This window comes from Vulpes vulpes, chromosome 3 (genome assembly GCF_048418805.1).
Source record: "Vulpes vulpes isolate BD-2025 chromosome 3, VulVul3, whole genome shotgun sequence".
NCBI lineage: Eukaryota > Metazoa > Chordata > Mammalia > Carnivora > Canidae > Vulpes > Vulpes vulpes.
The window spans coordinates 44805363-45382078 of record NC_132782.1 but is presented as its reverse complement, the minus strand read 5'-3'; positions in this window follow the sequence as shown (position 1 = coordinate 45382078).

The following is a 576716-nucleotide window of genomic DNA, read 5'->3' as shown; positions in this document are numbered from 1 at the left end:
TTAATAATATTTATTAAGAAGTTTAAATTAAATTTTATATAATTTTAAAAGTGAAGAAATTCAGTTTTCATTGCCAGACAGGTGTGTTTTCTCTATATTTGATATTCCATTTTCTATAATGGTGTACTTTTTCTTACACTTTCTATTATTTTCAAAACTCACACTATAGTCCCATGTAACTAATATCTGAGAATTAAAATTTACCTTACAGAAAGCTTGTTTCCAGTCAGTATAAAATAAGTTTTTTTGAAGCCCGTGTCAATATTCCTTGGTTGAAATGTGTATGCTTTCTGCTCTGGTTTTCCCCTTAAGTTGGTAAAAGGGATTGTGTATTGTTCTTGTGAATAAAACTGAGATCCAAGAGTGAGATTTGAGAATTATTCTTTCTTTCAGTTCTAAGAATTAGGCCCTTGTCTTTCTCCCATGAGAGATATTTTAACATTTCTTCATCATTAAAAGTCAAACTACTTTAGACATTTGATGTATAGGATGAACTACATTTCTGATGTCAGAAAAACATTGAAATTTAAAATTAAGGATTGATGCATTGTCTCTTTTCTGACTTTTACGATATCAAAATGAATCTGTAGCATACTAACCTCTTAGCTTGCAAGCAGTATATCCCTGACTCTTCAAAGTCTTGACAAAACATAGCTGTATAACTTAAAATATCTAAAAGACAATATAGCAAAAAATGTTTGTAACCTTGGGTTAAACAAACAAGCTTAAATAATATATCAAAAAACACAATAAATTTTGTGGTGGTCATTTCACAATTGTATATGTATACATCAAAACATTAAGTTGTATACCTTAAATATATACAAATTTTATTTGTGATTATACATAAATAGAGCAGATTTTTAAAAAGAATAATTAATTTAAAATCATATGATTTTAAATGCATCAAAATAAAACATTTTATCTTGGAAAGGACACTATTAAAAGAATGAAAAACAAATTACATGCTAGGGGAAATTATTTGCAAAGCATATACTCATACAAGGACCTGTGTCCACAACTTGTTTAAAAATAAATCTCTCAAGAGTGATAAAAATAATAAAGAGAAATAAAAATCAATGTGAGATTTTGGATAGGCATTCAACAAAATGATATGTAAATTTCAAATAAGGATATGAAATATTCTTAATATATTTCAGGAGGGCACAGACATAAATTAATTTTTTAAAAAGATTTTATTTATTTATTAGAGATACAGAGAGAGAGAGAGAGAGAGGCAGAGACACAGACAGAGGCAGACTCCATGCAGGGAGCTGGACATGGAACTTGTTCCCGGGACTCCAGAATCACACCCTGGGCCGAAGGCAGGCGCCAAACTGCTGAACCACCTAGGGATCCCTATAAATCAATTTTTTGCACAGGTTTGTAGAGCATGTATGGTAAAAGTATATGGAAAAAGTACTAAAAGACTAATAAAGAATGTCTAAATTATAACCTAGTAGGTGAACAGGGGAAATGGAAAAATAAATATAATATGGATCAAATAAATACAAGAAAGGTGAAAAAATGAAAAATTGGTAGAATGTAGCAAAATAAAATAAGAGTTTCAAATAAAATTTTAATCATGTTAAATGGAAAAAATATTCTACATTATTGTTAAAAGAGACAACTATATTTTTAAAAAGATTTTATGTATTTATTTATTTATGAAAGACACAGAGATAGAGTCAGAGACATAGGCAGAGGGAGAATCAGGCTTTCTGCAGGAAACCTGATGTTGCACTAAATCCCAGGACCCCGGGACCACAACCTGAGCCAAAGGCAGACAATCAACCACTGAGCCACCCAGGTGCCCAAGACAACTAGATTTTATATTAGACCCAAAATATCAACAAAATTCACCTATCTGCTGTTAAAAATGACACACCAAACTTTAATGACCAAAATTAATAAAAAATAATGAGTTAATATATGTTAAGCAAATATTAAACAAAGAAAACTAGAAAACAATTTGAATATTAAAAATATAGATTTTGAAAAAAATATTTTAAAATAAAGATGGGTATTATATAATATTGAAAATGAAAAGCTTAAGTGTAAAAAAGTGTAAAATTGAGCATATGAAAGCAATCAATCTCAAGATATAAGAAGTACACACATTATCATTGTGAGATATTTTAAAATAATTATCTCTAAAATTATTTCATATTACAAACAAATCAATCATACAAATATAGAAGATTTAAACAACACATGTGAGATGCTTGAGCTAAGAGATATGCAAAAAAACAACCTATAAATAAAAGTATGTTGTTATGGCATGGGTTTAACATTTAAAATGTAACCTCACACTATGCTTTAAGGCATGTGATAACAATATCAACAAATTGATACCAAATGCTTTTGCCAGAATATAATATAGAAGTAAATAGTAAACTTTTAAACATAATACATTTGGAAATCAAAAACAAATACACATAGATTTCTAAGTAATCTATTAGTCAAAGAGAAATGATCATTGATATTATAAAATATTGACAAAAGTAAAACAACATAAAGGAAACTGTGCTGAGAGGTACTTAATAAATTCACATAAAAATATTATCTTAAATGAATGGATTGCAAAAAATTTTTAATTTTTTAACTTACCGAAAATTTCTTTAGAAGTGGAGGAAAATATCACAGGCTATATCCTAGGCAAGTAGAAGAGTAAAGAGAGTCAATAGAACCAAAAACTAGTGCTTTGAGGAAAAAAAATTGCAAAGTTTACAAAATGCTGATAAATCAACTAAGAACAAAGTTGAATATTCACTCAAACACACACACTCACACACAAACATACATACTCATATATCTATACCCATAGTCACACATAGCAATAATGGAAAGTTTTTCAAAGATACAGATAAAATAGAAAGTGAAAAGCATTGTGCTCAAACATTTAAAAGTATACATGAAATGAAATGAAATGTTGAATTTATTGAAAAAACACAACCCAAATCACTCAATAAGAAATTTAAAAATCTAAAGAAAAGAGTATCCGTTAAAAATATTGTATCATTTGACAAAAATATTTTCATGTGAACAGATATTTTTGAACATTAAAAAAGGCATATATAATCAAATATTTATCTAAATTATTATTATTTTTTAAAAGTCACTTCTCCGGTTTTACAAAATAAACAAAGCTTTTATGTAAAAAATCCTAAATAGAACATTTTGAACCAAAATTCATCAACGTATGAAAAAAATACATCATTACCCAATAGGATTTACTGAAGAGATGTATTAAGTTCTAACATTTTAAAATACTTTATACAGTAGTTAAAGTAGAACGATAGCTTTCATCTTAACACACATATAAAATATTGCTGAGATTTATCATTCACTTACAAAATTTCTCTCATAGGACTAAAAGTAGGGAGAAACATTCTTAACCTGAAAGAGTGCCCCAAACCTAAGTATTCAAACAGCAGTCTTAATGGTGGTGATTTAAACATTTTCTACTGACGTCAGAAATGACAAAATAAGTTGCTATCAACATTTTTCTTTCTATAAGATTGTAAAAGAGGAAAAGAAATTGCTGTTTTTTGTAGCTCATATCTTTTTCTGCATGCAATATCCAAGAGAAATTGTGGACAAACTTAGCACTAATGAGAGAGTTTAGTAAGCTTGCTTAAATCAGCATAAGAACTCAGTTTTCTGGAGGTGCATGCCAGCAACAACCATAGAGAAAAATAGTTATTATGAAAAAAATTATCTTTTTCAAACTGGCAATGAAATACATTAAGCTCTTTAGAATAAACCCAACAAAGCTTAACTAAATCTTTTTTTTTTTTTTAAAGATATTTATTTATTCATGAGATACACAAAGAGAGGCAGAGACACAGGCAGAGGGAGAAGCAGGCTCCTCACAGGGAGCCTGAAGTGGGACGGGATCCCAGAATTGGGATCACCACTGAGTGTCCCTTAACAAAATCTTTTTAGAGAAGAAATATTCAAAGAACTACTGAGAGATATCAAATGACTGAATAAATATAAAAATATGTAGAGTTCTCTAATCACTAAATACCAGGCCATTCTAACTATATTTTCGATATGACTTTGGTGGGAATAGTCAACTGTATCTAATATTTACATGAAACAGCAAGGAGCCCTAAATAATTAAGGCAATTTTGAAGAGTAGGAAGAGAAAAATTGCACCTACCAGGATTATTATAAAGTAATAATAATTAAAATACTTTAACATTGGTGTAACAGAGGAAGACCAGATGACAGGACCACATTATGGAGCTCAGAAGCAGATCATTAAATGTGTGGGAAAGTTAGAGCTGGCATACAGCTCAAAAGTGAAATAATAAATGTGTGACATTTATTGAGACTTGTTTTATTCCTTAATATGTGTTTACTGTTTCTAATCTCAGTATGCCCTTTGGAAGGATGGTTAAAGCAAATGATGAGTAAAGAATTTCTGTCAACTAGATTAAGGTTATTAATTGTGTTGGGCAGTCAATAATTGGATGAGTACATTGAAATCTTCACAATGGTGAAAGAATTGTCAATTTTTTCCTATATATGAATTAATTTTGCTGTATTCCCATTAAGGCTTCTTGGTTAAATTTATGTTTTAACATTTTGATGAATTAAACTTTTTATCAATGTTTAATATCTCTGTTTCCATACTATTTTATTTATTTATTTATTTTTAATTGGGGTACCTGAGTGGCTCATTTGGTTGAGTCTGCCCTTAGCTCAGGTCATGATCCCAGGATCCTGGGATGAAGGACCACGTGGTAAGGTTCCCTACTCAGTCAGGAACCTGATTCCACTTCTTCTGGCTGCAGCTCCGCCTGTCTGTGCTCTCTCTCACATGTGTTCTCTCTCTCTCTCAAATAATTAAATAAATAAATACATTCTTAAAAATAATGAAGTATTTTAAATTTGTTTAATGAATATATTGTGGCTACTATTTGCTTGATACAACTTTTAATATTTCTGTATTTTCAACATCCATGTGTTCTTATGCTTTAAATCATTCTCTTGTAAACTACACAGAAGTTTTAAAAATATTTATAGGTAGGAATATATAGATTAAATATAAGAAATCTGTGACTTTTAAAACGTTCTGAAAATAGAGCATCCATAATTTTTAAAAGATTTTATTTATTTTTTTGAGACAGAGTGTTTTGTGCAAAGGAGGAGGGGTAGAGGAGGAGGCGCTGAAGAAGAGGGGCAGAGAGAGAGGAGAGGGGAATGGGGGGGGTAAGCAGAGAGGGAGAAGCAGACACAGAGCTCAGCACAAAGCCAGAGGTCAGGCTCCATCCCATGACTCTGAGACCATGACCCTGAGACCATGACTTGAGCCCAAACCAAGAGTCAGGCACTCAACTGCCGGCATTCAACTGCCTGTGCCACCCAGGTGCGCCAAACATCCATAATTTCATAGAATCTTTATAAGACAAGGGCTTTGGATTCATTTATTTCAATGTAACAGTTGAGAAAACTAAGGCACAGGGAGATAAACTTGCTAAAAGATGCATAGTTTAGAAATTGATGAAGATATTTGATCCAGGGGTTTCACAAATGTTTTACACACACACATATATGTAAGAGAACCAAAAGTTTTTATCTTATCTTCAGAGATTAAATGTAATATTGGGTCAGCATTTGCATATTTATATAATGATATAAATATAATAAAATATTTAAAATTTATATGCTAAAAACTTTCATATTATTATAGTTAATTTATGGACAAAGTAGAGAGCACTTACTTATGACTGTAAAAAATAATGTAAATATTAACAAGAGAGGGAGTAGATTACAGAATTTGGGACATAATAATGAAGGAAAGATGCAGGATAGCTAAGCAATACTTTTTGTAATATGATCTTTCGCAAAGAGTAAAAAAGGTGCATATTTTACTCAGGTCACATTGACTGTGAAATAATATAAGAAATTACCTTATTAGAAATGAATTTTAAAAATAGATGTTAAAATGTGGTATGTGAAATAATTTTATTATTGTGAAATAAATGGTAGTTTTATTTGCAAAGTATACAAATTTTATTATACACAAAACCAGATATGTTAGTAAACTCATAATTGACTTGTTAATCACTTTCAACATATTTTTACATAAAGTTTGTTCTTATTTTATAGAAAAATCTTAGGTAAAATATGTCATAAAAATTACATTGAAAGATATCACATAGTCACAATTCACATTCTTATATGAGATAGAGGAAACAGTATATATTACTATGCTTTTAAAGTTTGTATTCAAATTCCAGTTAGTTAACATACCGTATAATGTTAGTTTCAGGTGTACAATCCAGTGATTAAACACTTCCATTTAGTGAGTGGTTCTCATCACCATAAATGCACCCCTTAATTTTTATCAACTATTTTACCCCCCTTCCATCTGGTAACCCTGAATTTCTTCTCTATAGTTAGGAGTGTATTTCTTGGTTTGCCTCTCTCTCTCTGAAGAAACTGTTTTTAAACGAAAAATGATTTGGAAAAGGTCTTTCAAAGGTGCATAATATCTGGAGAAGTAATTTAGAATGTTTCTTAAACTTGCAGTGTAAAGTAAGGCTCATTTATGAATCTGTGAATAAGAGTACCAAAACAATAAAATAAAAAATTATATACTAAGCTCTCACTAATTGCTCAGATATGTAAAAATCCTACAGCTTTGTATCATTTAATGTCACTTTCATATATAGTCTGCAAGTCAGACATTCTTATCTTGCCTAATAAGAAAGTCAGAGAGAGGTTTAAGACTTAGACCAAAGTGAGGCAATGTTTTATATGGCAGACGCAATACTCTAAGCTTACTTTTTCTGACTTGAAAACTATGTTCTTAATCATACCAGTGCACTGTCTCTAATTTTAATTAATTAATTAGTTAGTTAAACAATTAGTATTACCAGGTCTTCACATTCAGACTGGAATCTCAATATTGTCTCAGGCCTTTAAAATCTCCAGCCTTCCTGAGGCCAGATCATGGGAGTTTTCAGTCTATAATTATATGAACTAATGCCTTATAGTAAATTTTTATATATAAGTGTGTATATCTTATATATCTATATATGTATCCATATGTATGTATGTATCATCTATATATATATATCCTATTGGTTTTACCCCTCTGGAGAACTGTAATACATGTTCTTTGGTAATTTAGTCTGTCAGGAGTCATATATATGTATGTGTATATATACATATATATGTGTGTGCGTGTGTGTGTATATATATATATATGGTTGTAACAAGGGTGAAAATAATTAATGCAGAATATTTGCCATTTTTCTTTCTCAGAGTTACTTCCCTGTCCACAAGCACTCAAGTGATGCTTTCTTAAAAAAATAATTTCTATAGTTAAGATCCTTAACTATAAGAAATAAACTGAGGGTTGCTAGAGGGGAGATGGGGGAGAGGGATAGAGTAACAAGGTGATGGCCATTAAGGAGGGCATGTGATGTGATGAGCACTGGGTTTTATATGCAACTGGTAAATCATTGAACACTACTTCTGAAACAAATGATATACAATATGTTGGCTAAGTGAATTTAAATTTAAAAATTATAATTTTTTTACTTGCTCAGCTGTCTGTTTTATTCTGCAGAAACAAAGAGTAAAGATAATGATTATTTACTGAGAGAAAGGTGTAAATGGGAGACCAGTCCATAGTTCCCAAGGAGAGACAGAGCAGAAGTGACATAGTGTGTATGTTTGTGTGCATCTTGTGTCTCAGAGAGAAACTTAGAGAAAAGAGACTTAGAGGCATAAATGAAAAATGGAGGCAAGATGTGTGAAAGAGCCATTGAGGTTGAATTTAATGAAAATTTTGGAGAAAGATACAGAACGATTTTTGAGAACAGCTGCTGGCAGGAAAGATGTTTGTTGCTGATATATATGTATGAAGAGCTGTATAAATTTATTTAAAGATATTTTTCTATGCAGTTACTTTTTCCACTTTCTCAATCCCTAGGTCAAATGATTGTTCTTTTACATTTCAATTATATCAGTTCTATATTCCTATGACATATTACATACATATTAAGTCTCAAAAATACATTAGGTCATCCAGTTTATTGCAGTTATACACTTGTTTTTTTTCTTAATTTTTATTTATTTACGATAGTCACACACAGAATGAGAGAGAGAGAGAGAAGAGGCAGAGACACAGGCAGAGGGAGAAGCAGGCTCCATGCACCGGGAGCCTGACGTGGGATTCGATCCCGGGTCTCCAGGATCGCGCCCTGGGCCAAAGGCAGGTGCTAAACCGCTGCGCCACCCAGGGACCCCAGTTATACACTTGTAATAAAATATTGTAATTCTGAGGTGAGAGGTACCAACAAGGTGAGAAGAATCACTGTTATGGAGAATTGTACAAGAGGAAGGTATCTGGTGTACCGCTTTTACCCAGGTTTTCCCACTGAGTTGTTCAACCTCTTCTTAAAATTCCAAGAGCCCTGCCTTTTTTAGAGACTTTCTCTTTGGGTTAAGAGTTATGAATTTCCTAATATTTTATTTTCTCTTTGTTTATATTAGTATTACTACATAAACTTACCATTTTAGCCTTGTCAAATTTATCTATTTTTCTTATTGTTTTTAAAAACTGTTTCCATTTGAGTTTTTCCTCTACTGGGTCAGTACTCTCTCTCAAGTGTTTATATTTGTACTGGAGTTTCATTAAATATGCAGATGAAAGTAGAGTAAATTGATTATTTTATAAAATTTAATCTTTAAATCTTTGACCATGATATTCCTTTCCTTTTTTTAAAAAAAAATATTTATTTATTTATTTATTTATTTATTTATTTATTTATTTATTCATGAGAGACACAGAGGGAGAGAGAGAGGCAGAGACACAGGCAGAAGGAGAAGCAGGCTTCATGCATGAAGCCCAATGTAGGACTGGATTCCAGGACTGTGAGATCACGACTTGAGCCAAAGACAGACACTCAATCACTGACCCACCCAGGCGTCCTATGTTATTTCTTTCCAATTATGTCAGCACTTTATGTCCTTTGAGATTTTAATAAAGCTCCTTTCATATAAATAGATCTTCCATATTGCTTGATAAAGTTACTTATTTCTAATAACTTTTATATTTTTAGAAATAGATTTTTAAACATATTTCTGCCAGCATCATATAGGATGAGATATAGGTGTCACAACCTGGAAGTCAATAAACTAGTCAGTTATTTACTAAAGTGGTTGGGAAGAAAAACAGCCAGAGAATGAATGAAAGAGATTATGCAGGTAATAGTAGTAGTTGCTGGTAAGTAAGTAGTAGGTAAGGTAAATAAGGTAAGTAGTAGTTGCTGTTAGAGGAAATTGTTGGCAAAGAATGTGTGTTGTGCAAACCGGAGAGCATGCATTCAAGGATGGTGCATGTTCAATGGCGTGGCAGTGGGTAGTTAGTCTTGAGGCTAATCCTTCAATACTTCCTATGATTCCATGAATGATGCAAAATCATTTCATTTTTCAATTATATGACTGAGTTATCTCTTATTACTTGTATCTAAGAACTTGACATATATCCACAAACACAAAAGAAAAAGATTTGAGATGGGATCCAAGACTAGCTCTGTAGTAAATAGAGAAAATTCTGAATGAAATTGTGTCATGTATCCTTGACTTTAGAACATATCTGATTTGATCCCATATATGTCAGGCTGAGGAAATACTAATGTAATTCATGACCTTATCTCTCAAATCTGCTCCTTAGTGGTGTCCTCATTCTATGACTTTAAAGCCCTGCCTAGTTAAACTTGCCTTCTTCTCTCTAAGATTATTAAAATAACATCTCAAAGCACTGTTCTGCTTCATGTTATAATATTTCAAATCTATCTCCTACATTACCTATAGGCTAAATTACCTCAAGGGATAAATTTAATCATGTCTCTTCTGGCATCTCTTCGGCAGCTTGCTATCTTGTCTGTAGGATGAGGATCAATCACTTCTGCAAAGCAAAAAAGGCCTACCATATCTTGCCCACACTGTCTCAAGTGATCCCATGGTTTATTTTTTAGTTTCTAGGTCTCTGGTCTGGTTGAGGTTTGCTATACACACTTCACTATGTTATAAATTTGAACCTTTATTCATGCTGTCCTCTCTTTTATAATGATCTTCCCTCCTCATTCATTTGGTTAGCTTTAACATGACATTAGGGACATTTCTCTCAAGCAGATGATCCCTAGGTGGGCCTAAGTGACTGTGGTAATCTCATACCACCCTATACAACCTTCTATCTTTAATTCCACATTTTACTATGTATTTTTTCCACATGTAGAATTTCTTTGATTCTTCCAGAATTTGAATGTTTCTGAGGGCAAGAACTGAATCTCATTCATGTTGGGTCCCTAGTGTCCATTAACATTAACATAGTACATAATAATACTTAAGAAATGTTGATTCTGAGGGTGCCTGCGTGGCTCAACTGGTTGATTGCTGGATTCTTGATTTTGGCTCGGGTCATGATCTCACAGTCGTGAAACTGAGCTCCATGTTGGGCTCCATGTTCAGTGTGGGGTCTGCTTGAGATTCTTCCCCTTTCACCCAGCCCCTCCCCTGCTCACTCATACACACATGCATGATCTTTCTCTCTCTCAAAAATAAGAAAAAATAAAATCTTAAAACAAAAGAAATGATTCTGTCATTCAGGCAATGTAGCAGACTGATTGAAATATGAAGATGAAATTAGGTAATATATTTGTTTTTTTAATTTTTTTTTAATTTTTTTTTTTTAATTTATGATAGTCACAGAGAGAGAGAGAGGCAGAGACACAGGCAGAGAGGCAGAGAAGCAGGCTCCATGCACCGGGAGCCCGACGTGGGACTCGATCCCGGGTCTCCAGGATTGCACCCTGGGCCAAAGGCAGGCGCCAAACCGCTGCGCCACCCAGGGATCCCCTAGGTAATATATTTGAAAGCATGCTATAGAAGTCAAAATATCATGTATTGTTTAGTTATTGTTATGGTCATCTTTAGAGTACTTTTAGCTGAAAAGGAGTTAATATTAGGATACGTATTTTTTTTTTAGGGATTGTCTATACTCCACAATGCAGGAATAAATTTAGTGATTTTATTTATAAAATAGTGTGTAGTATAGTTTGATAAAATCTGGCGATTTAACATAGTTATACAGTATAATGTTGCATTTGAAATATGATTTTTTCTTATCTTTTAATTTCTTTTTGCTTTAGTAAGAAATAATACTGCAGGATGAGTTATTGGTTGTTTTTGTCAATGTCCTATGACATTTCCATTCAGTATAACAATATTGGAGAGTTTTATTAGAGTTCCACGTGAAATAACTACGATGCCTAAAATATTGAATTTATCAGATTGATAGCAGTTTTTGGAAATGCATAATTTGTTGTGTGCGTAAATGCAAGCACACAGAAATATAATCATATCTCTCATTTCATATTATATTGCTCCACTTTTGATATGAAGTATTGTAAAATCTTCTGACACATTTTATTAACTGAGGGAAATTAGTTATAACCTTGCTTATGACATTTTGATACTCCTGACTGTAAGTTTATGTTTGAATCTCTCAGACACAAATACCAATAATTATATTCTAATATAGGGAATTAAAATATACTAATAGCTTCTTACATAATTTTAAGAAAACTGTGTTACTATATATCCTCTCATTTCACAGTAAATAAAAGCAAGACTATCTAAAAATGTGCTTCATATAATTGTATTATATATTCTTTATTACATCACAGAAAATTTCATTTCAGAAAAATAAATATGAATTTTCTCCATCATTACAGAAATATATTCACTTCACTTATATAAGTACATAACAAAGAAAAAATTGTAAAACCTTCAATTTTCACTTAAAAATATTTATGGTTTTATGTGTGTGTATTTTGTCATATATTTAATGCTATAAATGGAAATTTTAAATTTTCCAAGGAGTAAACACATACATATTTATATGTAAACATGCATAGCTATTCAAGAGTATGAGTGAAAATACTTCTTTACATGTATGTATGTGTTTGACATATATTGAGTGTATAATAACAGATGGCATTTTAAACAGATATAAAGCACACTAGGCCTAACTCCTCTAGAATCACTTGTATTCTGATTTTTTTCTGACCTTGAATAGTACAAGTCTTCCTATTGCTTTTACTTAGTTTCCACTCCTTTTTCTTCTTTCAATTTTCTTTAGAACCAAGGTCAGACCTTCTATATCAGTTCCCTACAGAGTAAGAAATGGCTTATGAGAAAGTACAGAAGCTATTTGGGTCTAGAGATACAGCTTAAAGGGAAACATCTAAAGACAAAAAGTTGGAAAGGCCCAAAGGTTTCATGTGCAACCCTTAAAGGAAAAAAAAAAAAGTTCACATAGATACTAAAACTGTATATGAGTTGATTTCAACTTTGATGGAAAGTTCTTTCAGAGTCTGATAGAAGAATTTTAAGTAATTGCGGTTTTAAGAGAGTTCTTGCTTACTGTTACATCAGAACTGTATTATGTTCTTAACAATATGTAACATTTTTGCCTATAATATCCATTATTGCTTTAGCTGTTCAAGTGTCCAAAATCTATTTAACAGCCTATATAAAGTCAATGATAATTCAATTTGTGAACTTTTATGGTTTTTATATGTGAATGAATAAGGGAATGAGAGGCAAATCAGTGTTCTTGTTCCTGAAACCTAAATCTAAAATGAAACAGGTTTAAAATACACACACACACACACACACACACACTTCTACAATACCGCTTTATAGTTACAAAGTCTGCAAGGGTGAAATTAATGATTTGAGAAAAGTAGAAATCAAACAGAATGTCATATAATGTAGGAAAAAATATATATAACCAAGTATATCAGTTTCTTAGAGCTGCCATAACAAAGTACCACAAAATAAGTGGCTTAAAACAATATTTATTCTCTCACAATTCTGGTGGGTAGAAGTCCCAAATCAAGGTGTCAACAGGACTTTTCATAAATGGCTTTTATTATCTTTAAGTAATTCTCTTCTTTATCTTTTTTGTTGACTTTTTTCAATGAAAGAGTTTTGAATTTTATCAAATGTTTTTTCAGCATCAATTGAGATCACCATGTGATTTTTTGGGGGGGCAGGCTCCTTATTCTTCTTTTAATGTGATATATCCCATTGATTTTCATATGTTGAAACCTCATTGCACTTCAGATATAAATCCCACTTGGTCATGGTGTATAGTCCATTTAATGCACTGTTGAATTGGTTTGCTAGTATTTTGCTGAGGATTTTTGCATCAATATTCATCAATGGTCTGCAGGTTTTTTTTCTTATAGTATCTTTGGGTTTAATATTAGGGTAATACTGGCCTCATGAATGAATTTGGAATTATTCCCTCCTTTTCAAGCTTTCAGACAAATTTCAGGATTGCTGTTAATTTTTAAATTTTTAGTAGAATTCTCCAGTGAAGCCACCTGGTCTTGGGTATTTTCTTTGGTGAGAAATTTTGATTTCTGATGTAATCTCCTAATTATATGTCTGTTCAGATTATTTATTTATTTATTTATTTATTTATTTATTTATTGGAGTTCAATTTGCCAACATATAGCATAATACCCAGTGCTCATCCCGCCAAGTGCCCCCCTCAGTGCCCAACCCCCCAACCCTCCCCCCACCTCCCTTTCCACTACCCTTTGTTTATTTCCCAGAGTTAGGTGTCTCTCATGTTTTGTCTCCCTCACGGATATTTTCACTCTTTTCTCTCCATCCCCCCCACCCCTTTTTTTCCTTCATGAGTTAGTCTTGGTAGGCTGGGCTGCTTCTAGGAATTTATCCTTGTCTTCTAGGTTATCCAATTTGTTGGCATAGAGTCTTATAATCCTTTTTATTTCTGTAGCGTCAGTTAATACCTCTTCTTTCACTTCAGATTTTTCTATTTTTCTCTCTTTTTGATTTAGTATATAATTAAGGCTTTGTCAACTTTGTTGACCCTTTCAAAACACCAACTCTTAGTTTTGTTGTTTTTTTTTTTTTTTTTTCTATCATAATCCTTATTTCTTTCCACTGCTAACTTTGGGCATAGTTCCCAACCACCCTTACCCAGGTCTTGTAGGTGTAAAGGTGGGTTGTTGTTTGAGATTATTTCTTCTTTTTAATTTCTTTGATTTTTAAAATATTTTATTCATTTGAGAGAGAGAGTGAGTTGGTGAAAAAGAGAGAGAGCAAGCAGCAGCAGGGAGAGGAAGACAAAGGAAAAGCAGGCTACCCCCTGAGCAGGGAGCCCAATGCAGAGCTCAATCCCAGGATCATGACCTGAGCAACGTCAGACGATTAACCGACTGAGCTACCCGGGAATCCCAGAGATCTTTCTTCTTTTTTCAATTCAGATGTTTTTACCATTATAAACTTCTCTCTTTGCATTGCTTCTGCTGCATCCAGAGTTTTGCCATGCTGTAGTTTTTGTTTTGTTTTTTTCATCTTTCTTAAAATCTTTTCTAATTTCCCTTACAATTTATTTTTTCATCCATTGATTGACTCAGGAGCATATTGTTTCATTTCCCCCTATATGTGAATTTTAACAGTTTTCCTTTTATTGATTCTCATTTCAGGCCTTCTTCTTTTTCTTAATTTTTTTATTGGAGTTCAATTTGCCAACATATAGAATAACACCCAGTGCTCATTCTGTCAAGTGCCCCCCTCATGCCCATCACCCAGTCACCTCAACCCCCCCCCCCCACCTCCCTTTCCACTACCCCTTGTTCCTTTCCCAGAGTTAGGAGTCTCTCCTGTTTTGTCACCCTCACTAATATTTTCACCCATTTTGTCTCCTTTCCCTTTATTCCCTTTCACTATTATTTATATTCCCCAAATGAATGAGAACATATAATGTTTGTCCTTCTCTGACTGACTTATTTCACTCAGCATAATACTCTCCAGTTCCATCCACTTGAAGCAAATGGTGGGTATTTGTCGTTTCTAATGGCTGAGTAATATTCCATTGTATACATAGACCACATCTTCTTTATCCATTCATCTTTCGATGGACACCGAGGCTCCTTCCACAGTTTGGCTATTGTGGACTTTGCTGCTATAAATATCCGGGTGCAGGTGTCCCGGCGGTTCACTGCATCTGCATCTTTGGGGTAAATCCCCAACAGTGCAATTGCTGGGTCAGGCCTTCTTTAAAAGTTATTTTAAGTTTTTTGGCAGTAAATTCATGAATCCCCATTTATTTATGGTCAGTCTCTGGAGATTTTTTTTTTTTTCTTTTTGTGGGTCCACATTTTGCTATTCTTTTCCGGGGTTGGTCCTGGGCGGGGGAACCCACTGTTACCCAGCCTTTACCAACTGGTTTCGCACAGGGGAAGACCTTTCGCCACCAGCTCGGGTAGAGGTCTTAGGCGGTTCTCACAGCAGCCCAGGGCCGCGCCTTCTCGAAGCTTCCCAGGCTTACCGTCTCCCACTTCCGGGCACCTTTGCTGTCTCAGGGGCTCGCGCTCTTCCTCCCCCTGGCGTCTCTGGGCAGGACTGCGCGTGCGGCCGCAGCAGGCCCCGCGCTCATTGGCCAGCGCATCTGACGTCAGCGCCCACTTCCGGCGCTCCGGGGGGGCGCGCCCGCCTCCTCCTCCATCTCCGGCTCCTGTCAGAGGACCGGGAGCTGCGCCGCTTCTCGGGTCGCACTGAGTGGTGCCATCTCAAGGGAAGGACCGTCTCGGGGGGGGAAAATGCCACAGCTGCCCCCATCCCGCCCTATACATCCGTCGTTTCCACGGAGCTCCTCTTGGCTTGGCGCTTGCCTGAGGTACCGTGACTTCATTACTCGTTGTGGGGTTCTCGGAAGGGCTTTTGGGATCTTGAACTATTCAGTCAGTTTCTCTGTGGAGGCCCGATCCCACCGCCTTCCACCCCTGGGCTCAGGCTTCGTTTCTTTTGAGGACTGTGTCTTCTCCGCCCGTCCCGTGCTTCCCCCGAGGCCCGTGGGCTGCACCCTCGGGCGGCCTTAATCCGGGACGCCGGGCCTATTGGTTTGGGGTACGCACGGGGCTTTAATTCGCCTTTATTTCGTCCTTCAAAGCCCTGTCCCCAGATAGAGTCACGTCTGGAGGTACGGGCGCTGAGAACTCCAGCTTTTGAATTCTGGGGGGAACACGATTCAGCCCAGAACAAAGTGTGACAAAAAAAAAAAAAAAAATCTGGAACAATACGGTTTTGGTAAATGTAGAAATTAGAGGACCAGTCACTTTAAACGTAGTAATTATGAATAATAAAATGTAGACTTCTGAAACGAATGAAAGTAAAAATAAAAGGCTCAAAAAAGCAGGTCTCATATTTAAATTATTTATTTATTTATTTATTTATTTATTTATTTATTTATTATAGTCACAGAGAGAGAGAGAGAGAGTGTCAGAGACATAGGCAGAGGGAGAAGCAGGCTCCACGCACCGGGAGCCCAATGTGGGACTCGATCCCGGGTCTCCAGGATCCCGCCCTGGGCCAAAGGCAGGCGCTAAGCCCCTGCGCCACCCAGGGATCCCCAGATCTCATATTTAATGTTAAGAATGTATTAAGGGGTGGCCCGGGTGGCCCAACGGTTTAGCGCCGCCTTCAGCTCAGGGTGTGATCCTGGAGACTGGGGGTCGAGTCCCACGTCGGGCTCCCTGCATGGAGCCTGCTTCTCCCTCTTGCCTGTGTCTGCCTGTGTCTCTGCCTCTGTCTTTCTATCTCTCTCTCTCTGTCTCTCATGAATTAAAAACAAAGCAAAAGAAAAACAATGCATTAAGAACAGTTTTAATGCATGAAAAATTTCTGAGCTGTATCATGCTGAAAAATATCAGGAAAAGGAATACGTTGATTAAACAAGAAAACTATCTGGCAATGAACACTCAAGGGCCTGCAATTTTGTGTGTTAACATTTGACCCAGGAAGAAGCGGGCTCTGTAAATTTCAGAGCCCGTGTTTGCTCTTCATGGCTACCTGACATCTATAATTGGTAGAGTCTGAGCTTTGAACAACTAATGTAATGGAGGCTCCTCTCCTTATTAAACAAAAATTCTCCTTCAATAATATGTCTTATTTAAATACTTGTAGGAATAGCAAGAAGAATAATGTGAAAATTTTACACAACATATATTTTGATTATTTACATGCTCCAATTTTTTTTTGACATAATCTTGGGGATCCCTGTGTGGCTCAGAGGTTGGATGGAGTCCCACACCCGGCTCCCTGGATGGAGCCTGCTTCTCCCCCTGCCTGTGTCTCTGCCTCTCTCTCTCTCTCTCTCTCTCTCTCTCTGTGTCTCTCATGAATAAAAAAAAAAACTTAAGAAAAAAAACAGAATCTTTATAAAATAAATGATACAAGCAAGTTTTAGGGTTAAAATGTAAGCCAAAATCAAGAAAGTAAAGACATTTAGAAAAAAATGAAAAGTGACATGAATAGGCTAGAACAGTAATGTTGTGGGGCCTTTGGTGAAACTTGAATAAAACACAAAGTTGTAATCCTAAATATTGGGATGAGAGAATTTCTCAGTGACCTAAAAGCATAAAACTCAGCGTGTATAGCCTCTAGCCCATTGTGATTCAGCATCTCCTTTTGGAAAACAGACCTGATTGTGGCTGCTGAATCTCATTGTTGAGTTTTAATCAGTAATATTCCCATCATACAGGAAGATCACAAAATAGAAGAAGCGATCTTAGAGTAGAGATTTGAACTCTTGTACTTACCTTTCCTTCTTCTGTCCAGACTTGGATAACATGAGTTTCAGGACCCACTTTGTTCGATGATGATGAGAAAAGTAATTTGAGTTTGAGTTTTTGAGAGGCTCATTTTCGCTGCTGCATATTGAAAGTAGTCACTCATCTTCAAATAGCAGCTGCTGACATCTAGAGAAGAATTTGGAAAATTCTATTTAGAAACCAATCTGCTTTCACATAACTTATGTAAGTTGTTTACCTCATTCTTTATTGCAGAGGATATCTGCATAAAAAAAGAATCCTTATTTCTCCAGAATTCATCTGTGATCGCTGTTTTGCCACCTGTAATGGTAATTTTCTCTCTGTGGAATCAAAACTGATAGCTTTGGAAAGACTGGGACTTGCAAAAATGCTTTCATTTCTACACAGATAATACATACTATCTCATCATAGCTACTTTTGGGCTCTTCTTCATATTAATACTTCCACAATACTGTTATAATATTTATCAATAGTATCTGAGAGATTTTTATGTCTTTGTTTATTCTCAACATTCATTTGTGATACTCTATGCTCATTATTACTGAGATTCATGACATCTTTTTCTTTTAAAAATATTAACAGCATTTTCCATATATCATCTCCTTTGATTCTCAGCAACTTTCTACTATAGGTGTTACTTTCATTACTAGTGAAGATATTGAGGCATTGACATCCACATCTTGACCTTCAGAGTATAAAATTCAGAATTTGCCAGACATTGTCTCCACATGCATTATAGTTAGGAAATCAAGGAAAATGTAATAAAAAAAAAGTTGAGTGCTGCAAAAGCAAAAACAAAACCACCAAAAGTCAAAAATCAAAAATCTAGTCTTTGTTTGACAGTGATTACACTTTTCTTAAGGGAGGAGACTGTTTTATGTTTATTATTGTATCTTCAGCATCAAGCCCACTATCTTTAAATAAGTGTGTGTATATAGCGTGTGCACACATATATGTATAAAATATGTGTTCTGTTTTTTAGAGGGCTTAGAGAACATAGTACATGAACTATGATGTTTTGAGATGGTAATAAAGTGTGAAATATTATTTATAATAAACATTACAAGGTTAAGTTCACCTAAAATAATATTTTTTATTCTAAGTTGGATAAAATAATATTAAGACATATAAACTGAACTGAAAATTATACAAAAAACTGAAAATCAGGACTCATAAATTCTCAAAAGTAGTTAAATCTAACCCAAATGCTGCATCTGACTCTTGTTTTGTGCAACGTTAGGTAGCCTCCAAGAACACTATAGTTGTGAAAACATAACACTTTTTTTTTTTAAACATCTTTAATGAAACAGAATGGGTGCATTATTTTAATCTCTGAAATTTGAAAAAAAGTGGGTATTTATCACAGCCCCTACAACACAACTTGGATAGTGTGAGCACAGAGAACCAGACGCAACAGAGCAGGTGCTGAGTGATTTCACTGAAATGGCCAGAGGGATTTTAGCAGTCCCTCTGGGATAGTGACTGACACAAAAGGCTCACTCTAATGATCTACTTCTTGATATGGGTCAAGTTTCATTGTTGCATTAATTTTGTGAAAATTATTTGTGCTGTACATTTAGGATTTGTGAATATATATGTTGCACATCAGTAAATATGTGGTATATAAGAATATGTAGAATTTTAAATGTTTTCTTTTTTTTTTTTAAAGATTTTATTTATGTATTCATGAGAGACGCAGAGAGGGAGAGGCAGAGACACAGGCAGAGGGAGAAGCAGGCTCTATGCAAGGAGCCTGATGTGGGACTCAATCCTGGGACCTCAGAACCACACCCTGAGCTGAAGGTAGATGCTTAACTGCTGAGCCACTCAGGCGTCACTAAATGTTTTCATAGCACTCATATTTTTATGCATTTTTAAAAGTTTGAATAAATAATATGGAAAGGATGAATACAGTTATTAGCTCTTTCTCTTAAAACTCTGCAGTATATATCTGTGGCTCTCTTGTTTATCCTATTTACTTTTTTCATCCAGTCTCTAGGGTAATGGATAATAATAAAAAACTAAAATAAATATATTTATTTGTAAAATGTATTATTTATAACACTACCATCTAATTCTTAATTAAAAGGAGAGTAATGAATATTTTTCTTTGCTTTAGTTGGTTTTCCTTTTGTGGTCTTGATCAAAACTCTGAAAAGTAGAATATAAAGGAGCACAGGTATAAAGGGAAAAATAGAATTACTTTTTTCTTTCATTGTTTTATGTTTTATTTAAAGATTTTTTTATTTATTCATGAGGGACACAGAGAGAGAGGCAGAGACACAGGCAGAGACACAGGTAGAGGGAGAAGCAGGCTCCATGCAGGGAGCCTGATGTGGGACTCCATCCCGGGTCTTCAGGATCACGCCCTTGGCTGAAGGCCATGCTAAACCCCTGTGCGACCGGGGCTGCCCTCTTCCATTGTTTTATGTTATGAGGTAACATGCTAAAGAGGAGTGAGGTTGAAGCTTAAAATAGAACATTTTCTTTTATGTTTTATTGCAAATGAATTATTTTATTGGTCTTCTCTATTATTGTCACTTTTAAAGCCTAGCCTATTTGGCTACATTTGAATGCATTGAATTTGATGCACCTCATTTTAAAAATGTCAGATGTGTTTATGAGCTGAATCTTCCCACATTAAGCTATTGTTCAACTTTCAGTATTAAAGAAAACAAAATCTAAATTAGTTGCCTAAATTTAAAAGTCATGGGATTTCACATAAATACCTGGATTTCTTTTTGTAAAGCATCCGAACCTACCCTGGTACAATTGCAACATTTGTTTAATCTTAACTATGTTTTCCTTGTTAGGTAGTACTGTGTGTTAGGTTGTACTTTTCCGTCATAGTCCTCACTATATGCAACAGTACCTATTTATTAACCTAATATTTCCTTTTACTCATTTATGCTGCCTCCCTACCTAAAGCCTTTGACATAATATAGTGTCTTAGACTTATAGCTATTTATGTTAGTTTGTGAGGGCTGCCATAACAAAATACCACAAACTGGGTGTCTTAGACAACGTAAATTTATTTTCTCACAGTTCTGGAGGCGAGAAGTTAATGATCAAGGTGCTGTCAAATCCAGCTTCTGGTGAGGTTTCTCTTCCTGGCTTGTAGAAGGCAAGTGCATTATGTGTGCATGCAGTGAGGTGTGTAGGTGTGTTTAGAGTTATGGATAATGACTTGGGCAATCAATGATTTTCTCAGGCTCCATGGAATTATTTTTCTAATGATTGTCTTTGCTCTCCACTGTTTGTATATATATTTTTTCTTGTTGTTTTTATAGGTTCTGTGCTGCTTCCTTTTTTCAGAAGAGTTATTTATAGCATATTTATGTGTAGGTGCCTACGGCAGTATTTGAAAGCTATGCAAGATATTCAGAGTCATGTAGGAAATTTTCTAAAGACAAAGGGGTTTGAGCATGAGTCTAGTTTTCCCTTCAGAGCTCTCAGCCTAGCATTCAGAGATATGTGGCACATTCAAAATGAAAAATACCTCTTACTGTCCAAACCCAATGCTAAGACGCCTATCACTTTCTGAAAATATGGCTTAAGATATTATATGTTTTACTCTGAATCCTGTAGTCTTTAGAACCAAAATATTCATTTCCCTCAGGTGCAAGCAAGGGATTTTGCTTTGTACTCCTGCAGATGACAGTTAATTTTGAGATATGTGCCTTAGATTTTGATATCTGTAGCTAGTTATGGTTCCTTCTCTATTCCTCATCTTGAATTTACTTCTCAGTTTTTATTGCTTTGGGAAATCTTTCTATATATTTTATAGTTTTGAGTTTTATCTGTTAGCTTTTAAATTACCCATACTGTTTTTCCCCCCAAATTAAAACTTTTTTGTTGTTGTTGTTTGTATCTTGTCCCCTGTTGCTTTTAGGTTTTGTTTGTATTGTTGTTATTTTCCTTTGTTTTGATTAGAAGAGAAGGAGATTATGGAATGCAATTTCTGGTTTCAGTTATTTTTTTCTCAATATTTCTTACTCATTTTTTACTGTAGTTTCTCCAGTCATCTTTGGATTACAAAATTTTGTTCCCTCACTAGCAGTTCCTTCTGGAGCATATTATGACAATATTCTCAAATATTATAATGTAAAATGATATTTATCTGTTACCTTTATGTTTGAATAAAAGGATGAAAGGATTCTGAAATCGTGAACCTTCATTTTTTTCCCTCGAGGACAAGGTAGATCTTGCTCTGATATCTCTATACAGTGCATATCACTATAAAGATGTTTTCCCAAGATTATTGCTCTGTTCTATTCAAGACCATATCTTTTAATACATTATGTACCACATTTAACCACAATATACTTGATAGTCCAGAAAAAGTTATGTGTACAGTTACAAATGGGATATATTTTGAAAGCAGAGCTTTATAGAATTTATTGCCAATAACAACAAATTCCAAAAATCAACTCCAGAAGCTAAATTGTTTTAAACCATGTCATTAACATTAATGGTGCTTAGTATTCATCACGTATGTTTTTTCAGAAATTTTGCAAGGTTATTATTCAGTAAGACATTATTAAACTTAAACATCCTTAAAATTAAATTATATTATTAACAAAATGTCCTCAAAACCCATAGCTTCTGAGTATTTACATTTACCTTTATCCATGCTCTTAAAATTGTATCTGTTTGTGTTTTGGAAATGCTATAACTACTATGCATCTCCTTATAAATGAGCATTCAGTGGTATCACATCAATAGCTTGATCAGTCACCATGGCAGTATTTGCTTCTGAACACAGGTAAAAACTATAAATCAAGTCTTGATTTATTTTGTTTCTTTTGTGCGTTGACTTACATGAGGGGAAATATGTTAATAGTGTAGATCAGACCTGCAAGTGCATTGTTTCTGTGGCCTATGTTGTGAATAGCAGAGACCATTGAGGAAATAGTCTAGTATATAAAATGGATTATCTGATTTAGGAAAGAATCACTGACATATCACTGACAAATGACTGAAGTTTCTACATACTTTAAAATGAAGCTGAAAGAGGTTTGATTTAATGAATATAATTTGTATGATGGTGGGAGATTTACATTAGATCATCTCTCAATTTAAATTGTAATAACTTCACTGAGGAAGGAATTTATGGATTGAATAGCAATTCCATTTGTCATGGGTGAACTGCAACTATAGGTTGGCTAAGAATACAAGGGCTCACCAAAAATCTAGGAGAGTTCTTGTGAGAACCAATTTGCTATTGAAATTTACCATAAATATTATAGCATTTTATTATATCTAATAGTACTTTTTAGCAGTATAATCAATACTACATTTTTATGTAAACACATGCACACTTACTTTCTGGAGAGCCATTTATAAAACATTCATTAGCTCATCATCGTGTACATCATAACAAGATCCCCCCATGTACCATGTACATCATACTTTGCAAAGCACTGTGGCAATGAGTATGAAATAGAATTATTTGGTATAGCCCTACCACAAATCCCTAAATGCACTTGTTTTCATTTGTTGAAGTAAGGCTGATAATTTACACAGGGATATGAACATGAGAATTTAGTTTTGAACTTTTAAGAATTTCAGAAATTTAAAAGAAAGGAAATATTTTCTTTTGTAAATTTTTAAAAAGATTTTATTTATTTGAGAGAGAGAAAGAGACTCTGAGAGCATGTGCATAAATGAGGGGGAGTGTAGGAGGAAGAGGGAGAGAGAGCATCTCAAGCCGACTCCATTCTGAACTGTAGAACAGAAGAAGCAAGTTGGTATTGTTAGCAAATAACTTTAAGGATTTAAATGAGAGAAATCTGTTAGTCTTTAGGACCAACAATTAGGAAGGGATTGAAGACTAAACTCTTGGTGTGTGTGATGCTTGCAACTTATTATTTATAACAGGAATGATAAATTGATGAAATAAAAACGAGACATAAAATGTCTTATTGATGTTTGCTTTAGCTATAAATGTCATCTTAAATAGAGTCTACACAGTCTAATATTAATAGACTAACAAATACGGAAAAAAAACAGTCTATTTTGGCTGGCACCAATTCAAATAGATTATCATATTCTCCGCCACAACCCCTGATTAAATAAAAATTCAACAGTTTTATATGTTTTCCTGTAAATAGATTATGGAGATTAAACAAAACTGGGAAATGTTTTCTTTTTTTTTTTTTTTTTTTTAAATGTTTATTTATTTATGATAGTCACAGAGAGAGAGAGAGAGTCAGAGACACAAGCAGAGGGAGAAGCAGGCTCCATGCACAGGAAGCCCGACGTGGGATTCGATCCCGGGTCTCCAGGATCGCGCCCTGGGCCAAAGGCAAGCGCCAAACCGCTACGCCACCCAGGGATCCCTGGGAAATGTTTTCAACATAACTTCTTAAAGATATAAATAATGGAATAGAGAATTTAGAAATACTAATTTTCTCTCATCCTTAACAAGAAAGTACTTCATATTTTCAAAAGTGTAGTTGATGAAATTTTGTCTACCGCTTCACCTTGGTATTCAGCATTCAGTAGAGTATCAATATGATCTTTTAAATGTAAATTGTTATCAACACAATTTGGAAAGAATATTAAAAAATATATGTGTTTCAACTGTATGAGAAACAGATGTATTTGGTGTTGTGAAAAAGACTACAATTATTAACACAGTGCTTTTGCCCTGTACTTCTGTGTAATTGTTTTATATTTTAACATTTTATGATTCAAGAATTTGCATTGCTTGTGTATCTTTTCATTTATACTATTATTTTAAAATAAATTTGTGGAATATGTCTGAATTTTCTGTATATAAAAGATGAAAAGTAAAACATACCGATTTACCAAAATTATATATAACGTATCAAACCCCAACAAAAATACCTTATAGAAGAAACATTCTGTGAAAGGTTCTGTTTATCTAATTATTTTTCCATTTAAAAAAAAAGATTTTATTTATTCATGAGAGAAACAGAGAGACAGGCAGAGATATAGGCAGAGGGAGAAGCAGGCTCCCTTGAGAGAGCCTGATGCAGGAGCCAATCCCAACCCTGGGATCACTACCTGAGCCAAAGGCAGATGCTCAACTGCTGAGCCACCCAGGCGTCCCTGTTTTTCCTTTTTTTAAAATTTTTTTTTTAAATATTTTATTTATTCATGAGAAACGCAGAGAGAGAGGCAGAGACACAGGCCGGGGGAGAAGCAGGCTCCCTGCGGGGAGTCCTATGTGGGACTCAATCCAGTATAATGCCCTGAGCCGAAGGCAGATGCTCACATGCTGAGCCATCCACGTGTCCCTGTTTTTCCATTTTTGAATCATCACCAGTTTAAACAATATATTCTTTAAGAATCTATGAAGGGATTTTTTTTTTATGAATGATTAAGACATCTTTTATGGATGACAGAACTCATACCATAGAATGAGAATTATGTAGAGGTAAATTTGATTAGAACAGATTGTAAAAATTTTAAAACTATGTTTCATTTTATACTTATGGTTATTTCTTACTAGGGTAGTCCTGAGAAACTTAGCCACAACAACATTAAGCTTTAGTTCGGAAATTCTCTTCTTTTTGTAGTGCTCAAATTATGATGATTTTCTACCCTATATTCAATGAGGTTTTTAAACCCATCCTTGTCTATCACAACCTCACTTTCTCCTGTGTTATGGAAGTTACGGAGACATTTCTCTATGTATTTCTCTGACTGCTAGTTATTTCATTTTTTAAATGGATCACTATCCATATTTGATTAAGATGATTTTGCTTTCTTTCTAGCATGCTTTGTAAAATTGCTTCCCCTTAGGTATCAGATGTTGCTCTATAAATATTGTCTCTTTTAGATTGTGTTTTTTGATACCTGGTCTATCTTCCTGTTCTCAAGTAGATAAAGATTTTCCGATCTACATTGTTTCACCAAAGATAAATACTATATTTTGTATCCTCTGGTAAGAAGGGAAACTTTCTTTTTTGAGATCAGAGCTGAAAATATATTAAACAATGGGTAGATATAAAAGTGTCTATAAGTATTTATCAATGTTATTTATTTATTTGCTCTATCTGGTAATAATCCTGTTAATTTTTCCTTTTGGCGCTGCATGATCTCAATGTTTGGATCTTAAGATTTCTCCTCTTTAAATACTGCATGCCCCCTGAATTGTAAAATATGCAATTTGCCATAACATAACAAGCTTGACTTTTGATTTTACCCGAATTAAATATGGAGTGTCTGCATTAGTGATAGAGGGTAGGGAGTACAGATGGGCGGGAGGTTGGAAAACTCAAATTTTAGAATTCTATGAAAAATGTCCTTACTTAGAATTTATTAATCAGTAATCAGTTATGGAGTGATCTAATGCTTACTATAAGTGTTGAATATATTTAATTAGGTATGTCATCAGAAGAATAAAACTTGAGATAAATTTGTTTATTGAATTATGCCAGAGATAATAAAATCTGATAGGGAAGGATTTAAGAGAGTCATCAAAATTGTTCTATATTGACTTAAACTGAAGGCTGAGAAGTAGCCATGGATGCTGCTACCATTCTTAATAATAGAACTCTAATGGGTTACTGTTCACAAGGGTCACAAAAAACACTATTTATTACTTGAATAATGTCTAATTACATTTGCTTAATCAACAATGAGGAACATTAATGTTAGAACAAAAATAGCCACCATCCCCCTATTTCTGTTCATAATGTGGGACCTATGGAAAAAATAGCTTAAGATATATTAATCTCTTATGTCATGGAAGTTTTGATCTAATCAAATTATAGTGTTTAATGATAAACAACAGTATTAAGCTGTACCACATACTAAGACAGTTTCTTTCTCTATATATTTTTGCTAAAATTGTTTTTTTAATCATGTTGTGTGGATATTGAATTTTTATTAAGCAATTCTTTTGCTAACACAGGAATAACCCTATGGGCATTTTTTCTTTAATTTGTGAAGATGGTGAATTATATTAGTCAGTTTTCTAATATTAAGATAACACTGCAACCTGGAAAATTTTCAAATGGTTTGCTAAAATCTTATTATGTATGCTGGATTAGTTTGCTTATTTTTTTAAGGATATTTATATATTGGTATTTTATCAGAGATTGATACTTTTCTCCCAGAATTTTTTCTCCCTTTCTTCCTATTACATACAGAAACCACTCTGTGCTGCTGTCCCCACATTATGCCTAATCTGATGTAGTTTTAATGTTTCTTGGTTACTTAGCTACAAGATAGTATATATCAGCCTTTTTCGAGTTTAGAAGTCATCCGGAGAATTTTAACCAAATGATTTGTTCATTTTCCATGACCCATTCTTAAAAGGAAGCTGCTTAATATATGCTCTATCTATATTTTCTTTCCTGTGAGCTGGTATAGGAATATGGATGATGAATATGGATGTGATGCCATTAAACCAAGTTTATCCATACTTTTACTTATGAAATCAATACCCAAGACATGACGGAGTCTGAATCCCTGTATCATCTTGTAGGAAAGAGCCTCCAAGCAGCCACTAATTCTCCATCCACTGATGAGAGAGAATGAAATTCTATCTTGATGATACTGCATTTCTGAGTTTTTATTACAATAGCTTAGCCTGTTTCTTAATATATATGCTATGACAAGATTAATTCATAATTTACTCTTCCTACTGGGCATTCCTGATTTAGTATCAAGGTTATAGTAATCTCATAAAATACAGACATTTTACCATCATTTGTACCCTCCTCAAGAGTTTAGTTTTAAGATTGATGTTACTTGAATATTTGCGTTCATTCACCTTTAAATCTTGCTGGGACTAATATTGTGGAAGTATTTTTGATTATTCATTCATTTGGTTGCTCATTCATTATATTTAATGCTTATGTAATTATTAAGTATTATTCTTATTTTGATACTGTTTTAATATCCTAGGAATTTCTTAGGTGAGTTTTCAACTGAATTACATAATCTCTTGCAATATCAGCACATATATAACGGTATTTTTCCTAATATTCATCCTTTTTGAAGATTAATGTTGGAGATTTTTCAGTATTTTTTCAAAACTTGTGACATTTCCCTTTAGTCCTCTTTACTGTGTATTTTTTCTTGAATTAGCTTCTGTTCTTATTTCTTTGCTTATACTTTCTGGTTTCTTTGCCTATTTTCTTAAATAGGATTCCTGGTATTGTTTTGAACAATTCATCATTGTTAATATAAGCACATCGAGTTATTAATGTCAATCCATTTACCAGTTTAGTTGAATCCCACAGCTTTTAAGACCTCACATTAATATTCTTTCTCTTACACATGATAGTTTAGGACTTTGAGTTTACATTTTCGAAAGTATGGAGTATGTTTAGCTATTTTTTGATCATTAATTTCTAATTTAATTATATTGTGATCAGACAGTGTAGTATGTATGAGACAATTTTTGAAATTTATTTTTTCATAGCATCCAACCAATTTGCATAAATTTTACATTTGTGATTGAAATAGTATGTTTCTTCCATTATGGAAACAATTCTCTACATATGTTCAACAAATCAGGTTTGTTCAATACTCTCTTTAAATGTTAATTGTCTTTGTTGTTGTCTGCTTGATCTGTTATTTACTGAGAGATGTATATTAAAAGTCTTCTATTTCTTATTGGAGTTCTCTCACTTTTTGTGATATGTATTTTTAGCCTCTTTTACAATGGAAAGGATACTTGTACTGTTATGTATCTGCTCAATATTATTTGGTGTTGAGAAGTAAATACTGCTTAGGGCTTGTACCTATGTGTGTATTCCTGTGAAATTGAACATTTTACAGTTCTTTAGTAACCCTGCTTTTCTCTAGTAATGATTCAGGAGTATTTTGTCTGAAATCATTATAGTTACATCAGCATTATATTGCTTAGTATTTGCGAGGTGTGTCTTCTTTTTTCTTCTAAGATTTCATTTTTAAGAAATCTCTACACCCAGTGTGGGGCTGAAACTCAAAACCCTGCAATCAGGAGTTGTACACTCTACTGACTGAGCCAGCCATGCACACCTGCAAAGTGTATCTTTAATAAATGTCTTTATTTTCAACCTTTCTGGATCCTTACACCTTAGCAATGTCTCTTATAATACCATGTAACTGGAGTTTTGTAATCCATTCTGACAATTTTTGTTCCATAACTATAAATTTTAGTTCTTTATTAACATTGCTGAAAAGACTTTTTATCATCTCAGTAGGTACTATCATCTCCTAGTTTAGGTATGGGTTTATTTTTCAAACAAATGATTTCTTGTACTCTAATAAATTTATAGGGACCTGAAAATTCTTCTGGGAGAGATGTTTTTACTGTTGATGTACCATCTTTACTCATTAAGACTACTATCTATTTTTGCTTAAGCTCATCTTGACAAAATTTGTTTATTTTTAATATTTTAAAAATATTTTATTTATTAGAGGGGGAGGAATACAGAGGGAGAGTAAGAGGGAGAAACAGACTCCCTAATGAGCAAGGAGCCTGATGTGAGGCTTGATCCCAGGACTCTGAAATCATAAGCCAGGCTGAAGACAGACACTTAACTGAGTAAGCCACCCAGGCTCCCCTGACAAATTTTATTATTTCCTAGGATTCGAAAACTGTTCATAAACATTTCATATTTATTTGTCTGATTTATTTTAATCTCTCATATTTTCCTTGTCTGTAATATCATTGATGTTATTTATTTACTCTCTTATTTCTGATATTAGTTGTTTTTCTCTCCCTCTTTAATCAATCTTCCCATTTTGTTAGTTTAAAAAATCTGTTTCTAGCTTTCTTAATCTTGCACGTTGAATACATGTTTTTATTATATATTTTTCTTTTATTATTTTTTGATTTTTTATTCTCATTTTGTTGTTTTCCACTTTTCTCAGATGTTCAGTTTTTACATTGTTTTTATAATTACTTCAACTGCATTTAACACTTCATTAATAGAGCATGATGTATTTAATATAGTTTTATTTAAAATGTTCTAGTTTCTAATACTTTATTGATTCAAGTGTTATTAAAATCATTTCTTAATTTCCAAATATATGACATATATCTAATTGTTATTTTGTTACTTATTTTCAGCTAATATCCATTTGGATTAGAGAATTACTTTATGTTAGTTTTGTTATTTCAAAAGTTTTGAAACTTTTAAAAATATTCTTAAGGTAAGTAGTTTGTCTACTTGAAAAGAGTCTTTATTCTTCCATTGAAAGTAGTGTGATTTACATGTCCAGTAGGTCAAATTTGTTCATTACATTTTGGAAATATTTCTATCCTTATGGATCTCAGCTATCTCTCTGTCTCTTGCCTCTGTCTCTGTCTCTCTACATGAAGAAGCAACAATTTCTAGTAATTCATTTTATTTGATATTGACATAACTTTCTCAGCATTTTTTATTTGTTTAAATTTGGAAGCTATACTTCCTTGTTTTATCTATCCTTTTAAGTTTTTGTAATGCACGTTTTATAATGGACTGTAGTTTTATTCTTCATTAGTTCAATTTGACAATTCTTGTTTTGTACCTAGAACACTTAATGCAATTGTATTTATATTAGGACTTAAATTTATCATCCAATTATGTGACTTCTAGTTTTTCTGCCTGTTCTGTGTCTTTTTTCTTTCCTTTCTTCTGTTCTACAGTCACAATGTTATTCCATTCCATGTTTTCCTATTACTATTACTATTTTGGAAGGTACATCCATTTTTAATTCCTTTATGGTTACCAATAGAATTAACTATATTATTAATTATATTTCCTAAATCTAAAATTAATTAAAACCTTAACCCTCCATATGAATATAAGGATCTCAGTGAAGTTTTGTTACCCTTCCTAAAGCACACACATTATTACTGTTTTATACAGTGTTTCTAGAGTTTCTTGTTTTTAATGTCCTTGCTTCTCAGATCTTATATTTGAAATACTTTACTTACATTTGAAAGTACTGAAGTACCTCAAGTAAAATATATCTTCGTGGTGAACTCTGTTTTCTTCTTTTCTTCTTTTTCTCCTTCTGTTCTTCTCTCCTTCCCATTTTCCCTTCCTTTCCCTTACCCCCCTCCTTTCCTTTTTTCCTTTTCCCTCTTTTTTTTCTCCTTTCTCATACTTAGTTTCATCCTTACTCTTCTCATATTTGGTCTAGATACATCTTTATTTTTAAAGATTTTTTCCTCTGGATATAGCATTCTAGATTGACAGCCATTAAAAAGATAATATTCTATACTCTTCTGTCATTGTTACTCTTAATAATTTAGCTGTATACACAATTGCCAGTCTTTTCAGGGAGTTTGGTGTCCTCCCCTCACCCAATCTAAGTACTTTTATAGTTTTCTGCTAGTCTTTGGTTTTCTGCAGTTTTGTTAGGTAGAAGCTAGACTTGACCGGTGGAAGGAGTGCCTTGAGGCAGACTCCCAGGTTCTTGAAAGGGAACATAGAGACCTGAGCTGGAGGCAAGGACAGTGTTCCTTAAGCCACACATTTGAAAGTGTGGGAAACACAGCATCTGACCTGTATCTTCCAAGATCTTGGGGCAGACCAATCAAGTACATGGTGGGAGCATGCCCTCTCCTCTTCCACTTCTCCAGGGTAACTCCCAGACTCATTATAATGCATTTGCATTGTGGCAGCAGTGCTCCCCCCAAGAACAATGGAGAAAGGCTGCCATGACATCTCTGATACGCACAACTTTTTGGTATTAAAAACTCCCCACCCCAACCTGTGGAGGAGTTACCCAAATGATTAGAAACAGCCTCCATTAAAGACCACCCTACTGTGGAGGCCGAGAAAATTAAGGCCATTCCACTTTAAGTTCAGCGTTAGTGCAAGTACAGCCATCCCAGGCCCTTGTGAATAAGAAATGAAATTTACAGCTTAATGCCCTAGAAAACCCCATATTAGAATGAGAACAGAGCCCAAGCCAGTGGCAGGAAGCCCCATATTAGAATGAGAACAGAGCTCAATGCCTTTGAAAGTCCCATATCAGAATGTAAACAGAACTTGAGAAATTCCTCCACCCCTTTGGAGGTCCCCTAGACCAGCCCATAAAACTAAGCTGAAACCCATCTTGGAGTCCAAGTTCCTGCTCCACGTCGGGTATACTTGGACCCAAGCTTGAGCTTGTAAATAAACCATCGTGTGTTTGCATCTGTGTCAGCTTCTTGGTGGTTTCTCGGATTCACAATCTTGGGCACAACACTACTAAGTGTCACAGCTCTTCTCAGCCTAGAGAGATAACAAATACCCAATTTGAAAACAACCTAGGGCCAGTTCCACCTCAGAACTTGCCCACTCTCCCACCTTGTGAATACACCTTTGCTTTGATAAACTGCTTTGTGCTTTCTACTTTCCGTCTTGCGTGGGTCACCACATAAATCTTTCCTTGGAGAAACCAAAGACCATGACCTACATCCACACAATGCAGACTCTTAACTGGTTACATCTTTTGATACCTTGAGTAGGATGGTTTTGCTTTCCAGCTCAGGTCTCTCTATTTCTCCTTCAAGGACTTGGGCCTCTGCCTCAGGACATTCTTCCACTGCTTATATCTAATTTCTACTTATCAGTTCCATTATGTTTTATAGTTATCCTGTTTTATATTAAATTGAATTGATGTCTTTCATCATTTAAAAACATGAGCCAGTATATCCCCAAATAGTGCTACTCATTTGCTGATATCTTATGTTTTATTTTGGGATTTCAGTTAATTTTAAAATGAATATATTCATTCTGTTGTTTGTAACTCTTGCTATCTCCTTTATCTTCTATCTAGTTTTCCCTTGTTTTATCCCATGTAACTTTTTACCTTCACTGACATTCTCTTAGCTGTCTAGTCTGTTTTTAAACATACAAATTCACTTTATAATTATTGTTACTGTTTTATTTCTAGATATAGTCCACGTATTTTGTGTTACTATTGGTAGTTTCCTATTCATTCACAGTATACATTTCAAACTCAGTCTTTGCTTTTTTAAATCATACTAATAAGTCTAATCATTTATAACCTATGTTGAATGATAACAGAAGTTTTCATTTTCTTTCATTTTAATTTGCATCATTGTATGACAGGTTATCTTTGACAGTGTAGCTACTTATTTTGAAACATACTTTTTAAATAATATGATATTCAGTTTGCATCTCTTTTATTCAGAGAATCATTTGCTTTTGGTCTATCCATCCTCATTTGTAGGACTTTTTGAGATTCTCATCTCAATTTTGGAGGGTGCTTTTTTATAGTCCCATACCTTTGAAGGCCCTATGCTTTGTTTTCTAATCCCCTTGCATTGATGAGACTATCAAAATGAATTTGAAGTTGCCAAGAACGCCAAATGCACTCAAAGCAAAAGTAGTAAATGCCTCATTTAATTCCGTGTTCATTTCCCTTCATTGTTGGCTAAATATTCTCTTAATATATTTCATCTTCTTAATGAAAAGTTTATTAGAATAAGCATTTCATTAAGTATTTTTACATTTTCATTATAGTTTTTTTTTCTTCTGAATAGCCTAGCTCACTATTATTGGAAACAAGAAATTCTTTAGCATCTTTACTGTTGACATTTTCTTCTATTTATTGCCCTCTGTAATCTTATTAAGAGTAAATATTACATTTTAAATGTCTCAATTTTAGGGGGAATCAGTTTATGTGTTCATATAAAGGACCTTATTTGATTCCTTATATATATGTATATTTTAATATATATATTAAAATTTTGTTTTTTACATCTTAAGACCCCAAATTTCAGTGTTATAAACCACAATAAAATTTACTTTTTTTTTTTAAGAGAAAAAATCCGGTTATTGGTAGTATAGAGCTGTTATAATGCCAATGATATCAGGACAGGCTTTTTTCTTCCATTTGATGTTCTCTATAACCACATAATATTTATTCAGAGAATCAGGATAATAGGAAGGTTTCTAGAACTCCTGCCATCATGTGGGCTTATTAGAAATAAAGCATAACAGACATGTGAAGAGTAAAATGGCAGTATTTGTCTCTGTTCCTATACTCTTCATGAAAGTCCATCCCATAAGAGCTAGATTGAATTTAGTCACTGTGTCACATGGCCTGTAGCAACTGTGAGGGGTATCAGAAAACAGTTATTAACGGAGTTCATTGTCATCCTCAGTAATATAGGGCTTCTGTTAGAAAAGAGGAAAGGAGGACTAGATGTCAGATAGGTGACTGGGCTTCTCTGCTGCCAGTAGTCTAATAAAAAGTTTCTGCTTTCCTTAAATTGATCTTAGGTGTGGTGAAAAAACTTCACCATTATGAAATATATTGTTTATTTATACTTGTTATATAAAATATTTTGAACTCCTGTTTATAGAATAAGTTTATGAATAAGAGACACATGTCAATAATTTTTCTAAGTGAACAAATTTCGCACTACAGACTGCACACTATTATGCACTATTGATTATAGATTAAATAATTGCAAAGTTTGAAAATGATCTTTAAGATGAAAATCTTATAACCAATTGAGTTCCAATTTGAAATGACTTGCTTTGGCTGGTAATCAGTAAAACTTAAAATTTCATTAGAAACAAATCAGATGCTTCACCTCTGCATTATTCTGATCTGAAACCTTTCTTTTCCATTAATGATAATATTTCCAAATACATCATGGAGTCCTGACAATTTAAAAGGCATTACGTGAGAAAACATCATTCTGCAACTGAAAAAGCATAATTGTTATCTTGACTGTGGTGACATTCTCATCAATGAGGTAATGGTCTGAGTCACCAAAATGTTGCTCTTCCTATTTGTATCATTTGCTTTCTTAAAAAAAAGATAAATAAATCGATGAGATGAGAAACATCTTAAAAGTATTATCTGTCTCCTTAACTCTTCTATATTTGTTTTTGATTTAGTAATGCATCTTAATTGAACATTAAGAGAGGTATAAAAAATTAAATCCACTCTGATTGCAATTCTGAGAAAATAATAAACATTCTGGCAGAATTGATGTAATGTTTTAATGAAGTCATGTTTTCTTTTTGGAAAATGTTTTTCCTTTATTTTATTTACCCAAGTTTTATTGAGATATAATTGACGTATAACATTGTATAAGCTTAAGGTGTGTCTTCATTGTGGAATGTGTATGACTCTGTTCAGTTAACATCATCACCTTACATTTTAACGAATATTTTTTCTCTAATGATAAGGACTTTTAAGATCTACTCTTCCAGGAACTTTTCAAATTTATACAATATAGTATTGTTAACTATAGTTTCTATGCTGTACTTTATATCCCTAGAACTTATTTATCTTCTAAGTGGAAGTTTGTAAATTCTGACCCCTTTTACCCATTTTGCCCATTTCCCACCCCCCACCTTTGGCAATCACCAATCTATTCTCTTTGAGTTTTTTTTTTTTTAAGATTTCACATATGAGTGGAATCATAACAGTATTTGTGTTTGTCTGACTTATTTCACTTAGCACAGTGCCCTAAAGTTTCATCCATGTTACAGATGGTAGCATTTTCTTTTTTTATGGTTGACTAATATTTCATTATGTGGTAGGTGTGTATCTGTGTGTGTGACACATATATCACATTTTCCATTATCCATTCATCCAACATCCATTGTTTATACGTCTTTGGATATATACCTAGAAGTCGAATTGCTAGATCAAATGTAAATTTCTGATTATTTGAGGAACTTCCATACTGACTATATAGTGACTGCCACTGATTTACATTCCCACCAACAGTGTACAAGATTCCCTTTTCTCCACATCCTCTCCAATACTTGTTATCTCTTACCTTTTTGATAATAGCTATCCTAACAAGTATTAGTTAATTTCTCTTTGTTGTTTTTATTTGCATTTCCCTGATAATTATTGATCTTGTACACCTTTTCATACCTGTTGATCATTTTAATATCTTTTTTAAATTTTCTCTTCAGGTTCTTTGTCGATTTTTTAATTGAAACATTTGGAGGGTTTTGTTTTTTTGCCATTGAATTGTTTAAGTTCCTTATATGTTTTGTATATTAACCCCTTTTTCAGATATGTGGTTTGCAAATATTTCCTCTTCTTCCACAGACTGCATGCTTATGTTTTTTTTAATTCTTTTGTTGTGCTGAGAAGTCATGTTTTCTATGTGGGGTAAATCTAAGACCTATTAAGACTTCCCTGCAGTAAAAACAATAACACAGTTTTGATGGTTGCAATTTCTAAGCCATCAGTTACTCATTGAAAATATACCATCAGTTATTGATAACTCATTGAAAATTATAAAATAAATAATTTAACAACAGATGACATTAGGAAATAATCAAACATGAATAAATGGGTAGACCAGGTCAGTGCAAGAAGAAGTATTTGTAAGAGGCCAAACTAAAATCAGGAGAAACATAGTAGGTATACATTCAAGAAGCTGCAAGATATGATAAAGCAATGAGAGAGCTCTAAAGCAGAGTTTGAATGCCGTATCAATTTTGACTAGAGCATCTGAGGAGTTATACCTTGCTTTAGACTTGAGATCTTTTTTTTTTTTTTTAAGATTTTATTTATTCATGAGAGACACAGAGAGAGAGAGAGGCAGAGACATAGGCAGAGGGAGAAGCAGGCTCCATGCAGGGAGCCCGATGTGGGACTCGATCCTGGGACTCTGGGATCACACTCTGAGCCAAAGGTAAATGCTGAACTGCTGAGCCATCCAGGCATCCCATGGACTTGAGACCTTGAAGAAAACTGTTGGAGAAGACAAGACGCATTAGTGATTCAGAGCACCTGGGTAACTCAAAATTGTTTTCAAAAAATATGTCTTTATTCTTTTGTATTTATCAGGGTCACCTAAGGACCTAGTTATTCTGATAACTATAAAGTCTTATTTCTCCCTGGTTTTATTTACTATGTCACACTCTTTAAAATATAAAATAAACCCCCATGGAAGCTTTAGCTTTTTTCTTCAGTGAAGAATTGATTTCCAGTAATCATTTCTGTGTAACTATGAATCCTATCCAGAGAACATATGGTGGTCTGTCTGACCTCAATGAAGCTAAAATATTCTTTGACCACATGAAATGACTAGGTATTATAAACTCTGCTTACACTCAGTCTTTGCAGTTTCTCAGTGGAATATCCCAGTTCAGCAAGTGAGCAAATGAACATCAAAAATATTAAGTAACTTGATCATGGTCAGACAACTGGTAATTGTCAGGAACTTGGACTTGAACATAGTCCAAAAGGCTCTAGAGTTCATCTTCTTATACTAGGTTAAATAAATAAAAAAAAAAAAGTCTTTTAGTGCCCAAAGATCTTTTGCTTTAATAATATCATCTTAATTGTGGTTGAGTCCATTTATGTTTGGGGCACCCGGGTGGCTCAGTGGTTAAGCATCTGCCTTCAGCTCAGGGCATGATCCCAGGATCCTGAGATGGAGTCCTACATCAGGTTCTTCATGGGGAGCCCGCTTCTCCCTCTGCCTATGTCTCTGCCTTTCTCTGTGTCTCTCATGAATAAATAAATAAAATTTTTAAAAAAACTTATGTTTTAAAAGATGTGGTAGGGGAGAAGGAGAAGGAAGTGGGGAGGGGAGGAAGAAGAGAGAGCATATATAAGAGTCCATTATAATTAGATGTGGTTTTATTGTTTGACCTAGTTCCCATAATACCTAAGTTGATAAATTACTTATCCTATATACAAGATTTTGTAGCAAGTGATAGCTTTAAAGAGGAATAATTCAAAGAATTATAAAGTTATAGATGTAGGAAATTACCCTGTAGGCATATATTATATTCTCAAAACTCAAAAGCATTGAGGTAATGGCTTCTTGATGCTTTCAGCTGTGCCATGGCTCACTTCACGTAATTGAAGGAGAAAACACTGTTTTGGATATATTTGTTGTAAACATTATAATTACTATATTTTTAAAAGATTTTATTTATTTATTCATGAGAGACACACCGAGAGAAAGGCAGAGACAGAGACAGAGGCAGAGGGAAAAGCAGGCTCCCAGCAGGAAGCCCAATATGGCGCTTGATCCCTGGTCTGAGGATCATGCCCTGAGCCAAAGGCAGAAGCTCAACCACTGAGCCACCCAGGCATCCCAATTACTAGAGTTTTTTAAAATTTTTGTTTATTTTAATGTTAACACACATGGAATATATATGTTGTACAATATTATATATACTTTTGTATAATTTCTAAGCACATAAAGTATACATATAATTTTTATATATGTGTATAATTTGTATGTATGTAATTTTTTCACTTTCTTCATCTTGAAAATGGATTTTTTAATAGTCGTTAGCACAAATCTTACTATAATGAAAAATGAGTAAGTATATATAAAAACATAAGGCATAGTACAAAAAGTCTACCTTTAAAGTGGATTATGTCATCAAAATAATGATGATAATGATATTATCAGATGTCTACTAGTCTACTAGACACAGTCTGGTGATAATATGAAGAATAGTATGGAATGGGTAAATAGGGAGTTGGGGAGAAAAATTAGGAGGCATGGTGGTAATCCAGATATTAATACATTATTCAAATAAAAGTAAAGATTCTGGGAAGAAGTGGATGCTAGTCTTAACACCAAGATGGACCATCCAGGCAGAATGTGATATAGAGGACTCAGGGTTTTATCTAAGAGATATTTGGGTTAGGAGGTTATTGATAGATGTACTATAAAAGAGCTTTTGTTGTAATCTGGTGTGATCTGGTTTGTAGTCTGTAATTTTTATGGAACCTGGAGAAGAAACTGTTAATCCCAGGCAAGTAGATGGGCAGTATGTGGCAGGGCTTTGTATCAAAAGCTGTAATTAATTTGATCAGTTGGGTGTCTGTGGCACTCAATTTCATGCTATATTATTATATTTAAGATCTGAAGGTACCCTGTGCTGGTGAGGAGAAAAGTTTCTTATCTTTTTTGTTCTTTAGGAAGATTAATTTTGTTGTTATACTATCAAAGGATATTAGTCTTGACACGGAAACAAAATGAAATTTCAATCACATTTCATGTCTTACAACCTTAAGTGGCTCCTGTTTTGCTTTTCAAACTATTTTTTTTTTATTATTATTAACTTACTATTCAGCGGTCTAAAATACAACACACTACTTTTCTCCTCAGCCCGTCTGTCTTTCTTTCTCTTTCTTTCTTCTTTCTTTTTCTTTCTTTTTCTTTCTTTCTTTCTTTCTTTCTTTCTTTCTTTCTTTCTTTCTTTTTTCTTTCTTTCTTTCTTTCTTTCTTTCTTTCTTTCTTTCTTTCTTTCTTTCTTTCTTTCTTTTCCTTCCTTCCTTCCTTCCTTCCTTCCTTCCTTCCTTCCTTCCTGTCTTTCTTTTCTTTTTCTTTCTTTCTTTCTTTCTTTCTTTCTTATTTCTTTCTTTTGATTTTACTTATTTGAGAAACAGTGAAAGAGAGAGAGCATAAGAAGGGGAAGAGTCAGAGGGAGAGTGAGAAGCAGATTCCCCGCTGAACAGGAAGCCCGATGTAAGACTCCATCTCAGGACCCTGGGATCATGAACAGAGCCGAAGGCAGACACCCTACTGATTGAGCCACTGAAGTGCCCCACACTTTAATTTATGCAGTGAAGTCAGTTCTATTTGGCTGCCTGTGCTCATTTATGCTTGCTTCCCTCAATAATTATAAGAACACACAACCTTGTCCTAATTGCTATATAGTTTTATTTATATTTTTTTCTTTACTCTTTGAAATTAAATGAATTGTTTAATATACAGAAAACTATAGAGATTTTAAAAATCTGAGACTGCTCAAACAGCTGTTTAAGTGAAGACAAAGAATATTAATAGTATTGAAGCTCTCTGTAAGTCATGCTTATCTTCCACATACACACACCATATTGAAGGTTACAGGACTAAAGTTTTATTGATACTTTTGTGCCTACAGCATCCACCATAGCACTTTATCACCATATATTTTTGAGCTGAATATAAAAATACCCAGGCAAAAAGGATAGTAATTAAAAAATAAAACAACAAAAATCTGTGCTTTAGAAGCCACAAAATAAGGTATAAGTATTTTGTTCTCCAAATTTAGGCATTTTTTTACAACTTACTATACACTGAATATCAAACACTAGTATGTCAGCAGAGTATTTAGGAATAGCACTTGATTGACAGTGAGATAAAAGCACTTCAGCAACGAGTGGAAATAATTCCATCTTTTTCATATAAAGTTTTAAATCACATCATGCTCTAAAAATGGGGAAGCAAGAATGTTAAGTTTTATAAATGCAATTGTTAAAGTAATTTTGAGGAATGAAGAAAGAGGTAAGGGGATGGCACATTATCAGAAAATAGTCTTTATGATGAAGACCTACTTAACCTTACTCAACTAATGTACTCAACTAATGTCCATTTTGTCTAATGGAGAGAAGAAATGATTAACAAATATAGGATAGGATTCACCAATTGAGATGGACTTATCTTCTTAGGATCAGTAACCTCAGGAAAGCTAAGTATATAAAAGCAGTCTCCTGATTTAGGATAGGCATGGGCTTGTATGTTGGTTTGGTTATTATTGAAACACTCTTCCCATTTTAGAAGTTCATGTTACTATTATTTTTTCTCTTTTTCCTCTCCCCTGCATGTTATTTTCTGCAGGGCGGCATAACCTTTGGAAGGGGATAAGGAGGAGCTTGTAATTACTATACTACCTTCACCTTCCACAATGCCTGGAGGTATTGTTCTTATTGTTTTAACTGTGACCTGATAATGCTAACAGCAAGATCAATTAAAAATTATGGAATCTGGGATGCCTGGGTGGCTCAGCAGTTGGGTGGCTGCCTTCAGCTCAGGTCGTGATCCCAGGATTTGGGATGGAGTCCCACATCAGGCTCCTTGCATGGAACCTGCTTCTCCCTCTGCTTGTGTCTCTGCCTGCATGCCCCCCCTCCCCCCGTGTCTCTCATGAATAAATAAACAAATCTTTAAATAAAAAATTATGGAATCTGGGGCACCTGACTGGCTCAGTCAGAGGAGCATCTAACTGTTGATCTGCAGGTAATGAGGTCTAGCCCTGTGTTGGGTGCAGAGATTACTTAAATAAATAAACCTAAAAAACTAATGGAATATGCATAAGGGATTGGTAAATAATCACATATTATCATTCATTACAAAAACAGTACCAAACTGTTCTTGTACCAGTAAGTTTCTTCAGGAATGTCATATCTTTTGTTTTGAGCCTCTCTTTCTCCTTTCTGTGGTGACAGTTGGAAGTTGTTGCTTTGTGCTGATTTGGAGAAGCTTGGGATGTAGCAAATCCAGTCACAGGAACAATTGATTGGTGGACTGAGCTCTTGATTATAAGATTAAGCCTGGCCCTTTACCCTAGTAATCCTCTATTTTCTAGAGACTATAGAGATTTCATAATTTGTCAGTTTTTCAGAGCTTTATTTTTCACCAAGGGAAGGAGTTGACAGGGGAAAGTAGACAGGGATCAACCCTGCATAGCCCCTTGAGATGAGGCCAACCCTTGGAATAATATATCAGTTAACCACAGGCAGAGTTCCACAGGGGTCCACCCTTGCTGCAAGTTCTAATTCTGGAGAATGGCAGGTACATGGCTTTAGCCTAGCTCAATAATAAATAAATGATAAATAAATATATAGCTAGCTTGTATTTTTGTATAGTAATATGTTCATGGTGCTTCTTTATAGGTTTTAAACCTTATGTGTGGAGAAAAGAATCATTTATCAAGCATAAATTCACTGAATTAGCATGGTCATATGTGTGTGTATATACATATTATATATTGTTGTTGTTAAATAATTTTTTTTAGGTAGGCTCCATGCCCAATATGGGTCTTGAACTTACAAACCTGAGTTCAAAAGTGGCAATATTCTACCAACTGAACCAGCCAGGCACCCCTGGAAATATATTTATTAGTAAGGAACCAATACATATATAATATTATACATACTGAAATTTAAGTAGTAAATTTTGAGGTATTTCTAAATGCTATCTATCATCACATTCATGTGTATTCTCAGATACATTTTATGGAGCAAGGTGCTCATTATTTATTTATTTAGGTTGTACAAGAAGCAATTATGTAAATGGATCACAGATCTGATAATAATTACTGTCAACACATATTTGAAAACTGTCACTTTAAAAACATATCAAATTATGAGCTAATTCAAAGGATTACAAAATAGTATTACTATAAAATACATTTTGGCAGTACTGTGTATAATCCAAATTGAGAATTTTGCCATAGAATTTTATTCAGTTAAAGTATATACAATGGCAATATGAAATTAAGTTCATCACAAAATACTTTTCATTGACAGATTCTGTTTACATTAGGAATTCCTTTAGCTCTTAACTCAAGAAAACAAACCAACATTGGTTAAATGCATTTATGGTTCTTGAGGTCGGATTTAGAATCCAATACTCAATGAAATAATAGAGAATTTAGCTCAGAGTTGATCGTGATGATGATGATGACTTTTGTTCTACTCACCTTAGTATGATTTTTCATTTTTCTGTTATTACCCACATGTACATAAGGTGACTCATTCATCTCAGGTTAAAGTCAAGGTCATGGATGGCAGAAATAGGTGGAAGAAGCTTTCTAGTTTTCTATTGTCTTGTTTGTCCCATTTATTAAAGACTGAAAGTTAAATTTTGTTTTAGAAGCCCCCTGATTCTTGTTTACCGGAATTCAGTCAAATGTCTATACTTGGCTGCAAGGGAGGCTGAGTTGACAAATAGCAGGCATTTTTAGCTTCTATAATAGGAGGCTGGTAGGGGAAAAGTGGATTGGGATTATTTTCTCTTTATAAGCAAAAATTTATGCCCTAATTCCCACATCTGGTTATATGAGTCCGCCCTTGAGGTAAATATAAAATGATTATAAGCATATTGAAGAAGAAAATATAACTTCATTTTCCTGTACGCTATCTGGAATAGTGCTGTATTTCATCAAAGGCAGATGTAATGGAACTTAAATAGCCTAGGGCTATTATCTTTCAAATCTTTGTGTCAGTTTTCCAATTTGATATCTCATAATTACCATAAGCGTAGAATTCTCAAAAAATGGGAATCAGAATATTCTGGGCCTTCCTCACCTCCCTTTCCCCCCTCATTCACACAGCTCTGATTATCATCCACCAGAACTCCTTTGGTAAATGGCATAAAAATCCATCCAGTTTCTTATATCAGAAATACATTAATAAAATCTTCCCTTTCTTTACTTTGCATACATTCAGTCAAATATAAAATTTTATTGATTTATCTTTAAAAACAACCTTACAAATGAGAAACTCCAAGTCTGAGCAGGGTGCCCATTGGGATGTGTAGGCCTCAGGACTAAACCCCCAGAGCGAGGGCTGGAGTGAAGGATTAGGTGGTATCATTAAAGGGTGAGGCAGGATGTTATTTTCAAAAACCACTCATATGCTACACACAAAAGACATCACTACTTTATAAATAACCTCTGTGACAGTAGAGGTTATTTACCACCAAAAGAGAACTAAACCAGTGTCATCAGCAACAAGAACTTTGTTGCATTAAAGTGATGTGTATAAGCCACAGTGAAGGTGGGCAGAAAGAAGGCATCTTTAAGTCCCTACTCATATCAGTGTTATTAGTAAATATCTTTGGACACTAATAACTGCTTGTCCAGGCACGGTGTAAACAACTCTGGTAAATGTTTCTTATGTTAAGGTTGAAATGTCTGCAATTCGTTTTGCTAAGAAAAAAAGTGTATTTTTCCATAAGGCAATCCTTATGGAAGAAATAAGTTTCAGAAATTGCATGATGTCAGGAGAGCACAGAATATTTTAGATGGCTGATTTTTGGTCAGTTTATTGGGAAGGACATTATGGAACCTCATGTAAAATTGCATTTTTCAGAAAACTTTAGTGGAGGGATGCTTGGGTGGCTCAGTGGGTGAGCCTCTGCCTTTGGCTCAGGGCATGATCCTGGAGTTCGGGATCGAGGCCCACATTGAGCTTCGTGCATGGAGCCTGCTTCTCCCTCTGCCTGTGTCTCTGCCTCTCTCTGTCTCTCATGAATAAATAAAAAAAATCTTAAAGAAAAGAAAAGAAAAAAAAAAAACTTTAGTGGATATTCATTTCTTTGTACCACAGGTAGCAGAATCAGAAATACCAGGATAAAATAATCAGTTAAAGAGAATTTCAGGAGAGAATTAAAAAACAAGGCTAGCAATATTGTATGGATATCAGTACTGTATAAGGCATTGAAAGTTTGGTGATAATTTTGAACTGATTATGAAAAAAATAGTTGGGATTTTGTGGGGAATACATTAATAGTATTTTAATGTTATAATAGAATTATGACTTTACCTCACAGGTATTATTTAGATGGGGTGCTGAAGATAAAAATCAAAGCCAAAGAAAGCAAATTGCAAAAGTGATAATATTTTATAAACTCATACCCAGTGAGGTGCTGGTAATTGTTTCAAAACAAGCACTTAAAAACTTAAATAGAAGAGAACATTTCTAAAAGCCCTTTGTGCTGAGTCTAGTACTTCACTGTATATAATTCATTTGTAGATGGGACATACTTAAAAAAAAACTATAAATAAATAAAACACATCATTTATCAGAGTTCAATAAAGCAAGCAAAGAATTCCAGTAGAAGAGAAATAAGTGGTTACAAATTTGGCAAGTGCTAGAGAAATGTAAGAAATGATACTACTCCCAAGTCAGCAAGCTTGAGATTACTGATGAACCCAGAGCTGTCTTTATGTCTCAAGCCAGGGAAGAATGGATGATGAAGTCTGAGAAAATGTGGTTATCCAAGGTTAATCTGCGACCAGTGTCTTCCAAATCTCACCTAAGTACCTCCTGATGGTAGTCTATGAAACAGAGTTTACTCCCAGAGTTGTACTGGGAAAGGACTGTAGCAAATATATTTCACAGTCTTTCCATCATCTGAATATAGTTGGGAGTAGGTTAGATGTGCTAATACCAGCATGGCAGTGGGCCATAATTGGTAGAAAATAACATCATATTAAATGTACCAAGAAAGTGTATGTCCTAAAGATTTGTTACAATATATTATTTTATATTTAATGGAACTAATTATTTCTTCTAAATTGCCCTATAAGATAACATATATGTTTGAAGTTATGACATGATACAGAATAGCAAATCAGTTGAGTCAGAAAGCATGAAAAAGTATAGCTTAATATTATAATTGTAAATTTTTAATACTATAAATAGACTTGAAGTTTCATGTGTCAGAAAATATTATACATTAAATTAGATTCTAGAAGCATAAACTTATCCTTTTTTCAGCTTTATTGAGGTATAATGACAAAATTTTAATATACGTAATGTATACAATGTGATGATTTAATATATATTCACATTGTGAGCATTGTGAAAGGATTCTCACTATTAAGTTAATTAACATGTTGATAGGTTACCACCTCACATATTTACCCTTTTTTGGGGTATGGGTGAGAATACTTCTCAGCAAATTTTTGCTATATAATACATTGTTATCAACTAGAGTCAGGTTATTTATTAGAGCCACAGACCCCATTTACCTTATAACTGAAAGTTTGTACACTTTTACCAGCCTTTCACTATTTCCCCACACCTAGCCCCTGGCAACCACCATTATATTTTCTGTTTCTATGAGTTTGACTTTATTTATTTTTGGTTCTATGTGAAAGTGATACCAGACAGTATTTGTCTTTCAGTGCCTATTTTATTTAGCCTAATGCTCTTTAAGTTCACAAATCTTGTCACAAATGGCAAGATTTTTTTTGTTAAAAAGTCTGAAATGATATTCCATTATATATAGTACTACCTTTTCTTGATCTTGTTCACCTGTTGACGAAAACAAGTTGTTTCCATACCTTGGATATTATGAACAATGCTTCAGTGAACATGAGAGAATAGGTATCTTTTAAGGTAGTGATTTTGTTTCCTCTATTTTATGTATTTGTTTATTATGTATTATTATTTTTATTTTATATTTTTTTTTAGAGAGAGCACATGTGTACAGGGGTGGGAGGATCAGAGAGAAGGTGAGAGAAAGAATCTTAAGCAGGCTTTATGGGTGTGGAGCCTGACATGGGGCTTGATTTCATTACTCTTAGATTATGACCTGAGCCAAAATCAGGAGTGGAATGATTAACCGGATGAGCCATCCAGGTGCCCCAATTTTGTTTCCTTTGGAAATAAATTTCTTCAGAAGTGGAATTGCTGGATCATATGAAAGCTCTGTTTTTAATTTTTTGAGGAATATCCATATTGTTTTTCAGAGTGGCTGCACCAATTTACATTTCCACCAACAGTACACAAGATTTCACTTTACTCCACATCCTCAATAACACAAGTATTTCTTATCATTTTGATTAATACTCTACTAGATGTGAGGTGTCTCACTGGTTTTCATTTGTATTTCCCTGATGACTAGTGATTTTGAACAGTTTTTCATATATTTGCTGGCCACTTGTATATCTTCTTTGAAAAATGTCTTTTCAGCCTTTTTGCCTTTTTTAATTTTTAAAAATTTTTATTTATTTTTAAAGATTTTATTTATTTATTCATGAGAGAGACAGAGGCAGAGATATAGACAGAGGGAGAAGCAGGCTACTCGCAGGGAGCCTGTTGCAGGACTTGATCCTGGGACTCGGAAACATGCCCTGAGCCAAAGGCAGACCTTCAACCTCTTAGCCACCCAGGCGTCCCTCTTTGCCTTTTTTTAAAATTGCAGTATTTGTATGTGTCTGCTGTTGAGTTGTATGAGTGTCTTGTGGGGTATTTTTTTTTTTTGATATTAACCCCTTGTAAAGTATTTGTATGTGGTTTCCAAATATTTTTTATCCCACTGTGTAGATTGCCTTTTCATTGTGTTGATGGTTTCTTTGCTGTACAGACTTTTTAGGTTGATGTAATCTCCCCGCCTCCCCCCCCCATGTTTATTTTTGCTTTTGTTCCTTTGATTTTGGTGTCAGATCCAAAAAAAAAAAAAAATCATTGCCAAGACCAAAGTCAAGGAGTTTATTCTGTGTACTCTCCTAGAGTTTTATGGTTTAAGGTCTTATCTTCATCTTTAATTCATTTTCAGTTGAAATTTTAGTGTGTGTGTGCAGGTAGGACTCCAGTTTCATTTCACTCTTTTGCATACGTATATCTAGCTTTCCCAACAGCATTTATGGGAGAAACATCCTTTTCTTATTGTACGTTAGTGCTCCTTTGTTGTAAATTAATTGGTCATATATGCATTTGTTTATTTCTAGGCTTATTCTGTTCCACGGATTTATGTGTCTGTTTTTATGCCAACACCACATTATTGTGATTACTATAGCTTTCTTTTTTTTTTCTTTAATTTCATAAGACGCATATTTCACCAGTCAGCCACACGCAGCTTGGCACTGAAACACACATGCTGACCCTTGTCACCCAGGGAAAATCAATAAGCCATGTATCTGGGCTCAGGGGGTGGTGGGTAGGCCTCAGAATTCTCCCACAGGTGTGTTTCTCTCCACCCCCTTCCTCCTGTGTGGACCTCACAGGCACTAATGCCTCTCCAAATCTAGCATGCCCCACAGGCTTTAGGCCCACACTCTGGGAAGGCCCCAAAGGTGACTCTTCTGGGACTTCTATTCCAGGCTGTAAAGACACCCTTCCCCCCAGGAAAAGCTCCTTGGTGATCCCCTCTGTGCACCTTACCATGTATCCTGGCCAGGGACAGTGGGGAGTGGGCTGTCACCTTGGGTTCCCAGCCCAGGCCTCCCATGTGCTGCTCCCAGGCACTGGCACCTTGTGCCTTTCCTCATAGTCGGCACCCACCTGCGAGGCATCCTTGATTATCATAGCTTTGTAATATAGTTTGAAAATAAGAAATGTGATGCCTCCAGCATTTTTCTTCTTTATCAAGATCACTTTGGCTATTTGGGTCTTGTGTGGTTCTGTACAAATTTATTTATTTTTTTATTTCTCTGAAAAATGTTATTGGAATTTTGATTTGGATTGCATTGAATCTGTAGATCACTTTCAGTAGTATTGAAATTTTAACATATTCTTCTAATCTGTGAGCATGGTCTTTATTTTCATTTATTTGTGTCGTCTACGATTTCTTTCATCCACGTCATAATTTTCAGTTTACAGATCTGTCATCTCTTTAGTTAAATGAATTTCTAAGTATTTGATTTGATGCAATTGTAAATGGGAGAATTTTCTTAATTCCTCTGATAGTTCATATTAATATATAGAAATACAAAAGATTTTTTTAAATTGGTTCTCTGAAAAGATACTGAAATTGATTTTTAGTTCTAACAGTTTTATGGTGGAGTCTTGAAGGGTATCCATATAAAATCAAATAATTTGCAAATAGGGACAAATTCCTTCCTTCCTTTCTAATTTGGGTGTATTTTATTTCTTTATCTTGTCTAATTGCTCTGGGTAGGATTACCAGTAGTATGTTGAATAAAAGTGACAAGAGTGGGCATCCTTCTTTTATTCCTGATCTTAGAGGAAAAGCTTTTAGCATGTTACTACTGAGTATAATGTTAGCTATGAGCTTGTCCTACTAGCATTTTTGATGTTGACTCACATTTCCTCTACACTTAGTTTGTTTACAGTTTTTATTATGAAAGATGTTGAATTTTGTCATGCTTTTTATGTATTTATTTAGATGATCATGATTTTTATCCTTTTGTTCTTGTGATGTATCACATTTATTGGTTTGTGGATGATAACCTATCTTTTTACATCCCAGGGATAAATCCCACTTGATCATGGTGTATCATCTTCATGTACTATTGAGTTGATTTGTTATATCTTGTTGAGGAATTTTTTTATCTGTGTTCATCAGAGATACTGGCTTGTAACTCTTTTTGTGGTGTCTTTGTCTGGCATTGGTATCAGTAATGCTACCCTTGTAAAATGAGTTTGTATTCTTCCTTCCTCTTCTATTTTTTGGAAAAGTTGGAGGATGGATATTCTTTAAATATTTGGTAGGAAAAAAATAAATAAGTAAAATAAATATCTGGTGGACTTCATCAGTGAAACCATTTGGTTGTGAGCTTTTGTTTTTATTGGGAGGTTTTTGATTACTGAGTCAATTTCCTTACTAGTACTTGGTCTATTCAGATTTTGTTTCTTCATGATTCAGTTTTGGTAAGGTGTATGTTTCTAAAGAGTATTCATTTTTTCTAGGTTATCTAGCTTGTTGGCCTATAATTATTCATAGTAGTTTCTTATAACCATTAGTATTTCTGTGTTATTAGTTGTCATCTCTCCTCTTTCATTTCTGATTTTATGTAAGGCCTCTCACGTGATTGCATGCTCTTTTCATAGTTAGTCTGGCTAAAGATTTTTCAATTTTATTTTTTTGAAAAACCAGCTCTTAGTTTCATTGATTTTTATCCCTGTTGTCTTTTATTCTCTCATTTATTTCTGCTCTGATCCTCTTTTCCTTCTTTCTACATACTTTTTTAGTTTTTCTTTTTATACTTCATTGAGGTGTATTGAGGTTGTTTATTAGAGATCTTTTTCCTTTTCTTTTTTTTTTTTTAATTTATTTATGATAGTCACACAGAGAGAGAGAGAGAGAGAGAGAGAGAGAGAGAGGCAGAGACACAGGCAGAGGGAGAAGCAGGCTCCATGCACCGGGAGCCTGACATGGGACTCGATCCCGGGTCTCCAGGATCGCGCCCTGGGCCAAAGGCAGGCACTAAACCGCTGCGCCACCCAGGGATCCCGATCTTTTTCTTTTTCTTAATGTATGTACTTTGTGCTATAAACTTGTTTCTTGGAACTTTTTTTGCCTCACCCCCTAAGTTTTGACATATGCTTTCACTTGCTTTTGTCTTAAGATATTTTCTGATTTTTCTGTTTTGATTTCTTTGATCTACTTACTGTTCAGGAGCATGTTCAATCTCTACATATTTGTGAATTTTCCATTTTCTTCTTGTAACTGATTTCTAGGTTCGTACTATTATGATTGAAAAGATACTTGATACTCTTTCAATCTTCTTGAGTAAAACTTTTTTGGCCTAACATGTGATCTAACCTAGAGAATCTTATATGTGCACTGGAGAAGAATGTATATTGTGTTGTTTTTGGATGTAATATTTTGTATATGTCTGTTAGGTCCACTTGGTCTAACTTGTATTTAAGTTCAACATTTTCATATTGCTTTTCTGTCTTGATAAAGTATCCATTGTTGTAAGTGAGGTTTTTGGGGTCCCTTACTGTTACTGTACTGCAGTCTGTTTCTCCCTACTATTATGGTATTGCTATTATGTATTGTATTGCTATGTTTGCTTTAGATATTTAGGTGTTTCAGTGTTTACATAAATATTTACAATTGCTCTTTACTCTGGATGAATTAACTTTTTTTATCATTACTTAATGCTTTTTTCTCTTGATACAGCTTTTGGATTAGAGTCAATATTGTTTGATAAAACAATAGCCACACATACTTTCTTTTGTTTTCTGTTTGGAGGAAGCTGCTTCTTTGCTGTAGTCCTCTGGAGCATGTGAATGCAAACCCCATTGGTTTCCAGAGCTAGTTGATTCTGAGGTCCATTGCTCAGATGGATGCTTTAAAAGTTAAGATACTAGATATATGTTCCAAACTTTGCATTTCCTCAGAAGTGGGAGCTGGGGGGGTTTCCTCCTGACTATAGGATACTGTGCCACAGGGATCGGGTTTGTGGTGAGATTTTGTCTCCACCCTCCTATCCTTTTCAATGTAGATGTTTTTTCAGTATCATGATGTATAGGTAGTTTCTGAATTTCCTTCATGGAGGATTGCTCTATGTGTAGCTGTACATTCGGTGTGTTCATGGGTTGAGGAAAATTAAGCCTGCTATATCACCACCTTGGTCTGGAGTCAGGGAGAAACCTTCCTTTCTGAACTTACCTTTCTGTAAATTATAGTATAAATTGAAAGGGGCTGGTCAAAAGTTTATTTAGTTGAAAGCTGGAATTTTCTTGAGATTTTCAAGATTTATATTTAGGAGTATAGCAGCATTGTAATATAAGAGTAAAATTACTACAATTTGCAGGATACACAGACTTTATCTGCTGTCATAGATTTCAAAAGGGATATGAAAGAAGGTTGACAGTACCTTTGAAAAGCACTTATTAGTGCGCATGGAGGATTGTATAGCTCTTAAGTAAGCTGAACTGAATTCAGAACAATGAAAGGGGTTACACGTTTGTTCTCTTTACTAGTATCAGAAGAGTAGTGTGCTGTAAAATAAAGCCTTACTTTGGGTAAGTCAATATTTGAGCAGAAGTTCTATACATCTGTTAAAGTAATGTTTATACAATTCTTTCTTCAGGGGAAGTACATCACTTCTGGGCTCCTTTTAAAGTACAAAGTAATCTATAAACATATCTATTACATTTATATATTATATACGTATAAAATTATATATGTATATATATAAAATAGTGACTTGGAAAACTTGCAAGATATGGGTTCTCTTTATAAGTATGTAAAAATAGAATGGAAAATATTAGTGTACAATATTTTGCTCATGATAATTATTTTTATAGACCATCTCAAAGCCATAAAATGAAAATATGTGTGTGTATTGCTTGAATTAAGAATTATCTTTCATTTTACTTTTTCCTAATGTCAATACTGATGGATACTGTTCTTCTCCTAAAATCCATAGTTTTGGATAACTTATGTTTCTCAGAAAAATGAAGGTGTAAAGATCTATGGAGAATACCTGATGAGGTAGATAAAATCTGGCTCAGTTGAGGAGGAAAAAAAAATATATATGTATGTGTGTATGTATGTGTGCATGTGTGTATATATATATAATTATAATGATATAAATTATATAATTTTATATTTTATATTTAACATTATAAATATATATATACACATATATATATATATAATTTTGTTAGCTTGTAAACCACCAAACATTCCCTCCCTAATGAAAAAGTACTTTAATTCTCAGAGACAACCTTCACATTTCAACTACATTATTTTCTTTTTTCCTCTTTCTCTTTCTCTTGCTTTCTTTCTGTTTCTACTTACCTCCCTTTCTTCCCTTCTCCCTCCCTCCCTCCCTCCCTCCCTCCCTCCCTTTCTCTCCTCCTCCCTTCTTCTTCCCCTCCCTTTTTCCTTCCTTCCTTCCTTCCTTCCTTCCTTCCTTCCTTCCTTCCTTCCTTCATAGGCTCCAAGCCTAGTGCAGAGCCCAACATAGGGCTTGATCTCAAGACCCTGGGATCAAGACCTGAGCTGAGATTGAGAACCAGATGCTTAACTGACTGAGCCACCCAAGCACCCCCAATTACATTACTTTTGATACCACTTTTGGTATTTTCTTTGAAAAGAAAAAGGAGAGTTACTGTTGGTTGTGTGATAAAATGAAGGAACTGACTCTCTTCACACTTAGCATCTGGTGGAATACACTTTTAATTCTAGACTGAGCCAGTTCTCAGTTTATTTTCTCTTAGCTACATAGGAACTCTTTTTTGCCTGTTCTATGATCGTGAAGTTAGGGCCTGTTAACATTTCTCCTTTGCCAGTTGGTACACGTTATTCTTTATTAGAAATGAGCTGAGGTGACTCGAAGAGGAAGGAAGAGGATATCTTTTCCTGGTTCTCATGTACCTTTTTTATTGTTGTTGTTGTTGTTTAGATTTTTATTTATTTGAGAGAGAGAGAATGAGTAGAAGGGAGAGAGAGAATCTGAAGCAGACTCCACCCTGATTTCAGAGCCTGATGTGGGGCTCGATCTCAATGTGGCAAGATCAGATCTGAGCCAAAACCAGGAGTCAGACGCTTAACCAACTGAACCACCCAGGCACCCCTCTGATGTACTTTTCTTACCATGATTCTTCAGTGTGTACAGTTTCTTTAGCACTCAGCTCCTGCCAGTGGAGCAGATTCTCCAGCATTGGGGTCTGGCAGCCAGCACTACCCAGCAGCTTCACAGAGGAGTGCCTCCAGCAAGGCTCCTCTCATTAATGATAACTACTGCTTCCATCTAGGGTAGTTTTCCAAGGTGTTCTCAAGTATAGAAATTCCCTCTGGATCACTTCCCCTGAGACCTCAGAGGATGAGTCCCAGCTGTTTCAGCAGCATGACACCTCAATGAATTTTCTTCCACCCAGTAAGTCATGCCCACACACACTCCAAAGAGAATGTAATTCATATTTATTATTTCTTCTTTATTACCTATTTTATATATTCAGTGTTTCAGCAAGATCTTCAGCTCATTAGGTTGTTGACCTGTTATAGTGACTCAGACCTTCATACCTGAAGGTTCTGAGCCCTCAATTTCCCTGCCTTTTTATTGTTGTTACTCTTCTCCATTAACCTTCACTATTAGCCATGGAAGTATTAAGACAGACCCCAGAGAAAGGAGAAAAAATGAGTGGAAAATATTAGAAAGGGAGGCAGAACATGAGAGACTCCTAACTCTGGGAAACGAACAAGGGGTGGTGGAAAAGGAGGTGGGTAGGGAGTGGGGGGTGACTGGGTGATGGGCGCTGAGGGGGGCACTTGATGGGATGAGCACTGGGTGTTATGCTATATGTTGGCAAATTGAACTCCAATAAAAAAAAAAAAAGACCCCAGAGATTATTCTGGATATTGGACATAGTTATTCTTGTCTTTATTTTCCAATTCAGTAGAACCATTCCCACACTGACAACTTAGACTTCCAAATCTACAGAGGTCCAGTTTGATAGAACAGGAAGCAAAATTTCTGTAGTGTGTTATTTGGTATAGTAAGAGGAGACACTCCTGCCTCCACGTCTTGATTCCCAGACCTATGTATTCTTGGTATGGGGAAGAGAACACCAAATGATGGTTTTAACCCAAGACACATAGCAACTTCAAGATAAGATCCCATTCTTTTAGAGTGTTGTCTTCCAATTAGTGTGCATCTAAGTCTTTAAGAAGCAGTTCCACCTTTCAATTAACTATTTGGAAATCCACAATGTTGTGGTCATATGTAGTCTTCGTCTCTCATTATAATGGCCAGTATATTCATGGAGTCATGGAGTCATTGAGCAAGCACTTAGAGTGGCTAGAGAAAAAATTTAGTGACATTCACAGCATAAGTCATTTTGTTCACTTGCTTATAAAGAACCCTTTTTACTGTGGATCCCATTTCTTGGGCAGTCACATGTAACACAAACATCTTCAAAGTGTGTGTATGTTCTGAAAGCTCCATTCCAGTACCTCTTCTCCAGATTTCCTTATTTCTAATCTTCTAGTTATGTTCCTTTCAGCCAAACCAGACCATACCTGAAATCTGTAATTTGTATTTTTGGCCACCTATCATTTCATACGTAATAAACACTAAAATGTACTACTGAAAGTTGTGCTCACTGGAACAATTTTTCTTTTCTTTTTTTTTTTTTTTTTTTAGATTTTTATTTATTTATTCACAAAAGAGAGAGAGAGAGAGGCAGAGACACAGGCAGAGAGAGAAACAGGCTCCATTCAGGGAGTCCAATGCGGACTCGATCCTGGGTCACGCCCTGGGCTGAAGGCCAGTGCCCAACTGCCGAGCCACCCAAGCATCCCTGGAAAGATTTTTCTTCACGATTGTCTTTCAGTCACCTTTGAGAGTCTGTATTACTGCATCTGTCAGATAATACTAGCATTTCATGCATACCCATTTGTAAACCATGCTCAAGACTTTTCTTTCCCTAGTCAATTGTTCATAAAGATACTCCAGTAGTACGTAAGCATGAAGTGAGAGAAAAGAGTTAATATTGAAGGTGTCTGAGCCACTTCTTCATGGAACTTACACATGCCTTTCAAACCTATCTGTGCTCAATCTTTTCCAGCGGTTCTAGTGGTTGAGACAACATCAAATTCACGATGGGCCCCTCAGACTATATGATCCCCCGATGCCCTGTCTTCTCAGCAGAATGTTCAAAGGGAGAAGCTGTTAGATTTTGTTTGGGGGGGAGGGGTGGTGCAGCCCCAGTGGCTCAGTGGTTTAGCACCTGCTTCAGCTCAGGGTGTGATCCTGGAGACCCCAGGGTCGAGTCCTGCGTTGGGCTCCCTGCATGGAGCCTGCTTCTCCATCTGCCTGTGTCTCTGCCTCTCTCTCTGTCTCTGTGTCTCTCGTGAATAAATAAATAAAATCTTAAAAAAAAATAAAAGATTTTGTTTGGGGCTTCATGAACCTAAAATATTGGCCATATTTTATCAAAGTGTGAGGAACATTGTTCTGGTGAATTTTTGCTGATAATAGTAGGTTATAACTAAATAATGGCTTTCGAGTGAATATTTTTGCTATATGATTCTAGCATATCAGAATGACTTTCACTTATTTTGAAAAGATAAAAATGTTACAACATACTTTTGAGGAATTCCAAGAGCTTATATATATTTTATTATTATTATTATATTTTTATAATAAATTTATTTTTTATTGGTGTTCAATTTGCCAACATACAGAATAACACCCAGTGCTCATCCCGTCAAGTGCCCCCTTCAGTGCCCGCCAACCAGTCACCCCCACCCCCCGCCCTCCTCCCCTTCTACCACCCTCCTAGTTCGTTTCCCAGAGTTAGGAGTCTTCATTTTCTGTCTCCCTTTCTGATATTTCCTACCCATTTCTTCTCCCTTCCCCTCTATTCCCTTTCACTATTATTTATATTCCCCAAGTGAATGAGACCATATAATGTTTGTCCTTCTCCGATTGACTTATTTCACTCAGCATAATACCCACCAGTTCCATCCACATCGAAGCAAATGGTGGGTATTTGTCATTTCTAATGGCTGAGGAATATTCCATTGTATACATAAACCACATCTTCTTTATCCATTCATCTTTCGATGGACACCGAGGCTCCTTCCACAGTTTGGCTATTGTGGACATTGTTGCTAGAAACATCGGGGTGCAGGTGTCCCCGTGTTTCATTGCATCTGTATCTTTGGGGTAAATCCCCAACAGTGCAATTGCTGGGTCGTAGGGCAGGTCTATTTTTAACTCTTTGAGGAACCTCCACACAGTTTTCCAGAGTGGCTGCACCAGTTCACATTCCCACCAACAGTGTAAGAGGGTTCCCTTTTCTCCGCATCCTCTCCAACATTTCCTGCCTTGTTAATTTTCCCCATTCTCACTGGTGAGAGCTTATACTTTTAATAAAAATTCCCCCCAATATTTCATAAGGATAAAGATTCTAAAAAATTCCTTGTATTTATTAAATCAATCTGGAGATCATCAACTTTCTAAAATTCCCATATTATCAAAACAAGTTCAAGAGTAAATTTTATGAATGCATCAATGCTGTATTAAATAGGTGTCTTTCTAGTGATGAACACCAGGTTTTTTATGGAAGTGTTGAATCACTACATATCTGTACATTTGAAACTAATATACGGCATGTTAACTAAGTGGAATTTAAATAAAAACTTAAAGAATTCCAAATAGAAAATAAAAAATCCATAAAACAGTCTGATACAAATGGTTAAGACTGGACCCTATAGCATAAAAATGAATTAGCATAAAAATGATGCACATAATGAAGTAAAAATATTTCAAATATAATGGTACTAAGAGGGGCCCTTCAAAAAAAATAGGGACCCTTCAGCACCCTCATTACAACAATGATTGTGCAATCCAGTTGTCCACCAACTGCCTTTCAGTCACTTTACTAAAAACCAGGGATACAAACATTAGTAAGACTGATCCCTGTCCTTGAGAAGCTTACTGTGTGGTGAAGGAAGACAAATAAAAAGAGAAATCCTTGTCAGTGAAGTATAGAACTATGGAAGAGGCAGAAACAATGCTGTGGAAGACTAGGACATGAAGTAGGCCTTGAGAAAAATGAGGATTTCAAATTAGAGTATAAGAATAAAAACACTCAGGAATTATAAGACACTCAATATAATTTCTTTCATCCTCCATATTTTTTGGCAAAATATGCATTCACTTAATGAATAAGAATGCATGTCACACAAAAACTTTAACATTGTTAAATATAATATAAAAAATGCTTCAAAGGGTATATTTTAACAAGAAAATTCAATTAAATAAGAAGCCAATACAATTGCATGGGGGTAGAAAAAGGACCTAAGTTGGATTTTTTTTTTTTTAAGTAGACCCCATACCCAATATTGGGCTTGAATTTACACCTGTGAGATTAAAAGTTGCATACTCTACTGACTGAGCCAGCCAGGAACCCAAAGACCTGAATTTTTTTAGACTATTTCAAATAAAGAGGGATGCTGAGAGTTTCTTATTCCAATAAAGCAGTGAGATTTTGGGAGCACATAGTTATCAATGTCACTTCTTTTCCTCCTAGTTTCAGTATTTTAAAAAGTTTGGGATTATATCTCAAATGATGTTCAGCTGTTGACCTGTTCTTAGGTCAACATTTGTATTGTCTGAGGCTGCAATAACAAAATACCAGACTGAGTGACTTAAACACAGGAATTTATTTTCTTGCAGTTCTGGGGCCTTGGAAGTCTAAGATAAAGGTGTCAGGAGATTTGGTTTCTCCAGAGATTTTTCTCCCTGGCTTGCAGATAGCTGCCTTCTTACTGTGCCTTCACATGTGTTTTCTCTGTGCACATGTACCCCTGATGTCTTCATTTGTTGTCCAGATTTCCTCATCTTATAAGGATACCAGTAAGGTTGGATTAGGGCCCACTCTAATGGCCTCATTTTAACTTAATCATCTTTATCAATACCCTCTCTCCATATAGTCACATTCTGGTACTTGGAGACAGGGCTTCAACGTGTAAATTTGGGGGAGACACAATTCAGCCCATAACAACAGTGGAATATGAAAGCTCCATGAGAAGGAAGGCTATGGGTTGTTCAAGATGCAGGGTCCAAGTAGAGTTGAGAAAGGATTCTTGGCATCATGTCTCAAAAAGGGAGAGGGGATTTTTTTTAAAACAACAAAAAACGTTTATATGTAACACGTCCCAGTCCCCATCACATCAGCATAACATAGGAGCTACAAGCATCATTTAGTTCAGGGAAGAGCCCAGTGCCTTCTCAGTCAGCAAGCCCATCTCCCCCACAGACCTGTGACCAATATGCCAAACTAAGTACACAAGTAGGCAAGCCCAGAGTGAAGTTGGCCCCAGGTCTCAGCACATCTCACCCTTCCGCCACAGCCTATAAGGCTTCTAACTGCAAACTTTTACCCCTCTACCCCAAACCCAGCCTACTCCTAGCCTCTGAGCCACCAGTACTCCTCATTATGTGAGCTCCTTTCATCTGACTCCCTTCAGATATTATTAATTACATATTCTTTCTCTATTATCTATCATTATATCAATTTAATTTTTAATGATTCTTCCCCTCCACTTACTCTATTTTTAAATTCTAAATCTCTGCTGCTTTATCCTTTGGTTTTGCCTGCTCCTAACTAAAATTAAAACATACATTTAATTCCTGTATATACAAAACATGTGTCAGAGCTTAATGCCAGGTTTTTTGTTTTGTTGTTAAAAATTAGTGAAGAAAAATTAAATAAATAAATAAATAAATAAATAAATAAATAAATAAATAAATAAAAATTAGTGAAGAGGAGAGATGGCAATCGTTGTTTAATTTGACAACTTTTCAAAAACCAGATCAGTGTATATTGAATCCAGGACATGTGTTCATTAAATGTTTAGAAAGTGTTTTTAGTCTGGAATTGCAAATTTTATGAGTATGATATCTTGGGTTTTATTTAAACTTCTTTGTAGTAGAGAATATTCGAGATGATAGACCCTTAGATGTATAGTTTCTGGATTACTTATATTTATCTTAGAGAATTTTCCCAGCTTTTAAGAAATGGGAGTGAAGTTAGTGGGCTAACTCTGGAAGCATGACATCTTACTATAATATGTAAAATATACATCAAGTTCCTAAAAGTGTTCACACTTTTAGGCTATTCACATAGCCTTCAGAGATTTATTCTTGATGGGATGTGTAGAAAAAAAGAGGTAGAATGTCAACCCTTAATCAGCCCTTTTCCCTGACAACATGCAATAAAGATAAAAGAAGAAAGGAGTTTTGAGACCTTCATTCTATAAGAGATGATGTTTACTAAGTTGGTTTCCAGTTTTCACCATATTGTAATTGAAATTTGGGAAAAGGCGTTTTCAGTTGCTTTCTCTGCCTTTAAAACTACTTGGAATGGGATGCCTGGGTGGCTCAGCGGTTTAGCGTCTGCCTTCGACTCAGCGTGTGATCTTGGAGTCCTAGGATCGAGTTCCGCATCAGGCTCCCTGCATGGAGCCTGCTTCTCCCTCTGCCGCCCCCCCCCTCTCTCTCATGAATGAATGAATAAATAAATAAATATATATATATATATATATAAACTACTTGGAGGAACATTTACCTTGAGAATTTATTCAGATATTTTTATGTGATGATGCCCAAACATACATGCATAATAGAATATTAACCACATATAGTTCATTATATAGTCTGTTCAAAATTTGTAATTCTGTCAGGGCCCACCCATTAGCACCTTCTTTTAATCTCTTCTGTCTGTCCTTTTAAAAGAGTCTGCTGGAGAGATTTTCTTGTATAAGGTTACTCACTGCCAATTTAAGTACTGTCAAGGTTTAATTTTCCGTTTTCTTAGAAAACAGAACCCTTTGCCTCCCTTGCTAATTAGAATAATGTTAAAGACTCTCTTACTTCTGTAAAATAGTCTTATTTTTGTTGCTCAGACTTGTGCTCAGCTTTATTTGTTTAGTTTATATATGGTGGAGATGATTTTGTTGACTCCTAGATTTTTGCAAGGAAAAGTATCCCCAAGACTATTCTGAACTCTAAAAATTTTTCTATTGCATAGAATTTATAAAAAGTGGTCCTAATTCCTGCTTACATTGTTAGACAACTTTTTGACTGCAGCCTCCTAGCACTTCACAATTTAACAAATATATTTTGTCTAGTTCTATGGGGGCTGCAGGCCCCACAGGACACATAGTCAATTCATACTTCTGGTAATAATCCTAGGAACCAGAAGGAATATGTGTGCTATTTTCACTTATTCCTAGTCTATTTTCATCAGTCCTTTTCGGAAAGAGAGAAAATCAATTTTTCTATAAGCTAGTCAAATTAAAACTTCTTATCTTTTGAAGAGTGCAGTGCGATCCCTTGAGATTTCCAGACAAGAGTACAAAGTATTTAGCAAAGGAAAATAATTGATCTATTGTGGGAAAGTAAAGCAGCATCCAACTCATAATTTCTAACCATACTAAGTTAATGGGTAGATACTACACAAAAAATATAGCCACATTTATTTTTTTACTTGTTATCTAAATATGCAGATACTAAATATACTAACAACTGTTTTGGAATTCAGTGTTTATAAATTCTGATATGAGGGCAGTTTAAGTATTCAGTGTGGCACAAAAGTAAAAGAAATGATGTTTATATACAGGTGAGCAACATTGCTGATTTTATTTATTAGATAGACAAAATATGTATCAGGTAGGGATTCCAGTTTTACATTTTGATGAGAATAGAAATAAAAATTTTAGCTCACTGTAAATTGAATCAGAGGTGAGGAGGAATGGAACAAGAGATGGCTACTGTTCAGACTAAGCCTCTCCATTTGCTTTAAAACATTTGCCATGTGTATTCTGAAAACAATAAAAATAAAATAAAGATATTCCAAGTACTTAGCAATGAAATATAAAGTGAATATAGAGGATACATTTTCAAGCCACATAATTTTGTAGTGAGTATTTAGGGTTTTATGTCTGAAGAAGATTTTATTATTGTTCATAATAATAATAATATCCTCTCCTTTGTATCCTCTCCTTTTGGTCTCCTCCCTAACCCAGGGGTATAATGCCTACCCCATTGATGTCAGTCTTGCCTGTTTGATGTGATTTGTTCAATAACATGTGATGTGCAGCACTTCTAAGCAGAAGCTTTAGAGGTCAGATAAGCACTGATTATTCATCCAGACTCCCAGAATGAAGAGAGAGCAGAGCTTTAGCTAACAAAGTATGTGTATCATGAGTAAGAAATAAACACTGACTTTTGTTAGGTCACTGAGATTTTTCAGTATTGTTCTCCCAACATGATATATAGACCAAGCTAAGTGTTGTAATCAGGGAAAGACTTGGTTCATTTTCTCTTCTTTTTTTTTTTTTTTAAGATTTTATTTATTTATTCATGAGGGATACAGAGTGCCCCATTTCCTTTTCTCTTCTGTGTCAATATTTCATTCATTATCTTTATACTTAAAGTAATCTTGTTCTTTGACATGGTTTTACATACGTGTAAAATCTCACATCTCTATCTGACCTCACATCTCTATCTCAGACATTTCTTGTCCTACATATTAAAATGTCCATTTAATTATATAATGGATGGGATGCCTGGGCAGCTTCTTAGTGGTTGAGCATCTGTCTTTGGCTCAGGGCTTGATCCCGGGGTCCTGGGAAGGAGTCTCACATCAGGCTCTCCACGGAGAACCTGCTTCTCCCTCTGCCTCTTTCTCTGTGTCTCTCATGAATAAATAAGTAAAATCTTTAAAAAATAATAATAAGATTTATATCACAGATGTCTTCACTGTGTGCAGGGGGGATTCTTGGTCCTCAAGGTACCAAACTCCCCCATGCTAATCACAGGAAATGACACCACAGCTCACTGAATCTTTTAAGGTAAAATTATAGATTAATCGTCAATCCCCCCTTTGTATTATCTAACATCTAAATTGTCAACACATTCTAAAAATGTTCTTGAAAGTATTTTGAAAATGCATTGGCGTCTTTTATATCCATGGCTACAGCTCCAGTCCAGCTCAATCCCTTTCACCAGTACTTCTGTGTCAGGGTCTTCCATTTTCTATCCTTGTTTCCCTACAGTTTGTTTTCCACAATGAAGCTAGGGCAAACTGCCTAATATAACTCAGATCAAAGCATTTCATGCTAGTTTTTTTTTTTTTTCACTTTTATCCTGCTGCTTAAAACTGCAAAGGTCTCTCCCTGCCCCCAAAGCTATGCGTTAACCAGTCCGTAGCAGTTTCTAGCCCCTTTTTATGTCCCTGTGGCCGCATTGGATTTCTTGTGGTTACTAGAGCAGGCCACCTGAGTTGTAACTCAGGTGTGTGCAAGCTCTTTTCAATTGGAGAAGAATTTCTTCCCTTTCTTTACTTGATAGACATTCACATTCTCAGGGTTTCAATCTAAATAACATATTCTCAGAGAGATCTTCAGTGACTTTCCTAATTGAAGTAGCTCATGCTCTCTATTTTTCCTTATACTGTTGCTCAGAATTTTGGATATGATTCTTTGCTCTCAGTGTTTCCTTCCTTGTAGCTAATACATTGTTTCCTTGGTGACACATAAAGGAAATTATTTAAGACTTTAGTTTTTAGAGCAATTTAAGGTTCACACCAAAACTGAGAGGAAGATGCAGAGATTTTCCATATCCCTCTATCTCTACACACACATAGCTTCTTTATTATTAGCATCACTCACCAGACTCGTGTATTTGTTACCAAGGGTGAGCCTTGGTTGACACATCATAATAACCCAAAGTCTGTAGTTTATTTTACGTTTCACTCAAGTTATACATTCTATGGGTTTGGATAAATGTACAATGACATGTATCCGTTATAATATCATACAGAGCATTTTAATTAACCCTTCAAATTCTCTGTCCTATGCCTATTTACCTCATTCTTACCCCCACCCTTGGCAACCAGTGATTTTTGTACTGTCTTCATAGTTTTGCCTTTCCTAGAATATGGTATAGTTGGGGTTATACAGCATGTAGCCTTTTCAAATTGGCTCCTTTCACTTAGTAACATGCATTTATGAATATTCCTTGTGTTTGAATGGCAGGATAGCTCACTTCTTTTCAGAGATAAAAAGATTGCATTTTTCACATGTACCAGAGTTTATTTAACCATTAACTATGAAGGATAGCTGGGTTGCTTCCAGGTTTTGTCAATTGTGACTAAAGCTAATCTAAACATCCACGTGCAGGTTTTGTATGATTGCTGGAATGTATTATAAGAATATGTTTAGTATTTTTAAAAACCACAAAATTGTCTTTTTAGAAACCACAAAACCAGAAAAATTGTCTGCACCATTCTGACTTTTCATGAGCAATGAATAAGAGTTTCTATTGCACCATGTCCTTGCCAGCATTTAACGTCATCACTGTTCTGGATTTTAGGCATTCTAGTAGATGTGTTAGTGGTATCTATTTGTTTTAATTTGCATTTCTCTGAGGATGCATGAAGTATAGCATTACTCATATGCTCATTTTCCATTTGTATATTTACTTTGGTGAAGTGTCTGTTAAAGTCTTTGGTCCATTGTTTAATAGGATTGTTTCCATACTGCTGAGTGTTAAAAGTTCTTTGTATATTTTGGATGACCATCCTTTGTCAGTTTTTATTTTGCAAATTCTTTCTCTCTGTATATAGCTTATCTGTTCATTTTCTTAACATTGTCAAGAGCAGAAGTTTTTAATGTTTTTATTTTAATGAAATCTAGATTATCAATTATTTCTTTTATGCATTATACCTTTAGTTTTGTATCAAAAAAGGCATCCCCAAACCAAGGTCATCAAAATTTTCTTTTAGGTTATCTTCTAGGAATTTATAATTTTGCATTTTACATTTAGCTCTGAAACTGGGTAAGTTGGGAGGAACAGAGAAAGACCAAAGTATCATTTAGAGAACCTGGTTACTTCTACCTAGTCAAAAGCCTATCCTATTGTAATTGAATTTTTTCAACACACATAATATTAAAGACCACAAGAAATATTCTTATGATTCATTTTTAGTTCATTTTTGTGAATGATGGATGTAAGGTCAATGTCTAGATTAATCTTTTTGCATGTGGATGGTTGTTCCAGCACCATTTGTCAAAAAGGCTATCGTAGTATTACATTGCCTTTGTTCTTTCCTCAAATATGATTGACTATACTTATGAAGGTCTATTTCTGGACTCTCTAATTTGTTTCTTTGATCTGTTTGTGTATTTTCTTGCTTATACCACACTGTCTTGATTACTGTAGCTTCTTAGTCATTCTTGAAGTTGGGTAACATCAGTATTCCACTTTGTTCTTCTACTTCAGTAGTGTGTTGGGTGTTGTAGGTCTTTTGCTTATAAACTTTAGAATAAGTTTGTCAATATCTATAAAATAACCTTCTGGAATTTTGACTGGGATTGCATTTGAGTGGAGTTGTTCTTGATTGTTATAGGAGCCCTTCTATTCTGAGAATTTCATCATTGATGACATGCACTCATTGATGTATGGCTACCACCCAGAGCTTTGATCTGAATGATTACCTGGATGTACTCAGTTTCTTAAAATCCATAAAGCTGGATCTTTAAGATTTGTGCCTGCTTTCTGTATGTATTCTAAGAAAAAGCTTGCTAAATGCATTCTTATATCATTGAATTTAATTAGTTTAAAAAAGTTAATTTTTCCCTACTCATGTCAGGGAGTTGTGAGAAATGACAGATCAGATATAGCAAATAAAAAAGTTAACTTTTTCTTGTCTCATCAATGTGTAGGTTTAATCATATGTATACATGTTCCTATGAAACCGAGATGTGAAAAAATAATTTTGTGTTAAGTCTAAATTTATTGTGAAATAGTTATATGTATAATATAACTAAAAGACCGGATACATGATAGTCTCTTAATAAATGTTATTTTCCTTCCTCTTTATTTTTTTTAAACTTGCATTTATTTATTTGTTTGCTTAAAATAGGCTTTATTCTTTTAGAGCAGTTTAAAGTTTCCAGCAAAATTGAGGGTAGGGGGAGTACAGAGATTATTTTTGGTTTAAAGAATTTGAGGTTGGGATGCCTGGGTGGCTCAGCGTTTGAGTTTCTGCCTTCAGCTCAGGGCGTGATCCTGGGTCTGAGGATCAAGTCCCACATCGGGCTCCCTGTGAGGAACCTGCTCCTCTCTCTGTATTTCTCACGAATAAATAAATTTTTAAAAATCTTAAAAAAAAAGAATTTGAGGTTGCTCAGATGTCTATTAAAACTCCATTACTAAATTTTCATCTTTGTAATTTGGAGGAAAACATTATCAAATGGTTTTCAAACCATTAAAACCACCCTTTATATGATAGAAAAAAAGAAAAGTTTTCTCATTGTGTTGGTACTGAGATACTGTTAATCAGCAGGTTTGCCTAAATATCTCCTCCAGAGGAAGCAGTTGCAGTTGTGGTGTAACAACTGGGTCACCTTCTTAACAGCTTTATTATGCAGTAGTTCGTGTATTTTCTTGTTGACAGATTTAGAGCACTTTGTGAAAGCAATAATTGTACTGGGACTACAGCTGGCAGGCTTGCTTAGTAAAAAAAAAAAAAAAAAAAAAAAAGTAGAATGAGGTTGCTATAATACTTTTAACTGTTAAAAGGCAAATGAAGCAGCCTTTGTAGTTTCATTAAGGAATTACACTGTCTCTAACAGTGGAACTAATTAAAATTGTTTTGAATAGAGAGTAGTGAATTGCTGTTCAACGTCTTTTCCAGTAGAAGTTAACAGATTCCTCACGGAAATGTTCTTTTGGATTACCAATACCAGAGGGATGTTGTGAACACAACAAATAAGAGCCCCAAAATGAATCATTTCAGTGTATTTAATTCCTTGACATTCATCTTTCAAATAAAGCTGGGTGACTATTCCTAATCGCTTAGTAAAGGACTTAAAGGGTAAACTTGGTATTACATTTCTATGTCTTTCTTTCTTATTATTGTATATTGTATGTTGGTCCTTTTTGTTACATAAACATGTGCACAGAGTTAGAATGACACTTTATACAAAACATGGCTAAATATAAATAAAAATTTATTCAGCCATGTTTTGTGATTGAATAATTCCTTATTTTGTACAAAATTTGCTCTTAACCTGATCACCAAGAATTCATCATTCTCTCATTTAAGGAAAATCTGATACTTTAAATTCAACATTTAATTTTGTAAATGCCTGCTTCTTTAGGAGGGAAAAGCTTTGGTCAAATGTGCTAAAGTACAAATGTTTGAGGTCGTATTATTTTCTGAGGGGATATTGATATAGAGAAAGTTATATATCCACTAAAAATGATGGGGAGAGCGCAGAAATGGCAGGTTTGGCACAGCACAAATGACTAATTTTAGGAGTAAAACAACAGATATTTATAATTTTCTAAAAATTTGACATCATAATAATATTTAACTTTAAAATGCAAAAGGGATCATGTAATATTTATGAGGATATACTAAAAGTTTTGAAAAACCTGGAGTTACTTTTTTTTTTTTGAGAGAGAGAGAGGGGAGTGGGTGGAATCTGAAGTGAAGAGCCTGATGTGGGGCTCAGTCTCAAGACCCTGTGATCATGACCTGAGTTGAAATCAAGAGTTGCACAGTTAACTGACTGAGCCACCTCAGTGCTCCCCTAGGCACTACTTTTCAATAATGTATCATTGGGTAATCTTCAGAGTGAAACATCTTACAAAAGAATGTAATGAGAACACTATTTTCTGTAAGATTTACTATAAATACACATAAATTAAAAATAAAATTAAAAAATTCAATTCAATAATTTGAGTATTAAGGCTTATATAATATTGAAGCATTCAATCATTTAGTTTATGCATGTGGGATGTACTTTTTATACAGCTGCATTTTTGGCATTTTTAATATCCTTTCAAACTTAAGATTTTTCAAAACACCAGAAATGTTTCTCCAATGTTGAATTATGAAATATTATATTATTTAAATTATTAGAATAATATAATGCCTAACTTTTTTCAGATGTGTTTTTGTATATCTCAGAAATCTAGTATAATTAATGTAATTTTCATTTAAAATTTTCTCAGTCACATATTTTCTAACGTAAGAACATAGTAGAAAAATGAGTCTCTGGTAAACTTAGTTCATTAAAGAGGGACTACTACATCCTTAAGGTGATTATGGATGGAAGTTTGAATAAATATGACTTTTTCAATACATATTGAGTCACTGCTATATTTTACAGACCGTTGGATGTCTGGTTTACTTAGACAAAAGGTATTAGCCAATTTTATTCTTTTTTTTTTTTTTTTTTTGCCAATTTTATTCTTAAAGTATATATTTTTTTCTTACATTAGTTAATCTATCTCTGTAAGAGATATTTTTTATAACTTTATTTAAAATTTTAAAGTTTGCTTGAGTATTAGTACAGAAACATTCTTTGAACATATTGTAGTGAAACTGAAGAAAAAGAAGAGGAACATTTCTTAATATCTCCATCATTACTGACATATGTATCATTTGAGGAAGATATAAAACTTAGATTTTGGGGAAAAATTTCAATTTAGAAGTTAGAAGGTACTACAAATAACTGCATTGTTTAATATACCTGTCAAAATTAATATCTTATTGGTAATTCACATATAATTTTGCACACTTAACCTATAGCTTACTGCTATACTGCAATTAATGATAAAAATTTATTCCTAAAATACTATGGATTATGGCTCATGATAAAGGAATGCAAAGAGAAATTAATTTATATTGTCACTAATATGAATGGATATATCAATATTGATTTCACTGTCAAAATTGATTTCAATTTATAACAATACACACATTTAAAAATAATTGAACTGTAGTTTTGATTTGCTAAAAAAACAGAATTTTTCCTTCTTTCCAGAATGAAGTAACAGGATAAGTGTTTTCCCTCTTGTTCAAAACAAGCAAAAATTAAAACAGACAAATATTTAAAACAATAGGTCTTTAAGACACTGGAATCAGGAGGTGAAGAAGAATAATTCATGAAAGAACAAAAAGACAAACAAGCTGATCTTTATGATTAACCCAGCTTTGTGCCTTGAGAGAACTTCATGTGTGTGATATTCTTTGTGTGTGTGTGTGTGTGTGTGTGTGTGTGTGATATTCTAAGGGGGAACTGAGCCCAGTTGACAAACCTCAGAGTCAGCAAGACAAAGGCAGCCAAGCTCTCAAAATACCAATGAAGGGATCCCTGGGTGATGCAGCGGTTTGGCTTCTGCCTTTGGCTCAGGGCGCGATCCTGGAGACCCGGGATCGAATCCCACGTCGGGCTCCCAGTGCATTGAGCCTGCTTCTCCCTCTGCCTGTGTCTCTGCCTCTCTCTCTGTGACTATCATAAATAAATTAAAAAAAAAATTTTAAAGATGTATTTTATTTCTACATATTAGTAATGAACATTAAGAAATTGAAATTAAAAGTACCATTTTTCCTAGCATCAAAAAAAAAAGAAATATTTAAGGATAAATCAGACAAAAGTGGGAAAGATGTACCTTTACATCCAAATTTACAAAACAATGATGAAAGAAATGAAAGAAAAAATAACTGAGGGCTCTAGATGGCTCAGTTGGTTAAGAGCCCAAATCTTGGTTTTTGTTCAGGTCATGATTTCATGGATTGTAGGATAGAGCCCAATTTGGATTCTGTGCTTAGTGGGGAGTCTGCCTGAGATTCTCTCCTGTGCTTCCCCCATGCACATGTGTACACACTCTATCTCTTGAATAATTTTTTTTTAAAAATTAAAAAACTGAATGGAGATTTACTCTGTTCCCGATTAGACTTAATGTTATTAAGATGTCAGTTTATCCAACTTAATTTTTATATTAAAATATTTGCAATCAAAATAAGATTTTTTGGCAAAATTGAACTGATTCTGAAGTTCATAAAGAAATGCAAAACCAAGAATAACCAATACAATGTTGAAAAAGATCATATTAGACAGATTAACAGTAAACCATTTCAAGGTTTACTGTAATTAAAACCTCTCATGTTGGTGTAAAGGTAGGAAAAGTATGGCAGCCCGGGTGGCTCAGCGGTTTAACGCTGCCTTCAGCCCAAGGCCTGATCCTGGAGACCCAGGATCGAGTCCCACGTAGAGCTCCCTTGTGTGGAGCCTGCTTCTCCCTCTGTGTCTCTGCCCCCCCCCCCCGACTCCCTTTCGCTCTCTCTGTGTCTCAAATAAATAAATAAAATCTTTAAAAATGTAGGAAAAGTAGATTAATGCAACAGAATAGAGTGGGGAAATAGATCCACACATATATAGGCACTGGATTTTTAACAAACTGCTAAGGCAATTCAGTGAAGAAAGGATAGTCTTTTCAACAGCTGGTGTTGAAACAGTTGAATATTCATATACAAATAAAGGAACTCCCATATATACCTCAGGTCTTATATAAAAATTAACTCAAAATGCATCACAAAACTATTATCCACAGCGATAAACTACCAGAAGAAAACATGGGGAAAAATATCTTTGTGGCTTTGCTTTAAGCAAAGATACCTTAGGCACAACAGATTGACCAATGAAAGAAAATATGATAAAATTGAACATAGTGAATATGAGAAACTTTATTTCTTCAAAGGATACTTTTAAGAGAATCAGAAGTAAAGCAAAAGTAATATGGAAGATTATTTGCAAAGTATATACTTGATTTCAGGGTTATGTATACAATAAATGAGGAACTATTAAACTAAATAAAAGGGGATTGGGAGAAAGCCACCATGTAAAAATGGACAAAATATAGTTTTCTAAGATTTTATTTATTTATTCATGAGAGACACACAGAAAAAGGCAGAGACACAGGCAGAGGGAGAAGCAGGCTCCATGCAGGGAGCCCGTTGAGGGACTCGATCCCGGGACTCCAGGATCACGCCCCAGGCCAAAGACAGGCGCCAAACAGCTGAACCACCTGGGGATCCCTGGACAAAATATTTTAACAAGAACTTTACCATAGAAAATATATGGATGTCAGATAAATCCAAAATTAGATACTCAATGTCATTATACAGGAGGAAAACAAAAGCAAAGTTATAAGGAGATATGTCTATAAACATATTAGAATGGCTAAAATTAAAATGATGGATCATACCAAGTGTTGACAATGATGTGGAGGAACTATAATTCTCACACATTTTTTGATGGTAGGATTATTAACTCACACAAACACTAAAGAAAATTTAGGGGGTACCTAGGTGGCACAGTTGGTTAAGCATCTGACTTTTGGTTTCAGCTCAGGCCAAGATCTCAGGGGAAGGGTCATAAGATCAAAACCTGAGTCTGGCTCTGGAGTTTGCTTAAGTTTCTCTCACCCTTTCCTTTGCCCCTCACCCTGCCTGTCGGCTCACTGGCTGGCTCTCTATAATAAGTATAAATGAATCTTAAAAAAAAAATTAGGCAGTTTCTTAAAATAGTAAACATATATCAGTTATATGATGTAGCCATTCCACTCCAAGGTGTTTGCCCAAGAGAAAAGAAAGTTTATATTCTTACAAATATTTGCTCATGAATGTTAATAGCAGCTTTATTTGTAAGGCCCTAAAACTTAACAGATGAATGGAGACAAATTGTGCTATATGCATACAATAGAATTCTCAGTAATAAAGAGAAGTGACCTTTTGATACACACAGCAGAATGGAAAAATATCAAAAAATATTAAACTAAATGAAAGGAGTTAGCCAAAAGGGTAATTTATTACATTACAAATGCAAACTATAGAAACAAAGAACAAAACAGTTGTTGCTTGAAGAAGTAGGGAGTGACGTGAGGCAGTGATTATAATGGAGCATGAAGAAACTCTTGGAGGTAAGTAATGGGTTCACTATTGTGATTTTGATGATGGTTTCCCTGGTGTGCATAGTCAAGACTTATCAAATTGTATGCCTTAAATATCTGGAGTCTATTATGGTTAATGATACCTCAGTAAATCTGTTAGGTACACTGATAAGCAAGAGAAGAAGAGGAAGCATTGACCTCTACAAGAGAGCTAACTGCTGATTTCAGTTACTTTAGAAGTACTCACTCATATGGAGGGTCTTTCCAGTGTCAAGAGACATTAATCTGTCTTTAGATTTTAAGTAGTTCCATCTGGTAACTGCAAGAAAACAGTGCTTTATTAGGTGACATTTCATCTATTTACTTAAATGGTATAAGATATATTTAAAAGTAATAATTTCAGATACATTGAAGTTTCTTTTTTTTTCAGGATTAGGTGAAGTATGTTTATTTCCTTTTCAGCCTTGATTGCTGATCTAAGAAGGAAGCGGATTTGGGCCATAAACATCACGATGATAGGTGTAGATTTCTTTAATTTTGCTGCTGACTTCATTGATGGGACCATTAAAACCTACTTATTTGATGTCTGCTCTTATGAGGATAAGGAGAGAGGCCTCCACTACCATGCCTTCTTCACAGGTAGGGAATATTCCAGAAAATCTTTCCTTAAGCTCCCCAGACAGAGAGGCACTTCCACTAAAGCCAGCCCGTGTCTATACACGTCAGAGTTTTTGAATGAAAGGGTCTGTTGATGGAATGCTTCCATCACGCAGCTCTGTCATTCAGTGCATTTCTCTAAACAAATTAGCTTGTGACTGGGCTCTGGAGGTTTTGCAAAGGAAGTTTACATAAGAGCTTTCTGAGGAATCATTTGTGGAGACATTTACAACTGCAATGAAAAGGGGCCCTTGTGCACTTTACTTTTTTTCTTTTTTAAAATGAGTAATGTAGCACCAGCAGAAGAAGAGAGTTAATAAAGATTCGAGCAGAACTCAACGAAATCGAGACCAGAAGAACTGTGGAACAGATCAGCAGAACCAGGAGTTGGTTCTTTGAAAGAATTAATAAGATAGATAAACCATTAGCCAGCTTATTAAAAAGAAGAGAGAGAAGACTCAAATTAATAAAATCATGAATGAGAAAGGAGAGATCACTACAAAAACCAAGGAAATTCAAACGATTTTAAAAACATATTATGAACAGCAATACGCCAATAAATTAGGCAATCTAGAACAAATGGACGCATTCCTGGAAAGCCACAAACTACCAAAACTGGAACAGGAAGAAATAGAAAACCTGAACAGGCCAATAACCAGGGAGGAAATTGAAGCAGTCATCAAAAACCTCCCAAGACACAAAAGTCCAGGGCCAGATGGCTTCCCAGGAGAATTCTATCAAACGTTTAAAGAAGAAACCATACCTATTCTACTAAAGCTGTTCGGAAAGATAGAAAGAGATGGAGTACTTCCAAATTCGTTCTATGAGGCCAGCATCACCTTAATTCCGAAACCAGACAAAGACCCCACCAAAAAGGAGAATTACAGACCAATATCCCTGATGGACATGGATGCAAAAATTCTCAACAAGATACTAGCCAATAGGATCCAACAGTACATTAAGAAAATTATTCATCATGACCAAGTAGGATTTATCCCCGGGACACAAGGCTGGTTCAACACTTGTAAAACAATCAATGTTTTGATTGTATCCTGCCACGAGAAAAACCATCATATCAACAAGAGGAAAACCAAGAACCATATGATCCTCTCATTAGATGCAGAGAAAGCGTTTGACAAAATACAGCATCCATTCCTGATCAAAACTCTTCAGAGTGTAGGGATAGAGGGAACATTCCTCAACATCTTAAAAGCCATCTCCAAAAAGCCCACAGCAAATATCATTCTCAATGGGGAAGCACTGGGAGCCTTTCCCCTAAGATCAGGAACAAGACAGGAATGTCCACTTTCACCACCGCTATTCAACATAGTTCTGGAAGTCCTCGCCTCAGCAATCAGACAACAAAAAGACATTAAAGGCATTCAAATTGGCAAAGAAGAAGTCAAACTCTCCCTCTTTGCCGATGACATGATACTCTACATAGAAAACCCAAAAGCCTTCCCCCCAAGATTGCTAGAACTCATACAGCAATTTGGTAGTGTGGCAGGATACAAAATCAATGCCCAGAAATCAATGGCATTTCTATACACTAACAATGAGACTGAAGAAAGAGAAATTAAGGAGTCAATCCCATTTACAATTGCACCCAAAAGCATAAGATACCTAGGAATAAACCTAACCAAAGAGGTAAAGGATCTATACCCTAAAAACTATAGAACACTTCTGAAAGAAATTGAGGAAGACACAAAGAGATGGAAAAATATTCCATGCTCATGGATTGGCAGAATTAATATTGTGAAAATGTCAATGTTACCCAGGGCAATTTACACGTTTAATGAAGTTTCTTATTACAACTTGATAGCTAGGGTAATCAAGACAGTGTGGTATATTGGTGAAAAATTAGACAAAAAGATCAATGGAAGAGAAAAGTGCAGAAATAGACATGTAAATATTGTCAACTGTCTTTTGACAAAGTAACAAAGGTGATACAATGGAACAAAGATTACCTTTTCAACAAATGGTGCTTGCAACAACTGGAAAGCCACATGCAAAAAAAAAATCTGGACAGAAGTCTTGAACTCTTCATAAAAACAAACTAGAAATGGATCACAGACCTAAATGTAAAATGCAAACCCATAAAACTCCTAGAAGACAATGTAGGAGAAAACCTAGGTGACCTTTCCTATGGTGATGCCTTTGTGACACACTACTAAAGGCAAAATTCATGAAAGGAATAATTAATAAGATGGACTTCATAAAAATTAAAAACTTCGCTTTGTGAAAGATAATATCAAGCATATCACAGATAAGCCATAGACTTGCAGAAAATATTTTCATTTCATACTTGATGAAGAACTATTATCCAAATATAGAACGAACTCTTAAAACTCATCAATAAGTAAACAAACAATTTAATTTAAAAATAGGCCAAACATCTTAACAGACACCTCACCAAAGAAGATACACAGATGACAAAAGCATATGAAAAGATGTACCACCTTATATGTCATCCAAGAAACCCAAATTAAAAAAACAAAGAGATACCACTATACACTGATTAGAATGACCAAAACTGAGAATACTGACACTACCAAATGCTGGTAAGGATGTGGAGCAAGAGGAACTATCACACATTGCTGGTTGAAATGCAGACTATTTTTGAAAGACAGTTTGGGAGTTTCCTACAAAATGAGACATATTCTTATCGTATGATCCAGCAGTCACACTTGGTATTTACCCAAACTTGAAAACTAATGTCCACACAAAACCCCCACAGGTTTACACTAGCTTTATTTATAATGGCCAAAACTTGGAAGGCACCCAGATGTCCTTCAGTAGGTTAATGGATAAACTGTGGTACCTGAGGAAAATAGAATATTATTCAGCACTAAAAAGAAATGAGCTATCAAGCCATGAAAACACATGCAGGACCCTTAAATGCATGTTCATAAATGAAATAAGTGAATAGGACAAGGCTCCATACTGTATGATTTCTACTGTATGATATTCTAGAAAAGGAAAAACTATGGCAACAGTAAGATTAGTGGTTTGCTAGTAGAAAGAGGGATGAAAAGGTGGTGCACAAGGGATTTCTGGGCAGTGAAAGTATTCTGTATGATACAGTGGTGAATATGTATCATTATACTTTGTCTAAATTGAAACAATGTAAAACACCAAAAGTGAACCCTAATGTAAAACTATGAACTGTGGATGTTCTCAGAATAGGTTCATCTCCTGTAACAAATGTGCCATTCTGGAATAGGAAGTTGAGAATGAAGGAGGCTGTGTGAGTGGATATGGGGGTACATGTGATATCTTCTGATACCTTCTTCTTAATTTTACTATGAACCTAAAACTGCTCTAAAAGAAAAGTCTAACAAAAACATCAATGATTGTTCAGATAGGTCTTCTATCTAATTTTCTATAAACATTATTATTATCCTCCAATAGATTATATAATCTAAAATACATTGGTAAAACATGAAATATAACACTGTGTGCCTAATACTGTGTTAAAGATTACTTGCACATTGAATATATGCAAAATGTGAAATATTATGTAAATGGACAAAGAAATATTAACCAAACATTTATTAATTAAATCAGTACTATTTTAGTTCTCACAGTTATGCTTAACAAGAATTCAGCACTTACAATAGTAAATGTATATGTTATTGTATATGTTTACATATATTGCATCTAAAAACACTCATGAAATGATAATGAGCATGTTTTTGTCTTGTCTATATACCAGAGTTTTTTTAATGTATTATTTTATCTTATTTTTAAAAATGTTATTTAGAATTACCTTGTGTTTAAAAGTGAATTTACTATGGAAAAGAAACATCATCATCTATTCTTGATGATGAATGTGTAAATTTTTAAAACTCTTAGAAGGTTTTTACTGATGCTAACTGTAATGTAATACTGGTATTATGTACTTCAATATGACAGTCATACCTTGTGATTGTATGTTGTATATATATTTGTGGCTATGGACATAAATAATTATTAGCTATTGGCATATGTTTTGTAGTAGCAATCCATATGTCCTTTATTTTATTTTATTTTATTTTATTTTATTTTTATTTTTTATAATAAATTTATTTTTTATTGGTGTTCAATTTGCCAACATACAGAATAACACCCATTGCTCATCCCGTCAAGTGCCCCCTTCAGTGCCCATCACTCATTCACCCCCATCCCCCGCCCTCCTCCCCTTCCACCACCCCTAGTTTGTTTCCCAGAGTTAGGAGACTTTATGTGCTGTCTCCCTTTCTGATATTTCCCACACATTTCTTCTCCCTTCCCTTATATTCCCTTTCACTATTATTTATATTCCCCAAATGAATGAGACCATATAATGTTTGTCCTTCTCCGATTGACTTATTTCACTCAGCATAATACCCTCCAGTTCCATTCACGTTGAAGCAAATGGTGGGTATTTGTCATTTCTAGTGGCTGAGGAATATTCCATTGTATACATAGACCACAGCTTCTTTATCCATTCATCTTTCAGTGGACACCGAGGCTCCTTCCACAGTTTGGCTATTGTGGACATTGCTGATAGAAACATTGGGGTGCAGGTGTCCCGGTGTTTCATTGCATCTGTATCTTTGGGGTAAATCCCCAACAGTGCAATTGCTGGGTCGTAGGGCAGGTCTATTTTTAACTCTTTGAGGAACCTCCACACAGTTTTCCAGAGTGGCTGCACCAGTTCACAGTCCCACCAACAGTGTAAGAGGGTTCCCTTTTCTCCGCATCCTCTCCAACATTTGCGGTTTCCTGCCTTGTTAATTTTCCCCATTCTCACTGGTGTGAGGTGGTATCTCATTGTGGTTTTGATCTGTATTTCCCTGATGGCAAGTGATGCAGAGCATTTTCTCATGTGCATGTTGGCCATGTCTAGGTCTTCCTCTGTGAGATTTCTGTTCATGTCTTTTGCCCATTTCATGATTGACTTGTTTCTTTGGTGTTGAGTTTAATAAGTTCTTTATAGATCTTGGAAACTAGCCCTTTATCTGATAACGTCATTTGCAAATATCTTCTCCCATTCTGTAGGTTGTCTTTTAGTTTTGTTGACTGTATCCTTTGCTGTGCAAAAGCTTCTTATCTTGATGAAGTCCCAATAGTTCATTTTTGCTTTTGTTTCTTTTGCCTTCGTATGTCCTTTAATAGTATGTTAAATAACATAATCGTAAAGTACATGCTATATGGTTGTTGAATATAATTAGGCACATTTATCTAGGCTAGCTAGCTAGCTCTGTCAGTTTATATCTAACTATTGTAGTGGAATTAATTCTTTAACAGGTAAGGATAGAAAAAAAGATGTAAAATGTCAAAACATGCTAACATTTGTATTATAAAACATTAAAAAAGCACATACACACATAATATGTAAATATGTAGAAATATATAAAATAAGGTAGTGATTGTGACTCCTTATGAAAAGATAGCCAATAACATTGTGGGAATTAGAGGAAGGGGACTTATTTTTAAATCCATATCACCTTTTACTCATTGACATTTTTTGCCATATATATGTATTTCTTAATAAGCATGTTATGACTTATAAATAGAAGAACATTAAAACATTTCCAAGAAAAATAAAGAATGAAAGGAAATAAAGAAACCCAAAGGCAAAGAAATAAAACACCGCTAAGAATTCTTACTCTAAAATTACTTCTCCTTAGCAGTTTGGTCAGCAAGTTCACTCATCATCAAGGCTAAATCAATTTTCAGAAGCTGTAGACAACTATTTAAGTCAAAAGTCTGAATCACTCCAGTGGGAAATACAGTAAAAGATAAACATGCTGGTGTCACTTTGGGATTTATGTCTAAGTGACGGAAACATACAGCCTTCCCTTCCAGATCTCAGGGGCCCAAATAACCAACTTGTGCTGGGATTGAGATGCTCTTAAACAACCAGTTGAAAATTGATTGTTCATTACTTTGAAAGCACTGAATCCATTCAGAAGTTACACTGCAGTTTTCTATTTTTACCACCAAGGGAAACTTCTTAGCTGAGTTTAGTGTTATTTAATTTCACATAGTTTTAAACCAGGTTTGAAAATACATCCAAAACTTAAAAAAAAGAAAATACATCCAAAATAATATGACCAAGCAGGACTGATAAGCATATTTTCATAAATTATATCTCTGTCATTAATTTTATCTGACTTTGGACACATTATTTGCTCTTCATGTCTGCAGATGTTTATCATGCATGGATCATTATTATCCATCCATAGCCACTAATTGTACCTGTTTTCTTCATGAGCCCAAAGAATTAGTGATAGCCTAAAAATAAGGGATAAAAAATACCTTACCAGTCAATGGTTTAAGCCTACCAGGATGGCTTATTCTATTCTATGAAACCCACCACCATCTTCTCATTCTCTGACACTTGGTGTATAAGTTGAATCTTGGGAAAAGAAAACAAAACAAAACAAAACATTGGTTTAAATAAAAGCTAACTCTCCTTTGTCAATAAGTTTACCTTTTACAATCAGTTTTTGCTGGGTCCAGTTAAAATTAAGTACTCACTTATTGGGACGAGCCATATTTGAATATTTTGTGATCACGATGAACCAAACTGCACATAAAAAGCTAGAAACGGGCCCAAAGTGTTTTATTGTCTCTTGGGTCCCCATTCAACATGATGCACAGATGTTATGTGCTGTATTCCTGTCTTCTTCTTAACGGAGGAATGTTCAATCATAAGTAGCCCAGGGCCTGATTGCCAGTGCACCTCAGATGGCAAAGTGAACATTAACAGAAATAATTGTCCACTGTCTGCCAATTAGATTCATCCTGAGTAGAAAAAAAAAGCTATCACTTTTATTTTATTCTTTGTTATCTAAATTTTTGTTTAATTGAAATACTCCATCACAATTCTTTTATCTCATTTGAAACAGTGAAATTTCTGTTAATATTATTTTAGGTATGTGAAAATTTAATGTTCATAATTTCTAAACAAAGTGATTATGATTATAAAATTTACAAACATTCCACTTTTCTTCCTTTTTAGCTGATATCCTAGAAATAGACACATATAATTTGGTTTATTCTTTTTAAAAACAAAAGAATAATTACAGTGTTTTATTTCCATCTTACCTCACAATAAGGTTTATTTAGTACTGGGTTGGGCCAGAGGTTTAGGACTCCTCATTTCATTTATAAAACACAATAATTCCATGGGATGAGTTAGTATAAACCACGTATGGTTGTATCATTATATGAGATAATGGAACAACGTCTGGAATTAATGGTATTTGTACCACAAATGGAAGCACTGAGAAATAGATTGGTTATTTGCTCTAGTAACTATGATCTCTAACTTCAAGTGGTACTCTTGTCTCTAAAAGTCTATTATACCCAAAAGCATATCTCTAAATAATACAGGAGTGATATCAACATTTATTATTTACTATTACCATATTTAGCTTTGGGGTTTTGTGTATTAATAAGGCATGACCCTGTTGCAGACATACAACAGATTATTTTAAGAATCATAATATATAAGCACTCTACTCCATTGATCAATACTCATGTCCTTTTCATAACAAAGAAAGCAGTGATTTCTACAGCCAGAGAGGGGGTGGAGAAAATAAATCATATGATGGTATAATCTCAAGCAGAGCTTTCAAGTCTAGACAATTGCTAGCAAGCATGCAAGGCAACAGGAACCCTAATTCATTTCTGGTGGGAATGCAAAATATAACATGCTTACAAGCACTTCAGAAGACAGTTTGACTGCAGTACTACTCTATAATCTAGCAATCACACTCCCAGGTATTTACCCAATTGATTTCACAATTTATTTTTATACAGAAGACTCTATGAGAATGTTTTTAGCAGCTTTATTCATAATCACAAAAAATGGATGCATTGAAGGCATCCTTTAAGATGAATAGATAGACAATTTTTGGTATACCCATATAGTGGAATACTATTCAGAAAAAAAAAAAAATGTGAGCTGTAATCCATGCAGAAATGTGTTGGATGTTAAGTCAATACTGAATGAAAGAAGCAAGTCAGAAAATGCTACGTATCAAATGATTCTATTTATATGACATTGTAGAAAATGAAAATCTATAGAGATACTAAACTTATCTGTGGTTGCCAGGGATTCAGGGTAGGCAATATTAAGAATTGAATATGTTAAGGACAGGGGAGTTTTTTAAATGAGTGAAATTATTCCGTATGGTTCTGTAATGGTGCATACATGATACTATACATTTGTTAGAACCCATAGAACTTTTCAGCATAAAGACTGAAGCTTAATTTATGAAAAATTTAAAAGAAGGTTGGGAGACCTTAGGATAGAATTTAAAGTGCAACAATTAAATCTAACTGCATTAAAATGATGGAGGTACGTGCACCAATGGTGTGGTTGAGAAGAGTGTTGACCTAAGTAACTACAGAATTGAGTGGAGTCTCTAAGTCTAAAGGCAAAAGGAATTGAACATCAACACCCTTCTCAAGTTCATAAAATATTTCCCATGGGAGTATGGGTTTATAATTCTGAAACTACATGTGTACTAGAATTGAACAATTAAATGAGTGAATGACAAATACTAGGGTCTACTTTTCTCACTGGTAGAATGAGAGGTTACAGATAAGGGAAAAGGCTTGAATGGTCAGTATAGTAATGGATTGGATTTGGAGAAATCAGTATGAATTAATATTTAGTTTAAAATGGGTATACATGATTACATATAGACATTTATAAATATGTGTGCATTCATGGATCAGTGTATATCTATCTATCTATCTATCTATCTATCTATCTATCTATCTATCTATCTATCACCTATCTATCATCTAGTTCTCTTACAGCAGAGAACTTCTAGATGCAATAACACCCAGTAGCAGTAAGTTTGCCGGTTCTCAGATCTTGGTTTCTATTACCGTTTTTTTTGTTTTTGTTTTTGTTTTTGTTTTTCAGTAAAAGGAGGAAAGGCTCCTTGGAGAAATGATTGATTCTAGGAAAGGCCAGGGAATATACATGATGAGTCTGAATATCATGTAGTATAGGAGAGTAAGGAAATTCTCAATAAAAGCAAAAAACAAAAATAAAAAGTTCAATCACCGTTATGTGAGTATACTAAGGGGGAACATGAAGGAGCCATCAGTTGCCAGAGGTGAAGCAATCTGAGAAAAAAGAGTAGCACTAGATTATAACTGCATATTAAATAAATGTCGATGAATCCATGCATATGTAAATAAATGATTGAATAAATAGTGGGGGAGAATAGACAGCCTGTCACACAGAATTCCAAGTAATGAATGTTGTTGCTCTGCCCTCTAGTTGATGGAACATTACTCCTCATTCCTGGATTGTGTACTGCACATAATGACCTTCTTACAAAGACTGCATTATGTGTATGGAAGGGGGGATTAGAGTGAAAGAGTAACTTAAATTGGATAAACCTGACAAATACTACCTCAGCCAGATACTTAAGGTCAATATCAATAATCTAAGTTATGTTAATAGAATAATATACCCTTGATGTGATGAGAATGGCACTTTACCTCTGAGGTCTTTATCCCAATTTCAGTTTTCTTTCTCTTCCTTTTCCTTTTCATACATTTATTTTATATCCATACCCCATTTTCTGTACTCTTGTCCTAGAGTACTATTTAAATGTTTGTCTCTTTTTCTCTACACCCATGTAATTTTTTTGTTGCATACACATAATTTTAAACTTACGTGAATGATATTGTTTTATATATCTTATTCTGTGTCTCATTTTTCTCCACTAAATATTTTGATTTTATGATCTATTCATGTTTCTGTGGTTGCTATAGTCTGTTGTGTAAACTTCCATAGGGTGTATCCCTAGGTTTGTCCAATTCAGTCTTACATTGATGTTTGCTAAGGTGAGTTCTAATAATATACCACCATACGTAATGCTGCAATGATTATCCTGTATGTGAATTCTTATAGAAATGCATTTGTTAAATATCTTTTGGTTGTTTAATAGAAGTAGAATTGTTCGATTGTAGATTGTCCATCTACTTTCTTCTGTAAAATAGGACACATTTATGAGTGAAAGTAAACTCCCCTTTCACTGCCATCCTTGTAATAAGATATTGGCTTTGTGGTGAGACCACCGCAGCCTCATAAGGCTCTGTACTTGGTGCTTAGTGATCTGTGGTTGTCATCTTGAAATCCTTAATAATTTTATTTTTGAATCTATGATTTGTCAGGTCTATTGGAAGATGAAACATATATAGGAGCTTGGAGGAGTGGTTCGAGGAGTGGCTTGGAGCTTTGGTTCATTTGTCATCCTACCTCTCACCACCTGTCCACCACCTTGAGTTGGGTTCTTATTTGTCTGCTCCCCACATCCTTTCCCACCACCCTCACCTTCTATGTTCCTTAGGCTTAACCTGACTTCATACACCAGGGCCTGCCCCAAGACAATGCCACTTTTCTCCAGGGCAGCAACCAGATTGCATCAGTAAGGAATGAGAGGCTAAGTACAGCAGTTGCCTAATCCCCAGTGGAGGCCTTGACTCTGTCACAGAGGAAGATGGCAGTCTCAGGGTGGGTAGTTCTCACTGTCCCAGTTTTGGTGAATGACCATGGATTCTCTACCCGAAAGCCATTCTATGATGTATCATTCTAACTACTGGCCGGAGGGGAACCCAGGCTTCTCCCTGCATATCTGGCTCTTCCTTGGCTAGGTGTTGTATTTCATTCTTTTAGTTGCATGTTTGAGATATTTCTGTGATTTTTTTTCTTGTTCAATCTATTAATGTGGGAATTACCTCAATCTGTGTTTTTTGGGATGCCTGGGTAGCTCAACAGTTGAGCATCTGCCTTTGGCTCAGGGCAAGCTCAGAATCCTGGATCGAGTCCGCATCGGGCTCCCTTCGAGGAGCTTACTTCTCCCTCTGCCTGTGTCTCTGCTTCTCTCTCTCTCTCTCTCTCTGTCTCTCATGAATAAATAAAGTCTTTTTAAAAATCTGTGTTTTCTGGTGTCAAACATTTCTTACGTGCCTTGGATAAAAGTTCAGTTTATCAGTGGTATTTTAAGAACATCAAGTGTGTGAAAAGTTGAATGAATAATGTTCAGCATAAGTCCTATATAAAAATCTAACTCAGGTACAAAGTAAGCAAATAACAAATGAATAAAGCACTTGGGATAAAAAATATGTAGCTAAACAGTATAATAAAATTTAGAAAAAATAAAAATAGTAATTTTAAAAAGGTACAATAGAGCAAGTGAAATGCATTTCAGAAGCAGGGTGGTTAAATGTCAAAAAATTACTACCAATTATATCACTAGGGCAATAGAAAAAGGTGAAGCATCAAATAATTGTATAGAAATAAAGTTAGTAGATGATAAAAATAAGAGTTAATTCACAGCCCTGCTTAAAACTCTCATTAAATGGTAAGATAATTATTTAATATGTCCTAATATGGTGGTAATCAACAGCCACTCTCAAATGTAATTGTTAAACATTAAAGTCATTATCATTAAAATTCAGAAGATAATATACAGAGACATTTTGCTATGTTCAAAGCAATGCAATAGTAATAATATAGAAATGTAAAAATTATCTACTTTAACAAGGTGATATTTTGATCATGTATGGGTTGTTTAATTTTATAACAATAAAAATCTAAATAAGTCAACTAGAAAGAATTATTATTAATAATGAGCGTTCAGTAAGAAAGCATATTCACAAACCATTAACTTTATTTGGAAATAAAACTGCAGGAACTTATTCTGCAGGAACACACAAAATGTGAATAATATATGTAGTTTCTAGATACCAGACAATACAGTGAAACAATATATCTAGTTTCTGGTTAGATGAAACAGTATTTTAATAACTTTAAACAAATTAGATGAGTACTTTGCTACAAGCTCAGAAAACACAGTGTAACAAATTAATAGAACAGGGTTGAAAGAATAAAATGAAAAACTCTGTAGCTATAGTTATAGATAAATTTTGTGTTTGTAGATAGATTGATGTGAAGAATATAACTAGCTATGTTTTTTGTCTATCAATTTGCATAATGATACTGTGTCATCTCTAGGAAAAGTAGATTTGTCAATTGATGACTTACATAATTTGCTAACTTTTGGAAACAAAAATTTAAAAAATTAACATACAAATTACCTCACACATACTAAAATACATTCTGAACTAATTAAAATTTTCTATGTAAATATATAAGATAAAGGTTTCTGCTTTTTATTAATGTAGATGTCTGTATAATCTCTTTTAATGATGCTAATATCTGAAACCACATGTGCTAAAAATGTCATACTTGTATTTTTCCCAAAGGCATGCAAAATTTATATAAAAAAATGAGAGGAATCATTTTAATATAAATACTTATTAATCTCTAATACATAACAATATAGTATAAGAGAATCAGAAAGGGAGATACATTACAAATTCGAATAGATAGGGAACATGAACAGAAAATTGTAAAATTATTGTAAAGTACTATACAAAGTCCAGCATCACAAGAAATCAGAAATATGCAAAATAAAATAATGAGTGGTCATATTATACAGTGATTATAACATGAAAATGAATAATTATGCTAGAAGAAATTGTGAAATGTTTTTTATCTCTACCAGTTTTGTGAGAATAAATAGGCACATGATTTCTTAACTGTCAATGTGTTGACCAAAAACCAAACACACAAACAAAACAAAATAAACTTTAAAAAGTTACTATCTGTTGATCCAGTGATGGTCCTTCTAAAGTTTTATCTTACCGGGTGGCTCAGCGGTTTAGTGCTGCCTTTGGCCCAGGGCATGATCCTGGAGACCTGGAATCAAGTCCCACGTCGGGCTCCTTGCATGGAGCCTGCTTCTTCCTCTGCCTGTGTCTCTGCCTCTCTCTCCCTCTATGTCTCTCATGAATAAATAAATAAAATCTTTAAAAAATAAATAAATTTTTTTTTATTTTTAAAAAAAATTTTTAAAAATAAATTTTATCTTAGGTAAGCTCTTAAGGATATTAGTTATGATTAAGCTGCTGGAATTTTATTACGGTGTTGTTTTTATTAGCAGAAAGTTGACAGCACATGCAAAAAAAATGGGGCCATAAACCATGGCATATCACTTTGGTGGAAAATGTGAATTCATTAAAATGAGAATATTAATATTGTTGAATTAAAATAAAGATGTTGGTAAACATTTTGGGCCGTATGGTCCCACTTAATGTAAAATATGTTTTATTTATTGTAAGGGCTACTGGAATTAATTAGAAAAACATGGCAGAGTTGCCTAAACAAAGAAGGGTTTATTTTATTCACTTAACAAGGATGTAGTATGTGCATCTTCCAAAGTATTAAGGTTGATGATCACCAGAGGCATTTGTTGCTTTTTCTACTCCACCTTCTTTAGTGTTTGAAAATCTTCCATCATACTTATACTCCTGATATGGTTTCTAAAGTACCAGATATTATGTCCACTTTCAGGCGGAGTAGGAGAGAACAGGGCAATCTTTTCCACATATTTCTCCTTATATAAAAAAAGCAAAAGTTTTCCTAGAATCTCCAAGCAGAATTCTACCCACATGTCTCTGGCTTAAACTTCGGCATTAACACTTCTAAGTATATAGCTTTTCCAGTTTTATGGCAAATAGGAGAAAGGATGGGTTGGTAATTGATATTCGTTGGCCCAGTCTCCAGATCCTGATATATTTAGAAGAGAATGTCCAGATATCTCCCAGTGGTTCCACTTCACACCCTTGTATAGTACTCTATCCTCAAATGTGGCCTGAATCACTTCCAATGAATAAGGAAAGAGTTATGGATATCTCTTCAACATTACATTATTCCTTATATTCCAAAACATTCCATAAACATTCCAAAAGAATGTTGTGTAGTTTTTTGGAATGAAAATAAAGTTATTAGAAGTAAAACTAAAACATTAAGTCAAAAAAAAAAATGATGGCTTCATGTTGAGCACTCTTATTTTCTTGTTTGCTATGAGGAAAGTGAGTTTCTGTGCTATTAAGTTTTTCTAAAGAGTGACCCATGTAGCAAGGGACTGATATCTCTGGTCAACCGCCTCGTGAGAAACATTGGAAGTGGATCTCTGGTGGACCTTGAGAGGACCGCATCCTTGGCCACAACTCTGATTTTAGCTTTCTGAGAGACTCAGAAAGTGAAGGACTCAGCTAAGTTGTCCCAAGATTCCTAATTCACATAAACTGTGAGATAAATGTTTGTTGTTTTAAGAAGTTAGGTTTGGAGGACAATTTGTTACTCAGCAATATATAACAAATACTAATTTGCAGCCATAGATGTTCAGCTAAGGGGCAGAAAATAAATGTTAAAGAACTTATACAGGAAAAAAATCTATCTTTGAATAGTTACATTTTCACTGTTTGATATTTTTGCACTTATATTTTGCTGATTATTTTAATAAACACATATTTCTTGTGAAATTAAGATATGTACAATGCAAAACTATACATTAACACAAGTATTTATGAATCCAAATAATATTTTTAATCTCACATTCAGAAGATAATTAAGAAATTCTCTATTATATACCTTAACACTAATAGTCAAACCTTTCTTTTAAATCCAATAATAAAGTTAGGAATTCCTTTGGAAGAAGATAACCATAATGGGAGAAAACAATTGATTTGAGAAAATAATCCTATTTTGAAAATTTTGTGGAAATACATCGAATTAAAACAAGACAACATAAAACAAAATAACCCAGAATGAACTAGAAACATTAGTGAAGATTTTCTCAATATTAATTCCTACCACTGTCATTTAGCAAAAATTACAACCTAACTTTTCATTGTACTCTAGAACTATTTCTTATGTTAACTCAATATTAATTCTTACCACTGTCATTTAGCAAGAATTACAACCTAAATTTTCATTGTAGTCTAGAATTATTTCTTAGAACTCACATCAATTGGTCTTTAGCTCAGAATTTCTGTATTGATTCTTCAGCTTATTGTTTTATCAAAAAATATATTTTTCCAAAACTTGTTTTGCATTTATTAACTTATCTAGAGGGTCTTAATTTCTTATTCAGTGATTTAGCATCTACTCAGTAAGTTGTCATTTTATTAAATATTTTTGTGAAATGGGCTTCAAAAGTGAAAGCATAGTGGTTAAATTTCACTTCATTGTCAAAAAAGGTGAACAGGGTAGATAATATTTATATAGAGCTAATCAGAATTGGTATAGAAAGTTTAGAGTATTCAAAATCAGTATGAATAACAATAAGATCATTTACCTACTGCCTAAAAATATGTCCTATACTCTAATGTGCAAAACACTAAATAATCACATCTTCATAACTAGCAACTTTTTAGAGATTATTATATGGTAATCAAAATTCCATTTCATCAATAATGCAATTATTGAGCAATTGAGTGCGAGGTACTACGGTAGATGCAGGGGGTTTACTTCCTATGTACGTTTAATACTTAAGTGGAAAAACAAGTTTAAAATAGAGCTATTGTCTTCAATAATAAACTTGATGAATTACTCCAAATCATTAGTGTCATAGGTTTTCTTCATCTTGGCTCAAGTTCTTAGACACTAGAGAACTGTGAAGCATCAGTGAATTTTATTTTCTAGCTAGGTTCCTGGCATTGCAGATGAACCCCTTATAAATGAGCGGCCACCAGCAGAAGTTAAATACAGAGGCTACACACTGCTGTTTCATATCTATTTCTTACCCATCTCATCTATACATTCTCACATTCTGCATTCTACATTCCATCACCTTTCCCTACATTTGGTTTTCACTGTGGATAACCACACAATACAAAAACAAATCATTATAGGCCTTCTAATTGCAGTCTGTCCCACTGTTTACCTTGTCTAGTATGATACTATATGGTTGACTGCACTTCAGCCAGTGTCTTTAGGGTCTTTCAGTAGAATATATCCTATGCTGTCCAGGTTCTATCCTATTTTGTCCCATGTGTAAGTGAGCAGACATACTTTGTCAGTGGAGCATTACTTTGCAAACCTAAAATGCTTGTACTAACTATGGAGTTCCTAAAATTTTTCCTGATGCCATCTTTTACCAGCATAAATAGAAATATAAGAAATTCCACATATGCACTAGGAAGCTAAGAAATACAAAAATACATATAATTAAAAGAATAAATATGTAAATAAAATATATTGATATAGTTCATTTAATCTCAAGATAAATAACAGTAATGGATATATGAAAATTTGGTAATTAAAAATCATTCTCATTATTATTTAATCAGAATTCATGGAATGCCACATAGTACCTGTAGAATAATTTGAAACATCTTAAGTCTATTCTTTTGTGCACATATGGAATGGATGCCTGTGGTTTCATTAGTGTATCTCTAGATATGCATACATAAAATAATGCCAATAAGAATGCCAACTTGAAATAAACAAGAAATACTAAACTAGTATCTTAACTTTATTGTGGAACATCATACTTTTTTTTTTTTTTACTACTTCATGCCAATTGCAATGACTATCATTTTTCCTGCAGAATTAGCGAGCCTGTGGCACAGTTATTTTTGAAGTAAACATAGTCTTATGAACAGCATGAATCTTATGACATAGTTTCTTCTCTTTGAAAATATTGTTTTGCAGTGAATACAAACACTGAAGCAGCATACTAAAGAAACCACAAAATACCAGCTAAGATCTTCTCTAGTGTGCTAGAGAATGGTTCAGCCATCAAAATATCTGTATCTGGTAAATACTAATACTATGCAAGTAATTCTGTGCCTTGTATAAGATGAAACTTGATTGTAAGTTTGGTTGCTTCAGATAAGTGCACCTGTTATATTTGCATTTTATTTACGTTTTAATTCAGCAAAAGCTCTGTCAACTACGTAAGGTGTTTTCCAGTTTAAAATCAGAGCAGCCTCTTGGGAAACTTTCAAAATTATACTATTCAGCAATAGTTAATTTATACCAAATACCATCCAAAATGTTTCTTTTTCCTCCTAAGTCAATTTGATTCCTTTTCGAAAGACTTTTACTATATTCTATGATAAATTAAGCAATTGAAAAAGTTAACTATCAGGTACATGAAAGCTTGCCTGGAAAACATTCATCACCATTTCTCAGAGTGAATTAAAGAATGTCTATTGTGACCTTAGAATATATTTAAGTAAAGAGTAAAATACATTTTCTGGAGGTACTAAGAAGTAGTAATGAATTGTGAAAAGGAAGATTATAAGATTTCTATAAGGAATTCATATATGAAGTCCCATTCTACTTTAGCAAAGAGCATGATAAAAAAATACAATGTAAATGAGCACCATCAATAACATTAATTACCTGCTGCCTCTGCATATGTGTATATTAGAGACAATAGGTTAGATGGGTTTCACTAAAGCACAGCAGACCACTAAATCATATAGCCACAAAGGGCAAACTGTATCATGGAACCAGTTAGAGCTGACTTTATCACTGAGAAAGACATGCTACCAGATTAAAATGCAAATCATACAACCAATGCTGCATTGCTAGACAACACTATGTACAGAATAGGATAGATGCTGTATGTACAGAGAAGCAAAATCTCCAGCCCATGGAATGCTCCATGCTTTTTGGAAATATATGCAAAGAATCATATGCTGATGGGTTACATCTTAAATAACTACTCATTTTCTCATTTATACAAGACCCTGTAACTAACAGATTTTCTCAATACTTTGCAAGAATTTTGCTGACTTATTTGCTACGCAAATAAATCATTTTTATTAAATTCAATGCAATTACAAAGAGGTGATATGCTTTATTGATTTAGAAAGATACATCCAAGTTTAGTTAGTAAATACATTTGGCTAATGATGTCAGATTTAAAAAATATATGTTCTTTTATACAAAATCATGAGCATACAAAAGCAAAGAATACAAAAAAATGTGAAGTATCACATTTGGAAAGCTGCAAAGAAGATGGATGATTCGTTACTGCATGAGGAAAACAATATCTATGTCTGCCTCATCTGTAAAATTGGAGTAATAGTACCTAACACAAGGAGTTGTTGGGAGCATAAAGGAGAATATAAGGTCCTCAAAACAGTGGCATGTAGTTATAGCTATATGTGCTTGTTGATATTATTACTAATAAAGATTGCATAAGAAGTAGTAAAACGCTAGGTTCTGTTTTTTACTCCTACCCACCAAAGCACCTGCACCACACAGCATAATAGGACATAGTCTTTCTAAGGCAAGTAAACTAGAAAGACTAATTAAAACATTAGTTTCAATAAGGGAAAGATGCCTTAATGAAAAAATGGGGATAAAGTAAAAGTCATGTTTATTGAATATGAGGTCCTTAGCCATTTCAAGTACTGGCTCCCTGAATGCTAGCAAGGATATTTGTGCCTCCTAGACAGAAAATTGGGAAATGTCTCCCTAATTGAAATGACTCTTCAAATATAAAAGGTCTAATATAATACATGTTTAGAGAAGCATGACTGACAAACCAAAAAAAATCATTATCGGCTTTACGACACAACAGCAAACCCAGGAGAAGTCAGGTCCTTCAACGCCTCTACCCAAAACAGACATAAGAGTTCTAAATCACATCTATTGTCTAACATACATAAGAATGGAGAGTAAAGGATCAACAGATATTTGTAGAAATTCCCAACATAAAAAAAGGAGGTTGTATTAATTATCTGTGGCTACAATAAAGCTGTGAAATAAACAACCTGAAATCTTAAGGGAAAAGATGACATGAAGGATGCTTTCTCTGTCTACCTGAGGATTGGGTGAAGTTCACCTGATCTAAGCTGGGCTTATCTGGGCTTTGCTTCACATCATGGAATTACTACAGGTCTGCTCTGATCTCTTTCATTCTTCTAGATCAGCAGGCTACCAACGGCCTATCTAATCATGGAAAAAGGAGCAAAACACAGGATGCCTTTTAAGATCTAGGCTCAGAAATTGCCCATTGTTGCTACTACCGACATTTCACTGGCAAAAGTGAGTCACTTACCTAAATTGTGATGAACACTGGGTGTTATATGCAAGTGATGAATCGCTAAATTCTACACCTGAAACCAATTTTACCATATATGTTAACCAACTAGAATTTAAATAGAATATTGAATTTAAAAAAAAAAAATTAGTAAACTGGGGGATTAGCTTAGCTATTTTCAATGTACTTCTTACTAATTAAATTGAGGATTTGTTTCATATATACTTGAACATCATAATACATACCTAATACAGTTGTGCCCAATTTTTTGTTGAATTTATAATCAGTCTTTGCATTTTTGTACATATAAATATAGTAAAATAAAGCCATGATAAGGCAAGCTACTCTACTGTCAGTGCATTTTTGCATGTAATACTCTTTGTCCTATCAGCAGTTAATAATTGCTTCACTTTACTGATTAGTTTATATATTTATCACTACTATACAACTATCATTCTATCATATCTATAAAACTTATAATCATAAGGTAGAAGACACATTGTATAATCAAGTTGCCACTGAAGATGGCTCAAATTGAAAAAAAAGATAACAGTATAGCATTTAAAAATATGGGGTTAGATAGTAGAGGAATTAGACAAAAATAGATTCCTCTGGATGAAGAGAACCGAGGATGAGGAAGGATGGAGCCGTAGAATGCTCTTTGACATTGTAATATATGCTACTATTTGGCCATTTAAACCATATACAAGTATTACCTGTGAAAGTTATCATATAATTTAAAAAAACATATGAATTGAGAGGAATAAAATTAAATCTATAAATTTAAGGGGAAATTTGCCGGTCACAGATACCAGAATATAGAAAACAAGTAGAAAAGAATTGTAGGTTGCTTTTATTTGTAACACATCAGGAAAAGGGAAAGCTAGGCACACATGTTCAATGTGACCACACTGATCAGAGACCATGTAACATGGAATTGAGCATATGCGATTCTTAATGGACTTGGTGAGTCCATATTATGATACTGATATTATATGTGGTTTCTCCCACTGACTTTTAGAGAATAGAAATGGATACCATAGGTATTCAATGACAATTATGCCTATCCATGCTTTTTAACTTACCTTACCTATTGATGTTTACTGAGAGACTGTTGTTTTTGTCCTTTTTATAAACTGGCCAAGACTGGTGATATTTTAGTATCATGATGCTTATAGTGCCCTATCAGCCAGGCACATACATATCCCTCAACCATTTAATATTTTTTTCTTTTTTCTTAATCTGTTTTCATGATCTTGTTTCCCTTTCCCACTTTCATTTCCTTTGTCATAACACTTATGAATGTCTATGCATCATTTTTAGGACAAAGATCTGAAGTAAATTATATATTCTCCATTTTCTCTATTGAATATATCTGCTTTTTTCAATTCTTGAACTACTCAATCAATTTAATTTCTTAATTTTTTTTTTTTTTTTTTTATTCAGGAGAGACACAGCGAGAGGGGCAGAGACATAGGCAGAGGGAGAAGCAGGCTCCTCACAGGTAGCCTGATGCTGGACTCAATCTCATGACCCTGGCTGGGATCACGACCTGAGCTGAAGCCAGATGCTCAACCACTTAGCCAGGTGCCCCTAATTTCCTTTTTTGTAACTAAGAGAAAAGATTTTTACTGATTTATCTTTGTGAAGGAAGAATGAAATATCTTGGAGTTCTCTAAGAGTAGGATTAACTTTTTTTAATTAAGACTTTATTTTCAGAGAAGTTTTAAATTTATAGAAATATTAAGGAGATAATAGTTCTCATATGCCATCTGTACCCTCTCACATAGTTTCCTCTATTATCAGCATTTTTCATTAGTGTGGAATATCTTATAATTTATGAGCCAATATTGATATTATTAATGAAAGTTCATAGTTTATATTTAAGGATCACTCATCGTATGGTTCTGTGGGTTTGACAACCACATAAAATATCCACCACTACAGTATCCTACAAGATAGTTTCACTATCCTAAAATTCCCCTATATCTTAGCTATTTTAACCATCTCTTCAATTCCTTCCTTAAAATCTTAGCAAAGACTGATCTTTTTACTCTCTTGGTAGTTTTGCCTTTTTCAGAATGCCATATTGTTAGAATAACACGTTATAGGGCTTTCTCTGACCAATTTCTTTCACGTAGTAATATGCATCTGAGATTCCTTTACATCTTTTTGCAGTTTGATAGCTCAGGCCTTTTTAATTATGAGCAGCCAATTCTATACATGAACTGCACTTTTCAAAAAATCCATTTACTTACGGAAGGACATCTTGGTTGCTGTTAGTTTGAGGCATTTGAGAATAAAGCTTCTGTTTATTCATGTCCAGATTTTGTGTGGTTGTAAATTTTTAGTTCAATTAGGTAAATATCTAACAGTGTGATTACATTTAGGTTTGTCAAAAAACAAGAGAAAACAAACAAAACAAAACAAAACAAAAAACTAAACTGCCTCCAAAGGGGCTATATACTATTTTATATTCCATAAGAGATGACTGAGAGTTTTGCTACTCCATATCTTAGCCAGCGTTTGGCCTGGTCAGTGTTTTAGATTTTAGCCATTACAATAGTGTAGTGGTATCTTATTGGGTCATTTTATTTTATTTATTTATGAGAGACACAGAGAGAGAGGCAGAGACATAGGCAGAGGAAGAAGCAGCCTCTGCATAGGGAACCTGATGTGGGACTCAATCCCAGAACCCCAGCATCACACCCTGAGCCGAAGACAGACGCTCAACCGCTGAGCCACCCCGGCATCCCTATCTTATCATTTTAATTTAAAGATCCTTTTTTTTTTTTTTAGATAAGAAGCTTTTTTTTTTAATTTTTTTTTTTTTTTAATTTATTTATGATAGTCACACAGAGAGAGAGAGAGAGGCAGAGACACAGTCAGAGGGAGAAGCAGGCTCCATGCACCGGGAGCCCGATGTGGGATTCGATCCCGGGTCTCCAGGATCGTGCCCTGGGCCAAAGGCAGGCGCCAAACCGCTGCGCCACCCAGGGATCCCTAATTTAAAGATCCTAATGACATATGCTGAATCCCTTGTAAGTGCTTATTTACTGTCTTTATATTTCTTTAGTAAAATGTCCAGATTATTTGCCCATTATTTAATTATTTGTTATTATTTTTTTAGTGTTGAGTTAAAGAGCTCTTTGTATATTTTGGATACATTTGCATTGGGATTTTTCAGAGAAATCAAACCAACCTATAGGGTATATGAGGAGAAGTATTATAGGAATTGGTTCATGTAGTTATGAAGGTCAAACCATAACCTTTCATATACAAACTGGATAAATATGAAAGCCATTGCTACAATTAGGTCCATTTCTGAAGGCCTGAGAACCAGGGGAGCTAACAGTGTAAGTCCTGGTCCAAGTCTGAACATAGGAGAACCAGGATGTCAGGGTCCAAAGCATGGAGAAACTGATATCCCAGCTCAAGCAGAGAGAGAATTAATATTTTCTCTGCCTTTTGCTCTGTTCAGGGCCTCACTGATGAAGGAAGTCTTTACTCAATCTACCAACTCAAATTCTAATCTCTTTCACAAACCGTTTCACAGACATACTGAGAAATAATGTTTTACTACCTTTTGAGGCATCCTTTAGCTCAGTCAAGTTGACACATAATACTAACCATCACAAAGTCCTTTATCAGATATGCTTAGCAAATATTTTCTTCCAGCCTTGGCTTGTGTATTTGTTCTCTTAACAGTGTCATATTACAGCTGTGATTTTCTGTATTCACTGTTATCTGTAGTTTTTGGGGGGGGAGGGGGAGTTTGCCTTGTGACATCAATTCTCTGAATGATCTAAGAATAGTTGTTGATTTTTGGTTCAATGTTTTTTTTTTTTTTTCTGAGAATATGAATGGTAACTTCCAAGCTTTTTACTTCTCATAACTGAAACCAGAATTTGGTATGTCTTTTCACATTTTTTCAAGACTACTTTTATTTTTTTAGGACTTTATTTAAATTCCAGTATAGATAATATACTTTGTAATATTAGTTTTAGGTGAAAAATACAGAGATTCAACACTTCCATACAACACCTGGTGCTCATCACAACTGCCTTCCTTTATCATCATCACCTACTTCACTCATTCCCCCATGCTTTTTAAATACAGACTTTTTAATCCAAGACCACTTAAAATCTATCCCTGAAATAAAGTAGCAGAAACTATAAGAAAAGGTATATATTCACAGGATAATTCAAAGGAGGAGTATTTTTGTACTATTTTTTTTTTACAGATTTTATATTATTTATTCATGAGAGACACAGAAGAGAGAGAGGCAGAGACACAGGTAGAGGGAGATGCAGGGCCCATGCAGGGAGCCTGATGTAGGACTCGATCCTGATCCCAGGACTCCAGGATCATGCCCTGGCGCGAAGGCAGATGCTCAACCGTTGAGCCACTAGGGCATCCTTCTACTATGTTATTTTTTATGGTGAAAGCCTTAGAAAAGAATTGAACAGATAGTACAGAGTTTCCAAATACTCATCTCCCCATTGCACACAGTTTCTCCTACCCTGCTTTCTGCAGTGGTGTGACACATTTGTTACAATGAACTAACATTGACTCATCCTTAGCAATGAAAGTCCATAGTCTTCATTAGGGTTAACTCTTTGTGTTGTATACTCTATGGGTTTTCACAAATGTATGATGACAAATAGCCACTATCATATTATCATATAGAATAGTTTTACTGCCCTAAAAAATCCCATGTGCTCCACTTATTCCTCCCTCTCTGGACTCCCCAACTCACTGGAAACAATTTGTCTTTTCACTGTATCCATAGCTTTGCCCTCATAGGATGTCATGTAATTGAAAAAAAAAAAAAAAAAAAGAATGTCATGTAATTGGAATCGTATAGTATGTAGTCCTTTCAAATTGGTTTTTTTGTTTCTCCTTCTCTCTCTCTCTCTTTTTCTTAAAGATCTTATTTATTTGAGCAAGAGAGAATATGAGCAGAGGAGAGGGGCAGCAGGAGAGGGAGAAGCAGACTCTCTATTAGTAGAGTCTCTGCTTAGGCAGAGAGCCCAAAGAGGACTAGATCTATGCCCTGAGTCAAGGGCAGATGCTTAACTGACTGAGCCACTAGGAATCCCAGATTGGTTTCTTTAACATAGTAATATGTATTTAAGATTCCTCCATTCCTTTTCATGGCTTGAAAGCTCATTTCTTATTTTTATCACTGATTATTTCTCTGTCTGAACTTATCACAGTTTATTCATTCACCTACTGAAGGACATTTTGGTTGCTTCATAGTTCCAGCAGTTATTAATAAAACTGCTATAAACATTTGTGAGAAGGTGTTTATAAGGACATACATTTTTAGCTCATTTGAGTAAATACCAAGGAACAGAATTTCCGGATCATATGGTAAGAGGATGTTTAGTTTTTTAAAAAATATATAAATTTTAAAAAATTGTCTACTACTTTACATTCCCACCATCAGCGAATAATAGTTCCTTTGCTCCACAGACTAAACAGTATTTAGTGTTGTCGGTGTTTTGTATTTTAACCATTTTAATAGGTGCATAGTAGTATCTTACTGTTTTATTTTGCATTTTCCTGAGGACATGATATGGAGTATCTTTACATATGCATATTTTCTGTCTGAACCTTTTTGGTGAGATATCTGTTCTGATCTTTTGCCTATTCTTTAAGGTTTTTTGTTTGTTTGTTTGTTTTCTGTTGTTATTTAAGTCTTTTGTGTATATTTTGAATACCAGCCACTTTCACATATGTGATTTTGCAGATATGTTCTTCTTGTTTGTGGCTTGTCTTTTTTATTCCATAACTGCTTTTCACAGATGAAATACTGTATATTTAAATGAAGTCCAGCTTCTCAGTTTTTTTGTTCATGCATCATACTTTTGGTATATCTAAAAAGGCATCACCATTACCAGGGTCATCTGAGTTTTCTCCTGTATTATCTTCTAGGAGTTTTATAGTCTTGCATTTTACTTTTAAGTCTGATTCAAGTTAATTTTTGTAACAGGTGTGAGTTGAATCTGTGTTTTTGTTTCCAAGTGGATGTCCAGTTCTTCCAGCCTGATATGTTGGAAAAAAAAACAAAAACAAAAACAAAAAAACCTTTTCTGTGTTCCATTGTCTTTGATGCTTTGTCAAAGATCAGTTGACTCTATGGATGTGGATCTATTTTTGGATTTTCCATTCTGTTCCATTGATCTATTTGTTTCTTATTCAGCTAGTACGACAGTGTTTTTATTATTGTAGCTGTATACTAAGCCTCAAACTTTAAACCTTATTGCTATAGTATTTAGAGTAGGAAAAGATTAACAAAAATAAGTGTGACTCAGAGGTTAGATAGTGAACAGATATTTTAACTACTGCAAGTAATTGTAACTTCAAAAGGGAATGAAGAATCTTTATGTACATTTAAAATTTAGTGGTCTTCAAGGTGTTCTGTTTAGTAGAAAAAATCAAAGTGAAACACTGGGAAGAAAGGAATGGAAAAGAAAATGGAGATACTAAGAAGTGATGGGAAAGAGGATGCTTAGGTGCATACTGTATACTAAGACTACAAACACTACTCCTTCAGATTTTCAATCTTTATTCTTAGTTGATTTGTATTACTAGTATTTTTCAACCAATGCGATTTTCCTCCAGTATCCTATTTATGTTGTAGGTAATAGATAATTCTATCTTACCTATCTCGTTGACATGTCCTCGTTGGGGAACATTGCTCTCTAACACGACAAACCAATCCAATAGATTCTAATCGTAGAGTCAACTAAAGTACCATTTATTGTGTAGAAATTCTCCCAACATTCTCTGTTTGAAAATAAACAACCTTTTTCCTTTTTCTCTGTAACTTTAATAGATTCGAAATTGGGATCCCTGGGTGGCGCAGCGGTTTGGCGCTTGCCTTTGGTCCAGGGCGTGATCCTGGAGACCGGGGATCGAGTCTCATGTCAGGCTCCCGGTGCATGGAGCCTGTTTCTCCCTCTGCCTGTGTCTCTGCCTCTCTCTCTCTCTCTCTGTGTGACTATCATAAATAAATAAAAAATTTTTTTAAATAATTAAAAAAGATTCAAAATTGCTTAAGTGAACATGTATTACTTTTACAGGTAAAGATATATGGTTTAGAATTTATTAAAAGTAACTGTTACACCCCAATAGCAACAGGCACACCAAGAACCCAATCTTATTTCTTATACCATTTTCTAGTAAAAGGGATCATGACACATTAGAGAAATGGCTGATTCTAGGGCTCAGGCAGGAAAAATTCAAGATGAGTCTGGAGTATTATGAGTGTCAGAAAGTAAGAAACCATTAAAAACAAAAGACTAGATAAGAACATGGAAAAAAGGACAAAGGAACCTATGAAAAAGTTCTCAGTAGCCAAAGCTGAAACAATTTGTGCAAGATAGAACAAAACAAATAGTATTAGATTGTTAACCAAAGTATAAAATAAATATCTGTGAGTCCACAGTGATGTAAACAAAAGATTGAATAAATAAATGAAAGTCAAGAGACAAATCTTTGTAGAAAAATTCAAAATTCTTTCTCCTCTTGAGTGTGGGCTATACTTAGTGGCTTACTTCCATAGAATAGAGTAGGAAAAGATAAAAAAAATAGATTTATAGTAATGAAACCAGGCAAATAGTGCTTTGGCCAGGTAATCAAGGTTTAGATCATCAGTGGAGAGTTTGTACTCCCTGATATGATATGATGAGAAACATACTTCTCTCTGGTGTTCTCCATAACCCATAACTTCATCTAACCATGAGATAAACTGCAGACAAACCAAATTAAGGGACATTCTACAAAATACTTTATCATTATTATTTAAAATTATCATGAAACAGAAAGCATGAGAAGCTGTTAACAGTGAGATTGAGGAGACAGGACTAAATACAGTGTGGTATCTTGGATGAGATGCTGAAGCAGAAACATGACATTTGGGGAAAACTGGTGAAATTCAAGTAAAGTATGGATTTTAGTTAATAGTAATGTACTGACGTTGGTGCCTTAGTTGTAACACATATGCCATACTAGCGTAACATGTTTACAGTTGGGGAAATGGGTATACAGAGACTTACTGTACCATCCCTGCAACTTTTTTCTAAATCTAAAACTGTTGTAAAATTAAAGTCTTATTAAAAATAAATACTTCTTCAAATGTTTCTTTTGCAAGCAATTGTCACATATAATATGTGCAATCTATTAATACCATTTTTTTATTTATTATATCAGAAAGGGCATGTATCTGCAAGTGTTAACCGTAATGCATTAGTTTTGCATTGTCACCTCACAATTTACTGCAAACATAGTGGCTTACAACATTGTCCATTGGTTAGCACACAGTTCTATAGGTCATAGTCTGGCACAGCATGGGATTCTCTGCTCAGTGTCTCACTGGACTGAAATCAAGGTGTGGCTAGGGATCATGACCTCAACCTAAATCAGACACTTAACTGACTGAGCCACCCTGGAACCCCTCCAGTTTTCAATTAATGGAACAAGGCACTCAGACATGGCCAGTGATTTGGGTTATACCATGCAGTACCTGAGTTTTTCTGGGAGTGGTGGACTGTTGCTGAAGACTGTGGCTCCCTGCATGGAGCCTGCTTCTGCCTCTGCCTGTGTCTCTACCTCTCTCTCTGTGTCTCTCATGAATAAATGAATAAATAATTTAAAAAAATAATTACTGAGCTAATTGATAAAGCTGGACAAGAGAATCATACTAATCCACACAAAATAAGGATGATAGAGCTGTTTAAACATTTGTTGTCCACTCTTTATTCAGATCTAGAAACTCAAGTGTGGAGAGATGTATGAATTTATTTATGGTGAAGTTAAGAAATGAGGAAAACATTAAAGTATTTCTGCTGTGCATAATAAAGATTACCCTTTATCTTTTCTAAAGTTGCTTTATCTCCATAAGAGCTTAAGAGATTCCAAGTCAAACTCCCATCTGTTTTGTAACCCTCACCATAACTCAGCCAGTTGCTGTATTTGGACTTCTCTGATCATTAAACCAAAGACCTTTGGTCTTGGATTTGCTAACACATTTTGGCTACAGCTTTAATGCTTTTATGTGTCTTTCCCAGATTTTATTATAAACTCTGGCTGAATAGTATAGCACTGGTTTTGGGGGGAGGAGGATGTGTGCACCTGTGCTCGGTTTAATAACCTAAAGCAATCTGAACCTCACCAGCATGAAACATTGCTATTTTGTTACCTTGAATATCTCTGCAAATTACAGTAGTGCCAGTTTAAACTAGGAATAGGTTTATTTACTCTTGCTTCAGTTGCATTATCCTCTTTATTGCTATTTTTGTAATTATTTTTTAGAAAACTCTTTATTTGGTCTCCATTATAGAACTTCCAGTTGAGAATTCTTGTGCCATTCAGCTCTTCTTTTCTTGGCTGAATTTCATATGTATCAAATTCATGGATAACTATATGTATAAAGATCAACTAATTGCTTTTCTAAACCAATTTCACTGTTGTTTGTCATTTTTTATTTGTTTTACTTTTTTTGTTTTTGTTTTTTGGGCAGTAGGAGTAGGGAGTTAGTAATAAATTTATGTGGACAAAATTGTGTGTGTATTTTTTTGTTTACAACTCTGAGCAGTCTCTGAAATGTGTTTTAAGTTTTCATTTTTTCATTTTCTAATCATATTCTTGATCTCCTTGAATGATGTTGTAATTTTTCATCATTTACATGTCTTTCACAATGGTCATGTTCCCAATTGTATAGCATAGTGGAAGCTTCAGAAATTTGTGTAATCTTTATTAATTATTACTCTGTTGAACTGAGCTCTATGTCATCTCTCAGGATAAAATAAGCCATAGGCAGGCAGCATCCCAATTTCTGCTGAAATGCCCATCTAATTCTAGAGCCAGTGGGTCCCTAAAACAAATGGTAGTCTCTGACACAAATAGTTATTGACACTTAAGGGCCCAGTGCCACTCTAGAACTCACAGTTTAGCAAAAATAATATCTACTTTCCTCTCCTTGGATCCAAAATATTTGTATCTAAGTGAAGAAAGAAATAGAACACCAGCTCTACATTCTCCTTTTGTATGTGTCTGGTGGTGGTGGTGGTTGTGGAGGGTAGTGTTTTTTTACCTGTTATCTGAATTCTAAATTGCATGGAAAAGTGGGGAAAATTGCATTTAATGTAAGAAGACTTTAAATTTTTTTCTACTTGGTGTTAAGAAAATGAACATGGGAAAATACTTAAATAGCAATTTCCTCAGCAATGCTACTGAGGTGTAATGGTTAGTATAATCAACTACTTGAACATTGTTAACTTGATGTTTGGCAAAAAAACCTTAAAAACATATAGTTTTATATGATTTTATTTTTTCCTGTTAGTGTACTACATATATACATTAACGGAATATGTTGCTAAACCTTCACCTCTTTTGAACATAAATCATATGTATTTCATTATTGTTCCTTTTTTTCAGCATAGATCATTTAAAAGTAACTTTATTTGTCCTTTCAGCATTTCAACATACTTTGAACACATGGAACATAGATGAGAATTGAACTGCAGTAGTTCTTTTTAACGGTATGGTGGAGGATTTTACTAAGGTTGCTGAGGGTGTTCTCGACGTCTGATTTTGATTTGTCTGACAGATAGTAAACTGTGTTTCCAAACACTTAAGATTTGTAAGGATCTGTGGAAATATAACTTTAAGGCAATTATGCAATAGAAATGCCAGGCTATAGATCATTTAACCTTGAGGAAATTTGATTATATTCTAATGCCATTTCTTATTTGCATAATGGAAGAAGTATTACGGTTTTGAATTGCATAATGACATAGACATATGTTTATTTTTTGTTAGACATATGTTTATTATGACACGTTTCTGAAATCAGTGCCAGAGATCAGGTATAAGTTATTTATTAAAAAAAAGAAACTACGTATATTGTTGAACCAGATTTTGGAATTTTGCTCAATAAAACAAAAGATTAAATTATAAAGTATTATATATTGGTGGAAGCTGTAGTTTTTTTCGTCATTGCACTTGTACTTTTAAGTTCCCTATGACATTATATAATGATCCAGTTTGTTTATTAATGCATCATACATTAGTACCTATAATGTTTCTAGAAGCTAAAATAGTCTTTTTTATACATGAGGAGAGAAAGCACATGCAGTGATAATAACATAGTGATCTTCCTTAATATGTATAGTGGTAGAGTGTAGCAGTAATCCTGAATTCATTTGGGAAATAATATGCTTTCTTTTACCTCCCTTAATCACATGACTAGCTATTCCATAAATGGAAGTTTTCAAACTACAGTTAGAAACCCTTAGTGAAATAATGGTACTACCTCCTTATGGAGTGAACAGTCTTTTCTGAACTAGTACTGAACCTCTTCTGACCATGTATACCATAGTTTTTGATTTGGGGGGAAATGTTCACATTCTAGCATAGTGCTTGGTGTATAGTGCTCAGTGCATTTTTATTAAATGTATCCTTTAATAAGTATACATTCTTGTTTTTGACTTTAAAATGTCTTTTTTGAGCACAACCCAAGAATTGTCTCACTCTGTTATGAAATTCAGTTTTGAATATGGAATGTTTGAAGAGACCTGACAGTTCAAAAGGGTTGCCAGGAAATTCTCATGAAAAAGACTATGTCAACATTTTGTATTTGAAAGAGGAATCTGGAGAGTGATGGTAGAAATTAGACACCAAGATCTTTATAGCACTATGAGTTTCATTTTACCACATGGTCATTGTGCCTTAAGACAGGCAAATTTTGATACCTTGAATTTACTTGATTTTGATTTTTTTTATTTTTATTTTTATTTTTTTTGTTAATTTTTTTGTCTTTTATTTGTTTATTTTTACCTGATTTTGATAAAGATGATGAAGTAAGATTTTACAATGATAAAATTTGAGGAGAAAAAATGAATCTTCCTTTGAATTTTAATTTGGAATATTCATATTTTACATAAGAATATTTATATATAAAAATACTAAAATACTATTTCTCAACTAAAATTAAATATTGTTTGCCTGTTTTCAGTTTTAATTTATTAAATCACATTTTAGAATTATTATTTGATAGTGGATATCATGTTTTATGCTTTCTTCTTTTTCCCCATCTGCACATACAGTTTGTGACTAGACATGCCTTCATTAAGACATAACTTATGCCCAGAGAAAGGTCAAAATGAAGGTGTCTCAGCATTGCCTTATGGTTGAATTGACCCCATTGTCATTCCATACCCATAAGTGCCCAATAAATTGCCATATTTAGAAATATGTAGATATGGAGTACTCAATTGCGTTGGCATCTTCACAGCTGTTCTCCTTCTTTTTGGCAGATTCATTGCCTCTTGGCCAATTCACAATGAGACAGATTCAAGAGCTTTTAATTTTGCAATGTCTTCATTATCTTAGAAGATAGAAATGTGAGTGGGGTCAGTATCAAAGGACATGATTTCAACTTTATATTTTCATTTCTAAAAACCATATAAATAGAAAGTCAAAACCAAACTAAATATGTTTTTCTCAGGAATATATTTATATTCTGAGTGGAGAAATTTCAACACATAAATTTTCTACTCAAATTCTCACTTAGAAAACTGATATAGTGAGCTATTAATCTTTTTATTAATAATTAATAGTCTGTAGTGCTAAGGGTCCAACTTTTAAAGCAGGCCAATCAATAGAGAACAGCATTTAGCATTGGCACCTACTGTTAAATAAAGAATCAATATATTGCAGTTTTGTTTTTTTTTTTAATTCATGAGAGACACACAGAGAGAGACATATATAGGCAGAGGGAGATGCAGGCTCCCTGCTGAGAGCCTGATGTGAGTGAAACTTGATCCCAGGATTCCAGGATCATTATCTGAGCCAAAGGTAGATGCTCAACCACTGACCACCGAGGCATCCCTGCAGTTTTTATTCTTGATATTTTTTAATGGAAAATTTTTTGTCTGGTTAAAGAAGGTTACTTATTTCTGGTTAAAAAAATGTTTCAATAAACATGAAACTAGTAGAAATTGTTTTTTACAACTCATTTGACCTTATAGGGCACTACTTTCTCAGTGGATCTAACTTGCAAAATGCCACTTTGGAATTAAAACAGTATTTTTCATATGGTAATATGTGTATTTAATTTCAGAGGATATATTATGATATAATTTCAGAGCATACATGGAGTAGTTTTTTAATTATATTTTTATTTCTAGCCTGCACACCAATGAGCATGTGTTTCTTAGTCTTTAAGGGGGTGATGTAAAATAGATATTATTATGCTATTATGCTATTGAGGGATATTATTCTCTCAAATGAAATGAACTCTCATTGATTCTGAATCTCTATTCTGTATATCCTCCTGTAAATAGACTCTGATGTTGCATTTTCAGAGGAACACAGGTGAGCTGCCTGAGTTTTTCTGAATTTCTGTTCAGTGACTTTAGGCAAAGAGGAGAGTCACAGCCTAAAATTCAGTAGTCCAAATTCAGCAACTCATTTTAAAGAAACAGGCTTGCATTGACGACGTTCAGTAAGCCCTGGATTAGTTTTCAGAGATTTATTTGTCCCTTGAGCAGCAGGAATTCAGATTACATCTATACCTCATTGTTTCATATATCTCAAATAAGTAATTTATCTGCTAATAGCATAATCAGTGCAAGTAAAAAAAAAAAGTCAGATTCTTTAGTTGCACATATGTGAATTTCCTCTAGAATGTCATATCCCCAGGCATGTGAAGTAGGTAGAGTGACCTTATATAATCTATATACATTTGAGAGTTAATTTAGTAAGAGTCCTAAATTTACCATCAGTGGCTATAAGAGGAGAATCAATTGACAAACTAAATCTTGACTTTAACATCTTAAATGGAGAATGTTAATGATGCCTCTTATTATTACCAACATAAAAGTTTAAAGTAGGAAATAAAGAATTGGATTTTACATAGTTTCCTATTACCAAATATATACTAAAATTTCAAGAGTTTAAATTACATACTTAATCAGTAAAATTCATAGTACTAAATTCAAACAAAATTTTCTTCAATAAGTTTTTGTTTTCTTCAGTTTTAATTGAGGATTGAACTCTGTACTTGGCGCAAAGGATAGATATTTCGATATATGTATATATATTCTATAATAGTGTTGTTAAAACTAATCACATGAGGATCTCTTAGAAATGCAAATTTGAATTTGAGAGTTCTGGAGTGGAGTAGAGCATGAGATTTCTGTGTTTGGTATAAAGTTCCAAGCTGCTCCACCAACCTCTCCTAGTGTATCAAATACCTTAGAGGCCCTTTAGTTCATTTGATAATGCAGAGGTCTTAACAAACTAATGATTTTAAATGTGGTAATTTTTCTCTTTTTTTAAGATTTTATTTTTTTATTAGAGAGTGAGGGGGAGATAGAGACAGCCGAGTAGGAGGAGAGACAGAGAGAGAAAGAGAAGCAGGGCCCCTGCTAAGCAGGGAACCTGATGCGGGACTCGATCTCAGGACCCCGAGATCATGACCTAAGCCAAAGGCAGACGCTTAACTAACTGAATCACCCAGGTGCCCAAAATGTGGTAAATTTTATTATAGAGTTGAAATTTCAGTTTTAAGAACATTATCAAAGACTGGGATACCGAATTTTTCTGGGGTTATTAGGGAAGGTTTTGTTATGGTGGTAAAATATAAACTTAGTCTAGGAGGATGTAGAATTGTGCTAATCAGGTTATTAATTATTAATTATGACTCATTTCTGGCAGAATGAATAATACATAAAGACAATGACTCATGAAAAAGTCTGGGACATTGTCACATTCAGTGTGGTAAGTGCATATTTATGTGGGAAACAGTGTATTTGGAGAGTAGGTTGGCCCAAATTGTAAGGGTCAAATTAACAAAATGGGTTTAATACATAATCTGTGTAAACAAAAGAGTGGGGTAAAATTATTGCTTTCTTTCTAAGAATATAATTCTGAAAGACATATTCAGGGTGCATTTAGGTAGAAAGTCTTGTGACACTGAAAGAAGATAGAAGACCCTTAAAATAGTTCAAAAGAGAGAAGATAATGGTCTACATCAAAGCAGAAGTGTCAGGGATGGAGAAGAATAGCCCATTTTAACAGATATTACTGGGTTTTATTTATAGTAACTGGTGACTGATATGGCATGAGAATTAGAGGGAACAATAAATTATGATACCAAATTTTATATGTAAGGAGACAGGATTAAATGATGACAGCATTAAAAATTACAACACATCAAATTCTTGTTCTTATTAACACAGTTACCACTACCCATAAAGTTAGTAAAGTGTTGTTAAAGTTAATAGATAATAATTATCAATTCACATATTACAAATCATTTTAACATCATGCTGATCAAAATACTTTTTTGTTTAAAAGTAGAAATGATTTCCGTATTTTTCAGTATTGTAAACAAGCACATTTTTTCAGTGTGATAATTAATGAAGAAAATATTTTAAGTTTTTGTTTTATTTTGCATGTTACTTACCAATTACTTTTTCCTGGGCCTTAGATAGTTTTATTTTCAATGGAAAAACAAGTTTCTAATATAATGGGACTATTTCCAGTTTTACTAGACACTATCTGCGTGTTCAAGCAATGAGAGTAAAAACATTATCAAAAAAACATACTCAGGTGTAGACTTATGGAGGATAAAGGAATTTTTGGATTTTGTAGGTAATAGTTAGGAGTTAAAAATAATAAAATTTAAAGTCAACTCTATTATATGCTGTCATTTTATTTCTTTAATAAAGGAAAAGTTTTGTAAATCTTCATTATGTATTATCTGAACTCAGCTATAGTTTATAGCGCTGTAAAAGACAAAGTAGTTTGCACAAAAAAATGAGTTTAAATATAAAGCATTCCTTTCAGTAGTATCCTGCAATATTTACAATAGCTAACAGCATGACATTTGGAAACTTGAGCATATAATAGTAATTTGTCATTTTTCTCCAAGTTCATTGACATTGTCAAGGCATATTTAACTCAGCAGGAGAATTTAAATTTCATACTTGGTGATTTCACGAAGTATTCTTCTTACCCTGAGGTTTCAGCTAAAAACTCCCTTTTCATTTCTTTCAATAAATTACCATCTATTCATATCTCATGGCTTCATTAGAATGTTCAGATGCAAATAATCAAAACACCACCTGCTTTCAAACTATGTTTATATAAAAGTTTACTTCTCGTTTGTAATTTGGATAATGGCTGAAGAAACATTTATAATAATCTCTGTAGGCAAGCAGAATTAGGGAGTTTGGTCAGAATTCCGTTTGTATAACACTATCCATTTTATCAGTTGGCTTGGATTTAAATTGGTTGTATTGTATTAGACTGTTATTACCACTGGGGAAAAATAAAACAAGGTAACACAAAATGGAATAATCATAATGAATTTCAATAACTGAAAGAAAAACAAAACAGTTTCTTGAGTAGGAACTGTGTGCTTGTAACAGTTTTTCTTTAACTCTACTTGAAGAATGCCAACTCAAACCTGATTCATACTATCTTGTACTCTCATTCGGCTCTATTGACCCCAGCTCCAAACTGGATGTCCCATTTTTATGAATTATAATACAGTTTCCCAATTCATGCAGGTAGTAAATCTTAAAGACATCTTTCATTATGTCTTTTCTTTATTATTTTTTTACGTCTTTTCTTTAATGTTCCTAATACTAGTATCAGTTAAAGTTACACACTAGCCAGGTGCTAAGTAGTATATTTATTATCCTGTAATGAGAATCAAAGGAAAAAATGAAAAGAAAAAAACAGACCTAATAACAAATTTAGTAATTACTGTTTCAGTAGGTGTTACCATGCCAATTGTATGTCACGTATATTTTGTAGAGGAGGAAACTGCACCTCAGTTATGTACCTTGTCTTGTTAAGGCACACAGCAGGCACAAGCCAGAGGTGAAATTTGAACCATTTCTTTTCATTGTATTACATTGTTTCAGGCCCTTATATTTAAACTGTAAGAATTTGCCACCATATTATATCTTGTTTTATTCCAACATGATTCTGAGATTTGCTTTCCTTTTCTATCTGTACTTAGTCCTGATGGTTCGCATTCAGTTTGCTTCCATACCTGCTCCAAGATAATCTTCCTACTTCCACCCTCATCTATTCTTCCATTCTGCTTTCCACTGCTAGCTAGAATCTTTCAGGTCTAAAAATTGCATTCACTTAGTATAATGCCTTAAAGCATGAAATTTTATGTTGCAAGGCCTTCCTGAATTTTACCTTACTGCTTATTAAATACATTTCCTGTTTCTAATACTGTTAACTGTTTAGATATCTTATACTGGTTTTATTGCTGTTATTAAGCTATGTTGGCCACTGTGACTAGTGTGAATTTTGTATTGAATTCCAACCTTGAATTTTCTGTATTTTAATATCCATTTGTACAAGTCCCATCTATTTCACAAAGCACAAATTAGAAGCCATTACTTGCATAGATATCATTTTATCATCTTATATATTCATCTTTCCCATTTAATTACATTATCTGGCCTTATTGTAAATTCTATATATTTTCTAAAGTTATCTATAGTTAAAAAAATAAAGTTAGCTATAGTTTATTAAATGTTTTAATGTGTGTCAAGTATTCTTGGTGTGAATACTCTATTTTTTAATCCTCACAGTAACCTTACTTAACAGGAAAAAAAAAGTAGCTTCCTCAATATTACATAATTACTAAATACTAAATTTTATTAGATAAAGCTTTTTTTCCGTTGTGATTGATAGAAAAATTGAGTATTTTTCTTTCTTTGCACAGAGTGGGAATGATTGTAAAAACCTTAATATTCATAGTCTTCATACTTTCTCCCAACCACTATTTTTAAAGTCACTTTATTGTGGTCACAGTGCAGATAGGGTTATTTGTAAAGGAAATGGATGCCAGTCACTTAGTATTTTAGGGATGCTTGGTTATGTGGACTTAATGAAAACAAACTTATAAAAGGAAAAATCTACTCTGAGAAAGAAAATCACGTCTGGTTTTTGAGAAATTAAATTTATGATCCTGTGGCACACAGATCACATGATTAAATATTTTCCTACTTGAGAATTCATTAGAGTGTAAATAATAAATCCATAATTTCAAATATTTTTATTAAGTTTCTCTCTATGAGGAGCTGGAGGTAAAAATGGAATTTATATGTGGCCTAAGAATAAAACCAGGAAAAATTTAATACATTTGGATAGCAAATTTTAAAAATTCACCAGTATCACTTCTGCAGTAAAATGGCTGCAGTCTTTGATTTGCCACAGCTAAATAAAATCCTCAGTGTCGGGATCCCTCGGTGGCACAGCGGTTTGGTGCCTGCCTTTGGCCCAGAGCTCGATCCTGGGGACCCGGGATCGAGTCCCACGTCGGGCTCCCGGTGCATGGAGCCTGCTTCTCCCTCTGCCTATGTCTCTGCCTCTCTCTCTCTCTCTCTGTGTGACTATCATAAAAAAAAAAAAAAAAAAAAAAAAATCCTCAGTGTCTGTCCTCTGAGACAGGACTTGGCAAAATGTGCCCTGTAAGCTGAAGATAAAATGGAACATCTACACGGGGCAAAGAGCAGAGAAAAATGAGCTCTACCAGATTTCCTCTTTGGCATAATAGAAATAGCATCTTAAATTTTTAAAAATTAAAAAAATCAGTAAAATTTTTGTAACCTTCAAACTTTTAATGTCTTAAGAGGTTTAAAATACAATGTGGCATCTGGTTTAGATTTGTGTACTCCAGGGATCCCTGTGTGGCTGAGCAGTTTAGCGCCTGCCTTTGGCCCAGGGCCTGATCCTGGGGACCCGGGATTGAGTCCTGCGTTGGGCTCCCTGCATGGAGCCTGCTTCTCCTTCTCCCTGTCTCTGCCTGTCTCTCTCTCTGTCTCTCTCTCTCTCTCTCTGTCTCTCATGAATAAACAAATAAAATCTTAAAAAAAAAAAAAAAGATTTGTGTACTCCATTGAGATTGCATTTCTAGTTCAAAATAATAATCAAAAGGAATGAGACCAGTGCAATTTTGTTCAAAAATATTGTGTGTGGCAGAACTGAAAAAAATCAATGTTAAACAGTAAGTAGTTATTTTAGAATGTATCCTCTAAGGTTTTAGTGTTGATGATGAGAGACTCTTGGTCTAACATTAAGCAACAATAAGACTGGAAAGAAGGAAGACATCCCAAAGTAAGAAAGATTGAGCTGGCCAGCCATGTAAGAAAATAAAATACTAATAAGCTTTACATTTGATGGTCTTTCTTTAAGTATTTTGTTGTTCAATTTTATGGAGGTAGTCTTTTTAAAATTATAATATCATAGAAAATTGGTTATAAATTAATACTCTCTGTAGTTGTATGCACCCAGATCAGGCGCAGAATACAACACTGGATTTGTATATTTTACAAGGAAAATAATCCTGATTAATTTATGTGTCTAGATTTTCAAGAAGTTTATTACACAAATTGCATTTTATAAGAACACTCTTTTGTTTAAAGATCCTATATCATTATATGTGACCTCAAAAAATACTTAGAATAATTTGGTTTTGGAGTTATGGCAAGAATGAAACAAACAAAACACTGTACCACTGTTGCTTTCCCCATCTCTAAATGTACAACAATGTGTATTCTCTTTTGTCTTTTGGAACCTGTGCTTTTAACCCCCACATTCAAATACCCATGTTTACAATAGTATATTAGACTTTTTAGTTACCATATATCTTACATTTATATGAATTATTTCTGTAATCCATTCAGATTTAGCTGTGGATAGGTTGATATGAGGTATCATAGATGATACTACTTTCAACCATGCATAAGTATCTTTGTTTTGTCTAAAACATAAAGCAAAGAATGTGGGATAGGATTCCAGGTGTATAGAGATATCCAAATGTGTTTCCATATTTTTGGCTAAAAATCATTTGAGGAAGTCCAAATATTTCTGCCATTTTATCAAACATAAATCATACTCTTTGAAGCTAATGTGATTTAACCAGCTAAATATTACATTGAATTATATGAAATTACTTGTAAAACTATCTTTGGTGTACTTGACAATTTCATCATTATGACTAATATATATGTATCAAATTTGTTTAACTTTGGTTCAGAAACTTACTCTCAAAAGATTAAGGTTATTTATAAAATCCAAATGGTCCAGAAAAAAAGCTTCTTGCAATGTCAATGTTCATCTGATTTATACATAAAATATTCATACTAATGAATGTGTGTGAAATAGGAAAACCAAAGCGTATGTTTTTTTTCCTACTTTATCATTATTAGACATTCAATTAACTAATACAAATGTAGAGCATCTACTAAAATTAGGACAAGGCTAAATTATTCCATGAATATTAAGACTCAGGAATACATTGTTTTGCACATCAAAAAACCTGAAATCTAAAATGGACAAGACAGCTATCTAGAGCTAGCCAGAAATTGGGCACAAGGTATATTCACATGCCAGTTTATGTGGTGTAGACTTTAAAATATTAGGAAATACAAGATACTGAATAAGAGATGAAAGTCAGTACTAGAGACTAGAGTGTATAAAATAGAAATTAAATGGATTATTTGATTTCAAATAATAATTGCTAAATAAAGAGACTTTAGGTTCTAAAATGAAAATTAGATAAATATGATTGTATATTTCAGGAAACTCACATTTGAGAAATGGTCACAGCTATGCATACAGTGTATTTCATACTAAGTTATGTATATTGTTTCTCCATTAGAGGATGTTTACTGCTCAACACCAATACAATTTTTAAATCTTTTTTCTCACTTTAAAAGTAGTTTAGGCTCACTACAGTTTATCTAGAAAATATAGAAAATAAAACAGCCCATCAGAAGCTGGACCATTTTTTCCTTGTCTGTTTCCCCAGACTTTTATATCTGAAATATGGTTGTGCCTTCAGTGATTTATTTCTCTCTAAGACTCACTGAGAAATTCTAATTACTATCTGCCCAACTGTATTGAACATAGTATGTCTGAGACAAACTTTGAATACAGTATAAATAACACTTTTTTCTGGCCAGCATCAACTATGACATTATCTTTTATTTTTATTTATTTTAAACCAAATTATTCTCAATACCTGAAAGATCAATTTAGCATTTTTAAAAAAGATCTTCTTTTTAGTGGAGGAAAACTAAAAACAATATTCTGTGGAGGTTTCTTAATTCATAAACTTCTGTACCTGTCCCTTATCACGGTCAAAGTCAGATATTTAGAAAAAAAAATCAGATGTTGCTTACAGTTCAGATAAGATATTTGGGCACACACTCTGGAAAACTGTGTGGAGGTTCCTCAAAGAGTTAAAAATAGATCTGCCCTGTGACCCAGCAATCACACTTCTGGGGATTTAACCCAAAAATACAGATGCAGTGAAATGCCAGGACACCTGCACCCCAATGTTTATAGCAGCAATGTCCACAATAGCCAGACTGTGGAAGGAGCCTCGTTGTCCATCAAAAGATGAATGGATAAAGAAGATGTGGTCTATGTATACAATGGAATATTACTCAGCCATTAGAAATGACAAATACCCACCATTTGCTTCGATGTGGATGGAACTGGAGGGTATTATGCTGAATGAAATAAGTCAATCGGAGAAGGACAAACATTATATGGTCTCATTCATTTGGGGAATATAAAAATCAGTGAAAGGGAATAAAGGGAAAGGAGAGAAAATGAGTGAAAATATCAGTGAGGGTGACAAAACAGGGACACCTAACTCTGGGAAATGAACAAGGGGTAGTGGAAAGGGAGGTGGTGGGGGGTCAGGGTGACTGGGTGATGGGCACTGAGGTGGCACTTGGCGGGATGAGCACTGGGTGTTATATGTTGACAAATTGAACTCCAATAAAAAAAATTAAAAAAGAAATTTGGGCACATATGTCTACACATCTTCATCGCAAAATTTCATTAAAATTACAGAAAAATACATCTCATTTGAATTATTAAATGTATAGTACTACTGAAATAAAGAGGAATGCATAATTGGATGTTTGAAAAGAAACAGGATTAGACTAATCTCCATATTTTTCCACCAACATATTAACAACAAAAGAAAAAAATCGTAATCTTACAGGGGGTAACTCAGCCAAATATCCAAACTTAACATATTCAATAATGACATATCAACATCATGGATTTCTTGGTATGATGCATTGAGAAAGACTAACATCACTATTGTGTGATTATTGCCAAACATGCCTGAATTTTTTTCAAGCATAAACAGATATCAGAAAAATATAAATTGGGGGATCCCTGGGTGGCGCAGCGGTTTGGCGCCTGCCTTTGGCCCAGGGCGCGATCCTGGAGACCCGGGATCGAATCCCACATCAGGCTCCCGGCGCATGGAGCCTGCTTCTCCCTCTGCCTGTGTCTCTGCCTCTCTCTCTTTCTCTCTGTATGACTATCATAAATAAAATTAAAAAAAAATTAAAAAAAAAAAGAAAAATATAAATTGAGCAACATTTTGAAAATAGCTTATCAGGACTTGTGAAAAAGTGCCATAGTTGTGAAAGACAAGGAAAGGAACGTGGAATTGTTGCAGCCTGGAAGAGATTAAAGAGAAATAACTAATGACAGTGTGGGATCCTGGTCAGGATCTTAGAATGGGAAAGGAGAATAGAGAAGAATCTTGGGAAAAAAAACTGCATGTGTGTTTTCTAGTTAGTATTATTTAATTCCTATTTTTTGCTCTAAATAATTGTACTATGATTATATATGATATCAACATTAAAGGAAGCAGGGTGAGGAGATCCCATAATATTTTGCAAATTTCTTATTATTCTAAAACTAATTCAAAATAAGAAGTTTAAAAAAAAAAACACTTTAACCTACCAGAAAAGCGGAGAGCAGAGGTACGTGCAAGTGTCGGCAGAATAGATCTTTTTTTTGGGGGGGCGGGGGGTAAGACTAGAAAGAAAATTAAAAATTAAGGTAAGGAAGAAGCCAAAAACTCATTGAAAGCCTAAAAAGGAAAAAGCCATCCAAAAGATAAGAACTTTGTTTCTAACAAAGGTTAAGCATGGTCTTCAAATGCAATTCCAGGTAATACAAGTACAGTCTTAGGCTATCTATTGGTTATATATTTCATATTCCTGTCCGGGGTTACCTGGGAATCAGATGTCATGAACAGTATTTTAGGCTGTGCTGAAACATCTGCTTGACAGGTCCAAGTATTTGGTTAGGTAATCTTTGACAATACAGGAAAAAATAGAAACTGAACCACTTTCTTAAACCATAATAAAAAATAAATTCAAAATGGATGAAACACCTAATTTGTGAGACAGGGAACCAATCAAATCCTAGAGGAGAACATAGGAAGCAGCTTCTTTGACCTCAACTGCAGCAACTTTTTGCTAGACATGTCTTCAAAGGGAAGGGAAACAAAAGCAAAAATGAACTATTGTGACTTCATCAAGGTAAAAAGCTTCTGCATAGTGAAGGAAACAATCAACAAAACTAAAAGGCAACGTGCAAAATGTGAGAAGATTTTTGCAAATGACCTATCTGATAAAGGGTTAATATTCAAAATCTATAAAGAACTTATCAGGCTCAGGCAGGTAGGTCACTCAGTTGGTTAAGTGTCTGCCTTCAGCTCGGGTCCTGATCCCTGCTCTCTGCTCTGCAGCGAGCCTGCTTCTCCTTTCTCTACCTTTCACCTCCCTTGCTTGTGTGCTCTCTTTCTCTCTCTCTCTGTCAAATAAATAAAATCTCAAAAAAATAAAAGTTTTATAAAAAGAACTTATCAAACTCAAGATCCCAAAAATAAATAACTGAATTAAAAAATGGTCAGAAGACATGAACAGACATTTTTCAAAGAAGACATACAGATGGCTAATAGACACATGAAAAGATGCTCATCATCACTTATCAAGGAAATAACAAATGAAATCCATAATGGGATACCCCTCAAACCTGTCAAAATGGTTAAAATCAACACAGTAAACAACAGGTGTTGATGAGGATGCACAGAAAAGGGAACCTTCTAATACAGTTGGTGAAAATGCAAACTGGTGCAGCCTCTCTAGAAAGCAGTATGGTGATTCCTCAAAAAGTTAAAAATAGAGCTACCCTATAACCCAGCAATTGCCCTACTAGGTATTTACTCAAAAGAAACAAAAATACTGATTTGAAGGGATACATGCACCCTGCTGGTTATAGCAGCATTATCTACAATAGCCAAATTATGGAAAGAGACCAAATATCCATCTACTGATAAAGGGATAAAGAAGTGGTATGTATGCAATGGAATATTACTCAGCCATCAAAAGTATGAACTCTTGTCATTTGCAACAACATAGTTGGAGCTATAGTGTATTATGCTAAGAGAAATAAGTCAGAGAAAGGCAAATACCATATGATTTCCCTCATATGTGGAACTTAAGATACTGAACAGATAAACAAAGGGGAAGTGTGAGGGGGGCAGAAAGATAGAGAGGCAAACCATAAGAGACTCTTAACTATAGAGAACAAACTGAGGATTGCTGGAGGGAAGGTGGGTCAGGGATGGGCTAGATGGGTGATGGATATCAGGGTACTTGTCATGCTGAGCACTGAGTGTTGTATGTAAGTGATGAATCACTTAATTCTACAATTCTGAAACCAATACTACATTTTATGCTAACTAAATGGAATTTAACGAAAACTTGAAACAAAATATATATATATATTTGAATTTTTGGTTATAGCCTTAAAAATGGTTTACAGAAATTAAAAAAAAAATCACTCCTATGTGGAATTTGAAATAATTGCTTGTTTTTTCAAGTTGAACTTTTGAAAAATTTCCAGAAGTCAAGGACAAGATAGTTTGGAAGTATTTATTGTTTCTGAGACTCTTCAAAACTACTCTTTACTTTTGCTATTAATAAATATCGTATTTGACTTCTCTCGTGGTTTGTTTTGTATCCAAAGACCCTAAAATTAAACAACCTGCCAAATTATAATTAATTTATACTTTCTGTCCTAGGGGAAAAGAATAAAATATTCATCAACATGAACACCTTATCAAAATCTTTCGTAGTTATTGCAGCTTGATTTTAACTATAATGAACAAGTGTACATATATTGGATTTGATTATTTTTCAGAAACATTCTAATTCAATCCTAAGGTAAAAATGGAGTTGATTATTTTTTCTCCTTTAAAAGCACATTTAAAAGTACTTCATTTTCTGGAGGAACTCTTTGTATTTTATTAAAATATTTAGAGGCAACTATTCTACATAATCTGCATTTTTTAAGATTTTATTTATTTATTCATGAGAGACAGAGAGAGAGAGAGAGAGAGAGAGGCAGAGACACAGGCAGAGGGAGTAGCAGGCTCCATGCAGGGAGCCTGACGTGGGACTCGATCCCAGGACTCCGGGATCACACGCTGGCCTGAAGGCAGACGCTGAACCACTGAGCCACCCAGTGGTCCCATAATCTGCATTTTTAAACTAAACTCCTGATTAAAAAACTAAAACAATTTCAATTATGTAATTTTAGAATTTTTAAAGACCGTACAAATTTAGTTGTGTCAAGGATATTCATTTTCATTCATTTGAATAAGTTAAAAAATACATCATTCTTATGGCTGCATATGACAACACCTAAAAATGTGGAGATAGTCTTCCCCAAATTTGTTTTCATTAAACTGCTTTAAACAGAAATATTATGTTACCTCCTACTTAATAGACACAATTAGTAGAGACATGAACACATTCTAAGTATTATTGAGATGTCCTAATCTATACAATTTTCATGGAAAAAATTAGGTTAAGGAGAATTTTCTACTTGAGTGGTTTTATTATAAACATAAATGTACAAAGAAATGTACACAGATTTAATTTTATAGTATCGGTAATTGAACAGAGGTTTGCAATTCTAAAAATATCCCATTTTATTTTGTTCTTCCTGAAAAAAATGGGAATTTATTGTCTTTACATCTCAGTGAAAGTGACAGACTTATAATGAATATCCGAAGGCCATGTCACTAGCAGATTTTGAAGGCTCAAATGTAGAGTCTGAATCCAATGACTTCTTTTCGTTACATGGTGTATATCTATGGGATCAGTACTCAATTAGGATAGTGCAAAATAGTGCACTGCTGTATAATATTTAGTATCTTGTACCCATGGGATGGTGTTTAACACTTTGAAATACATTCCTGTGTTTATAAAAAAAATGCTTGAAAAAAGTAGCTGTTACAACATGTACTTAGTTATATGTTATTCTTCCAGCGACTTTGGTTTTACATGTGGCCTGAGGAAGTTTTGGTAACTATTCATATTTAATAGTGCTTTAACTGTTTATTGTTATATTAAATATATTTTATAACACAATTACATTGTACTTAGAATTTGTAGAATATACATGCAGATATGCACATAAAATCATCAATATTTTTCCCTCACACATGCAAGGCAAAGATTTCCAAAATTCCTATCTGTTCTGCATATGAATGTACCTAATTATTTTTCTGATCGACAGGGCTTTAAATGTACATTCTTGTGAAATGATAGATTTAGAGGCTTGGCTGCACTAAAACTTACCATGTGTGGGTATTTTACAATCTTAAATGAAAGCATTACATTAGACTTGAACTTTAAAGCAATCCTGTTTAGATTTTTAGGTTTCTCTCTTATAGGGGCTGATCCCCCGCTTATATATGTCCATTTATATATATACACACAAGCACCGTGTATACACACATATATGCATATATATATATATTAGTTTTTAGCATAGTTTTGAACTCCTTAGTAATATAATCACTCTAACAGAGCTGTTTTGTTTTTTGTTTTTTACTTTCTGCTATTTTTATGTTACTTGCGAGCTCTACAACAATGAGTTTCTAAAAAGATATAATTGGGGGAGAATGACGTCAACATGGTGGTGTAAGTCACTCCTCTTTTTTTTGTCCCCTTTGTTTTACAATTATTATCAATAACTTAAAAAAAATAACCTTTGCACATTATACATCTAGGAGATCCATCTGTGCACCTGGAAGTGAGTGGATTTGACAGTGAAGGAAGTGACAGAACAAAGGAAGTGAGGGTGGAGCCAGTGGCAGGCAGAAGTGGTGATGTCAGAGAAGGTCTCAGTTGGTCAGCGGGCCAGCAGGACCTTCTATCAGAGAAATTGGGTGGAGGTCTGTCTGTGGATACCTACTGAAGCAGGAAAGACCAATTGACCTCAGAACACAGACCGCAATGACTTGGGGGAAGGAAAGGAGGGCAAAGTAGGCAAAAAGAAAAGAATGAAAAGTGTGACTTGTTATCTGCCTAGGAGGCAAGAGAACTCCCCACAGATCTCTGGGACTTTCCTTTACTTCAGGATGTCCCTGCTCAGCCATTGGCATACTCAAAACCCCCAAATGCTAAGTACTTATCTCCCTACTGCTCTGCTGGCCACTCTTGCCTTTTTTTTTTTTTTAATACACATGTTTTCAACTTTAGTGGGGAATCAGCCCCTATAAGAGAAACCCAAAACTTGTGCTATAGCTCCACCAATAAAACAGAGGAAGAATTCTATTAACATGTTGAATAATTAGAATCAAAGTAAATAAAGGCTTGCCAAAATAAGGTATTTACTACTTCAGATGCAGCAGCAGACATTTAATCAAATACCAAGCAAAATCATGATAATATAGTATCACAAAAAGAAAATGACAATTTTCCAGCTACCAAACCCAAAGACATGGAATATTGTGATCTAACTGATCAAGAATTTACATTAGCTCTTACTAAGAAATCCAACAAGCTACAAGGAAACTCAGAAAGGCAATACAGTTGACTATTGAACAGTATAGGTTTGAACTGCCACAGGTCCATTTACACAGGGATTTTTTTTTTCAATAAACAGTACAGCACTGTGTATTTTTTCTTATGGTTTCCTTAATAACATTTTCTTTATCTTTATTGTAAGAATATAATAAGTAATACATATAACATACTAAATATTTATTAATTGATTTTATGTTATTTGTAAGGCTTGCAATTACATAAAGCTGTTAGTAGTTAAGTTTTGGGAGAGTCAAAAGTTACACATAGATTTTTAATTGCATGGAGGTTCAATGCCTCTAACCTCTGTGTTTTTCAGGGGTTAATTGTACAATGATCTCAGGAATAAAATTAAATAGAGTACTTTGCCTAAGAAATGTAGCATGTTCTCTAAAAAAGAATCAAGCAAATTCTAGAGAAGAAGAATTCAATAAATGTTATGAAGGGTGAATCATTAGAAAACATTAGAAACAAAAAAATAAAAAGAAAACATTAGAAACAGCAGAAAGGAAAACTAGTAAGTTTCACTGTGGGAATATAGAAATGATTCAGGGGGAAGAGAAGAGAGAATTAAGATTTTTTAAAAAGTGAAGAAACCCTAATAGAACCTACTCCATTATAAAAGCCAGCATAAGAATGATGGTGTATCCCAGAAGGCGAAGAGAGGAAGAGAGGGAGGCAGAGAGCCTATTTAAAGAAATACTACTGAGAACTTTCTAAACCTGGGGAAGGAAATGGATATTCAAATACTTAGAGCTGATAGAACACCTTATTTTTTTTTTTAAGATTTTATGCATTTATTCATGAGAGACACACACAGAGAGAAGCAGAGACATAGGCAGAGGGAGAAGCATGCTCCATGCAGGGAGCCTGTTGTGGGACTCAATCTTGTGACTCCAGGATCACGCCCTGGGTGGAAGAAGGCGCTAAACCACTGAGCCACACAGGCATCTCCAACACCTTATTATTTCAATGCAGAAATACCTTCTCGTAAGAAACATTATTTTAAAGCTGTCAAAGTCAACGATAAAGAACTGTAAGAGTAGCAAATGGAGGGTGGAGGACACTAACATACAAAGGTACCTCCAGGGATCCCTGGGTGGCGCAGTGGTTTGGCGCCTGCCTTTGGCCCAGGGCGCGATCCTGGAGACTGGGGATCGAATCCCACATCAGGCTCCCGGTGCATGGAGCCTGCTTCTCCCTCTGCCTGTGTCTCTGCCTCTCTCTCTCTCTCTCTGTGACTATCATAAATAAATAAATAAAGCAGTGCTCTAAAAACAAACAAACAAACAAACAAAAAAAAAAAAACAAAAAAAACAAAGGTACCTCCATTAGGCTATCAGCAAATTTTTTACCAGAAACTCGGTAGGACATGAGAGAGTGGAATGACGTATTCAAAATTTTGAAGGATAAAAACTACCAACCAAGAATATTGTATCTGGAAATGTTATCCTTCAGATATGAAGGAGAAATAAGAACTTTCCCATACAAACAGATGCGTTTACTACCACTAGATCTGCCTTATGGGAAATGTTAAAAGTTCTTTAAGTTAAAATAAAATGAAAACATACACAAAATTCTGATTCAGGTGATAGAATCAGAATAATGTTTTAAGAAAATAATATTAAACTCTTAACTACACTAGTTTCCCCCTGCCCCCTGCCCACCCCTTATTCATAGGGACACATTACTAGACTCTTCAGTGGATTCCTAGAACTGTGGATTGTATTGAACTTCTTAAAATATTTTTTAAAATTTGAGAAAGAACTCAAGCGGAAGGGGCAGAAGGAGAGAAAGAGAATCTCAAGCAGACTCCATGTTCAGGGAGCCTCATGTGGGGTTCATCTTTTGACCCTGAGGTCATGACCTGAATCAAACCAAGATCTGGATCCTTAACCAACTGCACAGGTGCCCTGAACCTTATATACCCTGTGTTTTTTCCCTATTTATACAAACCTATGCTAAAAAAAGTCACAGCATGAAAGAGATAATTTGTGACATTAAAATATAAAAAAGGAAGAGCAAAATGATAAAACCTTTATAGACATAGAAGATCAGTTGTTATTAACAGGGGGAAAAGAAGCCTGTTTTATCTATGAGATGTAATATGTGAATCTCATGGTAACTATATAGCAAAAGTTAGAGCAGAGACCCAAAACATTTTAAAAAGGAGGGTTGGATATTGAGCAAATCATCATGGAAACCAACTTGCAAAAGTAGAAAGAAACAGAAGGAAAAAGAAACAATTGAAACAAAATAACTAGAAGGCAAAAGATAAAATGGCAGCAGCAAATCCTTACATATCAACAATCCTAAATATAAATGGATTAAACCCACCAACCAGAAGGCTCAGAGTGGCTGGATAAATAAGTAAAACAAGACTCAAATTTGTAATGGACTACAGGCAACTCATTTCAGATCCAAAGACAGACCTAGTCTCAAAGTGAAGAGATGGAAGATGATATTCCAAGCACACAAACAAAAAGAAGGTGAGTAAAGCTATACTTTGAAAAAATAGACACTTCAGGCCTAAAAGACAAAGAAAGACAAAGACAAACAAAAGACAAAGTCATTCATCATAAAGGGGTCAATATGAAAAAGATACAACAATCGTGAATATATTTGCATACAATACCAAGCACCAACATATATTAATCTATTGATAACATCTTTTTTTTTTTTAAATATTTATTTTTTTTTATTTTTTATTTTTTTTTAAGTTTATTTATGATAGTCATACAGAGAGAGAGAGAGGCAGAGACACAGGCAGAGGGAGAAGCAGGCTCCATGCACCGGGAGCCTGACGTGGGATTCGATCCCGGGTCTCCAGGATCGCGCCCTGGGCCAAAGACAGGCGCCAAACCGCTGCGCCACCCAGGGATCCCTATTGATAACATCTTGAGGGAGAAATTGGCAATAATATTATTCATACATACATATATGTATTCATACATATATATGCAAAATTTCTCAAAAAATACTAGCAAACTAGAATTAATAACACATTGAAGGGCTTATAAATTATGACCCAGGGGGATTTATTCCTGGATATTCAACATACACGAATCAGTAAATGTAATGTATCCTAGCAATAAAATGAAAGATAAAAATCACAAAATCATCTCAATAGCTGCAAAAAAAGCATTTAACCAAATACAACAGCTGTTCATGATAAAAAACTTTTACCAGACAGGGTATAGAAGGAACGTACTTCCTTGCTTAAATTTATATCTAAGTTTCTTATTGTTTTTGATGTTACTCTGAATGAGATCAATTAATTTCTTTTTCAGATGCTTCATCATTAATATAAAGGAATGTAATCAATTTATTTATGTTGCTTTTGTATTCTGCCATTTTACTGAAATTATTAATTCCAACAGTTTTTGACTGATTCTTTGAGATTTTCTATGTACAGGATTATATCATTAGCAAATAACAATGCTAATGTTAGCATTACTTCTTCCTTTCCCATTTGGATTCCTTTTATTTATTTGTGGTGCCTAATTGTTCTGGGTAGGACATCCAATGCTATATTGAATAGGAATGTAAAGAGTGGGACTCAGCGTTGCTTCTGATCTGAGGGGAAACACTTTCAAATTCTCTCAATTTTATATAATGTTTGTTAAATATATAAAACTTACTTAAAAAAAATTGAAGAAGACAGACAAATGGAAAGACGTTCTGTACTCATGGATTGGAAGAAGTAATGTTGTTAAAAATGACTCTACTAGCTAAAGGCATCTTACAGACTTAATGCAATAGTCATAAAAAAATATTATTCTCATAAATAGAAAAACATGATCCTAAAATTTATGTGGAAATACCAAAGTATCCTGAATAGCCAAAGCAATCCTGAAAAGAAAGAACAAAACTGAAGGTATCATGCTTCCAGATTTCAAACTATACTAGAAAGCCAGTGTAATAAAAACAGTATTGTACTGGCACAAAAATAAATACATTGGCCAGTGGAACCAAATACAGATGCCAGAATTAAACCCTGGAATATACACTCAACTCATATTCAAGAAGGGATCTGAGAATTTCCAAAGGGGAAAGGATAATCTCTTCACGTGGTGCTGGGAATACTGAGAAAAGACATGCAGAACCGTGAAAGCGGACCCTTATCTCATACCAGTCACAAAAACGAACTCAATATGGACCAAATTCTTAAATATAAGAAACTTCTAAGCTCTTAGAAGAATATCTAGGGAAAAATCTTACCAATTCTGGTCTTGGCAATAATTTTATGGGCATGATGCTAAGCACAAATAACACCAGCAAGAAATAAACAAATGGGACTACATCAAACTCAAAACTTCTGTACAGCAAAAGAAACGAAAATGAAAAGACATTCTAGAGAATGGAAGAAAATTTCCGCAAACCATGTATCACATAAGGGATTAATACTCAAAGTGTGTTAAAAATTCAGTCAACTCAATAACAAAAACCAAAAAACTCTGATTATAAAATGGACAGACGAACTAAATAGATATTTCTCCCAAGAGAACATCAAAATGGGCAACAGAAACATGAAAAGATGCTCGACATCACTAGTCATCAGGGAAATGCAAATAAAAACCACAGTGAGATCACTGGCACCTATTAGAATGGCTGTCACAAAGGATACAAGAGACAATAGGTACTGGCAAGGATGTGGTGTAAAGGGAACCCTTATACATTGTTGATGTAAATGTAAATTCGTCCAAACACTATGAAAAAGCAATTAGAAGTTTCTCAGAAAATTAGATATTTACACATTGTCCAGCAATTCTACTTTGAGTATGTACCCAAAGGGAATGAAAACAGGATTTTGGAGATACATGTTCCCCCATGTTTATCATAACATTATTCACAATAGTGAAGATACGGCAACAACCCAACTAGTCATCAACTGATGAATGGATAAAAAAAAATGTGATCCATATACACAATGGAATATTATTCAGCCATGCGAAGGGAGGAGATCCTCAATTGCAACAGTATGGATGGTCATGAACACATTATGCTACATGAGGTAAATCAGAGAAAGGCAAATTTGGTGTGGTATCACTACCATGTGGAATCAAAAAAAGTTAAACTTGTAAACAATGGACTTATCAGGGGATAAGAATGATAAGAGTGATAGTATTTAAGACTATAGATTTATAATTATTAGTAAAAAAAGTCAGAGATCTAATGCACATATAATGAATAACAATCATATGTACTGTATATACTATAATTATATAATATGGTAAATATTTTTATACCAGCAATCATTACAGTATATCAGTGTATTAAGGTAACATGCTAGACACTTTAAACTTAAAAATGTTACATGCCAAAAAAAAAAAATAAAAAATAAAAAAAAATAAAAAAAAATAAAAAATTAAAAAAAAAATTAAAAAAAATGTTACATGCCAAATTATTCTAAAAAACCTACAATCCAGATTAAGTTTAAATCTTGTCATGTAATATAGCAAATTCTAAATTCCATGGAAAAATCACTATGTAGTATCTGACTGTATTAAAACTATACAAATATAGGCTACTGGGCACATGTTTTTTGTCAGAGTTGTTTTTGTTTTTGTTTTTTAAGATCTTATGTATTTATTTGAGAGTGAGAGGTAGCAAGAGAAGTTGAGAGCATATGCAGCATTGAGAGAGAAGCAGGATGGGGAATCCTTGGGTGGCTCAGTGGTTTGGCACCTGCCTTTGGCCCAGGGCACGATCCTGTAGTCCTGGGATCGAGTCCCGCATCGGGCTCCCGGCATGGACCTGCTTCTCCCTCCTCCTGTGTCTCTGCCTCTCTCTCTCTCTCTCTCTCTCTCTGTCTATCATGAGTGATAAATAAGTAAATAAATTTAAAAACAAGAGAGAAGCTGGCTTCCCACTGAGAATGGAGCCCAATGTGTGACTTGACCCTAGAACCTGGGGTCGTGACCTGAGTTGATGGCTGACACTTAGCCAACTGAGCCAGCGGGTGTCCTGGTCAGGGTTTTTAAGAGTTGTAGTAGGCTGTAGCCTAGCATTGCTAAATCCTTCTCTCCATATTTTTATGAACATTTCTTAAGTTTTCATTCTACTTCTAATGAAAGAAATGCAATTTTTAAAAAATCTTTGTAGGAGGGCTTTCTAAAAACGCCTTTTGCTTTTTAATTTTAAAGCTTATTTCTTTATCTATTTGTTTATTTTTAGTAATCTCTACATTCAATGTGGAGCTCAAACTTACAAGCCTGAGATGAAGAGTCACCCACTATATGATCTAAGCCATCCAGGCACCCATGCAAAATGCATCTTTAATAAATGCCTTCACTTTTAACCTTAGCAGTGTCCCTTATAAATACCTTAGTGACATCCCTTATAAATACCATATAACTAGAGTTTTGTAATCCATTCTGACAATTTTTGGGCCATAAGTATAAGTTTCAGTTCTTTACACTTATTGATGTTGCTGAATTATTTCTATAATTTCATTAGATACTATCCCCTCAGTTTAAGTATTTTTTTTTATGAATGGTTGCTAACACCTTTAAATTTATGGGGACCTGAAAATTTTTCTTGGAGAGATGTTTTTATTGTTTATGCACCACCTTTTTTCATTAAAAGACTACTGACTATTTACTTTTGTTTAAGCTTATCCTGGCAAATTTTGGATTATTTTCTAGGATTAAGAAAGTGTTCATAAACATTTCATATTTTTTGCCTAATTTATTTTAATCTCTCAAGATCAAGAGTCACATGCTCCTCTGACTGAGCCAGCCAGATGCCCTGTAAAAAGCCTTTCTTTAAAGAACAAAGGCATGGGAGTAGAAAAAATAATCTGTGGTTCATAAAGTACATCAGTACCATAGTTGCACTTGATACTATAACAGTTACAACCTATCGCCAAATAAATACATTTATTTATTTGTATAAGTAAATTTATAGCTGGGAAATATATTATTCCTTAGATTGTCACAGTGGGTTTACACTTTAAACAGTGGTTCTCAATGTATTTCTCCAAAGAAAATCTGTTTGGAATTTCTGCCCTCATCCCTTATTTTTCTAGATACAAGTATTATTTAATTTTCCATTAAGGAAAATGGAAGTATCTGTATGGAATTTAAAAAGTAGTCTGGTCTTTTGACTCAGGATAATATTTTTTAGGAATTAATGTTATTGTATGTGTCATGTTTTTCTTGTTCTCACAATCGTGCATATATGTGTGTGTATGTATATATATATATAAATATATATATATATATATGTATGTATGTTTTGAGTAGTAGAAAGCAGTATGGGGAATTTACTCATTTAAACAGAGGGCTCAAACCTGTGCATTGGATCCTTATTGAAATATTTTCTGCAAAAAATTGCTTGTCTCCTAATCTGTAATGTGCAGCAGGGAATTTTGCCTATTTATTAATCCATCAGCATCCACCTTTCCATAGACAAGATTTTTTCAGTAAACTGACATAGAATCTAAGTTTTATATAATTTTTTTTTTACCAATGGTTATGAAGAAAATTTTTATAATAATTTTCCCTAAACCTAATATAACATTTTAAACAAACAAAAATAGAAAGTTTGGGCTACATTTCAAATATAACTGTAGACTATCAGGCTCACAAGTGTTTTGAAAAAAATGTGTCAAATGCTGACAATGGGTATGCATGTCTGAGTTTTTCCTGAAATTGAGAAAGGCATCAGAGCTTCCTTCTTAGTGTCAACAAACCTAGGCAACTGCATGTTTGTTCTGAATATTTTTTTAGTTTAAATATATTCATATTTCCCTCTTGTTTTTATTTACTGTTGTAAAAATGGTCCTCTGAAAATTTGAGAAAATGTTGATTAAAATGTGGAGAAAGAAGCAAAGAATTATAAAAGTAATTTCAATGTAAGATAAGATGTAACTGCAAATAGTTGTGACCAAGAAATAATGTTTTAATCATTTTACATTTCAGTGTTACTGTTATTTCTACGTAGGTGTGTACTGTGCTTTAATGCACTTTTAGGAATTTGATGGGGGGATTCAGTCAATGGGTATCATTTAATTCTCTTTTTTAGTAAATTATGTAGCATAATCCATATGATGTAATATTATGGCATTCATTTTAAGCTTGGGTGTATAAGACATGAAACAGGAAGAGACTCTCTAATCATGATATGAATTCTTCTGGTTAATAATGGTGTAATTTGGGGCAAATAAATTACTTATTTTCATTTAGTTCTCTTAAACATAGAGTACTAATTATAGCAAAGTTGTAGACTCAAGACATCGTATCTGCTACCTAATATATTTCAGTTAAGTGATCATTGCTGTTATTATTGCTACTAATATATCTATTACCACAATTAAGCTATTGTAATATGAAAAATGCCACAAAGTAGATTCCCAATAATATCAGGACAGAGATGCCTTATGTTAGCACACTTAATATACTAGAAGTGAAATTTGATAACAATTTTGAGTATAAAGAAAGTAAAAAGGGAATTATTTTGAGTATTTTCAGATAACGTGATTTTTAGGTTGGAAATCCAAGAAAAATCAATTTAAAAGATTATGACTAATATTGTAAATATGTAATATATTATGACTAATATAAAAATTGTGCTTTTCTATATACTAGAAAAATGTAATATGAAAAAAGATTAAAAATATATAGAGAAAAGTAATCTTATTGATAATTCAATCAATAGGATACACTTAATATTTCTAATATGTCCATGAAGAAAAATCTAGTAGAAAAAAAAAGAAAAAGAAAAATCTAGTAGAAACTTCCTGAAGAAAACTTGAAAATGAATACCAATTGGTATCTTACAGTAGGAGGAAAGAATAAATACTTCTTAAGTTTGCAATGCCCACAAGTTTATCTGTAAACTTTATGTATCTATGCAATATCTTGTTTTGCTTTGCTTTTTATGATCACAATTTTCTTCTATGGAAATGACTATATATTTTTTAAAAATATAGTAATTTTAACATAAGTTCTTGATATAGCTATAAATCTAATTGATGGTGGAATGAATAGACAGACTGATGGATCATAATATAGTATCCTCTTTTCTAAATACAAAAGAATGAAACTAGATTTTGGATTAGTTTAGAAAAAGTAGGTTCAGTTAAGTGGTTAGCTAGAAAAGCATTAGGAATAAAATGAACTCAGAGTTTTTAAACCTTACACCAACATTTTACAAAAAATATTTAGAGATATGTTCCCATACTGAGGAAAGTCTTTTTTTTTTTTTTTGAGGAAAGTCTTTTAAACATTATATAATATAGCATGTCAATGATTTATATAGTTGATTATATACTTTTAAAATATTTTTGTCAAAGAAAGCAGAAATAAAAATTAAATGACAGAAGATAGTCTGGAAGCATTACTTGCATTATACATTAAATACAAATAGACTTGTAATGTAAGCTCACAAATTCAAAACTCTTATAATATTTTCACTTTCTGAACTTAGAATTCTAGTTCTAGAATTTATCTTAAGAAAATAATATGCTTTTCATATAGATGTACATCCAGGGATTCTCACTAAGGTTTGACATTAGAAACAGGCACAGCATTCATCTATTTAATATTAGTGTAAATTTATAATGAAAGTAATTTAGTCTTTAAAAAATTATTCCACTGAAGAATATATGTTGACATGGAATTACATTTTACATAAACATATATTTTTACATTATATGTACATATATGTATATATGTATATTTATAGTTGACATGCAGTGTTTCATGAGTTTCAGGTGTACAATACAGTAATTTAACAATTCTATATATTATGTTAAGCTTATTACCACAATGAAGTTCCATATGTCACCATACAATACTATTACATACCATTGACTATGTTCCTTATACTGTGCCTTATCATTCCCATGACTTATTCATTCCTTCACTAGAAGTCACCCATTTTACTGATCCCTCCATCACCCTCCACTTTGGTGACTGTCAGTTTGTTTTCTGTATTTGTAGATCTGATTTTTGTTTTCTTTGTTTATTCATTTGTTTTTGCTTTTTTATATTCTACATATGAGTGAAATCAGATGGTATTTGTCTTTCTTAGTCTGACATTTCACTCAAGGTACATCCATGTTGTTGCAAATGGCAGGACATCATCTTTTATAAATATATATGTATAAATATGTGTTTATAGCACCATAAAATATATATACATATATACACATGCACACACACATATATGTGTATACACAAACACACACCACATCTTTCTTATCCATTCATCTATTGATGGACACTTAGGTTTCTTGTAAATAATGCTTCAATAAATGTCAAAATAAATATCAAAATAAATAAACATCAAAGTTAAATATTAGATTAAAAACATCAAAGTAAAAAGGTTTTGCCCAGTGAAGGAAACAACAAAACTAAAAAATAACCTACTGAATAGGAGAAGATATGTGCAAATGACATATCTTTTAAGGAGTTAATGTCAATAAAGAACTTATAACTCAACAGCAAAGAACCATCTTATTAAAAAATGGGCAGGGGAAGGACCTGTATAGACATTTTCCAAGGAAGACATACAGATGGCCAACAGACACTCAAATAGATGTTCAACATCACTAATCTTCAGGGAAATGCAAATCATAACCACAATGAAATATCGTAGGCAGCCCGGGAGGCTCAGCAGTTTAGTGCTGCCTTTAGCCCAGGGTATGATCCTGGAGACCCTGGATCGAGTCCCACATTGGGCTCCCTGCATGGAGTCTGCTTCTCCCTCTGCTTGTGTTTCTGCCTCTCTCTCTCTCTCTCTGTCTCTCATGAATAAATAAAATCTTTTTTTTTAAAAAAAAGAAATATCAAATTATACCTGTCAGAATGGCTCAATAAAAAGAAAAAGATGTGAAATAATATTAGTGTTGGTGGAGATGTGAAGAAAAAGGAACACTCATATACTTTTGGTAGGTATGTAAATTGGTATAGCCACTGTAGCAAACAGCATGGAGTTTCTTCAAAAAATTAAAAATAGAGATTCATATGATCCAAAAATTTCACTATTGAGTATTTAACAAAACAAATGAAAACACTAATCTGAAAAGATATATGCACTCCTATGTCCTATTTTTTTTTTAATTTTATTTTATTCATTTATGATAGGCACACAGTGAGAGAGAGAGAGAGAGAGGCAGAGACATAGGCAGAGGGAGAAGCAGGCTCCATGCACCGGGAGCCTGACGTGGGATTCGATCCCGAGTCTCCAGGATCGCGCCCTGGGCCAAAGGCAGGCGCCAAACCGCTGCGCCACCCAGGGATCCCCTTATGTCCTATTTTTTATAAAAGTTGCTTACGATTAATATGGACAGTGTATTATAATTCAGGTATATGATTTAACCTTTTTTCTAATATGGTAGAAGATAATTCATGTTATATCCAAATTTTTTATACCTTCCTATCCCTTGGACCAATGCACACATTAATCTTGGTTATAAAATGCAGTTTGCCTTAGTGAATGCATTATGGGTAGGGTGGAATGGAGAACAAGATGAATATGGTAGAGATCTAACCTTTCTCTTTTTAAAAAAAGTTTTTGTATATTTTTTATTGGAGTTCAATTTGCCAACATATAGCATAACACCCAGTGCTCATCCTGTCAAGTGCCCCCCTCAGTGCCCATCACCCAGTCACCCCAACTCCCCACCCACCTCCCTTTCCACCACCCTTTGTTCGTTTCCCAGAGTTAGTAGTCTCTCATGTTCTGTCTCCCTCTCTGATATTTTCCACTCATTTTCTCTCCTTTCCCCTTTATTCCCTTTCACTATTATTCCCCAAATGAATGAGACCATATAATGTTTGTCCTTCTCCGATTGACTTACTTCACTTTCTTTATGCTCTTGGACTGGATACCTCTAAACTATTTCTTTACTCATGTAAACACAGTAAAATTATTGGGTTATACTTTCATTGAATTCCTTAAGTCTGTTTTTCTCTTCCATTTTAATAGAGTATGAACTGAAATGAAAATATAGAAGGTTTTTCAGGGGACCTGGGTGGCTCTTTGGTTGAGTGCCTGCCTCCAGCTCAGGGCATTATCCTGGGATCAAGTTCCACATCAGGCTCCCAGTAGGGAGCCTGATTCTCCCTCTGTCTATGTTTCTCTCATGAATAAATAAATAAAATCTGAAAAAAACCCCTATTTCTAATATTTAAAAAATTGGAGGGCTTTTAGCTGGTTCAGTTGGTAGAGCACATAACTCATGATCTCAGGGTCATACACTGTATTTAAAAATAAATAAATAAAATATTGTGACAAAATATATTTTAAAAACTTATTGAAGTGAGAAAGATGAGACCTTCTAAAAAAAAGTCAAGATTGAAAAAAAAAAAATAATCCCCCTTTGTAGTCTATGCTTTTTACCCAAAAGTCACCCTAGGCTACTTCAGTGAGATTTCAGTCACTATAGCTTTGTAATTTCCAGGTTTTCATGAAAAAATGGTGTCAAACAGAAAGAAGTTGTATGCCTCTAGTTTCTTTTACTTAGCATAGTGCTTTAGAGATTGAAACCTTTTTGGCATGATTAGTAATTCATTTGTTTTCACTGCTAAGAGACTCCAATAAAATTTTGAATAGTAGCTATGATATAGAAACAACCTGTCTGTAGACTGAGGAATATGTAAAGAAAATGTGGTATATTTATATTTGAATATTATCAGCCTTTAAAAAGAAGGGACTACTGTCATATGTGATAACATGAATGAACCTGAAGGACGTTATGCTAAGTCAAATAAGCCACACACAGAAAGACAAGTATTGCATGATTTCACTTACATGTGGAATCTTAAAAAAAAAAAAAAAAAAAAAAAAAAAAAGCAGTAACAGTAGAATGGTGGTTACTATAGACTGGGGTGGGGGTGTAGGGGGAAGTGAAGACATTGATCAAAGGGTACATATATTCAGTTGTAAGATGAATAAATTTTGGAGATCTAATGTACATTATGGTGACTATAGTTAATAATAATGTATTGTATACTGGAAGTACCCTAAGAGAATAGATCTCAAGTGTCCTTCCTACAAAAAGAAAAAAATAAAGTAACGAGTAAGAGAGGTGATGGATATGTGGATATGTTAACTACTTTGTGGTAATTATTTCATTGTGGATAGATATACCAACATCATGTTGTATATTTTATTTTTATGGTAAGTGTACTCTTTAATCCCCATCACCTGTTTCACCCATTCTCCTACCTTCCTCCTACTGGTAACTATCAGTTTGTTTTTTATAGTAGAGTCTCTCGGTTTGTTTGCTTCTCTTTCTCTCTCTCTTTTTCCTTTGATTGTTTGTTTTATTTCTTAAACTGCACATATGAGTGAAACCATATAGTATTTTGCTTTCTCTGAGTGACTTATCTTGCCTTCCACTATAATTCAGCTCTATCAATGTTGTTGCAAATGGCAAGATTTCTTTCCTTTTTATGGCTGATTATTATTCCACGGTGTATATATACCACATCTTTATCCAACACTTGGGCTGCTTCCGTAATTTGACTGCTATAAATAATGCTGCAATAAACATAGGGGTGCATGCATCTCTTTGAATTAGAGTTTTTGTGTTTGGGGGGGTAAATACTTCATAGTGAGATTAATAGATTGTAGAATAGTTCTATTTTTAACTTTTGAGGAACTTCCCATACTGTTTTCAGGAGTGGCTGCACAGGTTGCATTCCCACCAACAGTATAAGAAGCGTCCTTTTTCTCCACATTCTCACCAGCATGTTTCTTGTGTTTTGTTTTTGTTTTTGTTTTTTTTAACCATCTGGCAGGTGTGAGGTGATACATCATTGTAATTTTGATTTGTATTTATCTGTTGATGAGTGATGTTGAATATCATTTTATGTGTCTGTATGTCTTCTTTATACTTTAAAAAATGCAGTTTCTACTTTCAAAAAATAAATAAGTAAAAATTGAAAAAAATAAGTTACAGAGCATTAATCATTACCTTCTTCTTCTTTTTTTTTTTAAAAAAGATTTATTTATTTATGATAGAGAGAGAGAGAGAGAGAGGCAGAGACACAGGAGGAGGGAGAGGCAGGCTCCATGCCGGGAGCCCGACGCGGGACTCAATCCCGGGACTCCAGGATCGTGCCCTGGGCCAAAGGCAGGCGCTAAACCGCTGAGCCACCCAGGGATCCCCTCTACCTTCTTCTAAACTTAATGGAGAAACCATTCAGTCTTTCAATATTAACTTGATGTTAGCTATTGAATTTCTGCAGGTATTCTTTATCAGATTAGAGGTCACCCACATTTGGGAAGTCAGTCTGTTTTAATCAATTCAAATATTCATCTCATCCAAAAAAAAAAAAAAAAAACCTTCTTGGACACGTCCAGAAATAATGTTCAACTGAATATCTGAGCATCCTGTGACCCAATCAAGTTAACATATATAAAATTAATACAAATCAAACAGCATAGTAACATCATAAGCCTTCCTAATATGATACAACTATCCTGAGTAGAACCAAAATGCACTAACCCTTTACCCAGAAGAGAAGGTCCATGTGTGCTGTCTACATGTTTCTTTTTCTCTTTGATATCCCATTACTTAAATACTACAGTGAAAAGTTAACAATGCTCAAATACTATGATATAAAGCTAATACATCTTATGTTACATGTTAAGGAAATAAAAAGGAAGAAAACAAATATATGTGTATACATTTGTACATACTTATTTATGTGTGTATATGTATATGTGTACATATATAGATATATGTATGTTCCAGCACATACATACATACATGCATATATACATACATACATGCACACATACACAAATATATTCATAACATATTAAGGAAGAAATCTTAATGACAATTATAATGCTCATTTCTGTTTCTGTAATTGATTATGTGGTTGTAGCTAGTATTTACAACTACCATTTTCTTATCTGTTACATATTTCCTTTGTCTTCAGCAACCACCTCAGCTGGTCATGGTTCTTTACTTAGTGGAGTGACCCAAATCCTCATTCCTGAAAGATCTAGAGCATTAGTATTTTCTTAGATTGGATTGTTGTAATTTTCCATTTACCTTAATCACAGGGCACATATCATAGTGAGTTTAGGTTGTTATAAAAGAATAGTATAGACTGGGTGATTAAACAACCAACATTAGTTTCTCAGTTTCAGAGCCTGAAGAATTCAAGATCACAGTGCTGGTAGATTTTCTTTCTGATAAACTCCTTGTTTGCAGATGACTGTCTTCTTGCTGTGTCTTCACAAGGTAGTGGTAGGAAATGGGAAAGATAGAATGAGAGAGAGTGAGAATGAGTAATGAAGCACATGATCTGGTGTCTTCTTATAATGGCATTAATCTCACCTAGGGGCTCCACCCTCATGACTTCATGTAAACCTAATTACCTTCCAAGGCCCGACCTAAAAGTACCATCACATTGGTAATTAGGGCTTCAAAGTATGAATTTTAGGAAGACAGAAATAACCCATAGCAGGACGGTAAAACTGAGTGACGCTTTAAGGGATCTTCTGTTTCAGACATACCTTCCTCACCTCCTCAGTGCAGTCACAGTTCAACTTCCCCTTGGTAGTCAGGATCAATACCCCAGCTGGCAAAGTAACTCCTTTCCTCACCTGTTGATGCAGAAGCATGAGGAGTCTACAGTGGCCAGGCAGCAGTCTTAACTCACAGTTAAATGAAATCATTGCTGTGTCTACTGGTAGAAGGAAGCATTCTCCCTCTGGGACTATAGAGGCTGACGGACTGTAAGGTTTAAGGAAAGAGAGCAAAAATTTTGTTGTTGGGTTACTAGGATTAATAGTGGTGCCATTTCATTTCCACACCTTGATTCTTGGATCATACATTGGGTGCTGATTCAGAACATACACTGCTTTGGAGAACCTTACCCCAGCCCTGCCAGATTTAGATTTGTTAAATGCCTACGGAATATATTGCTTCAAAATTTCATTGAGCCAATTTGTAACAGTACTCTAGCCAGTCCTAAGGGTTAACTTGTTTGAAGGTAACACACTCCTTCCTTGCTGACCTAAAGCCCTTGATCTATAACAGAATTAATTTACTTTCTTTGAAATATGTAGACCACTAGCCTTGGGGAATGAAATACCAGAGCTTTCCCAGGCCACAGAGGCCAGTGAGTCTGTTTGAAGCTATTTTGGCTTTTCGACTAACCCAGCAATCTCTTAACAAAATTTCTCTTTTTTTAAGGTTACACAAATAAATTTACTGACCTCTCTTTGCACACCTATAGACCTTGCCCTCCTTTGCAGAAAGAATACAGTACTCTTGCACAACCACTGGTTACCACAGAATCAGACCTTCTTATACAACCACCCCTGGGAACCAAGAAATTAGAACTACAACCTCTGAGCACCATGATGTTTCTGTAGCTGTTATCATTGAGTCTTCATGTAATCAAGAAATGTCACTAATTTAACTATGAATCCCCTTTAAAAATCTCTGGGTCAGGCAAAGGGGGTTGGCCTTTCACCAAGAGTCCACCTTCTCCCATGTGGCTGGCCTTTTGGATAAAATTCATATTCCTTACCAATCAAAACTCATCTCTTAGTATTAGCCTATGGAATGACCAATAGCAGGACTTGGGTTCCAGTAATAAATTGGCTGAATAAAGTTTTACATTCTTGTGTAATTTTAGAGTAATTGGCATTCTTAAAATAGCTAAATAGGTCAAAACTCATAACTTTGGTACATTCCCATAGCTCTACTCACACAATGGCTTAAAGAAACCAAATACCATGTAAAATATAAACAAATGAAAGATTATGAAAAATAAGTTGATTTTTATCAAGACTGAATTGTACTACTTGAAAGCCAAGGACATGAAGATATCATAACTGACACCATTCTTAGTTATAACTGAGGTAGTAGACCAAACTTATAATACATTAAAAGGATTCATTGAAAAAGTACACATTTTTATCAGCCTGAAAACAGAGCAATGTATTAAGATGAAAACTGTGTATTTATGTATTCTTGAGCTGATAGATCATGGCATACTTAATCAGTTAAATCCTACTAATTAAAGCTAAAATAAATGATACATAGAATTCAAATATTAAGAATATTCCTTAATTTGGGAGCTTTGTTTTGGTTATTGCTCTTTTCATTAATTTTTATTCGAAAACTTTCTAAACAATTGCTATCTTTGTGTTGCCTGGTATGGAGAGAAATGACAGTGTGGATATTAAATTATCATATCATGTTTTCTTTAGAGCACATGTTAATGAAAATAATGTGAAACTCATTATTTCTGGCATTGCACAGAGCAGTGCATGAGTAAATTAGGAACAGCACTTTCTAGGGCATAAGAGATACAATTGACGAGTCTACCCCAGCATTCTAAAGCCTGCATAATTTTTAAAATAGAATATTCTGCAATTATTCTTGTTTCCACAAGAATAATCTGATCTAGAAGAGCATTTAAGAGGGCTTAGCAAACAAACAAAAACAAACAAACAAACAAAAAACTTAGCAATTGTGTAAAGTCCTTTGAAAGGAATAATTCTAAGTATCATTGTCTAAAATTTTCATAAATTATAAGTAGAAATGCGAATGAATTGGAAGGATTCTGGTGCATCTTCCATAATCCAAGCTGAGTGGTAAAGTAGCATTTTGGAAAAGAAGGAACTTAAAAAGAAGAAACTGGGAAATACAGAAAGATATATGTGTGTGTGTATATATATATATATATATATATATATATATATATATATATGAAGTTTTGTCATTAATTTGATATAAATCTTAATTCTGTTTTCTGTGAGTCTTACTTAAATTTTCAGGAAAGGGGGAAGTTGACTCATTTAGATCAGATATATGTTCTCAATCTAGTTATCTATATTTGGGGAAAGAGAGGAAGGTGACACAGCAGATTCTGATTGACAGAGACAATAATTCATCAGTGCAGAGGCTGAGACCACACCAAAATGTCTACCTTCTATTCAGTCTAAAGGAAAGCTCCTATTTAGATAACCATCAGGGAAAATACTGAGAATTGTATTTACTCCTTCTTTGCAAGTTACATTGTGTTTTTTTGTTTCCTTTGTCCAATTTATCTGAATGTTTACTATTTGTTTTTTCCTCATACATCTCACAGATGTATTGAAATTAATAAGTTGCCTTTTTGTTCCTTTTGCCTAGTTTTCTAGAAAATTGTTTCATTGCCCCCTCCAGCTGGCCCATATGTCTGTTGTTTATCAATGTTATTAGTATCATTTTTCATATTTATAAACATATCGTTTCTGATTTTTCTCCTGAGATTGCTCAGCTAGCATGGTGTGTCCACCTTCTTGAATCAGCCCTGATGAATCATGAGTTCTACTACACAGCTATAATCTGGCGATTTCCTTGATCTCTTATTTTTAGACTTCTCTTAGTTGCCATCTATGTAGAAAACCTATAGAACCCTGTATAGAACAAATAGCTCATTTCCTGGATTTCATGTTTTTCTCTTTTGTATTTCTTTTCCTTTTTTTTTGCAGAATAATACAAACTGAACTGAATATTTAGGCAGAGTTCATAGTAGGGCAATTTTTGTTTAAGTTTTAAAATGTTTTTATCTTGGGACGCCTGGGTGGCTCAATGGTTGGGCGTCTGTCTTTGGTTCAGGGCGTGGTCCCCAGTCCGGGGATGGAGTCCCACATCGGGCTCCCTTCAGGGAGCCTGCTCCTCCCTCTACTTGTGTCTCTGCTTCTCTCTGTGTGTCTTTTTTTTTTTTTTACTCTCTCTGTGTCTGTCATGAATAGATGAATAAAGTCTCTAAAAAATGTTTTTTACCTTAATTCCTGACTGGAATAATAATTCTGAAATAAAAATAATTTCAGCCAGGATATTGAAGGCATGACTTTGTTGTATTATAATTTTTCTTTGATAATTTTTCTAAACTGGTAATCCTTATGTCTTCACTATATAGTACTCATATATGAATAGGATATCCAGACAAATATAAGAGAGAATAATGACTCTTTGCCTAGTGCTTTCTAATAGGACATATTTCTGCCTGAATGTGATAGCTTTACATGCAGTGTATATAGTCATACTGTTCTATTTCCAGAAATATCAGTCAGGTAAATATTGTTTTATCATATCCAGTAGATTATGTAATCATCAATTGGTATCAAAGATAAGCCAAACAAAATTAGATAAGATATTAAACTTAAAAGATTAGCCAAGAAAGGTAACATCCAAGTAAGAAGAGTTCCAAGAAAGGAAATGAGAAAATGGAGAAGGGAAAATATCTCAAAAGTATCTTCATTTAGTTGTGAATCTGAGGAAAGCATAGCTGATGAAGATGGCCTCCTCATCTTGGTCCCCAAATCTATCTTTCTTATCTTGGCAAATGGTCATATCTTTTCCCTAGTTTATATTACAAACCAGAGAGCCTACATCTTCTTTGTTAGAACATAAAGGATTCTACATCTTTTACTTCTTTATTATCCAATACCCTGTATGCACATGATAACCAGCTCAATTCAAACTCTCATCATCCTGTACCCAAATAATGACATGCTCTCATGAATATCCTTTTTACAACAAAGTTATTCCCTCATTTCTCCACTAATACTACTCTTATCTAAATTGCAAATATTACTTCATAACACTAACAATTCAGTATATTTCTGTGCCCTAAATACATAGCTTTAATTTTTATAAACACTTCATAAGGACTTTTTTTTACATAGCCCTTGATTAAATGTCAAGAATTCCTATATAGTATTCTTTGCCCTTCTCAGTACCTTTACTACCAGCCTTACACAGTAACTTACAAATATTTGAATGTTCCTTTGTCCACCTTATCTATTTGCTCTAATTGTTAGGTGTTCCTACTAATGAATTGATAGATTTTTCCTCATCACTCTTATTTAAGTTAATTCCTACTGTTACTAATTTTTCAATTAATAATAATCCTCCAAAAAGCATCTTGAAAGATGACCAGAGTTAGGGCTTTGGGTATATCATTTACTTACACAAAGAAACTTTTCTAATATGCTCTATTGTGATTGCAGTTTCTCACTAAACTTGGTTCCATTAAATTTTGAGTCATTTGGAGGTAGAAATTGTATTTACTTCATCTTGGACTAACAGCAGGTACAGACATGTGGTATAAAGTAGGTGTGAAATAAGTATATGTTGAATAAATAGATGAAAATTGGGCAAATTCTCAACATTTTCCTTTATTTATAGAAAAGAAACACTAAACTTGCAGTTCCATACACTGCTGCTGAGATCAATCCTACTAAGGAAAACAACATAGTTTCTTAAACAGGATCAAAAGAGCTTTGCATTTGGTAAGCTTTGAAGGATTTTTGTTATTTTTTTCTGCTATGATACCTATTGTCATACCAGCTGAAATTGTTAAAGTAGTTCTGTAAATGAATCTGAAATTTACAATTTTGGTTGGATATGACACATTTCATGTTTTCAAGGTATTATAGCCAGGCAATAATTGCTCACACTACTAGTCTTCCATAATACATTGACATCTTGCTGTGGATTACTCATTTCACTAAATGACACAGTGTTCCCACTGTCAGCTCACAGTGTTTACACAACAGATGTACCTCAACAACTTAAAATTATCTTACCTAGTAACAGAGGAAGTTTTATATTGGAGATTATATAATAGTTCTGAAGCTAACTTCTAACTTTGCTTATTTAATCAGGCAAATAAAATATATTCAGAATTGAATATAGCATTGGAGAAAGAGGCTCCACATTTTCTTTCAACTTGGGATTTTCTTTAGTAAATACTGTACATATGAATAAGATTACTAGTAAGAACCCCAAGAACCTCATCAGTTTTAACTCCAGGACATGAAAAAATAAGTTTGAAAGCATTTTCTATCTGCTTTTTTCTGGAACTCCCAACAACTCTATATGTGAAAGCCAAAGCATTTTTGTCCTTTTTGTGCCTAGGAGTTAACAGGAGGTATCTTATGATCCCTTCTATACTTTGAGCACTGAATTTTCTGGTAATTACTTAGTGACCTACTATTAACAGATTAGAAGATCTTATTATGCAAGTCTTTCTTTCTCTTTCCTTATCCTATGTAAATTTTTTATTTTGTATTTGTGGATCTGTTGTACACTTAAAGGAGAAATAATAAGCTTGAACTACAAATCCCATCATTACTGAAGAGTATACATTCAAAGTTACCTAGAGTTCTTGGACTATTTTCTTTATCTTTTCTGGGTAATTTTACTATGACATCAATATTTACAGCATAAACTAATCATAGCTTCAAAATAATAATGGATCAGAATAATAACTATGTGTATGCTGCTAAGTCTCAAAATTTCTCTAAGTTCTTGGCGGCATTTTTTAGACCTTCAAGATTTTCATTTTTAGAATCTAAGAAGTTTCTAGACTCCACATTTACTGGGTTAATTTAGCACCAATTTAGAAAGTAACTATTCATTAAAAAAAGTTTGATGTTGGGGATCCCTGGGTGGCGCAGCGGTTTGGCGCCTGTCTTTGGCCCAGGGCGCAATCCTGGAGACCCGGGATCGAATCCCACGTCGGGCTCCCGGTGCATGGAGCCTGCTTCTCCCTCTGCTATCTCTCTCTCTCTCTCTCTTTCACTCTCTGTGACTATCATAAAAAAAAAAAAAAAGTTTGATGTTAATACAACCTAATGCTTAGAATAGTTACACAAATACATGACTTGGAAAACAAAGCAAAGCACGATGTATCTTATTAAATTGTATCAACAAACCTTTATGGAACAAAGAGAATTAATGAGTCTATGTGTCTCTAGCTTAAATATCTGAGAACTAAAATTATAATCTTTTGTCAAAATAGAATAACTATTTTATGTATTAAGGGTTTTTCCAGTATTTAAATCATCACATCAAACCCCAAGTGATAAGTATCCCCTGTGTCATATAGTGAAATTAATTTATCTACAGAATCTTATTGAACCCTAAATTTTGAAGATCAGTAATTTTTTGAAATATGTCCATATTTTGTACAGCATTCCAAAATTTACCAACTTCTATGTTATGCTAACTGAAATTCCAGTATTGTCTTTCTGTGTTTCATAATATCACAATTTAGGCTGAATATGTATTTGTATTTTTATGAAAGTTTACATCCCCCCTTCCATCAGCCACATCACAGTTCCCTAGTGTCTCAGATTCACAATGTAATCTTGTAAAAACAATTCAGTGTGACCACTCATAGTAAACATTGCTTTTTGTCCTCCCCACCCTAATTTATAGCATCTTTGCACTTCTGTCCTTCTGTAATGCTGGCTTAGTTTTTGATATAGCTTGACGCCACTCTCAACTATATGGATCGACCTTGAGTGACCAAGAAATCATGGTAACCTATCATTCTTACAGGAAATTCACATGAATTGGTTCACAGTAAACCCCAGGATATATTTTCAGAGTTGGTAAAGAAAAACTCTTCCTTTTAAAAGTAGGAATATTTTGACATGATGTTTGAAAGTGCTTCTGCTATTTCTGGGAAGTCCTCTTAAGGCCAGATACACAAGTGGAGAATGGCAGATATAGGAGGAATTCTCCAGAGATTCAGAACCTTTTTTATTGCGTAACATTTGGGTCAAATGATGTTTAAATTTGGATACACTCCTAAACTTTACTGTTACTTAAACTGATAAATTATGTTTCTTGTTTAAGCCTGTTTAATTCCAATTTCTATTACTAATAGCAAAATGTTTTTTTTTTTAAAACCCTGATATGCTATTTTTCTTTTTTTTTTTTAAACTAATTGTATGATGCTAATCACCAGAAAGTGAATTTTCTATGTAGGAAGATGACTAATCCATGTAGCAAAAATAGAAGGAGAACAATAATTAAAGAAAAAAAAAAGATCATCCTTTGTGAAAGAAGAAGTTTCTTTCATTATGGTTAAGACAAAAACTGCATATGGGAAGAGAGAGTACTTAAGTAACAGGAGACATTTATATCATCTTCTGTTGGCATGTACTGTTTGTTTTCTGTTTTACTTTCGTTTATAATTGTCACTTCAACTCTGGAATTAACTTGACCTACTTTTAATTATCACTCAGGCAATATAAATATTCTGATCGCACTTGATCATAGATTTCCATAAATTAACTGATAGCAAGAGTAAAAAAAAGGAAGATTCTCTGGACTATATGTTGCTTTTTTTATGAATATCTTACAAAGAAATGGTTCATATCTATCTCTAGGTCTGTTTATCTATTATCTATCAATCTAGCCATCTGTCATCTTTCCTGCCTATGTACCTATCTCTGTGTGTGTACGTATATAGAGAGAGCATAGGTAACAAGCTGTTTAAAGAAAATCAGTGGATCATCCTGATTTTCACATGAGTTGCTTATCTATAAAGATAATGCAAAAGAAGCTATGTGAAAAACAAAGTCTTTGAATCCTTAAAAGAATTTGATAAGGTTGTAGGGTAAATGGTCAACATACAAAAAATTGTATTTAGTATATAAACAGTGAAGAACTAAAATATGAAATTTAAAAAATTAAGTACATATCAATAAATGAATTACTTGTATAGAAATCTAATATACACACACATATGGCATCTAAGCGGGGAGAACTATAAAATATACTGATTAATGAAATAACTAATATAAATAAATAAATGCATGTTCGTGGACCAGAAAATTCAATATTGTTAAGATGTCCTTTTCTCCAATTTGTTGTATAGATTCAAAACAACTCCAGTTAAAATCTGTACAAGCTTTTTTGCATATATTGAAAAACTTATTCTAAAATTTATGTGGGGAGCACCTGGGTTCCTCGTTCAATTAAATGTCTGCTTTCAGTGGTTGGGTCATAATCCTGGGGTCCTGGGATTGAGCTCTTCATTCCCTGCTCAGTGGGGAGTCTACTTCTCCTTCTGCCTTTTTCACCTGTTTGTGCTGTCTCTCTTAGATAAATAAAATCTTATAAATAAAATTTATATGGAATACCAAAGGACTAGAATAGTTGAAACAACTCTGAAAATAGACCCAAAAAATTGGAATATCATAATAGCTGATTCCAAGTTTTATTATAAATCTGTAGTAATCAAGACAGTGTGATATGGATGAAAGTATAGATTCATAGACCAATGGAACAAAATAGAGAGTCCAGAATTAAACCCAATATTATTTGGCTGATCTTTGACAAAGTTGCAAAGGCAGTTAGTTCAGTGGGGGAAAAAGTATTTTTAACGAATAGCATTGGAATAGTTTGAGTTTCATGTGCAAAAGAGAATGAATCTTGCTATAAATAAAATTCACACATCATACAAAACTTAACTCAAATGTTTCATAAATCTTAATGTAAAATGTGCAAATATAAAAAGGCCCAAGGAAAACATGGGAGTAAATAAGTATGATTTTCACTTGGCAATGAATTTTTAGATATAACTCCAGAGTCAAAGTCCATAGGAAAAACAATAATATAGAAGTCCTAGAGTATAAAGGGAAAATGGTAACTTTCGAAGAACTCTGGCCAATACTACCTTAACTAAGTAATCAAGATTAACGTCACTGGTGATGCCATATGGACATCATTACCCCCTCATATGATGTGATAGGCATTTCACCTCTGTTGTATTCTTTCCAAAACCTGTAACCCATTTCCAAACATCAGACAAACCCAAATTGAGGGTTATTTTACAAAATATTATTCCTTTTACTCAGAACTCTCTGGGCTGAGGAAAGCAAAGACAAGAAACTGCTCACAGACCAAAGGACATTTAGGAAGTACAGTATCTAAATAAAATACAATATCCTAGATGAAATCCAACAACCGGAAAAAAAAAGACATGAAAGAAAAACTGGTGAAACGCAAATAGTCTGGAGTTTAGTTTTAAAAAATCAGTGAAAAAAAATTTAAAAAAAAAATAAATCAGTGAATCTAGGTGAAGGTTATAGAGGTGTTTCTTGTATTTAAAACGAACAAACTTAGGGGTTCCTGGCTGCCTCAGTTGGTAGGACATGTGACTCTTGATCTCAGGGTTGTGAGTTTGAGCCCCATGTTGGGTGTAGATATTATTTAAAAACTAAAAAAAAAAATATTTCAAAGATGTCTATGTAAAAATTCATGTAGGTAAGTTATTAATTCTCACTGACTACCATAGTAAAACTATTACTAATGTTTCTAGAAAGAAGATTTTGGCTCTAAAGAATAATCATACCAGTGAATTTAGTAAACTTATTATGATATATATGATTTATTTGAAGTCAAACTAACTGAAAAATCTTTAAGAAAACAACTATATGAAAAGTTTGAGTATCAACATTGAAACCATGTCACACAAGACAGCAGCACTCGATTATCTTTTCGACAATTTCACTCTTTAGTGTTAGTATCTTCTCTTAATATATTACGTAATATACTTTAACATGAAATGCACAGTATTCTTACAGAATAATAGAGCAACTTTTGTTTACTATCATGGTCATTTTTTGCCATGGGGGGAAGAAACCCAAAGTAGAAAAAAAATTTCCTGTAATATAATAATAACAAACCCAAGATATATTCATTTGCATATTGTAAGCTACTAAAGAAAGGGAGGCTTTGGGTTGATATTAATATAATGTTATTAATTTGTATCTTGGAAACAGATGTCTTATTACTTATAACTTCCTTCTGGGGCAGAAATTATTGATTTACCCCTTTTCAGGGATTTTTAATTGTGCTACTCATAAACTTTTAAATATACCCTTTTTTACCAAGATGATTAAAAAATATATATTTGTTGATTTTCAGCCAGTTTCAGCACCTCTCAGGACATACTATAGTACTGTCAGGTACTCCAGTTGACCTCTCCCTATCTCTGCCCCTGCCCAACACCTAACAACAAGAGGGTTAATTTCTAGGGTATAAAAAAGTTACAAAAACCCTGCTTTCTGGGCTTTGCTCCTTGGGCAAGTATTTTGTTTCATCCATAGTATTGACCTATTAGAGAAAAAGTATCCTACAGGCCACCATTTCCTCAACTGTGTGAGACAGAATAGTGATTCTAGAAATATCAGTAGGTATACGAACAAAAGGGTTTTTATGCAAAATGGTACATGAAAAACTTTATGTTTTTCTCCTTTGGAAAATTCACATACACATAAGCATTTTTAAGACTCTGAGGTATCTTATCATAAATAAGTCTATTTAGTTTGATTAACTTGATGTTTCCAAGTTGTATTTGAAAAGGTCACAATTGGTTCAAGGTTATGTATTTACTAGCCACAGAATGCTATTAGGTAATGTTCTGTGTAACACAATATAAAAGTGCTACTCTTAACAGCACTCTTTGGTTTATTTATTCATTGAATGCCAAAATATATTTAGAAAATATTTTGCACAATAAAATTTATAGAAATAGTTCATATTTTATTCTTCTTAGAGCTGCTCAGATAAGAATTCTATGCGGACTGTGAGGATTATGTAAGCTACCTCACTGTTCTGAGGCATCTCCTTTATTCTTGAAAAGTGGTATAAATACATCCTTAAATAAGAAAATTAAGGGATGCCCGGGTAGCTCAATGGTTGAGCATCTGGCTTTGGTTCGGTTAGTGATCCTGGAGTCCTAGGATCAAGTCCCACATCAGGCTCCCCAAAGGGAGCCTGCTTCCCCCTCTGCCTGTGTCTCTGCCTCTCTCTCTGTATCTCTCATGAATAAATAAATAAAATCTTTAAAAAATAAGATAATTACTTTAAGATTTTATACATTTATTTGAAAGAGAGAACAATCAGTGGGAAGGGGCAGAGGGAGAGAGAAAGAAAAAAGCAGACTTCCTGTTGAGCAGGAAACCTGATGTGGGACTCAATCCCAGGACCTGGATGGAGATCATGGCCTGAGCTGAAGGCAGATGCATAACCGACTCAGCCACCCAGGAGCTCCAAGGAAATTCATTTTTTAAGAAAATTTATTTTTAAAAAGAAAATCTAGTAATGCTCGTTTAGTCATTAATTCTAGTAGTTTATCAGATAATAGTAGTTTATCAGATTATATGCTGAAATGTGCCTATTATAACATTTTTTTGAAGAGATGACTTATGCACATTTATAAGTGACCGATATTTCCAGTTTAGGCTACTGCTAGTATACTCCACTGTAACATGAAGAGAAGCATGGGAATTAGAATGGAATTAGACATCCTCTACTAGGACAAACCAAATACTCAGTTGTCAGACTCTCGATTGGAGGGCCTGAGAAAGGGTTTTGCTCGTACATAAAACACAGGATCCAAACGGTTAAGATAATAACATTTTACATTTTAATAGTTCATAGCAGAAATTCCAAAACTATAGTGAGGGACCCAAAAAGGTAAATAAAATAGATTGTACTCATCAACATATGCCATTAGGTAATAGGAACCTGTTCTCAGGAGTGAGTTTTACCAGAAAAAGAGTCTTAGTCTTGAGTTGGCTGACTGTCTAACAAGAACTTGTGAACAAAGAATAGCTTTCTTGGGGCACCCAGGTGGCTCAGTGGTTGAGCATCTGCCTTTGGCTCAGGTGGTGATCCCAGTGTCCTGCGATCAAGTCCAGCATCAGGGTCCCCACACGGATTCTGCTTCTCCCTCTGCCTGTGTCTCTGCCTCTCTCTCTGTGTCTCTCATGAATAAATGAATAAATAAAATCTTAATATGGTTTTCAGGGGATCCCTGGCTGGCTCAGTGGTTTGGCGCCTGCTTTCGGCTCAGGGCGTGATCCTGGGGACCCGAGATTCAAGTCCCACATCTGGCTCCCTGGGTGGAGCCTACTTCTCCCTCTTTCTGTGTCTCTTCCTCTCTCTCTGTGTCTCTCATGAATAATAAATAAAATCTTAAAAAAATTAAAAAAGAATAGCTTTCTTGTGATGATAATTATGGTAAAGGAAAAATAATTCTAGTAGCAATAACTGTTATTACCAGATCTTACTAGTTATCAATGGCCTGGATTACTATGAAGACAGACTTAGTTTATGAAATACCCATTGTATTATATTTTCATAATATATTGTAACATTTTTCTCTTAGTGTAACTGGGGTCAGAGGACAAGTTCTCAATTTTCATTCCAGCTGTGGGGCCTGGAAGCTTGGTAGTGTGAGGCCCAGGCAAGAGGGTAAATGCCGTGGACAGACACTTGGGATGAAGCTGGGAATGTGGTAGACCACACTGGATTGGAAAATATATTTTGGTAAGTAATTTTTAAGTGTTGTAATGAAGCAAAATAAAAAGAGGTTGATTTCTGTTAAAATGGTTTATGATATCAAATTATAATTTTATTTGAATAACGAAGAAGCTGAGGTTTGGAATGTGTTTAATCATTTTGGATTTTTTTATACAGTAGGTTAGAAAAACTTTCAAAGACTTTTCTAAATTATGAAGTAGGAATGATAGGATTCATTTTAAGATGTCAAATCTTGAGACATGGTTAAGTTTGTACCTAAAAAACAATGAACTGTTTTCACAGCCAGTTGTACACTATTTGTCCCATTATGTAACATTTACATTGGTGGTTATTAAACATTTTAAATAAAAACATAAAAGCAATGCATTGCTTAGACTATGGTTCTTACGATATCATGTGATTTAGCTGTGATTATTTAAAAAATAAAAAAATGCAGTGCATAATTCAGGACTTCAAGTTGTGTATACAGAGCTGAAGTGATCAAAATGAGTAAGAGACAGACAGAGTGAGGCAAGGAGTGAGGCAAGGAGACAGAGATATCAGGCTCACAAAATAAAGTCCCAAAAATGCTGAGACATAAGAAAACCAGAGATAAGGGAATAAACCAGACCACCTGGCCCCAGATGTTAGGGAGTATTTTTCTTTGATGGTACAATGTAATCACAGAAAATGACCAGACCACAAAGAAGTAAATCATTAGGGTGTTATCAAAAGTCCTTGCTCAAACCAAGGCTGCATAAGAATCCCAAGGCCACAAGCTCCCTAGTCAAATTTTCAATAAAAGACCAGCCTAGGAAACCTTCAGTGGCAACATTGTCAGGACCCCTCTCATTTCTGAGAGCTTTCTCTGTATCCTCACTTAATAAAATGTCACTTTACTCACTCTCCTTTGTCCTGAAAAATTCATTCTTCGACTCTGTGAGATAAGAACCAAGCTCTCCTGCTTCAAAAACAGTATGGTACTGGCATAAAAATAGATCAGTGGAACAGAATAGAAAACCCAGAAATGAATCCACAGTTACTCTTCAAAAAATAAAGAAAGAGTATGCAGTGGGAAAAGGATGGTCTCTTCAACAAATGGTATTGGGACTGCTGGACAGCAATATAAAAAAGAATAAAACTGTACCAAATTTTTACAGCATACACAAAAATAAATCAAAATGGATTAAAGACCTAAATGTGATACAGGAAACCATAAAAATCCTAGAGGAGAACACAGGCAGTAACCTCTTTGATATTTGTTGTAGCAGCTTCTTTCTAGATATGTCTCCTGAGGCAATGGAAATAAAAGCAAAAACAAACTACTAGGACTTCACCAAAATGAAATGCTTTTGGGGTGCCTGAGTGGCTCAGTTGGTTAACAGTCTGGCTCCTGTTTTTTGTCTGGTCATGATCTCAGGGTCCTGGGATCAAGCCCTTAATCAAGCTTTCCACTCAGCAGAGTGTCTACTTGTCTCTCTCTCGCTCGTCTTGCTCTGTCTCTCACTTTAAAACGAACAAAATAAAATAAAACCTATTTTTTTTAAATTAAATGCTTCTGCAGAGCAAAGGAAATGATCAACTAAAAGGCAGCCTACAAACTGGGAAAAGATACTTGCAAATGTCATATCTGATAAAGGGTTAGTATCCAAAACATATAAAGAACTTATCAAACTCAACACCCAGAAAACAAATAATCCAGTTAAAAAATGGGCAGAGGACATGAATAGATATTTTTCTAAAGAAAACATACAGATGGCCAATAGACACATGAAAAGATGTTCATCCTAATTAATCATTGGGAAAATACAAATCAAAACTACAGTGAGATAACCCCTCACACCGATCAGAATGGCTAAAATTAAAAACACAAAAAACAGGTGTTGGATGCAGAGAAAGGGGATCCTTTTTATACTATTGGTGAGAATGCAAACTGGTGCAGCCACTCTGGAAAACAATGTGGAGGTTTCTCAAAAAGTTAAAAATAGAACTACCTTATGATCTAGCAATTGCACTGCTCGGTATATCCCAAGAATAAAAATTACTAATTCAAAGGGATATATACACCTCCATGTTTATAGTAGCATTATCTACAATAGCCAATTATGGAAACATCCCAAGTGTCTATTGACTAATGAATGAATAAAAAAGATGTACTGTACACACACACACACACACACACACACACACACACAAGAATATTACTCAGCCATACAAAGGAACAAAATCTTGCCATTTGCAATGATGTGAATGAAACAAGAGAGTATGATGTTAAGTGAAATAAGTCAGTCAGAAAAAGACAAATACCATATAATTTCAATCATGTGAAAATAAACAAGCAAAGGGAAAAAGACAGAGGCAAAACAAGAAATAGACTCTTAAGTATAGAGAACCCTTTGATGGTCACCAGAGGGGAAGTGGGTGGGGGGATGGGTGAAATAGGGGTTGAGGATTAAGGAGTGCACTTGTAATTAGTACCTGGTGTTGAATGGAAATGTTGAATCACTAGATCGTACCTCCAAAACTAACATTATATGTTAACAAATTTAAATAAAATCTTAAAATACAGTGTAGATTTTTTTGTGTACATAGTATTCTTAGATTCAGTTTTGATTTGGGTTGAAATAAAGTTTTTATGTTTTATTCATTTCATTCTTGAGAATCTGTTCATATCAAATTAAAATGCTTTATGCTCTTATGCTAATGCTGGATAAGTACCATGACCCCCAATTATCTTTTTTCCACTACATACTATGTGAAATCTTACAATAAATCTATGTTTAATGTATCCTTGGAGATCTGAAGCTTCTTAAACCTGAAGAAAGAAAAGCTAAATTATTGCAGCATGGAGATGGTTATAGCATAGGAGTCTCTGATCTTTATATGAGGTGCATTCCCCAGTATGTAATTCAAAATAAAAACAGGATGCTTGGGAATCATGCTAAAGCCATATATTACTGAAATCACTGTCATGTTCTTTTTGAGAAATATCTATAATTCAGCTAATTGTAGGTGAGTGTAAGTCATATCTTTCTTCTTTTATATCCTAGTAACCAAGTTGTTTATAATAATAAGAGCAAGTTTCATTACTCATCTGGAAAACATTTCACATGAACAAATATTTCTTATATTTTCTTTTTCTTTTTTCTTTCTTTCTTTTTTTAACAAGCAGGCATAAAATCAATATTCAGGCTTTCTATAAATTCGAAGCAATTCTTTCACTTGCACAAAAGACATGTTTGAAAGCAAATGAAATTACTTAATGGAAGATAAGTAATTTTCCGGCCACATTAGGAAATAAAAGCCACCTTTCTGTGAGGGATACAAATAGTACTCTTTACCTGAAGTGCTACTCTAAAGATTCCTATCAAGGGTAAAGTGCCTATAAAATTCGAGCCAGCTATATATATCATAAACATCACTCATTTTATCACTAAAAAGTATTGTAATTAATGAGCCCTAGTGCACAGTTAAAATAGAGGTAGTTGAAATGTGTCCTGTAGTTGCCTTCGATGTGTGCTCATGTTTAAAATCATTTTGGATCTTAACAAATCCTGGAGTGTGTTTTCCTGATTTGGAAACATTGAAAGTGAACTAACTCACTCTTCGATGGTAGATTAGTCTACCAGATAATTTACTCTGGGATTGTAAAATAATAGTACTTTAATTCCTGGATTAGGTTAGGGATGTGAGAACAAAGAGTTTGGAATGGTAACCTAGAATAAGTAACATCTGACCGTGAGCATTCTTTGTTACCATACTGGTTATATTTTATCAGTGGAATTCAATTACTTTCTCTTAATTATTTAAGGAAGACTTGCTCATAGAGTCAAATAACTTTTTTCCAGAAAGAAAATAATGTTTACAGAGAATCAGTAACCCTTTTTGGGGAAAAACCTATTTCTCTGATGGATCTTAATATGAGTGAAATGACATGGATAATCAAAAGTTAAGATTTGGGGCACCTGGGTGGCTCAATGGTTGAGCGAGCGTCTGCCTTTGGTTCAGGTCATGATCCCAGGGTCTTGAGATGGAGTCCCACATCAGACTCCCTAGAGAGAGTCTGCTTCTCCCTCTGCCTATGTCTCTGCCTTTTTCTCTGTGTCTCTCATGAATAAATAAATAATTTTTTAAAGTTAAGTGTTAAACATAGTTTATTTTTAACCTTCATAAAGGACAGTGTTTCCAGCATACACACATGCGTGTATATATAAATATATATTTATATACATGCTATATATGTGTGCATATATATGTATATATGTGTGTATATATATACACACATACATAAACATATATATATATATACACATATATATTATTTAAAACTTTAAGTAAACTCATTGGTCATTTACCTCTTCCTGTCAACAATGGCAAAATTGCTAGATAATTCTCAGTATTACTTCTACTTCCAGTTACATAAACCTAGTCCACGATATTTAAAGAACATCAATCAGAAATGACTTATTTTTAACTGTATTGATCAAGATAGGTGAAATTCCAGGCATCCTTCCATTCTGGTTATGATTAATTAACTGTAGTGAAAAATACAGTCTGGCAGGAATCTACTAGAAAACCAGACAAAAGATATAAGGCAAGGGTTTTCAGGCAATAGAAAACCATTTAAGCTAGGTAGTACCATTGAGAAAACATAAACACAAGGCTGGCCCACATTTACCTGTTTTTTCTTCCTGCGACCAAGTTTTGTTGGACTGTGGCTGAGTGACTTGAAGTCCAAACAGAATAGTAGTCTCAGTGAGCCAAGGAGGCATGCTTAATCAGAAATTTTGACTACTAATGCAAATGGAAATCGGGCTGCAGGATACCACTAGGAGGGGCTGGGCATGGTAGCTCCCTACAGGTCCTTGGCCAAACATTTGGTTGTCTTGCATGGTTGGTCTTTTTGAATGCTGTCAAGTGTGCTTCCTGTCATAGTGAGTTAAAGGTATCAGAGATCACACAGGACTCAGACTTGTTGAATTTAGCCTAGTCGTGATAGAAGACACCTCACTGAGCACTACAGATATTCAGCTGAGAACACAGTAAGGATCACATTTTATTTATTTCTTTTTTTGAAAATATAGGTCTTTTCTTTTTAGGATTTTATTTATCCATTCATAGACAGAGAGAGAGAGAGAGAGAGAGGCAGAGGGAGAAGCAGACTCCATGCAGGGAACCTGACATGGGACTCCATCCCACATCTCCAGGATCATGCCCCAGGTTGCAGGTGGCACTAAACCGCTGTGCCACCAGGGCTGCCCAAGGATCACATTTTAAAGTAAGGACTATAACCTTGGACTAAGGAATTTTAACTCTCTGCCAGGAAAAACAAACAAAAAGACGAAACCAAACCCTTTTTAAACAGAACCCAATCTCCTTTCAGTGTATCATTTACGATGCTCATCATAAAACCTACAAATATTGGACACATAAGAAAAACAGAATTTAAGATAACTTAGAGTTCAGATTAGCAAATGAAAGATTTTAGAGCAGTTATTTTATTTATTCTTTCTCAGATTAGCAAATGAAAGATTTTAGAGCAGTTATTATATTTATTCTTTCTCAGATTAGCAAATGAAAGATTTTAGAGCAGTTATTATATTTATTCTTTCTCTCTTCCTCTCCCTTGCCCTACCTCTACCTCTTTCTCTTCCTATACCTCCACCTCTCCTATGATCTCTTTTTGATTAAAAATTAAGGGCAAAGATGACCATAATGAGCAAACAGATTAGGAACAGAATTAGAACTGAATAAGAACTGAATTAGAACTGAATTAGAACTGAATAAGAACCAAATGAAATTCTAGAACTAAAAAGTACAATATCTGAACTTAAAACAAGCAAACATACTGAATTTTGTTTTATAGATTTTGGAAATACCAGAAAAGTTAATCAATTTAAGGATACGAACAGCAGTTCTTCAATCTGAAGAGGATAAAAAGGATTGAAGAAAAAAGTATTGAAACAAGTTGTGGTGGTCTATGGAATAATATTCAATATTTTACCATACATGCAATTAGATACTCAAAAGAGAAAAGATATAAGGGTACAGGGAATATTTGGAAGAGAAAAAATTATTCACAGTTCTCACAGTTTGAGAAAGATACTGACTTTAGGAAATTAAGGGAACCTCATACCAGATAAATACAAAGAACATAATACTTACGAAAATCATAGTTAAACTCCTCAAAACAAACAAAAGGAAGTCACTTTAGAGTCTTTCTCTTCTACCAACTGGTTGTGTGCCATTAATCTGATTTTTTGCTTTTTGGTCCTTTTTAATTATCCATCTAACAAACTACCATTTAAAAAAATTCCCTAATAATAAAATTCCTGACAATGTAAAAACACCAGTACTAAGTAGAGTGTTGGAAGAAATACATCCATCAAATGATGAAAAGAAAAAATAAAAAAAATAGGAACAGTGGCTGATGGTTACCTGTTAGCCACTATTACTGTTGCTATCATCATCATTATTATTGCTATCTATTATTATTATTAAAATAATAAACTACAGTGTTGCTGTTAAATATTTTTAAAAAGAAAATTTCAGAAGTTAATGTTATTTTAGAATAGAAGTCACATAGAAGAATTAAAGACTGATGAGGAGGAAGCATCAGAAAGAGAAATATTCAAGAGACAAGATAAGTGTTGGAGACTGTTTCCCTGAGAATGCAAAATGAGTAGCACTGTGAATAGATCAGAGGTAATGGGTTAGCCTCAGAAAAGAAAAAGTATGATTCTTCTTCTGACAAGGCCAGGGCATAGGCAACAATAGGTACTATTTCAGAAATGTTTTTAGATGTAGGGCTGGGAAATTGGGCAGTTGATGGTAAATAGTGTCTATTTGATCTGGATTGTACAAGATAAGGACATCACTTGAGAATGATAGGGGACTGTATTAGAGATTAAGACCGGAAAATAGTGATAAAATTTAGAGTAACTATTGTAGAAATGGAAAATTTAGCTGACTCTGCATGAGATTTTGAGTTGGCTTGAGTGTTTGGCTTAAGATAAAAAAAATCCCAAATCCTAAATGTGTAATAGTGTGGAGCCAAATTATACACATTTTTTTTTTCTGGCACTACTGAGCAGGCTGAGAAAGTGAGACCTCAAATTATTTTTCATGTGTAAGAAGTATACATGCTAGCTGAGAAAATTATGTTAATTTTCTATCTGGGAGATCTTATAGCAGAACTTGACACCTTTTACTAATGAGCAGAAATTTTATGCATGATCATCTGGAGCTATTCAAGCTCATGAAGTCACTTGTTGGTCATGGAATTCACATGAGAGATGCTATGTTACAGTTTCAATACCTGGCAGACTGTTATGGAAAACAGAGTCAGTGAATTTATGCTGATAGTAGCACTTGGGAATTAGGTGCTGAAATTCTACTACTTCATAATTGGATTTTGGCACCTCCTCTTAATTTCCTCTGGATAAAACATAGCACTACTTGCAAATGGCATACTACAGTGTTGCTTGGAGTTTTGTTAAGTGTCAAATTGCTGGCTGAAACTACTGGCATTTTTAGTACTTACAGAAAAGCATGATACAATTTAGAATAAAGCAAATGGGGTTAATCTGAAGTGTTGCAAAGAGGAGGAAACAGTAGATTTTGCTGTTTTTTTAAAAAAATAAATTATATACATTTAAGGCTGTTTAAGAGTGGATTTGATGTGACTTTTTTTTGTTTTGTTTTGTTGCTGTTGCTGTTTCAAATTAGTTGCATATGATATGAATTTATCTAACAGATTAGTGTGTTCAATAGAAAGATCACTTGGCAGCTTGCAGCAATTTCTTTGTAGTCAAGGTCAAATAAACTTAAGGATATAGAACAGAGAAGCAAATCTTTCCGTTTCTTCAGGCTTCTTGAAGCACAACAGTGAGGCTCTACTCCTTTGTTCTAAATGGATGTTAAAGTGGCTAAGAATTTTGGTTATGAAGTCAAAGTGTTGAGTTGGTGATGAGAACTTTTGTTAACCTCTGGGTTGTAATTATTTAACATTGCTTATAAAATATTCAAATAAAGAGAGGGAAAAAACCCCACTATTTGTAAAATATTCAACCCATCCTGCTTCATGATTTCTGTGCCACAAATATACTTAATATAATGAAATCTTTAGTAGGTTTTAAATTAAGTTTTTCTTGTATAAACAAGATATTTACAATTCGTTTCACAGTAGGTGGATAGTACATCAGGATTGGAGGCTGAATATGAAAGCCCAAATTAAACTTTCTTTAATTTTAAATAGGATGCTTCACCCTCAATTCTGGTTAACCTACAACCAAGAGTAAGGGTGAGTACTGAGATTCTCTGAGTGGGATTTACCAACAACTTTTACTCCAAATCACTTCTTTATCCTTAGTGAAAAGAGAAAAAGAGGGCAAGTCATGAAGTTCCCTAGCTTTCAAGTGATTCTAGATTTATTGATGCCTTAAAGGGGGGAAAAAAGGTATAGATGCTAGGAGATGTTGAAAGAAGGTGAAACTGACAAGCTCTTGATTGTGAAATCTCACAATGAAAAATGAACTAGGAATCATCCCTATTTTTGGTTGCATAGAGTAGACCACCTATTCTTTTTATCCTTACCTGCATTCTGTTTCTCTGTATTCTGAACCCTCCATTAACAGAATTACAGAAAGTGTTTACTTAGTTTTATCCCTAACTTTTTTTTAGCATTTTTAGCCAAAGCCTTTCTTAGACATTAACATTGGTAATTCGCAAAAGTGTGTGTGTATAAAATTTACCTTCAGAGATTATATCATATACCCCATATATGGTATATAAGGTAAATAATATTATAGTTTATAGTCATCTCTCACCTGTATCCTTAAAAGCACATAATTCTATAGTACAGCCATCATTCCAAAAGTTCTGGGTCATAAGGTCAGAGATTTTAATGACTGAGGGTTTTGCCCTTATTGCTCTTTACTACATGTTATTTCACGGAAAACCTGAGACTTAAGTTTCTTTGGTAAGTTTCAGAGTTCATTCTCCTACAGCCTTTCTCTCCCCCCTTCATCGCCATGTAAAGAACAATAAAAGCCAAAAGACTTTGAAATGTAAAACTGGTAATCTTTTAAAGATGAAGAAAAAGTAAAAAAATACTTAGAGAAGTCAGTTTTACTTTCTAGTTGAAACATCTCCATCAAAATACGTATTTCTTACTTAAATTTGTTATAATTAGGTAAGACATGAGAAGCCAATAAGACATTTTTAAATGGCTTTGTGTAATCTATATGGAGATGGGAAAATTTTATATATTTATAGTCCAGGAGAATGGTTGTTGTTGGACTTCATCTTGTTTCCTTAATTCATCATGTTCCTGCAAAAATCACAGCAATTATGTTAATAGCCCCCACCATAACAACTGTGGTTGATACATGACACCAATTTCCTGGTATCCAAACATGAAGTAAACTTTTGGGGGGCTCCATAATTCATATCACAATTAAATCTTGACATTTTCCTATCATATTGCTATTATCTGACTCTTTGTGGGCATCTACATCACTGTGCCTGTGAAGTGTTCTGCAAGGCACTTTCATTGGTGGCTTTTTATAATTGTTTAGTTCTCAGTTGAAATATCACCTTTTGGATGTCTTCCCACAGTCACACTGTCCAAAGTATCCTAGTTATTCTTTCTCCAACTGTGTTAGGGTCAAGAGAAGCTCACTTTTTGTTTATTTTCCTGCGAATTGTTTGTCACTGATTCATCTATTGCAGGCTTTTTTTCCCTTGCAGTATCCCCATTTCATGCTTGCTATAAATTGCCATATATAGAAGTTGGTTTTTACATTTATAGTATGTCTTCATCTTATAAGTGTCTATTTGTACCAGTGGTTTTGTGATGAAATGGATTTGGTTCCCAGAATGTATAAATCAGCTTTCTAACTCGCTCTTTGTGTCACTTGCCCTTGCATTTTCTCTATAGCAAGAATCTTCTTTTTTGAAATAGAAAACGATACATAAATAATGACATCATAAAACTCAACTGCTTGTGGGACATGTGGGTGGCTCAGTCAGTTAAGTGTCTGAGTCTTGATTTCAGCTCAGGTCATGATATTGGGGTTGTGAGATGGAGCACTGTGTCTGGCTCTGGGCTCAGTGGGGAGTCGGCTTGGGATTCTGTGTGTGTCCCTCTCCCCTCTGCCCTTCCTTTCCCACATGAACATGCACTAAATAAATAAATAAATAAATAAATAAATAATCTTTAAGAACTCAACTGCTTGAAATCACCTAGTAGCTATCCCATTTAACTTGAAACAAAACCCAATTCACCATTGATTACAAGATTCCGTATAATATAGCATCTACCAACAAACACTTCAACATTATCCTTAATTGCAATCCAGTCATGTGAACCTATATTCTGATTCTGAACACATGCTCATTCTTATATTAGGGAATTGCCAATTTCTCTTCATTTTGCCTGAGATTCTTTTTTTCCCCACATTTTTGTATGGCAGTTTTCCTCCCAGCATTTACATTTTAGCTGAAAATATTATCTCTTCTTGAATGTCTTCCGTGAAATCCTTTCCAAAGTAGTTTGTCCCATTCCTTAGAATTACTCTCTAAGTACTCTTTTTATTTTTTGCTATAGTTTTACTTGCTGAAATTGTCATTGTTTGTTTATTCTTTATCTCCCCTTTAATATAATAGAAACTCCATCAGAAGATGAACTTTGTTCCCCTTGTTCCCTACTATATTCCCAGTGCAAGTGATATTGTCATCTGGGTAACTAATATTGTTTACACTATTAGTTTAGGTAAACACTAATATTGTTTTTCTTGTAAGATTCTCATTAAATTCTTTCTTCATTAATAATATGAATTGAAAAGACTCTTATCTCCATTCTTAGGTGCTATTTATGTAAGCTCACTTTATTTTAGTAGAAGTAAATGCCAAGGAGGAGAAAAGTTCCATTATTCATGTAAGGCTTGGGAAATGACAAGCAATAAATATATATTTCTGGTAATTTTTACAAGAATCCTATGATGAAAACATATTTTCTATTTTACAAATGAGGTACATGAGACTGAGAGAGATTAAGTAAGTCTAAGTCCAGAAATTGCTTCAAACTCTGTCTCAAAGATCGTGATGTTTTCATTATACTACTCCTACTATCTTTGATGAAGTGTGTATCATGTTGATTTTTAATATTCTGTAAAACAGAATCGCAGAACAGAGCAAAACGGTGATTGCATTGTTCACTGTATGTTGTTCATATACAAGTTCATGACAAGAAGAAGTGGTGGGATTCATCAGATGTATAGGGAATATATAAGGTCGATCTTTATTAGATATTACACAAAATGATTAGTTGAAAGGATATTAGTACAAAGTTCAGCATTTTAGGGATCCCTGGGTGGCACAGCGGTTTAACGCCTGCCTTTGGCCCAGGGCGCGATCCTGGAGACCCGGCATCGAATCCCACGTCGGGCTCCCGGTGCATGGAGCCTGCTTCTCCCTCTGCCTATGTCTCTGCCTCTCTCTCTCTGTGTGTGCGACTATCATAAATAAAAATAAAAATTTAAAAAAAATAAAAAAATAAACTCAGATAAAAAAAAAGTTCAGCATTTTAAAGTGAAATAGTTTATTGACTACAGCTACATACCCTGTTGATGACCTCTGCTGATCTGATTTCAGTGACATAAAACATAGTACTCATTTGGATTAGTCTAGAATCATCTAAAAATTTAGTTGTACAAAAATATTGACATGTTCTTATTATACTAAAATCCTATGGTAAAAACCAAATAAATAAAATTAGTTTTTCTAAAGTATTTTCTATAATGATAACTCTAATGATTTAACTTACAAGTACTTTAAGAGTCTTAAAGTGACTCATAATAATAAGTGACTAGAAAAAAATCAGGTGGAAAAATAAAACAAATAACGAGCAAATAGGAAAAAGATAATTCACTGTGTTTTTTAGGGTGAATGTTTAGATAAATTCCTAAATTACCAGAAAATAACTGAAAAAGTAATGAAGTCCATTCTTTTAAATGACCAGACTTGACTTGAACTGCTGATGCTATAGTTGAGTAACATACTGTGTTTCTCAGGCTTCTGCAAATTCTCTACAGCAAACAGTCTGATATTCCTGTCCTTGGATTCGAAGGGTGACAACTTCCTGTGGCAAAATACTGATTTCCTATTGCTTTATTTGAAGAAATGGAATCTCCCCTATATTTCTAAGTAACATTTACCCTAACTGGTTGCCTAGAATTCCCAGATTTGCTTCTTCACTTGCTCAGTCATCATGAAAACATCACCCTGGAAAGTCATTGCCTTATCATGCTGTATTAGAAGATGACTGTCTTATCCAAGTATCACCACCCTCCACCCACCTTGATATTCCCCCAAGAATTCCGTTTCTGTGCCAGGGGGTTCTATACAAGAACTTCTCAGTAGTATGTGCTACATCCAGTGGATATTTATCTCTCTAGTTTTATGCAAATCTCAAATTCAGATAGAAACCCAGTTCTATCATGTGTATATGTGGAGACACTTCTAATATTAATCTAAAAATTACATATACTATTGACTTTAGTTACTCTGTAAGCAGTGATTTAACACTAATATTTAACAACCGTTACATTAAGGACTGCAACTTCTAACATAATTTGTATCAGGTTCTGACTATCTTGGAGCTTTCAGGTGGTAGAGAAAACAAACTATCACAAGATAGAATTTTATATATGGCAATAGAGGTGTTATGCATATTATGTTTGGGAACTCAGAAGGGACAATCAAATCTAAACATTGGCTAAAAATTTAATTAATTTTGTGTTTCCTGACTGGGTCTCAAATTATAAAGAAAATACATCATAAGTAAGCTGATTCATTTTACAACTTTGAAATATTTGATATATCCTAGGATGGTTTGTAATTCAGTCAAACCAGATTAACCATTTTCTTCATATAAAAATATATTTATAAGCAGATATTCCTCATTTTTGAGGCTGTAAATATGAATGTTAGTTCATATAATTATGACTGGAGGTCAGTTATTTTTCTCGAACCTGTTCTTAGCACCTTCCCTCCCTAGAACACTGATAACCAATTTTGAGAATCCTGACCCAGAAGATTGTTTCTGGGATTCACTTCAGACAGGATGATATAACACAAGCACATAATATAGTAGGTCCATCTAGTCCGTTCTTTTAAAATCTCTTCTTTTAAACACAGAAGTCAAAGAATATACATGGTATTTTCATCTATACTTTCATCTATACTTCATGTATACTTTTGCCCTTACATTTAGGAAAATAGGGACTATCTAAATTACTGATAAATAATCTGTAAGCTCTGATTTGCTTCTATTTCACTGTTTGACAGCGCAATTTGAGATACGATTTTAGCAATTATCCTATTTTAAAAAATCAATTCCATTCTTCAAGTACCAAACCCAATCTATTTATTTTGCAGTCCCTTGGAATGCTTCAGTGCTCCTCTGTTTCTTTCTGAAAGACCAGGGTAGCTAGCTACTTGGATTTGCCTACATGTGGGCATAATAACCATAGGTAGGAGTGGAAAGTAGAAAAATGGTGAGAGACCTCAGACTGAGCACTGAGCCCATGATAAAAGGTACTGGAATGCTAGTTTGACTAACATTCTTAAATATTCATGGTGACTAGGTGCTATGCATGTTGAGGGAAGACACCTGGGAGAGGTGATGGGAGAGAGGTTATGGGAGAGCTGGAAGGCAGGGGCTAACAAAGAATGTTTTAGAAATAGGCTTTGACTTATGCTGTAAATGTTACTCAGAAGACAATGATATATTAGATTTAAGAGCATAGTTATTTAAGTCTTAAGAAATAAAGCTTCAAAGCATCTAGACATCAACATTTATGTAATGGGAAACATTATTATCTGATTATATAATCCAATTTAATAAAATAACATTTATTTTTAACAAAGTGTTCTTCAGGATTGGGGGTATAATAATTATAAGTATTTAAACAGAGCAGTGGTTTCATATTTGCAGATTTGTAAGATGCATATTATGAATTAGCTAGGGTATTTATTTAGTTGCTTTATTAGATGCAAATAACAGTGTCTTAAATAGGATACAAGATTCATTTTCTCAAGCACACAAAAGTCTGATAGATGGGCTGTGGTACAGGGCACCTCAGCTACTGGGAGTCATATAGGTGCACAGGTTCCTTCTACCTCTTTGTTTCATCATCCCTAACTGCACAGACAGTGCTGGCACATTAACTACCTTTTCCCATTCTAGCCCTTGGGATGGAAAGAGGAAGGAGAAAAACAGCTTCCCTGAATGATATGATTAAAAAATTTTGCAGATAATTTTTCCTCATCTCCAGCTCTGCAAGACTGAATTCCACATTGTCTTTGCTGAAAGTGGGGCTGTAAAAGTCTTGTTGCAAGAGGGTATGTAAAATGTTCTTGCTAGCTAGATAGCGTGAAACACAGGAAAAGCAAGATTTCCCTTATTTAATGAAAGCAGGAGAATAGATATTGAGAGAAAGTCTCTTCATTACATACTTAAAAAAAAAAGTTTATGGCATTTTTTGCTGTTTTTAACTTCATTAAACAAAGGGAAAGAGTACAAAAATGCATACCACTATTTAAAGGAATGTGGTTAAAAAAAAACCTGAAAAATCCTCTCCCTTAAATGAATATATATATTATATAATGATACATATATTTCTGATGTTTACAAACAACTATCTTTTATCCCTTTAGAATTGCTAAATACTGTATGGTACATGCTGCTATTAAATTTAAATTTATTTATAGTTTGATTCTTAGAGATAATAAAATTATATGCCAAAAAATTAGATAATCCTTTCAAAATGCATATGAGACTGAAGGACAGAATAATTAGGATACAAATACATCATCTTTTAATTCTTAGATCATTTTGGACCACCAAACTCCCAACTATCTTTGTAGCAAGTTATATCTATTGATCTGTGGTGACTCTGACATTTAGGGGGAAATGTTTTCATAAAGCTTACACAAATCTAAGGAAAAACTAACATGTACTAAAAATATGAATCTTACCTTTTACCTTTTTTGTAGGAAGATGTGCAGATGCCACTTGTTTCTCATAATTAACACAGAAAAGTGTCTAAAAGTAGTAAAAAAAAAATACTGAAGGAAAAGGAAAAACAATACTGTATTACTAGCAACAAAATAGTGGGATTAGGGCAGCCCCCGTGGCGCAGCGATTTAGCGCCGCCTGCAGCCTAGGGTGTGATCCTGGGGACCCAGGATCCTGGAGACCCAGGTTGGCTCCCTGCATAGAGCCTGCTTCTCCCTCTGCCTGTGTCTCTACCTCTCTCTCTCTCTCTGTGTGTGTCTATGAATAAATAAATAAAATCATTAAAAAAAACAAAATAGTGGGATTATTTTGTTGCAAAATCTGAAAATAATTCCTTATTGTTCAATAGTATGCTCCTAAACTATAGTTGATAGAGGAAATATAATTGCCCTATATTGGAAATATTTTTTCAGCCCCTTTATTAACTAAATATACTTCAAGCAAAAACTTTTTTCTATACTACATATATTTTAAAACATGTGAAGTAGCTTCCTTACAGCAAAGCTTTTGACACACGTGTATATCCCACATATGGCACATGTTATGTTTTACATGTAGCTTGTAGTAAAATATTTATCAATTAACTATAAGTTCAAAGATATATTATTGAAATATTTTACTCTTGTTTTCTAGATGGAGTTTTTCTTGTGGGAGAGAAGGTCAGAAAAATTGAGGGAAGGGGAAAAGGAAGTCATTGACAAATCAACTGATTGGTGATGATGCTCTAAATTCAAGTTCTCCAAGTCAGACATCAATTATCCTTTTAGTATTTCCAGATTTTCCTAGTCAGTTATTTCAAACATTTTCAATCTCGTATCTCAACCTTTTAATCTTACTACTGTTTTACTACTATTTTTACCTTACTACTATTTTAATTAGTTCCAGCATAACTGTCCTCTGTATTCACAAACAGAAAATTGAACAAAAATAGAGAAATTTACCTGTATATCCATCCACATTTTACATTTTGAATCCAATTATAACAGATATTATCCCTCCTGTGCTCAAAAATTCATCCATTTATCCTATTATTTCTCTTACAATTGCAAACTCTCTGCAATATCTACATCACACAAACATCTAAAATGATATTCTTCAAACCTTCAAAACAAAACTCAATAATTTAAAGAAATAAAAACTATTGCCAATCACATTGGCAGCTAATTCTTTCATGTCCCTTCCAAGACAACCTCATTAAAAACTTATCTCCTCCGCTACTCCTATTCCCTTTTGCTCTCTCACATATTTTCTTCTTTTATAGAAAATATCACTTCTTTGTCTTTTTTTAAGATTTATTTATTTATTCATGAGAGACAGAGAGAGAGAGAGAGGCAGAGACACAGGCAGAGGGAGAAGCAGGCTCCATGCAGGAGCCTGAAGTGGGACTGGATCCAGGGTCTCCAGGATCACACCCTGGGCTGAAGGTGGTGCTAAACCGCTGAGCTACCCTTGCTGCCCATATCACTTCTTTAAAGCTCTCTAGTCTTTTATATTATATTTTAAAGACTCACATTTATTACGACTCACACATTTCTTTATTATCTGCCTTTTTACCCACAATCAAATGTAGGTACCATGAGAGAAAGGATTTCATATGTTTTTTCTCTCTGCATTCTTACCTCTCAAAGAGTTTCTTTTGCATATAGCTGCTCAGTACATATCAGCTGAATGAATGAGCAAATGAATAATGTAATTGTTCCTTCTGGCATGATAACTGATAGTGAGAAAACATTAAATAGAGAGAATTCTCAACAATCATTTAGTCACATTGCCAATGTCATGAATAAACTCAAGATCAGGGGAAGCAAGGCACTAATTTTTAAAGTTCAAAGGTTTTAATGAGAAATATTTTAAGAATTTCAGTATGTTTCCGAATGACTTTGAAGTCAAATCCTAAGTTCTTTCTGTATCTGTTTAATGTTAATTATTTATTTTTAAAAGATTTTTATTTATTCATGAGGGAGAGAGGCAGAGACATAGGCAGAGGGAGAAGCAGATTTCCTGCAAGGGAGCCTGATACAGGACTCAATCCCAAGACCCTGGGATCATGATCTGAGCCAAAGGCAGACACTCAACCACTGAGCCACCCAGGTGTCCTAGACTTTTATTTTTGTAAAACATTGAGTAAATTTCTGTAACATAAGCAAAACTTTAAACAGAAAAATGAGAAATAAGTTATATGCATTATCTCAGTAAAAGGTTGGAATCTGGGAATTACTTGTTTTATTTCACTGAGTTTCTGAAATTCAATCAGCTTTGATGTAACAACTGTTGGTTGACCTGATAAAGTGAACCTCTCATCCAGTTGATTTAAGTCTACTTCGCTGCTACCAAAGAATCTAAAATATGTTCTATTTTACACAACCATCTGGCCCCTAAATTCAAAACTTTACTTGACTGCAGTCCTAGGAAACAGACTTTTTGTTTCTAATTAAATTGTGTTTTATTCTGTTGTATATAAAACTTCTTGCAATCTGGCATTACTTTCTTTAACTTACATGAATAATTTCCCTTCATCATGAATTTTACCTGAATAAAGCAGTCAGAATAGTTAGTAGAAAGTCAGTCATGACGAAAAACAGATTTTAGGTATTTCAGAGAACTGTGGCTAGGAAGAAGGAAGGAAGAGAGAGAGAAAGGGAAAATATTTCAGGAGAAAATAATTTATTCTAGTCATCTTTTTCAGACAGGATCAAATTCTCTACTGATAATCTGAAAGATGACTTGTGCTTCAAGATTTCTTTAAATCATTTATGTTGCCATTACATCTTTGTGGGAGCCTAATCCAGTAAAGTTTCCTTCAAAGAAGTTTAGTGGAAATATTGGTAATTTTTATGCTTTCCTCATTAACATAGTTCATGTTAGTATTGAAGAGATAGCTGGAGGCTACTGAGCAATAATGGCTCATCAATAGAAAATGATGGCCTCCAGTGGTGGTTTGTATTGATGGTTTCTGATAAAGTCCCTGAAGGTTGCTCCTGAAGGTTTCATGTATTCTAAAAGTATTTGTCAATTATATATTGTGTATCCCCTATGTCAGGAGCTGGAAACACAGATTATATCAGATTGACCCAGTATCTGTTCTCATGTAAGAGTCTATTTAACAAAAGAAGTTCCTGATTGAGGCTTTAATTTTAGATAAATAAATGCCCTTTCCTCGCCATTGTCTTTAAATGTGTTTTTAAGTATATATAATATTTTTTGAAAGATCAAGCAGTTTAGAAGTATATAAAATAAAAATTGAAAGTACCACCCTAGCATTTTTTATGGTTGAAATAACTACAACCACATACATGCATGTTGACATACATGATTCATGTTTTTGTCAGTCTAAGCTCCAGGTCCTATGGTTCTCACAAAATTTGGGGAAAAATTTCTTCATGCTTCTGGCAAAGAGGATACAGTTGAACTGAATGACATCATCAACCAGGCTTAGTATGGCCCCTAAATTTTTGTGGATTTTCCCCTATATGAACATCATATGTTTGCAAATGCAGTGAATAGTGAATAGTTATGAATTATGGTAGATATTATTTCACTTTATAATCACTTATAATCACTTTAGATATAATCACATATAATCACTTTAGATTAATCAACAGTAAGATAAAATATTTTATTTTACCTTAATCTGTTACTTCTTCAGTGCACTTTCTTTATGTAAATAAAAGTTTCTGAACTTGTTTTCCTTTTCTCTGAGAAGCGTCTTTCCTCATTTGTTGCAGGGCAGGTGTTCTGGTGATGAGTTATCTTAGGTTTTTTTGTCTTTTGTTTGTTTTGTCTCAGAAAATCTTTACTTCTCATTCACTTTTTTTTTTTATTCGTGTCTTTCACTTTTGAAAGATAATTTTACTGGATATAAAATTCTAGGTTGAGTGTGTTTGTGTGTGCTTTCTTTAAACTCTTTAAATAATTCACTCCATTCTCTCTTTGCTTGATTGGCTTTTGATTAGAAATCCACTCTAATTCCTATCTTTGCTCTTTTGAGGAAGAACATGTTTTCAAGAATTTATTTCTTTCACTGGCAGTGGTATTATGACATGCCTTTGTGCTGATTTTTTTTTTTTTAATTTGTTTGCTTGACATTGAGCTTTCTGGATTTGATGTTTGATGTCTGTTACTAATTTGGGAGAGGTGTCAGCTAGCATTACTTTAAATGTTTCTTTTGCTTCATACTTTCTTCTGATATTCCAGTTACAATTGTTACCTTTTATTTTTTTAATATTTTATTTTTTTATTCATGAGAAACACACACACACACACACACACACACACACAGAGACAGAGACAGGCAGAGGGAGAAGCAGGCTTCATGCAGGGAGCCGGCATGAGACTCGATCCCGGGTCTCCAGGATCAGGCCCTGGGCTGAAGGCGGCGCTAAACTGCTGAGCCACCTGGGCTGCCCGTTACCTTTTAAATGTCCTATAGTTCCTTAAATGTTTGATTCTTTTTGTTTTAAATTTTTTTCTCTTTACATTTCAATTTGTAAAATTCTGTTGACGTATCTTTAAGTTTGTGATTATTTTTTTACTTTGGTCTATTGAGGGGCCCATTAAAGGCATTCATCATTTGTGTTGCAGTGTTTTTTATATCTAGCATTTATTTATTTTTCTTAGTTTTTATCTTCCTGCTTAGTTTACCCACTTATCCTTAGATTTTGTATATTTTCTTCATCAGCTTTCTTATTAACCATAGTTTTTTTTTAAATTACTTATCTGATAATTCCAAAATCAGTGTCATATATGAGACTAGCTGTCGTGCTTCCTGTATCTCTTCAAACTATGCTTTTTCTTGGTCTTTAGCATCACTTTTAATTTTTTTTTTGAAAGCAGGATTTTCTGTGTAAGATAATAGCAACTGAGAAAAATAAGTATTTAGTGTGAAGATTTATGTTACTCTGCTTAGGCTTTGCGGTAAGTATGTTTTCTGTAGTTATAAGTGCCAAGGGTTTCAAACATCTTAATATTCCTTTTATTTTCTTTTGTCTTTCCTGTTGTTTTTGAGCTTCACTAAATATTTCTTTTAAGAGGGAATCTTTCTTGAACTGTCTTTACTGAAATCCACTGTGGTTATACTGGAGCCGTCCTGGCAGGTGATAAGATACGGACAAGGAGAAGCATTCTGTAATCCGATGACTAAATCCATCATATTCCCTGTACTGTTTCCTACCTCCCCTACCCTGTTCTGTAAAGCAAGAAAGTTTCAGGGAGCTGCAATGAGGAAAATGCTTTTCCTCTGTGTCAGATCACACTGAGTTAAAGTCTTTTCCAATGGAGAGTAGGCCTTTCTGAGGGAGAACACTATGAGCATATTTCATAGTGATCAGTTTTCCTTTTCCCCTGCCAGAGCTGTGAGGGGAAATGGCTGGCTGTTTATGTGGGGGAGTTCCTCCTGGTAACACTCTCAAAACTCTTGAGTATCCTAAGGCTGCACTTTCTCATTCTCATATTAATTCACACTTGGCTTCTATTGACTCTTCAAAATTTACCTTGAAAATGCTCCTCCAGTTCCTGGCTGGAGGGATCTATTTGATGTATGCAGAATCTGCTGGGATACTCAGAGTTAATCTGACTTTCCAGTATTATGGTGGCATTTTGCTCTATAACCTTAGTTCCCTAGTAGGTCCAACAAATGTAATTGATATTGTTTGCTCAGCTTTTTTTTTTAAATTATTTTAAGTGAAGTAGTAACAACATTCAAACTCTTTACATGTCAGAGTTAAAACTGGAGTTCTCGATAATTACTTTAAATGTGGTTATATAATGATCCAACTTAAAAAAGTGCATTAAGTGGGGATCCCTCGGTGGCTCAGTGGTTTAGTGCCTGCCTTTGGCCTAGGGCATGATCCTGGAGTCCCGGGATCCAGTCCCATGTCCGGCTCCGTGCATGGAACCTGCTTCTCCTTCTGCCTGTGTCTCTGTCGCTCTCTCATTCCATGTGTCTCTCATGAATAAATAAATAAAATCTTTTTTTAAAAAGTGCATTAAGAAAACATAAGTATTTGTTGTCTTTTAGAAACTCACTTTAAATCAAATGCTCAGATTAATAATAGAGGGTTGAGTGAAAACCATCATGCTAAAACTAATCAAAGAAACCTGTAATAACTAACTACATTAATTCCAGACAAAACAGAGTTCAGAAGAAATGAATCAAAGGTATATTTGTCTTTTATAGAGGAAGCATTAAATAATGATGAAACAGTGACTCTAAGAAGACATAATCTAAAGCAAATATGCATCTAAGAAGGATGCCACATGAAGAAAAAACTCTGATAGAAACTAAAGAAATATAGAATTCCCTATGGTGATTGGAAACTTCCAACACCCTTCTGTCACAAATTGATATAACAAACAGGCAGAAAATTTGTAATTATATAGCAGGCATGAATAGCATTGTAAATCAGCATACTACAATTGACATTTATAGAATACTCCAACATCAGAATACACTTATTTTTAAGTTCACACAAAATATTTACAAAAATAGAACACCTCATGAGTATTAAACACACCTTATGGAATTTAAAAGAAAAAATATGAGGTTTTTTTTTAGGTATATTCTAAAATGTTATTTTTAAATATATTTTAATTTAGAAATGGTTACTTTATTTCAATCCAGACAGTTCAGTATAGTACAAATAATGATAGAAAGACCCATTTTCTCAGACTCAGCTTACTTTTTTTTTGTTTATTGGGATAAACCAAAAAAAACAAAAGTAGTGTTTATGACCTTGTATTGTTCATTTTCATGCATATAGTAGAAAAGAAGAAACCTCTTAAATAAATAAATAACCAGAGTACTAGAAAAGGACAAATTAGGTCTAAAAGAAGCAGAATAACAAAAATAACAATTAGAACAGAAATCTAAATTTGAAAGCAGAAAAACAACAGAGAAAAAAATTGGTAAAACCAAAAATTAGTTCTTTCAAAAGATCAAAAAAAAATTTGATAAACATCTAGCCATAGTAACCAAGAAAAATAAAGGTAAAATTTACCAATATCACAAATGATCCCATGGACATTAAAAGGACACTAAAGGAGTATTATAAATAGCACTATGGTTAGAAATTTTATAATTTAGATGAACTAATTTCATGAAAGCCACAAGCTACCAAAAGCTACATAAGGAGAGAAATAATCTGAATACATGTGTATCTGTTAAAGAAATACAATCAATAAATAGTGACATACCGAAATATAAAACAGTGGGTTCAGATGATTTTCTGGTGAAGTCTACAAAACTTCTAAGGATTATTGGATACTTGTTTTCCATAGTCACATTCAGAAAATAGGAGCAGAGTTAACACTTCCTAACTCTTTCTGTAATGTCAGCATTATCCTAATACCAAACAAAATAAATGCATTACAGAAAAAGGAAACTACAAACCAATGTCTCTCATGAACAAATATGCAAAAATCCTTTCAAAATATAGGGAAATCAATTCAGCAATATATATAAAAAAATATGATGTATGATATATTCCAAGAAAGCAAGGATGATTTTAAATTTATAAATCAATCACTGATTTTCATGATATGAACAGACTAAAAAACATGTAAAATTTAATATTATAATAATATTATTAGCTGCAGAAAAGTCATTTCAACACATTTAGATACCAATTCAAAGTAAAAGGTAAAAAATAGGAAAGAGAACCTACTTAACCAAATTAAAGCAATATACAATACACAGCTATACTTACAGCTAATATGATCCTTAATTGTGAGAGTGTCTTAGTGCTTCCCCCAAATATCAGGAAAGGCAAGGATATCTTTTAGTGACTCCCGTTTATTGTACTGGAAATCTTAACTAGTTCAATAAGACCCCAGAAGTGTTTGTGTGTGTGTTTATATATATATATATATATATATACATATATATAGTATACTTTTATTTTATAACAAGAAAACTGTCTTTATTCATATCTAACCTGATTGTCTAATAGGAAACTCCAAATTATCTAGTAAACAAACAACTTCTGAAAGTAATAAGCAGTGTAGTAAGACCACAGGATACAAGGTTATATCTTTGTATATACCTAAAGTCAATTATTTTCCTACATATCAGCAATGAGTAATTGAAATTTAAAATTAAATCTCAATACCATCTGTAATAGCATCAAAAAAGTACTTAGGTACACGTAACAAAATATGTACATGGTCTGTATGTGGAGAACTATAAAACAATGAAGGAAATCCATGCAGATTTGATGCATGGATTAATCCATGCATTAATCAAATGAAGAAGTATTGAATGTTCATGGATTGGAAAACAGTTATTAAAGTGTAAGTTTTTCTCCACTTACTTCGATTAAATGCAAATCTTATCAAAATCTTTGAAAACTATTTTATAGATATCAAAAACCTCTCTAAGAAATTGTCCATGTAAAGGCAAAAGACCTAGAACACCAAAGAAGAATAAAATCAGAGGACTAAATCTACCCAAAGCCAAGACTTAACTCTAAGGCTACTGTAATAATCAAGACAGTGTGGTATTATGAAAGAATAGGCACACAGAAAAAATATATAAAATATAAAATATATTAAAAAAAATAGGCACACAAGTCAAGATAATAGAATAGAATTCAAAAATAGATCCATACAAATAAATCCAACTGGTATTTGACACACACAAGCAAGTTGAGTGTAGAAAAGACAGTTTGTTTTTTTTTTTCCCAGTGGATAGTGATGGAACAATTGGTTGTCCTTATGGAAAAGGATAAGCCTGGGCAAAAATACATTTAACACAGAAATGAAATAAAAATGGATGATATCCCTAAATAAAAAACATAAAACTGTAATACTTCTCGAAAGAAACATTAGGAAATATATATAGCCTCGAGTTTGTTGATGAGTTTTTAAGTAAAACCAAAGGGATGGCCCCTAAAGGTAAAAAATTGGTGGTAGGGATTTTTTTTTAAAAACTTCCAATATCTGAAATACATTGTTAAGAGAATAATAAGACAGGACACAGAGTGGTTGAAAATATTCCCAAGCTACATATGTGGTAAATTATTATACTCGTTCCTGGGAAAATGCAAATCAAAACAAAATGAGATACCACTACATACTTACTAGAGTGGCTTAAAACTCACAAATAATATGAGGAAATGGAGCCACAAGGCCAATTCATTGCTGGCAAAAAAAAAAAAAAAAATTGCAAAATGATAAAGTCATTCCAAAAGGTTTTTTTTAGCAGTTTCTTACAAAACTAAGTATTCTTAAATTCAACAACAACCATACTCCTAAATATTCACCCAAATAATGGGAAAAACTTATTCCACATAAAACCTGCAAGTGAATGTTTATGCAGCTTTAATTACAACCACCAAACATCAGAATCTAACAACATGCTTTTCAATAGATGAATGGATAAATAAACTGTGGTACATCTGTGTTTTGACAACCCAGAAAGCAATTGCGGTGCACTAGTCCGAATGGAAGTTTATGGTAGATCACTAATTTTAGGCAATATGTACTTTTAACAGATCCAGTAAGACTTAAATCTGAACAGATTTTCACAGTGGCTTCCACATCTACATATTTGGAAATATGGTGGAAAATTTGGCAAGCCAAGATCCTTGGAACTCTTTTCCTACTAAAAAATGAAATGAAAGCAATCCTGTGACCCTGAGGACTATCAAAGACAAGTACCAGTAGCAAAATTTTGAAGTGTTTTAGTAGCATAATGATTTCTGCTACCTCCCAAATTCTATAATTTGAACATCGGTGGATCTTGAAGAATATAAATGATTATAATAAATTTAATAGGATGACAACGTTTAATTAGCTACTGTTCCAAATGAAATACACTTTTTTGGACTTTTTCAATACAATACAGGTTCTTGGATTTAGTATGTATTTATGATCTGGCCAATGCTTATTTTCTCTATGACAACAATTCTTCAAGTGTGGCCTGTGGGATACTAATGGAGAATTGTGTGGAGCTGGGGCTTAAGCAGATTATTGTTTTTTAGTTTAGTGTCCTAGAAGAATAATCAAGAAATAATTGTCTCATGAGACTGTTCCTGGGAGTCCGTGAGGACAAAATTATAGTCACATAGAATATTTGCCTTTTGGGGACACATGGATTGCTCAGTGGTTGAGCATCTGCCTTCGGCTCTGGCTGTCATCCTGAGGTCCTGGGACTAAGTCCTGCACCAGGCTCCCTGCAGGGAACCTGCTTCTCCCTCTGCCTGTGTCTCTGCCTCTCTCTGTGTGTCTCTCCTGAATAAATAAATAAAATACTTAAAAAAAAAAGAAACTATTATTATCAGCACAAATCATTGTAGTAGTCCTTAAAAGAGAAAATCAGTATGGATTTGAAGCCAGAAGTTAATAGATCAATGTTTTGCAGGTTCTGAAGAAAATAATGTTTAACTCTAGTCTTTCTGTTTTTTAAAACTTTTAATTTTTTTTCAAAAGAAATTTTTCCTGAAGTATGTAGACAAGAGATAGTCCCAAACACTGAAGTAAGAATATAATGTTGAACGTATGATCTATCCAGCAATTTGTCTGAACATAGACTTGCAGAATAGTACCAACATACCCACTGTTTTCAGGAACCTCTAGAGTAAGAGAGATGGAGGGAGAAAACCGAAGATTCACTAAAGCCGAAGTCAGTCGTGCAGCTACTCTGACTTGGAGATCAATTTTCAGTGACTCTCCAGCATCTTTGAACCTTGTTAACATATTAACTAGTTAATATTGAATTAATCCCTTGTTTCTAACGTAGTATTATTTAATGTAAATATGAAAGTGAAGTGTATTATTTGGAATACATTTACATTGAGATGGATTCTTTGTCATTTCTTTGGTTAAAAATGTGATAGCGCCTATCAGTGAATGTTGAATGCTTTCTATCCAAGAGTCATAAAACAGGCTGAGTGCAAGACTTATTTTTGTAGCCTTCCTACTAACTGATGGTAAAGTATACTGCAAGTACTGTTGCTATTAAAGTTTTTATTGCTATTATATCAGAGTACTTGTCAATGTGAGATAATAAGATAAACTTACTCCTTATTGTCAACTGTTACATGCTTTTAGGAAAATTAAGAATATTTTTGCTCTTTCATCCTTGGTTTTATAATTTAAAATGAGAACTACTTTGTAGAATTCTTAGTGTAAGTTGGTTTTGGAATAATTCACTTAGATGTTTCTTTTGACATTGATCTCACATCATTATTCATTTGGTCTACTAAAACATGAGAACTATTATCCTGTGGAGTAACTTGATAAACACTAATTTCATCCTTCTATGTACAAAATGTATATTGCCTGTAAAAAGCTTTACATGTTACAGTTATAGTGATACTATTATTATTACATAAACTAACATTTTTATCAAGGCGCCTGTCTGAGTCAGTCAGTTAAGCATCTGACCCTTGGTTTTCGGCTCATATCATGATCTCAGGGTTGTGTCCTGCATCCAGCTCTGCACTCAGTGGGGATTCTGCTTGAAGAATCTCTCCCTCTGCCCCTCCCCTGCTCTCTCTCTCTCTCTCTAAAACAAATAAATCTTTATTTTTTATTTATTTTTTAGCAAATAAATCTTTTTTTAAAAAATATCATTTTATCTTACAATATCTTGAAATTATACTTGCAAGTAGGAGCCTCCTGTAAATATTGTAAAATCATATTATCAACTAGCATAGAGCATAAGGGCATTTCCTATAGATGCCTCCTAAATTTGTATTGAATAAAATGACAACTGTTGTTTACATTATTAGACCTTGATCCAGATAGTTGTTTGTTCCCGGTTAGTTTCATTCATTTTTTAAAAAAGATTTTATTCATTTATCCGAGAAACAGATAGAGAGAGGCAGAGACACAGGCAGAGGGAGAAGCAGGCTCCATGCAGGAAGCCCGACATGGGAGTCCATCCCAGGTCTCCAGGATCATGCCCTGGGCTGAAGGCGGCGCTAAACTGCTGAGCCACCAGGCTGCCACTTCATTTATTCTTAACTAAACTTTTTATTTTGAGATAATTTTAGGTTCACAAGCAGTTTTGGGAAATAATATTGAGAGGTATGTGTTGTGTACTTATTTTCATTGTACAAAATTGTAGTATAATAAATTACAAAATTGTAGTATAATTGTAGTATAATATTACAAAATTGTAATATAATATTACAAAATATTAGTAGTATACTATTGTATACTTGTAGTATACAAGTTGTATACTACAAAATTGTAGTATAATATTACAACTAGGATATTGTAGCCACACCAACTTCCCTTCTGTTCTCCTGTTATCACAGCCATTTGTTACACGTCTTCACTCCTGGAGATACGCACACAGCACATACAAGCAGAAACAAACTTGCTGGCTTCAAAGAAGAGCAAAGTGAACAAAGAGGTACAGCTGGAGAAAGTGAATGGCAAAGAGACCATAGAGTTTTCAGGGAACCAAATTTTATAGTGCCTTGTAATCCTTGCTAGGAACTTAAGCTGGTTTAGATTTACTTTTCTTTTGTTTTAAAGAAAATGATACATCTTAAACTACGAATTCAGAAAATGGAACAATTTTAGAGAAATTTGTCTTTTGAATACATTACACTTACCTGAAAAAAAGTAAGCCCAAACCATATTAAATGATCATGCTGCGTATATCTCCTGAACAATAATTGTCCTATTTTCATAGTACTTAAAAATGATTAGCAGAATTTAATTATTCGAAATTACCCTTCAATTCTAACGTTTTACTTTACTTTTCATGGAAACTGCTATTAGGTACTGATCTCTTTTGACCTTCAAAAATATCTACTAAAATTTGATTTATAGAATAAATTTACTTTATCAAAACTGTTATGGTGATAAATAAATGTGAGAGAAATAAAACAAATTTATTTTACTTTTTAATCTTTCATAACTGTTTAATGTTCTCAAATCATTGTGTTTATGCAAGTGTCTATATGGGTTTTTATTAGTGGTAATTATACAATAAATCCAATATTCATAATTTTTAAAGACTTTTTTAAAGATTTTATATATTTATTCATGAGAGACACACAGAGAGAGAGGCAGAGACACAGGCAGAGAGAGAAGCAGGCTCCATGCAGGGAGACTGATGTGGGACTTGATCCTGGGACTCCAGGATCATGCCCTGGGCTGAAGGCAGCGCTAAACTGCTGAGCCACCCGGGCTGCTCCAATATTCATAATTTTATAAGGATCCCTCATTCCACAGGGATGCTAATATTATATTAAATTACATATTGCATGTACTATGCAGGGAAGAATTAATTCATAATTTATCTATAGAATACGTATACCTTTACTCTGTCAGTCTTGCTTCAAAATATCTCATTATGATTTTACCTTAATACTAGATGACTTTTTCTAAGACTTTGCAGTGATTTTTCACATTACAGATTTGACATAACACAAAAGATATATATTTTTCTTTCAGCATCAGCTTAAAATTTCAAAATTCATATATAGTATTATACAGAACTTCATTGGTTGAAAAAAATAATCCTATCTACAGGCAGTCGCAATGCATATTCAAAATGTTCCAAACACTTAACCATAATTGTACATTTCCTAGTCCTGTTATGATTGCAGAATAAATATACTTTCATTTCAGTTTGTTATTTTAGAGATATGTCTTGCGGGTAAGAAAGAAAGTAATAATTTCTTGTCACAAAAAAGCTATAATTATATGTATTTATATTTAACCTTTGTAGATACTACTCATTAGCATCTAGTTGCACCCGCACGGTTTACATTTTGAAGTACAACTTTTGTATAATGCCTGCAATGACTATGGTAATGACTTACTACTTTTTTTTTTTCTTTAAAAGTACAGCATCAGTGTCAGAGTGCACATTTCTAAGAACAAGGCTTCAGGTGGTAGCCACACCTTTTTTCTACTATTACAATAAATTCAATCATGTGAATACCACTTTTAGAAAACATCTGCTCTTTTGTTATAAAATTGAAAGATAACATGGAAAGAACTCCTCGGAGCAAGTATTGAACAGAAACATAAAACAGCACTGACTCAAGAGAAATCAAACTGATAATAGGGAGGGAGAGATCTTGCTACCCTGACATTTTATATCTTACAGTGTTGAATAGAATCAAAACTCTTCTCATCAACTAGTTTTACGTATTGAAATCAAAGAGAAGTAGAACACATCAAGAGGAAATATGAATTCTTTTTACCATATGTGTTCTGTTCCTTTTATCATTTGTCATCACCCCTATGTATGTCATGTATTATTAACAATAACATTATGCAGGTTTGGGAAGTTTAAAGAAATGTTGCCACCCGGACATGTGTCTCCATAGCTCATATGCACAAATGATCAGGATTCATTTGTGATCATGAATGGATTATTGTGTCATATATTAATGGCTATGGACAAGCCATTTTTTTTTCTTTCAGGAGGATAAAATAGATGACCTGTTGTTTTACCCAAAATTTAAAAATCTGTCATCTCTCTTGTTTTGAGATACGCAGATTCCACTCACATTTAAAAAGTAATATAAGGGATCCCTGGGTGGCGCAGCGGTTTGGCACCTGCCTTTGGCCCAGGGCACGATCCTGGAGAACCGGGATCGAATCCCACATCCGGCTCCCGGTGCATGGAACCTGCTTCTCCCTCTGCCTGTGTCTCTGCCTCTCTCTCTCTCTCTCTCTCTCTCTCTCTCTCTCTCTCTGTGACTACCATAAATAAAATAAAATAAAAATAAAATAAAAAAAATAAAAATAAAAAGTAATATAAAAGGGGAAATAATGTCTACATTTTATTTCATATTACTACTAGGCATCATAGCATTTATATTAGATAAATTATATATATAGACATATATGTGTGTGTATCCATATCAGAACCAATGAATGTTTTATTATTTTTGGTGATATTACTCTTTTCTGGTTTCTTTTCTTTCTTTTTTTTTCTTTTTCTTTTTTTGCAGACACCTACTTGAGCATTATTACCTTTTGTGATTCAAAGTGAATTACCCAAATCTGACTCTGATTAACAATTCCACTAGGGTTGTGGTAAAATTATCTGGCTGAAAAGACCAATCTCAACTGGTAGTGCTTCTTACCAGAGAAGGATCTTAGGGAAGAATGAATTTAGTTTGAGACTCACCAATCTTTTGTCAAGCACATATCTTTTTTTTTTTTTTTGAGATTTTATTAATTTAATCAAGAGAGACACATAGAGGCAGAGACACAGGCAGAGGGAGAAGTAGGCTCCATGCAGGGAGCCTGATGTGGGACTTGATCCTGGGACTCCAGAATCACTCACTGAGCCAAAGGCAGGTGCTCAACTGCTGAGCCACCAAGGCGTCCCAAGAGCATATCTTTCTTTCATTATCTCATGGTAAATTAGAAACTGCTAGCCTAATACACTTACCTAAAATGCTAGCCTAATACACTTACCTAGGATACACTTACCTAAAATGATTACATAAATTTGGACTTTTTCATGAATCCTGCTTTTTTCTCATTTATTTTCTCTCCTTTATTTCTTCAGTAGTTTTCATAACACAATGAGTGTGAAAAATTCACTGTGAGACAGTGATAATACATATCCATTAATATTAGCTATTTTTTCCTGAAGTCCTCAGTTTATTTCTAAAGAAATTTTAAGTTAAAGGAAGTTAAATTATCTCACATCAAACTACTTTTAGAAAAATACAAAAGAAATATTCTCAATTTATTATATGAGGTCATCATAATCCTAATATCAAAAACTTACTGAGACATAAGGGAAGTACAATTACAGACTAAGATTAATCATGAACAAAAACATACACCTTTAATTAAAATACTGGCAAAAAAAATCCATCAATTTTTAAAAGATAAAACATCAAGCCAAGATAGAGTTATATGAGGAAGGAAAAGTTGATTGACAATGAAAAAAGCAGTCCGTGTAATTCATCATACTAACAACAACAAAAAAATTTCACACTGACAGAGCTTTTAACAATGTTTAACATTCATTTACAGTAAACTCTCAATAAAGTAGGAATGTAAAGAGATTTTCTCAACCTGATATCAGGCATCTATGTGATTTTAGGATACGCAAAGATTTCTAAGGGAGAACATAAAAATCACAAATTATAAAATATATATATATTTACAATATTTTTAATGAGCAGAAGACTTTAATTTTAAGGAAGCCTAAACTATCAGTTATAGTTATTTATATTTATTTCCATATTTACTTCTAAAATGCACATATTATTTTTGGAATTTTTATAAATATCTTGTATTTTTAAAAATATTTTATTTTTTCATGAGAGACACACACACAGAGAGGCAGAGACATAGGCAGAGGGAGAAGCAATGCTCCATGCAGGAAGCCCGATGTGGGCTTGATCCTAAGACTCCAGAATCATACCCTCAGCCAAAGGCAGATGCTCAACCACTGAGCTGTCCCTATTTCTTGTATTTTGGATGCTATTTATCTATAATGGCTCATTGCTAGAATTTAAAAGTGTTATCAATTTTTGTTTATTAAACTTGTATTCTGTGAACTTGCTAAATTGGCTTATTCAAAATAACCTTTTATATTCCTTATGACTTATTACAACAATTAGTTAATAATTACAGGTATTTCCTTTTTGAGTTTATTATTTTATTTTTCTTACTCTATAGGAGTGGCTAGTATCTCAAGTTCAGTGTTTTTTATAAATGGCTAAGTGTGTAGATACCATGTTTGTAGTCTCATAGAGAAAAAGTTCAATATTTGAACATTAACTGTGATGGTAGCTGTTGCTTTTTCTTAGTTTGAGGGACAGGTAGAGAGAGAGAAAGGAGTTAGAAATGTTTACAGTATTTTTCTGGATGGTATAATTAAAATAAGCTGAAAATGATTTTGTAACAAAATAATTAAAATCTGAGTAAAATATAATTTACCTTTACAAAAGAAAATATCTATCTATATAAAATACACAGCAATAACACAGTGATTCTGGAATGTCCATTACTTCATTAAATTCAATTTTGTAATTTAGAAGAATATTAGCACTATATAGAAATTGAGGAATTTTCCCTAACTGTGATTATACTGGTCTCACTACCACAAAGAGGTCACTTAGATACAAATTTGTTTGCATAATTTAGTTTTTTCCCTAGGTAAAATTAGGAAATTTAGAGTAAAATGTAAAAATTCCATTCATAAATTATGGTATCTTAGAAAATAATCAGAATTAATGGGTTAAATATGTCTTTAGAAGTTAGGGATTGATAAATTTGTGGGGGAAAAAAGAATTTATTTTCCAGTATTTTTTAAAGATTTTATTTATTTATTCATGAGAGACAGAGAGAGAGAGGCAGAGACACAGGCAGAGGGAGGTTCCATGCAGGGAGCCTGATGTAGGAGTCAATCCTGGGATTCCAGGATCAGACCCTGAGCCAAAGGCAGACAACCGCTTAGCCACCCAGGCGTCCCTAGTTTCCAGTATCAAATCTTAAATTGCATACTAATTATTTAGAATTGGGCAACAATATATTGATATTATGTTAATGCTTGGAAATTTTATTATGGATGATGAAGCACTGAATGTTTCTAGTTTATTCAAGATTGTGATTTAGGGTATCTATCTATACGTTAGACATTTTATCCTTTGCTATAACTCTTTTGCTAATATGCATGAAATAAGGAGCAGAGAGGTGCAACATGAGCTTAATAAAATGATATTGTTTAATTCTGATCACAATTCTTTAAAACTTTCACTAACATGGTTATACTACCTAGAGATTGTTGTGCAGACATCTTGTCTACATCCAGCAATTATAGCCCAACTTCTAGATGTGATACAGCATTTGACTTTAATCAGATAAGCAATAATTTTTCTTTCAGTGCTATTTAGGATTATTATGATAATGATTATTTCTACCTGACAAATGTCAAGTAGCATTTGGATTCTTTTATTTTCCCTCCTAATATTGCTTGAATTTAAGTACTTCTATTCCCTTACATCCACCTTCTATTGTCCTGGAATTCTCAGAGGTTTAGATTTGGTATTATAGCAGCAATAAGAAAATGTAAGTAAAATAAAAATGCAGGCAGATCTCCAGATTTCCAGATTTTAGGATTCAGCAAGTTGTGATCCAAAGTTAGTGCATTAGTGGCAAAGGATCACAATCTGGTATCCTAGGTAGGACTCAGTTCATAACATAGGTCAGGTTCAATAAATATAGCTCAAAATATCTAAACTTTCTTATTCACCTTAAACATGAAATACTAAAGTTCAGTCTTGCAGTCTTCTTTAGTTCCCTAAACTTTCTGGTCTGATACCAGACCAGTGGTCTGATACACTGTTACTTTTACAATGTGCTTCTTTTGTGTGTTTGAGTCCATAATTTCTTTCAATTTTTAATTACTTTAATTAAGAAAAAATGAGTGCTTTCATATTTGATAATGACCAAAGTTTTGGCATATGCTTTTTATTTATTGGGGATTACAAACATCATAACATTAACTTAACTTTATGCAAATATACACATAATTTTAATACTTACAGTAAAGAGCATAAAGCAGGGATCCCTGGGTGGCGCAGCGGTTTGGCGCCTGCCTTTGGCCCAGGGCGGGATCCTGGAGACCCGGGATCGAATCCCACATCGGGCTCCCGATGCATGGAGCCTGCTTCTCCCTCTGCCTATGTCTCTGCCTTTCTCTCTCTGTGTGACTATCATAAATAATAAAAAAAAGAGCATAAAGCATTATTTTATTCTTGCAAGAGGTCATAGATAGGATATGCGGCATTAGAGTTTGTTGTTTTTTTTTTTCTTTTTAAAGATTTTATTTATTTATTCATGACAGACACAAAATATACAGGGAGCCTGATGTGGGACTTGATCCTGGCACTCCAGTATCATGCTCTGGGCTAAAGGCAGGTGCTAAACCACTGAGCCACCCTAGCTCAGGAATCCCTAGTGTTTAGCTTTGAAAGTCAAGTTGTTATTTAATGTATGACGGATCAGAAATATTTTAGCATTTTTATTTCCTTTGATATTTTAACTAAGATTTCGTTCAACTGTTGCTTCTTCAGAATAGTGAAATAAATGCCACCTGGGAATTAAGGAGAATTTGAGTGTCTCACATGATAACAACATAATTCTAGTTGTCAAAGGTGCTTTGATTAATGTGCTGGAGAAAATCAGTTAGGCTTCACACTCTGGAATTTTAGCCTTTTTAAAACTGGTGTACAGGATATCATAACTCTGAATGGAAGCTTTATATATCTTTTTGGTGATTCTGTGCAGAGCCAAGACACAAAACAGCTGCAATACGCCCTGAATTGTATATTAAAAGAAGTTAGCAGATATTAATAATAGTATAATCTATGTCCACAAAATAGCAACTCACAAGTGCGTCAGAGCAGAGGGTTTCTGTGATCATGGTTATCAAATGAAAAAAAAATTATCTATAAAAATGAATGTTAACAAAAAACTCTTAAAATGATTTCATGTTATGGAAGCATTATATTGAGTTTAAAAACATGATTATTTGAAAGAAGATTAGTAAGCCTTTGTACTCAGTGCTGGCTTACACAATCAAATCCTGTCTTTTGTTTGTGGCATCACCGCTTTTTTAACCACTAGTGATATAAAGGTTGTGTGGACAATACACTCTTGAAACTATTTTGGGAAACAATCTTATGGTATTCACTTTCTTTCAAGTTTTGATAACAAGGGAGAAAAACAGAAATATGTGCACACAGTGATTATTTTTGAAATATATTGTCTTGAAGGAAAGTTGAAAGTTGTTGAGATTTCCTGCAAGGAGGAACAGGGGATCTATAAAAGGGTTCATAGTTATTTTTTTATTGACTCTGTAAATCATTTTTCTCCATAGAAACCAATGAGGTTGCTCACAACCTTAAGATATTCTTTAATATTTATTTTGAAAAGTGAAAATTATAAGATTTTTTCCCTCATCTCTTTCTGGGTCTCTTAATTGGAGGCATCTTAAGAGAATTTGTAAACATAAGCAAACAAAGGATTTTACCAAGGGTTTCCTTATGTAATAATAACAAATTCAGAATAATGTTCCATCACTATGTCTTTCTCTGATATTGTTATCATCATATCATATCAACTATATACTCATAATAATTAATTATAATGTAGTATATGATATAATTCACATTTATATAAAATATAGATAATAAAATTTAAAAAGTCTATATAGTGGCCTGAAATATTCAGAAGGAGGCTGCAAAGAGAATGAAGTAAAAATAAATAATCATTGAGTGATAAAATTCCTCCTTTAGGAGACAACGTAAGCAAAGATAAATTGAGGATACTCATCTATTTGGAACAAAATTCATTCTGGTGAGTACAGTGTAATAGAATGGAATAGAGTGGCAAAAGGGTCAGTTGTGGAGATTATGAGGCAACCTAAAGGGAATAGGTTTTATTCTTTAAAAAACTTGACCAGAAGCTAAAGTGTTAGAGAAAATTCTGTCTCCTGCAAAACACGTAAGAAAGTGTGTAACAAAATGAAATTAATATCTAAATACATAACTTGTCTCAAAGGTAGGAAAAAAATCACTAGATGTCACATACAAAGAGAAAACACAAATCTGTGAGGTGAGCATAAACTGAATTCAGAAATGAGGGGGCTTGAAAGAAGGGACTATTAATAAGGAATCAGATTTAGCTTCTCGAATAAGCTGAGGCTTCAGGCTTGTTCATAAACATGACTCAGAAAAGAATCCTCTGCATAAATTTAGGATGCACAGTCATTTTGTAAAATTGACTCTAGATCAACTCCAAATACAAGCCTGGGCTGGAGTGAAGAAAATGGCTATAGGAAAAGGAGGAAAAGGTATCTCATAAAAAGAACCCCAAAGTATGAGGCAGACATTGACTCACATTCCTTATCTTCACTACCCATATTGTCTAGCAACCCTAAACTGAAAAATAGAAAAAATTCCCAAATAGGAATGTCAGGAATTGAAGTATGCATATGCTGTACATGCATGCGTGCACACACACACACACACACACACACACACACGGAAACATATTCTTTGAAGATGAAATGTAATGATAAATAGTCATGAAGGAGAATCAGCAATTTAAAGACATCATCAAATTACACTTTTAAAATAGCACGTAATAAAAAAAAATAGCACGTAATTGAACAACCAGAGATCGATTCCTATCTGAGCATACTTAAAACATTCAGTGTGCATGGGATATGATCCATTGTGCAGCAAAAGACTACTAAACTTGTTATAAACAAACAAATAGGAAATCCCAAAATAAAATAGTAGGTATGATTTTAATTTTTTTAAATTAGAGGCAACTCAAAAGAAAATTAATGTATTATTGCAAATTACCTAGAATACAGCACATAAAGATACAGAAAATAGGAAAGCAAAGTTGAAAAATAAAATATAGAGTAGAAAACTTCAGTAAGGTCTAGTAGGAGTTCCTGAAGAAGGAATAGTGGAACAGCAATCATAAGAGACAATAATCAAGGAACCCGGGAGATAAGAAATTCTCCCAAAGTCTCTGTCATCCAGATTAGCAGCGTTTGTACCAGACACTCCGGGGAGAGAGGAGTGATCTAACATTTAATGAATTCCTCCAGTATTGTATTTTTTAGCTATCTAATGCCATTGCAATAAGGTATAGAACTACCTAGATTTGGGAAGTCACCTACATGAATATAGTGTGAAAGACTATGTATTGTTGGTGAAAATCGCACATTTAAATTTTATAGGTTTTAGCTCTCTATTTTCTCCAAAATTTTAATTATCCTATGTGCCTAGCAGTCTATCTAACAGAGCATCAAAGCTGGGTGTCCTATACATGCCGTAGTCTCAGCCAGTTCCATAGGAAGAATTTGTTCTCTTTTATAAATATACAGTCTTCTCAGTGTCCTGCAGAGTTGGATACAGTCATAGAAATCAGATAATTCACCACAAATTAACTGTGAAATAAATAAATTAGAAAAAAATGGAGGTTACACTTGCCTAAATTATAGTATTAGGATACTCAGATTGTTTAGCTTTACTAAATCAGATTGTCTTTATAGTCAATGTATTTCTTTTTACCTGAATCCGCGAAGCGCAGAGGTAAGGAAGTAAAAATATAAATATTTTAAAATAATTTTTTTGAGGGAAGCCCGAGTGGCCCAGTGGTTTAGCACCGCCTTCGGCCCAGGGCCTGATCCTGGAGACCCGGGATCGAGTCCGACGTTGGGCTCCCTGCAGGGAGCCTGCTTCTCCCTCTGCCTGTGTCTCTGCCTCTCTCTCTGTGTCTATCATGAATAAATAAATAATTTTTTAAAAAATAATGCTTTTCTTGAAGTGTTATTTTTAGTACTATTCACTAGCTCTTTTTAGGGCTGCATGTTCATTTTATCTAGAATGGGTGTGATCTATATAATAATTTCAATCAGTTTCAGGTGAAACATCAGGATAGTAAAGAGGACAGAGCTAGAAGAAAATTTTGGGGGAAACTAGTTTTGGTCTTGGCTCAGAAGATATGGATGGCTGGATCATTTTATGACCTTTGGCCCCATTTATTCATGAATTCAACAAATGGTTTTATATCTATTGCCTTATTCCGGTTCTTACACACACACACACACACACACACACACACACACACACACGTACACACAAATATGTGCAGTGCACATTAACATATGCAGCAAGAGATAATAAAAAGTAAAATTTCATTTAGTGATAAGTGCTATGAATAAAACAGGGAAGAGAGTAAATGGAGGGGATAGATTGTGGTTATATTAAGTGCAGTGTTAATAAAGGTCATTTCTGAAAAGGTAACAACTGAATAAAGAATGGAAAGTAGAGAGTGGTCTATGATGTGGCGCACAGCCAGATTTTATTCTGACACGTCCTTTTAAGGTAGAGAAGTTATATGCTAAATTGTGGCCAGTGGAATATAGGCAGTAGTGATGTACATCATCACCAGGTCTTGTTCTTGAAAATTTCTGGAAAAATCTATTATTCCTATGTCTTTCTCCATCTTCTGGCTGACTCAAGAAGTTCTGATTACTTACAGGCAGCTGGAATCATAAGATGGAAGAATCACAGGTTTCTGATTGTGCACAATTCTTTTTTGTACTTGAGTAGAAACACAATTAAGCAAGAAATAAATTTTTTGTTACTTTCAACCATTGATATTTTGATACACCATTTCACCTACTCAGATAAATACAGTTATTAGTATGTGAACTTGTACAATAACCATTCTACATTTTACTTCCCCTATTTGAAAAAAATGGGTTTATAATAGTATATTCCTGGGTGCCTGGGTGGCTCAATCGGTTAAGCTTCAGCCTTCGCCAGGGGTAATGATCCTGTGATCCTGGGATTGAGCCACACATTGGGCTCACTGCTCAGCGGGGAATCTGCTTCTACCTCTCCCTCTGCTCCAACCCATGCTCATGCTCATGCTCACTCTCTCTGTGTCAAATAAATAAATAAAATCTTAAAAATAAGTGTAGTAGAGTATATATATGTATATTTATATTTTATTTGTAAATATACATTATATATACACACACAGTACACACACACACACACATATTCCTGTGATTTTTTTGTGAAGATTAAATGAGTCAATGCATGCATAACATTTGGAATACTGTCTGGTCCTTCATATGTGTTCAGTAAACTTGACCATTTTTTTTTTAATTTTTTTTTTAAACTTGACCATTTTTATTGCTATTTTGGAGAAGAGAGTTTCTGGATGAGAGTGCACAAAGACAGTAAAGGATATGACAAGGTTGAGGTGGAAGGAAGAATGCAATGGGAGTAAAGGCAGTGATAGGAGATGAGTTCAGTGATTAAGATTGAGGTCTAGTAGAGTCTTAAAGACTCAGTAATTCAAAGATAGTGGGAGATTTTGAATATGAGAATTTATAGCTAAAAAATATAAATCTGACTTTTGGGTGGAGAGTAGACTCTTTACAGGTACTACTGGGAAAATAAAGTCAGCTATGAGGTTATTGCAAAAATACAGGTGAGAAATGGTAATACTTGGACTAGGATGGATGCAGTGTGGATGATATAGTGGTTAACACACTGCATATTCTTACACGTGCCTTACAATCTTTATCAGTCAGTGATATTTAACTAAATTACTGCTATGTGCCAGGCACTACCCTGTATATAAAGAAATATTCATGAATTTGTAGTGAAAAGAAACAATCTGTAGGATCTGTATGTGCCAGGCACTCTGCATGAGTCTAAGAATAAAGAAAGGATAGGATTCTTGTTTCGAATGTATGTTTAGTCTAGAGTCTAGCAAAAAAAAGTGGCCAGGTAATTAAAAAAAACCTGAGCAGTAAACAATATTTTAGCAGTTGAAGTGCAGAAAAAAAATACAGGAGGGTGCCAACATAGCCTGGAAAGATCCAAGATTTCCCAGACATAGTTACACATAGGATTAAACAGAAGGACAGACTCTGCACTATAATGATCTATCTTTAAAATGAGTAATTAAGGGATCCCTGGGTGGCTCAGCGGTTTAGCACCTGCCTTTGGCCCAGGGCATGATCCTGGAGACTCGGGATCGAATCCCACGTTGGGCTCCTAGTGCATGGAGCCTGCTTCTCCCTCTGCCTGTGTCTCTGTGTCTCTCGCTCTCTCTGTGTGACTATCATAAATAATTTTTTAAAAAATGAATAATTAAGATTTCATTGAACCATGTTTAGAAGTTTAAGCATTAATAAGCAATTTACATTACTATTTTTAAATTATTTTGGGGAAGGACAAATTTCATAGGTCTTTTTATCTTCACATGATGGCTGGTAGAGTGCTTTATTATATGATGAGTTAATGCACTTGACTCTGTAGGCAGTCCATATTCTTGGGCAAAACACATTGTCCTTTTTCCACTCTGAGAAGAACTTTATCAAATTTCTTCTGGCACATCTCTGACTGTATCATGGATAATGGATACTGGCGTTTAAAGACAGCAATTTTTGCCCCAAGCTCCAAGCAAGCCCTGATGAGAATGATATTTAACAAGGGAATGAATTGTGGATTTTCCCTTTTGCAAGGAAAAATGGTTATTTGGGTGTTCTCTCTGGTCGAAAAGGATCAGGTTGGATAATTAGAAGGAACTTTCATAGTGGTGTGATAGATTCATTTTCTTAAGTAAATAAAATGCAGAATTTAAAAGAACGCAAGACAGAAGATACATTGAGAAGCATTGAAGAATTTTCAGAATCCTCATTATTTTGTTGGATTGCCGGAACTGTCACAAGAATAGCTTCCTAGAGAATGCAAAGGTGTTCCTCAGAGCTTAGTACAGAATTAATTGGGAAGACTTTTAATATAGCAAACCATATAGCTCTGTGATAAATGCGGGTGGTATTTTGATAGGGATTGCACTAAATGTGTAGATTGCTTTGGGTGGTATAGACATTTTAACAATATTTATTCTTCCAATCAATGAGCATGGAATGTTTTTCTATTTATTTATGTGTTTTTTTAATTTCTTTCATCAGCATTTTATAGTTTTCAGAATATAGTTATTTTACTGCTTTGGTTAGGTTTATTCCTAGGTATCTTATTGGTTTTGGTACAATTGTGAATGGGATTCTTTTTTTTTTTTCCTTTAAGATTTATTTCTCTTAATAAGAGAGATAGTGCATATCTGCACCTGAGATTGGGTGAGGGGCAGAGGTCGAGGGAGAGAGAGATCTCAAGCAGATTCGTGCTGAGTGCAGAGCCTGATGCGGAGCTTGATCCCAGAACCCTGAAATCATGACTTGAGCAGAAATTAATAACCAGCTACTTAATCGAGTGAGCCACCCAGGCACCCTTGGGGTTGATTCATTCATTTCTCCTTCTGTGGCTTCATTATTGCTGTATAGACATGTAACAGATTTCTGTATGTTGATTTTGTAATCTACAACTTTACTGAATTCGCGTATCACTTCTAACAGTTTTTTTGGGTGGAGTCTTTTGGGTTTTCTATAAGGATATCATGTCATTTGTGAATAGTGTAAGTTTGACTTCTTCCTAGCCAATTTGGATGCTTTTTTTGTTGTTGTTGTTTTCTGATTGCTGAGATTAGGACTTTCAATACTATATTAAATAACAATGATGAGAGTGGGCACCCGTATCTTATTCCTGGCTATCAAAGAAAAGCTCTCAATGTTTCCCCCATAAGGATGAAATTGGCTGTGGGTTTTTCATATATGGCCCTTATAAAATTGTGGTATGTTTCCTCCAACCCTACTTTGTTGAGGGTTTTTATCATGAACGGTTGCAGTACTTTGTCAAATGCTTTTCTTGTATCTGTTGAAGGATCATGTGGTTCCTATCCTTTCTCTTATTAATGTGATGTATCACATTGATTGATCTGCAAATATTGAACCACCCTTGCTTGCATCACAGAAAGAAATCTCACTTGATCATGGTGAATGATAATTTTAATGTACTGCTGGATTTGGCTTGGCAGTATTTTATTGAGAATGTTTGCATCTATGCTCATCAGGGATATTGGCCTATATATTTCTTTTTTAGTGGAGTCTTTATCTGGGCTTGGTATGCTAGCCTCATAGAATGAATACAGAGTTTTTCCATCCTTTTCCATTTTTTGGAAGAGTTTGAGAAGAATAGATGCTACCTCTAATTTAATTTAAATATATATTTATATATAGTGAGAATTAGGGTAGATTACCTACATAATCATAATGTGCTTTTAGAACAGTTGTTATAGTAATATAGTTTAAAGGTGTGACTGGCCTTTCCCTTTTTTCATTTCCTTTGAATTGAAGCCTTGTCACTCCCAGCTGTATATCATTGGCAAATGCTTTCTTTAGTTTGCATGTACCATTAGGAAGACCTCATTAAGTTATTGTAGCAAATTAAGCAAAGTGCTTAATTGTGATTTTTATTTTTTTTTATTTTTTATTTTTTATTTTTTTTTTTAATTTTTTTTTTAATTTTATTTATTTATGATAGGCACACAGTGAGAGAGAGAGAAGCAGAGACACAGGCAGAGGGAGAAGCAGGCTCCATGCACCGGGAGCCCGACGTGGGATTCGATCCCGGGTCTCCAGGATCGCGCCCCGGGCCAAAGGCAGGCGCCAAACCGCTGCGCCACCCAGGGATCCCTTAATTGTGATTTTTAAAAGCAATAAGCAACTATAAACCAAATCACTATTTTAATCTTTCTGCTGCTTAGTATTATGTAAAAAAAAATACGTAATAGAATTACAAAGTGCTGTTCATAATTAAGATTAAATTATATTTACACAAAAATCTGAACCTTGTGATGTTTTTACCTTCCCTCACTTCCTTGACTTGCACTTTTAGAATTCCAATTACTGCATATTTTTCTGAGTCAACAAAAAAAACACCTAAGGTCTAATATTTTATCATTTTCAAAAGTGCTGCATAGATAAGCATGTGTTAGTTTCTTTAGTATGTATTACATACTTCTTATTTTTGAATTTAATGTTTTGGATGAAAATCAGTTAGATCGTACAACATATTAAGCATATTTTTCCAAGGGTATAAGAAATAACTGAACTCTTAATAGCTCCTCATGGAAAATTGCTTAGAGTGGTGTACTATAGTTAATGAAATATCTATGACAATTAATCTTTTAAAAGGTTTTATTTATTTATTTGAGAGAGGGAGAGAGATCATGGCGGGGGAGGAACAGTAGGCATAGGGAAAGAGAGAAGCAGACTCTCCACTGAGCAGGGAGCCCAGCACAGGCTGGATCACAGGGTCCTGAGATCATGACCTGAGTCAAAGGCAGATGTTTAACTGACTGAGCCACCCAGGTGCCTATAATTAATTTTAAAGGTTGATTTAGAGGACAACACAGGCAACACCTTTTTTGAACTTGGCCACAGTAACTTCTTGCAAGATTCATCCATGAAGGCAAGAGAAACAAAAGCAAAAATGAACTATTGGGACTTCATCAAGATAAGAAGCTTTTGCAAAACAAAAGATACCGTCAACAAAACTCAAAGACAACCTACAGAATGGGGGAAGATATTTGCAAATGATGTATCAGATAAAGGACTAGTATCCCAGATCTATAAAGAATTTATTAAACTCAACAGCAAAGAAACAGACAATTGAATCATGAAATGGGCAAAAGACATGAAGAGAAATCTCACAGAGGAAGACATGGACATGGCCAACATGCACATGAGAAAATGCTCTGCATCACTTGCCATCAGGGAAATACAAATCAAAACCACAACGAGATACCACCTCACACCAGTGAGAATGGGGAAAATTAACAAGGCAGGAAACCACAAGGATGCGGAGAAAAGGGAACCCTCTTACACTGTTGGTGGGAATGTGAACTGGTGCAGCCACTCTGGAAAACTGCGTGGAGGTTCCTCAAAGAGTTAAAAATAGACCTGCCCTATGACCCAGCAATTGCACTGCTGGGGATTTACCCCAAAGATTCAGATGCAATGAAATGCCGGGACACCTGCACCCCGATGTTTATAGCAGCAACGTGCACAACAGCCAAACTGTAGAAGGAGCCTCGATGTCCATCGAAAGATAAATGGATAAAGAAGATGTGGTCTATGTATACAATGGAATATTCCTCAGCTATTAGAAATGACAAATACCCACCATTTGCTTCAACGTGGATGGAACTGGAGGGTATTATGCTGAGTGAAATAAGTCAATCAGAGGACAAACATTATATGGTCTCATTCATTTGGGGAATACAAAAAATAGTGAAAGGGAATAAAGGGGAAAGGAGAAAAAATGAGTGGGAAATATCAGAAAGGGAGACAGAACACGAAAGACTCCTAACTCTGGGAAATGAACCAGGGGTGGTGGAAGGAGAGGTGGGAGGGGGGTGGGGGTGAGTGGGTGATGGGCACTGAGGTGGGCACTTGACGGGATGAGCACTGGGTGTTATTCTATATGTTGGCAAATTGAACACCAATAAAAAAATAAATTTATGAATAAAAAATAAAGGTTGATTTATTCTATACAGAAGGAAAAAAGGTACAGGACACTGCACATATCTCTACCTCTTCAAAGACCTGCTCCCAAAACTCAATAAAAAAAAAAAAAAAAAAACTGAGAATCGTAATTCAGTGCAGCTAATGGGGAGTTTATGGGATTTTCTTTATTTTTTTTAAAGATTTTATTTATTTATTCATGAGAGAAACAGAGAGAGGCAGAGACACAGGCAGAGGGAGAAGCAGGCTCCATGTAGGAAGCCCGACCTGGGACTCGATCCCGAGTCTCCAGGATCAGGCCCTGAGCTGAAGGTGGCACCAAACCACTGAGCCACCCGGGCTGCTCTATGGGATTTGATTTTAAAGAGGAATATTATCAGAGTGAAATTGTTCTAGCTTTCATGTGAAATGAATAGACAACTCTTTCCAGAATCCTTTTCCTTTTTGGATATTGTAGCTTGAGAAAATGAGGATGTAAAGGCAAAAGCATTAGATTTACTTCAAGACACATATTATTTAGTGAACAGTAGTACTTGGAAAGGAATACATGCTGATCCAAATAGATTCATGTAAACATACTTTTCTATTTGTTGAAAAGTGTCTTCTTGTTCAGCTGTTAAATACATTATATCAACTGTTGATTGAGACAAATTTAGTATTCATCACAAGACAATTTTTTAAAGATTTTATTTATGTATTCATGAGAGACACACAGAGAGGCAGAGACATAGGCAGAGAAGCAGGCTCCATGCAGGGAGCCTGATGTGGGACTCGATCATAGGACTCCAGGATCACACCCTGGGCCAAAGACAGATGATTAACCGCTGAGCCACCCAGGCGTCCCCATCACAAGGCAATTAAAAAAAAAAAAAAAAAGGATGAAAGACTTAAAAATAGGTGCTAACAACAAAGAAGTAAAGGAAGGAAGTTTGGAAGTTTCACCAGTCATCCATTTATTCTGTTCCAAATTGCCTGGTCTTTAGGCAGGTTATTCTCCACAGACTACCCCTGTATGGGAGGAATTTGGCTGGCAGTGAATGAGCATGACTTCCCTAGTCTTGTTTCCATCGCATTTTTACTAGGCTTGCCATTTAATGCCATTTGGATCTTCACATACCTTCACCCCAAAACAAAATATTCATCTTAATCAGCTCTGCCATAATTAGCTCTGCCCTATAAACTTTTTATGTGGTCTCTTCCCTCGTTGGTTGCTGTCTACCAGAAATAGATCTGAACCCTTCAATTCAATTCCTTTATCATTGCCAGTGCTAAGACCTCGTCTCGAGTCTTACCTGGTGGATGCAAAATTATTTAAGCATCAATATTTAGTAGTGGTAGTAGTGTATTAAGTATACCTTATTTCTCTCTTTCTGTACATTTTTAATGAAAATATGTTCATATAACTGTGCCCCTAGCTAGCATTCTTTTCTCTCTTGTTTTCTGGTGTGGTGGTGGGTGTGTGTGTGTGTGTGTGTGTGTGTAAAAATAGCAAGGTTTGGTGAAAAAATATTCATGCATAAGCAGACATTTCTTTCTTGTCTACCCCTAGTCCTGCTGCTGTGATGTTCTAAGTGTTCTAAGAAATGGTTGACACATAAATAGCCTAATGTAACTAATTATTCTTTTATATGATTTTCTCAGGATTGTTTCTGACTCATTTTATAGTCTTCTTCTTATCTTTAGGCTGTTTATTAATACAGTCCATTTTATTCTCCTGAAGAACTTTTAAGTCACTTGAGAGGAAATAAAATGCATTGTCCGTGTATGAATTACTTGTACGTTTCTACAGTTTTTGTTCTGTCTTTAGCATCTTTTCATCCATCTTTTTATTTATCTTAATATCTATTTAATTCTTAGAAACCTTAGCAGCACAACTGATGATTTTCCCATTTCTCTTCCATTATAGTTACAGACATTTTCTCATCTTCACAGAGCCTTTTAATTTGTGTGAGAGAAGCCCTCTAATCCATAGTGGTTTTCTTTTCTCTAAATTTTCTTTTGTTACTTCATTCATGTTTTTCACTGTAGCTAAGCTGGTTCATTTATTATATGTTAAAAATGGCATTAGGCATTTATACATTAAAACAACCCTAGACTCTGTCCAGGAGGGCACTAAAGGTAGCATTTAAATGGAATCCCAGGTCAGTTATGACTTTGGAAGAGAAAATACTTGTATTAGGAAGGCCATCTGTCTAGATGTTGAACGATAATCAGGGTGGGGAACATTTATTCTTGAGGCTGCTGCATTTAGTGAATAAAAGCTAAAAAGTGAGAACTCCTCATTTGTACTCAGCTCCCAGGATTTCTTTTTACTATGTCCACTGATAATATTTGTGTGCCATTACTTAAAATCAAGCTAATAAAAATTCGTTTCACTTTTTTTTTTTTTTTTTTTTGTCAAAAAAGGAGAACCCAAAGAATCTTGAGTATTCAGGTTTCTAGGAGGAAAAGAAATTAAGAAAGTCCTGAAACCTACATCATGGTAATGAATAGACTGTCTTTTTAGGCTTCTGATTACTTAGTGTCATCTTCTCTATTTCCACAATACTCCGCAAATTTGAATTTCTGAGAGTAAAACCTTAATTGCATTTGTTCTGGGTGGTCTGCAGTTCACAATTTTAATTAGTATAGATTTTTTTTTTTTAACAAAGGGAGTTATTTGGAAGGGCAAAATAATGTATATTTACACATTCTGGTATTTGTCAAATACATCTATATGAAATAAAAGTGTTAGATTTCATATGTGAACTACATAATACTGGTTTTTAAATGTGCTGAAACTCAGTTTCAAAATAATTAAATCACTTGCCACAGCCACACAACTATTTAGTGAAAAGGCAGGAACAGATTTTAGATCTTGAAATTTCTAATCTATATGGCTCCTCTTCCTCCTTTACCCTCTTCATCCTCTAAAAAAATTATTTCAACTTTCATTTAATATATTGACTAGAATGATTGAGAATTTATGGTTACTAAAGACTATCTCCTAGACAACAAGGTGGAATGGTGGAATGAAATGTAAATAAGTAGAGAGTAATTTGAAGGAAAAGACATACCATATTTCCTAGTCCTTGTAAACTTGATAGAAGCACGTCATCTTAGGAAAAGGGTGCAGCATAATGAAATTGAATTAAATAAAATGAGAATCAATGAAAATTGCTTCTAATAATATAACTGCCATTTATTTGGTCAAGTTATTTCAGTTATTTGAGGCTGAAAAAAGAACATTTTGAAAATGAAAAGAGTATATTTACGTTCTATTTATTGGACAGATTATTTAGAATAATGCATGCAAAACATTAAGCACATTATTTGGGGTATAAGGGCATATAAATATGCTAGCAACATTATAATAATTATTATTAAAACAAAATTTGCATTAGTTTATCTTCATATGCATAGTTCCAGCCAATACCAGTTTATGTGCACCTCTGATAAATTAAATGGTAATAAGAGAATGGAATGGTGATTTAGCTGACATTTATAGCAAAGGCTCTGCTTATACCTGGTATCTTTTGGTTCATACATGTAAATTTCATTTTTTTTCCAAATATAGGAAGCAACCTTTTTAGGTAAACTCTAAAGTATCAGTGTATATAAGGATATACATACAGACACATATACATCATATCTTATGTATAGGTCATATAATAACACAGTATTTGTGTTCTATTACAACTATTGGAAAGCTCTAGGATGATGACTTAAACATGAGATTGAGATATTGGAACTCAAAAATTAAGATAACCAAATGCTTTGAGAATTCTACTCTTCTTCATTGGTGTGTTTGGATTTTTTCCTTGTTCATGCCACCATGTCCACTAGACTGTTGTCAGATATCTCCACATCTTACATCTCCATTTTAGAGTGTGAGAAAAAGAAAGGCAGAATCAACACCAGCAGATTTTTATTTGCTGAGCATTGGTCTGAACTATCTGTGGTCATCCTATCTGTAGGAGAACTTGGGAAATCCAGTGTAGGAAAGGAGAAAGTTGTTGGAAAAGGACAATACATTAGTCAGTGTACACAATGGGCATAATATCTAATTAATGTTGAAATTGAATATAATTTAAATAATAGTAAAATAAAAATTAATATTGAAAAGACTGAATGCTTCTGATTTCTTATACTTGTCACTGTCTTAGACTGTGAACATTTAGAAGTAAAAGACCAACACTTTTCATTTGATAAATTTCACGTGAACATAGGTACATATTAAATGCTCTTTGAAGGGCAGCCTGGGTGGCTTAGTGGTTTGGCACCTGCCTTCAGCCCAGGGCGTGATCCTGGAGCCCTGGGATCGAGTCCTGCATCAGGCTCCCTGCATGGAGCCTGCTTCTCCTTCTGCCTCTCTTTCTCTCTCTCTGTGTCTATCATGAATAAATAAATAAAATCTTTTAAAAATTAAAAATAAAATAAAATAAAATAAATGCTCTTTGAAGATGCAAAACTATAAAAGTTAATTCTCTGATTTGATTTCATTCTATTTTAAGAAGGGTAGGGATCCCTGGGTGGCGCAGCGGTTTGGCGCCTGCCCCTGGCTCAGGGCGCGATCCTGGAGACCCGGGATCGAATCCCACGTCCGGCTCCCGGTGCATGGAGCCTGCTTCTCCCTCTGCCTCTCTCTCTCTCTCTCTCCTCTGTGTGACTATCGTAAATTAAAAAAAAAAAAGGGTAGACATTCTAATGAATGGTTGGAATAAGGATTTTTTTCCTATATTACTGTATCATAATGATTTCTATTTATATCTTATAAAATGAGGATTTTAATGCTTTATATTTTTTCTGTAATCTATAAAAATATGTACATGTATAGAATTTGTTTTTGTCTGCTAGGGTTTGGGAAAATAGGAAATGGGAAAGCAACCAAATATGAATATTTTTATAACAAACTTTGACAGAGGGAGACTATCAAATATTTTTCAGTAAAATACCAATACTAAAACTAAACTAAAACAGTAGGTTAAAACCTGCATAAAACAATGAATAAGTGACATTCATTCCTAACTGAAAATATTTTTATTTCAAAACATTATGGGAAATTGCGTATTCACAATGGCTAATACAAAAACATTTTATTTGTTAAGTGTTAGCATTTTCTTTACAAAACGTAAAGGATTATTTATAAATATAACTGTAAATTAAAAGTGCCAAAAATCGCATATATAGTTTTAGATATATCTATCCAGGAATTTAGTTATAATGATACATATTGAGTTAGACAGTACTATCACTACTAAAAAATATAATATGAAAGAGAAATAATGGTAACTACCAAAAATTAACCTAATTATTAGGAAAAAATGTTCAATAAACTATTTAATCATTGAATTTTTATTCATTAATATTTATTATCATAAATTCACATATCATATTCCAGCACAATGTATCAAAATGCTAGAGAAGTGGACAGACTATATATTATTTATTGCTAAAATTATTACTAATAAGTTAGATTTTTTGAAGGTTGACTAATAAATTCAGTAATAATCAGATAAGGTTTAGAATGGCAGAACATGGAATGCCCGGGTGGCTCATGGTTGAGCATCTGCCTTCGGCCCAGGGCCTGATCCTGGGGTTCTGGGATGGAGTCCTGCATCACGCCCCCCACAGGGAGCCTGCTTCTCCCTCTGCCTCTCTCTCTGCCTCTCTCTGTGTCTTTTATCGATAAATAAATAAAATTAAAAAAAATTAGAATGGCAGAACACAATGTTATAAAGGTTTAGAATGACTCTTAAAATATAGTTTAATATGAATGGAAGATATTTCAAAATAACATTTTTATTATTCTGATGATTTATTTTAAATGATATAGAAAATCAATTAATGATTTACAAAAATGACAAACTATCCTATCCTAGACACCTGGACACCTAATAAGCAAATTAAAATGATAATACTATGATCTAAATCTCACACTATTAGACATTTTGTAAATTAAGTGAGCTATTTTACATTATTTATTAGACAATTCTATATTTAGAGAAAAAATTGACTTCATAATTTTAATTCTAATTCCTAAGATTTTAGTACTAGAAGATTTTTATATAAATAGTAATATTAATATAACTACCCATCTAAAAGGATATGGAAGAGATCAATAATGTGGCAGCTTTATATGTGGAAAATATAAAAATAACTTGGAATTTGGAAATCATGGTTTAAGTTGCTCTACAGGTACTTGTGTACTTTATGACCTTGAATAAGTCATTTTTAATAATATCTATCTCTGTGATATAAGAATATTAAGGGAGAAGGTGGTCAAAATGTTCAAACTTCTAGTTACAAGATAAATAAATGCCAGGGATACAATGTGCAGCATGATGACTATAGCTAACACTGCTATATGATATATAGGAAGGTTGTTAAAAAAATAAATCCTAAGAGTTTCCATCACAAAGAGAAAAATAATTCTTTTTTTTACTTTCTCTTTTTATTGTATCCAGATGAATTTGGATGCGAAATAAATGTATTGTGATAATAATTTCACAATATATGTAGCTCAAACTACTGTGCTGTATACCTTAAACTTATATAGTCGTGTACATCAATTGTATATCAAACTGAAAAAATAATATAAATAATTGACTTTTTTTCAGTAGCCCTATATTAATAATGTATGAGACACTGTGATTACAATAGCGAGCTAGTTGTGCCTATAGGTATGAAGGTAGTTTATGTTATTTTTAGACTCTGGTCAAATTTCAATGAAAAGGAAATACTTGATTCCTTCCATATTTTTTTCTCACCAAAATTGGTCTGTCAACAGCATGAATAAAAACAGTGTTTAGGTCAAAGGAGCCATTGTTTTTCTTTAGCAAAATGTAGCTGCACCACCACATCACCAATGAAGAATGAATGAAGAATATAAAGTTAGACTTTCAAATTCAAAACCATGTCTTCCTTTATTCAGAAGCAAACATGTAAATTATGTTTATTTCTTGCGATTAACCCATGACCCATGTTAATTACCCATGCTTTAGAAATGCTCCTTGTTTATAGGTTAGTTCATTAGATTTGTTAAAAAACTAACTAGAGAGAGAAAATAATGAAAAGGTGAACTGAAGTCAAACACAATTTCCACTTTAAGAAAGGGCCTTGTTCATCCCAGCAGGTTTACCTCAGAATCCCATTATTGTGAAGTTTTCTGCAAAGATGCAGCTTGTATTTAGCAGTCTTCTAATATCAGAAAAACAGAGAGAGAGAGAGAGAGAGAGAGAGAGAGAGAGAGGGAGACAGTAGGGGGAAGGGGTATTAATCTAGTATGACTGATATTAAGTTCTTTTTTTCAATTTTTTCCCTTTTTTGCTTTTACTTGTCTTGACAGTATTATAATTATTTTTTAGAATTAATTTTATTTCACTTTGTTAGTTTGTTGAAACTGTTTAACATTTAATGTGAGAGCAGAGTATTAGAATTAATTTTTTTAGAATTAATTTTAGTTTGTTGAAGCTGTTTAATGTTTAATGTCATAATTTTTACTTTGTAAAGAGAACTTGTAAGTAATAAAAAAATCCCTTGCCAAAATTAGTATAACTAATAATACATAGAAAATTGGGTAATCTCTGTGTGTCTGTGATTAAGCGTACATGCGTAATGAGTTGGAAGTTACTATGTCTTCCAAAACAACTTTTATTTTTTTAACTCAACAAAGCCAACGGTTTATTCTTTAAAAGATTATTAAAGCAGTAAACTCATAGCAAACTGAGAAGGGAAAAAGAAAAATACAAAATGCAATTAAACAATATCAGGTGGGGATAAGGAGAACATGACTACAGAGCTTACAAATCGCAAAAGCATTTTATCTTTATCAAAAATAGATGTTTATTTTAGAAAAATAAAAAATACAAGGAAAAGAAAAAAAACTGCATGTTTTCTTTCCAGGGTATAATTTTCAAGAAAAGAATTGCTGAAATGAAATGTTTGAATATTTAATTTTCATAAAAATTGCCCCTCTTGGAAGAGTGCATTTTTTCAACTTTTTTTCAAGTTTTCTAGGTTTTTTTTTTTTTTTTCCTATCTGGTTGCATTTTTGGTTTAATTAGTACAATTCTCTCCTTCAAAGATAACAATAATGAACATACTGATGTCCCTTTGTCAGTTTGTAATTTTATCTCTAATGTTTAATACTTTATTTCAACTTAATTTTGTATCTTTTGCTTGTCTCTGTTCTTCAAGCACTTGCTATATTTTCAGCATTGATTATTCTTTTACTTTGCTTCTGATTTTGTTTTCATTTCTATGATGGCTTTAATTTCTTCTTCAATATCTTTTCTTGAATTATTCCATTTCATTTTGTTATTTAGTCACAGCTTCCCTAGACTTTTTCTCTGTGTCTCTTTATTTATTTATTTGTTTTAATCCACAGTGATACACACTCACACTTCCTTTGTAGCAATATCTTTGAAGTAGTGTTCTCTCTTTGACATGCATTTATAGTTTATCTGTCCTTTTTATTTAACCTATTTGATATACATATATTGGTCTGATTTCTTTGTTTCTTTTTTTTTTAATTTCTTTTTAGTTGTCATTTGTCATCATAAAAGTCTGTTTCTGGAATATTTAGAATGTTCAAATGAAGAGTAGCAAGGGATATATTCCTAGCAAATATCAATCTCTTCATGACACAGGATTGCCTTTATGTATTTAAATCTGTTTATCATTTTTCTTCTGAAAAAAAACAAAACAAAACAGATGTCACTGAAGGAGATCTCACAAAACAATATGTCTGATCTGATATATATGTATTTTAAAAATACGTATTTTTATGTATTTTTCTTTGTTTTTAGGCAAGCCTTAAATGTCATCATTTTCATCATTTTAGTTGCTATCTTTCCTAGAATTTTCATAATTCTTTAACTGATTTCCAATAATTGATGATAGGCAAATATTTATATATTCATATTTTTGAATTCATATATCCATATATGTTTGTGTATGTGGCAAATAAATAGCATGTATGTGGGGAGGTGAAGAGTGTGGATGTGAATACATATACACACACATACCTTCAGGTACATATTTGATAAAAATGAACTTCTTTTGAAGGAGTATTTGGAAAAATCTAGTATGTGGATACATTTTATGATTTATTTACTCATGAAAAATGCTCATAGGTATTGCTGTTCAAAGGTAAATGGGTTTTACTATCGTTTTTTTTTTCCATTGCAAAGCTCCGTTCCTGTCTAGCTCAAGTATGTTAAAGTATGTAGTCTTGGACTATATGATAATTCAGTGTACCTTAATAGTGATCATGTACTCTTTTTTTTTTTTTAAATATTTTATTTACTTAATCATGAGAGACACAGAGAGAGAGAGAGGCAGAGGGAGAAGCAGGCTCCATGCAAGGGAGCCCAACGCAGGACTCAATCCCAGGTCTCCAGGATCACACCCCGGGCCAAAAGCCACGCTAAACCACTGAGCCACCCGGGCTGCCCTTGATCATGTAATCTTATAAAAGAATAAAGATCTACCACAAATGCATTAGAATGCTCTTTAATTTCTATGTGAAGAAAGTCTATAGAAATATGTTATTTTTCACAATTGAAAGAGTAACCAGATACAAGCATCCAGTAAATATATGTTCACTCTCATGAAGGAGAAGCTGATGAGGGAAAATGACCTAGGAATAGGTCAATGTTGAAAGATAACAAGTTTCAAAGCAAAATTTGATATTTAGGTTCAAGAAAAATTAGGAGGGATACCTGGGTGGCTCAGCGGTTGAATGTCTGCCTTTGGCTCAGGACCTGATCCTGGGGTACAGGGAATGAGTCCTACATTGGGCTCCATGCAGGGACCCCGCTTCTCCCTCTGCCTATGTCCCTGCCTCCTTGTCCTCTCTCATGAATAAATAAGTAAAATCTTAAAAGAAAGAAAGAAGAAAGAAAGAAAAGAAAAGAAAAGAAAAGAAAAGAAAAGAAAAGAAAAGAAAAGAAAAGAAAAAAGAGGAAAGAGAAAAGAAAAGAAAAGAAAAGAAAAGAAAGAAAAAAGAAAAGAAAAGAAAAGAAAAAAAAGAAAAGAAAGAAAAGAAAAGAAAGAAAAGAGAACAGAGAAAAGAGAAAAGAGAAAAGAAAGAAAAGAAAAAAACCTGAGAAACTTGAAAAGATTTTTGGATAAAAAATCGAGGAGCTTGTCAGTCTTTATAGTTTTAGAGCAGTGTTCATGATAAAAGCCAACTAATAGACGTTCCTATAGGGAAAATATAGTAAATTAATTGGACTGATAAAGAGAAGACATGCAAATAAATGTTAAAGAGAACTAGAATTGCATTTAAAGAAGAATAATCTACCACACTTATTTGCTAGTCTTTTTCTATACTGACTGCTTGTAAAATACGTTGAAACAAAGCTGGTTATTTGAATAAATGAAATATTCAACTGAGTTTTCTTCCTTATGCCACTTAGTACTAAGTATTCATCTCTATTATCTCCAAAATTCTTTCATTGGGACACATTTTACACTTCTAATAGTGGTTATCACCTTTTCTATGGAGGATTGTGCCTAGTTTTGTGATTCTGTCCAAAACCCAAGTAGGTCAGTATATGCAGGGCTGTTTCAGTATTGCCATGGAAACATCACCTCAGTGAGATAATGAGCTGATAATAAAGATAGCATTTGAAAAATGGATCTAGCATAAACAGATACACCCAAGAGGTGTTTGTAGGGAACAAAAATAACAGCAAGCAGCATTCCCCATCGTTCATGGGCAGTGACAGACAAATTATACACAAATCTAACATCAAGTTATTATGTTAGTATTGCTGGCTTTGCTACGGATTTGTGATGTTCTTTGCATGATACAAAATAATTTTTATTATCCCTTTGGAATTCCGACTTGAACTTTCAGGTTTTAGGAGCCAAATTAAGCAAAGGCATATATTATATGTCATAATATGTCTGGTAGACCCCAGGCCACTTCTCTTTCTGTCTATGGAGTGTGTAAACTTTAAATGGCTGAACTATGTTTAGGAGAACAACAACAACTTGATGAAGTCAGTAATATTACATGGTAGTTCATTAGTGTGTGTATCACAGTAGGTATATTTGTTTTCAGTCACATTAATAATTTATCCTAACTGAAACATCAATGGGATATATTGACTATGTTACTGAAAAATATGAGATTAGGAAGACTTCGGGGTTTTTTTGTGTCAACAGCTAAAGTATGTCATCATTATCTTGCTTGTTTCCATCTCTCTCTTTTACTATCTACCATTTCATCTGAAGACTGACTTTCTATTAGAATTACAGGATGTCTGCCCAGAGCTCTCAGGTCTTCATTCTTCTATAATTAACTAAGGATAAGATTGCCCAATGAAATGTAGCATCCCCAGTTAAATTTGAATTTTTGATAAACAACAGTTTCTTTTAGTGTAAGTATGCCCTTTGAAAAATTATTTGCTATTTATCAAAAATTCAAATTTAAGTGGTCAGCCTATATTTTTATTTGCTAAATATGGCAATCTTACTAAAAGAAACAATGTAATTTTACCTTTAGAAACTCAAAATATGAGGAAGCTTTTTTCAGATGTTCCCACAAAGTATTTTCTCATGTCTCATTTTCTCAATTCTGTCATGTATCCATACCTTAATGAATAATGACTATCAGAAGATGAGTTTTGCAGGATTGTTTAGCCTGACTTGTATGTTGCTCTAAATTTCTGGAAAAAAAAAACATAACCAGAATACACTAATAATTTGAATAGTTATGAAGAGAAGGGTACTAACTATTGATGAAGTTACAATAAAAGTTATATTCCAACATATAATGGCTGAGACAATATAGTGTTGTCTTAAATAATACAGTGGTTGAAAACACACTATGGATCTTCCACGTATTTGCTTTGTAACCTTGAGCAAACTTCTTAACTTGTGTATCAGTCACCATATTTCTTACTGGCATTATAATATCTACTTCATAATAGTTTTTTTATTTAATATATGTAAAGTACTTAAATGCTAGGTTGCATGTAGAAAACCTTATGATAAGTAGCATGTCTCAAAAATAATATATTGGAAAATAAATTATAAATTTATAAATTTATAAATTGTGAAACTTGTGAAAAGTTCCTTAACACTTATAATATTTCTTACAAACCTTATTGAAGAAAAATTTGGAGCTGTGGACATAAATTTAGACATGTTTGTACTCAATTGTGTAACTTTTTTTCTTGTTGCAAGAAAATTAACATGAGATTTACCTACTTAATAAATTTTTATGTGTACAATACAGTATTGTTAACTGCGGTACTACATTGTAGAGTAGATCTCTGGAAGGTCCTTATATTGTATAACTAAAAGTTTATACTTGTTGAACAATAGTTCCAATTTACCTCCTCTCTCTTTCTCTGACAACTACCATCCTATTTTCCTTCTGCTCCTATGAGTTTGACTTTTGGATACCTCATGTGAGTGGAATCTTGCAATATTTGCCTTTCTGTGACTGATGTGTTTCACTTAGTATAATGCCCTGCAGGTCCTTCTATTTTGTCACATATGGCAGAATTTCCTTCTTTTTTGAGGCTGAATAATATTTCATTGTCTGTATATGCCACATATTCATTAATACATTGATGGACATTTAGGTAGTTCTCATACCTTGGCTATTATGAATTATGCTGCAATGAACATGAGGGTACATATATCTCTTTGGGATTCTGATTTCACTTGTTTTGGATATATTCCTAGAGGTGGGATTTATGAATCACATGGTAGTTCTATTTTTAATTTTGTGAGGAACCACCATACTGTTTTCCATGCTGCTGTATAATTTTGTATCCCCACCAACAGTATACAACGGTTTTAATTTCTCCATATCCTTGCCAATGATTATTAAGAGTATGGTATTGGCAAAAAGACTGACATACAGACCCATGAAATATAATGCAGAACCCATAAAGGTGCTAAGAATACACAGTGAGGAAAGGATAATCTTTCCAACAAATGGGCCTGGGAAAACTGGACATCTACATGCAAAAAATGAAATTGAATTCTTTTCTTTCACCATACACAAAAATCAACTCAAAATAGATTAAATACTTAGATTAAAACTTGAAACTGTAAAACCGGAAGTAAATATAGGGAAAAGCTTCTTGACTGTGGTTTGATAATGACTTCTTGGATATGATACCAAAACCATAAGCAAAAAAATGCAAAAATAGACATGGAACTACATCAAACTAAAAAGCTTCTGCATGGCGAAGTTAATGATCAGCAAAATGGGAGAAAATATTTGCAAACCGTATATCGGATAAGGAGTTAATATCTGAAATAAATAAAGAACTCCCACAACTCAACTTCAAAAAGAAATAAAAATAATAGGACTTGAATATACATTTATCCAAAGAAGACATACAAATGGACAACAGGTATCTGAAAAGGTACTCAACTTGTTAGTCATCAGGGAAATGAAAATTAAAATCACTGTGAGGTATCACCCTACACCTACTAGGATGAAGGTTATCCAAAAAAAGCAAATGTATTTATTTTATAATAATTTCTGTAAATTGTAAGGTTGAATTATTGATTTATGTCTTAATTTTATTTTAATAATTTCCTTAATAATTGGGTAGCCGCAATAAATATTTGCATACTCTCACCAATTAAGGCTAGTTGGAAATTAGAGATTGTCAGACAGATAGAATGAGAGTATGATAATAAATTCAGTGATGATTAAATTTCTAATATGATATGTATTGGTAGCAGAGAAGGACAGCTACATATATATTACTCTGCTTTTCTTTAAAATAACCGTATAATTTAGTCAGATATTTAATGCAGGCCAAAAGCCTAGTTTATAGTTAGATATTACCTTAGTTCACTCAGGCGGCTGTAACAAATTAGCATATACTGGGTGGCTTATTAACAGTAGCAATGAAAAAAAATAAACAAACAAACAAAAAATCAGTAGCAATGTATCTCCCAGTTTGGGTCACTGGAAAGATGAAAGAGTTGGCAATTCAGTGTCTGGTGAGATCCTTAGATAGCTCTTTTTTACATAGCTTCGTGTGGTGGAAAATGGTGCAGGAGTCTCTGGTACCTCTCTTATAAGGGCATTAATCTCATTTCTCATTATTTCTCCCAGAAGTGTTGTCTCAAATTACTTTCTCATTGGGGATTAATTTTCAGCATACAAATTTAGGGGGGACATACACAAAGTCTATAGCAGATATTAACAGAGAGTTTAGTGTCTTCATTTACTTCTAGCCAATCTGTTATTCCCTACAAATTCTCTACCCTCAAGTGGTTTTCAGTAGCAGGCATGGTAGGGGTTCTTTGGGAACATCAGAAGAGCAAATCAAATATCCACTAGATTTATTTTAATGTATTATATACAATCTCTGCTTGGAGGACACGAGTAAAGTAGGATAGTTGAAAGAGATTGTTGTGATAGAAAAGGAGTGTGGCAATGAAAAAAAATATGTAATCTTTAGATCCATAAGATATCCTCTCAATTCTTTTGGATGGGTGTGCTCTGAGATGAATTTGGTTTAGTCTGGTTCCTGGGTATTCAGGTAGTATGTGTCTGATGTTTGTGGCTGGATTATCTTGGTTCTTTTCTCTCTTTTTTATTAATTTGGATTGGTAGTTCTTCTGTACTAGTAATCTTTTCTGCTGCTTCATCATCCTTTGGCCCTTATCTTTGAAGATCTGCCACATTCTACATTTGGATTCTTGCCTGAGTTGTCTTTAGCTTCTACTTCACAGTGACTTTTACTTTTGAAGCTATAGCACATTTATAGAAGTCTTCTTGGCTCTCAGTTTGGTTACTTCTATTGATTCTAAAAAGCATGTGCAGATTTCTGGATCTCACTATGCTAAATGAAGGATATTCAAGAGTGCCAACTAATCGATCTTGCCAAATAACAATGCTGATCTTCTCTTTTCACTGATGTTGGAAAATAACATTGTACAGAGTGTTTCCTTCCTAAATCTCAGATATGGAGTGTCCAAAGATGTGTAAAAGCCTTTACTCTTAGGTTTGAAATTTGTTAAAGTCAGATTAAGACATCTACCTTACATTCTTGCATTTACATCTGTGGCTTTCCCATAGAAACCCCTGAGACCAGGACAGGTGTTGCTTCCTGGTTGGGTATTCCCTTAAATTAATCTCTGTGATTGGTTCACAAGGCCCAACTCTTATAAATGCAAAAGATATTAAAAAATAGACCATATTAAAAAAATAGACCATATATTATTTTTTCACAAAGCGTTATATTTAAAACCTAATTTTCTATTGCTGGCCATCCCACATAAATAATTCCAATCATGCATATAATTAATGGATTCTTTAGGATATTGAAAAATACAAAAGATGAGTTCAATATTGATATGTATATACATACATACACAGATATATGTGTATTTTAATGCGTTCCCTCTGGTACATAGAGGATAATTTTCTGCTGGTACATTTTCATAGGGAACATGATCACATTTAAAGGGAAACTTAAAGAGGCTATAAAAGGAAAAACAAAAGGTTGAAGAGCTTGCTGGTAGCAGGTAAATTGGAGTAATCCTCAAGGTCAAGTGTCCCTACCTAACAAATATCCCTCAAGATCATTTTGATGAGCTTTAGAAGAGTGATTTTTTTTTTAAAGATAAAGTTTCCACAGATTTTATTAAGCACTCAGAGTAGCTAAAAACAAAGAAGTCTTACAAATTCTGCTCTAGATTGCTTAATCTCATAGGTTTCTCGACAAGGAGTAAGTTTGGAGAAATACCTATGGAATATCCATTTTATTGTATCCCTTCTCTGAAAGATAGTCAAGAGGTTGCTTTTAAAAATGAGAGGCTTGAATTATAAAGAAAATATTAGCCACAGACTAAAAACTGTATATTTTTATTTTTTATTTTTTTATTTTTTCAAACTGTGTATTTTATACTTGAAGTCTTATTAGTACATTATAGTTTTAATTTTGATTTTTTGCAGAAGAATTCCTCCTTTGAACTACTATTTCTGCCACTTATTGTGAGACAAAACACATAATCTTTCTAAGTCTCAATACTTGCATCTATAAGATGACCTATATAGACCGCACATGAGATTTATGAAAATAATGATTTATTTGTAGAATATAATATGCATTGTATTAATATGAAGAATATACTCATCTGAAAAAAAATCTGTTTTGTATGTGGAGAGCATTCTGTAGAGACAAAAAGTATTAGTTATTTTTGTTAAATTACTAGACAAGCTAAAAGACTCTAGTTGGTAAATTAAGCAGAATATCAATATTTAAGTGATAGGACTTAAATCCTAGTTACAATAAAAAATATTAATTGATAGAGTATACTAAGTATTCCCTCATTCTACTTGAAATTAGATTTTAACAGACATGGGGTATATTGCATTTATATGATATGGAAAATCTTAAAGGTGAAGCTATTTTAAATGGTTTTCCAAATTTGAATAATTTTAAGAAAAAAAATAAGATCGTAATTTATTTTCTATAGTAGATCAATATCAACCACTTATCACTGCATAGTTTTTTTTCAAGATTACTTGTGTTTACTTGTTATATTTAATTTTTTGTCACTAGATGGCATACTATATGTAAAAATGAAGAATTTATGAAATTGTAGAGATTAAATTTATGGGAAATAAATACAAGTTGTGAATTGTCAGAGAATACCATCAAGTTCAAGTAACAATCACTATGAAAGAAACTAAAATTCACTATGTAAGACTTCAAGGTTATTTTTGTCATGATAATGCAATGATTTAATGATTTTAATGAAATACCTTTAATGAATTAATTTTGATGGAATAATACAAAAATTGGACTTTTATCACTGCATATATAGTTCATAAATATTAAATTTTAGTATAGAGTTAATTTAGGTCTTCACATTGAAGTAAGTATCAAATGAATGAAAGTAATTTGGCTTAACAAGAACAACAAAAATCCTATTTTAAGAAAGGGAAACTATATTTGCAGCATTTAATGAATACTCAAATTATTTAAATCACTCATGTTATTTATTTAAAAATTGTTAATAGAAAGATATTTATTTATTTATTTATTTTTTAATAGAAAGATTTTTAATTCTAATTTGCTTACTACATTAAGTTTGTGGTCATTGTCATTAAAATGAAAGAGATGTGTTTGTATTTTGACTAGTGTTATATACAAACTATTTCTAATACTGTTTTATTTATCAGAGAGAGAGGGAGAGTGAGAGAGCACAAGTGGCAGAGGGGCAGAAGGAGAGGGAGAGAGAGGAGGAGGGGCAGAGGGAGAGGGAGAGGGAGAGAGAGAATCCCAAGCAGACCCCATGCTGAGTGCAAAGCCTGATGCAAGGCTTGATCCCAGGACCCTGAGATTATGACCCAAACAGAAATCGAATCAGACGCTTAACTGACTGAGCACCCAGGCATCTCTCAACAATACTAAATTGTTGTTGTTGTTTTTTTCTAATACTAAGTTTTAAAGCAACAATATAACATGCCTCCTAATGGTTGTTTTTTTCTTTGTTTGGGCATTGTTCAGCAGAAACAGTCTATCTCTTCTCTATGTGGAATACCTTGACTGAGGCCAGAAGATATAATTGCAGTGTGATTGGTTGTTGACTGAAACTTTAGCCTGGACTTCTAAACTAGGCCTCAATTATCTTCCAGAGTTACTTTCACTTTTGTCATGGCAGCCTAGACTTCCAAAGGGAAGATAATAGAGCTTGACAGTCTTCCTAAAAGGTTAAGGTAACTGACACAGTCACTTTCACTGTCTTCTATTGAACAATCACAGACCCAGTGACTCACTTCAAATTCAAATAGTAGAGAAATAGACCACACATTTCTGTGAGGGTAGAGACAAAGAATTTATTGCTCTCTTTAGTCTGCAACATTCTACCCTCTAGCCACAGTAATTTACATACCTTACATATTAAATACCCTTCCTCCCTAGAAGGTATAAAGATTTATCTCATTAGTCATCATACTCAAATCCAATTTCATGTATATCAAGAGTTACATGTATGGAAGTTGTTCTATAGGTGTGGTTTCTATTGGCCTAAAGAATCACAGAGTAAAATTTTAGATGCTGTACCCTTCATACACAAAAAAAAGGAAAACAGAGGCACAAAGAAGTTATTATTACTTGATAGTAATTCTGAAATCTGTGAGTACATATTGCCAGTTGCTTGATGAGTGCTCAGTTTTGCTCCCTGGAATTGGTCTTCTTAGTTCTTGGTTTCACTTTCTGAGCTCTTGGCTCCATCCTCTCACATTAGAAGTATTTCAGATTTGCAGCTGCAGGGACACCTGGGTGGCTTGGTTGAGCATCTGTCTTCAGCTCAAGCGCATGGTCCAGGAATCCCAGATCAAGTCCCACATCAGGCTCCTTGCAGGGAGCCTGCTTCACACGCCCTGCCTGTGTCTCTGCCTCTCTCTGTGTGTCTCTCATGAATAACTAAAAAAAAAAAACAAACAAACAAACAAACAAAGATTTGCAGCTGCATAGTTTTCTGAGCCTAGGTCATGCTCATGGATGAGTATAGAGATCACTCTTCATTTTAAACTCTCTGTCTCTTCCAGTTCAAGTGGATTAATCCTTTGAAAAACCTTGACTTTTTTTTTTCTGCTATTTATATTTAACTCGGTGAGGCAAAAATGTGAGAGAAGGAAGAGCTTTCTTTACCTTAGGTCACATTTGAGGCTGCTGTTGAACAACACTCTGAAAATGCTCACAAGTCCTTTTGTCTAGCTGTGTGGTCTGTGAGGCATGTCCTTAAATCTTTCTGAAGTCTTAGCAAAGGGTCTTGCAAGATCCACCATTGATATTTTTGACTCAGAGGCCACTTTACTGAATTTAAAGTCACACTGGATTTAATCTTTTACCTTAAGCCATTTTTTACCGTGATAACTTATTATTGTTTAAAGGCTTGGAGTGAGGAGAAAGTTTTATTTTCAAACACAGTCCTGCTTCCTTATTTTTCCTTAAAAATGTACCTGAAGACTGAAGAGCTAATTTTAGCTCTCTTCACAGCTTTGCACTTTTTCTAGAGCTAAATTTTATTTTATCTATGTATTACTGAGTATTGAGGGATTCTGGTCAGATATTTTGAAAAGTATCTCTTAGGATTTTTCTGATGTAATTATCAGAGTTTGACTGGGGTTATGGGTTTTGAAGAGGCAGACGGCAATGATGGGCTGCCATTCTCATCACATCATATCAAAGGTATGTCTTATGACTGGTGATCTTACCTTGATCATCTGACTGAGGTATAGTGTTGGCTAGGTTTCTACAATGTAATATTATTTTCCCCCTTTCCATACTGTAGTCTTTGAAGAGAGTCACTATGGTCAGATCACACTTGAAGGAATGGGGAGTTAAGTCGTACTTCCTGGAGAAGGAAATATCTACAGAAACTATTTGAATTTCTTCTCAGTGGAGACCTGTTTATTCTCCTTCTCTGGGAATTGCAGGGAGTGGTGGGATGCTGGTCAAAGAATACAAACTTTCATTTATAAGATGAGTAAGTTTTGGAGATATAATATATAGTATCTGGAGATATAATGCACAGTATGTGACTATGGTTAATAATATAGTATTTTATACTTGAAATTTATTAACAAAACAGTTCCTAAGTGTTCTAATCACATATACACACACAAAAAATGGTAACTTTGTAAGGTGTTGGGTAAGTTAATTAGCTTTATTGTGGCAATCATTTCACAATATATACATCTATTAAATTGTGTTGTACACCTTAAATATATACAATTTTTATTAGTTGGTTATAGCTTAGTAAATTTTGAAAAATATTAACCCTCTCTTACCTTCTTTCTCTGTATAAGTCATATATTATATTTTGGTATTTAGGTATAATTTAATTTATAAAGGAATCTCAAAGTGGTATAAACTTAAAATGTTACTTGTATTACTATCCACATGTTATACATCATACCCTCGTTTCTCATTCCTTAAATAGTTTTCCTAGGCACATTCTATAACTTTCTAGTCATTATTGTTTATGAAAAGTTAAATAATTAAAATTTTAATCTCAAGCTCAATTTAAATTTCATATTTTCCCCACCTTCAAATGAAGACTTAAAGCATACCCCCTCATTTAATAGTAATAGCAGTTATCGAGGTAAAGGGCAAAACCTGACTTTGTGACTCTGTCTAATCCCATCCCCTTTACAGCCAGTCTCCTTTAATGCTAGAGATAAGGAAGGGGAGGGAGCATGAACTTCAACTGCCACCATGACCATGGTACAGCAATATCCCAGTTCCAACTCAGGTCAAATGTCCATCTGATTCCATTTGCTGCTGGTGCTCTATACTTCGATTTCAGAGATGTGACCCTTGCACAGGAACCACAGAAAATTTTGAAACCCTCTTTTACAATCTCCAATTAAATGTGATTTGATGAGATAATCAAGTAGTGAGTGGGGTGCCGAGTATGCAAATGTCTCCCCCCAAAGGTTGATGCACCCACGTGGTGGGTGGGAACAATCCACTCTGACTTGTAAGAAATCAAATTGTTATGCTCTCCAAACACCTACCTCATGACTAGCTGGGGATGGGGGTGGGGGGGTTGCCAGTACAAAGTTAATTAGTTGCAGGCAAAAATAAAAGGTCAATGACTTTGTTTCAAATAAATAAATAAATAAATAAATAAATAAATGAAATTCCAATGAAGGGAATCCTATGCTTTTCTTGTTTGTAGTCACATATCTCACCTCCATAATCTTTATAGCATAATTAAGCACTGGTCTCCATATTCATGTATGCCAACATTTGGACATACTTTAAATAGTGAGAATAATTCTTTCAAATTCCCTTTTCTTGGAAGCCCTGGAGTAGATCTTCAGATATAGCATCTCATAAAGCAACAAGATAGCTTTGTTGCAAGGTGATTCATTTGTTGTTGTGTTGACTGCTTCCCTTTTCCACTTTCAGGGAAAAGAAAATAATCTTCTAATCCTGGACACTTGACAACACTGTATCCCTCCTCTGTTCACCTTTTAGGTATTGAGTTTGAAGTTATTGGATAGTCCCTGGTTATTGTGATAGCTCGGTGAACCTTAAATATTTCCTAATTCACCTACTACCCTAATTTTTGGTGGTTCTTTTTAGCATATTGAGGTCTTTGAATATCTTATAGTACATATACTGAAACTCAACATCATGTTACTATATAAACTACTATCTTATACCTATCAGCATGTGGCTCTGTCCTATGCAGTGCAAAACAAGTACCAACACTAGTGATCAAAGAAGTCAATATAATGAAAATTGAGCAACACTGTCATTCTTTCTTCATAAAATGTCAGTAGATAGAGAGTGTGAGCTTTCTTCTAAGGCTACAATGAAAGGATAAATTCATCATCCTACATGAGGTTAAATGGATAATAAGACATATTTTATACTGTCATCTTTTAAAAGTCACAGTAACAGGCTTTTGAAGTAGATATGAATAAATTATTTCATTGTATCTAAATATAGGAAATATTTATATCAAGGTTTTTATTAAACAAAATCTGATTCAATTTAGTTACACAATGTGAATGCTAACTATATTCCAAACTATGCATTATTACTCAGAATATCAGAATAAAGAAAGCATATATTACAATCTAGGAATTCCATCCAGTAGAAGTAGTAAGGATGATGATGAATAATTGTTATCTTGATTAATTGTTTATGTGAATGAGATTAAAAAGTGAAATTTGAAACCTATGAAGATGAACCATATTTACCACCATTCTTAACCCATTACCACCATTCCCATTCTGTGAGAATCTCAGAATGCCGTGGGTTAGGCCTAGAAAAGAGGAAATGGGAGAAGGGGTACCTGGTACAAAGTATATTACAAAGTATGTTAATGTTTCTCTTCCCTACACTTATTACTACCACCTTTTAAAAAATACAGCTTGTATAGATATTCAGTACACCTGAAATGCTTATGTGGGCCACAGACAATGGGCATTGTAGTTTGGAAGGCATTAGAGTGTTGGAACTCAAAGTAAAGCAAGTAAGAGCTAGTTAGGAAAGAGGTAGACATTTTAAGCAGAGCATGCTGCATATGAAAAGATATAGATCTAGGAACGTGTGTGGAACATTAGAGACACAGTTAAAAACTTACCTCCTTTACATTTGTCTTTTTGCTTTAGCCTCACCTTGGCAAGGAGTTAGAATATAAGATATGAGAGATATATTATCAAGAGAGAGAATTCCTTATCTTACAAATGAACTTTGTTTTTTTTTGTTTTGTTTTTAAGATTTTATTTTTTTTAATCATGAGAGACACAGAGAGAGAGAGGCAGAGACATAGGCAGAGGGAGAAGCAGACTCCTCATGGGGAGCCCAATGCAGGACTCCATCCCCAGACCCTGGGATCAGGCCCTGAGCCAAAGGCAGACACTCAACTGCTGAGCCACCCAGGAGTCCCAGGAATGTACTTTGAAGAACGTAAGAATACATTGTTCTTACCAAAGATTAAGCAAGAAAATTTTGTTTACTTTGTATGTTTGTTCAATAGTTTACTTTTGGTTTCAGAGAAAAGGATGTTGACAGGATGATGGCAAAGAAAAGAATGAGGGAAGTATAAAAATGTAAGGAAAAAGAAAGGTCAAGGCAGTATTCATCATCCTTGTGTTAAGTAAAAACTAAAGAACAATTGAAGAGTAGTAATAACAATAGTAGTAGTAATAGTAGCAGTAGTAACAAAAACAGAAATGACTACTTTTGAAAATGTACTATGCTTTAGATATTTTCAATAGAGGACCTCACTCTAATAAATTCTATTGAACACTACCAATTCTATTAATATGCTGATCTGGGTAATAGTACATACATATATATACATACATACATACATAATATACATACATATATATATACATATATATACATACATATATATACATATATACATATATATACATATATACATACATACATACATAATATACATACATACATAATACATACATACATACATACAGTTTACTATAAATTTTAGGTTGAGGGAAGTTACTATTCTTCTTAATATGACATACCTAAGAAATGATAGAAATGAAAAAAGACCAAGGAAGTAAATAAATAGCTGAATCATCTTTACTGCAACCTGGCCCTTGATGAATTACTATTAAGTTTTTTTTTTCTTTTGTTACTAGTATGTTTTATTTGGAGGAAGGTGAACTTGAAATCTTTAGTTTTTCTCCTCTCATTCTCTCTTAATTCCATTCCAACCACGTTCTTGACCTCTCATCATTCCGCAGAATCTGATTTCATCAGTACTAATGATATAAAGTTTCCTAAATTTGGTGGTCTCTTTGCATCCTAGTTTTATTTGATTTATCAGAAACATTTGATACAGCACTTTATATATACTTTCTTCACTTGACTTTCAGGACTAAATACTCTCTTGGATTTCCCCCCATATATTAGAATTGTTTTTGGTCTCTGTTGCTCCATACTTCCCTTCTCTCTGACTTTTAAAATCGAAGGGGGGATCCCTGGGTGGCGCAGCGGTTTGGCACCTGCCTTTGGCCCAGGGCGCGATCCTGGAGACCCGGGATCGAATCCCATGTCGGGCTCCCAGTGCATGGAGCCTGCTTCTCCCTCTGCCTTTATCTCTGCCTTGTCTCTGCCTCTCTCTCTATATATGACTATCATAAATAAATAATAAAAAAAATTAAAAATAAAATCGAAGGGGTCCTTGGGCCTAGTCCTTGATGATCTCATACATCCTCATGACTTAAATACCACCTATATAATGACAATTCTCAAATTTATATCTCTAACCCATAATTCTTTTGTAAATTCCCATACTTAAATTGTCATACTTAACACATACATTCATCACCATCTGGTTGTCTCTTAGATTTCTTAAATTTAACATGTCCAAATATAAACTCAGGATCATCTTACGAAAATCTTTTCTTCCTGTAGCCCTGTAGCCATCACTATTTCAGCTGATGGAAAATTCTTCCTTCTGGTTTCTCAGGAAAAAAAAAAAAATCAATTTTACCCTAGAATCCTTTATTTATTTTTAAAAAACCACTACACTCAAACCATCATAAAATCATGCTAGTTTTACTTTAAAATATATTAGATTCCAAGCATTTTTCTACCTCTACTACCATTCTAGCCTGAGCCACCATCGCCTCTCCCTTGGATTTCTATAATAGCTTTCTATAAGTTTTTCCTGTTAATACCAAGAGCCTTAAACCCTGAAAACACAGCTGCCAAAATGAATCTTTAGAACATAAATCAGATTACATCATTCTTCTGCTTAAAACACTGCATGGCTACTCTACATTCAGTATAAAAGCCCAGATATCTACAATGCCTGTGAGTAGGGTTACCATACCATTTATGATCTCTATCAGGTTGGAAAGTGAAAGAAGGAGTGATAGTACCTATGACAGAATAGTAGACATATAAATAAATTGTCCCGACAACTGCGTTGTTTCATCTCCATACTATTAATGTGCCTTACAATTTGCCCCCATTATCTTTCTGATCTCTTCTGCCATCAGTCTCTTCCCATATATCAATTTTGTTCTCATTGCATTGCTTTTCTTTTTCTGCCTCTAACACCTCATGCAGACAGGCCTACTTCTATCTCAAGGTCTGTGTTCCCACCCAGTTCTCTCTTCCTGGCATATCTTATCTTGAGACCTCAATAGGATTACTCCCTTATTTCCATATATTCTTTGCCCAAATTTTGCCTCATCTGGGTCCTACCATGACCATCTATTTATTACTGAATTCTGTCCCTCATCTACATTGTTTTATTGCTGTAAATCTTATATTGGATGAACTATGCACCTGAGAAAGTACTGAGTATATAATAAACAACAAATGCTAGCCATCATCATCAGTAGCATCATTATCAGTAAATACATAATCCCTTAGTAAGTCAATAAATTTTGGAAAATATTAAAGTAAGGCAGATACATTTTCAGATTAATTGGTACAATTACCTCTGTATTAACATGCTATTAGTGCTCACATACCTAGAGATGAATTTGAGATGAATACAAGTAATTTCTTGACTTCAAATAGTACATGAGTCCCTCCTTAGTTCCTATAAGTATATGCTCATTAGATCTTGCAACTCCTTTGAGATGTATAGTCCTCTTATTCTGTAATGAGTTCTAGCTTGTCCTCAGCCTACATATACTTTAATTTATCCCTAGTTATGGTCCTAGTGACCATGAAGGGAGGTGGTGGAACATTCAAGGTGGGGGATGGCATCTGTTGCATGCTGCCTGAGAGGGAGTAGAGGCCTCTGCATTATCTTCTAGAAGTGTGGAATGCCAACTCCACTAGGAGGGAAGTCACTGGCTCAGAGATTTAAAATATTTAGGAGTGCTCACCCACGCGCCTCCATTCCATGTGTCATCATCCCAGGTTTTCAAAATCAGGTCCAGACCTTGATGTCATGACCTGCCTTGGTGTTGAATATTTAATTGTCTGAATTTCAGCCAATTCAGTTGCTAAGTCCTGGACTTTTCCCTGGGTCTCTTCAGTCTCCCTTTGCAGAAGAGATTTTCTTTCTATGCAACCAAAAGTCCATCTGACTTTCACATCTGGGTTTCAGTGAACCGCTACTAGCCCTCAGTTCTTCATTATTTTCTATGGTTTCTCAATAGCACTTAGCAGTAGCCAACTGATAACATTAGCCCTACAGTCCCTATTTGTTTCCTATATATCAAATGACTTTACACTCACTTCCACAGCCCCTTCCTTCTATACACAATTCTAACTCATTTGGTGGTGAAAGTTTCAACAATTACCTGCCAGCTTATGTTAGCACCTTGCAGTATCTATCACCAGTGTTAGTCTTTATTACCTCCAAGACAGTGACTCAACTCTGAAATTCTTTTATTGACTAATTCCTTAGACTTTTGCTTTCATCTGTCACAGGTTAAACTTAAAAAAAAAAAAAAAAAGAATAGATTCTGAGATAGTTTGGGGTGTGTATTAACTTCTAGGCCTACAAGAAGAAAGTACCACAGACTGGGATGCTTAAACAATATAAATTATTTGCTCACATTTCTGGAGCCCATAAGTCTAAGATCAAGGTGTCAACAGGATTATTTTCATTTGAAAGCCTTTCTCCTTGACCTATAATGGCTACGTTCTCTCTGTGTCTTAACATGGCCTTCCCTCTGTGCATGTCTGTGTCCTCATATCCTCTTTTTATAAAGACAACAGTCATATTTGATTAGGACTCACCCTTCTGACCTCATTTATTCCTAATTACCTTGTGCAAAGACCCTATCTCCAAATACAGACACATTTGAAGTATGGAGGTTAAGAATTTCAAAATATGAATTTTTTAAGACACAATTAAGCCCATCACAGGGTACAAGATATTTATTAGGAATCAAAACCTTTGTAAAGAAAAGAGTGGCAGGATTGGACAAAGTAAAAAGTGGAACTTTTCTGTAGGTCCAGCAAGCCTGAGCCAACTCATTTAAGAAGCTCTGGAGCCAGAAATGCCCACCCTTACTTATTTTAAACACAAGATCTCCTTCACTGTATTTCTATAATTTATTTCTATGAGCATTACATTTTATTCCTAACAGAGAAATTATACTACCATGTTGGCAAGTTTATAATATGGTCTAGAGAATATTAGATGTTGATAATTTTGTGCTGAAAGAATAAATTGAGGAATTTCTAGGCCAAAATGTGGAAAGGATATGACTTTATGATAGACCTATCTCTGCAGCTTAGACTGACTCTTAAGGGGCTAACCACAGCTGGTGGCTCTGTGCAATCCACACTTCCTTTATCTGTGCGTGATTTTATTCCTTGAAATTGGATCTCAGTGGCACATCTCTGTGTCTACCACACTCTGCTTTGAAGGTGTCAATTATATTTACATTAATAAATGTCTTTGATGTTTAATATGTTTAAAGTACTGCTCTGGAGCCTTGTAGAGGGATAAAAAGATGGTTTTGCCATTGTACCGGACTTGGATTATTCCCCTACACTTTTAAGGCATTGAGATACACACAAACACACACACACACACACACACACACACAAACACACTAATAATACTAACACAAGATGGAATATATTAAGTAGTAGAAGAGAAATGTAAGCAAATTTTAAAAGCCTGGAGAAGAGAATAATTTTAACATAGAAACTTCTTGGAGAAAATGAGATATGTTAGGTCTTTTGTAGCTAGGATTATTTTATTTTCTCTTATTTTAAAATAAATATGAAATAGTTCAAACATAGAAAAGTACAAAATAGTGTAATAGGTAGGCATTCAGGTACCAGTGACTCAGATTTAACCACAAGCAACCATTAACATGTTGGCATATTTGTTTTTTACCTCTCTTTCCTCCCCCCCTCATGTGTGTGTGTGTGGGTGTGTGTGTGTGTGTAGCACTTTGGGTTCTTTCCTTTTGGTACATAAAGGTTTAAGGACCTTAACTTTCCTTCATTTCATGTCTCTTTCACCATATTTCTCTAATTTACTTATATGAATATTACCTTTTATCCCTAACAGAGAAGTTATATTATAATGTGTGCTCCATGATGACTAATTTATAATATGGTCTAGAGAATATTAGATGTCAAAAAATTTGTGCTGAAAGGATAAATTGAAAGCTGCAAAAGCATTGAAGAATTTTTAGGCCAAAATCTGAGGAAGGAGAAGAGCCTGGAGAAATGAAACCAAATTAGCAGCATTTATGTTTCCTGTTGAGACATTTTCTCACTACAGACACTGAGTGAAGTGTACAACACATTCACTGGGCTGGTGAAGCAAAAATCAGACAGAGTTCAAGTCACAAGATGGAAGTGACCTGGTGAATATTCAACACTTTGGGTAGAAATCTCAAATCCTAAAGCCTGGTGTAGTAAGGATGAAACAAAATATATCAAAGTGCACAAGGCGAAACAGAATAGTTTAAACATCAACTATATTTTGTATTAAACCTCGAATACAGAGCCATGTAATTCCAGACTGAACTACAAAACAAACCAAAAAAAAAAAAAATACCTGAAAATTAAGAGAAAAATTTAGACTAATTTGGAGAAATTAAGAGAAAAGTTGGATTATTTTGGAGAACTGTTCATCCAAGGGGTGTTTCACAAAAAGTTTGGAGGAAAAAAATATGTTAAAGAAATAATAAGACAAATGTTATTCTGGAGAAAATAAATGCAGTGATCTTTAGGTTGAAAGGGGATTCCAAAGAAGGCATAGCATTTAGAGTGAAAAATACCTGCACTCATATAGAAATAGCAAATAGGAATTAAGGTCACCAGTGTGGAGATAAATTCTAAAGGATCCCATGTGGAGCAGAGTGAATAAAACGAGACTCTCACTGAGGCACATAAACACACATGCCCACACACTGTCTAAAGAAAATAACTGTACTGGTATGAGTTTGTATCTTCCACTTTGGATATTGATAGAGTTCCAAGTTCTGAGGAAATATGAATTGCATCTTTGATTTCTAAAACCACCTAATTAGGACTCAGCTGGGATTGCTAATAAACATGTTAATAGATTAAATAGTTAAAAATTATAATAGATGCATTTATTTTAATGCATTTATTTAATTTATTTTAATAAGTCACTGATACACCATAGTAGACTGAAAATTAAATTATATAGGAGGAATATGGGAGTAGGGAGAAACAGAGGAAAGAAAATAAACTGGTTAAAATTATAGTTACATCAAGGTCTTCCAGTCCTGAGAATCTAACACAGTAACTGATTAGCTGGAGGTGCCTACCAGCCAAAAACACCCATAAAACTGGAATAAAATGAAAAGAGTAAATGGCTCAGGCATTGAAAGGATCTACTCTTAGGGCAACTCCAGTCTTTGTGGCTGATTTGTTTTTCAGCTACTCTGTACCATTCTTAGCTTATGTTTTTGAGTACGGTACATGAGATATGTGAATCTTGGAAAATACTGTGAATATTTTATGATAAATGTGATATGATTATTTGTGATAAGCATGGTGGGAGTGAAAGTATTTTCTGGTTTATATTTATATTATCCTGAAATTTTCTGATAAATAATGTTTACTTGTTAAGCCACGAGACCATCTTCTGATGGAAGTTAATGTGGGATCTCTTTTTGCTGATGAATTTTTACTGTTGGTGATATTTTTGTTAGATTTTAGGTTTTCTGTGAGTAGCTGAAATTATTGTTTTAACATACATACAGTGAAGTTCTAGACTGTTCTCAGCAGTGCAGTTGGCCAAGTTTTTCCAAACAGTTAACTCCAAAATGCATGTGATAATAATAATTTAGCTTCTTAATTGACGAAAGCACTCTTTAAGAAATTAAAAGGACTGGATTGCATCTTTATATAACTACGCAAATTATTCATAAAGCATAGTTTAAGAAACAAGAAACAGTGTAAGATCTGGTGGTGTAAGAGTAGGGTATTTTATGTTTATATGAAGTAAATTTAAGTCAAGTGAAATTGAATTTAAGGGATGAACACAACTACCTAAGTAACAAAAGGCCAGAAGTTTCATTATGAATGTATTTAGAAGTATTTGCAAATTGCACATCAGTTGGGGTGCGGGGTGGGATTGTTGGTTAAGGGTCAAACTCTTGGTTCCTGCTGAGGTCATAATCTCAGGGTCATGATCACAGCTTCCTGAGAGCAGGCCCTCCAGAGGGCTCCACACTCAGTGCAGAGTCTGCTAGAGATTCTCTCCCTCTCCCTCTCCCTCCCCCTGTGCTACTACCCTTACTTACACTCTGTCTCTCTCTAAATCTTAAAAAAAAAAAAAAAAAGTAAATCACTCACCTGCATTGAGATATAACAAGCTATTTATATTTGTTAGAATTCCAAATCAGTGAATAGTAGGATTCACTTTTAAACTTCACATTCAGGCATAAGACATATTAAGCGTTCAAATGCTCTTTTCCTTAACCCATGGAGGTTCATTTCTCTCAAACTTACTTTCTGAGATAGAAACACATAGAAGAACAAGGAATCAGGGACTCATGGGTTAATTCTGTACCCATTTTAAGTAATATGCTGCTCTAATAACACTTGCAACATGAAGAAAGGAAGCTATTTTTCTCTAAACCTTAATTGTTTTTGTTTTGTTTTATTCAAAGTTTTAAATAAGACCACACACTTACCTGAAGGAATTGCCAGACTCTGTCACAGCCTCAGCTAAAATACTGAATTTCCTTTATGAAAAAAGAAAAAAGAAAAGCATATTTGTCTTTAATCTACTGCCACAGAAGAATCCACACAATTTATTATCTTGATATAAGATGTGACTATAATAAAAAGCAGTTTTCATTATGCAGTTTCCACTTTGGACAACAACACCATCACAGGCAAAGTGATGTCTTACAATAGTGTTACTGTTAACTTTTTGAGAAAGATTAAAGAGCATTGATAAAAAATAACTACTCTTTTGAATATATCAGCTCTGTTCCATCTGAGACTTATAAACCAGCAAATAGGCAAATGGTAATGCTCTTACAAAATATGTTATATAGTAAAGATAAAGTATTATATTCTCTGGGCTCATTGACATGCATATCTCAGTGTGATAGAAAACCTCAAAAGGAGTTTTTTTTTTTTTTGTACAAAATGAACAGTTTTACACAGAAGCTTTAGATTACATAAAAACAGAAGCAAACACAATGGTGCTGACAGCAGGACTCACCGAAATGATAGTTCTTGTCTGAGTTTGGACAGAGATAGATGGTGTTAAAAGTATGTGTAAAAATACTCCTTTATTCTCACAGATGTCCTGTATGTACTTATAAAAGCAAAAGAATAGTAGGATATTGAAATTAAAAAAATAATAAAAATAACCAGGGCTTAAAGGTTTTATAAGAACTAACTTTATTTAAAGATTAGTAAGTACTAACTGGAGTCTAAGTTTCATATGTGTTTTAGTTTCTTAATTGTCCCACATGGTATGAACTATCATTTTTGTATGCTTTGAAAAATTCATCTTTAAACAGAAAGTAATTTGTTAAGAAACTGTTGTTTGATCACAGAAAGATAAGGAAAAATAGGTTGGTTTCATTCTTAAGTGTTATAAAAATTGCACATCTTACTTAGGATGAAATAGTTGTTGTTTAGGAAATCACACTAAATTATAGTCTTATATCTCCCCAGACTGGCTAAATGTACAATTTTAAGGTATCTACTTAGCATGAGGAGAAACAATGTGTGAGGTTGTCTGAACTATTTCAAATTTAACTAGATTTAGATGTATTTCAATTAGCTTCTCCTTATTACACTACTACTAACTCATATACTATTCTCCTCCTCCTATCAAATAACCAGTAGAGTGTTTAACTGGATGATACTTTGTTACCTGTAATCTACTCTGCACTAATATGGTTAAGTAAGAAAATCATCAGAAAGGCTTTAGTATATTAAGTTGCCCCATTTTTAAAAAGCAGTATTTGTGTTAATAACAAATATAAGAGAATATATAAACTAAAGAAAGTCAAGTATAGATAAAAGGAGTTACTGTGATTTCTTTTCTTTTAAATTTTATTTTTATTTGAGAGAGAATAAGAGAGAGAGCATACAAGGGGAGAGGCAGAAGGAGAGGGAGAGAGAGTCTTAAGCTGACTCCATGCTGAGCACAGAGCCTGATGTGGGGCTCAATCTCAGGACTCTGAGACCATGATGTGAGCTGAAACCAAGAGTTGGACACAACCAGTTGTGCCACCCAGGTGGCCTAGGAGTAATTTGTAATTAGCCCCAATGTTACATTATATAACTTTTTTTCATGTATTCAGCTACTAAATGCCTTCTGTTGAGTGGCTATCACATGTAAAACACTGCTGAGGGCTGAGGCTATCCTGCAGTTTTGAATTAAATGCAGTTTATACATTCACAGATTTTAATCTCTGATGCGAAATTTAAGTTGACATATTTGTATACATTTTTGCATATGTGCTTTTCAGCCAGTAGATAAGAAGGTAGGAACATATGCGTATTGAGTTTGTACTTAATGTAATAGCTTGATCTAGATTAATACATAAATGTATGCATTTAATTCTTAGAAATCTCCAGTGCTTTTATTCAAAATGGAGTTTCCAGTTATGTTAACAGAATTACTAGAAATTTAGTGTTAAAATACAATGAACAATAAAGAATAATAATGAAAAATAGATGTTAAGTAAGAACATGAAAATTTTATAAGGCTTGATGGCGACAGTCACTGAGTTTAACTTGTATGACTTTATGCGAAGGCTTATATATGTTGAGGAACTTGATTTATTTATTTTGAAAAGTGTACAGACTTTTCTTGAAATTGTTCTGCTTCAAGAAATAATCAATGATGCTGGACATGACAGAATTAAATGATAAATGACTCTGAACATCTATGATCACAGAGCACAAACATGCAAGTTTTTGTGAATCCACTTAAAGAATGATAACTAAATCACAAAGGAACAACAAGACATGGAATTGTTGGAGAAAAACAATCATATGCGGTGGTAAAGATCAATATTTAGAGCTATGCTTAATTTGAAATTATGAAGTGATTGAGAAATTATGTTACTGTTTAGGAGAAAAACTTAGAAAAAAAGTCATAAAAACCTTGTTTCATGACAGACATTCTCAATAGTTAGACATACAACTTTTGTGTAAGTTTGTTCTAAGTCTTGGCTAACATATCTATGAATGAGAAACATGGTTTTATATGATAAAGTTGAACTGTGGTCTAGGTAGCAAGTAATTTTTTAAAACAAGTCAAATTATGGCATGCCTCTTCTCAAAAACCCTGCAAAAATTTCCTATTTAATTCAGAAAAAAACCCAAAATCATTAAAATAGAGTGTGACCTCCTATGTGATCTCATGTCTGTTTATCTCAATAACACTATTTCCTGATACTTTACCCATATGTTCTCTATTTCAGCCGCAGAAGCCCTAAGCTATTCTTCTAACACCCAGGCACACTTAATGCCTGTGCTCGATAGTACTTTATGTAATACTCTTCTACACCTGGAATGACTATCTCAGTCATGTCAAATTTCCTTGTTTTGATTCTCCATTAACTACCTTATGAAAATGCAACACAAACTGTTCACTGCCCTGCAACAAAGATTTCTATTTTACGTTTTTTCCAGAGCAATTATCAACTTTTGACATAACACAAAGCTTTCTTATTTACTGTACTTATTTATTTTTTTGTTTTGTTTTCCCCTGTTACATCATTAGCTTCGTTTGGGCTAGAGTGATTTGTCCCGCATGATCATTGATGGACACCAATGGCCTTGAGTACTGCCTGGCAAAAAAATTCTCAGTAAATATTTATGGAATAACCTAGGGAACTAGAGACAGTGCCTCACAAAGAAATGGAAATCTGACAGGCAGATGAGGGGTTTTTTGTTTGTTTTAATGTGAAAGCATTACAGATTTATTTTTTTAAAGATTTTATTTTATTTATTCATGAGAGACAGAGACACAGGCAGAGGGAGAAGCAGGCTCCATGCAGGGAGCCCGATGTGGGACTCGATCCTGGGACTCCAGGATCACGCCTTGGGCTGAAGGCGGTGCTAAACCCTGAGCCACATGGGCTGCCCGAGATTTATTTTTTTAATATAGATTTCAAAAGCTTGAGCAACAGTGCTTATCTCGGTTATTGCTACCTAGATTTTTACCTAGGCAGCAGTTTACTTTTGGCTAATGAACTCACTGGTCCAAACTCACATCTCTTTGGATTGTTGGTACTTTAGTTACCTGCTTCCTGTTCACCATCTTAGACTGACAATGAGTTTTGACTCTGATCCCTTACTTATCAAACTCAGTTCACTCTACCACTCAGATCCATGACATTTTGAAGTTTAATAGGTTCTTTTGGTTCTGGAAGAATGTTAACCCTAGCATATAGGTACTGATTGCATCCCGGTGGACCTATGGCTCCCTCATCTGGCAAACTGTAGCAATCTATCCAATCCTTTTGTTGGGGGAAAGAGATAAAACATGGAATGATCCTAGGTTCCTTTTTTCAAAAGGTCACTTCTATGATATTAAGGAGGGTAAATTGGAAAAATGCAAGATGTGAAGTTAAGACTTGAAGATGATGACAGTGAAGATAAATAATTCTAGTGAAATGTAAAGAAAACATTTCAAAGGTAATCAAAAGATTAAATCAACAATTATTAAAAGCCTATTTGATGGGGGAAGAAAGAGACTACGATTTCAAAATTAATCTTAAGATATTTAATGATTATCTCTTATTATGGGTTTAGTATCTATAAGGATATTCTAGGTTATAACTCCTTAAAGAACATTTCCAAATATTAGCAGCTTAATAGAATTAACATTCATTTCTTGATACAAAGTCTACATGAAAATTTTATAAGGCTTGAAGGCGACAGTCACTGAGTTTAACTTGTATGACTTTATGCGAAAGCTCATATATGTTGAGGAACTTGATTTATTTATTTTGAAAAGTGTACAGTCCATGTGGTAGGTTAATATTCTAAGAATCTCTGTCTCAAAATTAGCATCCGTATTTGTCATGACAGAGAAATAGTGCATGGAAATTTATACAAATGAAATAAAAATTTTCAGCCTTTAAGTGATACTTATCATTTCCATCTGCCTTTTTAAAAATATTTTATTTATTTATTCATGAGAGAGACTCAGAGAGAGGCAGAGACATAGGGAGAGGGAGGGCTCCCCACGAGGATGCTGATGCAGGAGTCTATCTCAGGCCCCAGGGATTATGACCTGAGCTGAAAGGCAGATGCTTAACCACTGAACCACCCAGGTGCCCCTTCCTTTTGCCTCTTGGTGGTCAAAGAAAATATGATCACACTTAATTTCATACTTAAATACCTGGGAAGAGATAAGAAAGTCTAAATGTTGGTGAATAATAGTAATATCATTCACTGTCTCTGTGCTAGAGACCCCAAAATACAAACTTAAGATACTTTAAATAGATTGATGTATAGTTGTATGATTCACTTACATGGAGACTGCAACGAGGTGGGGGAGGGAGGAGTTTGAGTTTAAAGATGAAGAATTCATTATAAGCCATATTGAGATGGAGATACCTGTGTAATATACAGATTGAATTATACCAATAAGCAATTGAAAATATCTTAAGCTCTATTATAAAGTCAAGGCTATAATCTTGTATTTTAAATAATTATTTTATTGGAGGAAGTTGAGGGCATGATTTTGAATCATTTTATCCAATTATAGGATATAAATTGAGACAAGAATAATTGAAGAGACACAGTGGAAACCAAATCATCTGTCATTATCAATGGCTTATATTAAAAGCCTTATTTCTGGAAAGATAAAATTATTCTGCTTATCTCTTCAGTCTCTTGATTTTACCTATTTATTACCATGTAGAGTTTACTAGATAAATAGTTTCTCTATCACAAATGCTTGGAATTTAGAAGTAATGATTGAGTTTCTTCTTAATGAAAATATCTCCTACAGTGAATAATAGATATCTAAATGTATTTTGGTATTGACAATTACTCTCTAATGTCCAAAACATCCCCTTTTTGTCAAAATGGATAAACATAGTTTATGTTGTAGAATTTTTCGATTTTCCAGGTATGAAACATAATGATACACATTATTATTCTATAAATAAATGTTTATCATTGCTCCTTTATCATTTGATTTTAGATATTGAATTATTGATCAACATCACTCCTTAGAACTAGATTGTATCTTTAGTGAGGTTTATGTTCATACGTTGTTTTCTCTGTGGGAAATAAATTGTTTCTCTGTAGGAAGTGTTAGATGTTTACTAATAAGTTGTTTGCTCAGTGGGCTTGGACTTTTGAATGTTAGAATTTAAATTGTTCTTTCTGTTATTGCATTAAGACCATTTCAATATTGTACAATTTCTTGGATTTGGGAAACTTTTAATTTTTATTTAATTTTTTTGGGGGGGTGAGCTTTTTTCCCCAAGATTTACTAAGTATAATGTCAGGCAATGCTTGTATATCTTTTTAATTATTTTTGCAGAAGCTACCAAGAAAATATTATTTTTATTCAGATATTCATTTTGCACATGAGCCTAAATACACACTAAATATATTTCAACTGCTTTTTTGCTTCAATATAATGTCTTGTTTTTTAGCTTTTAGATTAAGTGGGTTATATAATTATGTTAACATGGTTATTAGATATATGAAATTAAGGATTGTAAGTTTGTTGTTTAGGAGTTTAAGCATTCTTTTTGACATTAAATCATCATATGCTGATTCCAAAAAATTGGACAACTAATGTAAATATAGGTGACAGAGATTTTATTTATTTATTTATTTATTTAGTAAGATTTTATTTTTATTTATCCATGAGAGACACAGAGAGAGAGATAGAGAGAGAGAGAGAGAGAGGCAGAGACACAGGCAGAGGGAGAAGCAGGCTCTATGCAGGGAGCCTGACATAGGACTCGATTCCAGGTCTCCAGGATCATGCCCCGGTTTGAAGGCAGTAAACCACTGAGCCACCCGGGCTGCCCAGTGCAGTTTTAAAGGTGATTTTTATCTATGATCTTTTTATTTTTTCTCTAGTTCTATTAAGTTAAAAACAGGTCATAAATTCTAATGAGACTAACACTCAGGTTCTTGCTAGCTCTTCCAGTTCCTTACAAAACTATAGTACTTAGCCTTTAAATCTTACCACAAAACAATTAAACAACTGCCCTTTATACAAAGAAGAGTATATATTTTAAGAAAGTATATTGATTATGTAGAACATTTTTTGAAGTCAGATTGAATAGCAAATATAGATGCATAATGCCAAGATGAGGTGGCTTCCCACGAAAACCACTCAGAGCGACTGAGCATTCCTGCAGGAAAGGGAAGCTGTTATCTTACTCCCTGAATGGATGTTTGCTCAGTAAAGAAATAGAAAATTATGCTCTCTATTTCCCCTGGAATTTGGGGAATACGTAATACTTTATTTTCCCTGGAAATTTCAGAAGGCAACCTTTAGGCTTGTTTAGCCTGTAATGTCACACACACACACACACACACATAGAGAATGTTGGAAGCAAAGATAGAGAACCCTTCTGTCATTCATATATTCAAAGATGTGTACATCTTCTCTGAGTCAGATGGAGAGTGGTAGGTGTCAGATACAACATGTCCTGAAGACATCCCATATAAGAGAATGTGGGATCATCACCAATAAGAGGGTGAGGAATGTACCAGCAAGGCTGTAGGTACATCCTGAGAGAACAAGGCCATGCCATGAAAATGAGAAATGCATCATTTGTCATTGGATCTTCCAAATAATCTGTGCCTACAGTTATATTTGGATAGTTGCCATGAAAAGGACTTCAGGACCCAGGAGATAATTTCAGATATGACTTGCTACATAAAGTCTTCCTTTAAATCACTCACTTCAGCTATGCCTTGGCCTTGGGGGAACCAAAAAGAGGAAGATATGAAAATTAATTTAAATAAACCATTCCTTTAAATAAACCTTTCCTTATTATTTCCTTCAGTTGCCTGGAGTCAAATTAAGCTTTAATTTGGGGTAGGAAAAGCTTTGGAACATGCATCTAGGGTCAAAGTTTTACACTCGACTAACACTTGATAGTAGGTGTTTTTTTTTTTTTTTCTCAATAACTGAATTTAAGCATGCATTAAGAATGTAAAAATAGTTATTATATTTGAACCCCAGAAGATGTGGAATCTAATGAAAGTTTTTCCAAGGTAATATTAGAAATAATCAATAAGCATCAGGGAAGGCAAAAATGGGGTGGAAATAAAACCATATCCTATCTGAATCCCAAACATGTGGAATACTAAATTAAACTCTTTACTCCTGGGAAGGCTTTTTTTAATGAGACATCATGTTTGATTGTTAACATATATCTGACCATGGCTCTCATTTAAAACTGTGCTAACCATCAGCACAAACAGGAGCACATGCAGCCAGAACAACTGGGAGAGGAAAACAGAAGGGAAAATAATAACATTTTGTGAATACTCATCCAGTATCAGATGCTTTGCATATGTTGTATTTTACTTTCATTATATTTGGCTCTGTGCTACATATGAAATTATTAAAAAAAAATCATGTAACAGCTACCTTTCTGAAAGCTAAAGTATGGAAAGATGGTCATCACAAAATTCCGATGGTCATATATTTTTTCAGGATGAAAGACTGACTGACTTGCATGGAATTATGTTTTCATACAATATATACCTTGAATATTAGTAGAAAAAATTAACTTGAATCTGGAATATGTATTGAATGAAGAAAATGAAACCAATGCAATTGATGTAAAATTGGAAATGTTCCCCTCCTGTATTTGGAATACATAGGCTATAAGTGAATACATACATAATATGAAGAGAATGATATGAATTACCTTACAGACATTAAGGTTAGGTGAGTACATGGAACTCAGTAAATAAGTCAAAAATAATGACTGTGCTCACTACTGGCATAGTTGAGGTCATATATACACTGTATTTAGCACAAGATATGGAAAGGTTATATTAATAACAAAAAGAGTAAATGGAAGAAGTATATAATAAAGATAAAAAGTAAATAAAACGCATAAAATGGAGGCATGATTTAAATATTAATCCAGAAAACAGGATGAGAGATTCAAGCTGAAAAACTAAAGATTGAGGATAGATCAGTCAGGAATGTAGCATAACATAATAAAGCGTCCGTGACAGCAGTAGTGCTAAATACTTGCAGACTGTATGAATGTTGACTGCTTCAGAAATTTGGTCAAAGTGGTCATAAGAACCCAGGGCAAAATAGTAATGGATGTGGCATCCAAGTAGCTCAGAAACTCATGGATTTGACTGGAGCGATAAATCACAGTCAGTATGAAAGGGTGGAGAGGCAAAGTACGCAAGACTGCAGTGAAGGTGGGATGTGCTAGGCATAGGAATACACAGTGCCACTGAGATAAATGCTGAAAATAGTATATCTTGTTTTCAAAAAATAAAGGAACAGTAAATATACTGAAATAGAAAAAAATCTCCTAAAATGAAAATAAACCATCTAGTATAAAATTTTAAATTTTTTAGTAAATATCAAGTTTATTAAAAACAAGGAACTATAGATTTTCTGAAATACTAGAAACATCATATAAGCATATTTAATATACTTATGAAACTATTCAGGGAAATTAATAACAGTGTCATTTAAAGAAGCAATCAATTGAATTAAGACCCACAACTAAGAATACTTTTATGTTGGAGAAGTGAGATGAGTTCTAATGCTGCTTTCATTTCATTTCAGATGACATAGTGGCAAAAATTGGTAATGAGTTGACTTTGGAATAGAGTGAATACAAGAAAGAAACACTGAGCCAAAAACAATATGTAGCACATAAAATATGAATCTGGAAAGTTGGTATTAAAATACATACATATATATGGCTTTTTCCCCAACCTTAGCGAATCTGCCCTGAGAATAATGTTGGTGAACAACATGTAGAAATGTGCAATTGGAAATATGTCAACGGCTATGTATAAACATTGTAATGAAGATCCACAGTTAAAAGAGATACTCTGTCACAGGCCTGTCTGGAGCTATTGTGCCCAGAGATGTAGAAATAGCTCTGGGGAGAGTCAATCTGTATGCTAAGCCTAGCTCAGACACCAATTCACACTGACCTTGTACAAGTTACTTAACTCTTCTTAAGCTTTCTCATCTCAAGCAATAAAGACCTTATCTAGAGGTGAGTTGTGGGTATTGATTAGCTAATGTTCTGAAAGTTCTATGCAGAAGGAAGAAACAGGAGATAAAGGATAAATGTAAGTCCTACAGACAAGGAGACTTTAGTTAGGGCTTCCAATGATCATACACACATTCTTGCTAAAAAAAAATAGATTGGAAAAAAAAAGGTGATATTTTAAAAATGCAAAGAGATGTAAGTTTTAAAGATCATAGTTACTAAAAGACAAAAAATGTATGCCCATGGGTTGCCTATATTTGTTTTCATTAAAATTACTCAAAATAAATAACTGGTAATTATGTATATTGCCAAACTCAAGGGAGATGGAATTAAATACAATTTTTGACATAAGAAATTTCTCAATAAGTTTTAAATAATGAATTAGTAGTGTTTTAAGACAAATCTCCAGGGTTTAACAAAATTTAATATTAGCTATGTGATGATGACCTAACAAACTTTAGAGCAATTATGATATAGTCTAACTAATTTATCAGTATGTAACATGATATATATAAAGTTTAAACTGTTAGGATCTACAAAATAATCCTTTGTTGTAAAGTCACATGGGGTATTTCCATCCATATCATATCAGTCATCTAATCTGTTGACGTGCAACAACTGTTTTCCTTAGCTTTAAAAACTCAAGTTGCAAGTGTATAAATAAAATTTAAATGTATAAATTATCTTATAAATCTTGTATAGCACCTTAAAAATCAAGGAATGCATATCACATGAATAGCAAATGAAACAAAACTAGTTACGTTTTTAGGATTGAAAAGTATCTCAGATCCACAAATTAGTTATTTCACTTCCCCAGCTTTTCCTGAATATTTTTGAGGCTGAGGAGAATCAAAAAATGCCTTTGAGATTCTTCAAGGTATATTTTATTTCCACTTTTGATTCATATGTTTCTGGGTCTCAAATAAATATGAAAGTATGGTAACATTTCTCACCTTATTAATTTTCACATGGACAAAGCAGATGACAAATAGAATAGTCCCCCAAACACCTGATGAGTTAGACTAATGTACCTTTTTAACAAATGCTTATGATAAAACAGACTTTGATTATCTAAAATGGCTGGGTATCCATATATGATTAATTTTTCCGCTACTATATTTGGAGGCCTGAATCTCTTCATGGTCTGTGGATATAAAAAGAATGAAGATATTATGTTGAGTACATTTAAACTTCTTTAGTATCAAATAATTTGAACTCAACATTCAGTAAAGAATGAGTGTCATGTCATTTTTTACAGCTTACCTAATTTAACATTTTTAACATTAAAACAGATCAGTGGTGGTAAAGCTAATATACTCTTCAGAGTGTACTTTTATTTTTTTTCTCCTGCATTCTGGAGCTGGTAAACCCAGTTATTAAGATGCCTAGCTTTGGAGTAGCCCTAAATTTCTCAGCTTATTTGATCTGAAGCAAACAGTTTAACCTCTTCAGCCTTTGTGCTTATATGAAAAAAAAAAGGAGGTAATAATAACTGGTATGGCATAAAATGGTTGTGAGAATAATGAAGGGAAGTACGAAGGGAAGTCATTGTGTACAATATATAAAATGCCCTTTAAATGTTGTCCATATCGTAGCCATTCTTATCTCTGCATTATTGCTGACATATATAGAATTGGTTTTCAGGGTTCTTTTTTTCCCCATTTAGTTATGTGATTTTAAAAACTTTGCTGAATTTTTACGTAAAAGCAAAAAAAAAAAAAAACTTGACTGCAAGTAGAATTTATCTATAATATCATGAGATAATTAATGGAAAAGCTATATTGATTCAGCAGACATACATTTCATTTACACACTGCTATATATCCATCAGTCCATGGTAGACTTATGTGACATGTCTGCTCCTCCCAAGATAACCTGACAGCTCTCCTGGATAATTATATTAGAGATATCACTCTTAATGTGATTTTATAATCATTCTTTATGTATAGCACTATATAAACCTGAACACTAGTAAAACATGTTGCAATTCACTTAATTTTGTGCAGTAATAAAGAACTTAAAGAATTGTTGAAGAGCACACACTCACTTTTCACTTTTAATAAATCCTACCTAAACTTTTGGGATTCCATGTTTTCTGTAGACATAAATCTATAACTCTTGTTAAAAACATTTTTGAATATTATTATAATTAAAATTCTTCTTTCTGAATGAGCCATTTCTACCTAATACCACATAGTAGCCTTTTCTACTAGAATTATGTGATATAAATATACTTTGATCTTAGACATGCCTTTAATTTTACTTGTTATTCTAGCAACACAAGACTGTTTCTTTGTTTATTATTCCTGGAACCACTACTTAATTCTAAAAATATAATGAAAAATATATTCTTGTTAAAATAATTTTTAAAAATACTCTATAAAGAAGAACAGGGAAACAACAAAAAAAGTTGGTTTTTTTTTTTTTAAAGATTTATTTATTTATTTATGATAGACAGAGAGAGAGAGAGAGACAGAGACACAAGAGGAGGGAGAAGCAGGCTCCATGCCAAGAGCCCGACGTGGGACTCGATCCCGGGACTCCAGGATCGTGCCCTGGGCCAAAGGCAGGTGCCAAACCTCTGAGCCACCCAGGGATCCCCCAGAAAAAGTTTTTTATATAGGATGCAGCTATACCTTATTATTTTTTAAATAAAAGTGGGAATTATTGAAAGAGAAAGATTAGCATACATTTACTAGATTCTAATCTTTGCCAGACATTATTCATGTGAAAAAAATGATTATAGTTCATTGCTATTTTTCTCTCTATTCATAAGGTTTTCTAGTAAGTCTGTGATTCTAGGAGAGGAGGGACCAGGTCTAATTTATCACTGTATTTTAACTATCTGAAACAAAGGGATGTTTGACTAAATACCTATTAACTAATTAAGTGAATGAATGGGTGTAAGTCATATGCAGGAGTGTTTTGCTTTACAAATGCCCTTTATTCACCAAGGGAAGATTTAAAACTTTAAAGAAAACTGATTGATTGATTTGAGGGAGAGTGAGAGCAAGAGAGACTGTGTGTGGGGAAGGAGCAGAAAGAAGGGACAAGTAGACCCCACCCTAAGCATGGAGCCCTCTGAGAGGCTCAGTCCCACAACCTGGAGATCATGACCTGAGCCAAAAACCAAAAGTTGGACCCTTAACCAACTGAGGTACCCAGATGCCCCAAGAATTAAAACTTTAAAGAAAAAGAATAACTAGGAATTCTAGTCTATATAATTTCATCATGCCTGTTCCCTTTACTTAAAAAACAAAACAAAACAAAAAAAAAAAACAAAAACACAGTGAGATATATGAAGGTTAAAAAGTATCTTTTAAATCCCAAATTCATACTCTGTGGAATCTAGGATGTTCAGGGATCACTTCTCCAGAGTTTATGTTTACCTGAGAAAGCATGTATATTTTGCCGGTTTTTAAAGGCCGACATCTTCCCTCTTACTAGCTTTCTTTAAAAAAATATATATATATATTTTATTTATTTATTCATGAGAGACACAGAGAGCGAGGCAAAGACATAGGCAGAGGGACAAGCAGGCTTCCTGTGGGGAGCCCAATGTGGGACTCAATCCCAGGACCCTGGGATCACGCCCTGAGCCAAAGGCAGATGCTCAACCACTGAGCTACACAGGTGCCCCTCTTGCTAGCTTTCTTTCATCAGCCACCTTGTCTCTGTAGTTCTGTTGCATGTAAAAAGATAATCCAATAATGGAAGTCTGGGTTTTCATTGACTCCTGAGTGTTGCCTGCCTCCTGATTTTTCATCGCTATCTTGCTGCCAAAAAAGCTCAATCCTATTGAAAGTTGTTAATGAGGAAGTTGTACCTGATAAGCACTAGTGCCAATAAAGTAATAGCTGGGGATGCCTGGGTGGCTCAGTGTTTAAATGTCTTTGGCTCAGGGTGTGATCCTGGAACCCCAGGATCGAGGACCACATGGAGCTCCCTGCATGGAGCCTGCATCTCCATCTGCCTGTGTCTCTGCCTCTCTCTGTGTGTCTCTCATAAATAAATAAATAAAATCTTTAAAAAAAGAAAAAAAATTACAAAGTCAAACAAAACTTTACCATATAATTCAGCAACCCAGCTTTTAGGTAATTTTCTCAACTGAGTTGAAAATTTAAATAAAATATAAACCCTAGGAATCCCTGGGTGGCTCAGCGGTTTGGCACCTGCCTTTGGCCCAGGGCCTGATCCTGGAGACCCGGGATTGAATCCCATGTCAGGCTCCCAGTGCATGGAGCCTGCTTCTCCCTCTGCCTTTCTCTCTGTGTGTGTGTGTGTGTGTGTGTGTGTGTGTGTGTGTGACTATCATAAATAAATAAAAATTAAAAAATATATATATATATATAAACCCCAGGACATAAATGTTTAGAAGCTTGGTTATGAATACCAAATCTGTAAGATACCAAGTTGTCCTTCAGTTGTTGAAGAGAAATATATACTGTGGTGTATTCGAACAATCGTACATTATTTGACAGTAAAAAGAAATGAGCTATCCATACAAAGACATGGATTCATTTTATTTATTTATTTATTTATTTATTTATTTATTTATTTATTTATATTTTAATTCCAGTGTAGTTAACATAACAGTATTATATTAGTTTCGGATGTATAATATAGTGATTCTACAGTTCCATTTATTACTCAGTGCTTATCAAGATAAGTATACCTTAATTCCCTTTACCTATTTCCCCCATCCTCTCACCCACCTCCCCTCTGGTAATCATCTGTTCTCTATAGAGTCAGAGTCAGTTTTTTGGCTTGTCTCTTTTTTTCTTTGTTCATTTGTTTTGTTTCTTATATTTCCGATGAGAGTGAAATTATATGGTATATGTCTTCTCTGAGTGGCTTATTCCACTTACTATTATACTCTCTAGACCCATCCATGTTCTTGCAAATGATAAGATTTTATTCTTTTTTACGGCTGAATTACATATATAATTCTATATACTATATAGATATATAGATATACTACACACACATATTCAAACACACATGCACACACACACACACACACACACACATATGCAACACATCTTTATTCATTCATCTATCAATGAACACTTGGGCTGCTTCCACAGTTTGGATATTGTAAATACTGCTTCAGGAAACACAGAAGTGCATATATCCCTTTGAACCAGTGTTTTCGTGTAGGAGTAAATACTCAATAATGCAATTACTGGATCATAGGATAGTTCTATTTTTAACTTTTTGAGGAACTTTCATACTGTCTACCACAGTATGACTATGAAGGTACCAATTTGCATTCCCGTCAACAGTGTGTGAATGTCCCTTTTTTCCCCACATCCTTGCCAGCTCTTACTTCTTGAGTTTTTTTCATTTATCCATTCTGATAGGTGTGAAGTGATAGCTCATTGTGGTTTTGATTTGCATTTCCCTGATCGTGAGTGATGTTGAACATGTTTCATATGTCTCTTGGCCATGTATATGTCTTCCTTGGAAAAACGTCTGTTCATGTCATCTGCTCAGTTTTTTAATTGGAGTAGTTGTTTTTTGGGTGTTGAGTTGTATAAGGTTTTTTAAATATATTTTGGATACTAACACTTTATCTTCTCCCATTCAGTAGGTTGTCTTTGTTTTCTTGTTGTTTCTTTGCTGTGCAGAAGCTTTTTATTTTGATGAAGTCAAATAGTTTATTTTTGCTTTTGTTTCCCTTGCCTCAGGAGATTTATCTAAAAAGCTGCTACTACTGATGATGTTGGAGGCATTTTTGCCTGTGTTCTCTTCTAGGATTTTAATGGTTTCAGATCTCAAATTTGGGTCCTTTATCTAATTTGAATTTATTTTTGTGAATGGTGTAATAAAATTGTCCATTTTCATTCTTTTGCATGTAGCTGACCAGTTCTCCCAACATCATTCTTTGAGGAGACTGTCTTTCCCCTTTGCATATTCTTGCCTCCTTTATTGAAGATCAATTGACTATGTAATTGTGGGTTTCTTTATTCTGTTCTTTTCCATTGATCTATGTGTCTGTTTTGGTGTCAATGTCATAGTGTTTTGAGGATTACAGCTTTGTATTATAGCTTGAAGTCTGGAATTGTGATGCTTCCAGCTTTGCTTTGCTTTTCAAGGTTGCTTTAGCCATTTGAGGTCTTTTGTGATTCTACACAAATTTTAGGATAGTTTGTTCTAGTTCTAAGAAAAATGCTGTTGGTATTTTGATAGAGATTGCATTAAATCTGTAGATTGCTTTGAGCAATATCAACATTTTAACAATATTTTTCTCCAGTCCATGAGCAGAATGTCTTTCCATTTCTTTGTGTTGTCTACAGTCTCTTTCATCAGTGTTTTATAGTTTTCATTAAAGATTTTATCTATCATCTATCTATCTATCATCTATCATCTATTTATTTATGAGAACAAGACAGAGCAAGTAAGCATGAGTGGGGGACAGGAGGAAGGGCAGAAGGAGAAGTAGACTCCCCGCTGAGCAGGGAGCCCCATGTGGGGCTCAATCCCAGGACCTTGGGATCATGACCTGAGTTGAATGCAGGTACTTGAGCTTGAGCCACCCAAGCACCCCAATGTTTAGTAGTTTTCAGAGAATATGTCTTTCACGTCCTTAGTTAAGTTTATTCCTAGGTATTTTATTATTTTTGGTGCAATTGTAAATGGGATTGTTTTCTTAATTTCTCTTTCTGCTGCTTCAATTTTAGTATATAGAAATACAACATATTTTTGTACACTGATTTTGTATCCTATGACTTTACTGAATTCATTTATCTGTTTTAGTAGTCTTTTGGTGGATTCATCTAGGTTTTCTGTATACAATATCATGTCATCTGCAAATACTGAAAGTTTTACTTCTTCCCTGCTGATTTCGATGCCTTTTATTTTTTTGTTGTCTGATTGCTGTGGCTGTGTCTCAGTACTATGTTGAATAAAAGTGGTGAGAGTGGACATCCTTGTCTTGCTCCTGATCTCACAGGAAAAGCTATCAGTTTTTCCCCATTAAGGATGACGTTAGCTGTTGGTTTTTCATATGTGGCCTTTAGTTAGGATATGTTTCCTTTAACCCTACTTTATTGAGGATTTTTATCACAAATAGATGTTGTACCTTGCAGATATTGAGCCACCCTAGTATCCCAGGAATAAATCCCCCTTGGTTTGGGGAGTGATTTTTTGAATGTGTAGTTGGATTCAGTTAGCCATATTTTGTTGAGGATTTTTGCATCTGTGTTCATCAGAAATATTGGCCTGTGGTTTTTTGTTTTTTATTTTGGTGATATTTTTATCTGGTTTTGGTATTAGGGTAATACTGGCATCATAGAATGAATTTGGATGTTTTCCTTCCTCTTCTGTTGTTTGGAGAAGTTTGAGAAGAATGGGTGTTAACTCTTCTTTAAATGTTTTGTAGAATTCACCTGTGAGGCAATGTGGTAAGGACTTTTCCTTGTTGGGAGTTTTTTGATTACTGATTCAATTTCATTGCTGGTAATTGGTCAGTTCAAGTTTTCTATTTCTCCCTGATTGAGTTTTGGTATATTATATATTTTTAGGAATTTATCTATTTCTTCTAGGTTATCTAGTTGTTTGGCATATAATTTTTCATAATAGCCTCTTAAAATCCTTTGTATTTATGTGGTGTCAGTTGTTATTTCTCCTCTTTCATCTTGATTTTGAGTCCTTCCTCTCTCCCTCTTTCTCTCTTTGATGCATCTGGCTAGATGTTTATCAATTTTGTTGATCTTTCTAAAGAATGATTTTCTGATTTTGTTGATCTGTTTTATTGTTTTCTTAGTTTCTATATCATTTATTTTTATTCCAATCTATTATTCCCTTCTTTTTGCTGGATTGGGGTTTTATTTGTTGTTCTTTTTTCTAGCTTCTTTAGGTATAATTTAGTTTGTTTATTTCATATTTTTCTTGCTTCTTGAGGTAAGCCTGTATTGTTATACTCTTCCCTCTTAGAACAGCTTTTGCTATATCCTAAAGATATGGACTGTGGTGTTTTCATTTTCATTTGTCTCCCTGTAATTACTGAATGCATTATTGAATGGTTGAGCCATTCGTTGTTTAGTGGCATGTTGTTTAACTTCTATGTATTTGTGGTATTTCCAGATTTTTTCTTGGGGTTGACTTCTAGTTTCATAGTGTTATGATCAGAAGAGATACATGGTATTACTTTGATCTTTTTGAATTTGTTGAAACTTCTTTTCTGGCCTAGTATGTTACCTATTCTGGAGAATGTTCTGAGTACATTTGGAAAGAATGTGTATTCAGTTTTAGGATGGAATGCTTTGAATATATCTTTAAATCCATCTGGTCTAGTGTGTCATTCAAAGCCACTGTTTTCTCGTTGATTTTCTATTTGGATGATCTGTCCATTGAAAATGGGGTGTTAAAAGTCCCCTACTATTATTGTATTATTATTGATTACTCCCTTTATGTTTGTATTATTCTTGATTAGTTATGTTTAACTATTTTATGTATTTGAATGCTCCCCTGTTGGTGCATAAATATTCATAATTATTATACTTTCTTGTTGGGAGTGTCCACTTTATGATTATACAAAGCTTTGCTATCTCTTTTTGCAGTATTAGTTTAAAATATTTTATTTATTCATGAGAGATACAGAGATAGAGGTAGAGACATTTGCAGAGGGAGAAGCAGGCTCCATGCAGAGAGACTGAAGTTGGACTCGATCCCAGGACCCTGGGATAATGACCTGAAGCAAAGGCAGATGCTGAACCGCTGACACACCCAGGTTCCCCTAAAAGTCATTATTGATAAGTATGTATCTTTTGCTGCTTTATTACTTGTTGGTTGTTTGGTTGTTTCTGATCTTTTTTTCTCTTGCTCTTTTCATGGTTTGCTGCCTTCCTTAGTGATTTATTTGGATTCCTTTCTCTTTATTCTTTGCATGTTTATTACTGTTTTTTTTTTTTTTTTAAGGTTTTGTGATGAGTACCAAATGTGTATGGAAGTGTTGAATCAGGGATCCCTGGGTGGCGCAGCGGTTTGGCGCCTGCCTTTGGCCCAGGGCGCGATCCTGGGGACCCGGGATCGAATCCCACATCGGGCTCCCGGTGCATGGAGCCTGCTTCTCCCTCTGCCTGTGTCTCTGTCCCTCTCTCTTTCTCTCTCTGTGACTATCATAAATAAATAAAAATTAAAAAAAAAGGAAGTGTTGAATCAGTATAGTATATGCCTGAAATTAATATTACACTGTATGTTAACTAGAATTTAAATAAAAACTATTGTTTATTTTTGATTTCTGATTGCCATTAGGTTGCAAATGATGTCTTATGCATATAGCAATCTACATTAAATTGATGGTTACTTAAGTTTAAGTCTATTCTGACTTCTCCCCCCTGCCCCACAGTTTTGGTATATGTGTTATACTTTACATATTTTTGATTTATGTGTCCCTTGATTGATTTTTACAGATGTATTTATTTTTACTGCTTTTGTGTTTCCTACTTTTTTACTCTGATTTATGGTCTTTCCTTTGCACTCAAAGTTCCCTATAACATTTCTTGTGGGGCTGATTTAGTGGTCATATACTCCTTTATCTTTTGTTTGTTTGGGAATATATTTATCTTAGATCCTTCCATTCTAAATGGGTAGAGTGTTTCTGGCTGCCGATTTTTTCTTGTCAGGATTTTGAACATATCATGTCACAACCTTCTGACTTGCAAAATTTACGCTGAAAAACCACAGATAACCTTATGGGATTTTCTTTGTGTGTAAGTGTCTTCTTTTTTCTTGCTGCTTTTAGAATTCTCTCTTTATCAGTATTTTTTTGCCATTTTAATTACTGTGTGTCTTGATGTGGACCTCCTTGGGTTGATTTTGTTGGTGCATTTCTCTGCCTCCTGAATCTAGATATCTGTTTCCTTCCCCAGATTCAGGAAGTTTTCAGCTATTATTTCTTCAAATAAATTTTCTGTCACTTTTTCTTTCCATTCTTCTAGGATCCTTATAATGTAATGTACATGTTATTATGTTTGATGGAGTTGCTGAATTTCCTAAGTCTACTCTGATTTTTCATAATTTTTTTTCCTCTTACTTGCTCAGCTTGCTACTTTCTGTTTCTATGTATTTCAGGTCATAATCCATTCCTATGCTTTCTTTAGCCTGCTATATATTTCATCTAGTGTATTTTTAATTTCATTAATGTGTTCTCATCTCTCATTGGTTCTTTTTTTATGGTTTTTTTTCTGTTTGTTAAGAGTCTCACTGATATTCTCCATTTTTTTCCTCAAATCCAGTGAGTATCTTTATAATCATTACTTAAAAAAAAAAGCATTAAATTCTCTATCAGGAATATTACTTATATCTGTTTCACTTAGATCTTTTGCTATGGTTTTGTCCTGTTTTTTCAGTTGGAACATATTCCTCTGTCTCCTCATTTTGTCTATATCTCTGTGTCTGTTTCTCTCTACTAGGAAAGTCATCTATGTCTTTTGCTTTTCAAAATAATGGTCCTGGGCCACCTGAGTGGCTCCATTGTTTAAGTGTCTTCCTTCAACTCAGGTCATGATCCCAGGGTCTTGTTATGGAGCCCCACATTAGGATTCCTGCTCAGGGGGGAGTCTGCTTCTTCCTCTCCCTGTGCCCCTCTCCTTGGCTTGTGCTTTCTCTCTCCTACTCTCTCTCAAATAAATATTTTTTTTAAAAGAAGGAAATAAAGAAAATAGTGGCCTTATGAAGAAGAGATTCTGTTGTGCCCTGCAGTGCAGAGTCCTCTGTTTACCAGAACATGGAGCTTCAGGTTTTCTCCTGTGTGTGTTGCGTGTGACCTGTTATTGTGTCATGGCTCCTTTTTCCTTCAGTCCAGTCATCTTCAGAATTTCTTTTTGTTTTTTTGTGGGAAGTGTTTGGTCCCCATTTGTGGTGTAGTATGCAATTTTAATAGCAATGCAGTTTGATGTGCTTGCAAAATGAGAATTGCTGCTGCTGTTGCTGGGACCAGGGCTGTGTGGACAGATATACAGTTTTAGCAATGAATGCCTCAGGCTTCTGCAGGGTCTGCAGCCACCACTGCTGCCACCATCACATGAAATGAGGCCCCCGAAACAAGAGGGTCAGGAAACATGGAATTGGTAAAATTTGCCCTGGTTTTATTGTGGAAGGGGGTCCACATCACCTGAACTTACTAGGAAAGGCAGATTCACCAAAGTGCAGGGGTTGGGGTTTGGTATAAACAAGGTAGGTAGTGAATGTTGGCACTCTGCTGGTTCCCACAGGTAGCCAGGGTTTATGCTGGGTGGTAGTGGAGGAAGATGACACCTGTCAGCAACTTTTTTCCTAGATAAGTCCTTAGGTGAACACTGGCCCTCTGGGGCTTGCTTTGAGGTGCATAAATAATTCTTCCTTCCATGTGCCCCAGACATTTTTCAAACTACTCATTCTGTGTTATATCTCCATAGGCTGTCCCTTTAAGCTATCTGTTGCCCTCTGCACTCTTCCAGAGACAAGCCCTCTGATTTTCTTTTTCTTCTTTTTTTTTTTTTTTTAGCCCTCTGATTTTCAAAGTTCTAGGCTTTACATTTTTTTTTAAGATTTTATTCATTTATTCATGAGAGAGAAAGATAGAGAGAGAGAGAGAGAGAGAGAGAGAGAGAGAGAGAAAGAGAGGCAGAGACACGGGAAGGGAGAGAAGCAGGCTCCACGCTGGGAGCCTGATGTGGGACTCAATCCTGGGACTCCGAGATCATACTCTGAGCCAAAGGCACTCAACCGCTGAACCACCCAGGTGTTCCTAGGCTTTACGTCTTAATGGTTGCAAAAACTGATGGAATTTGACCCCTCTAGGTTTCAAAGCCAAATGTTTTGGGGATTGGTTCCCTATGTGGGCTACCCAGTGTGATAAGGTTTCTCTTCCTTCTCTGTTTTCCTAGCTTCTTCCTGCCCATGGATTATCAAGGTCCATTTAGCTCCCCACTGTGCCTGCCCTTCCTACCCTCTTTGAAGTGGTCTCCTGTCTGCCATTAGTTGTGGAATGTGTTATGTCAGTCTTTGGGTTGTTTTCTGGGTTATTTACACTGATGTGTTACGTAGTAGTATTCATGGGATGATGTGAGCTTAGGGTCCTCTTATTCTCTATCACCTTGGCCACCCTTAGCTGACATGGATTAATTTTAATTACATGTTGCTAAGGGAAAGAAATCAGTCTGAAAGGCTACATACTGTTTCCTTATATGGAATTCTGGGAATGAAAAAACCTCAGAAAGGATTAAAACGTTAGTGATTGGCATAGGTAAAGTGTGGTGAGGGTTAAAGATGTGAAACCCAGCAGTTATTTTGGAGCTGTGAAACTATTCTGTGTGCTACTGTAGTGGTATGTATATGACACTATTCATTTATCAATACTCCTAGAACTTTATTGCACAATGGGTGGACATTAATGTATACATTTTTATTTCATTGGGAGATTGGGAGACCCCAGATTGGAATGCAGAATGTAAAAATATATTCTAATTATATTGTATATATATGAATAATTTCACTAAGCTTCTTTCTAAAGGGGGAAATTTGCTGACCTAAGTGACTTTGGAAATGAGTGTAATGTAGAGGACTAAAGGCAAAATAAAATGTGTTTAAGCACAGTGCTCTAGCTGATAACGTTCTGTTTAATGAAAGTATGGGTTAAAAATGTTGGAATTACTATAAATGTGTATTGGAATTAAACAAGTTAATATAGTGGATGTTAGAAGACTTGTTTCTCATTATTGATATAGAAGTTACAAAGAAGTAAGGGGGGGAAATCTGGGGGATTATTTTTTTTTAAGATTTTGTTTATTCATGGGAGATACAGAGAAAAAGAGAGTCAGAGACATAGGCAGAGGGAGAAGCAAGCTCCATGCAGGGAGCCCGATGTGGGACTCGATCCTGGGTCTCCTGGGTCATGCCCTGGGCCGAAGGCAACGCTGAACTGCTGAGCCACCCGGGCTGCCCTGATTCATGTTTTAATGTATGAGAGTAGGAGACATTAGTAAGAATTCCTGTTAAGCATAATATAGATATAGATGAGTGTAGTTCGTATTGAAATATTTTTATGTATGTATACATGGATTAGTATAAAACACACATATATCTTTCCTTTGTGAATCAAGAGAGCTTAGAGAATAACACGCCAGTAGTAACAAACACACGTGGCATGGAACATCTTGGTTTCTGATACCATTCTCCAATACAGTGAACTCGGGCTTTCTGGAGAGATGGTTGATTCTAGGGCTGGAACAGGAAATATACAAGATAAGCCTAGAGCACCTTTAAGTGCTAGAAAATAAGAAAGCTCTAAAAAAAAAAATGTTGAAACAGTGTTTCAAAGGAGCACAGGAGACAACTGAAATAAATCTAAGTGAAGAAAATGGAAAATTTTGAACAACAAAGCAATATTGAATTAGAACCCAGTGTATAAGAAAATGTATATATCTATACTGGCCTAAAACATGATTTAATAAATAAATAAGCAAATAAATGGTGGTGAACAGATGGAGCTCTCATTCACAGTGCCAATTTTTTTGCATACATGGTTTATCTTTAAAGAAGTAGAGAATAACTCTCCAATTTTAAGTGAGGGTTCCACATAGTGTCTTCTTTCAGATAAACACCATATGGAAAGATGGAGAAAGAACATCATTACCATTGAAAAACCCAACAAATTCTACCTTAACCAGGTGATTGATGTGCACATTGATGTAACATCATGTTGGTAGTACTTAACTCTTGATATGATGTAACAATAGTGGAACTACACCCCTGTCATCTTTCTACTGAAAACCTTGTGATGGGTGATTGTTTGTGTCAAGTTGACTGAGCTGTGTGGAGTTCAGATATTTGATCAAACATTATTGAGTGTGAAAGTGTTTGTACAAGAGATTAACATTTAAGTCGGTAGATGAAGTAAAGCAGACTGGCCTCCATTATGTGTGTAGGCCTCATCCAATCTGTTGAAGGCCTGAGTAAACGAAAAGCTGACCCTTCTCCAAGTGAACAAGAAATCTCCTGCCTGCTTTGAGTTGGAACATTAGCTCAACTCATTTCTGCAATAGCTTCCAGCTTTCAGACTCACATCAAGACATCTGTTCTTTAGATTTTGAGTTTGTTAGCCTCTATATCACATTAGCTAGTTCTTTATAATAAAAAATTCCTTTATGTCCTTACAATAAATCCATGTATATTTCTCTAAATATATATATAAATATCTAATATAAAAATATAAAATAATTATAAATATATAACTCTCCCATTGATTTTGTTTCTCTGGAGAACCCTGACCAGTGCAACCTTTTAACCCTAGTCTAATTATGAAGAAAACATCAGATAAACACTGTTTAAGGGACATTTTAGAAAATACTTTACAAGGTTTCCTTAAAAAGTCAAGATAATCAAAGTTAAGTCTGAGAAGCTAGAATAGTAAGAGGAGCCTAAGTGGACATAACAATTAAATAAATATGTGTAAATATTGGTTCATTGATATAACCTATAAATATCTTCTACTGTCCTAAGATATCAACAATCAGAGGAACTACATGTGGGAAATAGGCAATTTCTTTGTACTATCTTAATTTTTTGTAAATCTAAAACTATTGTAAAACATACTTTTTTTAAAGTAAAACATTTCCTTTTGAAAGAGTAATAAAATTGATACATTTTTAGAGACCAGTTAAGAACAAAAAGGCAGAAATCAGCTATAATTTGTATGTCATGGTCTTAAAACTAAATGATTTGGTGACCTGAAATAGTAATCTCTTTATAGATACTACTGGAACCCAACATTAGGTAGATAAAATTGTATTAAAGGAAAAAAAAGCACATATATTTTATATATTTCATTATTTGCATTAAATGTATGTTAACATTAAGTATATATTGCTTTTAAATTAATGTTGATACCATCCACATTTTTTTATGACACTAAAAAAGGATCAAGCATGTGTTGTAACTAATTTTTTTATTTGGTCTTTCTAAGTTATTAATTAGATCAAGTGTGCTTTGTAACTAATTTTTTATTTGGTCTAAGTTATTAATTATTGATTAAGACATGGGCCATCTAACTCAGTTTTTTGTAACCCAGGAATATTTCAAATAATATGGAAGCATAAAAAGAGATTTCAACAGTATTCTGTTGTAATAACCTCAAAGGGAGGGAAATTACGCATATATCTTTCATTCGGAACTCTGAAGTAGCCTTTTGAAGTTTTTGCATTTGGTTGTCTCTAGTATTCAACTAGTCATTCCAGATATCAAATTACTTCTGTGTACAGTTAAAGTTATTTTAAAAAGGGAGATGTAAAAGTACTCTGTGAAAGTTTTTCACTAGAAAGTACTCGTTTCATTAAGTTAGAAACAATACTTTAAGCATAATTTTTTATCAAATAATTAGCTTGTGATTTATTTATGTTGTCATTCTTCACACACACACACACACATGCACACAGTTTACTCCTGAGATTATAATTTTAAGATTTTAAGAATTGTTATATTAAACACTTAAAAAATATAGCAAAGACAAAAATATATAGCAAAGGCATTGTATATTATTCTGTTATATTCTCACAAAATATGTATACTGTTCCAAACCCATTAATCATGCTGAAACATAACACTGGTGATTTATTTATTTTTTTAGTCTGAACCTTTACATACAGTAGCATTTATTTTGTTGTGGCAAATTTATTAGAATTTATAAACGTTTGTTTGAAACTAATTGACCAATTTCTAGGCTTTGATTTTTTTATTATTATTAAGAATTGGCTATGGGTTAAGTTACATGAGCAGAATGTAGAAATTTGCTTATTGATGATCACTAAATATTATATCAGGATTAGTTTAAAAAGAATTCAGATGTTTCATATGGTAATTTATAAAAAAAATGAAACTGGGTTTCTTCTTGCCCCCCATCTTTTAACTTTTTAATTTATTACTTTCACATTTTAAGTTTGAATGATCCATTGCTAATTCAAAATACAAAAATAAACAATCTCTTCAAAAGGTATTTAGAAACTTTAGAACTTCATATGAAAGAAAATAAATATCATCTGTAATACTGTCAATCACTGAAAACCATCCTTTCCATTGGTCGTAAATCTCTTTATCACATGCATAAATTTTAAAAATAAGGAAAAATATTTGAAAACTATCATGTGGCTTAGATAAACTTCTGAAAATTTGTTGACAGTTCCATTTTCAGAGAACATAGAGTGATAGAAAGCCCCATTTATCAGTTTATCATCTTCGCTTGGGCATACTACAAAATATTGTTGATAACCTTTTCTCCCAATAAACTATATACCCATCTCAAATCTGAATATACATGAAAAAAATACCATTTATTAAATACAAAGTTTTAAACAAAAATGTACAATAAACAAGTATGGTTTATTTCAATATACCAAGAATATTTTACCAATTTAAGTATTATTATAATTTACTACATATGACCATACAGTAATGCTAAGGAAAATGCATTTGATAATATTTAGTGATCATTTTCTATTTTGATAAGTACAATCCTAACTCATTTCCATTAAGCTCAGGAAATAAATAGGAATTTTCATTTTACTACTCAAAATCACATTTTTCTGCAAGGTATGGAAGTTTTGATTAAATAAAACAAAATAAATAACAATTAAAGTAGGATAAAGTGATTAGCAGAAGTGTAGTGGATTGAATGGTGGTCCCCCAAAAGATTACCTGGAACTTGTGAATTGGAATTTATTGGGACAAAGTGTCTTCACAGATGTAATTAACAAAGATTTTGAGATGAGGTCACCCTGGTGAAGGTGGCTCCTAAATTTAATGACAAGTGTCAAGAGAAGAGAAGACAAGACAGGATAAGGGAAAAGACCATACACAGGAGAAGATGATGTGAAATTGGAGGCAGAGATTGAAGCAACGTATGTACAAGCCAAGAAATGTCATGGATTCCCAGCAGCCACCAGATTGGAAGAAAGATACGGAACAATTTTTCCCTCAGAATCTCCAGAATGAACCAAGCCAACTAATACCATATTATAAAAATAACGGATTCAATAATAAGTAGAGAATAGATAAATCTCCTTTGCAGAAGAATTTCACATAATTTATGTAGATACATTGCTTGCAAAGATGACTAGCACAGCTACTGCCTAAGTGTGGCTGAATGTAGTAACTTTTTCCCCCCACTTTTTCCAAAAAAGGAAAGAAGAAAAGTGCATTACATTGGAGAATCCTGATAAACACTGCCCTAAGTTAGATGAGCAGGTTAACATTATCAGTGATAAACCATATTGATGGTAGGTAACCTTTGTATTATGTATTGAGGATGGTAATTTCTCTCAGTGATATTCTTACCAAAAACACATTAGCTCAGTCTAATCATGAGGAAAACATTAGAGGAATTCCAATTGAAGACATTCTATAAAATACCTGGCAGGTAGCCTCAAACAATGTCAAAGTCATCAAATATAGCAAGAGTTTTATAGACTGTCATAGCCAAGAGGATCTTAAGAATGTACTGGTACTTAATGTAATGTGATATTCTGGAAGAGATCCTTAAAAAGGAATAAGTAGGAAGAACAAAGGAAATATGATGGAAATTTAGTAATAATTTATCAGTATTGGCTCATTATTTGTGACAAATGTACTGCACTATGATCTACTGTACATATAAGATATTAAGAATAGTGGAAATTGAGTGAGGGGTAAATGAACTCTCTGAACATCCTGTCTTATATGAATAATTATAATAATTACATTAATTATTATATAATTCATATGAATATATAATTATATGAATTGAAAAATAATATTGAGGAAATTATACAAAGTTAAAAAAATATAGACCTACAAAAAGAGAGGTTAATAGATATGATACAGTAAGACAAATTGAAAATATCCATGAAAAATTCCAGAACGATAAAACATGTGACAATGGCAATTAAAAGGCAGTATTTGCAAAGTAAAAGGGTAGTATTTTGAGTACTAATGATAAGTGTATTATCTGAGAGTGAGAATTAAAATTAATCCAAGCAGCTTTAGTCTCTGATATAGTAGTCTCTGCTCTTTGGCCATGTGGTATAGATAGAATATTTCTCTGAATTTTCATTTGTGTTATGGTAGTGGTAATCAGTCATATAGGAGGTATTATGTGCATCAAGTTAGGTGAGAACTTTTAGGATCCAAAGTACTCTGTAAACATTAGTTTTCTTACTACCTGCTGATAGATGGAATGTCAGTGGAATCGCATCAGTCTTTCATTTGCTGAAGGTAATTGAAACCTTTGTGAAATGAACATATAATCCCTACTAGATTTTATTTTTCTGATTCACCTATTTTTTTAGATTAGATGAATATAGTTTGATAATGAAATGACACAGCTAGAAACTGATAGTGATACACATTTAATCCAAGATCTGTTGGCTGGATTAAAGAGAAGATCAAATAGTTTAAATTGCAAGTGGAATTAGTTTAATCAAGGAGAATCCTAAATTTTGCTTACATTTAAATATAAGAACCTTTGATTTTATACTGACTAATAAGAATTATGTTGCTCAAATTGAAATCAGCTTGTTCATATAGCTAATTTTCTGGTAGCTGGATTATTATTATTATTATTTTATTTTATTTTTTTTGGTCAAAACCTATCTGAAGAATTCTCACACTAGTAATAGGTGAACAATTCAATTTTTTTTCTTTCTCTTGTGTGACCTCATTTAATATTTCTCATTTTCTATGTTATTACATTTTATATTAAAAGCAAATATAAAATGAAAAATCTCTTTAAGAGAAAAGTAAGGGATCCCTGGGTGGCGCAGGGGTTCGGCGCCTGCCTTTGGCCCAGGGCGCGATCCTGGAGACCCGGGATCGAATCCCACGTTGGGCTACCGGTGCATGGAGCCTGCTTCTCCCTCTGCCTATGTCTCTGCCTCTCTCTCTCTCTCTCTCTCTCTCTGTGACTATCATAAATAAATTTAAAAAAAATTCTTTAAGAGAAAAGTAAAAAATGAAAGTGATGAAAAGAGAAATGAAAGAAGGATGGAAAATTAGAAAAGAGAGATGAAAGAGAGGAGAATTCTCACTGAGGTTTGGAATTAAAAAAATATAAAATTGAATTTACTACAATTAGAAAATGAATATATGGAATGAATAACTACTGGAAAGGATTGTAGAGCAAATTAGATGTGGAAGAGGACAAAACTCGTCAATTAAAACACAGGTCAATAGAAAATATCCAACTGAAGCCGAAAGAGAGGAAAATGGAGGAAAAGAGTTTATGACAAATGTGAGACAGACTCAACAATTTTAACAGGTAATCAGTCCCAGAAGGAGATAGCAGAAAGAACGAGTTAGAAGCAATATTGAAAAAACCTTAACAACCATGAATTTTCCAAAGTTGATGAAAGACATCTTTTGTCCAAGCAGTTGTGTGAAACACAGTAGTAAAATGCAAAGGACGCTACAACTATGTTTATTGTAGCAAAACACTATAACTTAAAATTAAAAAGAAAATCTTAAAAAGCTGCCAGAATAAAAAATCACACTACTCTCAAGAAAGCAACTATAAGCATTCACCTGACTTCCAGAAAGAAAGAAAGAAGAAAGAAAAAGAAAGAAAGAAAGAAAAAAAGAAAGAAAGAAGAAAGAAAAAAGAAAGAAAGAAAGAAAGAAAGAAAGAAAAAGAAAGGAAAGAAAGAAAGAAAGAAAGAAAGAAGAAAAAGAAAAATGGAAAAGAAGAAAAAGGAAGCCAAAAGAAAACAGGATGACATCATTATAGTATAGGAAAACTTACTGCCTACAAATTACTCTCTAATCAAATATATAAGCTATAAAAATTATGTTTTCAGACATATATAAAACTGATAAAAATGCGTAGTGAGTCAGTCTGGCCTAAAATAAATACTGAAGGGAAACCTTCTGGCAAAAGGAAAATGTTTCCTAATAGAAATATGGAAATAGAAATGAACTGAAGTATACTGGAGAGGGTAAATATGTAGGGAAATATAAGTGATTATTGGCAGTATAAAAATAAATGTAATGTCTTATAAAATTTGAAATGTGTGGTAATAAAAACCCACAAAAATAATTCAAAATCAGGAAGAACATGCCTGGTGAAGTGTTCTATGATTCTAGCAATATCAGGGACACTATAAAAGTACTGATTGCTTTTAAACTGTAAAAAGTCAAGGAAAGGGATGTCTGGGTGGCTCAGTTAGGTAAGTGTCTGCTTTTCAGTCTTGTCAGGCTCCCTGCTCAGTGGGGAGTCTACTTCTTCCTCTAACTCTGCCTGCCCCATTTTCTCTCTCTCTCAAATATATAAAATCTTAAAAAAAAAAAAAAAAAAAGGAGTCAAGGAAAAATAGTGTATCTAAAGGAACCAATAAAATATATAGCAATTAAAAATATATATATATAGCAATTTAATATAGAAAGATGTATTAAAATGTTTGTTTAATCCCCAAAGTCAAGAAATATGGACAAAGGAACATTAAATAATGGTGTCAAATATTATATAAATATATTTGTATACGTAATTACATTTTTGTAAATGAACTAAATATTCAAGTTACTAAAGCAATATTGTTGGATTGTATTATGACAGAAATAAAACTCAAGGGATGCCTGGGTGGCTCAGTGGTTGGGCACTTGCATTTGGCTCAGGTTGTAATCCTGGGATCTGGAATCGAGTCCCTCATCAGGCTCTCTGTGAGGAGCCTGCTTCTCCCTCTGCCTGTGTCTCTGCCTCTCTCTCTTAGTCTGTGTCTCTCATGAATAAATAAGTAAATCTTAAAAAAAAAGAAATATATGGGATCCCTGGGTGGCGCAGCAGTTTGGCGCCTGCCTTTGGCCCAGGGCGCGATCCTGGAGACCCGGGATCGAATCCCACATCGGGCTCCCGGTGCATGGAGCCTGCTTCTCCCTCTGCCTGTGTCTCTGCTTCTCTCTCTCTCTCTCTGTGACTATCATAAATTAAAAAAAAAAAAAAAAAAAAAAAAAAAAGAAATATAATTCAAGAGATCAAAAAAAAAGGATGGTAGAACAATAATATATAAATGATAATAAAAGCAAGAAGGAGAAATATTTTATTGTAATAGTAAGGTTTATCCAAAAAAAGTTATAAAAATTCTAATTTGAATTGTACTTAGTAACATAGTCATAAGCCAAACACTGGTAGAACTAAATAAAAATATAAATCTACACAAAGGACAGTAGAAGATTTTCACTCATCTCTGTAAGTAATTTTTTTTTAAAAAGGCTATGCAGCATAGGTCACATAACAACTAAGAGAAAAAGGGTCATTGAGGCACTTGTAGAAGGCACAAAATGTTTGCATCCAACATGTGAAGAGTTAAGTGCACTATTCTCATCGAGGTACAAAACAATTTGATGAAAATATAATAATGATAAAAATGAATCAAAATAATATTTTATATTATTTTTCTCTGATGACTTCTGTTATAAAAGTAAAATGTTCACAATTGAAGTTACTCAGTGCTTTCATTCTTAGAACATTTCATATGTATTAAAATGCTGTCATGATAGCTCTTCTCAGTTTTCAAGCTCTAAAAACAGTATTACTAGTTCTGATATTTTAGTCATAGTTTATGTTCTTTATAACCAATTTATCTATTCATTTGAATAACATCTTTTGTTTATACATCATTGACAAGGAAGTGTCTAAAATCACATATATCCTTTCAACAATTTATCCCAAAATGAATTAACTGTTTTAGTTTTGAATGTGTTTATTACTTTTGAGAAAATTCTAATTTAGTGTAATGGTGGGACTAATAACATTCACTAAATAAATGACTACTTTTATCTCTTTTTATAAAGGTTGCATATTGAATTAAGGTAATTTAATTAGCTTAATAATTCAGCTGTAACTACACGTTAGTGTTTTCTATTCAAGAAAAAAGATACCAAATTTTCCTATATTATCTGCCCTCACTACTGTCTCCAAATCTGCACTCAAACCTCCCTGTGGAGTTCTATTTCTCTACTCCCCAGAAAAATCACTGAAGTAATGAAAACCTGTCCTGTAACCAATTTTTCATATAGAAAGTAGTTAGCATACTGTGTGTGTATATGTATATGCTTTCTTGTGATTAGCTTTATACATACCTTATATTTAGTTTATTAATAGAAGGATAATATAATATTTCTAGAAAAAAGACTTGGTCAAAATGAAATTTTTTTTAGTCATCTGATAAAGACATATGAAGTATATGAGATGAAGCTGGATGATTGACCAACATGGAATATAAATGTGATACGAAGATTGATTAACATGCAGGCCAAGAAACCACATGCTGAGATGTTAAGTCATTCAATGTGCTTAATATGATAGACAAAAATGTGAGACACATATAGAAATAGACAAAAATAGAAAAGTAATTCCAAGAGAATAAGATTCCATCACCCAAAGAGATTAAACAAGAGACAGAAATTAAATAGAGAAGTGGAAAGATTAAGTCAGAGACAGAATCAGTAGTACTAAATCATTTTATAAATCTAAACAAAAATCAGTATATATTAAGCATAACAAGGAAGAATGAGAATAACCATTTTATTTGACCTTTAAAAAAAAAAAAAAGGTTTTACTTATTTATCATGAGAGACACAGAGAGGTAGAGAAGCAGAGGGAGAAGTAGGCTCCTAGTGAGACTGGATCCCAGGACTCCAGGGTCACACCCTGAGCCAAAGGCAGAGGCCTAACCACTGAGCCACCCAGGTGTCCCCATTGTATTTGACTTTTAAAATTCACTTTATACTACTTTACAAACTATCTTATCAAGTACCAAACATGATAAGTCTGTATACATTTTTTTTTTTTTTAAGATTTTATTTGAGAGAGAACTTGTGCTGGAGAAAGCCTGAGCAGGAGGGAGGAGCTGAAGGAAAGAGGTGGAGAGAAGAGGATTAGCGGACTCCTCCCTGAGCCTGGAGCCCCAGGCAGGGCTCAGGACTAGATCCCAGGACTTTGGGATCATGACCTGAGCTGAAGGCAGATTCTTAACCAACTGAGCCACCCAGGTGCCCCAGTTTGGATTGTTTTAACATGCAGTATGAATGTTAATGTGGAGGCCGAGAAAAATTAAGGCCATCCCACCTAAAGTTTAGCATTAGCACAAGTACAGCCATCTTAGGCCCCTGTGAATAAGAGCTGAACTTTATGGGAAAAACTGCAGAATGTCCTCAAAGTTCTCGGCAGGTAATCCCATATCAGAAAGACAACAGAGCCCACGCCCATAGTAGAAAGTCTCATATTAGAATAAGAACAGAGCTCAATGCCCTTGAAAGCCCAATTCTTCCACCCCTTCTGAAAATCCCCTAGACCAGCCTATAAAAAACCCAGCTGTAACCCACTTGGACGTCCAAGTCCCTGCTCCGCTGTGTCGGGCACACTTGGACCCAAGCTCGAGCTTGCTAATATAATAAACCCTCATGCACTTGCATGGGTGTCGGCTCCTTGGTGGTTTCTCGGATTCGCAATCTTGGGCACAACAATGTGTGGCTCAAACTCTTTTAAGGTAATAGTCTTTATGTTTTTTGCTTTTTGTTTTTGTTTTTTCCTCCCGGACACCTTTTGTAAGTTACAAAATAATAAACATAAAAAAGTTTGTTGCAAAGCAAAAAGCTTTGTTAACATTTTTTATTTATAGCTGTCTTTACTAGACCAAGTATGTCATTTATTCAGTTTCCTTAACCAGGAAAGCTACTTTATTTCAGCTTTTAGCATTTCTTCTAAGGAAATAATGCATATCATATGAATGGTATATAAAAGAAAGTGAGAATTTTAAAAAATATATGGTAACTGAATTTTCTGTTAAAATTGAACTATTTTAGATACATATGTGTTTATGATATATATTAGTTATACTTTACAATAATTCTATTGCTCTCATAAAAATCTTTTAATTTCCTGTAATTTTTTATAGGATGAAAGTAGGCATTTTGCAGGTTGAAGAGTGTTGGTTTTCGATATAAGATAATGTAACTAAGACAACTGATTTGTAACTCCTGAAATGTGAAATAAAAGTTACATATCACTATAGTACAACATCTTAACTTTTGAAGATACAAGCAACATTATCTATCCCATTAAACCTTCTACTATATATTTCAATACATTATTAATATGTTTACCTATAAACAGAAGTATATAGTAGTGATCAGTTACAAATGGGTAAGCATCAAAGTTTAGTCATAGGCAAATAAAAAAAGGAATAGGAATTGAATACAGGGATAAACGCAAAAATAGAAAAGAAAGCAAAGAATATAGATATAATTGATTTGCTCACTTTCAAATTCAGAGATAAAACTAAAGAACAAAAATAGAACAGAAATAATATAGGACACACTAATATTTCCTTATAGAAGATGGGGGGGGGGGAGACAATTTAGGAAGAATATTCTCTAAGCACCTTCTTTAGAGGCAGCCAGTATTAGTTATGCCAGGAAATCCCTGGTGTCTTTCAAAGTCAGTTCATATATATCGAGCAGGGTAAGAAGCATTTTTCAGAATTTTATTTTTCTTTAGACACCATCATGGAAATAGATGTAGTTCCTATTTACTTCCAAACTATTCCTAGTAACCCATATTATAAGTTGTCCGTTTTACATATTTGAATTATTGTGAAGCATCTTAGACTTGTGGCATGAAGTTTGATAACTACATATGGCATTAAAGCTTCCCTGAGAAGGCAAGCCTAATTTGGCTGGTATAAATAAACCGCTTGTACCTCTAGCCTAGAAGGAATAACAGGGATCAGATTTGCTCTCTTAGCTGAAGCAACCAAAAAAACATTAAAGAGACAAAATAAATAACAGTTGTTTTTAAAACACTGGTCATCAGGCAATAGGGAAAAGTGATCCTTGAGAGATGGCAAATAAAAGGGTAGATCCTTAATTGCCTCACTTCCCATCTGGAGAGGATTTCCAGGTTGTGCTGCAGGCCATTGGGAGACCCAAGACAACCTCTGCAGACTCCCTAAGGGCAGGTAATGAAGTTGGAGTCTGGGAGGCCCAGGGACAAATGTTCACAGGACAGAGTGCTAAAGGGGAGAGCTCCGCTCAGAGAAAACCCTAGAGGTCTAAGAAGAGTCAGGGTCAGAGGGGAAATGAGGCAGCCGAAATGTTCTTAAGTTAACTGTGGTGATGTTTACATAACTGTATACATTTTCAAAAGTCACCACGTTGTACATTACAATGTGATAGATTTTATTACCTGTAAATAATATCACAATAAAAGGTGGTTAAATATTTATTGTTAATATTGAGACGTGTATATTTTAGCAAAATAAGGGCTAAGAGAAGACACCAAAATCAGGAGACTAATGACAACCGGTGGAAATGGCAGGGATATAAAGAACCATTTGTGAGTGCCATATGTGTCAAGCACTACGATAGATTATGTTTTGCATACATTAACATGACAGATAGGACCGCATGATAAATGCAAAGAACAATTAAAAGGGTATCAGTTTATGGAAATTAATTTTTATTATATTACCGAAATATGTTATTCAAAAAGTTTCATTTCATTGGCTATTTTTTTTTTTTTTCCACAGAACATCTGAAGTCCCACAGTTGATATTTCTGCTTACCCCAAGCCTCTTTATAATTTCTGGCTATCAGCAGAGTTTTCATAGTCTTCTATATATGTTAATATAAATTCAGAAAATATATATATATAAATTCAATACCCATGTTAAGGCTGAAATCATAGGCAATCTAATTTCTAAAAATAATGGCTGTACCATCTGCTCTTTTGATGCTCTTTCACGGCAGTTATATATATTTAAATCTATTCTAAATCTATATACAGGTTGAGTTTTAAAGAATTTTGTCCTTTTATACATACACCAGTTGAGGATAGATTGTATCTAATGCAACTCATTTATTTATTTTTATTTTAAAAATACTTTTTTAGCACTTTTTATGTTCACAGAAAAATTGAATGGAAGGTACATAGATTTCCCATATATTACTCCGCCTCCATATACAAGTAGCCTCTCCTATTAACAACTCACCCCGCCAGAATGATAAATTTGTTACAATTAATGAACCTACATTGACATATCATTTTCACTCAAATTTATAGTTACATTTGAACTCACTCTTGGTGTTATTAATTCTGTATGTTTGGAAAAATTTATATGACATGTGTTTACCTTTAGAATATCATACAGAGTAGCTTGGTTGCTTTAAAAAATCCTCTGTGTTCCACATATTCATTCTTCACATTCCGCAAACCTTTGACAGTCACTGATCTTTTGTTTTTTAATTTTTTTTAAAGATTTTATTTATTTATTCCTGAGAGATGCACAGAGAGAGGCAGAAACATAAACAGAGGGAGAAGCAGGTGCCTCACAATGAGCCCGATATGGCACTCGATCCCTGCACCAGAGATCATGTCCTGAACCAAAATCAGACACTCAGCCGCTGAACCACGCAGATGTCCCTGTTTCCTTAATTTTTTTTTTTATTTTTTAGATTTTGTTTATTCATGAGACACATAGAGAGAGAGGCAGACACAGAGGCAGAGGGAGAAGCAGGCTCCTTGTGGGGAGCCTGATGCAGGATTCTATCCCAGAACCCTGGGATCATGACCTGAGCCAAAGGCAAATACTCAACCACTAAGCCACCCAGGTGCCCCCAATCACTGATCTGTTAACTGTCCCCATAGTTTTGCCCTTGCCAGGATGTTATATAGTTGGATTCAAATAGTATGCAAGGTTTCTAAATTGACTTCTTTCTGTAAGTAATATGCATTTTTATTTCCTCCATGTCTTTATATGATTTGATAGCTCATTTCTGTTAGATTTGAAGAATAATCCATTGTATAATTTTACCATTGTTTTTGTTCGTTTTTTAATCACTTTATTTACTGAAGGACATCTTGGAATCCATTGTATAATTTTACCATTGTTTTTGTTCGTTTTTTAATCACTTTATTTACTGAAGGACATCTTGGTTGCTTCCATGTTTTGGCAAAAGAGTATGAATCTGCTCTCAGTATCACAGTGTAGGTTTTTGTGGATACATACATTTTCAGCTTTTCTGAGTAAACAACAAAAAGTGTGATTGTTGTATCAAATGGTGGGATCATGTTTAATTTTGTTACAAACTGCCAAACTATCTTCCAAAATGGCTGTACCATTTTCATTCCCAGCAGCAATGAATGAGAGTTCCTGTTGCTCCACATCCTCACCAGCATATGGTGTTGTCATTACTCTGGATTTTGGTCACTGTAAGTAGGTGTGTAGCCGGTATCCTATTGTTGTTTTAATTTACATTTCCCTGGTGAGATATGATGTGGAACATCTTTTCATATGCCTATTTGCCATCTGTGTATTTTCTTTGATAGTGTCTTCTGAGGCCTTTGAGCTAATTTTTAATTGATTTGTTTATTTTCTTCATATTGAGTTTTAAGAGTTTATTGTAAATTTGGGATAAGTCCTTTAGCAGATGTATCTCTTGCAAATATTTTCCCTCAGTCAGTAGCCTTTTTTTCCTGGATGCTCTTGATATTGTCTTTCCAGACCAGAAGTTTTTAATTTTAATGAAGTCCAGCTTATCAATTCTTTCTTTCATGGATTATGTCTTTGGTGTTTATTGCCAAACCCAAGGTCATCTGGATTTTCTTCCAGTGTTATGTTTTAGTCTTATACTTTTGCACTTTACATTCAGGTCTGTGATCCATTTTGAGTTAATTTTTGTGAAGGGTATAAGGTCTGTATCTATATTCTTTTTTTATGCAAATATGTAGTGGTTCCAGCACCTTTTGTTGACAAAACTATTTTTTTCTCTTTTGTATTGTCTTTACTTCTTTGTCAAAGATCAGTTGACTATGATTATAGGAGTCTATTTCTCTCTTCTCTATTCTGTTTCACAGATTTATTTGTGCATTCTTTTGCCAATATCACACTGTCTTGATTATTGCAGCTTTATAGTAATTCTTAAAGTCAGGTAATGTCAGTTGTCCAACTTTGTTCTTCTAGTTCGCGTTGGCTATTCTGGCTCTTTTATATTTCTGTATGAACTTTATTTATTTCTTTATTTTTTAAAAGATTATTTATTTATTTATTCATGAGAGAAAGAGAGAGAGGCAGAGACATAGGCAGAAGGAGAAGCAGACTCCATGCAGGGAGCCTTACGTGGGACTTGATCCCGGGGCTCCAGGATCATGCCCCAGGCTGAAAGCAGCGCTAAACCGCTGAGCCATCCAGGCTGCCCTCTGTATGAATTTTAAAAATCAGTTTATCATGTCTACAAAATAACTGTCTGGAATTTTAATTGAGATAGTATTGAATCTATAATTTTTTTCTATTTATGGTAAGATAATATTGTCATATATATTTCCATTCTAGATTTTTACATTAATCTTTATAATTACAAAAAAAGTGAACCAAATAGTACTGAATTTTTTGAGATTATTTCTATATTGGTTTTATACTTATTTTATTGTATTACATTATACCATAGTTAATACTACTCAGAGGTAAGACCAAATTTACTCTGAACTATGTGATGTTTTCAAGTGTGTCATGTAGTATAATAATAATAAGTATTATTTATAAAACAATGTAGCAGAATCTAATGTTTGATTCATCATATATCTTTTATTTAAGTTATGCAATACTACCAGAAATAACTCATATTATTTATTGGGTAATAATAATAAGGTAAAAATCAATAACTTGGCATAACACACTGCATTATAGTTTTATGTCTAAGACTAGTCTTTATAGTCACTTATCTTCTTTTGAGTGTCAGCTCCAATAGTAATTAGGAGTGAGACTACTAACGTTTTTACTTACCTAGGTATCAGTTCTCTGGCCTGTAAAATAGGTTAAAGTAACGTAATTGTGAGGATAACACATGTATTGCTTAGCACCAAAACAGTCTATAGTAGGCATTCAATAATGGCTTTTTCCTAAATCCCTAATAAAATCCTTTATAAGTGATTTTTTTCTATGTAAACATTACTCTCAAGAAATTGTTTTTCCATTACATGATTTACTGAGATGTTTTTATGACGGAGGAGGGCGAAGAGGTCACATGAATTTTCTAGGTATTTATCCTTCTTAGGTGTTTATCATTATTTCTTAAGAAGTCATAGGATTTTATGCATTGATTCTATTTTCATATATTAAAACAAAATATTTTAAATAGTTTCATTTTTGAAGTTATTTTAAAAATCTGCTTCCAATATAAAATTTGTATTTTTATAGGCCAATATTCTGCTCAAAGCAAGGTTAAAAATTTTTATAGCATATAAACCATCTGGAAATAGTAATGGCATATGAAATGACTTGTAAATAAATGTAGATTTGTTTCAGAATTTATAAATTCTTTTGTCACAGGAAATAATTTTTTTATTTACTGAATTTTTGTTGAAATATTTTTGAGTTACATATACATGCCATTTTGCCAACTGAAAAACGTGATTAACAATGTGATTGTTCTAATAGTTGGTGAAATTGATACTTATTGTTTTCATATGAATTTAAATATAGTTTAAGTAATCATTCTTTAATATTTAATAAAAAATTTAACTCAAATTTTTTTTCTAGTTACCTTTACCTACACAGTCCATTAAAAATTAAAAGATATTATCAATGTTAGGAGTATTTAAAGAGGTTAAATCTGAACTTCTATTTATCTTTTAATAATACTGATGTATTTGAAATCATGCAAATTTATAAAAATTATAACTGTGTACCACATGTATGCCCAGAATGTGATAGAAATGTTAATGAATTTATTCACTAGTACATTGTTATGGAGTACTATATTTGATCTCTTGAAGATGATTTCATATACGGGATCCTTGGGTGGCTCAGCGGTTTGCCACCTGCCTTTGGCCGAGAGCGTGATCCTGGAGTCCCGGGATCAAGTCCCACGTCCAGCCCAGCCCCCTGCATGGAGCCTGCTTGTCCCATTGCTGTGTCTCTGCTTCTCTCTCTGTGTGTCTCTCATGAATAAATAAATAAAATATTTTTTAAAAGATGATTTCATATATTTTTAGTTTTTTTCTCAATTTCAGTTTTCACTTTCATGATACGAATAATGCCATCTATTTCAGATCTTATCATCAAACTCTGAGAAGATGGCAGCTATAAAAGTATTCCTAAGTCATTCTAATAGTGAGCAAAGTCAGAAGGAGCATTAAATAAACAAGCATGATATCCAAAACTTGTCTATTAGAAACAAAAATTGTATGCTCAAGCACCAAATAAAAATAACATGCTTTCTCACACCCTTTCTTTTTTCTGTTTACCATTTTATTTTATTTTTTCTCTCTGTCATTTTCTAAAAACAGCAGAGTAAATTTTAAATCACAATTGTCACAAATGTTACCATTTGCCATGGAAATTATTTCATTTTTATTCTGTTCTATTGTTTACCCCATGGTGGACATACATATGTGTATATACTAATCTTCCATGAGTATTTCTTTAAACAGTTCTATGAAACAATTGTTTGCTGGTAAGATGTTACAGTGCTATTACCCAATATAGTAAATTTAGGAAACCATTCTGACTTTAATCAGAATCTAACCAGAAGGTTGACTTCAGTCCCTTCATCAGAATGTGAAACAGAAGAAAAAAAAAGTGAAGCAGTCTTACAAAAACATAATCCTAAATAAATTGCCACCCCAACTTTAAAGAAAAGTGATCTGAAGTCATACCTGTGATATGCACCAACATCCTCCTCATAAAGTAGTTAGTTCCTAATCCCCTCTGATACTTGGGGAATTTGTCATTTGACTATTTGTCATAGTCATACAGATTGTTGCTATTTTTTTCAGATTGTTGCTATTAAATGTGTCCGTATTAATATTATGCTTGAAGATATTTAAAGCAAATGTTCCATTTACTCTGAAGAAGTTGGAAAACTATCTCAATTAAATTTTCCAAAGAGCATGTCTGTGTACTCATGTACGCGCACGCACATACACACACATTTTGGTTATAAGGAGGTTGGAGGCGGCTTATTTAATTAAATCTTATTTAAATAAGACTGCTCTGTTCTGTGAGTTCTAGTAGGTAATTATCTCTTAGAAAGGCAATTACATTTAGTTGAGCACCAATCATAAATTTAGATCAGTCATAATCCCACAAGATTTAAAGTCAGCCATTTATAATGGTTTCAGACAAGTTGATCATAGCACATCACATCTGTGATAATCCAATAGCAGGATCAACAGATAAGGCATAGTGCCCATCTATACCCATTTGCATCAACTAGAACACGTTTCTCTGTTATTGATAGTGGGAGAATAAAAAAATAGGCATGTTAGTGATTCCAAATGTAAGAAAAAATATAACAATTTTTAAAGTGATACCTGACTAATCTGTCAAGAAACTCTTATAAATTCTGACCTTCAAAATTATTAATCTCTAAAGTCTTTATGGGCATAATATATGGTTATTAATGTTAAGGTCATTCCATTCATTACACCAGCAATTTTCAGAGTCAAGGACCAAAAAGTAAAAAATTGAATCATTTATGTTAATCATTACAGTCCCTGAGAAGATGAAACAGAGGATATTGATGAGTATTTACACATTGTCTTGCTATACTCTTGTTTTATATAGAATGCAGTATCTGTATGTATGTATGTATGTATGTATGTATGTATGTATGTATTTGGAGAGGGAGGAAGACATAGGGGGAGAGAGAGAATCTTAAGCAGGCTCTATGCCTGACACAGGGTTTCATCCCACAACCTTGAAATCAGGACCTGAGCTGAAATCAAGAGTCAGACACTTTAACTGACTGAGCCACCCAGGCACCCCTAGTATTTGTATTGAAAGAAATAAAGGGCTCTGTAACTAGGAGAATCTAAGAATCTGGGCTGGATTAAAATCTTCATACACATTGTTTTCCTTAAGACTTTTGTTGATTATTGCTGTGAACAACTCAGAGAACAACTCCGTCTTTTTTTATTTTTTAACAAAAATTCCCTTTTTTTTTCTCAAGTTTTTTAAGTGCTTTAAAGATGCCTTTGTTTATTTTAAGCATTTAGTCAATATGGTACACTTGTACCTGGGAAGTACTGCATCATTTTAATGACTCAATATTAGTATGTTTTTTAAATTTAATCTCTGGAATTATTTCATTACTAATTTGTGTCATTTCACTGTTTTTGGTTTATTTCTTCAATATAAATAGTACTCATGTAGAGTAGCAACTGGTAGACCACTGCACTGCTCAACCCTGGGGATTACCACTCATATTGTAGCTTGGGTAAATAGCAGCCCCTTTGGTTATGAAGTGTTTTGCCATCTACAGAAGTTTTTGGAAGTAGGGATGTGTTGAAGGCTAGCTTCAATTATTAGTATGTGGATCGGATTTTTGTCCTACTTTAGAAATAATACAAATGTATTAATACTTAATTAACATTCTTGCCACATATAGGCATATAATGAAGAGTCCATCATAATATGTTCATCTATGAACCCATGTAAACAATACTGTTGCATCTTTCTCATCCCATTCTTCAGAGCCCCTTTTAGAGGGAACCACTATCTTGATTCCCCTTCCTTTTTTTAAAATAACATTTTTGTTGTTGCTCTGTTTCATGTAGCCTACATAAAATCTAGCTATAAAATATACCATAGTATAGATAATTCGTTGAAAGGATATAAAGGTTAAATATGAATGTGCTCTAGAACACTGAAATTAATTGAGGAAACTTCGGTAAAATCCTGCAATTTTAATGATGAGTGAGTATGATCTGTTTTAATAATATTTTTCTTCTGTGGAAATAATATCAAATATACATTGAACCTCAAAATTTTTCAACCTCTAATTTTAGACATGTACAGAAGGTAGAAGAAGAATGAAAATTATTGCAAGGACTAAGAGGTAAAAAACATTTTTTGAGGATACAGATTTAAAAGAAATGGTAGAAAGAAGAAATATAATATGCATATTTGAATTTGTAATATAAAATTTGGTATATATATTTTATGAACATGATATACTTCTCTATTAGATTTTCAATTTTTATTCATTTACATAATTACATACTTTTTCCTTCTCCAATCATCTTGCAACTCATCTTTATGTAATAATATATGTTGCATTGTCATAAAATAAAGGATCAATATTTATGCCTCATCTAGCTATATTTGAAACATTGCTATAGTATACCCTGAAAATGAAGTTATGTTCTCATAAGAATTCACCAAATCCATATTTTGCCAGAGATATATTCTTAAATCATAGTAAACAGTTTGGAAGAAGGTATAGTAGAATTTATTATTATATTATGTTCAAAAATCACCATCTGAGGGTGTCTGGGTGTCTCAGTCAGTTTTTTGCCTTCGGCTCAAGTTAAAAACTCAGGGTCATGGGATAGAGCCCCACATCGGGCTCCCTGCTCACTGGCGAATCTGTTTATCCTTCTCCCTTTGCCCTTCTCCCCACTTGTGTGTGCTCATTCTCCCTGTATCTCTCTAATAAACAAAATCTTTAAAAATACATAAATAAAATCACTATCTGAAGCAAAAATAATGTATTAGAAATAAAGGAACTCATGAGTATTAGTATCTGGTTTTATAAATAATACATGGATAAATGTATAGTATATGAAGATGATAATAAATATAAGTATTTAAAGTAAAATATATGAAATATATCAGGTTGTATATCACATAGTATGAATATGACTATATTATATATTTTACTTAAAAAACATTACACATACACATTGGGTTTAAGAAAATCTCAAAAGTTGGGAGCCCAGTGGCTCAGTGGTTTATCGCTGCCTTCAGCCCAGGGTATGATCCTGGAGACCTGAGATGGATTCCCACGTTGAGCTTCCTAAATGGAGCCTGCTTCTCCCTCTGCCTGTGTCTCTGCCTCTTTCTCTCTCCATGTCTCTCATGAACGAATAAATAAAATTTAAAAAAAAAGAAAATCTCAAAAGTTATAAATGTGTTCATATTACATATAGCTTTATTTTATATATTGCCAAATAAATATGTGAAATATTTATGTAAATATGCCAAATAGTGTTTTCAACCTGGATTGATATTAAGTACAGAATCATTTCCTATAGTTTTTCCTTATGGATATCATCATTTACAAAACCTTCCCAATAATGTCACAAGAAGCACTTGTAATATTTATGCAGGGTTGTATCTTTCTTACTTCTCTACAGTTACTAGTTCTTGAAATTTCTACAATGATATTCAGCTAGAGAATAAAAATGTGAGGGAGGGTTGCTAGTAATTCCTATAGTACACAGTTTATAGGAGATGGGAAATAAGAGTAGTCATCAGCTGTATTGTTTTGGCAATGTTCCTATATTTTTAGTGGCATACAGTATTTGCTCTTATGAATCATGGCAAATTCCACTCCTCGGATGTTTGCAATTGCACTTTTCATGTGAGTTACTGAGCTGTTAGAGCTTGCACACTACTAAATGTCAGATGAAATCAGCACAAGTGTTTAATAGCTTGAAATAAACCTACCCAGAGCTGAGGGAATTCCTGATGTAGTAAACCAGTTTCAGTGAGTGAATCTAGGCTAAAATTGAAAGGCATACTTCTACTGTATAAGAAAGTACTGGTTTTGGGGCACCTGGGTGGCTCAGTCGGTTACACGTCTGCCTTCAGCTTGAGTCATGATCCGGGGTCCTGGGATCTAGCTCCCCATTGGGCTCCCTGTTCAGTGGGGAGTCTTCTGCTTCTTCCTCTCCCTCTGCCTCCCTCCTCACCCTGCCGCTCGTGTGCTCTCTTGATCTCAAATAAAAATCTTAAAAAAAAGAAAAGAAAAGAAAGAAAGAAAAAGAAAACACTTGTTTTAATAACATTAGGTTAGAGGGGCCTGGGTGGCTCAGTCAGTTAAGCATCTTCCTTCCTCTCAGGTCACGATCCTAGGATCCTGGGATCAAGCCCCAGCATTGAGCTTCCTGCTCAAGGGGAGTCACCCTCTGCCCTTCCCCAGGCTCCTGCTCTCTTTTTCTCTCTCAAATAAATAAGTAAAATCTTAAAAAACAAAACAAAACAAAACAAAAAAACCCCAATAACATTAGTTTAAAGAATATCTCTGTGTTTACTTATTGAATACTTGTATTTTAAGGTAGATATATGTCTACTCGGCTTAGTAGAACAATTTAACTTATTTTTAAATATAGTTTCAGGAAAACATTTAATTATGTAATTTAGGGGGTGCCTGGGTGGCTCAGTCAGTTAAGCATCTGCTTTCAGCTCAGGTCATGATCCCAGGGTCCTGGGATGGAGCCCTGCATCAGGCTGCCTGCTCAGCCCGGAGTCTGCTTCTTCCTCTTCTTCTGTCTCTCCCCCTGCTTGTGCTCTATCTTTCTCTCTCTAACAAATAAATAAATAAAATATTTTTAAGAATTGTATAATTCAGATTAACTTTATTTTTTGTATCTTAAACAATTCATGTTTCTGAATCAATTTTTACTATTGTACTTTGATTTAGAACTAAAATATTTCTTGTGTAACATGTCCATAAAATTATATTTATTAAAACATTAAAATTATTTATATTTATTAAAATATTAAAATTATCCAAATTGTGTATAATTATTTGAGCTTACTGAATTCGTGTACCTGCTTTCACTTTTGAACAATTTGATGCTTGTTCAGTGAAGCATTTTAGATATTAGTTTTTTACTCATCTACTGATCTTTGAAGACTGTTCTAGACTGAGATATGTACTATTAGAAACAATGCAGGGAAATATATGCTTGACACATATTTGGAGCAAAATGATCATGCAAAAGATTAGGGACAGCCCGGGTGGCTCAGCAGTTTAGCGCCTCCTTCAGCCCAGGGCCTGATCCTAGAGACCCCAGATCGAGTCCCATGTCAGGTTCCTGGATAGAGCCTGTTTCTTCCTCTGCCTGTGTCTCTGCCTCTCTGTGACTCTCATAAATAAATAAAAAATCTTAAAAAAATATTATATGAACTATCACTGTGTAACTAATTACCCCAGAGTTTAAAAGATTAGTAAAACAAACATTTATTTTCATTATATTGCTGTGGGTCAGAAATTTCAGTGTGATTTAACAGTCCTCCATCTCTGGGTCTCTCACAGGCTGTATGTAGGCAAAGTGCCTGTGAAGGTTCACCTGGGAGACCATGCATTTCCAAGTTTACTCATGTGCTTGTTGGAAGGATTCGGTTCCTCATGGGTTCTTGGATGGCAGGCCTCAGTTCCTCATTGGCTGTTGACCTGAAGCTGCCTTAGTTACTTGCCAATTGTGCCTGTCCATGAGACATCTCACCACATGGCTGCTGGTTTCATCAGAATTAGAACCAGAAATGGTGTCATCAAAATGAAAATCACAATCTTTTGTAAGCTAGTCTCATCCTATTACTTTTTGACTTCTGATTTTATGTTAATCAAAATGATCCCGTTTGGGAGGGACTTAATCAATTGAAATGGTTAAAAGAGGAACTAGACCCTCCTGGAGAAGGGAGACTTCATCTTGTTGCCTCTGAAGGATTGAAACACCATTTTCTCCAAGGGCCTATGGCAAAGGCCATGTGGCATGAAACCATTGGTGACATGTAGGAGCTGACAGCAGCAGCTGGTGATAGCCAGCAAGAAAATCTCAGTTCTATAGCAGCAGGAAGATCAGTTCGCCAAAATCTTGAAGTTTGGAAGCAGATTTTTTTTTCCCCTTCAAGAATTTGGTGACATTGCCACTAGGCCAGTACCTGATGGCAACCTTTTAAGAAAGACTCTGACTGAGAACCCCCGACTCCTGACCCTTGGAAATTGTGAGATATAATAAGCGCGTGTATTGTTTTTAGCTCCTAAACTTGTGGTAATTTGTTATGTAGCAATAGAAAACTAATACACTTAACAATACACTTAAAATTAGGTAGTTACATACTGCAATCTCTGACAATGACATATTTGATGTAGGAAAGAGTTAGGGGAAGATGGGGCTAGGCAGGCAAAGATAAGGGGAAGGCCCAGAGAGAGTCAGGCTTCCAGGAATCTGTGGGCTCCCATAAACCCCAAGGACCCCAAAAGGCCCCAGAGTCAGGCTCCTACCCATCTCAAGAAAACAGAAAAGACAGTAAAAACAGAAAAAAAAATAAACGTGGCTCCCTAGCTCCAAAGTGTTAGGGAGTATCCCCCTTTAATAGCTGCTAGGTAATCACAGAAATCCCAGATGTAGATAAATATTATGGAGGAGCTATTAACCTGAGAGAAGAGAACACCTTGGTTGGGCTCCTGACATTTACAAAAAAACAAAAACAAACAAACAAAAATCTTGTTTGTTATTATGATAGTTATAAGTCCATCGTGTTTCTTCAAAATATCTACCCTGATATTGATAAGAAATTTATCAAGTTTCCTGATCAGTTCCCTATAGAAGACAGACCATAAAAGCCCTCTGCGGTAACCCTGTTTGTAACCCTCTCACTTCTGAGAGCTTTCCCTGTTTCTCTGCTTAATACGTATTATAGCTTTGCTCACTCTCTGTTGTCCACAAGATTCATTCTTTGACTCTGTGAGACAAGAACCCAGCTTTCACATATCATATTGAATCTAGAAGAAATTTCGTAATAACCTAGAAGTTTTAAATAAAAGAAGGGAAACATAAGAAATTTTTAAAAACTTCTAAAATTCTCTTATCAAAAAATCAAAAGCAAACTCAGTTTGCCTTCATTTAAATAAAAGATAAAATTTCAAAGATGTTAAAAGCTTTTTCTGTTTGGTTTACTTTCTTATACTCAAATGCTAGCATAGCATCTGGCACTAGAATTGTACTTCTCTAGTACCTTTCAACAATAGTGGTTAAATCATGAGACTTCTTCGGGACAGTGCAATGAAAGCGTATGTAATGTTTGTACCTTAGAAGCTTTATGAGCCTTTTATTTCTATGCATGTAGTAGAAGCTATCCTGCTAACTAAACAATTAAGATATGGACACCTGGGTGGCTCAGTGGTTGAGCATCTGCCTTTGGCTCATGAAGTGATCCTGGAGTCCTGGGATCGAGTCCTGCATTGGGCTCCCTGCAACGAGCCTGCTTCTCCCTCTGCCTATGTCTCTGCCTCTCTCTCTCTCTTTCTGTGTCTCTCATGAATAAATAAAATCTTTTTTTAAAAAGCTAAAACGTATTAAAAAATAAACAACAAAGATAGATGAACAGAGCCTCTGTGATAGGGAGTGTGTGTGTGTGTGTGTGTGTGTGTGTGTAAATGATGCTTGAAGTAGGTGCTATTGTGGCAAAAACAAAGCACACACACGTACAAACCATAACGATGCTTTGAGTCAATCGGTTTAAAGAGTTAGAAGAAATTAATACTGGAGTCTAGAAGGAGAATGATAAATATTATATAGTGATGGACATTTGTAAAACTGTTCCTGTGATGAAGTAAAATATTCTAATGTACTACTGAGTTTTTCTTCAAAGGGGAAGATGTTAGAAAACATAAATTTAGTCTGGGTGTGTGAAACCAATGGTTTCAACAGATTAAATACTATTATTTTTTTAAAAAAAAAGATGACTGAAGGAAATATATAGGAAATTTCAAGGAGAGTGAAAACAGAAAAGAGAAAGGCTAGAAATACAAGGACTTTCAGGATTCTAAAAGACAAATTCTGCTCAACTTCCAGAGGAAAAAAACTGAGGAGGACTTCAAACTTCAAAAGCCAATAAAAACTTAGAATTGATTGTGCAATCAAATCAAAGGAATACATTATTGAATTGTAAAAAAATAAAGTTGCAACATTAAAGTCTATCAATTAAGTAAAAATAATTTATGGAGGGGTGCCTGGGTGGCTCACTCAGCTAAGCAACTGCTTTCCATCCAGTTCATGATCCCAGGGTTCTGAGGTGGAGTCCCGAGTTGGGCTCTCTGCTCAGTGGGGAGTCTGCTTGTCTCTCTCCCTCTCCCCCTCACCCCTGGTTTCTCTCCTCTCTCTCAAATAAATAAAATCTTAAAAAAAACAAAAATAGTTAATGGAAAAGTGACCATGGGTGTATAACTCTCCTACCAAAGCCTAACAAATTCATAAATGAAGAGAGAGAGAGAGAGAGAGAGAGAGCAGGATCTGGGAACAAAAAGCAAAGAAATACAACAAATATAAAAATTAGGTCAAGAAAGGAACTGTGTGTTACATTTTTGTACTTATGATTATTAATACAAGGAATTAACTTAATTCAAATACATAATAAGCTGATTGATTAATGGATATTTGTAGCATCATTAGCAGCACATCTTGTACTAAACAACAAAAGACACCAATCAACAAGCAGAAAGGGGGCTGGGAAAAGTGCTCAGCCCCAGGGCATATTTCTAAATACCACCTCATAATGTGGACAACTTCAGAATGGAAAAGAATGTTCACCCAGAAGGTGAAGGCACTGGTCATGGAGAAAAATGCACAAAGTTGTATAAAGAGTTTTGTCACACCCTAGTTAGGGAGCCTGCCAATATGTTTAAGTGAGATTTGAGAATCTTTACAAGAGTGACGTAAGTGGGTCCTATTTTAACCTTTAAAAATGGTGATGATTTCAGCAGTTAGACTATCTCTCTTGCCCCTTTTATGGATTTCCTACATTGTAGAATACTTCCCCTTTTAGTTCATAGGTATCTAGGTTAGGACAAACTGTCTTTGGAACTGATTTGTAGATTCTGATGCATCTATCAGTGAAGGGGCTGTTGCTCAGAGCTTCTGAGCTTTGAGCTTGATACTATGTCTGGATGGACTTCTGGGATTGTATTTCTCTGGGAGATTTGAGTGTTTTGTCTTCAGAAAAGAGAGTGTGACATCTTTTTGATGACCAAAAGGATGGAGTATGTTAGTATGTTCATGAATTATTTCTGCCTATCTGCCTTCAAGACAAGTAGAACTTTCCTGCCCTCTATGGAATTAGCTGAGGCCATGGAAATTGATTTTAGATAATAAAATGTGAATAAAAGAGAAGTTCATTGCTTCAGGGTAGTTTTTTTTTTTCTTGAAGGACAGTGTATTATTAGCCATTTTCCCCTTTTTGCTTTAACAGCAGAAAGTTATGTTAAGATTGAATCTTTTTAAATTTTGAATCCCGAATAATGAAGAACAGACAAGCTACATAGAGAAATCATGTAGTTAATATAGTATAAGCAATACTTAAATTTTATTTTCATCACGTCATTTAGATTTGAGTCTTCTTATTTATTGGGTCTGTGTATCATTTATTTGTTTATTGTGCTATGTACTACTTTTTCTCAACTCCTATGAAATTCATCTCTTTTTAAATTTAAAAAAAATAGATTTTATTTAAATTTCAATTAACATACAGTGTAGTATTAGTTTCAAATGTACAATACACTTGAGGTGTTTTTCTCACTTCCATACAATACCTGGTGGTCATCACAAGTGCACTCCTTAATCCCCATCATCAGTTTCACCATCCCCCTCCCGTACATCTCCCCTCTGGTAACCATCAAATTGTTCTCTATAGTTAAGAGTCTGTTTCTTGGTTAGCCATTGGCCTCACTCTCTGTATTTCTCTTTTTTTACTTTGCCTATTTATTTTGTTCTTAAATTTCACTTATGAGTGAAATCATATGGTATTTGTCTTTCTCTATTTCCCGTAGCATAATACTCTCTACCTCCATCCATGTTGTTGCAAATGGCAAGGTTTCATTCTTTTTAGCCTAAATAATATTTCATTGTGTATATATACCCCACTTCTTTATCCATTAATCAACTAATGGACACTTGGACTGTTTCCATAACTTGGCTATTGTAGGTATTGCTGCTATAAATATCAGGATGCATGTATCTCTTTTAATTAGTATTTTGGATTCTTTGAGTAAATACCTAGTAATGCTCAGCATCATTCACCATCAGGGAAATGCAAATGAAAGATACAAGAGATATTATCTCATACCTGTGAGAATGGCTTAAGTCAGTAACACAAGAAACAGCAGGTGTTGGTAAAAATGTGGAGAAGGGGAAATTTTCTTTACTGTTAGTGGGGATGCAAACTGGTACAGTCACTCTAGAAAACATTATGGAAGTTTCTGAAAAAGTTAAAAATAGAACTATTCTACAATCAGACAATCATACTACTAGCTATTTATCCAAAGGATACAAAAATACTAACTCAAAGGGATATATGTATCTCAGTGTTTATCACATCATTATTTATAGTAGCTAAGTTATGGAAACAGCCCAAGTGTTCATTCATCATCATCACTTGATGAATGAGTAAAGACATTGTGAAATTTATCACTTGATTTGTTAAGGAAGAGTGAGTTTTTCAATATAATTTTGGTATTGTAAAAATCTTCATGTTTCTCCCTTAAAATTAATTTCATGCAGTGTTGTGTATGTACTACATATTATTTTATCTTCTTGGTATAGGACACTTTTTCAGTACTATTTTTTTTATCTTCCCAAAATAACCATAGTTTTCTTGAAATAGTCTTTGTATAATGTTAACATTTCTTTTCTGCTTTTTGTTTGCTTGTATTTGTTTTGTATATTTTGGTCCATTTCATTATTTTCAACTGTTTGTTGTAGTTAATATTAACTCATCAATCATGTTTGGTTTGTCTGCATTTTGGTTTGCTTATACAATTTTTGCATTTTCTCATTTAGCTTGTGGGTTTTATTCATTTGTAATTATCTATTTATAAATAAATTCAACTTTATTCTTAGAATCTGTACTTTTCATTTTTGTAGTTTCCCTTTCAGTTTATTTTACATTTATTAATCAAATATTTTAGTTCATTGTTTCTATTGCTTTGAATATTTTATCTAATTATGTTTTCTCTAATATTAGTCACTCAGAAATATTTATCAATTAGATTTTATCATATCTTTAATCTAAATAATTACATCACAAAAATCATTTAGAATCTTTATTCATATTTATCATTATAGAACTTTTTTAAGCTTTTATTTATTTATTCATGAGATACACAGAGAGAGGCAGAGATATAGGCAGAGGAAGAAGCAGGCTCCCCACAAGGAGCCTCATGTGGGAATCTATCCTGGACCCTAGGATCACACTCTGGGCCAAAGGCAGACACTTAGCAGCTAAGCTACCCAGACATCCCTCATTATAGAACTTTTGATTTAAGATCAGCTGTATCTCAATTATTTTTTTTTGTATCTCAATTAAAGAATTTTACATGTATTTTTGCATTAAATTAAAAAAATTATATTACTAACCTTGCTCATCCCTGGAATAATTTATCTGCTTGGATAAGTTGAGTGGTGTAATTGTATCTGCTTGTGTTACTTGGGATACTTTTTGGACTTGAGATACTTTTTGTAATAAGATAGTGTTTCCCAACACAACTATGGCTGAAGTGGAATGAAGCATCTTTTCTCCTTCCAAAGTTCTACCAGAATAACTAATTACAAGATAGAACATTGCAAAAACTATACTTATACATCATATGTATTTTAGTCTTTGCATATATGAAAAGATCTAGATCCTATGTGTCATCGTTTTTCTATCCAATATTTAAGTTTCTCCATCGTGTGTTTGTTCTGTATTCCAGAATAATATATAATGTTGATCTTCAAAATCAAAGTTCCCATTCAGTATTACCCATTCAGTTACTCCGCTGAGTTCTTCCCCATTATTTTGAGCACCATATATTTTACTTCCAAAAATACTCTTTTTCTCCAGGTTTATTTATTAGTTGCTTCTTGAGAAAAGTACATAGGTAAAGTTGCCTTTATTAAAAGTCCATTCTTATTTTTTTTTGCATTCAGCTTTTTTATTGTTAGATAATTGTCTTAAATAAGTCACTCGTTATGCACCCTTTTTGAAAATTTCTCATTCTTCCTCATGTGTCTGATTATTATTTTTAAGAAATGTCCTTCTTTGGAAAAGAAAGTATAGATTGATGTGTACTGATGGCTTGTTTAGTATTTTTCAAGAATCATGTCACTGTTCAGCATTCTGAGGGGCAGGAATATGTTTGTTATTTCATCTGGCCCCTGTGTAAGCTGGAAAAAAAATAAAAAGAAATCTTACTTCTAACTCTCCATATCCCTTCAGAGGAAAATAAATAGAACGTGTTTAACATAAGACAGTTAATAACTATGATTAAACTTATTAATTGCTGGTGACAAAGTGAGCGAAGCTGTTGTAGTCAATGTCTAGTGTGCTGATGTCACACTCGTGTCCCTAAGGCAGAATGCTTTCACTTTCCTAGCGTTTTTCTCTGGCATAATTGAGGCTATCAACAATTAAAAGGTTAATTGTACGTTCTGGACCATATATTCTGACATTATTTTGTGTCTCTATTAAATATGTTGGTTCTCAGAAAGCAAAAATGACATGCTAATTATAAAGGATGTCATCAAAAGGAGCAGAATGTTCAATAAACCAATCCCACCCTTATTGGTCATTGCCCCAGTATTTTTCTTCTGAAGCAAGTGCTTTATTCTCATATGCTTAATCAATTTTAGTATCTCTTTAGTTATGCAGAACTAAATTATTTTCTGTGGCCTCATACAATGTAGTGAAAAAGAAGCTAATAAATATCACTGGGTTATACCATATGCAAAGCTTTTACATAATCCCCTTTTAAAATCATATTAACAACTTTTCAGAAAACTAAAATTAATGATCTAGATGTTTGGCCTATTTTGTCATCCATCCAAGTGAGAGTTATGAAAAAGATTACTTTTCTATCTACTCTGTTCATCCAGTCCCAAACTAGTGACCTGTAAAGGGCTTTGTTCAGTGGGAATCTTTATGTGTGTGTTGGATAACTGGGATGTTTGACATGAGAGTTTGAATCTATTTGGAAGCCTTCTAGCAGATGATGAATTCTTCAATCAGGAAATTGGCGGTGGAGTTCCTTAAATAGTCCAATTCCCTTTAAGTTGCTTTTCAAGTCAAGTGAAACTTTGTATATAGTATATCGTTAGCTGTTCATTGTATTGATCAGGAGAGGAGATTCCAACTATCCTATATTTGACCTCCCTGACTGTTCTCTAAGCTGCCCGATCTTTGAAACTCTGTGAGATATTAGAGTTGTGTCCAGTTAAAGTATTAGTTCCAAGGATCCAGTAGGAAAGAAAATATACAGGATGATTCAGGAGATTTTTCAAATATAATCACTTTTTTCTTCCAATTTTTATTAATGGCACCCAAAAGTTTCCTGTAGTAAATTTCTTCTCTTTGTCTCTGCTGCCCACACTGACAGATTTCAGTGGAATTTCCCTTAGCTAATTTTTAAACAGTTCCTGGCAACTGAGGCTGTACAGCCACCATGTTTGGGAATAGCAAGCATAGAACCCAAATACCTGTAGTTTCTGCCTTATTACCCAGCTTGCCTTGTTTCCAGTACCTTCTGTTCTGAGTTTTGATTATTTTCAGGGCTCAGTTTAGAAACTGAGCTCACTTATTCCTCCAGGTTTTCTCCTTTTGGCTGCTTTGAATCAAAGGCTATTCTGCACTGATGAGCTTTGTCCTCCATCTGTTCCCATCTGTTTCATGTCTTCCAGAAATTCCTCAAAATTCTGGTCATTGAAGATACGATTTCCTATGTCCCAGTGATACTAAGATTTTTTTTAATTATAAATTATTGTTTCTAAATATCTTTTGAGAGAAGGAAGAAAATTGTGCTAAATAAATTACTTTTTCTTTTTTAAATATTTTATTTATTTATTCATGAGAGACAGAGAGGCAGAGATGCAGAGACACAGGCAGAGGGAGAAGCAGTCTCCATGCAGGGAGCCCGACGTGGGACTCGATCCCGGGTCTCCAGGATCAGGCCCTGGGCTGAAGGCAGTGCTAAACCGCTGAGCTACCTGGGCTGCCCAATAAATTACTTTTAAATAAGATAATTGAATTTACCAATCATGTCCATGCTTCTGTCTCCATTTTGACTTATTTTGTCTCTATATTTGCTCCATAGTGTTTTACATAAGAAACCGTGATGAGGAGTACCTGGGTGGCTCAGGTCATGATCTTGGGGTCCTTGAATCAAGCTCGGCAACAGGCTCCCTGTTCAGCAGGAAGGCTGCTTCTCCTTCTCTCTCTACTGTTCCTCTCTCGGCTCCTGCTTTCTCTGTTGCACACATTCTCTCTTAAATAGATAAAATCTGAAAAGAAAGAAAAGAAAAGAAAAGAAAGGAAAAGAAAGGAAAAGAAAGGAAAAGAAAGGAAAACAGTGCTGAGAGTCTCAAATACCCATGGCCATAATTTTCCCTGATGAAAATATCTTCCTCATTCTCAAATATTCAAAGATAATCCTTCAAAAAATGTGGAATTTTTCATTTAATATTTTTTTCTCTGTACTTTTAATTTTATACTGCAAATAAATAATATAACCTTTTATTTGTTAATATTCTTATTAATAGATCGTGCTTTGTGAGGCAGATTTCCATTGATTAAATTCTCACAACAATCTGTATTCTTACCAGTATAAGGAAGTAACTTCAGCAGCCAATAGTGTTGGCATGATAGTTGTTTCTGTATATTCAGATTATTTAAAACATTTATTGATGTTTTATCAACGTATTTTAGAAGCCTGTCTTAGTGTATTGTATGTCTGTGTGTGTGTGTGTGTGTGTTTGCATGTGTGTGTGCATGTGTGTGTTTCACAGTAGATCTGTTGATCAGGGAAGCAGAGGTTGCAGGAGTACATTCAATCATGAGAATCCTTTCTAGTCTACTCAACTCTGGCGTATAACTAATCTAAGTTATTAACTCTTCAGACAACTGAACTGTGAAATTAATTGGTCTCTCAAAGACTATTATCAGGTTATCTTTTTTACCACTATTAACAATGTGTTTGGTAATTATTGGTTACTCTTTATCATTCTACTTCTCCTGTCATGATCCCCTAGTATACTTTAATTTTTGCATTTGATTTTATGAAAATGACCAAAACAATGGCATATTGTCATATTTTTTATATTACTGATACACAGTGCTTCATAATAGCTCAAAATACTGGCAATGAACTTTGCCAAGATTTTTTTCTCCTTCTTTTTTTATATGTTACATTTTGCTTAATACACATTTTATGTTGAAACATAAGAAAATAACTTGTCTAAAAGCTTTGATTTTTGTTGAGCCTGTTTAATTTAGTAGCATATTCCACTATGATCTCTGATGTTGAGTAATGTTACAGTTAAACTTAAGTAGCACAATCTCAGCTAAGGTGACAGCATTTTGTACTTCACTGTAAATACTGAACGATTTAGATTTTCTAGGCCAAAACCAAATTTTGTTTTAAATTTTTTTTTTTTATTTATGATAGTCACACAGAGAGAGAGAGAGAGAGAAGCTGAGACATAGGCAGAGGGAGAAGCAGGCTCCATGCACGGGGAGCCCGATGTGGGATTCGATCCCGGGTCTCCAGGATTGCGCCCTGGGCCAAAGGCAGTCGCCAAACCCCTGCGCCACCCAGGGATCCCCAAATTTTGTTTTAATGTCAAAATAATTACTAACTTTCAAGGTAGACAATTATAAACAACATGGCTATCACTCAGATTTGACTTTCAGTTGGGTTCTTTGGTATTTCAGGTTAGTAGATTTGACTAAACTCATTAAGGCTTGGTCAACTGAAAGTATTTTAATGAGTATTGAGATAGAATTGTTGGAAGACAAAGCAAAACATCAATTAAGAACATCATTCAATATGTATTAAATTATTTGTCTTAATTATTATTTGACTTTCAGAAAATGATATTGTTTCAACATGTAATAGATGGGGTGTTGAAAATTGAATACTTTATAATGTATTGATGATTCACTATAACATTTTTGGCCAAATCTGTGCCATGTTACAAATGAGAAACTTTCCCTCTTACAAAATATATTCCTTTGCTGTACCACTCAAATATGTTACTTGAAATTCTCTTTAGAGAAATCCCCATCGATTTAGCTATCTATCTTCTGTGTCTAAGAAAGACAATAAAAGCTATATTTTCAGAACATGTATTTTGTCATTTCATTTATCTGTGAGCTTGAGGAAATTACTTAAACCTTCTGGTTCTCAGTTATTTCTTATAAAATTGGAATTATAAATTTATCTTTTTAAGTGGTTGGGGTAAATATGTATGAGATAATAAGTAAAACTACTAGAGTGGTATTTGGCATTGTTGTAAGTGCTAAATAAATGACCTTCTGTTGTTCTATCTGCCTATATAACTGTCCTTCTAGTTCTTACTTAGCTAGCTACAGTAATATTTTCTTAAAATTTTTTTATGTTATGCAGTGATATATAAGTCAACTTAAAAGCTTGCTTGCTTGCTTGCTTGCTTTTTCTTTCTTTCTTTCTTTTCTTTCTTTCTTTTTTCTTTCTTTCTTTCTTTCTTTCTTTCTTTCTTTCTTTCTTTTCTTTCTTTCTTTTCTTCTTCTTCTTCTTCCTTCCTTCCTTCCTTCCTTCCTTCCTTCCTTCCTTCTTGGTTAGATTTTATTTATTGGAGAGAGAGAGAGAGAGAGAGAGAGAGTGAGTGAGTGAGCTAGCTCTAGTAGGATGAGGGAGGAGCAGAAGGAGAGGGAGAAGCAGACTCTCTGCTAAGCAGAGAATCTGATGTGGGGATCAAAACCTGAGCCCAAGGCAGACACTTAACTCACTAAGCCACCCAGGTACCCCAAAATTCATTTCTTATTTATATAATGTCCACTGTGGTTAGGGAAGCTCTCCATAGCACTTGTTCCCTATACTGGTTAATTATTTCAGTCTACTTTGATCTGAGGCACCGCCATATGAATGTTCACTTGTAAGACCACAGTGGCGTGGCAAGAATTGTCATAACTGCTATCACCTAGAAGTGGCATTCATACTTCAGTTAACTATTAATCAAAAAGTCGTCTGGCTATGTCCAACTTCCAGATGACTAGAAACTTCAGTCCTCAGTGTGCCCAGATGGGAAAGAGAACCAGAAATATTGACAAGCAGTAATAACATGTACCACTTTATCTATTGATTCTCTGCCCCACTACTTAGAAATTGGAAGTGCCTTGGATACCGATTTCGGTGCTCATTTTGAGAGGTGGAAACCAAAGTTGAGGAAGAGAAAATGAAATATGTGGAGTCATGCGATATACAAGTAAGTGATAGGGCTAAGTCTCACAAGCAGGACTTCTTTTAGCTTTCAAAAGTCTTTCCACTACTAAAAAATAAAAATAATTTAAATGAATCCAATAAAACTAAAAATCTAGTGTAATGGGTAATAAATACCTATTTGGAGTCTGCAGAAATAGGAGAATTTTAAGATGATCAGAACTATATATACAAAAGTTTTGGTAATTGGTATGGGGGAAAAAAAAAGATGGCCACAAGGAAAACTGCTAATCTTGGCTGAAATATCTAAGAAAATTGAAATGGTAGTAGCCTATGTGAATAGAATACCTCCAGTCTGTGAGAGGTAAGGGGTTACTTGTTCAGGGTTTATTACATGCAATTTGGCCTCCCCAAAATCTCCAAGGTGATGGCCTCAGCTAATGCTTAAACAATCAGTCCTTTAGTTTTTGAAGGCATCTCTCAGACCACAGGTCCTGCATGATGAATAACTCAGTATTGTGGCTAGACTCCAACCCGCAAACATGTCAGAGAGGGATTGAGACTTCCTTGGACAAAAAAAGCTAAGGTGACTGAATATGTCTGGAGCCCAGTTTCTGCCATGTCACACTGATGATGAATATCAGCCTCTGATCTTATGTAGGAGGAGGTGCTGGTACTTCTTTGAATATGTGATTTAAACTTTCATACCCAAGTGCTGTTTCCCTACTAGATCCCTTGGTATTGATCCAAAAATAAAAAGAGAATTAGTTGATGTATACATTTATTGTTGATCCTGAGCACATTAATTTTCCTAAATAATTCTGTGGATCCTTGGGGTGTAGCAAAATTCAATCAGGTTATTTCTCTATATTTGTTATCACGAGGTAGAATTATGGTGGAAAGAAATTTCCATATACATAAATCTGAAATGGGAGATGAAAAATTAAAATTCATATCTAACCTGAAAATAAAGATTTTGGATTTGTATAATAATGTCAATTATTGATTGATTGCATCCCAGCTCTAAATTTACCTCATTTGGCTTAGTTCAAAAAAATTAATCTTGAACTCGTAAATATTTTTCCTTTACCAGCTGCCATTGATGCTTTGCCAGTGGAGGCTGCTGGGAAAACATTGCAGGAGGAAAGAGTTTTGCCTCCTGTTTGGACATGCTCACTTGTAGGCTCCTGCAACATATGCCTATTTATTTATTTATTTATTTATTTATTTATTTACTTACTTACTTACTTACTTACTTCTTATTATCTATTTATTTATTTAAAGATTTTATGTATTCATTCATGAGAGGCACAGAGAGAGAGGCCGAGACATAGAGGGAGAAGCAGCCTCCCTGTGTGGAACCTGATGTGGGACTCATTCCTGGGGTCATGCCCTCAGCCAAAAGGTGACACTCAACCACTGAGCCAAAGACAAGACACTCAACCACTGAGCTACCCAGGTGCCTTTTTAAATGCTCTATTGTTTGGCCAACAGCACTTAACTCAGCAGCTTCCCTGTAGCACCTCCCACTTTTAAGGAAGTGTGCCTGTAGCTAGCACAGGGCTCACAGCTTGTTTAGCCACGGCTCCTGCAGCACTGAAAGCTTCTCCAATGCCTGGCTCTGCAATGCATGGACAATAGCAGTGTCATTAGTATCAACGGTCATTAGCTTCCTCCATATCCTCCTTGGACAGTTTTGTAGCAGAATGTCTCTGGTGATACACTACTCCATGAGCATCTTTCCAAAGTATAGAGAGCAGATTTCCAGCAAACTTCAGAGTTGGGCTTTTCAGCAAGATCAATTGACATGGTACCAGAGTGAGTTCTCTGCCATTCAGAGAGCCCCAAATTTCATCTCTAACAAAGTCTGCATCATAGTCCAGAAAGTCTCTTTTTGGGAATAGTGATTGAACTTTATATCTCCTAGTTCTGAAATTGTAGAGTTCTCTTTACATCTTAGTAGACAGTTCCATATCACTTCAATCTCTTATTGTGGATAATCATGCTTTATATTAAATTTCCCTATTCAAATATGGTGTGATTTCTCTCTTATGATTGATTTTAACTGATGTGAATCAAAACCTAAATCAGGGATGCCTGGATGCCTGGGTGGCTCAGCAGTTGAGCATCTGCCTTCTGGCCAGGGGGTGATCCCAGAGTCCCAGGATCGAGTCCCACATTGGGCTCTCTGCATGGAGCCTGCTTCTCCCTCTGCCTATGTCTCTGCCTCTCTCTCTGTGTCTGTCATGAATAAATAAATAAAATCTTTAAAAAAGCAAAAAACAAAACCTAAATCAAATATATAGCTCCCCTTAGGCCAAATGCTTTCAAATTTCTGAGGATATTTACTCATCTATTTAATAGGTACGTGAATAATAAAGCCTTCTTATAAGAATTAAAGAATTAAAGGCTTATTAAATAAGCCTTCTTATAAGAATTAAATTATTATAATAATTAATTAAAGATAATATTATGTATATATGTATTAAGGTTTAAAGTAAGTGCTCAGTAATGTTACTTGAATTTGAATTATTAATTAAATCTGAATCTGAATTGATATTAATAATTTTAATTAATATGTATTTAGAAGGGACTGGAACTGAGAATATAGGAAGTTAAGGAAACCAGTGTTAACAAGATTTGTCAACTAAAGAATAGGAATGTTTGAGATATAGAATTGTCAACATTAAATGATTTTATCTTTTAATTTTGTTGTATTATATCATTATATCAAGAACATAAGTAGTAAAACACAGAAAGGAAGAGTCCAATACAAAAAGAGACTATGAAGATGAGGAAAAGTGTGAGAGTGAGTGGTTCTCTGAATAACGTATATGAAACTGACTTATAAAGATCACATTATGTGATATGTATTATGCAAATACAGTTTAAATAAATAAAAACTATGATAAAAGACATTAATGTAAATATTAAATTATATATCTACATCATCTTTGCCTTTTTTAAGCAAATTTTCAACTTTGTTATTCTGATAAAATTAGAAGCATTAGAAATAATTTGCTATTAATGGCATGACAAAATTTCAAACAATAGTAGTATTACATTCCCACATCTTATTACAATTTTTGAAGTATTAAAGATAATTGAATATTTATAACACTAAAAAAAAGATTCTTACACATAATTTTCATGACAATATTCTACAAATATTAACATACTATTTATGAACTAGACTTTGTTAATACAGTTGTGAAATCAGTGTTTGACTCAACATGGCTGTAGTTTGTGCTCTAAATTTACACAGTTACTTAGAGAGGATTAAGTGCATGAGATACCTGCAATTTTAGACCTTTTGCACTTTAAGTTATTTCAGAGCAAAACTCCTATAGTAAGTAACTTGGAGAAACTTATAATTGTTTTACAGTTGATTTAACTCAAAAATGGCTGAAGAAATTTACTCACATTTTTCAGCAACCTAAAAAATTAACTTTTTGCAGTAGCAATTCTAATATTCATGTCTCCAGAATGGTATTTTTGTGTCAGTGGTAAGCACTACCCTAGAGTTATATATCTGGGACTTTATTCATAAAGAAAAAGGTAAACAGTTAATAACCAATACTACTGACAGTACTATTAAAATATTTATATGCTAATCACCAAGTTATTTTTCTGCTAATTTTATAGTAAAATTATTTTGGTTATCATTTACACTAGACAATACAAAATAACATAATACATACAAAGAGATACAAAATAACATACTCCTCACTTATAGTTCCTTGTTAGTAAAATTGCCCTCTTAAGTACCCCATTATCCTATTACCTCTGCCACTATAGAGTCCTGTCTCAGTCACTCTGAACTAACTAGATTTCATTCCTCAAAATGTGAGATTTGTCTGCAGATACCCAAGTCATGTAGACTCACAGGTTAATAAGCTCATGTTGAGCTGTCATAATGTATATTTTCACATGGCTAGATGCCTAGAATTCGGTTGTGTGGGATGGTAGGTAAAATAAGTGTGTAGGAAGATCCAGAGAAGAGAAATGGAGAAAACAGCTGCTGAGCACATTAGTGGTTAAGTATTCTGTAGATATATTTTTTGAGTGGCACATATTCTTTCCATCCTGACGCTTTCTTTGTTTAATGCATGTCAACTCTTCGGAACAAAATAATCACAAAATAATTTGAATATGAGACATGATTTAACATTTTGGGGGAATCTCAACAAATGGATTTTTTTCCTTAAAAAATCTATTAGGAAAATATAAAGATCTTAGTATATAAATACTTTCTGTATTTTTGTGCATATGAATTCTAACAACAAATGCTTCTATGTTCAAGTGCTCTTCATTTTTATTCATAATAGGTGATTAGTTTTTGCATTGCTCTACCCTACAGATTTCTTTTTTTTTTTTTTTCCTTTCAGATTTCTCTTAACACATAGTTTAGGACAGGACGCATAAGAATAAATCTCACTTAAAAATAATTTATAGAAACTGAAGATCCCAAAAGACAACAAAAAGTAACTTAAAACATCTTTTTTTCTCTTTTATTTTTTCTTTTTAATTTTTTAAAATATTTTTCATTGGAGTTCAACCTGCCAACATATAGCATAATACCCAGTGCTCATCCCGTCAAGTGCCCCCGCTCAGTGCCCGTCACCCAGTCACCCCCAACCCCCATCTTAATGCTCAAACTTAATGCTACAACCTTCCCTATCACACACAGTTAATGGCAACACTATCCTTCCAGATTCAGAAGACCAAAGAAAGCAAAACAAAATAAAAATGAAATGAGATAAAAACTAAAAACTAAGATTGTAATTGTATCATCTCCTTTTTTTTTTAAGAGCTTACATGGTCTTAAAGGTTGAATATGATATAGCCTTGTCATTTTTAATCATGGATCTGGGACTTGATAAGAAATAGACTTCATATGACATTAGATAAAACTAAGATATTTATATCTAAAATATGTATTTCAGCATTTTAAATTTCTTTAATCTGATTCAATAGAATATGTTATAGTTATATATATCAAATTCCATACTTTACTATTTATTTAAAATAACTCAAAAATTAAAATAAAATTTAAAAAACAAATACTACCCCTTTCTCCATATCCTTGTCAACATCTGTTGTTTCTTGTATTGTTGATTTTAGCCATTCTGACAGGTGTGGGATGATATCTTTAGTATAGTTTTTATCTGTATGTCCCTGATGATGAGTAATGTTGAGCATCTTTTCATGTGAGTGTTGGCCATCTGGATGTTTTCTTTGGAAAAATATCTATTCATGTCTTCTGCCCATTTTGTAATTGGACTATGCATATTTTGCATATTGAGTTTGATAATTTCCTTATATATTTTGAATACTAATTCTATATCAGATATCTTCTCCTATTCTATATGTGACCTTTTCGTTTTATTGATTGTTTCCTTTGCTGTGCAGAAGCATTTTATTTTGATGAAGTCTCAAGATTTTGTTTTTGCTTTTGTTTCCCTTGCCTCAGGAGACATATCTAGAAAGAAATTGTTATAGCCAATGTCTAAAAGAAGTTACTGCCTGTGTTCTCCTTTAGGATTTTTATGGTTTCAGGCCTCACATAGAGTCCATTTTGAATTTATCTTTCTGTATGGTGTAAAGAAGTGGTCCAGTTTCATTCTTTTGCATGTTGCCCTCTAGTTTTTCTAAGACAATTTCTTGAAGAGACTACTTTTTACACACTAGATATTCTTTTCTGCATTGTCAGGGATTAATTGATCATACAGTTGTGGATTCATTTCTGGAATTTCTATTCTGTTCTATTGATCTATGTCTCTATTTTTATGCCATTACCATACTGTCTTGATCACTACAGGATTGTAATATAACTTGAAGTCTGGAATTGTGATGTCTGCAGCTTTACTTTTTTGCTTTCACTACTTGAGATCTTCTGTGGTTCCATGCAAATTTTAGGATTGTTTGATGTAGCTCTGTGAAAAATGCTACTGATATTTTGATGGAGATTGCCATTAAGTGTGTAGATTATTTGGGTAGTATAGACATTTTAACATCTTTTTTTCCCAATCCATGAACATGGAATATTTTTTCATTTCTTTGTGTCATCTTTAATTCCTTTCATCAGTGTTTTATAGTCTTCAGAGTACAGATCTTTCACCTCTTTGGTTAGATTTATTCCTAGGTATCTTACTGTTTTAGGTGCAGTTGTAAATGGGATTGATTCCTTAATTTCTCTTCATTATTGATGTATAAAATGCAATAGATTTCTATATATTTTGTGTCATTTGACTACTAAAATTTGTTTATTAGTTCTAGCAGCTTTTTGGTGGAGTCAGTCAGGTTTTCTATATACGTTATCATGTCATCTTAAACTAGTGAAAGTTTGACTTCTTCCTTGCTGATCTGAATGCCTTTTATTTCTTTTTGTTGTCTGATTGCTGTGGCGAGGACTTACAGTACTATTTTTTAAATGACAGTGGTGACAGTGGTTTGAGTGGACATTCCTGTCTTGTTCCTTACCATAGAGGAGAAACTCTCAGTTTTTCCCTATTGATTATAATATTAACTGTGAGTTTTTCATACATGACCTTCATTATTATGTTGAGGTGTGTTCCCTCTATCCCTACTTTGTTGAGGGTTTTTGTCAGGAATGGATGTTGTACTTTGTCAAATGTTTTTTCTGCATCTATTGAAATGGTCATATGGTTCTTATCTTTTATTTTGTTAATGTTTTGTATCATGTTAATTGATTTGTAAATATTAAATCACCTTTGCAAACCAGGAATAAATCCCATTTGATTGTGGCGAATGATTTTTAAAATATTTTATTTATTTGAGAGAATGATTATGTGAGAGAGCATGAGCAGAAGGGAGGGCCCAAAGGAGAGGGACAGGGAGAAGCAGGCTTCCTACTAATCAGGGAGCCCACGCAGAGCTCCATTCCAGAACCCTGGGATCACAACCTAAGCTGAAGGCAAACACTTAACCAACTGAACCACCCAGACACCCCATGGTGAATTACATTTTAATGTATTGTTGGATTCAGTTTGCTGGTATTTTGCTGAGGATTTTTCCATCTATATTCATCAGGGGTATTGGCCTATAGGTCTCTTTTATTTATTTATTTATTTATTTATTTATTTATTTATTTATTTTATATTGTTCTCTTTTTTATTGGAATCTCCTTTTTATTGGAATTTGGATGTTTTCCTTCCTTTCCCATTTTTTGGAATAGTTTGAAAAGAATAGATATTAACTCTTCTTTAAATGTTTTGTAGAATTCACCTATAAAGCAATGGACTTTTGTTTGTGGGAGTTTTTTGATTACCAGTTCAATTTCTTTGCATGTTATCAGTCTGTTCAAGTTTTCTAGTTCTCCCTGTTTCAGTTTTGGTAGTTTATATGTTTCTAGGAATTTATCCATTTCTTCCACATTGTCTAATTTTGCCATATAGTTTTCATAATATTCTCTTAAAATCCTTTGTATTTCTGTGGTGTTGTTATTTCTCTTTTCTCATTTTATTTACTTGAGTCCTTTCTCTGTCTTGTTTTTTTTTTTTTTTTCTTTTTGATAAACCTGGCTAGAGGTTTATCAATTTTATCAATTTTTTCAAAGAACCACCTCTTGGTTTCACTGATCTGTTCTTTTTTTTATTTTATTTTTTTTAGTTTCTATATTATTTATTTCTGCTCTATTCTTTTTTTCCTTCTGCTGACTTTAGGCTTTGTTTTTTTCTTGTTTGTTTGTTTATTCTTTTTCTAGCTTCTTTAGTGTAACTTTAGGCTATTTATTTGAGATCCTTCTTGCTTCTTCAGGTAGGCCTGTGTTGCTATATACTTCCATCTTATGACCACTGTTGCTGCATTCTGAAGGTTTTGGACCATTGTGTTTTCATTTTCATGTGTCTCCATGTATTTTTTTAAATTTTTTGTTTGAATTCCTGGTTGACCCATTCATTGTTTAGTAGTATGTTATTTAACCTCCACATATTTGTGGTCTTTCCAAATTTTTTCTTGTAGTTGACTTCTAGTTTCATAAAGTTGTAGTAAGAAAAAGGGTATAGTATGACTTCAGTCTTTTTGTGTTTGTTGAGGCCTATTTTGTTTTTTGTTTTTTTTTATTTTTTAATTTATTTATGTTAGTCACACACACACACACACAGAGAGAGGCAAAGACACAGGCAGAGGGAGAAGCAGAGGGAGAAGCAGAGGGAGAAGCAGGCTCCATGCACTGGGAGCCCGACGTGGGATTCAATCCCAGGTCTCCAGGATCACGCCCTGGGCCAAAGGCAGGCGCCAAACCGCTGCACCATCCAGGGATCCCCTGTTGAGGCCTATTTTGTTACCTAATATGTGATCTATTTTGGAGAATGTTCCATGTGTACTTGAAAAGAATATGTATTCTGTTGTTTTAGGTGAAATATTCTGAATATATCTGTTAAGTCCATGTGGTCTACTGTGTCATTCAAAGGCATTATTTCTTTGTTTATTTTCTGTTTAGATTATCTATGCATTGATATAAGTGGGCTGTTCAAGTCCTCTATTATAATTGGATTATTATCAGTTAGTTTCTTTATGTTTGTTATTAATTGTTAATTGTTTTATCTTTTAGGATTCTCCCCTATTAGGTGCATAAATATTTACAATTGTTATATCTTCTTGTTAGATTTTCCACTTTATGATTATGTTATGCCCACTTATCTCTTTTTACAGTCTTAGTTTTAAAGTCCAGTTTGTCTGATATAAGTGTTGCTACTCCAGCTTCCTTTTGACATACATTTGCATGATGAATGTTTCTCCACCTTCTCACTTTCAACCTGGTGGTGTCTTTAGATCTAAAATGAGTAGGCAGCCTATAAATGGGTCTTGTCTTTTTTTTTAATTCATTCTGACATGCTGTGTCTTACGATTGGAGTGTTTAGTCCATTTACATTCAAAGTAATTGACATTTTATTACTTGTTTTGCTGTTGTTTCTGGAAATTTTCTCTGACCCTATCATGTCTTTATCACTTTCAGTCTCTCCTTTGCACTCAAAGAGTCCTCTGATATTTTTTACAGGACTGGTTTAGTGGTCATGAGCTTTTTTAGTTTTCATTTGTCTGTGAAACTCTTTATCTCTCTTTCTATTCTGTATAATAGCCTTGCTAGATTTTTGGCTACTATTTTTTCCTGTTCAGCAATTTGAATATATCATGGCACTCCCGTCTGGCTTGCCAAGTTTCTGTGGATAAATTTCCAGATAACATTATGGATTTTCCCTTGTACACTAAGGAATTCTTTTGTCTTGCTGCTTTTAAGATTGTTTCTTTATTACTATATTTTGCAGATTTAATTACAATATGTCTTGGTGTTGGCTTGCTTTTATTGATTTTTGGGGAGTCTTTTGTGCTTCCTGGATCTGGATGTTTCTTTCCTACCCCAGATTAGGGAAATTCTCAGTTATAGTTTCCTCAAATAATCCTTCTGCTGCCTTTTCTCTCTATTCTACTGGGACTCCTATAAGATGAATGTTACTACATTTGATGGAGTCACTGGGTTCCCTAAATATATTTTCATGTTGCATAATTCTTCTTCTCTCTTTTGTTCAGCTTAATTAATTTCCATTATTTTGTGTTCTAGGTCACTAATTCATTCATCTGCTTCTTCCAGTCAGATGTTCATTGTATCAGTCCTGTTTCCAACTTTGTTTATTGTATTTTTCATCCCTGATTGATTCCTTCTCTCTATGATAAGTGTCTCACTGATGTCTTCTATTATTTTCTCAAGTCCAGTGAGTCCACAATCCTTATGACTATTGTCTAAATTATCCATCAGGCATGTTACTTATATCTGTTTCATTTAGATCTCTGTGGCCTTTTCTTCCTCTTCCACTGTTTGGGGGAATACAACTGATACAGCCAATCTGGAAAAAAGTATGAAGTTTCCTCAAAACTTAAAGGTTATTGTTCAGCAATTACACTACTAGGTATTTACTCAAATTACAAAAATGAGCACAGAAATACCAATTCAGAGAGACACATGCACCCTGATGTTTATAGCAGCATTATTGACAATAGCTAAACTTTGGAAACAGCACATGTATCCATCATGAAGAGATAAAGAAGATGTGGTACATATACAATGGAATATTACTCAGCCATAAAAAGAATAAAATCTTGCCATGATGTGAATGGAGGTAGAGAGTATTTTGCTAAGTGAAATAAGTCAAAAAAGACAATGTGGAAGAAACAAAACAAATGGGGAAAAAAGATGAAAACTAAAAAACAGACTCTTAACTTTAGAGAACAAACTGATAGTTACCAGTTTGAGGCATTTAACTTTAACTAGCCACATTCCTCCCTAATTCTTTTTTTCCTGTGATTTCTTTTTCATTGGGAGTCTTGATATATGATGCCATTTAATCTATTTCACTTTCAAAAATTAGTGCTTCACTTTCAAAAATCTATTTCACTTTCAAAAATCTACATTAAAGGACACAGAAATTAAATGTAACTAATAGGTATTCAGCAAATCCATACATGTGATTGTTAATTGTCTTAGTACTCCTGGCTTCCTTGCATTGTGTTGAAGAAATATTAAACACCTTCAATAAATTAACCTTTCCTGTTTCATTTTTTTTTATTTTTTTTTAGGATTTTTAAAAAAATTTATTTGTGATAGTCACAGAGAGAGAGAGGGAGAGGCAGAGACACAGGCAGAGGGAGAAGCAGGCTCCATGCACTGGGAGCCCGACGTGGGATTCGATCCCGGGTCTCCAGGACCGCGTCCTGGGCCAAAGGCAGGTGCCAAACCTCTGCGCCACCCAGGGATCCCCTTTCCTGTTTTATTTACAGAAATATAATCTCCTGTGTTTCCATAGTAGAAATATATCATATTCTCAATGCATATATTTTATACTTTATGACATTTACTTTGTATCTTATATTTGAGGTCACTGTGGTTTTTGTTTTTTTTGTTGTTGTTGTTTTTTTTTTTTTTTTTTTTTACTAAGTGACTTGGAAATTATAGAATTCCTCTGTGCAAACACTTATAGAAGAATTTTTGTGAATTTCAGGTTTTGATTTGAGTTGGCTTTAATTACTCTCAGGAAATTAATGTCAAAAACCTCTCAGGGAAAGTCTTTTAAATGACAAAGAATCTAATTTTCAGTGAGTTCCTTTATAAACATGTTCTTAAATATTGAATGTCCAGATTGTCTTACATAATATGGAAAAGGGACATAGAAAGTTCATTTATCAGGGTGCCTAGGTGGCTCAGTCAGTTAAGCATCCAACTCTTGGTTTTAGCTCAGGTCGTGAGATGGAGTTCTGCATTGGGCTGCATGCTCAGCAGAAAATCGGCTTGGGGTTCTCTCTGGGGTTCTCTCTGTCCCTACCTTTCTGCTTCTCCCCTCACTCTCTCTCCCTGTTTCTCTCAAAAAAAATATATAAATAAAGTCTTGAGAAAAGAAACTTCATTTTACTTTTTGGTAAAATTTTAAAACAAAATATTAATTAAACTATTTTATATATATGTTTTATACATATAGTTATATAACTAACATCTATTGCATGATTACTCTTTGGCAGGCCATGTTTTACATATATTTGCATATGTAATCCTCACAGCTCTATGAAATAGATATTGATGCCATCATAATGTTGCAGATGGGAAACTGAAACTTGGAAAGATTAAGTAACATGTATAATATTATGAGGTTATTGGGACCCCTGGGTGGCGCAGCAGTTTAGCGCCTGCCTTTGGCCCAGGGCATGATCCGGGAGACCCGGGATCAAATCCCACATCAGGCTCCCGGTGCATGGAGCCTGCTTCTCCCTCTGCCTATGTCTCTCTCTCTCTCTCTTTCTCTCTCTCTCTGTGACTATCATAAATAAATAAATAAATAAAAATTTTAAAAAAAGAAATTCATAAAAAAAATATTATGAGGTTATTAAGCAACAAATCAGGAATTTGAAACAAGATCATATGGTTCCAGAGCCAATATTCCAAATCATCAGATATTTTTGTTTCTACTAAGGGTGAAGAAGTTTTAATATTTAAAAATTTACTTACAAAAAAAAATAAATAAAAAAAATAAAAATAAAAATTTACTTACATATTTTATGCTGTGGTAACATTTAATATAAATATAAATATTCAGTTAACATTAAAATATTTTAAATTCATATTAAGTTGTGTAGAGAAAACTAATGACACTTATTTAGTCTTCTAGTATCCTTTTTTTCTCTAGTATTCTTGTTAATACTTATAAATAATACTTGGCTTAACATGGATCATACAAAGGCACTAACTACCCATAGAACTCTATATATATTATCCCATTTAATAAACATACTTACCTTACATGATATAGGTACCATTTTTGTCTTTTCAGCAAGAAATTGAAAAGTATCAAGAGAAAAATATGGTATCTGACAAAATTTTAACAGCATATCTGGATTATGTTACCTAAAACTCTTACTTATAAAAATATATATATCTCAAAATATATATATTTTGCATATATAAACTCTTGCATATAAATATGTATATTCCCTTTGTATGCACTTTGACAACTCTGCATTTTCCTAACATATTTAAACATTCCAAATACTGAGAACATTTCTTTGTATCAAGTAAATATACATGTAAGCCACTATCTTTTACAAAGCTTTTCTTTTAAATAAGAGAATACAAAAAATATGGATAATGGATAACTATCTCTAAAGTTATTAATCATAAATGGTATATCAATATATAACAAAGAATGTGGTTCAGCCATCATACTTAAAACAGTAACCCAGTTCTAAGAAAGAGTACTTGATTGCCATCAATGTTGGATTCAAATTTCTGATGCCACACCAGTCTGCTATAGATCACACAATTAATTGCCAATTTATCCAGAGTCACTCTCCATGGCTTCTAGTTTTCCAAGATAGTTTGTGCCTACAGGGTGCCCACCCACCTACCATCTGTCATGTCAAATTTTCTCTGTTCATTACTTAAGAAAAACAACTTGTACAATTAAAAACAAAGTGTTCTGTCCAAATTAGGGTATTTTGACACATGGTGTTTGCTTGAATTTATGAATATGATATCATAAATTACTCATATTTTAGATTTTGAGTAACCCTTAAAATTGAAAGTAAATTATCTTAAAATCACATAAATCAAGTGTCCAAAGATAAATAAGAGAAATAGCGGGAGAAAACACAACAAATCCATATAAAGAATGAACAAGTGGGGATTTGAAATATTCTTTTATTTTTTAGATTTTTAAAATTTATTTATTTGAGAGAGAGTAAGAATGAGCATGGGCCGGGTAGAGGGACAGAGGAGGAGGGATAAGCATATTCCCCACCGAACAGGGAGCCCAATGTGGGGCTTGATCCCAGAACCCTGAACACATGACTTGAGCCAAAAGCAGACACTTGACCTACTAAACCACCCTGGTGCCTCTAAAATATTCTTAAGAAATAAAACGATGCATAAGTTTTAATCTAGGAACACACTTTGTGACCATTGTTACAAAAGCGACCTAGATATTTACAGAGCATTTCATATAAAGTGTTATATTAGATACCCCACATAAATGATCAGAAACATTTTAAAAAACATTAGGAACACAAGTATAAAAATAACACACTGAAATGTCATACTCGAGGTGTCACGTGAGGTATTTTTTGAGAAAATGTGTCAAAGTAGAAATGGGACTCTCTAGATAGATAATCGTAATTTAACTGTACTGAATTAACTGGTTTATGCAGATATTAAGATATTTGACCAAGTAAAACATTTCACTTTGGGAGGCCAGAGTATTTTGGTTTCTCAGATTGAGAATAACTTTTTCCTTCCTTTAAATATCAGAATCTAAGAATACTTGGGTCAAAGCTAGAATCCCAGCACAATGGCTGTTGAACACAAAAGCACATAAAGAATCACCCTTGAATGTTAACTCTCAAAGCTAGAATGAGACTAATATAATTCCACATGGCAGAGTCTTGCTCAGCAGCTATTTTGAACAAGATTCTTGGTTGGCAGTGAAATCCACATAAATGTAAATAAGATAGAATCCCTGTCACTTCGTGTATCAAATATTAAATGGCAGTAACCCTAAACAGATAGTGAGGGTCAGACTACCTGGCAGAGAAACAAAATAATGAAACTAGAGAGTTCGAGACTGACTCAAGTTGAGAATATGTGGTTATCTTTAATTGATGTGTATTTTAATTGGAATTTTATGAATAAGTGAATTTATGATGGGGCAAGATGGGGAAAAGGGAGAAGGAGCATGTGCCCTAAGGAAAGAAGAATAGCATTATAAGGGCGAGAAATTATTTCAGGATACATTTTAAGACTAACCAGTTGGCCAGAGTGACATATCTGAGGGAAATTAGAAGTAGCATAGCTTGAAAAGGATTTTAAAGGATATAATCATAAAATGAGAAGATGAGGAAGGTATTTTAACACAGGTTGATTTTGACTCTGCTCATCTGCTAAGGGGAAGAAGTAAGGGAAAGGAAGCATTTATGTTGATAGTAAGAGCAGAGATAATTGATGGTATAGCATCACTGAAAAAGTAGTATTAGTATTGAAAAAGAAATCATTCTGGTTGCTGAATGAATATCAGAGATAAAGAATTTGGAATTTGGGTGCCAGAGTGGCTCAGTCAGGTAAGCATCTGACTCTTGGTTTGACTCACTTCATGATCTCAGGGTCCTGAGATCAGGTCCCACCTTGGGCTCAGCATGGAGTCCACTTTAGTCTCTCTCTGTCTCTCTCTCTCTCTCTCTGTCCCCCTCCCTCTGCTGCCTCCCCCTCATGCCCCAGGCTTGTGCTTTCTCTAAAATAAATTAAATAAATAAATTATTTTAAAAATAATAATTTGGATTTTATAATAACTCCAAAATTTGAAAATGAAATGCACTTAATGACCTAAAGTAATTAATTACATATACAATACTCAGTTATTATATGGCTCCAAGTAGGGAAATATTTTAAAAAATATTTTAAATACTTTAAAAAAATGATGCTATTAAGATAGGTTTGAAAACTAGCTTTATGCTTAATAAGAAATGGTTTTCCAGACATCAAGGAGAATCTTACAATAACTTATCTAGGAAAAATATCTCTCCACCTCAAAACAGCAATCTGATATTCTTTCTTGGTGTTCTATTCTTATGTATCATAGCACTGTCTTGTAGGAGCTATCTTGACAAAAATATTAATTTATTGCCAGAATGCATATTATAAAGATACACAAGTAACAAGAAGTTAATTGATAGAAGCCACTCAAGTCATTCCTTATATGCTTGTTTTGAGAGTCAACTAAAATAATATATGAGCAAATTATCTATTAATTGCAACATGATTATTAGTGATATCACTGATTTTCTTTTGTGATATTACCTCTTTGCTACAATAGTGCTTCCTCTTTTTTAGGCTAGTCAGATAAATTTACTCTATACAAACACCACTCTTAGGTTTTTCAGGTAGTTACTTTTTTCACTGTTTGGAAGTGAAGTACTCCAATGAGTATTGGCCAATACTCCAGTGAGTATTGGCATTCTGACTCTGGGAATCTGTGCACTAAAGAATGAAATATTTAGCCATGGCTACCACAGACACATCAATGCAGAAATCACAGCTTTCCTCATCCTCCTCCCACACACTCCAGCTTGATTTGTAAAAGGTTTATTCAAAGGACATTTATCCATTGTATAATCATGCCTTCATTTTTTTTGAAAATTCAGGTATTCCAATATCCAGGGAAATAGAAGCACATCTATCTTCTGACTTACTGTGAAATAATAAATTAATCTCCTCACTAATTTCCTAAGCTAGAAGTACTATATCTCTTTAGTTTTTGTTTGTTCAACACAAAATATTATTATCAAAATAATGATTTAATCGTTTAATGTATATTAATATGCTCAAGTAGTATAAGGCAATTAAGAAAACTGCTGTTTTATAATGACTGAGAATGATGAAATAGGAAGCATTTTTATTTCATTTTTTATATTATTTCAGAATTGTATTTTTTTTTCCTGTGGTAATAGGACAAGCATTATCTTTTCCAAGATTAAAAGAAAAGAAATCATGGCCTTCAAGAATGTTAATGTTCTGACTGCCCCATGATTTTCCTTACATCATCTAGTATCATATTCCTCTCCTACCCCCTCACTATATGAATTCAAGACATACTGACCTTCTTTCAGCACTGGTGTATGCTTTATTTTACTACAGAGTTTTGCAAATGCTGCATCTTCTGGTTGAAGATCTTCCCCCACTTCTTTACTAATTTTACTTTTCTGAGATCAATTTCTATTTCCTTAGGGAGTCCTGTCAGAAATTATTTAAGTCATATTTCCTAAAATGTGGTTTCATGATACCATATGCTTATATTTCAGGGCATGCATCCCAGCTGAAATTCTGCATATTTGTGAAATTTTTGAATTAGTGTCTGTGTTCTCAGGTGTTGCTTAGCTGTAAAACTACCCAAATCGAAACAGTTGAGTTAATGAGTGGTGATCATTGTGTTTTTGTTCCTATTTATTTCAAGATGTGTCAGGTACTGTGTAATTACAAGTGTATATTGAAATCGGGAAACAAAAATATGCACAATTACAAGCTTTACTAAGACACAGCTTTTTTAGACAGAAAATTTAAAAATCAAGATTAAATTAATTACTAGGTTTTCTTTAAGATATTCAAGACTGCTCTTCTGATATGTAACAGAATGTTTGCAGCTTACTGATAGCTCTGAGCACACTTAATGTGCAGAATATTGAGGCATTTTCAAGAAGTCAAGGCAAGTTAACAAACAACTTTTTAATGATTTTTCCAAGTACTTCTCATTACAACATAGATGGTGTTTACAAAATTAAAAACACAAATTATACAAAGCTTTTTAAACAAAACAATTTAATGCTACAAAGAAAATACCAACAGCTAAATTCCTGTGGTGAAAATCAGGGATTACACAACAGTACATATCTGCACTTTTTCATTTATTTTCATGCAGCAATTCTCAGCCACATTTAAAAAGGCTTAGCTGAATTATGTAATCTGAAACAAAATTAAATATATCTGATTGTGTTTTATCATTAAAAAGTCAACAATCTTAGGATCAATTTTTCATTCTCGTTCAAAGAATTTGAAGAGTAGTTTAAAGTATTTGTTGAAACCATTATACTTGTATCGTCTACATATGTAAATATCGTCTAAAGATTCTTTTCATTTTCCTCCACACACACTGTTTATATAATCTGAGTGGTCACTGGAGCAAACATGGGCTTTGACATCGCATACACTTTAATTTACCTATACTATTTTCAAGCTTTCTAAAATCAATGAACACTTTCATCATCTGCATGCTCAAAGAGCAGCATTAGAACCCAGACTGTGGATTCCTTTATTTATAGAATCTGTTGAAAAAGACTGCTAAAGTCTTTTCATTTGAAGAAGTCAACATTCAAATTCAAGGTGATTCTCTAGTTTTTTTCTTCCTCCCAAATAAGCAGGTACTAGAGCCTGTACTTCTGACAAGGTATAAAAATATTTTTCAGGTTCTATACAATTTGCCACTATCAGATAGATTTCTGTATGTGGAATGAAGGAAAGGAGATGGGAAAAAGGTTATCTCCTTACAGTCCTTCCAAAAATCTGTTCTTCTTTCTGTAAGCCTTCCCTGAAAGGTCAGTTATGCTAAAACATGGGAATTAATCACAGTACCACAGCCCAGTGTTTTACTAAAGAAAGTGATTTTTTTTTAATTGAATAGGTACAATGACCCTCTATTTCATTTCTTTTCCAAAGCTACTCAGTCACTAAAAGACAGTACAGATCTCCAAAAAATATTGTCTGTTTTGCTGCAACAATCTTTCTTTTCCCCTGCAACAATATTTCTTTTTCCTTTTTTCCCTCCCTTAATCTTTTAAGCAGAGCTCTTGTATTGCGTTTCACTACAACCATATTTTATACTATTAAGTGAAATTATTTCTAAACGTATTTCTACTTATTTCAGCTTTCTGTTTATTCCTCTTCAATTCCCTGCCCCCGCTTCTGAGACATGATATTCTCCCAGATATTCAAAGTCTATCGTAATTATTATCTTTTCTCTCTTATTTATCCAGTAAATCCTGCAGTTCTATCAATTATCAATATCAGAAATATCTCATTGTCATATACACATCATGCACATTTAACATAATTAATTGCAGCAATCCCAAGAATTAAATGTAAAGTATTAAAAAATCACCATATAGGAACATTTGGGTGGCTCAGTCATTTGAGCGTCCAGCTCGTATTTGGGCTCAGGTCGTAATCTCATGGGTTTTGGAATTGAGCCCATGTTGGGCTCTGTGCTCAGTAGGGAGTCTGCTTGGGATTTTCTTTCCCTCTCCCCCTCCTACACTTGCGCATGCTCTCTCTCTCTCCCCCCTTTTTCGGTTTAAAATAAATAAATAAATCTTTAAATAAATTGCTATATAAGTATCTACTTAAAATTATCTAATTAGGAATGCCTGGGTGGCTCAGCAGTTGGGCACCTGCCTTTGGCTCAGGGGGTGATCCTGGAGTCCCGGGATCAAGTGCTACATCCGGCTCCCTGCATGGAGCCTGCTTTTCCTCTGCCTATGTCTCTGCCTCTCTCTGTGTGTCTCTCCTGAATAAATAAATAAAATGTTTTTAAAAATTATCTAATTAACCACTTATCTTCACTAGAATTTAGGTAGAGATTTTCACTGCTAGATCACAGAATACTATCCTATAGTACATGCTCATTTTTACTGGTTAAATTAATGAACAGTAGATTAATTAGTTAATTTAATAATGCGGATACAAAGTCCACATAGAAACTAGAGATTTATTTACGCGAGCATAGTTTAAGCTTTACAAACGGAATCTTTTTATTTTTAAGATTTTTCTATTATTTTTGTATCAAAGATTCATTAGCTTTTCTAAACTTATTTAGCATAGGAAGATGCTCATCTCTCTGATATCACTATAGTAGACATTAATGTCATTGTTAATGAATGATGTATAACATTATTTCTTGAACTATTTGTATTTTATTTCAGTATTTGATGACTGCCCCATCCTTCCAATTTTTCAAGAAAAACTCTTTGGAGTCACCTGTGCCTCCTCCTTTTCGCTCATGTTCCTGATAAAATCATTCAATTCTCTTGTCTGTGTTCTTAGAGTTCATTCAGAATCTTGACTGCTAACCCCTTGGATAAAGAAACCACTTCTCTAGCCTGTATTATTGTAATAATCTCTAACTCTCCTTCCCTATATTCTATTCTTGAGACAAAAGTCATAGTGATCCTCTTAAAATATGGGTCATATCATGTCATTCTATGGCTCAGTACTCCTCTAGGACTCTCAGTTGTTCTCACAATGCAGGCATATTCCTGACTGTGACCCACAGGGCCCTGCAAAACAACCTTTTTATTACCTCCTGATTTTATCTTTTGACTCTCACCTCTCCTGATTATACTCCAGTGACCCAGATCCCATTGCAGTTACCTAAACTTTTGAAACACGCTTCACTCAATTCTCTGCATTTTTTCCTTTTTAATTTGCCAGATGTTCTTTTAATGAGAATTATAAAAGACCTGAACATCTTTTTTTGCAAACTAATTTTTAAACAAATAATTTTCCTTTATTACAAACACTGAATAAGACATCTTCTTTTTCAAAACCATTATTTTTTTAAAAAGAAACAAGTTGTAAACACATATGATTTGTCCAAGTGTTTGAAAAATTAAAAAAAGAAGCCTGACTTTCTTCATTTTTTTTCCTTATTTATTTATTTATTTATTTATTCCTTTATTTATTTATTTGAGAGAGAGTAGGAGAGAGAGAGAATGCACAGGTGCATGTGGGGTGGGAAGAGGGTCAGAGGGAGAGAGAATCCCAAGCAAACGTTGCAGAGATTGTGGAGCCTGACATGGGGCTGGATCCCACAACCCAGAGACCACGACCTCAAGACCATGATCTGAGCCAAAACCAAGTCAAATGCTTAATTGATTGCACCACCCAAGGGCCCCAGTTCAGTATTTGTTTAGAGTCTGTTCTCTAACTTTTCAAAGAAGTAGTCTGAAGGTTTGAATCAAATGGGAAAGAGAGAGAGAACAAGTGAACACATATTATAGCTGCTTTAGTAGCTTTTGATAATTCTAATTTTACCATTCTGGAATTCAGTTCTACACAAAATAGCTGAATTCACAATATGTCTAATGAATTGATTAATGTAGAAAAGAAAATATTATTGAACATATATTTCATATATAATCCTTTATATATATGTTTTATAAATGGCACCATAAACAATTATGCATATCAAATATTAAAAAAATAGAGTAACTTTTAAAAGGTACCAGAAAAGCAAGGAAAAAAATATGCTACTTAAAGAAATTTAAGTAACATTTAAGGAAAACAAAATTAATAAAATTTAGCAAACTGCATGGCTCTCTCCCCAAATATCCATATGCCTACTCCCTCAGTTCCTTCAAGTTTTTATTTGAAAGCTATTCACTCAGTGAAGACTTTTCTACCTTACTTTTAAAAGTTTATCAGGTCCTTCCCTGGAACTCCAATTCATTACCCCACTCTATTTTTCAAAGTCTTTGGACCATGTATGACCTCGGCTTATTTAGTATTTTTGTTGTTTGCAATATGTTTTTTCTTTCCAACTCAGCAGTCAGAGAATCAAGCCTCCCTCCTGGCTAATGTTAGGAACAAGGTGACAATGCAAAGAGATGGTTAGGAGCTATCATGATGGCCATGGCCATACAGACATAGGTATAATTAAGTGATATGAAATGATTTGAATACTAATGTGAAACAATGTATATATTATAGGTAGATATAATCACTTCAGAAGCTGTGTGTTTAATACTGAAAGGTAGGATGGAAGGTATTCTAAGATCGCCAAGCTCTGTAGCAATGCTGTTTTATGAAGAAAGAGTCCGAAAGATGGTCTAGTATTATTAACAATCATATATATCAACATTCAGTATAAGAGATAAACCTCTACAAAGTCAGACCAAAATAAAAATAAGCTAAAAGGTCAATATCCTCTCTGGGTAGCATAGGATTTCAGAGAAGAACTTAAAAGTATATAGATGTATTAACAAAACAAAACAAAACAAAACAGAGATCCTCCAGACAATAGTATTTCTCCTTGTAAAGAAAACTTAGGAGGTTAGTGGGTATTTTGAAAAGAATATCTGCTAAGCATACTTTCTATTCCCTCTGCTTCCAGTATCTGACTCATGAGTTTGTAAGGATTTGTAGGTTATATTTAATACCAATTGTTCTGTATAAAGGTGTACTATAGTCTGGAATAAATTTGTAGAAAGTAATGCAGGACTGTGAGGGGTGGGGATTCTATAGTGGTAATTGTAAAAGGGAATAATTTCCTAAATTGTAAACATCCTCTCAAAGATGACAAGTAAACAAAAATATGGTTTCTAGGAATCACTATAGGGTATATACAATAAAAAACTTAATTACAAAAAAATGTATAATACTCAAATTTCATTTTTTTAAAGATTCTATTTATTTATTCATGGCAGACAGAGAGAAAGAGTGAGGCAGAGGGAGAAGCAGGCTCCATGCAGGGAACCCGACATGGGACTCAATCCCGGGTCTCCAGGATCACACCCCAGGCTGAAGGTGGCGCTAAACTGCTGAGCCACCAGAGCTGCCCTCAGATTTCATTTAAATTGAATTTAAAAAGGATAGAGTCAAAGTGCTTCTCTGATTAAGACTTTAAAGAATTTGTATAAGTCATACTATCCATGTGTAGCTCAGTCATGTGAAAACAGTAAGATTTTTTAAAGTAATATGTGAGAGTAGGATATCAGTAAATACACATTTAAGTAATAGTGTTTTATAGTTGAATCAAATCAAGTTATGTTAAATATTTATGCATGGGTACATTTATATATAGTCTTATTATGTATATGGAGAAAATTTTGTCTGCACTGAAGGAATTTAAGCTTTATTAGACAATAAGGTCTTATAGAGGCTTTTATATAGTAGGCTATATATGATGAGGGATTAGTAGAAAATGATCTGGTTTTTAGAAGAAAAAAATTGCATTTAATACAGTACATGGTATTTTATACTTCACCTTGAAGTATAAAATGGGTTTTCATAGGTGTGGAAAGATATGGTAGTACATATTTCAAGAAAGAGTGATACAGAGAATCTTTCTCTCTTCCTCTCTTTCTCCTTTTCTCCCTTTCTTTCCTCTCTTTCTCTTTCTCTCTTTTTCTCCCTCTATTCCTTCCTTCCATCCTTCCTTCCTTCTTTGTTTCCCTTCTTCCTCCTTCTCCTCCTCCTTCTTTTTCTGTTGATTAGAAAAAAAGCAGACAAAACAGGGAGCGAAATTTAGTTAAAAATACTACTGGAAGGAGCTTCAGTTTTAATTCTAAAACTATTCAGAACCTCTTAGAATTTTCAGTGGGAGATGACATTAGCAAGGGTAGCCATAAATGGATTAAATGGATCTAGTCCATCATGCACAGTAAATTGGAAATGTGCAAACTATTCTATTAGCTAATTATGATAGTCATATTAAAATTAGAAGCATTGGGAATTCAAATAAAAGGGCTTTTTTTAGAGACCAAATGTAGGAAACACTGACAGCAGAGAACATGGAATCAATGCAGAGACATCAACATTTACTTATATAAATAGAATGTAAATTTTTTACAAAAAGTAAATTATCTAAAAATATAATAAAATCAATTTAACATGGAAATATGAAATCATAATATTACAGATATTATTTTGATTTTTATTACAGATATCTATTATTTCTGTTTTGATATAAAATATTTACAGAATCATATTTTATAAGTAACTTACATAGGTGCCAAAATTAAGTAACTTATATAGATGCTAAAATTCTATACATAAAAATGCTCTTATTAAAATTTTGAACAAATCTAGTAAGATACAAATACAGAAAATGGCCAAATACATTTTAAAAATATGACTTGTGCGTAAAAATATCCAGTACTTCTTGGTGAGCAAATTAGTATAAACAGTACATAAGTAGTTAAGTAAATGCCAAATGTTGTAAATTTAACTTCTGAAATGTCTTAAACATGAATAACATAAAAAAATAAACCCTGAAGATACTGAATGTGTTTGAAAAATAAGTGTAATTTTCCTAGCCCAAGACAATCTTTATTATTCATTACAAATATGGAATCTAAATTTTCAAACCATTTATATTTAGCTTATATAATTTTAGCAAAATATTTCACATTCATTATTTTTATTCTTCATAACCGTCCTTCTGAAAAGATGCCACAGATAAATGCCCCTGCCCTATTTCTAGACTACTAAAAGAAAAGAGAAGCTATAAAAATAATCTCTATTTGTAGGAAGAAGGAAGAAAAAATCTATTAATGGGGAAAAGGATACATTGAGCTTGGTATAAAACTCCTTGGACAAAAATACGACATCACAGATCAGGTGGAAATGTCATCCAATGAAGAGCAAGCATGACTTGAAAATGAAAACAGATGGAGATGTGTGATGAGGATGCATGTGTCACATGCACAGATCCCTACCAAAGCTATGGGAATTGATGAAATATTCAAAGTGCATGGATGTAGGGTAAAAGTCATAGCCCAAGGGGAGAAAAAAACACAATGCAAACTTCAGATGTATTATTAGATAGAAATTTATTTTAAAAAGTCTTAAAGTATAGTCTACTTTAATAGAAATATAATAAAACTACTATCAAATAATAGTTTTCACTAAAAATAGAGATAATTTATTGTATTTTATCATACTAATGTGTTTATGAAATTTCACTTCTATTTAAAAATAATGTTGTGGTATACATTGGCCCACATAATTTCCTAGTGATACAAAGGTAGTGTAAATGTATACTATTGAAATAGCAGGTGCTTCTTAGGAACTACAAATAAGGGGATAATTAAATGTTAAATATTTGGGGTGCCTGGGTGGCTCTTTAGGGTAAGTGGCTGCCTTCAGCTCAAGTCCTGATTCCGGGGTCCTGGGATTGAGTCCCATGTCAGCTCCCTGCTCAGTGAGGAGCCTGCTTCTCCCTCTGCCCCTCAACTTCACTTGTTCCCTCTTTCTGTCTCTCTTTTTCATGTGAGCTCAAATAAATAAAATCTTTAAATAAATGTTAATTATCTTTGCATTTTTTTTTTTTTTAATAAGATGGATTCTGTTCTTCCAGATACTTACGGGTTTATGCTGAATGTCCTCCATTTGCCTATCCACACATACACTCCCACTTTCCACCTCTCTTTGTGCCTGGTGGGGCTGACCTGCATGGACTGTACTGGTGAGACTTCTTACTCTGTAGTTTTTAGTTAACGTTTGCCAGTGGCAATCACCTGCAGGAAAAAGAGTGAACTCATTATACTTACCTCTGCTGGGGCAATGCGGGTTTTCCTGCCCTGAAGGCCACAGCTTCCATCAGTCAGCACTTATTTATAAGTTTCTCTCCAAGTCTGGTAACTACTCTTCAATTTGTTCTTTCAGGCCTAGTGGTGGCTTGGAGTCTCCCATTTGTCTTGTTTTATCTAATACCTACCCATCATTTTGTGAAGAACTTTAACTCTCCCTAGTATCCATGTGTATGTGCCATCTTTTTTGTGTGGCAGGACGCTGCAGGTTACAATCTTGTATATTACATCTGCCTACTCCTGGAAAGAGAAACTAGAGGAAGGTATGGGGAAGACACACCAAGAAATAGAACAGAGATATGCATTATTTTTTTTTTGCTTTTATTTTTTTTTTAATTTTTATTTATTATTTATGATACTCACACACAGAGAGAGAGAGAGGCAGAGACACAGGCAGAGGGAGAAGCAGGCTCCATGCACCGGGAGCCCGACGTGGGATTCGATCCCGGGTTTCCAGGATCGCGCCCTGGGCCAAAGGCAGGCGCCAAACCGCTGCGCCACCCAGGGATCCCTTTTTTTTTTTTTTTTTGCTTTTAAAAAACTATCTTGTAATTTAGGTGTAGTGAAATTCACTCACTTGAGGAGTACAGCCCTGTAAGTGTTGAAAAGTGCATAGAATTGTATGAAATACTACCATACTCAAGATACAGTACAGTTCAATCATCCCTCAAAATTTCTCTGTGCTGCTTTTTATAGTTAAAGGCCTTCCTCATGTCTAACCTTGGAAGTAACTGATCTCTTTTCCATCCCTGTAGTTTTGCTTTCTCTATGTCCATGTAAATGGATTTATCCAATGTGTAGTTTTTGCATCTGACTTCTTTTTACTTTGCTTGTTGCTTTTGAAATTCATCCATGTATTTGTGAGCATTAATAGTCAGCTCCTTTCTGTTGTTGCACAGCACTGACTGTAGGCATGAACTATCGTTTTCCTCTCCACTTATTAGTAGAAGGACATTTGGGTTGTTTCCAGTTTTGGCAACTGTGAGAGAGCACTGGTATATATAGAAAGTCTAGAAAGACTTTCTGTTGTGTTTGACTAACTTATATATGAGTCCATGTGCTAGCAGCACACTATTTTGCTCTAAATGGTAAGTATTAAAATCAAGGAATATAAATCCTCCAGCTTATTTTCCATTTACCAAGTCATTTTGTATATTCTAGGACCTCTGATTTTAGATTCAGTTTCGCGTATACTTAAAAATCTTGCTAGAATTTCACCTAAACTTACATTTAATCTATAGATGAATTTGGGGGAAATTTGAACTTTATGTCAAATATTCCTATTGATGTTAGAAATATTGTTTATTTATTTATTTTAAGGTATTCAGAAATCTCAGAAAATAGTGATCTTCATGGAGGAATGTAGAAAAGTGTCATACCACTCTGTTGACATTGTTATCACTTTGTTCTTAATGGGTTGTTGCCAGTTGCTGCTGCTAATTGCCTCTTAAACACTTTTCCCTATTGCTTCATTGTCTATCTGGACTTTGCGCTCTTTTTGCAACCTGATTTCATAGAGGGTTATGGGTTCCTCAAGTATCACTGCTGCCATCCTAGTACAGTTAGTTATTTACATGCATATGACTCTCTTCATAAAAGAACAAAAGCAATGAAATGGTGTGCAAAGTTTGAGGTTGGACAAAAAAAAAATTGCAAGTGATATTTAGGATGCTCTCTATGAATAAAAATTAATCAGTTTGGATATTTCTTTCTCCAAAGAATACATTCTAATTCTAGGAGGCAAGTATCTTGATTTACATTTAAGGCATTAATTTGTCTAAAATTTATTTGATTAGTCTATTTTTAAGGAAATGAGTAAAATAACTTTGTCTGGAAGCCACTAAAAGATGTTACTGATGATGAATTGAATATTACAAAATGTTTTCACATCTACTAATAAAATAGTTTTTATTTATATGCTAGATTAGAGTCCATCCAGCTAGACTGGAAATTATGTTGACGTTTTCACAAATGTACATCCCTCGATAGTTGCAAACAACATTTAAAACTAAGTACATAAGATGGTGCTCTTGAGTGATTTAGTTGGTTAGGCTTAAGTCTGACTCTTGATTTCTGCTTGGGTCATGATCTCAGGGTCATGAGATTGAGCCCTGCACCAGGCTCTGCATCAAGCACCGTGTCAACCATGGTACTGGGCATGGAACCTGCTTGAGATTTTCTCTCATTCTCCCTCTACCCTCTCTCAAAAAACAAAATAAAACAAAACAAAACAAACAAGCAATAGAAACACTAAGTATGTAAAATAACGATCATACTATAGTAGCTACAGTTTATTGAGCAAGTACTCTTTTCAGGTACTGAGATAAATGTATTTGTCATCTCACATTTTTCTCAAATAACATTATGTATTATGCATTAAAATGTTTATGTAGTGGTAAGAATTCCAGGGCTTAAGGGGGTTAAGTAATTTACCTGAGTTTACTTCCTACTAAGTGGCACCACATAGATTAACAATTGTATCTATGTGACCCACACCCCACACTCCGTTCTTCATACCCTACATTCTGCTTTTATCCTTTAGTTAGACAAATTGTGAATCTTAAGTACTTGGAGAAGAAATGTGAAGATATAAATTTTTTTCAAGGCCAAAGGCCTAGAAAATTGACCTCCAGAGTGCTTTTTCCAAGAAATGGATGTTTACATGTAATAACCTGCACCAAGCAGGTGACTGTGTCATTAATCAGTATTACTCCTTAGCTGCTGTGACTTCATGAGGGTTAGTGGTGATTTTCAGACTTGTGGCGATGTGTGAGGAGAGCTTCATTTTTCAACTGATGCTGAGAGGAGAAATCTAAAACATACCTCTTATCCCAACAGCATGCTGAACTTTGACCCCACAGTATCTACACGGAGAATCCAAACAAACAAACAAACAAACAGACAAAAAACCCATAAATGTACAACCAAAACAACTATTAAGATGGACTGCTTTGTTAAACATAAATTTGAATTTTACCCCTGTTCTTTAATTATAAGAGCAGGCATCCTTCAATTTGCAGCCTTCCTTAGAATCAATGAGCAATTTGATAAAGAACTACACATGGAACAACATAAAATAAACAATCATGATTTCAGCACTATGGTTCCTGATAAAACAGACTGGCATTCTTACACAGATATAATGAGAAAATGACAGCTACACTTTGCCAGAATACAGATTATACTGATAGAATGATTTTCACAAAGTCCTTGCTGATTAGATACTAAAGTATAAAGACATTTTATATTCTTTGTATTTAGGGAGACCATGTAATTTATTATCCAAACAAGAATGTTTAAATAATGAACAAAAGCTCTACTCCTATTTCTCGAAGGCAACAGGTGAAAAACAGCACTCTTCTGGGAGAATCAGAATATATTACCACTTTATTTATAGTGATGTTAGTATATGTAGCCGGGAAGTGGAAAGAGGGCTTGGAATTGGAGAGATCATGAGCTCTAATACTGGTTCAACCATTAGTTGCATGACTTTAGGTGACTTTGAACTGAAATATGAAAAAAGAAAAATACCTAATGGGAAGCATTGTAAGGATTAAAAATTATAACATGATTAACTCAATGCATTACATACTGAATACTCATAAAGTGGATATATTTAGGATCCGAGTTCTCCTTGTGTAGTTAAATTTATTATCATCATCGTAATATTAATGTAGTTCAGAGTGGAAGTATCTCATATTTTGAAACCTGAAAGGGGTAGAAACTCTCTGACTATAATATACCTAATTTATATGCTTCAGTTGGGCAAAAGCAAATCCTACCCTTAAAAAATCTGTCTTCTAAAAACAAAACAAAACGAAACAAAACAAAACAAAACAAAACAAAACAAAACAAAACAAAACAAAACAAACAAACAAAAAAAATCTGTCTTCTGGGCAACCCCGGTGGCTAGCGGTTTAGCCCGCCTTCAACCTAGGGTGTGATCCTGGAGACCCAGTATGGAGCCCCACGTCAGGCTCCCTGCATGGAGCCTGCTTCTCCCTCTGCCTGTGTCTCTGCCCCTCTCTCTCTCTGTGTCTCTCATGAATAAATAAATAAAATATTAAAAAAAATTCTGTCTTCCAATGATCATATGGTTTCACTCATACGTGGAATATAAGAAATAGTGAAAGGCATTATAAGAGAAAAGAGGAAAATGGAGTGAGGGAAAATTAGAGAGGGAGACAAACCACAAGAGACTCCCAACTCTGCAAACAAAGGATTGCAGAAGGGGAGATGGATGCCGGATGGGGTAACTGGATGACAGGCATTAAGGAGGGCACGTAATGGGATGAGTACTGGTGTTATACTATATGTTGGCAAATTGAACTTAAATAAAAAATAAAAGGACTAAATAAATATTCTGTGTTCACAAGATTAATTGTGTATAGGTATATTGGTTTTAAGGACCAAAGTAATGATATTCTACTTTGACTAGTGGAAAGCAATAGAATGTTCATATTCATATCAGAAGAAAACGTTAAAATTAAATTGCTTTAATAAAGTCTAATTCATTCACGAATCTGAAGCATATATAATACTAAAGCATCTAAAGCATAATAATACTAAAATATTATATACTTTAGTACATATTACTAAAAATTTTAGTATATATTACTAAATTATTATTCATTATACTTTAGTATATAAAAAATTTCTATTATTTGTAGTTAAGAAACATGAAATAAACATTAGTTTAATTTCAGTTAAACTACATTAGTTACATGTACGAACATTACATTAGTTACATGTAAGAAACATGAAATAAAGTTTAATTTCAGTTAACATACATTAGTTACATGTATGTAATTAATATACATGAAATAGCAGATTTTAGAAACGTGGATATAAGGTGTGAAAACTGCAAAAAAGTAAAAGAGAATTTGTTTCCAGTTTTCAGGGATTTACTTAGTAGGCCTGTGTTAAGTAAAGCCATTGATTAAAAAATAAAAAATGATGGTGTATCTGTATCCACATTTGCGTTTGTCTGTTAAATGGGGTTTTTGAGTGTATACCATATTCTATTTACCTCCCAACATTTAAAATAATACCAGTTGTGTGATTTCAATCCTAAAAAGATGGATTGGCCAAAGAAATAAAACAATCTCTGTCACTTTCTCTTTAATCAGCATAAGCTGAATGATCCATATTATAACAAAATTTTAAGAGTACATATTATTTTCCTAAGATGACACTGTTCTGACTATAGTATCCCCATAGCTGTAAGATGGCACAGTAAAGTCCAAACAAAAAGTGATTTACTTTTTCAAGAAAGTTTTAATATATGCAATTGAAGACCATAGTTTCCTCATTTTTCACAGTGCAATCCATTTGCCAGGCCTTTTAGCCTTTCCCTTTTCAGGGACTCTGAACAACCAAAGCCACATCTTACTGTGAACAAATTAGTTTTGACACCTTGAGACATTTAATTATTTGCAACAGTGAGTCAGATGAAAGTGAAGTTGAGAGAAACTTTTCAAACTCTAGGAAGATATTCATGCTCGAAATGCTGCGTTAGGATATTTTAACCCTGAAAATCCAGTTAATAAACTTAATAGATATCTAGAAATATGGCTTCAAATTTTTAGGAAATAAATATAGAATAAATAGAAATGTAAGTTTTAATAGTTAGTCATAGTCTTTACAAACTACCATTCAGACGTCTTTTCCAGAGGCACAGAAAGTCTGAGAGAGGAGTGAATGTGATGTTCATTTAGCACAGCCATTCATTTTACAGTAGAGGGAAATGAAGTTCAGGAAGGTTAAGTGATTTGCCAAGGTCACTTGCCAGTTGCTATTAAATTCAGAGAGAGGAATAAAACTGTTTCTTATTTGCCTAATATTATTTTATTAATTTCAGTTGCCAAGCACAATTCCAACTAAGGCATATCCAAAGTCTTTTTTTTTTTTTTAAGGCACATCCAAAGTCTGTGGTTGGTAAATAACAGTTTTAATGAGAAAGTTGTGCTAATTAAATTTATAATGATAGGGATACCTGTGTTGCTCAGCAGTTGATGCCTGCCTTTGGCCCAGAGTGTGATCCTGGAGTCCTGGGATCGAGTCTCGCATCAGGCTTCCCGCGTGGAAGCCTGCTTCTCCCTCTGCCTGTGTCTCTGCCTCTCTCTCTCTCTGTTTCTCATAAATAAATGAAATCTTAAAAAAATTATAATAATAAAAATAGCACAGTTAATTTTTCCAAGTAAATCTATAGGTATGCTGATTTGCAAGACTATAGAGAATTTTGTGAATTTTTACCTATTAAAACTTTTATTGATTTATTAATAATTATTGAATATATATGTTGTATTTGTGTGTTTGTGTGAACTCTTAAGCTTACTCTTAAGTTTATTTTCCTGCAGTTTTTGTATTCTTGAAAAAAAAAAAAGATTGCCTTGTTTTAAGTGTGATAAATGGTTGCATTTCCTATATAAAATAAATATTTCAGTTGATATTCATTCATATTTGTCCACATAAGGTAAAATGTTCTAAAATATGCATTATTCAATGCAAAATGTTATGAATGCACATTTTTTGTATTTTAGCCTATTTATTTATTTAAGATATAATGTGAAATATAATTAATATAGTTGACTATACTTCTATTAAAGCTTATAGAAAATGATTCACAATCCATTTTTATCATCCTCATAAATGTAAGTATATTCACCCTGAAGCTGTTACAAATACAAGAAAAATAAATAGAAAAATATAAGTATAAATATAAATATTATATAATATGACACTGTATGGCTAGGGAGAAATATGTTTCTTACATGTGCTTGATTTTTTTTAAAAGATTTTATTTATTTATTCATAGAGACAGAGAGAGAAAGAAGCAGAGACACAGGCAGAGGGAGAAGCAGGCATCATACAGAGAGCCCGACGTGGGACTCGATCCAGGGTCTCCAGGATCACGCCCTGGGCTGCAGGCAGTGCTAAACCGCTGCGCCACCGGGGCTGCCCTGTGCTTGATTTTTTTATGTCCATAATTATCACATTCATATGTTGTATAAATTATATGTCAATATTTAAATATTTGGAAGTTTTCCTTAAATGTGCCCAAATCCTATGTTACTAATTGTTTTAATTAATATATCCCCTACTGGGATCCCTGGGTGGCGCAGCGGTTTGGCGCCTGCCTTTGGCCCAGGGCGCGATCTTGGAGACCCGGGATCGAATCCCACATCGGGCTCCCAGTGCATGGGGCCTGCTTCTCCCTCTGCCTGTGTCTCTGCCTCTCTCTCTCTCTCTGTGTGACTATCATAAATAAATAAAAATTTTTAAAAAAATTAAAAAAAATATATCCCCTACTATTTTCTAAATGAAAAGGGTAATTGTTATTTTAGAAGTAGTTCAGATTTTGATTCTCTTTGATAATTGACCTGACTTAATTATAATAGTCATTTTCATTTTCCCATTTCATTAAAGTACTATGATACTTTGAAAAAGTCCTGTTCTATAATAAAAAGATATCTAACTACCTCTTATAGTACATACTATCATCTTTGTTCTATAAAAGATTTAAAAATGCCCCCTTTTATAGTAAATGACATAATCATAAAGCAAGTGCCACATACAGGAAGCTTTGTGTTATCTATGTATCTAGCTATGCATTCTACCTATATTTATTCTTTTTTGTGTCATGGATATATTTTTACAAAATGCAATCTCTTCAGTCTATACCTAAAATTGCTTTAATTTTTTTATTCTTAATTGAAGTATAGTTGATATATAGTACTGAATTAGTTTCAGGTATACAACATAGTGATTCAATATTTATACACATTACAAAATGCTCCCCACATTAAGTGTATTATTGGCTGTATTCCTTATACTATAATCCCCCCCATGACTGAATTTTTTTTTTCATGACTGAATTTTAATAACTGCAAGTTTGTAGCCCTTAATCCCTTTCACTCCTTTCTCCAATCTCACCACTCCCCTCCCCTTTGGCAACCACCAGCTTGTTCTCTGTAATAAGAGTTTGTTTCTCTTCTTCTTATTGTTTGTTCATTGTTTTGTTTTTTAGAGCCCAGCTATAAATGAAATCATATAGTATTATTAGTCTTTCTGTCTTATTTCACTTATCAAAATACCCTCTTGGTCCATCCATGTTGCTGTGAATAACAAGATTTTCTATAGCCAAGTAATATTTTAGTGTGTGTGTGTGTGTGTACATATATAATCACATCTTCTTTATCCATTATTCCATTGATAGATACTTGGGTTGTTTCTGTATCTTGGCTAATGTAAATAACACTGCAATAAACATAGAGGTGCCTGTATCTAGCTATGCAATCTACATATATGTATTCTTCATTGTCTGAAGACAGAATTACTGTCTGCATCTTCTTTAGGTAAATACCTAGAAGTGGAACTACTGCATCATACAGTACTGGATCGTATAGTACTTCTAGTTTTAGTTTTTTGAAGAAACTTCATACTGTTTTCTATAGTCACTGCACCAACTTAAATTTCCATTAGTGCACAGGGTTCCTTTTCTCCAAATCATTACCAACACTTGATATTTCTTGTCTTTTTGATACTAGCCATTCCAACTGGTGTGAAGTGATATTTCATTGTGGGTTTTTATTTGCATTTTTTTAATGATTAGCATCAGGAAATGATGATGTTGAGCATCTTTTCATGTGTTAGATGCACATTGTATGTCTTCTTTGGAAAAAAAGCTATTCAGGTCTTCTGTCCATGTTTTAACTGGATTATTTGGTTTTTTTTTTTTTTTGGTGTTTAGTTGTATAAGTTCTTTATGTATTTTGAATATTAACCCCTTATTGGATTTATCTTTTGCAAATATTTTTTTCCCCATTCATTAGGTTGCCTTTTCAATTTGTTGATGTTTTTTTTTGTCACTGTGGAGAAGTTTTTAGTTTAATGTAGTCCCACTTGTTTATTTTTTCTTTTGTTTCCCTTACCTGAAGAAACAGATCCAGAAAAAATATTGCTAAGGTTAATGTTCAGGAGATTGCTATGACACGCAAAGTTCTACTAAAAATTTCTTCAATATTTCATTACAATATTATGATATTTCATGATTATTTTGATTAAATAGAATCATATGTGATTCGTTTTATTTGATTATTTTTATTAGCTTCTATTAACGCAATTTTCCATTGACTTGTTTGAAAATATCTATGTTTACAATTTATTTGAACAAAATTTTATTTATTCTCCGGGAGAGAAAATAGAGAAAATTGTCAAAACAGTATACAAACAGGGATAAGTAGTCAACACCTTAGACAAAGGTGGGAGTACTCATTTTTCCAGACAATAATTAGCAAATACCACAAAACAATAATTGACATTCATAAACTACCTTCCTTGCAACATCTGAAAGTAATTTGTAGAAATTACCTAATTAGCCTCTCAGCAACTCTGGTGGTAGCTATTGTATTGTAATTACAACACATTTTGTATTAATAGCATTGATGGGGAGAGTTTGAGTGCAGATATTCTGTACAGTTATACATATGCAAGGAAGCTGGGATCTAGTTAATAGGTAACACTGCACATATGCTCTCATTTGTCACTTGTTTGCCAAGGTGAGCAGGTTATCAAGATTATTTTGTTTACTGTCATTCTCTTCATTAGTTTAATTTTCTCCTGAAATATCATTTCATTTTTTTTCATCTCTTTGCTCTTTGTGTCCCAGACACAGAGTTAAGGCAGAAAAGGAATGAAATTACTTTTCTCTGCATGTATCCAAAATGTGCTCAATGTGTTCACAGAACAACAACAACAAAACTTAACAACTATGAAATGCTTCTTCATATTACCTGTAGGTCCTGGGAGAAATGATTCTGTGACTTACAGCTAGTTAATTTTCATTTATTTTTAAACAGCTCTATTGAGGTGTAATTGACATACCTATCTGTCATTTCAAACTGCACATGTTTAAAGAGTACAGTTTGGAATGCTTTCATATATCTATTTATTCATCAATTAAAAGTTTCTTTATATTTCTTTGTAACTCCTCCATACAGTCTTCTTCCTCTTACAACATTGGTCTGTGTTCTATTGCTATATTTAGATGAGTTTGTATTTCCTAGTCATATAAAAATTGAACCATACAATGTGTACTCCTTTTTTATTGTTTTGCTTTTTTCACTAGCAAAGTTATTTTGAGATAAATTCACATTATTAGGTGAATCAACATATAAATTGGTGAATATTCTGTGTAGATATACCAGAGTTGTTGGATGGATTCATCCACCTGTTGAACATTTGGGTTGTTTCTGGTTTTTGGCTTACATATATAGCTTCTATGAAGATTTCTGGGCACGTTTTTATATAGGCATATGTATAGATTTGTATTGAATAATTGCCTGGGAGTGAAATGCCTAGATCATACAATAGCTGTGTGTTTAACTACAAAATGGGTTCCAAAAGTGATAGGATAATTTTAATTCTAGATTCGTACATGCAATTAAGTGTATGGCAAATTCACAACCAAGAAAGAATTCCTATAAAAATAAACAATATTGTAGCGCTTGGTGGTTAAGTTTGTTAAGTGACCTAAGCCTTCTGCTTAGGTCATGATCGCAGGGTCCTGGGTTTAAGCCCCATGTTGGGCTCCCTGTTCAGCAGGGGAATCTGCTTCTCCCTCTGCCCCTCCACCTCACTTAAGCTCTTATTGCTTTCTCTCTCTTTCTCAAAAAAATAAAATATTTAAAAATAAATAAATAATTTTATTAAAATTGAAAAACAAATTAATTGTAACCAAAATTTATTTAATAGCTAGATCTTGTAGTATAATTAACTGATATCTATAATTAATTGATATGTCAATTAAAAAAATATTGCTAAGAGCTTGAGCTTCCTCACTAAAATGACCATGAAAGGGGAAGGTAAATACTGTAACAGTTAACAGAATTTTGATATAACAGTAAAATTAGGGATTTTCTTTATACTTTAAAGAACACACTATAACTTCATACATAATTGTTTTCCATTGCTTTGTTGAAGTTGGGTTGTAATATGTTCTTACTGATATAAATAAATGTAAGATCATGAACCCTAAAATCCTTTTGGTACAGGAGTCCAGATGAAGATCAAGCACTAAGAAGACTGTTCTCTTTTTGTTAAAATCAAAGATGAATATTTAGGAAGTGAAACAAATTAACTGATTAAGAATTTTACAATAAACATGCTTTTTAAGTTTTTATAGCGCTATTTTTGTTCTAATAAATCACAAAAATCTTATGGGAATTATTAACATGAAATTAGGAACCTCCTCTTGAAACTGGCCTCACACTCCGTATTTTCTAGGAAGCCAGGCATTCAGTCTTTCTGAAAGAGGATCAATCTCTTTTCCATACCCAAATCTAAAAAAACGCAGGAATTGGCTACTCCCTTGCTGCTCTGGCTTCTCAGTGCAATACAATGTAGTTGCTGAACAGAGAGAGCCCCTCACATTCAGGCAGGTCATTTGTAGTTCTGATGAGGTCCACCAGCTGGCTCTGTTACAGGCTGCGTGGAACATCAAGGGAGGATTGAGAGTTAAGATCTTCCAAAGAAAGTATATGTATTGCTCTTAACATGACCAATTTCACTGCAAAGCTGTTGTATTTGCCTTCCAAGTCAAGTTCCCAGAATGTGAATCCTCCACTTCATGAATTTGAAGACTTTGTTCTTCTGTTCCATGAAAGTAGAAATTCTATGGGTTTGTGCAGTCCTAGTGAGAAGAAATGTGGTGCGGAGGGCAAATGGAAGGAGAAATGGACTATAGAAGTTAGGGTCTTAAGGGTTTTCATTAAGATATTAGAATCATATATGTTATATTTAGAATGAGTATTAGAATCATAGATCTATGACATACTAGAATTGTATTTGTAAATACATATTAGAATTTCTGATATATACTGGAAATATATATTAGAAATTTGTTAAAATCTTATAATTATAGCATATCCACATTAAAATAAGTATAATTTATAAGGAGGATATTACATATGGTCTCTTAGTTTTCTAAGAGACCTTTCTCTTAACTTTCTATATTTTTAATATAGAATTCAAATTGCTATTTGAAAGTATTATGGTAGCCATTTAGAATTGAGAGCATAAACTAAGTTTATACACTTTATCAAAGTAAACATGGTAATTAGAGTATAATGATAAAAGGAGTCTCTTTGTAAAGGTGTTTATAAGGTTGCCAATTGATTTTCATGGCCTCAGGAAGCAAGACTTAAATCTGCTGTTACTATTTTAATCTTAAAGTATGTAAGCCTTAAAAAGACTGGTAGTTTTGGTTTTAATTAGTTGTTCAACTAGCATAATTTAGCACAGATTCTGTTTTGCATTTTGTGAATATGATGTAGGAATGAGTTAGGGGCAGACAAGGCTAGGCAAGGAAAGATAAGGGAAAGGCCCCAGAGTCAGGCTCCTACCCATCCCACGAAAACAGAGATAAGACTGTGATAACAAAATATCTGGCTCCCTACCTCCAAAATATTAGGGAGTATCCCTCTTTTAATGGCTACTAAGTAATCACAGAAATCCCAGATATAGAGAAATATTATGGAGGAGATATTAACCAGAGAGAAGGGAATATCTTGTTTGGACTCATGATATTTACAAAAACATCTTGTTTGTTATTATGATAGTTACAAGTCCACCATGTTTGTTCTAAAGATCCACCCTGATATTGATAAGAAATTTACTAAGTTCCCTGGTCAGTTCCCTATAGAACACGGACCATAAGACGTACCAGACAGTGGTTATCCTGTCCGGACCCCTCTCACTTCTGAGAGCTTTGTCTGTATCTCTGCATGATAAACTTCTATCGCCTTGCTCACTCTGTTGTCTGCAGATTCATTTCTCGACTTGGTGAGATAAGAACCAAGCTTTCCGGTATCAAATATACCCATGAAGCTGAGGGTACGAGAAGACAATTGAGTACTTAACAGTCTAATGAGAGAGTCAAGACATACAAAACTATCAAATACTAAAATAATTAGACATATTAACGATGCCATATATGAGAACAGTATTAGGGTGATAAAAGAAATTAGAGTAGGTCAAGGCTTGATTCTCTCTGTATAAACTGTGACAGATACCTGAAAACTATGAAACTCTGCAAAAAATGAATGATATTCATAGAAAAAAAAATCTTTTTGGAAAAATAGAGTTCTTTGTTTTCTGAATAATATTAGTGCATTTCAAATAACCTTAACCAGGAGCATTAATAAATAGACTTCCATGTATCTCATATTTTCTGTAATAGATATATTTCTAAAAGTACATTAGCACCATGATATGTATATTAATATTTTAAATTTAAAATTATTTTATTGAAAATTTTCCATAAATGAAGTATAATTTGAGATTTAAGTCACTTTGAATTTATTTTTGAGATTATAGGTTGTTGTGGGTTTTCTTTCTTTTTTTTTTATTTTTTGGTGTTTCTTATTTAATTTATCCAACAAAATTTAGAATTGTCTTTCATGTGTAAAAGTAGTAACAAGCAGAATGAAATGCTAGACTAAAATGAGGTATAATGAATGTTGATTATATACTAGAGAAAGAATAACTATCCCTGATCTGGGGTGCAGGTGGGATGTTTGAAAAAGAACTCACTGTGAAAATATACACTGTATGTTAAGTTTTCATAGACTAAGAGAGAGACATAGAAAGACAACGGGGAAAAGAGTGGAAACTGAAGGTAAATAATTAGCAAGTAAAATTAAATGTCCAAAGCCTGAAAGTTTATAGAAAGCTTAAAAAAATATGTATTATAGTCGATGAGTCCATAATAGAAAATGCATAGGATATATGGTAAATTAAGTAATTGGACCAAATGGTTTTCTTCTTTATCAATGTCCTTTCCTATAACCCTGCATTATCTCCCTTTGGAGGCACAGGTTATTTTTCTGCGCTTTGTCTTTGGACTAGTTCATGTGGTTTACTTCTGATTCAACAGATGCTATTAAACTATGTGCAAACAGAGGCTTAAAATAGGCTTGCATGTTTGGACTTAACTTTCCACAGTTCTTACATTGTCATGGTAAGATGTCTCTGCTAGCCTGCTGATACAGAGGATGGGGGGAAAATGGAACAGACTTGCAATCTCTAGCTGGAAGCCAAGCCCAGATGAACCCACCCTAGATAAACTTACCTACAAATGGCAGATGAAAATGAATGATTCCCATTTAAAAATACAGAATTATGAAGTAATTTATTTTACATTATTATTTTGGTAATACTTGATTGATACTTATATAGTGGAAACTGTAATTGGATTCAGGATAGGGAGAGGTTTTTATTTCTGGTTTCATTCTTTTGTAAGGAACTACTCATTTTTGCATTTTTTAAAGATTTTATTTATTTATTCATGAGAGACAGAGAGAGAGGCAGAGAGAGAAGCAGGCTCCATGCAGGGAGCCTAATGTGGGACTCGATCCTGGGTCTCCAGGATCATGCCCTGGGCCAAAGACAGGCGCTAAACCATTGAGCCACGCAGGGATCCCCGAATTTTTGCATTTGTGTGTGCATTCACTTGTTAGGGATAAATCAGGTCACAGCTTTAGACTATAATTTGGTTTCAGTCAGTATTTAAAAGCTTGTATTACATGGTTATTCCAGTATCATATCATATCATGCTTATCTTGCGTGTTATTGACTATCAGTTGTGAATTCTTATTATCTTCATTTCTAATTAGAATCAATCATAAATACCATGAACATAGCTTATTTATAAAATTACTGCTAGTACCTATATATTCAATTCCAGATATTTGTAAGGGAATTTGAGTTGTAAAAATGTTAAAGTCCATGGAACACATATGATGAAGTCCATCATGTAAGTTAGGGATTGCAAAATTTAATATTTTGTTAACCCTTTATTTGTAATGAAAACATAGCCAAATGTTACATTATTATTGAATGTAAGAAAGAGGAAGGGCCATTTTCATTGTGTTTCTTCAGCCAAAGATAAGACACTGTTGAAAAGTGATATTAAAACAGCATTGTCAAGAGAAAAACCAAGAACCATATGATCCTCTCATTAGATGCAGAGAAAGCATTTGACAAAATACAGCATCCATTCCTGATCAAAACACTTCAGAGTGTTGGGATAGAGGGAACTTTCCTCAACATCTTAAAAGCCATTTACGAAAAGCCCACAGCAAATATCATTCTCAATGGGGAAGCAGTGGGAGCCTTTCCCCTAAGATCAGGAACAAGACAGGGATGTCCGCTCTCACCACTACTGTTCAACATAGTTCTGGAAGTCGTCGCCTCAGCAATCAGACAACAAAAAGACATTAAAGGCATTCAAATTGGCAAAGAAGAAGTCAAACTCTCCCTCTTCGCCGATGACATGATACTCTACATAGAAAACCCAAAAGACTCCACCCCAAGATTGCTAGAACTCATACAGCAATTTGGTAGCGTGGCAGGATACAAAATCAATGCCCAGAAATCAATGGCATTTCTATACACTAACAATGAGACTGAAGAAAGAGAAATTAAGGAGTCAATCCCATTTACAATTGCGCCCAAAAGCATAAGATACCGAGGAATAAACCTAACCAAAGAGGTAAAGGATCTATACCCTAAAAAGTACAGAACACTTCTGAAAGAAATTGAGGAAGACACAAAGAGATGGAAAAATATTCCATGCTCATGGATTGGCAGAATTAATATTGTGAAAATGTCACTGTTACCCAGGGCAATTTACACGTTTAATGCAATCCCTATCAAAATACCATGGACTTTCTTCAGAGAGTTAGAACAAATTATTTTAAGATTTGTGTGGAATCAGAAAAGACCCCAAATAGCCAGGGGAATTTTAAAAAAGAAAACCATAGCTGGGGCATCACAATGCCAGATTTCAGGTTGTACTACAAAGCTGTGGTCATCAAGACAGTGTGGTACTGGCACAAAAACAGACACATAGATCAATGGAACAGAATAGAGAATCCAGAAGTGGACCCTGAACTTTATGGTCAACTAATATTCGATAAAGGAGGAAAGACTATCCATTGGAAGAAAGACAGTCTCTTCAATAATGGTGCTGGGAAAATTGGACATCCACATGCAGAAGAATGAAACTGGACCACTCTCTTTTACCATACACAAAGATAAACTCAAAATGGATGAGAGATCTAAATGTGAGACAAGATTCCATCAAAATCCTAGAGGAGAACACAGGCAACACCCTTTTTGAACTTGTCCACAGTAACTTCTTGCAAGATACATCCATGAAGGCAAAAGAAACAAAAGCAAAAATGAACTATTGGGACTTCATCAAGATAAGAAGCTTTTGCACAGCAAAGGATACAGTCAACAAAACTAAAAGACAACCTACAGAATGGGAGAGGATATTTGCAAATGACATATCAGATAAAGGGCTAGTTTCCAAGATCTATAAAGAACTTATTAAACTCAACACCAAAGAAACAAACAATCCAATCATGAAATGGGCAAAAGACATGAAGAGAAATCTCACAGAGGAAGACATGGACATGGCCAACATGCACATGAGAAAATGCTCCGCATCACTTGCCATCAGGGAAATACAAATCAAAACCACAATGAGATCCCACCTCACACCAGTGAGAATGGGGAAAATTAACAAGGCAGGAAACCACAAATGTTGGAGAGGATGCGGAGAAAAGGGAACCCTCTTACACTGCTGGTGGGAATGTGAACTGGTGCAGCCACTCTGGAAAACTGTGTGGAGGCTCCTCAAAGAGTTAAAAATTGACCTGCCCTACGACCCAGCAATTGCACTTTTGGGGATTTACCCCAAAGATTCAGATGCAATGAAACGTTGGGACACCTGCACCCCGATGTTTCTGTCAGCAATGTCCACAATAGCCAAACTGTGGAAGGAGCCTCGGTGTCCATCGAAAGATGATGGATAAAGAAGATGTGGTTTATGTATACAATGGAATATTCCTCAGCCATTAGAAACGACAAATACCCACCATTTGCTTCGACGTGGATGGAACTGGAGGGTATTATGCTGAGTGAAATAAGTCAATCGGAGAAGGACAAACAGTGTATGTTCTCATTCATTTGGGGAATATAAATAATAGTGAAAGGGAATATAAGGGAAGGGAGAAGAAATGTGTGGGAAATATCAGGAAGGGAGACAGAACATAAAGACTCCTAACTCGGGGAAACGAACTAGGGGTGGTGGAAGGGGAGGAGGGCGGGGGTTTTGGGGGAATGGGTGATGGGCACTGAGGCGGACACTTGACGGGATGAGCACTGGGTGTTTTTCTGTATGTTGGTAAATTGAACACCAATAAAAATTAATTTATTAAAAAAAATAAAACAGCATTGTCACATTATTACAGTTTTTTTCTTGTGATGAGAACTTTTAATATCCACTCCCTTTGCAACTATATCTCAACAAAAATGGAAAACAAAAGCTTCCTTGTCACAAATATACATGATGTTGAAGTGAACTGAAAAAGCAATTAAGTATGGTGTTTCTGATATAGCATATTATGAAGTACATTTACTAAAATATTTAATCTAGATATAATTAATCCTCTAAATCTTACTTCCAGATTACAGGGAATAAACAGTTAAGGAGAAGAGATAAGATAAATATAGGAGAAGAATGGATGAGACAACTGTCATTAATTCATAAGAAGTCAATGTGAAATAAAATTGGAGCAGTTTCACAGTCTGAACTAAGGACACAACACACAATGAGTGAAATTCTATTGTGTCATATATCAAAAATTATTTATAAAATAATTTTATAAGAATAAGTTTTGGAAAAATTAAGAGTATAAATAGAGTATTTTGGAATGGACTATCATGGAATCTATACCTGAATTCTAAGTGATCCAAAATGAATAAAAGAGAAAAAGAGGGCAGCCTGGGTGGCTCAGCAGTTTAGCGCCTGCCTTCAGCCCAGGGCGTGATCCTGGAGACCCAGGATCAAGTCCCACGTCAGGCTCCCTGCATGGAGCCTGCTTCTCCCTTTGCCTGTGTCTCTGCCTCTCTCTCTCTGTGTCTCTCATGAATAAATAAATAAAATCTTTAAAAAAAGAGAGAGAGAAAAAGAGACAGTCCATAAATAAGGCCCAAAGTTAGCTCTGCAATCTCTGAAAGTATAGAGTTATTTTAAATATTTTAATCTCTGGAAGTATAGAATGTTTTCATAATAGAAGTTGCGAGAAAATCAGCATTACGGTTCCATCAACATCCAAAAAACTCATCTAAAATTTCTACTTGTACAAAAAGACAAATATTCTACTTTGCAAGGTTATAATCCAAACTGTCAACACATTTTATTTTACAAGAAGTATTCATGGATATTTTGCTGAATGTGCTCTTTGACAGGCAAGGTGATTCTAATTTGTATTTACTGTAAAGAATGCTTAACATTTTTTTTAAATTTTTTTTTAAATTTATTTATGATAGTCACACAGAGAGAGAGAGAGAGAGAGAGGCAGAGAGACAAGCAGGCTCCATGCACCGGGAGCCCGACGTGGGATTCGATCCCGGGTCTCCAGGATGGCGCCCTGGGCCAAAGGCAGGCGCCAAACCGCTGCGCCACCCAGGGATCCCCGAATGCTTAACATTTTATGAACATTTTACACACTTAACACGTGTAAAATAAAAGATGTAAATAGAAATTCAGATTGTTGGTCTGTTTTGAAAACCAATTATATCCTTCTGTTGCTACATTTCTTGATTCTTATTGTACAGATTAGTTTTAATCAAGCAGCAGGTATATGAAAACAGTAGAAATAAAACATATAATGAGGGTAACAATTCTAATTCAATTTTTAAAATGCTCAGAAAGTAGCTTCCTTAAACTGTAAACAGTATCACTTTGTGAGAGTAACTAAATCAGTCTGCTTCACTACAACTAATGGAATCTTTCAGTCCAAATGTGGAAAAAAGAGAAATCTTTGAAAAACTCATTTGTTATTAGAAAATTAAAAAAAAAATACTAAAGTGAAGTGGCTACCACCACTTTAGAGCTGACGAAAATCCAGTGTGATTCTCCACAACCCTCAGTTGAAAGTGAGATACTTGGGACGCCTGGTTGGCTCAGCAGTTGAGCGTCTGCCTTTGGCTCTGGGTGTGATCCCAGAGTCCTGGGATCGAGTTCCACATCAGGGTTCTTGTATGGAGCCTGCTTCTCCCTCTGCCTGTGTCTCTGCCTCTCTCTGTCTCTCATGAACAAGTAAATAAAATCTTAGAAAAAAAAGAGAAATATTTAGAATGTTGTGATCTGATGCATAATATGAGATCTGCCAATGCTGAGAAATAATTTCCCTTTAAAAATCTGACTGCAACAACTTCTATAATAATTTTTTAATGTAAGTTTTCAATTTTTAGATTTAATTCTTTATCTCATTTCATTTTAGCAATATTTGGCATTGGTCTGGGGTTTTCCAGTACTAATTTTAATATATAACCATTTGTCTTTGGTAAAAATGTTTACGTGCTGCATCACTTAATCATATAAATATAAAATCAATTATAAATACTGAATACATTATTTTTAAATACATATAACCATTTCTCAAACACACTGATTGCTTAATTCTAAAATTGTTTACATCTATTTTTTATAAAAAATTTTTATCTAACTTCATTTTCCTTAAATACTTAGGCTATCAAATAATTTTGCTAGTTTATATTTCCAGGATTTCATCTCATTTTAAATATACTCAGTTCACCTATGTAAATGTTCTAGTATTAGAAAGCCAAGGAAACCAGCAAATTATTATTATTTTAATGAATTATAATTGACATGAAATTTATATTAGTTTCAGCTGTACAATACATTGATTCAACAATTTTATGTTATAAAATGCTCACCATGAATGTGTGAATACACTGTCTGCCACCATACAATGTTATTATAATGCCATTCGCTATATTCCCTGTGCTGTGCTTTCTATCTCTGTGACCTATTTACCTTACAACTGGAAGCTTATACCTCTTAATCATCCTCATCCATTTCATCCATATCCTGTCTCCTCTGGCAACCACCAGTATAGTCCCTGTGTCCAAGAGTATGCTTGTTTTTTCTATTTGTTCATGTTTTGTTTTCCAGATTCCGAAGTAGATGGAGGAATCACATGGCATTTGTCTTTTTCCATCTGACTCGTTTCACCGAGCATAATACCCTCTAGGTCCATCCATGTTGTTGCAAATATCAAGAGCTCATTTTTTGTTTTGTGGATGGATGAGTAATTTTCCGTTATGTGTGCGTGTGTGTGTGTGTGTGTGTATTAGATCCCTACTTTATCTATCCATCTATAGAAGTTAGACTCTTGCTTTGCTTCCATATGTTGGCTATTGTAAATAATGCTGCATATATCTTATATATTTTTGAATTAGTGTTTTTATTTACTTTGGGTAAATACCAGTAGTAGAATTACTAGATTATATGATATTTCTATTTTTTAGTTTTTTGGGCAACCTCCATACTGTTTTCCACAACGGCTGCACCAATTTACATTCCCACCAGAAGGCCTCTTTTCCTCCACACCTTCACCAATATTTGTTATTTCTTGTCCTTTTAATACTAGTCATTCTGACTAGTTTGAGGTGGTATCTAATTGTGGTTTTTGTTTGCATTTGCCGGATGATTAGTGATGCTGAACATCACTTCATGTATCTAGTGGACATCTGTATGTCTTCTTTGGGGAAAAAAGTGTATTCAGATCCTCTGCCTATATTTCAATCCTTGTGTTTGTGTTATATTATTTTATTTTTGGTGTTGAGTTGTGTAAGTTCTTTATATAGTTTGGATATTAACTCTTTGTAGGATATATCCTTTGCAAATATTTTCTCCCATTCAACTAGTTTGCCTTTTTATTTTGTTGATGGCTCCTTTGCTGTGCCAAAGCTTTTTATTTTTGTGTAGTCTCAATAGTTTATTTTTGCTTTTGTTTCTCTTGCCTAGGGAGACATATCTAGAAAAATGTTGCTATGGCCAATGTCAGAGACATTTCTGCCTGTGCTCTCTCCTAGGATTTTTATGGTTTCAAGTGTCAAATTTAGGCCTTAAATTTGATTTCATTTTTGTGTATGGTATAAGAAAGTGGTCCAGTTTCACTTTTTTTTTTTTTTTTTTGCATGTTGCTGGTCAGTTTTCCCAACACCATCTACTGAAAAGACAGTCTTTTTCCCATTGTATATTCTTGTCTCCTTTGTTGTAAATTAATTGACCATATAAGTGTGGGTGTATATCTGAACTCTACATTCTCTTCTTTTGATCTATGTGTCTATTTTGTACCAGTACCACACTCTTTTTATTACAATATCTGGGTAGTAGATCTTGAAATCTGAAATTGTGATACCTCCAGCTTTCTTCTTTCTTGAGATTGCTTTGGCTATTCAAGATCTTTTATGGTTCCATACAAATTTCAGAATTATTTGTCCTACTTATGTAAAAAAAAATGTTATTAGTATTTTGATAGGGATTACATTGAAACTATGCATTACTTTGGGTAGTATGGATATTTTAACAATAAAATTTTTTTCAAATCCACAAGCATGATATATATATTTGTATTATCTTAAATTTATTTAGTCAATTTCTTATAGTTTTAGAGTGTAGGTCTTTCAACTCCTTGGTTAAATTTATTCTTAGGTATTTTTTTGGCACAATTGTAAATGGTTCAATTGCAAACTGGTGCAAATGTAAATGGATTAATTAATTGATTCTTTAAATGAAATATTTAGTATTAATGTCATCAATGGAAGTAATAATTTCAGTCTTAGAACCACTATAAATGTTTACAGATAGGATGATTAAATATGATGGCTGTTCAGTTAGAATGTGATCTTTTAGTGTATTTTAAACTATTATATTTGGTCATTTATCAGAGACATTCACTAAAACTGGGAAGATAATGATGTGTAGAAAAGTGTAGATTCTCCATAATTCAATGTTGTCTCATTCCTCACCTGCCAAGTACTAAAAAAGACACCTGTGATTTTATCAACAGATTTTGCATCAGGCTATCTACAGAAAGATTATAAATATTTCATCAGCTATATTTTAACATTAAGCAAATAAGGAGTGTTTGAGTAGTGGTTTTAAGTGTGTCTAATGGAAATTAAAAAGGCCTTTTCATTTACATGATAATAACTTTGTTATTAGATGCTATTTACCATAAATAGGCTTTCACATATCATAATTAAGTGAGCATAATTCTGCAAGGCTTAAAGTTTTATATTGTGAAATGTTTACCTCTTCTAAATTGAGACCCTGTAACATATGATTGATACATAAAATCACTATATGTTTATCATCATAACTTCCCTTTCTCATCTGAATTTCTTGATCATAGATATGCCAAAACATAATTCACAGAATTATTTCTTTATGTTTAACTATTTGTTCTAGAAACTAATATGGGCATAAATTTTGCTCTGCATCATCATGAGTTTGAAGTATTTATCTATCTACAACAGTAACAGAATACATGAATTTGAAATATTGGCATTGACATTTTCAATCAGAATCAATTGAAAAAAGGAAAAAGTAAAAAAGTCTTCTATTGATTATTGATATATGATACATTGACTACATGCTTTAAAAATTATCAAATATGCATTTTTCAAGAAAATTTTAGCCTGTACTTGAAGTATAACAGGTAGTAGAAAATACATATCCTATTATTTCTATCCATTGATTTGACAGATGTCCGATTTAGTATTAAATTAATTACCAAATGCCTGTGCTTTCTGGCAGTTGGATATTTTAGACTTCAAAGGCAAATACATTTTGAAGAAATATAATAACAAGCTTAGAAGTGTGAAGTGCAGCAGAGCTGAAAAGTGAAAATTCAACAGACCGAGCTGTTAATATCTTCCAGCAGAGTTAATCAATCATAGTATGACAACAGTAAAAAATGCAAATCGTATGTGGTACAAATATAATTCACTTTAAGTCAAATTTGTATTTTGATGTAACATTAATAAAATAGAGTTTCAAGATGGCAGATTATTTTACAAATTGATTTCTGGTTACATTTATTATATTTCTGAATGCCATCCTAGAAGGTCATCATATTTCTGTGTAATTTTTGGTTGTAATTAGTAGTAAACATATAAGGACTGAATATTTTAGAAGCTGGATCTTTATTCACTGGAGGCATTTCCCAACTAGTACTGCTTCCAAACTTTCATTATTTTACTGTCAGTTCAAAGTTTACTACACTTTCATGCCATGTCATTTGAATGATTTCCCATATATAAGATAAATACATCACCTATGAACTATGACATGATCAAAGGTAATGAGTGATTATAGAACCAAAAGTGTTAACAAAATTTTGTGAAAAATGAATAGAAAACAACAGCTATGATTTAAACAGTTATTTTGAGGGCAGCCCGGGTGGCTCAGCGGTTTAGCACCACCTTCGGCCCAGGGCCTGATCCTGGGGACCTGGGATCGAGTCCCACATTGGGATCCCTGCATGGAGCCTGCTTCTCCCTCTGCCTGTGTCTCTGCCTCTCTCTCTCTCTCTCTCTCTCTGTGTGTGTGTGTCTTTCATGAATAAATAAAATATTAAAAAAGAATAAACAGTTATTTTGAAATTTGTAGTCCTCGAAAAGAGAGAAAAGGCATAGCACTTCTGAAAGACACCATTTATTTATTTATATATTTACCATATGATTCTAAAATTCCACTCCCAGGTATATATCCAAATACACTGAAAACAAACTCAAACACTTAAGTATATACTAATGTTTATTGGAGCATTATTTACAGTAACCAAAAAGTGAAAACAATCCATGTATCTGTCCATCAATAGATAAATGGATAAACAAAATGTGGTATAATATTAATGGAATAGTATTTGGAAAAAAAAATGGAATAGTATTCAGCCATAAAAAGGAAGGGAGTTCTAATACATGGTATTGAAAATATTATGCTAAGTGAATAATCGAGACATAAAACAAATATTGTATGCTGCCACCTATATGTTATTTAGAATAGGCAAAATAGTAGAGACAAAAAATAGTAGAGACAAAAAGTAGACTAGAGGTTATCAAGGGTTTGGGAGAAGAAAGAATCAGTAGTTACTGTTTTGTGGGTGTGGGGTTTCTGTTTTGGATAATGAAAATTTTGGAAACAGATAGCAGTGGTGGTTATGTGACATTGTGAATATAATAACAGGTGAAGTTATTCCAACCTTTTATTTTCATGATACTGACTTTTTGTGAACTTGGAACAGTTGTCTTATAGAATGTGCTGGTCCCTTAACACCTTCTTCCTCATCCCAGGTATGCTGAAAGGAAGGGTTTGCATAGGGGAAGTTGGCTATTAAGCCATCAGCTTTGCTGTGAGAAGGAGGAGACATGGTAGAGGGGAGGAACAGGTAAAACGTGTGGCTTTGTCACATAGAAGTGTTAAGAGTGGTAGGAAAAGACTTGGACAATTTGTAGCTTTGTTGGCCTGAAGGTGTGGTTAACCTGGCATTCCAGAGAACCAATGTTATCTTGGGAAAAGAGGTAGAGAAGGGCTGAAGTTTCCCCAAATCCTTGGCTTTCAGGAATGTTACATGCATGCATAAAAGAGGCCAGGATAAGCATGTCTAGGTGGACACTTAAAGAAACTGCTGAAAATAAGAGATATCCTTTGAAATTTATGGTTCCAAGTTCATTTATACAAAGTTCGAGGATTAGGCCTGATTAGGATTTTAACTTTTTTGAATTTTAAATTACTGTTAGGAGTAAAGCAGAAAAAAATAAAAAATCCTGGGTGAATAAATAAATAAAATAAATGTCATGGCTCAGAGTGATAGAAATACTTTGGAGAATAGTGAATCAAAGGATTCTATAGAAATTACAATTTTGGTTTCATTTGGGATGGTACTATCTGGTAGAAAAAGGAATCATCCACTTTGCTTGCTCTTCACTAGAATGGAGGCTTTCCGAGGGCAAGTGCTGTGTCTGTATTACACATTGATGTTTTTCAAGTACAGAAGTCCCTCAGTAAATAAATATTTGTGGAATCATTAAATCATTAAATCATTAAATCATTAAAGTGATGAAGTACAAACAAAGTTAAATTTAACACCACATTAATACTCCAGAAGCTCATTTTGTGGTCATACACCTATTGAAGAGTATGGGGCTGAAATATTTCTCTAAATGCAAAAAAGGTAGCTAAAAAGAGCCAAAAACTTTCATCCTTTAATCCTTTGGATTAAAAAACATATCATCACTCTAAAACAATATCTGTCTATGAAATCATAAATGGGCCGTGATGGGTCTGAGCACTGCCCACAAATCAAATGGCAAAGCATCTCGGACACAAACTTTAAAACAATATCAGTATCCACAGTTTGAACATTTATTTTAATTATAAAAGCTCAGTGTATAGTCATAAATCTATTAGTTACTTAGGAATTGGATTTCAAAACATTAAAAAGAGTCTAATGAAAGACTTAGACCTTAATGCATTTTTCTAAATGGACCCATCTTTCATATGAATTGAACTTTAATCAGATTTCTACAGTTAAAATATTATTGAAAAATTAAGGGTTTCAGCTTCAGATTTTTATTATCCTTAATATCTTTAGCATATTACAACTACCTTATCCTTGGCCTTTGGCAACGTACTAGAAACAAATACAAAATTTAGTTTTTTTCCTTTCAAAATATGCTATGTCAGAGAAATTGCTCTGTCTCTGTCACTGTCTCATTCACTCTTTTTCACTTATATGTACCTATTCATGCACAGGACACAATAACCCACATCCCAACTTCAAATTACATAATGCTTGAGAGCAATCGTGACTTTTTGCATTACTTGCTGTAAAACTTAAGATATTTCCATGTTATTTTTGATCTTAGTGGTTTGTAGAATGTTAATAAATGTCATATATCTTACTTGGATACACCTCATAGTCAAGAGAGCATTTTTTTTAATAGTTCTTTTTTTTTAATATTTTATTTTATTTTATTTTAAATTAATTTATGATAGTCACACACAGAGAGAGAGAGAGAGAGAGAGAAGCAGAGACATAGGCAGAGGGAGAAGCAGGCTCCATGCACCGGGAGCCCGACGTGGGATTCGATCCCAGTTCTCCAGGATCGCGCCCTGGGCCAAAGGCAGGCGCCAAACCGCTGCGCCACCCAGGGATCCCAAGAGAGCATTTTTATTACAGTGATCTTCTTAACCCATGGAAGACATGATAGTTTTGGTTGTGTTTTTCTTTTGAACAGAATAGGTAATTGCACCTCAGACAAGAAAAACCCATGTTTCCATTGGCTACTTTTATACTATTTATTTTTTCCTAGTAGCCTCTTATTTTTTTTTAATATCTAAAGTACTTGTGTTGTTAATATATTTATTCACTTCTAATATTTATAATTTATGGTAAATACTTTAAGTGTAATTACTTTCTTTTAACTCCATTTCTAATTTTATCTCTATCAAATGCTTATGAATTGATATTTTAAAGTTGACTTGTTCTGAAATAGCTGATTCTTTTTTTAATGTTTCAAGTTTTTATTTAAATTCTAGCTAGTTAACATATAGTGTAATATTTCTTTCAGTAGTAGAACATAGTGATTCATTACTTACACGTAATGCCCAGTGTTCATCACAAGTGCCCTCCATAATACACATTACCCACTTAGCCTATCCTCCTGTCCACCCCTCCTGCAACAACCCTCAATTTATTCTGTATAGTTAAGAGTCTCTTTTATGGTTTGCCTCCCTCTCTTTTTTTTATTTTCCCCTATGTTTATACACGTCCTTGGAAATGGCAAGATTTGATTCTTTTAATGGCTGAGTAATATTCCATTATATACATATCACTTCTTTTTTATCCATTCAGCATTCATAGGACATTCTAGGCTTTTTCCATAATTTGGCTGTTGTTGATAATGATACTATGAACATCGGGATGCATGTACCCCTTTGAATCATTATTTTTGTATCCTTTGGGTAAATACTTAATAGTGCAATTGCTGGGTGATAGAGTAGTTCTATTTTTTAACTTTCTGAGGAATCACCATACTGTACTCCAGAGTGGCTGCACCACTCTGCATTCCCTCCGAGTGTGTACGAGGGTTCACCTTTCTCCATACCCTTGGCCAACATCTGCTATTTCCTGTGTTGATAATGTTAGCCATTCCGACAGGTGTGAGGTGATATCTCATTGTGGTTTTGATTTGTATTTCCTTGATGCCTAGTCATGTTGAGCAGTTTTTCATGAATCTGCTGCCTATTTGTATGTATGTCCTCTTTGCAGAAGGTCTATTCATATCTTCTGCCCATTACTTGCCACGGTTTTTTGTTTCTTTTGCATGTTGAGTTTGGTAAATTCCTTATATATTTTGGATACTGGCCGTTTATCTGATAAGACATTTGCAAATATCTTCTCCCTTTCCATAGGTTTCCTTTAGTTTTGTTGATCGTGTCCTTTGCTGTGAAAAAGCTTTTTATCCTGAAATCCCAATAGTTCATTTTTGCTTTTGTTTCCCTTGCCTTTGAAGATGTAAGAGGTCAAAGTGGCTGAGGTCAGAGAGGTTGCTGCCTGTATTCTCCTCTAGGATTTTGATGGATTGTTGCCTCATTTAGATTGTACATCCATTTTGAGTTTATTTTTGTGTATGGTCTAAGAAAGTGCTCTAGTTTCATCCTTCTGTGTGGCTGTCCAATTTTCCCAACACCATTTGTTGAAGGGACTTTTTTTCCTTTAGATATTATTTCCTGCTTCATTGAAGATTAGTTGACCATAGAGTTGAGGGTCCATTTCTGGGTTCTCTATTCTGTTCCATCAATCTGTGTGCCTGTTTAGTGCCAGTACCATATTGTCTTGATGGTCTGGAATTGTTATCCCTCCAGCTTTGGTTTTCTTTTTCAACATTCCTTTGTCTATTCAGGTTCTTTTCTAGTTCTATACTAATTTTAGTGTTGTTTGTTCCAGCTCTATGAAAAATGTTATTTTGATAGGGATTGCATTGAATGTGTAGATTTCTTTGGGTAGCATAGACATTTAAACAATGTTTGTTCTTCCAATGCATGAGCTTAGGATTTTTTTTCCATTTCTCTGTGCCATCTTTAATTTCTTTCATGAATACTCTATAGTTTTCAGAGTATAGATATTTTACCTCTTGGGTTATGTTTATTCCTAGGTATCATATGGTTTTTGTTGCAATTGTAAATGGGATCAATTCTTTGATTTTTTTTCTGCCTCATTATTGGTGTATAGAAATGCAACAGATTTCTGTATGTTGATATTGTATCCTATGACTTTGCTGAATTCATGTATCAGTTCTAGCAATTTTTTGGTAGAGTCTTTGGGTTTTCATTATACAGTATCATGTCATCTGCAAATAGGAAAGTTTGACTTCTTCCTTGACAATTTGGATGCCTTTTATTTCTTTCTGTTGTCTGATTACTAAGGCTAGGACCTCCAATACTATGTTAAATAACAGTGATGAGAGTGGACAACCCTGCCTTGTTCCTGACCTTAGGGGAAAAGCTCTCAGCCCCTAGATTCCTGGAGTCACTAACAGAGGAGGGCGCCCTGGGGAGAGCGCATCACACCCCGCGGCTGAGCTCCCTAAAGGGCTGCAGCGCATGCTGGGCGGGCCGAGAGCAGCTCGGGTGGTGGACCCGCGGAGAGGGGGGCTGGGCGGCCCCAGGAGTGCCATTCCAGCGGTGCAGGTCCCGGAGCCCAGGGTGCCGGGGACACAGCCCAAGATCCTGCGCTCCCCCTGGGACAGGCAGAGGCCAGGAGAGCACAGGACACTGAGGACGCTCCTGCTGCCTGGCGGCCCCAGCGCTGGGAACATCCAGGCCCCTGCAGACTGGGAGCTGTGGTAGTTACTGCAGGAGCTGACTCCAAGGCTGGAGAGCTGGCCACAGCCACTGTTGTTGTTCCTCCTGGTGTCACACTGTGCCTGGGACTGAGCAGGAGCCTCACAGGATAAACAGTTCCCACTGAGCCCTGCACCTGGTAGGGGGCAGGGCAGCTCCTGCAGGTGCACACACCTGAGAATCAGCACAGCAGGCCCCTCCCCCAAAAGACCAGCTCGAAGGACAGGGGAAGAGAAAATTCTTGACCGAGCAGCGCTGGAAAGTTCCAGGGGAAGTTGAGGGATTTACAGTATATAGAACCAGAGGATACTCCCCCCTTATTTTTGTTTTTGTTTTTTGTTCTTTGTTTTTTCCTCCTTTTTTCTCTTTTTTTTTCCTTCCTTTTCCCAGTACAACTTGTTTTTAGCCACTGTGCACTGACCAAAATGACTAGAAAGAAGAACTCACCACAAAAGAAAAAATCAGAAATAGTACTGTCTCCCACAGAGTTACAGAATTTGGATTACAATTTGATGTCAGAAAGCCAATTTAGAAGCACAATTATAAAGCTACTGGTGGCTCTGGAAAAAAGCATAAAGGATTCAAGAGACTTCATGACTGCAGAATTTAGATCTAATCAGGCTGAAATTAAAAATCAATTAAATGATATGCAATCCAAACTGGGGGTCCTAACGATGAGAGTTAATGAGGTAGAAGAAAGAGTGAGTGACATAGAAGATGGCAAGGAAGGAAGCTGAGGAAAAAAAAAACTATTAAAAGATCATGAGGAAAGGTAAAGGGAAATAAATGACAGCCTCAGAAGGAAAAATCTACGTTTAATTAGGGCTCCAAAGGGCACCGAAAGGGACAGAGGGCCAGAAAGTGTATTTGAACAAATCATAGCTGAGAAATTCCCTAACCTGAGATGGGAAACAGGCATTCGGATCCAGGAGATAGAGAGATCCCCCCTAAAATCAATAAAAACCTTCCACACCCTGACATTTAATAGTGAAACTTGCAAATTCCAAAGATAAAGAGAGATCCTTAAAGCAGCAAGAGACAAAGATCCCTAACTTATATGGGGAGAGGTATTAGGTTAACAGCAGACCTGTCCACAGAGACCTGGCAGGCCAGAAAGGGCTGGCAGGATATATTCAGGATCCTAAATGAGAAGAACCTGCAGCCAAGAATCCTTTATCCAGCAAGGCTCTCATTCAGAATAGAAGGAGAGTTAAAGAGTTTCCAAGATAGGCAGAAACTGAAAGAATATGTGACCACCAAACCAGCTCTGCAAGAAATATTAAGGGGGACTCTGTAAAAGAAAGAGGAGGTACAAAGAAACAATCCACAAAAACAGGGACTGAATATGTATTACGGTGACACTAAATTCATTATCTTTCAATAGTAACTCTGAACGTGAATGGGCTTATTGATCCCATCAAAAGAGGCAGGGTTTCAGACTGGGTAAGAAAGCAAGACCCATCTATTTGCTGTCTACAAGAGACTCATTTTAGACCTAAGGATACCTACAGTCTGAAAATAAAAGGTTGGAGAACCATTTACCATACAAATGGTCCTCAAAAGAAAGCAGGGGTAGCCATCCTTATATCAGATAAATTAAAGTTTATCCCAAAGACTGTAGTAAGAGATGAAGAGGGACACCATACCATACTTAAAGGATCTATCCAACAAAAAGACCTAACAATCATGAATATTTATGCCCCAAATGTGGGAGCTGCCAAGTGTATCAATCAATTAATAACCAAAGATAAGACATACTTAGATAATAATACACTTATACTGGGAGACCTCAACATTGCACATTCTGTAAATGACAGATATTCTAAGCACAACATCTCCAAAGAAACAAGAACTTTAAATGATACACTGGACCAGATGGATTTCACAGATATTTATAGAACTTTACATCCAAACGCAACTGAATACACATTCTTCTCAAATGCACATGTAACTATCTCCAGAATAGACCACACACTGGATCACAAATCAGGTCTTAACTGATACCAAAAGATTGGGGTTGTCCCCTGCATATTTTCAGACCATAAAGCTTTGAAACTAGAACTCAATCACAAGAAGAAATTTGGAAGAAATTCAAACACGTGGAAGTTGAAGGCCATCCTGCTAAAAGATGAAAAGGTCAACCAAAAAGTTAGAGAAGAATTAAAAAGATTCATGGAAACTAATGAGAATGAAGATACAACCATTCAAAATCTTTGGGATACAGCAAAAGCAGTCCTGAGAGGGAAATACATTGCAATACAAGCATCTCTCAAAAAAAAAAAAAAAATCTCTCAAAAAAACTGCACCTAAAGGAACTGGAGAAAGAACAGCAAATAACCTACACCCAGGAGAAGAGAGTTAATAAAGATTCGAGCAGAACTCAATGAAATAGAGACCAGAAGAACTGTGGAACAGATCAACAAAACCAGGAGTTGGTTCTTTGAATTAATAAGATATATAAACCATTAGCCAGGCTTATTAAAAACAAAAGAGAAGAGACTCAAATTAATAGAATCATGAATTAAAAAGGAGAGATCACCACCAATACCAAGGAAATACAAATGATTTTAAAAACATATTATGAGAAGCTATACACCAATAAATTAGGCAATCTAGAAGAAATGGATGCATTTCTGGAAACCCACAAACTACCAAAACTGGAACTGGAAGAAATAGAAAACCTGAACAGGCCAATAACCAGGGAGGAAATTGAAGCAGTGATCAAAAACCTCCCAAGACACAAAAGTCCAGGGCCAGATGGCTTCCCAGGGGAAATGTTATCAAACGTTTAAAGAAGAATCAATACCTATTCTACTAAAGCTGTTCCAAAAGATACAAAGAGATGGAGTACTTCCAAACTCATTCTATGAGGCCAGCATCACCTTAATTCCAAAACCAGACAAAGAACCCACCAAAAAGGAGAATCATAGATCAATATCCCTGATGAACACAGATGCAAAAATTCTCAACTAGCCAATATGATCCAACAGTACATTAAGAAGATTATTCACCATGACCAAATGAGATTTATCCACGGGATGAAAGGCTGGTTCAACACTCATAAAGCAATCAACGTGATAGATCATATCAACAAGAGAAAAAACAAGAACCATATGATCCTCTCAAAAGATGCAGAGAAAGCATTTGACAAAATACAGCATCCATTCCTGATCAAAACTCTTCAGAGTGTAGGGATGGAGGGAACATTCCTCAGTATCTTAAAAGCCATCTACGAAAAGCCCACAGCAAATATCATTCTCAATGGGGAAGCACTGGGAGCCTTTCTCCTAAGATCAGGAACAGAAGAGTGATGTCCACTCTCACCACTGCTATTCAACATAGTACTAGAAGTCCTGGCCTCAGCAACCAGATAAGAAAAAGAAATAAAAGGCACTCAAACTCACAAAGAAGAAGTCAAACTCTCCCTCTTTGTAGATAACATGATACAGTACATAGAAAACCCAAAAGACTCCACCCCAAGATTGCTAGAACTCATACAGCAATTCGGCAGTGTGGCAGGATACAAAATCGATGCCCAGAAATCAGTGGCATTTCTATACACTAACAATGAGACTGAAGAAAGAGAAATTAAGGAGTCAGTCCCATTTACAATTGCACCCAAAAGCATAAGATACCGAGGAATAAACCTAACCAAAGAGGTAAAGGATCTATACCCTAAAAACTACAGAACACTTCTAAAAGAAATTGAGGAAGACACAAAGAGATGGAAAAATATTCCATGCTCATGGATTGGCAGAATTAATTTTGTGAAAATGTCAATGTTACCCAGGGCAATTTACATGTTTAATGCAATCCCTATCAAAATACCATGGACTTTCTTCAGAGAGTGGAATAAATCATCTTAATATTTGTGTGGAATCAGAAAAGACCCTGAATAACCAGGGGAATATTGAAAAAGAAAACCAGAGCTGGGGGCATCACCATGTAGGATTTCAGGTTGTACTACAAAGCTGTGATCATCAAGATAGTGTAGTACTGGCACAAAAACCCACACACAGATCAGTGGAACAGAATAGAGAACCCAGAAATGGGCCCTCAACTCTGTGGTTATCAAATATTTGACAAAGCAGGAAAGACTATCCACTGGAAAAAAGACAGTCTCTTCAATAAATGGTGCCAGGAAAATTGACAGCCACCTGCATAAGAATGAAACTGGACTATTCTCTTACACCATACCCAAAGATAAACTTAAAATGGATGAAAGATCTAAATGTGAGACAAGAATCCATCAAAATCCCAGAGAATAACATGGGCAACATCTTTTTTGAACTTGGCCACAGCAACTTCTTGCAAGATACATCTCTGAAGGCAAGGGAAACAAAAGCAAAAATGAATTATTGGGACTTAAGATAAAAAGCTTCAGCACAGCCAAATAAACAGTCAACAAAACTAAAAGACAACCTACAGAATGGGAGCAGATATTTGCAAATGACCTATCAGATAAAGGGCTAGTTTCCAAGATCTATAAAGAACTTATTAAACTCAACAGCAAAGAAACAAACAAGCCAATCATGAAATGGGCAAAAGACATGAACAGAAATCTCACAGAGGAAGACATGGACATGGCCAACACGCACATGAGAAAATGCTCTGCATTACTTGCCATCAGGGAAATACAAATCAAAACCACAATGAGATCCCACCTCACACCAGTGAGAATGGGGAAAATTAACAAGACAGGAAACAACAAATATTGGAGAGGATGTGGAGAAAGTGGAACCCTCTTGCACTGTTGGTGGGGATGTGAACTGGTGCAGCCACTCTGGAAAACTGTGTGGAGGTTCCTCAAAGAGGTAAAAATAGAGCTACCCTATAACCCGGCAATTGCCCTGCTGGGGATTTACCCCAAAGATACAGATACAGTGAAAAGGCAGGACACCTGCACCCCAATGTTCACAGAAATAATGTCCACAATAGCCAAACTGTAGAAGGAGCCTCGGTGTCCATTGAAAGATGATGGATAAAGAAGATGTGGTCTATGTATACAATGGAATATTCCTCAGCCGTTAGAAATGACAAATACCCACCATTTGCTTCAATGTGGATGGAACTGGAGGGTGTTATGCTGAGTGAAATAAGTCAATTGGAGAAGGATAAACATTATATGGTCTCATTCATTTGGGGAATATAAAAAATAGTGAAAAGGATTAAAGGGGAAAGGAGAGAAAATGAGTGGGAGATATCAATGAGGGAGACAGAACATGAGAGACTCCTAACTCTGGGAAATGAACAAGGGATAGTGGAAAGGGAAGTGAGTGGGGGTTGGGGTGACTGGGTGATGCCACTAAGGGGGGCACTCGACGGGATGAGCACTGGGTGTTATACTATATATGTTTGCAAATTGAACTCCAATAAAAAAAAAAGAATTTTCGAATCCACGTTCATCAAGGATATTGGCCTATAATTCTCCTTTTTAGTGGGGTCTTTCTCTGGCTTTTGAATCAAGGTAATGCTTGCCTCAGAATGGGTTTGCAAATTTTGCTTTTAGTTCTCTTTTTTGGAACAGTTTGAAGAGAATAGTTAAGTATTCTTTAAATGTTTGGAACAACTCCCTTGGGAAGCCACCTGTCCTTAGAATTTTGTTTGTTGGAAGGTTTTTGATTACTGATTCAGTTTCTTTACTGATTATGTGTCTCTTCAAATTTTCTATTTCTTCCTGGCTCAATATTGGTATCTTTCACAACCTTCTTGTCAATATTTCCATTATACTGAGAATAAAATTCTAACATCCTAAGACATACAAGTCTTAACTGTCCTTGATGTAGGTCTCTTCTTTAACCTCATTCCTCAACATTATTCTCCTGTTCACTATATTCCAGGTGCGCTAAAATGATTGCTCTGCCTTCAACCTGCCAAAACTACTTTTGTTATAGATTTTTAAATCTGCATTTTCTTCTGGTTGGAGTTCTCTTTACTCAGATATTTTTATGTTGATTCACATACCATGGCTCAAACTAGCAAGATCAAATAAAAATAATTTGGCGACAACAAAAAAGAAGATAAAAATTTAGTAATGAGTGTGAATGAAAATTGTAGACATATCACAAAATTATACAATGCTATATATATATATATATATATATATATATATTATACAGGTGATACTTATTTCTAAGTATAATCACTTTTAGGTATTTTGGCCATCATCTTTTATGATGTTTTTCAAATTAATGTATAGGTTGTCATATGAAATACAAAATGCTACATTAAATTTGTACTTCGTATAAACTTTTTTTTGTAATAAGTATTCTTATTGGAAATACAGGACATACAGATATTAAAAGTATATTTTTTCTCCACAATTAAATTTAACTAGATATTCTGTATTTTTATTTATTAAATTGACAACCTCACATTTATAATTACTCATTGATATCTAGAGAGTAGATGAAAGTCTCTTCCAAATCAAACATGGATTTCCTGAACTTTACTGTGATTATATCATCCTGCGTACTTCCCATCACTGAACTGAACCAATAACTACAGCAGGGGGATGGTTTTGCTTTGGTTCTAACTGGATTTCATGCAGTAATCTGAATGGAGCACCCAGCAAGAGGTGTTAGATTTGCTGTAGCTTCTAATATAAGCTAATCTAGAGGCATCATTCTTTTGGAAACAAGATTAAACCTATCCAAATTGCACAACTCTCCTAGAATTCCAGAGGATGGACCAGGAAAGTAACTATAATAGATGCTACAAATGGAATTAGGTTGTATTTTGATGGACTTCTATTAATCCACATTAGCCAGATTATCTAAATAGAAAAAAAAAAAAAAGGAAAATGAAATAAAGGAAGAATACTATGTCAGTAACTGTTTGTACTCAATAAGCATACAGTTTAGTTGCAGTGGGGGAAAAAATCATGAATCAATAGTAATAGTTTTAACCACTAGGGTGTAGGTCGTCAAAAACTAGGCTAGAGAGAAGAAAAATTACAGATGACAAAGTTGTCAAATTCGTGGTTTAGGCAGCATTGCTTATGGATGAAAAAATTTCATTCAAACATTAGGACTTCATAAACAAATTCTCTCTCTCACTATATATGTATGTATGTGTTGCAAATCATATTTTGTTCCAATTTTAGTATAAGTGCTGCTGATGCAAGCACCTATTTCAAGATTTCAAAAGCTCAAAATTGCATGCCAAATTTTGTTTACCCTTTTGTTATTCAGGGTAGGAATTGGTAGCCTGGGATTTTAAGTCTACATGTCTTTCATTTTGCAATACTGCAGAAAAATAAATAGTAAACACCATTGCCCTTATAATACAAATCATTAGCTATTTAAGTGAAATTTTATAGGAAACCATTATTATAAAATTATGGAAACAAATTGTAGAAAAACCAAAGGAAACATAAGACTGATTTAATTACATCTAGTGAACAAAAAAGTTATATTTGATTTATATGTAAATAACATCATCATATATTTTGAGGCCCCTTAAATTTCTTCACCTGTAATATAATAGGCTTACTATCAAAATTTACATGATCAGCTCATTTTGTGTTTATTATCCAATATCTGTGTCTGTTTCTACTTTCTGAAGTCAAAACGCCTTACTCTTATATTTATTCTCAATTTATAATAGTAGTTTTTCCGAATTTCCTAATTATAAATTCTGTCAGAATTTAAAACCTTTAAAAATGTAGTTAATATATCATTGGAATTTGTCAGCCTTATTAAGAAGGTCCCAACTGCTCCTTACAGCATGCTCCATGCAGGAAGCCCGATGTGGGACTTGATCCCGGGTCTCCAGGACCACGCCCCGGGCTTAAGGCAGTGCTAAACCTGTATTCCATGCTATTTTCTTTCATTTTTTAAGATTTTATTTATATATATTCACAAGAGACAGAAAGAGAGGCAGAGGCCAAAGCAGAGGGAGAAGCAGGCTACATGCAGGGAGCTCAATGTGGGACTTGATCCCGATATGGGACTTGATCCTGGGACTCCAGGATCATGCCCTGAGCCCAAAGGCTGTCCCTCAACCACTGAGCCACCCAGGTGTCCCATATTCCATTCTTTTTTTTTTTTATTCCATTCTATTTTAAAGCATTCTACTTATCCAGAATATTCAACAGCAGGAGGACTTATTCTCTGGTGCAAGATTCTTTGAGGATTCTTGTGTTTCAAGTGGAACTAACTGAGATTTTCTCAAGCCCTGCTTATATTTTAGCTGCTAAAAATATGAAAGTGGGAGAATGGGACACCTGGGTGGTTCAGTGGTTGAATCTCTGTCTTTTGCTTAGGTCATGATCCTGGAGGGGCGCAGGGATTGAGTCCTGATTGAGTCCCCCGCAGGGAGCCTACTTCTCCCTCTGCCTATGTCTCTGCCTCTCTCTGTGTGTCTTTCATGAATAAATACTTAAAAAAAAAAAAAAGAGTGGGAAAGTAAAGTACTAGAGCTGTAAATCTGTTCTTGGCTTTTGGCTGAAATGAAGTTCCCTGGATTACAATAGAGACTGAATTGTTGGCAAGGTTGAGACACAAACTTCAGGAAAAGTGCCCAGCAATAAAAAATATGATTATCAGAGAAAGAAATAAGCCAAGTAATTGTCCTAGGGAAAGATGAAGGGAAAGTAACTAAATAACAACAGAGACATTTACTATATACATGATATACAGCTCTTGGTGGAACATGCTTAGAAAATTGAAATTGGAATGAAATTCTGTACTTATCAGATTATGATACTATAGAGTTAAAAACAGCAACAAAAACCTCTCCCCCAACACAAAATTACGAGTGTTTTGTAAAACACCAAACCAATATCTTCTCTGTGTTACATGGGTCTGCAAATGGACTGAGTTCCAGTCCCCTTGTACCCTGAAGCAAGGTCGACAAGAGATTCACCTTCTAATAATACCGCAAGCTTAACACAGGCTTTAGCCTTTCTTTCTCCAAGAGAAAAAAAACATAAATAACTACACAATGCCTATTAATATTTCAACACCAAAGTGATATATACTTCATGCCCAGACCATTTAACTGGAGGGTACTGGGTAGTACTTTTTTCCGTGTTTTCAAGGAAGAGAAGAGAAGTAGCAGTAATGATAAGCACTAGAAACATGGAAGCTGTAATCCATGGGCAAGCCTGCAGAGTAGGAAGGGGAAGGATGAATACTGGTGACCATAAAATGAAAGTTTGGGGTTTGGGTTATTAAGTAATGCAAAGAAGTAATAAATTCAAAAACAAGGAAACTAGTTAGAAATTCTTGCAACAGTGATTCTAGGGGCTTAAGCAGAATTGGGTGATGAAAAAGAAAATCATTACTCAAGTAAAGAGAATTAGTTTGAATGTTATAATATTCTTAGGAATTTGTTCTCGTAGGTTATAATTAATATTATTACCATATGTACCATTATTGTTATTTCTGCTGACTAGAGCTTTTGTGAATCTTTCCTGACAAGCAATGTTATAGAAGTATTGGCATTTTGGATTTGCATTTGAAAATGCTAAGCAAACTTATTTTAAAAAAAATAGACAATCAAGGTAACTAGTCTAGCTTCTCTAGTAGTACAAACACCTGAAAAGATAAAATAATATATTTTTCATTTCATATCCTTTGAAATGCATAGTGATGGGGCAACTCCAGGTGGCTCAGCGGTTTAGCACCACCTTCAGCCCAGGGCCTGATCCTGGAGACCTGGGATTGAGTCCCACATCAGGCTCCCTGCATGGAGCCTGCTTCTCCTTCTGCCTGTGTCTCTGCCTCTCTCTCTCTCTCTCACTCACTCACTCTCTCTCTGTGTCTCTCATGAATAAATAAATAAAATCTTAAACAAAAAGAAATGCATAGTTATGAATTACAAAGACAAATATCTTAAAAAATTAATCTACCAAGAAGTAAAGGCTAATTGGACTGCTCCCCTGCAGTATTGCCTCTCAGAGCGCTGTCTTCTTCACAGCTTCCCGGTTAGAACTTGTAGAAATTTAAGGTCATCCATCCTAATAGAGTGAGGAGATAGCTAATCAGTCCCAAAGATCCCTGATTGCCTATATCAAAAAGCTAGTACCAGAAAGCTTAGATCTAACAGCCCTGGACACATCTTGGGCAGGGCTAATGTTTCCTCAGTCACAAACATTCAAGTGAGGCCGATATTCTATGGTGTGTGTTACAGTATCCAGAATCTTCCAATCTTGGCTCTAACCAATAGCAGGTCAGTAGCTTGTGCTTCCTAATTGACACAAGCAGTACAGGGCAGAAGACCTGATTCTTCAAAACAGTCTTACTGGTGTATTTCAGGTTTTTATCACAACAGGCTTTGAGCTGGTGTTTTCCCTCATACATCATTTGAAAATCCCAGAGTTTCTAGGCTAGATAAACTTTCCCTTACTTGGAAATACAACTCTGCTGTATGGTGATCCAGAGGGAATGTGCACTGATCAATATTAGATAAACTCTGTTGCAAAGAGAGTATATCTATCATCTGGTAATTTACTTTTGTGGGTTACCTACATTAAATATCTCTTGTCAGTTTTTTTTTTCTTGTTTGTTTTCAAAGGGACATTTTTGAAGAAAAAAATGAAAGTTTTAGGGATATCTATTTACAGATTTTAGCTGCCAGGTATGAGTATCAAATTTATAAATAAATAAACATGAAATAAATACTGGGATTTGACATTCTTTTTTTAAATTTGAGTAGATGACACACAATGTTATATATTTTTTTTTGAAACACACAATGTTATATTAAATTCAGGTGTACAGGTTAGTGATTTGACAAGTCTATACACTATGTTATACTCACCATGAGTGTAGCCAACATATGTGGAATTTATGAATAGGCAGAGAAAATGTTTTATTAATACACAGGCTTCCAATGTGGTGCTTAATACTCTCATATTCAGGGCAGTGGTTACATATTTTTCTTCATTAAAGAAGACAAAACAAGAACAAAGAAACACTTCAAGCCTGCGTTTCAAATATATGTTTACTTAATTAATTATAATTTGTATATTTCATTATAATGTAATTTTAATATATCAGGGATAATCTGCTATGATCTTATGGCACTATTTATCATTATGAGCAATAAAAGCAAATTCATATTTCAAAAATATTTCTCACAAATAATAGAATTTTGGAGGGAAATTGTTAAATATGATTATGTTAACATTGCTTTTACCTTATATTGTTACTAAAAAGTTCACTTTAAGAATAAGGCATTTTAATTATGTCAAAGAAAAATATTCAAATGAGAAATGTTAAATGGAATTTGTTTATAATCCACAAAGCATGTATGTGATATAGAAAATTCTAAAGGGAATTATTAAAAATTTTCAGATCAGGTTAAGTTTTAGAAAGTTTGCATAATAAACTTGAAGCCCAAAAATAAATGGCATTTTTATATTCTATAAATAACCAATTGGAACATAAGATTGTAAAGACAAATTTTACAATAGCATCAAAAGTATGAAATCCTCAGGAACAGATTTAACAAAAAAAAATGCAATGTCTAAATTAAGCAGGGTATACAATGCTCATGATTGGAAGAATTGATATTAATAGTGCCATTTATATTCCATATATTCAATGTAATCCCAATCAAAATTCTGGTAGACTCTTCTGTAAACATGGACATGCTGTATCTAAAATCATTAGGATATGCAAAGAAATTAAAATGGCATATGCAATTTATAGTAAGAAAAACTGTGGAAGATTTTCACATGATCTCAAGACTAACAAGCTAACGAAATTGTAATAATGTGATACTAGAATAAGGACAGACATAGAGATTAATGGAATGAATAGAGAGTTGAAAAATAAACCAATAAATATATAATCCGTTGATTTTGAACAAAATGGAAAAGAAAATTCAATACGAAAAATATGGTATGGAAAAAATGTGGTATGGGAACAAGTGGGTCCATACTTAAAAAATGAAATTTGTCTATTAACCTCGTATCAAAAACACTAAAGAAAAAAAATAAGATGGGGCCCCTGGGGGGAGCTCAGTGGTTGAGCCTCTGCCTGTAGCTCAGGTCGTGATCCTGGGTCCCGGGGTTGAGTCCCGTATCAGGCTCCCCGCATGGAGCCTGCTTCTCCCTCTGCCTGCGTCTCTGCCTCTCTCTCTGTGTCTCTCATGAATAAATAAATAAAATTAAAAAAAAAGAAATGGATTATGACCTGAATAAAAAAATTAAAACTACAAAAATTTCTAAAGGAAAAGATGAGCGGAATTCTTACAATGTTGAGGTAAGCAAAAATTTCTTAGGACAGAAAAATAATATGAGATATAATTTTTGGAAAAAAATGTCTTTGAAAAACACTTTAATAAGCTGAGAAATCAAGCAACATAATAGGAGAAGAATTTCAAATTCATTTGTGGCAAAAGACATGTTCTGCAAAGGACTATAAAAAAGAATCATAAATCAATAATAAGAGAACAAACCAATTAATAATGGACAAAGATTTGAAGAGACACTATATACATGAAGGTAGAAAAATAGAATAAGCCCGTGAAAATATGCTCAATATCATCAATCATTAGAGAAATGGAAACTAAACCAAAATGAGAAACTGTTACATTTGAAGAAGAGGTAAAATTAGAACAAACTAACAAGGCAATTTTGGAGAGGAAGTGGAAAAACTGTAACATTAATATGTTGCTGGTGAGAATAGTTATTTAACCTTGGAAACCTGCTACCCCTGATCTCTATGTGTGTCTTACATTCACCTCCCAGTATTTTGCTAACATTTCATCATAGATGGATCACATAATAGATGTCTATAGAATCAGAGTGACTGCTCAAAAATTAACATAGCTCTAAAGTTTGACTATGTTATTTTTTGTCACATTGATTGTTCTAGGAAATACCTTCAGGGTAGTTATTCAGTTCCTGGCTGAATCAATAAAACATGTTCATAAATAATTTTGTAACTGTCATCATTTATCAGAAAATGCTAAAGTAGAAGCAGTTTCTTTCCTAAAAAAAAAAAAAAAAGATAATTTACTTACTGGTTGCATATAAATTATGTTTGTTTAATATCTTGACTTATTTTGTCAGAGTGATCTGAATGTAGAAATCAAATTTACGTGAATTGAGTCTCTCTTTGGAATACAACCAATGGAAGAAAAAAGAGCAATTGGGGGAAAAAGATCATAAAGTATCATCTTAAAATGTTATGAAATGCCAATTAAGGAATATATTTAATATATCAAACCCAATTAAATGCAATATACAGTATTTTGGTAAAGTTGCAGAAAGAAATTAATTAGCAAAATATTTTAGGAGAAATTGGTGAATTAGTTTCCTATGGCTCCTGTAACAAATTACTATAATAACTTAAAACAACAGAAATTTATTCTTTCACGGTTCTAGAGGCCAAATGTCCAAAATAACTTCATTTGGTTGAAATTGAGATGTCAGCAAGATTGTGTTGAAAGTTCTAAGAGAAAATCAGTTTTGGGGCATGTGGGTGGCTCAATCAGTTAAGTGTCTGCCTTCAGCTCAGGTCATGATCCCAGAGTCCTGGGATCAAGCCCCACATCAGGCTCCTTGCTCAGGAGCCTGCTTCTCCCTCTCTATCTGCCTGCTGCTCCAAATGCTTATGCTCCCTCTCTGTGTCAAATAAATAAATCGACTCTATTAAAAAAAAAAAAATCAGTTTCTTATCTTCTTTAGCATCTGGTGGCTGCCTAATCTTTCACTATGGCCACCCCACTCCAGTCTATGCCTCTCTTATCTCAAAGCCTTCCCCTGTTTTACAAAATGTGTTTTACTTCCCTCTACTTGTGATTGCAATCTGGAAAATACAGGTAATCTCTCAATTCATTTATCATCTCAGTATCTTCATTCAATCACGTCTGCATAGACACTTTTCTCTTATAAAGTTACTTACATGTTAACAGGTAGTTGGATATAATGTATTTGAGGGTCAGTTACTCTGCTTACTACAATTGGTAAAATTTGTAACAGAATATTGGAACTATGATTTGGTTATCTTTCAGGTGGGAACAATGATAGCCCTCAGTTTTCTTTCAAGATATTTCTCATTTTCCTCCTCTCAGGCACTATATGTATTTTTTTTCTTTCTTTCTTTTTTTTTTTTTTTCCTAGCCAGTTGTTGCTAGATATGTTTAAATGATCTTGATCAATGGCGTGTGCATCACCTCCGTGATTCATCACATCTCCTAAATTCTACTACAGTGACTGGGGCTTTAAAATGGAAGAGGCTCAGCCAGCCTGGCATTATCAGTGAAAGTGTCAGAATCTCTCTTTAGTGTCCGGAAATCGAAATGTAGCATAATTTTAATTTTACTCCTTCAGAGACTTTTAAGCTGTAGCTCTTTGAATCAAATTAAAATTCATTTTTCTAGAGATATCAACATGTATTTTTAACTTATTAAAACCTACTTTGAGTTAATATTGTATCATTTTATGTATAACTTAAGGACCTAGTGGCTGTCTGTTCACATTTTCACTCCTCAGAGCTGCTGCTGTTTTCATGAATATTACACATACGTACACTGTAAACCCACTAATATAGTATTACCATTTTTGCTTTACATAGCCATATATTTTTAAAGAAAGTAAATAACTAATAAAACAGTATTTTGTATTTACCAAAACATTTGCTATTACAGCCATTTTTTAGTAGTTCTTGTGGTTCTTAGTTTCCTTTTGGTATCAATGATCACTATAGTCAGAGACTTTCTTTATTACCCATGTGCAAGTCTAGCAATAAATACTCTCTATACTTGTTTTCCTGATTATATTTAATTTAATCTCCATGTTTTAAGGTGTTTCTTTTTGTTTTGTTTTGTTTTGTTTTGTTTTTTTGTTTTTTCCTGGATATAGATTTCTGGGTTGGGTTTTTTTTTTTTTCCTACAGAAATGTAAACTTATGGTCCTTAACTTTTTGTGATGAAAAGTCATTCATTATTCATGTCATCCTTCCCTTATATGTAATGTCTTTATTCTCAACTTTCTGTTAAGCTTTTCTCCTTATCAGTTTATTTTCAAAAACTTGATATTAGTTACCTAATACACACTTTTTAATTTATTCTGCTTTCTATTTGCTAAGATTCTGGAATATGTTAGGTTATATTTTTACCAATATGCAAATCTTACTGTCATTACTTCCTCAAATATGCTTTTACATATTTTTCTCCACACTCCTCTTTTTTCTCCACACTCCTTTATTCTTGAGGATTCAGTTTCATGCAGATAATTTAATAATATCCAAAAAATCACTGAGGCCCTGTTTCTTTTCTTTGTTTTTGTTTTAATGTTGGATAGATACTTTCTATCTTTCCATCTCAAATTCACTGAGCACTTCTACCATTTTAAATCAAATGCCAATCCTATTTTAGCTTCTGTTACAAATATTGTAGTTTTCAGTTCTAAAATTTTATTTGCTTATTTTTATAGTTCAGTTTCCTAAAATTCCTTATATGTTCATTCATTATAATAACCACATTTGCTTCTAAGTCCTTGAACATATTTGTAACAGCCACTTCAATGGCCTTTCCAGTTTCAGGGGCCTCTCCAATACCTGGGTCATTTTGGAGGTTTTTAAATTAATTTATCATTGTTTGTCACATTTTTCTGCTTTTTAACATGTTAAGTAATTGCTGGTTTTGTATTCTAGGCATAGAGGACAACAGAAATTGAGAATTTTGCAGTGATCTTTTAAGTAATGTTGAGGGTTGGTTGGTTGTTTTGTTTTTACTGTCTGGGAGTTAGTGTACTAATGGTAGAGTTGATCATTTTGAGGCTTGTATTTAAGCCTTTGGTGGGGGTATCCTTACTCTAAGGTTTATTGTATGAAATTGATCATTGTTTAGACCAATTGCATAACATAAGACAGTCACCTTGTTTACAAAATGAAGTAGCTCAAAATTTCTAAGTCTCTTTTGTCTCTAAAATTTTAATTCTTTTAACTTGAATATTATAAACTTCTAGAAGACATTCAAAAGAATGTTAAAGAAAATCCTATTAATCATGAAGGATGCCCCCCCCCCACCTTAGGCATATGGAAACAAGGCACCCATATCTGTGTTTTCATGGAAATAAACACTGTCTTGGTTTACTTTGTTTACTTCTCAGCATTTGTTCCACTCAAAGTGGGCAATCTAAGATAACTGGAGATTCCATGGTCTTGCCAGCAATTGATTTATGTATAGGAATGGCATTTTCATACCTGACTGTTATCAAGAATTAATGTGACTATGAGGTACCCAAGTGGAATAGTTGGTTAAACAGCCAGCTCTTGGTTTCTGCTCAGGTTGTGATCTCAGAGTCTTTCCATCCAGTCTGTTTCAGGATTCTCTTTCTCCCTCTGCCCCTCTTCCTGCTTGCTTGCCTTTTCATGCCTAAAATAAATAAGTAAATCTTTTTTTAATCTTTTTTTTTTAAGATTTTATTTATTTATTCATGAAAGACCCAGAGAGAGAGGCAGAAACACAGGCAGATAGAGAAGCAGGCTCCATGCAGGGAGCCCGATGTGGGACTCCATCCCGGGACTCCAGGATCATGCCCTGGGCCTAAGGCAGATGCTCAACCGCTGAGCCACTCAGGCATTCCATTTAAGTAATCTTTTTAATAAAGAATTATTGTTGACTATATTATTCCTATCATTAGAGTCATTTGAAGGCAACACTTATACACAAGATGGCACTGCAGAAAGATGGAAAGGACATGACATCATTAAATCATTGAATGAGATCTCTGGAATATAGTTGATGTGATATGACAAGTCTAATTATTATTGATGTGTATTGGACACACAGTTTTCTGTTAATTGTGTCTTGTATCATTCTAACATATACAAGCTTCTTTTTTCAGATTGAAGAGTTTGAGGTAGCCGCAAAATGGTAAATGTTTTACATCAGTCCTTTAAATTTAAATGAGGAATGTTGTTTTAATAAGTATTCTAATATTTAGTATTTAAAGTTTAAACTCATCTCATTTATATGTAAATCTAAATGTAATTAAAGAAAATAAGCAAATCTTAGATTTATTTTATTTTTTAAAGACTTTATTTATTCATTCATAGAGACACTCAGTGAGAGGCAAAGACACAGGCAGAGGGAGAAACAAGCTTCTCTTGGGGAGCCCGATGTGGGACTCAATCCTGGGACCATGGGATCACTCCCTGAGCCAAAGGTAGATACTCAAACACTGAGCCACCAGGTGTCCCTAGATTTATTTTAAATATAAAGTTTATATAGTTTCTTAAAACTAAAATACAGAAATATTAATTAATTTTCCCAAGTTCACGCAGACAATAGTGAGTAGACATAATAATAGTTACTTAGAATGCTTTGATTCATACTCTCTTTTCTCAATCACTATATCATCCTACTACTGTGGCCATGGAGTAGAGTCATGGCTTATTGACTGTGTAGTACAGCAGAAGAAAGGATTTAAGAGTTGCCAGAGAATAAGAAAAAGAAGAAATTATGGAATGCTTGTATATTATGCTAAATTTTGAAAATTAAACTGATCTTCTCCCTAGAGAATGAGACTCAAATACTGTATGCTGTTTCCAGAGTATAAAAACCATTGCTATTGAAAGTGTAGTCAATGAGAAAAATAGACAAGGATAATTTTGAATAGTATATGAAGGGGCAAATTTGGACCCAGTCATTTTTCTAAAATCAAGCTGACAAAAATCAAACCTCATTCCTACTTTTCTCTAAACTACTTAATTTCCTTAAAAACAAATGGGAAAAGCATAAATGTTTGTTCACCTCAACCAATAAGGGGAGAATAAATCCGAAGAGATAAATATATAATCAGTAATACAGACCTGTCCCAGCAGTGCTATAGCTAAATAGATTTGATGAGAGTACTCCATTGAAACCAGAACATACACAAAATAACAGTGAGCAAAGAGTAAACGATTCTGGACTAACAAAGCATTTGGCTCAGATAGCTTTTGCTTTTCTTCTTACTGTAGACAGGATCTACACAGTGGAATCAGAGGCTAAATATTTTTCAATTGATAGGCCTAGTACTTGGCAATGTCTTTGCAAACAAGTCCCACGATGGAGCATAAGAAAGATTAACAAAGGGGATGCCTTTAGCTTCTGCCTTTGGCTCAGGGCGTGGTCCTGGCATGCCAGGATCAAGTCCTGCATGGGGGTCTCTGTGTGGAACCTGCTTTTCCCTCTGTGTGTCTCTCCCTGTTTCTTTCTCTGTTTTTCATGAATAAATGAATAGAATCTTAAAAAAAAAAAAAGGATTAATAAAGGTGATCCCAATATGAGAGCAGAAGTTTTAACCAAGCTCAGTATCTTATCCCCAGATATCTGAGAAAAAGTGATGGCAAGGATATGGTTAGGGAATACGGTCCCAGAAACAGTAAAATATTAATTGTTTTAGCTATAACAATATTAATTGTTAGCTTAAGGCAAACTTGCTAAACATTTGCCAGTATATCACTGGCTTAAACCCAATTATAGCAGTAATTATACTTATTATAAAGCACTATAGACCCCAATTAAACAAAGATGGTCAATGTAGATAAAGAGAAAAGCCTACTTCCGTGTTTCTTTTCTTTTCTTTTCTTTTTTTTAACGTGTTTCTTTTAAAGGACAATCTTTATAAGAACAGAAAATGTTTGAAAAGTAAAAAAAAGCATAGGGAAAAGTTACACCTTTTAAACATTTACTAATAGAGCTATTACAACTATGTTAATATGACATAAAGTTAACCTTAGAACAAAAATCAAATGAGAAATAGAGATTATAGTTATGAAAGGATCATTTCAACAGGAGTATGTAACAGTTCAAAATATGTGCAATTAGCAACATAATTGTCATATATAATAATAAAGTATATAGAGTGAAGCAGTTAAAAGTGAAAGTAGAGACAAATCTGTAAGTATATTTTGATATTTCTAAACAACTCTCTTTTTAAGTGATAGAAAAAACTCAAAATACACATTAAACAACATGCATAAAAAAGACTATTGAAGCATGTAAGTGCTTTTCAAAGGCACATGTACCATTTACCAGGATAGATCATATTATGAATCATAAGGAATGTTTCAATAAATTTAGAAATGATTTATATGGCTCCTTGATGACTGGAAATTTAAATCAGTTGTAAATAACAAAAGGATCATTAGAACAATGGCCAGAGCTTTCAACATTAAATTACACTCTAGTGCACACACTAGGTGAGAGAAAAAATGACAGTGAAAAATTAAACACCAACTTAAAAGCTTAAAAGCAGACATTGACAGAATAAGCTATATGTAGTGGAAGAAGCAAGAATCAGCTAAATGTAGTGTTTATAAAACAAATTTAAGTATAAATAACCAAATAGGTTAAAAGAAGGTTGGGAAAAGATACATCATGCCAACATTAATCATGGGAAAGATAACATATACTGATTTTAAACAAAAGTGATTTTATAAAAAAAAAAAAATAGGCATAAAGAAGAGCATTGTATATTGATAATTCTCCAGGAAAACACAGCAATTCTAAACTTGTATATATCTAACTACAGAGCATCAAATTAGATGTGGGTAGGACATTTTACAAAATCAAAATCAAAATAAAAAAAACAAAATAAAATCCACCACCCTTTCATGTTAAAAACAAACAAATAAAAAAACACTCAGAAAACTTCTTAGTAAGGAAAAGGGCATCTACAAAATCTCACAGCTAACATCATACTTAATATTGAAAGAATTTATACTAATGTATTAATATTAGAAATAAACAAAGAATAATCAATCACTCTTGAGCTTCTATTCAGCATTAATCTTGAAAAAGAAACATCAGGGTTGGACAAGAAGAGTAAAACTATCTTTATAAATTATTTGATTGTGTGTATAGAATAATCTGTGGAACCACGACTAAACTATTAGAACAAACACACAGTTAATGTCTAAACAACATATCAGTTGAACAAAATGTGAGAGAAATTTTAAAAATTTGAACAAAATTAAAATGAAAATGCAACTTAATCAAATTTGCAGGATACAATCTAAAAAGTATGCAGAGAAAATTTATAACATTAAATACATATATTAGAAAAATATAGACTATCTAAAATAAATAACTTAAGTTTCTATCTTAGGGAAGCAAGCACAGAACAAGTTCAATTTAAGTTACAGAAAGCTAATGAAAATAAATAATAGAAGCAGAAAACAATGAAAATGCAAATAGGAGATAATAGAGAAAAAGATATTAAAAGCTGGTTCTTTTTAAAAAATTAATGAAATTTCAAAATTTCTACCTGTGCTGGAAAAAAAAAAGAGAAAATTAAAATTGCTAATATGAAAAGGAAAGAATGGTCATTATTTTGATTTATTATACATTAAAATGATAAAAAACAAATATTTGCCCACAATTTTGATAAATTGCTTGAAATAGATACATTCCTTTAAATATTGATACTACTAAAACTTATATAAAGAAAAACTGATAACCTTAAGTAGGCCTCTCTATTACAGAAACTGAATAGTGAATAACATTTGAAAGAAGAAAGCATAATGATGATTTTAGTAATAAATCTAACAAACATGTAAGGAAATTTTACTAATTCTTCACAAGTTTTCTGTAAGATAAAAGAAGAAACACTTCTAACCCATCCTACAAGTCCAACATTACCCTAATACCAAACACATATGAAACATTAAAAGAAAAACAAAAGAACAACTACAGATCAGTATCTTTCATGGACATAAGTGTAGAATTCCTCAAGAAAATCTTAGCAAATTGAATTCAGCGATTAATTATATATACATACACACATATGTATGTATACACACATGTATGTGTGTGTGTATATATATATATATACATGTATATGTATACACACATACACACAGTGACCAAGTGAGATTTATTCAAGATGTGCAAGACTGATTCCACATTTAAAATCATTCCATGTAGGGATCCCTGGGTGGCGCAGCGGTTTAGCACCTGCCTTTGGCCCAGGGCGTGATCCTGGAGACCTGGGATCGAATCCCACATCAGGCTCCTGGTGCATGGAGCCTGCTTCTCCCTCTGCCTGTGTCTCTGCCTCTCTCTCTCTCTGTGACTATCATAAATAAATAAAAATTTTTAAAAAAATTTTAAAAATAAATAAATAAATAAAATCATTTCATGTAATCGACCATATTAACAGGTAAGGGGGAACAAATGATAATAGCTACTCATGAAGAAAAATCATTTGCCAAAAACTAAGAACTATTTGTAATCAGATGCAATGAAACACCGGGACACCTGCACCCCGATGTTTCTAGCAGCAATGTCCACAATAGCCCAACTGTGGAAGGAGCCTCGGTGTCCATTGAGAGATGAATGGATAAAGAAGATGTGGTCTATGTATACAATGGAATATTCCTCAGCCATTAGAAACGACAAATACCTACCATTTGCTTCGATGTGGATGGAACTGGAGGGGATTATGCTGAGTGAAATAAGTTAGTCAGAGAAGGACAAACATTATATGGTCTCGTTCATTGGGGAATATAAAAAATAGTGAAAGGGAATAAAGGGGAAAGGAGAAAAAATGAGTGGGAAATATCAGGGAGGGAGACAGAACATGAGAGACTCCTAACTCTGGGAAACCAATTAGGGGTGGGGGAAGGGAGGGGGGCGGGGGGGGGTGACTGGGTGACAGGCACTGAGGTGGGCACTTGATGGGATGAGCACTGGGTGTTATTCTATATGTTGGCAAATTGAACCCCAGTAAAAAATAAATTTATAAAAAAAATTCTCAACAAACTAGAAATAAAGAGGAACTTCCTCTATTTGATTTTTAAAAATCTACAAAAACAGCAAAAGCTAACATCATATATAATATTGAGATACTATCCATTTTCTCCTAAGAACAGATACAAGGCAAAACTTTCTTCTCACCACTCTTATTCAATATTATACGAAAGTTCTTAGCTAGTGAAATATGACAAGAAAAATATATAAATATATACAGTTTTTTTAAAGCTATTTTATGGACAGATGACATCATGGTGTAGGAAATCCCAATAACTCTCTCAGAAAATTCCTGAAAATTGTGAGTGATGATAGCCAGGTCACAAGCTACAATGCTAATATTGAAAAAAAAAATTAAGTGCTTTCTTATATACCTGCAATGTGTAAGTGGGATAAAAATAATCTTTATAATAATTACCCCAAAATGAGATTGTTATGAATTTAATAAAATATATGCAGGATTTGTATAGGGAAAAGTATAAACTCTGATGAAAGAAATCAAAAAGATTCAGATAAGAGATATTCCATGTTCATATAATAGAGGACTAAACGAAAATGCTAGAATATCAATTCTTCACAGTTTGATCTATAGATTGAATGCCAATTCCTATCAAAATTTCAGAAAGCTATTATGTAAACACTGACAAACTTATTCTAAATATTATAAAGAAAGTAAACAGACCTAGGTGAATCCAATCCAAAAATTAGAAAACTCAGACCTTTTGATTTCAAGATTTACTATAAATGTACAGTAAGACAAGATAGCATTTGTAAATAATAGACAAGTAAATCATAATAATAGATTAGGGAGTCCTGAAATGAACCTACACCAAAATAGTCAAGTGACCTTTGACAAAGACAAAGAAAAAAATTAATTTGAAAATTACAGTTTTTTAAATAAGTAATGCTGGAATAATGATACATTCATATGCAAAAACAAAACAAAACAAAAAAAGCAAAGAAAAACCTACCCAAAGACTTCATCCCCTTACAAATAAGTTAACACAAAATGGTTCATAGATCTAAATATAAAGTGCAAGACTAAAACACATAGAAAAAAACATGGGTAGATTCTGAACAAACATCTCACCAAAGAAGATATACAATAAGTATGTAAACTTGGTGGTTTAAGAAATATTGTCGGCAACCTTCAAGATATTTACATTGGTTTCTAATCAAGGGGGAAAAAACTCATTTAGAAAGTGTCTGTAAATATGGTCATGTATATAGGACAATGTAAAAAAATACTCTCATACAGAGAATTTACTGATAGCTGTGAGCGAGAAGGGGTACAGAAGATGGGCAAAATGAATGAAGGAGAATGGGAGATACAGGCTTCCAACTATGGAATGAGTAAGGCACAGGAATAAAAGACAGCATAGGAAATATAGGAAATATAGTCAATGATATTGTAGTAGGGTTGTATGGTGCTAGATTGTAGCTACACTTGCTGTGAAAATCACAACATATGCAGAATTTGAATCACTATGTTGTACACCTGAAACTAATGTAATATTGTGTGTCAACTTGACTCAAATAAAAAAAAAAAAAAGCAAAAAAAAAAAAAACCCCTCCATCATGGCACCAATATTCTTTTAGAATTTGCTTAAAGCTATTATGTAGTGAAAGACAGGATAAAATTGTACTTAGAAATGTTAAAAACTCTACAGCTCTCAGAGACAATTTTTCTACTATATGTTTATCTTAGAATTAATCGTGGTTTTATGCAAGTTTACCTTATGTGGTATTCTTGAATGCATCCCTTGCATAAAACACGCCTTTCTCGGGCAGCCCCGGTGGCTCAGCGGTTTAGCGCCGCCTGCAGCCTAAGGCGTGATCCTGGAGACCCTGGATCGAGTCCCATGTTGGGCTCCCTGCATGGAGCCTGCTTCTCCCTCTGCCTGTGTCTCTGCCACTCTCTCTCTCTCTCTCTCTGCATCTCTATGAATAAAAAAATCTTAAAAAAAAAAAAAATATATATATATATATATATATATATATATATATATATATACACACAATGGAATATTCCTCAGCCATTAGAAACGACAAATACCACCATTTGCTTCAAGTGGATGGAACTGGAGGGTATTATGCTGAGTGAAATAAGTCAAATTGGAGAAGGACAAACATTATATGGTCTCATTCATCTGGGGAATATAAAAATAGTGAAAGGAAATAAAGGGGAAAGGAAAATGAGTGGGAAATATCAGAAAGGGAGACAACATGAGAGACTCCTAACTCTAGGAAATGAACTAGGGGTGGTGGAAGGGGGGGTGGGCAGGGGGTGGGGGTGACTGGGTGACGGGCACTGAGGGGGGCACTTGACGGGATGAGCGCTGGGTGTTATTCTGTATGTTGACAAATTGAACACCAATAAAAAATAAATTTATTACACACACACACACACACACACACACACACATATATTTTTATCAGATTCTGTCCCTAAACATTTACATCTAGTCAAAGTGTGAAAATTCAGTTTCCATGCCCTGATATTTCTGATCGGAGCTTATCTTAGAATTAAAGGAAGATGAAGTTAATCTTTGGTTTAGTAATTTCTATGTGTGTCATTATATCCCCTAAATCTTTTCTGGCACATAGATATAGAAAGTTTCTTGTAATATAGTTGCTTTCTATTATACTATCTGAATTTTACAGAATGGTACATTGAAATAATAGGAAAAAAGAAAAAAAAAGAAAAAAGTATGTAAGTAAATTAATCAGTACAACTAATATAGATGGTATCTTTCTCATACTATTTTTCCATAAAGAGAAAAAGCACAAAACTTAGAATAGAACTTAGAATAAACCATTGTGCATTTTAATAGAAAGTTCACTAATAGTAAAAAGGAAATTCACTAATGATTAGTATCATTGATTTTCCAATCTCCTCTAAGAGCTTCGTCAACCACTCTTTATGAATCTTTCTTTCTGTTGTTTTCCATTATAATATTCTCAAATAAAAAATAATAATCTTCTCAAATGTTAGCTTTTAACAGATTTATTTTATTATTTTATTATTTTTATTCTTAACAGATTTATTAAGGTATACCTAATATATAAAAAACTGAACATATTCAGACAATATTATTTGATAATTTTTAACATGTATGCACTCATGAATCCATTTATATGTTTGGTAAACACTTCAGTGTCCCAAGTTTACACACACATGTGCATGTGCACACATGCATATATATGCATATGTATATCTTTCTGAATCCTTTGTTTCGTTCTATTGATCTATTTCATTGTTCAGTTGTCTTTGTTCTCTTCTGCCCTGTTCTGTTCCCTTTTGTAGTTCTGTTCCATTGTTTACCTTTATGGCAATACCATGCTGAATTAATTAGTGTAGTTTCTTTATTAGTTTCAGAGGTAGAATTTAGATTCATCAGTTGCATATAACACCCAGCGCTCACTATATCAAGTGCCCTCCTTAATGCCCATTACCCAGTGATCCCTTCCTCCCACCCACCTCCCTCCAACAGCCCTGTTTGTTTTCTAGAGTTCAATGTCTTTTATGGTTTACTTCCCTCAAAGTTTTCATCTTATTTTTCCTTCCCTTCCCCTATATTCATCTGTTTAAATTCCACATATGAGTGGAATCATATGGTATTTGTCTTTCTCAGACTGACTTATTTCACTTAGCATAGTATCCTCTAGTTCCATTCTCCTCATTGTAAATGGCAAGATTTTATTCTTAATTAGTGTAGTTTTGTAATAAATCTTGGAATTAGGGATAGTACTTTCCAGATGAGTTCTTCAAACTTATTTTGGCTCATCGAAGTTCTTCGTATTTTCATATAAATTCTAGAATTAACTTGTCAGTGTTAAAAAAAAAAAAACTTGCTTGAAGTTGGTGGGATTGCCTTAACTCTACAGATGAATATGAGAAGAATTAATATCTTAAAATCTTAAAAAACGACCTAATATCTTAACAATATTGTTAACTAATAGACTTTATGTGTATCTCCATTTATTTTGGTACTTGTCCATTTTTCTCAACAGTGGTTTGTCATCCTAATGTATAGTTTTTATCTATATTATCTGATTTATTCTAAAATATTCCAAAATGTTTATGATATTGTACTTTATGAAGACCAGATTATTTTGTGTATAAAAAAAACAGTTCATTTTCTGTATCAGTGCAGTATCCTGCAGACTTGCTAATTCACTTATTAATCCTGGCAGTATTGTTTTTGCATATTCCATAGGATTTTCTATGTACACAGACACAATACATATTCTACAAATAAAAACAATTTTATTTCATCCTTTGCAATCTGGTTACATTATTTAGTAAGTTGCACTGACTAAAATCTTCAATATGTTGTTGAATGTAAATGGTGACACAGGGCATTCTTACTTTGTTTCTAATCTTGAGAGAAGGAATTTTACTAGATCTAGTTTTCATAGATGCCTTTTATCAGGTTTGGGAAATTTCCTCTATTTCTTGTTAGCATATTATATATATGTATATATATATATTTTTTTAATTCCAATAAAATATGTTGGTTAATTTCAAATGTTTTCTGTTTCTACTGAGATGACTACATGCTTTTATCCTCCCCGTCTCCTTTTTTAGTCTGTTAATAAGGAGAACTGCATTTATTAGTTTTTAATGCAACATTATATTCCTAGGATAAAAACTACTTGTTAATGATGTATCTATCCTTTTATACATCATTGGATTAATAATCTGAGTAAATGTTGTTAGGAATATTTGCATCCATGTTAATGAGAAATATTATCTGTAGTTTTTTTGCCTTGTAATGGTTTGTCTGAGTTTGGTATGAGAGTAATTTTGCTTAAAATGAACAATTTAATCAATAAGGTTTTTCATGTCTTCCATGTCTTTAATTCTCATCTAATTTCTAACGTTGCAATTTCCACTTGGTTCTGATGTCATTAGTGTCATATTGTGTTTATAACACTAAAAATTTTATGTAGTGTAGAGTCTCAACTGTCCATTTTATAGGCATATTTGACACAATTTTGCACAAAAAAATTAATCATATGAAATATATTTGTATTTTGTTTTCAAAAGTAAACTAACCTTTTGCATCATATTAACTCTAAAATGCCACAAAGTCTCATTTTAGGTTCTATAGTACTTAAGACACTCTACATATTTGATAATTGTAAAGTTTTGAAAGGAAAATCTCTAATTCCAATAGTGGATGCTATGGACTAAATTGTGCCCTCCTTCCCCCAGTTCATAGTGTTGTGGAGTTGCTAAGCATAGAAGTAGAATTCAGTTGGAAGTGTAAAAGAAGTGACGGAAAGAAATAATTTTAATGATTCTCCTATTGATTCCCCACAGCATTTAGTCTAGAAAGAAGGATAAATGAAGATATTAGATAGAAACAATAAAAATTTAAAGAAGACCAATGGATAAAAATCTTAGGTAAAAAGTGATTTGAGAATGACTTGAAATTTAGAAAATATTAGTAAAGAATTGAGTGCTGGAAATTGAGGTGATGGAGGAGATAAAATTTGTAACAAAATTGAGGTGACAGTTACTGAAAGGACTAATTCTTTTGGATCTTGAAATTCCGAAGATATACAACAGAAGTAATGCTTAAAATAGCAACAGAGACCTACAAGGAATTCTAGGCAGTAACTCGGGAATCAATAGAAAACTACAACAAGGAGAAATAATCAATTGTATAGTCTTATGAGGAAAGAGAATATTCTAGGATGGGTGGACGGAAAGTGTCCTAGAAAGGTAAATTACAATGAGTAGAAAGAAGGCACCTCCCCAAAGGAATTGTAGAAGAGAGTTGTGGGTCAGAATAATGACTTACTTGTAAGTGTGATATTATTCAAGAGCAACAAAATTTCATCATTTCATACTTACCTATATGTTATATGTCTATTTAAAAACAATTTAATAGACATAAATTTTATCTTCTGGAATTATTCTGGATAGTTTAGAAAATGCTGCCTAAAAGCACTTAAAAGTTTATGACATTTGCATTCTGGTATGGTTTTGTATTTAACAAACATTCTCCCAATTGACGTACACTTTAAAATGGGATATTTATAAGATAAAGGTCAATTTTATTTGACTATATATTTAACATGGAAATTGAGTAGAAAGTGTTAAAAGTAAAATAGCTAATATTTAATGTTCTCGTGATAACCTTCAAATATCAAAAAAGTACGATATTTTGAACCTTTCTCAAGGGTTTATGCTAATCTGATATTGGATCATTTATGTTTCTGGAGTGGTTTTTATTTTCAAAATATTTCTGGAAATTGTGTAATTATTACATTTTACACATTTATAAAGTCACAGTCGAGATTGCATAGAAAATGATTTTTGACAGATCAATGGTCTTAAACTGCTGAGTTATAGTTTTATAGAGATTTGATGCAAATAATCTTCTTAGTTGTTATCGACTACAGTTCAAGCGATGCTTGTTCTAGTTATGAATTGTTGTCTTTAAAAACAATCTCTGAGAGAGAGGGAAAAAATTACAGCAATTGCTCCAAGACACTAAGCTATTTATTTCTAGTGCTTAAATTGTCACACAACTTTTAACAAAAAGTCACTACTGAAATATCTTTTTGGTTAATATGTGTCACAGGCAGATGCTTTCATCCAAGTTCTGAATTCCCATTTGAAAGAGAAACAACTCCTTGGGGCCTGAGGTGGGTACCCTGAAGCAAGAGCTCATTTCACCGTGGATGATGAGGTAACAAGCAATTTGTTTCACTTTTGCTTCCAAACCTTTCTTTTTTTTCTATGAGACCAATTGGTTCTGGTTGTTTTCTGGTTGTCTGTCACAGTGTTATGATGTATCTCATCATTACATTTGCTTTAGAAAACACATTGATTTTTGTAGGAGGTCAGCAGGCTAGGTATCAAGTAGCCTTGATAGGTGACATGTTCCAAAAGAGAGAGACAGAAAGAGCCAGACAGTGAGAGGGGGAGTGAGAGAAAATGAAAGCCACACATTATGAAGGGACAGTGCTGGCTTTGGTTATTAATCCGCAGAAGGGTTTGCAACAAAGCAGTGATCATCATTATGTAAATGATTTTGTTGAAAATGGAAATCGTTTTTAAAAAGTTTCTGATACATAGAATTTGCTCATAAATATTTAATTGAATTAATCACAGGGTAAGTAAACACTACTTTACAGCACAATATTCTAAAAATTACTACGACCAGCACATTTAAAAAAATAGAAACTAGGTAACTTGGGATTAATTTTGCCATTTGTAGTAATGAAGTTATTTTATTATCTGTGAAAACTTTTTTTTTTTTAAGCCTAGCAAGTGAGCATAAAATGATGGTCCACAATCTTAAGGAATAATGAATACCACATCAATGTAAACTCAGCACTTCTGCCCACCGCAACATTTTCAGTTCAAATATAAATCTCACAGAAATGTATTAAAAGAAAATTAACGCCCTGTGCAACAGGAAGAAAAACAAAAGAGAACTTTTCCAAATATGGATTGTTCTAGGGTTAACAAGGTAGCATTTTACACTAGGTTTCAAGGTATTGAGCTCACGTTATTCTCATACATAGCTCTATTAATTAGGAAGTCATCTAAACTCTAGACAGGAAAAGAAAAAGTACACCTCAATTATAGCTAAACTTTCTTGGGTTCTTGTAATATGTTTATCTTGCTAAGTTGCAAATTGCTTCGGTCTTTATTTTTTTTTGTTTTTTGTTTTTGTTTTTGTTTTTCTTTTTTTTGTTTTTGTTTTTTGTTTTTGTTTTGTTTTGTTTTTTGTTTTTTTGCTGCTTCAGTCTTTATTGAACTGAACCACCTCTCTGTGGATATAACATCCAGCATTTATTGCTGTATTCTAAAATGGTTGTTGGGAGACCTTCCTCCATGCGTCTCTCATATTTGGTTAGACTGTGTCTATCTCTGATGAGTCTACTCGTAAGGCTTACCCTTCCAGGCCCTGAAGTAGAGGGTTCTCATCTCTAATTCTTCCCTTCTTGGCACAGTGGGATTGCAGATGCTAATCTCTTTTCCAGAGGCATTCTGCTTGTTTTTCTTGAGATCTAATCCTATGTAATCTCTGTGTGTCTATCTATCTATCATCTATCTTTCTATCTATCTATCTATCTATCATCTATTATCTATCATCTCTCATCTATCGACAGAGAGAGGTGGGTAGTCTGATTAACAAACTGAGTTTTCTACATCTTTCTTCTCATCAGGATTTTGGCCTTCATTCTATAATTTTTTACTTCAGCCCCAAATAAATATCTGTATCTTTCTGCTTTCTCTATACCCATAAGAGACCCTTTTCTGTGTTTTAAGCCCAGATTGGCAAGTGCCTCTGTGGAAAACAAGTTACTTCAGAATTTCATTTCTGTTCTCTGGCATTATCTCTTCACCAGAAATTTGGCCCCTCTCTATCAGAGGCTTCAATATTTCTCTGATTTCTTAATGCATCTTTTCTAGTTTTTTTTCTGGGAGAGATTCACAAATTTTTCCATTCTGTGCTATAGCAGAAGTATCACCAAATTTTCTAAAGTGAAAAATATAGATAAGCATCCAGAAAATTTGGTGACAGATGCAAACATCTTTTCTTTATAAATTTATTTTTTATTGGTGTTCAATTTGCCAACATATAGAATAACACCCAGTGCTCATCCCATCAAGTGCCCCCCTCAGTACCTGTCACCCAGTCACCCCCACCCCCCACCCACCTCCCCTTCCACCACCCTAGTTCGTTTCCCAGAGTTATGAGTCTCTCATGTTCTGTCTCCCTTTCTGATATTTCCCACTCGTTTTTTCTCCTTTCCTCTTTATTCCCTTTCACTATTTTTTATATTCCCCAAATGATGAGACCATATAATGTTTGTCCTTCTCCGATTGACTTATTTCACTCAGCATAATACCCTCCAGTTCCATCCACGTCGATGCAAATATCTTAATGGCTTCATGGTGGTTTTTACCAACAAGTGACACAGAGCCCATGTCCGTTCTGTTTGACTCTGAAGAGAGAGTTATTAACTGTCCCTATTTGCTGGAGATTTGTGAGTTAAGTTCTTAGAATGCTACAACCAGAAAGGTACTTGGCAAATGAGTTGGCTTATCTAAAGTGAGAGTCTACCAACATAAAATGGGAAAATCATGGGGACTTCCAATATTTTGGTTCTTATTATTTCTGTTTTATGCCAATGTCATGTGCCAGAAAACAAATCAGTATCCCAATAAAAATTTATCCTCAGTCCTTGCTTCTTTACATGAAGAATATTACAAGTACTTTTTTAGAACAAATAATAATTCATTTTTTAAAAAACATTTACTATCAGATACTGTCAATTTCGTGATCAATTATTCTCTTCTACTGAGCATAGCAAAACCTTGAGTGCTTAAACCCAGCACCTTCATTGATGAGTTATGAGACTTCGGAAAAGTGGCAGAATGTCTAAGTGTCTTCATTGGTAACACATGAGTTACATGTATTTATGGTACATTTTAAATGTGTTAGTATCTGGGGACACCTGGGTAGCTCAGCGGTTGAGCATCTGCCTTCAGTGCAGGGCATGATCCCAGGTCCAGGATCCAGTCCTGCATCAGACTTCCTGCAGGGAATCTCCTTCTCCCTCTGCCTATGTCTCTGCCTGTATGTCTCTCTCTCTCTATCTTTGTGTCTCTCATGAAAAAAATAAATAAAATATTTTAAAATATATTCTAAAATAAATAAATAAATAAGTTAGTATCTGTAAACAACTTAAAACAATATGTATCCTATAATAAATATATAAATGCTGATTAGCAAAATAAAAAAACAAATACAGCCTTATCTTTTAAATTTTGATAAATCATTCCCCATCACAAGTTTCAGGCATAGTTATTTCTGCTGTCTGTTTGATTTCAAAGTACTTGTTTTTACATGAAATTTCAGATAGCTATAGCCTATAATGAGTTTTAGTTTCCACAAGTGTCACGTGTCTGTATTAAACTAGTATTGCCCAGGTTATTCAGGGAATCACACAGGGATCATTCAGAATTCCACTTGAATGTGTATCTCTTTATATGCTTCTTGAGGGCACCATCATTCATGCTCATGAGTTTTACTACTACATTTATGCTGACATCTTCTAAATCTACTTTTCAGTATCTGCTGACCCAGTGCTGACTCTCCCTTTGCACCATTGTCTTTATGACATTTGAGTGTGGAATAGATGTCACCTGCAGTAACTCTCCTAATATGAGCATCCAGAATTGCTGCTTGCAGGCATTTTCTGGTACGCTGGTCTGATGCTTTCCATGCAGTGGTTTATCATAGCAATATGAATTTTTTGGCTTGTTCTCATTATACTTATCTATAGACATATTTTTGAACAAAGTATATTTCTTATGTCTTAATCCAACATTTATAGTTAAGGTTTATGATGAACACTTCAGTCTTCATTGATCTATTAAAATTTATATGGGTCCAGAATGATCATATAATTAAAACGAAAAACAAAGTTCAGTTTTCAATGTCATAAAAGCATCAGTTTTAGAAAAACAATCAGACTTTAATGAATACAAAAAAAGATACCAAACATGTAGTCACCAATTGCTTGTTTATTTGACCATTTACTTGATAATTCTTAAAGAAAAAACAAATACATAAATGAGTAGTGACTAAAATTAATGATTGACATGTATTCACATCTTCTCTACATAGTCTAATTGTCAAACTCAGGAAAAAAATGTTTTCTATAAAAAAATTCAAATGTTATGTTTTACCAAACAAACTCGTTAAATTCAATCCATTTTCTGACACAGTATTGTAGAGTACTACTAACATCATTGAACATTTTTACATGCCATTTTTTCCTTACAAGATTCAAATTATGTTAATAAATTATTCCCTAACCTCAATATGCTTCATTATTTTTAATAACTAATAATTGAAATTTAAGAATTATTTTAAATAGAACTCTAATCATGAGCTTACAAGGTGTTCAAGAAAAAAATTCCTGCTAATGATTAATCTACTTTTAAACAAAAACACCACAAGGAAATAAACACTGCTGTCCAGTTCCAAAATTATAGTGATGTAAAGCTTCTCAAAAAAAGTAGTATTTTGCTATGGTTAAATGTGCTGGTATTAAATGGTCAAAAATGAACATTTTCAACAGTGAACATTAATTCAATATTTTAAGTCAAAGTATCATTAATATGTTCTAAAATTGGCAGTTATTAAATTCTAGACTGAGATGATGACCTGAAAATTTGGACACAACTTGGAGTTTTTATTTATATATTACCAATATTTTCACAGAATTAATAACATATTCAGTTGGAGGAACCCTTATCTACTTAGGATTTGGTGACTACAAGGATTTAACTTTACACATAATATCAGAAATGTATTGTTTGGGGTAAATCCCCAGCAGTGCAATTACCCCAAAGATACAGATCCAATGAAATGCCGGGACACCTGCACCCCGATGTTTCTAGCAGCAATGTCCACAATAGCCCAACTGTGGAAGGAGCCTCGGTGTCCATCGAAAGATGATGGATAAAGAAGATGTGGTCTATGTATACAATGGAATATTCCTCAGCCATTAGAAATGACAAATACCCACCATTTGCTTCGACGTGGATGGAACTGGAGGGTATTATGCTGAGTGAAATAAGTCAGTCAGAGAAGGACAAACATTATATGGTCTCATCATTTGGGGAATATAAAAAATAGTGAAAGGGAATAAAGGGGAAAGGAGAAAAAATGAGTGGGAAATATCAGAAAGGGAGACAGAACATGAGAGACTCCTAACTCTGGGAGGCGAACTGGGGGTGGTGGAAGGGGAGGTGGGTGGTGGGTGGGGGTGACTAGGTGATGGGCGCTAAGGTGGGCACTTGACAGGATGAGCACTGGGTGTTGTTCTATATGTTGGCAAATTGAACACCAATAAAAAATAAATTTATAAAAAAATGTATTGTTTGTAAATAGAAAAGGAAAATGTTAATACCTTTAAAAGTTAGGAAAAAATGTGATATATACTATTGTCATCACATTTTATTTATTCAGTATTCTTTGCTTTACCACAGCTGTTACATTACTATTACTCTGAATAACCTCTGAATAAACTTTGGATAATAAATAAGGTATGATTCTTTAAGTAATAAGAGAAATAAAGTCATGAACACGTCCAATATTTACCAGTAGATGGCTCTCCTGGTGTTTTCACCTACTAAGAATTTATGTAGGTTGAAATGCCAAATCAAAAATAATATTAAATATAAATATGTATTATGTACTTTGCGCCAAGATTAATATACATAGTCGCTTCCATCTAAGGTACTTTTACAACCTCCTTGAAATTCATTGGAAAGCTAATACAATTACAAGCACTTTTCAAATAAAAACATACATTAGAAACAATTTTCTGTTTATACTATATTTTCCACTAAATGAAGAAGACAGATTACGGTTTCCATGCCTGTTTCTACAGAAATTTCAGAAAAGTTTTCATATACCAGTCAGAAAATTAAAAACTGAACACAGATATGACCATTGAATTATTCAAATTTAGTCTTCTAGAATTTCATTTTAAAATACTACCATGCTAACTTTAGTTCTCAGTCATTTCATAAGAGTTACCAACATTAGTCAATTTTAATAACCTTCACCTTTACAAATAGAGAGAGCTCCTTGAGCTCCAATAAAATGTCAGCAATAGAGGCCAAAAATAGGGGCCTATTTTATTGTTTATCTCTGTACTGCCAAAGGGAAGTCTTACTCCCTAGAAGATAAAAAACTAATCAGATAATTATTAAAGATAACTTCTATAAAGTTAAGAATTTTTTGTTGTTTTTCTTGGTTAAAATTTGGTGTTTTTTAAGAAATATATTTTGAAATTGTCAGTTTCTAAAGGTCGTGGCCTGTTACTTTGAATTTAGCCATGAATAATCTGACAAATTTCATTCCATTTGACATGTAGGACTTCCATTAAGGTATTTATACTATTTATTTTTTAAAGTGTATTTTATATACATGTTTATTCTATCCTTTTTTCTTTAGTTGAATCTTCACTAATATCAGAACAATAAAAAATTAGATTTGGGGGAACATTAGTGGTACAGTCAGTTGAGTGACCAACTCTTGGTTTCAGCTTAGGTCATGATTTCAAGTTTGTGAGATCAGCCCCAGGTTGGGCTCTGTGCTCAGCTCAGAATCTGCTTTAAAAAAACATTCTCTTTCCTCTCTGCCTTTATCACTCCAAAATAAATCAGTAAATCTTTAATAAAATTAGATTTGGTTTAAAAGTAACAATTTTCCCAGTCTTTTTAAGTTCTACACAGTGAAACAAATTTTTCTTACATTCTTTGAGGAGGTATTTTTAATTTTCTTAAAATACTTGCTCAAAATCATTAGGTAGAAACGTTCTATACTAGTTTAAATTGTATTAAAAAAATCATGTATCTTCTATTGCCTTTTTATTTATTTATTTTTTAAGGATTTTATTTATTTATTCATGAGAGACACAGAGAGAGAGAGAGAGACAGAGACACAGGCAGAGGGAGAAGCAGGCTTCCCGCAAGGAGCTCAATGTGGACTCCATCCCGGATCCCAGGATCAGCATCTGAGCTGAAGGCAGACATTCAACTGCTGAGCCATCCAGTCGTCCCTCTATTGCCCTTTTAAAACAAAGACTCTTTTTTTCAAACGCAAATTCAAACACACCTATTGAAGAGAGAGAAAGACGTAGATTTTATTTGGTTTTGTCATCAGCAATTCAAAATTGCTAATCTTCTTTAAAAAATAATAGTATTAAGATACTTGATTAGATGTGTTATTGATATGATTTTTTTAGCTTACAACTGTTATATTTCCATGAATGATAATTTCTTTAGCTAATAACAGTGTTTCTTATGACAGTCAAAATTTTTGTCTTCCTAAAATAATAGTGGTTTGAATAAAAATAGATAACAGATGTGAAAGTAATTGATTTAAAACCCATTGATTTAGTTAATGCAATTTAAAATCTAGTGGTTTATTCTAAAGAGTGAAAGTCAATTCAAAATTCATGACTGAACATGTAAGTATGCATGTAGAGCTAAAAGCTAGCATATTTATAATGCTAAGACTAGGTCATCAAAAACAATGTATTCTGTGTTGCTTATAATTACATTTCTTTCCTAAAATCCAGAAATGGGGATGCCTGGGTGGCTCAGCGATTTAGTGCCTGCCTTCACCCCAGGGTGTGATCCTGGAGTCCTGGGATGAGTCCAACAACAGGCTCCCTGCATGAAGCCTGCTTCTCCCTCTGCCTATGTCTCTGCCTCTCTCTCTGTGTCTCTCATGAGAAAAATAAATAAAATCTTAAAAAAGGAGTAAATGAAATCCAGAAATGTTTGTTATTCCCTTTTAAAATTAACTTATTTCATGTGTATTTCATCTGAGCAAGTGCAGAGTTTTGTGTCTATGTTTTTAAATTCGTACCTGGATTGAACAATATTATTTAACTTAATTCAATTAATTTACTTGAAATTATAAGTACTGTTTTGATGCATACTCTTTTCTACACAATGCTTCTCACTGAAAACTTAAAGAAAAAGTATATAACTAATCTGTCTACCTACCTATCATCCATCTGCCTAATCTATTGCTATTATGTTGTTTTCCCAGTTTTCATTTATTTCTTACATTTCATAATTAGTTCCTACTTTCTACTTTGATCTGATTTGATTCTTAAGATAGTTGCTTATTTGTCATTGCTTTTCTCATTCTTTTTTAAATATATGGTTTAAAAAGTATATTTCTTCTATTTTTTAGGATTTTTAAAAAGATTTTATTTATTTATTCGAGAAACAGAGAGAGAGGCAGAACACAGGCAGAGGGAGAAGCAGGCAGAGGGAGAAGCAGGCTCCATGCATGAAGCCTGATGCAGTACTCATCCCAGGTCTCGAGGATGACACCCTGGGCGAGGCAACACTAAACCACTGAGCTAACCGGGCTGCCCTATTTTTTAGGATTTTATTTACTTATTTGAGAGTGAGAGAGAGAGCATGAGTAGGGTGAGGACAGAGGGAGAGGGAGAAGCTGACTCCCCACTGACCATGGAACCCAAAATGGGCCTCCCTCCCAGGACCCCGAGATCATGACCTGAGTTGAAGTTAGGTGCTTAACTGACTGAGCTACCCAGGTGCCCCAAAAATTGTATATTTCCTTTGAAGACTGTTTTAACTGAATTTCCCAGGTTTTAATATGTTACATTGGATTTTAATTTTTTTAGAGATCTTAATAACCTTTTTATTATTGATTTGCAACTTAATTACACTATTCTGAGAAATAGATTAGGGATGCTGCAGCCAGGGAAAGGAGTAGAACTCCAGGGGTAAAAAGCTATGCTTCTAGATAAAGGAAAGTAGCACTTGTGAGAACTACACTCCTAAGACTCACTAAAAGGCTGAGAAGTATTGAGACAAATATAGAATACCTCTTCTACCTGCACCGTACCATTATAACACAATCTGCAGTATAACAATGGGTTATAGCAGAAAGAGTTGCTAGACATAAACTTTCTAGAAGAAGGAGTACATAGGAAAGAGCCAAAGTCAAAATAGAAGATAAAAAACAAAGACACTAGGAGAGCTTGAAACCCTGGCACAGATAGCTATGGAAAACATTAAACAACTCTCAACTTCTAGCCCAATTAACATAAATCCTCATACTAAAGACCTATACACATCAATCCCTATCACTCAATACAATATGTTTATTTTTCAGTTAGAATATTAAAATGTATATAAAAAGGCAAGAAAAAATACACTTTGGAGAGACAAATCATCAGAATGAGACTCAGATATGAGAGAGATTTTGGAATTAGTAGATAGGGAAGTTAAAATAACCATGATTATTATGCTAAAACCTATAATGAAAAAGTTTGATCATGCAAGAAGAGATGGTAAGTATAGATATAGATATGGAAACTCTAGGGAAAAATTCAAAGGAAATGCTAGAAATTAAAAACACTGTGATAGAAATGAAGAATGCCTCCGAAGGGCTAGATAGTAGACTGGACACAGCTGAGGAAAAATCAGTAAACTTGAATATATGTCAACAGAAGCCTACCAAACTTAAGTGTAAAGAAAAAAAATTAAGCCAGAGCAGAACAATCAAGAACATGGAATGATAATTTTTAAAGATGCCATTCCCTTTTATGTTAGGATCCAGTATTTCTATTGAGAAAACATATTGTTTCATTCTTACTGTTACTACATTGGAGATAATGTGACATATTTCTTCACCTGCTTTGTATTTTATGTTTTAAAGTAATATACCAATATATTGATTGTTTTGTGTACATGACAATGGATTTTAACACAGGTAACTACAGCAGTTAGAGTATAGAACAATTTCATCTCTTCCAAAAATTCCCTTGTGTGATCCCTTTCCTACTATTTCTTTTTCCTTTCCTACTATTTTCATTCAAGAATGAGTGCCTTCAGGTTGCTCATCTTAATCTTACTCTGAATCTTAAATCTCATAATTTATTTTCCCCAAAATCAAGGAAGTTTTAAGTTCCATTTAAATTTATTTTCTGAATAAGTATGTAAAAATATTTATATTTATTTCATATCTCTTTTTTTTATCACAATGGAACAACATCACTCTGGCAATTGAGGTCAGTGCAGGATATTTCACATATGCCAGAAAAGACAGTATTCCCTAGTTATTTGTAAGATTTTTTTTCTGTTGCTTTCTTTGGTCCTGACTCCTGCTTTCATATTTATCCTCTGAACTTGATTCCTAGACTTTCTAATTAGTCTATTTTAAGGTTATCATATCAAACTTGTTTTCTATTCTTTCTTCCCCTGATCCTTCAGGTGAAATAGCAACTCTGCATATAATCCTTAAGATTATGATGCCTCCTAAAATCTGGCACCCACTGTGAGTCATATACCTGAAAGAGTTCACCCCTACCTGTGACAGCAGAACTAGGGCAATGACCTCAAACATAGTCTTACTCTTTGTGGCTACTTTATCTTAATATTTGGATATTAAGCAGATGCTAACATCTAAAAGTCCAGGGCTAATTTAAATAATTTTATCTTCAAGATATTTACAATAGGATTGCCTTTTTTTATTATAGTTGTCTTGGAAGATTTATTTTATCAGAAGGATTTATTAAGGTTATATCAACACAGCAGTAAGGTTCTTGTAATTTCAGTCATGATAATTCACAGAAGATTCAGCTTAAGCATTCTTTGGCTGGTCTGATAAATACACTGCCCAATTTATACCTAAAGTAAAACACTGAAGTTTAGAGAAGACTTCTAACATTATAATTAATATTTGCATAACCATATTTTGCCTTAAAACCCAGATTGGTTCATTTGCATATTTCTATGCACTTACCTAGTGATTGTCATACCAAGAAGGACTAAGTAAAAAAAAAAATATATTAAATTGTATTTAACGTTGTTATTCTTGTTATTTTTCTTTTTCTTTTTTTCACATGAATATTACAATGAAAAAATTGTTGAAAAAATGAAGTAATTTATATTCACTTTGTTTGTATCCTCCAATATAAACTATTATTTTGAGTAAAGACATATTTTTAGCATGAAATGTGAAATTAGTAACACTAAATAGTACTTAATAGGTCTAAATTCTTGGAGATGATTCAATATAGAGAAACCAAATGCTCCTCCACATGCTTCTCATATAAATATAAAGCAAAAGCATAAAGTGATGCAGGCACTTGATATTAAGTCATAGATAGTAATCACCAGAATTCAGTCTGTGGGACATGAACTACTTCCTGGTATTTTTTAGTATTAAAAAATAAGAAAAACATGTTTCATTCATTTTTTGTGGTAAGCCCAGATATTGTGATTGTCAAAGAAAATGGTCTTTTAAGTGAAGTAAGAAAATAATGATTTTATATTGACATATGCTTACTCTTCAGATCATTAGTTAGAAAATGCTTCTTAGTGGGTCAAGCAAGCTACTACAAATATACCATTAGCTTTAAGCACTTCAGCAATTGTAGACTGTTAAAGTGTAACATGTTTTCTTTATTCTAGAATTTAAGATAGAGTATTTGCGTTTGCAAAAGGATCCCATTTGCACAAAATGATGATGCAAGGTAATATAGATTAGTTTAATTCTAATTATAGGTATTTCTACAAAACAATGCCTTAATTTTACATAATGAATCCAGTCTTATTTTTAAAGAAACTTGTTTTTAATATTGAAATTTCTTTTAAAATAATTTGTTTAGGAAGTAGTTTTAACATTTCTATTGTAAACTGTTTTTGTTATCTGGGTTAGGCTCATGGATATATGCCAGCAAAGTCGTTTTGAATTTGCCTTTGCAAGGGATGTTTCAAGACCAAATCCAGTATATGTTGATTTCTGTGGTTGGGTTCCTGCATAAGCATGTAGCAAAAATTTAGAACCCTCCATGTACTTTCATAATTTAAGCTTGTGTTTTAAATTTTTCTTTTTTTTTTAAGATTTTATTTATTTTTTCATGAGAGGCAGAGACACAGGCAGAGGGAGAAGCAGGCTCCATGCAGGGAGCCTGATGTGGGACTCGATCCTGGGACTCCAGGATCACACTCTGGGTGGAAGGCGGGCGCCAAACCATTGACCCACCCAAGGATCCCTAAATCTTTCTTTAGTGACTTTTTTTCCCTACCCATAACTTGGATTAAGCAGTACATCTTTGCTTTGTTGGGACAATTTAGGAAGAGATTTTTCTAGGTTTGGTTTCACAAAAAATACAACTTTTTTATGTTTCTAGGTTTTGGCAAGGAGCTTAGTTTTCAGCCTCTGCCAACATTTTAAAAAATATTTTCATGGATATTAACGACACAAACCCTAGACTATAGAACAGTAGCTTTCCAAAAAAAAAAAAAAAGGAAAAAGAAAAGAAAAAAATTCTCATTTGTATTATAATCTGGTACACACACACACACCAACCATGTTTCTAAAAATAAAACTTACTTTGTTATAGGATATTCATTCTGATTAATGCTACTTAAAGCTCTTCAAATATAATTTCCAAAAGGTGAACAAAAATAGTGGTCATTCAAACAAAAAATAATCATGCTTCAGTGATTTTATTTATCTCATTTATAAGGAAGCTAGTAAGCTATTAAGACAGGTATAGGGGAGTATGGGTGGCTCAGTTGGTTAAGCGACTGCCTTAGGCTCAGGTCATCATGTTCTTCAAGATTCTGGAATGGAGCTCCAAGTCAGGCTCCCTGCCCAGGGGAGCTCCTCTTGCCCCTCTGCCCTGCTCCTGCATGCCTTCTCTCGCAAATAAATAAATAAGTCTCAAATTAAACATACAGGTTTAAACAAGAATTTTAGAAACTATAAATATGAATTTTTATAAAGGAATGTTAGGATAGAATCACAGGATAAGATACAAACTGATTAGTGACCTAATGGGAACAGAATGTGACTCCTGATATCATTATATCTAGTGGAATTAATTATTCCTATCTTTCCTAAATAAAAATCTGCAAGTTAACTTCTATGCAGATATTCTATTAGAAAATAACCGAGTCAATAAAATCTCAACAAATTTTCAATCCGAGCACTGTAGTGAGAGTGAGAGTAAACTACATATTTTTGCATAATTTTAATATTCATATATTTTTTCGTGACATAACCCACCAGATAGATTTCAGTAGGTCACCATCCTCCAGTTAAAAAGCAGTACCTGAAATCTCAATTATATCTGATACCAGAGTCCACTATAATTTTGTTCCTGCTTACCTCACAATTTTTGCCTTTTATCTTCAGTTCTAGAAGCTAAGGGTTTCTCTCTCATCTCTGTATGTGTGTATGACAAGTTACTTTTTTTAAGTTTTACCTAAAATTTTTATATATTTTTAATATGCCCGGGAGGGGGCCATTCTGTCATAAATTCAATCTGTCATATGGCAGGATGTCCTAACTATCAATTTTCCACATTTCAGGTTAGTTGCTTTAAATTCCATAACACAATGGAACATAGAAGATCATTGAACACAGTGGAATTTGATTCTTCCACAAAAAGGATTCTTGTCCCCCAAAATGCACTTTTTGCTATTTTAAAAATTCAGTCCATTCCTCTTTTCACTTTTTTAAAAGGAGAAAAAAACATAGTCATGTTTTATATTTAATCAAACTATGAGAAATGCTAGGGTTAGTAAAGGAGATCTTACAGTATTCTTTTTTATGTGTACTTACAAAATTTTAAAATAGCCTTTAAAGAAGAGACCTTGTTTCTGATTAAAGAAAACAGAATTGCAAATAAGTATTACCAATGGAAAAAGAGATTATTTAAAGTGAAACTCTTATCTGATTATATCACATGCTCTCAAAACAAACTTTGTCACACTTTAGCCAATATGGCTTCATTATTACAATAGAATTACTATTTTACACCTTGAATAAATATACTAAATATACAAAACCCAATTAAAAAAAAAACAAAATCAGAACTACTTTAGCCTTACTTGAAGATGCCTAACAATAGTAGTTTCTCATGTTGACAAATAATGTGAATCCCTGATAAAACTCTTTATCAAGTTTTTACAGAAGTATATGAGGCAGAAAATTGTAAAGATAAGCAGTAAGATGCTTGTTGGTAAGAAAAAAGTTTAACATTTGCTGATCTCTTCCTGTCACATAAAGGAAATGAGTTGCTCTAGGATTCAAATCATTTAATATGTTGTTTTGCAAAACACTGCAAATTCTTTATTATAAACATCTGTCTTTCAATACCCAAGGCAAAAGTAGTGTGTTTTTAGAAAACAAGCTTTATTATGTAAGGATTGCTGGATTTATTAAAGGAAAATAGAACATCACAGTGTTCTCTATTTTCAGATAGACATTTTATCTTATTAGGCAAGACAAGAGTTCTTTTTTTATTCCATTATAATTTATAAAGTATCACATTGATAGCCTGTGCACCACTTTGTTATTGTTCACTCTCTTTGCACTGTTAGGCTGTGAACAAAGCTTAACAAACTCAACAACACAAGTCGTAAAAGACCACCATCACATATGGAAAAATTTACTAAAAGCTTTTGGATACATATATGAGTTGAACCTTTAAATTGTCATTTTCATTAACTTTAAGATACTTGGAAAAATCAATACTTCTTATTCCAACAATAAGGAGAAAAGAAATCTATCCTCATTTTTCAAGATTTTGATAAAATTCATTGTTAGTAGGAGGAAAAGAAAAAAACAAAACTCTCCAAAGAAATTCTTTATACAATTGTTCTTTAAGCTGTCAAATATTTTACTTAGTTACTTCAACTCTGTCTTGAAAATAAGTGTCATCTGTTGACATCTTGTCATTTTGCTGCCACCTATTTGTCTTTCTTCCAGTGTATCATAAGTAGTCTATTATTTATAATGAGAGGCCACTCTACAATAGAATAAATAAATAATATGTCATTCTAATTGCATCAACATTTAGGAATTTTTAAATTTCCTTTTTAATCTCTATAAAACTAGAAAGGTTAAGTATGAATTAATAAAAACAATGAAAAACAGTTACATCTCAAGATGTGTATTATAAATGTATTAAGATAAATCATTGCGGTTCTTGACTTCAACTAGTACGAGGGGAAACAATTTTTTCTCGTAACAAGATGATTGGTATTACTTGTTCATTTTTAACTCAAATACCATGAAACTGAAAACTTACACCTATAAAGGATGTACTTATGCCTTGACTAATTTCTGTCTTTAGAGATTATTATTATTTTATAAGGACAGAAAGAAACAAGCTAAGTTACATTTGTTTTAGCCATTAACTGGCTGGGGAAAATAATATGCTAATTGACCATTAGTAGCAAACATTATCTTGTTTATTAATTCCTGGATTTATAGCTTCATAAAATAGCCCTTGTACTCAGTACTGCAACCTACAGTTTTAATCTAATGGCTAGAAAGCATTATTTGTTACAAGTTTAAATTTCTACTATTATAAATGTTCCCAAGTATTATACCCATAAGAAACTGCCTGAACCCATCTTCCCTTGTTTCATTGAGGAAAGCCTTAATGTGCAGACAGGCAGCAAAAACAAACAAACAAACAAACAAACAAACAAACAAAAAAATGGTAGCCTGGGTGCGGAGTAGAAACCCACTGCAGCTGGGAAAGGGGGAAGGATATATGCTGGGTGCAGTGTTAAAGGTAGAGGAAGGTGTACACTTGATATTTGAATTCTCAGTACCTAGGAAGCTTGAGGTCCAAATGGAAAACCCCAGCCTTTTCCTCCCCCCAGCCAAAACACAATCTGAATAAATTTTAATAAAAATAACAATGGAATGCAGCTAATAAGGCTAGAAATAGTTTCTTTTTGGGTAATGACAGAGTTGTAAGAACCTAACCGAAATGGGGACAAAAAGACAATGTATTAGTTACTAAAAATATCTGAAATAACAGTGTATTGTGTTTTTATTTTTTTATGTTTTAGTTTTCTTTAAAGATTTATTTATTCATTTTAGAGAGAGGGAGCACGAGCAGGGGTAGGGGCAGAGGGAGAGAGAGAGAAGCAGGCTTCCTGCTGAGCACAGAGCTGATCAAGTGGGGTTCCATCTTGTGACCCTGAGATCATGACCTGATCTAAAATCAAGAGTTGAACTAATATTGTGAAAATGTCAATGTTACCCAGGGCAATTTACATGTTTAATGCAATCCCTATCAAAATACCATGGACTTTCTTCAGAGTTAGAACAAATTATTTTAAGATTTGTGTGGAATCAGAGAAGACCCCGAATAGCCAGGGGAATTTTAAAAAAGAAAACCATAGCTGGGGGCATCACAATGCCAGATTTCAGGTTGTACTACAAAGCTGTGGTCATCAAGACAGTGTGGTACTGGCACAAAAACAGACACACAGATCAATGGAACAGAATAGAGAATCCAGAAGTGGACCCTCAACTTTATGATCAACTAATATTTGATAAAGGAGGAAAGACTATCCATTGGAAGAAAGACAGTCTCTTCAATAAATGGTGCTGGGAAAATTGGACATCCACATGCAGAAGAATGAAACTAGACCACTCTCTTGTACCATACTCAAAGATAAACTCAAAATGGATGAAAGATCTAAATGTGAGGCAATATTCCATCAAAATCCAAGAGGAGAACACAGGCAACACCCTTTTTGAACTCAGCCACAGTAACTTCTTGCAAGATACATCCACAAAGGCAAAAGAAACAAAAGCAAAAATGAACTACTGGGACTTGCTCAAGATAAGAAGCTTTTGCACAGTAAAGGATACAGTCAACAAAACCAAAAGACAACCTACAGAATGGGAGAAGATATTTGCAAATGACATATCAGATAAAAGGCTAGTTTCCAACATCTATAAAGAACTTACTAAACTCAACACCAAAGAAACAAACAATCCAATCATGAAATGGGCAAAAGACATGAAGAGAAATCTCACAGAGGAAGACATGGACATGGCCAACAGGCACATGAGAAAATGCTCCGCATCACTTGCCATCAGGGAAATACAAATCAAAACCACAATGAGATACCACCTCACACCAGTGAGAATGGGGAAAATTAACAAGACAGGAAACCATAAATGTTGGAGAGGATGCGGAGAAAAGGGAACCCTCTTACACTGTTGGTGGGAATGTGAACTGGTGCAGCCACTCTGGAAAACTGTGTGGAGGTTCCTCAAAGAGTTAAAAATAGACCTGCCCTACGACCCAGCAATTGCCTGCTGGGGATTTACCCCAAAGATACAGATGCAATGAAACCCCGGGACACCTGCACCCCGATATTTCTAGCAGTAATGTCCACAATAGCCAAACTGTGGAAGGAGCCTCGGTGTCCATTGAAAGATGAATGGATAAAGAAGATGTGATTTATGTATACATTGAATATTACTCAGCCATTAGAAACGACAAATACCCACCATTTGCTTCAACGTGGATGGAACTAGAGGGTATTATGCTGAGTGAAATAAGCCAATCGGAGAAGGACAAACATTATATGGTCTCATTCATTTGGGGAATAGTGAAAGGGAAGAGAAGGGAAGGGAGAAGAAATGGGTAGGAAATATCAGAGAGGGAGACAGAACATGAAGACTCCTAACTCTGGGAAACAAACTAGGGGTGGTGGAAGGGGAGGAGGGCGGGTGGTGGGGGTGAATGGGTGACAGTCACTGAGGTGGGCACTTGACAGGATGAGCACTGGGTGTTATTCTGTAGACTGGCAAATTGAACACCAATAAAAAATAAATTTATTATTAAAGAAAAGGAAAAAAAAAAGATTTGAACGCTTAACCTACTGTGCCACCCAGGCACTTCTAGCATTAATTAATTGATTTTTAAATTTTAATAATTGATTAATTAATAATTGCTATAATTATTATAGCAATTAATAGGGAAATGAAGATAACAAGGATAGAAAGTAGGATTTTGAAAAAATAAAAAAAATAAAGAAAGTAGGATTTTGGAATATAAGGTTTTTAGATTATGTGTGAAGCAGGTTAATATTATTTGAAGCTAGCCTTAGAACAATTAAAATATATATTATAAATCCTAAGGCAATTACAAAAGTTTTTAAACATAGGTATAAATAATAACTCAATAAAGGAGATAAAAAAGAGTAATAAAATTAATCAGTTAAATCCAGAGAAGGCAGAAAAATAGGAAAAGGAAACAGAATAAATGGAGCAAATAGAGCACTAGAAAGATGATATGATCTCTTTAACAGTAATTAGGTTAGCATATCAGTAAAAAGTTGTGAGAAGCAAAACCCAAAAATATTCTATTTATAAGAAACAAATTTAAAATATATATAAATAAGTTAAAAATAAAAGGATGGAGAAAAATACCACTTACCCTTGTATCTATTAAAGAAATGGAATCTGGGCACCTGGGTGGCTCTGTCCTTTAAGTGTCCAATTCTTGGTTTTGGCTCAGGTCATGATCTCAGGGTCCTGGAGTTGAGCCTCATATCTAGCTCCAAGCTCAGTGTGGATTCTGCTCAAGATTCCTTCCTCCCTCTCCCCCTGCCCCTCCCACTCGTGCTCTCTCTCTCAAATAAACAACATCTTAAACAAAATAATAATTGGAATCAAGAAAGCCTTCTAAAACAGAAAGCATAAAGCTAAGCGGTACCAGTTCCCATAATCTCTTTCAGAAAATAGAAGCAGAAAGAACACTTCCTAAATTATTCTATGAGGTATTACTCTAATACCAAAACCAAATAGTCATGAAAACTATAGACTAGTATTTCTCATGATATATAGGTACAAACCAAATTTAACAATGTTTAAAGAGATATGTACCACAACCAAGTGATTTTTTTTTTATGGCTAAGCAAAGCTAGTTCAACATTTGAAATTCAATCATAATAATCCACTAAAACATCAGTCTAAAGAAAAAATAACATAATATCAAGCAATGCAGAAAACACCATTGGCTAACACATACGCATGACATAAACCTTCAGAAAACTATAATAGGAAACTTCCTCGACTTGGTAAATAATGTCTACAAGAAATTCAGCTAACATCATAATTAATGGTGGGATATTGAGTATTTTTCTCTTAAGATCAACAACAAAGCTAGGATATCTTAGCACAACTATTCAATATCTTACTAGAAGTTATAATGAGTGGCCAAATGAGACAAGAAAAAAGAACTAAAATGTATCTATATTAGAAACAAACAGAACTCTCTTTATTTCCAGATGGCATTGTTGCCTATGTAGAAAATTTCAAAGAATCTCCAAAAATCCCCTAGAACTACCACTATCACAATGGAGAACGGTAGAAGTATCATTATACAAATCAATTATTTTCTTATACACCAGTGTGAAAAACAAAATTTTAAATTTAAAATACCATTTACATAGCAAGAACAAAAATGCAATATATTTGTAGCCTAACAAGTTATGTGTAGGTTGTACATATGGAAAACACTGATGAAAAAGAATAAAAGATTTAAATGAATGAAGAGATACCCCATTTATGGATTAGAAAGTTCAGTTTTGTTAAGATTTCAGTTCCTCCCAATTTGATCTATAAATTCAAGGCAATCTCAATGAAAATCCCAACCAGCTAGTTATAGGTATCAATAAAATGTTGTAATATTAATATGAAAAGGCAACAGGACTCAAATAGCCAGAATCATTTGAAAAGAAAGAAGAAAGAGAGGAGAGAAGAAGGAGAAAAAGAGGAAGAACAGAGTTGAAATATTCACATTGCCAGAATGATGGAATTGCTATCAATCCACAGTAATTGAGGCAATGTAATGGGAAAGAATAGACCCATAAGTCAATGGAACGGATGAAGAACACAGGAAGAGATGCACACAAACATAGTCAACTGATTTTGGACCAGATTGTGATTGTCAGTTCAACAGAGAGAAGATAGTCTTTTCTATACATTTCCCTGAAATATTTAGAAGCCCCTTAAAGAGTGCTCAATCACTGGGCACTGAAGAGAAAGTCTGAAAAAACTATCTAGAAGAAAGCAAACATTCACACTGTCAACTGCTTATTGGGGGTCATGTCAGTAGGATCTGAGAGTGGTGACTCGAGGAGAATAGCCTTCATGTGACAACCAGCAAAGAAAGGGAGACTTCCATTTTAGATTCTTTTAACAAGAGGAATGAGTTTGGAAAGGTGGGTTTTTTTGTTTGTTTGTTTTGTTTTGTTTTGTTTCTGTTTCCCTCTTGTTACCAGGAGAGTTTAGCTTGGTTGACATCTTGATTTTGATCCTGTGGTTCTCTGGATAGAGAACACAGTCATACCTTGCCAGACTTCTGGCCTACAAATCCATGAGCCCATAAATATATGTTGGTTTAAACTTAAATTTGTAGTCATGTTCTATTCAGTAATAAAAAAATGATTATAGTATTATATCAATAAAAGTGATTAAATGAGTGAATGGAAGAGAACAAATCTTCTCAACGGAATTCTGAATTGCAAATGTAATTTTTTTTAATTTTGTATTTATTTATGATAGTCACACAGAGAGAGAGAGAGAGAGGCAGAGACATAGGCAGAGGGAGAAGCAGGCTCCATGCACCAGGAGCCCGATGTGGGATTCAATCCCGGGTCTCCAGGATCACGCCCTGGGTCAAAGGCAGGCGCCAAACTGCTGCCCCACCCAGGGATCCCTGAATTGTAAATGTAAAAAGAATGTAGGAAATAGAAAGTCACCATTAACACTACAAAAATAATTTCTATATACAACATCCATTGAATGATAAAATCAGCATGCTAAACTTTGAGGAAAAAAAAAACCAGAATATTTGCATAGCTTCAAGCTATCTCTTCCAAATTACTTATTAATTACTGTATTGATTGTAACATATGTCTGCAGTCTTTGATACTTTTCCCTCCAAGATATGGAGTATAATTTCTTTCCCTTTTACTGTAGCCTTGTTTTAGCGACTTGGTTATAGCAACAAAGTCTGAAAAGAGAAAAATAGTAATTTTACTGTAGATAAATTTGTCAGACATCACCTTATCCAAATATTTCAGATTAATGTCATGAATCATAAACCATGTTGGTATTACATTCCCCATTATCTGATGAGATGAGGAGAGCAGCTCATCATCATCTCTCTAGGATTCTTCCCCAAACCCCGAACTGCACAATAATCATGAGAAAATACCTCAACAAAATTATATTGAGGTACATTCTAAAAAAAATAAGAGAAATGCTGGTTTCTATCACATTTCTGTTTAATTCACCAGTCTGGCTTTTGGAGAAACCAGATGAGTCCAGGGGGGAGAAGTGTATGTATCACCCAAACTTACCAAGGAGTAAGCCTGATTTCAGCTCTATGTCTGGTATTGTGATCAGTATTGCATTACATTAATAAGGTCTCAGGTATACATCTTTGGGGCTTTTGTAATGCCAGATACATAAACAGTGAATCTCCCACACATGATCTCCAGCATGGAATCCCGCTTCATGAAGAACAGTCTACAAGGATGGGTACAACCATAGGATCTATTGGACCGTGTATTGCACCATCCAGAAACCCTAGTATGGTGCTATGTTCTCAAAGGAAGGTTGTGTGGGCCCTCGACCCTTGATCTGAAGTAAGAATGGCTCTGATCACTATCACTTGCAGTGACTCAAGTAAGTAACCGGGTTCTCTATTACCACAAATCTGGGCTCTGAATATTCAGAAGTACTGATCCTCACAGAGGGACACACTCTTGCCGGGAGACACACACACACACACACACACACACACACACACACACACACAGGATATCAGGGATTACCTGTTACAGGCAGTGCAAAAACAGTTTAAACTTTGCCCAGGTGCTGGTAGGTGAAGAAAAGAGTCACCACACTGGCAAAGAAGGAGGTAGGGCTGCTTTCCTACAATGGAGACTAGAAGGAATATGTGTGCAACCCAGATAATCCACTTAAGTGCCTCTTGATGCTCCCATATTTATTTTCATTGTGAGGGGACTTATACAGCAACCTGACCTGAGCAGGTGATGAATATTGAGGTTTCAGCAATGGAGGTGTGGAACACAGACCAGCCCGACCTGCCTAAGTCACCCTTCACTGTACACTGTAAAGGGAAATTAGAATGCAGTGTGGTTGGGAGGAGATGATCAAGACTAACTATAGTGCAGAGATCAGCTGACATGATGGAGACTGTGATTCAGGCAAAAAGGCCCATGGAAGAACTATACCCTGAACCTTTTATGGGAAATAGATTTGTGTGGCACAGTAGTGGACTGTGGTAGTCATTAAAATGCCCTATAGAGCTCCAACTATGGGGAATATAATTGACTAAGTAGATGCTCTCTAAAATCTGGCCCCATGTTTACTTGCCACGCTTTCTGTGGACTGTTCCCAGCCAGTGATGGAGTACATCAGCATGAACATCTATGCAGGCTTGTTTCTAGAAAAGGTGAGCTTCTTCAGATGATCCAGTTTGGCTTAAGGACTTCCTGTTTTCTCCCATATAAGCATTTGCTCTAACAAATTTTTTTTCATGTTAAATCTTCCCTTGATGTCAGCTTTCGAGGATCCAAACTAACATTTATTTAAATTACTAGGGCAGCCCAGGGGGCTCAGAGGTTTAGCGTCACCTTCAGCTCAGGGCCTGATCCTGGAGTCCCAGGATCTAATCCCACATCAGGCTTCCTGCATGGAGCCTGCTTCTCCCTCTGCCTGTGTCTCTGCCTCTCTCTCCCTCTATGTCTATCATGAATAAATAAATAAAATCTTTTAAAAAATAAATACCATTGACTATATTCCCTGTGCTTTATCATCTATTCCCATGTCTTATTCATTCAATAACTGGAAACTTGTATCTCTTCCACTTATCTCCCATTTTGCCCATTCCTTCCCTTCCTCTGGCAACTATGAGTTTGTTCACTGTATTTATAGGTCTGATTCTGCTTTTGTTTCACATTTAAGTGGAATAAAATGGTATTTGTCTTTCTCTGACTTATTTCACTTTGGAAATATCCTCTAGATCCATCCACATTGTTGCAAATGGCAAGTTCATCCTTTTTATGGCTGAGTAATATTCCACTGTGTTTGTGTGTGTGTGCATGTGTGCAGGCACACGCAGACACGCACCTCACATCTTTATCCATTCATTTATGGATGGAAAAGTTGAGTTGCTTCCACATATTGGCTATTGTAAATAATCCTTCAATAGACATAAGGGTGCATATATCTTTTTGAACTAATGTTTTATTTTTCTTTAATCCATTTAGAATTGATTTTTGTTATGACGTAAGGTAAACAAGCTTCCATAACTTTTTGCCCATGTTTCTATTTAGTTATTTATATTTTCCTCATTGATTTATAAGGCTTGTTTACATATTCTTGATAATAAGCTCTTTTAAAAAAAGTGTGATAAATGTTTTTCCCTTGGCTTATGATTTTACTTTTAATGATGTCTCTTGATGGATTGAAATATTTAATCCAATATAGTTAAATATTCTTTATTTTTAAAGAATATTAATTCTTTAGTTAAACATTCTTTTCATAAGTAGTTCGTGATTTATTTGCCTTATTAGATCCAACAAATACTATGGATTTTTGGAGTGTAAGCTTACACTCACAGATACCTCTGTGAGAGGCTTTAAGCTCTCCAGTCTTGGTCTGCAGTTTCTTATGTGCCAGTCTTGGCCTATTGACTTTAGGCCAACTCTGACAGGACAACTCAAGATTTCTCCTCCATCCTGTGAATTCCAACCACACATTCACCTGCTATCTGAATCCCAACCTTGGAAAAGACTCTGCCAAATTTATTCTTTTCTTGAATAATCTCTCTCAGAACTAGATTATTTTTAGAGTTTTTGTTACCTTTTTATAATTAATCACCTATTATCATTAATAATTACTGATATCCAAGTCTCTATTTCATATTTTTTGTGATTTTATTGCCCTAGTTAGATCCTGACTAATAATAGATACCGTTCTTTATAATCTCTAGTATTCACTGACACCATTTACAAGTATTGCTTATCTTCTTTTAAATCACTTGGGCAGCCTGGGTGGCTCAGTGGTTAAGCGCAGCCTTCAGTCCAGGGCATGATCCTGGAGTCCCGGGATCGAGTCCCACGTCAGGGTCTCTGCATGGAGCCTGCTTCTCCCTCTGCCTGTGTCTCTGCCTCTCTCTCTGTGTGTCTCTATGAATAAATAAATAAAATCTTAAAAAAAATAAATCACTTCTATTCATATCTTTATATTATAACCTGTCATTTGGTATTCTTAGTTACTTCTGATGATTCTTAATATATATTTTTATATTTTATATACATTGGAATAACAATACTAAGGTTTTCAAAATTGATCCTATATAGAATAATAAACTGATTATAAGGGAGATTTGACCTTTACTGTAAATAAAGTTCTTTTTCTTTATAAACTCACTTCTGTAATAATTTGTTTACTACAAAAATATTCCCATTTTGTATAATGCTATAATATGTAGTCCTTCTTGCATATAATTTTCTTGAAGGGAAAGAATGAAACATACATTATATCAACTTTGCGGGTAATTTTTCTTTATGGACAAAAATTTGTTTTTTTTGATGTGGAGAGAGTGAATTTTGCAAGTTAAGACATGAAGTCTCTGTCCTATATATAAAAGGGAAGTTATTAATCCTACTACTATTTCTAAATAAAATGGCATCTTTTTTTTCCTAAAAATTGCTGATATTTCACATATATATAAATTGATAAATATCACTCCAAATAAGTCTTTTAAATTTTGCTAAAGCTTTTGGAGCCTCTGGATTTTTTTTTTCTGACTCAGATTCACCCAATGAATCTTCTGACAATCCTCAACTAACCAATTGTAGGTTTTTGAAAATATTAAATTGTATTTTGCCTTAAAAAATTATTTCTGATCTTTATGACTACTCATTATATTTCAAACCTATTCTGTGTGCTTAGAAATGCTAAATATTAATATAACTAAATCCTCAAATAAATGTAAAAACTAGTCATAATGATTTTCCCTTGATGGTATATTTTTATCATTATTTGCCAACTTATGTTCATGTTGGGACTATACTATAATTCTATAAATATGTAATGTTAATGCTTATTTTTTCAACTTGTGAACATGACATTAAAAAAAAGAAATTTATAATTATTACTAATATTATTTTGGTTCAGAGTGATGCTATGAGTCTCCCCTAAGTGAAAAATAAGCAATCTCTCCAAAGAACTTAGAAATGATACAATGATATTGACAAGATATGACACTTAACCACTTTCAGATCTGTTTTACTAAGGTATGTGAAAAACTACCTATAAACAAATATTAAGTTTTTAGATATTAAATACAAGTAACATAGTCTAAAAGCCATAAGCCAATAAATGGCATTGTGCCCTTTTTCTGTGTTGGATATCTTTTGTACCTTACTTATTTTCACCCATCTTTTTTTCATTCATTATTACTATGTCAGTAACAGAAGATTTATTCTGAAAACACCTTGCTCAGCTACATCCCATATGTTTGGTTTATGCCTTCATCTTCTCCTTCCACTGTGTGGATGACTGTAGGAACCTGCTCAACCATCTGGTACATGTAGAGTTGATTTACAACTGGGCTAAAAAATCTTTATCTCTGTCTTGGATGTCTGGGTTTTGACTCTTGGCTAAGATAGGACAAGACAATTTTGTGATGTGAAGTTTTATAATGAAACTCTCCTAGTGACCCCCAAATCAGTTCATTACTGATGGTTTGCTCCTGGTCTAATCAATTAAGTCAGGTTTTCTTGATTAAGTGGCCAGAGGGATGTTTAAAACCTTCACTAGGAACTTCTGCTTTGAGTTTTCTTATTCTTAGTAGATGTGCTCCCGAAGCGAGCATTACTTTGAGTTTACTCAAATGCAAGCTTCCTCACATAGATATCAGTGGTTTGAGCTGAAGAGAGAGCATGGTCCATGTTTGTGAATAAGGTCCTCTGAGAATGTCTCTGGGATGCCTGATACTTCCCTGCATTCTTGATGGACCACATCAGTTGCCTTTAAATAAAAGCGTTAGATGAGTATGCTCTGTGAGTGTTTAATCTACTCAAATATTCAAACTGGGGAAATTTTTGCATTTTTGCATATCCTGGAAATAAGGAGGATGCAACAGCTTTGGGCCAATATTTTAATAATGAGCAGCAAAGGGTTATAGGTACATATTCCCCTCATTTGTGTCCCAGATGGACAATTCTGAAATGCAAGATGTAAGCTTCCTTATGCCATCTCTAGCAACACTGACCCCATGTTTCCATAGAAAAAACTAACCTATTATTTACCTATTGTTTGGCTTTCCTTTCTTCTCTAGTCTGCCCAATTCTGGTCTCTGGGATCAAGTCCCTAAATGAATTACCTGCCTGCAAAACCAAGATGCAGATTCCAATTTCTAAGATAAACCCAAACTAATAATAAATTAATAAATTAATTATGTTACTTTTCCTATTCTTTTACAATTTTTTATGAAGTAGTATTCTTACTACCAAATGCTAAATACATGTGAATTTTTAAAATGAAACTTATACTATTATTTCTGTTATGAAATGAATAAGTCACAGGAATAAAAGGTACAACACAGGGAATATCGTTGTCAATGATATTATAATAGCATTGTATGGTGACAGATGGTAGCTACACTTGTGGTGAGCACAGCATAACATACAGAGTTGTGGAATCACTGTGTGGTACACCTGAAACTAATGTAACATTGTGTGTCAACTATACCTCAATAATGGAAAAAAGAAACATCTGCTATGCAGTATGTAATAATTATTGAGCACCTGCATAAACTAAAATTGTGCCCATTTCTTGATGGAAATAATCCTAGATTACGTACATTATCTTTTCTATATTAGCCTTCATTGTTCATTTGAGTGCTACTGCAATATAATGGATAAGAATTGGTTTAGAGATACCATCCAAGAATTTTCCTAAAGTGTAGAAAGGTCTGAGTCCACAGAAAGAAAAATACCATCGAATGTTAGCAGAATTCATTTTAAAGACCAGCATTGATAAATGTTACTTTAAAATTGAAATTCATTAGAGAAAAAGAGGGGTGCCTGGGTGGCTCAGTCAGTTAGGTGTCTGCCTTTGGGTCAGGTCACAATCTCAGAGTCCTGGGATGGAGCCCAGTGTCGTTGGGCACTCTGTCCAGTGGGGAATCTGCTTCTCCCTCTCCCTCGCCCCCCCTCCACTTACGCTCTTTCTCTCTCACTCTTTATCTCAAATAAATATTTAAAGAAAAAGAAGTATAAACTTTTAGCAACAATAGATAACAAACTTCAGTGAAGAATAACTCAAAATTCTAAAGGGAAATTGAAATTAGACCTTTATGTCTAACAAATTAATCTAAAACAATTTAAAAATAAAGTTATGTAGTTTTCCAAAAATTTTCATATTTTCAGGTCTGTTAAATGAAAAAGTTGAAGCCTTGATATGCACAGGAAATTTATAAACAATATGTTTCAAGGAGAAAAAAATGAATTCAAACTATATAGTAAAATGAAAAAGTATATCAATAAGACATTTCAGCCAATCCAGAAAATATATGACTGTGATAAGATAATAACACTAATTTTATATATATTTAAATGCAGTTATAATTAAAAATTTTGACAAAATGCCTTGGAATTTAGGAATGAGCTTTTCAGATGGAAATTAAAATCTGCTTGTAACTTGTCCTATTCAGGACTAGACTAAAGATATGAATAAATTAAGACTTGGCTAAAAATATACATGTTACAAACTTAAGGCTAATGACTTAAATAATAGAACTGTAGATTATAAAACATTTAAATCAGAACAGGAATAAAAGGTGGCTCTAGAGTAAAAGGAAAATGCTATTAACTCAACCTTAAGCAAGGGCACAGAAAGTGTATACAATACAGTCGTTTCTAGTGGGAATGTAAATTGGAACAGTTACTTTTAGGAGTAATTTAAAATGATCTAATAGAAATTTAATGCCCATACCTTATGACTCAGTAATTCCTGGATATACAATGGAGAAACAACTTGTTCACATGCACAAGGGGACATATACAAGAAACAGCCTAGTAAGTGTTTGTAATTCAATCTGATTTAAACAATCTAAAATTCCATCCAAAGGAAACAGATAATTGTTAACACACAATGGGATTTTATGTAGTACTTTAGTTTGCTCTTTCTTATCCATTTCCTTTATCATTCTGCCTATATATATAGCATAATGTGTGTATATAACATACATGAGGATATAATATACATGAGGAATCCATCATTATCTTAAAAACACAGTAGAGTGACAAAAACAAAAACAAAACTCAACTATTAATTTGTGTAACTCAAAAAGACATTCACCTTTTAAAAATGGTCTAAATAGACACACGTTAGGAACTGCCTCTGCCATCTGTGATAGATCAACTACACCAAAACTAGCTCTTCCACCCTAAGCAGCCATAAATGATGAGGCTCCTGGACAAGCAGGCCCAAGCAGGGAATCTTGAGTGAAGGGGAATCCAGAATGAAAGTCTCTAAATCTGTTCTAGAGCTGTTTATTTAAAACTTAGGAGACAATAATGTATTAGGCTCTCACTACAGTAAAATAAATTCTAAGTTTATTTTTGAATCTAGCATGAGGTCTATAGAAGAGCCTGTTCTTCATTTGGACTTTAAACATTTATTTATTCAAAGTACACCCTGCTGTATTTTGCATAAAATTTTAAACTGAGTCTTGTTCTGATGTTTATTGTTGACATACTTCACATCCTGTGTAAACACAAGAAAAAAACACAAGTGTGGATCCATATGAATAAAAATAGTGTGACCCTTATTTCTACTATGAAAGAAAAAGAATATAACGGGCAAAAAAATTTAAAGTGGTAGTGGATTTATTAGTGGTATTTTTAAATGTAGCAAGAACTTTAAAGCTCAGATTTTTTGTTTCAGCTCTGAAGTTTTTTGACTTTTAGCCTTCGGGCAGATAGAGGGGGAAAGAGAGAGAAGGATAGAGAAAGAGAGAGAATAGGATTTGCTCTACTTACCTGGGAAGAGAGGAGCCTTTCCAATCCTCCATGCTCACCCTTATTTTTGCTCCTTTTTGTTTTCCCTCCTATCATTTTTCCTAAGTATTAGGTAGCATTTTATGTTTCTAGGAAGCTTTTCCTTACAGTTTTTATTAATCATTATTATTTTAGATCAAATTAAATTCTGTTCAGTCTAGAGAGAGTATTTGGATAGATCGCAAACTCTAGTCCTTACCACTGCTTTCTTTCACTTTGTTCCATACTCTGTCCTCTGGAAAAAACACAAATCTCATTTTCTTGCCATGTTCCTTACAAGCTTTCTACTTCTTCTTATTCTCTACAAATGAAATGAAACCCCTGAACATGTAATTCAAATCTCTTCCTAACTCTTCTTTCCTTCCTTCTTTCTAACTTTTCTTGCTGCAACCCTGGTGTTTCCTATATGCTCTGTGGTCCTTTCTTTCTCCCAGTTGGTAGAGGGACTCTATTGCAGCACCTAGGTATGTATATGGATACACACACACATACACACACACACATATATTTATTTCCCATTATTCTCTGAGCATCTTAAAGCAGTGACTTTTGAACACTGTGGACAATTGGCAAAATGTAAGGGAATATAAATATTTGTGGAAAGATTACCTTTAAATCATTATTAAGGGGAAAATGGGTAAATGAATGACATCTTCCATTCCATATATTTAGGGCTGTGAAAAACATATTTCTCACTCTCTTCTACAAAGCTTTTCTAAAATATAATACCAGATTTCATCTACAGTCACATTTAGAAGTTATTAAAGATAAAAATACAATACATTCAAGAAGAGCCATAAAATTATGCAAACTTTCTCAATAACATGACTACTATAATTTAATACCCTTCTTAAATTATATAAAACAGGGAAAATTTGATACTGAAAAATTAGACTAAGCCCAAATGATAGTAAGAGTCCCTTTTCAAAGATGCATAGCAAAATACTAGGTATTTAAGTTATGTCAATATATAAAAATCTAGAATCAAGCCAGAAAAAAATTGTTTAAAAATGTCTCAGGACACCTGGGTGGCTCAACGGTTGAGCGTCTGCCTTCAGCATGAATAAATAAATAAAATCTTTAAAAATAAAAATAAACATATATAATAACTCTAAGGTAAAATTATGGTTTTCTTATATTCCTGAAGCAATCATGATCATTAAGGAAGTTTTTTAAAAAGTATGGAAAATGAGCAGCACAGAGATAATCATTCTAATGTATTAATATATGTATAGTCATATACATATATAGAGAGAGTGTACGTACACATACATCGTCTATATATATATACATAGCCTTTACGTACAGATACATATATATGCATGTATATATACTATATATATTCTGTATAATATACACAGATATATATATTATATATACATATATTAAAGATTTTATAAATTTTTTTTTTATTTATGATAGTCACAGAGAGAGAGAGAGAAGCAGAGACACAGGCAGAGGGAGAAGCAGGCTCCATGCACCGGGAGCCCGACGTGGGATTCGATCCCGGGTCTCCAGGATCGCGCCCTGGGCCAAAGGCAGGCGCCAAACCGCTGCGCCACCCAGGGATACCTAAAGATTTTATATACGTACATAATCATTATATCTACTGTTCTGCAAACTGCGATTCTCACATTCATAGTTTAGTAATTATTTCATTTTATTACACAAATGTTTGTTGGGTATCTATACATGTCAGACATTTTTTTAGACCTATTTGTAGACTCATTTATTTAATAATTTATTTATTTTTCAATACTGTTTCAGCACCAATTAAGTACCAGACCTATTGTATGCCTTGGAAACACACCAGTGATTACAAACAGCAAGTCTCTGTCATTAGTGTGTCATAGTATAGACAGTGAGTCAGCAACCTTCTTCTACTAGAGGCCAGATAGTAAATATTTTTAGGTTTTGTGAGCCATTTGGTCTCTGTTGCAACATTCAGCTCTGCTGTTATAGCAGTATAGTAGCCAAAACAAAAACAAACAAACAAACAAACACACTACTTAATGAATGAACATGGCTGTTGCCAATAAAACTTTATGTACAGAAACAGGTAGTGGGATAAATTTGGTCCAGAGCTACAGTATGCCAATGTCTGGTCTAGTCTGAGTAGTAAGTACTTAACAATATTTTAACAAACACCAGAAGACAGTTTATGCAAAGAAAAAAAATAAAGAGTAAGGCAAGGGAATGTAAGCTCCTGTTTTCCAAGTAATATCAAGGGCTTCTATGAAGAGGTAAACTGACCAGAAAACTGAAAAGAGAAAAAGAGTTGTACCAATATCTCAAGAAAAAGTGATCAGAAAGAAGGGAAGAAAGAAATGAAGTGTCCATGCGTTAAGAATAAAAGAATTAAAAATTTGGAATTTATTGCATAATCAGATAGTGGGATAGATTTGATTTGCTAAATCTGTAATATATTATATTATAAGTCAATCTCTACTTCTTCAGTAAAGAATGTTTTTCTTCACTCTTCTTTAGTTATATTTTTTTCACTTAAATCCCTAATTCGTGTTACCTAATTTCACTAAATGATGAGGATCTAAGTCTCATTCAGTCCTTGAAACTGAATAGAATTATCAAATATTGAACAATAATAGTGAGACATCCTTATAATTACTGTTAAGTACTTTCTCTGTGTATAGAAAAATAGAAAAGTATCATCTGTTGTCTTGTATGGATAAATGATGTTTTTCTTATAAGCTAGAGAAAATTATTACAACATTTGCCCAGGTGTTTCTCATATTCTTACAGAAATGAGTAGTGCTATTACCAGACTTTATACTTTCTCTTTTTAATAGCCTGAGTACATTGATCAATTGTGGAGTTGCGATATCTGCTGTAAAATAATCATTATTTTTCTTACTTATTTGATTTCTACTCTTTCTCTCCTTACTTTCCTCCCTTTCTACTGAATAAAGTTGTCTTTTCTCTTTCATTTTAAATATTTTCTGTATTAATTTAAATAGAAATACATTGTATTCCCTCATCTTCATGTTTAGTCATCCTTCTACTACTTTTTAAAGACCTATATACTATATAATCCATAATCCAACCCTCATAGATTAAAAATTGAAGAGCCCCGAGAGTGGTCTCCTTTCCAGTCAAATGTCCCACAGTCATATTTTGGGAGGCCAGTGAAACTTGAAATCTTTAACACACTAGTTTTGCCTTAGGTGGCCTCTTTTGTTGCAAATTACAGATGGTGAACATACCCAATTTTAGGCTATCTAGTGTGTACATGACTGTACTGATCATGCTGGGACACTTTTTTTAGATTGCCTGACACATGACACTTGGAATTTTAATTTACAAAGACTTTTTTCAGGGGATCCCTGGGTAGCTCAGCGGTTTAGCACCTGCCTTCAACCCAGGGCCTGATCCTGGAGACCCGGGATCGAGTCCCACATCAGGCTCCCTGCATGGAACCTGCTTCTCCCTCTGCCTGTGTCTCTGCCTCTCTCTCTCTTTCTCTCTTTCTCTCATGAATAAATTTAAAAAAAAAAAGACTTTTTCCAGACAGTTTGCTATTGTTCTGTAATTTTCCTTGGAAAATACATTACTATTTGCATAATATGCCCACCTCAAAGGCTACCAGATAAGCCTTAAACAAGGTTCTTGACTCTTAAAAAATAGGGAGTTTAACACTCTGAGAAGACTATAGAGCATGATATTGTAGGTCATCATTGCTTCCTGGAGCTTCTGACAAAAACATTCTGTACTTCAGAAGACTGGGAACACTATTACACATAACTTTGCTTTCTATCTCAATAGGAAGTGGGGTGAGCAGTCCTGTGTAAAGGTGGACCTCTATATAGAAAAGTGCAGAGCAATCTGTTCTTCCAGCAATTTGTGTTTTTCAGGGCCTTTTATTTTCAGTCTTTTGGGAGAAATAGAGTTTCTTAGGAGAATCTTCAACAGCTTTTCCTCTTGTAATACAGTGTTTCCCAAACTTAATTCTATAACTGAAATATCATCAGAGGATTTCAGATTCTTGAATGTTACTTTGTATTTTTTTTTATTAAAATGTCATAATTGAATGCTGATCCTTACTTCCTTGCATAGCTAATCGAAGAAAGTTCACTTACTTTAAATAAGTGGAAACATGGGTATTGAGGGGAGGAGGAGTATAGCTTAGTATTATTTTCTTTGCAATATTTAAAGTCCAGTAACATATACTTCAATGAGCTAAATGTATAGGAAGGAAATGGTGTAGGTAGGCAGGAAAATTCAACATATGTATGAAATCATATGGTATTTGCCATTCTCTGACTGATGTGTTTTACTTTAGCATAATACGTTCTAGCTCCATCCACATCATTGCAAATGGTAAGATTTCATTACTTGTGATAGCTGAGTGATACTCTACTATGTGTGCAGGCATATATATATATATATATATATATATATATATATACATACACACACATATGTATATACACACACACACATATGTATATACACACACACGATATATATACACACTCTACTTCTTTTTTTGCATATTTTATTTATTTTTTCATGACAGACAGAGAGAGGAAGAGACATAGGCAGAGGGAGAAGTAGGCCCCCTGCAAGGAGCCTGATCCGGGAATCGATTTCAGGACCCCGGGACCATGACCCAAACCGAAGGCAGATGCTCAACACTGAGCCACTCAGGTGTCCCTCATTAAAAGTATCTTAGCAAGGGAATATCAGCTTTAACATTGCAAACTATCTAATATGGAAAATGGTATATTTGAAAATATGTGTAAATGAAAGTATCATGCTCTAAAAAAATGGTGTGCCTAGGGCCATGTTTCAGTCAGAATGTTGCATATGCCTTGTACTACTCTGTTGGTAAAGTCATTCTCCTCTTTTCCATAATCTCAAATACTCCAAGAAACTATTCTTCTCATTCCTACATATGGACTCACGAAGGGAAAAGCAAAGGATTATGGAGCAGTGATAATCATATGAAATGAAGTGTAAAGCAATGGTTTCTTCCTCTTGAGGTCATGGTCTGGTTATCTTTGCAGCATATCGGTACTCAATAAGTTATGAATTTGTTAGAATGGACTAATTAAAGGGGTCCTCTCTGTTTACCTCCACTATTTCTTATATTTTGCAGTCTTTTGCACTTTACTAACATTTCACTCTCAAAATCCTTAGTGTTCTTGAGTAATATTCATTTTCAGCACCTGAATCAGAAATAGTTTAAAACTTGATGTATTCATTTTTAAATTCAATTAGCCAACATAAAATACATACTTAGTTTCAGATATAGTGTTCAATGATTTATCAGTTGTGTATAATAGTTGATGCATTCATTTTAAAGTATCAGATGTGAAAAAAATAAGGTATCAGATGTGAGTAATTTAATTCAGAAATGATCTCTAGAAACCCGGATACAAGGGAAAGATTGTAATTGGGTGGGTGGGGAGGATGGCCAACAAAATTGCATTAATAAGCAAGTTACCATTGGAGGCAATATAGTTTAATCCCACTGGGAATTTAGAAAGCCAGTATGGAACACAGATAAGTCTTCAGATAAGTCACCAAAAGTAGCTAGAATATTTATTGACCACTTCTTGTCAGTCATTGGTTGGGTAGTGTGGTGTTAATTCCACAGCAATTCTGGCTTGCCCTTTGTATGGACAAATTGGGGTCCAGCTGCCAAGAAAAAAAATGGTTTTCAGTTAAAGGGATGTGGCTGCCACCAGTTGGAATTTCAACTGATGGACCCAAAAGTAATGACCAAGGGGATATGTACTTGGAACTGACAACATCTAGTATAGAAAAGCCCTTAGTACAGATTAATCTCATTTTAATATATTTTATCATTTCCCCCTTTTTAAGATTTATTTATTTATTTTGGGGGGGGGAGCAGAAAGCAGAGAGGGGGAGAATCGTCAAGCAGACTCCTTCATTGAACATGGAGCCCAAGGTGGACCCATGAGATCATGACCTGAGCTGAAACCAAGACTCTCATGCTCAACTGACTGAGCCAGCCAGGCGTTCCTATCTTAACATTTCTAAACAAACACACTGTCTTCAATATAAATAGATAACTGGATTGAATCAGAATGAACATTGACATGAAAACACAGAATCTGTGTCCAAGGTCTGTATTAAGAAGACGGGAAAAGTTATATATGCCCTTGTTCTCCTCAACTTCTCCATTTAATGACGGTGGCTTCCCTGTGTTGCTCATTGATGAAAATGTATACAGAGTTGTCTGAAAATTGAAAGAAAATAAAACTATAAAATAGTTAATTTCTCTCAAACAATTTTGAGAAGAACAAATATCCAGGAACTTAGAAGAAGGCAAATTATTGGGCAATTCTTTTACTTAGATTTTAGAAAGTCTATAGTACAGCTAGTAAAGGATTGTGATTAGAATTATTGGCCAAGTTATAAGTGATTTTTAGGTAAGACATCAAATGTATTTGATAAATTATATTTCCATGGATACATGGATACTTAGATATCTGGATTCATCTTAAGATGTAAACAATCACTAAAGATAGACTCAGCATGTTACTAAAATTGATATCTCTAATTTGCATCACAGCATGCAACAGTCATGATAATTAAGCCAACTGATATTACCACTTATGATTGCTTCTTGTCAGAAACTGTGGTATTTTTCCTATTGAGTGGGGAGAGGTGGGTGAATCAAGCTTAGTGCTAGAATTATTTCCCTCTTAGGCAAAATTCATCAGAACCAACAGTGAGATTCAAAATGACCAGTAATAAAAGTAGGAAGACAGATGATTGTCTATAAAGCTCAATTTAATGGAACTGGACTCACAGAGAAAATAACCACCTAGTGAATTAGATCAAATTAAAAAAAAAAAAAAAAGAATGGCCTGCATATATTCTATTAAGAAGAGCAAAATAAAACAAACAAAAAATTTACATTATGGAATTCTAGATTTAGGACCTATTTTATTTTTCTGATTCAAAATATTATTTTGTTATAAAATTGATACATGCACATAGTAAAAGCTTAACAAAGAGAGAAGGAAATGCTCCCAAATCTAGCCCAGTTTCCCTGAGGACAGTCCACAGTTTCTTGTGCAATTCCTTAAATGGTGAATTGGCTTGAAAGGCATATGCAATTAAATTTTGGATTGCCATGCAAATGATCTATATTGTTTAACACCATTCACATGCACTGTAGGTCTTCACTTGTCTACACTTTCAATATTATTATTTCAACCTTACTGATTTTGCTTATTTAGTAGATGGAAAAAGAAACCCATGCTTTAATCTTTATTCTTCAGTGGTAGGTGATGTTAAATATTTAATGTTTAAAAACCTCATTTTATTATTTTTTTGGTTGTGAATCACCTGCTCATCTTTTTAATTTACTTATATATTGTATATATTGGTTTTTATTCATTTGTGAAAAATGTTTGGATATTGATCCGCTAGAAGAAGGAAATATTGGCATTCTCTGTGCTCTGCATACCAGTTCTAAGCCACTGAAAACCCTTCCTCTCACATGATGTTTATTGTTTTTAGTGGCTTTACATAAAAAATATGCTTATATATGTGATACTTTAATCCTTATCATGTGTCTATAAAGCAATCAGACTGTATTAATACTGCCATTTCAGTTTCAAAGTTGAAGAAATGCAATCCTAGGATGTTCAATGACTTGATGAATCTCAAAACAGAAATGAAACTCCTGACTTCTTTTAGTTATTTTTTCCAAACTATACAAATCCATTATCTCTATTTTACTAATAAAGTATTCTTATCCCACTATCATGAACCTGCATTTCTTTCTATTATGTTTCCTTCATTGAGTGCATCCTAATAAATGGAGAAACAGGTGAACTCCCAGGAAATTCTTGCCACAATCTGCTTTAGTAGTTTAACACTTCAATACCCCCATCATTGGCCATAGACTCTCATGAAACTGAACCAACTGTTTTCTGTACCTCTGCAGGTTTGCTACCAAAGTCAATGCACACATTATTTCAGCTTTCTGCAATGATCTCAAGTAATTAATGCTAACTGTTGCCAAATCATTACCCACTCTGGTGTCATTTCCCTCCCTGAGGAAAACTTTCATGATCTTCTTATCAAATCAAGGTCAGAATTTTTTTCATCCTCCGAGGTCCCATGAATTTTACAATATTTTTATATAAGAAAGGATCTGAAAAAAAAAGATCTGTTTGCTTAATTATCTCTCATAATCTTTCAAATAATGTTTGTAAAACTATATTCACTTACTATTAATATGCAGTTTGACAAAAGAATAATATAACTATACATAAATTCATGCAGTTGGTGTTGTTCATAGGTGCCAATAATTATTGGAAAGGTGGGAGTTGAAGAACTTCAGGGGGACTCTTTATGAATTAAAAAGTAAGGATTTAAAATTTAAAAGTAGAAATGAGAAAGGGGAAAGAAATGGAAACTGAGTAGATAATTTAAAATGTAAAGATGGATGCCACCATCTAGACCCAGGTTAAGATTTAGAACACTGTACAACAAAACCTTTCCTAATACTTCCAGAATTTTGCTGTCTACCACTCACACCAGGCTCAAGATTCACTTTTTATCAGGGGCACCTGGGTTGCTCAGTGGTTGAGCATCTGCCTTTGAATCAGGTCATGATCCTAGGGTCCTGTGATCCAGGCCCATATCAGGTTCCCCACAGGGAACCTCCTTCTCGCTCTGCCTATGTCTCTGCCTCTCTCTCTGTGTCTCTCATGAATAAATAAATAAAATCATTAAACAAACAAACAAAAAATTATTTCTTATCAGAGCAACAGTAGATCATCCTAGGGAAAACAATATGGAAAGCCAAATAGTGGGCTTGTTAATTAGCTATACAAAGTTAGGAGGTGGAAAGGAGTTTAAAAAAAAAAAAAAAGATGATGGAAGAACAACTGAAACAAAAAAGGAGAAAGAAAAAAGTAAGAAGCAAACAGGAAAAAATTTTAACTCAGTTGTGGAGGTCAAAAGATTGTTAAAGGTGTGCATACAAAGGAATGAACACTAGCTGTCCTGGAGCATTAGCACGCTACATGAATTGTGGCCCCATATATTTCTGTGGTCCAAGTCCTGGGACCATGGAGGAGTTTCCATCTAGACACTGCCCCCAGAACAACCTAAGGTCTGCATAAACTCCTCTGGAATTTTTATCTTTCTCTATATTATAGGTTACCTAACTGGATTGTCTTAGGGGCAGTGGGTAAACCACTTTATTTATGCATATCTCCATATCTAGTCACCTAACAGTTTGTCAAATTATGCTGTTTCATGTATTGGTTTTTCTAAAGATTATTTCATTTCACTTATTCAAGTCAGTTTTCAAAAATTAAAATGTATGCATGCATTTGAGTTTCACTTAAATTAATAACACTGAGCTTTGCACAAACGGTGATGCACAATTAAAAGACAGCTAGTGTTTTCTATATTGCTATTTAGTATATTATTAATATGGCAGGTAAACAGAAAATGTTCTATACATAATCACCTTTAATAATTCAGTGGCTGCTTTAATTATGCTATAAGGTGTAGAAATGTTGCCAGTTAACTTTAAAAGGCATAATGATAGAAGAAATGGATTTAAAACTGCTTCAAATTATTTTTAATAAAAAAATATGTGTCTTGGGTTCACCTTTTTCAATCCTATCTGCTTTTGGATTCCTATGGCCCTTAAAAGGAGTATTGTAAATGACTGAACAGAAACATTACATCTGATTTTGTGCTAGAAAATTGAAACAGTATGTGATCCTGGCTAAGCAAGAGCTTTATAGCAGTAGCAAATAGTTACATGATTACTGAAGTATAGCTGTCACTGGAAATAGGAACCTGCAAGGAACCTATCATAAAAGTAGCAATTTCAGATTCACCAGTGTTTAAAATTAAAGTTTAGTAATTCATTGTGGATATATCTTTTTAATGGCTTTAGGAAAGTTTCTTTCACTTAGCATTTTCATTTTTTTTCTTAGTATCCTGCCCTTCAAAATGAAAATTTGGTTATTTAAGATTACTAAGAGAATCATTTATAAGGCTGTGTGAATGAGACACCTTGAAATTTTTTTGCATTATGGAAAATGGTTAGCTGATTGTTATTTATGGTAACATGCTACTTTTAATTAGTTGAGAGATGCAACATGTTATCTAGATAAACTAATTTAACCAATAGTTTTGTTGTTTTCTCTTCTGGAGGATGATTGATGGATGAACCTAAGCAGAGATATGACAAAACCATCAAGTAAAAATGTGTGATGAAAAAAAAGGCTATTTAAATAGTTTTACATAAATGTGTATGACTTTATACTGTCTGAAGACATGGAGATGAGAAGGGGATTTAAGAAATTGGATACTAACTTAAAATAGAGGTGAAAAAGAAGAATTGAGTTTTTTACATTTTGTTGATTTAGCATGAATGCATTTATATGTATATTTCCATTAAGATATGTGTAAAATATTATAGAGGGACATTACAGGATTCGCATGGACAAAATATTAACTTTGGAAGGGTTGGTAAAAATGATCAGGGTTTGAGACAAATTAAAACAAAAACAAGGAAGGTATTGAACATAAATGAAGAATTCAGATTGAAAAGATTTTAGAGAGAAAATAAACAGTTTGGGACTTAATACTCTTTTACCCATACAATATTTTAATATGGTTCTATGAAAACTTTGAAGTGGAGCACTTTCCTAGGCAACACTGAATATAAAAGCAGAAGCCTCACTTAATAAGAGCATATTTTCCAAAGCTAAAGTTCCAAAATATTTTTAAAACCTTAAGATTTCATTGTTATCAAGGATAAGAAACTTTTTGGAATATATTCATATGCATTGGTTTTCATGTGCTTTTGTAGAAAATGCTATAAATAATATAAATCCCATAGCATGTTTTATATATGTTAAGCAGATAGGATATAGAGTAGAGATGTACATGTTTGCGTATTGCAATTAGTATAGGTAGAAATCTACGTATTAAAAATAAATGGCATAATTTAGTGCTTATTGGCATGAGATTATTATTCAAATCTGACTGGAAAGAATATTTCAAAACTAGAAATTAGCTCATTTTCTTTGTGAAGGTATAGATTATTCCTTAGGAATATTAGTTAAATATGAGATAAAAGCAAAAGGCAAAACAAACAAACAACCCGGCTTATAGAAATAAAGGCATGGAAAGTGTGAAAATGATATTTTAAAATCTGCCAATCTAGTCTACATGTATCTTTTCATTGTTATATATTACCTCATTCTTTTGCATCATGCATTCCTGCCCTAAACTATGCCTTCTTTTTAAATGTACTGTGGCTGTGGCCTTACATGTCCCAAACTTTTATTTATCCTGTTACTGAAGCATGGAAAGCCCTTGAACCACATTTCCCCAAACTCATAAAAACCTCTACTGCCCATCAAGACATATCTCCAAAAGCCAACTACTCCACATTGCCTTTCCTGATTATTTTATTTGTAATTAGTTGGCATTTCTTCCCCACATAATTATTTATTTCTCTATTCAGAGCAAATTTTTATATAAATGTATATATGATGTCTACCTGTCATTCTCTTGAATTATATGAATTTAAAAAGTTTGAAGGAAAAGTCAAAAAGAAATCTAAAAATTGAGTAAGATGAAAATAACAAGAAATAATATATCTTTGTTAAGTACAGTTCCACTCTTAAGATTTTACTCTGGACAAATAAAACATATGTCTACAAAAAGACACGTGCATGAGTGCTCATTGCAGCATTGTTCAGATATCCGAAAAACAAAAACAAAACAAAAAACCCAAAGCAATAACAAAAAAACCCAAACCCAGAAATGATCCGAATGTCCACCTGTAGGAGAATGGATAATCATATTAGGTTTTTCCACACAAGGAAATAAAATGTCAGTCAACAAACTTCTAATGCATACAATAATTTGGATGAATATCACAGAAATTAGTGAAAAAAGTCATATAATAAATATACATATTATATTATTCGTTTTTATATGAAGTTCTAAAGCAGACACATCATATGATAAAAATAGCAAAAGGTGAAGTGGTTGATTAAGAATGGTTTCAAGAGAACTTTCTGGAGTGATGGAAATGTTCTATATATTAACATTGTATGAAGTACAAAGGTATGTACTCATTGAACATGAAATTGTACATTTAAGATGTATACAGTAAAAGTACATAAATATTACTTTATAAATAACTGTAAAAACATTGAATTGTATTTAGTATTTTTACTTTTTCTGCAGTATAAAGCTGGAAAACATGAAAGTATTTTCTGTATACTCAAGGCATTAATATAATATTACTACATGGAAAAATAATAGGGAACAAAAAAGAGAAATATGGAAAGAAGATTAGAATGTATAGACTCGAGTCAGAGTTATCCATATGAACTCACGACACACATGCGTGCATGCATGAGTGCACACACACACACACACACACTTGGTGGGAGGCAATTCTCCATGAGTCTCCCCTGTTTTTGCTGATTTTTTGAGTAAAAGGATTGAAAGTATTTGTTCCAGATAGCTTCCCAAAAGTGTTCTTAGAGCATCCAGTTTGTGTAGACAAACATTACCTCCCTGACTCCCTCTGAGACAGAGAGCAGATGTGCTTCCAATCAGAGTAGTAAAGTCTCATTCCAGGGCAGTTTGGGCAGATTTGCTAGCAACTCCATTATAATAGTGGGAGTTTCCTCAGGTCATATTCCCTCATTTGTGACAAAACTTAACTGTGTGGACAACATCTACGTGGACTCATCACCAAATTATCCCTATAGAGTTTGGGGACAACTGAAGCAGATGGGAGCATGAAGCTCCTGATGCCTCTGTGCCCTGCAGAATAAAGTCTCTGATCTGATAATTCTGTGTCTTTTGCCTGTATCTATGAACTTCTGCAGACTAACTTCTTAATGTATAACTAGAGTAAAATTTCAGAACTCACGGTTTATTTATTTTTTGAATTTTTCTGATAAGAGGGTCTAAAATCAAGGACCTAAGATATTCTCGGCCATACTTAGCACGCAGATTTTGGTCTCCAAATACCACCTCACGCTAAAAGGAAACAAGGCTTCTTCTTTTTTTATTTTTTTTTTATTTTTCTTCTTCTTCTTCTTCTTCTTCTTCTTCTTCTTCTTCTTCTTCTTCTTCTTCTTCTTCTTCTTTTGCTTCTTTAAGAATATACTGAATCTAATGCTGAGGCAGGTGTAGAGAAAGTAAGGAAGTGCTAAAGAACGATGATGGCAAATCTTAACCAAGTGATCGTATTAAACATCACCAACTTTGGGACAAATTGGTATCAGTTACCTCTTGATATGATACACTGAGAAGGACACATCACATTAGTACTATTCCAGCCTAAACTGCACACCCTAAATCTAATCATGAAGAAACATCAGTGAGGAACATCCTACAATATAAATAGCCTGTGTTCTTCAGAAACATAAAGGTCACAAAAGACACAGAAACTCTGAGGAATCACTCCAGTTTCTTAGAAACAAGAGAGACCTCACAAATAACTGCAAAGCATGATCGTTGTAGATGGAATGTTTAATTTAACCATGGACACCAAATGAACATGTATCAGAATTACCCATTATGCACTGGCTACTAATGACCTGACAAATCAGTGTCTAACAAGCCAGCAGCAGATGGAAGTGTTACAACCAGGATCAAGTATGAACAGGACCAGAGGGCATGATCAAGCTGTGTGAGCTGGTAGTCAAGACCTCCACACAAGTGCACCCAAGTGCCATGTGGGGTGTTCCATCTGACCAGCTCAGGGTGGAAGAAAAGCCTTAGCTAGGTTCTGGATGACTTGGCTTGCTAGGTATGGGTAAACTCAAAATGCACAGTGACTGCCTCATAAGCACATCCAGAGATGGTCCTGAAAGACACAGGGAAAATCATCCTATTGGGCAGAGCTGAGAGCAGTGCATCCCATCATCCACTTTAGAAGTGGCCTGAGGTAAAATATATACACATTCCTGGATAGTGGTAAATGGCCTTGCCTGGTCAAGGCTATGGAAAGAAAAAAAACCTAGAATATCACAGGAAAAACACAATCTAGGGTAGATCATGAGTATGCAGATATGAAAATGGGCAAAAAGTATGAAAATTTTGTTATCACATATTCATGTCTAAAAAATATCACCACCAAGGAAGTGCTAAATAAATAAAACGAGTAGAGGTCAGCAAATCTTTTCCGTATTGGATCAGATCATAAATATCTTAGGCTTTGAGGTCCACCTAGGATTGTTATCACATATTCATATCATTTCTGTTTGTTGTATGCTTACAACTCTTTACAAATACCCAAACCATACATTTGTATGAGCACCCAAGCCTATGCATCCAAGCTCCATCCACATTCCTAAAAATAGTCATGTTTTTGCCACCACATACACTTAAGAATGTGGACTCAGGTAGCATCATGCAATCCCTAGTGGTGTTATGCAGGCTTTGGACCAGAACTTGGAGCTGTTTGGGTAGGAAACCAGGTACCAGGTATTCAGAACATAGACTAGAAGAGGAGGTGTCAGCTCCACGGTGCTCTTCATGCTATGGAAGGTTTAGAGCTATATAGGGCCTGAACTGAGTTTTCTTAAGCATAAGACCTAGGTCAGTGACCCTTTTGCTCAGACCTAAGATGCTAATGTGCCCCAAACTAAGCCTCTGGCTATGATGGCCTGAAAGTTCTCCTCAGCTTGACTAAAGGTGAAGACAGGCTTCTTTCTGGCTAAACCACAGGTCTCCCTTTTCTTAGAGCATTTGCTTTAGAAAACTTGGAATTGCAAATTCTTTCTGTGTTCCTCTGAAATGTAATTATCTCAGGCTCTTGTTTTATAATCCAAGAATGTCTTTCTTAAGGCCCTGGGAGCCATCCCTTTGAAATGCAATCATCTAGGGATACAGCCTCTTTCCCTGGTCTCTGTGGGAGGGTAGGGGCCTAACTTCAATAAGCAACAGTTTGCAAACCCATGGCTGTATCAGATTGACCAACCTACCCTCTACCATGTTCCTGTACTTCTCCATGCATTTAAAATTCCCTTGGCCTGTTGTTTCAGAAGAGCTGAGTTCCACTATTGGGAGAATCTCAAATAGCTTTCCTTCCTTGTTTAACTATTTCGGATGTGATTTTCTTTGACACCTGTCACTTGAGTGTATGCAAGGAAAGGAACAAATCACAAGTACTGCACCAGAAAGCAGTCCTATAGGCCACACAAATCATTGAACGTAGGCGTTTAAGCCAACCAGACTTTCCTACATCCCTCTGCTCCCTTCTTCTTCAACACTCAGTTATCTAAAAATTAATAGTTAGAAAAGTAAAAGAGGGGAACCTGCCTGTCCTTTCTTTTAAGGAAGCTCAGCCAGGTCAGCCCTCCTCATTTCACAGTGAAAGGTTGTATGTCAAGACCATTGCCACGGTCACCAAAAGAGAAAAATCTTCGAAGAGAAAGTTTTAAGGGAATTCAGAAAATACCCAGAATAATATTTTCCTAATGCTTTTGAAGTACATACAAGTGTTTCTTAATTTCAGAATTGTCAGTCTTAATTGCATAATTAATAAAGTATTTTAAGTACCCTCAGGAGAAAGAGTTTGTAAACATTATAGATTTTCACAAGGGTGACACTTTATTATAGTTTTAATTACTTGGGAGATACTTATAGACGGAGCTGTCATAAGGCTGAGCCTCAGTGCAGTTGGGCAGGACCTAAACCTTTTTGTCAACATAGACATGAAGTAAACAAGTGCGATCTAAGCAACATTGTGCAGCACACAGAGACCTTTCCCAGGTGGCTTATCTCTCCCATTGCACATAATCCTTTCATTTCCAGTTTTTGGCAACAACACCCTCCATCCCCTTCTAATTAAAATAGGTTGTTTTAGAAATGGGGAATTTTAAGGTTAAGCTTTTTATTTTTAACATAGTGTCTTTAAAAGTCCTTATATTTTTCACTGAAAATTATTGTAAGCATCTGGGAACAGAGATACGGATTTTTTTAAAGGAAAAATGGATGTCTCTTGTCCCAGAAATAATATTATGTGCATGCCTGACCCTGTAGGTATACTTGCTTTAATCTACTTTGGTTTTTCAAGGGGATCAGATGAAAGACCTAACTCTCCTCATCTGACCCATAGTGCTCAGCTCTGTTGATGAGGATAAATCAAGCCTGAAGCTGTCTGCTTTTTATCATCCTCCTATTGCTTTCTTTCCTCCTCTTCTTGAACAAAGTCCTTTGCCAGTATCTGCCTCAAGTACCAGAGCGTGGGGGTACTGTGCTTCCTCTCACAGTACTCTGGAGCAAGCAGCAGATGGTCCTCAGTAGCACTCTTAGATGCGATGCTGGCTTAGGACAGGACTAATAAAATGGAATCCCCAGGGAAGATCACAGGGCATCAGTGGCGTAGAGTATTCCTGTGAATAAAAAGGAAATAAAATAAATTTTATTCAGCCTCATAAGTTCCAAAAAAATCAAGTGACATTTAACTTTAAGTCAGCAACTATCCTGTTGTTATTCAGATTCTTCAGAATATTCTGCAATATGAAAATAATTTTAATTAAAATTAATATAATCTCTTCTGGCAATATCTACAAATGTCACTTTCAGCTGGTAGACTCACACACATATTTTTATTAACTTACAGGTAAATTGGTTTGTCTCTAAAATAATGATAAGTTTACTGATATTTACTCTGAAAATTTTAGTGAATGATTTTATGTGATTTTACATTTGAAATTAGTCTTATAAATTTCTTATAGAATATGCAAAAGTGAAAGATCTGTGTAAGATGACAGTGAAGAAACTTGTGTAATAATATATGCATTTAAAATGTGCAGGAAAAATACAACTAAGTATTTGTTGAGAAATTAATTTCTTTTAGAAACATTTTGTATTTCAGAATGGCTAAGTTACGAAAGAGTCCTCTGACCTTTGTTATTCTATTAGGAAATAGCATCTGAATGTCACCAGGATGAATTTAGCTAGATGTCAAAAGAGCAAGGGGCAGCTAATGGTATATCATAAAATCATGGGTCAAATGTTAATCAGGCAATTCTATAGTGCAGATTATTTGATGATTGAGAGAACATACAGCAAAGGTATAAATAAGATTGCAGGTAAGTAGAAAAACATGAGATTATTTATGGAGAAATAGTCATAATTGTAATAAACTTTAAAGAATTGATCATTTAATCTCAGCAAAAGCATGCTAAATATTTCATATTATCATGTCATTACATTCTCACTTCAAACTTAAAATTAAAATCAATGACTAAAGGAACTTATACTGAAGGCATTTAAATAAAATATCCATGTTCCCAGAATAGTGTTGGAGTGAGAATTTATTCTACATTTATTTAAGTACCAAGTAGGTACTTAAAACGGTCAAATTCTTCCTTCCATCCTTCCTTCCTTCCTTCCTTCCTTCCTTCCTTCCTTCCTTCCTTCCTTTCTTCCTTCCTTCCCTCTTTCCTTCCTTCTGTACTATATGAACTGAATCCCTAATATTTCATACTCCATGTGTCATGATAGAGCAAAGCAAAATGAAAATAACACTGACTGAGTTCTAGAAGGAGTTTCTGTTAAGACAATCAGCCTGTTGTTTGTTTTTGCTCTGCTGAATGCCTCCCTTTTTGCACTTTTTGACCTGCTTTAAAATATTATGTATCCAAAGAGGTACTGCTTCAACTTTCAGAATTCTTGATTCTTGCTGTGTGGCATGAGTGGAAGCTTCTGTAACCCCACCAGTAACTCACTTGAGATGTCTTTGAAATATTAAAGTTTGGTCCTTAAAAAAAAAAATCTACAGGGCAGCCCGGGTGGCTCAGCGGTTTTGAGCCACCTTCAGCCCAGGGCCTGTTCCTGGAGTCCGGGGATCAAGTCCCATGTTGGGCTCCCTGCATGGAGCCTGCTTCTCCCTCTGCCTGTGTCTCTGCCTCTCTCTCTCTCTCTCTCTCTGTCTCTAATGAATAAATAAATTTTTTTTTTAAAAAGATCTACATTTTTTTGGTTTACAGTCCTGGAAAGTGAATTTGTAGTAATGACTTAAATTCAACTCAACATGCCATTTTCCTATGTTTTTCCTGCCATGAATGTGTTTGAATCCAGTGCTGTCCACTCATCATATGAATTCCTGAAGCTGAACGTGGCTAGAGATAATAAACACAGGAGCCTGTTGAATGGTAACCCTTTAAACCTAAAATCACCAGATTCAAAAGTTGATACTGCCTTACTATCATGACAGTTTCCTAGTCTTTTCCCACCCTACTCTTTAAGATAAGTTTATACCTTCCTTTTTATTTTTTCCTTTCTTCAAATTTCCATCATCTCTTTTCACCTGTGGCTCAGCAGAAAATTTTGTTTCTTATTCTCCAATGTGGAATAAAAGAAAGAATTAGAAGGAAATTTTCTCAATTACTACCATATCTAACAATTTACTTCTATTTACTTTCATGTCTAACTTCACATTTATTAGTTTGGGTGAATAGTCCGAGTTCTTATCCAAAACATTTTTTTTTTTTGCATACAAAGATTCAAAACTTTTTTTCTTAATGCAATACTCCAGCAATTTTCCCCTCTCTCCTACATTATGAATTCTCTCTGCTTCCTTGATCAATAGGATCAGCTTACAAACATATTTTGACATTTTCCCTTTAAAAAGCCCACTTCTAGTGTTGAATCACTAAAGTCTACTCTTGAAATTAATATTATACTGTATGTTAACTAACTGGTATTAAATAAAACCTAAAAAAAAAGCCCACTTCCAGAGCTACCTCATTTCTCTTTTCATACTCATTCTTTCTTAAAGATCAAGAATTGGTGTTTGTCATTCCACTGAAACTAATCTCCATTTTTTTCTGTGCCTATTGATTAATTCCCATTCTGTATCTAACTAGATTTAGCAGCATTTGAAATAGTAATTCAGTCTTTTCCCCTTGAAGATCTTTTCTTAGCTAACAGAATATTACACTCTCCTGGTTTAACTTCTAATTTACTGGGTGCCTTTCTTTCTTGTCTGCTGATTCTCCCTAGTTCCCAACACTGGAGTGTTCTAGCGTTCTAGAATTCAATCCTCAGACCTCTACATTTCCCTCATCACAGTTATGGAAGGAGGAAAGTCAAACACTCAATCATAAAAAAAAAAAGAAAGAAATCCTGCCATTTGCAATGATATGTATGGAGATAGAATGTACAACACAAAGTGAAGTAAATCGGAGAAAGGCAAATGCCATATGATCTCATTCGTGTGAATTTAAGAAACAAAACAAGCAAAAGAGAAAAAAACAAAGAGGAGGCAAACCAAGAAACATACTCTTAACTATAGAGAACAAACTGATGGCTACCTGAGGGGAGGTGGGCAGGGGATGGGTGAGATAGGTGATGGGGATTAAGGAGGACACTTGTGATGAGCACCAAGTGATGTGTGGAAGTATTGAATCACTATATTGTACACTTGAAACCAATGTTACACTGCATGTTAACTAGATTTTAAGAAAAATTTAAAAAAGAAAATGAGAGAATTATTCATGAAGGATAGTAGACATATATAGACTTTAAAAACCTTTTGTACCAATAGAAAGGAAAAGAACTCAGAACGATTATTAGAGTTAATCAATTACCAGCTGTATTTTTGAAACTGTATTTAATGATTCTCTGGAATTAAAAGTTAGACTTAAATATTTAAAACGAATATTTCTTATTTAACATATTTAATTGGATACTATGATGCAGCTTATAGGATTCTATCTAGACTTACCCATGGCATACAATTCAGAGACCATAAAAACATTCACACAAATACATACAGCAATATATCCATATTGCTTTATTGTGTATATCATTTTTACACTAGAATTAAATTAGACATTTTGAAAACATAATTTGAGGAGTGTTTAAATATAATTTCAACACCCACTCAGCACACAGTAAGTTAAAATAAAGTATTTGTTAATATACTGAAAGAGCCTCAAATTAAGTTCTACTATATCTTAGCCATGATTTGGGTTGGCCTGGATTAGAGTTATCTAATTAGGCATTTCTATAAATATAAAATGAGATAATCAGAAATATATTTGGAAAAAATAAACTTGTTTTTTCCTGGAAATCTCTCTTGAGCATATTATATACTTCTTAAACAGGACAGGTGTGAAATCTAAATAACATGACAAATAGTGTCAAATTGAATGCCATGTGGAGGACGAAGAAGTCATATGCACACTTCTATCAATAGTATATGTCCACGTTAGTGTCATATATACATATGTAAGTAATAGGCATTATACACTGATTAAGAAAATATTACATTAGGTTTATCTTGCATTTACAAAATACTGCTTATTTGGCTTTTATTCAACTAAATTTTTACTAATACTTCTCACATGACTTTATAATAAGCCAGTTCTCCGTATTCAATCTGTATGACTAAGTTTTCATAAATTAAATTCATAAACTTAAATCTCATCAAGATTAATCTTTTTCTATTACTTTAGCCTATTAAAAAACCTTACACATAAATCTACCAGTCTACCTAATAACTTCACCTTACTCTATATTAATCATATATTTGATCATCCTACCCTTTATATTATCACCTCCAATAAGGTAAAACAATTTAATAGGAAACTGTCAAAAAAGGCCACCAGTGAATATTACAAGCAAAGTTTGTCCAGATTAAAGCTTTAATTGGATCTGCTCAAAGATTGAATCTAGTTAATTGTACTATTTTCTAGCTTGAGGTTCTCCTGTCTATTTGCAAGCTACTTTATAATCAATGACCCTATCTAAAATGAAATACCAATTATCAGGCATAACTTTTTCTTTAATGAACAAATAATGGGCTAATTTTTTAAGTGCTTATACACTGTACATTTATTCACTCAAAAATATACTCAAAAAAAAATATACTCAGTACTTCCTGTGAAACTCTGCTCTAAGTACACATGAGGTCCTACAATCATGTACTTTCTTTTAAACTACAGGTAGTAGATAGAAATATTTTGACCATAATAATCACACTCTCAATTTTTTTAAAAGATTTTTTTTTCTCATTTGTGAAAGAGAGAGAAAGAGTGTGAGGTACGGAGCAGAAGGAGGGGCAGAGGGAGAGGGAGAATCTCAAGCTGACTCCTTGCTGAGGACGGAGATCTGTGTGACTCAATCCCAGGACCCTGAGATCATGACCTGAGGGGAAATCAAGAGTCAGCCACTTACCCAAATGAGCCACCTCGGTGCCCACTCTTAATTGTCTTTATAAGAAATCTTAATATTCATTTGGCCAAATTTATTGTTTTATAGGCTTCCCCCCATCCCCAGCATCATATTTCTTACTATGAAATAAAGTTTTTCATTTTGTACATTACTCTTAACTCTGGATTATTTATATTATTTTTGCATTTCTCCTAGCAGGAAGTCCATGGGATTTTTTGTTTGTTTGTTTTTTGTTTTTCTGTTTTTGTTTTTCATAAAAGTAAGAAAGTGGCGCCTGGGTGGTTTAGTAGGTTAAGAGTCTAACTCTTGAATTTGTTTCAGTTCATGATCTCAGGGTCATGAGATTGAGGCCTGCATTGGGCTGGGTGCTGGGTGTGGAACCTACTTAAGATTCTCTCTCTCCTTCTCCCACTGCCCCTCCCCACAGCACCCCTAACGCACACACATGTGCACATGCACTCTCTTTCTTTCTCTCTCAAAAACAAAGTAAGATAAACTACAGTAAGTACCTAGGTCTTTATTTTTTTTTAAGATTTTATTTATTTATTTGGCAGAGAGGGAGACAGCCCGAGTCAGTGGAGCAACAGGCAGAGGGAGAGGCAGATGCAGATTCCCTGCTGAATAGGGAGGATGATGCATTGCTAGATCCCATGGTCCTGGGATTATGACCTGAGCCAAAGGCAGATGCTTAACCCACTGAACCATCCAGGCACCTCAGTAACTAGGTCTTTAAATTAAAAAATATATATAGTTTTGGGGGGCATCATGTTGGTTCAGTAGGCTAAGAATCCAACTCTTAAAAAAAAATCCAACTCTTGATTGTGGCTCAGGTCATGAGCTCAGGGTCCCGGGACTGAGTCCCGGGTTGGGCCTGCCCTGGGTGGGAAGTCTGCTTGAGGATTTCTCTCCCTCTGCCCCTGCCTTATTCTCTTGCTCTATTTCTCTCTCTCAAATGAATAAATAAATCTTTTTTTAAAAATATATGTTATACTTTTTAATTAATTATAACTGTTCATCATCATAAGTGATAATGAAACATAGATATATTAGCAATGATTGATGAAAGAAATAGACATGGGAATAAAAGACCAGCATTTTGTTCTTTCTATCTCTCTCTTTCCTATGGTATTTGGAATGTGAAAACATACATTAAAGCAAACAAACTAATGCCTTCATGTCTTTCTGTATATTTCATATACATTTGGAGGATGTATGGCTTATTCAGCAAAATGTCTGGACTAATGTTTTTGTAATTGTTGCTCTTGTCATTGTTGTGGAACATTATGAAAGGCTTTGCTGTGACCATCAATACTCATTTTATTCATTAGCCTGATCAACTCTGTATGACATCCTTTACAACCATGAAGTAAAGATAGAAGTTTTAGATCTATGGCTCATCTCTTTAGTTGAATATACTTTTAAAGTGAATGCTGGAAACACCTGTGTTCCCAAAGAGATTTCCCAGTGCAGTGAAGTTTAACTGCAATTGCTGGATTCCTCTAAATCAGGTTGTACCTGACTGAGGACTATAGAGCGATCTTTAAAAAAACTACTAAAATTATTCCCAAACCCCAGGGGTACGGTTTCTAAAAGGATTGGATTGTACTTCAGTCTAAAAGAAATTATTTTCTTTCATGATTTTTGAAACCATCTGCTACTGTAGTTCGGTTGGTTTATTTGCCTTTATTTTTTTTTTCTTTCAGAGAAGAAGATATCATTCATTACCATTGCAGGGTAGCCATTTAGTACATTTTTAACCCATAATTATGCTCTTTTGTTAATTTTGCTGATGATACTTTTTCATTTTGTTTCCTGTTGCAAAGTAACTTGGCCAGGCATACCCTCCACTGAAATGAATACATAGCATAGCATGAAAAGCTGGAGGCTGCCAGGTGAACATTTGAACTCAGATATAAGTGGTGTAGAAGCTGAAAAAGAAGCAGCATCTGTTGTGATAGAGCTGAGCAATGGCATAGCCGTTAGAAAAGCCAAACCTTGTGAGAAGGGCCAAGGGTGAATGGAAGAGAACTATCCAGAACATTTGCTGTAGGAAAGAAAAAGTATGCAATTTCATAAGAAGAATGGTATCGAAGAATAAAATAAGCTATTTTATGAGGAGAATGGTGTTGCTAAAGAATGAAAATATCTATTGTCGAAAATTTTATAACAATCATAATCGGTGAGACCTTTTCTGCTGTCATGAAATTAGAAGCACCTGCTGTTACTGGTAATAACAACTCCTGGCCCTAGTATGTCAAATAGATTTTCCAGGCACTGAAAATTACTATTGTTATGGAGAACTGCAACTGTCCAGGAATGAAAGAACTCTTTTTTGTAGAGTTAAGAACAGTTTGGATCATTGCTTGTTAATATGTTACTGTCGCCAAAGACAACTGATTATGTCTGAATGTAAAGTTTGCTTAGCAATCTAGCAGGTTTTACTGTTTGGTAAAAAGTCATCGGGTCAATAATCTCAACTTGGGTTACTGGTTTTTTTTTTTTTAATGACCACCTGTTTTCAATGTTTCCAAATAATAATAGTTTGCAGTAATCATATAAACTGGTGTATCCATTACCATCATAAAACTGAACGGATGGTGTGAGAATTAGGTAGTTTATCAAATGAATTTGCTCTGATTAGTTAGATAAATAATATCTTTAAGAAAATGATACTGAGGTTATAGGGGTAACATTTAGAGAGGATAAAATTTAGGTTAAATTATATATGTTTTTATAAGAGCTAATATGTATATCACAACACTTTGTTATTACTGATATATATTATTCCTCATCGCAAAATGTAAGTCTACAACATAATCAAATGAAAATTTGAGTACAGGGAAATTGGATGGAAATTGGTTTTGTATTATTATAATTGAAGGTGGTAAGGAATTTGAAACACTACAAATAGTAATAAAAAATAGACATTCAGGTAAGCAATTTATTCCTAGCTCATCTATTCAACATAAATCTAATGTTGCTGAAATGTCACTGGAATGTATGGCATTGAACAAATCTGACAAAAATATGTGCCCTCAGAGATCTTACATAATATTGTTATTACATATTAATTGCATTTTAACTAGTTGCATGCTACATTAAATATTAATAGCATGACCTCTTTAGCAGAGACCCATCTGACTTTCAATGATAAGATTTGTGAAAATTATGGTTACAGCATCACCATCGTCTATATTTTGGTTATGATGGTGGTCATATAGGTGTATACTTGTCAAAAGGCATCAAAATGTCCAATCAAAATTTTAAATTAAACTAGACAATTCAAGCTATAGAATTAAAATTAAGCTTTTTGTAAATCATATTTCAATAAGGTAGATTTTTAAATACTTGAAATATATTACATACTATAGTAATTATGAGCATTAGTATATTTGTTGTATTTAAGAAATACAATTTTTATTTAAAATGAGGTTATTTCATCCCTGTATGTCCTTCAGATCCCCAGGATGACATTATTGATGTCACTAATAGATGGCATAGAGAAGGCGTCATATGAACTTTGGGTGATTTATATAAGAATAAAATTCTATTGTCTTGCTATAGTGACATTTACCTTTCTTTGGAGCTTTCATTTTTAGGAATATTTTATTAAGAAACAGGCTTTTTTTTCTGGCAAATAAATGAAGAAAAATAAAAATCAGTTTGTCTTTAGCTTATCTGACACCATGAAGTTCTCAGTTATATTGTTTAAAAGAACCAAAACAGCACATATCCTACCTGTGATTAATGACAGAACCAGTTCAAAAGAGAATTTATAGCTAAAGCCTTTGAGAGTAGCTATCTAAATCTGTGCCACAAGTTATAAGTGCTTGGGATTAAGAAAGTATCAGGACAGAAATGCAGGAATAGAGGCTGTTGACCTGACTCCTTTGACTGATTCAAACACACTGATATTGGCCCAGAAACAGAATTATCAACACTATCCTGAGATAGGAATGATTCAAATGGCACAGTACTAACAAATAAGATGGAAAATGTGTTCCTACTGCTTAAGACTATATTAAACAGTAAAATGAAGCTTTTATGTTGTAATTACATAAAAGTGGAGGCAGTCCTATGTATGTCATGATAGAAGAAAATCATAATGAGCAACTTAAACTTGCCAAAATATGACTAACTATGATTCCTAGTGAATTCAGTCTCTTATCATGGCTCTCTTTCCATACACTTGTTGCTTTTGGATCCCTTTATTCCTACTCTTTCCTACCTTCTCTCTATCCTGTAAATATGGACTTAGACCACAGAATTTTGTTCATGTCTTTTGTTGTTGTTGCTGTTGTTGTTGTTGTTGATGTCTTATCTCATCCAGGAAGCCTTCCTTGCTTCAATCTCCAGCTCTGTGCCAGAGAACACTTTTATTCTGTGTGCTCATGATAGACTATGCCTGTTCATTGCTCAAGATAATTACCATAGGGTATTGGAATTTTCTTTTTACTGAATCATGCCCATCATTAGCAGGCAGCTCCTTAATAAATACGTTGTCCAAGAATCCTTCCCTCTCATCCTCTATCATAACATCATCTTCAGGCCATTTTTAAGCACATTATAATTTATTCTTTATTAATTACTCTCTATGCTTGTGGAGACCTATATTGTTTGTCATATTACTAGTGCTTCTCACAGTCCTGGAACATAGTACAATTCAAATATCTTTGGAATAAATGAATAAATGAATAAATGAATGAATACCTCATGACTTTTTAATAATCCTATGTCCATCAGACACAATCTTGTCTAACACGTAATAGATACATTAATATGGAAAAGACTTGTGTGAAATATTAGGAAAAATGAAACATTATTGTTAACATGTGAAATTATTTGAATATGTGGATTACTAGATGGTATAACAATACAGGAAGAATATAAGCCTTGTATCTAAACTTTGGATTACATTCTATATTTTTATCTATTTATAAATTTGCATCCCAATCCACTGTAAGTTGGACTCAATTTTATAGATGTCTTCTACCGAAATCATAGAGAATAACAACTATGTAAAACATTAACATACACTAGAAAATATTTATCCTAACCATATTATTATATTAAAATGAGCAGTCTCACTAATGTGATACGTTTTGTCCAAAGTTGAGATCTAGTAAATAGAAAAACCAAAGCAATAACACTTATTTGCAAACTATTGCTATTGGGAAATTTACCAAGACATATAATATATAAGCAAAAATATATTTAGCATATTGTGTGTTCTTATGAAGAACATATGTGAAGTCTTATAAGACTCATGAAGAAGGGCATATTTGCTTAGTTTGTACCCATGCTAATAGAATTTATGGAAAAGGCTAGAGAGGATCTATCAAATCCAAACTTATTAGTGGCTTAGATTCCTGCTATAAATTTAATAGTTCTAAAAAAAAAAAATTAATAGTTCTCACATATATCTCCAGATGGTTAGTTATTAAAAAAAAAAAAAAAAAAAAAAAAACAGGAAAAGAAAGAAAAAAGGTGAGGGAAAAACATGAAAATAAAAGAGAAAGAAGGGCATAAGGAAAGATAAAAAATAATGGACAAAAGAAAATATGACAAATATGAAAGAATTGGTAATATGATAACAGGAAAAAGTCCCTGCAAAACAATTATAAATCATCTGGTAAAATTCTGGCTCATTGTCTACACTGAGTAGATTTATGTTCCTTTCTCTCTGATCCAGAGAGTATTTCTTCCTGAGCTCAGTAAAACTACAGCAGTAACAACAACTAATATTTATGTAGTATATCGTTTTTGGCAAATCACATTTTTTTTAGAATCTTCTAGCTGTAGATTTCATGTCATCTTAAGGAGAAACCAAATGACCTCACCAAAATATCATAGGTAGATAAGTGGATATTTCAGATATTTGTTCTTTTGTTATTGACATATACTTGAGATGGGTAATTCTGCACAAACATCTCTGATAGAGTTCCAAAAACTTTTAAGAAATTAAATTAAGTTTTAAAAATTAAAATTATGGGGGGATCCCTCTGTGGCTCAGCGGTTTAGCACCTGCCTTTGGCCCAGGGAGTGATCCTGGAGTCCCAGGATCGAGTCCCACATCAGGCTCCCTGCATGGAGCCTGCTTCTATCTCTATGTCTCTGCCTCTCTCTCTCTCTCTCTCTGTGTCTCTCATGAATAAATAAATAAAATCTTTAAAAAAAAAAATAAAAAATAAAAAAAATAAAAATTAAAATTATGAATAAAGACCCTTTGAAATAGTTTATTATCTTACCTTCTATAGATTAATCTATATTATATTGTAGGTTGAGAATCATAAATAATCATTAGTGTAATATGGTCTTTATGGTTCAAACATTTTCTGTTTATTTTATACACTTTCAGATAAATGCAATGTCACTTCACATTTTCATTGACTCAGATGTATTTACATGGTAAATCTGGTATATCATATTGTCCTTTTCTCTAAAATCTAGCCTAAATTAGTTTTACTGATATGTTAATGAGAACAAGAAAATGATAATATCTTCCAAGTACATAATAAAGAACACATGGAAAAGATGATGGAAGTCCTTTTAAGTTGTGCAAGAGTGAATATGCATAGATTTTTTTAAATTCTTCATATTTTATATTTTTTTGTATAATTTTAATTGTAGATAGGATTTTTTGTTTTTTATAAAATAAATACTTGAATGGGCATAATTTTTAATTCCTACTTAATTCCTTCTTAAGAACATATCATAGGTCAGATACTAATTTTCGCGTCTCCAATACAAAATATAAAACAGCATACACATGAAACTGTGATAATACCTTTCAGCGAGTTAAAGGTGTTTGTTGACTTGCTCTTTTCCTTTAATATTTATGTGTTTAAGACATTAAAAATATAGTCAAAATAATTTTAAATTGGTTTCAATGATATTTCCTTATGAAACAATTTATATTAAAACATGACTATAAATTTTAGAAGGGAGGAAAAAGAAGCGAGGACCAAACTTTGGGATTAAAGTAGCTAAATTTTAATAGAGAAAACATTTTTTTTTTTAAGTCTGCAACACAAAGCTCTTGAATTAACATGACTGACTCTGAGGATGGGTGAAACAGAGCATAGAATAAATCTTCTCAAACAAAATACCAACACTCCAGAGGATTACTTCCATGCTCTATTTCTTTCAGTTTGTTTCTGTGGTCTATCATTGTAATACAGATATAGTCAGTAGGTAGTCCAAATGAATTGACTAAAATGTGTCAAACTAAAAAAAAAAAGTATATTAAAATTGAATAATTTCTGGCTTCTTATTAACATGAAATGCTCAGGATTTCACAAGTCAACTATACTGAAGGGGAATGAAAGATACATTTTTATGTACTAATCACTTACATGATTTATACAGTTAAAATCTTTAGAATATTCTATATGGCTAGAAAAACCCACAATGCTTAATAATGGCAAACATGTAGAATTATCTTTTATACATTTATATGGCATATAAATATATGCATATAGAACTGGCATCTTGAGAAATAGATCATTTTAGGAAAAAAATTATAGTGGATTAAATGGTCAAGATGTCAAAATGTGTAAATGCTTTACCTCCTCCTCCTTCTCCAGCTGTTGTCTTCAAAAAATTACTGAAAGAAAACATAGTTGTATTAACTGAGGCTTTTTAGACTATTTGTATAAATGTTTATTCTCTGTAAAATACCATCTGTTTTTTTTTAAATGACATCTCTGCTTCCCCTGTGATTATGACATTTCCTGCCATATTCAAAGATAACAAGACTGAATCCCCAAATGGAGAGTTGTCTTTATGTTATTTGAACAGCTGGCGATATTGATCCATCCAGACACTTGAATCCAACTCTACCTATTAATAGGCATTTACTTTGACAAATTATGGTTTTGGGTAATTGTAGGAGGATATTCCATATATGCTGGATATTCCCCTCATATAAATACATTTATAAGCCACAGATATGTTATTAACATTACAGTGAACTTCATCTAATCCACACTTATTATTTCAGAGGTGCAGTCTCAGAGGACAAATGTTCTTATTTGCTGAAATGCAAAGCAACAGCCCTGTGGGTCCCTATAACATTGTTAAAACATTTTAAAAGTCTGTGTAACCAGTAACCATGGAGACTGTTATCTCCACAGAAACAATGCTCTCAAATTAGATGTGAAAAGAGGTCAAGTAGAGGATTGTAATTTCCTCCTTGTTTTACCTTTCTAGATTGTAGACATGAAAATAAGATAAATTATCTTTTTACAATGAAAGATAGTATTAATTGAACATAAATTGTATTGCCCTAAAATAGACCTTCAATTAAGATTTTCAGGAAAACTTTTATAATGTTTATATATTTCAACTGAAACGTTATGCATTTCATATTGTGTGAGATTCATATTGTTAATTCTCATGCACTTGAAAGCCAAGACACTGTAAAGTGAAATCCATGTTAAATAGATACATGAGGATAAAAAATAATATTTATCAATAATAAAAATTATAAATGCTGCAATTAAAGTGATCCCTAATTCTTTGCCCAGAATATCTACTTATACAATGATTGAAATATTTTCTAATTCTTATACTATTATTTTACATTATAATTTTTAATTAAGACACAAATAATATTATTTTTGAGTCACAGAACATATCATAATTTGAAAATTTCCTCTAAAATATTCTAAAGGTTCTCTTTTGAAATCTAACCCTGAATATTGAATTCCAATAAACCACAAAAGGATCACATCATCTCTGATCCAAAGATAAGCAGATATTGGTTAAAATGCCAGATCTGTGCAAGATTAAATCTTAAAACCATATGCTTTATTAACAACAGATGTGACATTTAACAACTGTGCCTTAATTAGCTTCAAAACACACACTAATTCCCCTTTCAAACCACCATACCCATTAACATCCAGATGAACTAGCGCCCAAGGTCTCTTCTATTTTCCAAATAGTTGTTCTGAAGTGCTGACAACTCTAATTGCTCAGAATATCTTCATTCTTCCCTTACCCAAAACATAGCATAATTTAACCTTATTCTTCTTTAGATTTCAGGTGACCAGGGTTGCATTTGTTTGAAATACCAATATAGGAGAATATCAAAATCGTATCATGAAAGAGTTCTTAGGAACTCATTCAATCAATAAAATATAAAGCTGTAATTTAAAAAAATGTAGTGTCTAATAGGCCAAAACATTAAAATGGCATAGCCATAGCTTTAGAATATATAGGTATGTGTGTGTGTCAATAGATTCAATTTTAAGGTGATGGCATGTTAGATGATCATATACAGATAAACCACCAAAATAAAATATACATCTAAAATAATATCATTATAACAATCTAGTTTCTTTTGACAAACTAGTTTTTAACACAAACATATGAAAACACTACACATACATATAGTAAAAGAGGTTGAGGGGAAAAAAAAAAGAGGTGACAAGGATACTAGAGAAAGATGATCAATTAGATCCTAAGTAAGAAGTGAACTGAGGTGGGGGGTTGGATTTCAAGTTGAATCTCCTGTTGAAACTGAGGGAATGTTTAATAAGAAACATGCAATAGATGGACATTTATAAGAATGCCAAAATAGATAAAAGTTCATTTGTTCCTTGAACTAAATATTCAGATCAATTTCCTGTTTATAAAATAAAATTCTATCTGTATCTACAAGTATATATACATTGAATTCCTCATAAGTGGAAATAAAATCTCAAGTGGGACATAGTCTCTGCCCTAAGTTCTCTTAAGATTAAGTTAATTTCAAATAATAGTACATACCAGGAGAAGACAACTTACCCAGGTTTAAGTGGTAGCTCTGAAATATAATCATTGTATAATCACAAGTAGAAGAGTCATTAAATCTACCTTAATTTCAATTTCTTCAACCAGAATATGGGATTAACTATAATGACTATAATATATTTCAAGTGTTGTGGAAGGATAAAAGGAAGTAGTGTTTATGTGATTTACTTACCTTTAAGAGTCTGAATAACAACTATTATTTTGACATTTTGGTGTTGTACAAAATATATTTGGGTACCAAAGAATAAAATATTAGTTCTGGCGCTAATGGTGTCATGAAAATCGCAACTCCCTTTCACAAGTAAAAATTTCAAAACTGGACACAATTCTCAAAAGCAATCATTTCAGGGATTTGGAAACTCACCAATACCAGACAACAAATGGAGAAGAATTTGTTCTCAAAAACCTTCTAGAATTCATTAGGATGCACCAATATCTGTGCCTCCTTACCTAGACCTATTATTTATATTGCCACCCATAGTAGTTGATGAGAACCAGAGCTTTTACGGATCTTGTGCTAGCCATGAAAAATAGTAGCTTTACTTCCTGAGAAGGTGATTTTAATTCAGGGCAGAGAGTAAGACAAAAACGTGTGGTTTCATATGATAACAATTGGGAATGGACAGAATAAAATAGTAGATTTTCTAACCTAAGTTTTAGGGCTTTCTTTGAGGCAAGTGATAGATCATTCCCAAGGAGGCCCTGGAATTGGCACAGTAGAGGAAGACCTGACATAAGTTATCCACACATCATTCGATGACAAAGAAACTATGCAAGTTCCTAGAGTCTAAAGAGTCTGGCAAAAATGTGAAAACAGAAGCAACTTGAGAAATGACCACAACTTTCCATTTATTCCCTCACCAATACACAGATCAATCAGCAGAGTTTGGAAGACTTACACACTTGAAGTATTGGAGTACAACTTCTATTCAAATCATTGGCTTCGCATTAAGCTATGCCTGAGAAAAAGACCTAAGGAACTAGGCTCAAAGATAAATATAAACAAAATGAAGAAGAGGAGGAGACAAAAACAACAAGAAAAGGAGTTAGGCAGAGATATCAAAGACTAAATTTTATTTCAGGTTACTAAACCAAACAAAACTCAGAAAAATAAAATATAATCCACATTTGCTGTAGTATATTATCTCTATATCTAATTTTCAGCCAAACTGAAGTAGCAAATTGTGACCCACACTATTAAGAAAAAAAAAAAGAAATCAGGTAATACAAAGAAACTCTGTGTGGGATTAGGTTTCAAAGAAAAATCTTGAGGATACATATGTTTAAATAGCTAATGGGTAATATATTCAAAGAATTCAAGAGGAATACGATGATAAAAACTCAGTCAAATCAGAAATGTCATTGAAAATTGAAATGATATAAAGTGTCAAGTGGAAATTATAGAGGAGCAAAGGACAAAAATTGAAATAAAGGATTTACTAGACAAGCTGAACAGTACATTTGAAATAGGAGAGGCATCAACAGGTCACGTAGGTGGCTCAGTCCATTGATAATCTGCTTTCAGCTCAGGTCATGATCCTGGAGTCCTGGGATCAAGCCTCCTCCCCCCCCCCCACCCCGCATCCCCTGCTCAATGGGGAGCCAGCTTCTCCCTCTGCAGTTCTCCTCATTCATGCTCTTTCTCAGTGGCTCTCTCTCTCTCTGAAATAAATAAATTAAAATCTGAAAAAGAGAGAGAGAGAGGTTATCAGGTCACTTAAAGTTAGATGAATATTCAAAACCCAACCCCCAAAAGAGAAAATACACCAAATATATAAATTAAAGCCATAAAAAAAATTTAAAAAAAATAAAATAAAATAAAATAAATAAATAAATTAAAGTCATCATGAGATATCACTACACTCTATAAGAAGGGTTAAAAAAAAAAAAAAAAAGAAGACCAAAACAAAACAAAACAAAACCTTATGGGCAGCACCAAGTGCTAGTGAAGATGTCAAACAATTCCTACCAGGAATCTCAGACTCCCTGGTAGGAATGTTACAGCCACACCAGAAAGCAGTTCAGCATATTCTTAAAGTTAAACATACTTTCCATACAGCTTAGTAATGTATGTTAGCATAGTTATAAAGAAATGAATATGTTTTCATTTCTTCATGTACATGTTCATAACAGTTTTACTTGTAACAATGAAGAACTAAAAATAATACAAATGCTCTTTTATGAGGATATGAACAAAGTCAGGCATTCATACAATGGAATACTACTCAGCAATAAAAAGCAACAAACTATTAACACATGTAACAATTTGGATGGATCTCAAAAGCATTATGCTAAGTAAAGAATTTTTCAAAGATTACATGCTAAATGATTTTATTTATGTAACACTCTCAAAATGAATTATAGTGGTTAGCACTAAGTGCAAGACAGTGGTAACATTGGGGGTTTCTCTGTGGTGATGGAAGTTCTGTATACTAATTGTGGTGATAGTCACACAGATCTATTTTGCAACTCATGTGACTGAAATTCTTTTTTTATTTTATTTTTTTAAGATTTTATTTATTTATTATGAGAAAGAGAGAGAGTCATAGGCAGAGAGAAGCAGGTTCCCTGCAGGGATGGGACCCAAAGTGGGACCCAGGACTCTGGGATCGCCATTTAAGCCAAAGGCAGATACTCAACCACTGAGCCATTCAGGTGCCCCTGAAATTATTTTTTAAATAAAAGTTTGTTTTTTAAAAAAAAATTTAAAAAAACCGTCGTATTTCAGCCTTCACATTTAATGAGGGAAAGTCATTACTCATGTCTTTACAAAAACGAAACATAACAAAAACAAATATTTTTAACACAAATTTAAAAGCAATACCTTTTCTGAACTTATAAGAGAACTGAGATCCAGGGCAAACTGCTAACCTAAAATCTAGAGAGATTTGCTAATATATCCAGAGAGACAGAGCTAAGATCTGTTTACCTAAAATAGAAACTTCTGGATTCATTAACTGGTAGGGACACTTAAACAGTAATTATGAAATCCTGCTAGTGACTCAGTGTGGCCTAGCATGAGAGTGAGAAAATTCTGGAGCCATATTTTTAGAAGAGCCCAAACATATTTATGGTTTTAATCTCCAGTAACTCCTCCACTGGGTCCTCATGTGAAGATTGTCACTGGTCCCCCCAGTGAAGATGCAGGAAGGATCCTTTCATGGCTCTGCCACTGAAAGGAAAAGATAAATCACTGTTAGATATTCCCAGAGTCTTCTCTATAAAAAGTCCAAGTCTTCAGTAGGAAAAAAAAATTGCTATAGATGTCTCCAAGTTGAGGGAGGGAATTGTCTCATTCCGGATCCATCTAGTCTTCCTGTCTCACCTAATGAGGGAAAAATATTCCACAGGAATCATGGCTTCAGGAAGATATATTTGGATCACTGATGATACAGAAGAGAATAAGAGACAAATGAGGAAAAAAAAAAAAAAACAACTCTACCACTTGAGAAACAATTGTTGAAATCACAGACAGAAGACAGGATGCTAAAAGCCTGAGATTTCATCAAATTATAGAATATCTTCCTTTACCCACATTTTACCAGCACACCAAACAGGCTACAATATAATAATACTGAATCAGAGTTGAAAACCACAAATCCAAAAAGCTCAGAGAACACCAAGCAAGCAAAACATCAAAGAAATTAAATAACTTAATATATTTCATTGCTACCATTGGCTTACCATTTGTCCAGTTTTGAGTACATAATTATCCAAAAAGGCAGTCACTATAGTTATTTTTCATATTTATGAAGAGGTAAATTATAGAGCAAAAGTATTATAATTTATTTTTTAAACTCCTAGATCCCTATGAAATTACTTAAAACTCCCATATGAGTAGAGCAAAGAAAATGTAAGCAGAAGAGTTAGTAGACCCTTCAGAGCTCACCACACAAGTTATTGATTTTCCTATGACAGAAAGTCCCTATGACAGAAAGTCAGCAGAGTTGTAGTGTTGCTCATGTTTAGTAGAAGAGACAGCAATATTAGGAATACTAAATAATAAATGAGAGTATGCTGTAGGTGTGGCAAGTTTAGCAATGGCCACAGAATAAAAAAAAACAAACATAACACCTGTTCATTAATCACCTACCAAGATCTCTGCCTTGTGGGTTCTCCCCTGCAAGAACTTAACCATGCTTATTTAGAGGTCACTTTCTATAGTCTCTGGTCCAAGTTATCTCAGGGTTTGCCCTTTAGTACCCACAGTACTATATACTTTTTGAGCTCTAGGACTCCTATCAGTACTTGTACTGATTGACACTAGGCAACTACATTTATCAAGAATTTATAACTTATGAGTGAAAGAACTACAATTAAAAGGATATAATAACTCACATAAAAAGAGTTTACTTTCACAGATCAGGAGAACAAAGTCCTTCCACCCGAATACCTAAATGCATAGATCTTTCCTTGCCCCCTCCTCTTTCATGATATTGCAGGCTGAGTTTAGCTCTCTCCAAAATATTTCATTAAGCAGAATTTTTTTACCTCACTACCATGTCTCCAAATCCCCTGATAAGCAAAGAAATGAATTAAAGAGAGTAACAGCTAATACTTACCACTCAAATCCTTGTTTTCCATTCGGGGAGGTATTTGCTCCCTTAAAGTATTATAGTGAATTTATCTAATATTCTAAGATAAATGCCATTCATAACATATCACACTAATAATAACTTGCTGTTATCATACAAGCCCTATGTAGTTAGAAGAGTCAAAGTAAGCATTATTCCCTAAAATCCCTGGAGAGAGCATGGTGCCTTTGATTCTTGATATTGGACTTTTAACCCTTAAAATTGTGAGGGAATAAATTTCTGTTATTTTTAAGCCACTCAGTTTGTGGTAATTTGTTATAGTGGCCCTAAAAATACTAAGTCATCCAACTAAAATCAATAGTGTAATATAAATATCAACATAATATAATATATGATTATTTACAAAAATATAGGATATTGAAAACTGGGATCAACAGCACGATTGATATTGAATATACCAAATTCTGTTTGGTTTTCCTACAGCTTTAGGTGATAATCATGTCTATACAGCCTTTTATTTATCTTCAGAGTCATTACCTATTTTCCCTTTGTTCAACAGTTAAACACACATGCACATGCAGGAGCACACATGCATGTAACACCAAAATACAGAAATACCAATTACCTATTAGCTAAAATATTCAGTCCTTAGACCAACTAAATCAATAAATGGAAAAACAATGTGTTTTTATCAACAGAATACAACTTGCAGAAATACTGCTTTCTATACCATAAATTGATATTTAATATTCATACTAAGAATAATTGAATTCCTTAGAAACACAGGCTCTGAAATTTTTTATTCTATGAATTAGTTTTTGTCTATATTTTGTAAATGTATAAAAGTACATTTAGATAGATCTTTGTTTCTAAGCAAAAACCCATTTATGTCCAAGAGTAAGACTCCGTTTTCTTTCCTTCTTTTCTTTTTCTTTCTTTATTTTTTTTAAAATATTAGGCTTGAACTCCCCACTCTGAGATCAATACCTGAGCTGAGATCAAGAATCAGACACTTAACCAACTGAACCAACTAGGCACACCAAGACTCTCCTTTTTTGTTACTATTATTTATTTGTTTTTTTGTTTGTTTATTTATTTATTTATTTTAGAGAGAAAGAGTGTGTATGAGTCGAGTCAGGAGCAGAGGGAGAGAATCTTCAAGCAGATTGACCACTGATCTGGGAGCTTAATGCAGGCTCAATTTCACAGCCCATGTGATCATGACCTGAGCCAAAACCAAGAGTCAGATGCTTAACCAACTAAGACACCTAGGCACTCCAAAACTAAAAAGAGACAACATAATCATTTCAAGTTTCAATTACTTTTTTTCTTCATTCTTGCCCTCTGGTTCCAAATCAAAGATAATCTCATGGTCCTCATCACATTTTTATTTTCATTTCACAACCGTACTTTAAACAATAAAACACAGTCACCTGAGTAGGTTAGTCAGTTAAGTGTCTCAGCTCAGGTCTAAAACACAAACAAACAAATAAACAAACAAAACCCATGAAGTTCAAAGCCGTAAAGAAATGGGACTTGAAGAATGTCAGAGTAGGGATCCAGTGGATTATCTCCTCAGCAAAACAACAATTTAACTGGTAAAACAATATATTAAATGCAATTATTTAATGCTTTCAGAAATTGTTCTAATGGTATAAATTAGAAGAAACACTTGTTCAAAAAAAAAAAAAGAAACATTTGTTCAAGTAAATCTATTAAATTTGCATATGAGCAGTAAGAATCTGTGACACATTAGGGTATGACACATCATCCTCTTCCTTACAACTTTGTTTCTATGGAAGCTCTACCTCAGTCACTCTGATCTAAGAAGGGGCAGCCAAGAAAATGGTGGTTCCCTCTCCCCGCAGCTCCTAACTGTGCTGCAGTTTTACTCCTGGAGGGGCAAAGTCCCAGTTTTCTCATTCACCTTTGCCCCCAGTCCTTATTATAGAAAGTAATTCCAAGAAACAGAGAGAACTGGGTCCCTTTGCCCTCATCTAGCTCCCATATGCAGTACAGAAGCTCTACTCCTGGAAGAGAAGGCCAAAAATATGGGTAGCTTGATCACCCATCCTCAGCTTGCTCATAGAAGGAAGTTTCCATGCAGGAAGGCACACCCTAGAAGACCAGAAGGACTGTTCCCCAGGATGTTAGCATATGCATGTTATTCCAGGAGGTGAGGATTTCCACTGTTTATTTAGAAGAGAGTCAGGACATAAGAATGAAGAACTCCATAGTTCTACCTTACAGTACTGACTTTATTTGGAACATGGCTGCATTTTCTATATCTGGTAATGGATTGAAATTCAGACTATATAAAGAACTCTCACAACTCAACAATAAAAAGATAAGCTAATTACAGTGTGGGAAAATAATTTGAACAGATATTTCTCCCAAGCATACATACAAATGACCATTAGCACATGACACGATGCTTAACACTTAGTTTTTGGAGAGTTTTAATTTATTAAAACCACAATTAGGTATTATTTCACTTTTACTACAATACTATAATTAAAAGGACAATAATAACAAGTATTGACAAGGATGCAGGGAAATGGGAGTTTTAAGATTCATATCAAAGGAGTCCCAGAAGAGAGAGAAAAGGGGACAGAAGGTTTATTTGAGGAAATTATAGGTGAAAATTCCCTAACTCAGATTACAGAAAACACTTCCAAATCCAGGAGGCACAGAAAATTCGCATCAAAATAAAATAAAGCAGGCATCACCAAGACATACCATAGTTAAATTTGCAGAATAAAGAAATAAAGAAAAAAATTCTAAGAGCAGACGAGACCAAAGAAGTCCCTAACTTGTAAGAGGAGACAAATAGAGTTAGCAGCTGATCTCTCCACAAACACTTGGCAAGCCAGAAGCATGTGGCAGGATATATTCAAAATGCTGAATGGGAAAAATTTGCAGCCAAGAATACTCTATCTAGCAAGGCTATCATTCAGAATAGAAAGATAGATAAAGAGTTTCCCAGACAAACAAAAACTATGGGAGTTTGCGATGACATAGCCAGCCCTGCAAGGAAGATTAAAAGGGATTGTTTGAGGGGAAAGAAAAGACCAAAAGTGACAAAGACTAGAAAGGAACAAAGAAAATCCCCAGAAACAACAACAAAACAAGTAATACAATGGCACCAAATTCATATCTATCAATAATTACTCTGAATGTAAATTGACTCAATGTTCCAATCAAAAGACATAGGGTGTCAAAATAGATTTAAAAAAAAAAAAAACAAGACCCTACAAGAGACATTTTAGACCTAAAGATACCTGCAGATTGAAAGGAAGTATTGTAGAACCATTTACCATGCAAATTGATGTCTAAAGAAAGCCAAAGTAACAATATTTGTATCAGACAAACTAGATTTTAAACTAAAAACTGTAATAAGAGATGAAGAAGGACACTACATCATAATAAAGGGCTCTGTCCAACAAGATAATCTAACAATTGTAGACACATAAAACTATTAATAACAAACATTAAGGAACGCATTGATGATAATACAATGATAGTAGGGGACTTGAACATTCATTTACACCGATGGACAGATCATCTAAGCAGAAAATAAACAAGGAAACAGTAGCTTTAAAGGACACACTGGACCAGGTGGACTTAATAGATATATTCAGAACATTTCATCCTAAAGCAGTACAATACACATTCTTTTCAAGTGCACATGGGCCATTCCCCAGAATAGATCACATACTAGGTCACAAATCAAGCCTCAGCAAGTACAAAAATATTCAGATCATACCATGCATACTTTCTGATCACAAGGCTATGTAACTTGAAGTTAACCACAAGAAAAATATTGGAAATATCACAAATACATGGATGTTAAAGAACATCCTACTAAAGAATGAATGGGTCAATCAAGAAAATAAAGAAGATTTTTTTTTAAAGGGGGGTGGGTGGAAACACCTTTGGGAATGCAGCAGAAGCAGTCAAAGGAGGGAAAGTACAGATAGCAACACAGGTCTATATCAAGAAGCAAGAAAAATCTCAGATAAACAAGGTAATCTTACGCTGAAAGGAGCTAGAAAAAGACAATTGAAGCCTGAAGTCAGCAGAAGAAGGAAAATGATAAAAATTAGAGCAGAAATAAATGATATAGAAAAAAAACAAACAAAAACCAGTAGAATAAATCAATAAAACCAGGAATTGGTTCTTAGAGAAAAAATTAATAAAGTTGATAAAACTGCTAGTCAGACTCATCAAAAAGAAAAAAGAACAGCAGTAAAATCACAAATAAGAAGGAGAAATCACAACCAACTACACAGAAATACAAACAATTATGAGAAAATACTATGAAACCATGTGCCAACAAATTAGTTAATCTTAATGCATAAATTCTTAGAAACTACTATAAACTATGAAAACTGAAACAGGAAGAAACAGAAAATTTGAACAGACCCATAACTAACAAAGAAATTGAACCAGTAATCAGAAATCTCCCAACAGGGGAGCCAGGGTGGCTCAGCGGTTTAACACCACCTTCAGCCCAGGGTGTGGTCCTGGAGTCCGGGGGATCGAGTCCCACATCAGGCTCCCTGCATGGAGCCTGCTTCTCCCTCTGCCTGTGTCTCTGCCTCTCTCTCTCTCTCTCTGTCTCTCATGAATAAATAAATAAAATCTTAAAAAAATGGTGATGGGAAAAATGAACAGCAACTTGCAGAGGAATGAAACTGGACTCCTTTCTTATATCATTCACAAAAATAAATTCAAATTGGATGAAAGACTTATATATGAGACAGGAATCCATCAAAATTCTAGAAGAGAACACAGGCAGTAATCTCTTTGACATAAGCCATAGCAGCTTGTTACCAGATTCATCACTTGAGGAAAGCAAAACAAAAGCAAAAATGAACCATTGGGACTTCATCAAGATTAAAAGCTCTGCACAGTGAAGGAAGCAATCAACAAAACTAAATGGCAGCCTGCAGAATGGGAGAACATATTTGCAAATGATAAAGGATTAGTATCCAAAATCTATAGAGAATTTATCAAACTCAACATCCCCCAAACAAGTAATCCTGTTAAAAAATGAGCAGGAGACATGAATAGGTATTTTTCCAAAGAAGACATAGAGATAGCTACAGACACATAAAAAAGATGATTAACATCACTCATCACCAGGAACTACCAATCAATACTACAATGAGATATCTATCACCTCACACCTGTCAGAATGGTTAAAATTAACAACAGGAAACAGCAGACATTGGCCAGGCTGTGGAGAAAGGGGAACCCTCTTACACTCTTGATGGAAATGCAAAGTGGTGCAGCCATTCTGGAAAACAGTATGGAGGTTCCTCAAAAAGTTAAAAATGGAACTATCCTATGACCCAGCAATTGCCCAATTAGGGATTTACCAAAAATATAGGGCAATACTGATTCAAAGGAATACGTGTTTATAGCTGCATTATCCCCAATTTTTACAGCAACGCTATCAACAATAGTCAAATTATGGAAAGAGCCTAAATGTCTATGGACTGATGAATGAATTAAGAAGTGGTGTGGGGTCTCAGCAGTTGAGCATCTGCCTTTTGGCTCAGATGTGATCCTGGGGGCTTGGGATTGAGTCCTGCATCGAGCTCGCTGCGGGGAACCTACTTCTTCCTCTGCTTATGTCTCTGCCTCCCTCTCTGTGTCTCTTGTGAATAAATAAATACAATCTTTTTAAAAAACTGTGTGTGTGTGTGTGTGTGTGTGTGTGTGTATCTTTTACATATACCTGCACACATACACAATGGAGTATTACTCAGTTATCACAAGGAATGAAATCTTGCCATTTGCAGTGACATGGTTGGAGCTAGAGAGTACTAACGCCAACTAGCTATAGTAAAATACCTCAGTTAGAGAAAGGCAAATACCATATGATTTCACACATATGTGGGATTTAAGATACGTAGCAGATGAACATGGGGGGAAATAGAGGCAAACCATTAAAAATAGGTCAGAGAAAGGCAAATACGTTTGATTTCACACGTATTTGATTTCACACATAACAGATGAGCATAGAGGCCGACCATAAAACAGACTCTTAACCATAGAGAATACACTGAGGGTTGCTGGAGGGAGGGTGGGAGGGTGGATGGGTTAAATGGGTAGTGGGTATTAAAGAGGGTGCTTGCGGTGATTAGCACTGTGTGTTATATGCAACTGATGAATTACTAAATCCTATACCTGAAACTAATATTACACTGTATGTTAACTAACTGAATTTTAAATAAAAACTTGGAAGAAAAAAATAAAAAGAAAGAAAGAATGAAATGGGAGTTTTTATAACCTGCTAGTGGGAAGGTATAATGAATCTGCTCCAGCTGTTAAACGCAGTTACCCTATGACCCAGCAATTCCATTCCTATGTATATACCCACTTGAAATGAAAGCATGTGTGCACATAAAAATTTGCGCATGGGCGTTTATGACAACATTTTTCCTAATAGCCAAGAAGTAGAAACAATTCAAATGTTTACTACTAATGAGTGTATAAACAAATGTTGTCAGTCCATACAATGGTTCACCATTCAGCAATAGAAGGACTGAAGTACTGATACATGCTCTAACATGAATAAACTTTGAAAATATTGTGCTATGAGTGAAAGAATCCAGTCTCGGGACACCTGGGTGGCTCAGTGATTGAGCATCTATCTTCGGGTAGGTCATGATCCCAGGGTCCTGGGACTGAGTCCTGCATCCGGCACCCAGGAGGGAGCCTGCTTCTCCCTCTGCCTGTATCTCTGCCTCTCTCTCTCTCTCTGTCTCTCATGAATAAATAAATAAAATATTTGTAAAAAAAAGAAAGAAAAAAGCCAGTCTGAAAGGCTACATACCATATGAATACATTTAGGAAATGTCCCAAATAGGCCAACACATAGAAACAGGAAATAGTTTAGTGCTTCACTAGGGCAGGTGCGTAGGGAATTTGGAGAGTAGTTGGTAATGGATATGGTTTTTTGGAGGGGAGATGAAAATGTTCTAAAATTAGATTGTGAGGCTAGTTGTGCTATGCTGTGAACATATTAAAAACATTTAATTGTAATTTTAAGTAGATAATTTTTAAAAATTTATTTATTAATGAGAGACAGAGACAGAGACAGAGACAGAGAGAGAGAGGCAGAGACACAGGCAGAGGGAGAAGCAGGCTCCACGCAGGGAGCCCGACGCAGGACTCCATCCCGGGTCTCCAGGATCAGGCCCTGGGCCGAAGGCAGGGCTAAACCGCTGAGCCACCCAGGCTGCCCTTAAGTAGGTAAATTGATTGGTTCTGAATTATATTGCATTATAGCTGCTTAAAAAAAAAAAAGAAAATCTTAAGAGTGAGAAGACCTAAGATTCATACCAAGCCTTTCTGCCATCTAATTCATTTTCTCCTGCTTAAAATTACCTTTATTGCTCCACGCCTTAATATTTACATTATGTGTAGACCTAAGTTTTTCATTTCAGTTTCATACGATTATCAGTACCCATCTTCCTGCACCAATTTCTCCTGCCAGCCTTTCACTCTTGTTGTGCCCCTGAAAGCAGTAACTAATCATGTTCTCTCAGCAGATTGTTGACTTGCTGTAACCAAAATAAAAAGCATTTAGAATCATGTAGCACAAAGTCTAGCATAACACAGATGCAAGAAATATAGAAATCCTTCTCAGAGACCTTCATCAAAAGGGGTTATAAAATAAGTATGAGTAAAACAAACAAGATGATAAAGGACCGAAAAACTTTAATGAAGTAGTTAAAACTTTCTTGCTTATAAGAGAAACTAATCATCCAGGTTTTGTCATATCTAGAGATCACAACCTCTTAAAAGTCCACTTGCCTAGGACTTTACCTAGAGATACCAGATATTCTGTTATTTGTTGTTATGGCAATTAAGGGTGAGACATGATTATTAATATTTTCTAGGACAAATCATTTAAACTCAAACCAGAAAATCATGTCCAAATGGATGAATACAACACAAGATTACCAGTATTAGTATTAACATTGGTAACTACCAAACACTTGGTGGCTTAAACAACAGAAATTAATTTTCTCACAATTTCTGGAGGCTCGAAGTCTGAGATCAGACTGTCAGCAGGAATGCTCCTTTCTCAAGACACTAGAGAGGGATCTGTTCCAGAACTCTCTTTTATCTTCTGGTCATTCCTTGGCTTGTGGCAGCATAACTACAGTCTTCACGTATTTCCCTGTATGTTATCTGTGTCCAAATCTCTCCTTTTTATAAGGACATCAATCAAATTGGATTAGGGGCACACCCTTTTACAGGATGACTTCATCTCAACTAATTGTATTTGCCCTGACCTTATTTCCAAATAAAGTCTGAGGTACTAGGAGTTAGGACTTCCCCATATGAATTTTGGGGTTACATACTCAACTCAAAACAGAAAGCATAAGAACTAGGATGCAGTCTGTGCCTTTCAGACGCTGAAGCAAATCCAGAAATAACAGCTTGAATTGGGTGCAGGGGAAGTGGTTATAAATACTAGAGAATGGTGGCTATAGCAAGGGTTTAAAGTCACTGATTAAAAGGATAGGTCACATATAATCATGTACTCAGATAGCAATAATTAAATGTTATCCATTTTTATATCATTTTAAAACATCTATAAATTTAACTTTGCTATTTAAAATGTATCTCCTAGTCTTGATTTAAGCAATGCACATGTGTATGTATTATTACATAAAATATGGCAAGTGTTTTGAAGTAGAAAAGTACTTAAAACACTTAGTTATAGTGACTTTTGACAAAGTAATTAAAAAAGAATTTCTAACCATTTCCTGAGAGTAGTTTAGAAAAGAGCAATTATTTTTTTAATATTCACATAATGTATGCTTTCAGACAAGAAAAATAAATATGTATAATAAATCATATTTTAGAGAAAATGAAGATAAGAACATGGTTTATTTTAGAAAAATTGACCTTTGTGTTACCAGGGAAGGTAGTGTCAGTTCAGATTAAATGTAGAATAAATCCCATTATCCTAGTTATTCTAGATTCTGTTTCCCTTTTAGGTTCCATAGCTGTACACACAACCATTTTTAAAGGGATCTATTTTGGTCTCTACATCTTGAACTACCAAAAACATTTACTTTCCTTTAAATACATAGTCAATTTTGAAACAAAAAGAGCAAAATTTTACACTTGAGAAAAGCTGCTAAAATACCAAAGTGAAACTAAGTTTAACTAAAAGGGATGATTTCTGTAAATATAAAAGGGAGGCTGTACTTACTATTGGAATTGATACAATGATTTTTTTAGTTCTTCATTTTCATCCATGAATTTTTATATTAAGTCAACATATATTTAAGTATTCCCCATTTGAAATACATTTGGGGAATGAATGAAGGCTTCTTTTGAAAAAATATGTGAACAAGTGTCACTAGAAACTTAACTGTGTAATCAGTACACATCACAAAGGAAGTCCAGAATTCCAGTGTTTGTAAGTGAAGAAACGCTAAATTTGACATTATCAGAACTTCCCCTATTAATATCTTAAAAGTTGATGTTTAAACTCCTGTTACTTTTTGATTTAAAATAATTTCAAACTAAGAAAAAACTTTAAAATAGCTCAATAAATTTTCCTATGCTTTCTTCTAGCATTTATCAACTATTTACATTTGTTCTGTATTCTTTATCATTTTGTCTTTTGATACATTTATGTATGTCAACACCTGTATTACATCAATATCAAGAGTTATATAGATAAATAGAGATAGAGAAATATCAATTTTTCTGAAATATTTGAAAATAATTTGGGAAATCATGACCATATTGTCTGCATTCTTTAGTATGTATTTTCTAAAAACGAGAATATTTTTTATAAAATTTCTGTTTTCAAATTTTCAAATCAGGAAATTTAATTTTGGTGCAGCAATATTACCTAATCAACAATCCATATTCAAATTTACTAAATTGTTGAAATAACTCAAAAAACAAGAACAAAGTAAAGTTCGTACTAGTCAATATCATAGAAACCCATTTGCTTATGTTGATCTCCTAAATAACATAGTTTTTTAAAGTGGACTTTTAAGGATTTGGGCCTGAGCAAACAGGGTTTTGAAAATTCTGAGGCACTGAATTCTTTGAGGTGAGGACACAGCTGTCTTGGCATTTGGATAACCAAAGATCAGTGTGACCTTATTAATGATTAAGTAGACAAATGAAACACTGAAATACTGCTAGGTTAGGTTTCCAGTAAGAAGCCCTTGAGACATGAACCCATATGCAACTAATTTCTTAAAGAAGTGCTTGGGGAGGGGGTAAGAGAGAGAGAGAGAGAGAGAGAGGCCAACCCAGAAACAGACTTAACTAGAGAGAACAAACTGATAGTTACCAGAGGGGAGATGGGTGAGAGGATGGATTAAATATGTGATGAAGATTAAGGACAGCACTTGCTGTGATGAGCGCAAAGTTTTTTACAGAGTGATGAATCACTATATTGCATACCTGAAACAAATATTACACTTTTAACTAACTGGAATTTAAATTAAAAAAATAAATATTTTTAAAAAATAAAAAAGTAACTGGTGAGCAGAGAGGCAAGCAAGATGGGGAAGGATAAAGAATCCAGAATCATTCCCAGCCCCAGCCTGATTTCATAGTGAATTCTGCATCATAAATCACATCTTAGAGTTCTTCCAACTTCTAGAAAGAGAGTTAAGATTTCAGATTGACCTATCAATAAGTCGTTTACACCTGAGTGGATGTAAACTCTCAGGCACTTCCAGCTCTCTCCTGCTGAGGGAGAAGGAGTTCCAGGACCAAATGACAAAACTATGGAGATGACTGTAGGTATCAACCATGAGAAGCAAAGAACACAGAATTTGTAGATGAGATCTGAGGGCATCTGGATGGTCAATGACAGTGTCTGCGGTAGTGTCCCTCTGAGACATAGAGAGGAAGACTGAATAGATGTTCCCTGTCTTATGATGTTATTAAAAGTCACACTTGTAGTGTCACATTCCCCTCTTGAATACTGGAAAAATAATTATACTTTGTAATAGAACATTGGATAGTTTAACTATTATCTTTGAATTGGAGAATGGGAGTTGAATATGTTTTTGTATGTTGAACATGTATTTTACAAGTTTTAACACTGCATCTTTTAATCATTGAAATATGTTGCTTCCATTACATCCAGCTCCAAACACTTTTTAGCATAAATAATAATAGATTTTTTTTTACATATTCCTATTCAGGGACTCCATGGATATTATACTGAAAAATTTAACCCTACCTCCCTCTCAAATATGAATAATAAGTAATTAGTAGTGTTACATAAAGAAGTGTTACTCAGTTTTAGTATATGTGCTGCCGAAGTGAGCACAAACAGGTGTTATTCAGCAATACCTAGAGCCAAATATGCCAGGGGTGGTCAAATGGAACATCTGGAGTACTCTCTTAGTGGTGTTTAAGTATATACATAAAACAAAACCTTGAAAGGGGTAGAGGCTGTCGCATCTAGACTGTAGGTATGAGCCATGTGTGGATAAGGGAAACTAGACTTTAAGTGGTAACTAGTTAACTCTGCAGGTAGAGGTGTGTCTTATGAGTGCTTCAGTGGCAATTGAGCTCAAGACCTAACCTTAGTATCTGTTTCATCAGCTACTCATTAGGTTGGCCTCATGGAGGGTTCAATTGGGTGTGGCCCAGAGATGGAGAAATCAATATGTTCCTATTGACAATTCACAAACTGAGTGCCCAGATGAGAACTAATCTTAAAAATGCTGTCTTCAAAACAATTCTAATGATTTTAATTGATTATTGGTCAATTATAAATATCGGAGATGATGCTTTAGGTGCATGGTGCTGACATTTTTAAATCATAATGTCCTTTGGTTGAGTTGTGTCAGCACTGTCACCATGTTCTAGGACATTTATATTTCTGGAAGTATCCTGGCAAAGTAAATGGGAGCAGAAGAACCAACAGCTAATAACTCATTTCCAATATATGAGGCAAAGCATTTGCCTTCCAGGAACCCAAAGTCTATAATACAAAAGAAATCAGACTTTTGAGTATAATTATATAACAATGAATGACCAGCAATAAGTACTAGGGAGAAAAGATGGGTAGGATTAAATTTACAGGGCTGTTTCTATAGGGAGGTAATAGAAGGCCTCTCTGTAGTGGTAACTTTGAGTAAGAGACCGAAATACAGTGAATTTAATGAGGTGACTATCTAGGGAAGAGTGTTCCAGGCAGAGAGGGAACAAGTGCAAAGATTCTGGAACAGCACTATGCTTGCTTTGATTGAGGAACAAAAACGAGAGCAGTATGATCAGGGCAGAGAAAAGAACTAGGGAAATATGCAAGAGATCATAAAGATAGGGAATTGATTTATGGGAAACTTACAGTCTTAAGGATTTTCTATTTTAATCTGAGTGAGGTAGAAACTATTGGAGGGCAGGCATGACCTGATATGTTTTAAAGGATTATACTGGCAGTGGTGGTGATTTTACAAGAGCAATCACTATGCTTGTTGTAATGCCATAAATATTCACTGGGTATTGGCCTTGGGAAAATTCATAGAGATATTTGAAATTCAGTTACATCATTAGAGAATTTGCCAAAATATTTATTTTATTTTTCTTCTTTTCAGGTTAAATGAGAATGTGAGTTCAGATAAGCTTGTAAACTACAAAACATCAAATCAGTACTAATTGTAGAGAACTATATGAAATTCTTTATATAAACCACTGGTAAAATTCAAGAAATAGACCTCTAATTTTCACTGGGAAATCCGTGCTCAGTATAGTTACTTTCTGCTAAATACCACATTTATTAATATTTCTCTCCTAATACAGGATCGTTTTGGACTGAAGTATGTGAAACATATTTAACAAATAAATCTCTTATTCATCAACTCTTCTTTTGCTTGCTAGCAGTTTACAAATTCAAGCACCTGAATGTTTGGATTGTCAACAACACAATAAGTGTAATTCAAACACATGAATCTACCAAGTTGTTAGTTTTAACAATGAGTTCAAGGGCACTTGAGTGGCTTAGCTGGTTGAGCATCCGACTCTTGGTTTTGGCTCAGGTCATGATCTCAGGGTCATGATATGGAGCCCTGGGTCAGGCTCTGCACTGGGTGGGAAGCTTACTCCCTCCCTACCCCTTTCCCCCCACCACTTGCTCCCTTTCTGTCTCTCTAAAATAAATCAATAAATCTTTAAGAAAATGAGTTCAGTTTTTCAAAACATTTCATAGCATTTCAATTGATCGTAATTATGTTTTAAATGAAAAGTCAGGGTACTTGTAACAATCCTATTTCAGAATTTTTGCCAGTGGCAATTACTGAAGAAATTTGCAATTATTTTTGCAAATGCTGCCTTTTTTACTTCATAAATACTAACTTCAACATTTTCCAAATAATAAATTAAACTCATAAGTGTAATTATAACCATATTAATAAACAATAAGAATTTGTCATAGTGTTCAAAAATTGTACCTGCCACTTTGAGGAGTCCTTGATTGACCTCTGCAGAGTCAGCGAGGGCCTGGCAAAGAGAGTGTTGTTCAGTAAAATGAGTTATTTCACCTACAAAGACAACATGCATTTGCCAAACAATGTAGGTGGGTTTTCACCACTTCCTTTCATTTTAGCAATCAATTTGAGAGCTGTACTAAAAGCAGTATAAAGTTCATTGTCCTCTGGCACAAAATCAGACGGCACATTTAAATTTGGCTGTGTTATAAAAATCATGTAAACAATAAATGCTTTTACATGAAAATATGCCCAAAGTAAAATGCTTCAACTAAGTTTTATAGTGAATTAGAAAATAGTGAGTTTGTTAGAAATTAATTTTAAATAAAAACTTTCTAATTAAAAAAAAACTTTCTAATTAATTTAGTAGAATGTGTAACTTAAAGGATTCTATATGAGTCACATTTGTATTTTTTACTTCAAAAATCACATAATTTACTATTTTTGTAAACATTTTATAAAAGAATAACATTTTTCCAGCCTATATATTGGTAAATCATTCTTCTAAATTGTTATGTACATTATCTCAACTAATTTTTCAAAACAGTCTTTGGAGTTGCTTGTAGTATCATCCTGTAATACAGATGAGAAGCTGAGGCATTGAGTTGAGTTATTTGCCCAAGATGTCACAGGGAGTAAATTGTTCTGCCAGGATTCAACCCCAAGAAATCTGCATACTAACTATATATGATTATGCTTGTGAAGAATCACGAGAGAATATGAAGTAAGGACATCTGTATTAGACTTTTCAAATAATTAGATTTTTATTGTCAAGGTGGTACGCTTGTAAAGAAGATATGGCTTTTTGCTTCTAAAATTGGCATGATTTTTCTTCCAAACTCCAGATAGGGTTGAAATATCATATAATGCAATCTTTTTGAAAGGAATTTTGGCAAATGAATTAAAAGCTTTATAAGAGGCATAACTTTTGACCCAGCAATTCATCATTTGGAAAAGTAATTATAGATTATCAATGGTCAGGCGAGTTGGAGAGAGAAAGTCATGAAGGTGGATTGCCTAAGGTAAAACACACTAGTTTCTGTGTTGATTATGTGAAGAGTCTAGAAACATCAACCCCAGGTTAGGAAGGATACAAGTTATATTTCTTTGTGCCCCCAAAAGACAACACAGTTGTGTTCATACACAATTTTTAATTGAAATGGTGTATAAATTACTCAAAGAGAAATTGTTTTACAGTGAGGACATAACCAATATAGCCACACAGATTTCCTTGAGGACTTAATGACCTGATTTCCAAATCCAGTTGGTTCCCATTGTTTGAAACCAAATAGTATAATTATAACATATGACCTTAGGTCACTATCCTTTTTAGCAAATAAGACATAGAATTTCATTCATTACTGAGGTTCCCACCAATAATCCACCTACTGAGCCAAAACATTGCAGTTTATACACAGGAGAGCTCTTTCTGGTCTTTGGTCAACCTGGATACCATAGTCGATTTGATCTGAGGCTTTGGTTCCTATTTTTCCACATTGGGGCATATAATTTGTAGTTTTGATACCCTGGGATACCTTGATGTCTCCATGTCTCCAGCAATATCTCTAAGAGCTCTAAGAAAGCACAAGGGTAATCCTAACCAATCTCAAAATTAGCATACATTTACCATTATTCTAAATTGAGTATGTTTTTAACCTACTCTTATCTCAGGGACAGTCTAACCCTACCTGTAGGCGCAGTGTTCTTCATAATGATTTCCTTGATCCAGTGTGACATGTAACTACCCAGGGCATCTGAATTTGTTCTTCCCTCTATCTGGTTTATCCACTCCTTGGTATATAAATGAATTAATCTTTCACTTCTCTCAAGTCTTTACTTGAATGTCATTTTTCTAGAAAAGCTTTTATAGTGATACTATTAGTGTTCACAAATATGTAAACTCCCTTATTTCCTTGAATGCATAGAAAACCACAGTACCCAATTCAGTTACAGTTGTGTGTGATGATACAATGATTTTTGGCTAGTGACTGAGAAGAAATGAAGAGTGTAGTGTCTAGAAGCAGTCATATCACAGACGATAACCAGTAACCCATAATCAATATGGCCACTTGCCCATATCCATTACAGCAAACAGGAAAGTCTTATTTTGTTATGATGAAGCCAAAATTTGGATCCCTGTGTCACCACTTAGGAAGAAGTTGCCATAGAGAGCTGCCAGATCCACAAAGAAATTTACACAAGAAGACACATTCATAAGCTGAATCAATTAAAACTTATGAGCTAAGTATTTTTTTTACCGCACCTTCTCCTACCTGACTAATGTACTTTCTGTAAACATGCAACTTAAAATCATAACCCCTTCCCTAAACATTTTCCTGTCCTCCCTTCCTTTTTATTCATTCTGCTCATAGAATTTATCGTCTAACTATCATGTCATTTAAATATTTTTTAGAATTTTGCTATCACTATCACAGCCTTACTCAACTATAGCCACAGAGGACAGGAATTTTTATCTGCAATATCACTGCAGCACACAGTAGGTGCTACTAGATATTTGTAGAAAAATTAATTACTAAAAATGTCTGAATTAATTTAAGATGTAGAAAATTGAATTTGTGCTTATATCAGGTGTCTAATTTCGACTAATTTTCTAACAGTGTTTATATATATATTTTTAAAAAGAGTAGTTATTATTTATCTTTGCTGTATAATTCTTCATAGCTTGAGTAAAACTCAATTAATTAGATGGTGCTCATAAATCAAGAAGTAATTTGACAGTTCTTTTTAAGTTATTACTATTGATATGGATACTATAATTATTGCAATTCAATCTAGTCGTATGAGCTAATTTTAAATTTCCTTTCTTTGGGTTTCATCCAAAACTCACGAACTTCCTTCCACATTTATTCTTGTTTTCAAACACTGAATATTTGTTCTATGATAGGGGGAAAGTGGATAGAAATTATAATTTATTGAAAAATAAAGATTATGAGTATAAAAATTTTGATAATTTTGTTGACTCAGTATTCAGCTTTCTCATATACTTTCTTAGAAATGTTATAATATGCAATTTTTAATTTATCTTTAGAAGAGATGTTGTTAAAAAAAAAGAAGAGATGTTTATGAGAATATCTAAGCTTCCACATACTTGACATGTTTCTCACTTCGTGCAAGTAGAAGTTTGAGAACTTTGGTATATACAATTCATTAAATTTCTATTGGCAAAAAAACATAAAACATAGTATAAAATGACTTACATATTTCTAATCATTTCATTTCAGAGAGAAACTACCTGTCTGGGAAACTAAGAGAGCTATTACATGATTATCAGTTTGTCCTGTTTTTTGTTTTTCTTTTAAATGCAGGATTTTCTCAAAGACATTAGAATGACAATCAACAGCATTTTATCAGTAATTACTGTCATGGCCTTTGTAGAAACTGTATAAAAATAATGCACATATTTTTACTTTTTAAACAGTTTTTACTTTTAAAATCAAAACATAGTGTTTTAGTGAATTGCATCATTTTGTTCTGGTATCTCTTGTTATCCGATACTTGAATCCTCCTTCTCTGTCTCTTTTGTTCTCATCCTCATCTTGAGAAAGACGATTCAATAGCTATCAAATATGTTGCTTAACAAGATGCCCTCTGTCTCTCTCTCTTTCTCTCTCTCTCCACATGCACACACACACATATAAATAGAGATATAGACATCGGTATACATTTATGCACATATATACAACATAATAAATTATATACATAATTTGATAATACATACTACATAGTATTTGGTAATGATATTATGTATCATCTATTACCATATCATTTTTTATAGCTCAATATTTTAAGAATAAAAATAAATATAATTATTAAGTATTTTAACCTGTGAGTACATGAATCAAAACACAAAGAATGGCTCTTATTGGGGTACCAGGGTGGCACAGTTAAGCATCTGACCCTTGGTTTTGGCTCAGGCCAAAATCCTGATCTCATGACCATGAGATAGAGGCCCCCCATCCATCTCGGTGCCCAGCATGAAGTCTACTTGGTATTCTCTCTCTCTCCCTCTGCTTCTCCCCCAACTCGTGTGCATGCTCTCTCTAAAATAAATAAATAAATCTTAAAAAAATGGCTTTTATATTTGATTGTCCAAAATTATTATCTTTCATCTCTCTTAAGACAGGGAAAAGTATATAATATATGTTTTTATGTTGAACATAGGTTACTACTCAATTAAACTAGATCATTGGGGCAGCCCGGGGGGCTCAGTGGTTTAGCGCTGCCTTCAGCCCAGGGCGTGATCCTGGAGACCGGGGATCGAGTCCCAAGTGGGGCTCCCTGCATGGAGCCTGCTTCTCCCTCTGCCTGTGTCTCTGCCTCTCTCTCTCTCTCTGTGTCTCTCATGAATAAATAAATAAAAGTTAAAAATAATACTAGATCATTGTCCTCCAAATTTATGTAGATTTAATGATAAAATATTAGGCTTATATAATATCAACACAATGGAGTTGTTTTGCACATTCTCAGTTTTAGTCATTTTACAAATTGCACAAACTATATCTAATTAGCCATGAAATATAAGTGGGATGTTCATAGATATAAAATAGAATAATTTGATATTTCAAAGAATTGCTTCATCAATAAGAAAATACTTTTTTTAACTTTCTACATCCTCTCTTCATTTACTTTAACCAATAAAGGCTAATAACCAAACTCTTCTGAAGCGTAGCACTACCTTATTCCTTTAGCCATAAGCCAATTTCATATTATTCAGATAATAAAGTTATTCTTCATAATTTCAGTCACCTCTAAAAAAGGTTTCCTTTTTTCTGCTTAGAATTTTAATTATCGCCCACTGCATTTGTCTTTAATTATTTAGATTTACATTTTAAGAATGTGATAAGTGGAAATAAGAAATTGCTGAATTATATAAATGTGTAGAGAGAACCCATCATAATATCTTGAGGATGGACAAAATACTGGAACACTTCTATTGTTAAAACTACCAAAGGAGGAAAATCCTACAGGTGGTTGTCATGCTGTAGGGGCTAAGGTTTGGAATCAAATGTTTTAACATGGCTAGTTCTTTTTTTTTTCCTTTTTTTTTTTTTAAGATTTTATTTATTCATGAGAGACACAGACAAGAGAGAGGCAGAGACACAGGCAGAGGGAGAAGCAGGCTCCCTCCAAGGAGCCGGAGGTGGGACTTGATCCCGGATCCCAGGATCACGCCTTGAGCTGAAGGCAGACCCTCAACTGCTGAGCCACCCAGGCATCCCAATAAAGCTAGTTCTTAAAGTACTTATCATAGAACCTCTGCAATATTATGTAATATATTTAATAGGAAACTTATTTAACTCCTTAATATATTCATCCACATTAATGTTCTTATTAATATTTGCAGAAGCAATGAGATCCTTTCTTCTGTATCTTAATACTTCCTTAGAAAATGCATCTTTTTATGTAATTATGACTCTAGAACCTGTTAGTGTTTACACACAAAAAACAAATAGAATAGTGGAAACTGCAAAATAGAATACAAACAGAAACAAATGAAGTAAACTGTATTTCAAGTAAATTACATAACCACCATAAAATTCATGGAAGAGTATTAACCCAAATGATTTTTAATCAGCTTGGATGGTATATCCTCAGGCTAAGAAAAATGAACTCTAAAAATGTTGAACCCTATACTTAATACACAGAGTCATAGTTAGAAATTCTGAAACTACTTTTTGGATATTCAAAGATTGAGTGATTATGTAAATGTATTGTGGGTAATTGGAGCTTGGTTTCTCACTGTGGAGATGGAACTTATAAATATAGAACAGGAGAAGGGTAGAATGAGCCTCTGCTGCTGGATTGGAATGGGAGGTGTCAGTGTGATCTCATGTGGTTATGCAGAAACACATACTGATACATATTCAGATACAAATGTGTCTAGGCATAAATATAGATACATGTAGTTTTAAATATAGATTGATGCATAGATTCAGATGTACACATATATGCATATATGTGTACACATGTATGCAGACAGATAAATATATATGCAGCCTACACCAATGATTTTCCAGTGTCTATGAACTCAACTCATGCCCAAGTCATAGTTGGTACATTTTATTCATTGCTGAAAAGAACTGTTACTCCTTGGGGAAAGGCCAGATTAGAGGCCTAGAGCAGCAAAAGTTCAAAATGAATCTGGAATATTTTATCTGGAAAGTAAGAAAGTGCTGAAATAAAAGGGACAAGCCAAAAGATAAAATAACCAGCTTGAAGGGTCTTCCCATCAGTATGGGGAATTGTGCCACAAATAAAGGGCTACGATGCACTGAATAATTTAGAAATCTCTGAGTCCACCATGATATAAAGAAATGATGAGAAAGGAAAGCTCTTCTTCACAGTAGAAAGGCAAACATAAATAAGACATTTTTAAAAGAACTAATTAAGAAATCACTACTTTTTATACACTTGTAATAATTTTTTTAACCAAGAATCATCATGAATACTAAAATTATAGTGTGAAAGTTTGAAGAGTATCAGTTTATCTGTATAGTATTAAAGCATCTTGTCCAAAAATAGTTGTGAAATACAAAAGAAACAAATAGTAAGTCTCCATAAAAGAAAACTCCCAGACCTTACCTTAATCATGTGAATAAAATTAACATCACCAGTACTGAATTATACAAATTCCATGAGTTTCCTGACATGATGCACTTTTAGAAAAAGGAATATACATTGAACTAAAGTTCATATTAATGAGATTGAGCAAACCTATATTGAGATTTTCTTAATATGAAATAGGTGCCATAGTATAAGAAATGCCTTCACTGCTTGTTTATGGTTTATAATCTTACTTTCGTATTATTGACCAAAAGTACATAACTGGAATCTAAAAGTGAGGTAACATTAAAAAATCCAAATGTGTGTGTATATATGTAAGACATGAAACTAATTTAAAATAGTACCATTTTAGGAATCTAAGTAAAAAAAATATTAATCCTTTGACTCTTCTCAAAACTTTTCTCTATGTCTGAAATTCTTACAGTTAAAAGAAAGCATTGTTAGAGAAAAAGAGAACATTTAACCTTAATGAAAGTTCAATACACTTACACACATATTTTTAAAAAATCTTTTAGTCATTTTTTATGATGAGAGTACTAATCCTTCCTTACCGTTTGCATTCTGACTAGTAAGTGATTCATCAGTTATTTTGAACTCATACTTTTTTTGGCAAAATCTTACTAAGTGAAGCCAACAGTAACTATTATATGCAGCTATTAACTTGATTACCAGCCATTCTCCTAGAGCTGCAGGCTTTACCCTATATGGTCTACGTAACATAAAGCAACATTTGTATTCAGAAAATTGCTGTTGCATATAATGGATTATCATCTCACCAACACCAGGCAATTATTCCTATGCTGCTCGCCACTAAATGTTAAGATAATACCACATAGCTTTATATTTTGTTTTATCAGTAGCCCATCACTGATAATATGCATGCCAATCTGCAGGAGCTAGATTATACTATGGTAACAAAATTGCAACACTCTTAGTGATTTAAAAAAGCATATGTTTAATTTTGATGAAAAAAAAAAACATAACTACCACAGTCTTTTTCTGAACATTGAGTGTCTTTTTCCTTAGAATATTATGATGTCATCTTCATAGTGCTCTAATAGCTTATGTGTGTCCTTCAGTACACTTAACTAAAATCAATGGTCTTCACTGTGTGTTATTCCCTATGCATTAAAAATAATGAAGTTTTGAAAAAAGCACAGTTATTGTTCCTTTTTTACATTATGACAAAAATGTAAGGTTAAATGTTAATGATTCTGATTGACTTATAATTGAATACTGTTTAATGTAATATTTAATTATACAGAAGATAAGCAGGATTTTTCTAGTTGAGTGGATTCTAAAACGGTTATATTCATGCATATAAATCAATCATTACTGTGTACAAATATAATGAATATGATTGATTTTTTTCTCATAATAAACACCCTCCCTTTTACCTTAGAAAGCAAGGCTAGTGAAGCATTTATAAATAGCCATATAAATCATAATATATACCTTAATGATATTACTCATGAGGTTTTCTATATGTGAAAGCACTCGATATTGCTAATGATTATTTTTATTTATTTTTAAATTATTATTTACATTTAAGCTTGATATATTATAAATATTATCTTCCAGTAATGAATTAGTTTGCTAGAGCTGCTGTAACAAATACCACAGACTGAGTGTCTTAATCAACACAGAGTTGATCCTCACATTGTGAATCCTGTAAGCCCAAGATCCAGATGTCAACAGGATTGGTTTCATTCTACAGGCCTCTCTCCTTGGCTTGTAGGTCCATTTTATTCCAGTGTTTCCACATGATCTTTCTCCTTAATATGTCTGTTTCTTGATCGCTTCCTTTTATAAAGATACTAGTCACATTGGATTAGGGCTAACCCTAATGACTTCATTTTAATCTAATTACCTCTCTATAGGACTTATCTCCAAAATTAGTCACATTTTCAGGCACTGGGGATCAGAACCTGATCATATCAATTTGAGGCAAACACAGTTCATCCCTTAATAGGTAACCAGAGTTATTAGGTTTTGTTAGTTTAACTAGAACGTATATTAATGAAGTTGGGCAAAGTATATTAGGATTTTACTACTATTAAATAGGTGCCATGTATAAGAAAAGTTCATTACTTATGGTTTACAATCTGATACAGGGATTTGTTGTAAGGAAGGATGTACCAAAGGATATTTGTTTTGTTTACCCCATGCTCCATTTCCCTCTTCTTCTTAGGGTAACATATGGGTCTTTTGTATCCTGCTTACTCATGTGGTTTTGGGGGTTCTATTTGTATTAGTGCCTGTTCCACTGGTATAAATTAGTTTTATAAATTAGAGTAAGCACATAACAAATGCATACCATATACTTTTAATATATCAAGTGGCTGAGTTCTGAGACTAATTTTCTAACAGGAAAAGAAACAAACAAACAAACAAACAAAAAAAAAAACAGAAAACTTCCCTAGGAATTAGTGCAGTGATAGAAAAGAATCCTTTCATTTTTATTTGTGGAGATGTGAGTTGTGATTCCAGAACCCCAGTTTGGGTTACCTGGAAGAAGACCCAAAGATATTAAGTAGCATAAAGAGAGATATGTTTTTGGTTGTTTTGTGGCCACAAACCAAAAAGCCTAAAAATGACAGAAATGTATTCTCTCAAGTTTGGAAGGCCAGAGGTCTGAAATCTAGCTGTAGGTTGAGCTGTGTTCCCTCCGGGGTTCCTGGCTCTAAAGGACTCTCCTTTCCTTGCCTCTTCCAGTTTTTGATGGGCATTGGCGTTATGGCTACATCTCTCTGCTTTATCTTTATATTACCTTTTCTATTTCTGCCTCTGACAAAAGTCTCTGTACTTCTTTTCTCTCAGCTCTATTGAGATATAAATGACATCTAGAGTTGCATAAATTTAAGATATATAACATAAGGATTGATATATGTATATATTGTGAAACAGTTACCACCATAAGGATAATTAACACATCCATCACCTCACATAGTGACTTTTTAAAAACATAACTCTTTCAAGGATACATGGGGTAGCATTTATGACCCACCCAGATAATGCACGATAAACCCCTCATCTCAAGAGCTTTAATTTAATTACTACTTTGGCATAGGAAATAATATCTAATCTTGCCATGTAAGTTAATATTCCAGGGTCTGGTCTAGGGATTATGAAGTGAATATGAGAGGGGGTGCTTTTTAGTCTAACAAAATAGTTATATTAGTGACCATAGGTAGAATAAGAAAAGAAAGTAGTTTGGGGCAGACGGAAAGATTGGGCTATCATGCCATCTGAGTGAAGACCTCAGTTCAAGCCACAGGAACATCTGAACATACAATATTCTTACAGAGCTGTTCAAGGGTGAAGTAAAGGGGCCGTGGCTCTCTAACCCTTCTCAAAGCTATTCAGTGGAGGCTTCTCCATGAATTACATTAGGTGAGTGTTTCTTTCCAGCTGAAGAAAATGTCAATTTTGGCTGAGGACTTTGGTCAGTAGAACTCTCACTAGCTGGTAGAATAATCTTTTTATTTTTGAAGAGGAAAATGTTAGCAGTATTTCAACATGTGCACTAAAGTGTAAAATCATGGAGAAATGTGTTGCTGAAAAACAGAGAGTAACTGAGAAAGACAAATTTGTCAAGCAATAGATTCAAATTCATTCAAACTAATCTGGATCCTTGAAACTCGATTCTGAAAGCAATTTAAACTTTTTGGTACAAAACGTTACTTATGATCCACATAAAATGTGTTTATTTCATTTGCAACTAATGTGTCAAAAATATTAGGAAAACATGCAAAAATATGTATATTACAAAGCTAAGTAATAAGAACTTTAGGAAATGTACACAAAGTTTCATTACTACAGAAATCAGGACAGTTGTGGAGATGATGTTTCAGTTGCTGCCTGAAATCCTCTACTTGATGGTATTTTCATATTATTATTATTATTATTATTTTTTATGATAGTCACAGAGAGAGAGAGAGAGAGAGAGAGAGAGAGGCAGAGACACAGGCAGAGGGAGAAGCAGGCTCCATGCACCGGGAGCCTGACATGGGACTCGATCTCGGGTCCCCAGGATCGCGCCCTGGGCCAAAGGCAGGCGCCAAACCGCTGCGCCACCCAGGGATCCCTCATATTATGGCTACAGGTAATAAAATTCCTCAAGGTTACCTGTAGATCAGTGAGGACTCCAACAGTTTACCTTGTGTAGTAAGCATCATTGTTTCATTAGTGCTTATTAGAAATCGAAATTCTTGATCTCCACCTATGTCTGAATCAGAATTTCAGCTGAAGGCCAGGAATCAGTATTTTAACAAGCTCTCAGATTACTTTCACTGACAGTTGGTATATCAGGTTTGCTTTTGGTTTTTATAACATATAAGAGGCATATAGTGGTATCTAACAGTGGTTTAATTTGAATTTCCCTAGTGATTAATTAGGGATTATTTTATGTCCTTATTTGGTAATACATTTCTCCAAAGTAGTTGCCCATTTTTTAATTGGGTTATTTGTGTTTGACCTAATAATATATTCTAGGATCAAGACACATATCAGATATCTGATTTAGAAATAATTTCTCCCAGTCTCTGGCTTTTCTTTTATTTCCTTAACATAGTGTTTTAAAGAACAAAAAGTGCTTAATTTTGATAAAGTCCAACGTATTAACTTTTCTCTTATGAATTATGCCTTTGATGTCATATCTGAGAAAATTTTCTAAACACAAGAAGAAAAAACTAAACACAAGATAAAAAAATAAACACAAGATCAAAAAGATTTCTCCCTACATCTCCTTCTAAAACTTGTATAGTTTTATGTATAAATCTCTGATCAATTCTGAGTTACTTTTGTCTATAATAAGAAGTATTGATTATGGCTTATTTTTTAGAATGTGAATAATTAATTGTTCCACAAATCATATGTTCTAAATGCCTCCGCTTGTGAATTGGTGTTGCACCTTGTCTCAGAATCAATTGGCCACATATAAATAGGTCTGCTTATGGAGGCACTATTCCTTTTAAACGTGTAAAAAACATTCTGTGGTGCCCGAGTGACTCAGTCAGTTGAGCATCTGACTCTTGTTTTGGCTTGGGTCATGATCGCAGGATCTTGGTATCTGCCCTGCATTAAGCTCCGTGCTGGGCTGGGAGTCTGCTTAAGATTCTGTGTTTTCTTATCCCTCTACCCTTCCCTCCCCACTCTCTCTTTCTCTCTCTCAAATAAATAAATATATCTTTTAAGAAAACGCACACACTTTCCTAGCTCTCAAGTAGTACAAAAATAGGCCACAATATAGATTAGGCCTACTGAACATAGTATAACTGACAAACAAAAATTGTATCTATTAAATTGTTTAAGTTGATTATTTGATGTACATGTATATTGTGTTGTAGTCACCACAATCAATTTAATTAATATATCCATCACCTCACATAGTTATCATTTCTTTTTTGGGGGGCGGGGGAATGGGTGAGAACACTTTGGATCTATCTTCTTAGCAAATTCCAGATATACAGTACAGTATTGTTAATTAAAGTCACATCACAATGCCTTGTTCTCCAGAACTTCATCTTGCATTATTGAAATTTTGTCCTCCTTGATCAACATCTCCCCATTTCTCCATCCTCCCCAACCCCTGGCTACCACTGGTCTACTCTTTGTTCTATGAATATGACTGTTTTAGATTCTGCATTGAAGTGTAATTATTGCAGTATTATCTTTCTGTGTCTGGCTTTTTTTTTTTTTTTTTTTTTTTTTAGTGTATTGTCCCCAGGTTTATTCATGTTGCAAAAATCAGGATTTACTTCTTTTTCAGCCTGAATAATATTCAAGTGCATGTGTGTATGAGACAGAGATCAATTGATGGCCATTTAATTTGTTTCCATATTTGGTTATTGTCAATAACACTGCAGTGAACATGAGAGTGCAGGTAAATCTTTGAGATACTGATTTGATTTATTTTGGTTGTAAACCCAGAAGCAGGATTGCTGTATCATCTAGTAGTAATGCTTCTAATTTTTTGAGAAAACTTCATACTGTTTCCATAATGGCTGTACCAGTTGCCATTCTCATCAGCTGTGTACAAAGTTCAGTTTCTCCACATCTAAATGCTTTTTCTGCAACTATCTAGATGATCATATGCATTTTTTTTCTTTCATTTTCTTAATGTAGCATATCACATTGATTGATTTGTGTATGTTGAATTATTCTTGCATCTTTAGGATAAGGATGTTATTCATGTTGTGTGATCTTTTTAAAGTGCTGTAAATTTGGATTTTTGTATTAGTGTGCATCAGGGGTATTGCCCTGTAGTCTGCTTTTCTTGTGTTGTCTTTTCCTGGTTTTGGTATAAGGGTAATGCTGGCCTCATAAAATGAGTTTGAAAGTGTTCTCTCTTTTTTTGTTATTTGGAAAAGGTTAAGATGGATTGGCATTAATTATTTGAATGTTTGGTAGAATTTCCCTGTAAAGATATCTGATCCTGGATTTTTTGGGGGGTAGTTTTTTGATTACTGATTCAGTGCTACTATTTGTTATTGTTCTGTTCAGGCTTTCTTTTCCTTCTTGATTCAAGATTGGTAGATTGCATGTTTCTAGGAATTTATGCATTATGTCTAGTTTATCCGGTTGTTAGTTGGCATAATAATAGCTCATACTAGTCCTTTAAGGTCTTTTATTTCCTGAGTCTTCCATTATAATATTTTAAATACCTAAATTATTTATTTGAATCTTTGAATCTTCTCTCTTTTCTTCTTAGTGTATTAAGGGTTTATTGCTTTATCTTTTCAAAAAACAAATCAGTTTTGTTGATCTTTAAATATTGTTAATATTGTTTTTACTTTTGTTTTTCCATTCTTTATTCTATTTGTTTCTTCTCTAATACTTATTTCCTGCTTCTGCTAACTTTGGGGTAAGTTTGTTCTTCTTTTCCTAACCCATGAGATGTAAACTTTTCCTAACCCATGAGATGTAAACTAAACCCATGTGAATGTTTATATGCAAAATGTCAAATATATCTCTGTGAATATTAAAAACAACCTCTGAAGTCTATTGTATTCATGACCTTTCATTAAATATATTAATTTCCTCTTTTCCTTAAGAGTACAAATTTAGTCTGACTGACTTTCCTTTTTGTTAAAATATGACCCCAGCTTCTACTTAGATTCTCCTGATCATTTGACCACATCATTTTCACCATAGGACTCAAATTGTTACCCTTCCTTTGACAACATATTGAAGGAAACTGAAGATAAAATGTTAAGAGTTTCTAACCCTCTATTTTAGAGAACACTTTGATAATATGATTGAACTGCCTAGAAGTAATATATATTTATCATAGTACTTAACTTGTTTTTATCTCTTGAAAAAAGGTATATTTTTCCTGTCAGAATCACACATTAGATATGTCAAGCCATTGATAGAATTAAAAAAATCATTTCGACTAAATATAAGTAGAAGTATTTTCCTCTGAAGAAAAAAAAAGACTAAAATCCATGATAAATTCGAACAAATAATGCAAGCAGAAAAAGTCATTCACTTTTCTCTTTTTTATAACCCATAATTAAGTGATGTGAACTCTGGATAATCAATTGATTGGGAGACTACTATAATCATCATGCCTTAGCTTTTCCTCCTCCTACTCGAATAATTAATACTCTTGAAACAAAAGCAGGACACTGCAATGATGATTTCAAATATTCTTCTATTGTTAAGATACCTACTATAGCATAAAAATGATGAACAAAGCATGTAATTGAATTTGAATCTCTTATTTTTTGTATTGTTCAGAAGCAAGTATTTAAATTTGAAACTAGAAAAGAAATTTCTCATATCATTCACATGTAAAATGTTGCTTTTCATTTAAAATTGAACTATTCTGTATAACATTTCTTAAATATTGTCAGTTGTTTTTCTTTTAATATTTATATTGACACACATAATTAGGTTATTAGCCTTTTACATTTGAATATAAATGGCTATATTTTGCTTAATTCAATTGTTCAGACAGCTTTAAATAATTGTATATTTTTTATTTTGCTTAAATATTTTATTTGAGAGAGAGAACATAAGAGAGGGAGCATGAGCAGGGGAGAGTGTTAGAGGGAGAGGAAGAAGCAGATTCCCTGCTGGGCATGGAGCCCCATGTGGGACTCAGTCCCTGGGATCATGACCTGAGCCAAAGGCAGATGCTTGGGCAGTCTGCGTGGCTCAGTAGTTTAAATGGATGATTGAATGCATGAGAGGTAGGAAGATGAAGGTTCACTGAAAGACTTCTAATAGATTAAAAAGCAAAACTCAGTGAGGAAGCTGCAGGAGAGGCCTTGTGACACTGGATCTTGGGCAGTTGTCTGTGCCTTGATGTGTACTTCCTTTCAACTCAACACATGTGAAAGCAACAGAATTGAAGGTTTGTTAAGAGTCTTTAGGCTTCTAGAACATATATCTAAGTATCAAACATGTAGAGCTTGCTAGAGTTAGAAGCCCTTTGTTTCACTTAAAAAATATACCAAGTACCTACCATTTGTCAAAGCACTAAGAAAAATGCACAAAAATTTTGTTTTGTCTTAAAGGGCTGGGAACAATAAATCAATCAGTAAGCTATGTAAGGTGTTAGATGCTAAGTCCAGTGAAGAAAAGAGGTAAAAGAATAAAGAGTGATAGGAAGGATAGATGTGGGAAATTGGATTTTTAGCAGATTGATTAAAGAAATCTTCTCTAAGGTAACATGGAAAACAAAATAGTTGAAGAAGGTGAGGTAGAAGTCATGCATAAACTCTAGGATCAGATGTTTCTAGAGAGAACATCAAATACAAAGTTACTTCAGCAGAGGCTTCCCTGGTAGATATGAAGAATGTGTATGAGGCCTACACATCAGACCTGAGTGAACAAGAGAGTGGTTAAAAGTAAAGTTGGATGGGTAATGGGGCTGTCAATTTCTCTGAAGACTTGTAGCCTTTGCAACAGATTGGGCTACTAACCTTGGAAAAAGAGATACTGCAATGACAGTGAATTTCAAACTAGCCTAGAAGAAAGGATATTTAGAATCTTGTTGAATTTAATTAACATTGAAGATGTAGAATCTAGGACCAGGAAATCTAAGTTTTAGAAAATAAAATATTATAGTTACTGTTAATGTCCACTGTACATGTCTTCCTGTTGGTATATCCTTGTGCACCCCTCCCAAGAAGCATTCTTAATATGAACTGGGTGTTTATTATTTATTTATATTTTAAGATATATTTATAACATTTATACAATTTTTAAACTTTTTTAAACTTCACATATGTTCTATGATTTTAACCCTCCCTTCTATATATGTAACTTATTTATGTGTGTGTATATATATATATAATGTATTCATTTTCATTTTTCCTGAGGATTCTATTTTTTGAACACACCACAGGTTATTTACTTATACCTCTGTTGAGAGGCATTTAGGTTATTTCTAGTTTTCCTCTAATATAAATGATGTTGATATGGACTCTTTTTTTTTCCGTATCATCTCTTTGTTCCCAAGTGCAAGAGTTTCTCTAAGGTATGTATCTATGAGTGTTAATTGTTAAGTCATAAGGACATGTGCACATGTGCATTTTTAAACTTACCAACATTCATTTCACCAATGTACTCTACACTGTAGGACAGATCTACTTTTCTCAATCAGTTTTTCTGAATAGGTTCAAGGTTATAAATAGAGGGGACAATTTTACAGTTTTCTTAACTGCCCCCTGCATAGCTTAAACATTATCATTCCTGGCCATTGCCCACCAAGCGCTTTCCACACTTTCAGTTATACGTCTACTTTTTTGAGATTTCAGATGCCTATTTAATGAATGTGTGCTACATTTTAGCTGGAATTCTTTAGTTTTTGTGTGAGTGTAACCCATCTGCCTAAACATCTGGTTTGTCCCATAATGTGTGGAGAACACACCAGTTTGCTATATTTTGAAATATTCCCTAGATCGTTGTTGGCAAATTTTTCTTGGAGATTTTTTTAAGTTGAGCATAATTGACATGTAATATTTCGTTAGTTTCAGGTGTATAACAAAGTGATTTGACAATTATATATATTACAAATGCTTACCATGTGGTTACCACTTGTCATCAGATAAATTTATTAAAATATTATTGACTATAGTCGTGCAGTATTCTTCATCTCCATGACTTACTTATTTTATAACTGAAAGTGTGTAACTCTTAATCCCCTTCACCTGTTTCATCCATCCTCCTATCTCCTCTTCTCTGGCAACCACTAGTTTGTTCACTGTACTTATGAGTCTCTTTCTCTTTGTTATTTGTTCATTTGTTTCGATTTTTTTTTTTTAGATTCCACATATTAGTGGAATCAAAAGGTATTTGTCTTTGTCTGACTTATTTTGCTTAGTATAATATGCCCTAGGTCGATCCATGTTGTTGCAAATGGCAAGATTTCATTTTCTTTAATGGTTGAGTAATATTCCATTGTATATATACCACGTCTTCATTATCCAGTCATTTATGGATGGACACTTAGATTACTTCCATATCTTGGCTATTGTAAATGATGCTGCAATAAGCATAGAGATGAATATTTTTTTGAATTACTGTTTTAGTTATCTTTAGGTGGTGATTCTAAATGTAGTTTACCTCTGATGAACTTTGGGTTTATCAATTTATCTGTCTCCTCTGCTGCTCTTTTGGCTGCCTGTTTGGTGTCGCTGGCTCTATCAGTTCTCTTTTCTTCATTCTTATATTACCTATGTACAGACTCACCTATTTTATTAAATCCCTCATGTAAATGCAACATTAATTTTAGTCAAATGCTATTCCTCTATGATCATATGATACTTATAGAAAGATAATCTATTTTATTGTTTTATTTTATATTGCCCCTAGTAGTGACTAATTTTATATGGCAAATAAAATCCAAAGTATTTTGCCAGATGATTTTATTTCCTTGAGATAGATCAGAAGAAATAGAATAAATCTGTATGCAGGTTATCCAAGGTGGTAGATGAGTATTTGATCTAAAACAACTTTCTGAGATTTGTGAAATACCTGAAGGAAAAGGTATTTCAAGAGCTTTTTAATATTCAAGTCTAAACCTGACTTTAAGAGATTTGTGATAGTCTAGTCAGGATGGAAAATATTTTACATATGTAGTATTTGGAAGATTCAAAATTGGGAAAGTTTAAATTTACTTAACAAAGAAAATGTTAAATCACATGTGCCTGAGATGGTGATTGAGAAAAAGGAAGACAAGATCATGGAATAGATAGAAGGACCTGAAGAACTTGGTTAAATCACATTTTAGGACCAGTAAATAGAGGAAATTACTTTTAAAAGGAGTTAGTAGAGTTGAGACCCTCAAATTTTAAACCTGCTTTACTTTGCTTCTGATAAGCATATAAAAAATCAATTTCTATGAATAAAGAGAATGCATCCTAATATCCCTTTCCAGAAAATCCTTATCGCCAGATCCAGAATTGTTTTAATTTTTAATGCCAGCGACGTGGCAGCAACTGAGATAAATAATCTGTTGTGGAAATTTCAATGAATATTTATAGCCAAGTATTAGATAGTCTGAGTAGACTTCTGGTTTCAGATACTCACTGTTACTGTAGTCAATAGATTATAATTGGAGCTGTCTACTGAATAGCATATGCATATTTCATGCCATCATTTCCTTCTCTGTGTATTAAGTGTGAGGCTTTGCCAGCACATAAATTACATTCATTACTGTGAAGATAGTAGATAGGTTTGAAGCCGTTTGACAAACAATAAAGCCCATTTTCTTACTATGAATTAAGACCTAACCAAGTAATCATCAATTCTCAATACCAAAGGCAACAGATACAATCAACAATATCAGTAATGAAATTTCTTTTAAACAGTCTAGAGTTTTATCTTCTCTTATTTTGTTAAAAAAAAGTTAGTCTTATCATTGGCATTTGCCTAGTACTCTGATGACAAGAATAGAAGAGATCTTATATACTGTGCTTCCCTGCATACAAAATCCTTTTAGTATGTTTTGAATCTGATATTTAAACAAGAAAAAAACATTGATATCTATGTAGATTACATACTAATCATAATTTTATTGCTATTTTAAAACTAGTTTTATAAAATGGATTGTAGGTATAAGTTATCAAGTAGATTCATGTTCTTCACATTTTATGTAAGAGCTAATATAGGAAAACTGTAAGAAGCATCTCCTTTAACAGTGATATTACCAAGAGAGGAAACTAGAAAACTTTCTCAAAAGGAACTGTAGAGTTCTATTTTTAAAAATCTATTTTGTATTGGTTTTTTAATAGTACCATTTATTTTATATTTGTATTAGCTTCCTATTTCTGTTCTAACAAATTATGGCAAAGTTAGTGGCTTAAAATAACACAAAAATATTGTCTTACAGAGCTTGAGGTCAGAAGTCAGAGAAGAGTCTTACAGAGCTAAAATCAAGATGTTGGCTGGGCTGCATTCTTTCTAAAAGATCCAGCAGAAAATTAGGGTTCAGAAGCTACTTGTATTCCTTGATTCCTGACCCCTTCCTCTATCTTCATACTCTATCCTTCCAGCCTTTGCCTCCTTTGTCATAACTACTTTTTTTCTGACTCTGACATGCTTGTTTTTGGTTTCTGTATTTTGCTTTGTTTTTGTTTTTGTTTTTATAGAAACCCATTGTGATCACAGTGGTTTCACATCACATCCACTCAGATGATTCAGGATAATCTCCCATAATTCTTAATCACATTTGCAAATTTCCTTTTGGTATGAAGTAACATGTTAGGATTGTAAGGATTAAGTCAGAAACATTTGAGGGGGCTGTTATGCCATCTACTATAGTATCTGGGATCATTCCAGCATTTCATGACAACTGGCAATGTGTGTGTGTGTGTGTGTGTGTGTGAATGTACCCGTGCATGTGTGCATATGTAGCAGAAGCAGTACATCACATCTGTCTTTCCATAACTCAGCAGGTAATCATTGAGGTCGATAGGTGTATTATTATTCATAATCATAAGAAAGGGTTAACTTTCCACAAAGAATGAAATTTCTACCTTGTCATTTGTTGCAAAGGAAAGACTGACAATTAAGCAATACTTTATTTTTCAATCTAATAGATACGGTTATTTTTAATGTTTTGTGGATGTGTCTCTTTTATTCATTGTAAAGAGTGAATTTTCTGTTATTTCACTGAAGCACTGAAAACATATGGAGGCGCTGCCTCTTAACTATATCTAGGAACAAATTATTACTTCTAAATAGTAATGGCTCTTACCTTCAGAACTAGAATTTTCTTGGTTTGAATTTCTGTTCTCTTTCTCTAATTTGCAGCCCTAAATGATCCAGTTTTGGAAAATGCTCAAAGTCTCTAATTTGAAGTTGGTCCCTTAATTTTATTTTTACCAAAATCTTTGCAACTACTTAAAACCTACTGCAAAGCAAACTTTGGAAGTAATATTAATCTCTGTTCTTTTAGGACTATCTCAGTTGCTTCTCAAGAAGTTTTTTCGGAAGATTTAGGAACTTCCAACAAAGCAGATATCCAAAGCAGTCTTACTCATTGGTTGTTTATATTCTCATTTTTTTAAAGTGAGGTAAACATACTTCACTAAGCTTTACTCTTCAGATACAGTGTATTTTTCCTTCAGACTGCTTCTCATTTCAACGTAAATCTTCCTTGCATGTTTCCAAATTTCAGTGATCTAGAATGAGTATTACCTTTTATTTTACTACAGATGGACCTGTAGATTTTTTCTTTAATGACTGATTGATTTCACCTTAAATAAGAATTTTGTATCAATTGCCTTTCTCATGAAAGGAGTTCTTGCAGTTTACTGCAATTTAATGGTATCCGTTTTCCTTTCTTCCTTCAAATTCAAGATGTCCAATGAATTTGACAAGAGAGAAATCTCGCTATTTTGAGAAAGAAATAGCAAAGATTGTAAAGAGTAAGCCCCTGTCCCCCCCCGCAAAAGATAAAACCCTGAATTTTATTGGTTAAAATAAATTGCTAAGTAACATTGATAATTCTTTTAAGAATCTGAGCCAAAAAAAGTTTGAGAGAGAATTATGAAGAAGTGGGGTGGAGCTGTGAAGGAGTAGTGTGGGGAAGCTGTGTTTCTTTGTTTGACTATTTGACATTGTTTAAATTCAATTGGTCTTATTTTTAATTTTGTGCTTGATTTGTATTGTTACACTGTATTTTGGGGTGAGGGAGATATAAATCATGTTTCAAATGGATATAATGACAAACTAGATGAATAAATTATTCTTAAATACTATCTGTAGAAATGAATAACACAAAACCACATAAACTCAGAAAATTTATTGTTATTTATTATTAGCATCACATGAAAAGTGGATTCAATGAGTTGCCTAAGGAGATTAGTGGAAATGGGACAGGATCCTGCGAGAAGTCGAATTAACTGACCTCCATATTTCTGTCACAACTCTAAAATAAATGAGCAGACAGCAGTACAGAAACTTCCCCGGGGATCAGAGTCCCACTGAAGCTGGAAGTCTTTGGAACCAGTCTGCCTCTCAGAAGCTAATGAGATCATCCCTTATAGAACCGACAAATAATCAACATGGGACAATTAATATTTATAAATGCTACAAACGCAGAAAATAGTGTATCTGTCATCTTGAATTTCCACAATAAAATACTTGATTACTAATTCCTAATCAGTAAGAGGGTGACCAATCATCAGATTGACCCGGGACTGTTCCAGTATTAAGACTGAAAGTAATCATATAAAAATTATAATTATATTATGTATATCATATTATATAATTAAAATTTAAATAATTTGCATAGGTAAACTTTATAATTTTGTATCGCTCTGAATCATCGAAGTCCCCAATTTATAATCTCAAATGTTGCAGATAATTGCTTGATATTACCAATGTCTAACCCTGGGTCCAAGTCTCTGAAACAAACTTGTATTGTTGTCACTTTCATCCAAGGGAGTAAATAATGAGTTTCCTAGGGATATGATTGCATATGGAAATATTATTTTTATATCTTCTAGTGCATTGTTGGAATAAAAACAGAAACAAAAACAAAAACAGAAGAAGGAGAGAGAGTGAGAGGCTGGAAACAGGTTGGTGTGCTAGACTGTATCATGATGAAGAACAGGGATTGTGAGAACGAAACATTTTTTTCCAAGCATTTTGTGTCTGTGGCAGCGTCACCCTGATTCATACTGCTATCGTGGTGAAGAAGGTGACCTGAAGGCACATTTGTGATGCATTGGCTGTGCTAATTTGGAACTTCTTTGCCTGGTATGCAGTAATGATATAGAGTTACAGTGACTTGGAGTGCCTTAGAGATCCCACCGTAGAAAAATGGATATCATTTGAATCTTGGATGCACTCATCCAATTTTTCTATTGTTCATTAAGCAGCACTGGTGGTGAGTTATAGGGAGAAAGTCTATAAATATTAATATCTTATGTCATTACAAGTAGTAGTTTCCAGCTTATTATTCTCAAATATTTTCTAGAACTGGAATTCTAGTAAAGTTAAAAAATTATTCAGATATAGCAGCATTGGAAAAATAGATTAAATCAGATGATTTTCACCAGTAACAACCGAAGTTGCTTTACAATTAATTACATTTTTTAGCCTTTGTTTTAATTAACTCCTTGCTGAATGTACATCACAGTAGAGTGTAAAATACCATGACTTTTAAAGTCAAACAGGCTCAAATTAAAAAACTGACTTTCCTATTCAGTATTTTAAGCAATGCTATCATTTCCCTAAGCCTCAGTTTCCTTAATTGAAAAATGTGGGCAACTATTCTTAAGATTTACTTTGAAGATTGCATGAAAACATATATTAGGCATAAAGCATGCAGCAAGTGCTCACATTTTACTTTTCAAATCTGTTCTAAACTCAAACAGAGAAGGATCATCTGCTTACTAAATATGCGAATTTACTGAGGTTGCGAGATTCCTCTTGCTTAGGTGGAGATCGAAAGTGTTTCCCCCCTTAAAACCTGAGGCAAAAGGGAGAGAGCAAAGGTAGTCCTATTCCACGAGATGATTGCTGACTGTCCTACCTTATCATAAGTATTTTCCTCACTCCAAGACCTAGATCCTTAGGGCTGGAATAAATGAAGTTGTAATTTTCACGACCTTCTTGCCTACATGATTTAGTCAAAGGGCATACGGGCCTGGGCACTGGGTAACCAAACCAGCATATCTGCCTCCACATGTAGCTCATTTATGCCCATCTTTAATTCTTGCACATTTCATTTCACCTCACTTTTCAGTACCAGCTGATGTACAATGATCCTAGAAATATCGCACAGGTGTAACTGGACCCACTGTGCACTCATAATGAGAATTTTAGAAATGATGGGACACCTGGGTGGCTCAGAGGCTAAGCATCTGCCTTTGGCCCAGGGCGTGATCCTGGAGTCTCGGGATCTAGTCCCGCATCCAGCTCCCTGCATGGAGCCTGCTTCTCCCTCTGCCTGTGTCTCTGCCTCTCTCTGTGTGTCTCTCATGAATAAATAAATAAAATCATTTTTTTAAAAAAGAGAGTTTTAGAAATGAAATTCAATATTGGGAAAAAACTATAGGTCAACATAGAAAAGTACTTATTTGTGCCTTTCATGAATATCTTTTAGTCTTTTCTACTTCCACATCAGCTGGCCATGAAAAACCAAAAGTCTTCAAAAGGCAGAAGCATATTCTTATATCGATTTCTTATCTTTCACAGAGTTATGTCTCCCACTCGAATACTGATTTATAAAGCTGGAATTCCTTCCCATCTGCATCATGTTTCCTGCTGCCTTAGACTTTCCATTCTTCTGTCTCTTCCCATCTCCCTGGCTTCTCTTAAAATCTGGATAAATGCTCAATTTTTAAGAATATATGAATATTGATTCTTTTAAAATTGTGTGAATAGGAGCACCTAGGTGGCTCAGTCGGTTAAGCGTCTGCCTTTGGCTCAGGTCATGATCCCAGGATCCTGAGATCGTGTCCCATGTCAGGCTCTCTGCTTAGTAGGAGCCTGCCTGCTGCTCTCCCTGCTGTGCTCACTCATGCATGCACACATTCTCTCTCTCAAGTAAAATCTTTAAAGAAAAATCTAAAAACTGTGTGAATATATTAAAAAATCCCATGCTTTCAAGTGGAAAAGACAGTACCTAATTTGTGAATATCTCATTTTTGTCTCCAAGATTTCTTGGCCTCCCTTATGTGAAACATAGAAAATTCCGCTGGTAAGTTTTTATTCTTTTCCCTAAAATATAGCAGAGATATGCTTTATAAAGTTATCCTAGGGATCCCTGGGTGGCTCAGCAGTTTAGCGCCTGCCTTTGGCTCAGGGCGTGATCCTGGAGTTCCAGGATCAAGTCCCACATCAGGCTCCCTGCATGGAGCCTGCCTCTCCCTCTGCCTGTGTTTCTGCCTCTCTTTGTGTCTCTCATGAATAAATAAATAAAATATTAAAAAATAAATAAATATTTAAAATAACATACGTACGTACGTACATACATACATAAGTTATCCTAGATCTCAGTTGCAGGCGAAGGGCTTGTATCCTAAACTATAATATTGGATAAAAGAAAAAAGAAAAAAAATCTCAATATTCAGATTTGGAGTAAAGTCTAATGGTAATAGGCTCATCTCATTCTCTATCCTCTTGATGTCATTTTCTTAATATATGATGCAATTTTGTACAGTGTCACCAAGCATGGAATGATGGTACATCTGCTTTCCCCAAAGGATGCTAATATTACATTAGCAAATTGACTGACTTTTGGGTGTGTTTGATTGTCATTCTTTTATACATGTAGTACTTAATGGCTACTACAAGCTATTTTATTAAACAGTTTCTTATACCATGTGTTTCATCCTTCTCTTGACTTTGAAACAGCTATTGTATTCACTTTTGAGTTCACCTTTTCATAGCATTTTGTTTTGCTAGATTGTTTTTTTCTTTTACTGTCTCCTTTACTTTCTTATCTTTCTTCTGATTAATGATTACTTAGTTTTACTTATTTTTTACTTATTTATTTTTGAATTTTACTTATTTATTTTTAAAGGTTTTGTTTATTTGTTTGAGAGACAGCAAGAATACATGCAAGCAGAGGAGGAGGGAGAGAGGCAAGCAGACTGTGCTAAGTGCAGAGCCCAACATGGGGCTTGATCCCAGAACCCTGAGATCATGAAAGAGCCAAAACCAAAAGTCTGAGGCTTAACTAACTGAGCCACTCAGGTACCCTGAACTTTATTTTTTAAAGCATTGTAGTTTTCTGATTTCTTTAAGTCTACAATTTTCCTGAAATAAAATTTTCTATTTTTAGAAACCTCCTTTCCAGAAGGTATTATATATTTAATGTTACTTTTTTTAACATTTCTTTTTTTTAAATAAATTTATTTTTTTATTGGTGTTCAATTTACCAACATACAGAATAACACCCAGTGCTCATCCTGTCAAGTGCCCCCCTCAGTGCCCGTCACCCATTCACCCCCACCCCCTCCCTCCTCCCCTTCCACCACCCCTAGTTCGTTTCCCAGAGTTAGGAGTCTCTCATGTTCTGTCTCCCTTTCTGATATTGAATATCATATATAATGCTTCTATTGATAAAAAAATTAGTAATTTTACTGTTTACAATAGTTAAAATTCAAATGTTATTTTGATTAGTTTTTTAAAAAATATTTTTATTTATTTATTCATGACAGACACAGAGAAGCAGAAACATAGGCAGAGGGAGAAGCGGGCTCCTTGCAGGGAACCCGATGCAGGACTAGATTCCCAGGCCCAGGATCATGCCCTGAGCCAAAGGCAGACACTCAACTGCTGAGCCATCCAGGAGTCCCTATTTTGACTAATTTATTGTCGTTTTTTTTTTTATTTTTATTTTTATTTTTTTATTTATGATAGTCACAGAGAGAGAGAGAGAGAGAGAGGGAGGCAGAGACACAGGCAGAGGGAGAAGCAGGCCCCATGCACTGGGAGCCCGACGTGGGATTCGATCCTGGGTCTCCAGGATCGCGCCCTGGGCCAAAGGCAGGCGCTAAACCACTGCGCCACCCAGGGATCCCTTTATTGTCGTTTTTATTTCTACTTTATTGTTGATTTTTATGGCAGAAACAAAAAACTTTAATTTTTCAAAAATCTACATAAAGTACACACAACACTTTAGAATATGTGCAGACTGAACAAATACTTACATAGCTTCAACAGGAGAGATTTTGGGATAGAAAATGCCTGGGAAAAATCACTTCATGCTCACATCAGTTGCTCACCAGGATGAAATCAGTTTGCTGGATAACTTGGGGAAGAACAGATTCTAAACATTGTTTTCACATGAGACTTCAGCAAAAAGTATTTAAGGGAAAAATATAGTAATTGTGGCACAACTTTAAACTTTTGTTTTTTCTTTTACCACGGTTCCAGTTATAAAATTTTTAAGTAATAATATTTTCTTGGTATTCTACAATAAATAGCTAAATATGGTAACATAAATAATCTGAGTTCATATTCCTTGTTTATTTAAAGAATATGAATTATTTCATAAAGTTATAGAATATTGTCAGATTGGAAGGAAAAAAAGAGATTCAGAATGTTCTTTTTGTATTTTTTTTCCTTTGAAGTTGTTGACATATATTACAAAAAATCAAAGTTGGTTTTCATCCTTTTCAGTGTCTACAATTGTAATTACAAAGGCTAGCTCTTATAACCCTAACTTTACAAATGGGGAAAATGTCAGGAAGAGGTTAAGTAACTTGCCCGAGTGTGTATCTAGTATGCCTGATAGTCTGATGTCAGAACTCAGTAATTTTTTACACATCCTCTATAATGCTAAAATATATGCCTTATTACATTGAGAAGTTTAAAAACAGAAAGTAAGTCTGAGCGCATTTCTCCAGCTTGTTCTGGAAACTATAAAATAGCCAGAGATCTAAAAAGCCAATTGATGGTTATAAGAATTGGAGTAGGAGCCCAGAATTACTTTGTTTTTTTTTTCTTTTGATCTGTATTATACTCATATACAAAATTGGAGACATTGCACATTTTATACCATAAACACAACATGAGTTGCATGAATAATGAACAGTGTCCTGAAAGGAAGTCATTCTCATTTCTCATTTCACCTTGTCTAAGAAAAGATGTCTCTCTCTCTCTCTCTCTCTCTCTCATTCTCTAAAATGTGCATATGTGTTTATATACGTGTATATATGTGTGTGTGTGTACATTCTCATATTCACATATACATGCACTTATGTACTTGTATTACATATTCAAGTGCATATACATACATACTTATAAATTTATATATGTAGTGTATATAATGTATTTATGTATCTATGGACATTTAGACTTATTTTCAGAGATTTTCAGACAGAGGTCATTGTCACTAAAATTGAGAATAGGAAATATGTGTGTGTTTATTAGTATTTTTTCATATTTAATCCTCACTCTCTTACCATCTATCCCTATTCTTATAAAGTGCTCATTTTGTTATCTATGAGGGTTTTCTGTGTGAGCTAAACAAAGACAACTCCAAGTTAAATTTTTCCAATTAAGCAATGTTCACAGTCTTTGATTTTATTTGTCTTATCTCTAATACAAATCATATAACAAAATTATATGTCTCATTTTTATTATGGCGATTATACAATCTTTATTTTAAAGGTGTTAGTGATGACAAAATTAATCTATGTATTTGCTCCAAATGGTTTTATTTGTAACTTGACAAAACAATTATGAAGTATATATAACAATGTAGAATAATAATACTTATGCAATGATAGCCTGAAAACTTAGAAAAAAACCCCAACAAGATTAATGGATCACTGGTTGAGGTAAAGGATGATCCACAGTTACATTAGATAATAATATGAGTAGAGCAATAATTTAAAAGACAGGCTGGTGTAAGAAAAGGTAGTCAAATAGAACAAATGAAGAATTCAGGAATAGTCTCACATGTATGATAATGATAGCATTGACAACAAAATGAAGGAAAACATGGATAGGTTAATAAATAATATAGGATTAATTGGTGCATCATTTGGTAAGCATATTCACACATCTTTCAGGTCACACAAAAATTGCATCCTTACATCCTTAGATGCTACACACACACACACACACACACACAATCTTGAGATAATAAATAATTAAATGTGAAAATAAAAATACAAAATAAGTTAGTAAACAATCTAAGGTACCTCTATGTGTATGCTTTCTAAGCATAATGCAAATAATAAAAATTCTAAATAACATTAAGAATGCAGTAAACAATTGAAAGACTAAACAAGAAAATTATATAATACATATCAGAAATTTTTCATTTCCCTAATACAAAAAATATAAAATCAAAATAAGCAAGATCACTTTCATATTAAAAAATCAAATTACATCAATAGAATTAACAAGAGAAAAATAAGTATTCCCAATAAACAATGTCCAATAACCAAAGAAATGCACATAAAAACAACAATCATGTACTTTTTGTGCCTATCAGGTTGATAAAGATATAGATTAAAAATACCCTGTTATGCGAGACAGCTCACACACTTTCTTGGAGAAAGATCCATATTTTTTTTAAGAGTAGAGCTTGACAGGAGCTATTAAAATGTGGAGTTGGTATACCCTTATGTCTATTGGTTCTTCTTACTGTGTTTATAACAAAGAGATAATCAGAAAAGTATGAACAGATTGATACATAGAAATGTTTTATCAGAATATCATTTTAATGTTTAAAAAATTGAAATAACTCAAACATCAAACAGTGCAGGGCAATGAAATAATCAAGACAAAGATGGTGTGATATGTTTTAGCATTTATTATGAGTCAGACAATATTTCAAGTATTTTTTTATTTACTGTCTCATTTGATCTCCTAAGAACAATCATATGAGATGGGCAGCCACTAAATCTCTTTCTGTGTGTATGTGTACATGTTTATAAACTGTACACACACACACAGACACACACACATGGTAGCCATTAAAGATGTTATTTAGACAAAATAGTTACAGAAAAAAGTATATTAGTTGATCAAATTTGATCGATACAAATTGATATCTTGGTATGTCCATGAATATTGATATTTTCATGGATATTAAACCAAAATATCAATAGTAGCTCTTTCTGGTGGTTAGATTTACTGTCATACTGTTATATTCTTCTTGAAAATACTTTTTCTAAAAATACTACATTGAAATTATAGCTCTTCTAAGTTACTAATTTTTTTTCACCACTTTCAAGTTGATCATTGTTGAAAATTGATTGTTTTAGTATTGTCTTGTCTCTTAGGGTCATTTCTATATTAGTATGCTATGATATTTTATTAATCTGGATCAAAATTAGAGCTCCAGTCTTATTCTTTGGCTTGATAACTTTTCTTTAAAATATACTCAAGTATAATTTAAGAACATTTAAAAATGAATATTTCATACAAGAAAGGATTTTAAACAATAAAGATTAAATGAGAATGTTTTTCACATGCCTAATTTATTCAGCATCATTTCAGGAAGAGTTATTAATGAATTAAAAAGAGGAATATTGGGTCTCAGCAAAGCCATTATTACAATATCCACCAATAACTCCTCTCACTTTTCTTTTTACTTTTGCTTCTTATACAAGCAGTTTAGATAAGAGATAAATTCAACATAACTTTTCCAAAAAATAACAACATAGCAGAAAATGTGACATTAATTGTATGTATTTTAACCATCTGATTTTGTTGAAATTTGCACAGAACTGGAGTATATTTATCATCTTCACTATATGAGAGTACAATTAATTAGAACATTTTAGTTTCCTTAAAGCAGTTGATCTTGGGGGAATAGTTGGGATATATCTGAGTTGACCTCAATTCTGAAATTATTTTTGTATGATTTTATTTCCTGGTGTTTTATTTCATAAATGAAATTGAAAAACCTGTAAGGAGGTGGTTCTTCAAGAAACTTTCTGTATAAACATATAAGTATACTATTTACATAATAAAAATATTTATATATTATATACACTGATCACATTGGTAAAATCCATCAAAATAAGAAACCTGTGACCGGGGTGCCCTCCACTATTGCCACCACCAAGGAGCCAGAGTCTAACTAAATGATTCCACAAATGACACAAATGGTCATGGCCTCAATTCTAAGCTCAAGTCATCCATTTCTACATTTACTTTCACCTTTTGCCATTTTGCAAACATGTCAGGTTTGACATGACTGATACTGACCTACGCTTTTCTCTCATAACCTAGCTTCTCCTTTGACCTTCTGGTTTCTGTTCTTCTATATCCCTGTTTATCCAGTGTCAATAGTTATTTTTAATGCCTTCCTTTCTCTTCACATCCAATCTGTTGCCAAGCTCTGTGCAGTCTTCACGTGTTATCTTTCACTTATATCCTTTTATTTTTCAATTGTACAATTCACACCGTAGTGTAGGCACTCATGAATTCCTGGAATACCCACAAAATCTAATAGGTCTCCTCCTCTAATCCCCCTCCTTTCTCTTTGTGCATAGGAGCATCAGATTGATGTTCCAGGCATCACTTTGATCATACAGAGCACTTTCCAGTTGGTTCCAAGACACCCTCACTGACTGAGATAAAGTCCAAACCATTCAACTAGCATCCAAGACCTTCTTTCCAGCCTTTTTATTAATTCCTGTGGTCAGCTTTAGCAAATTTGATGTATTTTCACTGCTCCAAAAGTACCTGTTGGCTTTTTGCCTCCTCCTCTTTGTTCAACTTTCCATCATTTTCTCTTCATGAATGCCATCTATTTCTAACACCATCTACAGAAATCCTGTAATACCTACTCGAGATGCCAACTCAATTTTTAATTCTTCTTTGTATCTACAGCTCATGTACCACTGTTTGAATCATTCTTTTTGTTAGTTAGATCATGTTATATGGTATGCAAGCCTATATATTTTGGCTATCCTACAAAATTTCAGGAGGTAGGAAGTATTTAATGGATGTTTATTAAATCCCCTAATATCTACTTCAGTGCTGTGCATTACTGTCAAGGGAAAATTCTGAGGAATTTTTCAGGCCAAAAAAAAAAAAAAATCAAAAGAAAAAAAAGATACATTATCTCCTAGATTTGAGGGAAACTCTTTTATAATTTTTAAACTTTTAAACATATTATATATTAAAGTAATATAATATGTATACCAGTATAATACAATATAGTTTCTACAAAAATGATAAAAGCTATAAAAAGCCATTATAGATGGTATTTATAACTGATTAAATAAGCTATGAATCTATTAACTTTAAAAATGAGTATCGTTGATTACTTCTTTGAGAACATGATATAAGTATACAACACTATTGATGTTGGCACTTTTAGTTTTTATTCAAAATCGAAATAATTTTTTACTTTATTTTATCATGCCTATATAACATGTCAAATAGGAAATACCACCTCTTAGAGATAATTGTTACGGGTTTTGGTGATTATCCCTCTAAATATCTACTGTTATTTAAAATGTATATGATCATATAATAGCCACTTTTAAGTATTTTTAACTTATCCATAGACTATGAGCACATTTCCATTTTAATATAAAGTCTTTAAAATAACTGTATACATACATACCCAGCTTCAGTGTCATGGCTGCCCCTACCCTGAATGCATGCTGGCTACAGTTTCGAAGTCAGTTCCTGAGTAATCCAGATGATGTGGAGTGAGCAGAAGAGCAGAAGATGGTGGTGAAGACGATAGTCCGGGAGAACAGTACCTAGTGGCTATGCCAGGAGAAGCGAGTTGATCATGAAATCAGTGCCCACATATACAAGAATGACTTCTACGAAACCCACGAAAACAGGTTTTTAAGGACAGGCATTGGCTTTTTTTTTTTTTTTTTTTTACCAAATTCCCAGAGCTGGCATCTAGCCCAAACCAAAATCACTTGAAGGATTTGCTGTCAGAGAACAAGAAGAGTCAAGTACCTGAATGCAGGAGCAGTGAGGATGGACCTGGTGTAAAAATAGAAGAACAGCACAAATGTTCTTCAGTAGCCTTGGAGATAAACCACACACAGATGCCTCCTGTGGAAGAAAATGTAACTCAGAAACTCAGTCACCTGGAAATCTGTGCTGATGAGTTCCCAGGATCCTTGAATACTTGAGCAGTTGTTCCTGACAAGATGCAGAAGGCTATTATCCACAGGCTGAGCAGGCTTCTGAAACTCAGAGGGATATTGCTTCTGCAAGAACATGGCCTCTACGATTCGGCTCAGCTTCCACTTAAATAAAAAAATAAAATAAAATAAAAAAAGGTCAGTGTCTGTTTGAAAATTTCTATGTGAGAGGTAATGGTACTAAAGTTTACTTCTTTGCACAAGATGAGCTGAACACACTTTTCACTACAGCTGGACTGGAGAAGGTTCAAAACCTGGTGCATTGCCCATTGCAAGTGAACCTAGGGAAACAGCTGACAATGTAGTGAGTTTGGATTCAGTGCAAATATCGCAGTCCTCTTCAGTCCAGTGCTGGCTGAGAGGCACCTGCTCCTAACATGATAAGAGCTCATTGGAGCTTTTTAAAAAGAATATTCACAAACGGTGTCTTGCTGACATTGAAAAGTTCAAGGATTCAGACTTGGACCTTGAACTTTAAAAAAATTGCTTTTTATCAAGATTCTGATAATTGTGCTTCATATTTGTGAAGCCTTTTTTAATACATACTCTCCACAAGGTTTTTTCTTCCTTTGAGATTTCAAAGAATCTTTCTTGCCATTTCGTAATTTATCGTAACTGAAATGTTCATGGGAATCATGAATTTAAAGGCATCAAAATCTAGTTTCATATGAAAGGATTATATATGAATAAGTGTCATTTGTGAGTTGCATTAAATTATTTTGGAGTTCAAATACCTGGACTAGACAGTTGATACATACAAAGGTGACTAAAGGTCTTACTCAGTGAGAAGCATGTCAAGAAGAATCATCTTTCTTTGGGTATTTTCCTGACTCAAAACAGCACCTTAAAGAGTATCAAAACATGTCCTTGTTACGTATTTATTTGGTTATGGTCTCCACTTAGCCTTAGTTCTGTGGAATTTTAAACACTGTTCCTCCTCTAAGTAACTTCTTTCTAAAAAAATTAGAAGAATCTTCACTTTTAGCAAAAAAAATGAGTAAGTAAAATAAAATAATTACATGTTATACTGCTGCATTTCAGTATAAAAATATTTTTAAAATATTTTTTACACCTTTATATAGTCTCTGTACATCAGCTGTTAGCCAAGTATATGTCTGATATATATGTACTTAAATTGTGTATATACAGGATAAATGAGAGAGTCAGAACCCTGATCTAGAAGTAAAACCCATTCTCTAAAATTTACCATTTCTATTGAGTGGTCAGCTGGAGAATATTTTCATACTGAGAGATACTGTAAGATAATACTATAATGTCTTTTTTCTCATATAAAACATTTCCTACTCTCAGTGGAAGAAAAATAATATGGAACTCAAAGAACATGCCCATTGAGTATTCATCTGGAGTCTTCTTAAATCCTAAAACAAGACTGGACAAGTTATTTTTTCTTAAATGTTTATATTTAAATACATAAATGAAAATACAATAAACTGAATGGATTTTAAAGAAATGGACTAATCTTGAAATGGAAACAAAATTTGCATATGTCAGTGCTGTGTTCATTAATACTGCAATGTGACAATACATTGTGTCTGAGGTTCAGGGGAAGCTGCCAGGGAGTTAAGTCCTTGCATTTGTTATCAGTAACTATGTATATTTATACTAAGTAGTTTTCAAATGCTCAGAACAAAGCAATTTAGCCAATTTTCTTCGTTTTAGAAGCAGAAAATTAATTTATTCTAATTACCAACTTCTTACGTTAGTGGTATAAAAGATAAAAGAATAATAATTAAATTGAGTTAGCATTTGGTGAGCACAATGAGACAATCGAAAAGGAATTAGTTTCTGTGCAGGATGAGAGACATATGGAAAATTACTGTGGAACACACATTTAAAATATTATAAATCAATTTAAAGGATATTTGATTAGTTTGTCAAGAGGTTTAGAGAGCCTGGTAGAGAATCAGAAAATATGAATAGGATCAAGCCTATGTGTGTATGTTTAAATACTAGCTATATATGAAAACTACTAGGTTTATTTATGATTAACCTTTGAAAATTAAACAAAAAATAGGCAAAAAATATTTGTATTATACAGTAGAACTGAGACTTCGACTCCAACAGAATTTGTATTCTTTTTGTATACCCTTCTCTGTTTTTTTCAGTATTTCTAACTCATTCAAAGATTTTACATTGCACTGCTGTTTTCCAGTGTATTGTGAAATGGTTTTGAAATCTGTCATAAACTTCAAATTTACTTTTATCCAGTAAAACTCATTTTGTTTGAAGCTATGTTTAGTATTTAGAACTATAATCACTGATTTGTAAAATTGTGTGCTTTAGTCACTTGCTCCAGAATGCCAAGTTTAAATTATACTTAATGTCTTTAATCTTGAGTATGAAAAGGTGTAGCAGTGAGAGTCCATTCAAGAGTCCATACCAGTAACCTGAAGAGGCTACTTTTTACATAAAGAATTATTAACTAGTAACAGGGAAATAGCTATTAAGAGACTAGAGAGAACCCTAAACAGAGGAATAGAAGTAGGGGGATCAGCCACAATTTCTAAGGCTTAGAGAGAATAGCAAAGAAAGAAGCAAACTTGAAAGAAAGTCTTTCTCTACACACAGACATACACACATACAAGCACAGAAGCCTCTGGAGAGGGTGGGGCCCTGGCTCACTGGAAAATAGAGAGTTTTGGCAAGCTGCAGCAAGTCAGGTTTAACAAGCGAGGAACTCCTATGTGGGGTGCTGCTGAAATCTCTGGGAAGCACCCAGGTGTCTCCCAGTGAGATTTGCTAGGAAGCCAGCAGCTGAATGTCTGTCACACTGTAGGAGAAAACAGGAAAGCCTAGACCCAGGGAGAAAGCCCTTCCTTTTGAAGTGTCCCTCCACTGCTCTCTACCGACAGAACCTAACATTGTGGCAGCCTGCAAAATAAGAGATTTAAGTGATTCAGCTGTGGTATCACAAAGCAGGGGGAAAAAGTGGATTTGGAGTTAAGGGGTAGTTGATAACTAGGATAGAAGTAAAGGATGGAACTAAGCCGTTTAACAGAGTGTATTTATGGGATTCCAATAGCTATTTGGTTTGTTTTTATTTGGTTGATTTTTGTATGGAGGCATTTGCTCTGAGTTCTAATATTATTATTTCTGGCCTCTCATTTATTTTTTTATTTATTTATTTATTTATTTATTTATTTTTTGGCCTCTCATTTAAAGAAAACTTCAGTGTATGATGAATGGTAGAGTCTTTGCAGTACATTTATTTTCAATGAAAATAATGACCTCCTCTCTATGGATATAGACATATCGTTATAGTACACTTTATCACATATTATCTCAAATATTTATAGAATGAATTCCTTTCCTTATTTTCCTGATGAATAACACATAGTTTATGGACAAAATAACCATCCAGGGTCTTAGAGCTAATAAGGAACAGAGTTAATACTTTAGAAAAAAAACAAAAAACAATAATGTGTTCCTGATTACAAAGTACCTGCTGTGTCTTTTGATCATGATGATTTTTATTTCACACATGGAGCTTCTGCTACTCTGTGACTTTGTTATGCTCAATTAACTGTTTAAGGGCAAAATATTAGTCCTAGAGGTCACACTGCTCAATCTTTGCCTAGGTATTTTTTCATTATGTCTCCCATTCCTGAAATACTGTTAGTGATGTTTGCTATTTAAATGAGACAAAAGAAGAGGCAGTAAAAGAACAAATATGAAAATACTGCACAACTTAAAAAATATATTTATCACACACATTATTGGGCTAATGTGTATTGGGTATCTGTAAAAGTTGCAGAGTTAACATTTCTGTGAATAATATTCTTTGGGACAAGGATTGGGCTTTTAAAAATAACATCTGGGGATCCCTGGGTGGCGCAGCGGTTTGGCGCCTGCCTTTGGCCCAGGGCACGATCCTGGAGACCCGGGATCGAATCCCACATCGGGCTCCCGGTGCATGGAGCCTGCTTCTCCTCCCTCTGCCTGTGTCTCTGCCTCTCTCTCTCTCTCTGTGACTATCATAAATAAAATAAAATAAAATTCTTTAAAAAAAAATAACATCTGACCTAACTTGATTGGCATTCAATGTAAATAATGGGTTGATAAACATATGTCCATATAGGAGTTACTGAAATGTTTATATTTTTTGATTCAGAGTGAAATAAGATCTACCAAAGCTGACTGCTGGCTAGAATTCAACTCCATTTTTATGGTTCTATAAAATATTTATCACAATAATAATGAAATGAAAAGAGCATGCTACTTAAAAAAAAGCCCTTAAGTTCCCTGCAAAATAGAAAAAAAAAACACATTTCTATTCATCATAGGTGAATTATAGAGCATATAAAAGAAAAAGAATGTGCACTACGATTTGTGACAATAGTTGTCATAGGAGAATTCATCCAATTTCTCATTGCAGATTTGTTTATTCTGCTACTTAGGGATGTAGGTTATTTGTATATGTTACTTCCTTTGGCTTTACTCTATTTCCATAATTTTTTTCATTCCTAAAACCCATTCTGCCATGTTAATATAACTTACTCAGTCACTAGATTTTCTTGTAATGGGAAGAGAACCTGGAATGATTTTCATTTAAGGATGATTATATATTTACATCACACATTTAACTTATGCTTTTTTCCCATTCAGATTTCTTATGACCATCCACAATCCTGCCCCAGTTATCTCCCTTACTTCCTGTCAGTGTCACCCCAGACACTAAAATCCAACCAAGAAGACCTTCTTTCTTTCCTTGAACATAAAAGCTTTTCACCCAAGTTTTAGATTCACTGTAAGCTTCCAGAATGGTCTCCTCTCAGTACTTCATATGGTTGGATCCTTCTCATTTTGTAAGTTTCTGATTAAATGTCATCCACTCCAAAGTAGTTTCCTGCTATTTCAGTAGAGAGGAACCCCACTAAAAAGACACACCCAATACTGTCAATTCTGGGTTTTTTTTTTAATCTCTTTCTCATCAGCATCCAATTCTTTAAAGTCAAAAGTATTTTTCATTTTCCAAGTACCAAATTTTTGACAAACTGGAAAAAACAAAAGTACCCAATTCATTTTGGATTTTAGAAAGACTTTATTACATTGACAAACATACTATATCAAGAGTAGACTCTAACACGATTGAGAAAATGTGGTTCAAAGACAATATCTAAATATATAGATATTTTGACATAACTTTTACATCTTTATTTATTGTTGATTCAGTGGTTGGTATTATGCAACTAACTTGTTTTGTGTCCTTGGAAACAAGTCATCCAAATTTGCTGATTTCGGTATGTTCATAAATTCATGTATTCCTCTTCCTGTGTTTTGTCAATAGCAATTTTTGCAAAGTCGTCACTATTTCCTAAAATCTCTCTCATTTCTCTTATTAAAAAATGGTTGTACAAACAGTTTCAGTAACTCAGCCACTTTGGACTCATTAATTCCTAGCCCCTCCTTATTAATTAGCAGCCTATTTTTGTATCACTGCTTATCCCCTAATGAATTCAAAACAATTCACATTTTTTTAACCATCTTGCCAACATAAAACTTTTTGCTTCTTTTATTTATTTCATCCTTGGTAGAAGCGTTTTTGCCTATTTCCTTTGCTGTTTGAAGAATGCAGCTTTTTTTAACCTTAAAAATTTCAAAGAGTCCTTAGTAAAAATATCTTTTTATTTATAGCAGTGACCTAACAGAAACTGAGAAAAAAAAAATGAAGGTAAGGGATTTATGTGCTCTTTTAACAGACAGTTCATTATCATTTAAGGATTGTCTGCACAGATTCACTGACTTCATTATTTGTGAAAACCAAACATAAGCAAATAAAGAAAATGAAAGATGTACAAATGGCAGTAAGGAAAAATAATTTTAGGTCTAATCTAGGTTTATGATTGGTTCAATCTATATTGAATAAATAAAGAGCTAGATAAACAACTGAATAAATATCTGTCGACTCTGTGATTTGCTCCCCCAAGAATCTGTAAGTTATTGAACGCTCAGGAACCAGCTACAATATACAAGATATACCTACTTTCCAAAGCATCATTCTTTAGGCGCATGTGTGGCTAAATTGATTTAAGCATCTGACTTCAGCTCAGATTGTGATTTCAGGGTCATCAGATCTAGCCCTGAGTCAGGGTCCCTGCTCAGTGGGGAGTTTCTTTTTCCTTCTCTCACTGCCCCTTCTCCAGCTCATGCCCTCCCTCCCTCTGTAAATTAATAAAATCTTTAAAATATTAAAAAAGGATCATTCTCCTTCTTAACAATAAATTTGACTATTAGCCAATTATGAAATAAATGAAGAGAATAATTCCTGACCATTTAATTAACTGTTAGAGGGGATGATTATGTCTCAACTCACATTTTTGGATTTTTTTCCTTTTATATTCACAGTCTTGCATGTTTGTTCTTACTGTTGCTTCTTAAAGAAATTACGTGAGAAACTCTGATACCAGTACTACTTTCTTTTCTATGAACATTTCTATTAGCTACATTTGGTAAGGCAATAAAAAAATGTGCTGAGTATTTACATTATATTTGTTAATTTCCTAAATTTATGACTGAACTTACTAATATATAAGACCCAACTCTTGAGAACCAAAATTCTTAATTGATGTGACCTGATCGGTTTGATTTAAATTTGCAACCACTGTGTCTTCTTGTTGACAGTTGTCATTCATATACTTTTCAGGAATATCTACTGTGAAATATACTTACATGTGGTTAAAAGATTTTTTAAATTTTTTATTTGTGTATTTTTCTTTTTTATTTAATATGCATAAAACACATTTGTGGAGGATGAGCAATTGCATGAATTTTAACCATGTATGGGTTTCTTTAACCATCATCACAATATAGAACATTTCCATCACTCCATAAAATGCCTCATGTAGTCACACAGTTCCTGACAACTGGCAATCATTGATCCTTTCTTTGTCACTGTAGTTCTGTCTTCTCAAGAATGTCATATAAAGGGGATTAAACACTACGTAACCTTTTGAAACTGGTTCCTGTCACTCATAATGCCTTTGTGACAAGAGGTTAGTCAAGAGATCTTGGACATGATACTAACAGCACAATCTGTAAAAGAAAAAAAAAGATAATTGGAATTCATAATTTTTTAAAAATTTGCTGTATGTAAGATATTGTTGAAAGAAATTAAAATAGTTATGGACTGGGACATATTTATAAATGATATATCTGGCAAAGGATTTGTATCCAGAATATTTTATCAACATTCTTAAAACTTGATAGGGAAAGATATATTATTTACTTCAAAAGTAAAAAAAAAAAATCCTGATTAAGTCCCGATAATTCATTTTTGCTTTTGTTTCCCTTGCCTTCAAGATGTGTCTTGCACGAAGTTGCTGTGATCAAGTTCAAAAAGGGTGTTGCCTGTGTTCTCCTTAGGATTTTGATGGATTCTTGTCTCACATTTAGATCTTTCATCCATTTTGAGTTTATCTTTGTGTATGGTGTAAGAGAATGGTCCAGTTTCATTCTTCTGCATGTGGCTGTCCAATTTCCCCAGCACCATTTATTGAAGAGACTGTCCTTTTTCCAATAAAAAGCTTCTCTACAGCTAAAGAAACAGTCAACAAAACTAAAAGACAACCTACAGAATGGGAGAACGTATTTGCAAATGACATATCAGATAAAGGGCTAGTATCCAAGATCTATAAAGAACTTATTAAACTCAACACCAAAGAAACAAACAATCCAATCATGAAATGGGCAAAAGACATGAACAGAAAACACAGAGGAAGACATAGACTTGGCCAACAAGCACATGAGAAAATTCTCCACATCACTTGCCATCAAGGAAATACAAATCAAAACCACCATGAGATCCCACCTCATACCAGTGAGAATGGGGAAAATTAACAAGACAGGAAACAACAAATGTTGGTGAGGATGTAGAGAAAGGGGAACCCTCTTGCACTGTTGGTGGGAATGTGAACTGGTGCAGCCACTCTGGAAAACCGTGTGGAGGAGTTAAAGAGTTAAAAACAGAACTGCCCTGTGACCCAGAAATTGCTCTGCTGGGGATTTACCCCAAAGATACAGATGCAGTGAAAATGCAGGACACCTGCACCCCAATGTTCACAGCAGCAATGTCCATAATAGCCCAACTGTGGAAGGAGCCTTGCTGTCCACTGAAAGATGAATGGATAAAGAAGATGTGGTCTATGTATACAATGGAATATTACTCAGCCATTAGAAACGACAAATACCCACCATTTACTTTGATGTGGATGGAACTGGAGGGTATTATGTTGAATGAAATAAGTCAATCGGAGAAGGACAAACATTATATGGTCTCATTCATTTGGGGAATATAAAAAATAGTGAAAGGGAATAAAGGGGAAAGGAGAGAAAATGAGTGGGAAATATCAGAGAGGGAGACAGAACATGAGAGACTCCTAACTCTGGGAAACGAACAAGGGGTAGTGGAAAGGGAGGTGGACGGGGGGGGGGGGGGTTTGGGGTGACTGGGTGACAGGCACTGAGGGAGGCACCTGACAGGATGAGCTATAAGTTGTTAGACAGGAAACAACAAATGTTGGTGAGGATGTAGAGAAAGGGGAACCCTCTTGCACTGTTGGTGGGAATGTGAACTGGTGCAGCCACTCTGGTGTTAAGCTATATGTTGACAAATTGAACTCCAATAAACAATATACAAAAAAAGTAAAAAAAATACCAAAGAAATAGTTTTTATTTAAAACATTTTTTGACTCAATGTTAGAAAATAATATGGAATATAAATTTTAGTTTTTACAATTTTTCCCTTTTTCCACTACTGACATTTTTTGATATTTCTGTTCAACTTTTCTTCATCCACCAAATAAGACCTTTCATTGCTTTTCTGAGGCATATTTGATCAGCTAAATGGATGAGACAAATATTATACTCACTTTGCATGCTTCAAAAAACTAAGTGGCAATATTTGTTAATTAAATGCACAGACCTAGAGGCGGGGTGAGAAGGACTGTATTCTGTATAATAGGAAGCTCTTAAAAGCTTGTAACTAGTTATACTATTTCCAGATTTATTCTCTCTTTCAGTGTTTTCCTACTTCTATTTCCAGTATATCCTGATCTATAGGCATTATGATCTTTCTATTATTCCTTTAGTGCTTTCTTTATTTTTAGTTAAGAGAATTTTAGCTATATCTTCTGCTGTCTTTGTTTTGCCGACCTATAACCACTTTCACTTTCCTCTTATTTTTTTAAAAGATTTTATTTATTCATGAAAGACAGAGAGAGAGAGAGAGAAAGAGAGAGAGAGAGAGGCATAGATACAGGCAGAGGGAGAAGCAAGCTCCATGCAGGGAGCCTGATGTGGGACTCGATCCCAAGAATCCAGGATCAAGCCCTGGGCTGAAGGCGGTGCTAAACCACTGAGCCACCCTGGCTGCCTGCCCCTAGCTTTTTTTTTTTTTTTTTTAATTTGAGTATAGTTGGCACACAATGGTGTATTAGTTTCAGATATACAGCACAGTAATTCAACAAGTTTATACATTATGCTACTTTATGCTATGCTCAAGACAAGCGTAGCTACCATCTGTCACTGTATACAATTACAATTACAATGCCATTGACTATTCCCTATGCTGTACATTTTATTTCAATGATTTATTCATTCTGTAACTTAGAAACCAATATCTTCCCCACCCCTTCAGCTGTTTTGCCCATCTCACCCTCTTCCTGTCTGGAAACCATCAATTTGTTCTCAGTATTTATGGATCTGTTTCTTTTTCATTAGTTCATTTATTCACTTGTTTTGTATTAGTTTTAATTCCACATATAAGTGAAATCTTATGGTATTTATCTTTCTCTTCTGAATTATTTCACTTACATAATACCCTCTAGTCCATTCATGATGTCAAAAATGGCAAGATCTCATCCTTTTTATGGTTGCATAATATTTCATTGTATATATACCACATCCTGTTTATCCATTCATCTGTCATTGGACACTTGGGCTTCTTCCATATCTTGGATATTACAAATAATGCCATGATAAATGTACACATACTAATCATCAGGAAAGACAAATCAAAACTACTACAATGAGATAGCACTTTACATCTGTCAGAATGGCTAAAATCAACAAGAAGAAAAGTGTTAGTAAGGATGTGGAGCAAAAGGAACTCTCATGCACTGTTGATAGTAATGTAAATTGGTATAGCCACTGTGGTTAACATATGGAGGTTCTTCAAAGTATTAAAAATAGAAGTAGCATATGATCAATTAATTCCACTATTGGATATCTACCCAAGGAAAACAAAAACACTAACTCAAAGAGATATATGCATCCAGATCTTTCTGTTATTTTAAATATTACTGAGTTTTCTTACTGCAAAATCTAATATTTATGGTAATCCAAAAAGGTGATATATTAGTTTGGTAGGGTTGCCATAACAACATACCACAGACTGGGGCCTTAAAAACAGTAATTTATCTTCTCACAGTTCTAGAGATTGGAAGTGCAAGATCAAGGTACTGTAGGGTTGGTTTCCTCAGAGGCCTCTCCCTTTCACTTGCAGATATTGCCCTCTTGCTACTTCTTCATATGGTCATTCTCCTGTATATATATATGCCCTGGTATCTCTCTCTGTATGTCCTCATCTCTTCTTATAAATATTCCAGATTAAATTAGAGCCCATTCTAATGGCCTCATTTTAACTTAATTACTTCTTTGAAGACTCTATATCTAAACAGAGTCACATTCTGAAGTACTCATGGTTAGTTAGTCACACAGGCATACTAGTTATGTAAGGGCTACTGTTCATATTTAATAATATATTACTTAGTTCATATTTAATAATATATTACTTAGGAATGCCTGCATGGCTCAGTCAGTTAAGCATCCAACTCTTGATTTTGGCTCAGGTCATGATCCCTGCATCGAACTCTGTGCTGGGTCTGTAGCCTGCTTAGATTTTCTCTCCCTCTCCCTCTCCCTCTCCCCTCTCTTCTTCCCTCCCTCCCTCTCTCTCTCAAAAATATATATGTAATACAAATACATATATTTACATATAAATTATATATACATATATATATACATATATATATATATGTATATATATAACTTGGAAAATTTGAAATACTTATTTTGTGTTAAACCAATTCCATCAAGGAAATTAGTTTGTTCAATCAATTTATAATGGCTCTTCAGTATAAAATAAAATTTTTATATTGGCATATTATATCTGGCATTCATTAAATACAGATACGATAAACAAATACTATTAGTTTTAGGATGCTTAGGTGGCTCAGTCAGTTAAGTATCTGCCTTTGGCTCAGGTCATGGTCCCAGGGTCCTGGGATCAAGTCCCACTTCTGGCTTCCTGCTCTGCAAGGAATCTGCTTCTCCCTTTTCCTCTATCCCTTCCCCCCACCCGCTCTCTCTTTCTCTCACTCTCTCTCAAATATATAAATAAAATCTTAAAAGAATACTATTAATTTTAACCATAAATGTATATTTTTAAAATGAAAATCTATATGCATTTTTTTTGTTTTTTGTTTTTTTTTTCTATATGCATTTTATATAGCAATTAAACATCCACAATTTGGCTTATTAATCAACATTTTTCAACATTCTACTCTTTCTCAAATCTTAATGCTATGAGTAATTGAGAATTTACTCTATTTAAGTGGATTTTTTTAAAGGGAATAATAACTTAGAAATGCTGGTTAATTCTTCAGGTTAAACTATGGATCTTTCATAAGCTATTTTAGAAGGTCAAGTATACCAATTTATTTTGGAAAATATTAATGACAAAATTAAAACTGAAAAATTGACTAGAATACACTACTTCACAGGGTAGAAATAATTAGTCTGTGGTCTTGTTTATAAAATTTTCCTGCAAATACTAATCTGCATGTCTATGGTTAAGATCCCAGAATAGTAAATCACTCATTTGCATTAATGTTTTATGTGGAATATATTGATTCTGGCTCTAGTACAATAGCAAAAATAATTGTAATATATGTACATTGAACATTGTAACTAATTCACACCCTGTCTAAACTAACCCAGTGTCAAGTAATAAGGTCATCATTTGTCAGAGACAATTAAAGCAAAAAAAATTTTTTGTAGGGCACCTGTGTGGCTCAGTCAGTTAAGTGTCTACCTTTGGCTCAGGTCATGATCCCAAGGTCCCTGGGATTGATTGAGTTCCACACTGGGCTCCCTTTTCAGCAGGGATTCTGTTTCTCACTCTGCCTCTGTCCCTCCCCACTGTTCATGTTCTCAATCGCTCTCTTTCAAATATATAAAAAATTTTTTTAAAAATTTGTAGTCAAAATCTAATGTATGTATGCATGTAATTATATATACCTGCACATTGTTGTCAGTGTTGGCCAGATCTGACCATACAAATACCCTAAACTAACATAAATGGAAACTCACAGGCCTAACAGAGCAGTTATAGGTGAAAGGATCTTGCCTCCTTATAAACACAGTAAACAGGGATGCCTGGGTGGCTCAGTTGGTTGAGCATCTGACTCTTGGTTTCAGCTTGTGTCATGATTTCATGGGACGTTTGAGATTGAACCCTGTGTGGGGCCCTGGGCTCAGTGCAGAGTCTACTTGCAATTCTGTCTCTCTGTCCCTCCCTGCTCATGCATTCTCTCTCAAATAAGTAAAATATTTTTTAAAATAAGATAAAACACAGTTAAACAATGTATGACCTTGACCAAGACATTTGATAGTAAAGCAAAGAACAAATAACATTGAAGAGAAGTCTATCATATTTTTTAATATGATCATTCTTGGGGGATCCCTGGGTGGCTCAGCAGTTTAGCACCTGCCTTTGGCCTAGGGCATGATCCCAGAGTCCTGGGATCGAGTCCCACATCAGGCTCCCTGCATGGAGCCTGCTTCTTCTTCTGCTTGTGTCTCTGCCTCTCTCTCTCCCTCTGTGTGTGTGTGTGTGTCTCTCATGAATAAATAAATAAAATCTTAAAATAAATAAATAAATAAATACATACATACATAAATACATAAATAGGATCATTCTTGAGCATGAACTAAACTCCATAATTTGGCCTATTAAGGGGGTAGTTTCCAAATTGTTATTCAGATAAATAAAGCCAAATTGAGAGCAACTGTCTTACTAAGGGGGCTGGAATTTCTGGGGTAGGACCAGAGACAAGGAATGAGGGAATGACAGATAAAGAGCCCTGGCAATCTGCTCAATGGTTCCTCTCAAATGTTTACCTGAATTTTGAACTACAGATGTACAAGGAGAGATTCAAGAAGAACAGGTGCTGGTGGATGAGAAATGAACAAGGATTTCAGAGATAATACAAAACTGAAGCGACACTGGACTTCTGATGTAGTTAGAGCAATTAATTTTCCAAAATAATTTATTATTTAAAACACGATCATAATGTATTAATGAAAAGCGATAACATGTAATTTAAAACAACTGGAAAACATTAAATATTGATTGGATATTAGTTGTTAGGAAATTATTATTAATAATATTAATGGTACTGAGATAATGGTATTGTTGTTGTTTAAATGCCCTTATTTGGGGGCACCTGGGTGCTCAGTTGGTTAAGCATGACTCTTAATTTCAGCTCTGGTGGTGATGTCAGGGTTGTGGGATTGAGCCCCACCTTGGGCTCCATGCTAGATGCAAGCCTTCTTGAAATTCTCTCTTTCTTTCCCTCTACCCTTCCCTCTCTTCTTTCTCTCTCTCTAAAAATAAATAAAATCTTTAAAAATAAATTAAAAAATAAAATGCCCTTATTTAGATATGTACAGAAGCACTTAAGAGAAAAATAACATGATTTAATAGTTTAAAAAATATTACAGCAACATAAAAGGAAGTAAATAAGAAGGATAAAACAATGTAAGGAAAGAGAAAGGAAGGGAAAAGAAAGAAGAAAGGAAGAAAAGAACAATCATTGAATAGTTTACAACAGCAGCTTCTTGAGTTTACTTACAAATGTGTAGATTAGCTCTGCTATTGTCTGGACCATCTCAGCTTAAATTTGATGATATGTCTGTAGTTGGCTACAGTTCTGCTAAGGGCTGGATGATCTAGGATGGTTTCACTTGTTCTGCAAGTTGCAGGCTATTTGTTGGTCTTGATGTTCTTGCATTTAGCCCCTCATCCTCCATCAGGTTCAGCCCAATTTTGTCTGCATGGTGGTTTTAGGGTTCAAATTGTAGCAAGAGAAGACAGAGTCCAGCACACAAGCTCTTGTAAAGACTTTGCTTGAGTTATGTTTGCTAATGTCCCATTGGGCAAAGCAAGTCACTGGCCACCTCCAGATTCAAGGTGCAAAGAAATAGAATTGATCTCTTGATGAGAAGGATTATGAAATGGGTTTCGAAAGGTTGGAAAGATGATGTAGCCATTTTACAATTGAAAGAGAAGTCAAGGAAAAAAAGGAGGAAGGAAGACAAGAAGGAAGGAAGGAAATAATCAGCAAATCTGGCATAATGTTGATAACTATTGAATTTAGGGGTTGGGATAGGGCCTATTGTCCTGCCTACTTTGTATATTCTGGAAGACTTTTAAAATATAGAAGTTAAGGAAAAGACATGTTAAGCATAAAAGTAATCCAATAACCATTTGTGTTCAGCAGTTTTCATTAATTTTCCTCAGTCTATCAGGTCCACATAAATTCCACAAATTCCAGAAATGTTACAGGTGAGTGAATCAAAATAAGTGAAACTTGTATTCTTATATATCATTCTTATATCTTATGTATCATAAATATTGCAATAACAGCAAGAAAGTTAGCAACTAAAATATTTTCCAAGTGAACTGCCTCTATAATATTTTTACTGAGTTCATAGGTTAAGCATATAATTGAGAGATTACCTTTGGTAGTAAAATAATAATCCGAAAAATATCTATATGACTTAACATTCAATATTATGAGAAGTACATTTAAGATAGAGAAGTGTTCACTGCATTTGACATCTTACTTAGGCACCTGATAGTGCAGGGAGAATAATGTTCGAATAATGTTCTTTTTTCTACAAGCTGTTGATCCTAGAGAAATGAACTGTCAGCAGCAAAGAAATCCGTCAGTGAAATAGAAACATTAATATGGAATGGCTCAGGAAGTTATTTATGATAATTTAGACTGCTTTGAAAAATTAATACCATATTACTAGGTAAAATATATCATCGAACTTTCTAAAATAATTATGTAGTTACATACGGAAACATTACTTGTAACTAAGTGATTAATATACTATAAATACAATTTTAAAATTCTTTACAATACTCTACTATAGTTCAGATTACCAGCATTGGAGCAGGACAGTTATTTTCCAAATGTTTTTTTCTCATGATAGGCTTCACCTTTCCTGGATTAGAATTAGACAGAGCAGGCTTCTAATGGGTTTTTGGGGTTTGTTTTATTTGTTGTTTGTTTGTTCATTTTTGTTTTTTCTCTGCACCCATTGCTATTCTCTAGGTGATTGGTTTCTTCAGCTCCATCTCTGAGGTTTGTAAGCATAAGGAAAACCAGGGAACACTCCACCAAGTCATTCCTTGGGTCCTCAGGGCCCTAGCCAGTCTGACTGCTTGTCAGAGTCTTTTGAGATTTATTTGTAATTATTCCTGAAAAACAGGGAAACTTACAATCTACTCCAGCTTCCCAGGATTGGAAGTCTGTCCTATTATTTTTAATCATTGTTACTTACCGAAATGAAAAGAGAGAGAACTATAGTAATTTCAAGTGTCAGTTGAAACTCTATTAAAAGATCCACTTTCCCTAATCATGTGTCTCACACAATCTATTCCAAAACTTAAAGTCTCCAAGGGGAAGAGACAGACAGCATTATAATTACAATTTGTATAGTTTCTATATTTCTAATTTTCTTTACATTATATTTATCAATAAAAGAAATTTTAATATATTTATCATTAAATATTTGCCAATGAGAAATGTACAGAATTTATTTTTAATGACAGCTACCTAACTAAAATAATGTGATGTCTACCTTCTTGCCTCTTTCTGATCTTTTACCACTGTGGATTTTGTTAAAATTTTCTTTACACACAGATTTCTCAGTGCTGAAACAGCAGCCTGTTTTCAGGTGTCAATAATAAGGCAGTGATGTCCCTAAATCTAGTATCTAGAACCTTTCATAGAGAAGTAAACAAAAAAATGATGATTATCAATTTATTTTTAAATATAAGTGTGGGTGTATGGGTGTCCCTGTATGGGTGTGTATAGTTTGTGTATATTAACATAGATTGTCCCAGATGGCTTCAGGCCAGGGAAAATGCATTTAGCATTTTGGAAGTGTTGAATGAACATACTTTGTGCTTATGAGAAATATAACAAATTGATAAATCTCGAGGAGGAGATTGAAAACCATATTTTAAGTTCAGAGGAATGAGCAAAGATGAAGACATTTACTACAATTTTAAGAGCACCAGCCAGGAAATTTCTCAGTAGAGAACCTTGGAAGTCAATAAAAGCAAATTAACTACTGGAATGACTCTCTGTGGCAATCTGGGGAATGCTAGTTTTACCTTCACCTCTAGAAATGAAGCTTTTTTATAAACAGCAACAACAAAACTTTTTTACACACACTGCACACTCACACAGATGGGGAGGAAGAGAAATTATTCTGGTACATTTGTCCATGTGTGGAAATGTTTTCCTCCTATGTAGAAAAAGCATGATTTAAATAGACTTCAACAGCTATATTTTTCTATAATATTTTTACTTGGCAAAAGTTAAATATTGAAATGAGTATAATATGGGCTTCTATATGGTTTAGAGTAAAAAATTAAAATAAATTCAAAGTGCCTTTTTATTTATTTTTTATTTATTTTTTTTTCAAAGTGCCTTTTTAAAATGATAAATCTCACTAAGGGAATTGATGCCTATTTACTTTTTATCTATCAATGCATTTAAAAACATCACAATTTTTCTTAGATTGTACCATAAGTTTGATCATTTTTCAAATATTTATTTCTTTGAGAGAGAGAATACACACACATTTAGAAGTGGGAGGGCGGTAGCAGAGAGGAGACAGAGAATCTCAAGGAGACTCCCCACTGAGCATGGAGCCCCAGAAGAGCCTTGATTCCAGGACCCTAGGAATATGGCCTGAGCTAAACTAAGAGTCAGAGGCTTAACCAACTGAGCCACCCAGTCACCCCTAAGTTTGATCATTTTTAACTATTTGAATATTTTATTGCACTATTCACAGCATAAACATGATTTGAAACATTAGTATGCTTCTGTATTTAATCATTTTTACTCCTGATTTATTCCTAAACCACAGACCTATATCGTATATCCCAAAGTGATATCCATATATATATATGGTACCCCCCAAAAATTTGAGTTTTAGACATAAATATTCAAATTTAGACTACAACTTAGATGTCTACACAAGCTATACAATGCATCTAACATTAAATACCCACTTAGTAATAAATGATCATGAAGATTGAGTTGTTAAAAAATTACAGAAAGTGCAATATATCTTCCTTCTTTTTAAGTTTCTTTTCTTTATTTTTTTTTAAGGGTCTATTGTTAAGTAATCTTTAACCCCAGCAAGGGGGTCAAATTTACAATCCGGAGATCAAGAGTCACATGTTCTACCAACTGAAGCCCTCCAGGCACCCCTTACTTTTTGATTTTAAACAAAAAACAAGTCAAAACATATTCTCAGAAATTTTCACAAATAATTTACACTAATAAAAGTTCCTTTCAGAGATGCCTGGGGGACTCAGTGGTTGAGCAACTGCCTTTGACTCAGGTCCTGATCCCAGGATCCCAGAATCAGATCCTGCATTGGGCTCCCAGTAGGGAGTCTGCTTCTCCCTCTGCCTGTGTCTCTGCCTCTCTCTGTGTCTCTCATAAATAAATGAATAAAAATCTGGTTTTTTTTAAAATTCCTTTCAACATTTTTAATTCTTAGGAAAGATAAAAAGGGAAGACGTGAAGAAGAGAACATTTGTACTAAGGTGTATTAAATGTTTTATTCTCTACTGGTTTTCATGTCACCAGAGCAGTGATTCATTTTATCGTACATTGTTTATGTGGAAACATGAAATAAAGAAATGAGAATCAAATAATTTTATTGTATATATATAGGAAAGTACTAGAGTCTGGAATCTGACAAGTGAATTCAAATTCCAGTTATTGTCTCATAATCCCAGATATTGTCAATAGATTACTTGTCTTTTATCAAACCATGGTGTCTAAATTAGGAAGAATAATAGCTGACAGGATTTTTTTTTGAGGGGGAAACATGATTATTCTTGGTTATTTTATCTGATTTACTGATGCACATAAATAACCCCAAATATATTTGTTGCTTATTAACATTATCCTTAATAGACCTGATAACTGTTGTCATTGTAGTATCTACTTCTCTTTTTAAATTATCTATAAATTGCTTTCTGTAATTTAGAGTTAGATTAGAAAAGTCAAATTATATATAAAAGAAGCTAAATCAGCATCATGGAATATATTGTTTTGGGTTATTTAATGTATTCCGCAATGAAATTATAGCTTCACTACAGTTAGAATAATATAATGCAGAAGTTTTTTAATTAAATGAACATCATGACTTAGAAATGTAGATATCTTCCAGTGCCTTTAATGTGTCAGTTTATGCTTTCCATCTAAATACAACCAAAAATGAACTATTTATATATTTCTTTAAATATACATGTAGTGTTATAGTTTATCATTATAACCTGAAATTAGCTTCCTAACAATATCAAAACACCAAATATAAGTTTATTTTCTCTTTCAATTAAAGTAATCAAAATAAAGACACTAATGATCACAAAAAGCTTTTTAGATAAGGAGTTCTATATGAGTTGCATGAATTTGAAGTAACATGTGACTATTCTGATAGTTTTAAAATAGCTAGAATTAGACAAAGACTAAGTTTGCATTGTGAATTTGTTAACAGCACTGAATTGAAAACAACATATAGAAAAACAGAAGTAAAATAATTGATGCAGAGTTGCAGAAGTTGAAGAATAAATGCTCTATCACTAGTACTTACACATATGTATTGCACGACCAAATGGAGAAGAACAAAGACTGAATGCAGAATTCATTTTTCTATTTTTTTCTGACATGACAATTATGAAAAGAAATCTTTCTGATCATAAGTTCTACAGCCAACTCAGCCCTTGAAAGTATATATGCTTTATTTTTTAAAGAGACTCAGAAGGCATAAACACATAGAATTTAGTAATATTGGCTTATTCTTTTACATTAGGGTCACCTCCACCTAACCATAATATCATAAAGCATGATTAAAACAAGTTGACAGTTAAGATAAAGTGTGCATACATGTGTGCACACACATATATATTACATTTTACAAACCTTGGGGTTGTAAATGTCTATGCATTCAATTACAAATGCTATTAAAATGATAAACCATTAATATGTCAAAATGTAGATTTCAGCAGCACTAAATTTATAGTGTGCTGAATCTTTTAATTAATAAAGTAAATAATGTAGTTTAAATTAGTGTGATTTGTAATAAACCAAGTGCTTTAAAGAGGAGGATGAATATTTAAAAATATTTTAAAAATATTTTAAGAAAATTGTTTTTTGACTATTTTTGGATTAGGACTATTTTTTTTTAAGATTTATTTATTTATGTGTGAGAGAGAAAGAGACAGCATGTATGCACGTGCTTTCCTGAATGGGGAGAGGGGTAGAGGGAGAAAATCTCAAGCAGATTCCCATGTTGAGCATGGAGCCATCATAGGGCTCCATTTTACCACCAAGGAGATCATGACCTGAGCTGAAACCAAGTGTCAGATACTTAACTGACTGAGCCACCTGGGTGCCCCTGGATTAGGACTCATTACACATATCATGTTTAGAAATATTTTGGATTATTATACAGAGTCCAGTATAGTTGTGTTACCCAGAATTAAACAGAATCATTTCTGTGATCCTGAGCTCCATGTTAGAAATAGGCCATATGGAGCAAAACATACATTCACCAGAGATCAATTTCAATGCATGGTCACCAAAACTATGTTTCCACTCCTTTCCATCACGTTTTTCCAGCATATATCACAAGTCAACTTCCATGATTCACAAATAACTCCTAATAGTGTCTGTTCTGAGAATCAAATCCTCACATGTACTTAATGATATTTTTCTAAATCTTAGGGAATAGAATAAAAATAGAACTTGGACTATAGAAAAGTAAAGTTGTTTTGTTTTGTTTGTATATCTGCTTTGCGCTCAACCTACATGATATATTATTAAATCATCCCAGCAATCCTATGAGGAATTTTAAATTTTGCCTACTTTACTAATGTTGGAATTTATTTTCAAAAAGATATTGTCCTGAGACATTTAGCCATGAAAGCAAATACTTGAAACTGTATTTGGTTAGGTTCAAGGTCCATAGATTTTCCTCTTAATGTTTTGGCTCTTTTTTTTAAATGAAATGCAGAAAAATCAGCAAGTATACGATCAACTAGACATTTTTATTTTGGTCTTTGTTTCTTTAATATAATTAATGTGGAACAAGGATTTATTTTTTAAGTGGCCATTGAGCGATACATTTAAGGTTTTTTTTAATAGAACAGCTTTTTGATTTCTGTGGAATTAAAGATGATTCTAAATATAGTTTTTCTGTAAATGAATTATTTTTTAATTTTAGAAAATATATAATTTGATAGGTAGATTTTTAATTATATAGAAAATACTGCAAATAAGATAATTATTCTCTTCATATCACTGTATTCAACTATTTTTAAAAAATATTTTAATCTATCAATTATGTACTATAGACACTGGTGAATAATAATAGACCTGATGCCAAATCCTTGATGCATACTGTCTAGTAAGAGAGATACATGTGAATAAAATAATCATGGAAATATATGTAAATGTACAGCATTATGGAGGAAAGAATAAAAAGGTACAGGTAGTAATCTGATGATTTTAATTTAAAAAATAATTATACAAAAATCAACACACATGCCTAATTAAACAGCATACAATACGGTAGTTTTGAAAGTCAATTCTAGTAAATATTACGTAGATTTTACACACACACGCACACACACACATACACACATATAGTATATGGTTTGTAAGACAGGATGACAAGGAAATTAATACAAATACAAAATGAAGGAAGTCAAACTACTGAGCCTCATGACTATAAAATTAAAGGGCCAGAGAGATATAAGGAGGAAACAGTATTAAGTAGTAATAGTAATTGTAATAGGTCAACAATAGTTAGTAGTATTAATGACTTAGGAGAAAAAAAGAATGTGTATGTCAACTTTTTACATCTCCCAACATGGTGGTAACATTCTTCACTGCAACAGTATGAACAAGGTCTCTTCAGTCTATTAAACTGAAGCACGGGGATCATTTAAAAAAATTTTTATCTGAGCATATTTGACACACAATGTTACGCTAGTAGCAGGTGTACAATATAGTGATTCAGCTTCTCTACATATTATGCTATGCTCATCCCAAGGTTAATTACTGTCCATCAACATAAATACTACTAAAATATTGACTATATTCACTATGCTGTACCTTTTTTTCCCCATGACTTGTTAATTCCGTAACTGGAAGCCTGTATCTCCCTCTCTCCCCTTCACCAATTTTGCCCACACCCCCACCTTTCCTTCCCTCTGGCAACCATCAGTTCTCTATATTTATAGGTCTGCCTTTTGTTTGTTTATTCACTTGCTTTGTTTTGTATTTTAGATTTAACATATGAGTGAATTCATATGGTATTTGTCGTTCTCACTCTGACTCATTTCATTTAGCCTAATACCCTTTAGGTCCATCCATGTCATAAATGGCAAGATCACATTCTTTCTTGTGGCTGAGGAATATTCCAGTGTGTGTGTGTGTGTGTGTGTGTGTGTGTGTGTGTATACATCTTCCTTATGCATTTATCTATTGATGGACACTTAGACTGCTTCTGTGTGTTGATTACTATAAATTATGGTGCAGGGGATCCCTGGGTGGCTCAGTGGTTTGGCGCCTGCCTTTGGTCCAGGGCACGATCCTGGAGTCCCGGGATCGAGTCCCACGTCAGGCTCCTGGCATGGAGCCTGCTTCTCCCTCCTCCTGTGTCTCTGCCTCTCTCTCTCTCTATGTCTATCATAAATAATAAATAAATAAATATTTTAAAAAATTAAAAAAATATGATGCAATAAATACAGGGAGCATAAGTATTGTTGATGTGTTAAAACTGAGAAATAAGAAAAAATGGTAATGGCTACATGTAGTAAGTAGTTATGTACTGTGGTTTATTTATCCAGGAATTTTTTTTATTTATGATAGTCAGAGAAAGAGAAGAGAGAGGCAGAGACATAGGCAGATGGAGAAGCAGGCTCCATGCACCGGGCGCCTGACGTGGGATTCGATCCCAGGTCTCCAGGATCACGCCCTGGGCCAAAGGCAGGCGCTAAACCGCTGCACCACCCAGGGATCCCTATCCAGGAATTTTTAAAAAAATATTTACTCTATGTTGAAATCTGTGTTAGGTTACTATGCTTGGGATACTTTGGGGATGAAAGAAAAAGAACTCTTTGTCCTGTGGATCTTTCAGTAAATATACCTATAGTTGATGAAAAATTACCAAAAAAATAGTGGATAGATAGTAGGATGAATCAAATCTTCTCTTGGTATTCTTATAAGTGACTGCTTCATCCTGTACAAATAAATGAATGAAGTAGATGGTAGAAATTATTTGGGAGATGGTTGAAAAGGAGGCTATCAGGGGTAAATTTTATTCTTAACAGCATATGATTAGCAACTTTTTAAAAGAGTAGGAAAGAGAAGTTTATTTCTTATATTATATCAAGGGTCTATGTGCTTGTGTTACTTTGGTGATGCCAACTGATGACCTGCTGGTAGCAGCTTAGCAGCACATTATATTAGAAATGTTTACTACATCATATAAATTCTCAAATATCTTCTTTTAGTTTTTCAATGTTGCAATTTTGTCTTTTTTGAAAATTTTAACTACATTTCCTGGATCTCCCAACAGCTCCTCTTTTGTTTCCTTTAAATCAGCTCTTCCAATTCAGTTTAAACATTGTACTCAGTAATTTTACCATCTGCTTTAGAAAAGCATATTTTATTTTTAAGATGTTATTATCCCTTGAAATAATTTTATTTCTTTTCACAGAGCTCCTCAAAATCACTTGATGTTCAAGACTCCCTTGATCTAATACTTCTTTATTATATATTTCTATTCAGTATCTCCTCACATCATGCTCTATATTCAAAGATTAAATGTGATCCTTGTACAATATGTTGAATATTTGTACTATGTCCTGGTCAAGAGGCTGGAGATATATGATAAGGAGAACAATAAATATAAGAACGTTAAGACATACATGTGGCTTACAGATGACCCTGTATAATATCTATTATTTGTTGAATGAATAGAAATATTTTTCTGCTTTTATCCCTGAGCAATTAAAGGAGACTAGAAAGTTAATTGCACTTGTAGCTAATCATTCATTTTATTAGACTTCCAGCATATGACAGGTCACACTATTCATGACTCCTTAATCACCTCTGGTTTGTAGAAACTATAGTAAGCTTCATATAGTAAGCTTCTTTTAATCTAAATTTCAGGCTTACTGCCCATAAACTGATCAGACGATCTGCCCTTGAGATGCCTATCCTTAGATGTGCATGCTTGAGAAAGTTTTATCATCCAGTATATATATTTTTATGTCCTATTACACTTCTCTCTAGGAGATTCTTCAATACATTAGAATAATTCTCTTGAAAATATGAGCATATTATTCCTCTTCATTTTCTGTTATACACAGAAAGTTTTATTTTAATTCCTGATCGTATATTCATGTCAGTTCTTGCAAGCATATGTGCCCTAAATGTCATCTCCTTCATTTAATCAACATATAGAAGTTTGATTTTTACCCAGAATTGTGTTTCTATGAAAATCTCATGTTTCTTATGAATATCTTCTGACATTAAAGGAATGAGTCAATCAGTTTACACTTGTTTTGCCTATGAGTGGAAGAATAATGCTATACTTACTGGGAAACTATCTAAAATTGTGTTTTTGTGTGTGTATAACAAATCCATATACTGTTGTACAATTCAAGTCTTGCATTTAAATTTACCCAACTTTGCATAAAACTTTCCACTTCTGAAACTTCTTCACCAACATGAGCAGCCCTTCACTTGGATTCCCTTTTGTTTCATTTGCAATAAGAAAACTCATTTAAGTCTAATCACAAGAGGTTTAGAAAGAGCAGAAACAAAGGAGGAAACCATATTAACATGCATGTAAGGTGGCTGTTAGCAACTGAGTTGCCCCCACCCTTTCCCCAGTAGTTCATTCTCATACACAAGCCTCCAAAAAAAAAAAAACCTTAAAATAACCACATATCAATGACTTTTGTACTTACTTGCAAATATCTGAAGCTGAGAATGATAAATCAGCATTTGCCAAGGTTTTCTTATTTCTTTGTTTTGTTTTAGGATTTGACTTATCTGAAAAAAAGAGTGAGAGAGAGCACACATATGCAAAAGCAGGATGAGAGAAAAGGGAGAAGCAGGCTCACCACTGAGTAGGGGGACCAATGCGAGACTTGATCCCATGACCTGAGCAGAAGGCAGACACTTAATTAACTGAAAGAGCCACCCAGTTGCCCCAGCCAGGTCTCTATAATAATATATATGCCATTGTATAGAATAATTATCACTATAATATTTCACTTCTTATCCAGTCTTTCTACATTAATCCTCCAAAGATTTTTCGCCTCCAGGTAGATATTTTACTTAATGCAAAAAAGAAATCTTCAGGAACCTACTGGATAGTGAAAAGTTAATGTGGACTCCAAAGCTGCTTCATAATTGGACAGGAGTACATGTTATAAATAATAGTAATCTTTTTAAAAAAACATTTTATTATTTATCTGACAGAAAGAGAGAAAGCAAGAGACCACAAGCAGGAGGAGGGGCAGAAGGAGAGGGAGAAGCAGACTCCCCGCCAAGCTGAGCAGGGAGCCTGATGTAGGATCCAATCCCAGGACCCGGGGATCATGACCTGAGCCCAAGATGGACACCTAACCAGCTGAGCCACCCACGTACCCCAAATAACAGTAATCTTAAACACAAATGTTTAGAGAACTTTCCCCTTTTAGAAGTTTTTCAATAATCAAAATAGTGTTCTTTTCTTGAACTCAAATACTGCTTGTCTACAGATGAACAAAAAACATCTGAGCCTGAGCTATTCTTTTTTTCCTGAAATATCTGAAACTCTTGGTGGCTTCTTTAATCTCCTACCTTTCTATTCTCTATCAAGTTAGTACTAACTTTATATTAACTTTGTATCTGCTGTCAAATCAGTTTCAATTACTCTCAGAATAATAGATTCAACAGTGTTTCAAAAGTCCATGGCAAAATTTTTATTTTTTATTTTGAAAGTGAATGCTACTTGTTTGGATCATCAGCATGACGTCCAAGAGAATACATCTAGTACTCTCAGCAGTATCCATCATCAAATATAAATTGTTTCCCTGTTGCTTTCCATTAAAGATGCTTTATGAGAAACAAAGTACTTTGGCCAGTTCCCCAAGTTAACACTATGATTTAAGCATTTAACTTTTTTTCTCTCTGCTTCCTTCTTGGGTAGTCTTATCTTTCTGCTTTTTATAAGGAAGGTGATGGACTGCAACATATTCCTAGAACTCATAATAGAAGTACTGTAATTTAAGACTACACACCCACCCCCTCACAGGTCTATTAATACTCAGCAAACTCTTCAAGAACTATGTTCTTGGCCTCTAGGCCAGTGACCTTTGACCTTTTTTTTTTTTTTAATAACAACAAAACCCTTTACTCAAGAATAAAATATTAAGTGTAGATTGAGTAAATGTCAAGTGGGCTGTACACTGTCATCTCTGGTTCTCTGATAAGAGGTGGGGTTATGAGCCAGAGATGGGCCAGAGCATGGCAATCAAAGCCTCCCTTTCCTTTCTCTAAAGAATTCTAGTGGGGAAAGCAAACAAAGAAAACAAACGTGGCTCCCAACAGCACAGTTTGAGCACTCTCGCTCTAGGTGTTTCCGTGACATGGAGGGAATATTTGAAAACTCATTTTGACGTTAGCTGATGTAAAACGAGTAATGATATTTTCATTGCTCTTGGATATTCCAAACTCAAATATAACTAAAATGATTAGTTTTCATACATTTTTCCTAAGTGATAATTGCAACATGAAATGACGCAAGTGAGTTTTTTTAATGTAAAATATTTTAAAGGAGATTTTCAGTGAATGCTTTTAAATTAGTGAGAGTCTGGTCATTTTTCATATGCAACAATCAAAGCTTTGTGCCAAACAAAATACACTTAAGGTAGAATAAATTGATTTTACATGAGTGCTTAAAAATGTGACATACATAAGTATAACCTGATTTGATTTTTTTAGGTTGAATTAAAAGTCTATATGAAAAATCAAGTATTTAGGATACAGTTAGGAAGGCCAGACAGAAGAATTAGGATCAGAATGCCTAATGGTATGCGCTATTAGTCTCAAAGGGGACAGAAGGGAGCACCTGGGTGGCTCAGTGGTTGAACATCTGCCTTTGGCTTAGGTCCTGATTCTGGGGTCCTGGATTGGTCCTACATTGAGCTCTCTGCAGGGAGCCTGCTTCTCTCTCAGCCTGTGTCTCTGCCTCTCTCTGTGTCTCTCTTGAAAAAATAAAATCTTTTAAAAAATAAAAATAAAAGGCGACAGAAGTATTGAAAAAGAGCATACTTTCAGGTCTTCATGACTTACATGAGTGTTGTTGCTAATTTAAATTAAAGTATATCTTAATATTGAGGAGTTTTCCTGCAGCACATAGAAAAAAAAGGAAAGAAGGAATTAGAGAGAGGGAGAAAGGGTAAGCAAAAGATGAGTATAAGGGGGGCCTGGGTGGCTCAGTCAGTTATCTGTCTGCCTTTGGTTCAGATCATGATCCCAGGGTCCTGGGATCCAGCCCGGCATCCAACTCCTTGCTCCGTGTGGAGGCTGCTTCTCCCTCTGCTGCTCCCCCTGCTTGTGCTCACTCTCTCTCTGTCAAGGAAATACATAATTTTTAAAGAGATTTTATTTACTTATTCATGCAAGACACAGAGGAGACAGAGAGAGAGGCAGAGACACAGGCAGAGGGAGAAGCAGGCTCCATGCCGGAAGCCTAACGTGTGACTAGATCCCAGGACTCCAGGATCCTGCCCTGGGCCAAAGGCAGGCACTAAACCACTGAGCCACCCAGGGATTCCCCATACTTTTTTTTAAAAGGATGAGTAAAAGAATACTTCACAATAATCCAAGAATTATCCAAAATGTGGTCTGTAGAAGTGTTAGCAATAGTATCTGATAAGGATGAAAAGCAGAATGGGCCAGAAAATAGAGGAAAAGGCAAAAATTTTAAAAATTAGTAACAGCCCTAAATGCCCTGTTTTCTGATTTTTGTGTTGGCATGTGATAGAGGAAAACCACAGAAGAGCCACCTGATAGCTTGTTTTTTGTTTGCTCATTTGTGTATTTGTTGGCTTTTAGCTAATGTGCTAATGATGCTTTGTGTTTCCTTTGCCCTGGGCTAGGGTTTTCTACCCTAGCATCATCTCAGACTCACAGAAAGATGTTTTAAGAATACCTAGAATGAACCCTGTAACGGGTCACTTAAAAGCACATTTAGGGGAGAAGGGTAGATCTGCACACTAGCTCCTTGTTATTATTATTTTAAATTCCGTAAGTTATTATAATGTGAAGCCAATTTCAAAGTTTATAATCTAAGTAAGCTAGGGCAAGTTTTGCACCGAAATTGTGAAGTGAACACTAAACCTATTTGTGGTGTTTAAAATAGGGTCAGTCACAAGGTAGAAGCAATAATGGGGAAGGAAATTAGAAAGTTCCAAAGCTAAATAACAATGGTAGAATCTTAAAGATAAAAGACATTGCGTGTCAATTATTGCAGTCCCACAATACAGACAGGAAGCTGGCATCGTAACTATCGACATTTGCTTATATCCTTACAGATTAAAAAGCAGTTTCTTCTACTTTCTCCCTGCCTTGCTCCTGGCGGCTGCTTCCTGACTGGTGACTACCCCTAACCTCCTCAAAATGATTTGCTTTTGAAGTTCGGGCCTTTAGACAATATAGCAACTCTTGCCAGCACATGGATCATCGTATATCTTTCTACTATAAATCTTTCCATACTTTCTAGACATGTCAATAGTTCGGCCATTCTTCATTTTCTAAATCCTTGATGCCGCCCTCTGATCCCACTCTCAGTCTCTCATCCCATTATCCAGTTCTGGTTCCCAGCAATGATTGTGCAACTAGAATCCCCTGGGTTGCTTTTCCAAAGCCACAGTCGTCAGTCAAATTCTCAAAGTTCACTTCGACCATTCTTCCTGTGTCTGATTCCACACTCCTACCTTCTTCCCTGTTACACTGTTCTCACCGTTCAATCCATCATCAACCCTTCCATTCGAACTTGAGTCTCATTGTCACTTATTCAAGAACACTGATTCTTATAAATTTCCCCAGTAGATCCTTCAACATCAGTCATCCCTTTTTACTGCACCTTTCACAAGAGTATGTTAGGTCCCCAGATGTATGTTAGGCCCAGATCAGGGGGAGAATGTCATGTGACTTCCTCAGATCCTGCACAAGAACAAGTGTTAGTGATAGAAACAAAGTGTTCTGATCACCAGACCAGTATTCTACTTACTGTACTAGACTCTGTAACTTGTGAGATATCCATTCTTTTACTCATTTACCTATAGTTTATAAAGTGCCAAAGGGAACTTTACATCACACAAAACTAATAAATGTAACAAAATTTTTAAAGATTGATTTGAGCTTACCTGAATATATTAATCACATCAGTTCCTCTCCTATTAACATTAAAAAAGTGATAGTCAAGATTTTAATTTTCATTGATTTATATGTATAAAAAGCACACCATATCTACAATTTGCTAAGTACTATGTTTAGAATAAAATTTGCATTTAACTCTCATAGTTTACTTCCTGTGGCCACATAATGTATTTAGAGTTTGGAAAACAGAGCCATTCATTTGTCATAAAAACAACATTATTTTTTCTATATTTTTTTGAAGAAATTCTCTCTGTATGTCTCTTTTTTTTAGGTTTTATTTTTTATTCATGAGAGACACACAGAGAGAGGCAGAGATACAGGCAGAGGGAGAAGCAGGCTCCCTGTGGATAGCCTGATGTGGGACTCGATCCCAGGACCCTGGGATCACATCCTGAGCCAAAGGGCAGACCTCAACTGCTGAGCCACCCAGGTGTTCCTTTTTTGTTATAATTATTGTAAAGTTTATTAGCGTGTCTCTCCTTTGAGGAGTAGAAATAGGAAGCTTTTGATTTCCTAAAAATTAAAATTGTGGGCCAGTTTCAAAGATCAGAGTATAACAACTCTATTCTTTAAAAATTTCTAAAATATCTTTGTTTAAATCTTGTTTTGAAAACCTCTGTAGTTAATATAAAAAATAAAATACCTTTGATTAAATTAAGATATCAAAAACTTTATGAACTACAACCGTTCTCTGATTTTTAATAACACAAAATGCCGAATAGAAACAAAACACACATTTTTATAAAAGAGAATCAAATTCCAATGCTCCACAAAATTAGATAAATTATTGTAAGACAGTTCTGTTTTCACGACTTTAATTTCAAGTTTATCATAAGCCTTACTGAAAACTTACATCTAGGGTAGTTTGTCACTTTAAATACTCAGAACACAACATGAGAAAAACTGCAGTGTGTTTAAAATGTCATTATTTACTTTAATTTGATCAAAAAATATCTGAAAGTAAGAGGGAAAATGAGATGGGAGCCTTGTAATATCTGTTCGATAATCTTATAAACCTCGATTAGATTTTCTGCTTCCACAATTATAAATTTGAGCAAATTATTTTTCTTTCTGTGCACTGCATTTTTTTAACTATACAATTACAGTGTTTCTCAAAAGAATCTGTTGTAAATTAAATTAGAAAATATAGTAAAAACACTCAGCGGGCCTGGTTGATCAATTGGTTAAACATTGGACTCTTCATTTTTACTCAATTGGTTAAGCATCTGACTTTTCATTTTGCCTCAAGTCATAATCTCAGAGTCATGAAATCAGCCCCACCTTGGACTTTGTGCTGAGAATGGAGACTTCTTGAGATTCTCTCTCTCCCTCTCTATCTGCCCTCCTCCCTCCTCAACTAAATAAATAATGTTTTTTTTTAAAAAAAGAAAAAGAAAACATAGTAAAAATACTTAGCTCAATAATTGGCACTTAAGGAGAGCTTTATGAGGGTAGGGATTACAGTTTTTAATTCAATAGCCTTACATAATATTTTAGGGGTTCAATGAATAATCTCATAACTTTGTAGTCTCTCTGTTTGTTCCATGTATATATAATCACCTTGAACATTTCACACTGTCATCTTGCTAAAGTGCAAAGACTTTGGCCAGCATTCTTTTACTAACAACAAAAGAAAGATTTTTACTGCCTCTTGGGCTTCAGTACCTTTCATAGAGTGTTTCAGTGGTCTCACAGGAAAGCCCATTGGTCCTGTGGCTTTTCTGTTTGAATAATGGGAAGCCACAGGAACCCAACAATTCATTCCACACTGTTCCCTCCAACACTTTCTCAACACTTTTATATAGTTTATTGATTGGGAAAACAAATGAAGCAGGAGAAGAAAAAAAGCATACTTCTTGGTTCTGTATAGGAACAAGTTACATTTAACTTATGTCCTCATACAAGTTTAGGGGATGTATTTTGCACCTATCTACATATATAAAGCAAATCCATAATACTGACAATAAAAATGCACTTTAGATGTCAGAATTTGAAGAAAAATGTATCATAGGTTGCTTTTGGAGTATTCATTTGGGAGAAATATAAAATATCAAGAAGAAATTAAAGATCAACCTAAAAGTTGAAAAAATAAAAGACTTCTGAGAGATCTAAAGAAAGCTCTGTTCATATCTCAAGTTTTATTATAGTCGGGGGTTGATGTATCAGGAGAAACTAAATAAATGATAATATCAACTAAGGAAACAAAATGGTTCAAAATGAAGTCACCCTTAGCATTACCTGTCCAAACTAAATTGTGAGCTATAGACTGCTAAAAAAAAACCACAAATGTGCTAAAACAAAATATGAAAATAACTGAAGTCTAACCTGAACTAATGATGATAAACTTGATAATTACAGAAAACCCAATAAAATATTTTTTTTAAAAAGTTAGTGAGAGTTAAGTATTGCTCTCATTCTGTTTTTGTCAGAAAGCCATACATACTATTTTAAAATGAAACTGCACTCCTAGCTTTCTCTCCAACAAGTTACTACAGAGACAACAAAAGAGAAAATAATCCTAAACAACTAAAAAAAAAAAAAAGAGGAAACATAATGCACAATGGTTGATTGCTACAAAAGTATAACTATTCATCAGGAGAAATAAACTTTAGTTAAATTCATGACAGATAAAATAAGTTAATTTCCTATTTCAGGGATAGAAGATTCTCAAACTAAAATATACTGAGTGTATGATGAGATTAAATTAAAATAAACTTATTGTTCATATATAACTCTTACTTTGAGAATCCATAGAACATTAATTGTGACTCATATGCCCATATGCCATAACTGATGCCCTTAAAGATGATTCAAAGACATCCAGAAAAATTAAATTATATATCATATACTAAAAAAGTTAGCTTTAATATTATATAACTCCACTTAATCATTATTAATGGCTTCAGCTTGACTATCCTACACACTATCCTAGTGTGTAAGAGATCTGTGCTCCTAGTCTACAAGAAATGCATGTAGTTTTGAAATATCTTATCAAGTTTCCTCAGATTTCCAAATACACACCCTAATCTCACTGCCAACTGACTATCTTGCTTTTTTTTTTTATCCTTTTGCTTAGGAAAATTTTAAAATGTGTTCTACACAGTCTCCCTGAGTTCTAGTTGTGTGAAATGGCTCCCTATTTAATAACGTATCTTTAATTCTTCCCTTCTCTCTAATCTCAATTCCCCACTCCTCTCCTGGTTCTTTGTAGGATTACCCCATGCACTACTAGTTCATAATTCCTTTTTTCCAGGGTTTGCTTTTGGGGAACCGAACTAAAAACTCATGGGTTTCAATTAAATGTGTAAGAGAATATCTGCAGCATTGCTGCAAAAGTTAATAGTTACATGACAATATATTTTCAAAAAATTAAACTTTTTAAGATCTTTTTAAGTAAGAATTTTCTTGTCTTCCACGAGCTATCATAGTGAATGTGAGGAAAATACAAATTCCTTAAAATGTCAAGAGAAATTAAACATTAAAATCTAATTTAAAATTATATAAACTATCATTTGGTACTAGATATCTATATAACAAAACCACTTGCTGAATAAGCAAGTACTTAAATTGCTGATGGTAGCTGCTGGAAATCATTTACATAAAGCTATATAACTTACATACTGTCAAAATTAGCTTTGACAGCAAACGGAGAAATGAAGCTTTGGGGCCTAAATCCACCATTAGTATCCAGATCAATCTTCCAAATACTCCTTTAATTATGGAATGTATCTATATGTTATCTATGTGTTCAAATATATGTATTTACCTGATGGGCTATCCTGATGATTGGCCTTTCATGTTTACCTCAGCAAGTTTGGTGTTCAGAGTTGTGAATCAAATGAGATTCTTGTATAAGCTGTTCTAACAAGCAGCTCTAGATCCGTCCATATTAAGTACAAGTTTACAATTAGGTTGCTAATGCTGCCAGTGGGTTTCTAAATACAAAAGGAATACAAATAAAGCATTTAAGACAATAGTAAATAGTGTAATACATATTTTTATAAACTTCTAGACTAGTTCTATATTTGCAGGAAAATTATGAAGATTGTACAGAGAGTTCCTATATACCCAAAACCCACTCCTCCCCATTGTGAACATCTTACATTAGCATGGTATATTTGTCACCACTAATAAACTTGTAGTGGTGCATTATTTTAGCAAAACTCTGAATGTTATTCAGATTTCCTTAGTTTTTACCCAATGTCCTTTTCCTTTTCCAGAATTCCATCAGGACAACACATTAACAGTTAGTCATCATATATCCTGAGGGTCCTCTTGGTTCTGGCAGTTATTCAGGTATTCCTTATTTTTAGACTTATATTTTGGCTGTGAAGGTTTTGAGGAGTGCTGGTCAGGAGTTTTATGGTATTTTCTCAATTGAAATGCATTTTAATGTTTTTTTCATCATTATAAAGAATATGGGTTTTAGGGACAAAGACCATAGAGGTAAAATGCTATTCTTATATCAAGTATGCATTCTACCAACATGACATCACTGTTAATATCAACTTTTATCACCTGGCTGAGAAATCTCAATTCTTAGAGATTTTAAAACATTTTATTGAGGAAAAAATGTACATTATTACTAAATTTCATCAACTCAAAATGTATGATTCAGTGGTTTTTTTTAGTATATTCACAATATTGTGACACCATCACCACTATTTAATTTCAGGACATTTCCATTACACTGAGAAGAAATCCGTATTCATTAGTGGTTACAACCAATTTGCTCTACCCCACATCCCCTAGCAATCACTGATCTACTTTCTGTGTCTTCCCATTTAGCTATTCTAGAAATTTTATATAAATGGAATTTTACAATATGAGGCCCCTTGTATCTGGCTTTGTTCAGTTTAATGTCTTCAAGTTTCATCTACGTTGTAGCACATATCAGTACTTCATTCCTTTTTATGACTGAATGGTATTGCATTTCTACAACATAACACATTTTATTTACCCATTTATCAGTTAATGGAAATTTTAGTTATTTCCACTGTTTTGGCTATTTTGACCAATGCCAATGTGGACATTCATGTACAAGTTTTCCTGTGACCAAATGTTTTAAATGCTTTTAGGGATATACTTAGGAAGAGAATTGCAAGGTCATGTGGTAGCTTTGTATTTGCTATTTTGGGGAACCACCAGGCTGTTTTCTACTCTGGCTACCCCATTTGATATTTCCCCCAAGAATGTCTGAAGGTTCCAATTTCCAGCTGCTTTAGGTTCGATTCACTGTCACTGGAGCCCTCTTGGTGTGGTGGTGATATCTGAGGGGAGAGGGACGCTCTTGTGTATCTCATTATTTTTGATGAAACCGCGGAGTCTATAGTGTTTCCTCAGTGGTACAGTCTCCAGCATTTCCTCATTTCTCCTACTCCTATCCCTGGCTACAGTGTTCTCTATCCATTTCCTTGAAACTCTCTGGTTCGTTAGCTGTGTTTTTATCCTGAGGTGAAATAAGAAGACTGCAGAGGACTGTATTGGGAGCAAGTCATTCTTCCAGCAGACATAAGGCTATGGCAATTTTTATCCCCTGGGGAGTAAACTTTTGTTACCAAGAACTTGGGTGTATTTCACAATGATTATTTTCCCCCTCCCCTTTTGCCATAGCCCGATCAACACATCTCTCAGATCTTCATCCTGAAAACCAAATGTTCATTTTTAAAACAATTAAATGAACAACAGAGAAAGTACAAATAAGTAAAAAAAAATATATATCAAATATATAGGCATATTTTATATCTTTACAAAGTAAAGGGATACAAAAGACAAAATTCATGGTAGTGGGACAATTAGTGGGTGGAGAACTGAGATACAAGTTTTGTCCTAGACATGAACACATACAAATTCTAGTCAAATATAGGAAGATGAATATTTTCAGTATCTTAGACAATGGAGAACTTTGTAACAAACGCACATAATGAAATTCTTGCCGAAGCTGGATCTATTGGCCAGAAGGGATGAGAGCAAAAGAATTATAAGAGCTACATGGAGAGGTGAGAAAAGCTGAAAGCAAAATATGGACATCTTGTGTGATTAATTGGAGTGGTATAAGCTAAAAGAGCCTATCTCCAACACAACTCCAAAAATTCAGCATAAAGCAATAAATAAAAGGTATTTGATTCTGGCCAGCAGCAATACAGTTTAGATTGGTGTGATAAACCAATGTCTCAGTTAGCTGGTATTGCTCATTAGGAAGGAAGAGTACCCCTAAAAGAACTCTGTCAAATGGCTTGTCCTGCCCCTTCACCCTTCCATCCTTTCTATTGGAGCCATGAAATAAGCTTGTGTTCCAGAATCTATGTGGTAGGTCCAATCAATACCTCACACTCACTCTCCCTGTGGCAGGCTGGACAAAAAGATGAGCATTTGATGTAAGAGGATTTTAACTTAAAAATGAGGGCACAGTCCAAAATCAGCAAACATTTGAAGATGCTCCACATTATGAAAAAGGAACAAGGGATCCCTGGGTGGCTCAGCAGTTTAGAGCCTGCCTTCAGCCCAGGGACTGATCCTGGAGACCCGGGATCGAGCCCACATCGGGCTCCCTGCATGGAGCCTGCTTCTCCCTCTGCCCGTGTCTCTGCCTCTCTCTCTCTCTCTTTCTCTCTCTCTCTCTCTCTCTCTCTCTGTCTCATGAATCAATAAATAAAACCTTAAAAAAAAAAAAAAGAAAAGGGAACAAGAAAATCCAGCAAGAGGAGGTATTTTACACACAAGGGAAACACTCAAAGGGCAAACAGGAAATGGGGTTGAATAAGTTAAGGATTCATGCATTTTTTAAGTATCCTTAAATGTCATCTCTTGATTTATCTACTCTAAAACATTTTTTCTAATTAGAAAAAAGAAGGAATTGTAATTAGCTTTACCTTTTGGAAATACAGAATTTTCTCTTGAGTCTTGAAGTGAATATGGGATTAATTTGTTTGATGATAGATTCTTATTAAAAAATTTTATTTTGGGCAGCCCGGGTGGCTCAGCGGTTTAGCGCCGCCTTCAGCCCAGGGACTGATCCTGGAGACCCGGCATTGAGTCCCACATCAGGCTCCCTGCATGGAGCCTGCTTCTCCCTCTGCCTGTGTCTCTGCCTCTCTCTCTCTCTCTCTGTCTGTCTCTCATAAATAAATAAATAAATAAATAAATAAATAAATAAATAAAATCTTTAAAACAAAATTATTTCGCACCAATCAGGCAATTTGATTATAAAGACTCAAGAGTCTTTGCTTTTGTTTTTGTGGTGTTTTTGTTGTTGTTGCTGTTTTTAGCTTGTGTCCTTTCCAATTTCTTAGATTTAAAAAAATAAAAGCCTCAATAAAAGGAGATACAACGTCTTGAAGGGAAAGGAAAAATAGATTTTCTTCTACCCTTCTAACTTCTCAGCCTGGATCTCTGTAATAAAAGACAATTAATTAATAATTAATTAATAAGAGAAAAACAAACACAAGTTGTTTTTGTTGTTTTTTGGTTTGGTTTGGTTTGTTTTTTTGGGTGATTTTTTTTTTTTTAACTTGGGAGAGACTTAGAGAAAGAGTTACTCAAAAAGATGGCCTAGAATTCCAGCTTATAACATCTTCAACAAAGAACAATAAATTTATAAAGGAGTGAAAGGATAAAGAAAAGCCATGTTATGTTGCCAAGGGCAGCAAACTAAGGGAAAGTAATTGTATAGGAGGAAAGTGGCACAGTAAGTTTTGTTTGTAGATTCCTTTGGTGCTGTCTCTGGAAGAAGAGTCTAGAGTTGTCCCAGTAAAGAATTCAAATCCTGCCTTTCGGTAGAAGAGGGAGGAGTAGAGAGCTTTCCTTGCCTTCAGCTCAAAATAGCATGTTGAGGGGGCATATCTTGGAGTAACACATTGTCATTTCCTTCAGTTCTTTTTTAACAAAATGAATTAATTAAAACCAGAAATAAAGTGTCAGTCATAGGTAAGGTCATAGCTTTTTTCTTCCCTAGGAATCCTCTTCTATCAGTTTTCATTTGAGTATAGGTCCAAAAATTTGACTGAATACATCCAAGAAGGAAAACCAGTAAGTACTGGTCTACTGGTGACATATGAAACTGTAGACTCTGATTCAGGCTTCCCACTGTGTGCTTTAGCTTGATAGATGGACCATAGCTAGAAAGCTGTCACTTTTCCTTAGTGGCTTCATAATTATCCAGTCTGAGAGAATTATAGCAGTGTTCCTCCAGTTTCTAGCAAAAAAATATATATATGTGTTTGTCAGCTGGATTTGAGATTAAAGATATATTGGAGTGCTTGCTGGTTTTGCAAGATAATAGGAATCAACAGATGATGTTATATTATGATATGAACGAGGAGACTTAGATAGCATCACTGAACTTATTTCTGCTGTGAAACCTTTTTAATATATCTTAGATAGGATCCAAGTATTTTCTTGGTTAAAAATGCCATCTTACTAAGACAAAAACAAAGGAAAAAATGAGTAGCCTTCTGGATAGTTCAAAAGAGCAAATGTTAAGATTGCGGAGTTTGAGGGAGTTAAGGCTTAGAAAGAATCTTATCAAACTGTATTTAGAGAAGGCTAACATGTTTCCTTGAATTAAAAAGGAATAAAAAGTTAAAGTTGGGGGCAGCCCTGGTGGCTCAGCGGTTTGAGCGCCGTCTGCTGCTTGGGGCCTGATCCTAGAGACCCAGGATCGAGTCCCACGTCCGACTCTCTATATGGAGCCTGCTTCTCCCTCTGCCTGTGTCTCTGCCTCTTTTTCTCATCTCTGTATGTTCTCATGAATAAATTAATAAAATCTTTTAAAAAAAAGTTAAAGTTGGTTTATATGCAACAAAGTTTAAACCAAATAAAAACACCTAAAAATGTCTCCGGTTTGCAAAAATAAAAGGGTGTCTTGGGCTAGGCGCTTAAAAAATATCATGATTCTAAGTTTCCCTAACTTTGGAAAAAAGGTGGGGCCAGCCTGATACATACTACACACCAAGTACATGTTTGTTTAATTAATGTATAATGATTTAAAGCTTTCTACGTGGTATTCAAAATCCAGCAGTTTGTAAATTGCTTACATCTTCTGGTTTAGTTAGTGTGTTGATGACAGTTTTCAATATCCCTCCCTCCCTCCCTCCCTCCTTTTTTTTTTTTTTTTTTTTAAGTCTTACAATTCTGTTGAAACTCTGGTAATGCAAACAGTTGTTTCCTCGAATGCAAATGCTGAAGATGCGCTTAGAGAGGAATGGTGATGAGGATATAATTTTGTTTTTTGTTTTTGTTTTCCTGACCTATCATCCAATAAGACAACAACAATAAGAAATTAAATCTTGCTAACATTTGTTATGAAAAATGGGTTTTCCAATATATGTCCAAATATCAATTATAACTTCAGACTTGAAAATAGATGTCATTAGTACTTAGAGATAGTGGAAATGGAAAAAAAGGAGCAGTATTACATATATCGTTACAAATACCAAAAAGGGTATGCTTGCCTTGGCAATGACAAAATGCAGAAGAAACTACATTCCTGAGACTAATCCTGAGACTAATTTGCAGAAGCTTAGATACTGAAAAATGATGTAGCTTTATAACTTCAATGAGATTTTGAGGTTAGGGAGATCATTCTGTAATTCAAAGCAAAGCCTGGAAGTACTCTGTAAATATTAGCAAAAGAATTTACAGTATTCTATCGATGCTAGTATGTGACATAGTTCTCTAGAGCCAATGAATTTGGCATGAGGTCTCATTAAAACGAAGCGTGCTAATCAAATCACGCTAAGTCATGGAACACAATCAAGGCTACACAAGCTACGGTATTTTGTTGTTTTTCTCCAGATGGTTCCTTGTTGATTTAATAAAATTAAGAGCTTGATTTTCTTAAGAGTTTATCAGAGACAATGTTTAAATAAGAGTGAAGAAGCAGGGATCCCTGGGTGGCGCAGCGGTTTGGCGCCTGCCTTTGGCCCAGGGCGTGATCCTGGAGACCCGGGATCGAATCCCATGTCGGGCTCCCGGTGCATGGAGCCTGCTTCTCCCTCTGCCTGTGTCTCTGCCTTGTCTCTGCCTCTCTCTATATATATGACTATCATAAATAAATAATAAAAAAATTTAAAAAAAAGTCAAGAAGCATTTCTATCCTTCAGTGAGGGGTTAAGTATGGGTTGCCTCTTTTCCACATTCCAGACATCCCTAGGACAACCATGACTTTGATTCAAATTGTAGCCAATAGCTTTATTTGAGCCTGTGAAAAAAATAGGAATGCTTTATCCTAGCCCCCTAAAAAAGAAAAACACAGACATGGTATAGAGAGCTTACCCATAATCTCCATCATCACCTCGTATATGAATGAATTGGTTTGAAAAAGAGGAGCCTGCTGATTTAAAGGACCAATTTCACTATTTTATAACATGCTGCAAAATAAATGTTTGTTTACGTTTATTACTTCTATTACCATCATCAGAAGATTTAGGTAGAAAAGCAGCTGGAGGCTTTTCACAAAATGATGAGATGCACCAGATAGAAAACTCAGGTTCACATTGTATTATTTTTATTGATAAAGTTTTCCCAAGATAGAGCTTGTGGCAAAACTGAGCCATGTAGATGACTATGGAGTAAATGATTATTGTGTACACTACTCTATGGCTTGCAGAGAGTTCATGTATTTTATCTTTATTTATTTATTTTATTATTTGAAGGTACAAACCTTTAATTTGCCTAGAATATTTGTTATATTGAGTGTTATATTATTAATTACACCTGAGTTAATTTTCATTACTGCAGAGCAGATGATGCATATAGTTTTATTTCAATCGGTTTTATTTCTCCCTTTACATTATAGTTTAAAAATACTGAATATTAGATATATGTGTGTAAATGAGGGTATTTTACAAATACATTTTATTTCAAAGCTTATTTCTACTATCTATCATCTGTCTATTTATTGTAAAGCAGATACTGTATCGGATCTGAAATGTTTGAGATCTTTCTCAAACCTCATGTTATCCAAGACAATAGTCAGGGATTAATTTGTTACTCTTAACTATGATCACATCTCTTCATGTGGCTCCCAACATTTGTGATTTTACTTGTGAGAACTTAGAAGAACTCAGAAATCCCTTTCTGTGTACTTACTAGTATCTTTAGTTGGTGTAACCTTTCTTTTCTTCATTTTCTGGTTAAGTAGTAAAGAAAGTGAAAATAAATCAAGCTGAATATAAGTCACCATTCTTAATTGAGATCAGACTTTGAATCTAGCCCCTGGCCAAGCACACATGTAACTTTCCAGATATTCTCAACATCAGTGTACCTTAGAAAACTTGAAACAAACATCTAATCTCCTGGCTACCATGCTCACCCTTTTATGAGTCTAAAAGTAGTTAATCTTAGAATACCCAATAATACCTACTATTTTGTAATTGATACTCCAACTGGGCCAAGTACCAAATCCATTTATATAATGCCTAGCAGGTGACTGATATCCTTCAGCCTTAAAATATCCTATTAAACATTTCAGATTCCCACATACAGTGACAGATTTTAAAGCATTTCTTAAATCAGTGAATTTATTATTATATTATTTATTACATTATGAATTTTTTATTATATAATTAAACTGAAGTGTTACATGTTATTCTATATCAAATTGCATATGAAAAATAATCTCTGCTGATTGTTATATTTGCCCACTGATTTATAATTACAATTACCACAATGACAGGTTAGAACTATTATATCTAAGAAAGCCCATACATTCTAAATGACTAATCAGTTTGGCATTTTTCCTTAAAATATGAATAGTCTGATGAATAGATAAAAGGGTGGTCTGTATCATTTCAAACCAAAGATCATATTCTTTCCCAAATGGTAGCCCAATGGATAGCATTATGGTTAAGATGTAAACAGACTATATATTGCAGTATTTATAAGTGTATACATATTTAAGCATTTTCAAATATTTTTTCTGAAATCACTATACTCTTTCAGATCCTGTTAACATATCCTGAGCATATGTTTTAATTTTTTAAAGATTTTATTCATTTATTCATGAAAGATACAGAGAGAGAGAGGCAGAGACACAGGCAGAGAGAGAAGCAGGCTCCATGCTGGGAGCCTGACGTGGGACTCGATCCCAGGACTCCAGGATCATGCCCTGAACCAAACCAGATGCTCAACTGCTGAGCCACCCAGGGATCCCTGACCATATGTTTTAATTATTAGTTGCCAACTACCTTATCTTTTAAACTTTCAATCATTCAGAAGTTTTCAATTATGTCCTTTCAAAGTCATAATTAAGCATTATGATATATAACTTAGTATTTATATTAAATTTTAGGTACCAATATTTTGTTTTTCTAGAAATTCATATACAATACTATTATTTAGGGCAGCCCGGGTTGCTCAGTGGTTTAACACCGCCTTTGGCCCAGGGGTGCCAGGGGTGTAATCCTGGAGTCCTGGGATCGAGTTCCGCATCAGGCTCCCTGTGTGGAGCCTACTTCTCCTTCTGCCTGTGTCTCTGTCTCTCTCTCTCTCTCTGTCTCTCTCTCTCATGAATAAAAAACAAAACAAAACAAAACAAAAATACTATTATTTAATTTGTGGTTGGACATTTTATCTTTAAACTCTTACATGAATTTTATTTTTTTTTAATTTTTTAATTAAAAAATTTATTTTGTTTAGAGGGAGAGAGAACAAGCATGTGTGTGCATGAAAGGAGGGAGGGGCAGAGGGACAGAGAATCTGAGCAGAATTCCCAGCTGAGCACAAAACCCCACATGGGGCTTGGTCTCAGGACCCTGAGATCATGACCTGAGCTGAAATCAAGAGTCTATTACTCAGCTGATTGAGTCACCTAGACACCCCAACTTCCATGAACTTTAATGCCCTAGTTGCCTACTGTCTCTAGCAAAATCTTTGAATCATACTTTTATTTATTTCTGTCCATTCAGTCTACCTGAACATACACTACTACATTATTTCTGTCTTACCAGTTTAACCTGAGTATTTTCCATAGAACAAAGTGTGTTTCAGCCTCTTCTAAGTGAAGTATATCCTAATTTCATCCATTTTTAAGATTACAAATCAAATACTATCTCTTCCATGAATATATACCTAGTTTCAGCTGAGAAACAAAACTTGCCCCTCTTCTCACATATAGAATTCAGTTGTATCACTAATTTTTACTTAAACAAAACTCTATATATGAATGTAATATAAAAATTTGAGGTTTGGAATTTGAGGTTAGGCTATTTTTGCACTAAATACTTACCTTTTGAGTGATTCCCTTGTATTAGTAGGAAATCGAGTTTGCACCAAGATCATTCTATTTCTCTACATCTTAACGTATACAATTCTAATTCTAGTCACTATTCCTTGAGAAAAAAATATCATTTATATTTTATCCTGTCTATATTCCCATTCATTATTGACTAAACTATGAAGCTGTGGTACTTGAATATTACTAACAGTTTTAAGGACAAAGCTATCACCTCTACTACCTAATTTAATCTTGACAATTAATAATTCTCATTTTAAAGGGAGCAAACAGCTTCAAAGTACTTATTTTCCCAGTTTCACACATTTACTATGAGACCAAATGTAGCCTAAAATCCAGGTTGACTTTCTATAACATGGTTTTCTCATGACATGATTCACCTTAATTATTATTATTATTATTATTATTATTATTATTATTATTATATTAGTAATTATAGAATGACTAAAAAACATGTCTTCTCTCATTTGCTTTCTCTATTCATTTAATTTAATATCTTTCATTTTTGGGGCACCTGGGTGGCTTAATTGGTTGAGGATGCAACTCTTGATTTCAGCTCAGCTCAGGGTCATGGGATCAAGCCCTGTGTTCAGGCTTCTCCCTCAGTGGAAATCTGCTTGAGGAGGAGGGGCAAGATGGCAAAACAGTAGGGTCCCCAAGTCACCTGTCCCTACCAAATTACCTCAATAACTTTCAAATCATCCTGAAAACCTATGAATTCAGCCTGAGATTTAAAGAGAGAACAGCTGGAATGCTACAGTGAGAAGAGTTTGTGCTTCTATCAAGTACAACTTGTTTTTGGTCACTCTGCACTGAGCAAAATGACTAGAAGGAAAAACTCACTTCAAAAGAAAGACTCAAAAACAGTCCTTCTACAGAGTTACAAAATTTGGATTACAATTCAATGTCAGAAAGCCAATTCAGAAACAAAATTATAAAGTTACTGATGGCTCTAGAAAAAAGCATAAAGGACTCAAGAGACTTCATGACTGCAGAATTTAAAGCTAATCAGGCAGAAATTAAAAATCAATTAAATGAGATGCAATCCAACTAGAGGTCCTAACGACGAGGGTTAACGAGGTGGAAGAACAAGTGAGTGACATAGAAGACAAGTTGATGGCAAAGAGGGAAATTGAGGAAAAAAGAGAAAAACAATTAAAAGATCATGAGGATTGGTTAAGAGAAATAAATGACAGCCTCAGAAAGAAAAATCTACGTTTAATTGGGGTTCCCGAGGGTGCCGAAAGGGACAGAGGTCCAGAAAGTGTATTTGAACAAATCATAGCTGAAAACTTTCCTAATCTGGGAAGGGAAACAGGCATTTAGATCCAGGAAATAGAGAGATCCCCCCACTAAAATCAATAAAAACCGCTTAACACCTTGACATTTAATAGTGAAGCTTGCAAATTCCAAAGATAAAGAGAAGATCCTTAAAGCAGCAAGAGACAAGAAATCCCTGACTTTTATGGGGAGGAGTATTAGGGTAACAGCAGACCTCTCCACAGAGACCTGGCAGGCCAGAAAGGGCTGGCAGGATATATTCAGGGTCCTAAATGAGAAGAACATGCAGCCAAGAATCCTTTATCCAGCAAGGCTCTCATTCAGAATAGGAGAGATAAAGAGCTTCCAAGGTAGACAGAAACTGAAAGAATATGTGGCCACTAAACCAGTTCTCCAAGAAATATTAAGGGGGACTTTGTAAAAGAAAGAGCAAGTCCAAGGGACAATCCACAAAAACAAGGACTGAATAGGTATCCATGATGACACTAAATTCATATCTTTCAATAGTAACTCTGAATGTGAATGGGCTTAATGACCCCATTAAAAGGCATAGGGTTTCTGACTGATAAAAAAGCAAGACCAATCTATTTGCTGTCTACAAGAGACTCAGACACAAGGACACTGACAGCCTGGAAATAAAAGGTTGGAGAACCATTTACCATTCAAATGGTCCTCAAAAGAAAGCAGGGGTAGCCGTCCTTATATCAGATAAACTAAAGTTTATCCCGAAGACTGTAGTGAGAGATGAAGAGGGACACTATCTCATACTTAAAGGATCTATCCAACAAGAGGACTTAACAATCATCAGTATTTATGCCCCAAATGTGGGAGTTGCCAAGTATATCAATCAATTAATAACCAAAGTTAAGACATACTTAGATAATAATACACTTATCTTGGTGAGATGAATGTAGTACTTTCCACAATCAACAGGTATTCTAAGCACTACATCTCCAAAGAAACAAGAGCTTTAAATGATACACTGGACTAGATAGATTTCACAGATATTTACAGAACTTTACATCCAAATGCAAATGAATACACATTCTTCTCAAGTGCACATGGAATTTTCTCCAGAAGAGACCACATACTGGGTCACAAATCAGGTCTGAACTGATACCAAAAGTTTGGTATTGCCCCTTGCATATTTTCAGACCATAATGCTTTGAAATTAGAACTAAATCACAAGAAGTATGGAAAGATTTCAAACAGGTGGAGGATAAGAACCATCCTGCTGAAAGATGAAAGGGTCAACCAGGAAATTAGAGAAGAATTAAAATGATTCATGGAAACTAAAGAGAATGAAAATACAACTGTTCAAAATCTTTGGAATATAGCAAAAGCAATCCTGAGGGGGAAATTCATTGCAATACAAGAATCCATCCAAAAACTGGAAAGAACTCAAATACAAAAGCTAACCTTGCACCTAAAGGAGCTAGAGGAAAAACAGCAAATAGATCCTACACTCAGCAGAAGAAGAGAGTTAATAAAGATTCGAGCAGAGTTCAATGAAATAGAGACCAGAAGAACTGTGGAACAGATTAACAAAATCAGGAGTTGGTTCTTTGAAAGAATTAATAAGATAGATAAACTATTAGCCAACCTTATTAAAAAGAAGAGAGAAAAGACTCAAATTAATAAAATCATGAGTGAGAAAGGAGAGATCAACACCAACACCAAGGAAATACAAATGATTTGAAAAACATATTATGAATAGCTATACGCCAATAAATTAGGCAATCTAGAAGAAATGGACACATTCCTCGAAAGCCACAAACTACCAAAACTGGAACAGGAAGAAATAGAAAACCTGAACAGGCCAATAACCGGGGAAGAAATTGAAGCAGTCATCAAAAACCTCCCAAGACACAAGAGTCCAGGGCCAGATGGCTTCCCAGGGGAAATGCTATCAAACTTTTAAAGAAGAAACCATACCTATTTTACTAAAGCTGTTCGGATAGATAGAAAGAGATGGAGTACTTCCAAACTTGCTCTATGAGGCCAGCATCACCTTAATTCCAAAACCAGACAAAGGCCCCACCAAAAAGGAGAATTAGAGACCAAGATGCCTGATGAACATGGATGCACAAAATTTCATCAAGATACTAGCCAATATGATCCAACAGTACATTAAGAAGATTATTCACCGTGACCAAATGGGAATTATTCCCGGGATGCAAGGCTGGTTCAACACTCGTAAAACAATCAATGTGATTGATCATATCAGAAAGAGAGAGAGAAAAAAAAAACATATGATCCTCTCAATAGATGCAGAGAAAGCATTTGACAAAATACAGCATCCATTCCTGATCAAAACCCTTCAGAGCGTAGGGATAGAGGGAACATTCCTCAGCATCTTAAAAGCCATCTATGAAAGCCCACAGCAAAGATCATTCTCAATGGGGAAGCACTGGGAGTCTTTCTCCTAAGATCAGGAACATGACAGGGATGTCCACTCTCACCACTGCTATTCAACATAGTACTGGAAGTCCTCGCCTCAGCAATCAGGCAACAAAAAGAAATAAAAGGCATTCAAATTGGCAAAGAAGAAGTCAAACTCTCTTCACAGATGACATGATACTGTACATAGAAAACCCAAAAGACTCCACCCCAAGATTGCTAGAACTCATACAGCAATTGGGCAGTGTGGCAGGATACAAAATCAATGCCCAGAAGTCAGTGGCATTTCTATACACTAACAATGAGACTGAAGAAAGAGAAATTAAGGAGTCAATCCCATTTACAATTGCACCCAAAAGCATAAGATACTTAGGGATAAACCTAACCAAAGAGGTAAAGGATCTATACCCTAAAAAGTACAGAACACTTCTGAAAGAAATTGAGGAAGACACAAAAAGATGGAAAAATATTCCATGCTCATGGATTGGAAGAATTAATATTGTGAAAATGTCAATGCTACCTAGGGTAATTTACACATTTAATGCAATCCCTATCAAAATACCGTGGACTTTCTTCAGAGAGTTGGAACAAATCATCTTAAGATTTGTGTGGAATCAGAAAAGACCTGGAATAGCCCGGGGAATATTCAAAAAGAAAACCATAGCTGGGGGCATCACAATGCTAGATTTCAGGTTGTACTACAAAGCTGTGGTCATCAAGACGGTGTGGTACTGACACAAAAACAGACAAATAGATCAATGGAACAGAATAGAAAATCCAGAAGTGGACCCTCAACTTTATGGTCAACAAATATTCGACAAAGGAGGAAAGACTATCCACTGGAAAAAAGACAGTCTCTTCAATAAGTGGTGCTGGGAAAATTGGATGGCCACATGCAGAAGAATGAAACTGGACCTTTCTCTTATTCCAGACACAAAGATAAACTCAAAATGGTTGAAAGATCTTAATGTGAGACAAGATTCCATCAAAATCCTAGAGGAGAACACAGGCAACAACCTTTTTGAACTCGGCCACAGCAGCTTCTTACAAGATTCATCCATGAAGGCAAGAGAAACCAAAGCAAAATGAACTATTGTGACCTCATCAAGATAAGAAGCTTTTGCACAGCAAAAGAAACAGTCAACAAAACTAAAAGACAACCTACAGAATGGGAGAAGATATTTACAAATGACGTATCAGATAAAGGGCTAGTATCCAAGATCTATAAAGAACTTATTAAACTCTACAGCAAAGAAACAAACAATCCAATCATGAAATGGGCAAAAGACATGAACAGAAATCTCACAGAGGAAGACATAGATGTGGCCAATAAGCACGTGAGAAAATGCTCCACATCACTTGCCATCAGGGAAATACAGATGAAAACCACAATGAGATACCACCTCACACCAGTGAGAATGGGGAAAATTAACAAGGCAGGAAACCACAAATGTTGGAGAGGATGCGGAGAAAGGGAACCCTCTTACACTGTTGGTGGGACTGTGAACTGGTGCAGCCACTCTGGAAAACTGTGTGGAGGTTCCTCAAAGAGTTGAAAATAGACCTGTCCTACGACCCAGCAATTGCACTGTTGGGGATTTACCCCAAAGATACAGATGCAGTGAAACAGCGGGACACCTGCACCCCGATGTCCACAGTAGCCCAAGTGTCAAGGAGCCTCGGTGTCCATTGACAGATGAATGGATAAAGAAGCTGGTCTATGTATACAATGGGATATTACTCAGCCATTAGAAATGACAAATACCCACCATTTACTTCGATATGGATGGAACTGGAGGGTATTATGCTGAGTGTAATAAGTCAATCGGAGAAGGACAAACATTATATGGTCTCATTCTTATGGGGAATGTAAAAAATATTGAAAGGGAATAAAGGGGAAAGGAGAAAAAATGAGTGGGAAATATCAGAGAGGGAGACAGAACATGAGCAACTCCTAACTCTGGGAAATGAACAAGGGGTGGTGGAAAGCGAGGTGGGTAGGGGTGGGGGTGACTGGGTGATGAGCACTGAGGGACGCACTTGATGGGATGAACACTGTATGTTATGCTATATATTGGCAAATTGAACTCCAATAAAAGAAAAAAGAAATCTGCTTGAGATTCTCTCTCTCCTTCTGTTTCTGCCCTTTTCCCCAACACTCTCTTCCTCTCTCTCTCTAAAATAAATAAATTAATCTTAAAAAAATAAAAATATATTTCATTTTTAAGTTAACATATTCTTCCAAGTAAATATTTAAAGCATACTGTTTTTGATAAATGAGGTGCTATTGTTTCAAAAACTTTGGATGTAATAGTTGACAGGATGAATGAAAGGGAAGTAAAATGATAACTATTCATCACTTCTGTGGGATCTCGATAAATTTAAAGTTCTTGTTATTCTAAACAGTTCACTAATTACTTCTACAATTCTTACAACAAATCTAGAAGGATTATCTCAAAAGTCAAAGGAAAGATTATCTAATTTTAGAGAAATCACTCAGTAGAAAAATAAGCAAGAGTTGAATAGCCATGCCACAAAATAAAATGTAAAAGTGACTATAATTAAATTTAATTAATCTCATTAATCAGGAAAATGTAAATGTGTAACAATAGCTTATTTATTTTAATTTTTTAAAGATTTTTATTTATTTATTCATGAGAGACAGAGAGAGAGGCAAAGACATAGGCAGAGGGAGAAACAGGCTCCTCGAGGTGAGCCCAATTGGGACTCGATCCCGGGACTTCAGGAACATACCCTGAGCCGAAGGCAGATGTTCAACCACTGAGCCATCCAGGCGTCCCAACAATGGCTAATTTTTTAAAATTATTTTTTAAGATTTTATTTATTAATGAGAGACACAGAGAAAGAAAGAGAGAGAGAGAGGGAGAGAGGGAGAGAGGGAGGCAGAGACACAGGTAGAGGGAGAAGCAGGCTCCATGCAGGGAGCCCGACGTGGGACACGATCCTGGGTCTCTAGGATGCGCCCTGGGCTGAAGGCGACACTAAACCGCTGAGCCACCCAGGTGCCCAACAATGGCTAATTTAAAACAAAATTTAAAATAGGAAAATATAAATAAACTTTGATCCAGACAATAGCAACTACCTATTTAAGATTCCAATACTAACACACAAACCACAAACATATGTACAATAATTGGACATATGTATAAATATAAAATAATTGTAACCTAGATCTATGTCCCTTATTAAATTCTTTCATGTCCTTTGAGTCTACCTTAAAGTATTATGTTCTCTACAAGTTATTCCTCAGATTATTCCAGCCACATCATTCACTCTTTTCCCTGAACACCTGTTATTTTCAATTTAAGCCCACTATGTTTGGCAATTAATATGCACAATCTGTTATGACAATTAGGTTGATTTCTCTTGTCTATGAGACTTTATGTAGTTTGAACTATTCAAGGTATGTCTTGCACTGCTCCTGTCACTTCATTAATACAATATCGGGTGTGGGATATTTGTTAAATATATTTTTGGTCGATTGATAGTTATCTCTGTATTCAGGCAAAGGTATTTGCAATTTGAAAAACATTCCTTTCAGTAAAAAGATTGTCTAAACCAAAACAAACAAACCAGATATATGTGCTTTACCTCTCCTTTATCAACTCTTTAATTTTATGGATGAGAAATTAGAAATTTAGACCTTAGTGACTTTATCCAACATTACGTAGCAAGCTAAGTGATAAAATTACAATTTTGATACAGGTCCACTGATTTTTTTTTAGGCCACTATACCCTGAAATTTAATAAGGCATTTTAATAAAAACAAGAATTTGGAGAACAACAACAAAAAAAGCAAACTGACTGTGATTCCAGAAATCAAATTTCTTTCCTAGAATGAAAGCTTCTATTTAATGTCTCTGTTCTTCTTCTTGTGATATATGATGCTGAATGCTGGTTGACAAACTTAGCTGAAGAAAAGTGGTGGTAAATAATACAAAGAAAAATAAAACACAGGAATTGCATATTTCCCTGTGGGATAATAAACATGGCAAAAAACTCTTGACAGCCTAAAGGATAATAGATGTTGTATAGCCATCTGGAATGCCAAATGCAGTGCATCTAGCAAGAAGTAAAGGAAAACAGATGGGCGTTTTGTTTTCCATATTGTATTCCCAGGAACCGCAAGAACCTACTTGAATGACCAAGGGCACAATAACCTAATCTATTAGCAAAACCCTATAATAATAAATGTAAAGAAAGGAAAAACTGTTCCTGTGATAAAAACGTAGAGTATAATCAGAATCTATCATTAAGGAGAAATGAAAAAAAGAGCAGAAAAATGAAAAAAATCATTATAGTATGTGACAAAATTGCCTCTGTCCTCATTTCTGCAACAAAATGCCATCCACCTTTTCAGAGTTTCCTACGAGCTAAGTTTACTGTTTGCAATAGAAGGTAAAGACTTTGAGGGACCTGGGTGGCTCAGTGATTGAGCACCTACCTTTAGCTCAGGGAGTGATCCTGGGGTCATGGGATTGAGTCCCACGTCGGGCTCCCCGCAGATGAGCTGCTTCTCCCTCTGCCTGTGTCTCTGCCTCTCTCTGTGTCTCATGAATAAATAAATAAAATTTAAAGAAAAAAAGATAAAGACTTCTACTTTTTATGGCACTTCTGTGTTTATTAGGAATGCGATATACCTTCTTTTTTTTTTTTTGATATACCTTCTTTTAAATAATATTGGTGCTTTATTAGTCTTGGTCCTGCTTTCACTAGTATTCTTGTCACAAAGTTGTAAAAAGTGTTTTTGGTAGTTTTTTTTCCTAATCTAATCTTCCCCAAAGCTCTGTTCCTGGTGCATGATTTTATACAAAATGAGCTGTTTCAGAAAAAGCATATATAGTAATTATAGCAGAACACTTAAATAGCCACACATCAGTTATAGTTAAGAAACCGAAAGCACCTAAGATATCTTAAGCATCAGTGATGTAATGTAAATATTGACATCTATAAAAATATTGAAAAGTTGAAGGAGAAAGTCTAGACTTGGACTCCAGAAAAGACGGTAGGACAATGCAGAACTGAACTAAGGTCAATTTATCTCGTTGGCCACTGATGAAATCACACTGAAACGCAACCATGCCAGTACTAAGGCTACAACTTCTAGTTACTCCACAATCTAGAGAATGGATGCCCCTACCTCTTACCCGGGTTGAGAAGCCATATTGGAAAAAAACAAACAACAAAAAAGAAAACACCACCAATCAACACCAAAATACTTTTTATCATTAGGGCGTTGGAGTATAGGAATTGTAGTGTTTTTGCAGAGAACTCTCTCATTTGCACAACTGCACTTGTCACTAGATAAAGACAAAAGGGGACCAGCATGAGGTTATCTGTGAGATGTTGCCTTTAAATTCCCAACTCCTCACCTAAAATGAAAAAAAAAATGAGAGCTGAGAGAGACAAATGATAATGTGCAGCACGATATGTAAATGTTTGGACACAACTAAACTAGAAGACAGAATAGAGTAATCAGATGCTTACATCTACTTACACTGAGTAAGTGTGTATTTAAGTGATATATAAAGACAAAAGCCATTTTATTTCACATATGTTCTCACAATAAGTAGGATCTTAATTAGAAGTGTTGTGTCAATAAATACCTATCTTATAAAATGAGACAGAATGCATGAGATAATAAAATCCCCATATTGAAATTTCATCACATAAGCACATTTCAAAACACAGTTCAAGTATTAACAGTGGCGTGGCAAGAGTGAAGTGTCAGGGACGTTTGACTTACATGCAGGCAATAAGTATGTGCATTGTCTATTCATGACCTTTAACTTATAATACAAAAAAGACTCAAGAGTTTTTTTTTTTTATTTACCTCTATACCAGCAATTTTCAAGAAAATCAGAGATTCAAATATAGTTCCCCCCAAACTTTTTCTAGTCTAGGTTCTTAACAATTGTTATGATTATAGGTGACATTGATTATATATGTTAGCTTCAAATAAGTGTATTTTCTCACTTTTCTTTTAATAAATATCATGTTCTACTGGAAAGTTAATTTGGAGAACTCTCTTAGGGTTAGCCTCCAACACAATCACACATTCAACTACATGATTTTAAGAGCAAGTTTGTGACTGTTTAGATCCTTGCTGTTTATTTCTCCAATATTGTAAGATTACATATTCCTGCATTGCCATCAAAAACAAAACAACACAAAAACAGTTATAGCACAGTAGCTATAAAAAAAATGAAGGAAGGAAAAAAAATGAAGGAAAATGGGCTCCTGGATGGCTAGGTCATTTAAGCATGGGACTCCTGGTTTCATCTCAGGTCATGATCTCAGAATCCTAAGAGGCCTGGGTGGGCTCTGTGCTCAGCTTGGGGTAGGTTTGAGATTCTCTCCTCCTTGCATGCTTGCTTGCTCTCTTTCTCTCTCAAATAAATACATCTTTTTGAAAAATGAAGGAAAGAACCTGTCTACTTCTTTTGATATGATTATGTAATGTATTTCTCTGTGTTGAAACTGTAATACCCCAAAGTAGTTCAATCTTTTGTATACGTGATGTCTTTTTTTTTTTTTTGTCATTACATTTTATTTTCAGTCATTGCCATCAAGGCTCATCCTGAATAGATTAAAGCGGACATGAGCAATCAATACAGAGCCATTAGAATGTCTTTAAAATTGGTATATTTTTTACTTGCTTTATTCACATTTTTATAATGTCGAATTCAGGTTTGCTAGAAAAAATAGTAATGACACTGTTAGAGGCGAGTCCTGTTTCCCAGCCTCAGTTCTTTAGTTCAGTCAAGAAAGAATTCAGAGTCACACTGAGTGGTTAATAGTGATCAAAGTGAAAGTACACCCACTAGGTGGGAGAGCAGGTGGGCCCAGAAGTGGCAGCTGTGCTGAGGGTGGGGGCTGCCTTTTTTATACTTGCCTGGATTATGGGCCATAGCTAGAGGGGTCTCTGATTGAGGTTGCCTCCCATCATCGAAGGAACTCCTCCTACCAGGAGGGAGAGAAAGGTTTTGGCCCCATATGGTCCTTGTTGGAAAGGTCATGGCACCCATCCCCTGCAAGGGGAGTCAAAATCGGAATGTGAATGTATTATAATGAAGCTACAGGTTACTGGAGGGCAGCGGTTATAGGGAAGGGCACCCTTGTGACCCCAGTGTATCTCCGAGCTGAGCTGTTTTTGCTCTGGAGGTGGTTGGTGGTTTCTTTTTCCAGCAGCCGGGCAGTCCCATTCCCTGCTCCTAACTAGCTAACTGCCTACTCTATCAGTATAATGGGCATCCTAGGTATCACAAGATGCCTGGTAAAAACCACTTGGAAATCAACTTTTTTCAGTTATGTTACAAATTTGTTCTCTAATCATGTATCTTCTGCCTGAAAGGATTTCCAGCTAAGTCGGTTATTAGAGAATTAGCCTAAAAACCTGATAAAATTAAAATTCACAACTAAAACTAAAGGAGAATAGAAAATATGAAAGAATGAGTGACTGAATTCTCTTTTTTCCTTTACTCATTACTAATTATTTCTCAGAATTCAAATGAGACTAGAGCAGAGCTTAATATATTTTCAAATTTTGATTTTTCTCATTGTCTGCCTTTTAGTGGCTCTATTTAAAAAATAAGTTCTATAAGTTAAACCACTGAATATCATAGAATTAATGTAATTGTATTTTCTAGGGTCTTTGGGTATGTCTGAAACAATCTACACATTTTCATATAACATAATTTTAATATATTTTTCTATCTAAAATAAAACGATTTATGATGGCTACATAATCCTCTAAATCAAATTATTTAGAATCCAAAATTAACATTGGTAAGCATCGGTCTGCATATGATTCTTGCTACTTCTGGAGGAATAAAAATCATCAGATGTGTTTAGAAAACTTTATAGCATTTCATGATAAAGCTCTATATTCTGTGTTTTCTCATAAAACATATTGATATTTCAAATGTGTTCTAAATCATACCTATCAGACCTTCAGTTTTTAATTTAAATTTCAGTCTTGGTTTTCATTTTCAAATTCAAGTTTTTGCATGCTTTGGAAATAGCAGACTACTTATTTCTTTGATATGGATGAGAAAAACTGATACCCATCATCATAGTGTATTACTTAATTGTTAGAATAATTGTCTCCAGCAGTTATAATTGATGGTACTTGGATTTTATTGGTAAGAAGATGCCATTTGTTTTGTTTATGACTGGATCTTTGAAAGAAAACAATTTTTCTTTTATGAAGTGTTAGTACTACAAATGAATTTAGCTAAATTCTTCCCTGATAATGAAAGGCCTGCTCCATACCTTTCTGTGCCTAGAGGACATTAGAGAATGCTTCTCCTGTCACATTTTCCTTGTCCCTCAGCTGGTATTATATATGTCATGCAATCCAGGACAATCCTTTCCTTTGTGTAAGCAGCAGTATCAAGGATTTATGGCAGCTACTCCCTCCTGCTAGTGAGGGAGAATAAGACTTAATATGTTTTAAAATCGGGTATAAATCAAAGTTGGTGAAAGGCAAACTTGAAAAAATCCCATACTCCTGTAAAAACACCCAAACATTTGTGAGGATTTCTCTTTATATTTCCACCAGATGGTGGAGAGCAGAAATGAGAGGAAAGAAAATTACAATCCATAATTTCAACTGACTTCATAGATCTCATTATTAGTGACAGCTGAGGTAGCTGAATGCTTTTTGATGTGATTTGGAACAAATCAACTTTCCTCTCTCTGAGAATTTTTATTTTATTTTATTTTTTTACAAACAAAAAGGAACTTTGAACAAGAAAGGCAGTTGTGTGGAAAGTGTTTGAGCTTTGATGTCTGAGGCCTTTATCCAAATTCCAGGTCTGTTACATGTTTACTTATGTTACTTAAAGTGTAAGTTGCTCAGCCTCTCAGAATTGATTCCTCCATCCGGTTTCCTGGGGTATTGCTGTGGACCTAACATTTACATTATGGAAAAAAAATCCCAATAATTAACACTACTATTGTCATCACATTTTCCTTTAGAAACAATGCCACACAGATAAATATTGTTTTTAAAGAAATAATACCAAGAAGAAGCATAATTTCTAACAGTAAATTACATAAGGGTCTTTGCATAAGACCTCTCTTTGTTAGGAATTCCAGTACAATTACTTTTTTGAATGTATGTCTTTATGAAGAGGTAAAGGTTAAATATATGCATTAATGTCTAAACTGAATCTTTATGTTTTGCTTGGTACCCACATTTCTATCCTAAGGTGTAATGTAAAATCAAATCACTTCTCTTTTCTTACTGTCTAGGAGTTCCTGTTCTCCTAGTGTTCTGTTCAGCAGTTCCTAATATATCCTATTTAGCAAGGAATATAGCAGGTAATCTAAATGCCAACAGCAATTATTAGTAAATGATAATGATTTGTGTTTTGAAATATCAAAAAAGAATTACATTTCTATTGTATAATATTTGTATTTTCTACTGTGTTGGACACTATTAGTAATGTTTAATTGTGTTGACTTCAGAAGCTGTCTTAAGTAGAAGTTGATTTTACTGAAATTTTTTAAAACCCCATAAATTTATCTGTATCACAACTACTGTTTAAGGTGAAATGTGTAATCCAATTTAGCTATATGTATTCACTAATTAGACCATTCACCCAACAAATGTTATTTTCAGTGAAACTTTTTTCAAATGTTAAGTAGCAAAAAGTAATATGCAAGGAAACAATAATAGTAAAAGCTTATAATGTAGTGCAGTATCTTAGACAATCTGATATTTCATTTATTTTCTTTATTATAAAAAATTTAATGATTTCTAATTCCTGTGAGTATCTCATTTCCTTAGGTCCTTAAAGTTGAAATGCTAATACTTTAAACCATTGCTCTGTTATTTCTTGGCACTTTCAGCCATTCATCAAATAGAGCAGATATTATCCGTAAATTGAATGCCTTACAGAGTTAAGTTTTAGGTTAAAAAGACATACAATTTAGTATCTTATAGATAATAGGCTTTGAATCACTTGTTATTTAGAACATATATACTTAAATCAGCATATTCAAATGGATTAGGAGAGAAAAAATGTAATATTATAAATGAGCTAAAGGTCAATTTTTGCAATCTTGATTTCAATTTGAAAAAGTAAATAGATGTTTTTATATATTAGGGATCACATACAACTGAGCATTTTTTCATCAGTGATTTTAAATATTCCACATGTTTTCTTGAAACTTTTCTTTCATGAAAAAATACATTGTTCTTGATCTAACTTGAAATACAGAAAACTTCCAATTCTGCTAACCTAGAAAGCCACTTTCTAGGTCTTTTGCCAACTTATCAATTACAAATACCATAATTAAACAAATATTATATATTTATTGGCTATAGGCATTATTTTCAATTATGTTCAATTACTTTAAAGAGGCCCATCTACCCTTTTCTACTACTTTGTCCAAATTTGTGTTGGTCGCATTATTATTATTTTAGTTGCTCTATTACTGTTCTTTTTAAGATACAGTAGAACTAAATATAGGTGAGGCAGCACTGTGATTGATGCACAAGTAGGAAAATATGAATGAAAACACAGTGCATCAAAAGTCATGGGAGGCCGTGAAGCAGTACTTAGAGGGAAATTTTGCAGCATTTAACCTTTATTAAAAAGGAAGAAAGAAAAAAAAGGAAGAAAGAGAAGAATGGCTTCATATCAACAAAGATTCCCTTTAAATATTTTTTTTTTCAAAATAGGGAAAATAAACTCAAAATAGGACAAGAAAGAGGAGGGAAGGAAGGAAGGAAGGAAGGAAGGAAGGAAGGAAGGAAGGAAAGAAGGAAGGAAGGAAGGAAGGAAGGAAGGAAGGAAGGAAGGAAGGAAGGAAGGAAGGAAGGAAAACATCACGGCAATAGATGAACTAGAAAATAGAAAAAGAATAGAAAAAAATCATAATCAAAAGCTGGATTTTTGAGGAATTGATGTAAAGGATAAACCTCTGACCAGAGTAATAAGAAATATTAGAGAAATTATAAGAAATATAAGAAATGAGAGAGGTGAAATCATTACAGATACTACTGATCTTGAAAGTATGGAAATATTACACAGGAAGCTATCATTTTGTATAATATGAATATTATGCAAATAAATTCCAGAACTTTAATGAAATGGATGTAACAGTTGAAGGACACAAACTATTAAACTCACTAAAAATATATTGTGAATAAATACATTGTCAAATAGATCTGAACTTAGGGAGAGATTTCTCTTTTTCCTCAAAAGAAGGGTTATTGCAATAGGGAGAATACTGTGATTTCAGAAAACTGGAAGCAACACAGAATTGAACAGGAAAAGATTCTTCTGTAATAGGGTAAGGAGGGATAAGCAAAGCCAAACCAGATCTTTTAAAGGAAAGTTGAGCAACAAGAGGAAAGGGCTAGTGGGATCCTACAGGAAAAGTGTCTCTCTGTGGTCAGCTGATCTCAGAATAATGAGGAATGTCTTACTTTTTATAGTTTTCTTAGACTTGGGGACCAGAGTTCAGGAGCCTGTGAGAAGGAGAAAAGTTGATTAAAGTGTGGTTAAGATTAAGCAGAGAGTAACAAACGGGCAGCGGACATTGTGAAAGAAATTAAATTCTCAGTCAAAAATCATTTCACAAAGAAGACTCCAGGTCCACAAGGCTTCACTGATGAATTCTTCAAAACATTTATGAAGAAATAATACCAATGCTAGATATTTTTTCTAGAAAATTAAAGGTGATAATATGCTTCTCAACTCATCTTGTGAGGACATTTTATGAATCATTATTATAAAATCAAATTCGGACAAGGAGATTAAAGAAAAGAAAGCTAGAATCTAAAATCCTTCATGAATATAGGTACACGATTTTCTAAAGTTATTTTAGTAAATAAAATGCAAAATTGTATAAAAGGAATCATACTTCATGACGAAGTGGACTTTATTCCAAGAATGAAAGTTTGGCTAACATTTAGAACTCAATCAAAGTCCAAACAACAAGAACTCTAAGTCAGTACTAGTAGGAACGCAACATGGTCAAGCCATGTGGGCAGATTCCATATGACCAAGAAATCACATTCCTATGTACAAGCCCAGATGGTTTGAAAACATATCCAAGCAAGAATATTCACATGAATGCTTATAATAGCTCTGTTCTCAATCACCATGAATTGGAAGATGTCCCTCAATGGAGGAATGCTTAAAGAAACTGGAATAAATCCTTAAAATATAATACTACACAGCAAGAGGGAACAAACTAGTGAGCCCTGCAAAAACATGGATGAATCCTAAATGCATAAGGCTATTTAAAAGAATCCAGGGCATCTCAGGTGGCCCAGCGGTTTAGCGCCACCTTCAGTCCGGGGCGTGATCCTGGAGACCTGGGATCGAGTCCCACGTCGGGCTCCTGCAGGGAGTTCTCTCTCTCTTACTTTTTTTTTTTTTTTTTTTTTTTTTTTGAGTACCTGGTTTATTTCTGATGCAGGGGAATCTCGGGACAGTGGCAGATTCCGGGCTGAGGGGGTGGGTGTCTGGGACGGAGCTAGAACTCCACCTTGCAGGCGGGGAAGGCCTCGCCCTGCATGGAGACGGTGCTATTGCTGCCCAGCAGGGTGATGCCCAGCGCCTGGTGCCGAGCGTGCATCTCCTGAATTACCCCTGAATCGAAGCTGGGGATCAGGGTCACCTGGAGGTCACGGTCCCACTGTGCTTGCCCACCAGCAGTGCACCCAGGATGGCCCGCATGCCCTCTTCCAGCATGCGCTGGTCCTGGCCACTGATGACATAGCAGAGTGCACGCACCCGCGGGAAGGATTCCTCGACCACTAGCCGGGCACTGCTCCCGCTGGGCAGAGAGGCCAGGTCAAGGTAGACGGGGGAGCCTGGACGGGCTGCTGACCCACCTGGCCGGCTGCAACCTCATCAGTGTTCATTACTAAGTGTATAATTTTGCTTCTGACTTTGGAAGTAGCCCACCCTTGCATAAGGCCATTCCTCGTACCCCTCATCTAAAACACCTGAACCTGCAGGGCTCTAGCCTCTCCCACGTGGATGTCAGACAGATGTGGGAGATGCTGAAGCACCGGGCATGCAGCATAGAAGAGCTGATGTTGGGAATGTGTGCGAAGCTCGTGAAGAAATTGCCTCTGTCCTTGTCTGCAACAAGAAGCTGAAGCTTCTCTCTCTGTTAGAAACCCCCCTGAGGAACGAAGGCACGCTGATGCTGTGTGACGCCCTGGAGCGCCCAGACTGTGTGCTGGAGGCATTGCTGCTGATGTGCTGCTGCCTCACCTCTGTGGCCTGTGACTACATCTCCCAAGCCCTTTTGTGCAGCAAATCCCTGTCCCTTCTCGATCTGGAGTCAAATTTCCTGGAAGATGATGGAGTGGCATCCCTTTGTGAGGCCACTGAAGCACCCAAATTGCCACATCAAGCAGTTGTGGTTGGCAGATTGTTGCCTCACTTCTCTTTGTTGTAAGAACCTCTCTGCTGTTCTTATTTGCAGTGAAAAACTAAAGATCCTGAAACTAGGGAGCAATGACATTCAAGATGCTGGTGTCAAGCAGTTATGTGAAGCTCTGAAGCATCCAGACTGCAAAGTAGAGCATCTTGGGCTGGATATGTGGCAGCTCACCACTGCCTGTTGTGAGGCACTGGCCTCGGCATTCACTGTCTGCACATCACTGAAGCGTTTGAATTTGCACTGGATTAGCTTGAACCATGATGGGGTGGTGGTGTGCGAAGCCCTGAACCACCTGGACTATGCCCTGCAGCAGCTTGGGCTGGACAAATCTGTTTTTGACAAGGAGATTCAGATGTTGCTCACAGCTATGGAAGAGAAAAACCCCCACCTGACCATTTCCCACCTACTCTGAATCGACAAAGAGTACAGGATCAGGGGTGTGCTTACCTGATGGGGAACATCTCAGGTAATCTTCTCACAAAGGCTTCTCACTGGTCACAGTGAGCCTTACTTCTCCTAGCACACCCTGTCCTGTAGACTGTAATACATGGTGGTGGGGGCTGTGATTTCAGGCCTGTCCCTTTACAGTGTCCTAGTGATATGACTGTGGATGTGCCATCGTGCCTAAGCCCCCAACCCCACCTTTAAAATTCCCATCTTACCTTGCAATAGTTAGAGGAACACATTAAAATGGATAAATACTTTGGAACTAACATTTAGTTGCAACTAAAATGCAAACCCATCATTTATATGGCAAGTTGGAAAACTGTACAGTTTGACAGTTCTGTGAGGTCACAGAAGACCCTGAGATGCGCCCCCCACCCCCCATCATGCATCCATGTATACACACACCTGAAAAGGTATTATACCAAAACACCTCGCTTTTTTGGTTTATTTTTATTTTTGTAAAAGTGGTTTATTCCACGGCCATTGAAAAAATAATGACCTATTGAGTAAATATTGGCTTAAGGCATATAGCAGAGCAGCTCGCTACTTCTCTAACATACGTGTAACAAGATGGAGAGCCATCTGTTTTCCAATGATAGGTTAAACCAGTATATCCATTTTGAAATGCTACTATATATACACACCCAAACTACTATATACATAAACAGGACTTCAAAAAACAAACAAACAAGCCCAACTCAAAAATGCTTACAGCCTGGCTCTTGCTTCTCCCTCTGCCTGTGTCTCTGCCCCTCTCTCTCTCTCTCTCTCTCTCTCTGTATTTCTCATAAATAAATTTTTAAAAAATCTTAAAAAAATAAAAGAATCCAGTCTGGAAATGCCATATACTCTGTGATTTGAATTACATGATACTCTGGGAAAAGCAAAAATGTAGAGATAGTAAACATATCAGTGTTTGTCAGGGGTTTATTGATAGGGGAGGGTTGAATGGTGACAGGGATGTGAAAGCATTCTAATTCTGAATGATACTCTGATAGTGGTTGCATGGCACTATTCATTTGGATATCTTCATAGATCTTTACAGCAAAAAATAAATAAATGAATAAACCTTGATATATGCAAATTATCTAAAGCATTTAGAAAGTAAAGAGATCCCGGCCCACAATGAAAACCATAACAAAAGAAACTAATTGTATTACAAACGTGTGAAATCTCCTCAAGAAAAGGATTGATATAAACACTATGACCAAAGTAACTTTGGAAATGAGTGCAGTCTAGAAGATTAAAAGTAAAATGAACTGTACTTTGGTTGATAAAGTTGTTTAATTGTTTCCTATTCCTAGGCTAACAATTCTAAAGCTGCTATACCTGTACACTAAAATCAAATAATGGGTGGTGGCAAGTGGGGGCCAGATTCCTTACTGAAGGGACTGGCTACAGATTAGAAAGGAAGGAGGCAGAATGATCTATGTGGGAAGGATTAGAGTTGGAGACATCAGCAACGAAGGCATATTTAACTTACCATAAATGCAAATGTATTGAAAAAAGTGTAGAGATCTGTGTACACATGGGTTAGTGTACACAGAGAGATATCCTTGATCTGTCAGCTGAGAAGACCAAGAAGTAATGACACTCTAGTAGTAATGTGTACACCTGGCGCCCACATCTTGGTTTCTAATATTTATCTCCAATAACAGGAATTAGGGCTTCTTGGAGAAGTGGCCACTTTTAGGATTAAGGCAGTAGGTGCCTGCTTTATCTTACAGAGCCATAAAGTAAGAAAGGGATTAGTTAAAGAACACTCCAATAATTTGAATATGTCAAAGGGACAAAGAAACCAATTGAAACAGCTTCTAACAGTCAAAGCTGGACAATTTAGGCAATAAAATAAATAAAGTAGTAATTGGATTGTCACTCAAAGTAGAAAATAAATATTTGAGTCTTACATAAAAGAATAAATTATTAAGTAAACAAATATGTATTTATTTTTATATTTATTTAGAGGGTAAAAACATCTCCTATTCAGAATTCTGAACAATTTATTTGATACTTTATTCCCAAAAGGGTAGAATGTAACTTTCCACTCCTCAAAGGTAGGATCTGCAGAGTCACTTCCTTCCAAAGATTACAGCATGGAAAGGGTGAAAAAGAGTAACTTTCTGGTAGAGAAACCTAAGAAACATTACCTCATCTGTGGAATCAAGGTCAATATCCACAGTGATAAATCTTGTTGATAGTATGTACCTTTGATATGATGTGATAAAAATGGCACTTTATTTCTGTGGTTTTCCAAAATCCATATACCCAGTCTAATAGTGAGAAAAACATCAGACAAATCCCAGTTGATGGACATTCTATAATATCGCTGACCAATACTCTTCAAAATTCTCAAGGTCTAAAAAATAAGGAAAGTCTAAAAAATTGTTACAGCCAAGAGGAGCCTATGGAGACATGACGGATAAATATAATATGGTATCCTGGATGGGATCCATGAACAGAAAAAGACATTAGGTTAAAAATGAAGAAAAAAAAAATTAAAGTATGAACTTCAGTTAATAATAAAATGTCCATATTCATTCATTAATTGTAATAAATGTACCATAGCAATTTAAGTTGCTAATAATGCAGAATAAATTGATTGTGGGATATATGAGAACTCTGTTATCTTCATAATTATTCTGGAAATCAAAAATTATATTAAAATAATATTTTATTCTATATTAAATTGTATTAAAACACTGTAGTTAACCATGCTAATAATTAGAAAAAATATATACTATGTCCATACCTGCAGAAGAATCTTTGGGCAAAATCCAATATCCATGCCTAGAAAAATAATAATAATAATAACTTCTCAGTGAACCAGGAGTAGAAAAGACCTCCCTCACTGGATAAAGACCATCAGTGAAAAATGTATGTCTAACATCATACCTAATGGTGAAAGATTGAATGCTTTTCCCACCAAAGCTAGAATAGGCAAGAATGTCCATTCTTCTCCTTTCTATTCAACATTGTACTGGACAGTTCTAGCCAATAAAAAGCAAGGGAAGTAAATAAAAGGAATCCAGCAAAAACGAAGAAATGCAAATATTTGTATTCACTAATAGTATGATAATATATGGAGAATTTATAAAACATTGTAATAAAAATATGAATTAAAAAATTTTTAAAAAAATTTATGGTTAATGAATTTAGCATGACTGCATGGAATAAGAACTACAAAAACTCCATTGTATTTCTATATACTGCCCTCAGACATTTTTTCTTAAATAAAAAATATCAAATAAGACAGCATCAGAATGAATGAAATAATTAGTAATAAATCTGACTGAAATGTACCATATTCTACACTAAAAAAAAAGATTTCTGAGAGAAATTAAAGAAAATCTAAATAAATTGATACTTGTTCATGAGTTAGAAGACTTAATATCTTTTAAATGCCAATCCTCCCCTAATTGATCTATAGATTCAACACAATTGCAATCAATAATTAACAAGTCTTTTTTTTGGGTGGGGGGATGGCTAATGCAAGCTGTTTCTGAAATCCATAGATTTCATATTCAAACATATTCTAGAATAGTCGGCAACATATTAAAGGTACACAAAGTTGGAAGAGAGCTGAAAGTTACAAAATATCAGGATTTAATTTGAGATACTCATTAATGTAATTCAGACAGTGTGTTATTAGCATAAAAATGACAAATATTTCAATAGAACAGAATAAACTCCAATATATCAGTGAATGTGCAACTTTTTTTTGACAGAGATACAAATGCATTTCATTGGGAAAAAGGACAGCCTTTCAATAAGTGGTTTTTAAAGTAATGGATAATTATATGTAAGGAAAATGTTAACCTTGACCTGTACCTCATATCATATATAAAATTAATCATAAGCTTATGTGTTAAACCAAAAACAATGAAACTTTAATAGGAACATAGGAGAAAAATCATTGAGATCTTGGGGTAGGCAAAGCCTTTTTTTTTTTTTTTTTTTTTAGGCAAATCTTTTTAATAGATACACCATAAAAAGGATGATTCATGAAAGAAGAAGTGGATAAATTGGACTTTGTCAAAATTTAAAACTTTTATTCTTTGTAAAACATGCTTAAGAGAATGAAAAATAAGCACATACTGGAAGAAGAGATTCACAAATCATGTATCTGATAAAAGGATTAATATCCAGAATATATAAGAATTCTCAAAACTTAACAGTAAGGAAACAATCTAGTAAATACATAGGCAAAGATTTGAACAGACATTTTTTTTAAAAAGTCATATGGATAGAAATGTAGCACATTTATCAATGCTCAGTATCGGTTGTTTGGCAAAAGTAAATTAAAGACAAAATGAGAGACTACTCTCCACCTATTAGAATGTTTAAAATTTAAAAGACTAACCATCTCAATTGTTGATGAGAATATAGAACAACTGAAACTCTCATTAATTTTTAATGGGAATGTAAAATGGTACAACGACTTTTGCCAGCATTTTGGCAGTTTCTTAGAAATTTAACCATAAGGCAGCCTGGGTGGCTCAGAGGTTTAGTGCAGCCTTCAGCCCAGGGCGTGACCCTGGAACCCGGGATCGAGTCCCACATTGGGCTCCCTGCAAGGAGCCTGCTCACTCCCTCTGCCTGTGTCTCTGCCTCTCTTTCTCTCTGTGTACACACTCTTGTGAATAAATAAATAAAATCTTTTTTAAAAAACGGAAATTTAACCATATATCTACTATATAGTTCAGACATTCCACACCTAGATATTTATGCAAGATAAATGAAGTCGTTTGTATTGGTTTTTCTTTTTTTAAAAAGATTAATTGATTTATTTTATGAAAGAGAACAGGGATAGGGGCATGGTCAGAGGGAGAGAGAGAGAGAAGCTCAAGCAGACACCCCACTCAGGATTGACCCTAACTTGGTGCTCAATCTCACGACCTGAGCCAAAATCAAGATTAGGATGTTCAACCAACAGAGCCACTTAGGTGCCCCTGTATTGGTTTTTCTATTGCTATTAAAAAAAAAAAAATTAAGTAATCAGAGGGGAGGAGGGCTAGGGGGGTGGGTGAAATATGTGATGGGAATTAAGGAGTGCACTTGTCATGATGAGCACTGGGTAATGTATGGAATTGTTGACTCAGTATATCATACACCTGAAACCTAGTATATAACACTATGTGTTAACTAGCTGAGATTGAAATAAAAAGTCAAAAAATATACAAAAAAATAAAAAACCAGTATGATTGCATTATCTTATAATTCTTAATTCAGAAATTCAACACTGGACACAAAAATAGAGCATTGGTAAGACTGTCTTTCTGGAAGCTTCAGAGAGAATCTGTTTCCTTGTCTTTATAGCTTCTAAATTCTTTTCACATTCTTTGACTTTTAGTCTCCTTTGATCTTCAAATCAGGCAATAGCAGTCAAGTCGTTTTCATATCACATCTGTTTGATTCTTTTTTCTGTTTCTACTTATAAGGAGGCATGTAATTAGATTGGAACTTGTCAGATAACTCTGTATAATCTCCCCATGTCAAGGTAGGTAGGTTTATTAGCTACCTTAATTGCATCTGCAGTCGTCACTTCCCATTGCCAAGTAAGGTAACATATTCCAGGTCTCAGGAATTAGGACATGGATGTCTTGTGGGAGCCACTGTTCTGCCTAGCACAGCATATATTCATACAACAATTTTAAAACAAATTCACCCATGGTTTTTCATCTTGGGTTTTGAGTTAGAGCCCCACTTTGGGTGTAGAGATTACTTGAAAACAAATTTTCCCAGAAGTTTAACTTGTGAGATTCCCCAAATTGGAAAGAAAAACAAACTGGTTAATAGATGAACAAATTGTAGTGTACACATACTCAGCAATAAGTAGGAATGAACTATTTATACATGAAATAATGTGGGTAGGTCTCAAAATAATTATGCTGAATAAAAGAAGCCAGATAAAAAGGATGACTCTAGATATATGAAATATTAACAAATGCAAACTAATTTATAGTGACAGAAACATCACCAACTAGTTTTTAGATGTGTACGGTAGTAAGTGGTGGCTAGAATGTGGCGATAAGAGTTGGATTACAAAGGGGTATGGATCATCTGTCTCACAAATATATACATTTATCAAAACTTGTCAAATTTTGTGTTTTGTGTGCATTTTATTTATATGTCAATTATACTTTCTCAATAAAACTCTAAAAATAAACATACTTAATTTTTTAAATTAAGTTCAGTCAATTAATGGTTTGCCTTCAGCTCAGCCCGCATTGGGCTCCCTGATCAGTAGGGAGTCTGCTTCTTCCGCTCCCTCTGCCCTCAGTCCCTCCCCACTGCATTCTCTCTCAAATAAATAAATCAAATCTTTTAAAAAAATAAACAAACAAAAGAGAAGCCAAGATATCCAAAGTGTAGCCCTTACCTGACAAGAGAAAAGGGGGGAATCTTATTCACTTATCCATGAATCATTACATATACTATTGGTCAAGAATTGTTGGGTAATTTTGAGTACCATGTGTTTTATTGGATGTTTGACTCTTCCATGACAGCAAAACTAGTTCCTAGTTGAGTCAATCTGACTTCCTAAAGTATTTCTCAGAAAATTTTCTTTGAACAATATCATTATGTCCACAATCTAGAGGAATAAAATTCTGGGAGTTCCCTAGCTTGAGTTGGACAACCTAGAGGCATAATAAGTTGAACCAGAAGGTAAAAATCATATTGTAGTTATATAATGGATCCAGCATTAATATTTGTTTTTGTTTAAGGATTTTATTTATTTATTCATGAGAAACACAGAAAGAGAGAGAGAGGCAGAACACAGGCAGAGGGAGAAGGAGGCTCCATGCAGGGAGCCTGAAGTGGGACTCCATCCCAGGTCTCCAAGATCACGTCCTGGGCCAAAGGCGGTGCTACACCGCCGAGCCACCAGGGCTGCCCCAGCATTATATTTGAATGGGGGGAGGTGGGTTGGCTGTACTAAGGGAAGTGGTACTGGATATACAATTCCAGGTGTCTATAACAACTGACAAATTATACAGATTTCCACTTAAATTTCTTATCTGTGTATTTTATAGCTCAACACAGCAGATATGTTTTCAAAACACACTCCTAAAACAATCTATTGTGTTTAAAATTATATTCTAAAATGCTTTATAACAGCTTTATAAAAATAAAATACATCTTTTCATAACATACCAGTGTATAAATTATAGCAGCTTTCCGTGCATATGTGTATGTGTGTGTGTGTATGAATATGTGTAATTTGACTTCGCCACAGCCATATAATTTAAGCAAGACAAACTTTAAGTTTTGCTTTGTTTACAAAGCAAAGTTTTCAAAACAAGTTTTCATTTGTTTACAAATGAAGCAAATTAATTCTTCTGGACTGAATGATATGTTCTCCCGACACTCATATGTGAAGGCCTAACCACCAACACATGATGGTATGGTATTTGGAGATGGATCTTTGGGAAATGAGAAGGTAGTTGAGGTAACGAGGGTAGGGCTCCATTATGGGATTAGTACCCTTAGAAGAAGAGAAGGAGAGGCCAGAGTGCTCTCTCTCCATCAAGTGAGGACACAGAGAGATGGAGGTCATCTGCAGTCCCTCACCAGTAATCAGATCTCTTTTGATCTTCCTGAACTGTGAGAAATAAATGTCTACTATATAAGCCAACAAAATACTGTCTACGGTATTTTGTTACTGCATTGGACTAAGACGTGAGTTTTAGCAAAGCATTATGTGATCGAAAGCCCAGATGTTTTGAGCAAACCAACCTGAATTTTCACTTCAGCAGCCTTTACTTACTTGTACAACCCCGAACAAGTGGTTTCATCAGTCATCAGTCTAACTGCACCTTCTCTACTTCAAAACATGTCTTACATGTCTACTCTAAGAATCAGTTATACTTTACTGCAAATAACTGAGTGTAGGCAAGATTTATTTTTCAAATAGTCTCAGAGAAAACTGTTAATAAAGTCTATATTTATATATAATACATATGTCTTTGTACTGGAAATACTCAATCCATGCTCATTTTGATACCTACCTTATGTGTCATTTTAAAGAGAGTTTTAAAAATTATTTTCCAAAGCAATATATTCAAAGAATTATATATTTATGTACATAAGATTTATATATAGAAATATATATGGGAAATGGGATGAGAAAAAGACCCAGGATCCTTATATTATGTAAATATTTATATTTGAATAAAATAAAATTTACAGTAAAATATCCAATGTGAGTTTGTGTTATAGTGAATCTCAAGAAATTAGGTGAAGCAAAAGCTATGAAATACCTGTAAAATAGCTCTAATACTGATGAATATACTCAAAAATATATGAAAATTGTTTGGATGAGTTTTTTCTGTGAAGTATGGCAATAGGGAAATAATACTTCCAAATTAATATGCACAGAGTGATTCAAAGATATATGAATCTCTATGTTGAAGAAAAGAAAATAAATATTACAGATCCTCATCCTCATTCTATTTTTTTTTTTTTTAGATTTTATTTATTTATTTGAGAGAGAGAGAGGTAGAGATAGTAAGAGAGAGCATGAACAGGGAAGGAGAAGCAGGCTGCTGGCTGAGTAAGGAGCCAGAGGACATGGGGCTCTATCCCAGGACCCTAGGATCAGGACCTGAGTTGAAGGCAGATGGTGAAGGAAGATGCTTAACCAACTAAGCCACCCAGGTGCCCCTCTCATCCTCATTGATGAGTGTTTGTATATTCATAATGAACTAACACCTCATGTTTTGGATCTTCTTGTTGAAGAAATAATTAAGAATTGAGTGGAAGATACATTATACTTTAGCATGATTAAGTACTTTTTCACAATATTGAATTACTTTCATGAGAAAACATTTGTAAAGGAGAATTATTTGATGAACTATCTCAATTTTACTGGGTAACTAAAATTTTTACTTTTACTCTTCTGCTTTTTTAGAATTATTTCAGTATTCTTCAGAAGTCAGGCCAAATCCCACATCTGTATTGTCTTACCTAACTCTTATAAGGATTTAAATAATTATTTTCTTGGTGATCATAATGGTTACCTGTATTATTTTGTTGGGTTGTTAATCTCTTTCTTGTGTTACTATATAATATTTACTCGACTTAATTCCATATTACAGAGCAAGATATACTTTTTTGAATGTAGAGAATAATATTTTCTATTAATAAAACCTTTCTTGCCTTGCTCCAGTGCCTAGGACTGTGCTTTGTTCAGGATAGATGCTTAATAATATTTCCTCGAACCTGAACAAGTAAATGCCCCCATTGAGAATATGTACTTGTATCATGAGAATTTCTTTTGCCTTATTTGTTTCAGTTGTGTTTACCTAAAACCTCCAGAGGCACCTTTCCCTAGACTTTCAAAGCTCAGGGGAACCAGCAGCTCTGGAATTCTTTTGAGTCTCCAGCCACATATTTAAAAGAACTTGTGTAAAATGTCATAATGCGATGTATGATGGGAGCTCAAAAAGAGCCATAATGTATTATTTGCTACAAAATCACTCTTTTTCCTGAGCTTCAGCATGATACAGTTTCACAATGGCTCTTTTAAATGTGTTGGGGATATGTATTGGATGAGGTATTTGTATCTTTGTTGATAAGCATGAAATACTTAGGATTGTGTCCATGTGTCATTGCCTGACAATTATATTTCAATTTAAAGTAGCTGGCATTAGATGTTTATTTTCTTCATGCTCATGTATTATTATAATCATTTCCATTATCTTCATTAGGTTTATTTTCATGCCCTATCACTGTGAAAAATTAAGTCTGCAAGTTTGTTTTCTTTAAAGGTTGTGCAGCTTTTATCTATAAAAAGTCTTGAAGTGATTGAATATATAGTACAGAACAATGCCTTCTTTTGCATAAAATGTATTTGAACATAAGAGTGGATGTACTCTTAAGAACAAATATATTAAATACATGAGTCTTTGCATATATTTATGTATGGAAGTAGACATAGTTATATGGATAAATTGCTCTAGATTAACAAACATAAAATCCACCAGAAGACTATATTTTCTGATCTCAAAAATTCATCTCAACCCACGCTATTTGAAATGTAGCACCTGTCATATCATATATTTCCGTGCTGTTCTTTTAATGATCACTAAGGCTCAAGGAGTGCTGAGATATCATGGTTTTTAATTTGAAAAATTTCTATGAATCATGAAGAAATGAGTATTATCTATGGTGTTAGAAGAAACATGTTTTCAGCCTAAAACTCTGGAAGTGTGAAGAGCATGTGTAGATCTGCCTTCACAGGCTTTTTCACAAGAGAGTTGTGTTTAGAGCATTTATTATTTATTTATTTATTTATTTATTTATTTATTTATTTATCTATCACATCTTTAATAGCACTCACTGTATGTATATAAAAAATGCTATGGACCCTAAAACAGGCTTGCCCATAAAGAATTCATAGGTAGCAAAACATGCATAGGATGCTTTAAAGTTCACAAATAAACTTTACACACATTTTTTTCAGTTTTATTGTCAATTACGGACTAATATTGTTTCTATAAATAAGAGGACTGGAAGTTAACATGTTTCAGTGAGAAGTAAATGATGCAAGGCAAGTAGGCATCCCCCTAAAACTCCATACAGAACTCTAGAAGGTTAAACTACACTAAGGGATTATTAACTCTAACAACTAACATAGTCTTGAACTAATGCCCTATTTAGGAAGAGTTACCTATGTATCTAGAGCACCACAGTTGAGAAAAGAATTTATAAAACATTTTACTAAAGCTTTAATTTGGGGATGCCTGGGTGGCTCAGAGGTTGAGCATCTGCCTTCAGCTCAGGGCATGATCCCCGAGTGCCAGGGTTGAGTCCTATATCAGGCTCCCCTAGAGGAGCCTACTTCCCTCTGCCTATGTCTCTGTGTCTCTCTCTGTGTCTTTCATGAATAAATAAATAAAATCTTGAAAAAAAAAAGAATTAAATTTAAAAAAAATTAAAATTAAAATTAAAAATGCTTTAATTTGGGTTTTCTCGTCTATTCTGCAGAGGAAAGTTGAACGGTTTGAACACGCGTCTTCTTTCTTATTCAACAACATTTTCTTCCCTCAAAATCTTATGATGACAAGGACTCAATTCCCCACCCCAGTGATCTCTAAGTGGCTGTTCACTCCTGTTCTGCAGTCTCCTGGACGCCGTGTGTCCTCCTCTCTCCTTGGCCTTTTAAAAATCTTTTTCTCTCAATTTCTCACTCTCAACCTTTTCTTGTCATGTTGTTAGTCGTTCAGCTCTCTGATTTATTAGGTTCTGGAATGCAAAATGGAAAAGAGAGAAAGTGGCTTTCAGAATTTTCTTCCCTCAGTATGTGATAACTGCACGATGATTGGATCTTTCATACTGCTCAGATTAGCATTTCTGTGGGCATCTCCTGTTCTGTAGCATGCTAAAAGAGTATCAGTTACTGCTTCATCACATACGTATAAATCACATATTTCAGCAGGAAATGATTCAGTATCACAAATTAGTTGCTTACAACACCATTAGAATGTGTCAAAGAGAAACTGATCCTTCAGGAAATCATGAAAGACCAGAATCACAGGAAGCCACCTCTGAAAATCTCGGCTGTGTTTCAAAGAAAAGCAGGTGATTGGCATAAAATTGCCAGAAAGCTGATGCAAAAGACATATGTGTCTATTGCCATTTCAGTAAAATAATTCCTTCCCTTCTATATAGGTCTAGCCACTCAATCTAGCCACTCAAGTATTTAATAGATTTAGAAAATGGTGGATTATTTGGAGCTATAAGTAATATCTTCAGATCAATTACTATTCTGATGTTTTTCAGTTGAAGGCGCTGAAGTGCAGTTAAAATATTATCTTTTCAGCTTTTTACTTAGCTGAATGTACACTGCAAGCATAAACTAGAGCCAACAGAACGATCTTTGGCTGTTGGTGGCACGGTGCTTAAGGCCAACTCTTACCACACTAGAGCTTTAGAATTGTTGTAGCAACCATGTGTCTTTTGGACTGCTCAGGGCTCTTTATGATGATCCACAATGTATTGCAGATGCCTTCCAGTTTCTGGTCCATGGTCATGTCAGGGGCCTAGAAGTCATCACTCTGTCTTCATGACAAGTTTAGAGCTAAACTAAAAAAATCAAACTGAAAAATCAACAACTCTTCTTCTATCTGCTGGAGAAGTTAAGGTCACAGAGCAAAACACTGCTCCCTGATCTGGAGAGAGACAGGCAGATGCAAAGAATCATAGGGCATATCTCCGTGCAGAAACCACCACAGGAATCAGCATCAAAGCAGGAGAACCTGAGCTATAATTGAGACTTGCTAGGAGCTCAGCAGTCAAGTCTGAGAGTTCAAAACTCTAGTGGGACCCAGAGAGGAGCTGTCACACTTTTGTGGGTTTTATCTCCAGGACCTGTCCTGGGTTTTCACAGAGAAGATTAAGGAAAAAACCCTCCAGCTTTTGTCCGGGATTGGGGAAAAGTAGCCAATTTGAAATATGCTTGAGCATTCCATTCTTAAAAAGGCCTATCCTCCAGGCAAAACTATTTTATCACGGCCTACTCTATTAAGGTTTTATTAGAGCATAATCAGCCAGGGCGAAGGGAAATAGCCAACTCCAGGCTATCCTCTACCATCTTGTCCCACCTAAAGGGATGAAGAAAATGAGAAGGGGGCGGCGGGGGGGCGGGGGGAGGCTGAGAAGTGCCAGCGAAGTTCACAGTCTCAGGCACAGGTTCATCAAGACTGAGACCTAATCATAGCCCCTTAGAACAATTCCCTCCCCCTGAACCTTACCATTATATTATTAAAGGCCTATTTACTACAGTTCCCTTTAACCTGTATCATATCTATGTTTCAACAGGATATTAGAAGGCAAAATAAAAAGTAAAACACAGCTTAAAGAGACATAGACAAGCATTGAACCAGACTCAGATATGGCAGAGATGTTAGAATTATCAGATCATGAATTTAAATCAACTAACATGCAAGTACAGATAGAAAATGTAAGCAGAGAAATGGAAATTCTAAAAAAGAATAAAAAAGAAATGCTAGAGATTAAAAAAACCAAAAAACTCTAACCTAGAAATAAATGCCTTTGATGGACTCCTTAGTTGACTAGACATGACTAAGAATCTCTAAACTTGAGGATGTGAAAATAGAAACTTCCACAACTGGAAAGCAAGTAAAAAAAACATTGTGTTGAACAAAAGAAGTCATATGCAAATTAATATGTAGTAAAAGGTATAGTCTCATTTTACCACATTCAAGAATGTGTTAAAATAGTTAATGGTGAGAGAAATCAGAATAGTGGTAACCTCAGGGAAGTATTCGTGAGGAGATATTAAAAAGAATATTCTGAGGTCCTAGAAACGTTCTATATCTGACCTGTAGTTTTTCAAGGGTTCTTGGCTGTCCCCCCACACGTATTTCAATAGATATGATTTACTGAAGATGTCACTAAAGTCAGATTACTCACATGATAAAAATTGAAAGGTGCTGTGAGACAAAATAAATACAAATTTGTGTTAAGTGTATGAAAAGATGGTCACATTTACTAACAGAGATAGAAATGCAGAGTAAGTGTGGTATTTTTGTCTTTAGAAAGTATTTAAAAATACTCAATGTCCATATTTAAGGATTCAAGCCATGTGATGTACTAATGGTAGAATTATAAATTAATGATTTTTTTTTCTAGAGGGCATGTTGATATTTTGTATAAAGAATAAGATATTTGATTTTTTTAAAAAAGAAATACTGCTTGTAAATATTTATTCTAAGAATAAATGAGTGATCACGTTTATTGTAAAGTGATTATGTTAATTATATTAACAAACATAAGATTTTATTAAAAAGCACAGTTAGATTAAATATAGGATCTTATGTAAAAGAAATACAAACAGCCTGTTGCAAATGAGAAAAGAAAGTTTTGGTTCAGTGGTTGTTAATACATTTACTCCATCTGTTTCTTATATTTCTTTGTAACTTGTTAAATGAGAAAAAGCGGGCAGGGGATATTATGAATATCTGTTTTGTTTCTCATCTATACTAATGTTCTGATCATAACATATGCTTTTAACCACCTTCTCTCAAAAATCCCAGCAGTTAACAATTCCTCATTTCATATATGGCCCATTACTATACATCTAGTCATTAAGTAGGAAGAGGTAAAGATACCATCAATCACATTTGTCAATAAAGTTCCATGACTGGATCGCAAAATATTTATAATTTTGAAGCCATTTGAAATCAATATTGCCTTATACGTGAAATGTGCATGTTATGAAGTTGTTTATGTATGCATAATTATGTAGTCTTAGTTTCAACTGTTACCTCCCCTATAGATTTAATACATATTCAGACGTTCTTGATGTTTTAGACAAAATGAAAGGCTAATAATAAAATAGTATGAAAGCAGTCACTTAAAAACCAAAAATTTTTCTAAGGATATTGAAGATGTGTACAATATTGATAAAGGTTAAACTCTAACACCATAGTTCTAATTATCATAAAGGTTGGTCCAGAGAGATTTTATCTGGAAAAAAAAAAGCATATCATTTATAACCAAATTACTAAGTACACTGTGATAATATTAAAACACAATGAGGAATAGAAAGCAATTGAGCAAATTATTTGGGTAAAGGGAAATTATGGATAACCTCCTAAAATTTCATTACAACAGATTAATTGCATGTGGTCTCTTGATATTATCCTGTTTGGACTTTTTTTGGGGGGGGGTAATGGTGTTTTGCCTACTATTGTTTTACAAATACTCAAATCTTAGGAAGGAAATAAAAATCAAAATTATAAAAAATGAGGTTGAGTTTGTACCAGTATTGAAAAAATGCAAACTGAACACATTTCTTCCTTCCTTTTTTGCTTCCTTCTTTCTTTCCAGAAACTGAATATTTATTTGGCTTATTAGCATAAATACTTATAATATAGCTTTTGGAAATATCATCACAAATCAATTATAAAATTCTATATAAGTTTACCAGAGACAAACCTTGAGATAAACAAATCAAGGGTCCTTCCGTTGTGGAGTTACATACTGCACAGTGACAAATAATAAACAAAGAGCTGATAAACACAGCAAAGAAGCAAGTAAAAGAACACACCAGAAGGAGATAAGTGCAAAAGAAGCAGAAAAAGAGGAATTAGCAGTGCCGTCTGATGGATGAGGAGTGGCGGGAGTGTTAAATAACATTGAGGATCATTTTAATAAGGTCAAGGCATTTTTGTTTGTTGTGTTTGTTTGTTTTATGAGAGAGAGCAGGGGGAGGGGTAGAGAGAGTAGGAGAGAAGCAGATTCCCAGGTCAATGCAGAGCCTGACGGAGGGGGCTGGATTCCAGGACCCTGAGATCCTGACCTGAACCTAAACCAAGAGTCTGCCGCCTAACCCACTGAACCACCTAGGTACCCAGAGAGGGTAGAGATTTGAGCAGAGACTTGAAGGTGGCAGTGTAGGTAGCGATTTGGATATCTGGGGAGAAAATGATGCAGGCAGAGGGAATAAACTGTCAGGAGAACTGATAAAGAGAATGAGAAGACCCATGTGAGGTGAGAGGAATGGATAAGTAAAATAGTAGGAGATACCTGTGCATAAAGAGGGCCTACCTGGGAACTAAATGACATGGGGCCAGTTGTGAGGACTTCAACTGTCACTCTGAATAAATGGGAACCACCACACAATTTTGAGAAAAGCAGAGCTTTCATCTGGATTTTAGTTTGAATAGATTACTCTGAGAGCTATGTTATGCATAGATGGGGGTAGGGGGAGACTCAGATTACAGTGGAAACAGTAGATGGGATCCCTGGGTGGCTCAGTGGTTTAGCACCTGCCTTTGGCCCAGGGCATGATCCTAGAGACCCAGGATTGAGTCCCGTGTGGGCCCCCTGCATGGAGCCTGCTTCTCCCTCTGCCTGTGCCTCTGCCTCTCTCTCTCTCTCTGTGTGTGTGATTATCATAAATAAATTTAAAAAAAATAAAAAAAAGAAAGATTAAAGAATTTGAAATTCGGGAAGGACAGAATTAAAAAAAAATTTAAAGTGATGCAGTTCTCCAAGTAGTTAATAGAAAACTAAATTACCCATTCAGAAAAACTAGAGTAAACAGATCTCAAAAAGCAATTAGCCAACTACTGCAGTTAAAAGACAAACCCTGACACCAGACAATTGTGACTCTATCTTAACTACAATAGACTCGTGGACAGTTTCCTGGCCTCCTCCTGTTCTAACATTTCTTGGGCTTCTCTATACCAACTTAATACTATTTTATAGCAAAACACTATCACAGCAGCATATCACATATTTCCTTTGAAGCATTAGGCTTTTAAAAAAATTGGGAAAACATTATATGCGTAAGTGGAAATCTATCATTACTGAGCCAAATTAAAAGATGGACATACTGTAATTTTCTGACACAGTAGGAGCACTGCAGAAAAGAATCGCTCTCGAAGCAGCATCTTCCTTTCTCTATTACTGGTCATAAAGTGTACTTTCTAATTAAAACTTTTAAATGACTTTAATTACTGAACTAAAAAAAAAGACCTATGTCAAAATTAGCCCTGCACACAGTGACTAGTTATTAATGTGAGGTCGTAAACTTGTTTAGCAGAAATAAAGATAAGATTCAACCTGAAATCTGAAAATAAGGAGAGAAATCTTCTATCTATGGTGGTTCGGCTTTAGCTAGCCCTGTATTACCATTGACTCACAATGGTTTTCAAATATAAATTATAATCTAAACAACAACATTTCCAAAGTAAACACAAAATATTCATCATTCTATCAGGAAAAGATGAACAGATTGAGAATTAAAAAAAAATTTAATACAAAGAGCTCTTTAATAGGATACCACCTGGTTCGTAAAGTACTTTATTTATTTTTTTGGTCTTTCTGTATTATTGCGTTTTTTGTTGTTGTTGTTGTTTGTTTGTTTGTTTGTTTTAATTCAGTTTCAAGTAACCGGTGTCATGAATATTTTAATTACTCTGCCCCTTGAAATAGAAACTGACATGCGTGTATGTTAAAGTCCAATATCGGGCTCTATGAAAGGTAAGAGCAGATATAGCTGTAATTATTTTGCTCAATAAATGGTTCTCTGATATAATATTTATGTTGTTGGGAAATATCAATGCCATTCTTCTCCACCTCCACCTCAATCCAGTGCACCTTAAAATATTTTTCTTCTTTTAGAATAATTTGAGGTTTACAGGAAAATTGTAAGGATAGTATAGAGAGGTTCCTCATACCCCACACCCAGTTTTCATATATGATTAACATAATACTGTGGTAAGATACATTTCTCACAATTAATTAACCAATACTGATACATTATGATTAATCAAAATCCACATTTTATTCTTACTTCCTTAGTTCTAATTTTTTCTGTTGCAGCATTTCATCCAGGAGACGTTACATTATCATATCTCCTTAGGATCTGGCTTTTACAATTTCTCAGAAATTCCTTGTTATTGATGACCCTGACCTTGACAGTTTTGATGTATTTGAGGAATATATACTCAGGTATTTTGTGGGATGTCTCTCAGTTGACATTTGTCTGATGCTTTTTCAGTGATTAGCCTGAGTATATGTTTTAGAAAAGACTACGGAAACCAAGTGCATCTCTTGTCACATAATTTATATTACCAAATGACACTCATTACTGCTGTTGTTAACCTTGATCAGTTGGCTAAGGTGGCAGTTTTCAGCTTTGGTACTGTAGGTTTACTCTGATGTTCACCTTGTACATACTCAACTCTTTGGAGGGATGTCATTATGTGCAGTCCACATTTGAAGAGCAGGGAGTTAGGCTCCACTTTTTTGGGAGTGTAATATCTATATAATTTTTTGAAGTATTTGACATAGTAACTCTTTTCTTTTATTCATTTATTTAAATATTAATATCAATATGAGCTAATGGAAATTTATTTTGGATTTTGAATTATAATCCAGTACTACTTTATTTTGTTGCTCCGTTGAGAGCCTCTTCACTTATCTCTTGAGTCCTTGATATCTCCATGTTTGCTTTTAGCTTTTTGTTTTATTTTGTTTTAGGTTTTGCTTTTTGTTTTGTTTTGTTTTAGGTTTTGGTTTTTCTTTCTTTTTTTTTTTTTTTTTCTGTTTGTTTGCTTGTTTGAGAACTTTAATTTCCTTCACTACAAGATGCTCCAGACTCATTGAATCTACCTCTTACTCAGAGGTGGAATCAGTCATCTTGCCAAGGAGCACTGGTTTCTTTTATTGAAAAAATGGTATTAGATACCAAGATCTGGGCACCACGTGTGCTCTTTGATGCTGCGATTGCTTCTAGGCTCTCTGAGGGGACAGAGAAGGAAAATACCTGTGTATACATAACCAGTGTATATATGTATATCTATAAATATCCCTGTATGTTACGAGCTACATTTATAATATACTAAATATACTGGTATCTCCAACTCTAATCCACAATCACATGGATCATTCTAGCCTCTTTTCCTTGGTCTATAACTGATCTACAACTCCCCAGTTTGATTATGAGAAAGCACTCCCACCATCTGACATCCATTTATTTTATTGCTCAATTCCAAAACATATGTATAGTGATTTCAGAATCTTTACCTTTTACTCACATGAGAAATACTAATCAACTACAGTACAGTACTCATTCATTTCCAAAATTACTTAGGTCAGCATCTTGTTTTCCTTCTCCCTTTAGGGAGACTTCTTTATACATTTGAATACAGTTAGTATTTTTTAAGATTTTATTTATTTATTTGAAAGAGAGAGAGTGAGAGCAAAAAGGAAGGGAGAGGGAGAGAGAATCTGAAGCAGACTCTGCACTGAACACAGAGCCCAACATGGGGCTCAATCCCACAACTGAGAGATCACAACCTGAGCTGAAGCCAAGAGTCGACACAACCAACTGAGCCACCCAGGTGCCCTTACAGTTAGATTCTTTTGTCACATTCTGCATTCCATCTTGGGAGTCACAGACCTTCTAGAAGGCTTTTTTTTTTTTTTTAAGGTTTTATTTATTAGAGAGAGAGAGACCACAAGTAGGGGGTTGAGTAGGGGTAGAGGGAGTGGAGAGTTTTAAGGCTTTGGTTTATTTTGCATTACTTTTCTTTTGTTCTTCAAAGGCAAACCTACAAAAACTTCTTGTCTGGCTAAGCTTTCCACTTTGTATTCCTCTTCATAACTTCCAAACCCCTTTTTGTGTTGATCTCAAACAGAATGACTCAAATATTTCAATTAATATTCTTTAAGTTGATAAAAATAAAATAGTAAGAATTCTCACATTTTATAAAGATAATATACTATAAAAATTATTTTAACATTAAACACGTTAAAATTTACCAATTTTGTTAATCAGGAATATAAAGTCTTTAAAATCTGCTTCACATGTTGATGAATGTAGACAGGGACTAATTGGGTGATTTGCTTAAATGTCAGACACAATTCTAATACCAAAAAATAATCTGGGAGCATATTCATGTTAATTGCATGTTACTTTTCATTTTGTCCAACAAAGAGAGAATTATTTTAATAGAAAAACTGAAAAACAAGAGGGAAAAAACAATTCCAGATGGATGACTATGCTGACAACTGCACTAACAATCTGTCTCTTTAACTCAGACATTAGCTTTACTCTCAAGGCTAAAAATATTAGTCATTCTTGAGCTGAAACTTGTTTTCTTAATACATTTTGTCTATATTCCTAAGATGCTGTTAGGCTTATACATAATCAGCAATCATTCTTACCTTGACCTGCCCGTACCTTAATTCTTGCTCATGCTGTAATCAATCTCCACCTAACTTTATTTCATTCTCCTAGAATTGTCAGAACCCTTACCCTATATGAATTGTAGCTGTAGTGCAGTTCAGGATTTACTTTTGCAAGATGTAAATTTTTCAAAATAATTTAAGTGTAATGTTTCTGAACCCAAGTAAAATAATTTCTGTAGGGTACTTATTTAATTTTTTCTCAATTTGAAACATCTTTATGTGTTGTTCTTAAAAAGAGTTAGCTTTAATTCAGACATATGTACATATGCTTTAGTAAGTACATTAACTTACAGTTGCAATTATCTACAAATTTATATTATAGAATAACTTTATTTTGCATAAAATTTGATGGTAATAACATTTGATGTTCCTTAATGGTGTTTAAATTGTTAAAAATATCAGTTACTTCATGAGTTTTACATACACTATTCAAAGGATTTTTGAGGCTTTATCTGAAAAGTGTGACCCCGTTATCTATTTATCTATAGCATCTATTATTTGAATACTATCTATTTTAATCATTAACTCAAATATTTTGTAATGAGTGGAATTATATAAAAGCTATTCTAACAAAAATGAGTTATGATTTATATGTCCACTGCTTATTATAGTAAATAGTAATTTAGATAGTGATCAGTGCAAATTTCTAGATACTTCATAATATTTACAAGATAAGTCAGTTTTCTCTCTTTCTGAAATCATAGTACATTTATCTTTTCCAATCAATTTAGCGTGTAAACTATTCAGGAATTCAAAATAAAATATGCTATCCAAAGTCATGTGTTTTTTTTGTGTGTGTGCACATGTTTATAAATACAAAAAAGTGGAATTCAAATTTTTAGGTCCACAGTCAACAGAAGACTTTAAGGTAATTCATTTCTAAAATAGATTGTCGGGGCACCTGGTGGCACAGTTATGCCTCTGACTCTTGTTTTGGTTCAGGTCATGACCTCAGTGTTGTGAGATAGAGTCCTCTGTCTAGCTTCATGCTCAGTGAGGAATCTGTTTAGAGGAGTCTGCTTAGGTTTCTCTCTCCCTCTCCCTCTGCCCGCCCCTCCCCCAGTAAATAAATAAATCTTTAAAAAATTAATAAATAAAACAATATAGATTGTTTTGTTTTCAACTCAATTTTCTACTTTTTAGCTTGCTCAAGGTGACTTTTAAAGTTACTGAAAGAATGTGTTCAGTCTAATGTTTTTGAGAAATAACCAAAGAAACACATATATAACATAAAAATATTTACATAAATATGTATTATATAATACATATACATATTACCTATAATAATACATTATAAATATATGTGGTTTATATAAATATATATACTCCTAGTAATTGAATATCTGTTATTTATATTAAGAAATAGTATCAGTAATTGCTAGCTGAGTTCTAAAAAAGCCATGCTACAATATAGGTTCAGCAACAGAAAAGAAGATTCTAAAGTGACCATATGCTTGATACTCAAGTGAATGACTTTTGAATTGTCTTTTTTAAAAAACAAACAAACAGTTAAGGATAGGGACACCTGGGTGGCTCAGTGGTTGAGCCTCTGCCTTTTGCTCAGGGTCTTGGGATCGAGTCCCACATCAGGCTTCCTGCAGGGAGCCTGCTTATCCCTCTCTCTGTGGCTCTGCCTCTCTCTCTGTGTCTCTCATGAATGAATAATAAAATCGTTGAAAAAAATAAGGATATTTGGCATGTAAATATATTTCTTCTATTAAATTTTATTTAATTTTAAAATTATCAAGTTTTATCTGGGTAAAAACATATTTCAAAAGCAATCACATTCAAGAACCTGGATATTGCTTTAAAAAGTGCTTTCTTTTAGCGATGTCATTTTCTTTTATTTCTATCATAAAGTCCCTGTATGAAAAACTAACCAATAATTCTTGATACTTCCTGACCAAAGTATGTCCCACATTTAGTTCTCTGTATGATGTTTCCTGGGTGCATTGTGAATACACATATTCTGTGCTCGAAAGTGGGTTTTCATGGATTGCTTGTTCAAGTAGCTAAGCTTATTAATAACACTCTTTTCTGAAGTAGGAAGTCTTTTATATCAATAAATGCTGTTCTTTTATATCAAAAACAGACTTGCCAACTGATAAGTTAAGAAACTACTTGGTACATAGAGAAGAAAAAAATGCATGCCAGTGTAGGAAATAATATTACAATAATTTAATTGTATAATAATTATATATTGAGGGTTTATAATTTATTAAAATTAAGTTAATAATATATACACATTATATATATTAATAATTGCAATAATAATGTAAAGGATTTTAGCTGGTGATTATCATTCATAGTTAATAGCAAAGAGGCACTAAATATCCAGGTTAAAAGGGAAATTCAATTGTTTGGACTACTCTGTTCACGACTTTTGGGGAATTAAAAAGTCATGTTGCCACCAAAGAGCACCATCCTACCTTTCCCAATACCTCCATTTATCAAAGTAAATTAAGCAAAGAATGGAACAAGACTGGAACAATAATGAGGCTCTAAGTAAACTCCAGGAGACTGACAATGTGTTCCAGAAAGAGAGACTGGCGTTACAGCTACATGTTTGTTAAGCTGAGAAATCTGCAGGCCCACTCTGGTATTCTAGTGACTAGGGAAGAACCTGTTGCAGCTGCCCTGTGTAACCCTGTTGCTTCTCTCAAGTTTTATGAAACCCTCACTATTTTTCCTTGCATGACAGGTCTCTGTCCTGCTTGTCATGGGAGTTCTGCCAATTTTAATGTGATTATGGTATAAACAGTAAAATGCTTAAAAAAAAAAAAGAACCTGGTGAGAAATTTCTAGGGGAATGTAACTTGTATCCCCTTTAGTGTGGAGGAAAATGTTAATGCAGAGAGTGATGTCCATTTGGAGAAGGACATCCAGAAGCAGTTTATAGTAGAGTGGCGTGAAAACACCATAATGCAATCGTGTGCAGAGGAGGAAGGATAGAAGATGCACCTCCAGCTATTTATGATCTTTAGAACTCAAGTGAAGGACTCGTAAAAAAGTATAGTAGTTTTGAAGTGAAAAGAAAATTTAGAGATTCTCAAAGTTTGACTCAAGGAGTGTCTAAACTAGCATGGTCTGATCATGCTATGTGCTATGTATTAAAATGACTTTAAACCCATATTAACCATAAGTCAGACAAAATACCTTTTGAAGGGCTTTATCATACCTGAATTTTCAGTGCTGATAGCCATCATGTGAGTAAGGCATTGTTTCATGTCTTTGGTGGTCAAACTGTAAACCAGAGACTTTAAAGAATTTCTCAGAGTCATACATTAAGAATGGCCCCTGAGTTTTCAATACAAAATTATTGGTTAAATCCACTTTTTTAAATTATAGAATTGTCTCTTTTCTATTCTTTTATGTAAGTTTATACATCATCTGTTCATTCAGTTTTAGAATTTGGAGATGTAAAATGAGATATAAACTTCAACATTTAAAATAATTGATTTTAATTTTCTATTTTAATTTTCTTCCTTATAGAGATCTAATTCACAAGCCATAAAATTAATCATTTCAAGGTACAAAATGTAGTTGTTTTCAGTGTATTCACAGAATTGTACAACCAACCCCACAAAATAATTTCATAATATTTTCATCATCCAAAACAAAACAAAGCCAGTAGCCATTAGCAGCCACTCTTTATTTCCTCCACCTACAATCTATGAGTCTCTGGGATCAGGCCCTGGACTGAAAGCAGGCGCTAAACTGCTGAGCCATCCAGGCTGCCCCCATTTTAATTCCTTACCAGAAATGTATGAGTGTTCCAATTTCTCCTTATTGTCACTAACACTGGAGATTGCCTTTTTCTAAAGCCATGCCAAAGAATAAGAAGTGGTATATCGTTGTGGTTTTGATGTGCATTTCCCTAATGAGTAACGGTATTGAATATATTTTCATGTGCTTATTGGCTATGTGTCTATCTTTTTTGGAAAAATATGTATTCAGATAATTTAACCATCCATTAATTGTGTTATTCAGATTTTCATTGTTGAGTTGTAATAGTTCTTTTCTTCCAGTTTGTGGATAGTCTTTTCACTTTCTTGATCATCTCTGTTGAGGCACAGTAGTTTTTAATTTTGATTGAGTCCAATTTATTTACTTTTTTGTTACTTGTTTTCAGTTTTCTATCTTATGGTTATAACTTTCATTTAGACCTTTGACTTTTTCCACATGAAATCCTCTTATACCTCTTAAACTCTCCTGTAACTACATTTGTATTTATTGTTAAAGGTAACCTATTATGAGGCAACATTTCAAACATAATAAATTGAGCAAAATGCAAATCCTCTTCTACAACCACAAGTTATTATTCATTATTACATCTATAGTTTGATAATTGGCATGTACCACTTACATTAGTATGCATATATGTGTAGGTACTATATATCAATTTTTCAAATATATTTTTCAATATATATATTTCTATTTTAAAATACATTTTATACTTGTTAGGTCAAAAATGTCTTTTTTTTTTTACTACAAGTTTTATTCAAGATCATGCCAATTTTTACTGTGCTTTCTTATTAGACTATTACTACCTGAAAAATATATAAAATATGACTATATATGATCAATATGCCTAATATATATACTACTTGAGAGATCTAATTGCCTTTTTATTTTCTTGTTGATTGTCTTCCCTATATTTTCAAGATTATCACCAATTTGCTCAGATCAAAATCTTTGAAGTCATCTTCAATACTTTCTTTTTTTAATATCACACATGGAATCCATCAACCAATCCTGTTAATTCCATTTTCAAAATGTGTTCAGGGTCCATCCATTTCTGACATAGATCACCTCCACATCTATTAATTTCTCTCCAGCCTCAATTATTGTAAAAGCTTTCTGAATGCTCTTGCTGCCATTTATCTGCTATTTATGCTCACAGTCTATTCATGATACAATATTCAGAGTGTTCCTTTGAAAAGAAGACAGGATTTGTCACTGATTGGATCAAATTCCACTTTTGGACTTCTGTCTTTTTTCAGAATGCTACTGAAAGGTTTTCTGTCGATCTAAGTGATTTACATTAGCTGGGCTCTGCCACTTCTCTTACCTCTTCTCCTTCCCTTTGTCCATTTCCCACTCTCTCTGGCTCCACTTGCCTCATTTTTTTTCCTGTTTTTCTTCTTCATTTTGCCTTCTTGAAGTCCTCATTGTTATTTACTAAAATATGGAAGCTAAGTTGTGTGTCTTTTGCCACCTTGAACCTGCATTCTCAGGCTTTCACTTATGCATTTAAATAAAAATGCATTTATTAAAACAAATTTTGGCTTTTACACGTTAGGGAATGCCACCAAGAATATCATTAATCAAACACCAGCATTGCAACTGTTAAGTTAAAGTTTATGTAAAAATCGCTAATTTTGAAACATGGCAAGAGTCAAATTGTGATCTATTTATTGGAAAATTAAATGGTTTACTGCCTCTATTTTATTCAGAAACAGTATTTTTTTGATTACTTCTGTAATCACCTTTGAAAAAGTGTTATATGTCTCTAAAAGTAAACTTTCATAATAACTTGATTTTCATGATGTTGCAAAATAAATTCATCATTCAGTTGATGAAACAATCAGGATTGAAAACTTTGTTGAGAGATTTCAGCTGGCAGCATGGGATGCCACTGTGTAGCTCTATAGCTTTATGCAGGTCATTTATATTTTGAGGCTAGCTTTCCTCATATATAACAAAAATAACAATATCTACTTCCAGTGCTACTGAGCTAGTTCAACTAGGTGATGTATCTAAAATCTCTACCACAGAGTATAGCACTTTATAGACAATCAATAAATGACAATTTCCCCCTTTCCTCCTTTTCACAAATCTCCAAGTGTCATGTTAATTACATTAATGTTGCTTTCGTGCCTCTAAATTAAAATATTATATCTTTTTACAAGACTATTTTCTTATCAATGATATATATTCTAAGTATCATTACAATATCATGCTTTTCTTAATGACTAGAAAACTTTTTTTTAATATTTATGGGAGCAGATTTAATTATCTTTTGGTCTAAATAGGAAATGGAGGAAAACAATAGTCTCTTTGCTTGTAGAAACATGACACAATCTTATGAAGGTTGATTGAAGCATTTGGTTTAAGGAAATTACTTTCCCACATTAAGAAAGGTGTTTATATAACAACTTGACTATTAACTATCAAGCATGGCAATTTCATCACTCCACCAGCTGTTCACATTTAATATTTGCATAATAGAATGAATAGTTTCTATAGTTATTGGTCTAGATTTTCATCTCTATTCCATGTGGACATATTTTTATCAAAATAATCACTTGTTTCATGAGCTTTCTGTTGGGTCTAATTTACTTTTCTTTTGTAGTTATATGGTTATGAGGACATAAACTTTTTCATACAAGGTAAGTCTTTTGGGTATTATAAAAGCATGTCGAGTTTCATTCTATTGATATACAGAGTGAAGACTATTTGATTCAAAATTTAATAAATATTCAGCATAGTACAAAACAGCTTGTGCTTGATGGTTCGTAGAAAATGTTTATATTTCTCAAAGCATGTTGGACATGCTATCTCCTTTGAAATGTTGAAACACCAGTCAAATACTTGTTCCCTCTGAAGTATTATTCATCATTCATATCCTTATGTATTTAATTTTGACATACATTTGTAAATTGTAATGAGAAACAATATATTTTTATATTGACTTCTCTGTGTGACCGAGTTAAAATAAGTTCTTAATATGTCTGTGTACATACATACACATATACATACACATATCCTCAAACATACATGAATTTTACATGTCCTTTGTATAACCATTTGAGCTACTAAAGAAGAGGAATTGAAAGGAATATTTTTATCTCCCGTTGTGTGGTATACTAGATGCTCAGAACACACCTGCCAATTGAAATTTAAATGCAGCATGGATTTAAAAATTTTTAAATCAGGGCAGTCCGGATGGCTCAGTGGTTTAGCGCTGCCTTCAGCCGAGGGCCTGATCCTGGAGACCTGAGATCGAGTTCCATGTCAGGCTCCCTGCATGGAGCCTGCTTCTCCCTCTGCCTGTGTCTGTGCCTCTCTTTGTGTGTCTCTCATGAATAAATAAATAAAGTCTTAAAAATTTTTTAAATCATCTATACACTCAGAAAATAAGAGCCCAAATGAGATGAAAGTGAAAGGCTTGGGAATTGGTGAAATGTAAATGCCTGTTCCACCCTGACAACATTGATGAATCTTAAGTATATTGAAGAAATGGATTTATAGGTGACATATAATAAAAAGTCTGGTATCTAGCCCATGTGAGAGGGCTAACAGGACACCCCAGAAACTCCGCAGAAACGCCAAAAACGCAGAAACTCCAAAAATGATATACCTTAATTTTATAGGTGGAAAGAAGGCATCAGCAAGAAACTTGCTTACCTTGACCTTAATATTGGCTTGAGGGAGATGATTCTCCACTAAGAATCCACGATCATAAGCTGGCTCTCACACAAGTTTCACCACAGAGGTGGTGGCAGATAACTTTAATATACCATGGCCTATAGTAGTTTCTGTTTCCATCTGTCTGGCAGAGGCAAAGGCAAACGTTTTGGAGTGATAAAATTTAACTCAGCTGTAAACATTTCCATGAATTAATAATTCAATGAAAAGTCACAACACCGTAAAGAAAGAAGCATCATGAGCCTGAGCCAAAAGAAACAATTGTGACCAGAATAAGAGCTAAAAATACTCCCAGTAGTGGTACTCTCATACCCAAAAGTGTTATATCATTTGTTACAGGAAATAAGTAACGAAATTGAATATATGAGAAAGGAATAGAGGTCAATAAAAATAATTAAGAATTTTTCAAAGGTTAGAAATTTTAGAACATAGAAATTACTAAAATTAAAATTTAAATGAATGAATTAAACTACACATTAGATCAAAATGAAGAGGTCTAGTATATAGAGGTTATATATCAGATATGAATCAATTACCCAGAATTTAATTCAGATAAACAAAGACATAGGAAATGCAAAAGATCAAGACATATAGCAATTAGAATAGAAAGATATATAACTTTCATTTTTTTAGTCTTCAGATGGACTGTCATGTTAAACTATGAAAGTTAAAATAGTCAAAGCCATAATAATTGAGATTTTTTTTCCCAGAATTGCTGGAGAAAACTCAATTCTGAAAAGCCAAAAAAAAAAAAAAGTCAGTTATGTAATAGTGAAAATAACACAAAAACCAAAGAAAACCTCTTAAAAAGGAAGACAAAAGGAAAAACAGACTACTTACAAATAATTCCAATAGATTCACAACTAATTTCTCAATAACAGCAAAGGGGGTATGGAAGAGCCTGGCATGTTTTCAATAGTCTGGCCTCCTAATTTTGATATTTTGTGAAATTGTCTTTTAAGAATATTGATAAAATAGTTCCGGTAAAGACAGATTAACCTATATCCATACTAATCCATCTGTTCATGACAATTATATACTCTGGACAAAATACACAAGGCAGTTATTTGCAAACAACAAAACATATGTTTGGCTTTCATTTAATTCTGTCGAAACACTTACAGACCTTTATAACACCACATAGATATGCATAGATATTAATGTCTGACACACTATACATCAATTAAAAGTTGTAGTATTATTTTCTGTTTTATAACAACAGAAATTATTTTTCTGCGTATCATATGTTCTCAATAAACAGGGTGGTGAATAGAAGCCATTCTTTAGTAGATTTCAGATTCTCATCCTCTTTTCATAAATACTGATTCAGATATCACAGTAGAGGATTTAGTAGATAAGAGTTTCCAGGTGTGGTTATGTAAATTTGCCCATCTTTCTCAAAGGGATTGCAGAATTCTGTTCCTTTATCAGTCCAATAACAGCCATTTCAGGACAAACGCTGTTAGGTAGCACTCACCAGGAAGATGTTAGAGAACAATACACATCACACTGTGATGTCCTGTCATAGCTATATTGACCAAAATCTTCCTATAAATTCACTACTATAGCAGGCCCTTCTAAATTCCCACTAACTGTCCTAATTGCTTTCCAGAAGCAAAAGTAAATTTTCCTTTCAGAATCCTCAAATTATCTCTATAATTTTTCAGGTTCTATGCCCAACTTTTAACCAAAAATAACTGAGAAAAATAGAAAACAGGACCAAATTACCAAAATTGAGAGATGGGGAAGAAAGACAATAATCTCATAAGCAATCCAAATGTTGGTGTTATTCAGGAATTGAAAACAATCTAGAGAATTTTAAGAGAAGAATGTAGTATTTTTAAAGAATCAAATAGAAATGGTGAAACTGAAAAATAAAATTACTAAAATTAAGAATTCAAAATATGTTTTAACAACAGGTTAGACATGGTAGAGAAGAGGATTAGTAAAGCAACAGTAAATCATTAGAATATATTAAATAGAAACAGAGAGGGAAAGAAAGTGGGGGAAAGCAGCAGATTATATATAGGAGGTTTTATACAATGAAATATTACTCAGCTATAAAACATCTCACATGATTTCACTAAAGATCCAAAAGGAAGGAAGATAGAAAAATATACAAAAGCAATACATGAAATGATAGTGGATAACAGTTTTCCAAGTCAATTAAAACATTAAGTCGCAGAGCTAAGAAACAAAATTCAGGCAGGATAAATACAAAGAAAACAACATCTTGGAGATAACCAGAGAACTACCAAGAGAGCAAATAATTAAGACAAAGGCAGGAAGTAGAGAAGAAAAATCAGATACCTGGTGAGAATATAATTCAAATGAAGGCATAATAAAGACATTTCAGGACAAAACAAAATCTGAGAAAATAGCAAAAATATATGTTAAAAACAGAAATGATGAAATCAAGGAAAGGACAATAAAGAGAATGAAGAAAATCAATTCTGGTTCTTTGAAAACATTAATACTTTTAATAAAGACCTAGCAGAACTGATTTAGAAAAAGAGAGAGAGAGAGAGAGAGAGAAAATAGACAATATCCACACTGTTAATATTATTATTGTTTTTTCAAAGGACATCACTTACAGTTCCTACTAAGAATAAACAGAGTTATAAGAGGATGTTTTGAACAAATTTGTTGCCAATACATTTGAAAAATTAGAGGAAATAAATTCCCAGATAAATTCCTATAGTATAAATAGTTTGAAAAAATTTAACATTTATTTATAATACAAAATCTACATTGAAGATCAGCAAATTCTTTCTTTTTTAAAAGATTTTTAAAAAATTTATTTATTCGAGAGAGAGAGAGAGAGAGGCAGAGACACAGGCAGAGGGAGAAGCAGGCTCCATGCAGGAAGCCTGACGCAGGACTGGATCCTGGGACTCCAGGATAGCGCCCTGGGCCAAAGGCAGGTGCTGAATCGCTGAGCTACCCAGGGATCCCCAGCAAATTCTTTCTTGAGGGACAAGATATAAATATTTTTGTTTTGTAGGCCACATAGTCTCAGTCACAACTACTGAGATTGTAGAATAAAATAGCTCAGAAAACATACAAATAGTCACTGTTATATTCAGTACAAATTTATTTATGAAAACAGGCCATAGTTTACTGACCCTGCTCTAAGTAATTATTAATTATAGGGAATTATGTTAATCAGATAAATGATACCTATTAAAAACATAAAGCAAACATCAGGTTCAATCATGAATTATTGAAAGCTTTCCTCCTTGATATAATAAAACAGAAAAGCAGGCTCGTTTTTACCTCTTCTATATAACTTATACAGGAGCCTTACACATGTGCTATCTAATTACAGTAGCCACTAGACACATACAGTGATATCCACCTAAATTAATTTAAAACAGAGTAAATATAAAGAATAAAATTGCTGCCCTTATTACCAGTTAAAGCTAAGTTGGAGGATGTTACTTAGTGCAAGAGCCAAATTGTCTAACAGAATTCTAGATTTAGACAGATACACCCAGCCCAGCTCATACAGAGTTGAATCAGAACCTTTGCACACTTTACAACACAGAGAAGATTAAGGAGAAAACCTGTTATTTGTAGGCAGGTGTGTCCCTAAGAAGCACAGAACTGAACTAGGTACATTCATTATTATATCATACTTACAAAGGAGATAATTCATTATATCTCTATCTTAGGCAGTTTTGGCTGCTGTAACAAAATACCACAGACTGGGTGGCTTATATAAACAGAAATTTCTCCTCACCGTTCTAGAGGATTGATGTCTGAGATCAGGATGCTAGCACAACCAGGTTCTTCTAGTGAAGGCCCTCTTCTGTATTGCAGATGGTCAACTTTTTGCTGTGCCCTCACATGGTGGAAAGGACTAGGACTCTAGCCTCTTTTTAAGGGCACTAATCCCATTTATGAGAGCTGCATCATAATGACCTAATCAATCACCTCCAAAGGTCCCCTAATATCATCTATAAAGCCGCAGGAATCAAGACATTGTGGAATTGTCAAAAGGATAGAGGGAAATATCAATGAAACAGAATAGAGACCAGAAATAAACCTACATAAATATAGTCCATGATCTTTGGACAAAGGAGCAAGGGAACAGAGGTATTCTTTTCAATAAATTTTGCTAGAACAAAACATGCATGCAAAAGAGCAAATCAAGACACAGCTTTACACCGTTTATAACAATTCTCTCCAAATGGCTCATAAACCTGAATAAAAAGCACAAAACTATAAAACTCCTAGAAGACAACACAGAATAAAATCTAGATGACCTTGGGCATGGTGGTGCCTTTTTAGAGGCAATACCAAAGGCATGATCTGTGAAATAAAGAATTGATAAACTGGACTTCATTAAAATTAAAAGTTAGGGATGCCTGGAGTGTCAGCTCAGGGTATAATCCCGCGTTCCTGGGCTCAAATCCCGCATCAGGTTTCTTGCAGGGAGCCTGCTTCTCCCTCTACCTCTGTCTCTGTGTGTTTCTCATGAACAAACAATTAAGTCTTTAAAAATAATAAAATAAATAAAAATTAAATTAAAAACTTCTGCTCGGAAAAGACTGTGTCAAGACACAAGCCACAGATTGGGAAAAATATTTGCAAAACACGTTATTGGATAAAGAACTGTTATCCAATATATGCAAAAACTATTAAAAATCAATGATGAGAAAATAACTATATTGAAAAATGGACAAGAAACCTGTCCAACTCATCAATTAGAATATATAGGTGACAAATAAACATGTGAAAAGATCTTCATTATATATGTATTAGGGATTTGCAAATTAAAAGAAGGAGCACAGAACCATCATCAAAAATATTTTTTTAAAAAGCATTTAATGAAAGAAATTTCACTCTTTTTTCCTCTGTGGGTTAAATGGTTCTGTTAACATTTATCTGTAGCATTTCTGTGCATAGATAAATATTTATAGAATTGCAATATATATGTAAAACCACGGACATGAAATTCACATATTTTAATATTTCCATTTACTCAATAACTAGAGAAAAACTAAGAAAAAATTATGTATAGACTGACATGGTTTATTAAAGAAATTATCATGGGTTGTTATGCTATGTGTTGGCAAATTGAACTCCAATAAAAAAAGACCAAAAAAAAAATATCCTCCATTTAGGTATGTTGCGTGTATAATTCCAATAAATTGTATTTTTTCAAAGAAAATTATTATCTATTTACATAGGTGGTGATAGTAAATATTCTAGTTTCATATTTATGCAAAAAAAAAATTACTCTTGGTTCTTAGCTCAATAACACTTAAATAAACCTGAAATGATGTACCAGTTCATCATGCTTGTGCATTTACCATTATCTTCTTGGGAAAACTAAGCCTCCTGCAAAAGACAGTTTGACTGTAAGGTAGTTGTGTTTTTTAACTCCTGTTGCTATTAAAACTTTTCCTCTATGCTATGTTGCCCAAGGGGAACAGTTAACTATTGAAAGAAGCATGTGGTCTTCATTAGGTAAGGCACTCAATTTGGTTTGTTATATCCCAAGCATCCAGCACAACATGAGACACGTAGATGTTCAATAGTCATAGCTTTCTTGTCAGATAATAAGTTGCAATTAATGACATATACTCTTTTCTGTTGAACTTTTTTTTTGGTATGTTATAAATCTAGTTTTTAAAAAACAAATCTTAATACTTCTAAAAAATCATTACTCTGTGGGAAAAGTGTGGCTTCAGAAATGTCAGACACAGGTTCTGATTCTATGTTTACCATGTATTCGTTGTGATACCTTGGATAAGTTCATAACTACATTAGAATTTTGTAAAAATAACTTCAAATAATAACTATTAATTTCCCATTGCTGTTCTCACCAATTACCATAAATTTAGTGGATAAAGCCACAGACTTATTATATTACAGGTCTGGAGGTCAGAAGTCAAACAAACTGTTGGCAGAGTTTCTTCTAGAAATGCTACAGGAGAATACATTTAAGCTTCTAGAAACCACTTGCATTCCTTGCCTTATGGCCTCTTCCCCCAGAAGAGCCACTTCAAATCTCCTTCTGCTCTTGTCATCACATCTCTTTGCCTGACCTCACTCACTTGCCCTTCTCATAAATAACCTTGTGATTACATTTGTAACATCTGGGTCATCTCCCTGTCACAAGAACCTTAACTTAATTACATCTGCAAAATCCCTTTTGCCATGTAAACTAATATAATCAACAGTTTTCCAGGATTAGAATGTGGCTATTTTTGGTAAGGTGGGTGCATTGTTCAGCCTGCTACAATAACACTTACCCCAAAAGGTTTTTAAGAGGATTAAAGGATTTTGACGGCATGAATGTTTGGTATAATGGATTCGCCTTGTGTGATGCATTTTGTATACATCTATATCTGTCTGTCTATCTATCATCTATCTATCTATCTATCTATCTATCTATCATCTATCTATCTACCTTCCTATCTCCGTATTTTTTACATCTGTTTATTAAAGTTACCCATAACCAGAAAATTAAGTAAAACTTTGATATTTTAATGTGTTGTACTATAGTTTTATATGGCTCATTTATGAGTCTATGGTTAAACATATGAATGCAATATTAATTTATGGAAAACCTTTGGAAGTTGACTTTTGGACGGTTAAAAGTTTTAACGTTAACATTTTAAAATAAGCAATAAAATGCTGAAATAGGCTTGGGGGCCTAATAGGAAAATTTATTGAAATCACTGGAGTGTAATATCTTTGCAGAGTATCTAATTTTATACAGTAATGGATTGTGCCCAAGTGCTACACCTCAGTCTATTTGGCGAAAAGTTGTAGTCTTAATCATATGAATGTTAAGCTTTACACCTTTACAAAAGACTAAAATAACTAAATATTGCATTTTCTTCACAATGACATTTTTCACATTTCTCATTTTTTATAGTAAAACAACTCCATAATCTATACTTCTTAAATGTGTATACTTTGGTTGATTTTGTTTAGTGAGTTATATACATAACTTTATTTTCCATGACATAAGCTCCTATTAATCTCCACAGACTTTTTAACAAGTCACAATATTATGTCTAGAAAAGTGGTGGAACAAATTATAATTTATTGAATATGTAAAACATATGTTTGGCAGTATGAGATCTTCTGAAAATGTTGTATTAAAGTTACCATGGAGGAAATCGTTGTGTCACACTTGAAAACAAGGATGCAATGCCTATTTTCCTTATAAATATACTTCCTCTTCATATACATGCCATAAAATCTAAATTCACAGAATATATTTATGAGATTTATTTTATATTTTAGTTTGCTTCACTTTCTACAATCTATGAATTGAACTGTAAAACAGCAATTGATTCTGTGGTGTGAGCTAAATCATAGCTAGTAGAGTATAGTTGTGGCGGTAATTTAGGATGACAGAACCAAATGCTAAATTCTCTCTCTTTCTCTCTCTCTCTCTCTCTCTCTCTCTCTCTCTCATACACACACACATACTTGGCATAATTTGGATAACTAGAAATAGAGATTGAACATTCAATAGGGATGTACCTTGTATATAGTACACAATATACAGATATTTTGGAAATATTCCAAATATTTGGAATATTTGAATTCTTATTCAAATAGTGTACATTAGTAAACTGAGGTTTCTTTTCAATAGGTCTATGAATATAGATCACCACATATAGGTCACTACTGTTCACAGTAGAGACATGAAATATTTAGAGTGATATAAATTGAAGAAGACAACTCAGTGCAAATTCATAAGAAATATTTGGAATGAAGATCATTACTATATTTTGCTACATGTAAACATATATGTGGCTTTTATTAATATGTGATAAATACAATTATTATCATGAAATCCACACAATAATAGCTTTTTAAAAGAAAATAAATTCATATTCATTCCTATGCAGAAATTTTAGATCTTTATGTACAGTCTGATAAAGCTGTATTTTTCTTATTAAAGTTACCTACTTTAATGCTTATCTCTTCATGGTCATTAAATTACAAAGAAGAAAAACAATGGTAAAGATAAATAAATATCCACTTGTAGTGAAGAAGAAAGAAAGCCCTTTCATGGGGATGTCAGTAGACTAGTCACATTCTGAAATACAGTTTTAAAAATATTTCTTTTTCTTTCATTGTATTTTTTAGGGCTATTACCTATGGTTTTGAGGAATAATACATGTTCTAACTGAGATTAGTTTATGATAAGCAGAAAATTATGTTTTATTTGTTCCCTAAACAGTAAATGTTAAGAGTATTAGAAAACTTTAATCTTTCTAAATGCCAAGTAACCCCCACATAATGCTCTCCAATTGAGATTCTAGATAAAATGTTTCGGTAAACTGAAAACACAGAGAATTAAAAATTAAAAGGTTATTTAAAACAAAAGTTTTGGTGTTAGACTGCATGAATTAAAACTCTGGCTGTATTAGTTGTGTAAACTTGGAAAATTAACTTACTCTTTTTGGTTATTTGTTCATTTATAAATGGATGTAATCATGTCATCATTGATAAAGGTATTGGTGAGAATTAAATGCTTGTTATAGTGTCTGGTAAATATTGCATATAAGTAATTATGTTAATAGAATGCAAATAGTATAATTATCATTATTAACACTTTCAAGATATTTCTTGTATTTTACATTTAACTCTTATTTCTTATACTTTAACCCTTATTTCCTCACATGTACATTCTATACACACTTTCTTTGTCTTGCTTTTATTTTTATTATCATTTAACCACTTTTTTGTAAGAAATGTGATTCTTTGGCAGCTCGGGTGGCTCGGGGGTTTAGTGCTGCCTTCAGCCCAGGGCCTCATCCTGGAGATCCAGGATCAAGTCCCATGTTGGGCTCCCTGCATGGAGCCTGCTTCTTCCTCTGCCTGTGTCTCTGCCTCTCTTTCTCTCTGTGTCTCTCATGAATAAATAAATAAAATCTTTAAAAAAAAAAAAAAAGAAATTTGATTCTTACCTAAATACTTAAATTTATTCTTATCCTGCTCAATGTAATGTGCTTTGGGTCTGTTTTCAAATTATATATATATATATTTTTTTTTTTTACTTCTGCAGATCTTATCTAACCATAATATAATATGTATATGTGGTTAGTTAAACTTTATGGCTGGTTAGGGAAAAAAGAGAGATTTTTCTCTCACAATTATGAATTCTAAGCATTTAATTTGTTTTTTGTTTGTTTGTTTGTTTGTTTTTTAATTTTTATTTATTTCTGATAGTCACACAGAGAGAGAGAGAGGCAGAGACACAGGCAGAGGGAGAAGCAGGCTCCATGCACCGGGAGCCCGACGTGGGATTCGATCCCGGGTCTCCAGGATCGCGCCCTGGGCCAAAGGCAGGCGCCAAACCGCTGCGCCACACAGGGATCCCTAAGCATTTAATTTGTAAACTGGTGAAACTGTCCTATTTACAAAGCAAAACAAAAAAACATGAAAACCTTCATATGTAAACTAAGATAAAGGACGCGTGCTAGAAATTTTGTGTTAAATGACTAAGCATTTCTTAGATCCTGGAAAATGCAGAAGCCTTTCAGTAGCAAGAATTTTATTTTGAGAAATTTCATCACCATGAAGCTCGTCTACCTAACTAGTCTGATAACACATCAATATTTTTATTATTGTCCTACAGCTCAAAATTGATCATTATTCCTGAATTATATGTGGAATTACAATTTCCACATTTGTATATGGAAATCTATCAATTAAAAAAAAAATCTTTTCCTTGAAAAAAAAAGAAGTTATTCGTCAACTCAAATGATTTATATATTTTCCAATAATAAAGCTTTCCTATTGATAGTACATATAAACATTCCATTTTCACATTTACACAAAGAAAAAAAGCCTAAATCTTATAATATTTACTCCAAAATTGCAAAATAAGAAGAGGGAATAAAACTACACAAAAATACACTATCTGCACAACCTGAAGATGAAGACTACCCAAACTCAAAGTAGCATAAATAACCAAAAAGAAAGCATTATATCCCAATGAACAATCTCTTGGACTCAACCCTGTAGCAAACTTGTGTGATAAGCAAAGTTAGTCTTACTAAAAATTTTATAGAAAAGAGTGGGGGGAATCTAGGTTTATCTAAAACCCCAGTTTCTAAGAATAAGTTTACCCTAAGAGTAAAATTTCTTTAAATTTCTTTAAAGTTTCCTGGTACAGAGAGAGAGAGGGTGAGGAGCACACAGGGGATGACACAAGAAAAATACTTCCCCAAAACCATTGACTGGAAAAATGAGAGGGGCTAATTGTTGTGAGTTTTTCAACCAGTGGAGCTCAAAGATTGAAGTTTTAGAAGTCCCCACTGTGGGCGGGGTGGAGCCAGTGAGCAGAGCACTGATCCTGCAGAGAAGGAGGGTGGAGGCCTTGAAGTGGATGGCACATTCTGAGGATCCCCTGGGTCACACTGGAAGAGACAGTTTCCCTTCTTGGAGAGCATTTGAGAGGTGGCACTGACTTTCAGGGGACAAAAGAATCAGCAGGCACCGTTGAGCTACTGTGTTCCTTAGCACAGGGCAAGCAGACCCGGATGCCAGCTCTTCATTACACTTTAAACTCCAAGCTCCTGCAGGTTGGTGCAACTGTCCTTCTCGGAGAAACTCGCACTAGCTCCTGGGTGGTGAGATCCTCCCCCGGAGTATCAGCACTGGTCCCCTCCATGGTGGGTCCCTAATGTTTGAAGTTTTCAGATTCAGCCAGCATGCCTGAGATAATACACAGGTGCACTGTGCTTCTGGGCAGGCAAATGGCCCAGACACAGAATCGATAAAGGCAGGGATCTGAAAGACATCAGAGAAACATGAGGATCTGAAGGACATTTGAGACACCCGCTCATCTATGAAGGGTTTCAAGATGGTGGGCATGAATTCCCCTCAACAGGGATGAGGGAGAGGTGCAGGCACCATTTTTCTTCATGGCCCATCAGTACCGACTGACTTCAGTGAGCAGCATAGTACCCACAGTGGAGGCCTACAACACCTATACCAACCCCGCACTCTCTAGGTGTTTGTTTACTAGGGAAAGTATCCCTGTGGACCAAAGCAATGGGCTCCTTCCCCAAAATCAGCCCAAAGCCCCCCCCCCGCCCCCCCCCCCCCCCCACACACACACTATAACTACCAACCATCAAGTGCTGGAAAGCTTCAGCTCTGGAGGAAATAGGATCAGGCCTCTTTTCATTAGCAGACCAGAGCACACCCAGTTAAAACTTGCCATGTGCTGGACAAGGTCCAAATACTGCCCACTGCAGACAAGGAGAAATTCTGCAGAGGACTGACCCGAGGGAAACGGCAGCCAAAACAGAGCAGAGTGGACACAGCAAACACGAGAAACGCTTCCTGAAGCACCTGCCCTGGCCAGTACATGACTGCTTCTTAATAAAGCCATTATGCTCAGAAGCAGGAAACATAACAGGTTTTCATAGCAGTCAGGAGAAGACAGAGACTTAAACAAAATGCCAAATTGGAGGAATTCATCTCAGAAGAAAGAACAAGAAGAGGTCACAGCCAGGGCTCTATTTGAAACAGATACAAGTGATATGTCTGATCCAGAATTTAAAACAATAATCATAAGGATACTATCTGGGCTTGAAAAAAGCATGGAAGACACGAAGGAGTCCCTTACCATGGATATAAAGGACCTAAAAGCTAGAACATCCTTCTAAAGAATGAATGAGTTAACCAGGAAATGAAAGAAAAAAATAAAAAACAAACAAACAAACATGGAAACAAATGAAAATGAAAACATGAGAATCCAAAACCTTTGGGATGCAGCAAAAGCAGTCTAAGAGGGAAGTACGTAGCAATACAGGCTTTCCTCAAGAAGCAAGAAAAATGTCAAATACCCAACCTAAACTTAGACATAAAGGAACTAGAAAAAGAACAATAGATGAAGCCTAAAGCCAGCTGAAGAAGGGAAATAATTAGAGAAGAAATAAATGATAGAGAAATAAGCAAACGGGGCACCTGGTGGCTCAGTGGTTGAGCATCTGCCTTTGGCTCAGGTCATGATCCCAGGGTCCTGGGATCAAGTCCTACATCAGGCTCCTCTCATGGAGCCTGCTTCTCCCTCTGCCTATGTCTCTGCCTCTCTTTCTGTGTCTCTCATGAAAAAAATAGATGGATCTTCAAAGAAACAAACAAACAAACAAACAAACAAAAAACAGAACAGATCAATGAAACCCGGAACTGGTTCTTTGAAAAAAACTTATAAAATGGATAAATCTCTAGCCAGACTTATCAAAAAGAGAAGAGAAAGGAACCAAATAAAGAAAAGCATGAATGAGAGAGGAGAGATATCACAACCAAGGTCGCAGAAATAGTTTCCTGGTAAACCAGAACACTGGTTTTCAATTTTAATAGCTTACTTCATCAGAGGAAATTTAGCAATATCTGGAGACATTTTTAGTTGTCACACATTGGATAAGTGCTTCTTATTGGTATCTATCGAGTAAAAGCCAGAGATGCTGACATATCCTACAGGGTATAAGGCAGTCCCCTACAACAAAGGAATTATAAAATAGCAATAGTCCTGCTGTTGAGAAACAGTGATTGAAGGAGAATGTTATGATTTGATGTCACAGTTATTTAAAGGCATAGATTCTAGAGGATAGATGGATAGATAGATATCTAGATATATGTATCTGGAGGATATATACTATGTATATAGTTGGAAGAGTAATACCATTTGATATTTGGTATTTGTGTAAAAAATGTAAAATGGAGAAAATTAGGGTCAAATAAGATCAAAGAAAATGAAAATTTTCAGGAAACAAAATGCTTCCCCCCACTACCTAAAAAAGAAGACCCAATAAGAATGTGTACTTTACTAAACTGATTTTTAAAAGTTAATATTGAAAGAAATATTACAAATGAGCACAGATCCTCAGAATGGACCAAACTTTGGGGAAAAAAGAAACTACACAAATTTCTTATCAAAAAGTCAGAATATGAGATCCACACACTTTATCTGATGAAATTTTTTTGCCAAAATCTATAATGAAACAGAAAAACTCCGTAAGATAACACTTTACACTGATTATTCTCAAGCCAGCATTTGTAGATATGAAAAACACACCCTTACAGGATTATTTTAAACTCAGAACAGAAATGATCAAAATACACACACAAGAAAATGAAACCTTATTAATCTCAGACAATAATGAAAAAAGACAACTCAAATAGAAAATAATAAGGTGGCTAAGGAGGAATTAAAATTTGATGAAGAATATAGAGTAAAAGTAAAAGAGAAAGAGAATAAAATGAGGTATTAATAAAAAAACAATACAATAACAATAAAAAAGTTTTAAATATTTCTGAAAATTAGGTAGAAAAGGAAAACAATAAAAGAGGAAGTAATATTTGCATAATTAATGTCCTAGGAAAGGTCAGGGAAGGTGGGCAAAAAATAACCATTAGAGAAAAACTAATGTCTGAAACTATAATCCAAACAAATTTTCAGAAATGAAAGACTTGAATCTTGATATTGAAAAAACTTAGGAGTCACCTGGGAATATTATCCTAGAACAATCATCTATAGTTTATAACCTAGAAAAAAAAGAGAAAATATTAGATTTTAGGATAAAGAAAAATAATTCTCAGGTCTCTAGGCAAAAATCAAATAGCATACAAGAATAAAATAGAATGACAGTAAACATATAAGAATTGAGGAATTCTATACCTATAAGACTTTCTTGAGAAATCTACTGCAGGTTGCTCTTCTCCCAACCAAGACAGGACTGGAAAAACTCTGACAAAAGAACTGTTGTGAGCACTTAATATTTGTATATTAGTATATCTCAGACTAAATAAAAGATGGTTATGAGGCTGTAAGATGAATGCAAACAATCGTATATGATGTGACCAAATAATATAACTAAAAAACAAAGGTAATGAAGAGAAAAACAGAAAAGAAGAATAATTTCATTGGTTTTTATATAGGAAGAAAATGAGATTTAAAATGTGCCATTTAGGGAAGCTTTGGTGGCTCAGTTGGTTAAGTGACCAACTCTTTACCTTGGCTCAGGTCTTGATCTCAGGGTCCTGAGCCCAAGTCCTGCATTGGGCCTCATGCTGGGCATGGAGTCTACTTAAAAAAAAAAAAAAGGCACCATTTAAAAATGCCAAAATGATTAAAATCAAAAGAGAGAAATGGTGTCTTAAGGTATAATTGCAAAGGTAACCACTGAAACAAAAATACAAATCTTTTTAAATATCTTTAAAAAAGGAACACCTGGGTGGCTCAGTGGTTGAGTGTCTGCCTTTGACTCAGGGTGTGATCCCAGGGTCCTGGGACCACGTCCTGCATTCCGCTTCCTGCAGGGAGCCTGTTTCTCCTGCTTTTGTCCCTGCCTTCTCTGTGTGCCTCTCATAAATAAATAAATAAAATATTTTTTTAAAATCTTTAATAAAAGAGAATATAATAAAAATCCAGTAAAGAAAGAAGTAAAGCACATATACTATATATTTTTAAAAGATTTTATTTATTTATTCAGAGAGAGTGAGAGAGAGAGAGAGAGAGAGAGGCAGAGACACAGGCAGAGGGAGAAGCAGGCTCCATGCAGGGAGCCCAACATGGGACTCGATCCCAGGTCTCCAGGATCAGGCCCTGGGCTGAAGGCGGCACTAAACCACTGAGCCACCTGGGCTGCTCACATATACTATATTATATTTAATTATAAAATAATATGATGGAGTGGAGACCAAATTTATTAGTCATATCAATAAACATGCATTTCCATAAGTCACAACTAAAAAAAAAATTGTAAAGCAATTTTAATTGGGCTCATAAAGCAAAATGTAACTATTATATATATATATATTCAAAAATATATATATATTCAAAAATATATATATATTTAAAATATATATATATTTAAAATATATATATATTTAATATATATATATATATATTCAAAAAGAATCAGAAATGCTAAAATTAAAGAGTGGCCAAAGGTATATACATGAAATATGGAAACCAACAAAAGTAGGGCTACTGAACTTAATATTTAAATAAAGGATAGGGACACCTGGGTGGCTCAGGTGGTTAAGTGTTGACTCTTGATTTCAGCTCAGGGTTGTGAAATCGAGCCTGGCATTGGGCTCCCCACTTAGTGTGGAGTCTGCTTGTCCTTCTCCTTCTGTGCCTCCCCCCACTGTCTCCCTCTCTCTAAAATAAATACAATCTTTAAAAATAAATAAAATAAAATTCAATCAAAATGTATTAAATGTTAAAACAAAAGCACATGCTTAAACTCATAATTCACAATGAAAATTTAATGTCCATCAATATTTATGGACAGAATTACCTAGAATTTAACTCTGTGAAGGAAAAACTAGAAAAGATGCACTGTAATATATGAAGAAATATACTAATACGAGGAAATATACTAAGAAAAATCAAGTGAATCATAACAGCAAATATTAGCAAGGGTAAAAAAAGACATAGATGTAATCAATAAAATAGATGTAGTAGCTGTATATCAACCTTAATTTCTGCTGTTTGAAAATATACTTCCTTATCAATTAAAAAAAGATATCCTTTATGGCAAACATTGCTGATGGCCTGGCCCATGTCCATTCTCACATTCATTATTCTTCATTTCTTCCCATAATCTCTTGCACCTGGTGGTGATCCTATGACTCAATACTAGTCAGTAGGTTATAAGGCAATTTTGTATGGGATTTTTAAGATATCATTTTTATTGCTGTTGTAGAATTTTGTTCTTTTAATTTTTTGAAGGAAAAAGCATAATAATTCTTTTTTTTAAACATCTTACATTTTACTTTTTTGAAATGAGAAACCTGAAGCTGCAGGAGCCTTTCATAGAAATAAATGGCACATTTAAGAATCTTAGAGCAAAACTGTGATAGGAGGCTGTAATATTTGCAACATTGAGAAGCTTCCCACCAGCTCTAGACCACCTTCCTGAAGAGTCGTTTTTGTTATGTGAGAAGAAAAAAGATCTCTCTTTGTTTAAATCCTTCAAGTTAAATACATGTTATTTGTGCTAGAGTCATAGTGTGAAATAATACAGTGTATAACTACAACTACCTTCTCTTTGTAGATGTTCAATTTTATAGATATTTGTTTAGAAGATACAGTGACATTAAGAAAACTAGAGGTTCTAAGAAACATCAGTTTCCTATGAAATTTTTATATTAAACTCCCTTCAGTCACTACATGATTTCTCATCAAGATATCAGTGCTCGGTTTTGAAGTGTTCTGCTTCAGAAGACTGAAATTACTCTTCTTCCCTGTTTTTCTCTTCATTACCTTTGTTTTTTAGTCACATTATTTTGTCACATCATATGCATTTGTGCATTAGCCTTACACCCTCATAACCATCTTTTATTTGGTAAGGGTCTTAAAAAAGATGCCCTGTGCTATTCTCCAGAACTGCGAATTACCAAATGAGAATTTCAGTTCACACAGTTGTTTCTTTTGGAAAATTTGGCTATCATTCAACTCTACTGAAAATTAGCATAAATATGGTGAGGGTTAACCCCTGTTTTTTATATGATTTAACTACTGTAAATAACTCTTTTACTTAATTCTTTGTAGAATATCCCCTGAAGTATTTATCCTATTCATTAAGAATACTTCATAGTTTAGCTGAGAGGATGAGGTAGTGAAAGAAAAGATAGTATTTTTCTTTTTATGCCTAAATATTATGTTGTGAAAATAAAGTTTAATTTCAATCTAGTTCTATATTCAAAATACATACTAAGATCTATGTGAAATAATAACTCTGCTTAACATGTGGGTTAAAATTATTGTGTTTTTTTTTTTATATGAGACAGTGAAAATCTAAAATCCCTACTTGTTTTTATCCCTCACCCATTCTTCCCTTATCTGGCTCATTTCCTTAATTAAACTCAAAACATAAGAATTAAGGAATACGCTTTATTGAAGACTATGGTTGGAGAGTAGTTTTAGGTACTAACAAATCTTAAATGTTTTCTCTCTGACCTCTTATCTACTTTATATAGTTTATAAAATTAAAACAGAAATAAAAAGGGGAAGAAACAGATTGAAACAGAATTACAACAGTGGCAAGAGTCACAGCATATTTTAGCTAAAACGTATTATCCTTTCAGGATTTAAATTGTGAGCGTTAAAATGATAGCAAGATTGAAGAAAAATTTCAGCAGTTGCAAAGATACTGGGATTTAAGTAGACCTCAGCAATTTTGAAGAAAGAGAAATTGAGTTACACGTGGCATACATGGGAATACATTAGGCTTTGAGAAATGGAGATTACTTAGGACTTGTGAAGGAAAATTGAAAACTATAAAATCCATGGAGAATGTAACATTCTATTTGATGTGGAGAGAATGTTTAAGACTACCCTGAATATGTCTGGAGTTTGGTGAATAATACCTATCTCAGCATTTTAGTGCCCTAAAAAAAAAAAAAAAAAAAAAAAAAAAAAGGAGAAGGAGAAAAAGAAGGGAACAGTGGAGAAGCACAGATATGCCACTTGTAAATAAAATGAAATCAATCTCAATCCATCTCAATATCTCTTTTGATGAGAAGATTTTTATTTGTTTAATAACGTCAGAAAAAAAAGATGCCAAGAACTTTTTCTTTAAAATATATTCCACGGGATCCCTGGGTGGCGCAGCGGTTTGGCGCCTGCCTTTGGCCCAGGGCGCGATCCTGGAGACCCAGGATCGAATCCCACGTCGGGCTCCCGGTGCATGGAGCCTGCTTCTCCCTCTGCCTGTGTCTCTGCCTCTCTCTCTCTCTCTGTGTGACTATCATAAATAAAAATTAAAAAAAATAAAATAAAATATATTCCCCCATTTCTCCTCTAAAGTATGTGTGTAAATTTATTTTCAGATATACTATTAGGTTTTGATGACATTTAAGATAATGAAAGTCTGAATATATCAGCTGAGAGTAGAGTCCTTTTCCCCAAGCATTCCCGCATTAATCCCTCACATATTTATTCAACCTCTACCCTATCTGTATGCATGGGACACATCTAAGAGCAAAGTAAAGGACGATGCTTCCATCTCATATAATGAAAGAACAGGACAGACAGATGGCAAGAGGAGATAGACAGTAAAGAACAAATATTAAAAGTTAGCAAAGCATGTAGTATACATGAAGTTAATAAAATCTTTGGGGAAAAAAAGTAGAGACGTTAGGCATGTTGTAAATATTTAATCCACTGGTAGCTTCACTTACTTTTATCTCAGAAATAGATACTTGGATTATAGAAGTTCTAATGATATCAATGCCATGACAACAGAACCTTCCTCCCTCCTCAAAACAAACACCTCTCAGTAAACACTAAGATAACAACTGAAGTAAAATTGAGAGGACAGTGGTTTGCTCTGCTTGAGGAGAATGTTTAAGATGAAGTGGATATCCATTCCCCTGTCGATAATATGGTAACAAATTATTCTAAAGTGAATCTAGATCACAAGCACCAGACCAGAGATAACTATTTCAAATCTATTTCATAAATAAGACAAAAATAGGCTAAAACATTCCGTCCGCAAATGGACTAAAAGAAAAAGGTGAGGGGGGTAGGGCTGTAGAGAGTGTTTCCTAAGAACACTAAGAAGGATCAGTAGAGTATTGAAGCATCACATACATGCTTAATTTAAGAATCAAGATCACACTTTAAATGAATTATTCCTAGTGAACATTGCAAAGGAGATGTCTACCTATCACTACATTTATTAAAAAGGATAAAATAATGTTATGAGTATAAGCAGTTTACTGACTTATGCTGTATCTGATAGGTAACTGACATTTCATTTTTTTTTTTATTTATTTATGATAGAGGGGAGAGAGAGAGAGAGAGAGAGAGAGGCAGAGACACAGGCAGAGGGAGAAGCAGGCTCCATGCACCGGGAGCCCGACGTGGGATTCGATCCCGGGTCTCCAGGATCGCGCCCTGGGCCAAAGGCAGGCGCCAAACCGCTGCGCCACCCAGGGATCCCGTAACTGACATTTCAAAAATGAGACATGGCATCCAAAAGTTTTAAGCCAATGAGACGATAAAGATCATCTTGAATCTGAAGAGGCCCACTTGGATTTTTCAAGAAAGTAATTTATAAACAAACCTTAGCTCCTATGAAGTTTTCACCAATGAGAATGAACTGGTTTTGTAGGAGCTTGCAAAATTCTTCTCTAGCAAATGTTAGAAAATCAAGTAACTGTGAGTTTAAGCATAAAAGAAATAGAACTACTAATTGTATGATTTCATAAAATAGAAGAGGTAATCTGACTGGTTCTATCATTGCAGCAATAAATAGGTTTATCTTAAGTTATTAAAAATATTTCTTGCCTGTAAAGTTATGTTATTTTCACAAAGAAATAGAACATGTGGCTAGAAAGTTTTATTAATAATACTACCTTCCAGATTAGTTTTAATGAAATATATTTATTTACCAGATAAATTAAAACATAAAACCTCATTAGAGTTTATATTAAATTATTTGAAAATAAGTGTCATTAATCTGTATTTTAAACTTATTTCAGACAGAAATTATTTTAAAGAATAATAAAACATAAAATCTTTTATATATTTTTTTGAAGTTTTTTGTTTTGTTTTGTTTTTTTGTTTTTAAGTAAGCACTACTCCCAACATGGGGCTTGAACTCATGACCCTAAGATCAAGAGCCTTACGCTTTACCAACTGAGCCAGCCTGGCGCCCCACTTGAAATCTTTTAAAAATCACTTGATGAGAATAAATCAAATTGAATGTCAGTAAGATATTTTTAAATAAACATCATCTGGTGAATAATATATGTAGATTTTCTAGGAAGTAACACTTAATAGAAATACCTAATGCAGGCAGTATGCTATAATGATACTTGCTATTGAAGAAGTACATTTAAATGATGAAAAAATATCTGTGGTTCATTGAACTCGTGATAAAGAGGCCAAAGGTAGTGTTTCCAAAGGCACACTGAATCTGCGATCACTAAATAGCAATAGTGAAGAAAGAAGTTTTGGTGGCTTTAAAAACACATTTCAGGAGGCGGAAAATAAATTAGAATAATGAAATCCTCATCTTTGATTCAGTAATAATTTTTGAAAATTTCCGTCGGTTTTCACTGTTTTTTTATCTGCATATTCTTTCTTTACAGAAATAATTTTTTAAAAACGATGAGCTGTAAGAAACAATGTTTTCTCAAAGTAATACATTTCCATAAAATATGCAGTTTCCAATTTCATTAATTCTGTACTGCTCGATTCTGGGGGATTTTTTTTTTTTTTTTTTTTTTTTTTGTATATGGTGTTGGAGAGTAGTCTTATTCTTTTCCATGTAACTGTCCATTTCCCCAAAACTATTTATTGAAAAGACTATATTTTCCTCATTGTATATTCTTGCCTCCGTTGTCATAGGTTGACTATATAAATGTGGATTTATTTCAGGAGCCTCTACTCTGGTCCATTGATCGATGTGTCTGTTTTTGTGCCAGGACATTACCATTTTGATTACTACAGCTTTGTAATATATCTTGAAATCTGGAATTGATATAATTCAGCTTCATTCTTTCTCAGGAATTCTTTGGTTGTTTGTGGTCTTCTGTGGTTCCATACTAATTTTAGTATTATTTGTTCTAGTTTAGTGAAAATTGTGATTGGTGTTTTGATAGGGATCGCATTGAATCTGTACATTGCTTTAGTTACCTTATGGACATTTTGACAGTATTCATCTTCCAAACCATGCATATACAGTATCTTTCCAAGTTTGTGTCATCTTCAATTTCTTTCATTAGTGTTTTATAATTTTCATAGTACAAGTCTTTCGCCTCTTTGGTTAAGTTTACTCCTAAGTATTTTATTCTTTTTTGCTATAATTATAAATGGTGTTTTGGGTTTTTTTTTTTATTTTTTTCTGTGAGTTCATTGTTGGTATATAGAAATGCTGCTTGTTTCATGATATTAATTTTGTATCCTGTTACTTTTACTGAATTTATCAGCACTAGTAGTTTTTTGGTGAAGTCTTATATATAGAAGTATATATATGGAAGTATATAACATTTTGTTTCTCTCTTGCTGCTTTTGAGGGAAAGTTTTCAGGTTTACAACATTGAGTAAGATATTAGCTCTAAGCTTTTCATATTTGGCCTTTATTATGTTGAGGTACGTTTCCTCTAATCCCAAATCATTGAGAGTTTCTATCATAAATTGACATTAAATCTCATCAAATATTTTCTCTGCATCTGTTGAGGTGATCATAAAATTTTTATCCTTTATTTTGTTGATATGAGGTATGACATTGATTAATTTGCAAATGTTAAACCATCTTTGCAACCCAGAAATAAATCCCACCTGATCTTGGTGAATAATCTTTTTAATGCATTGTTGTATGTGATTTGCTAATATTTTGTTGAGGAGTTTTACATCTATGTTTACCGGGGATATTGGACTGTCATTATCTTTTTTGTGGTGTCTTTGTTTTTTGTTTCAGGGTAATGCTATCCTCATAATCTATTTTCAGGGCAGCCCGGGTGGCTCAGCAGTTTAGCGCCACCTTCCGCCCAGGTCATGATCCCGGAGACCTGGGATCAAGTCCCACGTGGGGCTCCCTGCATGGAACCTGCTTCTTCCTCTGCCTGCGTCTCTGCCTCTCTCTCTCTCTCTCTGTTTCTCATGAATAAATAAATAAAATCTTTAAAGAAAAATTAAAGTATTTTCATTTAAAGTAATTATTGATAGCTACGTACTTATGGCCATTTTTAATTTTTTCTCTGTTTATGTTTTTGTATTATACTTCTTTG